This window comes from Leptidea sinapis, chromosome 13 (genome assembly GCF_905404315.1).
Source record: "Leptidea sinapis chromosome 13, ilLepSina1.1, whole genome shotgun sequence".
NCBI lineage: Eukaryota > Metazoa > Arthropoda > Insecta > Lepidoptera > Pieridae > Leptidea > Leptidea sinapis.
In genome coordinates, this window is record NC_066277.1 from 8,488,498 (window position 1) to 9,021,639 (window position 533,142).

General features: G+C 35.3%; 15 protein-coding genes across 32 annotated transcripts; 5 read left to right on the forward strand and 10 right to left on the reverse strand.

The window, feature by feature from the left end:
* Positions 1-1,634: 1,634 nt before the first annotated feature.
* LOC126967542 (uncharacterized) lies at positions 1,635-31,774 on the reverse strand. The gene is made up of 9 exons (XM_050812063.1): positions 31,459-31,774; positions 30,679-31,026; positions 23,897-24,107; positions 21,255-21,418; positions 12,583-12,734; positions 8,447-8,648; positions 8,018-8,215; positions 6,091-6,229; positions 1,635-3,004 (listed from the first exon to the last, which is right to left on the reverse strand). The coding sequence occupies exons 1-9, from the start codon at positions 31,577-31,579 to the stop codon at positions 2,770-2,772; spliced, it is 1,770 nt and encodes a 589-aa protein (XP_050668020.1). The 5' UTR covers positions 31,580-31,774; the 3' UTR covers positions 1,635-2,769.
* Positions 31,775-38,524: 6,750 nt separating this feature from the next.
* LOC126967489 (odorant receptor 10a-like) lies at positions 38,525-39,990 on the reverse strand. Its single transcript, XM_050811977.1, has 2 exons — positions 39,741-39,990; positions 38,525-39,168 (listed from the first exon to the last, which is right to left on the reverse strand). Exons 1-2 carry the CDS (start codon positions 39,988-39,990, stop codon positions 38,525-38,527), a joined length of 894 nt encoding a protein of 297 aa, XP_050667934.1.
* A 10,703-nt stretch (positions 39,991-50,693) lies between these two features.
* On the reverse strand, positions 50,694-168,272 carry LOC126967558 (adenosine receptor A3). Its single transcript, XM_050812085.1, has 3 exons — positions 167,510-168,272; positions 81,825-82,036; positions 50,694-51,613 (listed from the first exon to the last, which is right to left on the reverse strand). The coding sequence occupies exons 1-3, from the start codon at positions 167,931-167,933 to the stop codon at positions 50,924-50,926; spliced, it is 1,326 nt and encodes a 441-aa protein (XP_050668042.1). The 5' UTR covers positions 167,934-168,272; the 3' UTR covers positions 50,694-50,923.
* On the reverse strand, positions 88,710-90,352 carry LOC126967561 (uncharacterized). Its single transcript, XM_050812088.1, has one exon. The coding sequence runs from the start codon at positions 90,204-90,206 to the stop codon at positions 89,025-89,027; it is 1,182 nt and encodes a 393-aa protein (XP_050668045.1). The 5' UTR covers positions 90,207-90,352; the 3' UTR covers positions 88,710-89,024.
* A 19,624-nt stretch (positions 168,273-187,896) lies between the features above and the next one.
* Positions 187,897-192,483, reverse strand: LOC126967560 (kelch domain-containing protein 10 homolog). Its single transcript, XM_050812087.1, has 3 exons — positions 191,989-192,483; positions 191,461-191,672; positions 187,897-190,645 (listed from the first exon to the last, which is right to left on the reverse strand). The coding sequence occupies exons 1-3, from the start codon at positions 192,310-192,312 to the stop codon at positions 189,988-189,990; spliced, it is 1,194 nt and encodes a 397-aa protein (XP_050668044.1). The 5' UTR covers positions 192,313-192,483; the 3' UTR covers positions 187,897-189,987.
* A 7,696-nt stretch (positions 192,484-200,179) lies between these two features.
* Positions 200,180-216,223, reverse strand: LOC126967532 (RING finger protein 10). Its single transcript, XM_050812042.1, has 11 exons — positions 215,845-216,223; positions 215,550-215,727; positions 214,619-214,837; positions 214,185-214,275; positions 210,822-211,043; positions 208,857-209,015; positions 206,528-206,978; positions 205,665-205,801; positions 204,793-204,907; positions 202,562-202,830; positions 200,180-200,703 (listed from the first exon to the last, which is right to left on the reverse strand). Exons 1-11 carry the CDS (start codon positions 215,936-215,938, stop codon positions 200,473-200,475), a joined length of 2,166 nt encoding a protein of 721 aa, XP_050667999.1. The 5' UTR covers positions 215,939-216,223; the 3' UTR covers positions 200,180-200,472.
* A 7,016-nt stretch (positions 216,224-223,239) lies between these two features.
* LOC126967553 (elongation factor Tu, mitochondrial) lies at positions 223,240-229,961 on the forward strand. The gene is made up of 7 exons (XM_050812078.1): positions 223,240-223,446; positions 223,634-223,837; positions 224,746-224,912; positions 225,361-225,604; positions 226,228-226,419; positions 228,589-228,955; positions 229,699-229,961. The coding sequence occupies exons 1-7, from the start codon at positions 223,407-223,409 to the stop codon at positions 229,880-229,882; spliced, it is 1,398 nt and encodes a 465-aa protein (XP_050668035.1). The 5' UTR covers positions 223,240-223,406; the 3' UTR covers positions 229,883-229,961.
* A 2,926-nt stretch (positions 229,962-232,887) lies between these two features.
* Positions 232,888-234,560, reverse strand: LOC126967593 (GTP-binding nuclear protein Ran). The gene is made up of 3 exons (XM_050812127.1): positions 234,393-234,560; positions 233,640-234,090; positions 232,888-233,525 (listed from the first exon to the last, which is right to left on the reverse strand). Exons 2-3 carry the CDS (start codon positions 234,063-234,065, stop codon positions 233,310-233,312), a joined length of 642 nt encoding a protein of 213 aa, XP_050668084.1. The 5' UTR covers positions 234,066-234,090; positions 234,393-234,560; the 3' UTR covers positions 232,888-233,309.
* Positions 234,561-237,481: 2,921 nt separating this feature from the next.
* LOC126967578 (syntaxin-1A) lies at positions 237,482-321,023 on the forward strand. 8 transcript variants are annotated; one of them, XR_007730035.1, is made up of 9 exons: positions 237,482-237,680; positions 272,723-272,806; positions 286,198-286,297; positions 292,267-292,341; positions 293,550-293,806; positions 298,946-299,083; positions 302,320-302,430; positions 302,986-303,224; positions 309,058-309,096. XR_007730035.1 is itself a non-coding variant. In XM_050812110.1 (9 exons), the coding sequence occupies exons 1-8, from the start codon at positions 237,648-237,650 to the stop codon at positions 313,408-313,410; spliced, it is 876 nt and encodes a 291-aa protein (XP_050668067.1). In that variant the 5' UTR covers positions 237,482-237,647; the 3' UTR covers positions 313,411-313,440; positions 315,726-321,023. The 8 variants fall into 8 exon arrangements, 6 of the variants coding, with proteins under 6 accessions (XP_050668067.1, XP_050668069.1, XP_050668068.1 ...); XM_050812110.1 differs by lacking the exons at positions 302,986-303,224; positions 309,058-309,096 and adding exons at positions 313,333-313,440; positions 315,726-321,023; XM_050812112.1 differs by lacking the exons at positions 302,986-303,224; positions 309,058-309,096 and adding exons at positions 313,333-313,429; positions 315,726-321,023.
* Positions 321,024-330,721: 9,698 nt separating this feature from the next.
* On the forward strand, positions 330,722-332,020 carry LOC126967601 (DNA-directed RNA polymerase II subunit RPB11). The gene is made up of 4 exons (XM_050812134.1): positions 330,722-330,973; positions 331,052-331,141; positions 331,233-331,407; positions 331,736-332,020. The coding sequence occupies exons 1-4, from the start codon at positions 330,921-330,923 to the stop codon at positions 331,769-331,771; spliced, it is 354 nt and encodes a 117-aa protein (XP_050668091.1). The 5' UTR covers positions 330,722-330,920; the 3' UTR covers positions 331,772-332,020.
* Positions 332,021-333,719: 1,699 nt separating this feature from the next.
* LOC126967520 (restin homolog) lies at positions 333,720-433,812 on the reverse strand. 11 transcript variants are annotated; one of them, XM_050812011.1, is made up of 20 exons: positions 433,528-433,812; positions 432,981-433,204; positions 357,687-357,746; positions 357,400-357,474; positions 356,681-356,770; positions 355,807-355,959; positions 355,399-355,635; positions 355,106-355,295; positions 354,809-355,028; positions 353,018-353,074; positions 344,304-344,444; positions 342,845-342,976; positions 342,742-342,762; positions 342,462-342,633; positions 342,022-342,378; positions 339,059-341,877; positions 338,831-338,973; positions 337,910-338,053; positions 335,405-335,580; positions 333,720-334,099 (listed from the first exon to the last, which is right to left on the reverse strand). In XM_050812011.1, the coding sequence occupies exons 2-20, from the start codon at positions 433,186-433,188 to the stop codon at positions 334,053-334,055; spliced, it is 5,442 nt and encodes a 1,813-aa protein (XP_050667968.1). In that variant the 5' UTR covers positions 433,189-433,204; positions 433,528-433,812; the 3' UTR covers positions 333,720-334,052. The 11 variants fall into 11 exon arrangements, with proteins under 11 accessions (XP_050667968.1, XP_050667970.1, XP_050667972.1 ...); XM_050812013.1 differs by lacking the exon at positions 357,400-357,474; XM_050812015.1 differs by lacking the exon at positions 356,681-356,770.
* Positions 433,813-444,502: 10,690 nt separating this feature from the next.
* LOC126967562 (protein pelota) lies at positions 444,503-452,690 on the forward strand. Its single transcript, XM_050812089.1, has 7 exons — positions 444,503-444,670; positions 444,742-444,985; positions 445,602-445,856; positions 447,310-447,532; positions 448,948-449,140; positions 451,433-451,539; positions 452,447-452,690. Exons 1-7 carry the CDS (start codon positions 444,630-444,632, stop codon positions 452,545-452,547), a joined length of 1,164 nt encoding a protein of 387 aa, XP_050668046.1. The 5' UTR covers positions 444,503-444,629; the 3' UTR covers positions 452,548-452,690.
* Positions 452,691-457,480: 4,790 nt separating this feature from the next.
* LOC126967540 (pescadillo homolog) lies at positions 457,481-462,673 on the reverse strand. Its single transcript, XM_050812062.1, has 6 exons — positions 462,526-462,673; positions 462,209-462,442; positions 461,763-462,134; positions 459,982-460,705; positions 458,953-459,152; positions 457,481-457,785 (listed from the first exon to the last, which is right to left on the reverse strand). Exons 1-6 carry the CDS (start codon positions 462,547-462,549, stop codon positions 457,513-457,515), a joined length of 1,827 nt encoding a protein of 608 aa, XP_050668019.1. The 5' UTR covers positions 462,550-462,673; the 3' UTR covers positions 457,481-457,512.
* Positions 462,674-465,499: 2,826 nt separating this feature from the next.
* Positions 465,500-466,216, reverse strand: LOC126967490 (uncharacterized). The gene is made up of 2 exons (XM_050811978.1): positions 466,198-466,216; positions 465,500-466,155 (listed from the first exon to the last, which is right to left on the reverse strand). Exons 1-2 carry the CDS (start codon positions 466,214-466,216, stop codon positions 465,500-465,502), a joined length of 675 nt encoding a protein of 224 aa, XP_050667935.1.
* Positions 466,217-500,654: 34,438 nt separating this feature from the next.
* Positions 500,655-503,717, forward strand: LOC126967491 (uncharacterized). Its single transcript, XM_050811979.1, has 2 exons — positions 500,655-502,215; positions 503,287-503,717. The coding sequence occupies exons 1-2, from the start codon at positions 500,655-500,657 to the stop codon at positions 503,715-503,717; spliced, it is 1,992 nt and encodes a 663-aa protein (XP_050667936.1).
* Positions 503,718-533,142: the final 29,425 nt, after the last annotated feature.

Genomic DNA, 533,142 nt, shown 5'->3' on the forward strand with positions numbered 1-533,142 from the left:
AGTGACAAAGGTGACAACCTCTTCATTAGACAGTTTTTTTTAAAAAAAGTGTGTGACTAGATACGTCAATGTTCATTACAAAATTAATATTTACAGAAAAAATAATCGTGAATACATCATCGTGCAATTGAATGAGACTGAAAAGGAAGTAATAATACGCTTTGTTCATTGAATTATTTTATTGAATTATAAAAATAAGTACTCTTTATGCCTGTTTTGTTTGAAAAATATAATGTGTAATCCGGTCAAAATCATTAACAACTTTTCAATCTATATGATTTTTTCTTACATCGGAACTATAAGGTCTTACGGGAAAATTACTTAACTTATTAATGAAATAATAAAAATCATATTATTGTTGAAATCATGTAGTTCTTATTTAAATAAAAACCAGACAGTGCTGTTTATTTATTTTATTTTATCATTAGAGCAATCATGAACAAGCCTGAAAAACAAAAAATATTTTTTAACAAACCAAGTTTAATATGATTGCCATCAAACACACATCGTTTATGATATTTCGTGATTTTTTTAATATGACATAGGTACGAAAATCACTTTAGAACAAAACTTGGTTAAAATTCATTAACTGCGCTTTTTTTTATGGAATAGGAGGATACGGGCGTACGGGTCACCTGGTCTTAAGTGATCACCGGCGCCCACATTATCTTGCAACACCAGAGGAATTACAAGAGCGTTGCCGGCCGTTAAGGAAGGTGTACGCGCTTTTTTTGAAGGTACCCATGTCGTATCGTCCCGGAAACACCACACAAGAAAGCTCATTCCACAGCTTTGTAGTACGAGGAAGAAAGCTCCTTGTAAGCCGCACTGTGGAGGACCGCCACACATCCAGATGGTGGGGATGATATCCTAACTTGTGGCGTGTCGTGCGAAGATGGAATTCGGCGGAGCTTAATTACTTATTAAGATCAACAATGTTAAAATGAGACATATTAAACAATTTTAATGGATTCTATCAAATCAAGTGACGGCAAAAATATTAAATCTATTTTGTCAATGAAAATATTTTTTGTTTTTCAAAGCTTGTTCATTGCTCTAATGATAAAACAGTAAAAGGATTTTTTATCGATTAAAATCAGTTAGCAACTTGTGATGGAATTCATTGTCCCTCTATTATTATTTAGGGAATTCAGTTTACTTTAGAACATTAGATAAATATTGGTGTAATATTTCGGAAGTTATTATTAACTAACAAGCTGTCACTTCTTCGTCACTTTGAGTTCAATTTAATGATTTAAAACGTATGTTGCAATAATACTTCTATAGCAGCTATTCACTATTAATAATGTGTTATATCTAAATGATCGGACAGCCTCGGACTAAATAGTGCTTATAGCGATAGAAATGACTGTACAATATTGTATGTTTTTATTGAAAAGAGCGCAAAAAAAGAATGCTGGGAGAGTTTCTTGCGCCGCTTCTTCTCTCTCAGAGCGCTATTTGTTTCCGAAGCGGTAATAGTATCTAGTAGTTATTAGAAATGACATCAAAAAGAATTCTAAAGGAATCAATTTTGAGGAAATAAATGCCTTTTTATGCCTTTTAAGAGGTTACGAACTCAGTGAACACGAAATTTTTTGGGTAATTGAAGTTTATCGAAAACAACCTAAAAAAAAAGCAAAAGTTTTTTATATTGTTTAATAAATATCTTACACTTATGTATTATTTACAATTTATTAAGATTAAAGTTACAACTATTACATTATTCTTATTGGATTGACCTCCCCCCTATTCTTACAAATATTTCTGAATGGTAATAGGGTAGCCTACATTACATAATGTAGAATATTTTCAAATATTGTTTTTCACCTTACAATTTGCTGTAGTAATACAAAATAAAAAGGTAAAATAATTATTTGGATACCACGTACACTTTCCAAAATAATAAGGTAGGTAATCGCTGTAAAAAGGGGTCGATGACCCCCCGGTTACGTCATGACACTAATGACAGCGCGTGATGTTATGACGTCACGTGGAAATACGCGCCGTGAATAATAATAATAATAATGTCACCCTTACACAAATTATCTAGCCCCAAACTAGGCATAGCCTGTACTAGGGGTACATACCGAAATATTTAATACAATATACCTACTTAAATATACATAAATACTTAAAAACATTCATTGTGAGTCGGAAACAAACATTCATATTCATCATATAAATGTTTGCGCCTACCGGGATTCGAACCCAGAACCTCTAAGCTCAGTAGGCAGGGTCACTAACTGACGACTAACACTAGACGCACTTAAAGTCTTCTAACGTTATGTCTAAGCTATCAAAAATTCAACAACAACAGTTATGTCATTCTCTTTTCCAAAACAATTCTTTTTAAAACTCACTTCCTTCTTCATCAACATCTTTTTATTTTCTGAAAGTGATATCCCCCACTTCTGGGATAAATTATTCAAATTAAATTTGAAAACAAAATTTATGAACGATGCGGGAGTCTAACCCGCGATCTCTCGGATTCCGTTCAAGCGCTCTTACCAGCTGACTAAGAGTTCCGAGTGACGCATGGATCGTAAATCTTGGAATGTCATGTTCAACTCTCAGGTTGTGGCTCCATCTGCAGGATCTACTTTACAGTTTATAGCCTGCTCAACCCCAAAGTCGCTCTTTCAAATGTTAACAATTTGTTATTGTTCCCCGAAGTGAGCTCGGACGGAAACCGACAGGTCGCGGGTTCGAGTCCCGCACCGTTTTTGGTTACTAATTTAATTCATTAACATCATTATGATTCAGTCTTTAATTGAGCAGAACGTCAGCTGGTCTGTAACTGGCGCATGTGGGTAGGGAATCAACCACTATCTTTGGTATTGGCTGCGGTACACTTATCAATATGGCGACGGGCAAGGAAGACAATGCACACGACCGGCATTCAAACATCCAGCTGCCTCCATACTCAGGATTTATCCTCACTATTGTAAATCCTTTATTGGGCACCATTACTGAATTCTTCACGGGTGGGTTTTGTAAATTCCTGAGAACAGAAAAAATATATATAAGTACTAGCTGACCCAGCAAACGTTGTATTTCCGATATTAAAATCGCGATACAAAAGTAACTGTTGATCGTAGATGGATGAAAATTTGAAGTTGTATGTATTAATACTGACTCATAATCAAACAAATTCAAAAAAATTTGTCAAAAAAAATAAATTTCGTGCGGACCACCCATAACATTTAGGGGGATGAAAAATAGATGTTGTCCGATTCTCAGACCTACCCAATATGCACTCAAAATCTCATGAGAATCGGTCAAGCCGTTTCGGGGGAGTTCAATGTTTAACACCATGACACGAGAATTTTATATATTAGAAAAGGAGACTAAAGAAAATGATAACATTAATTCCTCTTTTCTGTAACGTCGGTAAACGTCTACAATTTCAGCATAAGGTATTACAAAAACTACTGCATTATTTATCCACTTTGAATTATCGTTCGCTGATGACGTCACAACTCAATAAAAGGCATTAGTTTTCTCAAAATCTATTTCTTTAGAATTCTTTTTGAAGTCACTTCTATTTATAATATAACAATGTGTTAGCTCAACAGTTCTTGCATGATTTACTTAATTATCAAAATATTACGAAAAAGCAACAAATCTTATATCTTTAAGTGAGCAATTCTTGTATATATGATATATATATGCATATAATCTGAATCTCGGAAACGGCTCCAACAATTTCCATAAAATTTAGTATACAGGGGATTTCGGGGGTGATAAATCGATCTACTAGGTTCTAATTTGAAAATTTTTTTGTTTTATTCGTGTTTTAATGAGAAATAGCTACAATAACATTCGAATACATAGGTAAATTTCGCCATTACATACAAGACTGTAATATCTCAGATGGGAGATTGAGTGATCCGGAAAGCAGATGACCCCAGTTCGAATCCGGATGTCCTATTAGTTTTTTTGTACTAGTTTTTTAGTTACTCGGTAGTCCGGATATTGAACTAATTAAATCAGACACAAATCAATAAAAATATATAAAACTAGCTTTTACCCGCGACTTTGTCCGCGTGGAATTGTAACAATACCAATTTAATTGGGCAGAAAATTTAATTTTTTGGAATACTTTGCAAATAATACACATACAAACTGCTGCGGCTAACTATAAATTGCTTATCTTAAAACATTTTTATTAACTACTTTATTACGTATTTCCATCCTTTGCTAAAACATAAAAAATTTGCGAGTTTAATACTCGCCACATAAAGTTTACGATTCTTTCGATTGAAAATAATGTTTATTCATAAGCACATTGAGGAATTTTCTAGAAACTGTGACATTCATAATGTTAACACGAGGAACAAACATAAACTTGTTATGCCTACTACTCGGTTGGGTCGAGCTAGTAAGTCTTTTGTTGGGCGATGTATATGCTTCTACAATATGATCCCAGAAAATGTACAAAACAAATGTGTTACGAAATTTAAAAGAATTGTTAAAAAACGTTTGTGTGGGAAAGGTTATTATAGCATAAACGATTTTCTTGACACCACGGACTGGGAATAAAGCGAACAACCTCAGGCTCTTTAATTATAAATGTTTATTGTACGATATCAAATTGTAATCCATATGTTATATTTAAAAATAAGCCCGCTGAATTTCTTGCGCCCATTCTTCTCAGGTCTGAGGCAGTCTCTTTTAAATGGGTGGTAGGTGGTGGTAGTATTCATTTTTGACAAAAAATACAGAATAGAGCTCGAGGAAAGGAACGACAGTGTCCTTACACATTATGAGCTCGACCTCTACACAGATGGTTCGAAGACGTATTCAGGCACAGGTACGGGAGTCTTCTCGGAAGATCTAAATATCAGCATATCCGAGCCCTTGAGTAAGCTTAACACTGTATACCAGGCTGAATGCATGGGGATTTTGCTAGCTGCCAATGCTATCTTGGCCAGAGAGGTTCAAGATCACTCCATTAGAATACTCTCTGATAGCAAATCGGTATTACAATCCCTTCAAGGTAAGATAATCAATTCCAGCCTATTACTTGAATGCCACTCAGCATTAAATAAGGTGGCTGGTAAAAACCACAACCTAACACTTCAGTGGATCAAACGTCACAGTGGGATCAGGGGCAACGAGGCGGCAGACCAACTAGCTAGAAGGGGTTCTGAGACCCAACCGGTTGGACCAGAGCCTTTCCTGCCTCTGCCACATAGTTGGTTCAGGAACCACTTAAATCAAAAGATAAAAGCACTACATCAACAATACTGGGATAGCCTTGAGGAGTGCAGGCAAGCCAAATCAGCTTTACCTTGCGCCGACTTGCGTTTGCGACCAGGGAAATCTTACAACTTAATCGGTGTCGACTAAGATTAATATTATGTGCGGCCACAGGTCACGGCAATTTTAACAGGCATCTCTTTAACATAGGTGTCACGGACAGCCCTCTATGCAGAGGTTGCCTGGGGGCAGAGGAAACAGCCGCTCACGTTCTGCTGGAATGCAGTGAAGTGGCAAACTACAGGGCGAAGCACCTGGGGTCCCCAGGCGCTCTTCGGGAAGTCTTCCGCGACGTTAAAAGGTTGGGTGACTTCTTGGAGGAGCTTGTCTGGTTGGAGTAGCCTCTACCACCCTCGCACGCAAAATAGGCGCATATGACGTCGAATTGCGGAAAGCGCCCGTATGAAGAAGAAGAAGATGGGTGGTAGTTTTTGACATTCAATAAGTGATTTTAAATCCTATTTTGAATAAAAATATTTGAATTTGAATTGAAAACAATCAGTTTTGTTTTTGCCCGTCTGCGGTGAACCAAAAAGGCCACGGCTATAGGCTGCATACAACTATAAATATGTACTATTAAATAAATTAAAATATAAAATCTGGAATTTTTATATTTAAAAGTTGATACATATAGAAAAAGTCCAACATAAAAATTTCAAGTTAAGTGATCACCCACATTCTCTTGCAACACTAGAAGTTTTATGAATAGGTAAGTATTAATATTTTGGTTATGAACATAAATTTTTTATAGAAAAATAATTAAATTCGGTGTGTTTTCTGAAGGCAATTTATAAACATTCTTGCCTATACAAATATTAATCTTACCTATCTATTAGGCCCTCTTTGTCGAGTTTTTCAAATTCCGTTCTGGAAAGCGGTAATCCCGCAGGACTTTGCCATGTGGCTAGCACTTGCATTGCATATCCATGCATATGGAAAGTATAAGTATCGTTGGAACCAGCACCTGTGCAAAGTTAAAAATATAAGACACAAAAATTCAAAAGAGTTATTAATTTGAAAAAAAAAAAGAATAACAAAAAAAGAGATAGAGAATTTGTTTTGATGTTAATTAAATCCACCGCTCCGGAGACAAATAGCGCTCTGAGAGTAAAAACAGCCGCTAAGGAGGGTTTCTTCTCATTCTGATTTAGGTCAATAGAAGAAGACAGAGTGAGAATTTGCAATGCTTTAAGTTAGCAGACTATTATGAATAAGGGGGTTAGAATATAATAGCGAATACACGACCTGACCGACCGATAATGCATCAATAATTTTGATTTGTGCGTGCGTTAGCTGGCTAATATTCAAAATACTAGGAAGCTAATTTCAAGCGTGGCTGACTATTTACGACTTGTCAATCAAAATCGGTTACAGTAACTATAGATTCGCTTTCCATTTCTATATTGCTGTATAACCGTTAGAGATGTTCTTATCTCTTGTATTGTTATGAACTACTTTACTGTGTGTCTACTTTGTTACTTATAGTTAAATGCCTTGTTTCATATTAAAAGCAATTGCTTAAAACATTAAACAATCATAATCTAGCCCCAGGCTGCCAGTATTATAGTGCAGTGGTATAGAAAGCTACTGAACACAGGCTACTCTTCATAAAAGGATATAGGTACATTTATTTGCCAGTAAAACTACTTACTTCATTATAAAAGTAAATAAATTTACCTTTAAGGCTTTTGTGTATTTGTGGATTTACTAAAGTAGAAAGCAATTTCTTAATATTTTCTTAGATTGACACGAGAGTGACACATTTTTTTATTAAACTACTTAAAAGGATAGTTATTCAACATATTTACGCGTGTTATTGTGGAAAAAGTGTTTTATTTGAATAAAAGCAACTTTCGTTTTTACGTGTTGTAGCTGTAAGCATCAATACTTTAAAAAAAAGTTCATTATTATTATCTCTTTTTAATTCATTAATATTAATAAATAAGTGCTGTTCTTTAGTTGTTAAATGTTCTTGCTTTTTCTTAATTTTTGCTAGTATAATGCCCGAATACTGCAACGTCTCTCAAGTTCATAAGTCTCAACTATTTGATAACTATTCTTAAAATACAATTTGATAATTTGATATTCTGGAGATCTTATAATTATTAACTCTAATACAATTCACAGACCGGCAAGCAAGATATTGTAATGGCGGATGAAGACAAAAACGACAAATGACGTCTATGTTTATTCGTAAAGAAACTAGGTGGCGCTACTAGCATTTAGCTAATAATTGCGGTTTCAATATTTTCAATATAATTACAACATATCTAGTAACTTTTTTTTGTTGTTGAGGCATAGATTTTATTTTATAAGAGGTCTTTTTTTCCACCGAAAATATAGGTTTTTACATTGTTTTCCCTAAATGTTGCCAGTATGAAGTTGCGTGAGAGCTTCTCAGTTGATTAAGATCTCAATATAACTGAGTGATGTTCGAGTCTTCCGTTTAAAAATAAGAGGGCGCTTAAACCTAAGAAGCCCTCAACAGCTGATGTTGGATTTGAGTAACGTTTTAGTATCCGGGCAAGAGTCAAATAAAATATTTACTCAAATTATTAGGCTTTCACAAGTTATATGTAATGCAATAGAATGGTTTTGCCTTCAATCACATGAAATTCGCGAACATTATCAATCTCTTGGTTCTCAAACGAAGAGGGAATAGGTTTAAATGGCAAAAAACTAATTCGAACTCGTCTTGAATGATGAAATATCATCACGAATTTTTTATTCATCTTAAATATATTTGTCATACCTTCATTAACCAAAATGAGTTCTAAAACCTCATTAACGTTGGCCGTTAGTAGCTGCAGACATTGGGGGTCCCTCTGCATTTTTTCGTTGCCAACTTCACATACTAACTCGGAGCGTACTTCACGTGGCTTTAGGAGATATGGTACGTCAGGGAACAGGAAATTTTTCCCATTTATTTGTACTACTCCATTTTGAAGTGCTAAAAGATATGAATTAAATTAATTTAGCTTTTTTAATTTAATCATTACTCTTAGGCTGCGTAGCGTACTTAGACTTCGCTCTCTTTTCAACTGAGCAAACCGTTCGATGCATGGGTCGTAAATTTTAGAATATCTTGTTCAACTCTCAGGTTGTAGCTCCATCTACAGTATCTACTTTACAGTTGACATACTTATAATATTATATACATCCATATTATATAAAAACTTACATAAAGCCGCTGGAAAGAAAGGCTTCTTGGGAACAACGTCACTAACGTATCGAAAGTCATTATCGCTCTCCTTAAATTCAATCATATTCTTATCAATTCCCAAATAAACTGATCGCACATTTTTGAACGGCGGAACTTGTTTGTAAGACAATAGATCCTGTCCTTTTACTGTACTGGAATCCTCGATGTTGAATTTGCTGTTCTGTAAAAAAAGCAAGACAAAATGACGTTAGATGGTCAACAAGAGAATTTGTATCATACTTCAGCTACCAAGCCTCGCGTATGACATATTATTATGTAAATACTGAACCGAAAAGATTTTCACCATGAATAAATATTAACGCCCGACACTAGACTTAAAGACGGACTACTTATTCGTACTTATTCCCATATTATTAATATTTCAGTAGTTATTTAGCTTTTTCTAATTTTTGAGGTTAATTTCTGTCAATGCTTAATACTATTCTACATTTTTATTCGATAACGAAAGCTATATTATAATTATAAAAAATATTACCTCCTAAACAGTATTTAAACTTGTTTAAAAATTTAAAAAAGTCTACGCGTTAACTTTAGAAAGATTTTTTTTGCGCGCTTGGTGAACGATATGACGTCATAGCTCTTAACAACATACAAATAAGTGAGAGGATTGGTTGAACAATTTAACAATTTTCTTACTTCGAAATCGCTCTGCCCAATGACGTCGCTTTTCAAATATTTGTATTACCTACATAGAAATAATTACACTTTTTGAAAATTAATTTCTTACGTCAAAACTGTCAACATAAATATCGATGTAGCATAATTCCAAAGCTTACAAAGTAATAAATTATATAACAAAAGGTGTACATTCACACGCACCACGATACACCTTTGGTGTAAAAAAAATCTTTAAGAAATTTTATTTCTCGCGCTATATCACGTTTGTAGAAAGAACAATATTGTTATTAAGAACGTATTAAATACAACCAATGAAAGCATCATTACCCCTCGTTTACACCAAGGTATTATACATGTATTTGACAAGTGTCATGCAAATTTCATATATAAATTGTGTCCAAAGTATTCAAAATACAAAAACATAAAACTTGTCGTAGACAAACTTTATATGAAACTTGTCTGTGGAAATTATTTGTCACCTACTAGTTGTCTACATGTATAATATGATCTAATGTTTTATATTTGTTGTAGGCTTATAGCTAAACCCTCGACTCTACGGTTCACAATGCCTTTCACACCGCCAGAGACAGGAATAGATGGAGAGCGATCATACGTGAGAGAGTGATACAGAGGGGTGGTCACGACACTCAGTACTGAGGATTACGACGCAGGGAGGGGGATAGCTAAACTTCTTTGACATGTCTATGCAGAAGTTGATGAATATTTCCTTTCAATTGACTACTGATAGAGACAATAGAAAGTGAAGGTACTGCACAACTTTGTTTCATGAGTGCAGTACATTAATTGTACATCAGAAAATTAGCCAATTTAAAAAGAATAGTGATGTACACAGTGTCAATACTCGAAACAAACATAAACTCGCAATTCCATCTACTAGGCTCCGTAAAATTGTTAAATCTTTTAAAGTGGATTGTGTTATATTTTATAATAAACTCCCAAATGAAATTAAAATATTACCTATTAAAAAATTTAAATGTATTGTAAAAAATAAATTAACATCCTATTAAAGGGCTATTATAATGTGAAAGATTATTTGAATGAAAAAGATAGTTGGAATCAATGTTCTAAATTTTGTTAATGAATATTGTTATACTCATTTGAATGCTATTGTAACTTTTGTACTTCACCTGACTTGCACTAAATAACTTATAAAGTTTTACAGTGAATAAAGATTTTTTGACTTTGAAAAAATTAAGGAAATTCAAGAAAACCACGCAAGTACTGGTCGCGATTATTTTTGAAAAGACGACACCAAGAAGGGGCATATCGTTCCTTATTGAATGATTTAAGAATAGAAGACAGAAGTGGATTCAGAAATTTTGTTAGAATGAGACCAGTAAATTTGGAGAATTTGCTTCAAAAAGTTGTACCATACATTTCTTAGCAGACTTTACATTATCGACATACCATCACTCCAGCAGAGCAATTATTTTTTTTATGCAAAAGGAGGACAAACGAGCCTACGGGTCACCCGGTGATACGTGATCACTGCCGTACACATTCTCTTGCAACAACAGAGGAATCACAGGAGCGTTGCCGGCTCTTAGGGATGGTGGACGCGCTTTTTTTGATGGCTGTTTGTTTGAGATTTCTAGCTATTGGTGATTAATATTCATCTTTATTGTATTTGCATCGGATATCAATGGCAAAAAGTAGTCAATGCATTACTGATACTTGCGAAACGATTATAAAAGTATTGAAAGAGTCTTAATGTAAGCCAAGATAAATATTGCTACTAAAGTTTGTTTCTTTGACCATTTATCTTTTTGGAGTTTATTGGAGTTTAGTCCTTAAGAATCCATTTTCATATAAGGCGCACGGTATGAGAAAAATATGGAGAGTAGAACCAACTCATCAAATGAAATAGTGACGTTTTTCGCATTTAAATAAAAACAGACTTTGTGAGGTCACAAATAAGGCAACAATTAGCATTGTATTTTCCTGTCGGCCACCTAGCGTTACTTTAAAAAAAATATATTTTGCAATAAGAAGTGTTGTGGCTAATGTACGTTAGTTTCCTAAACTTTATTTAGATGGTGTTGAACCACAGACACCCCATTAAGTTCAAATTAAAAACAAATAATTCTAGATTAAACGTCATCTAGTGTCACTTTCATAAACTATTTCGTATTTCCAAATCGAACATTGAATCTATCGAGTAATACGACAACATAACAATTTTCGATAGATGGCGCTGATCACAGATTTTAATAATTAGGTACCTGACCATTAGAAAAATCACTAATAACTATGTAGTCATTTAGAGCATTTATTTATAGCATTGTTAATGTTATTTTCTGGTTAACAGTTAATAACTTTTAACATTATATATTAACTTTTAACATTAATAACTTATAACATTGTTATAACTTTTAGTACCCACCACTACCACGGACGTTACCATTACAACTCATTAGTTGTTGTGAGTTTTAAAATTTAATTTTTTTTATATTATAACGCCTTTATTATCTTCTGCTGTATGTCTGTTTGTAACCGACTTGATTTTCTTTAGTACCTGTTCAATGACAATCGTTCTTGAGGAGTAAACTCCAGTCGTGCGTCGAAGCTGACACACACACTTTTTTTTATTTTCAGCTTTTAAAAAAAATGCGGTTTGTTTGGTAAATGTTTAAAACATTATCCAAAAAGCATGGATAGAGTATAAAACATGTTTTAAAAATGTATTATATTTTAACTCAATTTATTACAAACATTATACAATTTTCTTAACAATAGTTACAAAACTATATCATGTTAAATAGTATTGGTGTACAATTAATAAATTATCGTACAATTTTTATCTATATAATTAGCATGGCTGTAAAAATTTGGGGTATTTTGGCGATTTTTTGAAAAAATTATATTTCTTCTCATATTCTGTGGATTTATAATTAATTAATAATATATAATTATTTTTTGTAAAAAGCTTTGTATAAACCGTCAAGGAATGGTTTCAATTATGCGCTATTTTGGGTTTTTTTTAGGATAACGGCCTTAATAAGAATATTTTACTAACAAACGTTCATAGTTTGAGAAATGAACATGAAATGAAATAAAAGCACTGATCTCTTCTATATACCACTGGACTGGCGGCTGTCAAAGTACTTTTGTGCCTGTTTGATATACGCCATTTTGGCGCTGTTGGCCATGTAGCGAGAGTTTGCGGTACTAAAACTAGTGATGACAACCTAGTAGACAACATACATCATACAACATACATCGTTTTCCGTGTTATTTATGAATAACACGGAAAACGATCGAATTTAATTAAAAATGTAATAATACTTCAGATTATTGTACGTTCCTTCGCAGCCATTTGTATTATACGTCAAAATTAGTTCTCTGGACGCTCGCGAGTGGCGCTTCACATATGCACCAAGCTGTCAAACATATGGAACAGCCTGTCCAGTGGTATGGTATTTATACAGGTCAGTGAATAAAAGTGAATTACTAACCGGCTGGTAGTCTATCAACGAAGTGTAGTTAAAACCTGAATAGATGAACATAGCACGCGCTGACAGTTGGGCGCAGACGCCTTCGCCTTTCACTTGCAGCCAATATCCAGAGCGGTGTCTGTCAGCACGGACTACTACGTCCATACGCTCACCTGAAATATTAAACTTCGTGTTAAAAAAAATGTCAGTTGTGCACTGCCGATATAAGTGAAAACTTAGAAGTTTTAGTATTAAAATTTGAAATTACATAATGCTTAAATACATTTAAATTATAATTTTCAATTAATATTTAATACTTATTTTCAATAATATATTAATCAAACAAAAACACTATTTTAACAATGAACAGTATAAAGACATTGAACTTTTTACTAAATCCGTTCAATTTCAGTTAAAAGATATACACAGCACTAATGTTGCATAATAAGTCATCTGTATAGCTACAGGTATACTGCTATAAGCATTTCGGTGACGCTAACTCAAGAGATTTCATCCATCTAAAAGTGTCTAACTATATATATTTATATTTCAATTATTTAAATATGCGCGTGCACCAGTTTTGTGCATGTCGGTGACGCGAACTCCTACATTTTATTTATATATTTTTTTTAATTATTTATATATGCACGTGCCCCAGTCATGAGCATGTCGGTGACGCGAACTCCTAGGATTTTCCCCTACTAAAAATTGTTCAACGCGGCTAAAAAGTTTTCACTTCAAAAACAGAGATACTCACTGCCGAATAAAATGAAAACTTTAGACTATAAATAACGGAAAATGGGCAAGAGACTCAGGACAAAGATGGAAGAATATAAGGCCATATCGGTTCGAAAAACTGCAGCCACAATTTGATTCCACAAAGTGGCTTTGCGAGGCAAGAAGTTCCTTGCAAGCCCGCGGTTGTAGAATTCCAGACGTCAACCTTAGATAATTTATACGTCTAGATATAGCCTCTTACTGATAGGCAACGCATGACAATAGGCCAGGTTTATTACTTTGGTGTGCATGACAGCTACATATTACACTCGCGATATCTTATAGTCACTTTATTTTATGTGCATGCGTTTGCTGAAAATAGAGGCTAACAGTACACCTCATTATTTCGACATGTCCACGGCTGTCACATATAGACGTAAAAATGATCTAATGGCCGTTCCCAATATAATATCTACAGATAGAGGTACATTACTACCTTCTACTGTCACTAATTAGCTGTAAATAATCTGAAGCTGTCCCAATATATCCGATAAGTCATTCTTATCGCCAGTTCACTGTTCCAATTTCCATACACACTTCTATCCCTGGTAAGCTATTCGTCGTCCCATTGACAGACAGCGTGTACGGGTAAGATGAGTTATCGTCGATATTGGGACAGAAAAGTCGACTATAGTGACGATTTTTATCTCAAGTGGCCACAACCGGAGATAGACTGAATATTAGCAACGGCCGTTAGACGTCAACATAATGCGGGTGGAACTTCGCATTTTGACCTACCTAATGTTGATATTCTTCAGATAACTGTTACTATTATTACAAATATTCAATTAAAAAAAACATTGCATACTTCTAAGTTTATTATTATTAGCTTATTATTATCATCTTATCATTTTAAACATAATGTAGTAATATTATCAAGGAAAAAAAACGCAAACTTAGATCAGCATTAAAAATTATATTTTTGTTCATGACGTAAAAAAATATATAAATAAACTGTAGGTAACTAGCCAGGACGGTGTTTTATCATAGCATTGTTTTGATATTCATTTAAAAAAACAGGCTTAATAACACAATCACTACAATTATTATAAAACAAAGTCGTTCGCCGCGTCTGACTGTCTGTCTGATCGCGATAAACTCAAAAACTACTGCACCGAACATCATGCTGTTTTCACCAATGGATACCGTGATTTCCGAGGAAGGTTTTAGTATATAATTTTTTAGGTTTTTTAATAATCATATTTGGATACATTAACAATATCTGTTGGAGATGTCGGAAAAAATAAGCCGTCTGGGAGCTTTCACCAATAATGCTGTTCAAATCCTTTGAGATATAAAAAAATAATGTATGGTGGAATTGTCTATCTTTTCTTTAAAAGATAGACAATAAAAATAGACAAAAGATAGACAAAAGGCAGACTTTTCTATAGACCTTTGTCTATAGAAAAGTCTGCGAGGGCATATGTCTATCTCTTAAGGATAACATACTATATCCATATTAATACTTTAAAAAATTGGCAATTATAAATCCGATGGCCTTAAGACTATTATTTCTGAATAGGATCGCGCCGTGATATTGGCAAGTGAAGCACCGTTATGCTAGTGTGTGTGCGGTTACGGGGGATACTAGTTACACAATTTTTTCTCCCTTAAATAATCATATATGGCCACAAATACTTATAAAGTATCATTTTTACACAACGCACGACGGCATTTTTAAAATATTTTATAAGACGGTAACAATTCTCATAATGGCCGCCTATCGGCCTGTAGTAGTGTAAGTGTGTGCGTGGGGCTATGTATTTACACGTTGATCGGCTTGTTTTGGTGCCACACTGTTATGTAAGGTGACACGGAGTCTTAATTTTTTTACTAGTGACCTGCATTATATTTTTTTTCTATTGACGAAACAGCGTCTGTCGGATCATCTAGTAAGACAATAAAGGAAGGAAAGTAACATCCTATTAAATATATAACCTTTAAAACAATTATTAACCTTACTGTTACTTCAATCACGTTTTCTTCGTTAATAACGCTAACTTGAAGCTATAAGTTGTTTAAAAGAAAGTGAATTTACCGAGTAAAACTAGTTTGTCGAATGGCGTGGCCTTAAACTTAAACTAAAAGAATGAAACGCCGCAGGCACGTGAACTTAACAATATACTTTCTCTTTGTTTAACAAAACATTAAATATAAATAAATCACTTCTCAAAGTAAAATCTCGCCTCTTTACTATTTTAAATGGTCTGGTCAATCACTTAATGGTACTTACTTAATTCTACAAAAAATATCAAAAATCTTTATTCTTGTTACAAAATCGGCCTACGAAACGAGATAGTTTAATTCCATTTTCTTTTTTGGGCTGTTAAAAAAATTATTTCCATATAATGGATGTAGCAGTATTGTCTTTACAATTAGTGTATTTTTTTTAATTTTGCGTAGCATCGTGAGAAACTTCTTATCTATCTTCTTCCTGAAGTAGTTTGTATTATATATCCCATATAATCAAATCTAATATATAAAATTCTCGTGTCATGGTGTTAAACTTTGGACTCCTCCGAAACGGCTTGACCGATTCTCATGAAATTTGAGTGCTTATTGGGTAGGTCTGAGAATCGGACCACATCTATTTTTCATCCCCCTAAATGTTAAAGGTGTTCGAACGAATTTTTTTTTGAATTTTTTGACATTTTTTTTAAATTTGTTTGATTATGAGTCAGCATAAAAAATACATACAACTTCAAATTTTCACCCATCTACGATCAACAGTTACTTTTGTATCGCGATTTTAATATCGGCAATATAACGTTTGCTGGGTCAGCTTGTTAATATATATATATGAATGGGAGAGAATGTGAGTAATTGAAAATAAATAAAAAATCATTTACATACAATATCTGACAAAGAAAATGTCTACACGAGTCCAGCTCAGCGCTTGAAAATGCAAAGGAGAAACATGTCTCAAAATAATGTTGTGAAACCTAGCGGAATCAACACTAACGATCATAATTTGTTTTAATACCTCTCAGTAAGTGCACTGTAATATAAGGTTTCTGTAGGTGAGATTGCCGTATCTGGAGAATCTAACACGTCGGTAACATAAACTTTCATTTTCACAAGAAAGTGCTAAATTATAGCACTCGCAATAGCAGGATGGAAAAGTACAATCTGATTACGTAATAGTGATTATCATTCTTATGCCCTCTGTGATGTTATTTCTACTGGTTACGTCATTATTATTTTGAAATTAAGTCATATAAACAAAAAATTATCATAACCAAACCTAGATACAATATTCCATGCAAAATTTACAGTTGCGCTATATGATGTTGGAAACAAAGGAGAGGAAAAACACCAGTAAACCAGGAGAAATCCTGGTTACGTCATTATTATTTGGAAGTAAAGTCACTTCGGTATAAACTAACCCTAGATACAATATTCCAAGCAATATTTACAATTACGCTTTATGATGCTGTTTCTCCCGGTTGCGTCATTATTATTTTGGAATTAAGTCAAATCGATGTAAACTCACCCTAGATACAAGATGCCATGTAAAATTTACAGTTACGCTTTATAGTGTTGTGTCTCCTGGTTGCACCATTATTATTTTGAAATTAAGTCAAATCAATAAAATCTAACCCTAGATACAATATTCCATGCAAAATTTACAGTTACGCTTTATAATGTTGTTTCTCCTGGTTGCATCATTATTATTTGGAAATAAAGTCACTTCCGTATAAACTAGTCCTAGATACAAGATTCCATTAAAAATTTACAAGTACGCTTAGTGATGATGTTTCTCCTGGTTGGGTCATTATTATTTTGGAATTCAGTCAAATCAATAAAATCTCACCCTAGATACAAGATTCCATGGAAAATTTACATTTACGCTTTATAATGTTGTTTGTCCTGGTTGCATCATTATTATTTGGAAATAAAGTCACTTCCATATAAACTAATTAAGACAAATCGATGTAAACTCACCCTAGATACAATATTCCAAGCACAATTTACGGTTGCGCTATATGATGTTGTTTCTCCTGGTAGGGTTATTATTATTTGGAAATAAAATCACTTCGATGTAAGCTAACCCTAGACACAAGTTTCCATTCAGAATGTAGACTTCTATTGACGGAAATTATACCTTACTGCGTTAAGATATGGTTCAATTAACAAAGCTAGCTAGAAGACATGCTTAGCCATGAATATTTTGTGGTTCCGTTCCATAAAAGTTTTTGTTTTTATAATTTAATTTTAAATATATCGTTTTCAGATTTTTCCCTATACTTGTAGTACAAAACTGTAGATTTGATCATACCATAATTCAACTGGATTCCTGAGATATATGAGTCTTGACAGACAGACAGACGGACGGACGGATGGTGATATCCTATAAGGGTTCCATTATTTTCCTTTTACATCAGCTCGTAAAGGTAGAAGTCGTAAGGTCGTAAACATAGATAGAATAACTGATAAAAAACTCCCAGCCTCAGAACTTTTTAATTTAATTGTGATTCAACAAGCCCATAAATGCTCAGAGAGCAATGGACAGGGCTATGCTCGGGGTTTCCCTGCGATGTCCGTAGGAGAACCAAAGTCACCGCATAGCCCAAATGATTACGAAACTAAAGTTGCAAAGGGCAGGGCACAGTTCGACGGACAGATGGCCGGTGGGGAAGAAAAGTCCTCGAATGGCGACCACGTACCGGAAGACGCAGTGTTAGTAGGCCCCCTACAAGATGGACCGACGATCTGGTCAAGATAATTCGTTGGATGAGGGCAGCGCAGGACCGATCCTCGTGGATATCTTTGGAGGAGTATCTGTGTAGGCAAAAGTAGGCATTGTCATAACATTAACGATAAGCTTTTTGAATACAATTAAATTAAATTTACGTACAAGAAACACAATAATTATGTGGTACGTAATACAAGGAACTTATCTTCAGTCGGTCACACAAATGGCCCTGTAAAATCAGTCGTAAATCGGTTGTCACTAAATGTGAAGAACATATTTTCTTTTGTCATTGACATTACATAAGTGCTTCCTTTACTAAAGGTCTCGCAAACAAAACAGACTTCACTCGAAAGCAAATTGCTGTCAACAGATAATATAGTTTTACGTTTTTAACGTCTGTAGGTACTTATCATGATAATTTTAAGTCATCGTAAATTATTATAAACTAGCTGACCCAGCAAACGTTGTATTGCCCTCATAGTTAACAGGTGTAGTTAATCCATTAAGTATTGGTAGCCAGAATAAAGTTCGTTTTTTACCTCCTGAGAAACAAAGATTCTAATTAGTTATTCATTTTTAACTATACTTTTAATTTGATTTCTGAACGACGTGGGACACATCAATCAAAGGAAAATCAAAATCGTTGTTTTTATTTAATTCCGAGCATTTTCATATATATTCACCATTTAAACCTTCTCTGAACTTCCACAATTAATTTAAGGCGCTATAGTCCTAAAAAGTAACATTTTTAAAAATCTACTTAAAATAATTCTACAAATACTACGGTTCCAATTTTTTGACATGTTTATCTTCATTTCTTTATCTACATTATCGCTGTTTCGAAAACACGATTACGAAAAAAAATCTCGATAGATTTATTTTTTGAAAAATAGTCTTTTTTATTTGAATTGTTTATATTTACCAAATTAGCCAAATTGGTCCAGCCGTTCTCGAGTTGTAGCGAGACTAACGAACAGCAATTCATTTTTATATATATAGATAAATATATTGCTTTATCATTCCAATTAACATTTTTTATTAAAATCATAATTTATAATTAAGACTTTCAAATATTATGTATATTATATCTTTCGTAGTATTTATACCAAGTAAACCGACAGATTTATTTTGATAAGTTTTTTTTATAGTTAAGGCATTAGTATAAAAATTTTAGGTTTAAAATTAATAAGCGTTAATTTCCATCAATACATTTCAGCATGCTGACTTAAAAAAATAATATTTCATTTTTTTTAAAGTGAAAACTACTTTAGTCGCGTTGGGCACTTTCTGGTAGGGGAAAAACTTATGGGTTCGCGTCACCGACATGCACATGACTGGCGCGACAAAAAAATAAATAAATATAATATAATATATTTACACACTTTTTAGATGGGTGAAATCTCTTGAGTTAGCGTCACCGAAATGCTTATAGCAGTATATCTGTAGCTATACAGCTGCCTTATTATGTAACATTAGTGCTGTGTATTTCTTATAAGTGAAATTGAATGGATTTAGTGAACAGTTTAATGTGTATGTACTTTAAATTTATTATTTTTAAACATTAAGAAATTTCAAATTGTAACGTTCAGTTTTTACACTTCTATCGGCGTTCTCTACATTTAGCATTTTTTTGGTTATTGTTTGTCTCTTACTTATAATATTTAAGTATTTTGTATATTTAATTGTAATATATGTTCCAAATAAACATATATATCTTTCTTTATTTTAATAAAAACGTAAGCAACATGTAAAGTTTTAAATGGAATGGAATCTACCATCTGACATTTTAAAATGTATCTATATGTAAATAAACATCTGCTACAAGTTACAAGTGAAAAACAAGTTATGCGCCGTATGAATAGGCGTGCCCTACATAACTAAATTATAATATTACTGTATCTGTGAGAAGAGAATATAATGTTTATACATAGAAAGAGATGTGAGATAGATTCAGAAATGAGTAGACCAAAGTTACCGACTTAGCCCAAATGATTGCGAAACTGAAGTGGCAGTAGGCAGGGCACATAGTTCGACGGACAGATGGCCGTTGAGGCAGTTAAGTGCTCGAATGGCGACCACGTACCTGAAGACGTAGTGTTGGTAGGCACCCTACAAGATGGACCGATGATCTGGTCAAGATCGCAGTAATAAGTTGGATGAGGGCAGCGCAGGACCTATCATAGTGGAGATCTTTGAGGGAGGCCTTTATCCAGCAGTAGACTTGTTCCGTATGATAAGATGATACATAGTAAAGTTTTAAAAATGATACAGAATGCTATGTTTATGTTTGTTCTTTTTTACCAGTGGAAGACCCCTTTGCACAGGATGACAGACATATTATGGGTACCACAACGGCGCCTAATTCTAACGCGAAACAGTAATGGGTAAGCATTATTATATTGTTTCGGTCTGAAGGGCGCCGTAGCTTGTGAAATTACTGGGCAAATGATACATATCGTCTTACGTGTGCATTGTAAGAAGTATCAGTTACCATTAGCTAAACGTCCTGCTCGTCTCGTCCTTTAGTTTGAAGAAAAAAATTAAAGAATATTCTTAACTCGTAGCTTAGAAGTGATGTAACTTGGAACAAGCGATTTGTTAGTTGGGTTGATCAAATGGTGATTTTTATGTTAGCAGAATTTTATTTCAAATAGCTATTGTATTCGTCAAATGGTAAGTGCCCGCGCCTTAACCTCGGTAACCTGATCTATGAATTTCAGGGGATTTATTTACTTGGAGACCAAATCAACTTCTTCATGGGCTAGCCACAACAAGCCAAAAGTTTTGGAAATTAACCTGACGAACAGACAGATAGAAAAAAAAAATTATAACTTTTGAGGACGACCTTAATCAAACCTAATAAATAAGCCTTTTGAACCTCCGATAGTTGATTATTTATTTATTTTCATGTAATCTAAAGCGTCATAATTTGAATATATCATTAATATAATATAAAGCAGAAGAATAAGTCCTAAATTGATTACAGCATATAGTTATTAAATAAAAGAAGTAACATTTATGAATTACAAACAAAATAAGGTAACAAGTTTAAATAAAAACATATAAACTTAACAAAATAAGGTTACATGTGTGTTTGTGTGTGTGTGTGAGAGAGTTTGCGTGTATGAATAATTATTGTCGTAGATGTATGTATATGTGTGATTATAAATAAGATCTATATAAATATATACGGAAAAATATTTATTTGAATATAATTTACCTGGGTAAAGTTTAACAGCTTCAGTGATAATAGGCTGTACTGGTTTCCCGTCGGTGGCAACCACCGTTACTAAATGCTCACTAATTCCTACCACCAAAGGACATTCCACAGCTATTGCGTTTATAAATCTCAATCTATAACTGTACGAAGGTATTACAAATAGCCTGAAAAAAAAAACAAAGTTTAAATGACAAAGTATATTAATAGATTGTTTAATAATAGTTGAGGAAAAGATGTTTGTTTTTTTTTCCACAAAGCAATATTCAATAACATGTTATTGAACAACGTTTATTGTAATAAATATAAACGTATTTTATTTGTTGTGTTCTTAACTCGAATATTTATACTTTTGGTGTGGAAATCGAGGTTGTTTTAAGAAACTGATTGCCCTGGCTTTGATGGAGTTTAAAATCACATACATGAGAACTGTTACTTCTAAAAGGCATCGAATCCTCATGGGTTCTGGTGAGGTATCCTCTTCTTTAAGTGTAGGGAGTTTGAGGCACTCTAACCCAAGCAAGAACCTAGTACGGCAGTAGCATGAGGTCTTCAGTAATTTTAAAGAGAGAACGAGCATAAATACTGCTGAGCATAATATACATAAATAAATACTATGTTGTTGTTGTTGAAGAATCACAAGAGCGTTGGCGAGCTGACCTTATAAAACGTCTTATATCGATCGATATTTAGACCCCTTTTAACTTGGAACAGAATACATATATTCGATGCAGCACCTTACAAACTAATTTGTAACGCATATTACAGCCATTGAAAAATACTCTACTGATTATGTGGCCGTTGAGTTTCTTGTATGTTTAAATAAAACACTTTTAAAATTAAAACGCGTGTAATTGTAACTGTTTTTACATTAGATAGCATTTTCCAGTCCGTACTGTTGCACATAGCATTTTCTTTGGTTAACGCGAGTGTTACACATTTAAATAAAACAGTTTTAAAGGATTAAAACGCGTGTAATTAAATGTAACGAGTGTAGTTGTGTTTACATTAGATCTAATGTAGAAACAGATACAATTACACGCATAAAATCCTTATATACGTACTCCCCTATGTACTTAAATTACACAATCAAGAATATATTGAGAAATGAAATGAATGAAATATATCTTTATTGCACACCACAAAATAATATAATAAAAATTGAGACTACAAAAAGCAATAGGCGGCCTTATCGCTTAAGAGCGATTTCTTCCAGGTAACCTGTAATGGAGTAGTTTATTTGAAAAGATAACAGAAGGTGATGTTATCGATATGCATATAATTTAAACATAAACATACAGTAAATAATTCCAAGATTCCAATTGTTTGGAAAGATTGGAGACTTTTAGCCTTTCTGATTTTAGTGGGAAAAGAATTCCATAGGCTTACAAGCTTGCACAGTAAATGAATTGTTGAAGAAGGAAGTTTTATGAACAGGTGTACAAAGCAAGAGATTATGGACAGATCGAAGATATAGTTGCTAAAAATTTTTCCTTGAGATATATAGGAGTTTTATGATCAAATAGGACACTATATAGAAGTATAAGTATATTGGAATTTCTACACAAGCTAATAGGGAGCCATTTGAGCTTGTTGCGAAAATCCGACACGTGGTCATACTTACGTAGTCCAAATATAAAACGAAATGTTTGTTTCTTTAAACTTAGCTCTCAATTATTATTTAGGGCCTAAGTTATATATAGTGCGAATAGCCCTCTTCTGCAGCACAAAGATGGTTAATATCGGCAGCGTTGTCCCATAACATTTAAATTTTCTACATGATAAGTTTTTTAAGATAAAAGATGCAGAAGAAAACAAGACTTAAAGTAACTGCGGAATTCTTCATTCCATATATTTTCATTCAATAATCCCCGTTAACACCTGATTTTCTATAATATATTTTGATAATTGAACTAGGATCTGTGTATAAATAATTAGATATATTAGAGGAGGATAATCTTGAAAGACGTGAATATTGTTTACACTAAGTACATTTTTCAAGTTTTGTTTTGTATGTAAACTAGCTATCTCTTTGTAGAAAAAAAAAACATAGAACTCAAATGACTTCGGTAACAAATTATTAAGAAAAAAGAAGACGTGTGGCACTCGGGGACTGCCGCGGTACAGCTATTGCATAGCATTTTTTTATCAACTTATGCAATTATAATTAATTATTTATTTTATTTATGCAGTATTTTTTTTTTGATAAAGTTAATTTAAAAAAAGCATACGGGAAGTGAGTCAAATTTAACTTGCAAGATTTGATTACAGACAGAAAACGGGACAGGTGAAAGTAAAAAAAGTGCTTGTCATGATAATAAAAATTAAAAAAACGTGAAAAAAAAATCAAGAATTTAAAAAAAATCAAGACGCACCCCAGGCTCGAACCTGGGACCTTTTGCAAAAGAAAACACACGTGATAACTGCCGTTCCACGGGAACTGTAATGACTTTGGTGAAATATCTATATACATCTAGTAAATCTAGTAAGTAGTCTTGTAAGTCTTAGGTTATTTTCGTTACGGAATTTCTGGATTCGGTCTCCACGCTCAAGGCCCGCGATAGAAGCTATGCAATAGCTTAAAAGTAAAACAAAACTAAATGTAACTACAGCAGTATTTCAATTATAATATGTAAGATACTTACTTGGCACTATCTTTACCATTTATCAGAACACCATTCGGTTTGACGTCACCAAAGGTATCCAAACTCCCAGAGATCAGTTCAGGGAACCTTGCACCAAAAATGAGTGTATGTTCTTTACTCCTGTCGTAATCATACAATGAAGAATGAGGCTCCAAAGGTTGTGGTTGGTCTACAATCAGGGAGCCATACACGCCGTCACTTTGCTGAGAAACTGAAAATAGTCTTTGGTTATCAAATGAATATTTGATAGACAATACAACTATGTATAAAAATAGCGGTCACAAAAACAATGACGCTATTATAAATTACATTAAATTAATAAAATAAATTAAATTTTAATAAGTATTTTTTTTTAATTTTTATTTGTTTTATTCACTCTTTATTATAATTCAATTTCTAATTCAAGTGGCTCGAAGCACCTTTAGTAAAATGAAAAAAGTACTGTGCAACCGTGGTCTTAAGATTTCCTTGCGCACTCGTTTACTGCACTGTTACATCTGGCCCATACTTCTATACCTACGGGTGTGAGGCGTGGACTATAAAAGAAGACCTCAGGAAACGTATAGAAGCTTTTGAAATGTGGGCATATAGACGTATGTTGGAATATTATTGTGGAATGCCAGACGTCAAAGTGATGCGGTTGGTATTAGGTATATGGTACTGGAATCAACCCAGGATTTTTATTTATTTAAATAAGAAGGTGGTTTCTCACTCTTAAGTTGAATTCAAGATCCTATTAATATTGTTACATTTTACTCATAATCTTATCTTAATATAATTATATACATTGTGCTTTAACGTTATTATTCTTTGACGACGATCCAATGATCCGATCAAGGCATGACATGCCAATTTCCTACAGTATACTACTGTCGAAACTCCATTAACTTTCTCCCACAAAACATTACTCAAAAGATTATTGCTTTCGCCGGTTCCGCCGTACACATTGACATATAATACCAAAGAGTACTTTCATATTACAAATTACCAACGCTACTCTGTGTTTTCACTTTCAAAGTATTGAATTATAACATTTTATGGTAACCATAAAATTAATAAGATAAGACTTTTGCCTATTCCGTTCTTTTAAAATCAGAATCGTTTTTTGGAGAACTTTTGAATACATAATATATATATATATTAATATACTAGCTGCCCCGACAGACGTTGTTCTGTAGATAGTAAAAAAATACTATTTTATACGAAATTGTCAATAATATTTCAAAATATTCAAGAATTATTTCGTAAAAATGCTCCCTGTTGTTATAATGAAATTGTTTCACAGCGGAACTGTCAAACCGTGCGTCACTAAATTCTCTCATAGAAAAAATGTCCATACAAAACAAATATTGTTATATAAAAATAATTATTCATCCCAAATCGAAACAAAAACTATCCTATCTCTCAAGTTGGACCAAACTGCACACCATGAAGTAATCCCCATTTAAATCCGTTCATAAGTTTAGGAGTCCATCGCGGACAAACAACGTGTCACGTAATTTATATATATTAAGATATCATACTCTTATAAATCTATACGATTATGAAACTAGAATCGACGTGTATCGGTTAATCGACGTACCTAAATAGACGCTTATCTGTTTTTGGAAAAATATTTTATATGTTTTCCAAAAAAAGACGTTGCGGCATTTCTTGCCTTTCCCACCTTAAATGCCGGTAACGCATTTCTTGACCCCTGGTGTTGCGGATGTCCATTGGGGGTTGGCCCCACCCCATTGCCTTTCTCTTATATAATAAAAAATATTTTTTTCCAAAAACCGATTGTAAGTGATAAAGGGAGTGTATCTGAACACAAAAATACAAATTTAATATTTGTCTTTCTGTCCCTACACGTCAATCTCTGGAAGATATGGATATGGAGATACTGAAGATGGTTAAATTCAAATATTTTTATTCAAAATAGGATTTATAATCACTTATTGAACGTCAAAATCTACCACCCATTCAAAAGAAGTTATGATTAGTAACGTGGCTTAAGTACAGTTCATTGAAGCCCTTTTTTTTGCGACCAATGTGGTCCATTTTAATAGCCACTGTTAACTATAACTCACTGCTAAGATTGATTATTTTCGTTAATCTTATTATATCTTTTGCAGACGTATCTCAAGTTTGAATTGGACTTCCAAAAGAGATGCTACGTTTACGCATTAAACGACCACATTCAGAGAGGATGTGATGCACTTTTAGAGAATGTACATGCTCTGTAATCTCTGAGGCCTATGATTAAGAGGTGTTTGTGCCCCTTAAGGCGACACTAAATGCTAGCGACCTTGATATGAGTTCACGGCTACCGGCCCGCGATCTATGTAACAAAGCCAACCTTTTCAAAATTCTTGCGTGGAAATCGTAATATTTTAACAGGTGCAAACAGTTTATATGCTTACCATCCTCGTTATTCACTACTAATCTGAATAAATGAACCTACACAAAAAAGTTCAAGCTATAAGAATAACTTTTCTGAGAGAAGTACCAACATAATGCGTCACGCCATGCCAAAAAACTTGTTTAACTTCAAAGAAAAGTGGTAGTTCAAGAAGGCTCGGCAGTGTTAACTACAACCAACAGCAAGCATTAGCAACCTACAAATAAGACTTAAGGATATGTGTAACAGGATTAAGTAGTGTTCATAGCTCGAAATGCTATACTTTCAACACAAAACTTGTCTAAAAACACCATGTTTGCGTGTTTTCTGCTTACTCTTCGCCTTAAGTATCATAGTAAGAATGCGTTTTCCCTACTTAGCCCTAGTGACTCATGCGCAGCCTTCTTATCGAAGGCTTGGATTAGGGTATTGGAATGGGTTAAACCCCTGAGTGTTGCTTCAGAGCTTGTAACACTCTTGTGAACATGATGTATTAAAGGTTAATTTGTTATGTTTTTAAAGTGATAACCCTCACTTCTGGGATAAATTCACAACACAGCCACAACCTGAGAGTTGAACAGAGCATACAAGATTTTATGACGATACGTCACTCGAACGGTTTGCTCAGTTGGGAGAGCACTCGCACGGAACGCGAGAGGTCGTGGGTTCGAGTTCCGCATCGTTCATAAAATTTTGTTTTCAAATTTTATTTGTGTATTAATCCCAGAAATGAGGGTAACCACTTTAAAAACATAGCAAATCGGTTAGATTAGCAAGAGCGACATCTCAAGTCAATTTCCTAATATGCAAATATTGGGGTTGAGCAAGTTATCAACGCAAGTTATAAAGTAGATCCTGTAGAGTGTAGATGAAGCCACAGCCTGAGATTTGAACAAAGCATACAAGATTTTATGACGATACGTCACTCGAACGGTTAGCTCAGTTGGGAGAGCACTCGCACGGAATGTCGTGTGTTCGAGTGCCGCATCGTTCATATATTTTATTTTCAAATTTTATTTGTGTATCAAAGTTTGCTTTAACAGGATACTGATGAAACTTTCACGATTGCCTTTAAAATTGGTGCACGTAGAAAAAGTTATGTTGATCTAAGGTTTATTAAGAAGTTAGATGTTAGATGTAGATCATATAGTATTTTTTCTGCTTATTGCGTCTACGACATCGCAGACCGTAGCTAGTTTATCGATAAATTACAATTTAATTTACCTTACTGTATTTATTTCTTGATAATTTAAATCAATATTTATAATATTGCGAAGGTTTACTACCATCGTTAAAAAAAAACTAAATTTTTATGATGGTTTTGATTTGTTAAAAAAATTGAAGCAAAAACTCGCTTATTCGTTAGAAAATGAAAATCATATATTTTATTTATAAATAGATATTTAATCAATTGATAATAATATGTCATTTAGATATAATATAAGATTTCTGTTCAATGATTTTAACCTTGAAAGTGGGCGATATTGGATTACAAAATAATCCCATTCGTAACCAGTTAATACATTATGCATAAATTTACAAATGATTCTCATGAATAATTACTATTAGTTAGACCGGTGTTAAAACTATATTTAAAATTTAAATAACGTTCTTAATACATATAATTCTAAATAAATAAATTAGTAAATTGATAAAATTTATTGAATTAGGCGATATTTTGCGGAAATCCATAATTATACAAATGATTTAAGTTTTCTTTAGTCTCGTGGCAGATTTTGGCGAGACAACACGTCCTGAGGATGCCTCGTGTAGAGGCGAAACACGTGTCGAATTATTTTAAAAACAAATATTGGCGGAATTAACACTAAAGAAAATTGATCTAATAGTCATAAATGCTTTTACTTGCAAACGACAATACAATGCCACTTTGCACGACACGCCACAAATTTGAATATCATCCCCACCATATAGATGTCTGGCGGTGATAAGTGCTTGTTTTATGGATTTTTTTCCACTTACAACTTAACTATGAAATGCGCTTCCTTATACGGTCTCTCCAGGACAATACGACTTTGACACCTTCAAATATACTTTTCTAAAAGGCCAGCAACGCTCCTCTTGGAGTTGCAGGAGAATTTCGGCGGCGGTGATCACTTAACAGCAGGTACGGTCATGTTTAATACGAGTAATATTTTTCCTTCTTTTCAATAAGGAAGTCTGATAATAAAAATGGGAAGAAAGCGAAATATGTATTTCATTATTACGTGATAAATAACAAGGAACTTACTAAGGGAGAGCAACGCTCCTGTTATTCCTCTTTTCCAGGACTTAACGAATAATTTATTTATTCAATGTAACTCGTCTGGCCTCTTCTTCCATAGTAAAATGGAAGTAACCTACTAACTAATGAAGTAACGAGCACTGCATTGTAATAGTCTGGATATATCACTTACTAACAGATGAAAGTGTGGCACGTCTTCTCGCTTTTTCTCATTAAAAAATAACTCATATTTATATAAAAACTCCAGATGTTTTTTATTACATTTTTTATGACAATGAGGTATGAGACGAGCAGGACGTTAAGCAGATGGTTACGCCCTGCCCATTACAATGCAGTGCTCCTCAGTATTGTAGAAAACCCCATAAATTCTGAGCGGCCCTACAGTTGCGCTCGTAACCTTGAGACATATTAAGATGTTAGGTCTCATTTGCGCTCTTCAAACCGAAACACAGTAATGCTTACACATTACTGCGTCACGGCATAAAAAAAATGCGCCGTTGTGGTACCTATAATCTAGCCGGCATCCTGTGCAAAGGAGCCTCCTATCTCAGTTATATGAGTCACATTTAATTCGCAAAGCTATAAGATAGAAATATTTATGAGAAAAACATTATATTATTTCCAATACATGAGTTAATTATAAACAAAACAAATTATTTTATATTATAAAAAAGCAAATGCAACCCATAAAATATTAACCTTCGTCTAGGCTATACGCTGGAGTCATGTCTTTCAATATTTTATTTTTGAAGTCTTTATAACCGTAGTAATAATTTAGATTTAATTTTCTTCTACAAAATTAATAAATGGGTTTATTTATTGTACTAAATTTAGTTAGTTAAATAACTTTTGGAAAATTGATCTAAATTAAAATTTTAATTTATTTTTCTCTTTATCTCATAGTAATCTTAGCAATATCGGTAGTGGGGAAAATAATATTCGGTTTGTCCGATATATTGTTTAATCAAAAATACATGGAATTAGCTTTACGAAGCATCTTGTGAGGGAACAAGAGAATTAATTAATTCGTTGGTTATAGAGTTCAATTTAAAAATAGGATAAAATTAAAATAATGAAAGAAATAAAATTGAAGATGTGAAATATACATCCCTCAAAAAAAAAGAAAAATAAATAAATAAAGCTAATTCGCTGAGATTATAGTTGTCACTTATTTTCCTAATGAAAAATAATATATATAGCCTGTAACTTTAATAAGCAATGTGGCTTTATTTTGGTAACAGAATTTTCAAAATCAGTTCAGTAGATTGCAAAGAATATTTTAAAAAACTACTTTTAATGCAATTATGTGTATTCTCGGCATGTTAATATAATAACATACGAAATTAATATAATGTGTAAGTAGTTTTTTAATGAAAATAAGGGACGAGACGATTAGGACGTTCAGCTGATGGTAATTGATTCGCCCTGCCCATTACAATATAGTGCCGTTTAGGATTCTTGAAAACCCAAAAATTCTGAGCGGCACTACAATTGCGCTCGTCACCTTGAGATGTAAGATGTTAAGTCTCATTTGCCCAGTAATTTCACTAGCTACGGCGCCCTTCAGACCGAAACACAGTAATGCTTACACATTACTGCTTCACGGCAGAAATAGGCGCCATTGTGCTACCCATAATCTAGCCGGCATCCTGTGCAAAGGAGCCTCCCATCTCAGTTATATGAGTCACATTTAATTCGCAAAGCCATAAGATAGAAATGTTTATTAGAAAAACATTATATTATTTCCAACACATAAGTTAACTGTAAACAAAACATATTATTTTTTATTATAAAAAAGCAAATGCAACCCATAAAATATTAACCTTCGACTACTAGGCTATACGCTGGAGTCTTTCAATACTTTATTTTTATTAATATTTTAAATTGAAGTCTTTATTACCATAGTAATAATTAAGATTTAGTTTTCTTCTACAAACTACTGTGCAAAGGAGCCTCCCACTGATAAGTAATTAAGAGCGTTTCGTCTCGTCTCGTCCCGATAAACCTTACATGGGTTCTTGTGGGTAACTTTATATGTGTTATATCTGTTAATACTTTCATATTGTGAACAATTAATTAAAAAAAATATCCAGAGATTACCCCCTACATCCTTACAACCTATTTATAATACCAGTATAGATTAAAACAGAGTCTCACCTGAATCCGCGTGATAAAAGAACGTTGCAGGCTCTGACGCTCTAAAAGAATATTTGTAAGTAGACCCATAGGCTATCGAGCACTGAGTTATCATGGGCACTCCATCCATATAGGGAGTACCCCGTTGTTCCAACCCGTTCCAATGGATGGACAAATCTTGATCCGGTATTCTATTCCTCACTTGAACGATTATTATATCGTGGAGACAGACGTGCAGTGACGGTCCTGGAGTAAGACCGTTGATTGCCAGAGCTGGTCTTTCGTCATCGATCACCGGTCCAACATCGAAACTGAAGTAGCATTGCCTCGGTTTTACGTTGAACTTGCAAGGTCGGTGGCATGATTTGTCTGCAAAAGCAAAGTTTTGCAACATCCGAACAAGTACATATTTTATTCGATTTCACATAGCGCCGCGTATTAGAAACATGACTCGCCAAAATTAAAACGCATTGAATTGGACTGAATAAACAGCAAGACCTTGGTCAAAATAATAAAACGTATCAAAATATTACTTATAATGCATATATAACAATAATTATGGTTACTATAATATTATACTAGAAATAATAGAATATATTTCTAGAAGTTTTTCAAGAAGTAGATAATAATTTAAAACAAGACTAACATAAAAGTATATATAATGTAATATTTATCTCTCTTTAATAAGGTATATATATATTTTTTTCTCTAATGTGATTTAGTATTCTAAGATGTAATTTAAAGATGTGGCGTTAAATTATTGCTAATAAAGATATTTCTATTTATATTTTTATAACTTACCAGAGCTTTTTGTAGTATCAGTGAACAACACGTTATCATTTGGGGAAAAACTTTCCAGGGACGCTTTTCCGTTATTGCTAATATTAGCGATAACAAGGTAAAAGAAAATTAGTAACTTCATTTTTTTATTATCACTTCACTAACAATTTTTCTTCATTTGTTTATGTTTTATCGATTTGTTTTACGGAATGTTTATTTTTTGCTTTGACTTAGAAGCGTGTGGCTTCCTTCCCTATTCAGGGCCGTACTAACTTAGCACTATTAGTTGTACAAGCGACTGAAGTCGAGAGCGTATTTAGAATGTCAGTTCGCCTTAACGAACTCGACATAACTGTGTATAACGAATGCTATATGCGCAAAATATATTGTGTTTGAGTAAAAAACAAAGATAAGTTCGTAAATGTTTCCATTTGTGAGAGAAATATGCTTGAAAGTTTAATGTTATTTTAATATATGATTGATATACAAGTTAATTGGTTTTGGTCTTATTCATTTTATTCAATTGTAAATTTATTTTTTCACTGTAAAACTTTATAAGTTATTAAGTGCAAGTCAGGATGAAGTACAAAAGTTACAATAGCATTCAAATGAGTATAACAATATTCATTTACAAAATTTAGAACATTAATTTCAACAATCTTTATAATTCAAATAATCTTTCACATTATAATAGGCCTTAGATGTTAATTTATTTTTGACGACACATTATTAAATTTTTTAATAGGTATATTTTAATTTCATTTGGGAGTTTATTATAATATATAACATAATCCATTTTAAAAGATTTAACAATTTTACGGAGCCTAGTAGATGGAATTGCGAGTTTATGTTTGTTTCGAGTATTGACACTGTGTACATCAACTATTCTTTTTAAATTGGCTAATATTTTTATGAGCGTGGAGGAGGTTCTCGTATATGTACTGGCAGTGTACTGTCATAATATTTATTTCACTAAACTTTTCTCTCAATGAATCCCTTGAACGCATTTTATAGACTGCTCGAATTGCTCTTTTCTGCAGCACAAATATGTTTTCAAAATCTGCAGCCCTACCCCACAATATAATTCCGTAAGATATGACACTATGGAAGTAGCTGAAATATACAAATCTAGCCAGTTCAACATCTGCTTGCATTAGGTATAGTTTAAGTGTAAATTTAATATTAATGTTACACAGTGAAACTATTTAAGAAGACATCCTTATGTCCTTATCTCTATTTAAAGTTTAAATATTAAGTATTTGTTTCTAAATAAATAAATTTGTTATTTTCATTATTATGGTATGATAATGTCTGCCAAGCAACGGTATACGGGTTCGATCCCCGCTGGGAGCGTCGTATATAAATATTAAAAAAATCATCAAAAATGGTGGCTTCTATTATTCTACTCTTTGACTTACGGCCGTTTTTGATAACGTATCTCTTGTTACGGATATATTGCTATCACCGTTTAATCACAATATAGTTATATTATTAGTTATAGTCCAATGCTATCTGTCGACAGGTTATTGAAATGTAAGTAAGCGTAAAAGGATAAATTTCTCTACCTCTAGTAAGTTAAACTAAGGTTATTGAAAACGGCCGTTAATTGCAGTTAAGATTTTGTGCCATTAATTTTGTTTTTATTTTTGTTGCAAGTTGTTGCAAGTTGCACAAGAGTGAAAACAAAAAATAAGCGATAGCATTTTAGATTATTATCACTATTGACTCAGGTTGTATTTTCCACGTCTTGGATAGCCGGCTAGATAATGGGTACCACAACGGCGCCTATTTCTGCCGTGAAGCAGTAATGTGAAAACATTACTGTGTTTCGGTCTGAAGGGGGCCGTAGCTAGTGAAATTACTGTGCAAATGAGACTTAACATCTTATGTCTCAAGGTGACGAGCGCAGTTGTAGTGCCGCTCAAAAAAGATATTCCAAGAATCCTAAGCGGCATATCAATTACCAACGGCTGAACGACCAGCTCGTCTCGACCCTTATTTTCATGAAAAAAAAACTATTCACCCTATTTTATTTTCCACGTCTTGGATATATAAAGTAAGTAAATTCCAGTAGTACAAAACTTTAATACATAAATAGCGACGATTCAGCGAACCAACGATAACAAATATAATCTAAGAGCAATTTACAGCTGGGCCGTTATAAATCTTCTAAGTACTAAATAAAAAAAAATGGGGGGAAGTAATCACTAACCGTCACGTGAGCCTGTTGATGATGGACAAAAGGAATAATCCCCGCGCGATGCTAATGGGACAGGCCGTCATCTTAGTGACATCACTGTGACACCAAGTCCACTACAAATATCACCAATCGAGTAATGCGTGCAAATTAAGGAGAAGAAGTCCGCAGTCTGACGTCACACAGAAATTAATATGACAGGGTTCAGTACCTGTTGCACATAATAATTGTAATAAATAATTGGTATACAGGGTGTCCCAAAGTTATGGGGCATGAAGGGAAAGTTCCTTAAATATCGAAGATAGGCTATTTTACTGAAAGAAGACTTTATGTTATTTTTAAAAGTTAGTAATTCTGCATTCAAAGATTTTCTAAAAATTACTTGCCTCGTCTGGGAATCGAACCGACTTAAATAAAAAAAAACACCCCTACTCTTATGATGCCAATCGAAAGAATGGCCAAAAACTTAAGTGGGTATTTTTTTGTAAATGAATTAATTAAATGCTCAAAATGTTGATCCCTCAGAGAGAGGAGAATGTATAAAGAACCCTGATCTCATTATTCTGTGCACATCATCCTAAATCAGAAACTGCATCAACACACTATCCGACCAGTAATCTGAGTTAGTATTAAGTCACACCTAAAGCAGCTTTTCTTTAAAATAGATTAATATTTGCTTAGGTGCAAAATCCATTATAATCCAGTGACTCCAGAAGCTGAAACTGCATCCCTTTTTTTATAAATCATCATCATCAAATCAGCCTAAAGGCATCCAGTGCTTGAATAAGGTCTCCCGCAAACTCTCCTATGATTGCTGCGATGCCCTCATCCAACCTATTCCAATGATTTTGACCAGATCCTCGGTCCTTGTTGTGGGGGGGCCTACCAACACTGCGTCTTCCAGTAAGTGGTCGCCATACGAGGACTATCGTTCAAACTATGTGCCCTTCTCACAATATTAAGTAAAGCTCGTGAGAAGAACATACAAGAAACTCAACGGCCAATCTTTCAAATCAAAGACAATTTTACAACAGTTACAATACATATAAAAAAACTGCATCCAATATTATTTATTACATGAATCGTGTTTAAAGTTAAAAAGCGTTTTAAATATCAATTAATATTTCTTAATAAGTATTAATAATAAACTTTCATTAATAGTATATTGGATGTATCTACCTATGAAGCTTGAATACATTGTTTGTGTAAGGATCCTTCGTGAACATGATGGTCGTGATTACTGTCGTTTAGTAATGGCATCAAACAATTATTAACTAGAACAGTTCGATCAGCCACCAAAAGCAGGTCTCGTTCATGAGTAAACGCATTGACCAGCCATCGTTTAGTTTCTCAATGGGCCACAGTTAATTGGTACAGGCGAGTTCCGTGTTACATCAGTTATATAAGGATGTGTTCATCCTCATCATACAGAGATAATTAACCTCACAAACACGTAAGTACATAACTTTGTTTTATTTATATGTCAGGACTAGAGATACACCCAGTTTTGCACGGGTAATTAAGAAAAGATCAAAAAGAAGAAAAGAAGCCTTTAACTATAGAATTTCGGTTGCGCCTTGTCAGCGGTTGCGCCCTGTCAGCGGTTGCGCCCTGTCCGCGGTTGCGCCCTTTCAGCGGTTGCGCCCTGTCAGCGGTTGCGCCCTGTCAGCGGTTGCACCCTGTCAGCGGTTGTGCCTTGTCAGCGGTTGCGCCCTGTCAGCTGTTGCGCTTTGTCAGCTGTTGCGCTGAGGTGTGCCTTATTTCCACATTTTAGCTGTCTGTTTTATTTATATATCAGGACTAGAGATACACCCAGTTTCGCACGGATGTAATTGAAAAAGAAGCCACTGAAACCTCGAAGACACGTAAGTACATAACTTTATTTTATTTATATGTCAGGACTAGAGATACACCCAGTTTTGCATGGGTAATTGAGAAAAGATGAAAAAGAAGAAAAGAAGCCTTTAACTATAGAATTTCGGTTGCAAGGGTGTAATTGAAAAAGAAGCCATTGATTATAGAATTTCTTTTAAGCAATATTTGCAGCTGAAATTGTAACCATAACAGATAGACATATAATCGCACATTTTTTTTGGATTTTCAAAGAACTACAGTTTCTATATCATTTCTGTTTTTTTTTTATGGAATAGGAGGACAAACGAGCGTACGGGTCACCTGGTGTTAAGTGATCACCGCCGCCCACATTCTCTTGCAACACCAGAGGAATCACAAGAGCGTTGCCGGCCTTTAAGGAAGGTGTACGCGCTTTTTTTGAAGGTACCCATGTCGTATCGTCCCGGAAACACCGCACACCGCTCTCATATTTTTTTGGGGGGAAAGATCGGGGGGGGAATGGCCTCCTCCTCGACACTAACCTATGCGAAACATAGCGGCACTACTTCACGCCGGTATTCTGTGCGAGTGTGGTAAGTAACCCGGACGAGTCTGGCCCGATTGTGCTGACGTCAAAAGATGGTAGCGTGACTCTCCCACTTTCAATAAGCCCGTAGTCGCCTCTTACGACACCCTTGGGCCTGGGACTACCCTATTCTTTTTACGCCCCAAGGAAGCACAGGGCAAATAATAGTAATAAAATAGTAATTGAACTAATCAATAAAAAAGTTTGTCTTGCTGACTTGGAAATAAATAATTTTTTATTTTTCTACTTACATAAAATTTTATTAGCTTTTATTTTGTAAATAAACCTTCGGTAAAAATTATCAATCTGACGGTGGAAACGGCTAAAAAAACTTAAGAAAAACTATCTGATGTACAGACAGATGCAACATACGTATACAGCCGAAAGCAACCTTATTTTTTGCTATTTGAGAAGAATTTTTATTATTTGTGTGAAATAATTTTAATTACTGAAGGCCAATTTACCACAAATGTAACAGTGCGAATCGAATAAATACAGTGCGTTGTGCCTAGTCAGCGGTTGCGCCCTGTCAGCCTATGCACTCTATCAGCAGGCTTACCCTGTCAGTGGTTGGGTTCTGTCAGTGGTTGCACCCTGTCAACGGTTGGTACATGACAGCCTATGCGCTCTGTCAGCGGTTGCGCCCTGTCAGCGGGCGCGCCCTATCACCGGATGCGCCCTGTCAGCTATTGCGCTGGCACGTTTCTTATTTCCACATTTTTTCCATTTCATATTCGATTATCAATCAATTTGCGTTTATTCGCATATATTTATTAATTACAACCATTTTATGCTTGATGCAATAAACAAATTTATCTTTAGTCTCGTGTAATTAAATAAAAGTTGAAAGGCGTTGCATCAGCAATGGAAGAGTTATGCAACCTGCCTGCAAATTATCCATAACCCTATCTGTTTAATGCTAACATAGAATAATAATACCATAGACACACCAGAACTTAACGAAGTACAATATGAATATTATGAGCAAAAAGTACGAACCGGTTAGCAATAAACAGGTACATAAAAACTTAAGCTGTTTTGAACATTATCATTACATAAGAAGAATAAAAAGTATTAATTGTTGTCAACATTTTCAGCATTCTACGTGTTTTGTTTGTTTGTATTTTTTGTCGATATTATTTTTAGCTGAGAAACCGAGCCCTTGTTCTTTAACTTTCAGTCCTAAGAACACTATTACTTACTCATTCAAGGTGAAGGTAGGATTACTAATTACTACTTACTTAATTTTTATTGATTAGTTCAATTACTATGAAGGCAGTTAGCTCAGTTGGGAGAGCACTCGCATGGAACGCGAGAGGTTGTGGGTTCGAGACCCGCATCGTTCAAAAAATTTTGTTTTCAAATTTTATTTGTGTATTAATCCCAGAAGTGAGGGCTATCACTTTAAAAACATAAGAAATTGTTATGATTGGCAAGAGCGACATCTCAAGTCAATTTCCTAATATGCAAATATTGAGGTTGAGCAAGTTATCAACTGTAAAGTAGATCCTGTAGATGTAGCCACAATCTGAGATTTGAACAAAGCATACAAAATTTTATGACGATACGTCACTCGAACAGTTAGCTCAGTTGGGGGAGAACTTGTACGGAACGCGAGAGGTCGTGGGTTCGAGTCCCGCATCGTTCATAAAATTTTCAAATTTTATTTGTATAAAGGCATCGTTTGATATTTGGTTATGAAGAAATTATTAACTTTATTAATTATAAATTAACTTTATTATGAAGAAGTGATCACTTAACCTTCAATTATGTATTTTATGAAGCTTATGTTGTATTTATCAAAATCCATATTGCATATAATGATTCACGCCAAAATAAGTAATTACAAAAATAACAACATATATATATTCATAACATTTATTATTAATTTTTTATTTTATTTAAAATATGCACACTCATCTTTAACCGACGACAAAACAATATTGGTATCCCAACCAGGAAAAACCGAAAGATAAATAAACTAAATCATAGCTTAAAAATGCTATAAAAAGTAGAAGAGTGCACTTTACAGTTTTTTTTAAATTATCTGATTCTCTAAAAATCTATTTGAGAACAAGCTTATATAAATATACTATGGCAATTAAATCTCTCTAATGAAACTATGATTAGGTTGAATTAAGTTTTTTTATCAAACCTATATACACCTTATTTCTATTAATGGTATTGAAGCCCCACTATTTCAGACAATTCATCAAATTTGCTAAATAAAACTTGAAGACAGCAAAAAAAATTAATCAGGACACTATCTTAAATTTTCATATATCATCACAAATTGTTCTTTAAATATCGATTGTGGTGCTACACGATGAAGCCAAAATGCACTTTAATGTTTATAATCGCAACAGAAATCGCTTTCCTAGTAATTTTTCTGGTTTTTCGCGTCCTATTGCTTAGTTTTATCTTATGTGTTTAATAAGAAAATGTATTTTAAATTGTACAAAGTACCCCTTTTAGAATTTCACTACAGTTACAAATTTGAACATTGCCTGAAGCGTTGTAGCGAACGTGTATATATTGACCGGTATAATATCAGCTGCTAAAATGTGTATCGGTTTCTGTGCCATCAAAAGAACAATGTAAACAATTTTCTTCTCTTTAACATCAAAACTCTCCCAGCCGCAACAATACACAGCCCTTTCAAATTTCTCCGAAGAATTTATCATCTTTTGACACAAATAACAATACAGAAAGAAAACGAGGAAACAATAGATTAAAATAGGTATGAAACTATTCCATTCTTGAAGTGGCAGGTAAAAGAATAAACTTATACAAACGGCATTTGATCCGAAATTAACTCCAAGAGGCACGCTGTATAGAAGCTTTAGATTTCTTACAATATCTAGTGTTATAGAGTGGCGTTTAATTAGACTGCACAACTTTTCTCTTATAGTGTCATTGTTATTTCGGTCATGGTCGAGTTCGTCCAGTAGAAACATTTCTTCGGACAGCATTTCGTACATTACAGCGGTGTGGGCTATAAGAAAGAGTAGAAGCGCTTGATAGTTCAACACAACCATCATGATCGTAAACTCTTGCAGGCATTGTATGGCGAGACATACTTCTCGATTGGGCGATGACGTCAGCGGTTCCAAACCTACGAACATAAGAAAAAGTTTTATTTTACTTTCACTTTGCTTACAGTTGAATCGGTCAACGACTTTGTGGCTTTCTTGAACTAAGCTTATTGGCTATTTATTATCTCTGCTGACAATAAGAGTACATTACGTATTAGCTATTTCTTGATCTCTTCTAACAAGAAGAGTGTACGGGGTGAAACCGAGAACTTCAATACTTCCCGAGTAGGTGAAATGCACTTTCTCTTAACTTCTTAATATGACAGCAACGAAAAGAAAACAGAAATGATTCTAAATTGCAAATATTAGTTTTACAAATAACACAATTCCACGCAGAGAGTGAAGTCACATTCTATTTGAAGTCTAACAGCTTTTCAAAATATACTTGCAATTGTAATTGGCCTTTCATTTTCAATCAAAATATTCAATCAGATAATAAAGATAGAGATAAAGATAGAGATGAATATAGAGATAGCAATGGAGATATTGGTAGAGACAGAGATAACGAGAGAGATAAAGACAGAGATCAGTAACATTTTTGCAAATTTACATCTCGAATAAAAATGTGTATTTAATGTATATTATTGCTTACCAACACAAGGTGACATAGCGTAATAATCATTTGAAACATCAACCCGATGTGGCAGATAAATAAAAGCCGCGTTAAAAAGATTAGATCCGTAGAAAATAAACACAATAATCTTAACGACAGAGAGCAAATTCTTGTACTTCTCGTGCAAACTCTGTGTCTCCTGGCTTAATTTATCGTTTTCTGTTACTTGACGCAATACTGTTTTTAGCAGCGGCCTAAAAAGAACAATAAGGCTAAAAAATTTCAACATTTATATGAGAACATAAAACGTGCTTCTGTATCTTGCAACAATAAGATTTTTCAAAAGAAATCAGGCCTTTTCTCCGTACTTTTAATTTTTTTCATCTGTTAAAACCCTACTCGAATCCCTCGCTTCACTCAGGATTCTAAATCCCTACTAATATTATAAATGTGAATGTAAGTTTGTTTGTTACGCTTTCACGCCTAAACCACCGAACCGATTTTGATAAAATTTAATACAGAGATAGGCTAGAGCTTGAAAAAGGACATAGGCTATTTCAAAAAACATAATGGAAGTGTTGATATAGGGGATATCAGCTTGTACAGCAATACGTCTTTATCGAAGGTAAAACCATGAAAATTTGTATTTAGGCACTTGATAACACATAATTAATAAACATTTATAAACTTTGACCTACATGGGGACGAAATAGGAGCTTAAAGTTCACAGGGAAATACTATTAAAGATAATGTCTACAATGACAAGGGATCTGCGCTGTATAATATGAAGAGTCCTGCCAGCAGCGGAAAGAGCAGTTTGTATGTGTTTTATTTGAAAAGTATACTAAAAGATAAAAATAAATTGTTCAACGTAACTATTCTACGCGGACGAAGTCGCGGATAAAAGCTAGTAAATCTAGATATAGACAGGTGTTATTACACTATAGTGGAAAATGTTCTAGTATAAAATTTTAGACGATTTTTTACAATGAGTAACAGAGAAAACACTAGCTGGTCTCTTTTTTCTTATTGTTTTATTTCGCACCACGCAGAATACTTTTCGATTGTTGTGTGAGTGATCTATATTATATTAGCTGGTGACAGGCGCGTTGTTTCACCTAAAAAAATGCATATTATGTACAGAATTTCCAATCAAAATAGTATATTTTGCAACTCGTAAGCGAAAGCGAAGTTGAAAGGTTATTATCTTGAGTTGTTGAGTTGTTATTATTTTAGCTAAATTTGCGTGCGACAAGTAAACTTTTCGCACACAAAACAACAGTTTCATTTGTTACACGCGTAATTTTATAATTGGCAAACGGCTCTTTTTCAACCGCAACAGCGAGCGCCAAGATACTACTTTTCCTGCATGAATAAAACAAACATTTTTTTTTCTTAATTACTATATTTAGGATATACGCAGCCTAGCGAAACTCTCTAGGAAAAAAGCGATTCACCCGATTGTATGAAACATGCAGTCATTGATAGATAGACAGAAGATGGTTATAATCTTGTAAAAAACGGAGATAGCCGAAATGCACTAAGTTTTACGCAACTGTTCGATTTCAAACTTAGCCGGATTATACTTCGCCGCCAATCGCCATACTGTAATTACAACTATTTCAAACTCATGTTAACTCATGTTGTTTCATGCTAAACTAAATTTTAATTTTAACTTCCCGCCTCTTATTACGTAGTATTTATATCCTCTTTGTATCTCATACAAGGGTCACGAATCGAAATAAAAACCTAATCCTATCTCTCAGATTAGACAAACTGCACACAGTGTGCAATATTTGAATAAAATCAGATGTACTCAACTGATTTTATTATAGCTTAGCTCATAGCTTCTCCAATGATTCTGCAATGATCTCCTGAGCATCTCCTATCTTCCATATACAAGATACAAGAGACAAACAACCTGACACGAGATTTTTATATATTACTAGTGGACCCGACAGACGTTGTCCTGTACACACGTCTTAAATTTGAAGAATCGGTCCAGCCGTTAGTAGGAGTTCACTAACATACACATGAGCAGGAGAATTATATAATATGGACGGAATTGAGAATCTAAACCAATCTCAAATTCACTGGAACACACAAAAAAATCATCAAAATCGGTCCAGCCGTTTAGGAGGTAGTTTAATTGTGAATCTTAACCATTCTCGAATCCACCTGAAGACACACACACCAATCTCAAATTCACTGGAACACACAAAAAAATCATCAAAATCGGTCCAGCCGTTTAGGAGGTAGTTCGATTGTGAATCTAAACCATCCTCGAATCCACCTGAAGACACACAGAAAGTTTCATCAAAATCGGTCCATCCATCTAGGAGGAGTTCAGTGACATATACACACACGCACACAAGAAATATATATTAAGACTAGCTGACCCGACAGACGTTGTCCTGTATATAATAAATAAAATAATGTTTTTTATGAACTTGTCAATAATATTTCATAACATCAAGAATTATTTCGTAAAATATGCTCCCTGTTGTTATAATGAAATTGTTTCACAGCAGAACTGTCAAACCGTGCGTTAATCAATTCTCTCATAGAAAATATGTTTATACAAAACAAATATTGGAAATAAAAAGAATTATGAGTCACAAATCGAAATAAAAACTATCCTATCTCTCCATGAAGTAATCCACCTAAATACCGTTCATTATTCTAGGAGTTCAATGGAAACAAACATTGGATTTATATACATTAAGCAGATAAAGATAAAAAGCGATATTTTGTTCATTAGATAAAAGTCACCTTTTATTTATAAACCAATAGCTATTGTTGAGTGTTAAGATCAGGATGGACACGTTCACATAACTCTTTATAAAATCTCCAGCACCTTGAGCGAACTCTATCTGGTACACGAAGTTGCCGACACCATATACGTAAAATAATAGAGAAAGATGGATTATCCAAAATGGTGCTGGAATAAAACATTTTTTAGCATATTAATTGTTACTATATATTTTTATTTTTAAACTTATTTTTTTATGAAAATACGGGATGAGACGAGCAGGATGTTCAGCTGATGGTAAGCGATAAGCCCTGCCCATTGCAATGCAGTGCCGCTCCGGATACTTGAAAAGCCCAAAAATTCTGAACGGCACTACAATTGCGCTCGTCACCTTGAGATATAAGATGTAAAGTCTCATTTGCCCAGTAAAACACAGTAATGGTTACACATTACTGCTTCACGGCAAAAATAGGCGCACCCATAATCTAGCGGCATCCTGTGCAAAGGAGCCTCCCAATGCTACAGTATCATCGTGGAACCTTAAAATTGTAATTATTATGACGGATACCCATGATTTAAATTGTATTAATTTGATGCCGATGTTTCGGTCCAATTGCATGGATCGTGGTCGCGGCGGGACTGCGGAGGCGGCGAGGAACTCTTGACACATTGACACTTGACAGTAATAGCACATCAATCTGTCCACGTGGCACTCTAATTCATTTTGGTCAAATATAAAAATAATAAAATATAATATACCGTTAATACCCGTCATAATAATTACAATGTTAATTGTTACTGTCATTAAATTCAAATTCAAATATTTTTTTTCAAACTAGAATATGATATCACTTTGAAAGTTAAAAACTAACACCCATTCGAAAATGTATCCAGACCTGAGTAGAACGGCCGCAAGAAACTCAGCGTTTAAAATATGTAAGCAAGTTTAAAATATGGTTAAGGCGGGTTGCTCCATTCCCAATCTGAGTTTGGAATAAAAAAAGTCATTAATGTTATAGTAGTCTTTACCACGCAGAAATCGAACATAGAGTCTTATCGGCGGATATTTGGCGGTTGATATACGTTATTTGCAACCAGCGTGCAATTAGCGTTTATATAATATTAAAAGAACAATCAATACGACTTTACGATAATTTCGCTCAATGCTCAAGACTCGTGCCAGGACGTATACGCGGCACCAATTAAATTACTTTTGTATTGCGTATTTGGAAAAAATTGATCTTATACTTCATTTTTGAAATATTTTTAATTGAAGTAGGATTTTTGGAGCACTTATTGAAACTTGGATAATTTATACGTTTAGATAGAGCGTCTTGCTGTTAGGCAACACATGACAACAGGCTAGGTTTATTAATTTAGTGTGCAGGACAATCTACGACTTACACTCGCGATACGTCAGTTAATTTGTTTTAGTGTGCGTACGTTGCTGAATTTTTTTTAGGTTGGTTAACTGTTCACCGCTATTTATTTGACGTGTTCTCAGGTGTCACAGTCTCTCTAAGCGTATAAAAAATCCTATTTTAGATTTCCGAGACTTCTGGGATTAAATAAACAACATTTATCTCGGTATCTGTTCTCAAAACTTGCAGATTTTGTCTGGACGCGGTACTAGGACTCATTAGAACTAGACCAATCACCGACTCCAAATAAATAAATTAATTAACGGGTTCTTAACTGGTGGTTCAAATTGTAAATCTTGTAGTTGGCAGCGCAACTCGAGAGGTGAACAAAAAAATGGCGATTGGCTTAGTGGTCACCGCTGGGGAGTACCGAAAGGCTTGGATTCGAAACCCACATCGTCTATAAATTTTTGTATGGAAATTAAAATAAGTATGTAGCTGTGATTTAAACTTGCGATTTCTAATTATTTAGTAAAAATAAAAACAAAATAAATAATTATAATATCATTGTTTCATTTATTTTAGACGTCATTCCGAATCGAAGAAGCCGTTTAGGAGCTTAGTGAATAATAATTAACATGTTTATGAACTTTTTGACTTATGATCACTTGGCGTTGCTTAGAGACCAATTCCATGGCCATCTGGAGGGCAAAGCCAAATTGGCTTCAAAGAAGCTCGGCGTCATCAATAGAGCACGGCAATACTTCAAGCCGGCCCAAATTCTAGCGCTCTACAAAGCGCAGGTCCGGCCACACATGGAGTATTGCTGTCATCTCTGGTCTGGCGCACCCCAGTATCAGCTCGACCCATTTGACCGCGTGCAACGTAGAGCAGCTCGAATTGTCGGGTACCCAGTGCTCTGTGAACGGCTGGATCACTTGGCGATGCGTAGATATGTCGCTTCATTGTATGTCTTCTACCGCATTTATCATGGGGAGTGTTTGGAAGAGCTGTTTCACCTGATTCCTGCCGCAGAATTCCATCTTCGCACGACACCAAGTTAGGATATCATCCCCACCATCTGGATGTGTGGCGGTCCTCCACAATGTGGATAATGTGGGCAGCGGTGATCACTTAACACCAGGCGACCCGTTACGCTCGTTTGTCCTCCTTTGCTATAAAAAAAGCCTAAGGCTTATAACGCTTTTGAGACGCATCACGCCACGATGATGGTGTTCAACTAGGTACCATGTACCACCAAATGGTAAAAAAATTAACTAGTTGCAAAATTATCAAAATTTACCAGATATTTTATCATTGTCGCCAACTATGGAGAATCCAGCGAATTTCGGAACAATATTTAACAACCAGAGTAAATTTACAAGACGATTTTCGTAAAGCCGTGTCTGAATTTCAAATAGATTTTCCTTTAGTTTGTTGAAAATAAACATTTTCCGCTTTGTAACCTTAAGGGTACTTCGAACAGATTTCTTATCACAATAATTAAGAATGAAAAATTCTAGTAAACTTATCTATAGCTACTTAAAAATATGTAAATTTATTCGAGTCATATCTACAGCATGCTCTATTTTTATTAATTTTTATTTTGGCTTCTAGTCGATTTTACTATTCCCCTAACAAAGTGTCTGCAATATTTTAAGATTTACGTGAATACGTGATACACAAACTCACATTCGTATTTATAAATATAAATACGAATATGAGCTCTAAATAAAATAATAAATAAAATTGAAGTTCATATTGAAATAACTATTAAAAGAGTTCTTTAACGATCAGGGCTTATGCCTTCTATGTAGCCCTTGTTCACATATAGCGGACGAAAGCCACCATTCACCATTGGGAAGCTCCTTTGCAACGGTGCCTATTTCTGCCCTGAAGCAGTTATGTGTAAGCATTACTGCGTTTCGGTCTGAAGAGCGCCGTAGCTATTGAAATTACTGGGTAAATAAGACTTGACATCTTATGTCTCAAGGTGACTAGCGCACTTGTAGTGCCGCTCAAAATTTTTGGGTTTTTCAATAATCTTGAGCGGCACTGCAATGTAATGAGCAGGACATATCAATTACCTGAACCTAATTAGCTGAACCACCTCCTCGTCTCGTCCCTTATTTTCACAATAAAAAGCCAGCGATAGGTGTTCTCTTTAACTCGCGTCGCCTATTCTCTTTCGTTTCTTGTCTTTATTTCGACGTCAATCGTTATATCTAGAACCTTTAATAGGATATATTAGTCAAGGTTTTCTTTAGATGTAAGTATTCTTAAAAACATGATACCGTCGCACTAATGTAAATGACACAATCAGACTAATCGTATACTCAGACGCAGGTAACGCAGCAAAGTACAGTACAGATTGCAGGGCAGGGCAGGCGAGGCACACATAGGACACAAGCGTATGTTGCGACGCAGTAAAACACGTTTGCGATGTTTAGTATTCACTCTTATAATGTTTTTCATGAACCTATAACAGCTGCTCCCACAAGCAGCGCCGTTCACGAGTTGACGCATAGAGCAGCCACCGTTCCCGTCGCACATATTTAAGGATTCACAATACCACCTTCGCACGACACGCCACAAGTTAGGATATCATCCCCACCATCTGGATGTGTGGCGGTCCTCCACAGGGCGGTTTTCAAGGAGCTTTCTTCCTCGTACTACGAAGATGTGGAATGAGCTTCCTTGTGCGGTGTTTCCGGGACGATACGACATGGGTACCTTCAAAACAAGCGCGTACACCTTCCTTAAAGGCCGGCAACGCTCTTGTGATTCCTCTGGTGTTGCGAGAGAATGTGGGCGGCGGTGATCACTTAATCGTATGTCCTCCTATTCCATAAAAAAAGTAAAACATATTTAAGGGAAGGAGACGACCCGGCACACGACGCCGCCGCAAACATTGCCATTTTAGTGATTATGACGATAAAAAAGGATTTCTATCTAGCGTTCCCCCAAAAACACTAAAACAACTAGATCAAAAAAAAAGATTATTATCTACTATTATGCTATCTTTTATTATTTTTTGTTTTTTTGTGCCTTTTTACATTAATTCCGATTTTGATGAATTTCCATAATATCTCATGAATCCTATTATCAGAATTCGATCTGGATAAACCCTTTCATATGGAAAAATACGTAATTACAAAGTCCTTTTTTAATTCGGTTTAATGTTATTTTTTGTGTTTTTAAGTCGGATATTTTTAACTTTTATTTAATTAAAAATGAAATACACACATATTTCTGATCATAAGTTATTTTATATTTTGAATAATTGTGAATATTTAAAAATTGTATTCCTACATAGAATATTTTTTATAACAGCGCAAAAAGACAATTAATATTAAAATTGAGTATAGCCGTAGAGGCAGAATAAATAATTTTATAATTTTTCCTTTCCTCCATTCTAATTAGCCGTTTTGACATACCATTTAAAAGGTGTCGGTTTCATATAAAATATGTAGTATTCTGTGTTGATAATTACAGACATTAAATCGCAGATCAAACATGAAATAGTACAAATCTGCATTAAAGCGATCAGCAAATATGCTGACCAGCGCTGGTTTACAAACCAGCAAATATGCTGAGTTGGGACCTCTTTGTGATGTATAGAAAATAATATTTCTCAATTTTGTTTTATGTTTTATTGTACTATATCGTCATGAATAAACAATTTTTCTTTCTTTCTTTCTTTCTTTCTTTCTTTCTTTCTTTCTTTCTTTCTTTCTTTCTTTCTTTCTTTCTTTCTTTCTTTCTTTCTTTCTTCCTTTCTTTCTTTCTTTCTTCCTTTCTTTCTTTCTTTCTTTCTTTCTCAAATACTAATAGAAAAGACTTCTTTGTACGACTCATAAACATCTCTAATATTATACAAATTATTTAAGCTTTCTTTAGTGTTAATTCCGCCAATATTTGTTTTTAAAAACAAACGAGTCGTGCCAGATTTTGGCGAGACAACACGTCCTGAGGATGCCTCGTGTAGAGGCGAAACACGTGTCGAATTGTTTTTAAAAACAAATATTGGCGGAATTAACACTAAAGAAAACTTAAATAATTTGTATAATTATGGATTTCCGCAAAGTAACGCCTAATTCAATAAATCTCTTAATATGTATATTTCTTTTGTGCGTATGTTGTAACTCCTGAACTCCTCCTAAACGGCTGGACCGATTTTATTTAAACTTTCTGTGTGTCTTCAGGTGGATTCGAGAATAGCTTAGATTCACAATACTACCTCCAAAACGGCTGGGCCGATATTGATGATTTTTTTGTGTTTCAGTGAATTTGAGATTGGTATAGATTCTCGATTCCGCCCATATAATATAATTCTCTTGCTCATGTGTATGTTAGTGAACTCTTCCTAACGGCTGGACCGATTTTTCAAATTTAAGAGGTGTGTACAGGACAAAGTCTGTCGGGTCCACTAGTATTATATATACATATAAACTTACAAAATTAAACTATTAAAAAATTACTTCAGACTGGGGCGACCTCCCTCAGTACTGCAGTAACTGTAACCGAAATTTTACTTAAAGCGTCCGTTATATATGTAATATGAAACCCTAATAAAAAAAATATAGCTTGTAGTGTTGTACTTTGATAATAATGTAGCACAATTGATATTATGTATCACGCATTTTGCAATTTATATCAATAAATTATTAAATTAAAACAGAATTTACTAATTATAAAACGAATTTCAGAACTGCTATCAGATCGGCCGCGTGCTTTTAAAACTAAAAATGATGCAAAATCCTGGAAATAAAAGAAATTCGAGGAATAAACGTTCTTGCTAGGATAAGTTAGCATAAAAATATTGTCCTTAGTTGAACGCCTGTAGATAGATAGAAAAAAACTTGTCCGTAAGTGGGGTTTTAATATTTTTAATTGTTAAACTTTTTAACTGATGATTTTTTTTGATTAAGGCCTTCCAATACAGTCTTATTTGATGATTTAAATAATTTTAAACACCTGCGTATTCACAAAAAAAAACATTTTAATATCACTAACAATCCAATTCAACCCCAAGAAGACAAAAGTTTGTGCGTTCACCACTAAAAAGTCTCCCTTTGTCGTATCCCCTCGATTCGAGATGTATTGGCATACTTGGCGTCGATATATCGAGCGACGTTCAGTTCCGTGGTCACTTGGAACAGAAGGCCAAACTGGCCTCTAAAAAGCTTGGTGTACTCAGTAAGGCGAGACAGTACTTCACTAAAAGCCACCGCCTGCAACTTTATAAGGCGCAAATTCGGCCTCACATGGAGTACTGTTCTCACCTCTGGGCGGGTGCTCCCCAGTACCAGCTTCTTCCATTTGACCGCATACAACGAGGAGCGGCTCGAATCATCGACGATCAAGTCATCTCCGATCGGCTTGATTCTCTAGCATTGCGTAGAGATGTGGGTTCTCTCTGCATCTTCTACCGCATTTTTCACGGGGAGTGCTCAGAGGAGCTGTTCGGGTTGATTCCAGCGGCCGAATTCCACCATCGGACATTACGTGCAAAGTACCATCCGCATCACGTAGACGTCTGGCATTCCACAACCGCGCGTTTTCTTCGAAATTTCTTGCCTCGCACAGCCACTTTGTGGAATCAACTACCGGCAGCGGTCTTCCCGAACAGATACGACTTAAGGACCTTCAAGAAAAAAGCATACTCCCACCTTAAAGGCCGGCAACGCATTTCTTGACACACCTGTTGTTGCGGATGTCCATGGGCGGTTGCCTCACCTCTCCCCATCCCGTGAGCCTCTTGCCCGTTTGCCCCCTCTCATATAAAAAAAAATAACATCCAAAAATCTTATTTTTTATGTTTAATTTAGTATGGATTCGATGATTTTTGTTTTATTGTAAAAATAACATTCTACTAGTAATAAAGACTATTTAAGTATTTTTGCTTTGTAATGTTGCTATATTAAATACAATGGTAGCAGTTTTGATATTTAATTCAACAAAAATGATTGAAGTAGCTATTTTAGATTACTTAATTATGTTTTATAGGGCATCGTGGTTTGGTTTTGTTTAGTGACCGCAAAATTAAAAAAATACTGCACAGAAAAACAGGTCAAGTTCTTTTTATTTTATAGATACTGAAAAAGTAGCCTTGTACTTGACAGAACCATCTAGCGAAATACTTTGATATTAGAACCACCAAACAATATTCGCATCTTCCCATATCAATGCTAGGAGCTGTTCACGGTCCATCAAAATAGTGAACATTAAAAGTTCCAGAGTACACCCAGAGATGGCGCTATAAACAGAATGATATATCAAAAGCGGAATCGAACGCGCCAGTCATACTGTGTAGTGTATACACATTATAAATTAAACATGGGCTGTGTAGGTATTTGACATTCCATAAAATACAATATAGATATGAAACAATTACGTTAAATTGTAGCAGCAATTCAATAATTGAAATCGCAATTTCAAATCGTATCTAAAAGGCAGGTAACAAGGCATACGTAAACAAAATATGACCTGTTTGATCTTACAAGGTCATTCTCATTGCCAGCCAATTCAACAAACCTAGAAAAACAATATTGCATTACCGCGTATTGCTAATTTTAATGTATAATTTCTTATTATCTAGATATAGTAAAGACCTAGGTACCGGCCAATTTGATTAATTTTCGTTCTTGGATTAGGTACCTTCCTGCTTACTTACCAATTTTTTTTTCAAATTGCTAGAGGGTTAGGTATAACCCTTTAAGATAATTTATACGTTAGAATCTAGTTAGAGTCTCTTGCTCTTAGACATCCGATAAAAACAGGCCAGAAATATTAGTTTAATGTGCGTGGCAAGCTACGTCTTACACTCGCGATTTGTACCCATTGCCATCACTGACATTATTATAAATTAAAAAACGATCACATTCAAGCCCACATTTATTTAAAAAGCATCAATCACATCCATAAAATACAACAACAATAAGGAATACTTTAATATCAACAACATCCTTAGGTACTAAATAGTTTTATAAATACACATTGATAACAGCGATAAAACTTTGGTAACTGAATATAATCTCCTTAGTTACAATAAATGTCTTAAAATAATTTAAAGCTTTTTAGCCGGTATTATTCCGGCTGGTTAATGGTCAACTATTTTCAGCATTCATATTCCTGGATCGCCGTAGGGTATTTCCAATTTTTCTAGAAGTATTCTGACTTTCATGTTGAGTTTCGATTAGGAATGGCCCTATATTATCTCGCCCATCAGAAGAATAGCATTCTTTACTGTTGTTGTGAGATTTGCTTATAAAAGGTTCTAAATCTGTATCAGCAACAGCTGTAGTTGCTGTTTCACATTTCTTTTCTTGTTGTACTCTCTCAGCTTCTTTCTGTCTGAGCCACACGGGAGAATTGACATAAATTTTAGGACGTTCGCGTAAAGCATTGCACCGTTCTAATGCCGGGCGTCGCATAGGGACTGGTGGTCTATAAACAGCAGGAAGAGGGACTCCTCGACCAATAATGGTACACAAGAGACCTTTTAATGCAGCTCTGAAGTCTTTTAAATGATATGCGTAGAGTAAAGGATTGATAGCAGAGTTTAAATGGGAGACGATGATGCAGAAGTATGTGAGAGGATTTGGGATGTCTAACTGTGGCATGAATGCTTTAATAGCATTGATAGTGTACAGTGGTATCCAGCAGACAATGAAGAAGAACACAATGATGGCCAGGTTCTGTGTAGCTTTCACTTCCCTCTTCTGAGCTGCACCAAGAACTCGCAGCATGGTTCCGGCGCGACCCTGTCCGCCTTCAACAGTGACTACAGCACTCATCTGAAACGTATAATGAAAATCTATTATTTTTTTGTTTTTATATATTACTTTCTATTTCTTCTAGTTTCTATTTCTATTTCCGCCGTGAAGCAGTAGTGTGTAAACATCATTGTGTTTCAGTCAGAAGAGCTCTGTAGCTAGTTAAATTACTAGGCAAGTGAGACGTCTCAAGGTAACGAACGCAATTGTAGTGCCCCTCAGAATTGTTAGGTTTTTTAAGAATTCTGAGCGGCACTGCATTGTAACGGGCAAAGCGTATCAATTACCATCACCTGAACGTCCTGCCCGTCTTATTCCTTATTTGCTTAAAAAAAGTAAAACTTAACTAATAATATGCCCTTTTCTTGGAGGTACGATTTAGAAAATTCAGTGTCGGTAATAAAGTTTGCATTAATTTTCAATTAAATACTTTTCTTTATTCACTTTTCGATTCTCGCCAATGTTCGTAGCAATTATAAAATAAGCATAAATATAATAATTATAAATAAGCTTAATGCATTTTGCAGTTATTTATGCATTAATGATGCTGAGGTTATCACTGATATCCGGTTATACGTCGGGAAACATTATGTATATATATAAAAATGAATTGCTGTTCGTTAGTCTCGCTAAAACTCGAGAACGGCTGGACCGATTTGACAAATTTAGGTCTGGAATTATTTGTGGAAGTCCAAAGAAGGTTTAAAAGGTGAATAATTAGGAAAATGCTCGAAATTAAATAAAAACAACAAATTTGTTTTTCCTTTGATGTGTCCATACATAATTTCTATGAGAGAATTTATTGACGCACGGTTTGACAGTTCTGCTGTGAAACAATTTCATTACGACAGCAGGGTGCATATTTTAATAATATTAATATTTTTTGATGTTATGATATATTATTGACAAATTCATATAAAAACATTATTTTATTTATTATATACAGAACGTCTGTCGGGTCAGCTAGTCTATAATAAAATATTCGTTTAACTATTCTTTGACAGAGAGATAGTATACTCTTGACAGAGCTTTTGTTTGATAAATATATTAAACTAGCTGACTCGAAAGACGTTGTTCTCTTGTTAATAAAAAAATACTGTTTTATAGAAATTTGCCAATAAAATTTCAAAACATCAATAATTATTTCGTAAAATATGCTCCCTGTTGTTAATGTTAATAATGAAATTATTTCACTGCGGAACTGTAAAACCGTATGTCATTAAATTCTCTCATAGAAAATATGTCCATACAAAACAAATATTGAAAATAAAAATAATTATGGGTCCCAAATCGAAATAAAAACTATCCTATCTCTCAAGTTGGACAAAACTGCCCTCGATGAAGTAATCCCCATTAAAATCCGTTCATTAGTTTAGGAGTCCATCGCGGACAAACAACGTGTCACGTAATTTATATATTTTAAGATTATTTCCCTGTTCTAAATATTCCACGTGACAATATTTTATATAATTGGAGAACAAAAAAATAACTCAATCCTGACCGTAAGTGATCTGTTACCTATTTCCTATTGAAATAATTTTTCACTAAATTAATTATTCACAAAACAACTTCTATAAATATGATTCTTTTACAACTCATGAATATCATATGGAATAATAAGTCCAATAAACATTTTGTTGCTTTGTAAAAATCAATATAATATATAAAAATGAATAGCTGTTCGTTAGGCTTGCTAAAACTCGAGAACGGCTGGACCGATTTGGCTAATTTTGGTCTTGAATTATTTGTGGAAGTACAGGGAAGGTTTAAAAGGTGAATAAATAGGAAAATGCTCGGAAATAAATAAAAACAACAAATTTGTTTTTCCTTTGATGCGTACCCCGTCGAATTTATTGACGCAACGGTTTGACAGTTATGCTGTGAAACAATTTTATTACAACAACAGGGTGCATTTTTCGAAGCAATTCTTGATTTTATGATATATTATTGACAAATTCATAAGAGAACATTATTTTATTTATTATATACAGAACAACGTCTGTCGGGTCAGCTAGTATAAAATAAATTTAAATGATAAGTCCTGCTTATAATAAATATTATGATTATGATGATCATAATAATATATTACATTTGTATACAATAACGCGTATTGTTTGATATTATATACTCGGGTGTCTATTTACACGACACAATACAAGTCATGTGAAAATTTTAACAATTTAACATAATATTGAGAGATTTTTGATTATTATTTTGATTATAAAAGGTAAAAACTTCAATAAATAACCTTTTATTTATTGAAGTTGACCTGTAGAAAAAAATTGGCAGTTGTAGAGACTGACGATAGAGGTGAAAACTAAGAACTTTTAGCTTAAAAATTTGAAATTTCATAATGTTAGTAGTAGGGATTCGCCGGTTCTGGCTCACAGTAGTAGGGATTCGCCGGTTCTGGCTCCTCGATTCTGGCTCACTTGCTCGTGATGCCTACTAAAAAAAAAAAAAAGAAGTTTGGTGTCAAACTGGGGGTTTTGATGTATTTCCGAGCGATTGCGCTGATCCGTTTTTCGATATCTCTTATAGTTTCAAAGTTAGCATTTTAAATTAAACAGATCCATAATCATTAATAATCACTGGTCATTTAGCTAATGATTGGTGAGCGACTCAATGTCTAAATTTCCATGAACGTGATACAGGTAATTTACTAATTACCTCTATCACATTCGTTACTACGATTAAAAAGACAGTTTCTGTATTTATTATTTATTTTTAAAACATGATTTAAATAAAGTATATAATAAAACATCATTGCAGATTGTATCATTTTCAAAATATTTGATGAAATCATTCAAACTCTTCTTATTAAACTTAAAGTATAGATACATTATGCAGTACTCGCCACACACTGCGGTATATTCATTCTGTACTCTTGCAGTATTGTAGTTATACATTCTGCAATTCCTTTGTAAAAACATCAGCTGGAATCCCTGAGGTGGACGACCATATGAATCGAAGTATTGTCCAATACCCTGCTCATCAATGTGTATTGCAACCCAGTGAGTGCCTGGCTTATTATCACTATCTAAATTGCTGACAATATAACAGGGCGTTACAACATATATCGGCAATCGGTTTGCCGCGTAAACATTATTTTTAATACTGGGATCGATTTTGTTCAAATAATTCTGTATCTCGATTGTATTCATATTAGTTGAGAACAGGGTCTTGTCAGTTGCGAGGATTGAATAGTTATGTGGATCATAATAACATAAGCACTCAATAAATAAGGCTTTAATGTATCTTATTCATGTATTTAAAACTTATATGGTTACAATAAAACAAAATATCATTACAAGCGATTCAAATATAAATCTATGAACATTTGATGAAATTATATTTTCATCAATTTTATTATAATATAAAAGCTGATTGAAAACGAACTTTGTACCTACATACTTACGTAGTCATTAGTACAATCTGGAAATGTTGACTCCATTAAACTATCAATAATTGAACTTATCATTTAAGTGCCATTATGTTTCACCACAATATTTAAAAACCAGTACTAATCATAAACAAATTTACTTTTACGATATTTTAGTATAAAATGCTAGAACTGTTCAGAAAAATAATCATTGAAGTGGCGTATTCAGTCAAATTATTATATATTTTGTGTGTTGTGTAATTGTTGAGTGATTTGCTGCAATGGAGGTAAGTTTTATCTATTATTCACTTTGAAATTAAAAAGTAATATCATTTGTTATATTAAGATATGTATGTATAATACTATTCTAAAGCAGTCTTATTGTTGTTGTAGAATGCATTCAACCCAACAATGGAAGAAACTACATATAAAACATTTTACTATCCATTATCTGAAGATAGTCAGGATTCATTAAAAGTTCCTCAACTGAAATCCTTGAAGAGGGCCAGCTCAAATGAAAATATAGATGCATTATTCGAAGTGAAAAAAACAAAACAAAAGAAAATATCATCATCAATATCCAGAGCACATGAGAATGGAAGTATTTACATTACAACTAATGCAGATGACGGAAGAAATGCATCACATTTGGTTAAAATAGAAATCTATGATCTCAATAAAATAAAAAACATGCCTGCACAAGAACAATGGAAATACGCTGATTATAGATTAAAATATTATACAATCGACAATAATGAAAGTTATAAGGACATAAAAAAGATTTTATACAATGTTACGAAGAAAATTTTAGAAACAGAAAATTATAAGAAATATAATTTTAACAATAAGTAGGTAGCTATGAAGAAATACATAAATATTAGTTCAGTTTAGTTATTAGTTTATTTATTCTCTTATACAAATAATATTATTATATTCTCATCATTTGGAAAATTAAACATAACGATATGGAACTCTGCTTTGTATGTAATGAGGTTGAAAAAATGATCAAGTGAGTTATTTTCTTTGTAAATTATTTAGTATTATATTATTGATGAAATGTGGCTAATATCATTCACTTATGTTGTAGTCAACCTGTTCTACAAAGTGGAGGAGGTTTTAAGAGAAGAAGTGCAGTATTACAAGGCAGTGAAGACAATGATACAAGTACAAAGAGAGGAAGACAAGGGGAACCATCCACATCATCGGGGCTCACCAGTGTGAACGATGAAATGGTGAACTGTTCTTTATGTCAAATCTTAATACGGAAAAGATATTATGCAAATCATCTTAGAAGTAACCTCCATAAGAATAACGTAATGCAATTACATAGTACTTTAAAAAATGTCACAGTACACGAATCGGCTTTTGGTAATAGAATTATCTCATATAAAATAAAGAGTAAATCCAACCAATTACAAACATTCGAAACACCAGAAATGTTTTTGAATTCTATTAAAAATGAAATTATTTCACTATTTGAGGAATCTGTTCGATTGCTTACAATTTTTAAAGTTAATTTTATTCTGCACGCTAATTTTGTTCAAGAAACAAAAAATATTTCTAATGAATTTGAATTTCAAACATGTAGTTATACTGTAATGCAGGGTGAGGATTTAAATTTTTTCTTTTCGTCCTTATGTGATATGTTGATGACTAAAATTAGCACATTTGAGAAAAAAGATAGTGGTTGGAGTCTTAAGAAAATAAATGCATTAGACATGAATATAAACAAATTCAATCCATTACGTGGAAAATCATATATTGAATTACCTAAAGAAATCAAATTAAAAAAAAGTGTTATAAATGTACAAAACTCGGATGATTTATGCTTTAAATGGGCTTTGCTTTCTGCATTATATCCAGTTACTAAGAACTCTCAGAGAGTTTCATCTTACAGTAAATATTCAAATAAATTAAATTTTGACGGAGTTACGTTTCCTGTTAAAATGACAGATATACGGAAAGTAGAAAGGTTAAATAATTTAAGTGTAAATGTTTTTGGTCTTGAATACAATTGTAAAAAGAAAGTACATGAATTAGTTGGTCCATTGTATTTAACAAAATCACGGAAAATTGTTCATATCAATTTATTATTTATTTCGCACGGAACAATTAATCATTTTTGCTACATTAAAAACCTATCGCGTTTAGTAAGTGGTCAAATTTCAAACCATGAACATGCAATCTACATCTGTGACGGTTGTCTTTTACACTTCTCAACAAATGATAAGTTATCAGCTCATCAATTGAATGATTGTTGTCATATTAAAGTGGAATTGCCTAATACAGAAAAAACTTTAAAAGATTGGTTTGAACAACCAATTTCAAACAATGTCTTAAAATTTGATAAATTTAATAAGATGTTACAAATACCCTTTGTTATATACGCGGATTTTGAAGCTTTCCTTAATCCAATTCAGACATGCTTTAACGATCCATCAAAACCTTATACAACTAATGTTCACAAACACGAAGTTTATAGTTTTGGGTACTATATTAAATGTTCATATGATGATAGTTTATCAAAATATGAAACATATAGTGGTCCTCATTGTACTCATGTCTTTATGAATCAGTTGTATAAAGATTTAGAAGTGATTTGCACAAAAAATTATTTTGTCATAAGTCCAAAACCTTTGACTTCCAATGATAATGAAATTATTTCACAATGTAAAGACTGCTTTATATGTCAATCTAATTTAAATGGTGAATGTGCATTATACTTTGACTCGCATACAGGAAATTTTAGAGGAGTTGCACACGAAGTATGTAAGACAAAGTTTAGAATCCCCTATCACATTCCAGTTTTTTTACACAATCTTAGTCAATATGACTCTCATTTTATTGTTCATGCATTAAATTCTATTGAAGGGGAAATTGATATTATTCCACAAACGAAAGAAAAGTACATTTCTTTCACAAAAACGATAAAATTAAATAATCATAAAATTCAATTGAGATTCGTTGATTCGTTTAAATTTTTACCTTGTAGTTTAGACAAACTTGTTCAAAATTTGAAGGAAGAACAATTTCAAACATTAAAATATAATTTTCCAAATAATAATGATTTTTTACGTCTTAGAAAAAAAGGAATTTATCCATATGAATTTATGTCATCACATGATTCCTTAAAACTTTCAGCACTCCCTAGTCGCGATAAATTTTACAATACATTAACCGACACACATATTTCCGATGAAGATTATGAACATGCCAAGGATGTTTGGCAACACTTTCATTGTCAAAATATGTCAGATTATTCTGATTTATATCTTAAAACCGATGTTTTACTTTTAACAGATGTGTTTGAAAATTTCCGAGCCTTATGTTTGCAAACATATGGTCTAGATCCAGCTCATTATTATACAGCACCTGGGTTAAGTTGGGATGCTATGTTAAAATGCACAAAAATTAAATTAGAATTACTTCAAGACTTTGAACAAATAGCTTTTATTAGATCGGGCATTCGAGGAGGTGTATCTCAATGTAGCAATCGTTATGCCAAAGCTAATAACAAATATATGCGAGAATATGATAAAGACACGCCAAACTCATTTTTAACTTATCTTGATGCTAATAACCTTTACGGATGGGCCATGTCTCAATTCCTTCCTACAGGAGGTTTTGAGTGGGTAGATGTCACAACTAATTTTGATGTCCCTGATGATTATGAATATGGTTTTATTTTGGAAGTAGATCTAGAATATCCTATTGAACTGCATGATTTACATTCTGACCTACCCTTATGTCCCGAGAATATATGTATTGGTAATACAAAAGACATAAAATTAGTTCCAAACCTTCGTAATAAAATTAAATATGTGATTCACTACAGAAATTTAAAGCAATGTCTGACAATGGGTTTAAAATTACAAAAAATTCATAGAATTTTAAAATTCAAACAATGCGCATGGTTACAATATTATATAGATTTAAATACAAGCATGCGTAAACTAGCCACATCTGATTTCGAAAAAGATTTTTATAAATTAATGAATAACTCAGTGTTTGGAAAAACAATGGAAAATATCGAAAAAAGAGTAAATGTAAAATTATTGAGTCATTGGGAAAATCAGGGTAAAATTCTAGGCGCACAAGATTTAATTGCTAAGCCAGAATTCCATAGTTTATCTATTTTTAATGAAAATTTGGTTGCAGTTCAATTACGAAAGACGAAATTGTTCCATAATAAACCGATTTATTTGGGATTTTGTATATTGGATATTTCTAAAACTCTAATGTACGACTTTCACTATAACTATATGTTTAAAAAGTTTCAAAACAAATTAAAATTATTGTACACAGATACTGATAGTTTAATATATCAAATTTTTACAGATGATTTTTACAGAGATATAAAACCTGATTTACATTTGCGTTTCGATACCTCTGACTATACAGAAAAAAATATATTTGGCTATCCAAAACTCAATAAAAAGAAGTTAGGCTACTTTAAAGATGAAAACAATGGTAACATATTTAATGAATTTGTAGGACTTAGATCTAAAATGTATGCATTAGATGTTGAGGGAAAATTCACAGCTAAAGCTAAGGGGGTTAATAAAAGTGTTACTAAGAATATGAAAATGGAAAATTATAAGACTTGCTTATTTGAAAATAAGAACGAATATTGTTCAATGCTTAGATTTAAGTCAATAAAGCATAATATTTTTACTCAAAGAATAAATAAATCTAGTCTGTCATTTAATGATACCAAACGGTACATTTTACCAAATAATATTGATACCTTAGCTTGGGGTCATCATAAAATAGAATAAATATTATATTAAATTTTAAGAATAAATTATTATAGTTTTAAAAAACCAAATGAGAGATTATTGTATTTAGATGTATAAGTTGCGGAGTAAAACATGATGTACTGTATATTGTTTCAATTATAGATTTTTCTGTTTAAATAAATGGTGGTTTAATAACAGATTGTTTCATTACTATACTAAACCTTAACACACATAGACGTAGTAGATAATGCATCATTTCAATCATCCATTCACTGCAATAGTTGCTGGTCCAAGTGGATGTGGAAAATCAGTTTTCGTAAATAATTTTATAAAATTTTTGAATGATATCTGTGATGCAAATTTTACCCAAATCACCTGGTGCTTTGATGAAATGCAGCCTTTATATAATCTCAACCACATTAATTATCGTCAAGGTTTACCTGATTTATCTATGTTTGACGGAAAAAATCCTCAACTTGTAATAATTGATGACCTGATGAGGGAATCAGATGCTCGTATTGTTGATATATTCACGAAAGGAAGTCATCATAGAAACTTAAGTGTGTTTTATTTATCTCAAAATTTGTTTCATCAAGGTAAAGGACAAAGAGATATATCACTCAACTCAAGTTATATAATATATTTCAAAAATCCTCGAGATAAAACCCAAATTCGATACTTATCTCGTCAAGTATTCCCTGAAAATCCGAAATATTTGGAAGATTCTTACAGAGATGCTACCAATGAAGCTCATGGTTATTTAATGATTGATTTGAAACAAGAAACAAATGAATTGTGTCGCGTTAAGACAAAGATATTTCCATCCGATGGATATTGCACTGTTTATGTACCCACAAAAGGGTTTAAATATGGTAAGAATCAAGAAATTTCGATCATTTATAAATGATGCATAGACGTTTAAAGACGCATAAAGATTTGTTAATTGCTCTACATAAACTGAAGCCAAAATATCAAAAAGCTTTATTAAAATCATGTAATAAAACAGAAATAAATTACATTTGTGAATGTATTCATAACGTACTGCGGGGTAACGTTGAATTGGCCGAGAAAGAAAAATCTAAATTAAAGAAATATAAAAATATTCTTCGAAAATTGGTAAGAAAAGGTACGAATAAAATTAGAAAAAATATAATTGTACAAAAAGGAGGTTCATTTCTACCGATAATATTGGGTTCTATTCTAAGTGGGTTGATTAATTCATTTATTTAAGAAAATGGATAATGCTAAAAAAATGTTACTTATTGAACCATCATTATTGGAGAAGTTAAAACAACACAAAGAAAATGATACGCCAAGATCTCGATTAGATACTGATATGCAAAATATCTTAAGCAGTGACATAGAAGATCGAAAGAAATGTATTTTATATTTGCAAACCCTTCAAAGATATCTAAACTTCGTCAAAGAGGATCGACAACCATACCACATACCACTTATAAATGATAATGATTCACATATTGGTTTTAATCAAGGTCATAATGAAATCGATACTGATTATATAAATCATGATGTGAATAAAATAAATGTAGTTCCTTCTCAAACATCAGTGGAGGTTAACAAAAATATTGGGGAAATATACACGAGCTCTGAAATACTGAAACTAATACCGAAAACATATGCTAAAAAAGGTGAACTTTTACTAAATTTGATTTCCTTGAATAAAAATAAAATAAGCTGGGATGAATCTGGTACCGTGATTATAGATAATGAAAAAATACCTGGGAGTAATATTGTGGACTTGGTGAGTGATACCTTGAGAGCTCTTCAGAAAAGTGAACCTATAGGTTGGGAAAAATTCGCAACAACTTTAAAGGAAATAAAAGTACCACTCACTTATATCGGGAACCCAAAGCGAGTGGATTTTATAAACCATTTGCAATTAAAAGAGGTTGAATCTAAATCAGTACCTGACGAGGAATTTTCTACACCAACAAGTAATAAGTACACAGGGAAACTAAAAAAAAGATCGGACTGGGAAAAATGGACCCCATATTAGAAATAAATAAAATTTATTATGATGCATCACATCCTGCTGGCTACAGCACTATTGATAAATTGTCAAAAGCAATGAAGGGTAAAATGGACAGAAATAGTGTCTTAAAGTGGTTACAATCACAAGAAACATATACATTACATAAACCTGTTCAAAGAAAATTTTCTCGTAACAGATATATTTTGTCTAATATTAATGAGTTATGGCAGGCCGATTTAAGTGATATGAGATCTTATTCTGAATATAATGATGGTTTCAAATACATACTTTGTGCTATTGATGTCTTTAGTAAATATGCGTATGTTCGAGCAATGAAAAAGAAAAACTCTGAAACAGTTAAGGAATGCTTTGAAAGTATTTTTGCTGAAGCTAATACTACACCTACACATATACAGTCTGACAAAGGAACTGAATTTGTTTCCAAATATGTACAAAAATATTTTAAATTAAAAAACATAAATTATTATACAACCAATAATCCAGATATTAAAGCAAGTATTGTCGAAAGATTTCAGAGAACTCTTAAAACGAAAATGTGGCGCTATTTTACACACAAAAATACTCATAAATACATTGATGTTTTACAAGATCTAGTGCATTCATATAATCATAGTTTTCATTCTAGTATAAAAATGTGTCCATGTGATGTTAATAATACAAATATAATGAGTGTATGGCAAAATTTATATGATAGAGAAAGTAAGATAAAAACATCAATTAGTATGGTGAATCCAAGAATTCACGTTGGAGATTATGTTAGAATAACAAAACATAAACATATTTTCCAAAAAGGATATGAATCAAATTGGAGTGACGAAATATTCATCGTATCTACCATAATACACCGATCTCCGTTTGTAGTATTTACTTTAAAGGATTTAGAAGGCGAAGAGATAGTTGGTACTTTTTATGAAAAAGAGTTACAAAAAATCATATTCGACCCCACTACTAAATACAAAATAGATAAAATAATACGCTCTCGATATACCGGTAACAGAAAAGAATTGTTGGTGAAGTGGAGAGGTTATCCAAATAAATTTAATAGCTGGATATTAGCTTCTACTTTGAAAAAAATATGAATAAAGATAGTTTTTATTTAACTTTACTAAGCAATAGTTCTATGGATTATTTTCCTGATAATACAACAACATTATTTTCTACGAAACTGCCAAAACCAACAATACTAGAAGGTGAATGGAGGGTTGGAGTAGTAGAATTTCAGTACCCATGCACTATGTTCACCGTTCAAGAACATGAAAACATTATTTATATAACAAAGTTGATGCAAGTACCCGATGAAAGTAAACCGTCATATGTTTATTACAAGACACATATTCCAGCCACAAATTACGATAACATAAATCATATTTTGATGGCACTGAATAACACTCGAGAAAAAATTAAATTTAAGTGCGATGAGGTTTCAAGGATTGTAGTTGCTACGATAACGGATGAATCCATAAAATCTGTAACTCTATCACCTAAATTATGTCTTCAACTAGGGTTCGAACCAAACAGGAACCTCGTTGAAAAAAATTTTGGAAAGTGTCCAGCTAATTTGCATTTGGGTTTACCGTCTCAATTATTTGTTTATTGTGACATAGTGGAGCCTCAAATCGTTGGAGATGTTATGACACCCCTTTTACGAATAATACCATTGGATCCCTCAAAATACATATATGGAGCGTACAAAATGCACGTTTTCTCTCCTCCCCATTACCTACCTGTGATGCGTAGAGAATTTGATACAATTGAAATAGATATAAGAACAAGCACCGGTCAAAAGATACCATTCCAATTTGGAACAGTGTGCATTAAACTCCACTTTCAAAAATTATAATGTACGGCAAACGTGATAATATTTCATGTCCATATGAACACTATTATACTCACCAGGCCGGATCGGGTATCGGAGTTATTTATAAAGGAGCACCGTATCAAAGAGGTCATGGAATCGGAAGTTTTCTTGGGGGGCTGTTTAGATCTATTTTACCACTACTGTCTAGTGGTGTTCGAACTATTGGTAAAGAAGCATTAAGTACCGGTGTAGGTATATTATCAGATATGGTTAATGCACGCCCCATGGAAGATTCAATAAAAACTCGTCTAAAAGAAGTCAGCTCAAATTTGAAACGAAAAGCTGATGCTAAAATAGATAATATCAACATGTTTGGATCTGGGTATATAACAAAACGAAAACGTCGTTCTGCGATCATTCCATCATTGACTGCGAAAGCGAAAGCTATTAAGAAATTAAAATTGAATCAAAAACAAATCAAAGATATATTTACTGATTAAATATGTCATTTTTACATAGTCAGTCTTGTGAATGCATTAAGTCCGAATTGGATTTATTTGCATTACCATCAACTCAAACTAGCATTGAAAGTGGACTATGGATTCATTATAAGCCCATTTCATCACTTGCTGATGATGGACCAATAGAATTTCAAGTACCTGGGGCAGGTGATGACTATGTGGATTTATCCCATACTTTACTCCATATAAAAGCTAAAGTTTTGAATCAAGATTATACAAAACTGACAGTACCGACAGTTGTGGCCCCAGTTAATAATTGGTTACATACACTTTTCAGTCAACTTGATGTATATTTAAATCAAAAACTTGTATCGCCACCGAATAATACATATGCATATCGAGCTTATATTGAAACTCTATTGAATTATGCACCTGCTGCAAAAGAATCTCATCTCACTTGTGGTCTATGGTATGAAGATACAGCTGGAAAAATGGATGCAACTGATGAACAAAATAAAGGATTTATTAGAAGACAAGAATTGGCTAGTGAAAGCAAAGAAATAGAAATGATAGGACATTTACATGGAGATTTATTCAACCAAGAAAAATTTTTGATTAATGGCGTTGACATGTGCGTAAAGTTAGTTCGTTCTAGAGAAAATTTCAATCTCATGGCTTCATCAACTGACCATAAATTTAAAGTGTCTATTACAGATGCAACTCTTATTATTCGAAGAGCACGAATCAACCCAACTGTGCTACTTGCACATCAAAAAGTTTTATCATCTACCACAGCAAAATATCCAATCACGCGAGCAGAAGTCAAAGTTTTAACTATACCATCAGGCATTCAGGGGAAAACCCTTGATAACATATTCCTTGGTCAAATACCCAAAAGGTGTATAGTCGGTTTTGTGAATAATGCATCCTTTAATGGTAGTCTCACAAAAAACCCATTCAATTTCGAAAATTATGATATTAATACATTTTGTTTATACATAGATGGACAACAGATACCTTCAAAAGCCTTACAGCCATCGTTTGACAATAATATTTTTACTACGGTCTATCATACGTTATTCTCAGGAACAGGTATACATTTCCTAAATGAAGGCAATGGAGTATCAAGAGAGCAATATGCCAAAGGGTTTTGCTTGCTAGCCTTCGACTTAACACCCGATTTATCAGCAAATTCTTCAAGTCATTGGAATCTTATAAAACATGGTAGTGTAAGATTAGAAGTTCGTTTTGAATCAGCTCTTACACAAACAATTAACTGTATTGTTTATGCGGAATTCGATAATGTTATTGAAATTGATAAAAATCGTAATATTTCTGTAGATTACAGCAGTTAGAATATAATAATTAATGTTTGAATCGTTTGTATCCTTGTGTATTTTTTATGTTGATTAAATACTAGATTACCTTATAAATTTATATAATAAAAATATGTATATAAAATGATATTTTGTTTTATTATGGTGAAACATAATGGCACTTAAATGATAAGTTCAATTATTGATAGTTTAATGGAGTCAACATTTCCAGATTGTACTAATGACTACGTAAGTATGTAGGTACAAAGTTCGTTTTCAATCAGCTTTTATATTATAATAAAATTGATGAAAATATAATTTCATCAAATGTTCATAGATTTATATTTGAATCGCTTGTAATGATATTTTGTTTTATTGTAACCATATAAGTTTTAAATACATGAATAAGATACATTAAAGCCTTATTTATTGAGTGCTTATGTTATTATGATCCACATAACTATTCAATCCTCGCAACTGACAAGACCCTGTTCTCAACTAATATGAATACAATCGAGATACAGAATTATTTGAACAAAATCGATCCCAGTAAAAATAATGTTTACGCGGCAAACCGATTGCCGATATATGTTGTAACGCCCTGTTATATTGTCAGCAATTTAGATAGTGATAATAAGCCAGGCACTCACTGGGTTGCAATACACATTGATGAGCAGGGTATTGGACAATACTTCGATTCATATGGTCGTCCACCTCAGGGATTCCAGCTGATGTTTTTACAAAGGAATTGCAGAATGTATAACTACAATACTGCAAGAGTACAGAATGAATATACCGCAGTGTGTGGCGAGTACTGCATAATGTATCTATACTTTAAGTTTAATAAGAAGAGTTTGAATGATTTCATCAAATATTTTGAAAATGATACAATCTGCAATGATGTTTTATTATATACTTTATTTAAATCATGTTTTAAAAATAAATAATAAATACAGAAACTGTCTTTTTAATCGTAGTAACGAATGTGATAGAGGTAATTAGTAAATTACCTGTATCACGTTCATGGAAATTTAGACATTGAGTCGCTCACCAATCATTAGCTAAATGACCAGTGATTATTAATGATTATGGATCTGTTTAATTTAAAATGCTAACTTTGAAACTATAAGAGATATCGAAAAACGGATCAGCGCAATCGCTCGGAAATACATCAAAACCCCCAGTTTGACACCAAACTTCTTTTTTTTTTTTTAGTAGGCATCACGAGCAAGTGAGCCAGAATCGAGGAGCCAGAACCGGCGAATCCCTACTACTGTGAGCCAGAACCGGCGAATCCCTACTACTAATGTTTAAAAATTATTAAATTATTATTTACAATAAATTTTAAACCTTATCTTTAATAATATATTAATAATCGAACAAAAACACTATTTCAACTAAATCCATTAAGTTTCACTTATACACAGCACAAATGTTGCACAATATGTCAGCTGTATAGCTACAGATACTCCGCTATAAGCATTACAGTGACGCGATCTCACGAGATCTCACGAGTTTTCACCGTGATTTCAGCCATCCGAAAATCGTAAAACTATATATATTTATATTTTAAACTATTTATTAATCGCGTGCGTCAGTCATGATCATCTCGGTGACGCGAACCCATAAGATTTAACCCTACCAAAAAGTGCTCAACGTAGGCTATAGAAGATTTCACTTCAAAAAAACACAGCGCAATGATGAACAAGAACGAGGAACGCTTTACAATCTTATTTTCATTGACTTAACTGGCAAAACAACATAATCACGGTAGCTGAAGAATATCTGAATCATTTAAGATTAACAGACGACAGAATTACCTTTCGAAAAGCAGTAAATATCTAGGAGAACGCACGGTAACCTCTTGTGGCAAGGAACACATATGAAATGTGAAGAACATGGACACCCATAAGTAAGACATATTTTGGAGTCGGGTAAAAATCAGTATATTGATCTAATACAATTCAAAAATAATTACAACTAGTCGACACTTAACACCAAGATAATACAGGAGGCCATTATTACAAAACACAGGAATTAAATCGAGAAGTCGGTTTTCAACTGTCTGGAACTTGGAATTCTGTTGAATTATGGGTAGCGATGAATCATAATATAATAATAGTCAGTAGGTGTGGTGTCTGTCGCATCAGAATACGGATACCGCTTCTGGAGCCAGGTCGACCTGTTATAGTTAACAAAACACTGTACTATTTATTAGATGCAATTTCTAATTATGACAGTAATCACACGACGATCATGTTCACGAAGCATCCTTACACAAACAATGAATTCAATCTCTAAAGGTTGATGCATCCAATATACGATTATTTATATTAATACAGTTTCTTCTTTATTACTATATTTATTATTATGAAGTATTTTATTATATGTGTGTGTTGTGTGTGTGTATGTGCCTTTTCATTTATACCTTCCTTTAGATTTTTATTAACACTCATTTATTTGGTATTAGTTAAACACGAATCACATATTGGATGCAGGCCTTACAAACTAGTTTGTTATGTATGTGTCATTGTAAAATACTCCATTTGGCATTTCATTGAAAAGAGTGGCATTTGAGTTTCTTATATGTTCTTCCCACGAGCTCTACTTATTGCGAATATATGGTAGATTCAGTAATTTAAAATCAATTTTTATAATGACGATTCGCCTTAGTTGACTTTGACTTCAAATAGCACCACCCTATCTCCTCCCGTGGGTGTCGTAAGAGGCGACTAATGGGCAAAAAGAACGGAGGATGGGCAACAGCATCTATCCAAAAAATTGCATCGACTGCGATCGCCAACCCGTCTGTCATTATCGTTGTCGTGGCGATTATGGCAAAACCTCCTAAATTTAAATCATGAAAGACTCTATAAGGCCTAACAAAGCGACAGGGCTACCGCAAACGAAGACCATTGGCCCTGGTAACATATACCTAATGTCAAGACTCTGCGGACAAGTTGCCCCTCCTGATAAAGCTATCATCGTCTTATTACAAAACACGGTTACTGTATCATGATCAAGCATCATTCAACAGTGGGAGGCACCTTTGCACAGGAAGCGGGCTAGATTATAGGTACTGTTGCGTAGCAACGCTTCGAAGTATATGACGAGAGTTGTCAAACTTCAAGACATTGTTAATTTCAACAGCTCCGTCAGCAATATTCGTAGCTCAGCGGAAAAGTGTTTACTTTAGACGCTGTAGACCCGGGTTCGATACACCTACCAGTGTATGGAATTTTTTAGGTTTTGTAAAGTTAATGGCAATTTCTAGTAAGTTCAGGATCAAATCGAACAGAAAAAAAGGGATGGAAAATGTGTAAGCAGGATAAAAATAGTTAAAAGAATTTTCTAGTACAATTTAAATTTAAAGATGGAATGGGGGAATCATTTTGAAAATGGAACAGATCCGGGGGTATATAAGCCATACTAAGCGTGGCCTACGGCAGTTCTAGTTCAGACTCGAAAGTGTAAAGAAGAAGAAGAAGAAGAAGAAAAGAAGAAGTAGTGAAAAGTGGAAGTGTTCCAAGAAGAAGAAGATAGAAGAGACCTAGTGTTCGGTGCAGTGTGACGCGTTGAAGGTACTGCCGCCCACAAAAGGAACAGCGGCAGACCGGCAAGTGCAAGTTCAGAAAAAGTGAACGCAAATAAAGACTCGTTCCTAATGAAATTACTGCCAATGAGACTTATCACTCTTGATGTCTCAAGGTAACGAGCGTAATTGTAGAGCCGCCGAATTTTTGGGTGTTTCAAGAATCCTAAGTGGCAATGCATTGTAATGGGCAGGGCGTATCAATTACCATCAGTTGAACGTTCCGCTCGTCTCTTCCCTTATTTTCATAAAAAAGAGCTGTTTGAAAATAAAATCCGTAGAAGCCACAATAGTCAAATTCGATGAAAGAGTAATAAAGACGGTAGGTCTTATCAGTCCAAAGACAACCACTGTTGAATACAGGCCACATTGACTTCCAACATGACCGATCTGGGGCAGTCTGCATCCAACGGTTCCCTCTACCTTTACCAGGTCATCATTCCGACTTTTTTGGATATGAGGAAAATACACGGTCAACCCCTACCGACTAAAAACCTCCTCTATGCTGTCAGTCCTAAAGGCTTTAACAGCGACATAGGACGTGGGCCGTGGAGGCAAGACTACCCCCAACAGTAGCGGGGCGTCTCTTAAGAAGACTCGAACCTCTAACCGGCTGTGTGCTTAGGGGTAGTATAGATGGACTTACATTCCAACACACACAATTCCAACTTGTGGGGACCGTCCCGTACTTCGTCGCTACTCGAGAACCTCACAGCAAGAGGTTCTGAGGTTTATATTTATTTAATGTTTCATATTATTCTCTGTGATATGTGTTGTATACGTCATGGTGTTTATTTTTGTGTGTTAAAAGTTCTACATTCTAGAAATACATTCTAAAGATTGTTGTTACGGAACCTTTAATAAGTTCATTTAATCAATAATTATCTTAAAGACGGTGCTCCTCATTTTGCATAATAAACGGGAATATAAAACCCACATGAAGGATATATATTTTATTTTTAACTGTTGCCATAGAAATTCTTGTTGTGTATCCAAATGTTCATAGAGTGATAGCGATAACGTCAAATCCTAACTTCTTATCGGACAAACACACGTGTTCGTAGGTTAAAGGTATATTATTTCGTTCAATAAACGCTACGCTACATACAGACATACATACAATCACACCTTATTAGGAGCCTTATAATCTGCCAATATTTATTGAAGTAGGCGTTACTTTGCGGAAATCCATAATTATATAAATGATTTGAGTTTTCTTTAGTGTTAATTCCGCCAATATTTGTCTTTAAACAATTCGACACGTATTTCGCCTCTACACGAGGCATCCTCAGGACGTGTTGTCTCGCCAAAATCTGGCACAAGACTCAAAAAACTTGAGGAGAGAACAAATATTGGCGGAATTAACACTAAAGAAAACTCAAATCATTTGTATCTGCCAATATGGCATCATTTTTTCCCGGCTTCTTCCATCGTCAACCGTTTAATACAAACTCTTTAAATGATATTTTACAATCAAAGCATTTTTAAAACTGGGCGTTTATAAAACATTTAAAAATATAAATCATTTAAATACAGATATCATAATATTATTGATATTATACTAGCTGACCCAGCAAACGTTGTATTGCCGATATTAAAATCGCGATACAAAAGTAACTGTTGATCGTAGATGGGTGAAAATTTGAAGTTGTATGTATTTTTTAATGTTGACTCATAATGAAACAAATTTCAAAAATATAAAAAAATAAAATTGGCGAGGACCACCCTTAACATTTAGGGGGGTGAAAAATAGATGTTATCCGATTCTCAGATCTACCCAATGTGCACTCAAAATTTCATGAGAATCGGTCAAGCCGTTTCGAAGGAGTTTAACTACAAACACCGCGACATGAGAATTTTATATATTAGATATATATTATTTTTAAACTACTATCCAAGTAAAATTAAAGTAATTCAAATTGGCTTAAGCTAAACGCTTTTGAATCGACATTATAAATTTTTCTTTTTAAATTACTAAATGCTATGTTCGAAAAGTAGAGTTCGTGAGAAGAACATACAAGAAACTCAACGACCACTCTTTTTAATCAACTTGTGTATTCTTCTTTTAATGGAATAGTAGGACAAACGAGCGTACGGGTCACCTGGTGTTAAGTGATCACCGCCGCCCACATTCTCTTGCAACACCAGAGGAATCACAAGAGCGTTGCAGGCCATTAAGGACGGTGTACGCGCTTTTTTTGAAATACATATATTCTACAATACAATTAACATTATCCAACGTTACCTACATTGGAATAAAGAGCAAGAAAATTGAATAAAAAGTAATTAATAAAGTTGATTTGGTGTGGCAATGATTCATCCAACCACAAAATTAATTGACATTGTTATTATATCATATCGTTTTAATTATCTTAAGTAGATAGTAGGAAAACCTGTTTGTTTAGAATGTATCCAACCGTTATAACGTTGAGACAACATCCGCTGCAATTTTGTAAAGTGGAAATAATTAGCAACACCGTATTTACGACAACCTGTATAGCCGACTGGTTAGCGATCCTACCTACTAAGCTAGAGGTCCCGGGTTCGAATCCCGGTAGGTGCAAGCATTTATATGATGAATATAGATGTTTGTTTCCGAGTCATGGATATTTAAATGTATTTATGTATGTTTATATGAATTTATGTATGTTTAAGTAAGTATATTGTATTTAAATATATCATTGTCTTGTAACCCATAACACAGGCTATAGATGCTTAACTTGGGGCAAGATAATATGTTTAAAAAGTGTGTCAATATTATATTATTATTTATTAAAATAATACATACTCACGCCTTGTTCCCGTCGGGGTAGGCAGAGACAATAGAATGCCATTTGCTTCTATCCTTACAAACCTCACTCGCTTCATCTACATTCATTACTCTTTTCATACATGCTCGCCGGTTGCGGGTGCTTCGGACCTTTCCTTTTCTCAAACCGTCCCTAATTTGGTCGACGAATGTTCTAGGAGGTCTCTCGCGACCGACTTGCCTTATATATTATTTATTAAAATAACTCATTTCATAAGGTTAGAAGTTTCGAGAACCATATTATTATAGAATACTAGCTGACCGGACATACGTTGTTCTGTAGATAATAAAAAAAATACTGTTTTATAGGAATTTACCATATAACATCAAGAATTATTTCGTAAAAATGCTCCCTGTTGTTATAATGAAACGGTTCCACAGCGGAACTGTCAAATCGTGCGTCAGTAAATTCTCTCATAGAAAATATGTCCATACATAACAAATATTGAATATAATAATAATTATGGGTCCCAAATCGAAATAAAAACTATCCTATCTCTCAAGTTGGACCAAACTGCACTCCATGAAGTAATCTCCATTAAAATTCGTTCATTAGTTTAGGAGTCCATCGCGGACAAACAACGTGTCACGTAATTTATATATATTTAGATGATAAGACAAAGTTAAATAAAATAAGACAATTATCTATAGGCCCATTATTTGTTTGAAGTCGGTTCAAAGTACATAATGACCTTATCATTGCGTCTTCTAATTACTCTGTGTTTAAAAAAAAATATCATATATTAAAATAAAACACATTTTATAGCATTAAAACGCCCGTCAAGCTACAGTGCAAGTTAGCGAAACGTCTAGAAAATATATTTTTCCAAAATAATGTCAGAATTTCTAATAATATTGAGACACGACCATAGACTTAGAATATACTAACATATAGACCACCTGGCAGCCCGATTAACGTGACCAGTTCTGATTTTCAATGTTAATTTAAATCCAAGCGTGGTTGACCTTTAACGACTTGTCATTCAAAATCGGTTATCGTAACTACTAAAAATAGATTCGCTTTCCTTTTCTTTCTTGCTCTCTTTCTTTCTTCTCTCTTGCACGCTTTGATTGTCTATACGCTATACATTGTAACTCTATGAAGTGGGAGGCTCCTTTGCACAGGATGCCGGCTAGACTATGGGTACAGCCACAACGGCACCTATTTCTGCCGTGAAGCAGTTATGTGTAAACATTACTGTGTTTCGGTCTGAAGGGCGTCATAGCTAGTGAAATTACTATGCAACTGAGACTTAACATCTTATGTCTCTAGGTGACGAGCGCAATTGTAGTGCCGCTCAGAATTTTTGGGCCTGTCAAGAATCCTGAGCGGCACCGCATTGTAATAGGCAGGGCGTATCAATCACCATCAGCTGAACGTCCTGCTCGTCTCGTCCCGTATTTTCATAAAAAAAAAAAAACAAAAAGAGCATAACAGTACAAATGCTACTTAGAACATAAGTTTACCTTAATAGATACTGTTATCTGATAATTGATATGTCCTCTAACTACGGCAAAGTAAACATCGTACCAATTAACTGAAACATATTCAAAACACGACATGCTATGTTAATGAAATACTACACTGTTTACCTATATAATATATTCTGTTATAATCTGGTGGGTTGGATTCAGGTCCTCGACACTAACCTATGCGAAACATATTGGCACTAGGCCGCTACCTCACGCCGGTATTCTGTGCGAGTGTGGTAATGGGAAACACAGGGCAAATTACCAAAGGGAGAATGCGATAGGGCACTTCTTAAAGAGGGTGACTAACGGATATAAACATAGGTCACGTGATCATTGGAATCACAAGAGATCTTGACAACACATTGCGGTACGTTGAGGGCGAGTGACATCTCGTGGTGAGAGTCAACGGTTGTACCTATTACGCCAGCGGTATCTACCCGTGTATTTCTTTAATGTCACCATTGCAGTGTGTCATGCATCTTGTTATACAAGATGCTTTGTATTACACCTACAAATATTATAATAATATTATCCCATTGATGAACAAGCGACAACTAGACTCACAATCACGCTCAAAAATTGTCTGAACCAAAACTCTGCCTACGCGTCTATTAGGCTTTCCACCTTCGCACGACACGCCACAAGTTAGGATATCATCCCCACCATCTTGATGTGTGGCGGTCCTCCACAGTGCGCTTTTCAAGGAGCTTTCCTCCTCGTACTACGAAGCTGTGGAATGAGTTTCCTTGCGGTGTTTCCGGGACGATACGACATGGGTACCTTCAAAAAAAAGCGCGTACACCTTCCTTAAAGGCTGGCAACGCTCTTGTGATTCCTCTGGTGTTGCAAGAGAATGTGGGCGGTGATCACTTAACACCAGGTGACCTCCTATTCCATAAAAAAAAAACTGAGTTATCGTTCAGTTGTATTTCGACCGCGCTTTGACTACAACGCCACGCAATGTCAAAGTATTCAATGAAAAACTATCCAAACAACAGCATATCCAAGCTTAAAAAGGTAAGTGTCCCTTTAAATTAACAAAATTGTGTCACTAACTTGACTTTTTAATCATTTTGCTAAATAATTACATTTTAATTGCTAAAACAAAATGTTCTTGCCTCGTGTTCGCATCCGTCTCGCGCGTGACGTCACTACTTCTAATGAGCGTACACAATAATAGACTTTGAACATTTCTACCACGAAATAAGACGTTATTTTGAATGAATGTTTGTTATCTGTATTAATTTATTACGTATATACAACGCCGCTCAGACATCTTTTGACGACCTTATAATAGACGATTGGGGGAGTCTATTTGTTTATTATTGTACTATCATCATATGAATTGTTTTCAAATTTAACACGAAGGGCTATTTGAAGTCTTTCAACAGCCATTCAAAAATATATTTTAAACGCTACCACTCAATTTGTATATAAAGTGTCACTGGCCGTGTACTAAAAACATAAGTCAAAATGAAGATAAGCCAAACAAAAAATGCTAATGACGAAACAAGTTACAAATGGACTTTTAAATTACTTTTTCGCCTGTATAATTGTACGCAGTTTCGGCAGAGTTGTCTCATCACTAAGAAGACAATACAAGAGAGTGTAGCATAAATTAGATTTACTATTTGAACACTAGAAATAACTACAAGTTATATATTATACCCCCTACTAGACTCTGTAAAATAAACAATTCTTTTGCATGTGATGGTATTAAATTTTACAATAAATCACCAAAAAGTGTTTCTGAATGATCAATAAATAAATTTAGATCTTTTATTTAACCCAGACTTATGTCGAAGGATTATTACAGTATTGAAGATAACGTAAACGATATTACAACATGGAATTGAATAGTATTATAGTTGTTTTTTTATGGATTTTATGATTCAGCCTTGTATTGTTTCACTGGTTTGCATTATTAAACATTTACATTTATTTAGAGATAATGCCTGAACAGTAGCTGGGACTTTATTATAAAAGTGTATACATTTACCCTTAAACTAGACTTTCCACTGTATGCCTTCATAGAGTGCTGGAATTCTTCGGAAATATCGCTGGTAACAACTGATGGTGAAAGGCAAGGTAGATGGCAAACGTCCCAGAGGACGCAGTCACACGAGGTGGTCGAACCGAATACGATCTTCTCTGAACATCAACTTCCACAATGCCCTTCATGAAGCTAAGGATAGCAGCAGATGGAGGGAAATCGTACGGGAAAACTGATGCAGCGGGGGAGTCACGACCCTCAGTAATGAGGAAAACAACGTGAGGAGGAAATGACAGCGAAACAAGTTAAAAGGGAAGAAACGGACTGGCATGTTTTTTGTAGAACAGTTACGCTAAGGCTGCGTACACAGCGTTAGTTTTTTTTTAGTTTGCTCCTGCGACTCGTGCTAGTGCAAACTGTTATTTTATTTTTTGACTTGACTCTTTTCTGTTCCAGAAGACTTCAAGGCACTTTTCAATGGTCTATTCGATTTTTCTATTGATTTACATCTTTGGTTTTTTCAAATACATTTTTGAACAGTACATTATAATAATTATAGTATTATCCATGTAAAGTACGAAAGACTACATAAAATTATTATTATTATGTTAAGTTAAGATTATTATTTATAGAAAATGATTCATGTTAAACAAAATATTTTTTTTTGTAATTAAAAGGTATTACAACATCACAGAAATTAACATGCGTCTTATAGATTTTATGTTAGCGTACCTGCGAACAAAAAGAACGATCAAAGATATGTACATTAAATGCAATGTGGAAATCCCTTGACTCGTCTCGCTCTAATCAACGCTAGTAGGGATGATTCTCTACTAACTCGGCGCTCTCCATGATCTCTGCTTAGAACATAGACTCACAAAGGCCGACAATCACACGTCTGGTATTGCGTTTGTTTCTACTGTTTTTTTACATCCCATTAATTGAGCCCCTTTGCCCGTTAGCCTCTTCTTGTACATAAAAGTAAAAGAAGTAAAAACAAATACAAAATGGATGAATGTATAATGCAAAGGGCAACAAGGTCATAATCGATCATTTGTAAGCCGTACTAGAAGCCTTACTATGAACTTGAAATTCGATCGGATTATTTTTTGTTGACTCAAATGCTGTGTCGTGGGGCGGGTCGTTCCCTCCCCTAAAATATGGAAGCGACGGCTGGTCATTGCGACATTCTCGTGAGCTGGCGCTACTTGTGGTGCTTAAACGATCCTGTAATCGAGTACTCTGCTTTATGTTGTTAAAATTTAAACTTATATTATATATTTGTCGGTATTTATTTATTTAATTTATTAGCATCGCCAACACAATAATTACTAACTAATTACATTAAATATTATTCTAAATAAGTCTAAGTGTTATTGCACTTACAGGCAACGACCACATGCAAGTATAACATAGATATCTATACACAATTGTGCAACATAACTTATGTGCACTATAACTTAGGTACATAAATTTTTAACTTACTTCTAGTTTTAGTATTTTTGTTGTATCGCTTCACACAGATTGTAATAAAGATAATTTAAATAAAACGAGGCAATGAGATTCTTGATATTTCTTGTCACTAAAGCTCAACATTTTCACATTCATAAGTGTCATTTCTATGCACTGACCTCTACTATATACTGCCTGTTTGATATTCGCCATTTTGGCTCTGTTGGCCATGTAGCGAGAGTCTGCGGTACTAAAACTAATGAAGACAACCTCAACGAGCATCGGTAAATGGTGGGAAACTATTTACAAAAAAATTGTGTAATTTTTTACGTTGATTCTTGAAGTAAAAATAACAAGGAAAACGAACGAAATTAATTCAAAATGCAAAAATACTATTGTATTGTACGTTCCTTTGCAGCCATTTTTATTATGAGTCAAAATTAGTTCTCTGGACGCTCGCAAGTGGCGCTACAAATAGGCACGAAAAATTTGCTGTCAAACATATGGAACAGCCTGTCCAGAGGTCTGGTGATTTATACAGGTCAGTTTTTTTATGATTAAAATGAATGATTTGATTTACTAGTACACTCTTGAACTGACTCTGTAGGGTAGGGCGGGGCTAGTTGAGCAATTTTTCACTTGAGCGGCTATAGCTCCTCAACGATAACTCTTAATGTCTTGTTCTGCGTACTGATCAATTACTTATATATTCCTTAGCAAAAGTGTCCATAGCAATTATTTCTAGCTAGTTGAGCTTAAGAGCTACAGCTGTTTAAATACAAAAAGTCATGTTTGCTCAAGAACAGTCAATGTTTGGGTGAGGTAAGTTGAGCAAGGATATGGGGCAAATTGAGCACTCAGGTGGATTCAATGTTAACTAGACACGAAATCAAATTTGTTTTTGACAATCATCTTTTATTTATAATTTTTATGGGCAAAACGACAAAACTAAATTCTTTGAGTAATGAACTCATGTCACTGTTGCAATTGACACAAACGAAAGTAGGACCAGCACCAGGCACATGACATTGTATGCATGTTTCTCCCCTGGTAAACTTTAAACTACCCAGCTACAATCTTATTTGGCTGAAGCACAGTGGACACTTCTGTCTCATTCACATTCCATATATCTGATACACTGAATCTATGTTTGTTGAGCAACTATTGTTCAACTAGAAATTTAAACTATAAATAATAACTACTAATAATTTTATGTATGTCTAAACCCAGCCCGAAATTTTTAAACTAAGGTGAGGTTATGAATAAACTATTAGAATTATACACAGAACCTTTATATATATCAAAAGTATAATAAATTTATCATAGCATAACACTTACCCGATTGAAAACGAATGAAATTTGATTATTACAGATGAAATATTACTGTTTACAACTATTTTACTCTTTGTTGTCAAAATAAATAATGCGGTCATGTACTTTACTCGATCGACGTGTCGCCACTCGCGGTCGTGCGTTCTTTGCGTGCGTGTTCGTAAGTTCTTCCCTGTCGATGCTTTCTTTTGGCTATTTGATGTTTCTGCATGCGGTGTATAGTTTCCGAGATATTTCGATTGCCCAACTTGCCCCTATGCTCATCTAGCCCCGCCCAACCATACATATTATGTACCTATTACATACTTAAATAAAATTATTGTGGTTATCTGTAATATAAGTTTTTTTTCTAAAATCATAATAATAAGTTGATTTAAATACTATCCCAGAAAAAAACAATTTTATAAAGGAAATAGCGTAGGTTCAATCTTATGTATTTGCGTAGTAAGTATATAATTTATTATTATCCAAAATATGGTTAACAGATATAAATTCTTCATCATTGACCTGCTACAAAAATAATTACATTGACCGGAAAACCCTGAATGCAGTTGACACGTATGGACGGCATGCCGACCAGATCTCTAAATGTACTCGGAGAAATACCAAGAACTTTTTGTATGAAGTTTCCTCATTTTATTGTTATAGTCCAAGCGACGATAAAAATTATAAGATTGAATATTTTACGATGCGCGCGGACAACCACATGATTATTTGGTAGACGACCTGTATAGCCGAGTGGTTAGCGCTCCTACCTACTAAGCTAGGGGTCCCGGGTTCGAATCCCGGTAGGTGCAAGCATTTATATGATGAATATGGAAGTTTGTTTCCGATTCATGAATGTTTAAATGTATTTATGTATGTTTATCTGAATTTATGTATGTTTAAGTAAGTATATTGTATTAAATATATCATTGTCTTGTAACCCATAACACAGGCTATATATGCTTAACTTGGGGCAAGATAATTTGTGTAAAAAGTGTGTCAATATTATAATTATTTTTATTATTTGACACCGTGAAGCTAGTTGATAAATCTCCATTTGCATAGTATAGTGTGAAGCGATATCTATATTCGAGATACTTATTAAGCATGTGACACATATCTACTAATATTACAAATGTGAATATAAATTTGTTACGCTTTCACGCCTAAACCACTGAACCGATTTTGATGAAATTTATAACAGAGATAGACAAGAGCTTGGTAAAGGAGGCTATCTTTTATCGCGAATAAAACGCTCGGCGGGGTAGAAATAGGGGGTGGAGGTTTGTATGAAAGTTCGTCATTATCAAAGATGACGCCATGAAATTTTGTATTTAGGCACTTGATAAGAAAAAAATAAATATTAATTTTTCTAGCACTTTTAAAATATAGACCTGGGGATGAAAACGGATATATGATGAAAGTTTGTAGCTTAGAAAATGTAATAACCACAGCAATTTGTTGTGTATTATTTGCAAAGTGAGTATATTAAAAAATATAAAATATTAACCAAAGTAACGATTGCACGCGCACGAAGTCGCGGGTAAAAGCTAGTCTTTATGTAATAAATAAATCCAGTGTCCTGATGTTTGTTTCCAGTGAACTCCTAAACTAATGAACGGATTTTAATGAGGATTACTTCATGGAGTGCAGTTTAGTCCAACTTGAGATATACGATAGTTTTTATTTCGATTTGGGACCCATTATTATTTTTATTTCCAATATTTGTTTCGTATGTACATATTTTCTATGAGTGAATGTATTGACAGTTCTGCTGTTTAATTTTCAATTTCATTACGGCCGTTTTCAATAACGTATCTCTAGTTACGGATAAATTGCTGTCACCGTTTAATGACAGTGCGGTTTTCAAGGAGCTTTCTTCCACGTACTACAAAGCTGTGGAATGAACTTCCTTGTGCGGTGTTTCCGGGACGATACGACATGGGTACCTTCAAAAAAAGCGCGTACACCTTCCTTAAAGGCCGGAAACGCTCCTGTGATTCCTCTGGTGTTGCAAGAGATTGTGGGCGGCGGTGATCACTTAACAACAGATGACCCGTACGCTCGTTTGTCCTACTATTCCATAAAAAAAAGATCTTATGTTTCCATAGTTAAGTCCAATATAAGTATCATGTTAGACGATAGGTTATTGAAATGTAAGTAAGCGTAAAAGGATAGATTTGTCTACCTGTAGTAAGTTAAACTAAGGATAGATAGGTTGTGAAAACGGCCGTATAACAACAGGGAACATATATTACGAAATAATTCTTGATTTTATAAAATATAAGTGACAATATTTCTTATATAAATAGCGTTATTAATTATTAAGTCATATGTAAATAATTTGGAGTACACACATTGACAAGTTCATAAAAAAAAGTATTTTATTTATTATGTACAACGTCTGTCGGGTCTCGAGTATACTTATAAATCCGAATCAGAATATCTTTATTCAATAAAATCTCGAGGATCACATTGAATCGTCACAAAATAAATTATTCTAATATACAAAAATACAAAGTTGTATCCATAAGTATACTATTGCACTATATTATACAAAAACGAGTCATAGCTCTACATCGGTTTACAAGAACCTAAGGTATTGTCAAGCTGTCATTGCGAGATGGAGCGACATCTGGCCAAGCAATCTTGGCATTTCTAAAATCATCTATTCTATAATAGGCTTCCTTAATTAATTGTTTTTTAATATAAGATTTGAAATGACGAATTGATAGCTCTGTCACTTTTGATGGGAGTTTGTTATAGAACCGCACAGAGGTTCCCATGAAAGAATCGTTAAGTTTTTGTAATCGGTATCTTGGACTATGTGCTACTTAGTTTTGTAATTATATTATATGTATACTGGGGACATATGGCCACGATAATGCGAATATTATCGTTGTCACAACATCCGCGACGTGTGGAATTCGATCTCTGAAAGCAATGTGACGCTGTTGTGATTTGACGCTGATGTTCCTACAGAGCGCTCGATCGTTTGTACTTCTCCTCTATAAAAAAAAAATAGTTTTACGCCGCAGTTTTACCATTTGCTGTTTACATTTAGACTAAGAATCACTACATCTTTAATTCTCCGGCGGATAACGCTCAATCTGGTGTGATCATATCGCGATACGCTACCGATTAGTTCGTCTTGTATTGTATGGGGTGCCACTCAACAAGAGTTCCTACTTTTTCCCAAAAATCACTGTATCTGTTACTTTTACCACAACATTATCTAAATGACCTACCCCACACTTAGTTTAAACTCAACTAAACAAAATCAAAAAGAATTTTCTTTGATTAACGCGAGTGTTACACATTTAAATAAAACACTTTTAAAGGATTAAAACGCGTGTAATTGTACACATACCAAAAAAGAAGAGGACATTGTCAGTAAATTTTGCCTAAAACCATCTGTGTACAGTGAAATACCACCTCCGAGGAAATAAATGGCGCTAAACTTCATAATGACAACTATGACAAATACTATCTTTGACTCACTTCATCTGAAGTCCCCCTGAAAACGAGATCTGGAAAGGTCTTGAAACGTCGGGTTAACTAAAATAAAAATGTAACTTTTACGCAAACATCTAATGTAAAACCGTTACAATTACACGCGTTATAATCCTTTAAAAGTGTTTTATTTAAAATCAAAAAGCTTTAATTATTACTCAAAAGAAATTATTGTGAAATCCGTTGTTTTAGTATCATACAAATCCTCAAATATAAGCGATGCCATATTAACGATCTGGTCAAGATCGCCGGGATACGTTGGATGAGGGTAGCGCTGGATTGATCGTTGTGGAAATTTTTGGGGGAGGCCTTTGTCCATCAGGGGACATCTTCCGGCTGATGATGATGATGAAGCCATGATTCTGTTACCTACCTGCTTGACAACAACCCGGTAAATATGAGCGTAGAATGCTGCGAGAAGGACGCTGGGTGTGACAATTGTCGCGAAGTAAAGGAACAGCAGGTAGTTGTAGTCCATGACTTCTACGAAGTAGCATCCTGGAGACGGGCCCACCGCCGCGTGCCAGCCGAACAGTGGTAGCAAACCCACACCAGCACCCGCGACCCAACAGGCTGATATTATTGCTGAAACAAAAAGTATAAAAATATTCACAGTGGATTATAAAGTTTTTATTATAAACAAGGGTCTTTGTGATAAAAAAAATGGTAAGACGAGCAAGAGGTTCAACTGGGTGGACCAAAATTACTCCGCGAGCAGAGAGTTGCTAGACTTAGCTTCGCTCGAAATTGTGCGACGTGGACTCAAGAGGACTGGGATATAGTATTATTCTCGGATGAAGCCAGAATATGGTGAGGACCGACTTCGGCGAGTACTGCGAAGACAAGGGGAACGTTTGGCAAAAGTTAGCTTTGAAGTAACACAGTAGCGGAGGGAATTGGTTGAAAATTGACATAATATTTAGTCATTATTTTACTTCTAATACGCGCTGATCAATGGTGTTGCGTTCCATATATTTGAATTGGTCAGAAAATATTGCACTATTTAAAAATTAAAGGAATAATTGTAAAATAATAATCATATAAATTTTATTAATAAGTAATCATTTCCATATACTGTCAGCTTGGATGAACAGAGTTTCTTTTTGCTCGTTGGTAGCCTTCACCTTCACTTGGCTTGTATTATTAAATACTAGCTTTTACTCGTGACTTAGTCCGCGTGGAATACTTAAGTACTTTAGGCAGTTATTTTTATGTTTTGGGACACTTTTCAAATAATACACATACAAACTGCTCTTTCCGCTGCTGGCGGCGCTCTTCTACGGTACAGTGGATATCCCTTGTCAATGGTTACTATAACATAAATGACTTTCTCAATGATACCACAGATTGGGAATGGAGCGACCGCCCTCAGACTATTAAATAATAAGTTTAATTGTACAATGTTACTTTGTAAATGTTACTTTAATTGTAAAACATACTTTTGATGAAAAAAAAAAGCCCGCTGAGTTTGTTGCGCCCATTCTTCTCAGGCCTGAGGCATTCAATTTGGAATGGGTGGTAGTTTTTTTTTGACTTTCAATAAGTGATTTCACATCCTATTTTGAATAAAAATATTTGAATTTGAATTTGAATTTGAATGTGGACAGTCTAATGTCCTATTTCATCCCCATGTAGGTCAAAGTTTCATAAATGCTCGAAGAAATACTTATAAATAACTTCTTATCAAATGCCTACATATAAAGTTTTATGGTGTCATCTTCGATAATGACGAACTTCCATCCCCTATCTCAACCCCTCCTCCATTTATTTTTTCGCAATATAAATTAGCCTATATCCTTTTCCAAGCTCTAGTCTATCTCTGTTCTAAATTTTATCAAAATTGGTTCAGTGGTTTAGGCGTGAAAGCGTAACAAACAAACTTACATTCACATTTATAATATAAGTAGGGATTCTTTGCCTTGGGACCAAAACGTGTTGTGACCGGGATTTATAAGAAATTTATTGCGAGCGTAATGGTATTTTAATAAGTATTGAAATGAATTGGTAATCCACTGTTGCATCTAAACAAACATTGTGTTGTATAACATATATAAAATGTTAATATCTACCTATACTAGAACTTTTCCTGATGATATTCGCTATATGTGAACTATAAGGTGGGGGTATACCGTATAGTAAAGCGACTGCAGCGAATTCCGTGGCAGATATCGCAGTATGAGGCTGGGAACTTACATTATGTTCTATACTTTCAAAACCGCTTTTTATAATAGTATCCATTTTTCTATGCACTCTTTTTTTAACAAATTCTGGTAAAAGTATGTATGTACAATCTGTCACCTATCTATTTATGTCTATAATTATAAAAAATAAACAGAAAATTATAATTATGTTTTCATAATCATTTTTTTTCTTGCCGATGAACCCCAGGAATCCGTATTCTCTAAAGTCTGTTTGTGGAGTCATAGTAGATGCTTCAGATTTTCAGGAGTATTCGCCGCTGTGGCTACCACTTAAAATGTGCTTTAAAATTTAGATGGAGTATATTAACACAAATCGCGTCCTTCACTGTCGGCCTCCTATGACTAACGGCCGTTCCCAATATAGTCAGTCTATCTCTTATTTGAGATAAAAATCGTAACTATCGTTGACTCTTCTGTCCCAATAAACTTAACGATGGTAACTGACCTTATCCGTACTTCCGGGACGACGAATAGCTTACCAGCGATAGAAGTTTGTATGCAATTCACGCGTCCCAATATAAGGCGATAAGAATGACTTATATCGAGTATATTTGGACAGCTTCAGATTATTGACAGCTAATTTCTGACAGTAGAAGGTAGTAATTTATCTCTATCTGTAGATAGTATATTGGGAACGGCCGTAAATAGACTACGTGCTATCAACAAACAAATGATTTGAATAGTTTTTTCATAATTTTTTGTGTTAATATTTCTAAGTGAGTTTATGTCTATTGTTTCCGTTTCGGAACGCCTCCGTTTGGTGTAATATTGTAAAATAAATCAAATCAAAATCATTTTTTTCATGTAGGTCACGGAAATGACACTTATGAATGTCAAAAAAAATTTCTTATTGAATCTACTGCTACTTCGCAAAAGGGTTGAGATAATAAGACGAAGTGGCAAGAAACTCATTCAACTTATAAATCATGATTTACATTTTCATCGTTTTACAAATCATTTCAATTACTTACAATATAATATGTAAGGTGATGCAACAATAAAAAAGATGTAAATAAAAGTGATGTAATAAAATCGGTAAAGTGGTATCAAAAGTTGCCCCCGTCATAAGCAGTGTGACATGACCAAAATTGATGATTACCCGAAAATCAAATAGGTACTGTAATGCGTGAGTCCTCTCCACCGCGGGATCGTTGTTCTTAATCAAACAATCTAGTACTTTCTAATTCCATTATATTCATTTCAAAACTTAATACATCTTATTGTTAAGCTATTGCATAGCTTCAATCGCGAGCCTTGAGCGTGGAGACCGAATCCAGAAATTCCGTAACGAAAATAACCTAACACTTACTTACTAGATCTATATAGATATTTCGCCACGGTCAATACAGTTGCTGTGTAACAGCGGTTACACGTATGCTTTTTGTGCAGAAGGTCCCAGGTTCGAGCCTGGGGTACGTCTTGATTTTTTTTAATTCATTTATTTTGTTTTATCACGTTTTTTTTTTATTATTATGACAAGCATTTTTATTTAGTTTCACCTGTCCCGTTGTCTGTCTGTAATCAAATCTTGCAAGTAAAATTTTGCTCACTTCCCGTTTGCTTTTTTTTAATTAATTTTATCAAAAAAAAATACTGCATAAATAAAATAAATAAATAATTATAATTGCATAAGTTGAAAAAAAAATGCTATGCAATAGCTTTACCGCGGCAGTCCCCGAGAGCCACACGTCTCTTTTAATTTTATACTAGCTGTCCCGGCAAACGTTGTTTTGCTATATAAAGTATAATTCACGCGATAGTTTTATAAATAATAGCCTATGTGTTATTCTGGTGTGTAAGCTATATTATTGTAAAGTTTCATCAAAATTCATTCAGTAGTTTTTGTGTTAAAGAAGTTCAAACATACATCCAGATATACAAACTTTCACATTTATAATACTGTATTAAAATATATTAAATTAAATATTATTAAGAGGATTGGGCCGAAGGCCGACCGTTCTTACTTTACTTCATTCTCTAATCTCATCTGTCTCGTTATTCGATTGTCTTCTTCGCGTCACTTGAATCTCTTTTAAATATTATATTTTACATCTTTACGGCCAACCATAGAACAATGAGTTCTTATATATATATAAGAACTCCTTGTTACAGTACTAACCAAAGGCCTTATAGCCAAGTTACTATCATTTCGTTCTGACCACGTGATACAACGTAGTTCCCTTAATAGCCATATATATTTCTTTAATTTTCTAAGCTATAGTCATTAATGAGAAACGAAATACCTATTTATTTTTGATATTACATTTTTCTAGATGTCCGTCATTTCGAATCGAATGAGTTATCGTTCATAATTTAGCAGATTTATTAATTTTAAACTTGCTGTCTAGTCTCGCGGCTTAACATTCAGGTACAACAAACACATAATATTTCAGATTAGGTATTTCATATCTTATTCTCTAAAATAAACCGGACGTAGGAAAAAGAGACATTATCGCACGAACCTGCCACATAAAGTGAAATGAATGCGTCATAAAATAATATTCTAATAATGTTTTATTACGTGGATACATAAAGAAAACGTTTCGGGGATTTATTTGCGTGTCTATGTTAATTATTGGTATTAAAAGGTTATTAACATATAGTGTCTCTGGTGTGTGACTGCACACTATTTGGACATGCTCTAGCTACGACACTACAACAGAAGACCAAACCACACAAGTGCGAAAAAAATTAAAAAGTTTGAGAACCCCTGACTGCCATTACTGTGGCCAAAGGCACAGAATCAGTAATAGTACTTGCACGGGAAAAAAATCTAGAAAGTTCATAATATCAATGTTAGGAATATACGTCCTTACGTTTGCTGAGAACTTTCCTTTTTGCGAAGCGCGCTGTTGCCTCGATTGTTATTATTCTAAGTTATTAAATAATCCTTCCATGTTTTATTTATAGCATTACTATCTCTTTCTTTATTGTTTTTTAAAATTTGTATTGTTATTTTTTCTTTTCTTCATATAATGTTAAGTGTTAAAATCTATTGTATTTGTTAAAAAAAAATTGTGGCAGTTTTCGCAAATAAAGATTTTTATTAAGTATTATAATTAACTCCAAGCGGAATAGTAAACGCAATGAAGTTTTGCTCACAGAATTCAAACAACTTACATAAATTCTTAGTGTTGGGTACATTCAGTTATACCTACATATATTGTTTCATGGAAGAGGAGAATAAACTGGTCACCTATGTATATGACCACCTCGTCACACTCTTGTAACACCAGAGGAATTACAAGAGTGTTGCCGACTTAGTACTAGTATTTATACCTACAGTAATGCACAATAGTGTTAAAGACTGGTACAACTACTATATTATTTAAACAACAGATTATATAAACAAATATATTTTGCAATCAAATTGAAAAGTCAACACAAACAAAAAGTTTAAGAAACGCACTTTCCGCCATTTTGTTAAACAAGACCAACCAGTTTTCAAACCTTACCTTCAACTTAACCTACAAAATGTGATACTTGAATCACCAATAAAATTAAATTGATATATTAAGCATTTCTAGAATTTTGTGATAGCTTTATAGTGCTTAGGTGGTTTAGATAGCGAATGAGAGTTGTATGAAATGCCGATCGGAGTATTTTTCTAAGAATCTACCTATTCTTCATTGACTACACAATCTTCTAAGTATAACTGAATATTCAGGTGCCAATCTATAATATAAGCCCTTTTCGTGCTACTATATTAGGTATAGTTGGACACAGATGTATTGAATTCACGGATTGATAAATTATGATAAGATAAAGTAATAGTATATCTATTACTGTTTATTTGTTCGATATCCTACTTAAGTTCTAAATATTTCTTTTGTAGATTTAAGCTCGAGTAATGTATTAATGTATTTGTAGATTGATTAATTGTTATAATTAATTTAATTAGTGGTTTATTCAAATCTTTGTCACGTTTATTAAATATTAGTTGACCCGACAAACGTTGTTCCGTATATAATAAATAAAATAATGATTTTATATGAATTTGTCAATAATATATCATAACATCAAAAATTATTATTATTATTAAAATATGCACCCTACTGTCGTAATGAAATTGTTTCACAGCAGAACTGTCAAACCGTGCGTCAATAAATTCTCTCATAGAAATTATGTATGCACACATCAAACTCAAAACAAATTTGTTGTTTTTATTTAATTTAGCAGCATTTTCCTATGTATTCACCTTTTAAACCTTCTCTGGACTTCCACAAATAATTCAAGACCTAAATTTGCCGAATCGGTCCAGCCGTTCTCGAGTTTTAGCGAGACTAACGAACAGCAATTCATTTTTATATATATAGAAGATAATCTCTGAGTTATACCTATTTCCAAACCTCGGAAAAAGTCAAACTGTTTGTCGCACCTCGTTTACCCTATTGAAAAGCACCTATGGATACCTGTTTTCCGTAACTAGGCCATTGTGAATAATTTGCGTTAAACTATGCTATAGGTACCTACATTATCAATATTATACCTACATTATACATAAATCCTGTTTGTCCACAAGTTGCTACAAAAGTTCTCTACTTCCAGGTAGATGGTAGGTACATACCTTTAAAAATCTTATCAACATAATCTTTATAGGTACTCTTTGTTACCTGAGATTGATCTTTAAGTAATTTTTTTAATTCTGCACAGACTTTCTCGAGTTCCTTTCTTACATTTTTATATTAAGATGTTGATTTCCACCTGCGATAAAATTAATTCCATCCATAATATCATCTATTCTATCATACACAAGACATTTTTTATCAACATAATATTTATTATCTTTGAGTTTCTTAACACTTTCATTTAAATCTCCTCTTTCGAAATACCCGAAACGTAAATTTAATAACCTACCTACATAATCCAATATTTGGAAGGAATGCGAATATATCCGCGCAGCTTTCACTTTTTTGCAAATTCAATGTGAAAGTTTTAATATACAAGTTGGACAACATATTTTTCATGTGATAATGTGTTTCCTATAAATTGTATTACGGTATACTAAAGCGTTAATGCCAAATGCCGATATTATTTTGGTGGTAAAGTAAACAAGATTTAAATAGTAATTTTAATTGATATAATAATAATAACAATATCTTCATTAAATATCACAAATACAAAACTCCAAGATCTTAATACATACAGTCTATCTTAAGAGTAGGTAGATACCTAAAATGTACATACTACAAAATAGAAGTCTCTCAATTATTTATATTTGAAGCCACAATTTCGGTTTGTAATGACTAATGTAATTAGTATTCATATTCAGTACAATGCCACAGCATGTTAACAAAGGGAGGTTACCGAAGCAGATTGATTTTTCAAATATTACTTTTTATTGAAAAATAATCTTTGCTTACTAGAATGAACTAATGAGTAACTAACATCCCTAATATAACTGTTAAAGTGGTAAGAAATGGAACGGTCTTAGACGCGGAATTCTTATTAAGAGATTGGTCTGCGTATGATTGCAATAAACCACATGGAACTGAACGTCTCATGTTGGATGTCGGAGAATGCCGCATGACGTAACATTTCATCCCCGGCGTCACTTCAACGGGTTTTCCCTTCACGTCCAAAGCGTTTGTTACTGTTGTGTTCGTGGTTGTAATTGTTACGGATGACGTCACATTGTTTGCTGACGTATTTGTTGCATTAGTCAATGTTGCGTTGGCGGTGGAAGTGTCTGCGGGTACCAGGGTGCCGTTGGGAAACATTTCGTACATTTTGTTTAGCCCTGTAGATGTCTCTGGTGCTCCGTTTCCTGTGTTGATTGTCGTCACGTTCGTAATAGTTGTCACAACTGTAGTATTAGTGCCTCCATTGTTCTGGGCCTTCGCTTGCTCCTCGAATATAAAACTTGTTATAAGTTGACAGTCTATTTTTGTTTCTTCGTAATCTCCATTGTCTTTTTTCACGCCGAATTTGCACACCTCGCCCGGTTGTGGTTTGTATGAATGGCTTGATTGCCCTGCGTGGCTGAGTGCATACGCGCCCCCTGCTAGTGTACCGAGGTTAAGGAGGGCCAGACCAGCCAGCAATGTGCCGTATTTACTTCCGGAGTCCTTGTATTGGTAGACGTATGTTGGTGGAGCGCCACGGTAAACCGGATAACTGACTGGGGCTGCCCCGTGCACTGGTGTGTACCTTATTTGTTGGGGAGGATTGTAGTTGTAGTAATTATGGACGTGAGTAGTGTGTCCCGCTTGCGAGCTTGGCGAGTTGCCTGATAATCCTTTGCCGGGAGGATATCCATGACTGTTACTACCGGATGAAGGATATCCGTGGCTTCCACCAGTGTTTGGAGAGCCATGACTACCCGACATACCCGAGGAAGCAGGATATCCGTGACTTCCACTTGAAGATCCATGTCCTCCACCTGATAATCCACCGGAATGAGGATATGAATGACTGCCCCCACTGCCAGAAAGGCCACCAGATTTCGGATAACTGTGTCTACCACCGCCGCCACCAAAACGTTTTGCATTCAATGGATCAACTATAGAGAGAACTAAAATAGCGTAAACAATTGCGTATAAATAACGATTCATTTTGATCACTGTATGATTTCACTAGAACATAACAATTCACGCGTGACTCAGGGTCACTCGCGCGCACTAAACTGAAGTAAGCCTTGAGCGAATAAAATAATAACAACACAACAGGTTTAAATACGGCCGTAATGGCGTCCAAACTCCCAGCAGAATGAAGTTGTTCAACTGTCACTGTAACAAGCGCATGATATGTGCAGTGTTGCAGCTTCTCACAAAACAACTCCCTAAAATCTCATAGAGATTAATATTATTATTATTAATAATAATAATCTCGCAGTTATTTAATCTGATTTCTAATCAGCATTGGAGCATATATTTAAAATATATTTATGTTTTAATAGATTTTATTTTATAAGTTACATTAGCATTCTGAGAAAGTGGCATAAAAAGTACATTTATATACTTACAAAATATTATGCTACAATATTGTAGCATTATATTTTGTAAGTATATATAAATAACTTTACAAACGTAAATAAGTAATATATATAAATTACTTTACAAACAATGTTTGTATATTGTATATAATGTTTGTTTATAGGAAAGCTTTTAAAAATAATTAAAGAAAAACTACTAAATCGATTTTAATAAAAATTTACAATAATATAGCTTATTTAAAACAATATCACGTCATAGGCTGTAATTTACAAAGATATTGTGTGAATTACCCAAAATAAAACGACAAGAGTCAAGTATGTAAAGGAAGGCAGTAAGAAAAAATCTGGGAGCTATTCTGGCGTGTGCTGCAAAAACCGTTAGAGTTACACGTATATAATGTATAATGGAAATGTTTATATTAAATAGTAATACAAAAAACCCGGCAGCATATAATATCTATCTTATATATGAAGCCTTTATCGCCAAAATAGTGAACCATAAATAAAATATGAATTAATGTGCATTTCTAACAAGTAAGATATTAATCCTCATATCAGAATAAATACTTTTATCTCTTCTGCTATTTAAAATAGATAAACTACGGAGTTTATCTATTTTAGACAGAGAAAGACAGCTTTCACACTACATCATTTGACAAAATATATTTTAAAAATAACGATGGTGACCAACCTCGATACAATGGTAAGGTGGCGGGTGAGCTATTGAATAAATTTAAAATAAAATATTGTAATTAATTTAAAAAGAAAAGATCAACTCGGACGACGTCACGGAAAGCAACGAGTATATTATAAGTTACGTGAGTTTGTAAAAATTATTGTTTTAAATGGCATCAAATAGAATAAATCCTTAGTGAATCCTAATTTAACTAATTGTGATAATAAATAACACTTTACTGTATGTTTAGAAGATATAGCACTACTACGTGTTACATGTAAGTTGATGCTTCACAGTTCACATATAGGTAATTCTTATTAAATCTCAATGTTTTCGATGTGGTTTATGTACTGATTACTATCAAAATTGTAATTATTTGTCTATATAAGTAAAAAGACGATTGATTGCAACATTTTTTTTTCTTTATGTGATATTTAGATTTAGCACAAAATTCTCGAGAGTCCGTGTACGTTTCGCAGTTCGTATTTCCAAAATGGATTATGGAATCTAGATGCATGATTTCTTATTAGTTATTGATGATGAATTACGATGGCGGTAAGAAAAATATTATTTCAAAAAAAATAATATTAACCTATATTCTTGGTACAATTTTCAATAAGGTAATACTGAATAGTGTCACACGCTTCAACTGTCAAGTTGTAGACTTTGAAGTCAAAGAGTAATAATCACATTGGCAGTTTACGTAGTATTTACATCCTCTTTCTCAGTTCTATTGGAACTGGGTTATGGACTGTTATGGATAATTAGAGCTGGTATAAGTTTTAAGCAATACTTTAAGGGTCAAAGAATAAAAGAGCTCTGAAAACACTTGTGGCTTGTGGGAAAAGCCTAAAAACGCAGTTAAATGATTAATTATTATAGTGTATCTAAAAATTACTACCGTTAATAATTAATAAATATTATAAGAGTAAAACTATAAGAAATAAACATCTACGAAGAATTAAGTTATTACTTTAAGCGAAATTCTTCAGATATATATTTAACTCTTATCGTTTTATTCTAATGCGCTTATCTCTCTATCTACCAATCTGATTTAAATAAATATGTTTGATTATTAGGCCCACTCATTGTATAATAGTTTTAGAGTATAACTAAAAGAACTGTGATAATAATATACTCCGCCTGGTATTCTCTTCCCACGATGGCGTACGACTACGTCACGATATAATGTATGTCGTGCTGACAGTTTGCTATTGTCGTATCGCTCACACCTATACCGTTCTTACAATTGAAAATAATTTTAGAACATACGTCGCAAATTTGCAACTGATGACGTATCCTTAGGTCAATCACATGACCCAGCTGTCACGGGAAGAGAATTCCATTTTATAATAGGAGTATTTTGTTAAACCATGGACCCAATCCGCCGCATGGACCGCTCCCGAACTGATTCATCCGCGTTCGCCTGCGTAATGATATTTTCTTAATTAATTCATAATATAACGATACACATAATATGTAGTCTTGACATAAATACTGAAACAAAGAAAAAGTCATTTCTATTGTAAAATAACATTTAATACATAAATATAAAACAATTTAAAATATATAAGCTTGTTAGAAGTGGTCATCATTGGCTGCAATACAGTCCTTTAAACGCTGAGGCCAGTTATCAATAGAAGCACGCACTCTTTCCATGGGAAAATTCTTCACTACCCATCGTACGGATTGTTTAGGGACTCCAAATTATCATGGTGCTTCTAAGCTTGCTCTAGCAAGCCATACTTTCTAAAGCTGACCATAAATCGTAATCCAGTGGATTAAGATCGGGACTAGACGACGTGCAGTCTTCAGCTCTGATGAAGTCAGAAACGTTCGTTTCCAACCAAGACTGCGTAGACCGAGCATTATGACCCAGCCTCGAGTCTTGCTGGAAGAACCATTCTTGGTTATTGAATATGGTGTTTTTAAGGGGCTTCACTATCTTCTAAAGAATGGTATCTTGATACATTTGTGCCGATGTTTTGATACCTTACGCAAAAGTATGGCTCAGTCACTCCTTCATAGCTAATACCTCACCAAACTATCACTGAAGTCGGATAGTGCCCACGTTGCACTGTCGACTACTTGGGAAGCTTCCATAGAGCTTTGAGCGTAAATACGGTAATTTTTTTTTGTTAAAATGTTGCTCAATTGTAAAAAGTTCTCATCCGTGAACATTATTTTTTCTGTGACCTCCCTTTGCGTACCGGTTCAGCAGTTGTTTCGATTTTACCACCCAATTCTTTTTTTAAATTATTAGTTAAGAAATGACAAGTACGTTTCTTATAAGCTGCAAGTCCTAAGTCATCTTTTAAAATACGCGACATGGTTCTAAGTGCTATCTTCGTCTCTCGAGATAAAATCTTTTGCTTTCGGACAGGATTTCTTCGAGTTCTTTCTCTTACCGCTTTGACAACCTTTTTGTTTCAAACACTACGTGGACGTCCAGTTTTTTTTTTTGCGTATGGAGAGTTTTAAGAATTGCATTTGGCTCAATACCTACATTGTGTAATGCAATCACAGCGAGTCGGCTTCACCATTCCATTTTAATATGGCAAAATATTATACAATGTAATGGCGCCAAAATGAAAAAACCCAATGACAAATAATATAAAAATGACAGATTTCAAATTCAAATGTAATATTTTGTTTATTTTTAACTGTAACAGTATATTGTTCACTTTGGCTAAGAACCTGTCTACCTATATAGAGAATTCAAGCGTTCTTTTCTTCCACAGCATTGGAATAAAAAACCCCGTGTCATGTCATTTTCTTTACCCCTAACAATGTGTGTGCGAGATTTCATGGCAATCGAATGCGTAGTTGTGGCACAAAAACGTAAGAAAGCTTACGGCAAAAGACTTATGCAAAGTCTAGCCTTTGGTATCACGCATACACTACAGCCTATTTTTTTCTGAGGGTAAACAACGTAATAACCCAGTTCCGGTATGATACAAATCTCGAAATATGCGAAAAGAAAACATATTTAAATATTTTAAATGAAACACAAATTATAAGGTATATCAATATCCGAACATACTTTCCCCAATTTAACTGGAAATATGGAAGAGCTGGTATCACTTAGCAAGCCCACAGTCACAGTGACAGTAAACAATAGTAGTAACCACAGAACACAGAAACATAGGAAGTAACCTATATGTATAGAATACTTAGAAGTATTCTAGAAAACGCTAGAGCGTCTGGCTATCGTTTTTGATGCGACTGTAGCCATGTTTATAATCAAAGATTGTTCCATATAAAAAAATATCCTTAGTTCATATTAATTATGAATATAAAATGACAGCACCCACTTTTAACCGCCAATTTTAAGTATTTGCCGCTGTGTACATCAAAGTTTTATAGTGTCTAATAAAAAACATTTGAAACTAAAGTATTCTAGCTGTTGTTTATTTGTGATGAACTTGCGTGCTTCATAGAAGCTTATAGTCATTGGGAAAGATTCTGCGCGCAGCTTAAAGTAGGAATTTCCACATCAAAATTTTGGATGGTTATTCCATTCCCTTTCCCTTCCTCTTTTTCATAAAAGACATCAAAATGTACTTAACCATGTGACCCCACGAATAGGCAACCAATTCTAACACGCTACCACTCATCCAAATCCCTGACTACTCTAAGTCTACTTCCAAAAGACTATAACTATCTATAACCCGACGATCGAACATAAAGCCTATATTTTAGTATGGAATGCACCGTGTCGAAAAACAATACTCTATAATACTATACTATATATATGTATACTGGTCCTTACATTTTTGTACCGTAGCTTTTTTTATGAGGAAAAGCTTGGATAATTTATACGACTAGATAGAGTCAGCTTGCTGCTAGACAACCGTTTAACCAGGGGGGTGCAACTTCCCTACATTGGCATATGATGAAAATTTGCATTGAAAGTGCTACCATCTATTCTATTAGGTACGCTGTAAATTCATCACGATGGCGATCATTTTACATACATGATAGATGGAGCTAGTGATAGTAAAGAACTTACTTAAGTTAGTTATTAAAACAAGACTTGAATATCGTGTGGTAAAATCATAGTAATATAAAACACCACTAAAACACAGAACACCAATACTCTAATGAGATAATGAATTTCCATCCACGAGTAAAGATTACAGAAGTAAGAACAATTTGCAATATTTGCCAATAACGCAATATGCAATCAAAATCAATAGATAAAATATAAACATAATGAGCGCCATCTAGCGCCTAGGGACGGACGACAGTAGTCGTGTACACTACGGGCGTGAAATATTTGACTAAAAATAACGCAGCGCCATCTCGTAGCCTGGGTACACTGAATTAACATAATAAAAACATCAGTTGCACATCTATCTCTTGTATATTATAGTGTATTATCTATGCGTTTAACACAGACTAGGAATATTATTAGTTTAGTGTGCGTGACAAGCTACGTCTTACACTCGCGATTTGTATGTCACTTTGTGTTAGTGTGCGTGCATTGCTCATATTATAGGTTAGTTCTAAAATCAATTTTTTCGATGTTTTCACAGCCGTCATAGTCTATCTAGACGTATAAATGATCTAAGAGGAAGAGTATCGAGCTACGCATTTTTTTTTATGAAAATAAGGGACGAGATGCGCAGGACGTTCAGCTGATGATAACTGATACGCCATGCCCATTATAATGCAGTGCAACTCAGGATTCTTGTAATACCCAAAATTTCAACAATGAGATCATATAACAAGTCATATCCTACAAAATGGCAAGAAGTCATCAAGGAAAATGACACATACTGTAAATAAATTCAAATAAACATTGAATAAAACGTCTTGAGTTTTCAGACAAAATGCGAAGAAACTTTATCTGTTGCTTTTCTGATCTTAGACTTTAGCTTAAAAAATAAAGAAAAGACAACACAGTTCCTGTTTACAATCACCGATTGATTAATAAAACCGTCGAGCAAAGCAATCACACTGGTCAGTTATTTGTTCAGTCCCAAATCAGATTGCCTAACAATAGGCAGTAAATTAGTGAATAATTACTTGTGAAGGCAATGTTTCATTCTGCCGTACCTTTTACTACACGACGCGCACCATCGCGTCATAATAATAGTTTAGTTACAATAATGTTGTCAACACAACTGCACCGTTAAAATGTTAATCGTGGCTGTATTAACGAACATTTTTATATACATCGCTGGTGCTGAAATCAAGGAGAGCAAGCCGTACGTTGTATTCCCTGTACCTTTGAACCTTCCGTATCGGAATGAACGTGCAAAACAATGCTGGCTACGCATTGAGGATATGGAAATAGTCGACACTGTCTCAATTTATTGCTACATCGCAGAAGCCTTCCTCAGGAACCACATTTACGATTACAACACGAGAAAAATGGCCGAAGATGATGTTGATGTTAGTTTGTGGATCGAAGAGCCGAGACCTCAGGAGTACAATGTGCCAAAAGTCACAGAAACTAAAGGTGTGATTGACTGGAAGTTCACCACGATCCTGGATCCTATCACTCGTATGCGGTTATATGTGAGTCGTAAGGCAGACTGCAAGCTGATTATGTACAGCCGAGACGCTGAGACTAGTTATAAAGTGGAGTGTGAAAAAATTTTGTACGAGATTAACTACCGGACGACCGTCAACGATGCGTCATGTAATTACTGGTGGAGACTGTCAGCTATTATCTCAATTGTTGTGTTGTTAATTAATTAATAGGTATTTTGTTAATTTTATTAGACATTCCGACCATTATACGTTGTACAACAGTAATTAAGTATCCTGTTTGAATAATGTGAGTATTAAATAGTGTATCACAGTAAGTTCGCATACGGGGTAAGTCCAGATAACTCACTTGTTTTTCTGTCATACCACATGCAACCAGCATAACACATCAAAAGACGCGGGAAACAAAATCTAGAAACAGAACAAAATGACGTTTCATGTTGCCACCATAAAAGTTAAGAAGTTTGAGTTATCCGGTCTTACCCCGTATCCGAACTTACCCTGATATACCCTACATTTAAATATAATGTGTTTTAAGTATTAGAACGCGTTTACGAATTAATTTTAATTTGATATTTAGTTAAACCGAGCTACGTTTCAGTGTGACTCGTGTGTATTATAATATAGATTAATAAAAACATGCCCGTATATGAGTCATACAATATTGTGTTAAAATTATTAAACGATGGGTAAAGAATTTCAGATTTTATTAAATGTTGGATTTTTTCCGGTTTTTAATCTGCAATCAGTCGCCAGACTATAAATCAGACATAATATTAAAGTATTTCTAGAGATATTGTTTTTTAATGCGCAGCAGCTTCCTTACCTATTTAAAGTATGTGAATTCTTTTTAATATATTCACCACATTGGGATTATCAAGTAATATCCGGAGGCTAGTGGATTGGGATGGAGGTAGAGACGTTAAATATATGTTTTTTTTTGTTTTTGTTTTTTTATATCGCTCTATTTCTGAAACCACTGTTGCAATTCCAAAAATACTCAGATATTTCATGCTTCCTATATCCAAGCAGAGTTTACAATAGTTCGCAGTATGCTGTTTTGTACCTTTTGCAGTTTTTTTTATATTAAGGTTTTGTAAATGTTAACTATATTTATTTATCCAAGGTTAATTCGACTTTTCCGTATTATGTATGATGACCGGTATCGGGTTGCCAGCTTTATCTATTAGAAGTAGACACTGACCTGTATACCTACCACTGGACAGGCTGTTCCATGTGTTTGACAGCAAGAGAACTAATTTTGACGGATAATACAAATAGTTTTTTTTTTTGTTAATAATTTCCCACCATCTATCGACGTTTGCTGAGGTTGTCATCACTAGTTTTAGTACCGCAGACTCTCGCTACATGGCCAACAGCACCAAAATGGCGAATATCACAAAAGCACAAAAGCACTTTGACAGCCGCCAGTCCAGTGGTGTATAGTAGACGTCAGTGGATGTAGAGCATATTCGATATTAGACATAATACATAAAGAGTACCTACAGATTAATAAAAAAGATTATTCATGTATTAACTTTTTTTAAACATGTTTATTACCTCCAACAATTTGTCACAAAGGCATCCTGTAAATCATTGTGGATGCTTTTAGACACGCCCGAATATTAAAGCTTTGGGTAAAATATATAGTATAGTAAATTTAGTCGTTTTTTAACTGACTTGCAACAGGAGGAGGTTATCAATTCGACCGGTATTTTTTTTATGTATGTACGCCTATTACTCTCAGATTTATGATCCGATTTACGTAATTTATGTTTACCTCGATGACATTATTGTTTTTTGTGTACGACTTTTTAGGAGTTTTGATTCAGATTAATTATATATTATTATTATAAACTGACACTAAAAGGTAAAAAATAAAAAAACGACTTCAAAAACTAAAAGTATCAAATAACGAAAAATTAAATTTAATACACCTTTACCTTTAATATTAAATAAAATACTATTATTAAATGTATGTGCTACAGATTGTGTTATGTTAATGTGCTTGCCTGGAATCCCCCAAATATAATCACTTTGTGTATTTTAGAGCATTCTATTAGTGTTTTAAAGTACACTTTTCTGTTGTAAAGCACACTTGCAAGAAATAGAGTACATACCCTTTTTTAAGGTACGAGTGACAACCCTAATTGGTATCGTCGTAATAATGCGTTTAAAATTTTAATCCTTTAAAAGAAATTATAATTTTAATAATCAATAATTGTACATTTAGGCATTGTATCAACAAGCACAAATAAATTACACCAATATTTTTTCTTTCTTTTATCATTTAAACATAGAATAGTATTTCTTATCTACAACAATTATTTGTTGATACATAGGTACTCAACTAATAACGAAACAAGGTCTTATTAGTCATTGTACAGTAGAATGACTAATGCCTTCTTTGTAAGTATATTTGTATGTTGTATCAATAACGCGTTTTCACAACTGAAAAAACTTGTAATTCCCAAGTTGTATGTTCTCGAAAGGGAGCTCGGGTTCGAATACAACACATCTGACACGGGTCTTTTTATTACATTATATATTTTCCCCCTTATTCATAATGGTCCGCTAACTTTAAACAGCCGGTTAGGAGTGTTTTCTCTCATTCTGACTTAGGCCAATAGAAGAAGACAGAGTGAGAATTAGCAATGCTTTAAGTTAGCAGACTATTATGAATAAGGGGGTTTGTATTTTATGAATAAATAAAGCATAAATATAGATTATATAAATAAGTTTTTTTTTTGATTATTTTATATTATATTATACTTAATGTGGTTTTATATACCTAATAATTATTTGGCTCCTTTGCACACGATGCCGGCTAGATTATGGGTACCACAACGGTGCCTATTTCTGCCGTGAAGTAGTAATGTGTAAGCATATTTGTGTTGCGGTCTGAAGGGCGTCGTAGCTAGTAAAATTACTGTGAGTTAACGAAACACAACTGAACGAAAACTCTGCCTAATAGACGCGTAGGCAGAGTTTTGCTTCAGACAATTTTTGAGCGTGATTGAGAGCCTACTTGTATATTGTAACATTTAGGGGGATGAAAAATTGATGTTGTCCGATTCTCAGACCAAATATGCACTCAAAATTTCATGAGAATCGGTCGAGCCGCTTCGAAGGAGTTTAACTACAAACACCGCGACATGAGAATTTTATATATTAGATATGTATTACCAATAAATTAATTGCATAACCTACGAAAATACAGAATAAAAATTTGAAAATAAATCAACTAAATATATTTGTTCAATAGACCAATAAAGTTATATTGTGATTGTTTCATTGTCACCTCGAACTTCACACTCCGTGTAACATTGTTCCAACTTGTTAAATATTATTTGCGTAACACAACTGTTAATAAAACAGACCATATATAATTTATCTATTGTTCATTTAATGTAAAATTAAAATATACATATAGTACGATAACGATCTACGTTTAACAGTATATCTAATATATAAAATTCTCATGTCGCGGTGTTTGTAGTTAAACTCCTTCGAAACGGCTTGACGGATTCTCATGAAATTTTGAGTGCATATTGGGTAGGTCTGAGAATCGGACAACATCTATTTTTCATCCCCCTAAATGTTAAGGGTGGTCCACACGGTGGCAACGCTCTTGTGATTCTTCTGGTGTTGCAAGAGAATGTGGGCGGCGGTGATCACTTAACACCACGTGACCCGTACGCTCGTTTGTCCTCCTATTCCATAAAAAAAAACACACTTGCCTTATATATTTGATGCGTCATTCTTTCTTCACTCATTCGCTCCACGTGTCCAAACCCATATTTCTGTATACCTACTTATATATTATAGTATGTATATTGTATTTGCTGTTTGCAATGACGTTCTTTACACATAGGTAATAAGGATATAATATCATTCGCCGTCTCATCGCGGAACGGCAAAAGTGTGCTTAAAGAAAATATAAGCACACTTTTCTATATTGTTGTTGTTGTTGTCAACTGTCACTGTCCGAATCCGGTTCTAAATTCAATTAACATAGCCTAAACTGAATGTATGTTATACATTGCAGCTTCTTGACCAAGAATATTTTAAGCAACGAGTAAATGCAGCAATGTATGTATAGCAGTTGAAGCTTACTATGTTTTTTTTTTGTGATAATAAGGGACGAGGCGAGCAGGACGTTCAGCTGATGGTAATTGATGCGCCCTGCCCATTACAACAATGCCGCTCAGGATTCTTGAAAAACCCATAACTTCTGCGCGGCACTACAATTGCGCTCGTCACCTTGAGACATACGATGTTAAGTCTCATTTGCCTAGTAATCACACTAGCTACGGCGCCCTTCAGACCGAAACACAGTAATGCTTACACAATACTGCTTCACGGCAGAAATAGGCGCCGTTGTGGTACCCATAATCTAGCCGGGTTCCTGTGCAAAGGAGCTCACTGGTTATTATGATGTAATTTGTGGCATGTTCCATATTTCGGCTTTGTTTTTATACGACGTGGTTTGCCTATATGTTTAGAACGTCATTGGCTATTTGACATAGAGAGTAAAATATTTCCAACTTTGAAATAAAATATAACAATCTAGAAAAAAAGTAAAAATTCTATAAGTTCATTCATCGTCGCGATAAATATGCAGGAGGCGGTGCAGTGGAAGCACAGCAGTCAGGGTTGGCACTTCTGAGTTAATAAATGATAATAATATACTTAATTCGGTTCAATCTTCCTATTTATCTATCTATCTATATATATAAAAATAAATTGCTGTTCGTTAGTCTCGCTAAAACTTGAAAACGGCCGGACCGACTTGGCTAATTTTGGTCTTGAATTATTCGTGGAAGTCCAGCGAAGGTTTAAAAGGTTAATAAATATGAAAATGCTCGCAATTAAATAAAAACAACAAAAAATTTGTTTTTCCTTTGATGTGATGTGATACGTATAATTTCTATCAGAGAATTTAATGGCGCACGGTTTGACAGTTCTGCTGTGAAACAATTTCAGTATAACAATAGGGTGCATATTTTACGTAATTTTTGATGTTATGATATATTATTGACAAATTCATATAAAACATTATTTTATTTATTATATACAGAACAACGTCTGTCGGGTCAGCTAGTTTACTATAAATTATTTCCAATGGGTACTAAGTCAAATGTCAATTAATGACATTTTTTCCTGTTGTTTGGGCAATTAGATGTTAAAATTTAATATACGTTCGATGTTGACATACGCGTCTTGAGCTAAATCTGGGTGAACGCTAGTAAGGAATATGTTCTACTACTCGGTGCTGCGCGCTCAAGGTACCTACACTGCAATGCGATTACGTGTTTTGCCACAAATTTAATTTAAAATGGTCTGCATTGTATATTTTAAGGTAAAAATATCCTGATGGATCAATTTTGGGGGATTTCTTAGCATAAACGGGGCTAAATTTCATGAAGATCGCGAATCTTATTAACCCTCAAAGCGGCAGTTGTCTATGTTTGTCTGCATAGACTTGAGGTTTCAACAAGCCCTGTACAGATAAGTCGACCGGTGGTAAGTCACATGATCTAGGTGGCCACGAGAGATAACGAAGCCACGAACTTATCGTTCTATGGCAAGCGTCGTTCTGTTGGAACCACGTGTTTGTGAGGTCCTCAACATCTATAGTAGGCCACAAAGTTTTCTATTAATCGTCGAATTTCGCTTGCTATTTGAGCGTCGTTACTTCCACATCTTCAGAATTCAAAAAATAAAGTAATCGTTCAAATGAATATGCTGGTGGTCCTCATTTCAATTTATTTTCGTGAGTATATTTTTTTAGTCAGAAATCGGAACAAATTAAACAATTTTCTAAAATTGTTCTAGGGCATGTAATAAAGGCCCTCTGTTGTTCGATTGCTATAACACTGCACCTTCACTACACTTTGAAGATAATTTTGCACAGTAAGCGCAGACGCGGGGATCAGCTTTTGAATTAGCCCTTAGCCAATGAATATGTCCGGCAGTCTTGATGAAAGAAGGCTCTACAAAAAATTACAAAACAATACCGCCAGCATCCGACTACGGCCGAAAAGTAGTTCTACCCATCTTAATATGTATATATAAATTACGTGACACGTTGTTTGTCCGCGATGGACTCCTAAACTAATGAACGGATTTTAATGGGGACTACTCCATGGAGTGCAGTTTGGTCCAACTTGAGAGATAGGATAGTTTTTATTTCGATTTGGGATCAATTACTATTTTTATTCCCAATATTTGTTTTGTATGAACATATTTTCTATGAGATAATATATTGACGCACGCTTTGACAGTTCTGCTGTAAAACAATTTCATTATAACAATAGGGAGCATATTTTACGAAATAATTCTTGATGTTATGAAATATTATTGGCAAATTCTTAAAAAACAGTTTTTATCTATTATGTGCAGAACAACGTCTGTTGGGGCAGCTAGTATGTATATAATATATATAGACGTCAATGCATATTGTGTTTTTTTAATGTCGCCATTGTAATGCCACGCTTTATACGATGTTTACTTTATGTCTGTCATCAACATGAACAGACTTATACGAATATGTCTACTGTGCCAGAGATATGTACTTATACGAAACATTTCCCGCCCATTTAACCAAAGAGGATGTAAGTACTACTTTGACATAAGTTTGAAATAGCAGTAATTACAGTAATGCGATTGGCGACGAAGTATATTCCGGCTAGGTTTTAAAGCGAACAGTTACTTTTAAAACGTTGTAAATTACGGCTATCTCCGTTCTTTATAAGATTACTAGCTGACCCGGCAAACGTTGTTTTGCCATATAAATTATTTTTTAGAGTTAGACCGTTTCTTGGACATTGCTTTATTTTTCTAAAATAAACGTAGCCTAAGTTACTCCTTATTACATCAGCTACCTGCCAATAAAAGTCGCCGGATTAGCCGGAACAAACAGACAGACAGACAGACAAAAATTGGAAAAAATGTTATTTTGGTGTATGTACCGTATATATATATTTATAATATACATTTAGTAAAAAACGGTAATTTCAATATTACAAACAGACACTCCAATTTTATTTAAATGTGTAGATAATTCACACAATATTTTTATAAATTATAGCCTATATATTATTCTGGTGTGAAAGCTATATTATTGCAAAGTTTCAACAAAATCCATTCAGTAGTGTTTGCGTTAAAGAAGTTCAAACATACATCCAGACAGAATACAAACTTTCACATTTGTAATATTATATAAATTTAATAGGATAACCGTCATCAGTCAATCTATCAATGATTGCACGCTTCATACAATCGAGTGAATTGCTTTTTTCTTAGAGAGTTTCGCTAAACTGATTTAAACGCGGCAATTTGAAAACTCGTGGTATTTGTTTGTTTAATTTTTGTTTTATATAAAATTACCTAATTGTTGAAAAAAATTTGTATACGATACGTTGTAAGTACCTCTAACTAGGTAAAAAAAATATACTCGTGGCGTCATTCATTGCCATCGCACAACCCACGCCACTCGTGTTTTTCACCCTCATTATACAAGTGTTTCATAAAATACTATTACATTTGTTTAGTTTTCAATCATAATACTATGTTCTTACTCCACTTTTTCGCTAAATTATTGTTCAAAATATAACGAAGAAAATTGAAGAGGTGCTGATGTAGGTACGGTTGAAACTCTCAATAGTATTTTGAATAATAATGCCTGCTTTATATGTTTGTTGTTGTTTTCTAACTTAAGATTTGCGGATAAAATTTATGAGGCGTTATAGAAAATTTACAAAGATTAATGTTTTGTTAAAAACAAAAGTAGGTAACAATTTATTAACTTACAGCTTAGAAATGTTTTTAATAACATTTCTGTATCTCGATGAATAATGTCTTTTTTTAAACCGATTTTTTTATAATTATATTTAAGTAGCTGTACCCGTGTGTTTATTTAATATGACCATTGTAGCTACACGATGTATACTCAGAACTTTTAAAATTTATTTTCCCATTGACGTATTATAAGCAACTAGACTAATAATCACTCTCAAAAATTGAACTGAAGCAAAACTTTGCCTATTCGTCAATTAGTTAGAGTTTTCGTTCAGTTGTGTTTCGACCGCGCTTTGCATACAACGCCACGCAATGACAAATTGTTCAGTGAAAAACTGTTCAAATAACAGCATATCCAAACATAAAAAGGATAAAGTGTCGTATTTTAGGGAAGTGCCTCTTTAAATTAACAAAACTGTTTAACTAACTTGACATTTTAATCATTTTGCCAAATAATTGCATTTCAACTATTAAAACAAAATGTTCTTGCCTCGTGTTTGCTTCCGTCTCGCGCGTGCCATAGTGTTACTACTTTGAATGAGCATATACAATACTTTTAACATTACTGCCACGAAATTAGGTGGTAAATTGAATTAATGTTTTAATGTTATCTGTATAAGTTAACGTATAACAACGCCGCTCGTACATTTCTTGACAACCTTTTAATAGGCGATTGGGATAGTCTAGTTTTTTATAGTATGTCAATGAATTTTCCCCATTTATGGCGTCCGATTTACTTGAAACTTCGCACACGAATTGATGACAATTTGGCCTTATATCATAAACAGGACAGGAAAAAAAAACGACGCATATACATCTACATATATGTATAAGAGATTTCCACGTATATATATAGTCACTCATCACGATATCTCTGGAACCATAAGGCGTAGAGACTTAAAATTTGGTAGAAATATTCCTTTCGCCGAGTAGAGATCAGCTAAGAACGGATTTAAAGAAATTCCATCCGCAAGAGTTTTTTTTTTATAACAGAACAACGTCTGACGGGTCCTCTAGTTACAAATAATACTAAAACAGACGAAGCTATATAATAGTGATAATATTGACTCACTTTGATAAGAAAGTTATCTTGCCCCAAACTAGGCATAGCCTGTACTATGTACAAGACAAGCTACTAGGTACAAGACAACAAAAATATACTTAATACAATATACTTAACTCCTAGATCAGTAGGCAGGGTCACTAACCATCTGGGCTATATGGGCCGTCTATATATAAGCTATATAGTGTTATATATGCTTTTAAACACGCACCCGTTTCTTCAACTAGAATTTATTAAGTAGTTAAATACAATAGATTTACTACCCCTATATATAACGGACGTGCCTTTGACTTTAACAAACACAGACATTATAGTGTATTTACATCACGTAAGCAATTCTAGATGACGTAGGCGGTACATTGACAGATTCTCTAATAGAAGAATTTACTTTGTAAAATAGACAAAATAGAAAACTATGCAGACTATTCTCGCTAGCTTGTCGACAAACTTCAAATTGTTTGCGAAGGCTGTTTGCTTAAGGAGGCGGCTTTTATTAAGCCCCAGTGACTGTTCATCTATCTTTTTCATCACCCTTCCCATGAACATTCCATCGACGGAGATTCATAAAATAACGCCGTACTTATAAACCTACCTAGAAACAGATTTTTTTTTAACACACTGTTACGCGGAAATCTCCGGAAGTCAAAAAAGACTAACTTTGACGAAATACAGTTTCCAAACTAAATAAGAAATCTAAACATGTTAATATAATATGTAAATATAATATTAAAATAAATCTAATCACACGAAATTGATTACGATACCATTATGTGTTCAAAAAAGTACAAAGCCCAATTCATTCTAAAAATATTTTATAGTAAAGTAGTAGTTTAGTGTTTACTAATTAAAATTACCCGAATAGAAGAGACTACTATGAAATTAGAGATCTAAAATGTATATCTACTGAATTCCACGGAAGAAACAAATTTAATTTAATTTCTTCTTCTTTCAAATCCAAAAACACATTAGGCCTGAGTAAAACAAGAATAGGAACAGGAAGATCAAGAATATAATATAATATCATATTATATTAAAATAAATCAAATTATTCCCGAATAGCCATAGTTGTTTTCATCCCTTTTCCTTTAGTTAATCCGAAGTAAAGTGACGCAGAATGGCTCCTATGACCGTGAGCAGGCGGCAAGGTCGTAAGGACGCATATAAAAATTCAAGGAAAGCACTGTTTCACAGTCCGGAAGGAAACGTGGCATTTTATTGATGGCTTTGTGCTGTCGCGTACTTATTATGAATATAAAATTATATCAACATGGTTTTTACTTGAATTATGTTTGTCGCAAGATACGTGCGATATTTCGTATTCTTTCCGATTTCTTTATGCTATGTTTTTTAATGTTATTATTTCTAGTATCTTCTGTATTATTGTGAACATTTGAAAAATATTTTAAAATGAAACACTGAAGTTCTCTGAATAGCTATGACTTTTTTTCATGAAGAGAAGGACAAACGAGCGTATGGGTCACATGAAGTGATATCACCACCTCAGACATTCTCCTCCAACACAGAGCAGAACATACTCCCACCTTAAAAGCCGGCCAGAAGGTGGAATTCGGCGGCAGCAATCAGGCCAACAACCCTTTGGAAACACTCCCCGTGATATATGCGGTAGAAGACATACAATGAAGCGACCGACGTATCTACGCAACGTCAAGTTATCTAGCCGTTCTCAGAGCACTGGATCCCTGACAATTAAAGCAGCTCTGCGTTGCATCGGGCTGGCGCCAGACCAGAAATGACAGCAATACTCTATCTGTGGAAGGACCTGCGCTAGCACCCTAAAATGTACTAATGTTTCAGTGATACTGATAAACTACTTTTTTAGGCTTGAAGTATTGCCGTGCTCTATTGACACACAGCTTCTTCGGAGCCAATTTGACTTTGCCCTCCAGATGACCGCGCAATTGGCAATCGCTCGAGATTTCGAGACTCAGTAAGTATTCCGATGGATTTTGGAGATTTAGATTTAATTTGTGCTTGGATTGTTTCAGCATCTTGTCTAAATTCGAATAGATTTTATTGGAGAAGTTCGTTCGACAACCTACAAGATAACTGCTCTAATAATTTATGGTTATTTCGGTGATAGCGTCGCTGTTGACGTCAACTTAATGAATGTGAGCTTCGAGCGGCTCATCAGATAAGTCGATCGAGCCTTCAGTATCTCAAGGGACTTTATGGTAATTACTTCCACAAATTGTAAGCCGTAACAGAGTATTCAAATGAAATTAAAACTTTTATTAAAACTAATGATAGTAGTATTTATGAGTAGCATTTTCTTTGATTAACTCGAGTGTTACACATTTAAATATTACACTTTTTAAAAGATTAAGACGCGTGTTTTTTTAACTGTATTTTTTCATTAGTTGCTATAGTTATTTTCTGCCTGTAGCAAATAGCAACTCCAAATGGCCCTCAAAATTACAACTATGACAAATACTATCTTGACTCATTTTAACCGCAGTCCCCCTGAAAACGTGCTCTGGAAAGGTCACGAAACGTCGGATTAACTAAAATAATAGTAAAAAAAATCTGTAATTACACAGTGATTGCATTAGAGAAATCGAATTTAAAAACACAGATACAATTACACCCGTTTTATATATATAAAAAGTGTTTTATCTAAATTTTACACGATTTTAGCTTCAGTTTCAGTAAGTATTTTATTTTAAATTTAATTGTTACCAGTTTTAGGCTATACACAATAGTTAAGAGGTCGAATATGAAGTAATTTTTTTGTACTCGACAATAGCAGAATAATGATTACCTACAACTTAAACTTTTTAGAAATAATGTTTTAAAATTATGGACACAATATTCACTAAGACAATAGTAATACGACCTGCTGATTTTATTAGGTAATGAATAAATGAAAAGAATCATTGCTGAAAATCTACTGGTTGGGTACGTTAGCCAAAGGAGGCCAGCAAGGGGCAGGGAAGGCGAAGCCGACTTTGCCTGACGCAATATACCTATATATCCAAAATACACATAAGTTTTTAGCATATGTCAATGATTTGCTATTTACAATTATTTCTTTTCATAAATGTGGATCGTCGGTCCTTATTGTGAGCCTACCTACGTCTTCCGGTACGTGGATCGCCATTAGAGGACTTTACTGCCCCAACGGCCATCTGTCCGTCGAGCTATGTGCCCTGCCCACTGCCACTTCGGTTTCGCAACCATCAACCATAAATGTCGGTAACTTTGATTCTCCTACAGATCTCCTCATTTCTGATTCGATCTCGCAGGGAAACTCCAAGGATAGCCCTCCATTGCCCTCTGAACGACAATGAACTCATATGTGTCAATTATTTGGCGTAGGCTTAGAATTTTTCACGGATTATATGAAGCCGGCTGTGCCATGTATTACCTGCCCATCGAGTGTCTGATTCTTTTGTTAATCACGAAAAGAAGAATCTTGCTGGCATATGATAAAAAACATCATATTGTAATGGTTATCTTTTTATATTTTATTCTATTTTTCGTCACAGCTTACTAATCACTTCACTGAAACACAAATTGTAAAATTATTTCATCACGTGTAAATGTAGAAAATCTTGTAAAAATAAATAAATTGGCAACAAACTCGTCGTCAGGCTATAAAATCTGTTATCAGCTACGAATGTCTAAGTCGCGACGATTGGCAAGCCTATTAAAAACTGGTCACAGCTTTGTCAATGTTATTTTTAACTTGATGAAATAACATGACATGTTATTCTTAACATTGTATGTCTAAACAGAAAATGGCCTGTGCGGACAAACGAGCGTACGGGTCACCTGATGTTCAGTCATCACCTCCGCCCACACTCTCTCGCAACACCAGAGGAATCACAGGATCCATGTCGTAGCGTCCTGGAAATACCGCACAAGGAAACTCATTCCCCAGCTTGGTTGTACGTGGAAAACCTTCCTGTAAAGTTCCTTGAAAACCGCACTGTCGAAGGTTGCCACACATCCAAATTGTGGGGATGATATCGTTATTTGTGGCGGCCGCGGCGTGTCAATCAGGTGAAGCAGCTCTGGAACACAATCTGTGATAAATGCGGGAGAAGACACACAGTTCTTGCAACGAAACCACGACAGTAGTATTAAACTACATCATGGCAAAGTCGATAATACAAAACGATTCGCAGTAGTTTGCTCTGAAGAAATAACCCCTTATGGTTAAGGCTTAGTTATGAATTGGGCAACTAAGCAATGTATAATGTATAGTTAAAGTTTTGGTCCATACGGAGTCTTCATAGAAAACGGCACTTTGAATGCACACCGCTACCGGATGTCCTGATTCCTTACGTACAACCTGCATTAACGTTTCTTGGAGAAAATTTGATTTTTATGGACGAAAGCGCTCGCACTCACCGTTCTGGCGGTTCGCCCGTTTGGCGCCTCTTGTATAAAAAAAGTTATTTATATTCTCATAAATATTGTACGTCACAAATACTATTACTATTATATCTGGCATTACTATTTCAGACTACCTTCTTTACAAACAATAGCCCATTGTTAAATAGCGTCATATGAATAAAGAGATTATACAAACATTGCCAATGAACGCATACAATTCTTCCAGCGATATCTCGCTAAGTTGTTCGTAGATGAGATAAGTTTTCTCAGTTATTGGCAATACCAGTCGGCTAAACTCGTAAATATTTCCACTTACAGTGGGTCCGACAGACGTTGTCCTGTACAAATAGGAATGTATAGATTTTATGACTTCCTCAAGTCATATATATAATAGAGGAGCACTGTACGGTCCGGCGTCGTACTCGGTACGATCCGGACGGTAATAATAATAATTTTGTCCGATGGACGATGCGACATACCTACCATCGAATATGGTCTGATACCGGACCGCGTCGGATAGTTCGGCCATACCAAATCCGATCACGTGTTTAGGCTTTAAGTCTACTAAGGAGTGAATTACTTTGAGTCAAAATCGAGCCCACTTTGCCCGAATACATAGCCGACCATGACGGGTCAGTCTCATTTAATACTCACATAATATAGTCTTCAACGCCCCTTGAAGTTTTCACTTTAAAAATATGCAGCATAATTTTTATTATATAAATTACTCTGGTTTTGAAAATAGTGAATTTGAAAACAAAATTATGAACGATATGGGACTCGAACCCGCGACCTCTCTCGTTCCGTGCGAGCGCTCTTCCTGTTCGAGTGACGTAAATTTTTTTTTAGATAATTTAAATCAGGGTGTCGAATTTGCGTGACAGTGGTCGCGCGCATCGATAAAATTAATTCTGATAATTATTCCCTAACGCGCCAAAAGAAGTATTTAATATTTACTTCAAAAAACTTGGCCGTCACGAGACGCCTAACAGATGTGTTATAAAAACCAATAAAAAATATGGAGTCAAATAATAAGCGCTTTCAGTGGCCCCATTTTGGAATCGGCCATTTTGTTTTACTTGGCTCTGTAACAACATAGACTTACCCCCTTATTCATAATAGTCTGCTAACTTAAAGCATTGTTAATTCTCATTCGATCTTCTTCTATTGACCTACGTCAGAATGAGAAAAAACACTCCTAAGCGGCTGTTTAAAGTTAGCGGACCATTATGAATAAGGGGGTTAGAATATACTAAGCGCTCAGACTAGAATATTTATCAATGTGTGCGATAGCTAGTGGTTTAATATTCAAAATACTGAGGAGCTAATGCCAAGCGTGGCTGACTGTTTACTACTTGTCAATCATAATCGGTTACAGTAATAATAGATTCACTTACCTTATCTATCTTGCTGTATTTCCGTTAGAGATCTCTTGCAAGTTTTCTCTGTCATACGCTATTGTAAGTCTAACACAGGCTCGGTTAGATTTCCAGCTGTCGAACTGTTCCGGCAGACTGATAGAAAGGAAACGGAGTATTTTATTTATATATCCTTCAGTACGGAACCCAAAAATAGATCATAATATTATTATGGAAAAACACTGTCACGCACCTATAAAATTTTATTTCTATAGTCGTACGACCAAGGGAGACAATTAACGAAGGGTTCCCTAATTGCTATATCAATAAAGAAAGTTATTTGTATTTCGGTCACAACATTGTTGTTTGCCATATCTCCAACACAAGTCACGCGTTGCTTCAACTTCCCCGTTTTGTTGCAAATTTGTTTCGATACTGAAGGTGAGTTTTCAACGCTTATATACTTGTTATTGTTTGAGGTAAGAATTCGCTTAGATTCAAAATAGATCGGTCGTGATAGAACTGTGGATTAATAAGTGGTGATCGCTTTCACTCCAATACCAGGTAAAGGAGATCAAATACGCAAAACGTAAAGGTATCCCGATCTTGACGAATCTCGAACGTGTTGGGAAACATTCGAGAAAAATCCATCCATTGAGCCATTCAGTAACTGAGTGATAAAGTGAACCTTCTGTGCGATACCTAGCAGCTAGCGATAGTTAGAAGTATATTTCTGCCTGTAATAATTTATTTTTCTAAAACCCACTGGTGTTTTCTAAGCTCTATAGTTCGCACACGCAGAAAATTTTTGTCCTATTAAAGCAGATACAGGAAGGAGTACAGCAGGAGTCTACATTGGTGTTTTTCTTTCGAGAATAGTATATTTCGATACAAGTGCGCAAGGTTCATTTGCACAGGATGCATTACTGTGTTTTGGTCTGATGAGCGCCGTAGCTAGTGAATTTACTGGGCAAATGAGGCTTAACGTCTTATACTCAGAATTTTTGGATTTTTTCAAGAATTCTGAGCGGCACTGCATGGTAATGGGCTGGGCGTATAATATACCATCAGCTGAACGTCCTGCTCGTCTCGTCCCTTATTTTCATAAAAAAAAGGTATATCACTTCTCCATGAGTCCCGGCTTAGCAATAGGGAAAATGTAAATGACAATTGTGCGTGTGCATCAAACGAATAGATTACACACAAATAGAATTTTTTTTCGTAATGAAATGAAGGACAAACGAGCGGGTCTGCAACTCCAAAGGAATAGAAGCGTAACTGGCATTCTAGCGTATTGACCTGGAAACACGCGAACAAGGAAGTTCGTTGTACGTGAAAGAAAGTTGAAAACCTCACTGTGGAAGAGTGCCACACATCCAGATGGAGAGTACGATGGTATGGTATGATATGTGGGCTCCTGTTAGCAACTAGACCTCTTAATTGGATCCATTTTACGTGCAAGGTTGGCCAATTACTCCAGCCAACCCAGACTTCACGCAGCGTTCTCGTATTATTTTGAAATATTATGAATCTTTAGGGTAAAATCTTCTAATTTTTGTCTACTAGTCTAGTGACTAGTAATGCATAATTATAGATTGGAGAATACCGTCTAATGCAGGTATGGTTCCTAACCAGTGGCCCACGGACTACAAGTGGTACAACTACAGTGGTCCGCAAGAGTCAGAATATGGTCTGCGAACCGCGAACCGATTTCAAAATTCGCGGCCAATACGATACGTGCACGCTGCACGTTGTGAACAATTATTGATTTCACGAGAACTGGAAGCAACTTCATAAGGTATGGACCAGCAATGTGGGGATCACCCTCCGGTCTAGCGACGTAAGTAAGACAGAAGAATCCTAAGGTAAAACGCATTGTATCACCCACCATCAGGCGTTAGTTTCGAAGACTCTTCCTGGATGCCTAAATAAAACAATTCAAATGCAATGCAATTTTTTTTTCTACTTTTTGACTTAAGTTTATTTTCAGATTGATTAATTTTTCTTGTACATCGTAGTCCCTGCTCACAATTAAGAAACCGAAGTGGTCCCTGGCCAAGAAAAGGTTGGGAACCACTGGTCTAACGCAATAATTTTTCGGTAATCATTTTTTTTTAAATATTGACACACTTCTACACAAATTATCTTGGCCAAATTAGGCATAGCATTACTATCGGTACAAGACAACGATATATTTAATACAATACAAGTAATAATGTAAAATAAAAATCGTTTGAATTATTGGTTCGCAACACTTTGCTATGAAAAGAATTAAGGCGTTACACTTTTGCTTCCTATAGCTTTTCTTACGCCTTGGAAACCACAAAACTGGTTCAAGTTTGAGCACAAAGAGAAATTTTACATTTGTTCTCTTATCTTTAACCAAAATTTTACGGATTTTTGTTATTTAAGTTCGTTATACACTGTCGCAATACCAAAGGAATCGCAGGAGGGCTGCCCGCCTTTTGGAAATGTGTACGTGCTTTTTTAAAGGTACCCATGTCGTATCATTCTGGAAAATACAAAGAAACTCATTTCAGAATTGGTTGTATCTTAAAGTATCTTGAAATTCGCGGATATTTTAAGAGAAGTAAATTCAAAATAAAGTCAAGTATTTTTACAAATTAAGATGTAAAAATACAGTTACAATTAACACGACTTAATCCTTTAAAATGTATTTTATTCAAACAAATCTATTACAAAAACTATTATTATATATTTTATGCTGATGTATTGTGTTGTGTTGATGTAGATGACACATAGCATCTTTCTATTTAGGTTTCTTCTTATATGAAAATAAATAATGTAGTTAGGTTTTTATTTTTATACTGACGCCTTGACTATCGATCAATTAAACAGCATTATTTACGAGGACAGCAGTTTACATATTATATCATTCTGCTGGAGTTATGCCAAAATCTTTGAGTTATTGATATTTATAATAAATTTAAACATGTCACTGACATTTTTCTTTCTAACTTCACAATTTTTTTGTAATAATATAATCACCCGGCAATCGTTATTTTACTATACAAGTACCCCGCGCCCGCTCATTGTATTGATTGTCATATGTAATGTGATTGACTGAATTATTTGTACTGCGAATATATAATATATATAATATAGGTTCCGGATAAGTAATCACCAACATATTATATAGTAAAACATTCTCCCAAACACGCTGCATCATATATCATAAGTATTATTCTGATCAGCTGGAAGATGTCCACTGCTGGACAAAAACCTCCCCCAAAGATTTCCACGACGATCGGTCCTGCGCTGCCCTCATCCAACGTATTCCGGCAATCTTCACCAGATCGTCGGTCCATCTTGCGGTGGACTTACCAATACTCCCAGCCATAGTCGCCATTCGAGGACTTTACTGCCCCAACGGCCATCTGTCCGTCAAACTATGTGCCCTGCCCACTGCCACATCAGTTTCGCAATCATTTGGGCTATGTCGGTAACTTTGGTTCTCCTACGGATCTCATTCTGATTCTATCTCCCAGGGAAACTTTGAGCATAGCCCTCTCCATAGCTCTCTGAGCGACCATAACCTTTCTCATAAGGCCCATAGTTAGCGACCACGTCTGCGTACCATAAGTCATATCGCAGTATAACCGAAGCAAAATAACCAGCTTTGTATTTGTTGGTATAGATTTATAATATTTTACGAGATTCTGCCCGCGATTTCGTCCGGGATCCGACATCCTTTATTGTGCCCATTATGTGTGTGCAAAATTTCATGTACTCTATAAACAGTAAGCTGAATTAAATAAATAATTAACAATATGATACTGGCACACTTTTACTCACTATACTACTTTAGCCTGTACTATGGGAACAACGATATATTTAATACAATATACTTACTTAAACACACATAAATACTTATAAACACCCTTGACTCAGAAACAAACATCCATATACATCATACCAATGGGACCTACCTACCGGGATTCGAACTCGAATCACTAAGTGCTGGGCTATAGTCACATTATATTATTAATTGGTTTATCTACACCCATGCTTTAAATCCTCTATTAAAGATTCTGAAACAGTTAGCTTATTGCCAGTGTTGTAATGTTTGCGAGTGTTGTAATGTTGTACTGAATTTCATAACAACACTACTTTGTTTTTTTTCGATCCCTTCATAGACTGCAAAGACTTTCAACAGACAGCCACATTTTTATTGCTCGATGCGTGGTAACTGTATGAATTTCAAAAAAAGAACGTTTTCGTTTACGCGCGTTCCACACTACGAGTAGGCCGATTCACGTATATTCTAACGATCCAAAAATCGTTGTAGTTTAGAAGTCGTCCTATTGAAACTTGGTCCAAAATTGGTATTCACGTACTGATTCGATAGGACGACAACTCAATAGGACTGAAACTCAGCGACTTATCGACGACTTGCGATAGGACATTGCCAGTCTAATTCTACTATTCCTTTATTTTCTACCTTATCCTTTTAAATATGTTTATTATGATATCAGAGTGTTTTGCTCAGTTACTAGTACTCAACCTAACAATATTTGAAGCCGTAGAGTAGTAAAAAGGTAAAGTATAATTATTTTTATACAGAAAGTAATAGGCTGAAAATGAAATGTCGTACCCAAATGGTTGTAATAAAAAAAACCCGCCGTACATCAAAGTCAAACTGGATTTTCGCCCAAGTGTAGGTAACTCTTTCTCGTCTCGTTTTGTTCGGTTAAACAAAATGACCTCGAAGAAGATAACCGTGCGTCAGCTTGAATTACTTACTGAGCTATTTTAGTTTTTCATAAAAGCTGTAATAAGTACCTACAATATTTAATAAATAATTAAGTAAGTAGGTATTTAATTAGTCCAATAACATAGGTAAAGGTAAATAAATACCTTCGCTTTATTCTATCTCTTCCATCCTGAGTAAGAGGAAAATAAATATGTTTTTTGAATAACTCAACATCATTGAGTGCTCTAGTTACCTGTCGCACTGCTCTAGACAGTTAGACACTGTAGGTTGAGATACCTACTGAGTTGAAATTACTCTGACCAACAATGGTTTGGTAAGATCCTAGCCTAAAATGCCATTTATACCTATAGTGTAAAAAGCACGTGATTTTATAATTTATTTAATTAAAGTCTTAAATATAGTAAATATCTAGTCAGATAAGTAGGTAGGTACCTACTAAGATCTTTCTTGGTAACTACCAACCTAAATAGGAAACTAAGTAGGTATATAGGTTTCACGAACTCCGTATCTATTATTTCGAAAGCAAAATATTTGTTGATCCTCATAATATTATTTCGGCGTCGACGTTCTCTTCGCTGGTCTTCCCTTTTGGAAAGATCCAAAAGTAGCTATCCAAAAGACAAGCTGATATTCATGTTTATGAAAAAACTTTCAACAGCAAATTACTCACTTCAGTTCAGCGACTTCTCAGATGTTCGATTTGACATTAAATCGTTTGTAACCGATTGTAAAAAGATAGCAGAATGCCACTGACACAACCATTGAAGTCCGTCTAGATGACGTGAATACGCTTGAGCGATGTTTTGGATAGGATCGTTTCTCGAACGTGCGATTTAAATACGAATCGTAGGTGAACGACAGATGTCGCTGCGATATCGCTCATGTAAAATTACGTGAATCGGGCCGCAGAACGTCGCGCGCTGTAAAAAAAAGTATATAGGTTATTCGAATCCCCGCCATTTTTCTTGCAAAAATCAGCGATTCAAGTTTTGACAGCACACCGCTTGATATTTTAATTATTTCATTAATACTTAGTTAATACTTAGTTAAGCTAACTGTTTCAGAATCTTTTAGAGGATTCTGGGTGTAGATAAAGTCTTGTATGCAACTGTCGATAATTAGGTATTAAAACACTCATGTGATACTATTATCACACTCGGCTTCGCCTCGTATGATAAACCCACGTTCGTGTTTTAATACACTTTATTACACAACAGTTGCATAAATAACTATTAAATTATCTGTGTTGTGTTTCTGATACGGTGTTTTATTTTTTATATGAGAGGGGGCAAACGGGCAAGAGGCTCACGGGATGGGGAGAGGTGAGACTACCGCCCATTGACATCCGCAACAACAGGTGTGTCAAGAAATGCGTTGCCGGCCTTTAAGGCGTATGCTTTTTTCTTGAAGGCTTTTTTCTTGCCTAAGTCGTATCTGTTCGGGAAGACCGCTGCCGGTAGTTGATTCCACAAAGTGGCTGTGCGAGGCAAGAAATTTCGAAAAAAAATGCGCGGTTGTGGAATGCCAGACGTCTACGTGATGCAGATGGTACTTTGCACGTAATGTCCGATGGTGGAATTCGGCCGCTGGAATCAACCCGAACAGCTCCTCTGAGCACTCCCCGTGATAAATGCGGTAGAAGATGCAGAGAGAACCCACATCTCTACGCAATGCTAGAGAATCAAGCCGATCGGAGATGACTTGATCGTTGATGATTCGAGCCGCTCTTCGTTGTATGCGGTCAAATGGAATAAGCTGGTACTGGGGAGCACCCGCCCAGAGGTGAGAACAGTACTCCATGTGGGGCCGAATTTGCGCCTTATAAAGTTGCAGGCGGTGGCTTTTAGCGAAGTACTGTCTCGCCTTACTGAGTACACCAAGCTTTTTAGAGGCCAGTTTGGTCTTCTCTTCCAAGTGACCACGGAACTGTACGTCGCTCGATATATCGACGCCAAGTATGACAATACAGGCTGTGGCAGTTAGAGGAGTGATAGCGCAGATTGCCCCCTCCAGAATACGCGGGGCAGCCTGGGCAACCACTGTTTAGTCATCAGTGGTCACCATTGGCTACTATTGATAATACTGCATCTGGAAGCAATGGTTTTTATGCTTGCAATGGACACATAATTGATCCTTTTAGTAAAGTTGATCCAGTTTGTCTAAAATATATATATATAATTGTAAAATTAAATAAACATAACACATTATCGATGGTTTTAGACTGCATTATTCCCGAATTCTTACATTATATTTTTTTTTTCTATTGACAGAACAGCGTCTGTCCGGTCAGCTAGTAGTATATTAAATAAATAAATGATTTTTTTACACAATGATAATATTACGAAGTAAGTTTCCCGGATAATACCTCCTCTATTAGAGATTCTATTAGTGTGCGACAAGTTAATTTATTGGAATTAGTTATTAATTCCCAATGATTGTGAGATTAAATATACAAGCATTGTAAAATATTATTTAGAAGTTATAGAAACTATTTGTAATGTTTGGAGTCGCCTCTGGGCGTTCGCCATTTTGGACGAGGCATTGCGTCGGGGCCCCTGAGTCGTAATAGTGGAAGGTTCTCGATTTTAAGTAGTAAATATTGCATTTGAGAATAAAAGATTTATTCCACAACTGTCCCAATACAAAAACTGAAAAAGTGCAAACAGGCCATACAGCTTTACTCAACGACGATTTGCGTTTTACCAGGACAATCTTACAACTTAGTTGATGTCGACTTAGATTTAACTATGCAGAGGGTGCCTAGGGGTAGAAGAAATGCCGAATATGTTCTACTGCAGTGCAGAGAGGTGGTGAACTATATGCCCAAGCACCTGAGCTCACCAGGCGCTCTTCGGGAAGTCTTCGGCAATGTTTAGAAGTTGGGTGACTTTGTGGAGGAGCTTGGCTAGTTGGCGTAGTCTCTACCACCCTCGCACTCTAAATAGGCGCGTACGACGTCGAGTTTAATCGCCCGTGAGAAGAAGAAGAAAATCCCAATACAAGTACTAAATCGACCAGCGGCGTGAAAGCGTAACAAACTGGCTTACATTCGGATTTATAGTATTAGGAATGTGGCATAATGGTTATATTACAAAAGCAAAAACACGCGTACACTTTTCTAGAAGGCCGGCAATGTTCCTATGATTCCTCTGCTGGGTTGCAAGATAACGTGAGCTGCGGTGATCATTTAACATCAGGTGATAAGTAGGCGCGTTGGTACTCCACTTTAAAAAAACACACTTATCTATGATTATCCAAATGTTATGAGTTTTCCTTGAGTGTTAATTTCGCTAAGCTAAGATGAGACTATTAGACTATTAGTCTTGTGGAATAATAGGAATAAATAGGAAAATGCTGCTAAATTAAATAAAAACAACAAATTTGTTTTTCCTTTGATATGTCCATACATAATTTCTATGAGAGAATTTATTGACGCACGGTTTGACAGTTCTGATGTGAAACAATTTCATTACAACAACAGGGTGCATATTTTACGAAATAATTCTTGATGATATGAAATATTATTGACAAATTAATAAAAAACATTATTTTATTTATTATAAACAGAACAACGTCTGTCGGGTCAGCTAGTATTTAATAATAATTAAGGACTTAGGAGTCAATAGCTATGTCATAGTGACAAAACCATTCCAGAGTTAAATGCGTACATAAAATTTCGTGCTTACAGTACGCACAGATGACCAATGAAAAATTATTTCAGTAAAAATCTTTATTAAAATCTTACTCTACGTATAAACTGGAGCTACAGAATCTTCTGTACAGATCAGTACATGCCAATGCACTATCAATGTACTATCGGTGCGTCATTACAATTAATGACGCACTGATAGTACAGCAGTTCATAAATACTCCGAAGTGATACTGATCTACATAATGAAAGCGGTAGAAGACACAAAGTAAATAAACGTCTATTTCGGGTCGAAAATCTATATCTTTTGGAAGTGAAACTTCTTTAGAATCGTTGTGATTTGAAACTCGACGAAACGAAAAAGCGAGACGATAGAGACACAAACAGGTAAATGTACATGTAGTCTTAGCGTCCGAACTATCTTCTACTAAGTATTAAAATGTTTAGTTTTTTTTTAATTGTTTTCAATCAACCTAATTTGTTTTTTATTTATAAATATACAGTTTACAAGAGACTGTTTATTTTTTCAATACTTTTCAATGAGTATTTTTAATCAGGAACTATTCAGAAGTTTCACTTCTACCGTGTCTGACACACACACACATAATTTTTATATTACTGAAGACTTCTCTGGGTCCGTGGCATTATTTCGAGCTGATTGAAACGAATATATAATAGTACAAGGCTTATACTGCGAATCAACAGATAAAACATGAAAACAATACTAAATCTGAAAATCCCCTTTATCAGTTAACTAGCTGACCCGGCATCGTATCACCACATAAATTAATAAAAAAATGCAAAAAAATGTCCGTCCCGCAATTTTTAAATCTGTAATATCTTCGAAAATATTCATTTAAATCATATGCTGTAAAGGGCCATATAGATCTATATTAAATCAACAATGTATTTATTTAATTAGATAAGCACTAATGCTGTATTGGTTAAAATCGCTTCGAAAATTAGCCATTATTTGTCGTAAAAAGTAAATGACAAAAATATATATTATTTTGGGATATCCATAACAGATGGACATATACCATAGAGGAGTTTTCTGTTGACATTTTCAATGTGTACAATACTTAGTACATTATTTTAATAAATCTCGTAGGGTTCAGCCTGCGTTTGCAATGAAAGCGAAAAAAATATAAATATTAACGACATCGCATTAGAAACCTCAAAAATAACAGTATTTATCGACTATTTAATGGATGTTATTATACATATAAACCTTACTCTTCAATCACTCTTATCTATTAAAAAAACTGCATCAAAATCCGTTGCGTAGTTTTAAAGATTTAAGTATACATAGGGATATAGGGACAGAGAAAGCGACTTTGTTTTATACTACAGTGAAGGGCCCCTTGGTATTATTTCAATACCAAGGGGCCCTTAAAACCTTGAATAAATAAATAAAATATGGAGAGAACTGTGCGATGAATATCTGTGTAACTAAGACATTTCATTCGGTGACCTTTTGACAAGATCTTGTTACAGCAGACGTTTCTAGAAAAAGTGAGGTGCTTGGAAAATAATAGTTGATAATTTGAAACTTCAGCGTCCCCGTGTTGCCTAATTAACACCGCCTTATTATCATAACTCTGTCAGAAGGACCTTGGGGTTGCTAGTTCTACCACGCGTTAATTTAACTTAATTATCAAGTAATTTATTGATAAATATTTCTATGAGAAGCGTGTACAAATGACTGTGCTAGAGTTGTATTTCAGAATGTTTTCGTATTAAAGGCATAAAAGGCATTTATTTTCTCAAAATTGATTCCTTTCGAATTCTTTTTGATGTCATTTCTTATAACTACGGGATACTACTACCGCTTCGGAAACTAATGGCGCTCTGAGAGAGAAGAAGGGGCGCAAGAAACTCTCCCAGCATTATTTTTTTGCGCTCTTTTCAATAAAAATATACAATATTGTACAGTCATTTCTATCGCTATAAAATAATCACAATCTAGTCCCAGGCTGTCCGATCATTTAGATACTCAGCAGTGGAGTAATAGGATTTACGCCAGACCCAATTTTTATAAAACATTTAAATTTATTTATAGATAATGCCTTATATTATATTTATAGCGATAGAAATTATCGCTATAAAATAATCACAATCTAGTCCCAGGCTGTCCGATCATTTAGATACTCAGCAGTGGAGTAATAGGATTTACGCCAGACACATTTTTTATAAAACATTTAAATTTATTTATAGATAATGCCTGAACTGTGGCTGGGACTTTATTATAGAAGTGTATACACTTACCCTTAAAGCTATTATGTATCCTATGAAGCCTACTAGAATTAGTTAGAAGCAATCCCGTATTTCTAGTGTTATATTCTTTTAGCTAATAAATTGAAGCGTGAAATTATTAAATTACACCAGGATAAAGCAGTGCCGTACTAAATATATAAATACCTACTAAAGACACACATACGCATTCACACCCACATATAATCATACACATAGAGAATAAGAAGCACACGAGGCAGGCACGAGGCTAGTGAATTTATAATTCATCTTAATAATAATAAGATAATTTGCACGGGGAAGGGCGCTGGTGTGGGACGCTATTTACGTCGACACTCTGGCTCCTTCTCATGTCCAAGTTACGTCAGTTGGTGCTGGGGCTGCTGCTGCGGCTGCCGAAGACAGCAAGCGTCCCAAATATGTTGGTCTCAGTGAGTCATACATCTTTGTGCCGTTTGGTGTCGAGACACTTGGCCCGTGGGGCCCAGAGGCGCGGAGAATGTTCAAAATACTATCTTCGCGCCTCAATAAGGCTACTGAAAACTCAAGCGCTGGCAGCTATTTCGGTCAACGGATCAGCCTTGCTATCCAACGCGGTAATGCTGCCAGTATTCTTGGTGCGCTTCCACGTAATGATAGTTTTAATTTTATGTAGTCGTAGTATTGTAAATATAGTTATAAGATTTGTTTTGTTTGAATAATAAATATATTCTTAAGATAATTAAATTTTCTGAAACCTGAACTTCGTCGCGCTTAACTAGTTAATAAATCATAGTAGTTATTTAGATATAAGTTGAAACAAAGCTGCAATTAGGGTCGTAGGGTCAAACATGTCTGGATTATTTTGGTCGGATGGTCCGAAATAATCGAATTCAATCATTTAGACTCTTGTCCGGATTTTGTACGACTCTCTAACATTTCCGGATTTTATTTTTAATTATTTTTTTATAAATTCAATGTTTTATAAAAACAATGGCTCTCTCGTTAATCTTATTACTCCACAGCCGAATATCTAAGTGATCGGACAGCCTGGGACTAGATTATGATTATTTTATAGCGATAGAAATGACTGTACAATATTGTATATTTTTTATTGAAAAGAGCGCAAAAAAAGAATGCAGGGAGAGTTTCTTGCGCCGCTTCTTCTCTCTCAGAGCGCCATCTGTTTCCGAAGCGGTAGTAGTATCTAGTATATTAGAAATGACATCAAAAAGAATTCTAAATCAATTTTGAGAAAATTATTACATTTTATTAAATGGATTTAGTAATGAAACTACATATTAAATAATATCAATTAAGTCTTTATGATAAACAAAACTAAACAAGATAAACTAAAAAGTCCAGACTTCTATCGAAATAACAGCCTTTTATCAGGGTTTTTCAAGTTACTAAATGGTAACCCTAACTGCAATCATATAACAGGCCGTGTTAATTTATGTCTAGATACAGAATCAATAAATAAACACGTCATATCGATAAGTATTAAAATATTGTAATCGATAGCCTTTATCAACTTGTATGATACTTTATCTGTAGGTACCCAAAAACAAGTACCTAAAGTTTCAAGTGCTATTGACTAGGATTCGGCCCTGACTTCATGCGGATGTCGTTTATACGAGGGCGGCACTGAAAATTTCGGGAATCAAGGAAGTGACACAACATTACTATTTTAAAATGTATTTATTGCTTTTCGAAGTATTCTCCGCGAAATTTGACACATTTTTCCATACGATGGAACCAATCATTGAAGCAACCATTCCATTCGGAAGTTGGGGTCTCCAAAATGGCCGTTTTGTAGGCGTCCACAGATTCTTCAGGTGATGAAAATCTCTGACCACGCAATTTATTCTTTATTATAGGGAAAGTATAGAAATCATTAGGGCTTAGGTCGGGGATGTACGGCGGATGGTCTTATAATTCTATGTTTTCAAATTTTCTCGAGTCAATTCCATTTTCTCAACGACTAAACAAGTTGACAAGACCTTGTGACAAGACCGAGAATCTTTTTTTAAATAAATAAATGGTATTCGATTTTTAAAACCAAGGAGTTTTCAATTAAAAAGATTTTAATATGACAGGAACAGTGGAAATTCCATTCCCGATACTTTTAGTGCAGCCTATGTAATAGAAAAATGAACAGATACATTAATACATTATTATTAAATACATTAATTAAAGCAGCGAAACTCTAGGTATCAGAAAAAAGCGATCACTCGATTGTATGAAACGTCCAGTCATTGATAGATTGACAGATGACGGCTATAATCTTGTTTATTTTTTAACCGACTTCAAAAAGGAGGAGGTTAGCAATTCGATCGGTATTTTTTTTATGTATGTACACCGATTACTGAGATTTATGATCCGACTGACGTAATTTTACATAATTTGGCCCAGAAGTTTTCATTTTATGAACTTTTGTTATGAAAATTTTTGTTTACCTCGATGATATAATTGTTTTTTAGGAGTTTCCATTCAGGTGGAATAAAAAAAATACGTTTAAAAAAAATCGACTTCAAAAACTGAAAAGTATCGAATAACTAAAAATTCTTCTAGTTTCATCAAACGGATATTTTCTCAATTTTCTAGCATAAAACTCATTAAAATACTATAATGTTCATATGTTCGAGGCACCCTTGAAATATTCAAGCCTTGTTCTCAGGTTTGGAACCCTCAATATGAAGTTTTTTATGGAATAGGAGGACAAACGAGCGTACGGGTCACCTGGTGTTAAATGATCACCGCCGCGCCGCCCACAATCTCTTGCAACACCAGAGGAATCACAGGAGCGTTTCCGGCCTTTAAGGAAGGAGTATGCGCTTTTTTTGAAGGTACCCATGTCGTATCGTCGCGGAAACACCGCATAAGGAAGCTCATTCCACAGCTTTGTAGTACGTGGAAGAAAGCTCCTTGAACACCGCACTGTGGAGGACCGCCACACATCCAGATGGTGGGGATGATATCCTAACTGATATGACCAGAGATGACAGCAATACTCCATGTGTGACCGGATCTGCGCTTTGTAGAGCACTACAATATGGGCCGGCTTGAAGTATTGCCGTGCTCTATTGATGACACCGAGCTTCTTCTGAGCCAATTTGGCTTTGCCCTCCAGATGGCCACGGAATTGGCAATCGCTCGAGATTTTGAGACCCAGTATTCTGATACTAGGCGAGGCTTTAAGGGAAGTGTTGTCGAAGAGCGGTTATACGGCAAATGGGTTTTTTTTAGTGGTAAACGCGCAAACTTCTCGAGAGAGGACTCGATAGAAGACACAAGTTTCTCCCGGCACTGGTCGACGATTTCCCGAGAGAGACCTGCATGGCCCCTATATACAGTGTATACGGCATCACCAGTGCTGTCGTCTGCATAGCAATGAATGTTGGAGATGTCCAACATATCAGCATGGGAGATAGCACACAGCCTTGGGGCACTCCAGCGTTCACGGGCTTCGGGTTTGAGTGATATCCGTCGACAACGACCTGTATGCTGCGCCCAGTCCTCACTACAGCTTCCTCGAAGCTGGAGGTCCATTTGCATAAGCTCTCGGGAAGCCCAAGCGATGGAAGTTTTAAGAGAAGCGCCGTGTGCCATACACGATCAAAGGCCTTCGCTATATCCAGGCTAGCTGCCATGCCTTCTCCGTTGCTTTCAATAGCCGCCGCCCTTCTATGTGTTAGGTATACCAGAAGATCACCTGCCGATCGACCATGGCGAAAGCCGTACTGTCGGTTGTTGATTAACTGGTGACCCTCTAGGTATATCAAGAGCTGGCGGCTAATTATGCTCTCCATGATTTTGGGAGGTAATAGCAATAGGCCTGTAGTTCGCCGGATCCGAACTGTCTCCTTTTTTTTGGATCGGATGGACAAGGGCTGACTTCCATGAGTCAGGGACTACGCCTTTGGAATAAGAGTGCCAGAATAAACACTTTAGCACCGGTGTCAACTCAGGGGCACACGTTCTAAGTACGATTGGAGAAATGCCATCCAGCCCGCTCGACTTCCTGACGTCCAACGAAAACAGAGCTCGCCTAACAGTTTTCTGTCTGAACTGTACTTTAGGCATTGAGCTCTGACACCGCGGTATGGTCGGCGGTGTTTTTCCGTTGTCGTCAAGAGTCGAGTTGGAGGCGAATAGAGCGCACATTAGCTCGGCTTTCTCTTTTTGTATGGGTCAGGGTGTCGGCTGGCTGAAGTTACCAAGAGCAGCTTTCGACAACGCCATGAACTTGCGTGTTCCAGTCGGGTAATTGGAAAGGTGCTCGCCGATTTTGATGACGTGCTTTGACTTCGCACGGGCGATTTGCTGCTTAAAAAATCTGGAGGCACAGTTATATTTCCTCTTTAGAACTTTGCAGTTCGGATCCTTTGAGCCCAGCGCCGCATCGATACGCTTGTTTTTTGCAGTCAGATGCTGCTTTAACTGACGAATCGAACCAGGGCTGTGATCTGCCACCGATCGGTACTACAGAGCTTGGTATAAAAATATCCATGCCCTGCAGTATCACATCGGCTACTGCAACGGCGCAGGCACTAGGACCATCCGAAAGGAAACAAACCTTGCCCAAGGGTAGGATGCAAAAAAGGAACGCAACCTATCCCAATCTGCTGACTTGTAGTGCCAAACGCGGCGGGTCGCTGGTGGTCTGCGACGTTGGCGTCGGATAGCCACTACACTCCTGAAAAAGCAATGGTCGGACGTTCCGAGAGGGTCGTCGACAGAGACCTGGTAACTTTTGGGATGTGTAGTCAGCAGAATATCCAATAAGGACGGCATATGGCTATCCACATCCGGGAGCCGCGTTGGCGACTCAACCAATTGGGATAGACCATACGCCAATGCAAAACTATGTACAGATCGGCCTGCGTAGTCTGTGGTACTTGATCCAAGCCATTCGGCATTGTGCCCGTTGAAATCACCCATGAGGCAAAAAATTATGCTCAATTTTGTACCCGGGGTACGTTAAATATGACGTATCGCTAGGTCGAGATATCTGCGTCTCCGTAAGGAAACACAAGGCCGGCTGCGCCGTCTCAAGGTGGTGGTGGACGGCGTTTAAATTGGAGTGAATTCCCCTGATATTGCAAAAGTTCACGTAGAGCGCGGAACGGGGTGCCGTGGTGTTACTGCCTCGTTTGTCCTCGGTCATGCGAGGTTCTGTGCCCTCCCCAGAATACGACGGACATCCCGAGCGAGAATGCTTGGGGAGGGATTTTCCAACTCTGGTAGAGCTGGTACCTTCCTGGGGTAAAATCTCTTTGAGCACCGCTGTCATATTAAGGAGGAGGGGGGGGGATATGGCCTCCGGTCCTCGACACTAACCTATGCGAAACGTAGCGGCACTTGGCCGCTACTTCACGCCGGTATCTGAGCGAGTGTGGTAATTTACCCGGACGAGTCTGGCCCGATTGTGCTGACGTCATAAGACGGCAGCGTGACTCTCCCACTTCTAAAAAGTAAAAAGCCCTTAGTCGCCTCTTACGACACCCTTGGGCCTGGGACTCCCCTATTCTTTTTACGCCCCGGGGAAAGTACAGGGCAAAGTAATAAGATGTAAAAGGCATCACATACTTCCATTACAAATAAGACGTCAAATAGCTACTTCACTCTAAGATAGATTCTTCTAAATTAACATCACAAATTGGTATCAAAGCGCCCAATAACTACACCAGGACAAAATGTACTATGTACATTCCTCACTGCAGTACTAATAACAGGCAACATTCATATTTTATAAGGTGTCCACAAGCAATAAATCAGATATCAGTAGACTTGCCTGATTTCGATATATAGATATGACAATACGTCACCAAACGCGTTAAGAGGTATATTGACGAGGCGTTGGATGAGTTTGTGTTCTCTTGATTGCTGAATACCTGAACTATAATTTCCATTCAGTTTGTCTTCGTGTATTATATCTATATACTTTTACTGTATTACTTCTTGATTTTTTTTTTTGGATTTTTGTTCATTATTTGTAACATGCTTATAGTCTCTTATATGCGAAAACTGTACATGGTTAATAGATGTATACTTTGTTTTAAACTATTTATGTCATGTAATACTGTTTGTTTTCCTAATAAAATAAAATTACCCTTAATATTAATAAAATACTATTATTTGTATGTGCTACATATTGATAGCTTTGAAGTCGGTGCCGAGCCAAATGTAATAAGTAAGTACCTACACTCGCCACGCGTGACTTTGAGCGGGGTAGCTTCGTCTAGAACAAAGATACGCTAAAACAGATACGTGGAGTCGGTGTCATCCAAGGTAGGTTTGTTACTACACACATAGTTATAGGTGAGATGTGCTTGAGTCGTGAGGAGGCGAAAGGCGAGAGCGGGTCGCGGCGGAAGGACATCGATTCCAAAAATTACAATAATCGTAACTAGAATGAGATTTATTAATTAGATTGTATAAAAATACGCAATTATTTTAATACTTTTAGTGAATATTATATCTATTGTTTTGGAATAGTATTTTTGAAGTCGGTTGTTTTTTTGTTATTTTTTTTTTATATTACAATATGAAATCGTTACTAATTAATTAACATATTTTGTTTTATATATCATCCCACTGCTGGGCAAGGGCCTACCCGTTCTTCTTCCATTCATCCTTATTGTTTGCTGTTCTCCCATAGAACTCCATCGCAATTCACTATCTCGTCTCTCCATCTAGTACCAGGTTCTGCTCTTCTTCTTTTGGCATCTAATGGTTACCAGTTTGTGGCTATACTGCTCCATCTTTCGTTAGGTACTTGCCATTTATTTGTGGCCTGTCCAATTTCATTTTGTTATTTTATCTTTATCTTTTTATATTTTTTTATTTTTATAATTTTTATCTTTTTGTTTACCTTTGTATCTCATTCTTCGTTATTTTGTCTTTTAGTCTACTACTTATTAATAATACGTTTTTTCCGTATTTCTTTGCGTTTCTTTTAGTCTCTTCGCCTGGTACTTATAATGAACGTCCAAGTTTGGCAGCCATATTTTAGAGAGGGATTGATAAAACTGTTGATACGCAACACTTAGCTGAGAGACAGAGAGGATATAAGCATTGAATACTTAAGATTATAGGTTAAACACCTCTCATTACGTTACCACAGATTACAAAACTTGATACATTGCAAATAAAACATGTTAATTTTACATTAACAACAGTCAGTCATGAATTAATTATACTCACGTTTTGGGCAGCAAAAGAGATAGAATTCATTTTTCAGAATTTTCCCAAACAAAAATTTACATCATATATGCCAACCCATTAGCAAATCACATGTTCACACCAATCTTCATCAAGTCCGTGCAAGCCGTTCTTGAGTTATAAAAGGACAGAGAAAAAAGACAAAAACAAAAGATTGTACTTTTGGTGCCTAGTCATAAGACGTTTATTCATCATAAAATTTCATGTAAATACAGACAGAGGCTACAGATTTATATAGTAGTGTAGATGTCACATGATTTCGTTTATTGTTAATATATATGTCATACTAGCTGACCCGACAGACGTTGTTCTGTAGATAATAAAAAAAATACTGTTTTATAGGAATTTGCTAATAATATTTCAAAACATCAAAAAATTATTTCGTAAAAACTGCTCCCTGTTGTTATAATGAAATTGTTTCATAGCGGAACTGTCAAACCGTGTGTCACTAAATTCTCTCATAGAAAATATGTCCATACAAAACAAATATTGAAAATAAAAATAATTATGGGTCCCAAATCGAAATAAAAACTATCCTATCTCTCAAGTTGGATCAAACTGCACTCCATGAAGTAATCCTCATTAAAATCCGTTCATTAGTTTAGGAGTCCATTGAGGACAAAAATTGTAACACGAGATTTATATATATTAAGATATGATGGGGAAGATCCTTCGCATGAAATACATTTCGCGAGGTTATATTACAGATAAATTGTGAACTATCCATTATTATCTCCGCGCGTTGATTTCGGGACAATCCGCTTAGTCATCCACGTTATAGTTACGTCACGTCCGTTTCATAAATCACCAATCAAAATTACCGTTTGCAATTTGAAAACGAGCCGCTGACATCAATGGAGACGTTAATACCACAGGTTCCCTCCCTGTTCTAACGCGCGGGATTATAGGCGATATTCATCAAAACAAGTATTTTTATATGTGGCTGTAGGTATTTTTTATAAGAAAAAATGACGAAACGATCAAGACATTCACCTGATAGTAAGAGTGATACGCCCTGCCCATTACAATGCAGTGCCGTTCAGGATTCTTGTTTGAATCCAAAATGCCCATTAAAGTCACTAGTTGCGGTGCCGTTCGAACCGAAAAAAAAATATGTGTATTATTATAACAATATTAATTTTAAGTTCTATTCAAGGTATAAACATAATAATAACAAAGTTATCAACTTTATTTTATTTACAATGATTTATAAAATATATATAATAATAATATACAAAGAAACAGAGAATTTATTTATGGTGTATGTGGATGATGCAGCTACTGTACTCAATAACTTTTGTTTTAATTTACTTACTTTTTTGACTTCCTCGTGTAAGACATTGACTATTTGACGTTTGTGTGTGTTTGTTGCATCATTTTACATTTTACATATTATATTGTAATTGAAATGATCTGTAAATCTTGATATAAAAGAGTGGCAACGAGTTTCTTGCTACTTCTTCTCATTAGCTCAACCCTTTACGAAGTAGCGGTAGATTCAATAAGAAAAATATTTTATTTTTTTTTGACATTCATCAAGTGTCATTTCCGTGATCTACGTGAATAAACTGATTTTGATTTGATTTGATTTGAACAGCTATTTGTATCAATATGCTTACCCCCTTATTCATAATGGTCCGCTAACTTTAAACATCCGCTTAGGAGTGTTTTTACTCATTTTGACTTAGGTCAATAGAAGAAGTCAGAGTGAGAATTAGCAATGCTTTAAGTTAGCAGACTATTATGAATAAGGGGGTTACACTTTACAGCATACATACATATACACACACACACTATCGTTTCATGATCTAAGCGTGGCTTGTGTTAGTGTTAAGTTATTTTGTGAATTAATTTTATCGAAAGCATTTTAAATAATAGAAAGTGATACAGTGATAGAATTGGTGATTGAGAATTGTATAAAGTCACCAAATAGGTACTATGTAAGTAAAAAAAAAAATAAAAATTTATTTAAAACATTCCACATAATATAAGCAACACTTGTTTTTTCTTTTGGTTTTATGTATGACTAGCTGAACCGGCAAACGTTGTTTTGCCATATAAATTGTATTGATCTTTTGCTTGCTAGTTGATAACAGATGGCGCTAGTTGTATTCATTAGTAACAATCACACTTCTTTTATATTTTGTATAATTCACACGATAGTTTTATAAATTATAGCCTATTTGTTATTCTGGTGTGTAAGCTATATTATTGTAAAGTTTCATCAAAATCGTAAAAGAACTTCAAACATACATCCAGACATACAAACTTTCACATTTATAATATTATAGTAGGATTACCACGTGTTTTATTTTTGTGGTTGTATGTGTATAATTCATTTAAGTACCAATATTTTTTTTTTTCATAAAATGTAATATTTTATTTTTTATGTTATTCATGTTGCATTAAGAAATCAGACAGATATTGTCGCGTAGCAACGCTTCGACGTACATGAAGAGAGTAGGCAAACTTCATGTGTATTTTTTTTTATGGAATAGGAGGACACACGAACGTACGGGTCACCTGGTGTTAAGTGATCACCGCCGCCCACATTCTCTTGCAACACCAGAGGAATCACAAGAGCGTTGCCGGCCTTTAAGGAAGGTGTACGCGTTTTTTTGAAGGTACCCATGTCATTCTACAGCTTTATAGTACGTTTGCAGAAAGCTCTTTGAAAACCGCACTGTGGAGGACAGCAACACAACCAGATGGTGGGGATGATATCCTAACTTGTGGCGTGTCGTGCGAAGGTGGAATTCGGCGGCTGGAATCAGGTTACGTTCCCGACGTTTTTTCCGTCCCATAAGGAACTTCGTTCGTTCCAATAAATATTTATCACGCTTCACTTTTAAAGCTTTAAAACATCTTAATTTAAGACTGATTGAATAAATATTATTTAACTTTGACTATACAAATGTTATGAGTTTTCTTAAGTATTAATTCAGATTTGTCTTTAATCAATTAGTCACGTGTTTCACCTCTACACGAAGATTCCTCACGATAGGTATATACCTATATAACGATAATGACGTTGACATTTTTCACGACACGTTTATATATGTCCATCTCGCTTGCACGTATGAAGTGTGAAGTTGCTTCGACAATACCACAGAGAACTATTCTTTGAATAAAAAGCGATTGACAAATTCAAAACTTTTAATCGTTAGATAAACAGTAAGTTAATTTTATTCTCTCGATAGTTATCTGGTGATTTATCTGAGGATTGAAAAATCGGCCCTAAGTCATTTAGAAATAAAGTTTTAGAAAAAATAACCGACCACGGTAGATAATAGTTTGTATTACATTGTTAATGACTTATTCTTACTTTTATTTTTTGTAATTTCACACTTACCACTTTATAATTATTTACATTGTATAGTTTCTAGAATTAAGATTTATTACTAAGTTATTAAATTTTTTCATAATTAAAATGTAAAATGTACCTAATTAGAATAACCAACCTAGAATTAGCATGTTAGTGAAAATCAATTGTTAATGTTGAGTTATTGTTGGTACATATTAAATAAATAAATATGTTGCCTCGACAAATTTTGTTTAAAAAGACTGTTGTTTTATAGCTATGTTATACATAAGTAAGGTCTGTGCACTCTATAGATCCCAGCCTTAATCCCCGATGACAAAGTTATCATAATGTGATTGTTGTTAACAAATTTTAACCTTTACTTTCCTAATAATACGATGTATATTTTTGACATGACGCCTACTGTCGATCGTCGCGTCGATGTAAAATGGTGATCGTTTGATCATAAGTACGTGCCGAAATACGCCAATAATTATTACGCCATATCCGCTATAATTCACCGTATTGTGAACAATTTGTTCAACTAATTATAAACAATGTTGCTCTAACCAATAAAGCACATTCTTGCATAACAATGTTTGGCTTTTAAATTCCGATTATTTTCTTGAAGTTCTAATGTGTACACAAATAAAATATGAAAAACAAAATTTTATGAACGATGCGGTACTCGAACCGTTAGCTCAGTTGGTTAGAGCACCGGCACGGAACGCCGGAGGTCGTCGGTTCAAATCCCGCATCGTTCATAAAATTGTGTTTTTCAAATTTTATTTGTGTATTAATCCTAGAAGTGAGGGTTATCACTTTAAAAAAAAACTTAACATATTGCTTAGATTTACAAGAGCGACATCTCAAGTCAATTTCCTAATATGCAAATATTGGGGTTGAGAAGGTTATCAACTGTAAAGTAGATCCTGTAGGTGTAGATGAAGCCACAACCTGAGAGTTGAACAAAGCAAACAGAATTTTATAATGAGGCGGTACTCGAACAGTTAGCTCAGTTGGTTATAGCACCGGCACGGAACGCCGGAGGTCGTGGGTTCGAATCCCGTATCGTTCATAAAATTTTGTTTTTCAAGTTTTATTTGCGTATTAATCCTAGAAGTGAGGGTTATTAGTTTAAAAAAAAACAACAGATTGTTCTAATGTGTATTCCAAATATATTGAGGTCTTATTGAGACGTCTAGAGTATCTCTCGGAGGGGAAAAAATCTAACCTTACCTACCTTAAACCTTACCTTTAAATTTTGTCCATACGCAACAATTTTCTCCGCCCCCCATCTATGTGTTAGATATGCCGCCCGACCATAACGAAAGCCGTTCTGTCGGTCGTTGATCAGCTGGTGACCGTCTAGGTATACCAAGGGCTGGCGATAAATAATGTTCTCCATATTTTGAAGAGCGAGGAGGTAATAGCTATAGGGTTGCAGTCTGCCGGATCCGAACTGTCTCCTTTTTTTGGGTCGGATTGACAAGGACTGACTTCCATGATTCAGGGACTACGACTTTTGAATATTTGTGCCAGAATAAACGCGTTAGCACCAGCATCAACTCAAGAGCACACGTTCTAAGCACGATTGGAGAAATGCCATCCAGCCCGCTCGACTTCCTGACGTCCAACGAAAACATCTCTCTCGCTCGCCGAACAATTACTTCTCTATCTGACCTGTACTTCGGGCAAAGAGCTCTGACCCCACGGGATGGTCGGTGGTATTTTTCCGTTGTCGTCAAAAGTCAAGCTGGAGACAAAAAGAGCGCACAGTATCTTTTCAACTCCTCAACGGATAATCTCCGGCTCTCAAACTATAAGCATACTAATTATCATGTAAATAGATTCAGGAACTCGCGTGAATAGGTAAGACACAGATAGAGAAGGTTACTTTCGAATTAGTATAGAGATGATATTAAGGCAAAGAGTAAGCAGAAAACTCGCAAACATGGTGTTTTTAGACAGGTTTTGTGGTGAAAGTTTAGCATTTCGAGCTATGAACACTACTTAATCCTGTTACACATATCCTTTAGTCTTATTTGTAGGTTGCTAATGCTTGCTGTTGGTTATAGTTAACACTGCCGAGCCTTTTTGAACTACCACATTTCTTTGAAGTTAAACAAGTTTTTTGGCATGGCGTGACGCATTTTTTTGGTACTTCTCTCAGGACAGTTATTCATATAGCTTGTACTTTTTAGTTTAGGTTCATTTATTCAGATTAGTAGTGAATAACGAGGATTGTAAGCATATAAACTGTTTTCCACGCAAGAATTTTGAAAATATTGGCTTTGTTACATAGATGGCAGCCGTGAACTCATATCGCTGAAGGTCGCTGGCATTTAGTGTCACCTTAATCTGCTTACCCACTATCAAGTTAGTGTCTGACATAAAGAAGTACAAAAAACACATCAAGAAATAATTAAATAAGTCATTATTTTTTTCTATAATGATAGATATATGGCTATATTTGTACTGTATAACATTGGGGATTAAAACATAAATAAAACAATCTGATTTAAATATAATATTATTGAACATAATATTATTTAAATTTATAATAAAAGCTTATAAAAGCAACACATTCTCACATTACATTAAAGTGATAAAATGCATCATATTTTATAAAAAATTACTTTATTCTACAAAAAAAAACGAATATCAAATATAAGTAGCTTACAACAAAAAATTAAAACCTATATTCTCTATACGCATGTATTACGTAGCTGGCGAAATAAAAATGGCTCTCAGTTTCCTATATAAATAATATTATATATTATATTTAATTAATATAAGCACATAATTACATCGGTACTAGCTGACCAGACGGACGTTGTTCTGTTCTTGATAAAAAAAAAAACTCTTGCGTGTGACATTTCGTAAAATCCGCTGACCTCTGAGTGAGTCAATACATAAGTGGAGATCTCTTATTATATATATATACTTATAATATCATCTACATCAGGGGTGCTCAAGCTTGAAGCGCTGGCGATCTACCTCAAAATTTGTAGACTACGATCGACCGGCTCTGAGAGGCTTCAAGTATGTGTGATGAAGGATTGTCGTCTAGGTAGAGTGTCACGATGACATAGATATTAGCTTTGCGCAAAATATGCATTTTTTTAGTCAAGGTAACTGTAGGTCTGCTCTTAATGTCAATGAAAAAACTCATAGTTATTATTCAAAATTGCGAGTTTATTGGTGTTCTTACAAAACAAACGCGTTCTAAAGTTCTAAGCTTAACTAAAGAGTGACTTTGGATGTTGAATCTGCATAACACTGCATTTCCTGAGCATACTTTCATAAGATGGTACGTAATTACCGATTTTAGTTTAATACACCGGATTTTTTTCTTGAGATCGACTCAAAAAGCACTCGCGATCGACCTGTCGATCCCGATCGACCATTTGAGCACCCCTGATCTACATATATCATACTAGCTAGGGCTAATGAGGAGCCCTATGTATTAATCATTTAAAACTATTTTGAGCACAGCTATTCAGAAGTGGTAATTGGGTATATAACAAAACTTAAAAGGTCAAGCTCAAATTTCCTAAATGCTACGCATATTATTAAGATAGTGAGATATGTATTTAAACAAGTAGTAAACAGAATGTTGATCTTGAATTGAATCTAAGTATATAAATCAATCCATCAATCCAAAATTACAACTTAGACTGACTGCGCAAATGTGAAGAAATAAATTAGGGACGTACTAAAAAAGTCGCCACGTCGTAAGTGCCAAGATCAAATGAGCTTTATTAATTGTGAAGAAATGAAAAATCCCATTGGTGTTACAATAAAACATTACTCTATTATTATATCAATATACGTAAAAATAATTTAATTCTAGTTTTGTTCAGTATATTAATAAGAGATATTCGAGTTTGAGTTAATGTTTTGTTTCTGGTGGATAATTCTGCTGGAATGTTACAATATTAATTTAAAGAGCTATCTTACGTTATAAATAAAGAAAAAGGTAAGAATAATATTGTATTTATTTATGGTGGTATATGCGAATTCGCATTCCCAGATACAGCAGCCTCCACTTCAAAAGATCTATCGGGAACATCCATCTTATGGTATTTCATAAGGGCTCAGCATCTCAACGATTTATTCCGGACTGCTTTCTAGCATTCGTGTCCAAAACTACAATTGATAATCATCATAAAATGAACTTTCAGGTTCTTAAATAACTTGCTTTAAAAGCATTCCATCATATTATATCCTATCTAAATGCATCGAAAATTATAATGGACAATACTCCGTTGCTCCGGACATGATTTTAAACCATTAACTCGAGCAAATAAAATATTAAGAAATTTTATTGTGGCACGAAGATAGAGATGGTGTGGAAGCAATTCCAAAATTATTAAAAGCGGAGACTTTCAATTTGGTAAAATTAAGTAATCGATGTAAACTAGCCCTAGAGGATGGAAATTATTCGATTGACATTATTAAATTATTATTATTATTATTACCTCGCAGTATATTAAGGTACGCTATTGTGCTTATTTGGGCAAACAATAGTTACCGGTAGTAGTACCATACTCTGGTACCATAGTAATCGGCTAGATTACCAGTGGGAGGCTCCTTTGCACAGGATGCCGGATAGATTATGGGTACCACAACGGCGCCTATTTCTGCCGTGAAGCAGTAATCTGTAGACATTATTGTGTTTCGGTCTGAAGGGCGCCGTAGCTAATGAAATTACTTGGCAAATGAGACTTAACATCTTACGTCTCAAGGTGACGAGAGCAATTGTAGTGCCGCTCAGTTTTTTGAGTTTTTCAAGAATCCTGAGCGGCACTACATTGTAATGGGCAGGGCGTATCAATTACCATCAGCTAAACGTCCTGCTCGACTCGTCCCTTATTATCATAAAAAAAAATGTAAAACTTCTAGCTCTGCGACAAACCAATCCTGCAGAAGACGAGAAAATTTGTCAAGAAAAAAAAGAAAATTATTTTATACATGATGCAGGGAGCAGGGATAACTATGATAACATTTTTTGTTTAATTATGTATTTGTCTCATTTTGCTTCTTAAATTTATAATAGAAAATAACAATGAAACAGATTATGACTTTTGGATATATGATTTATTATATAATATGTAATTATCTTTTCGATTTTTTTTTCAACGGAACTTAATGAAAAATGTGTGTAGTATCAATATATTCGAGGTCCGTTATTATATATATTTTTTTTTAATTGTATTTAAATTTTATTTAATTTTAAATTGATTGTTGTTAAGTAGTTCTCCTCAAATGTCAAATTAAAATTAAAATTCATCTCAAATTTAATTGGCCCTACTTTAGTATGCTTAAATTTACTGCCTGAATATGATAAATGGTACCGAGTAGGGAAAGATAGTTAAAACAACCTTAGTGTCACTTTTAGATTAAAGCTTGGTCACCGCTATGCTCCAACTTGATACCGCAGGCGTAGTCGCAAAGTGCGGCAGCTAATACTACGCCCAAGTGGGCGTACTCGAACAATGTGTGATGTTGATGTGCCACATGTTCTGTTGAACTTAAAAAGAAATAAGAAAGACACTGGGATCACATGTCATTAGTAAGTATTTTGTATTTTCTTAAATTCAATGTAAAATAACACGAAGCGTATGTTACAAAATTTTAAAGATACCATTGAGTGTCAAGATGACGCACACAAGCATCCAATAGTTGCCGTAATAAAAAAGCTATTGTTATCAGGTAGTAGGGTATCTGGTTGGAGCGCAGCGGAGAGCAATCCTTAATCTAAGGTGTCACTTTTGATGTATATTAATTGGTAGCTAAATCATAAGTTAATAGCATATTCAAATCGACTTGTACGTAAAAGAAAATGGTTTACAAATTAAGTCATATATATAAATACTTACTATTATTATATTTAATATTATACATTTTTAGTTATTTAAATTCTTCATTCACTTATTATTGAATTGTTAATTTCAAACTTAGTCTTGATTTTATTACGAGTCGTAATTCTAAGACGTCCTACAATGTGGAAGAATACAATATTTCTAATAAACAATACAAATATGTTGTATTTCAACTGTTTTTTTTTAATTTTCAATAAGCCGATACATAAAAATTTATAGCGGTTTTACATGTGACCCTAGGGAGGTGCTAGCCGTTGAAAAATAAACGATATACAATACGGGTTTTGTCTTCCACGCGCTAAAATTAGAAATCCCTGTTTTTATTATAAAAGAAGAGCCTATTACATAGGTTCTATATACTGAGAAACGTATAACGTAGTGAAAAACAGTATAATAGTGTTGAAAACAGTATAGTTGGCAACCCTAGCTGTGAGTTCTCTCTTGGATATTTACATATTTTTCACGATTGGGTATTTGTTGTTAGAACGCTTTCTAGTGGTAAGTTATATCAATTGGGATATCTAAATCTTAAACGGAGTAAAAACCACTACATTACAAAATACATATAATATTGTCATAACAGGCCATCAAGTGCGATTAACAAATTTTAGACTGGAGTTATAGATCTCGACTCTTCTCAACTCAATCGAAAACGCATAATTTATATCTGATCGACACAAAGTGATCCCTTTGGGTCGATATAAGTTTTGGGGTCATCGAGGTCTAAAAATAGATTCTCAGTAATGAGCACAACTTCTTATTTTGAATTCTCAATTTACTCTATAAGTAATTACCAAGTGTTTTAAACAAAACAATGCTAAAACTATATTTACAGTACTATCTATGATTAAATTGAATATAAACTATCAATAGGGGCCGTGTACTCAGAATACTGGCAGCATTTTCGCGTTGGCGCAGCCTACCTAGGCTTGATTTTCCAGCAGCCGTATTGAGACGCGTAGGTAGTACTTTGTACCTACATTCTCCGCGCCTCTGGACCCTACTGGTCAAATATCTCGACACCAGACGGCACAAAAATGTAAGACTCACTGAGACCGACAAATCTGCGACAGATTCGAAGCAGCAGCCCCAGCAACAACTGAGGTAACTTCGACATGTTCTCATGATGCGTCCCACACCAACGCTCTTCCCCTTGCCCAAGCGACAAGGGTCATTTCACCAGGATTAATTTTCTATTAGGAAGTATCGTCGTTGTACTTGGACACGCCGATAAGTTCCTACAGGATGAAAAACTCCATGATAAAATCGGAAAAATCTAAAGATAGGATGTTAAAGTAATTTAGCCATGGGGATATCACTTCATTTTGGAAATTGGGTTTTTTGCCAAAAATAGATGGGAAATAACTGAACTTTATAATATAGGTAGTTCGTTCTTACTATATGATGTAATAACTGAAATTGAAAATTCTTTCTTTCTTACTGATACCACACATTAGGAATGGAAATAATAAATTTTATTGTATGATATGAGATTGTAACTAAATTTTTATGAAACAAAAGAACACCGCTGAGTTTCTTGCGCCCGTCCTTCTCAGGTCTAAGGCATACTTTTCATTATATATAAGGTACATTTTCTCTTTCACATAAGTGATATCATAACCCTTTTTTTTAATTTAAGCGGCTTACATACACAGATACACCTGAAGATAAAGTATTTATAGTTGAACTTTAATCTACGTAATATCTTATATGTTCATTACTAAATGATTAACTGGAGGAGCCTCAATGTCGTCCGACTGACATCAATTAATTTCAGTTAAAAGAAAACAAGCATATAAATAAAGTTTTAATAGGTTAAAATTTATGGTCTTGAGGATTTTCTTTGAGACACTCAAATTCTTTTAAACTTATTACAAATTCTAAGATTGAGTATGAAATGAAAAATGTTTTCACAACTTTTAATTGGTATTTCGTTGAAAAGAACACATCCTATAACAAAATAACTAAGACTTTATAAATTAAACCACAGAAAATTTACTACAGCTTGATATCTGAAAGGATAAAGTTAAGATCGGATCATCTAAGGGTACCCAAGTGATCACCACCACCCTAACTCTCTTGCAACCCCAGAAGGATCACATGAACTCATGGTATAAGTTATGTTTTTCGTGAAAGGAAGTTTATTGAATACCTCACTGTGGACATCGCAGTTTACAACACATCTTAGTATGTTCCACACCTTCACAGATAACGTAGGTTGATCCTCGACAATTCGATATTGATTGAAAGAATAACGTAAAAATTATATTATGATGCATTTTACCCAAGCCTTCCTAACTACTTATAAATCTTTGGCATACATTTATACATTGTCAGAAAATCTTAAATACAATTTTCAATTGCTAATTATAAACAATACCTATAAAAGAGTTGGTTTTAAAGCATTACTTAATGTTGTATCACTTATTTGAGTATTTTAATAAATAAAAAACTTTCATATAATTCTAGGAAGTTTCAGAGCAATTTAATGAATCATAAATAAATAGCAAAGGTCATCAATCTGTTGGAAGCATCATAAGTCAACATGTTATTTATAATTTATGTGTTTTTATAGTCTATATCTCTGTAGCGTTGCGAAACCAGTATAAATTGTTGAAAGAAGAATATCAAAGGAGTAGCCATCCAATCACTCAGCTCTTTAATTATTCATATTTCCTAGCTTATTAATTTTATCTATTTAAGTATTTCTGTAACTAGCACATATAATAAATACACATTTCTGTCATATAGGACAGATTTAAGAGAATCTCCTTATGCAATACACTACGATTTATTTGTAGCACATATATAGTTTAATAACTGTAGAATACTTGGATTTAATAATAATAGTGTGAATAAAATGTCATGAAACTTGGTTTGACGGTCTCATCTTTCCTTTGTTTGCTTTTACAACAACACTGGCAAATTATATATATAGTGATTACAAGAGCAATGGTTGAAGGAAGCCATACATAAACCGGTATCCCTGAAGGTTTCATGGTTTCCGCGTATTCTCTGAGTAAGGCACAAGGAATCACGTTTTTCTCCTTAGTTATCGAGACGTTATGCCAGATAATGCACTCTTGTTCCCGGGTGACCTGAAGAAAAGTCTCATTGTGTAAAATAAATGGGCGTATATCAATCAGGCATGACGTAATGTCCAACGCGTCAGGATCCGGCAATAACCTCTCCGGAGAACGTTCCATAAACGATGACATCATAAAACAAGGGAAGACAGTCTCTTCGAAATGTTTCCGATCGATAATCTGCATGGAACATTTTTCTTCCGGTCGCACAGTGTAAAAATGCGTATACTCCCAATGGTCTGCGAAGGATCTACCAAGGTTGTACAAAGCCAATCCACTCAGAAGATAGCCAAACCTGCCACCTAATTCTCGATATTTGTATACGTAAGTTGGTGGTACGCCGTGAAACACTGGGTAAGGAGCAAAATTGGAGCACTGACGGCACATAAAATATATATGACTTGGTGGGTGATAAGAGAAATGTGTATTATGAGCGATAACGTGGTGGTTATTTATAGGTCTTTTATGGTCTGGCTTATCAAAGCGTCCACGAGGTCCGCCACTAATTTTAGCATTGACACAAACTAATAAAACACAAAACACTGCGGTTATGAGAGATCTCATAGTGTAACGCGAAGGGCGGGTCCCGACACACTACTGCCGATGAGTTTCAGGGAAAGTCGGCTTGGCGCCATGGGGCAGCGGCGCCACTCCGTCGCGCCAACCCTCAATGAATGGTTACGTTTTACATAAACTGAAAAAGGTATGTTTTAAATAACATTTTTCTTTGCATCTCCCTCCTTATTTCGTTTGACAGGACGATAGAAATGTATTGTTACTTATTAAATCTTTTCAGAGCAATGAACCAACATTCTCAACACCAATCTCAACACGAAATAATTGCGGTTTATGTATAAGGTTTCCTATTTGACGTACTGACTACTTCGTATTAAAATAAAACCTTGGTGCTAGATTACAGAATGCAACTTTTTCAGTATGTACAGGTAGGTCTATGTGGACAATCAATTAATTAGGTGTTTTGACTTTCAATTGTTTTTTTTTAATTCGGCTTTAAAATTAAGGATAGAAAGATAGTAATAATAATATTTATATTTATAACTATGAGTTATTTTACTGTAAGAAAAATGGTCAAATTTGAAGTAGAGGTGTTTAGTGAGTATTGTTGAATATATTGTAGATGAACATTCTTTTTTTTTGTTATTTGGTTGAGTTCTTGTAACAATTTTCATCATGCTCGCTTAAATGTCACTGCATGTGGCGGCGACGTGGGACGGGTCGTTCCCTTCCCTAAAATATGGTCGAGGGAGGCGATGGCTGGCCCGTGCGTCATGCTTGTGAACGGGTACTACTTAGCCGGAAACTCTGCTTCATGGTTTTAAAATAAAAAAATATACTTTTTATAATTGCTAATAAAATGGTCGCTACATACCTTTATTCATTTACGGTGTGTGTGGATTGATGCATCTACTGTACCATGGCCTACTATTATTGTTGATACTGTAATAGTCGGCCATGACTATACTCAATAACTTTTATTTTTACGGATTAATTTACTTTTTTTTTGAGTATTTGTATTTTGGGTATTATTGTTGCATCACTTTACACATATTGTAACTAGAATGATTTGTGAGTGAGTGATTTCTTGACACTTCTTCTTATTAAAGCTCAACCCCTCAAAGGAGGTGGATTTAAAAAGAAAAGTTATTTCCTTGATCTGCGTGAATAAAGTGGTTTTGATTTGATTACCCTAAGGGATAGAGCTTTTGATTACTGTTAGTAAAAATATAATATTAATAATTATAAATTATATTGATATAGTAAGTATAATATTAGCTACTAGTTTTTTTTTACGAAAATAAGGGACAAGACGACAGCTGATGGTAATTGATACGCCCTGCCCATTACAATGCAGTGTCGCTCAGGATTCTTGAAATCCCAAAAATTCTGAGCGGCACTACAACTGCGCTCGTCACCTTATTTGCCCAGTAATTTCACTAGCTACGGCGTCCTTCAGACCAAAACACAGTAATGCTTACACATTACTGCTTCACGGCAGAAATAGGCGCCGTTGTGGTACCCATAATAAGTTTAAGCAGAGTTGTCAAATTGTAAGAAGAGGTATTTGGTGAGTATTTTAAATTAAGATTATTTTATTGTTGTTTGCTTGAGTTCTCGTAACAGGCTTCGTCATGCTCGCTTAAATGTTACTGCTTGTGGCCGCGACATGAGACGGGTCGTCCCCTTCCCTAAAATATGGTTGAGGGAGGTGATGGCTGGCTCATGCTTGTGAACGGGCACTGCTTGTGGTGGTAGGATGATTCTGTTGCCGGAGGCTCGGCTTCGGATTCTTAAAAGTTATTATGTATATATATAATCTTCTATATATATAAAAATGAATTGCTGTTCGTTAGTCTCGCTAAAACTCGAGAACGGCTGTGAAAAGGTGAATAAATAGGAAAATGCTGCTAAATTAAATAAAAACAACTGTTTTTCCTTTGATGTGTTCATACATAATTTCTATGAGAGAATTTATTGACGCACGGTTTGACAGTTCTGCTGTGAAACAATTTCATTACGACAGCAGGGTGCATATTTTACGAAGTAATTTTTGATGTTATGATATATTATTGACAAATTCATATAAAAACATTATTTTATTTATTATATAGAGAGCAACGTCTGTCGGGTCAGCTAGTCGCTTATAAAATGCTGACAGAATACCTTTATTTAATATGTATACGGTGAATGTGGATGATGCGGCTACTGTACGGCACTTTACATATTATATTGTAATTGAAATGATTTGTAAATCGAAGAAAATGTAAATTATGATATAGCTTGTCACGCACACTAAGTTAATATTCCTGGCCTGTTTTATCGGTTGTCTTACAAGAGACTATCTAGACGTATTAATTATCAAAGGTTTGTAGTTAGCATACGTAAAATATTAAACATTTGCATCAAATAAGTAACACTTTTTTGTTTAAATCATTTTACTTGAAAAATAGGTGCCACTCATCTACAAAAAGAAGCACGAATTCAAGCCTTTCTTACCATGTTGAACCGGCACAAAGATGAAGAGATTTTGGAGCGAAGACTGACGTGTGATGCAAAGTGAATTAAGGCGAAGAGTAAACAGAAAAGACGCAAACATGGTGTTTTTAGACAAGTTTTGTGGTGAAAGTATAGCATTTCGAGCTATGAACACTACTTAATCCTGTTACACATATCCTTAAGTCTTATTTGTAGGTTGCTAATGCTTGCTGTTGGTTGTAGTTAACACTCCACAGCCTTTTTGAACAACCACTTTTTTTTGCAGTTAAACAAGTTTTTTGGGATGGCATGACGCATTTTTTTTAGTACTACTCTCAGAAAAGTTATTCTAATAGCTTGTATTTTTTGTGTAGGTGCTTTTATTCAAATTAGTAATGAATAACGAGGATTTCAAGCATAAAAACTGTTAGAACCTGTTAAAATGTAACGTTTTCCACGCAATAATTTTGAAAATATTGGCTTTGTTACATAGATGGCGAGCCGGCAACCGTGAACTCATATCGCTCAAGGTCGCTGGCATTTAGTGTCGCCTTAAGGGCGATAATCGTATCATCGTAATGGCTGACTCCAAATCGGTCAAATAATGACTATTGTAGTGAACTGCGAATATGTAATGGTGGAAATCGCAGCGAGATAGTCTCGATTCGACACCATTATTTTTATGAAAGAGTAGGACAAACAAGCATACGGGTCACCTTTACCAGTAGGAGGCTCATTTGCACAGGATACTGGCTAGATTATGGGTACCACAACGGTGCCTATTTCTGCCGTGAAGCAGTAATGTGTAAACATTATTGTGTTGCGGTCTAAAGGGCGCCGTAGCTAGTGACATTACTGGGCAAATGAGACTTAACATCTTATGTCTCAAGGTGACGAGAGCAATTGTATTGCCGTTCAGAATTTTTGTGTTTTTCAAGAATCTTGAGTGGCACTGCAATGTAATGGTCAGGGCAATCAATTACCATTAACTGAAAGTCCTGCTCGTCTCGTTTTTCATTTAAAAAAACCTGATTGTATGTAATCATTGCAGCCCATACTCCCTTGTAACAACAGATGAATCACAAGAGCGGTGTAGACCTACGTCGAATAAACGTACATTTAAATTCGAAAATCAAAATCACATTGGTACGTGACGGATGAACATAGAATTGGGGGTTCCGTGGTGGAGCCAACGGATTGCTTTATCTAATTATTGAAATAATTTTTATTTAAATTGAGGATCTTAAGATTTAAATCATCTACCTTACTCCCAGTCAAAATACTCGCCGTGTTGCCGATACAAGTGAAAACTAACAAGTTTTGGTATTAAAATTTGTAATTTCATCCTGTTGAATACAATTATAATATTGATTTCAATTTATTATTCAAACTTTTTTGACGTGACAACGTCTTACAATTCGATAGAGCCGGCTGCACGCACGAAAAAACATGACTTATGCGGCGTTACCTCGCTCTGAGTCGTTCCATGTAAGGCTTGAAGTGCAAGCGAGAGCGCGGAACGAGCGACAAAGAAGCACAATCGGCCTTTGCTTTCGGCAGCGTTCAACATCCGTCTCTCTCCTACTTGAGTGAGCGATGCGTCTGCGTGGACAGCTGCTATACTATAAGCCAGATCGCGTGTAAAAAGTACCCCCACTTTGTGGGACACTGTCGTCTGAGTACATTGAAAATGGCATAAAGTGGGGGTACTTTTTACACGCGATCTGGCTGCACTGTATACTATAGTACATTTACATGTTTTGATCGAGTATCAAGTGCAGTGAAAAGTGAATGTGGTGTCAATTGTTTTAGCAACGATAATTACAGCGATATAGGTAATGATTCTTTCGATATTAATTATATATTCAGTGATATATTGTCGAATATTCGTGCTTTCATCATTAAAATGAATAGCATCGGTCCGCTAGTGCAGCGATTGTAGGTTATGCTATAATTGACAAAATTAAAACAATAAGTTAACAGAACTATTTCACGATGAGTAAAAAATCGATGGCTTTACTAATCAATCGAAATAATTATCGAGCGTAGCTATGATTTAAAAAAATTAGAACACAAATATTAAATCTTCCACATATCACAACAACGTGTCTGAAATGACAGGTTGGACCAGCCATCCGTCAAAGGGAACATTTTCTCCTATATCAAACACATTGAGGCGGGCTTTTTAAAAACTAGATTTACGAAAATTTTAATGTTTCCAAATTTTAAATTTTAAATGTAAATATTATAAACAGTAATTTAATAATTGTTTATACTTTTTCATTGTGATTTCCAATTACCTCCTTCTCTATATACATACAAATCTATTAAACAAATGAAATTAAAATTTTCTTTTGAAAAATGCTACCATTCCATCAGTATTTTCTTAAGACGTTGTCACGTTCAACTATCGTCAGTAAACCGACTTTATTTCAATAATATATTTAACAAACAAAAATACTATTTTAAGAATGAACTGTATACACATTTCGGTGACGCGAACTCACGAGGATTCACCCATCGAAAGTGTCTAATTATATATATTTAAATTTTTTAATTATAAATTTATCTCATGCGGCAGTCATGAGCATGTCGGTGCGAATCCACAAGATTTTTCCCTACCAAAAAATGTCACACGGTTAAAGTAGTTTTTACTTGAAAATTATTGTCGCCTTGATTTGCTTTTATTAGGGTAAGTATTCTTCGCGTGCAGGTATAATAGTTCACAACATGAAGGCTAAGTGTTCGCTACGTGACAGCGTGACAATGGTCGGGAGCTGAGACACGCCTCCGCAAAACGATTTCTTCCTGCCGATCCAGATGAGCTACTTCCTGGCCATTGTCCCCGATCGCAGTAAGTATTCCTTGTGGCATCATTGCGTCAATCTTTGCGCAAGAAATAGACTCGAGTGGGTTTTATGTACCCACAAAGTACTATTATTGCGTTGTACAACTTATATGGTAAGAATCAATATCATACAAAGCATTTTATTATTTTCCATCAACATGAGTTCAGTCACAATTTTTTATATTTTTATGTAAGATAACTTATATAATATACTATGTTCGTTTGATTAATATTATCTTATTTCAAATGGATTTTAATTTTTAATTTTTTTAAAGTGATAACCCGCACTTCTGGGATTAATTATTACACAAATGAAGCCACAACCTGAGAGTTGAAGAAAGCATACAAGATTTTATGATGATACGTCACTCGAACTGTTAGCTCAGTTGGAAGTGCGCTCGCACGGAACGCGAGAGGTCGCGGGTTTAAGTCAGAGTGTTGTTTTCAGTTTTATTTCTGTAAATGGATTTCAGTAAGATAAAGGCCTCCTCCATTTCTTTTTCTTGCTTTCTCTCAATCTCTATAATTTCATCGGTCCACGTTTTATGCGGTCTGCCCAACAATAGGTAAAATTAGTTGGTCAGAATTAATAAGGACAACTACAGCTCCGACTAAAAATTATGAGTAAACAACTTAGAAATCAGTTTTTTTGTTTCTCAACAATTTCCTTCTCCAAAAGTTAAACAATCTTGACGAAATTTTGAAAATGGAATAGAAAGGAAATATTCTGTGTCGGATTATTTTTTTTTTTGCTTAATGTTACCGGATTTGAATACTAGACTTCTCTATGCTTACTAGAACATAAAAAATTTCAAAAAGAGTAAACTGAGAGGCTTAGATAATGATGATATTGATTTTACTTTAAATTGATTCAAGGTTATAGACCAAGGAGAAAACAGTCGTGAATGTTTGTATGAAAAAAATAACGTCTTGCACTCAGGGAGTGCCGCCAGAAGTGAAAACTGAATGTTGTGCATTTTTTAATGGTTAGGGAATCATTTTGCACGAATTGCTTCATTTATCAGTAAATTCAAAATTCAAATTCAAAAACACTTTATTCATGTAGGTCACAGAAGCGACACTTATGAATGTCAAAAAAAAATAAATTAAAAATATTGTTTCTTATTGAATTTACCACTACTTCGTAAAGGGTTGAGCTAATGAGAATAAGTAGCAAGAAACCCATTGCCACTCTTTTAAGTCAAGATTTACAATTTAGTTGTTTTACAAATAATTTCAATTACAATATATGCAAAGTGACGCAACAAAAATACTCAAATGTCAAAAACTTAAAGGCTTACATGGGTAAGTCAAAAAAAGAAAAAAAAAAGAAAATTAATACTTACTTATAAACACAAGAGTTATTGAGTATAAGTACATTCAGTTATTACACAAAAATTACAATTTATGTTACATAAAAAATTTAACACTTCAGAACTATTGCAATTGTTATACATTAAAAAATTTCTCAAAAAAATCAACTTTCATCCATAATTTCAACGACTGTCTCAAGAATTTTCGATCAGGTGACGTGTCCTGTTTAACATTTTATACCCTAACCCATCCAAAGAAAAGTGCTCAACGCCGCTAGAAAAGTTTTCACTTCAAAAATATTTCACTGCTGAAATACGATCTCTCGACCTCGCGGAATTTCGGCTCCGCAACCACTCAACCACTGCTCCGAAGACCGTATGGTCAATAAGTTGAAATATCAGAACTACATTTAGTTAGAAGGATTGCCAGTGGGAGGCTCCTTTGCACAGGATGCCGGCTAGATTATGGGTACCACAACGGCGCCTATTTCTGCCGTGAAGCAGTAATCTGTAGACATTACAGTGTATCGGTCTGAAGGGTGCCTTACCTAGTGAATTTACTGGGCAAACGAGACTTAACATCTTATATCTCAAGGTGACGAGCGCAATTGTGGTGCCGTTCAGAATTTTTGGTATTTCAAGAATCCTGAGCGGCACTGCATTCTTATGGGCAGGGCGAATCAATTACCATCAGCTGAACCACCTGCTCGTCTCGTCCCTTATTATCATAAAAAATCTAACGTTACATGTCCTGACGTGAGTTTAACATTTTATACTCATCATAATATTCGGACGATTATAGTAGATTTTATTAGTTTATTTTAGTAGGATTATTTGTACATAAATTATAAGGGTTATGAAGACACTCCATCATGATTAAGCTTTTTAGAATTAGAAGAGTTGTGTTTAGTTTATTTAAGATATTGCTAATAAGAATGTAAGTATACTCTTATGTTTTTTAATTACCATTGAGCTAATTGCATATATTAAAGCTAACAATAATATTCATAAGCATATGATATACAAATTCCTGCATATGCAAACGCATACATTAACGTGTCGAAATGACGTGTATTATCTTTAGTGTATAGCAAAATATGTTATCTTTCTAGGGTTAATGTATTTCATTACCCTAATAACTGTTTCAAATAACAGAATAATGTCAGTCTATATTCACACCACGGCTTAATTATAAGGTCAGTCTATAAATCAACTGTAATGGAGAGTTTATGATATCCTATTATTCTTCAATCGATCACTTATTCGACTCGAGATTAATTCTGTTTGGCGTTTGCGGCCTAGCTGTTTTTTTTTAATCTTATGACATTGGTATTAGGCTTGGCCTCCAGACCTGTACAGCCTACTATTACCTAATAACCAACCGTTTTTAAATTATATTTTAATATCTTTTTTGTTCGAAAAATTACATGAGGCACATAAATTAAAGTAAATATTATAACTTTTATAATTAACTGCAATTTATGTGAAAGTCCGACTGTCTTATATTTGAATTTGAAATATTTTTTTATATGCACAACAACACTTCATAAATGTGCCAGTAATATTCTCAAATTATTAAAACCTTTGTTACTGCATTTTCTAACGGACGGAAAAAATGTATTGCAAATGTGTTTACATATAGTTTAATATTTAAGGAAAAATATTCATCTGAATTGAAAATACGATAATTTGTTATCAAAAACAAATATATATCAATAATTTCTCCACAGTAATCACTCCTGGAAGGCTGCACATTCGTGTAATATATCCATTGCTAGAACAAGTAATTAAAACATTGGTTGACATATAAAATTTGTAAGTAAAGTATGTAAGTACTGATAGAGACGAAAATTTCGAGGTCATAACGCTTTTTCGTTGCGTCACAATTTCTGCCAGTTCACTTCTCAGAAAATATCTGCGGATGTTCGGACCTTCCTACTACAGAACCCAAAACTATGTTATTATTTTTGCACAGTCAGAAACCATTAATTATTGTTATCCAAATAGACTTAGATGGGGCGAAAAAGCCAAATAAAGATAAGCACTTTCGCCAATGTTTAGTTAATTACTCCTTAAGTATTCTTCAGCAACTTCCTTGAGTTAATATTATTGATTGTATAAATTAATGTCAACATCGCCTAACTAATCCAAATAGAATACGTGCCACAATAAGTGTTCGATATATTACTCTTTATAAATAGCATAATCTTTTTAATAGCTTGATTAGCTTTCATACAACCTATTTCAGTTTGTTGAGTTGAGAAGGCCAGAAACGTATCTCTAGACCCCTGGTAGGGACGCTTACCTTCTTTCTTCGTTTCATCATCATCATAATCAGCAGGAACACATCCACTGCTCTCCTGCCCTCATCCAACCTGTTCTGACGATCTCGATCAGATCGTCGGCGAAAAGTTGGCCTGTGGGAACGTAAAATCTTCTTCTTCTATTTAGTCAAGTATAATGTAGTCAAATGAAGAATAAAAAGAGTAATTTTCACCGCTTTGTGCAAATCTTCTTAGCAACATGGTGGAGAAAAATTTATTACAATACAGATTATATTACTTCTTCTTCTTCACAGTCGTTCCCTCATTGCTGAGGATCGTGACTCCGCTTAAGTTCGTCTACAGCTTTCCTCCATCTGTTTCGGTCTGTCGCATGGTGGAGTGCGATGCTGATGGGTTGTTTAGTCTGCTCGGATATTTGATCAGACCAGCGTCGTGGGCTCCGGCCTCTTGGTCTCTTCCCCTCAATTTTCCCGGTGACCATCAAACGTTCAAGGTTATCAGCACCACGTCGTGCAATGTGGCCAAAGTATCTCATGATCCGCTGCAGACATGTAGTGGATAGTGTGATAATATTATGTTACTTAAGTATTATAATAATTAGTTAAGAAGCAAAATTTACAAATTATAATATGCATTGCATGATAGGGTGATGATTATATTGTGTGTGTGAGAGTGTGTAGCTTGTAGTGAGTTAGTGGAAGCATTGTGACCATTCAAATCTATTAATTTGACTAAAAAAGATTCCATAAATTAGTGGCTTAAAGTTTCTTGGGACTTTATGTCTTACGCAAGCATCGTGTTTGCCCACGCGCCGCCGAGCAATTTGCGGCATTTGCAATTGGTTCGGAATAGATTCACGCGCACGGCCACCGGAGCGCCGTGGTTCTTTCGTAACGTGGATCTCCATAGCGGTATTGATCTGCCGATCATGGCTCAAGAGATATCGCGACGCTACTTTGATAAGCATGTGCTAACAGCCCAGTAGACCAAAGTCTGAACAAACAGAGGCGACCTCAACACGTACTAGTCGACCCGGACGACTATATTACCACGGCGAACGCGACACCAACACCATCACCGACACCGACACCAAACCAACCACACCACTCTCAGAGACGTACAATACAATTCACACACTTTGTTAGAAGCCCGACGAGATAGTCCTTGTCCTGTAATCGTTTACTGGTGGTAAACAATACAAACACACTCACACCATAAATCACACACCTACAATATCGCAGGCGAGTGCGAAGTCTCTTCAAACCTAGAGTCCATTGGACTAACAGATATATCAGATCCTTAGTGATTTTCTCTACATCCAGCCTAGTGAGCAGGCGGCTCGAGGTTCAAGCCTCCTTCCGAGACGCCCCGCGCCTGTTACCTACATTTTCGGCCTCCAAGGCACCGCCCGGCTTCGCTGTAAAAGCCTTTAGGGCTATCAGCACAGAGGAGGTTTTTAGCCGGAAGGGGTGCCGACGTTTCGGGATCTTCAATACGTAAATGTATTTTCCTCCTCTCGACAAAAAAAAGGAAGTGTGCGAACTAGACTTGCAAACATCAAAGTGGTGCTGGTGAAATGTCACATTTTGACGTGATGTCCGATTGTCAATTCAGCTCTTAAATTATTACTCCTCACAGTCCCCAGGTGACATGCAGTAGTAAAATGTGAGAAGCGAAGTAGGCCTTGAAATATGGCGATATGCTAGGTAAATATGGAAATATTGTCTATACAAGTCATATTACATACTAGCTGACCTGGCAAACGTTGTTTTGCCATATAAATTATATACCTTCCTTGAGCTTCAACGAATCTATTACAAAAGATTTCATTCAGATCGGTCAAATAGTTTGGAAGTTATTAGGGAACAATTTATATATAATTTGACGACCCATATAGCCGAATGGTTAGTGACCCTAACTACTAAGCTAGAGGTCCCGGGTTCGAATCCCGGTAGGTGCAATCATTTATATGATGAATATAGATGTTTGATTCCGAGTCATGGATGTTTATTTGTATATATGAATGTTTAAGTAAGTATATTGTATTAAATATATCGTTGTCTGGTAGGTATATAGCCTGTACATGGGGTACAGGCTATATACCTAGTTTAGAGCAAGATAATTTGTGTAAAAGTGTGTCAATATTATTATTATTTATAAATAGATCCAACTGCTATGAGATTTTCTTGAGTATAAATCCAGCTAAGATTGTAATCTTCTGGAGATGCCTTGTGAAGAGGCGAATCACGTGTCGAAAGAGAAATCTTAGTATAATCGACACTCAAGGAAATCTCATAACAATTGGATAATTATTATGGATTTCCGCAAAGTCACACCTAATTGAATAAACTTTCATATATATAGCTTCAAAATACATATTATTTTATGTATTACATGAGAAACACTTCTTGAAATTTATTTTTATATGAATACGAATTAAAAACTCATCAAAAACACATTAAGTTGTAGTACGAAATGTCATGAGTTATAAATTTCTATGGGAACATTGAAACCTGTTCATAAAGAGAAAAATGAAATTACACACTAAACTGGTATAATTGTTGATATCCTATGATTGGCAGAACTTTCATCAACTGTCAACTGTATTAGGTAGTACAGAAAGTCATCATATATAAAATCAATCAGAAATAAGTTGAAAATGTTTTTTTCTTCAATAAACTCCTAGTACATTAAATTAGGTACATTAGTTACTTCAAAAAAATTGAGAAGGTAATCTTTTTTATTTATTTAAGAAGGAGCAAACTTAGTAGCGGAAGACGCAGTGCTGGTTAGCCCCCCTCAAGATGAACCGACGATCGGTCCTGCGCTGCCCTCATCCAACCTGTTCCGGCGATCTTGACCAGCTTGAAGGACCCTGGTCTTATACATGTAATAATATAGCTAATATAGCATCGTTGCCTTTTAAACTTCTTTGAGAGCACTGACTCAGATAATATGAGCTCATCTTTAACTTCAGTGGTCATCAGGTGGCAAGTGCGTTTTGCAGAGAAAAGGCTACACGTGGCGGTTAAAATAATACTTATATAATATAATACTTGTAAGTAAATTATTTCAAATTCAAAGATCGTGAAGATGTTGTAGGCCTCTCTGTTGAACGTACCATTGAAATAGCCTGTGCAGAGCTCGATCGCGCCATTGTTGTTAGTATATACAGACCCCCAGATGCAGTATATGAATTATTTGAAAGTGTATTGGAGGAGGTTTTATTAAAATTATGCAGGTCGAAGAAGTATATCATGATATGTCGTGATTTTTAATATTAATTTATTAGAACGATCCACCACCAGTATTAGATTCAGATCTTTGTTCAAATCATATTATTAACCAATATTTTCTTAGAAACTACTAGAGTAACCAGCACCTCTAAAAGCTGTATTGATAATATTTTTACTAATTATAAACCTATTTCTCAGTCAATAATAAGTAAACTGAGCTCAGACCACTTTGGTCAATTAGCCTCTTTTAATATTGAAGTAAACAAATGTACTTCAACTAAAAAGTTTATGTTTGTTCCGGTAAACAATAGGCGAATGGAGAATTATAGAGGCCATGTTTCGGAAAAACTCTCAAACTTTTATTTGAATTATATTAGTACTCCAAATGAGATGTATGGTAAGTCATTTAAAATAATTAAAACAGAGTTTGCTTCTATATTTACTTCAAAGACAGTCAACTCGGGTGGTCTCTTGTCATTTAACAACTGGACATTTAACAGCTGAAATTAATAGGAGCAGACAACGGTTATATGAACTATAAAGTGAGAGATCATCATGTAATCATGATGTATCTTTTCTAGTATATGTGAAAAAATATTCAAAATTATTTAAGAAAGTATGTACTATTGCTAAGTCAATGCATATTAGAAAAATAATTAAAGATGCTTCAAATAAAATAAAGATGACTTGAGGAATGTGATTAACTGGGAATCTGGAAGAGTGAAAGACCGCAACATTGAATATAATCTATCAATAAACAATACTATAATTCAATCTCAGCAGGAAATTGCTTCTGCTTTTGAGAAATCTTTTTCTGACATTTCAGTTTCTATCACAAGCACTCTTGTCTCCTCCACCAGTGTTGCTGATTCACTTCTTCTGGAAAATGTTAGAGAATGTCAACAAACTTTCAATTTTAGTTTTGTTAGCCCTGGAAAAAATAATTAAAACTTTTACGTCTCTCGAAATGAAAAAAACTGCTGATGGGGCATTTTTGTTAAAATAATAAATTCAATAATTGATGTCATAGCACCATATCTTGCAATAGTCTTTGATCATTGTATTAATCGTGGCGTGTTTCCTGACCTTCTGAAACATAGTAAAATTACACCAATATTTAAGTCGGGATGCTCTTCTGACCCGAATAACTATCGTACAGTGTAAAAAATGTAGATGCAAGTGTTTTTTTAAACGGAGAGGTGACAGAACCGGTGGAATCTGCGAATAGGCATAACTCTAGATTCCAAATACAAGGAACGATTGAAGGATTGGCGAACAGACTAAGTTCTGCAGCATACGCGGTTAAAAAGATTAGACAATTTACTGACATAGATACGGCGCGACTAGTATACTTTAGTTATTTCCATAGTATTATGTCCTATGGTATATTGCTATGGGGCAACGCTGCCGATATTAATACAATATTTGTGCTGCAGAAGAGGGCTATTCGCGCTATTTATAACCTAGGTCCTAAAGAATCATTGAGAGCAAAATTCAAAGAAATTAACATCTTGACTGTTGCTTCTCAATATATTCTTGATAATGTAATGTATGTTCATGCACATAAGTGAATTTGCCAGAAACTGTCATAACCATAATGTTAACACCAGGAACAGACATAAACTTATAATGCCTACTACTCGGCTAAGTCGAGTTAGTACGTCTTTTGTGGGGCGATGTATAGACTTTTAGAACAAGATCCCAGAAAATGTTCAAAACAAAAGTATTACGTTACTCAAAAGAATTATTAAAAAACGTTTGTGTGGTAAAGGTTACTATAACATAAATGACTTTCTTAATGATACCACGGATTGGGAATGGAGTGACCGCCCTCAGGCTTTTAAATAATAAGTTTAATTGTACAATATTACTTTGTAAACATATTTTTTCGATGAAAAAAAAAGCCCTCTGAGTTTGTGGCGCCAGTTCTTCTCCGGTCTGAGGCATTTTTGGAATGGGTGGCAGTTTTTTAATTTTAATAAGTGATGTCACATCCTATTTTGAATAAAAATATTTGAATTTGAATTTGGCGTAAGAAAAAAATGCTCAAAACAAATTATTCCCCGTGCTGTTTTACGTTTGTAGAAAGAACAATATTGTAGTAAAGTCTGTATTAAACACAACCAATGAAAGTTAAATAACAAATATCTAATCATTATTTGTAAAACAAATCTTATAACTATATTTACAATACAACGACTACATAAAATTAAAACTATCATTACGTGGAAGCGTACCAAGAATACTGGCAGCATTACCGCGTTGGATAGCAAGGCTGATCCGTTGACCGAAATAGCTGCCAGCGCTTGGGTTTCCAGTAGCCTTATTGAGGCGCGAAGATAATATTTTGAACATTCTCCGCGCCTCTGGGCCCCACGGGCCAAGTGTCTCGACACCAAACGGCACAAAGATGTATGACTCACTGAGACCAACATATTTGCGACGCTTGCTGTCTTCGGCAGTCGAAGCAGCAGCCCCAGCACCAACTGACGTAACTTGTAACGTTATTTGTTAATTAATTTAATTTTCACCTACCGTCAATAAGGCAGGTGTTAATATAATAATAACCAATGAAAGTATTAATGTCACGCATAACTTAGTTACCTAAATAACGTTAATTTAACTCTCTTTTATTGGTTGTGGTTCAATAGACATATGAGTTACAACAGTCGATTACAAATGGTCTACTTGACCAACAAACGTCAGGGTGTCGAATTTAGGTGTCGGTGTGCGCGCAAAATTCACCCTGATAAATTTTCCCTAAAAGAAGTTTAACTTCAAAAATAGACAATGAGTCATGAAACAAATATTTATCACAATTAATATTGACAGAAATTACATACAGAACCTACAGACGTATACAGTTGTGTAGGTATATACATTATTACAATAAATAGGCTAAGTGGGTTTGATATATTACGACGCAGTTATGTGTGTTGAGGTGCTTGTTAGCACATTGATAGGCAATCCCTGGGGGATTATGAGCCGCTTGCTATGATCCCAAACCATATAAATCTAATCGTCTTGACGCAAAACTACGCGTGACAAGAATTTTTACTGCGGCTAATAACAGAAACCAATCAAAGGTCGCGCGTAATCATAAAGTGACTTGCAAATCGCACACCAATTAATATTACAACACATAATATACTAGCTGACCCGACAGACGTTGTTCTGTACATAATAAATAAAATACTGTTTTTTATAAATTTGTTAATAATATTTCATAACATCTAAAATTATTTCGTAAAAAATTTCATTATAACAACAGGGAGCATTCCCTGTTGTTATAATGAAATTGTTTCACAGCAGAACTGTCAAACCGTGCGTCAATAAAGTCTCTCATAAAAAATATGTCCATACAAAACAAATATCGAAAATGAAAATAATTATGGGAACTCCCCACCCAACTCGAAATAAAAACTATCCTATCTCTCAAGTTGGATTAAACTACACTCCATGAAGTAATTCCCATTAAAATCCATTCATTAGTTTAGGAGTTCGCCGGAAACAAACACTGAATCTACATATATATAAAAGAGTGATTCTTAAAATTACAGTAGATACTTCAACTTTTCAGTTGTACTTTTATATTATATTCTACAGCTCTTTGTTAGCCTATAGGATGTGCTCAAAGGGAATTTTACTTTCTAGATGCCTCAAAAATGGATATTTACAAGAATCACAAATTAACCCTATAACAATTGTCTTTACTATCACTAGGAATGTACTGTCCAACAGACCGTCTGTATGACAGTTAATTAATTACTATTTATTAATTAGTAACTATTTCCGCATTTACAAGTACTTGATATAGATAGCTAATTGAAATTAAAAATGTTTTTTTTTTTTAAATTTTTCTTTTGTAGATTTATATTTCTCCCCCTTTGTCTTTTCTGTTTTTCCTCGAGTTAATTTTTTATTGGTATACTGGACAAAACCTAAGAATGTCTCTTACTAGTGTCTATAATTGTTGAAACATTTACATAAAATCAGCAAGCAGCAGTAGGGGTAAGTAATTAAAAACACTAGGGGGTAATTAGGATCGTTCCCAACTACGCGCCTTATGCCATTCCCAATTGCCCGAAGTAAGTTATATAAAATATGTAAGTGAACGCCATTTTGAATTGTATTTAATGGTGAACTTCAAATCACGTAAGGTTTGAAAACAGATATAACGTGTATGGTAGTAACAGAATATGATGCTTTTGATTTAAAAAATTTAAGAGTTACATCCAATATAACACACGTCAAAAAAATAACAGAATCGAAAAAAAAATATTCGACTCACAGTGATAGCACGCGTGCTGTCTTTCACTCACTATTGCGTACGCACTGAAGGGCGCTGGATCCGTCCGCTACGAATCCGGGACGATCTTGTGCCCAGGGAAGTAATACTTATCTAACTGATCCCAATTATCCACCGTTCTCATTTCCCCCACTCTCCCCTACGTACTCTGCAGGGGCGTGCATATCATATAGGCAATTAGGCAGTGCGTACCTCGTTATGAACCTAAATAAATATAGATACTTCTATTGCACCCCCACTCATAAATTTTACAAAATACCTACGGTAAGCAATCTCCAGGCTCAACTACAACTAGTTAGATCTACAATGCCTACCTTGTTTGAAAACCAATGCACGTCCCTGGTAATCTGTGACCTAACCGAATTTGCCTACTGAACCGAACAGGGCGTATCGCCTTTTCCTTATCTACGAGACAATTTTTATCAGTCAACCACCATGCGACGATTTCGGCTTCCATCCAAAAATCGTGAACATTTGTAACAATTTGAAATGTACAAATGTTAACATTTAAAAGGCTTCTAAAAGATACAACAACAATTCAGCAACAATCCTAAAAATGTCCGTTTGGCGAAATTGCACTGTGGAACCAGCATTCCAGTATCGAAATCCGTAACATGGATACCATTCCTTTCGTATTTTCGACAGAAGCAATAACTATGATAATATGTATATGATAAATACTCCGAAATCCCGATTATCACGACCAAAGACCTTAACTCGTCACCAAAAGCAGCACATGATATGCTTAAATTACATGTACAAGTATCTTCCACTGATTTGAAATTTAAGTATGTTACAGGTAGCGATATAATAAAAATCTTCAAATTAATTAACCTAAAAAATACAAAAGATCTATGGGGCAATTCGACTAATATTACAAAATACATACTTGACATTATAGTACCTTAATTAGCAATAATATTTAATGAATGCATAGATGAGGGTGTGTCCCCTGACCTCATGAAATACAGCAAAGTTATAACTTTGTTTAAATCGGGCAGTTCTTTTGGCCCTGCTAATTTTAGACCTATTTCAGTGCTGCCTGTTTTTAGTAAAATTTTTAACAAACTTTTGTTTCAACAGCTACAAATGCATTTTTGTAAATTAATGAACAAAAATCAATTTGGTTTCACTAGGGGCTTATCAACCATTACTGCGGGTACTAGACTCATTGAGCACATCTTTGACGCCTGGGAAGAGTCACCGGATGCATTGGGCATTTTTTTATGATTTGTCCAAAGCATTTGACTGCGTCCACAATGAAACTTTGTCATAAAAAACAGGCTCAGAAACTACTAAACCGATTTGAAAAATTCTTTCACTGTGGCTTAGCTACACTATCCATGGATGACATAGACTATATTATATTTCTAAAAAATTAGGGATCCTAACTAAAACTCCAAAAATGTAACCCTAGCCGTAAAAAAGTGACCTAAAATATTATTTACATCACATGCGCTACGAAAAGTATCTATGAAAGAATAAAATAATATACTACGACTTTGTAGAACACATCATTATTTACAAAAAGTGCCACGACGGCATAATGTATAAGTGTTCTTTTATTTTAAAAAATTAATTGATGTGTTGCTACTACGTGCTGAGTCCTGTGCGTACGCGGACAAAGTTGCGGGGTATTATTTCATAAAAAAAAGTGAGAATAGTTTGTATTTAAGGTATAGAACTTTTGCTACTAGCTGCGCCCCGCGATGTCTACCTCGTGGATGCTACAAAACAGCAAAAAGACTGTACCAGTGTCTCGTAACGTGATGATCTAAGCCTTAGATCATTAACGACCGTTTTCAATAATCCTTAGTTTAACTTACTAGAGGTAGACAAATCTATCGTTTTAGGCGTTCTTACATTTCAATAACCTATCGACATAAAGCATTGGACTATAACTATCTTGGACATAGCCATGGATATATAAGATCATGTCAATAAACGGTGACAGCAATGTATCCGTAGCTAGAGATACGTTATTAAAAACGGCCGTTATACGTCTAGATAGACTATGACAGCTGTGAAAACATCGAAAAAAATAGACTTTAGAACTAAGCTCTATTTTGAGGAATACACGCACACTAACACAAAGTGTCATACAAATCACGAGTGTAAGACGTAGCTTGTCACGCACACTAAACTAATATTCCTGGCCTATTTTTATCGGTTGTCTGACAGCAAGAGACTCTATCTAGACGTATAAATTATCTAAGATTTAATCTATATATTGTCCCGACCATTTTTTATATTTCGGCAATTTTTTTATTAAATCTATTCAGTTCACAAAAATTCCATCTAACTTTTTTGGATTCAGTATTGTTTGAACAACACACAGCAATAATTCTTTGAAGAAATATTCAATGTACAGTTTCGACTTTATTACGATTTAAGTAAATTTATTACGGATTTTCCTAACATTTAGTTAAAGAAAAAACATCAAATAATAAGAAACCCTTGAAATAATAACAATCAGGTTAATTTGGTTTGAGGGTGAAACCTCGCCCATTGAAGGCTGTGTTTATTTCACTGAGCGCCCACACATATTCATACCAATGTGAAATTCTTAGAAGTATTTGGGTTGCTTTTTTCGTAAGAAATACTTTTGATAACATTATAATGAAGATTTTTTATACAGAATAATGGTTTGTATTACGCCAGTTTATCCCATTAATATCTACCTGTTTTAATATATGTTTTAAATTATCAAATTAAAAAAATTTGGTAACTTAAAACTATATGAGATAATTTATACTTTGATAGTTATAAAAAAGCCGACTTCAAAAACTGAAAAGTATCAAATAACTCAAAATTTAATTTAACACCTCTTATGCAAACCTTTACCTTTAATATTAATAAAATACTATTATTTGTATGTGCTTCCTATTTATGGGTTTTAAATCGATACCAAGCCCTAAACAATATAAAACATAATATTATAAGCAGCTTACTTACTGTTATTATTAAGGTTGTCTGGTCACGCGTGTCTGTCCGCTTGGGTTGTGTTTTTTCTAGACAAAGCGATCCCGCTCAAAGTCACACGTGGCGAGTGTAGGTACTAACTACCTACCTGCTATTACATTTGGCTTAGCACCGACTTCAAAGCTATCAATATGGAGCACATAGAAAATAATAGTATTTTATTAATATTAAAGGTAAAGGTTTGCATAAGAGGTGTATTAAATTAAATTTTTTGTTAGTTGATACTTTTCAGTTTTTGAAGTCGGTTTTTTTAAGCGTACTTTATTTTTATTTTTTACTTTCTAGTGTCAGTTAATAATAATAATAAGTATATAATCAACCTGAATGAAAACTCATAAAAAAGCCGTTCACATAAATCAATTATAGTTATCATCCACGTAGACAAAAATTTTCATAAAATTAAAACTACTGGGCCAAACTATGTCAAATTTTTATGGGACCAAATGGCATCTATTTCGCATCGAACCAAAGAATTACGTAAATCGGATCATAAATCTTAGAGTAATCGGTGTACATACATAAAAAAAATACCGGTAGATTTGAGAACCTCCTCCTTTTTGAAATCGGTTAAAAAAGGAGTCAATTGCAATATTTTTGTTAGTTTATGTTAAACGTTACCAATATGATAAGTATAGTAAAGAAATATATTTGTATACAGACGGGGCAACTGTGGTAACAAACATTCAAGTTTTACTTCAAATTATACCAAAAATAGTCAACAATATAGTAGCTTTATTACAGGCCAACAATATAGGTATATAAGTAAGGAAGTAGGTAGTATAAGGTACAAGGGTAAAAATACTTAACCATAATTATAAAAAAATATTTAAAATAAAATACATAATTCCATATCCGCCGCGATGGCAAGCGTCCTGATGGAATGACGCTGGTGGCTTGGGCACGGGGAAGGGCGCTGGTGTGGGACGCTACTTGCGTCGACACTCTTGTCTCCTTCTCATCTCCAAGTTACGTCAGTTGGTGCTGGGGCTGCTGCTTCGACTGCCGAAGACAGCAAGCGTCGCAAATATGTTGGTCTCAGTGAGTCATACATCTTTGTGCCGTTTGGTGTCGAGACAATTGGCCCGTGGGGCCCAGAGGCGCGGAGAATGGTCAAAATACTATCTTCGCGCCTTAATAAGGCTACTGAAATCCCGAGCGCTGACAGCTATATCGATCAACGGATCAGCCTTGCTATCCAACGCGGTAATGCTGCCAGTATTCTTGGTACGCTTCCACGTAATGATAGTTTTAATTTTATGTAGTCGTAGTATTGTAAATATAGTAATAAGATTTGTTCACTTAATAAAATAATTTCATTCACCTTAATAAATTCATTTTCTCTCATATCATTACGGAGCAACCCGTAAGAAATATCGTAGATTCGCGCTAGCGTACCGTATTCGGAAGTATTCTTCTTGCCGTCTTATGCGACCACGAAAGGTTGATTAAAATTGTGTCTCCTAAATATTGTATAATATTTTGTTTGTTTCAAAATTGCAATTATTTACTTTAAATTTTAGAATTATTTTTTTACGAATAAGGATAGATAGCTCAAGCCTTGTGTTCATCAACGTCCGTTTTCAATAACGTATCTCTAGTTACGGATATATTGCTATCACCGTTTAATGACACTATCTTATCTATCCATAGTTATGTACAATGCTATTTGTCGATAGGTTATTGAAATGTAAGTAAGCGTAAAAGGATAGATTTCTCTACCTCTAGTAGCTTAAACTAAGGATAGATAGGTTATTGGAAACGGCCGTTAGTTATATTATTAGTTATAGTCTAATGTTATTTTTGTCGATGGGTTATTGAAATGTAAATAAGCGTAAAAGGATATTGTCTACATGTAGTAGCTTAAACTAAAGATTGCTTAAACTAAAGATTCGTTTTAAATAACGTATCTAAGGTTATTTAAAACGACCGTTAAACTATTAGTTATAGTCCGATGCTATTTATCGATAGGTTATCGAAATGTAAGTAAGCGTAAAAGGATAGATTTATCTACCTCTAGTTAGTTAAATTAAGGATGGATAGGTATAACCTATACATCCTTAGTGAAAACGGCCGTTAATGTCGCTATTATAGACAGCGCCACGTTGTATATGGAAAGGAATGATTTAAAAACTACATATGGCTCAACCCAACATACAGAATTAGCTACTTAATCAATCATTCGCGCTGTTCGCAAATTGTTTCAAAGTAGTTTGTTAACTTCATCCATTTATTCATAAACTTGCTGGTGTACCCACCATTATAAAAGCTATGTAAAATAACTATTATTTTGGCTTATGTATAAGAAATATACATATTATGGTAAGTATCCCAGACTTTTTTAGGTGTTATTAGCATTAATCTATACTATTAAATAGAGAGGCTATACTGCGAAAACTAGTGAACCGTTTGGAAAAATAGTTATACCATAAGATGCAGCGTGTTTTTTATGAAAAAAGGGACTAGACGAGTATGACGTTCAGCTGATAGTAATTGATACGCCCTGCCCATTTACAATGTAGTACCGGATTCTTGAAAAACCCAAAAATTCTGAGCGGTACAACAATTGCGCTCGTTACCTTGACACATAATATTATATTAAGTCTCATTTGCACAGTAATTTCAATAGCTACGGCGCCTTTTAGGTTGAAACACAGTAATGTTTACACATTACTGCTTTACGACAAAAATAGGCGCCCTTGTGGTACCCATAACCTAGCCGGCATCCTATGCAAAGGAGCCTCCCACCGGTGGAAGGTTTTAGTATATGTTTGTTGGTGATTACTTATCCGGAACATATATACATAACCTTTTTACTTAGAAATATATGTAATATATAACTAGAAACACTAAATAATATCTATGTAGATGTGGTTTAAAGAAAAACAGCACTGTATTTAATGTAAATGACAGTTAAGCAATACCAACTCCACGCCGAAATAAAAAAACAGTTGTGCCAATCTAACAACAACAAAGAAACAAAGAATATTAATTTGGAAACTTTAGCAAATCATCCTATTCCTGTACTTTTTGGACTGAATGTAAATATTTAATTTTATTAAATAAAATCAAGATGTTAATTAATATAACAAAACTGCCTAACAATTTGAAAAGAGCTTGTATAAAAATTGTTATCACCTCGTCTGATTAGAATTCTTTTTTTTTTAATTGATAGCTGACTCGACAGACGTTGATCTATTCAAAATATGGCGGTGTGCGATCTGTCTCTTACTGTCAAACAACTGACAGTCAAAGAATAATAACGCTGACAGTTATTTCAAATAACGCTAGCGTTAATATTCTAAGGCTGGGACTAAGGTTACAATAAATAAGTTGATGATAAAGGTAGTCGATGGGTTCAAAATCTAGTTTTCGCACAATTTTAAAAATTAAGCGTCCAGATGTGCTCAAATAATGTAAGAAATAAACTTTCTCCCTTCAGCGATCACAAAAAAAAACAGTTATTTTCCACGGACGAGTAAAAAAAGAATGAACGCCGTGACATTAGCAAGTGAAGCACCGGTATGCTAGTGTGTGTGCGGTTACGGGGGATACCAGTTACACAATATTTTCTCCCTTAAATAATCATATATGGCCACAAATACTTATAAAGTATCGTTTTTACACTTTTTCACAACGCACGACGGCATTTTTAAAATATTTTATTGAGACGCAAACTGATCTGTCACAGACGATGATAATTCTCATAATGGCCGCCTATCGGCCTGTAGTAGTGTAAGTGTGTGCGTGGGGCTATGTATTTACACATTAAAAGGCTTGTATTGGTGCTACACTGTTATGTAAGGTGAACCGGAGTCCTTATTTTTTTACTTGTCCGTGTTATTTTCCAATTCTTTTTTATAGTATTAGTTACTCTACAACTTTGCCTTTAAAATAAGACCAACATTGAGCCCCTACGGACGCAGAACTTAAACCACCGTTGTTTTGGAAATTAAGGTGAATTTTGCTAAGATAAAAATAAAAATAGCTGCAGAGTGGTAGGTATTTGGAATTGACCCCCTCTATGGGGTATTTTCGTCGATTAATAAGTTTATATTTTATTACTTTTATTACTACATTCCGGAACACATTGCATATTTGAAATATTCAAACACGTACATTAAGAATATTGCGAATCATAATAAAACAATAACTAGAGCAATACAGTATATGAGTCGTCCATTGTTATGACATAATGATACTTATAAAAACTAACTACTTGCTTACTGAACTAATGAATTGAATCGTCAACTGCGAAAAGTGTGTTGACGAATTACACCGGTCGAAAACTCATTCAAACAAATGTACATACAGTAAACGCGCGATTAGAATGCAGAGTTCAGGAAAGCGATAGTGCTGTGTGTGCTATAAATGATGACGATAATCATGAGTGTGTCGATAAATTTTAAAAATGCTTCAAGTTTACCATTTTTACCTGTTAATTAAATCTCAATTTTTTGTTCTGCCTTTTTTAAACACACATGTCTTAAACATTTCGCGTGCTTGGCGATGAACAAAAACTCGTTTTTTTTTTTGGAACCGAACCTGATGGACTCGGATTAGTCATTATTGCCATAGGGAGGAGCACAGGAAACCGGCTAGATTATGGCAACCACAACGGCGGCGCCTATTTCTGCCGTGAAGCAGTAATGTGTAAACATATCTGTGTTTCGGTCTGAAGGGCGTCGTAGCTAGTGAAATTACTGGGCAAATGAGGCTTAACATCTTATGTTTCAAGGTGATGAGCGCAATTGTAGCGCCGCTCAGAATTTTTGGGTTTTTCAAGAATCCTGAGCGGCAGTGCTTTGTAATGGGTAGGGCGTATCAATTACCATCAGATGAACGTCCCGCTCGTCGCGTCCCATATTTATATAATAAAACTAAATAAATAAAAAATAACACGGGATCGCAACCTTAGTATTAAGTATTAACGCAATAACCCGGTAAGCGTCGACTACGGCACATCACTGCGCTGGAGGCGCGCGAGGCGAGGCGTGCGGACAGCGGGCGGGTGTTTACTCCAGGCCCCGAATGCGTTCAACTCGCACGATAACTGTACTTCGGTAAGTACTTATCAAGTGAAAATTTATAGTTAGCGTCTCTCAAATAACCTAACCAAAGAGGATGTAAATACTACGTAATAAGAGGCGGGACTGCCTAAGTAAAAATTTAAATTTAGTTTAATATGAAACGTGCAGTCATTTGACCTAAGTTTGCAATGGTAGGTACTAATTACAGTATGGCGTTTGGACACGAAGTATAATCCGGCTAAATTTGAAAGCGAACAGTTGCATAGATGCATGCGTAGTGGATTTCAGCTATCTCTGATTTTTACAAGATTATAGCCGTCATCTGTCAAACTATAAATGACTGCACGTTTCATACAATCGAGTGAATCGCTTTTTTCTTAGAGTTTCGCTAGGCTGGACCTAACAGTGGAATGAGCTTCCTTGCGGGGTGTTTCCAGGACGATATGACATGGGTAGGTCAAAACAAATACTTAAAGTCATCATTGAAAAAACACTTCTTACAAAATCCATTATTAATATAATTCTATCTAAAGATAGTTAACTAATACGCAAATAACCATTATTTTTAACGTGTAGTTAATATTTTAAATTAATTTATGTTATACTGTCGATACTCTATGATGTAAAAACTTTACTTGAAAATCGATCTTTTTCTCTATCGTACTCGGATAAGCCTTTTCAATTTTAACTGTAATTGTATTTTAATCTATATAATATCTTATATATTGAATAAATGAATTAAAAAAGCGATTACTACTTCAAAAAAAAACACATATTTTAAGCAAACGCACACACTTTAAAACAAGGTAACTGTCGCTTAGCGAGTGTAAAACGTACCTAGCTGTCATGCACACTAATGCTGCCTAACAGCAAGAGGCTTTATCTAGACGTATAAATTATCTAAGATTAAATCATAATGAATTACTCAAAGGCCTTATAGCCGTTAAGATTATACATAAAAAAAATATGCGATTGGGTCACTAATATCAAATCATATCTTTCTATATTTCGTTTTGGCCAGGTTTTGGCAATTTAAAAAAAAATGTTACTTACAAATTGCAGTTTTGGTTCGCACATTCCTTGAGTAGCACATTGGATAAAGAATGGCCCAATAGCGATCCACAGACACTGCCACCAAGCAAAAGATGCTTATCGTACACAACATCACTAACAATGACACTGTAAAGAGACAGGCGTAGAGGTTCCTTGGCAATCCCACTGAAGCTAATATCGCAAACGGAATTCCCAGCAAACCCACTAACAAATCTGCAATCGCTAAAGAGACTATGTAGTAATTCGTTCGCCTTCGCAACCTTCGGTCTTTCCTAAACACGTAAATCACCATAGAGTTTCCAACAACAGCGACCAATGCAACAAGGATTTCCAAAGAGGTGTAGGTCGCATGTAATTCAGGTGTCGGCGACCTATGTGGGGTCGCCGGATTTTCTGTCGTCACTAACACTTCAGTCTCAACCATTTCGATTTACGAAAAAGTAACGCAACGTTTAAATTTTACGCATAAATTATTGTATAACAAAAAACATTTTTGTAAAACTAATCGCACAGCCATTTTGGGTATTAAAAAGTCACAGATTTTATTAACATTGGAATGCTTTAAATTTTATATATTAACTTTATAGCCGATCAGTTTTTTTATACGAAAGAGTCCAATGAGGTTGATTTTGTGATTTGTCCCGTCCGCGGCGACCGAGTCGTTCCCATTACTGTAGAAATGGCGCGAAACTGACGGCCGGCCGCGGTATGGTTCGTTCGGGACGCATGTCTCCGTGTTTCCCGCCACGACTGAATGCGCACTTGTTGCGGTTACAACTGTAGCAACCTTTGCCCTTGAAAACGAAATTGAGACGTCAACCACTAAGCCTTGCCCTAACATAAAGCTAATGTTACGGTTATAATATCGTATATTCATTTTTCATAATACGTAAGATGAACACGTTTCCCTTGTAATATTATTACATTTTCAGCTTTACGTTTGTGGGTTACCTCTTACAAAGAATCACCATCTATAAAATTGACTTCACAGTCAATATTAACCAGCCTTTACTAATTACGCATATTATAATTACACAGTAGGTAATTATTCTGAAAAACCAACACATTATAAATAATAATTTATAAATTTACTTACCAAACTTATCAGAATGCTATAGGGTACAATTTATGTCCATCTGCTTATTCTGCCTAATCTCCGAAACAGCGGGGTCCATTTTGGACTTAACTTGCAAATGGTTGATTTAAGTAGAACGCTACTATTTCAGAAAAGGAACAAGGATTCTGCTTATGCTTAGAAAAAGGAAAACCCGTATGAATTTGAGATCGAAAGGATTCAAGGGTTAAATGACAACAAACCAATATTGCACAATAATTTAAAAGACTCTTTTGTGGAATCATGACAAGTACCTAAGAATTGCACCAGGTATAACTATACTTACATTGGATACAAATTACCGGATGGAGCCCATTTAGTGGATACAAAGTAAGCTCTTTCGACATGCCGAAGAACTCTCTGTTCCTTGAGTTCATTCGGGCTATTTTTCGACTTTTCGATATAAAATTAGGGCAAGCCATTCGCAATAGCAACAAATAAACTACGCAGACCTGATAGACGACCATTAACTTCACGTCTTTTAATATTTAATAACAATGAATATAATTAATAGTTAATTAATAATTAACTTTATTAATAATAAACGGCAGTACTTCAAGCCGGCCCACATAGCGCTGTACAAAGCGCAGGTCCGGCCACATATGGAGTATTGCTGTCATCTCTGGTCTGGCGCACTCCAGTATCAGCTCGATCCATTTGACCGCTTGCAAAGCAAAGCAGCTCAAATTGTCGGGGACCCAGCGCTCTGTGAACGGGTGGATCACTTGGCGTTGCGTAGAGACATCGCTTCGTTGTGTGTCTTCTACCACATTTATCATGGGGATTGTTCCGAAGAGCTGTTTCACCTAATTTCTGCCGCGGAATTCCACCTTCGCGCGACACATCACAAGTTTGGTTATCATCCCCACCATCTGGATGTGTGGCGGTCCTCCACAGTGCGGTTTTCAGTATAAAAAAGTTTACAAGTTTACGTTTCCTCTACAATACTTTCAAACACACTGAAGTGGATACCAAAGTAACTCAGCAACAAATTGTGTCTGATGGTTATAGTGAATAAAGTATTGACCGAAGCTTTTTACCAACAAGATCAGGAACTACCGTAAATATGAAAGGTTTTTAGAAATAAAGATCAAACTGTAACATTTGTGTCGTATTTCAGTGGACATAAGCCACTAAGTGTCACACTTAGAAATAAGCAATAGTGATGCCAATGTTATCGTATTTTATGAAATATTTTGTATGCTGTAAAAATTCACGAAAAGGTTTTCCCCAATCCATTTTATGTAAGGCTGTCATTTAACCCTTTGTGATTTACATGTTATTAAAGTTTGAATTTTATGCATAAGGTTGTTGTAAAACGTGTTTTTCTAAAATTCATACAAATATAATTTTATTTCCAAATTATATATCTAAGTAAATGATGACATACCATTAGTCAATCACAAGATCTAACAACACACAATGATTTTTCATAACGATCGTGTAAGTGTTTATAAGTTATAACTTGATTGAAAACCAAATTAAAACTTTTTCCACGCGTTGAAGTATGGAGTTAAAATTAATGTATACTTTTTCTTTTATTTACAACACATATATATATATATATATTCCGTAAACCTAGAACTATGTTTGGCAAGTACTAACGTCTTTTACTACACGTACTTAATTTAAAAACAGTCTTATGCAAGGAACAGTGGTCCGAATTTTGAATTAAGTTAACCCGTGTATGTGGGCTATCGTAAAAAGGGCTTCATTGGCACAAGCATAAATAGATTTTTAATGATTTGTAGTTTTCGATTTATACAAAGAATAAAAAAAAGCTTTTGCCTTTTTATAAGAGTAGGTACCTACCTAATAATATTATTTAAGGAACCCTCGGTGGGTGATTCCGACTCACACTTCTCCTTTTTTGTTAACCTTAAATATTTTTATGTTCTTTTTTATCTAAGCTTTCTATGTTCTTCAGATTTCCTTGCCATATTGTTGACATGTTCAAATATAAGCTGCTAAAATGTTAATAAACAAGCATAATATACCCTTAATTATTCATTGAATTAATGAGACTGTTTATGTCATTCAAAACACGTCTCTGGAGCATGGTGCTATATACATACGTGCTCGATGGTGTTGAGGTCTGGCGATTGTGAAGGCTAGGGCAATACCCGGACGTTCTCCGTCGCCAAGTATTGACTGCTTCGCCGAGCTGTGTGTGAACGCGCATTGTCATGCATTAACGTAAAATCGGAGCCAAAGGTTTGTGCAAATGGATGGACATAAGGTCTGAGAATATCCTTAACGTAATTTTCAGCGTTCATGTTTCCATTTACAAAAACGAGCTCAGTTCGCCTGTTCTTCATAATACCCGCCCGTACATAACTGTTGAGCCTCTGTATGGATTAACTTCCTGACTGCACCTGAGCCTTTCAGTATTTCCGGGCCGACGGTACACTCGCACCCTTCTTGTATCAGGCCTAAACCCGAATCCCACTCATCGGAAAACATAATTTTATCCCATTGTTCCTGGGTCCATGTTCTGCGTACTCGATTCCCGTGACGTATCGGTGGGCACCTAATTGGGCGTCGAGCTCGTAGGCCGTACTCATGCAGTCGATTTCGCACAGTTTGGGGTCTTACATCAACACCACTTGAATTTTGTAGCCTCAAACTTATCTCTCTAGCGATTAAAATCGGGAGCGGTTAAAATCAGCTGGCGTCTTGCAGTCAGTTGTATATACCGATCTTGCCGAGTGGTTGTATTCCTTTTACGGCCTGAATGCTGTTCAGCGGGTTCCCTTGTATTATTGTAGCGCTGCCAAAGACGACAAATAAAACTTCTATGAATGCCAAAATGCCGAGATACCTGAGATTGATCACTTCCCGCTTGCAACATCCCTACAGCTCTTTGCATTTCATTTGCCGTCAAATGACGTCGCTCCATGACGAAAAGAATATCTAACAATTCAATTTTGTCGCTAACTTTATTTAAATGGTTGGTAAAATTATAAAATCAAGACTAAACGTAGCAATAAAAACGTACTTAAATTCAAACAAATTCCCTTTCATTTAATTTTATGAAAAAAACAAAACATAATCAAAATTTTTTTTACAACCAGCCAGTATGTCATTGATAACAAAAAAGTTTACATACCTATGCACTCTGAGTAAATAAAGACCTAGAAATTAATTAAAATAAATGGTGAATTTGTAATATCATGCATGTTGCTTAGACTTTTTTGATATGTGTATATAATATTGATTGAACACCGAAAGTCTTCACGCGACTCTTACGTAACGTGCGGTAAATATTTTTTTTAGTAACAAATATTTACTTAAACATTTTAATAATTTCACTCATCAATTCAATGTCATCTATACTATCACTAGAAGAATAGGTTTCTGTTGGAAAATTTTTTTGGTCAATTTTTCAAAATGTTATGTAAGTACCTACAATTGTGTATTAATTATTTTTTTTCAATGTCCGTTATCATAAATGAGTACAAAAGAGTTTAAATAATATATTTAAAAACATTGGCGTTGCGTAGAGACATCGCTTTGTTGTGTGTCTTCTACCGCATTTATGATGGGGATTGTTCCGAAGAGCTGTTTCACCTAATTTCTGCCGCCGAATTCCACCTTCGCACGACACGCCACAAGTTTGGATATCATCCCCACCATCTGGATGTGTGGCGGTCCTCCACAGTGCGGTTTTCAGTTTGTCCTCCTTTTCCATATAAAAAAAGTTTACAAGATTACGTTTCTTCTACAATACTTTCAAACACACTGAAGTGGATACCAAAGTAACTCAGCAACAAATTGTGTCTGATGTTTATAGTGAAAAGTATTGACAGAAGCTTTCCACCAACAAGATCAGGAACTATCGTAGATGCAGTAGATGACAGGTTTTTATATAAAGATCAAACTGTAACATTTGTGTCGTATTTCAGTGGACATAAGCCACTAGTGTCACGCTTAGAAATAAGCAATAGTGATGCTAATGTTAAAGTATTTAATGAAATATTTTGTATGCTGTAAAAATTCACGAAAAGGTTTTCCCCAATCCATGTTATGTAAGGCTGTCATTTAACCCTTTGTGATTTACATATTATTAAAGTTAGTATGAATTTTATGAATAAGGTTGTTAGAAAAAGGTGTTTTTCTTCAAATTCATACAAATAGAATTATATTTCCAAATTATGTATCTAAGCAAATGACATACCATTAGCCAATCAAAAGATCTAACGATACACCATGATTTTTCATAATGATCGTGTAAGTTATAACTTATACGATTGAAATCGAAATTGAAACTTTTTCCACGCGTTGAAGTATGGAGTTAAAATTAATGTATACTTTTTCTGAATGAATTAATACTATTTCGACACGTTCAAGGTAATTAAAATTTATAAAAAATTATAACACATATATATAACAAGCTAACCTATGTTCTCCGATGTTGCCCTCTTTGGAATCATGATATACTTTTGTCAAGTTTGGACGATTCTCTACGAAATTTACTATCAAAATTTTTAAATTGTTCATTGTCTGATATTTCTTGGCTTTCTTTCTTTGCGATCACAAAAGCTTTGGGATGAGCCACACTGCAAAATAATTCACAAAAGGATATTATTATCAAGTCACAATATTTCGGATCAGGCTCGTTTTATTGCTGCTAGCGAACGACATTCAGGGTACTGGCTTCAGGCCACTCCTTCGACTAACATTGGGACGCTTCTGGTTAATTCCAGCTTCTCAATCGCAGTTGGTTTACGCCTGGGTATCCCTAGAACAGTTCCCCATATGTGCCGCTGCGGAGGCAATGTAGCCAGCCTTGGTCACCATGGCTTATCTTGCCACCGCAGTGCGGGCCGTCTCTCCCACCATGCCGCCTTAAACGACGTCTTGCGTCAGGCCTTTACTACCGTCAACGTGCCGGCTATCCTAGAGCCGAATGGAATTTCACGTGACGATGGTAAAAGGCCTGATGGCATGACGTTGATTCCCGCTGGTGTGGGATGCGACTTGCGTGGACACGCTAGCCCCCTCCCATATTGAACATTCATCTAGAGTGGCAGGTGCAGCGGCGGAAACTGCCGAAAGCCTAAAGCGGAGGAAATATGCATCACTCGATGATGGATACATATTTGTTCCCTTTGGGATGGAGACGGTGGGTCCTTGGGGTTCATCGGCACAAAAACTCATAACAGATACGTACCTGTGTCAAAGGATACGTTTGGCCATAAAAGAGGTAACGTTGCCATCTTCATGGGCACTTTACCTGCCGACAGCGTGCTTAATGATATTTACTATTTGTAGTTAATTAATTTTATTAGATTACTTAAGTTTTATTTTATTATACTTTATATAAACAGTGTTATTAATTATTAAGTCATATTTAAATTAATAATTTAATTAATTATAATCTAATAAATAAAATAAAATAAAATAAAATAAAATAAAATAAAATAAAATAAAATAAAATAAAATAAAATAAAATAAAATAAAATAAAATAAAATAAAATAAAATAAAATAAAATAAAATAAAATAAAATAAAATAAAATAAAATAAAATAAAATAAAATAAAATAAAATAAAATAAAATAAAATAAAATAAAATAAAATAAAATAAAATAAAATAAAATAAAATAAAATAAAATAAAATAAAATAAAATAAAATAAAATAAAATAAAATAAAATAAAATAAAATAAAATAAAATAAAATAAAATAAAATAAAATAAAATAAAATAAAATAAAATAAAATAAAATAAAATAAAATAAAATAAAATAAAATAAAATAAAATAAAATAAAATAAAATAAAATAAAATAAAATAAAATAAAATAAAATAAAATAAAATAAAATAAAATAAAATAAAATAAAATAAAATAAAATAAAATAAAATAAAATAAAATAAAATAAAATAAAATAAAATAAAATAAAATAAAATAAAATAAAATAAAATAAAATAAAATAAAATAAAATAAAATAAAATAAAATAAAATAAAATAAAATAAAATAAAACATATAAATATATTATATTCCGCAAACCTAGAACTATGTTTGGCAAGTACTACCGTCTACTACGTATTATGGAAGTCTGAAAAATATACATGTGTTACTTAATTTAAAAAAAAAACAAGGTCTCTAGGCAAGGAACGGTGGTCCACATCTTGAACTAAGTTAACCCGTCTAATGTGGGCTATCGTAAAAAGGGCTATAAATAGATTTTTAATTATTTGTAGTTTTCGATTTATGCAAAAAATTAACAAAACTTTTGCCTTTTTAGAAGAGTAGGTACCTACCTAATAATATTATGGAACCCTCGGTGGGTGATTCCGACTCACACTTCTCCTTTTCTGTTAAACGTAAATAATTATATTTTTTAATGAATTAACTTTTATCGCATGATCTTGTTTAGTATAATATTATATGTAACTAGCTGACCCAGCAAACGTTGTATTGCCGATATTAAAATCGCGATACAAAAGTAACTGTTAATCGTAGATGGGTGAAAATTTGAAGTTGTATGTATTTTTTAATGCTGACTCATAATCAAACAAATTTAAAAAAATTAAATTAAAAAAAAAAAAAAAAAAACATTTCGTGTGGACCACCCTTAACTTAGGGGGATGAAAAATAGGTGTTGTCCGATTCTCAGACCTACCCAATATGCACTCAAAATTTCATTAGAATCGGTCAAGCCGTTTCGGAGGAGTTCAATGTTTAACACCATGACACGAGAATTTTATATATTAAAAAGATTATAAGAAAGGCTCAACGAAGCCAAAATTTTTTTAATATATTATTTAAACTCTTTTGTAGTCATTTAAGATAACGGACATTGAAAAAAACTAGTTAATACACAATTTTAACCTACTTACATAACATTTTGAAAAATTTACTAAAAAGAATATTTCAACGGAAACTTATTCTTCTAGTGCATAGATGACATTGAATTGATGAGTGAATTTATTAAAATGTTTAAGTAAATATTTGTTACTAAAAAAATTATTTAACTTTATTTTGTAACGGCCATGTAGAGAGTAGAAGAGAGTATTTTAATAATTTCGCTTATACATTAAGTACTAAGTACATTAGAACATTAATTTATAATAATTATTTAGATAAAAGTATATGACGGATACTTTCAATACATATTTCTAGATCAGCATTCCGAAATGAAAGAAAATGAAATGAATCTATTTAAATCGTGGTAACATTGTTCTTATAATTGGTAGTTGCACAGCACAATTCGCCAATAAATCGGTATAAAAAACCCATTTTCAATGATAAATTTAATATACTTTTGTGTCATTAACACGCAATATTTATAAAGCTACTAATTTGCCGGAAAAACAAAACAAAATTAACTCAAACAAAAACAATAAATAGAATCTTTTGGAATTTGGCACCAAAGTTCAACATGAGGAATAAGCGACTTATTTGGTCCTTATGAGAAACTTGGGCTGATTTGCAAATTCAATAACTAAGGACGTGGCAGTCGAATCACTCCGGATTTGCCTGAGCATACATTTTTTTTTATGATAATAAGGGACGAGACGAGCAGGACGTTCAGCTGATGGTAATTGATACGCCATGCCCATCACAATGCAGCGCCGCTCAGGATCCTCAAAAAACCCAAAAATTCTGAGCGATTGCGCTCACTACAATTGCGCTCGTCACCTTGAGACATAAGATGTTAAGCCTCATTTCCCCAGTAATTTCACTAGATACGGCGCCATTCAGACCGAAACACAGTAATGCTTACACATTACTGGTTCACGGCAGAAATAGGCGCCGTTGTGGTACCCATAATCTAGCCGGCTTCCTGTGCAAAGGAGCACAGGAAGCCGGCTAGTAACATCTGGCCATACTTATCATTTTGAGCAATATCAACATTATAAGTAAATCAGGCAAACGCGAGACATTTTGTATCTAACATTGCACTAGAAAACTGTAAAAAAATATAATAATTGAATCTAATCGAAATTCAAAATTCTTTCTTGACAATTACCTAGAAAATTTCGAAAGCTCTATATGAGTTCAATTTTTTTTTAAATCGGTCCATAAATGGCCGAGCAACAATTTAACACAGAAATCAATTGGAGTCACCCGGTGGGAGCTTCACTTCGCTCAATACAAATAGTTTAAAAAAAACACGCTTTGATTGCAAAGAAAAGGTTGAAATTAAAAATGAACATCAATTCCTGCCTTATCGACGAAAGATGAAAAAATTATATAAATTAACAAAAATCTTATTTTGCAAATTGGAAAATGAAATAATTTTATCAAATTAATGTATTGTCATCGGTCTTCGATAAATCTACGAAGTTTGAACCAAATCTGACAGTTTAAAGTGGGTCGAAATCGCGCCCTAAATAAACAAACATACATACAGGTGAAGCTAACATAAGTTTGAAGGTACCACTCTCAAATTATTACTTACATTAAAATATTAGCATGTTTTTTTCTATTTGTTCTGATAGACATACAGTCATACATTAATCAGTTAAATAACCTAACCCCTACTAATATTATAAATGTTAATGTAATTTGTTTGTTACGCTTTCACGCCTGAACCACTGAAACGTTCTATCGTGAATAAGAGGTTCGTCATTATCAAAGATAACACCATAAAACTTTGTATAATAGGCACTTGATGAGAAATAAATATTTGTTGTAGCGTTTTTGAAGTTTTCATCTATGTGGGGTAAATGTTCGCATGGAATCCAATTAAAGTCATGCTTTCACCCCTAACTTTGAATTGGAATAAGAATAAGAATAATTTATTTAAATTGATCTTTTTACATAAATTACATTAACTTCAAATATTTTACAAGCTTATATATAAGTATGACTAAATTATGATTGCCATTGAATCACCACACTAGTCGGAGACTGTATCGTGGGATCAAATAAACGTATGATTAACAAAAACTAAAACTATTAAAACTTAAACTATTATCTTGGTAGTCATCATTGGCATTACTATTACAAATTTTGAAGACACTATATATAACTGTAAAATAATAATTTAATTAAAAAACTACAAATTTATCAATACTAAATTTAAAAGAAAGTAAAATAAAATTAAACTAACAGGACTTATTACTTATAGGAGTGGTAGTGCCATGTTGGGTCCTTAAGGACACAACCGAATTGGGCCGGCACGCCCGGAGAAATACCACTCCCCCACTCGAAACCGGCGTTAAATAGCGGCTATGCCGCTGTGTTTCGTCCGGTGAGTGGGGTATCCGGAGGCCTACACCCCCCCTCCCAAATACAAATGGCAGCACAGACTAAAACGAGACTACTCCAGGACGGTACCAGGCTATGCAGCCCTGGAGAATCCGTCCCTGGGCGTCCACAATTAGGGCCTGTACCTAACAGTGGTTGCCCAGGCTGCCCCGCGTATTCTGAAGGGGGCAAATCTGCTCTGACTCGGGGCAAACAGAGCAGGAGGCTCAAACCACCCTCTTCCACACTCGCTGTGGACTTTTGCAACATCAGGGGGCTTCGCTCAAATTTAAATGCCGTCCACTTTCACCTGGAGACGGCGAAGCCGGCCCTGCTCTTTTTAACCGAGACACAGATATCCTCCCTGGCTGATTCATCTTACCTTTCCTACCCGGGGTATAATTTGGAACACTTCTTTATACCACGGGCTGGCGTGTGCGTTTACGTCAGGGAGGATGTCTGTTCTCGACGCCTGAGTTTTCTTGAAGGACAGGACCTATCCATCATCTGGCTGCGTGTAGACTGCGATGACCATCCGCGAATCTACGCATGCCTGTATAGGTCCCATAGCGGTAACGCAGAGACTGACCGGCTCCTCGAACACATCCAAATGGCTACAGATTCCGTGTTGGAGCAGATCCCCACTGCAGAGATCGTGTTTCTTGGCGATTTTAACGCCCACCACGCCGAATGGCTAGGCTCACGTACCACCGATCATGCAGGGAGATCTGTTCACGACTTCGCCTTAGCATGTGGTCTGACGCAACTGGTTATTGCGCCAACGCAAATCCCAGATGTGCAATATCATACACCTTCACTGTTGGACCTTCTGTTGACCTGACATCCGGACGGCTACCTAGTTTCCGTTGACCCTCCTCTGGGATCGTCGGACCACTGCCTGATCCGGAGCACCGTGCCGATCACGCGCCCAACACGGCCCCGCTTCTTAGGCTGTCACCGCGTGTGGCACTAAAGGTCAGCAGAGTGAGACGAGATGCAGTGCTTTTTTGCATCCTACCCGTGGAGGCAGATCTGTTTTTCGCTGGGAGATCCAGATGCCGCTGCTGATGCTGTTGCTGATGTGGTACTGCAAGGTATGGAACTCTTCATTCCATCCTCCTCTGTGCCTATCGGTGGCAGGTCCCAACCATGGTTTGACCGCTCCTGCAAAATGGCCTCTCGCCGAAAGCAGGAGTGCTATCAGGCTTGGGTCAATGCGGTGGTATCTAAGGATGTGAATTCCAGCGAACTTAAAAAACACTTGCCTCCAGGTCCTTCAAAAGAGTTATTGCTGACGCGAAGTCGATGCACATTGGCAGAATTGGCGAGAGACTTGCACGCCTTCCCTCGGGAACTCGTGCGTTCTGGTCGCTCGCCAAGGCTGTCCAAGGAAACTTCTGCCAGCCATCCATTCCGCCACTGCACAGGGATGATGACTCGCTGGCCCATGACGCGAAAGAGAAAGCTGAGCTCCCTCTTCGCGTCCAACTCTACTCTGGATGACCAAGGTGCACCACCACCGCATATTCCGCGGTGCGATTCATATATGCCGGAGGTAAAAATCCGGCATGGGGCACAATGAAGCGCCTTAAGCACTGCCGTGCTTAAGGCGCTTCTCACCTTGGACATTCACAAATCGAGCGGGCCCGATGGCATTCCCCCGATAGTGCTGCGGACATGTGCTCCCGAACTGGCGCCGGTCCTTACCCGTCTTTTCCGGCTCTCCTACTCATCAGGCGTAGTCCCGAAATTATGGAAGGCGGCTTTAGTGCACCCGATCCCTAAGAAAGGTGTACGCTCAGATCCGTCCAACTACCGCCCCATTGCCATTACCTCCATTTTCTCCAAAGTAATGGAGTCGATCATCAACCGCCAGCTCTTGGGATACCTAGAGGGGCACCAGCTGATCAGCGACTGCCAGTACGGTTTCCGTCAGGGTCGCTCAGCTGGTGATCTTCTTGCGTACCTCACCCATAAATGGGCGCAAGCGGTTGAGTCGAAGGGAGAGGCGTTGGCGGTGAGTTTGGACATAGCGAAGGCCTTTGATCGGGTGTGGCATAAAGCGCTTATAGCGAAACTACCATCCTATGGGCTTCCCGAGAAGTTGTGCAAATGGGTCACTAGCTTTTTGGCTGATCGGAGCATCAAGGTTGTTATCAACGGTGCATGCTCCGACTTAAAACCCATAAACTCTGGTGTCCCGCAAGGCTGTGTGCTATCCCCTACGCTGTTTCTTCTGCATATCAATGATATGCTGCAAATCACCAATATTCATTGCTATGCAGACGACAGCACGAGGTATGCTTCCTACACCGGCCGTGCCAACATGTCCCGGGATAGCGTCGACGAGAACCGGATCAAACTTGTGTCTGAAATCGAGACTATGCTTTGCAAAGTCTCGGAATGAGGCCGACAAAATTTAGTCCAATTCAACCCCAAGAAGACACAAGTTTGTGCGTTCACCACTAAAAAGCCTCCCTTTGTCGTATCCCCTCGATTCGAGATCACTCCTCTAACTGCCACAGGCTGTATTGGCAGGCGTTCAGTTCCGTGGTCACTTGGAAGAGAAGGCCAAACTGGCCTCTAAAAAGCTTGGTGTACTCAGTAAGACGAGACAGTACTTCACTAAAAGCCACCGCCTGCAACTTTATAAGGCGCAAATTCGGCCTCACATGGAGTACTGTTCTCACCTCTGGGCGGGTGCTCCCCAGTACCAGCTTCTTCCATTTGACCGCATACAACGAAGAGCGGCTCGAATCATCGACGATCAAGTCATCTCCGATCGGCTTGATAGAGGAGCTGTTCGGATTGATTCCAGCGGCCGAATTCCACCATCGGACATTACGTGCAAAGTACCATCCGCATCACGTAGACGTCTGGTATTCCACAACCGCGCGTTTTCTTCGAAATTTCTTGCCTCGCACAGCCACTTTGTGGAATCAAATACCGGCAGCGGTCTTCCCGAACAGATACGACTTAGGGACCTTCAAGAAAAAAGCATACTCCCGTACCTTAAAGCCCGGCAACGCATTTCTTGACAAACCTGTTGTTGCGGATTTCCATGGGCGGTTGCCTCACCTCTCCCCATCCCGTGAGCCTCTTGCCCGTTTGCCCCCTCTCATATAAAAAAAAAAACAACATGTGTGTGTGTGTGTGTGTGTTTATATGTGTGTGTAAAATTAAATACAAGGGATCAATATATTTTCAGTTTTTTCATAATCTAATTCTCCTAGGTAATTACTGATTTTTATTTTCATATTTTTTGTACTTAAGTCTAATATACCAACATGTTTATGCATAAAATTATATAAAATATTTAGATATATAAGGTGCCAGTCGTTCCGAAAACTTGGTATTAACTCTTTGGGCGAGTTATGTTAAACGTGCGTTTCATTTTGTTAGTGGCAAAACCCGGAGTATTGAGAACATTTTTGTGCTCCTTCATTACACTAGCCAATATGAATAATAGTCGAACTCTTAGCACGCCGCATTCCGTATACAAGCTGTCCGTAGGGTGTCGTCGTGGCTTCCTGCACATGACTTTAAGAAAGGCTCGTTGAGCTCTCTCTAATATTACTAGATGAGATTTTGCAGCTCCTCCCCAGACTGTTAATATACATAATGATTGATTGACATAGTGCAATATACACTGGCCTTCAAAAGTAAGTATCACACTTTTAAAATTGGGCAAACGTTTTAAGTTCACAAGATATACTTTCGAAATAAAAAGGACTCCAAAGAGAATTTAATTTTGTACATAAAAAAATTATAGTCGGTAACCTTCTTTTAAGAATTGGCTGAAAAAAACCTTCAAAAACAAAACCATTCCTTTTTCAAAGTGGACGTTTCCGAATTACAATTTTACCATTCACATTTTTCTTTCTGTTTTAAATTTTTTTCAAGATCGATGGGTCTTATTTTAAAAATTTATGCTAAAAAGCACATAACATTTATTTATGATGCCTCTTTCAGTTGAAGAATGTGCTAGGATCATGGCTTTTCTGGAACTAGGCATCAGTATGCGTCGCACTGCAAGAATGGTGGGTGTGACGGTACGAACGGTCCAGAAGGTAAAGCGAAGGTACGAAGAGACTGGACACCATCTGAGGAGACCTTGTAATGGCAGACCCAGGTGCACCAGTGCCCGAGAATATCGTTATATTTTTTCCACTGTGTTAAGAAATCGCCACCAAAATGCAGTTGAAGTCCAGCAACAGCTACTTCAGACCCGGAGGGACTACATTAGTGACAGTACAGTGAGAAGAAGACTTGCTGAAGCAAATTTGAAACCCCGAAGACCAGCGAGTGGCCCAAAACTCGAAAGACAGCATCGAGTAGCGAGACTGCGATACGCCCGTGAACACATGCAGTGGGATGAAGAAGAATGGTCAAGAATTTTGTTTGCAGATGAGTCTCGATTCTCCCTTTACACTTCTGATGGAAGGCGAAGTGTTTACAGGCGACCTGGTGAGCGATACCTTCAAGCCTGCATCTCAGAAAGAGTCCAATACGGTGGAGGCAGTGTACATGTATGGGCTGGCATATCTTCAGAAGGTCGCACAGAGCTAGTAGTCATAGAAAATGGCACCCTCACTGGGCAAAGAAATGCTCAATAGATTCTCAATGAGTATGTAGGGCCGTATTTAGCAAATATGGGTGATGGATCGATGCTGATGCATGATAATGCCCGGCCACACACGGCTCATATCGTACAAGAGTACATTCAGGAGGTCGGTATCAGCGTGATGGCTTGGCCATCAAGAAGTCCTGATCTCAACCCTCAGTTAGCTACTACGGAGAGGCCTTTTTCCGACATATGTTTTGCTTCTTCCCATGACTTACCTTTAAATAATATTACGGTGTCGTCAGCATAACAAACGATATCCGCGTTTTCAATGTTCAATTTAAGTAGGGAGTTCATGTAAATTGAAAACAGGGTTGGGCCTAAGATAGAGCCTTTGTGGAACACCCACTGTGACCTCTTGCAATTCACTAATGTGTTTACCTACACGCAGACCGGCCTGCCAGTTAGATAACTAGCAAACTACTTCAAAGGAAGGCCTCTGATGCCCATACAATCTAGTCGCTTCAAAAGTATTGGAACTGAGACAGTATCAAATGCCTTAGACAGATCCAAGAATACCCCAATAGATCGATGTCCACTGTCCATGTACCGTGAGATCAATTCTGTTACCAGTAAACGTATGCATCCTCTGCGGATTTTCTTCGACGAAAACCAAATTAACGATCACAGAGTAGGCCCTTAGATTCAAGATAAGAAGTGAGTCGGGAATTGACTACCTTTTCCAAAACTTTTGATACTACACTGAGCAATGAGATTGGTCTATAGTTTCCAGGCACTTCTTTTGATCCAGATTTATATATTGGAATTACCATTGCTAGCTTCCATGATTCAGGAAAGACTCCAGTAGAGATACTCAAGTTTATTATATGAGTCAGCGGTAAAGTAATATGTTCCGAGTTTTGCTTAAGTACTACTGCTCCTATTGGGTCTATTCCTGAAGCACTATCTACTCGTAGATCGTTTAACCAGTGTTTTATTTCAGTCTCGTCAGCTGGTTTCATGAAAAATGATCTTATTGGAGTGTTTATATGTTTTATTTCGGATGCTAAATTTTCCTCAGTTTTTTTGATGTTGTCAAGAATTGTCTTAGTAAGTTGTCTACCCACAGATGCAAAATATTCGTTATGCAACTTTAAACAATATTCTACTTCACCAGACGTTTTAATTAATTCTTCAGCATTCTGCTGTGAGCGTTTATGATGAGTAATATCTCCAATCACCTTCCATAGCTTCTTTTTATCATGTTTACTTTCTGTCAAAAGTGAGCGTTCGTAATTGTACTTTAGTCGATGTAGTAGATTATTACAGAAGTTTCTATATTTTATATAAATTACCTTTTTAATTTCATCGTTTGGATTATTTTTGTACTTTTGATGGAGTTTGTCTCTGTTTCGAATACATCTGATTATACCAGGCGTAATCCAGGGTTTAATGTTAAATTTATTCCTACTAAGCGTGACCTCTGATCTGTGTCTAGATATAATTGTATTAATTGTATGTGAGAAAATTTCTACTGACCTTGAGACGTCCATAGTATCATACACTGCCGTCCAGTCAGTATTTTGTAGATTGCGCGTGACTGCGTCGTAGTCAGTTTTTGTCACAGTTCTACAGTGTTTGTGACCAACCGGGTATTAAGTTTTTAAACACGTAATCGTCATATCGTGATCAGTCAGATCCGCGCTGCAAATGAAACCCTCTGCTGACATGTTGTTCTTTATGAAAGTGTGGTCCAAACAAGTTTTGCCGTGAGTTGGTTTTAAAAATACATGCAACAAACCAAACTCGGCCATCAGGCACAGGTATTCGTGACGTCGTGGGTCCACACTTGTAGGACATATATCTATATTCATGTCACCAGTAATTATTAGTGAGCTTTTTGAGGATTCCTTCGTAAGGAGGCTGCGGATCCTGCTTTCCAGGCCGTCTAAAAATTCGTAGTGTCCTTTACTAATGGGGATCTGTAAATAGCTATGATTTTTGGACCTTTGTAAATATCAATTTGTAAACAAATTGCGTCATTCAGTTCAAGCTCACATACAGACACTGAAATTCCGTTTAGGACATAAACGACAACACCACTACACTGGTTTATAGCTCGATAAGTTCTAAATGAAACATATCCATCTAACTGCATGACTATTGAATAATCATCAAGCCAACATTCCGTCAAAATAATCACATCGTAAGTTCTAACAAAACGTTGCAGATTTGCTCTGAATTTGTCAAAGTTTTTGTTTAGACTTCGAATATTAAATGTTAAAATTTTAAAATTATATTTTCCCAACTGAAGCAGAGCGTTACACGATTCTATGTCTTCAACCTTATGGCACGTTATATTCAAGATGTTATCAATTTCACTTATCATGTTACTAGCCATTTGAGTTGTGGTAAATATAATATAGTCTTAGCTTTGCTGCCTGTAGTATTTCGTCCCTTTTGGATCGTCGAACAAGGCGAATAACAATTGGGCGCGTAACTGGAGAAGATCGGGATTTAGACATTTGCTTTTGGGCCAGCTCTTTCTACGTAGTCGACATCATTTTCGGTAAGTGATACTCCGAGTTTTTTGGATATAAGCATGGCTATATGAGTTATATCTCTCATTTTTCTGTTCCTTAACACCAACAATTTCTATTTCGTTTTTTAAAAGACTTTGTTCGTAATTTTTTATTGTTGACTCAATGCGCTGGAGAGACCCTTTGAGGTTTGTGATCTCTGTCTGTTAAGTCAAAAAATTCCTGTCATACTGTTCGAGTTTGATGGTAACCGAATGTAGTTCACATTTAACTGTTTTTAAATCCTGGAATATCTCACTGTTTTGCTGCTTCAATGCTTGTAACTCTTGTCTCAGAAGTCTGATTTCGGAAAAACAGATGCTAGCTCTGACTTCTCTTCAGCCTTACTGCCTCGGCTTCCCCGTATTAAGTTTATATTTCCTGTTTCGTTCGTGTAGGTTGAGTTCGAATTGCTTCGTATAGGTGTTGTGGAATTATCAGTTTTCGATCTTGTACATACATACACACCCAGGGTAGATCCAAGTGTCGTTAAATTCTTGATAAAAGGTGTCAAACTGCTTGCTATTGACTTTGAGACATTCTAGATCATAGAGTTTACCACAAGAGGCACATTCGAAATACTCAAGTGCCATAATTTTGCTATTGCACGCATTACAGTTATTTGCCATAATGTAATAAAAACAAAGTATATTTAATTAACAGTTTAAACAATTAACTTAAATTAAAAATATTTGATCTATGCGGATGGGATTCGAACTCGGTTCGATGCAGTGTTGATTTAAAACTCTCTAGTAATGCAGTGTGCCACTAGGCCAGTGAGGTCAAGACTGTAAAAGGCGTTTAGTATTCGAGCAGAACGAACAACACGTCTTACTAGGTCGAATCAAGGGCAAAGTTTTTTAACTACCTACAAGTTACAACCCACAATAGGCACTTTTGGTTTTTGATTATTTTGAGAAAGGACATAAGCTACATTTTGTTGCAAAAAAGAACAAGAACGCGTTGAAATAAGGGATTAAAAGTTTGCGTGGGAATTCGTAATTTTCGGAAATTAAACCATGAAACTCTGTACTAAGGCACTTGATAGGAAGTAACAAACATTCGTTCCAGTGTTTTTGAAACTTTGACTTTCATGGGAATGAAATAAGAGATGATACTACGTAGTAACGCCTACAAAACTGCGGGAAAAGTATTAAAATGATGTGGCGAATGATATTTTATACAGATTACAAGAATAGAATCCGAATGCTATGAGTCATGTAGGTACCTACAATCATTTAATTTACAATGACGCGCTAACAAAGCTTGAAGACCAAGTGATATTAATTATTACTAGAAAAGCTTTATCTGATTTTGGAAAGAGAAGAACACAATGACGATAATATAATAATGCGAGAAATAGATTACGATAGTGTTTTTTCAAAGTGACAAATAATGGACGCCGTTCAACATTTGAATCCAGTACAAAGATCAGTCTTTGACACAGGTAAATATAAAGTAGTCAGTGATGAAGGTGGTTTCTTTGTTTTTGGATGCTCCAGGAAGCACTGGCAAAACTTTTCTTTTAAACTAGCATAAAATCCGGAAAAATAAAGGATTCGCTACTTAGTGGAGAGTGAACGGCGCACTCAATTCTGAAGCTGCCATTAAATTTAGCTGTTGAGATGTTAGTTTGTAACATTAGTAAAAGCAGTGAGCGCTGATGAATATTGCAGCAGTGCCAGCTGTTGGTTTGGGATAAATGTACGTTGTCCCTCCCGCCAAAAGGCAATCGAAGACCTCACCACACAATGGAAGATAGCAAAACTAACCAGGGTATCATAGAAGGAATGGTGTTTTTTTTTAGCTGGTGTCTTAAACAGAACCTGGCGGTTAATAGTAGGCGTACACATGAATAAATGCCAAAAAAGTTTTTCTGATTACAAATATGCGAGAAAAAATACACAATGATTCTCAAACAGGGCGATATGCGGCTGCTCATATAAAAATCGGGGAATATTAGATATATACCAAGAGACAGTGACGGCATGATGTCACTAAGACGTGAATTCTGTCATCGATAACACAAATAATTTAAAATATAATGTCAATCCTGACTAGCAAATAAATATGACGATAAATATAATCGGGAATGGTTTTTTTTTTATATATTTTTTTTTATGGAATAGGAGGACAAACGAGCGTACGGGTCACCTGTTGTTAAGTGATCACCGCCGCCCACAATCTTTTGCAACACCAGAGGAGTCACAGGAGCGTTGCCGGCATTTAAGGAAGGTATACGCGCTTTTTTGGAGGTACCCATGTCGTATCGTCCCGGAAACACCGCACAAGGAAGCTCATTCCACAGCTTTGTAGTACGTGGAAGAAAGCTCCTTGAAAACCGCACTAGTTTGTCAACTCCTTAATATTATCAAGATTGCCTTCCCGTAAGTTGAGACTGGTTGTGCTGGCAGTGTGCGTTTTAGGTGGATTTTTTTTTATTGGAAGAGGAGCACAAACGAGCATAAGGATCACCTGAAATAAATTGATCACCGCCCCTCATACTATCTTGCACACATCACAGGAGCAAATCCGGCCTTTTAGAAAGGCCCCATTTCGTATCGCCCTGGAAAAAACGCAGATTGGTTGCTTGTAATTCGGCGGCAGGAATCATGTCAAACAGCTCTTTGGAAATACTCTCCGTGATAGAAATGTGATCTAGCCGTTCACAAAGCACTGGATCGTCGACAATTGGTCTGCGCTGCAAGGCGGTCAAGTGGTTCGAGCTGCTAATGGAGTCCGCCAGACCAGATTATATGACATATATGACCTGGACATTCATACACACAATCCCACATAAAACTTAATGATGAAAACATAAGTCTATCACAAAGAGACCATTCAAGATTAATCTGTAAAGGCACCTACTGAAAATAATTCAAGATTTCGAGACCTATCTTAACTAATAATAACTACCAACATATACTATAAAAGAAAACCAAAAATATTCTTTATTGATTCATACAGAAATTTATTTATTTTACACACAATCAAAATTGTAAGTAAAATCAAAGTAAACTAGTCAATTCATATAAATACTTAATAAATCATGTAAGTTTAAATCATTTTGGAACACATTATAAAATATTACGACTCTTTATTAGACAAAAACAAAAGATAATCTTTGATACTCTATGATGATTTGATAGTCCTTTCAACATTATCAAATTTAAGCTAATTGATTTGCTTGTAATTTAAATGCATAAAAGCCTACATTGTAGAATGTAATCTGTGATTTACGTAAAATATTTATAGACCAATATTTACAAGCAAGCAAGGCTAGGAACCGGTTTTAAATTATCTTAGGGTGTTTGGGTTAAACGTTTTACGGCCGTTTTCAATAACTTATCTATCCTTCGTTTAACTTACTAGATGTAGACAAATCTATCGTTTTACGCTTACTTACATTTCAATAACCTATTGACAGATAGCATTGGACTATAACTAATAATACAACTATATTAGACATAACTATCAATACATAAGATCTTGTCATTAAACGGTGACAGCAATATATCCATAACTAGAGATACGTTATTGAAAACGGCCGTTAATAACCGTTTGTAATATAATAACACTACCCTTATAACCGCCATAGAAATAGGTAATAAACAAAAGATAGGTAATTTTTGAAAATTGTCAAATGACTTCGTGATGATGGTAGGTGAAAAAACTTAACAAAAACTTTATTATGAAAATAACCAACCAAAAACAATAAAATTTCGGTAGAAGGTAAAAATAACATAACCGAATAAATAGTTATTCATGTATTTATTATGCTAAACAATTAGAACTTTTATTTGGCTTCCAAGTCTTGCTCAGGTACAACAAAGTAAACCTAATTTATAGAAATACGTCATTAGAGGATTAAAACATTGTTATTGTATTTGCGTGTTGTTCACGATAGTTGCAAAGTAACTGTAATTATTATATTAATCAATTATGAATTACTAAAATTAGGGTATAGTTATTATATCTACTCAGCATAATAGACAAAAACTTTAAAACATGACAAATAAATAACAGTTATTTATTTGTTATGTCTACATTTACTGTACACTGTAATTTTGCTGCCTAATCATTGTAGACATGTTTAAGCTGCTAAAAAGTTAATGAAAAAAAAATATAGACTATTACCTACTATGACCCTCTCTATGATGAGATTAATTTTAATTCTTCACAAGCTAACCAAACAATATAAGCCTTATTGATTGTCAAAAAAAGTGATATGTTATTATTATACCTAATAAAACAATCATTTCATTGATATTCTTTGACAGCCAACAGCACCTCAAATGATATGCAGGTGTCACTAAATATTGCTCCAATTGTTTACAAATACTAAACTTTACCAAGTAAAGCAACTTACTGTTCGTCAATAAATCTTTTAAGCCTTCTATCTTCTGCAGATTCCCAGCCATATTGTCGACATGTTCAAATATAAGCTGCTATAATGTTAATGAACAAGCATCATATACCCTTTATTACTACTATCCACTAAAATTCTCTCTATGATGATATAGATTCACAGGCTAACCAAACAATATTAACGTAGTGGATCAATAAAATAAGTGATATGTTATTATTATACCTAATAAAACAATAATATACATATACAATAGTCAATAGCGCATCAAACGAAATACAGGCTTCACTAAATATTGCTCCAATTGTTTACAAATACAACACTACTGAGTAAAGCTACTTAAATTTCGTCAATAAATCATTTATTTTAACACCAAAATCCACAAAACCATTGAGCTGCTTACATTGTAATTTTTTATAAAGCCTTCTATGTTCTTCAGAATTCATTTTTATTTGAAGGTACTAAATAAGATATAAATAAATATCCATTCGGTTGCCAGCCGAAAATATAAAGAATTCTTTTATATGTAATGTATGTATATATACATATATATGTATATTATAATGAGAACAAAATTTCATTCAATGTTCAGATGGCCTAAAAGCCAGATGGGTATACAATATTGGCCTAAGTAAAGTAACATAATATGGCTACTCAAGTTCAATATTTTGGATGTAACCTATTTATGAAATGCCTTGGAATTCCCACATCCAATAAACTTCCACTGCTAACTTGATCTAAATTAGGATAACAATCAAGCAAGGCTTCCCAACAAATCTCGCTTAACTTAGGTACACATAGCCAAACCTTATATAACTTATTGTTCCTACATGTAGCATCTTCTTTAGGTTCAATCCCACCAAACACATACATACATCCACTTGAAGTTACCGTTGCAGAATGAAAGTATAATGGATGTGGCAGTACAGTTTTTTGCATTAAATGCCACTGGAGATCACTAACATTCAATCTCCAAACATCTTCAAAAACGGCATATCCGTCCGTACCACCAACAACAAAAACTTGCACACCACTATCTGTATCAATTTGCACAGCACCATGACACTTTCTTGGCAATGGAGTAACTATATCCTTCATTGTATCATCTGGTTTTGAAGTCAATAAAGACCAAGTATTTGTTTCTAGGTCATACATGGGTATTTCAATGAGATCAAAAGCCAATTCACCAGTTCCGCCACTTATTATATAAAGTTTATTTTTCACTCTAATTACTTCATGTCGATATCTACCTGGAGGCTCTGCTTCTTGACCTGTAGCAACATATACTGCTTCCCAAACCATTGTCTTCAAATCTAACCTAGAAAAGCAAGGTGACATTTAAAATATTTAATTGATATATTTCTTTTCAAATACTGGAAATGTAATAAAAGGTTATAATTAAAAGACAAGTATAATTTATTTCAGAATATTTTGATCATCTTTGTGTTTTTAACATAACTTTTGTTTAGAGCATTCATTGCTCATAGGAAATGTGACCAACCAGGATATAACTGATTAAGTGTAGACATTTTATTTCATGAACCCACATATATAAGATTAAAAATAGTGGCAATTAGCTTCTTGCCATTGCATTACTGCAGTTCTACTTTTTCTAACTTGTGCTAAAAGGTATTTAACATAACTTTCACATACAAAGGTTTTTTGGTCTTGGTCAATTAATTATCTTTAATATACATTATATGAATTCAGTAAATATGAAAACACTTCACTTTTCCCATCCAGGGACCCCACCAAACTACAAGTACCTTGCTGTAGAACTATATTATTTCAGAGAAACTGTTTGTGTATGTGAGTATAAGAGAGGTATCGTCAAATAGGAATTTCTCATCTAAATTGAAAATATACCTTAATAAGAACTGCTTATATTCATTAGATGAATATTTTCAATTAAAAACTTGACTATGGACTATATAATACTGCTGCTAATCTTTTGTTAAATTTATATTACTGTAACTAATGATTTAGAAATGTATTTTATAAAATTTGCACTGCATAAATGTGGCAAACATGTACTTAATAATATTTATGTAACATCAATCTAACATGTTTCTGCAAATAAAAACTTTGACTTTGACCACTAACTAATTATTAATTTTATCAACATATACTTACTTATATATATCACAGTTGTAAGCAAAGCCATTAGTCCCACCAATTGTGTACAAGCAGCCATTATGACACAATATTGATTGACCATAATGTCCCAGAGGCCTGGTCCCACTAACTTGAAGTACCTCCAGCTTGGCATCATCACTTGATGTCCTCCAAACAATCACATCATTACTACACTTAAGTCCGAATGGAGAACCTGTACCACCAAATATCTAAAAATATATTATAGTTGCAACAAGAGATAGTGACAAGACAGCAGAGATATTCACGTGGTGTCAGGTGACAAGCCCTTCCCATGAATGTTACGTCTCATTAGCCCAGTAATTTCACTAGCTATGGCACCCTTCACACCAAAACACAATATTTCTTCATGGCAGAAAAAGTGTTTACACCCTATGCTAAGAAACCTGGGAAAATATATATTATTGTTACTTAAATATTTTACTAGAATATTTAGCAATTCAAAAGTACATTTGTATATTAATTGATTATACACATACAACAACAAAAAGAGATTCTGATACATACCATTAAATATCTCCCATTCATACACATAGCAATTGATGCCAGTTCTTCTGGCATATTCTCTGTTACTTTATGATGTTTCCATCTTTTACTCGCTAGATTAAAACTCCATAGTTCTCTAAAAAGAGGTCTAGCTGGAGTCCATGTGGGATTATGTCTTTGTAGTTGGCTGGGAGGTAATGAAGGATTGTATCCTCCGAAGCAATAAATATTTGTGTCATCACAAGCAATTCTATGGCCACTTCGTGGACGAGGACATTCAGGTCCTCGGCATTTTACTTCATTAACCTTAAATGGTTCAAAAATATATTCCCTTCCAGATGACATTCTTGTGCGGATGTAAAGTTTGACATTAATATTTAGTGAGAAGTTTAATCTTCAAAAATTAATGAAACAATACTTTTTGTGAAGTTTAAAGGTGATTGAATCGGCACTTAAACTTTTTATTTCCTCATTTTTCAAAATATGACGATTTGCGATTGCGAAACATAAAATATGTCAATTGTCAATCGTCAAAGTCAATTATGACGTCTTTAGTCTTTACTTTTTTAAAGGCTGTTGCTAGTCATACGATTGTCGTAGGAATAATAAATAATTATTTGTCCGACAATTTATATAGAATATGAAAATAGAGTCAATTTTATATTAAAGTAACAAAGAAAATAAAATAATAAGCTGTTATATTAGTTTTTATTTAATGAGCGAATTAAAAATTGTCGGACAAATGGTTAAGACTTAGTATCCCGTAGCACGAATTATGAGGTAAAAAATATTGTAATTGATAGAACTTTAGTCCACGATCCTAATGCTACCACTCTAATTACAAAGTAATGCACCGTTCCAGAGAAAAAAGCATTATAACCCAACCTCAAATTATTACATTTTTAAGGGTTCAGACATTTTTATGGGGAGAAAAGGCACTCGCTGGCCGCTGCAGCAGCTCGCTACGCTCGGCTTGTGCATTGTTATAACTGTTCTAACATAACCTAATCTAACCAATTTTTATAAAATAAGTATAGTTGATAGAGCTTTGATCCACAATTATAGTGCTCCTAATCTTATTACAAGTTAATGCACCGTTTTTTTTTAGATTTCGGACAAATAAATAATAGTTATTCATACGATAATAGTATGATTTAAAAAAAATCCAAAGAGAATTTAAGCACTACGAAAATCGTATGAATAGACACTTCCTTTTTGGCTAAGCATCCCGAGTGTGCAATTTAGAACCTACATGCCTTGGTGCCACCTGCCACCAATCGGTACTACAGAGATTGCCAGGCCTGGGGGCCTACTCCTAAAATCGATATATCGTGGATTTGGTCGTGTCGAATCTCTTAGTTACATCGTATTCAATGTCGAAACGATGATTGAACGAACGAAACATTTTTCGATATTATCGGCCCTAAAGCTCTGTTCAAACTGAGGCGAATAACGCGCGGGAAGCGGGACGCGTTTTAGCGTAATTCGCTCGCTCGCTTTGCCTCTCAAGCTGAGGGGTCATTTTTGGTTCTTCAGTGGATAAACATCATGCATTGTGAGATCAAACAATCCCGCCGAGCGTCCCGCTCTTTTTTCACTTCAACTTGAGCGACTACTCGCGTCAATTTGTACACGTCCATTCAAGTTAGCTGACACAATCGGTGCGAGCGACATCCGTCCCGCGTCCCGCGAGTCTTAACAATTTGTTCGCCTCAGTTTGAGCAGAGCTTAAGCCTACTCTTTGTTGAAAATGTCAGAGACGAATATTCGAATTTAATAAATAATCAAACGTCAATTATACGAGTCTCAACGACACCTTCTAGGCTGTCGTTGCTATTATCGTCAAGTTGTATAGATATATTTGCCATACAATTTATATATGTAATAAATATTATTAAAATAATTATATGTGATTTACTATTCAACAGGATTTTTTTACTTCCAAGTAATTTAAGTCATTTTGTTGATCGCTTATGCGTACAAAGTAATGCAAATGGCCGCCTCAGAAATAGGAAGTCGACGAGAAGGGTTGAGCTACTTTTTTGAAAACTGTTCGCCGAGCTCTGTTTTTGTTGAACGTACCTACAGAGGTGTAGCGGGCATTTCTACCATCGTGCATAGAACGTGTGCCCCTGAGTTGACGCCGGTGCAAACGCGTTTATTCCGGCCAATGACGTTGTATACATATGGACAACGCACCTCATACAAAATCTAAGCTGAAATATGTCACAGGCCGCAAATGACACCATAATAACCTAAGACTGCTATGTTATCATAGAGGTCTTACTCATAGAAGAAGAAGTTAGTGACTTTTGGTTACTATGACTACAAAGCAGTTATTACGTTGTCATGCTTATAAAAGGTTGTAATTAATTTATAAAATTGTTTTCTTATATTAAATAATGGTGAATGCACTGATTTGCTCATAGTCTACTGCTGATACTCTGCTCTATCTCATATAACAGGTTATGGGCCCAGAAACGGGAATAAAAAAGAAAAATGAGTAATCACGTGCACATAGAACAATCGAAAAGAGAAAACTACGATACATGGAGGATCCATGCAAAAGCCGTACTATTAAAACTTGGCCTTTGGAGCTATGTTTCAAATAAAATTAAGAGACCAACGCGAGAAGGTGATTGAGAGTTAGCATTAGCCGAGCTATTTCTCATAATATCACCGGACGAATTAAAACAAGTGAAAAATTGTCAAACAAGTAAAGATATCTGGGATACGCTAGAAAGCATATATTATAGCAAAGGTCCTGCAAGAAAAGCAAGCCTATTAAAAGAGTTGATATTGAAGAAGATGAAAGATGGTGATAATATTGTCAATCACTTGAATAAATTTATGGATATCGTCGATAAACTAGCAGATATGGACATACCAATTAATAAAGATCTTCTTAGTATTATGATGCTTTACAGCTTACCTCAATCTTTTGAAAATTTTAGAATTGCAATAGAATCCAGGGATGATCTACCAGATCCAGACAACTTGAAAATAAAGATAATTGAAGAAGCTGAGGCAAGAAAAAATGTAGCTAGTACAAGTGAACAAAACTCTGAACAAGAGGCGCTGTACAGTAGACAACGTGGCAAAAATAAAAACTTTATTGTTAAATGCTTTAAATGTAAAAAGAAAGGACACAAAGTGTCTTGACAGCGGATGTACGTCACATATGAGTCATGAATTGAAAAGATTCATTAATATGAACAAAGATGATAACAAAACGTTAAGGTTAGCATCAGAAAACTGTCTTGCACAAATCGAAGGACGAGGTCCAGCAAAACTTTACACCTATAAAATACCAAATCTGAAACTAACTGAAGCCTTGTACGTACCATCACTGACTACAAATCTAATGTCAGTTGGAAAAATAACAGACAAAGGTGGAACAGTTTTATTTAAACAAAAAAATGCTACCGTGATGCGAAACAATAAAATTCTGTTAAAAGCAGAAAGACATTCAGACGGTTTGTACTACGTTAAAGAAAACATAGAAGAGAAAGCTAATTCCTGCGAAGCAAGCAAAATGCAGCAATGGCATAGAAAGTTAGCACATCTAAATGAAGGACAAATGAGAATAGCACCTGATAAGAAAATTATGGAAGGCTTAGAATTCAATAAAAGTGACACAGTTAAAGACTGTGAAGTCTGTGCTAAAGGCAAAGCAACAAAACTACCGTTTAATGCACCTAAAAATAAGCAACGTACAAATGAAAGATTAGAAATTGTGCATACTGATGTATGTGGTCCCATGAGGCAGCCATCGAAAGGGGGTTCCAAATACTTCATCACATTTACAGATGATTATTCAAGATATACAAGAGTATATACAATGAAAACTAAGGATGAAACTCTATCAAAATTTAAGGAATTCAAAAATGAGGCTGAAAGATTTACCAAAAAGAAGATAGTATGCTTACAAAGTGACAATGGGACAATATATTAATAATAATTTTGACAAATATTTGAAGGAGAATGGCATCAAAAGGAGACTTTCCGCACCATACACGCCAGAACAGAATGGCTTAGCAGAAAGAAAAAATAGGACATTGCTTGATAAAGCTAGATGTATGTTGATAGACGCCAATATGAAAGAAGTTTTTTGAGCTGAAGCTATTAATACAGCTAACTACTTGGCAAACCGTAGTCCTTGCACAAGTATTGGTAACGCGACTCCATTTGAAAAATGGGTAAAGAGAGTTCCGTCAGGAAGACATTTTCACATATTCGGAACTAAGGCGTTTGTACATAAAAATGGAAAGAAAAATGGAAAATGTGAAGCCAGAGCGACACCTGGAATTTTTGTAGGATATTCGGAAAATCACAAGGCATACCGGATTTTCAACCCAAAAACAGACCAGGTAATGATTAGCAGAGATGTCAAAATACTGGACAAAATGTTTTATGAAAACGAGATGTAGAAGATAATAAAGATTTGAAAGAACGTGAAATTGATGAAACTGACCAGGAATTGAACAATGATGAAATATTTGTTGACGCAAATACAGAAACAGATGAAATAGATCTGATTAGTTCTACTGATAAAAGACAGAGAAAACCACCAGCATGGCATCAAGATTATGAGATGGATGCTGAACAATCATTCCTCTGTGAAATAGATGAGAATATGGATGAATGGGAAGATGCAATAATAAGCGAGATTGAATCTCATCTTAAAAATAATACTATGAAAATTGTACACAGGAACGAAAGCAAAAATTTGATTGATAGTAAAATGATTTTAAAATATAAATATAATGCAATGGGAGAAATAGATAGACGAAAAGCACGACTTGTGGCGCGTGGGTTTAATCAGAAAGAAGGAATTGATTACACTGAAACATTTGCACCTGTTGCAAAAATGAGTACTCTTAGAATACTTATTGCACATGCAATTGAAAATAAATTTAAGTTATCCCAACTAGACGTGTGTACTGCATTTTTAAACGGCGATTTAGATGAACAAATTTATATGAAGAAGCCGAAAAATCTGGATAAATATTTAAAATACATAATTACACATGGAAAAGACATAGAGTTGATTAAAAAAGCAAAAGAAATGCTTTTAGATATAAATAGATATAAAAATAATGGGATATGTCAACTAAACAAAGCCATATATGGTTTGAAACAAGCAGGAAGACAATGGTTCTTAAAGTTACATGAGAAATTGTTGGAAATCGGATTTAAGAATTCTTCAGCGGATCCTTGCTTGTATATATTAGAAAAAGGAGGAGAAAAGCTGTTTGCAAACATTTATGTGGATGACTTAATACTAGCATATAAATCAGAAATGTTGTTACGAGAAGTCAAATCAAAACTGCAAAAAGTTTTTGAGTTACGAGATATGGGTTCACTCCATCATTGCCTGGGCATACAATTCACCCATGTAGGGGGAAAATAACATTGTCACAGGAGAATTATATTGAAAATTTTATAAATAACTTCAACATGGCTGAATGTAAGCCAGTGTCAACGCCCATGGAGACTGGTCTGAAACTGGAGAAGGCTAATGGACTCACAGAGATGGAGAATATACCATACCAAATGTTAATTGGATCTCTAATGTACCTCGCTGTAGCCACAAGACCAGATATAATGTTTGCTGTTAGTTATTTGAGCCAATATAATACATGTTTTGATAATACACATTGGGAAGCTGCAAAAAGGATGATTCGTTATTTAAAAGGAACGAAGAATGTAACCATCAGATATAAACAATCAGGAATGGCACTAACAGCCATGGCTGACGCTGACTGGGCGGCATGTACCGTTGACCGTCGTTCATATACCGGTTATATTTTTAAGTATGGTGGTGGCCTTATCAGTTATGCATCAAAGAAACAAAGAACAGTGGCTTTGTCAACAGCAGAAGCCGAATATATGGCGATGACAGAAGCAACGAAGGAAGCTTTACACTTGAAATATCTGTTGGAAGATATTGGAGTTTTTCAACAAACTGTTACGATCTATAATGATAATTTGGCTGTACAGATGTTAGCAAACAATTAAATGACTGGTAAGAGATCGAAACATATCAGCATAAAGGAACATTTTATACGGGATTGTGTCCAGAAGAAATTAGTGACCATCCGTTACAAGGACACAGAGCATATGGAGGCAGACCTTTTTACAAAGGCATTACCACAACCAAGATTGTTAAAGCTTCTAAAGATGATAGGCGTCACTCAGACCTGAAGGTCATCGTGAGGGGGAGTATCATAGAGGTCTTACTCATAGAAGAAGAAATTAGTGACTTTTGGTTACTATGACTACAAAGCAGTTATTACGTTGTCATGCTTATAAAAGGTTGTAATTAATTTATAAAATTGTTTTCTTATATTAAATAATGGTGAATGCACTGATTTGCTCATAGTCTACTGCTGATACTCTGCTCTATCTCATATAACATATGTCTATACATTTCTGTATTTACTCGTTTTTTAAAATATTATTGGTCAATAGGCAGGAATGTAAACACTATTTCAGTTTCAGCTGCGTATTTTGAATTTAGAACCCGATTTGGTCAGTGACATCAGTGGAGTAAGAGTTAGGTATTTTTTTAAACCCAGACGAAAAAGAGGGTTTCTATAAGTTTTAAGTTCGTCAGTCTGTCCCTATTTTCCGGTCAATATCTGTTCAGTCGGAGACCCACCACACCACACCCTTATACAGTGATGGTATTCTAGTTTTTAAGTTTACAAGTAATTAGAATAATAATAATTAATGATAATTATGGGACATAATTGGCCTGAAATAAAAGAATTATTATTATTATTTTTGAACCGGTGTCCTCCCGCCGCGGCCCCGCTCTCTCCTTCTCGCCTCCTCACGTTGTGTGTGCGACTCAAGCACATCTCACCTATAACTATGCATGTAGTTACAAATTTAGCTTGGCTGATACCGACTCCAATAATAACAATAATCGTTATTAAAATTAGATTTATTAATCAGATTGTATAAAAATACGCATTTATTTTTAAAATTTTTAGTGCATATTATATCTATTGTTTTGGAATATTGTTTTTGAAGTCTAACTAATAACTTTTCTAAATTTGTGTAGATTTACTAAATTTTGCAATGCAGCAATGAACGTAAGCGCACTGCAATTTTATTACAGACAGTTCCAAAGAGAATTTAAACACTACGTTCAACAGTTCTGCCACAGATCCCTTACTGTGAGCTAAGGAGTTCCATTGATCATCTTATTTTACTACGACAATTACTTGACCATAACGACCAAACGGTAGGTGAACAAACTATCACCAACCACACAACCTTTGAAGTATATCCTTTCCAATAAAAAAAGTATTATCGAAATTGGTTGGCGCTATATCGAGTTATTCGTAAATTTGTTGGGCACATACTTATATCAAAATTAAGCCAACCACGCGGGAAGTACCAGCTTTCAAATAAAATAATTATCAAAATCGATTCACGCAATCGAAAGTTCCGAGGTAAAAACTATAAAAAAAAACATACCGATGAATTGAGAACCTCCTTCTTTTTGGAAGTCCGTTTAAAAGAGCGACTCTATTGTGTTCATTTGACGGTGTCCTTTCATCTGTCCCATTCTGACAAGTGGGTCTTGTCTGGGGACTTGTCAATAATTGTACTATATCTAATGAAAAAATATTTGTTTTATTAAATTACTTACGCTTTTTGCATATCAATCTTATATAAATAAAAGAACCTTACCGATGATTAGTCACACCATATTTTTTTCGAGTCGTTAATGTATTATTTAAGCACTTTTTATATCACACTTACGCTTGTTGATTGATACACAGTTGACACACGACTAAGGAGAAAAGTGTGCTTAAATTGTCTTTAAGCACACTTTTGCCGTTCCGTTGTCAGACTGCAAATCAGTCATTGATTCCGGCACTCATTTTCTAAAAGCGTGAAAGTCAATCTTCAGCCAATCCACAACCTGAGTATTGAACATGACAATATCAAGATTTATGAACGTGACGTAACTCGAACTATTGCCGAGTGGAAGAGCACTCGCACGGAACGCGAGAGGTCGTGAGTAAATTTTGTTTTGAAATTTGTGTAATTAATTCCAGAAGTAAGGGTTATCACTTTAAAAATATTAACAAATTGTTATATAGAGCTAAAATACCCTACTGTGATGTCAGTAGTTCAAACAAACAAGTCTATCTACTATAAAGGATTTTGGAACGTTAATCAAAATAATAACTCACTTTTATAGTGTTTTATTTACTGTCAAAGAACCACAAGCAATTTTTTTTTTAATGATAAGTATTCTAATAACTACCAACTTCTTACACCAATAACAAACCCAAAATTTGGTATGAAAGTGAAATCAATCAAGACATTGTTCATGATAATAATATAATAAATCTCTATAATATAATAAATATAATGCAACATAACCTAACAACACGTGTCAGACTGTGCAAAACGCAATAAAAACAATACGAGTTTATGAGCACACAATGAATATGCATACTTATATAAATTTAATATATTTTATGACGTGTGAGTCATGCCCGTTGCAAATAGAATTTTCTGTTTTGTTTTCTTATTCTTTTTCTTGTTGGGTGTTGCACTGACGGGGCTTGTAGCGAGGAGTGCTGCCTCGATGGCGTCGCTTAGTACGAGCGAGCGAGGCGCGTGACCTTCGTCCTCATGTTCGGCTGGAGGCGGCGGCGAAGGCTGAACTGATTTACGAACCCGCCACGTTCCACTAGCTCCTGCCATCTGAAACCAATTTCAATATTCCTGTCTTACTTTACATTGCACACAGTGATTATAACGCATGCGAGTAGTAGTATAGTCATGAAAGTGAAACAAATGAATGAATGCAAAATTTAATGACGTGGTTTACTGTGTAATGATGCACCGGATGAATTGGCAAATTGAGTCTCAATGACCTCAGGTGGCTAGCCCAACAGGGGTTGCATTGGTCGTTAGCCAAATACACTCACAACCTACAGTCTACACAATACCTGATGGTGTAAAACCCCACAAGCTGCACATATCTTTATTATGGTGGGCACCACTCATCATACACCGCTAATTAAGCAATTATTCACAATTGACGTACTATGAAATGGTCGAATGATCAAACACGCACATGTCCTGCAAAATACGAGGTCATTCCAGGAAGTCTGTAAACATCTCAAGAATGTTCTGAATTTCTGGAAGGAGATGGTCTGGTTTGATTAATGGCAAACCCCTGCACATAAAATGAATCCAATCAAGGAGTCATTCATTCAACAACAACAACATAATATAATACAATCAATAGACTTGTCTCCCAGCGAAGATGAAATCTTCCCTACTTTCCTCCACCCACTCCCATCATATAAGAAGCCTCTATTCCTGCTTCTTCGGATGGCGCATTTGCAACACTCCCCAGGTCTGATTGTTCAAGTAGCATTCATGCACGTTCAGTCGACACATTATGGACAATGAGATTATTTTCATAGGTTCTCCCCCCATGATAATCACCTTTCCTTTTCAGTTCAAAGCAATGAATATTCGTTTTGTAAAAACATTTATACATAATCACTCAAGATATACAATGACTACAAAGATTACGCTTAAAAATGTCATTCTATTATATACTAGCTGACCCGACAGACATTGTTCTGTCAATAAACGGTTGGAGAGATATGGTGAATGCGTGGGTGGGATCGTGACACAACTATATATGCAAACCTTCCTTGAGCTTCAACGAATCTATTACAAAGGATTTCATTGAGATCGGTCGAATAGTTTAGGAGTTATTAGGCAACATACATTCTCTTTTATATGTATAGATAACATGTCTCATTGAAGCTGTGCTTGTGAATTACTTATTTTTATAGAAAAATACATTATGATAATTTCTATGTTATAATATATTAATGTGGACTGTATAAAGATAATATATATTATTATATTATATATGACTGGATTGATGTGGTGGTGAAATAAAATACGAACGATTGGTGGCTTATCAAGATCCATATTGGTTGATTCTCTAAGGCTTATTAGGACTGGTTTTCTCCTCTGGAATCTCCGTGCGGCTACCAACAGCTGCGGTATTACAGCCGCAACAATTATTAGAATATACAAAATTATTATTTTATGAAATAAGAAACTAACTTTTTTTGAGTCCTAAAGTTTGATTTTTACCATATTTAAAGGGGCACTAGCGCGTCCGCACGTTGGTTGTGTCCATACTTACACAAATAGAGCAGCCACGTTTTTTTTATGACAATAAGGGATAAGACGAGCAGGGCGTTCAGCTGATGATAATTGATACAATCTGTCCATTACAATGCAGTACCCCTCAGGACTCTTGAAAAGCCCAAAAAATCTGTGTGGCACTACAATTGCGCTCGTCATGTTGAGACATAAGATGTCAAGTCCTATTTGCGCAGTAATTTCACTAGCTACGGCGGCCTTCAAACCGAATCACAATTATAATGCTTACGCATTACTGGTCCACGGCGGGAAAAGGCGTCGTTGTGGTGTTCCCATAATCTAGCCGGCATCCTGTGCAAAGGAGCGTCCCACTGGTTAGATTGTGGCCTAATTACTGTTATCTTTAATTGAAGTATATAAATACCTTAGCAAAGGAAAGACCACTGGATCCACTGCTGGTTGATGGTGAAACTGGTGTGCTTGTTTCCAAAGCAACAGCAGAAGGTACTTGTTCAGGAATACTGAAAGATTCTCGAGATGGTGGACTTCCAAATGGTGATGGGGTCGGGAAAAGGATCTCTGATGAAAAGTCAGGCTTAGGCGGACCCTCCATGGCGCGGTGATAGGCACGCTCACGACGTCGTTCGTCACGTTCTAGTTTAGCCCGGTTGCGCGCTCGCCGTTGAATTTCAGCTGAAATATTCAATATTTATTATGACATAATTTTGTATAGTTAAAAAACTTTTCAGATTTTTAGTAAATAATGGGTACACATATACATATCTGACAACCTGTATAGCCGAGTGGTTAGCGATCCTACCTACTAAGCTAGAGGTCCCGGGTCCGAATCCCGGTAGGGGCAAGCATTTATATGATGAATATAGATGTTTGTTTCCGAGTCATGGATGTTTAAATGTATTTATGTATGTATATATGAATATATGTATGTTTAAGTAAGTATATTGTATTAAATATATCATTGTCTTGTAACCCATAACACAGGCTATATATGCTTAACTTGGGGCAAGATAATTTGTGTAAAAAGTGTGTCAATATTATTATTTATATCTTTATATCTAAATGTTACTACTTTTTGGATTGTTAAATTAACTATGTGGACTTTGTTGTGGCCTTCAACACTTACATTACTATCTGCAATACCTAGTGTACCTACCACTTTATATTTTTTACAATTAATTCAATTTTTATATGATTACCTTAAGGTTAAGGTAGGTACAGATTTTAACCTTTTGCTATGTATGTTGAAGTGGACATTTATTCTATGTCTACTACGGATAGGTATATTTTATTTTTGTCATTATTAATGTTTCTTATTAGGTAACAATACGAATTTTATTTGAATGTAGACAGACAAAAGGATTTGCTTAGGTCAGGTTTTACTTTGGTCCGTTAGCACTTATTTATTGTGTAGGTATTAAATAAATAATTATTCTGAAGATAAAAACAACCCTAACAACATCAGAAGGGGTAAGAGTAACCCGTTAAAAAGAGAGGATACTTCTAGGTAAATATAAATGTTGGTTATTAGCTCTGTGCGATCAGAATTGCCCCCTATTCTATGGTCTTATAGTCTGCTATCATTGCAATAAAAAGAAGAGTGATCTTTAAAAATAAAATTAGAAATTAATATCCGAAAAAGAAAATGGACACCTAAGTGTACCAATCAGACAATACTTTCCGATATCATAATTTGTCTCTTTAATATGCAAATGCTTAAGTTATTTCTGCCACATAATGAAGAATGGAGACAAAGGGGAGGATAATCGTTCTTGGTAATACTGATGGCCAGAGATTACAAGGATCCCCATAATGATATACTCACAAGCTTAAAGGCGAAGAACCTTCTCAACCCTTTTATCATAATTATGATGAGGAACACAATGGATATGAATCGAAAGAGAGCATGCATTACAATACTGGTTACAACCATCAGTGATTAATGAATGATATACACAACCAAGATAAGATCGAAGGAGGCGATACCTGCACTATGGTCCAAACTGACACGTAGACTTATCAGCCTCAACAGACATGACATCCGTATAATGGTGGGCACACTAACGGGTCACACATCACTAAACAAACACCTCTTCACAATCTGCGTAACGGACAGTCCTAAGTGCAGAGGCTGTCTGGCCGAAGACGAAACGGTCGCTCACGTAATCCTGGAATGTGCGGGGGTGGCCAACCAACGGGCAAAAACCTTAACCAATACGAGGTCGCTCCAGGAAGTCTGCGAACACCCCAGGAATGTTCTGAACTTCTGGAAGTAGCAGGGCTGGTTGGAGTAACTGGCCATTACTGCACGCAAAATGGACCCATGCTAGTGGTCTAATTGCGGAAACAGGAGCCCCTATACCATACCATACACAACCAAGAATTAGAATACTAAAATATAAAAGTTGCAACAGTAGAAGGCTATCAAAAATCTGGAACCAGGACCAGTTTAATACAATGTAGTGTATTGTTCAGGATTTTAAAGAAATACAAAGTTCTGCAATAATTATGCTCGTTACTGAGACATTGAGATGTCTCATTAGCCCAGTTAATTCACTATGGTGCCCTGCAAATCGAAATACAATAATACTTGCGGGCAGAAAAATCAAACCCAGAGAATAAAATTCTATAAATTACCTGCAAACTGATCAAGTGCTGCTTGTGTCACATAAGGCGGCCTCAAGTCAAGTTCAACCACATCAATTGAACAGTGTAACGGCAGATGTGCTGTGTGAGGCATGTGTTTTCTGGTCTGCAATATATTCATTACTATAAATACAACATAATGTAAGGAAAAAGTAGAGCTCATGCCATTTTAGAATTTACACATTTATTAGTAAGGAGTGATAACTTAATATCAAGTGATAAAACTCCATAAAATCTTAATAGAAAATCATCAGCAAGTAAAAAACTAATTTGGATTTGTTAAACAAATAAAAAATATTATATTTTCTTAAAGTAGATCTATCAGGACCAAATTGGTTTATTTCAAAGTGATAAAACTATGGGGGTATACAGAAGAACATGAACTAAGTAGAAACCATAAGTACAATTAAGTCATAAGCAGTATTGATTGCATGTTTTATCTAGCGAATGATTTCATTATTCATATCTATACATATAAAAAAAATTGGAGTGTCTGTTTGTAATATTGAAATAACCATTTTTATTACAAGTATATGAATATATATACGGTACTTACACCAAAATAACATTTTTTACAATTTATGTCTGTGTGTCTGTCTGTTTGTTCCGGCTAATCTCTGGTTCCGGCTGGACTGATTTTGACGGGACTTTTATTTGCAGGTTGCTGATGTAATATAGAGTAACTTAAGCTACGTTTATTGTAGAAAAAGACTTTTATTTTAGAAGAATAATGTAATGTTGCAATGTCCAAGAAACAGTCTAACTCTTAAAATAATTTATATGGCAAAAAAATGTTTGCCGGGTCAGCTAGTATTACATATATTTGAGTTTTTCATGAACAAAAAAGTGGGTGTGAATAATACCTGTTCTCCAAGTGATATAGTGTCTCTGTGGAGTACTCTGCCGTGTATAACCTCCGGTGCTGCCACCAACGCACCCCAAGATGCATTCAACATTCGCACATTGAGGCTATTCAAAAACACTTGCTGACCATCATCAGCTGAAATTGAACAAAACAAATGCTTTGAGTTTTTGAGAATGACAGATGGAATGTGCAGATATGTGAACTTAATTGATATCTTAACCCTAATATATTCATAAGTAAGGCATTGAAGTACAACAAACAACTAGATTCCCAATCGCGTATTAAAGGTTGTTAAAAAATGTCCGAGCGGCGTTGTATATACGAATACATTAACTTTTACAGATAACATTAAAACATTCATTCAAATCAACACCTTATTTCGTAGCAGTAATGTTCTATGTCTATTATCTATGTCTAAGTCTATTCATGTATAAAACTCTGCCTAAAAGACGCGTAGGCAGAGTATCGTTTCAGACACTTTAAGTGTGATTGAGAGTTTAGTTACATAAAGTATGTCCATGTAAGCAGGCTTTAACACCTAAATGATTTAGCATGTTCTACCAGGATTTTATAAAGAAAATAGTAAGCACTTTACTGGTTAACGAACACATGCATACTAGCAATATTAAAATAGCTTAGAGGTCTTGTGAAAAAACAGCTCGAAAGGTTGATGCATACAATATATTATAATTTATGTAGTTTATTTTTCATAACTGTTTATGAAATTTTTAATATTTAAAACACTTTTAACTTGACACAGCCCTTAACATTGAGTAAACCCAAGAAAGTGTAGCATATTCAGTAAACCAACTATATTGTTAACTAAATTTAATTAATACTTTGTAGAATAAAGCATCTTACCTTGATAGAAATAAAAATATTTTGCCTGATTCTCTTTGTCAATCTCATTTAGATCATTTTTGTCTTCTTCAGATGTAGTGCTATCAGGTACAGGCAAGTCATCCAGTGTATTTTCATTTATGTCAAATATTTTATTTTCATCTTCGTCTACCTGCTCAGGATCATTTGAGCTTATATCTAATTCAGATAATTCTACAGCACAAGCACCACCTTCTTCATCATTCACATCAAACCAATCATATTTCATTCCACAACTTGTATTTTCTTCTACAACAATGTCTTTAGTTGGGCTCGCAATAGCTTCTGGCTCCACATATTCTTGTGGAATCATTTCTTTCTTAATTTTCAGCATTTGTAATGCTTGTTCAAGGTAAACAAGTTCAGTTGTATCTATTTCAGCTTGAATTTGGCCTTCAATTTCTTGTTTGTCTCTTTCTGCTATATCAAGGATCTGTTGAGATGTAATGATAATATGATTACAAAAAATTTGAAGTTCAAAAATAGATGGGTATTGTACTGGTTCAATTTGGATGATTTTGTTATCTAATATAAGTCAAATCAAATCAAGTCAAGTCATTTAATTGCATAGATTGAGTGGGTACATTGGTGTTACATTACAATCATAGGTGCTAACAATCTGCCGGGTAGGCATGCAAAAATAATATTTTACAATTTTTACTCAAGTTCACCGTGAAAAACAACATAAAAACCAAATTGTTCATAAAAGTCTATCCACCATAATATAATGAAAATATGAAAAATAAAAATTGCTTACTAAATATGTTAATTTGAAATATCTGAATTAACTTATTCTAATGACTATAGATTCATGTTTGTTAAATACTCTTTAACTGAATAATATTTCTTCGCCATTAAAAATTCCTTAATTTTATTTTTAAAGAGTTAATATTTAAGTTTTGGTCCGCTAATGATGCTAATGTATGAGTCTATTGGTTGAGAGGTATTTACATGTATTAAAATTTACTAGTTTACTATAATATTATGTTGAACTTAAATCTCATTATTATGTATGTCATTTCTGTTGTGACCACTTTTCTTTTTTTATTGTATTCGGTTAATGCTGTGTACAATTGGATTAGTTTCGATATCAGGATCACATAAATTATTGTTATTAAATTATAGTATTGTCTTGTTATCTGTTATTGTAAATAAATATTTATTGGGTAGGCATTTGCCTACCCATCCAGTAACAGATAACAATGCTATATATCGGATCTATAAAATCTAAGTGTGGTAGGGGCATAACGGTTGCTGGTGATCACTATGTAAGCCCCAACAGAGCAGCCAGGATCAGCACCTCTACATTATTAAATCATAATTTAAAAAAAAATCTATTATGTGCCCATTAATTAATAATAAATTATTTTCAAATAAATAAGTCATGTGATGTCTAATTTATTCTGTTCAATCATTGTTTTCTGTTGTATAGGTAGGTGTTCATGTTAAAATTTAATATTTTGTGTGTTGTGTCTAGTGACTAGTGACGACCCGTAAGTCCATGTCAGATATAATTATAAGTACTAAGATCCCACCGCTCGATTCTGTATGTATTTATTTTTTTTGATGAAAATTTTATCAACAAAAATGTACCTGTTTACACCTGGCAACCATTATGTTTTAAATGATATTACAATTTATAAAAAACAAATATATAGGTGAAATTTACATCAGAAAGAGGATAAAAAATTTATGGGCCACCCATTGCTAATACATTTCTCCCTAAAAATTCATTTAAAATTAGTTTACCTACAGAATCGAGCAGTCTTTCGAGACTCTAAGTAATCTAAGTATTGTCCTTGTTATGTATCAATAGATCTTGTATGTACATGTGCTAGTTTTTTATGCTGGTCAGGATACAATGTCATGAAAATTGTTTTATAGTAATTGGTCTTATATGCATGTACAAATTATCACTTTCCAGTAGTATTAGGTATATATATCAGATTTTATTTTATGTTGCGAAACCGCCATAGTGATAGTACCAATAAATGAAGAGCAGATTATTCATTTGGTTATAGCTACTGCGAAAACTACTGAACCAATCGGAATAATACGCTACCATGAGATTCAGTGTCTTTCGGAGAAGGTTACTTAGTAGTCCTTGATTTGTAAACGAATGTCTTTTTTATATTTATCCTCCACACCCAGCACTAAAAGATACAATGAGTGGGCGCGTGGTACTTAATTTATATGGTTAAACAACACTATGTATATGTCATGTGTGAACACATTTTTGATCAAGTCAGCACTTAGCACACTATTAGATAAATGCAAATTTACCTTTATGTACTAAAATTGAAATACAAACCTGTTGATGAGTTGCTGAGAATAATTTAGCAAATGGCGATGCTTGTTGTTCTTCTAAAGGAAGAATTGTGTCTTCCTTCATTGCAGTTATTGCGCCACGCGGAGGCGCTACTTCGACAACACTTGATCCTCTCAGACGGCGTACAAGACGCATAGTTACCTACAACAAATTATATCTTATTCAGCAGTTGCTGTGGAAGTGTGCTGTTTAAGTGGAAATGGACGGGTCATATGATCAGAGGCCCAAACGAGTGGTCACAGAAACTCACCCATTGGTACCTGAGAGATGCTAAAAGAACGAGAGGCAGACAGATACTAAGGTGGAAAGATGACATAAAGAATGTTGCTGGACCAGTTTGGAGTAGAGAAGCGCGGGAGAGAGAGCACTGGAAGGTCCTAGAGGAGGCCTTTGTCAGTGGACAAGCTAGATATATTGTTAAAAAATAGAGGAAATAAAAAAATAAACATGTGACTACATAACGAATATCTAGAAATAAAGCCTATCTTTATCTTTTATCTAAGCAGTTGCTGTACATAAGCAAAATCAAATTTTTCAACAAATCTCATTGACGTATAATAAACAAATAAGACTCACAATCACACTCAAACATTGTCTGAAGCAAAACTTTGCCTACGCGTCTATTAGTTTTCGTTAGGTTGTGTTATGACCGCGCTTTGAAAACAACGCCAAGCAATGACAAGTGTGTCCAAATCTATACTAATATTATAAAGCTGCAGTGTTTGTTTGAACGCGCTAATCTCTGGTACTACTGGTCCAATTTGAATGATTCTTTCAGTGTTGGGTAGTCCATTTATCGAGGAAGGCTATATATAGGCTATGTTTTTTTTTTCAAAATTAGGGATCCGTAATAAAATTGCTATTTTGTAACACAAGGTGTAAAATCGAAAACCTATTTTTGCGTGCGCTGCAAAAACTATTGACAATAGAACAAAATGATGTACAATATATATATAGGCAATATTTTATTACTTATAAAACTATCGCGTGAATTATACTTTATATGGCAAAACAACGTTTGCCGGGTCAGCTAGTAAAAGCATATTTTCCAAACTTAAAAAGGATGGAGTGTCGTATTTCAGGTAAGTGCCCACTTTATATTTACAAAATTATTCTAACTTGACGCTTTTAATCAGTTTGCTATATAATTACATTTCAATTGTTAAAACAAAATGCTGACGAATGTGGTTCTTATGAGCGTATACAACAGACTTTGAACATTACTACCACAAAATAAGGTGGTAATTTGAATGTATGTTTAAGTGTCATCTATATCTGTTAATGTTAAAATTTAATATGTATTCACAACGCCACTTGGACATTTTTGATGATATATAATAGTTGATTGTGAGTTTAGTTGTTTATCATACATCAATGACAAATCTTTATAAATCTGGTGTAATAATGCAATCAAACTTGGGAGAAACTTGTAAATATTCATACTATGCATTCTGCTATAACATTATCAATGTGAAAAAGCATCAAACTTTATTTATTTGTTTGAAACTTTAGTAGAATACATATTGAAACTTTTACAAACATAAAGCAAGCATTATTTACAATTGTTACATGTGCACCTATTACAGAAGGCAAAGCAAGAAGTTTAAAACTTAAGTTGTAAGTTAATGCTATTTTTTATTTTGATTGAGCCAAGGAAAAATATTGAATATATCTGTGGTTGAGTATTTTTTAGCAAACTTCTTGCATTGCTCACCTGTTCTCATAAGTAGAGAGTAAGTCTAGAAAATTAGATTGTAGAAGAATGTCAATAGGTTTGCATGGAAGTGTTGAAGGCACACTAACTTCTTTAATATAACATTATACTATAAGTATGATCTATGCTGAATCATGGCGAGTTTACATTATAAAATATTAATTACTGAATAAATAAAATTATAACATAACCATTTAGAGTCATATTTTGGGAAAAAAGATTAAATATCCAACCTGTTCTGCAGGTGCATCCCATTGTATGAGCCGTGTTGGTTTCATGTCAGCAACTTGGAGCGGAACAGCACACACAGGACATGGTGGAGGCTGTTTGTCGTGAGTTGAAGTGTAGTGCAGCACACACGCCCAGCAATATACATGACCACATTTGCCGACTCTACCAGCTACTGGTTGCCCAAGACAAATAGGACATTGACAATTACCAGCGCTTCTCACCACCTGCCAATATTGATAAACTTATTGTATGTTTGCCATAGATGGACAAGTGTGGGATAATCAGTATATATATGAACATAATCATATGAACTTCACAGTTTGTTTCTGCCAGTTTTATTAATGTAGCTATTGCTCACCAATCAGACATACCCAAATTCATGATATATCCTGGTATAGCATACAATGGTATAGTATGTACCGTGTTTGTTTACTCTATAGTGTCTATTGTATTCTATTCTAATTCATGTCAAATAAATCATGGTAATGTAAACACATATTTTATTTGCTCTCGTATAATATTAAGGTTAAAACCTAGTATCCCATAGTACAATTGAGAAGGTAAAAATTGTTGTAGTTGATAGAGCTTTATTCCATGATTAATTTTATTAGAAATTAATGTTACCACTCTTATTACAACATAATGCACTATAATACCAGAGAAAAAAGCATTATAACCTAACCTCAAATTATGATATTTTTAAGGTTAGGTTAAGGTTTGGGAAGGTACCCCCACCCCCATTTCCTTATTTGTAATATATAATATTAGGATAGACATGGTGTACTCGCTTTTTTTTGAAGGTACCCATGTCGTATCGTCCCGGAAACACCGCACAAGGAAGCTCTTTCCACAGCTTTGCAGTATGTGGAAGAAAGCTCCTTGAAAACCGCACTGTGGAGGACCGCCACACATCCAGATGGTGAGGATGATATCCTAACTTGTGGCGTGTCGTGCGAAGGTGGAGTTCGGCGGCAGGAATCAGGTTAAGCAGCTCTTCGGAACACTCCCCGTCATAAATGCGGTAGAAGACACACAATGAAGCGACGTCTCTACGCAACGCCAAGTGATCCAGCCGTTCATAGAGCACTGGGTCCCCGACAATTCGAGATGCTCTGCGTTGCACGCGGTCAAATGGATCGAGCTGAGACTGGGGTGCGCCAGACCAGAGATGACAGCAATACTCCATGTGTGGCCGGACCTGCGCTTTGTAGAGCGCTAGTATGTGGGCCGGCTTGAAGTATTGCCGTGCTCTATTAATGACGCCCAGTTTCTTTGAAGCCAATTTGGCTTTGCCTTCCAGATGACCACGAAATTGGCAATCGCTCGAGATTTCGAGACCCAGTATTCCGATACTAGGCGAGGCTTTGAGGGAAGTGTTGTCGAAGAGCGGTGATACGACAAATGGGGTTTTTTTAGTGGTAAACGCGCAAACTTGAGTCTTCTGGGGGTTAAATTGGACAAGGTTCAATTTTCCCCATTCCGCGACCTTCTCAAGAGAGGACTCGATAGAAGACACAAGTTTCTCCCGGCACTGGTCGACGATTTCCCGAGAGAGACCTGCATGGCCCGTGTATACGGCATCACCAGTGCTGTCGTGTGCATAGCAATGAATGTTGGAGGTGTCCAACATATCATTGATATGCAGAAGAAACAACGTGGGAGACAGCACACAGCCTTGGGGCACTCCAGCATTCACGGGCTTCGGGTTCGAGCAATATCCGTCGACAACGACGAGGAAGCTGGAGGTCCACTTGCACAGGCTCTCGGGAAGCCCAAATGATGGAAGTTTGGAGAGGAGCGCCTTGTGCCATACACGATCAAAGGCCTTCGCTATATCCAGGCTAACTCTCAGGCCTTCCCCCTTGCTTTCAATAGCCGCAGCCCATCTATGTGTTAGGTATACCAGAAGATCACCTGCCGACCGACCATGGCGAAACCCGTATTGTCGGTCGTTGATCAACTGGTGACCCTCTAGGTATACCAACAGCTGACGGCTAATTATGCTCTCCATGATTTTGGAGAGCAGGGAGGTAATAGCAATAGGCCTGTAGTTTGCCGGATCCGAACTGTCTCCTTTTTTTTGGATCGAATGGACAAGGGCAGACTTCCATGAGTCAGGGACTACGCCTTTAGAATAAGAGTGCCGGAATAAACGCGTTAGCACCGGCGTCAACTCAGGGGCACACGTTCTAAGCACGATTGGAGAAATTCCATCCGGCCCGCTCGACTTCCTGACGTCCAACGAAAACAGAGCTCGCCTAACAGTTTTCTGTCTGAACTGTACTTCAGGCATAGAGCTCTGACACGGCGGGATGGTCGGCGGTGTTTTTCCGTTGTCGTCAAGAGTCGAGTTGGAGGCGAAAAGAGTGCACAAGAGATCGGCTTTCTCTTTTGCCGTATGGGCCAGGGTGTCATTCCTCATGTGCAACAGCGGCATAGACGGCTGGCTGAAGTTACCAAGAGCAGCTTTCGACAACGACGAGAACTTGCGTGTTCCGGTCGGGTAACTGGAAAGCTGCTCGCCGATTTTGACGACGTGTTTTGACTTTGCCGCTTAAAAAATCTAGAGGCACGGTTGTATTTCCTCTTAAGAACTGTGCAGTTCGGATCCTTTGTGCCCAGCGCCGCAACCCAAGCTCGATACGCCTGTTTTTTGCAGTCAGATGCTGCTTTAATTGACGCATCTAACCAGGGCTGTGATCTGCCACCAATGGGTACTACAGAGTTTGGTATAAAAATATCCATACCCTGTAGTATCACATCGGCTACTGCAACGGCGCAGGCACTAGGATCATCCGAAGGGAAACAAACCCTGCCCCAAGGGTAAGATACAAAAAAGGAACGCATCCTATCCCTTATCTGCTGACTTGTAGTGCCAAACGCGGCGGGTCGATGGTGGTCTGCGACGTTGGCGTCGGATAGGCACTACACTGGGCAATGGTCGGACGTTCCGAGAGGAGCGTCGACAAAGACCTGGTAACCATCAGGATGTGTAGTCAGCAGAAGATCTAATAAGGACGGCATGTGGCTATCCACATCTGGGAGCCACTCAACCAATTGGGACAGACCATACGCCAATGCAAAATTATGCACAGATCGCCCTGCGTAGTTTGTGGTACGTGATCCAAGCCATTCGGCACTGTGCATGTTGAAATCACCCAAGATAATTGTGGACTATAGCTATATCAACTACAAAACTTTTACGTCCTAATTTGTGCTGTGATACCAAGTCCAAGCCAATCAATTAATACCTTTACTAGGCTTATGAGTATAAAATTGCAATGAACATTATTATGGAGTTTTGTGAGAATTTAACTAGAATCCAAAACGATCAAACACAATTATGAAATGAAAATATGACTCACAATTTCTTCAATTTTATCCCACTTTATTGGTAAATCTGGGTCCATTAACATTTCTTTAACATCCACATCTTTCCTCACAACAAATTGACAACTGAAAAATATTTTTTTATGTATTTATTCTGCAATAGAATTTCATTTATGTCTCGAAATTTGAGTCTCTTATTAAAAATTGTTATAATTGATTGCAATGTCATGACATCATAATTTACAAAACAGTAAGTACATACAGTAAGAGCTCCTTATTTGCATGTCCTTCATTCACATTTAAAAAAATTCATAGATTTAAAAAATGTAACCCATTTCCTATATTTGTAGCTAAATATTTCTTTAATTTGTGTATCTAATCAGTACATAGAACCATATACCACCCGCAAATAAATAGCTTTTACTGTATAATAAATAAATTAAAAACAAACAATTTAATATTAACTTACTACGCTCTTAGATATAGATCATGTTCAAATTTATGGTAAGAACGATTTTGAACATGTCTATGAACAGGTGCCATCCTAGGATCATAAGATCGTTGTGAATTTGGCCTTTCATTGTTTCCACGAGGGGAATACATAAAATTCAGCAAATGGTTTAAGTTTTGCTTCTTGCTTCCAGGCAACATTAAAGACCCTACCTCAGCTTCATCATCATTTTCTATCCTGTTAAAAAATATATTTAGTGTGTTTCATGTTTCTTTAGAATAAAAGATACACTTAAATATTGCATTTATAACACTGTAATATCAACTAAAAATAAATAGAAAGATAGAAACCATAGTAATTTTTTTTTATAAAATGTAGTGTTTGAGCCATCAAACTGCTAAATATATTTCATTAGTTATACATAAGAGCTCATAATTATTTACTGATATGGAAAATATTAAATTATGACAGTGTAGAACTAATTAGAAAAATATGTGATACCAAATAAAGCTTGCTGGTCAGTTAATGAGACTAGATCCTCAATGAAAAAATTCAACAATAACAACATCCTAGATTATAAGAAGATCAAAGGTATTACCGGCTGTAATGTAGCTATGTATATATTTATAAGATCATGTGTGTTCATTTATAGTTCACTTAGTATGAAGGCCTATTACTATGCTATTTTCCTTCAGTTAATCAGGTGAAAATAGTTAACAGACAAAAACAAATGGTTAAGGAATTGTTAAAACAAGTTCACTAATGTAATTCAATCTTATAACAACAAGCATAGCTTTAAAAAATTCTTACTAATATACAACAACTATCTTATTCGATCATATACTACTTTTCTTTAACTGTCTATGATTGAAATTATTGTAGTTAATAGTCCTAAAATAATATGTATTGGAATGTTTTAAAACAATGTATCTTGTAATATATCACAAACCCGGTGCTCTGCGCTCCACCCAAAGCAATGCCAGCTGAGCCGCGAGGCCGGGGTCTCTTGTCCAGCTGGCCTCTAGCTCTTGGTGTAGATAGGTTTTTCCGATTGTTTTCATTTTTGGGATTACTGGCGGATGTCTCGCGTTTTTTGTTATTTCGTGGTAACGGCTTATGTGTCAATTCTAAAAGCAACCACTTACATTACAGTTTGTGATGTTATCTCAAATTTTGTTGTGTAAAGTTGATATAATATAATGACATCATGAGAGAGATGACCTTAAGCTAGGGTATTTACCAACCTAAGTTTTTCTTACAGTCGATGGCGGATGCCCTCGACTGTTGAGCATTTGATCGATTTAAAGATTTTTTGTCCATTCTGGGGTCTTCCAACATCCACAAAAGTTTCGCGGGCTGCTCCGCAAGGAGAGGACGAAATTACGTACAGGGCCGACATTTTAGAAAGCCATGTTTTATATTACGAAATAAAGAAAATAACAATATTTAAGACTGTTAAGAGTTACCGAGAGGTAATTTAAGAATATAAAGCTTAAACACAAGAATTAAGGGAGTTTATAGAACTCCCTTACTGCCGCTCACGACAAATTATTTAAACAAAACACTTATCAATAGCCACCAATATGGCGACCAGCCATTCAGCCGGCAGCCAGAAAAATTTAGAATAAGCAAAAACTCAAATTAGCAACTCGGCTATTGACAATTTTGCGTTGATCAACTTCCGTTTTCCAACCATAAATAAACAAAGAGGATGTACGTACTAAGTAAATTACACTATGTTGTCTATCTACACTCCAATGTCATCCTCAAATTGACTAGGGAATTGGGTTAACACACAGACGTATAAAAATGAACCTTTCCTTTTAAACGTCTGTGGGCTAACAGTTAATACCAGCCGACAACCGTTGAAGGTCAAGACGATGCCATATTGAAAATACGTTTTATTTATTTTTTAATATTACTTGCAATAATATTTAAGCAAGCAGCAAGTCACACATAAAAAACTCGTTCAAGTCTTTTAAATCCCTTAACTAAAGGAGCAGGCTTCCCTTGTGAACAAAATGGCTCCATTATCTCTTTTGTTACAATGTATTACGAAAGTATATTTCGATTTCAAATTGATCCAACTTCACCAACCAACCGTGCTACAAACGCAATGCTATTGGTTGAAGCGCAGTGTGATGTCAGAATCTATGCCATAATATGTTAGTTAGTTAGTAGAAATGCCTGATGTGTTTGATAATTTTTAGGATGGAAAAAAATCAAATTTAGGAATTTTTAAAATTCATGCATATACCCTATTATTCTAGACAAAGTGCTAACTAATAATCTGAGTGGAGCTGCAACGTTTTTTTTCAATTCCACTATTTACCGCATTGATAACATCGCTTTTTTCACGTAGACTTAGTCTACAGTTTCCGCTCTGTACTCGTGTTGTTCTTAGTAATGGTTATTACTTATGTGGTTACAAAACAGAAAAAACTAGTATTTACCAGTGGGAGGCTCCTTTGCACAGGATGCCGGCTAGATTATGGGTACCCCAACGGCGCCTATTTCTGCCGTGAAGCAGTAATGTGTAAGCATTACTGTGTTTCGGTCTAAAGGGCGCCGTAGCTAGTGAAATTACTGGGCAAATGAGACTTAACAGCTTATGTCTCAATGTGACGAGCGCACTTGTAGTGCCTCTCAAAATTTTTGAGTCTTTCAAGAATGCTGAGCGGCACTGCATTGTAATGGGCAGGGCGTATCAATTACCATCATCCGGACGTCTGGCTCATTCGTCCCTTATTTTCATTAAAAAAAATAGTAGAAATGGCATCATGTCATTTTACTATGGAAACCGATGTCGCAAAACTCACATCTATTAAACATGTAATACACACACTTAATTCTGACTTTATGATAGGCCTAAATTCACAATCACGAAAAGACATAACTACAAAAATTTGCTTACATCAATTTCGAACTTAATACAATTACGCTAATCTGATATTCTTTAAGGGATTATGATAGCCTCAGAACTTTTTCTTAAATTGCGAACAATAACATATAAAAACTTGAAGTAATTGGAACTCTGTAACCACAGATTTGAATTCTGTCAAAATTTGAATTCTAGCGTTGTACAAAAATGAATAAACATATCGATAAGTTAGTGACAACTAGAAATGATGTAATCAGGGTTGATAAGGTATATTACCGAGAAAGTACGTCGTAAGCTAAAATAATAATAGGCCAACATTTTTTCTTAGATATAGTTTTATTTAAACAGATGTATATATATATATTTCGCTCACTACAAAAAAAATCAAGACAGCGTACACGAATAGTCTTGGAAAGTTTCAATATCAATATTATATTTACCTGGGAAGCAATATACGCATAAAACATAGTTTTTTTTAAAGTATTCATCGTTATTCTGTATTAGCCCAGGGGCCATAAAGACATTGGATTTTTATAAACCGTACTGCTACCATACATTATGTGCGTGCGAAAAGATAATTTCCAAAACAAGCATTAACGAATGATTGATTAAAAGAGAAGCTATAAGTAATTATGGAGTATTAATAATCTTGTTAGTCTTATGATATTTTATATTATGATGTACATTCTTCTTTTTCGGCGTTACACTCTTGTCAGAGTGGTCGTGGTCGTCACGTCGAGGTTAGCGGCCTGTTTCACAATGCGACGCCACTCGTGCATTCATGCAAAGTACCGTCGACAGCTTGTCTCACTTGATCCGTCCACCTCATCGGGGACCTGCCTCGTGGTCTAGTGCCCTCGACTTTACCCTGCACTATTAAGCGTTCTATGGAGTCGCTTCCACGTTGCGATACATGCCCGAAGAAAGTGAGGATGCGAGCTTGTACGGTAGCATACAGTCTCTGTTTGATGCCGAGCTCCCGAAGAATGGACTCATTGGTTCGGTTCCGATCCGATTCCGTCCACGATATACCGAGCATTCTTCTCCAGCACCACATCTCAAGAGCATTGATCTTTTTCTTCTCACTTTCTCGTAGGTGACATGGACGTCTCAGCAGCGTAGAGGAATATGGGGAATATGAGAGCCCTTACAAGTCGTATTTTGGTGGTTTTAGTGATATTGCGATCCTTCTTTAGAGACTGAGCGTTTGGCGATTAAACAAAACAACTGCTTGACTGTGAGGAATATGTGGAAGATGTATGGAAGATATGATTTATAAAAAAGTTACTTGATATATATACAAAATCCTTAAAACTAGTTACCCAATTACAATCGTTACTTAAAAAATATTTACAAGTTCAGAAAATACACACCAATACTAGAGCTTACATTTTAACCAATAGTAAAACGTTTCATTCAATAAGATTTGAGTATAATATTATGTGTTCTATCACGCTCTAAAACTAATGCTATCGCAGTTTGTGTAAACTCGCGTCGAACCTCGATCATACGATGTCAATGAGCATTCCGCACCTACTTTATTGCTCATTGATTAAAATTGCATGAATAGCGATCGACGCCCGAGTCCCGACGCTTCATTCGAGGACGCTCGGCCTTGCTGTGCGGTTGTGTAACGCGGAGCATATGACTGATCACGTGAGTATATCTGCGATCGTCGAGAGAAAGTACGATGCTTGAAACTTCACTGAGATGACTAAACTGGTGATCTGTATGATTCTATGAGTTGATGTACAGCATTATGAAATGGTTCTTATCAGAGCTAATATTACGTTATACAAAATAAAATGTTCTTATCAGAGCTAATACTACGTTATATAAAATAAAATGTTCTTGTCAGAACGAATCTTTCGGCATACGCTTATTACAGTTATTATGCACGATTACTATTTCTACGATCTATAATGCTACGTTACAAGTTAGATATTAGACATTTGTGTTAATTGATATTATTGGTTGTAGGTACAGCTACACTTCCATATTTTCCTCAATTTATCCATAGCCGATCTGGAGATTGCCATGCGTCGTTTGATTTCGTCTATGCAGCCGCCATTATTTGAAATCAGTGCCCCCAGGTATATATAAGTAGGCACTACCTCGCAATTTGCTACTTTCTTAACCTCTGGCGAGTTGTTCTTAGCACGGTCGACAATCATCACTTTGGTCTTGCTGCGATTAATTCTGAGGCCAAAATCAAGACTAACGTTTTCTAGCCTGTGTAGTAGCTCTTACATATGAGGGATGCTACTTGCGAAGAGGGTGGTTACATCCGCGTAGCGTAAGTTCGATATTTTTGTTCTCCAATAGTGATACCGTCTGTCCAACCATCAAAAGCAATTCTCATAATCAGTTCTGTGTAGATGTTAAACAGTAATGGAGAAATTATACATCCTTGTCGGACTCCTGTACTGGGCTGGAAACTGTTGGATTGAACCTCATCGGTTCTTACTGAGGCCGTACCATCTTCGTAAAGTTCGGAATTTTTCGATTATCTGGCGTACAGACAGTATCTGCTCCCGTGTACTCTTTCCTTTTACGAACCCAGCCTGCTCTGGCGATATTTCTCTAGATAAATAGGATTTCAGACGCTCATTCACGATGTGAAGAAGAATTTTGCTAGCATGGGGTATCAGAGCAATCAGGCGGTAGTTGCTGCAGGATTTGGTGGAGCCTTTCTTGTGTAGTGGGATAAACATGGTGTGTGCCCAATCGCGAGGCCAAGCGCAGGTCCTCCATATGTTGTTGCAAAGCCCGTGGAAGATTTGTACACCATACTCTCCATTTTTGAGATGTTTAATGGCTGCTCTTACTTCATCTTCCAGTATGTCAGGCTCCAGTTCATCGGTATTAGGCTCAGTTGAAGGAAAAGATTGTGACTGCGGATCACTAAACAGAGACTGACAGTAGGCCCTCCAGGTCTCGGAAATAACGTCCAGTTCTGTTACGGTTTCTCCCAGAGCGTTCTCTATAGCCCACGTTTTGGAGGAGAGGGTTTTCGTGATGGACTTGATCTTGTGGTGGAGGTCTCTGGATGGATCTTATCAGCATGAGCTTCTACTTCGGTACATATTTTTTGAAGATGAGTGTTCCTATCTCTCCTGCATGCCTCCTGAATACGTGCTAACTTTGCGTTAAGGTCTCTCACGTTAGCTCCTGAAGCCTTCATCAACCTTCTTTCCTCAACAAGGTCTAAAGTACTGTCACTCATCCAGTGCTGTCGCTTACGTATCCCCGCTGGTGTTTTTGATCCCTTGACAGCTTTGGATATGCTCGCCTGATCCCAAAGTATGTCTGAGCTCTCTGTATGGGGATTCAACTCCGTCCATTGACTCCAGTTTTACTCTAATACAGCTGAAAATTTTGAGACATTGTCTACTGTTAATCGCCTTTGATTGGATGGTTTTCGAGCTGCTCTTAGTTTCAGCTTTATTTTGGAGATCAAAAGTTGGTGGTCAGATCCACAGTCAGCTCCAGGAAGCGTGTGGGCGTTCCTGATTGAGGTTTTCCATCGTGACCTGATTAAGATATAATCTATTTGATTGCGATAATTCCCGTCTGGTGAAGTCCAAGTATACAGTCTCCTAGGGTGGTTTTTAAAGAAACTGTTCGCTATAATGAGGTCATTTTCTGCCGCGAATTGCATCAGGCTTTCTCCTCTCTCATTGCGCTGACCCAGTTCATACTTTCCGGCACAAACGCTTAGTTGATGGGCATTCATACCTATCTTTGAGTTAAAGTCTCCCAGTATAAGCAGAAGTTCTCTTTTGGGTATCTTAGAGGTAGCCGATTCCAGCTTTGTATAAAAGTTCTCCAGATCTTCTTCACTCGCAGTGCTAGTAGGAGCATATTAGCCTGTATTATGTTTAAGTTCACATGTGAAGCTTTTAGCCATTTCTGCTGTACGTGTCGTTACCGGAGAAATAAACGACATGGGTGTCCGTTGTGAAATAGCTATTTCCTTTACAGTGGGTTTCGCTCAGACCACAGATCCTGAGTTTGCAGTGAGTAATTTCTCTTTCAAGAATGTTAAGCTTTCCAGGTTGGAGTAATCCGCGCACGCTCCAAGTACTTATCGTTTGGATGTGGCACATCTTTACTGAGTTTCCAGTAGTCCATTTTCCATGTGTTGCCTGGTTTCCTAAATCCACATGGCCGGTAGCCCATTTCCCACCGACTGCCCCGGACGCATCACGGCGCTGGTTACTAAGCGGGTCGCATGGCCACTTATTATTCTTTGCTTGTACTGAATGACGACTTTCATGGGAAAATAATGCAGTGGTTTCCCGTTGGCTTCTGTATCAGGCATTTCAGGAGTTATTTAAACTCCTAGGCCGCTGTCACCTCTTCTGACCGGTTGGCCGATCAGGCCCGTTGTGGTTTTAAAATCAGAGTTTTCCTTCTCCTAGACGAGCTGCCTACCATAGCTGACGAGGCCCACCTCCCCGAGCAGTGGTGCTTATATTAAAGGGGCGGCTCCAACTTGCCACTGTCATCTACCGCTTACGAGATTGCGCGCCATTTGTTTGGGAACACCCAGCCACTGGCTCCCCGACGCCTCTACGATAGACCGCTCCGTTGTCCGCGACTGCTTATTGGTTATTCGCAGCTAACCTCCATATCTGAAGGCCGTTCGCTATCCGCAACCTGCGACGCGTGTGGTGGCAATGAGCTCTGCCGCTGGAATGATAATCTCCCCAGAACCACACATGATGTACATATTATGCTACAATGATGGCAAACATTCCCAGAATTTATGGTTTTCGATCTATTTTTCACAATTCTATGACGTTATTTCTCTACTCCATGATGTGATGAGGTTTCTCCACCTCGACTCAAACTTACTCACTTATCGGTGGAACCTCAATATATGCCAAATATTAATATTTAATTAAAAGATTGTTTGTCTATATTTAAAAATTAACGCTTATTTAGTCTTGGAATCTTACACATACATGTTAAATAATAATTATGTGTACCTAAGAGACAATATAAACTATTAATTTGAATTCATCGTAGTCACTCACACACTCAAATATAGCACAATATGGCATATTTGTATTTTTTTAAATGACAATAATGCTTCACTAGATATCAAATGACTGGTTTCACTGGAGCCTCGAGTAGGTACATTTGTATACAATAGTGGCGACAGGGTAACGCCCACATGCCACTTCCACTAGTTTTTTCTGTTCCATGGTAATAACAGCCCAATAAGGTTTGATAGGCTCTGTTAGAAATAATCGTGTCCTGTGTTCACAAGGAACAAACTTAACGATCAAAGCTGTAATACTTAAAAAGCAAAATCACTTGCGTTTATGAACGCATTCATTGCACACATACAAGACAAAAACAATAGATTAAAAGCCCCAAATCTGAATATTCATTTTGGATTTTTTTGCTAGAAGTCGCCATTGTATTCTATTAACTACGATTTTTTGAAATTCGAGTTAAAGAGTATACATTGTTTATCAATACTACGTCGTAGAATACGTACGTAGGGAAATGACACTTAATTCCAGTTACAGTCGAAATAATTCGTGTGTTTAGGGGAGACAGCTTCGTCGATTTTCTTTATACATATCTATACTAAGTCTATTACCGAATCAACGTAACACGTTACGTCTTAGAATAGTAACACTATTCGACGTCTATGCACTGAGCTGATGCCTGTGACGCATGTTCCTTTGATTAGTGTCATCTGTCAAATTTCATTGATTGACAAATTTCACAATTGAAATCTTAAAAAAGCTTCTTGAATGGTGTGAAGTGTGAGTGATTTTTTCGAGAATACATCTTTATTAATTTAATTCCACAATAAATGTTATATTAAGTTAATGCGTGGATTTTAAATAAGTAATTTAACTATAATATTTATACAGTAATTGTGCATCTGAGTCCTTCACAACCATGACCACAATATCCTTTGCCAAAAGTTTGGTTAACCCAGGTATTACAGTGATTTAATGTATTATGTATAGAAAAAATAGTCTTCTATCGTTATTTCACTTAAACGATTTTGATTAATATGATTAACGTTAAGATTATTTTGTTAATTCTTATTTTTAATGCTAACCTGATTATGTAAAAGATAGATCACATTCGCATTTAATCAAGGTATAATATTTATATTACAGCTCTAAATATATTATTAAAACAAAAACACAGTTCAAATTTGCGGGGCTTACCAGTTATATCTTCAGTCACTCCTCTGAGTATTATACTGAGAAGGAATTATGCTGAAAAACAAGTATTTGAAAGAACTAAACCCCATTGTAATGTCGGTACAATAGGTCATGTAGATCATGGAAAGACCACACTTACTGCTGCTATTACAAAAGGTTAGTCTATTTTTATAAAGTTCTTTAAAATTATCTTTACTGTAACATTCATAAATCAGTATTAGTTTCCACTGTCTGTTTGGACATCCACTAACTCCTAAACTACACATTGGCTTTCACTGAGGTTTTCATCTTCAGTTTGATAATTTGTCATTGAATTTGCAACCAAATTGTTGAAAAATAAATTTACATGGCTTATATAGGCAAAACCTAAACCTTAATAATAAAAAAAAAATTTGAGGAAAATCTTCTAATGTTATGCTATTATATCATTTTAGTGCTGTGTGAACTCAAACTAGACTCACTATGTAGACATATATAGCTACACAATGCTTTACAAGCATCAATTTTTATATAATTTATAGATGAATCTGCATCCCAATAAATATTATAGTGTTTTTGGAAATTAAATTATAAATAATTGTATAAATTATAATAATTTGGAAATTTATTTTCTCTTCAAAAGTATATCATGCTAACTAACTTTAGAAGTTATTGGAAATTTGTAAAATAAGATAAACATAGCCACAACACTTTCAAACATTTGTTTGTATTTTCTAGCAAAAAGTCAACTCTAAACATTGTCTACTTATAATTATATAATTTATATGTCTAGATTGTCTCTTACTGTTAGGCAGCACATGAAAACAGGCCAGGTTTATTACTATAGTGTGCAGGACAAACTACACCTTACACTTTGTTTTATTTACTTACACCTTACTTTTATTTGTGCATTGCTGGAAGCAGAGGCTAACAGTGTGCCACTGTTTTTATCATATGTATAAATTATTTAAGATTTTAAAGTTATATCTTACGATAACCTTTATAAGGAATAAATTTATTATGATCATTTTAAACATTATGTAGAAAATTAAATTAATTATATATTTACGTCAATTATTTCACAGTATTGGCTGACCGTAATTTAGCTCAAAAGAAAGGTTACTCAGATATAGACAATGCACCAGAAGAAAGGGCCCGAGGTATTACAATAAATGTTGCGCATGTTGAATATCAAACTGATCAAAGACACTATGGACATACTGACTGTCCAGGACATGCTGATTACATTAAGGTAAAATGATGTGTATTTCATTATTAAATATAATTTTTAAATAATTGTAATAATTTTTCCTCACAGGGAGCTTTCATCTGTAGTAATGTGACATGTGTATGAAGCATATTTGTATTTGACCATATCTCTGTACACAAAGTAGAATGTTAAATTACAGTTGGATTGTTATAAGTGTTGAAAGGCTATTTACATATCTCTAAACAGTATTGTTACATAGTGTTCAAAGCAGAGTCTGAAATGTTAGATTACAGGCAAATATATTCCTTAGATTTCTAGACTTGTCAAAAAATATGACTATTGTTTATTATATCTGTACTGAAACATCATATTTAATTCAACACCAATAATAATTAACAGTGATGTTCCCCTAAGTGCATTTCTGTTATTGGTGTCTATGTTTTCCGTTGAAGTGCCTAATAAATAAATAAAAAATATAATATATTTACAGAATATGATAACTGGAACTGCTCAAATGGATGGTGCAATCCTTGTTGTAGCAGCCACAGATGGTGTGATGCCTCAAACCAGAGAACATTTAGTGCTTGCGAAGCAAATTGGTATCCAACATGTGGTGGTATTCATAAATAAGGTTGATGCTGCAGACCAGGAGATGGTTGAGCTTGTGGAGATGGAAATCCGCGAGCTGATGACTGAAATGGGCTATGATGGTGAAAACTTACCAGTTGTCAAAGGTTATAGATGTTTACCGACAAATAATACTTGATATCTATATTATGATTTTGTACTCACAAATGTGAGCAATAGTAGTAGTAGAAACAAAAAAAAACATAAGTAAATACTTATGTTTTTTTATTTGTTTAGGAACTGAGGATATATATTAGTTTTTTGCCACTTCTTCTCATTAAAGCTCAACTTTTTCCGACATGGTGGTAAATGTATAAAATAAACTTTTGACATTCATAAGTGTCATTTCTTTTTCCTACATGAACAAAGTGATTTTGATTTGATTGATATCTTTTTACATACTTACAGTAATACCTCCAAAATACACAGTATTGAGCAGTAACCTCAAAACTTAAATTTTTATCAATCCAACTATAACTGTAATAACATGTAAATTAAGGCTAGATTCTAAAGAAAATAATGGTTGTTTCCTCCAAATCCGATCATGAACTTACATAATTATTAGGGAGTAGGGAATTGTGACATGGTTCTTTAAACAACAAATGAAGCACCAAAATTTAAAAAATTGCTAAACTCTTGAACTCTCTTAAGGAATACTAGAAAAGTTAAGTCAACTGATTGAGTCAGTCAGTAAGTAAAAAAATTAAATTTTTTATTTTATTTTTAACAGGTTCAGCTCTGTGTGCTCTAGATGGGAAAAATCCAGATATTGGGGCTGATGCTATTTCAAAACTTCTTGAAGAGGTTGACAGATTCATTCCCACACCAATCCGTGATCTTGATAAGCCATTCCTGTTACCTGTTGAAGCTGTGCACTCAATCCCCGGACGCGGTACTGTTGTTACTGGACGCTTGCAAAGAGGTATAATATATTATATTGAAGTAATTTACCAAGAATATTAGTTCTACATCTTATTTTATTTATTATCATTATGCTATTATGGTAATTAGCAAAAGTACATCAACCATTTAGAAAAATTGTAAACTTATCAGCTAACACTTAAGTTTCAGGTAATATGGCAACCTGAATTTGTTAATAAGCAAACGATTAACCTGATTTTAAACAGCATTATCTGGGTAACTCTTGTATTACCTAAGTAGCTTAAAAATTTATACAAAATTGAAAAAAAAGACAAATATATAGGATCTATCGAAGATATAATATGTCTATATGAGGTAGTATGATCTTAGTTATGTTGCAAAATAAAGGGTAGACCTATAAGTCATAAAGTTTCGAGTACTTTGAGGAACTTAGTACTGAGTATCTAAAGAAAGTACATTGTGTTACAAATATTAAAACCACAGGTCTACTTTAATTCCATAGACAGTGTTGGTTCTCTCTAATCTGCCTCCTGACAATTTAACCTCCTCTTTGTTCAGTAAGCTGTCAATCGGTTACTAACGTTTTTAACACAAACAATCAGCAAGCCAGTCAAGCTTCAACAGTCGCCTGGCATGGTTGCTTTCTAATACCATATTCGTACATTAAGTGAAGTAATTGTAAATTCTAATAAACCACTTATTGTAAAAACGACGTTTTACTGGCTCGACCTTAAAAATTGAAACATTTGCAACAATGTACAAAGAAAAATGTGTCTGAACTTATCTTGAGCTTCTTTGGAACAATCCCCTTCACTTATTCAAGATCCTGATCATTTCTCAGATTTATAATCATGAACGAATCATGGCTTGACTGCATGATCCAGAAACAAATTACAGTCCAGAAGAGACCACCGAAGCAATTTGTCATTCCCAGGATAGTAAAGGGGTGGTCCAGATTGAATAACTCGATCATGTAGCTAGTGTTACTAGCTCTTTATATGCAGGCAACATATTGAATTGTTCAACGAAATTCATGATAATCGGCCGGGCAAACAAATATTATTTAGTTCTATCAAGATAATGGCATGGCTCACAGGTCTGCTGTTGCTATAGCTGAGATTCGAGATTCTGGCTTTGGAATACTTTAGCATCCTCCATATTTATCTCAATGTCTTTGGGAGATGATGAAGCCAAACTCGTTGTGGCACAGGAATCTTATCAACAAGATATTACAAGTGTATAATTCTAAAAGGATCTTTGTCGAAAAATAAAATTAGATTTACTAAAAGTTACGAATTCTCATATAACAGCCTATATATAGTAAGGCCAAGAAGACGAGATAAAGAATGTAAACAACTGTATCGAATTACTATCTCTTAAAAGTTGTCTAAAGATGCCAGGCTGTGATTCCATAATTAAAATCAACAACTCTCACAATAACAGTAAAAATCAACAGTAACGGATTAATAATAACAGAAACTAAATAAATACGGAAACAGAAAAATACGTATCTTCGAACACAATCCAATCAGGAATGAACTTGTTCACAAAATGGTTGACCAAATGTTGACAACTGAAGTACTGACTGCTTTCTAGTAGAGCAAAACATGCAGCGATAGCTGTCGTCTACCAACTAACGCCATTACTGCGTACGAGTGATAGGGAAAGATATAATAGTCACTGCAATGTAACTCAGTAACAGTCCGTTTGTTTACATTCTTTATCTCGTCTCCTTGGCCTTAGTATAGAAATGTAAGTGCAGTGTTCATCTACTCTTATGAATCCACCGGTTTTGCTAGAGAATATTGGCAACGGTGATCACTTAGCATCAGATGTTCCAGACTCTTCTTTGACCTCATAATCGAAAAAATCTAACCTCAACAAAATTCCTATTAGGTCATCCATAGCACGCCTACCTGAGACAGTTCAACATACTCCATCTATATTCGTTGGATAAATATTTCCAGTCAATCTTAATTCATTTTCCAATTCTTTGAAAATAAAATAAATTTATGTTTTGTTTTCTAAATCTGTTAAGAAGTTAAGTTATCATTAAGTATTGTGCAATTATAGTGAATACGTTTGTTTAGGATTTATATAAATAATATTGTTTTTATTGTATCAATGAATTCCTTTTGTATAAAATATCGTATTACAATTGAATTCGGTATAAAAAAATAAAATTATTAAGTTTAATGTAATGTTTTAGGTGTTTTGAAGAAGGGCACTGAATGTGAAATTGTTGGTCATGGTAAAGTAATGAAGACCACAGTAACGGGTGTTGAAATGTTCCACAAAACATTAGATGAAGCTCAGGCTGGAGATCAACTAGGTGCTCTGGTGAGGTCTATTAAGAGAGAGCAGATTCGACGTGGCATGGTTATGTCTAAACCTGGCACCGTCAAGGCACATGACAATATTGAGGCAGCAGTGTATGTACTCAGCAAGGAGGAGGGTGGGCGCTCTAAACCTTTTACATCATTCATTCAACTGCAGATGTTTTCAATGACTTGGGATTGCGCCACACAAGTTGCTATACCTGATAAAGAGATGGTGATGCCAGGAGAAGATGCCACGTAAGTTTGGTTACAATAGTATTTCATTTAAATAAAATACTTTTTTAACGATTAAAACGCGTGTAGTTGTGACTCTTATTTACATTAGGTTTTTGCAGAGCATTAGGTGTTTTCATGTGGACTGTGGTTGACAAAGTCGAGAATAGTATTTGTTGATTTTATCCTTTAAAAAAGTATTTTATTTAAATGAGTAATGCTCGCGTTAATCAAAGAAGCTAAATAATATTTCATTTCAGTTGGGTCATAAATGAAGCGCACTTTTTGGTAAATGATGAATCCATCTTACATCATTAATATTGTGTTGAATTAAATGCAATCCACTCTCCTATAGAATTTCAGTTTTACATACAAAAAACAATAGTTTCTCTGATAACATTAATAAAAAGTGTAGGTGTTTACACCAGTGGGAGGCTACTTTGCACAGGATGCCGGCTAGATTATGGGTACCACAACGGCGCCTATTTCTGCAGTGAAGCAGTAATGTGTAAGCATTAGTGTGTTTCGGTCTAAAGGGTGCCGTAGCTAGTGAAATTACTGGGCAAATGAGACTTAACATCTTATGTCTCAAGGTGACGAGCGCAGTTGTAGTGCTGCTCAGAATTTTTGGGGTTTTTTAAGAATCATGAGTGGCACTGCATTGTAATGAGCAGGGCGCATCAATTACCATCAGCTGACCGTACTGCTCGTCTCGTCCCTTATTTTCATAAAGAAAATGTTTTCTTACACAAGTATTTTTTTTTCAGTTTGCAATTAAAACTTGTAAAACCTATGGTTTGTGAAACTGGTCAAAGATTCACCCTACGGCTTGGTGACATCACATTAGGAACTGGTGTCATTACTAAAATAAACAAAGAATTGTCTGAAGATGAAAGGCTGAAAATTTTAGAAGGAAAAAAGGCCAGAAATAAGGCTGAAGCAAGGAAGTAAATAGTATTGTTTATTAATTAATATAAGAACATAGAATTGTAGTTAAATGTTGGATGCATTTAAAATAAACATTTGAAAATCACTAATTGTTTTTTTTCATCTCCTTGCTATTACTACTTACTATGCTAACTGCAAAAATTATGAAACTCACCCTTCACAGCTGTAATAGGCGTGGAAATAGAACCCAGCAATCCAAACCGGTTTGCTGTAGGGGACATAAATGCCAATTTATTATAATATTATATAAAACTCGTTGTAATTATCTGTACTTGGAACAAAGACAATTTTTGTTTAGCAAATAAGCTAAAGACTATTTGAATTACTTTGAAATATTAATTCACCGACAAGCAGTGACAAGGTAATAAATCAGAATAAAGCCATAAGTTTCAGTCTGCTGAAATGATGAACCTACCCGGTATTTTTCTAGTATTCGAATTTCAAGTTCTTACTCACTCTTCATTTTAAGACCGCTCCTTTCATTAGCCCAGAAACATTGGTGGTGCAGGCGAGTATCATATCTATAGATTCTTAAAAATCAAGAAAAATTCAAGCAGCCAGTCACTGAACCTGCAACCTATGTAGGTACCTAAACGTAAATATTTACCTTTGGCATATGAAGACATGTTACGAAAACCTATTCAGAACAGATCTAAACATAATTTACAGGATCATTACCATCACTCGTAAACAGAATAATCATTGACATTACCTTAGTAACGGAAGAGGCGTCGACACCTCAACCTGGCATGTATCGAAGGAATTGTCGTGCTCAGGTCACAGATGGATTGTTCAGTCCGAATGACCACCGGCTAGGCAAGGCCCTGGCACAGATGCTAGCCATGGCAATAAGAATAACTGGTGGGCACACAAGCGCAAGAATGGGAAAATTATAAAGCTACTAACGGCCGTTCCCAATATACCTACTATCTACAGATAGAGATTAATTACTACCTTCTATTGTCAATAATCTGAAGCTGTCCCATATACCCGATAAGTCATTCTTATCGCCTTATATTGGGACGCGTGAATTGCAATTTCTTACAAACTTCTATCGCTGGTAAGCTAGACGTCGTCCCATTGACAGACAGCGTGTACGGATAAAGTGAGTTACCGTCGATAAGTTTATTGGGACAGAAAAGTCAACGATAGTTACGATTTTTATCTCAAGTAAGACCAGTCAACACCCTTACTAGCGCACTAATGTAGGCCAAATGTATCTATTGTGGTAGAAACGCACCTCCCGGACTCAAGATGTTGTGGACAGTCCAATGAATTGATGAGGACATCTTTCCGTCCAATGAAGACTGGCATCAGAGACGAGTGATATTCATTTGAAAAAAATAAAAACGGGCCATAATCATCTTCTCCACATACCTATAAATCACCAGGAACTGATGGAATCTTCTCTGGGCTACACCGACATCTCAATGCCTATAGCCGAGGCAAATCTACCGAAACCGTCACCTTCATAGACATTGAGGGAGTTTTTGGCAAAATCCAAAACAGCATTACGAAGACACGTAGAAGAAGCTGTGAAGCTGAGCAAGAGGAGCTAAAAACTCGATACAGGTAAGACGCAGCTGTCATGGGTTGCAAAAGAATCTGCTCAAGGGAGGCAACCTTCGCGACTTCTATGGAACATTGTGGTAAAGGTAGGTACTGATTGCCACGCTGAAAGGCAACCTCTACAGCACACTAGGACTAGGATATTATACCGATGATACACCAATACTGGAGAGTGACCCGCTCTGCTCTGATCATCATGGAACGCTGGTGTAAGCAGCAATGAACTAACGGTTAATCTTAATAAGACAGACCACACAATCCGCACCAACAAACGTAATTTAGGAACCTACAGATTCCAAAAATTTTTTCGTACAGAACTACAGTATTAGAGCAATCACCTGAAAAGTATAAGCACCAAAGCTAGTCGCATTCTCGCAGTGCCTCAAAAGGGTAAAATCTGTGGACTTAAGGCCTAGGCTCATTCTATGGCTATACATATAATGCAGTTATATGACCAATGATATGATATGATACGGTGCGGTAGTTTATTGCCAAACCACTCGGGAAGCATTAGTGACAGTAATGGTAATGCAGTATACACGTATTTATTGAATGGGATAAAATGAACCTTGTCCAATTTACCCCCCAGAAGACTCAAGTTTGAGCGTTTACCACAAAAAAAAACACATTTGTCGTATCATAGCTGTCACGACAACAGTTCCTTTAATGCCTCGCCTAGTATCAGAATACTGGGTCTCAGTCTTGAGCGCTTGCTAATTCCATGGTCATTTGGAAGGCAAAGCCAAAATTGGCTTTAAAGAAGCTGGTCGCCTTAAATGAATGTGGGCCTTAGGCATGGCAATACTTCTACCAAACAAAGCCGGACCACATTCTACAGCTTTACAAAGCACAGGTCCAGTCACATGGATTATTTCTGTCACCTCTGATCTGGCACACTCCAGTATCAGCTCGAACCATTTGACCACATGCAGAGCTGTTCAAATTGTCAAATACCCTGTTCTGTGAATCACTAGATCACTTGGTGTTACACTTCATTATCTTTTACCACATCTATCATAGGGAGAGTTCCAAAGAGCTGTTTGACCTGATTCCTGCTGCTGAATTCTACCTTTTACACTACACAAATTATATCATCCCCACTATGTGGTGTTCCTCCACAGTGCATTTTTAAGGAGCTTTCTGTTATGTGTGGCTTTCGACCAAGCTGTGGAAGAAGCTTCCTCATATTGTGATGTTTCCAGGATGATTGCTTCAAAAAAGTGTGCACACTATTTTAAAAGGCTGGCAACACTCCTGGGATTCCTCTGGTTTTGCAAGAGAATATGGGTTGCAGTGATCACTTAGCATCAGGTGACCTTCTTTAACCTCCTCCTTCCATAAAGAAAATGTATGTACATATAGTAAGATTTGGTAATAACTACTTCTCATACCTACAATTGATTATATAGAATTACACTATAAATAAATCAAATATGGTAAGGTTTAATATTTATTGAAAAAGTATGTATCACTACAAAATTAAAACAAATATTGTCATTTGTAACAAAACAGGATGATTCTAAAGAAAAAACCTATTATGTTAGAAATTATATTTTGTTATAATTAATTTACAACATTAATGAAAAAGGACACCAACATAACAACCTTGCAAATGTTATATATTGACACTTAAAGAGTCCTTGAAATAAGAAATAAACACAAAAGTTAATGCTACAGCCAAGCTTGAGTTTACAAATAAATATCGGATGAAGAATAAAAAATTTCATAATGCATTTACAATAAGGAAAAGAATGTTATGTGATGGACTGATACCTAATGGAATGAAATTATTAATCGACATACAATATTAAGCCTGAGCTGTGCTTTCAATCACATGAGGGCAATGTTTTCACATTCTTATTTACAAATCTTCATCCTCCTCTGGCAATGCTGTATCTTGCGCTTCTTTGAGATCCTTTTCTATCTGGTTCTGCCATTGTGGGTCCATTGTAACTTCTGGTGGGACCAATGCTGGCATTGCCACAAATTCCAGATTACCATCACCAATCAATTTTCTTGCCAACCAAAGGAAAGGCTTTTCAAAGTTGTAGTTTGATTTGGCAGAGATGTCATAATACTGTAAACAATAAATATTTGATTCATATAAGCAGACATATAAATAGCTTCATTGATAATAAATTAATAACAATGACATGCATTAAGATAAGAACTTATAAATATAATGAACTACCTGAAGATTTTTTTTCCTATGGAATACAATAGTTTTTGCTTTCACTTTTCTGTCCTTGATATCTACTTTGTTCCCACATAATACAATTGGTATTCCTTCACATACTCGTACTAAATCTCTATGCCAGTTAGGTACATTTTTGTAAGTGACGCGTGAGGTTACATCAAACATAATGATGGCACATTGTCCCTGTATGTAATAACCATCTCGTAATCCTCCAAACTTCTCTTGACCAGCTGTATCCCAAACGTTGAATCTTATAGGCCCTCGGTTTGTATGGAATACAAGCGGATGTACTTCAACGCCTAGCGTAGCGACATATCTTTTCTCGAACTCTCCAGTCAAATGTCTTTTGACGAAGGTTGTTTTACCAGTACCACCGTCTCCTACCAACACGCATTTAAATGAGGGCATATCTTCATTCATGGTTGAAGTTTTAAGGACTTTTTAGCTGAAAACAATGGAAAATAATAAATATCTAATTAATTTCTAGCATGACGTACGTACCAGCAGTAGCTTAGTATAACTATTGGATAATTGAGTAATTCACAAATCTGGAAAAATTAGAAATACAAATAAAACAGAGCAAATCATATGGACATAATAGCTACAACGTGCAACTGACAATTTAAAAATTCCTTTAAGTTTTAATCAAATGGCGCTAACTATCCTCACAGGAATTTAGCTCGATCGTACCGGAATCAAGACAAATTTACTCATTAATTACAAATGTGTAGCGAAAAATATATTTACCACTTGAAAGAAAATAATACACAAAATTAGATGTTTTTAAATAAACACATATACATCAACGATTATTTTAAAAAACTGAGATTTAACTTCTTCCACTACAAAGTCGTTACGGCTCACAATGGCGTCACTAGACTATGCGCGGAATAATTTAGTGACAGACTGACAGTTGCAGTCCAGGTGACAATTAAAATCTTATAACTACTTTTAAAATTTATAACTGAATCTATATGCTATAATCCACAATCTCTATAACTTTAAATTACAACGTAAATCATTATCATTATTTTGCAAATCCGTCTCAAGATAAATGTTGTATGTTTTACTATTTTACTTGGAGTTGTAGAATTTAAAAAGTCAATTTCCGGATTGATAGTATAAGCCGCGCCACACATGATCATTGCAATGTATAAAATTAATTTAATATTATGTCATTGAAAGGGCGCTTGCTGATGCTTACCCCTATAATTGTTTTTTGAACATTTATTTCATTAATTTAATTTAATTTCGCGGCCGCATGCTAAACCTTCACGATACAAAGCTAGTGGGGAAGAAGTTCCACGTTTTCACGGCCGCGCGCTGAACCTGTACAATATAACGCTAGTAGGTAGGTTGTTCTACTTACTAGTGGTGCCATGTGCTTCATTCTACGTTTGCCCTTTCTCACTCTATCTCAATCGGTCTCAATCTCCCTCTCCCCCTTCTTGGATAAAAACATCCCACACTTTCGTGATACTTTATTGGCACATTTAGACACTGGATTTAAAAATGATCGAAAATTTGTTCTCTGCACCCTCGAGAACCTCGGATTCGATATCCAAATTGTTGAAATGAAATATTTGCGTGACGGCCATCTTGGATTTCAAAAATGACCCCAAATTCGTTCTCTGCACCCTCGAGAACCTCGGATACGATATCCATAATGTTGAAATCATAATTTTGCGCGGCGGCCATCTTGGACATATTTTTTCGTTTCATCGAGTTTGAAATCACAATGATTCTAAAGAAATTTCACTTCAAAAACAGCTTCACGTGGCGGCTCTCTTAAACTTATAAGTACATCAATTAAATTCAAAGAATTTAAAGATATTGTGGGCCTCTATGTTGAACGTTCCTTTGAAACAGTCTCTGCACAGATTAATCGTGCCATTAATGAAAGTATATACAGACCCCCGGATGCATTATATGAGTAACTTACGTGCATTGCAGGAAGGTCTATTGATATTAGCTTAGTCTAAGAAGTATATTATGATATGTGCTGACTTTAATATTAATTTATTAGAAAAATCCACCACTACTATTAGATTCAGATCTTTGTTAAAATTATATAATTTATCAAATGTATTCTTTGAACCCACTAGAGTAACCAGCACCTTTAAAAGCTGTGTCGATTTAATGTTTACTAATTATAAATCTATTTATCTAGTTGACACACTCCCACCTCAGTTACGTTGTTGACGAGAGTCTTGTAAGCGAGGAACCCGACACCTCCCTGGGACAGTTGGTCGCCCTCTCGAAAGTAGAGGATGTGCCCGGAATTTAGGATTATCGACTACTACCCTATCGTCGGACCTCAGAAAACCAGAAGACATCCCATCGTAATCTACTCACAGCTTTCTCCAGTTCCTCCAATTTCTCGTCGATCCATAGTGTCTTGACATTTTATGTTGCCAGGGCCAATGGTCTTCGTTTGTGGTAGCGTTACCGCACTCGGACCCTGCCCCGTCGCTTATGTGGCTGCTGCCGTGGCCACCACAATCGGTTTATATTTTACGCATGTTTTGAAAGTGTGTTTTTAATTCTTGTGTTTGAAAAGTGTTTGTAGTTTAACATAGGAGGCAAACAACAAGTATAACAAACAACTTTATCACATTAAAGCTAAATGGAGTTACTTTTTGTTGACTTGTTGTAAGTACCTAAGAGTCCTTGAAACATTTTTCTTATTTAAAAAGTTCCTAAGCAATTGAGAAATGATTGACCTACCTCAGAGTATTTGATCTTTAGAGACTAAGTGTTAAATAGAACAACAGCTGTTGACGATGTTTGATAGGTACTTGTTTCTTGATTCAATTACATATATTATCAATGATACAGTGTACTAACAAACTTCCCGATTAAAAGTTTTTAAATTCCCTTCGCTTTGTCCATAAGAGCTAATGCAAAATATATCTTTACATTACGAATATATTTATTTAATCCTTTTTATAACGAATCTTGAAAAAATACAGAATATACCTAGAAAACATTAACCTACCTCAATTTTACGAAATTTTCAATCTTTACATAAAAGTATCTTATCACTATTTCCCACTTATTTGTACAATAGTAACTCATGTTTCGACATTTTAAATTATTTGTGTGACAGTAATTTTTATCATAATCAGAGCTCAGTGAAGTAAACACTACGGTACGGTTCGGTAAAAACTAACAAAAATCAGTTGTCAGTTTTAAAGATGCAATGGCTGATAAAGGAAAATTGACTTGGATTGTGCTTTGGATATGATAACGTGTACCGTTATTAATTTGTGACTTTCTCTAACCAAGAGAAACAAATGCCGCCTAAGCTACCATAATTACACTGTTGATTTCGTATGTTTATATGCCAATTTTGATTATTGATTGTGATTTCTTTATTTATGACAAAATTGTCTAAATTTTTTTCAAATATTAGATGTCTTTTCATTAATTTTTTGGTTATAAGTGGAAACCGTTCGCTTTAGCAGAGTAAGCTTATGAGCATCTATGTAATGTTGACGTTACAAGTTTTTCTTACCTTTTGAAAACGAATCGTAGCCCATTATTTATTTAAAACGGCTTTACTAACGGTTTATCCTCCGATAACCGTAATCAGCCTAGTTTAGGATTTGGAAGTCCTTCATGGGTGTAGTGAGTTCACCGTGATGTCCCGTCCGATGAGAATTATTCCTTGCAGTGATTTATTGTAAGCATAAGTATTTAAAATTCATAATAATAATCGTGATAATTATGTATTGAGTGATTCATGGTGTGTAGAATCCTTTATTACTTTTTTAGCAAAGCAGTGCCATCTGTAACAAATTCTCGAAACTTTTTGTCTAGTTGACGTTTGACGATGAGGCAAGTTTCGTACGTCGGTCGTTTATACTATCGATTTTTTGAGTGAAGTCTAGTGTTCGTGTCCTTTTCCTTTAGTTTTGTGACGTTGGATAAGAAAATATCTGTGAATGGGATTGTGTAATAAGTTAAAACGTATTATTGGTGTGTGATTTTCTGTAAAGGATGACGAAGGACAGGTTAGCTGCGCTGCAAGCGGTAAGTAGTTTTACTTTAGTCCTAATCTACTACCTAATCATTTTACAATGACCTCGAATTCGCAAAGAATTAGCATCAGAACAATGTTTGCTTTTTGACAGTACCATAAGACCACAAATATGTTAATACTGGAGATATTAAAATAAGGTTTCTGCCCTTCAAAGCCCCACCCGTAATAGATGGAAAGTAGGATTTCTTGGACATAATATTGAGGCAGATTGTTGCGCCCAGTTTGTACAAAACGCCTACTTTTAAATGATCTTTTCTTACGGAAAATCTTCTTAATTTACCATTGACTACCCCTGCAACAAAGTATTTTTATTGCGAAATGGGATAATTTTTGTAAAATGACTTAAAACTACAGACAGAATTACTTGTAAAATTTCATTGAACACTTATATTTAAAATGCAGGTATTATTCACAAATTTTCAACGTTTCACAATACCACTTTATATTGCTTATTATCATTTTCCATAAAAAACCATAGTTTATTTGTATAATAGTTTATAATTTTTTGAAACTAAGTAATATAATTTTTTGAGAAGGTAATTAGTAATTTATGTTGAGATGTTTTGAGAAATAACATTTCTCTTCCTTATATTTCATAAATATAGTTTTTGAAATGTTCTTTTAAGTACAATTGTTATTATAAGTCAATTATTTAAATTAGTCAGTTATTCAGTGAAATTTATTAAAAATTAGAGTGAAATTGACAAATTTAGAGTGAATATGTGTGTGTGATTCATAAAGTAATGATTGGGGAGACATGTTAACCCAATGGATTTACAGAAAATACTAAATGTAATTATTAAGATGTCACATGCCTCTCTCTTTTTCTTAATAAGCAACAAATGTGTGGAGTGAGCACTATTGTTCTTGTGCAGTGTCTCAAGGGCAATACAATATACAGAAAGCACATAAAGCGCCTCCCTACAAATCCTGCAACTCACATAAAATTCTTCTGGTGCTCACTGGTGGTCACTTAACATCAGGTGTCCATACTTTATGGTATGGTATGTATTCGGCAAATTTCCGCAACTAGATGACTGCACAATTATTTTGTGTGTGTGGGAATATATTTGTTATTCTTGCCACCCCCATTCCCCCAGAAACCTTAGCAACCTCCTCTCCTTCCTAAAGTCTTCTGGGAATGTGTTAGGGGTACTAAAATGTTGAGCCCGGTAAGTTGCTACGCCTGGACAATGCAGAAGTACATGTATCTGCAGCAGTTTCCTCTGCCACCATGCAGGCCCTGCAGAGAGGGCTGTCAGTTATGCCCATATTAAATAGATGTTTCTTATAAGGACCGTGTCCGGTTAAGGCCTCCGTTATCTGTCTAAGTTGGATTCTATTGAGCTTAATGAGGAGATTTGCCATACTGGCATCAATGTTGAGTGTCTCCCGTGTTTGTCTGCAGTCGTCTAATGTTAACCATACCTTTTGTGTTGATTTCTTGTGTATTTTCGAATTTGGCTTTTGAGCCAGCCAGAAGGTAGAGCTATGATGGGTTCTGGTCCTATGGCAGTTATATTTGAGCCTCTTCTAGCTAACTCATCCATACTCTTATTTGTTCTCCAATTCCTTAGAGAGAAAATAGCTTGAGGCCACTGAAAATTTCAAAAATGGCATCTCTGCAGAAATGTGCACATAATAAAATGTATGTATGTATGTAGTTATTAATATTACAAAGTGTGTCAGCAATTTGCTGGCACCCCAGGAAACATAAACATCCATATTTACTAAAAAAAATCTTCTAAATTTATGAATGTACATCATTCTTCCAAATGAACTGTTGGTTCTATACTTTGTAATAACTTACTCTAAATTTCAAGATGGTTCCAGATTTTTATCATTAACTTGACCTATATGAGCTTTTTTATTGTATTAAAATGCTAGATAATATATTTCACTATTAATCTGCATATATATTTAGTGAAGCACAGGAGTATACTGCATCTGTTATTTACTTTGCATTTAGTATCACAATGTACATATTTACAATTTAGATGTTATGCACAGAAATTATTTGGGAATTTCCCACTTTTGTATTCAAATTCTCATGACAAACTACCTAATAGGTATATAAAAATCTTGTAAAAATGTTTGTAATTGTGACTATGTTTGTGACTTCTAATGTCAGAAAGTAATTATAATTTATGTGTTTATTTCAAATTAACTCTTCAAGGATTTTGAAAAACTTTTGCTTAAAATATTGTTTTTATCACTCAAAGATGTCAGGGTTATCCCAGATCACCAATTCAGATTCTGCATACACAATTCTTCCATTCAACAGGTCCACAGAGTTTTCAAAAAAGAGGAAGACTCATTGGAAGACAATGAGTTCTACTCATCTGATCTGGCATAAGAGTTTTCTCTGTACAATAAGAACTTACCTCCCAAAGTCCTCGGTAATAAATGGCCATAAATAATATAAACAACTTTTTTTTTATGGAATAGGAGGACAAATGAGCGTATGGGTCACCTGGTGTTAAGTGATCACCACCCACATTCTCTTGACACAGAGGAATCACAAGAGCGTTGCCGGCCTTTAAGGTAGGTGTACGCGCTTTTTTGAAGGTACCCATGTGGTATCGTCCCGGAAACACCGCACAAGGAAGCTCATTCCACAGCTTTGTAGTATGTGGAAGAAAGCTCCTTGAAAACCGCACCATGGAGGACCGCCACACATCCAGATGGTGGGGATGATATCCTAACTTGGCGTGTCATGCGATGGTGGAACAACTTGGATAATTACATTCTCATCATCATCCGGAAGTCGTCACCTCCTGGACAAAGGCCTCCCCCAAAGAATTCCACGACAATTGGTCCTGTGCTGCCCTCATCCAACGTATTCCGGCGATCTTAACCAGATCATAGGACCATCTTGTGGGGGGCCTGCCAACACTGTGTCTACCGGTATGTGTTCTAGGACTTTACTGCCCCAACGGCTATCTGTCTGATGGTAATGGATTAGAACTCTTGAAACAAATATATACTGAGCAAAATTACGATTGCACTAGTAACCTTGACATAAGAGTAGATGTAAATTTTCGTGACGACAGAAAATGGCGCTTGCAAAGAATGAGTAATAATGATTGGGCGTAAACTTAACTATGTTCTGATATAATTATTTGTGTTATTTTAGGTTAGGTTAGGTTATGTTAGGATGTGGTTTATCCATAGACTTAGAACATACTTATAGAGCATAGGCAACCTGACCGCCCGATGACCATTTTTGATTTATGATTTATCAGTGTGTGTGTCAGCTAGTTTATTATTCAAAATACTAAGATGCTAATTCAAAGCGTGGCTGACTGTTTACGACTTGTCAGTCAAAATGGGCTAGAGTAACAATAGATTCGCCTCCCTTTTTTTGTCGTGCTGTATAGCTAAAAATCCGTTAGAGATGTTCTTCTCACACGCACGCTCTGTTTGTCTATACCATAGTTTCTCAACCTTATTTTGCTCACCGCCCTCTGAGAATATGTATTTTTCTAGAGTATTTTCGTGTATTTTTTGCCTTTTTAGAGTATATTTTTTAATCTACCCACGCCCCATCTGCGCCATCTCAATGCCCCCTAATTTTCTGGGTCTTCTACTGCACCCACGAAAGTCTCAAACGGCCACAAGGGGGCTTTACCGCTCACGTTGAGAACCTATGGTCTATACGCTATTATATTGTAAGTCTGTGGGTTTATCAGACGACGATGATGCCAGTATCCGTCGGGTGGCCTTCGTCAATGTTGACTCATAATTGTTATTCGTCATTTTTGCATTATCGATCATGACTGTATATAGCTGTGTATTCCCCACGAGATAAAATCGTCACTTTAATCTAGTCTTGCGCAGCACTGCATTGTAACGGGCAGGGCGTATCAATTACCATCAGCTGAATGAAGTCTCATCTCATATTTTTTATAAAAAAAGAATAAATACTATTTTCATCAGGACCGTCTATATTTGGTTTTTTATAAACGATTAAGTATTTTGTCGCCTCCTATGAAATACTTATTCAAAAGCTACGAATTTATTGTGGTCTTCTTCAGCCACCCCACTTTATCATAAAATATGTGCTTGATTTGTTGAGAAAAAAAAGAAAATGCTATGTACCTGTCTACCAGTAATAACATTTAAGGAGTTCTCTCAATAAATTAGTTATTGATTTGAGGTATCCCGTTACTCTGCGAATAATTAGGAACCTTTTGACTGGACATAAATCCAAATACATCCATAAACAACTGAATTCTGTGGTAACAATCATATAAAATCTCTGAAAGTAGGTTGATTGCCCGATAAAATATTATTGCTGTTAACTTTATATTACCCACTAAAAATGCTGTCCCGAAATGGTAAAACAAAACTTTCTTCTCGAGACGAATCTTGTTAGGTGTTTCGTGAACTTTTATTTTCCGAACAGCAAAATTTATTCACCATACAACTTTGTCTGATTACATCTGAAATTCTTTCAAGTGTTTCTATCTGCGTAATAATTGTTTTTTATTCACTTGGCACAATACATGTACCATTTTACACACTTACATACACTTGCAAGGGTAATCGGAACACGTTTTTTTTTCTAATATTACATTTTATAAAAAAAGATAGCTTAAGTAGGTAATTGGGGGCCACAATACATCCCACTCCCGCTCAACACCTTAGGGAGGAGGGGATGGCTGAAAAACAGCGCTGCATGGAAACATAAATCCATGATTCCATGTCAGGTGAAGCTGAGCCTTTTTCCTTTTGCCTTTTGTTTCATCGCGTATCCTAATTGTTCATTTTATATTTGTAACTAGTTGACCCGATAGACGTTGTTCTGTATATAATAAATAAAATAATGTTTTTTATTAATTTGTCAATAATATGTCATAACATCAAGAATTATTTCGTGAAATATGCACCCTGTTGTTGTATTGAAATTGTTTCACAGCAGAACTGTCAAACCGTAATTCTCTCATAGAAAATATGTCCATACAAATAAATATCGGACGACGCGGGACACATCAAAGGCAAAACAAAATTGTTGTTTTTATTTAATTCCGAACACTTTCATATTTATTCACCTTTTAAGACTTCCACTAATAATTCAAGACCAAAATTAGCCAAATCAGTCCAGCCGTTCTCGAGTTTTAGCGAGACTAACGAACAGCAATTCATTTTTATATATATAGAATATAGATGATTTGTATGGCAATAAAGAATTTATTATTATTATTTTGTGTTGGGTGGTAAGTTGTGTAAAATTATAAGCTTTTCGCCTTAACAACAAACAGAAACAAACGAACAACTTACCAACAAAACTTTAATTTGTACCAAATTCATGGACGATGCGGGACTTGAACCAGTACCAGAACATACTGATGGTAATTGATACGCTCTGCCCATTACAATGCAGTGCTGCTCAGGTTACTTGAAAACCTCAAAAATTTTGTGTGGCATTACAAAGGTATAAAAAGTAATTTCACCAGCTACGGCGCTCTTCAGACCGAAACATAATAATCTAACTAAATAACCTGCTCAACCGCAACAATTGCATATTTGGAAATTGATATGAGATGTCGCTCTTGCACTCGGATAGTTGGCTCAGTTGGTATAAGCGTTCGAACGGAACCCGAGAGGAGTGGGTTCGAGTCCCGCTTCGTCCATAAATTTTAGTACAAATTAAATTAAATTTGTATATTTAATCCCAAAGGTGAGGAGTATCATTTAAAAATGACAAACTGTTTAATTTATTGTCTTGTCTTTTATGACATAATATCTGCATTTTGTCCTGCTCAAAGGTAGTGGTTATAATAAGGTTTTGTTGAATTAAAAAATAAACAAGAGAAGTTTGTAGAAATCGATCGCTGTGGCCTACTGGGTCTAATAGTAAATTATCTGAATCCATCCATATCAACTGTCAAGGGATAATACACTCGTACGGAAAGTTTAGCCATTTAAGGAGACTTTAGTAATAGTCACTTGACGAATTATTTATAATAATACTAGCTGCCCCGACAGACGTTGTTCTGTAGATAATAAAAAAAATTGCCAATAATATTTCAAAACATCAAGAATTATTTCGTAAAAAATGCTCCCTGTTGTTATAATGAAATTGTTTCACAGCGGAACTGTCAACCGTGCGTCACTAAATTCTCTCATAGAAAATATGTTCATACAAAACAAATATTGAGAATAAAAATAATTATGGGTCCCAAATCAAAATAAAAACTATCCTATCTCTCAAGTTGGACCAAAATGCACTCCATGAAGTAATCCCAATTAAAATTCGTTCATTAGAAAGAAAGAAAAACATTTATTTCACAAAACACTCACAGTCACACACTTAATATAAAAAGATAAAAGTACAAAAGATACCAAATAGAACGTAATTAAATAATAATTGATTTAAAATTAGAGAGTACCTGTGCAGTGCAGGAAATGGGTCACCGTCTCAGGATTATCTGTGACACGGCCGTGGCTATGAAACAGCACTGATTTTCAGCGGTGCCCGTTTAACTTTGGAGGTACAGTGCGCTTGCCATATAATAAAATAATTCAATAAGACATAAATATAAATCTCAATATATAAAAGACGATAATAATATAATTAGACGTTTTAAAATAAAAAGTAGCATTAATAGGAGCGTATATCGGTAATATTGGACTACACCTATATTTTCATCACCAATGCAAACAAAGCTGATCTTGTTTTTGTCGTTCTAGGAATCGTGACTTACATTTCCGACGAAAATTTTCGACGGTTTGTAATTCACGAAAAGGAGGTGGAAGATTATTCCAGCATTTGGTTGCATTGCAACGAAAACTTCCTCTAAATGCAGCACTATGGTGTTTTAGGACAGCCAACGCATATTGCGAGGCTCTTGTTAAATAAGTGGCATTACGATCCCCTAGCCATGACAATTTGCTATACAGGTAGTATGGTGTTTTGGTTTTTTAGTTTAGGAGTCCATCGTGGACAAACAACGTGTCATGAAATTATAATCATAATATGCAGTCAATATTATTTTAAAGTAAATACATACTTTTACAAATTCATGCAGATATTTTGCCCGGGGTATAAACAGAATAGGGAAGTCCCAAGCCTAAGGGTGTCGTAAGGGGCGGCTAAGGGCGTTTTCCAGTGGGAAGCTTCTTTGCACAGGATACCGGCTAGATTATGGCCACCACAAAGGCGCCATTTTCTGCTGTGAAGCAGTAATGTGTAAGCATTATTGTTTTCGGTCTGACGGGCGCCGTAGCTCGTGAAATTACTGAGCAAATAAGACTTCACATCTTATATATCTCAAGATGATTAGCGTTTTTCAATAATCCTGAGTGGCACTGCATAATGGGCAGGGCGTGTCAATTACGATCAGCTGAACGGCCTGCTCGACTCGTCCCTTATTCTCATAAATAAAGATATAAAGTTATCCGTATGTGCTTTGAAACCTCATCAATGCAAATACCCATTTGGACAGTAAACAAAATCGACACAACAGAAGCCTGCGTCATAAATCCCCGTGGTTTCTGTTAAAGTTAACAAATCGAGTTTGTGAACTAATAGGTAATAGTGTCGAGCAATCAGCCTCTAATTATGCTTCCGGTCTGTTTCGCCGTGCCCGATTTCGAGCGAAATTCGATTACTTCGCGATACTATCAAAATTAAGGTTGGTTTTATAACAACTATATTTTATCACATTGAAACAATAAAGTATATATATTTCGTTATTTTATCAGCTATTTGTGGCCTGACCCGACTGAGTTGTTATGTTCGGAATACAAAAAAAAGTGTGTGTGTACTTATATACGGAAGAAGTTATACTTCTTTGGCCCAACGAAGCAAAAATCATTAAAATGATTTATTCCTAATTCTATTCTACGTTCTAAGAAAGAAAAATTTTGTAAAAATCTTTCAAAGATGGCTAAGACGATTAATTATTGAATAATGAATACGGCTGTATGGGCTTGAACCCTTTGCCTGTCTTAATAATGGACGAAGAAACCAAAACAACGAATGACGCAAACGTCTGAAAATTTTAGGAACCAACTTCAATCTGTTACTTTTGTGTTACAGTGATGCACGTGCATATAATTAATATTTAACTCTCATCACTTTTCATAACGCGCCTAAAGAAGTATAACTTCAAAAAACTCTTGCGGGTGGATTTTTGTAAAATCTTTTCTTAGCTGACCTCTACTCGGCGAAAGGAATATTCCCACCAAATTTTCAAGACTCTAGGCTTTATGGTTCCAAAGATACCGTGATGAGTCAATAAATAGATTTAATTCTCTTAAACAGGTCGTTCCAAATTTCAACGGGAACGGGACGATAGGATAGATGGTAAACATCATCAGAAAAATCAGAAAAAATTACATCCTATATTCTTTAGGAACTATTGGCATAAACAGATCTTCTCCGTTTTTAATCGTTTTTTGGTTAATCTTGGTTATTTTTGTCCATTTGAAACGTTTCACCGTTTGCCTCTGGTGTGTCGATTTTGTTTATTGTCCAAATGGGTATTTGATTTAAATAAATAAATATTATGACTGTTCATTGTCAGTACATTTATGAAAATTTAATATACGTTCACAAAAATCGTCACTTTTTTGCTCTTAATAGTGATTTTCATTATTATAACACTAGAAATAAGGGATTGCTTGTAACTAATTCTAGTAGGCTTCATAAGATACATAATAGCATTAAGGGTAAATGTATACACTTCTATAATAAAGTCCCAGCCACTGTTCAGGCATTATCTAAAAATAAATTTAAATGTTTTATAAAAAAATGGCTCTGTCGTAAATCCTATTACTTCACTGCTGAATATCTAAATGATCGGACAGCTTGGGACTACATTGTGATTAATTTATAGCGATAGAAATGATTGTACAATATTGTATATTTTTATTGAAAAGAGCGCAAAAAAAAGAATGCTGGGAGATGTTTCAAGGGCCGTTTCTTCTCTCTCAGAGCGCCATTTGTTTCCGAAGCGGTAGTAGTATCTAGTAGTTATTAGAAATGACATCAAAAAGAATTCTAAAGGAATAAATTTTGAGAAAATAAATTTGGCCTTTTGTGCCTTTTATGCCCAAATAACATATTTTTTTTATTCACTTACACAAATTATCTTGCCCCAAACTAGGTACAGCCTGTACTATGGGTACAAGACAACGATATATTTATTTGATACTATATACTTACTTAAACATACATAAATACATATAAACATCCATGACTCGGAAACAAACATCCATATTCGTCATATAAATGATTTCACCTACCGGGATTCGAACCCGGGACCTGTAGCTTAGTAGTCAGGGTCGCCATATTAAATCTTTAATCACAATAGCGCGGTAATTTTATTGTTCACTCTCTCTATCACCAGGAGACTCGCAAACACCTACGCGCTATTATTTCTATAACAATGTGCTCGTAGGCGGTACGGGTGTAACTTAATTAGCCATGTTAACCTTTGAACTTCGACAATTGAGTGTGATTTGAGCTTATCTTGAATTGCTTTATATATTTTATGGCAATAAGGGACGAGACGAGAAGGACGTTCATCTGATGGTAATTGATACGCTCTGCCCATAACAATGCAGTAATAATAATCTATACTAATATATAAAGCTGCAGTGTTTGTTTGTTTGTTTGTTTGAACGCGCTAATCTCTGGTACTACTGGTCCGATTTGAATGATTCTTTCAGTGTTCGGTAGTCCATTTATCGAGGAAGGCTATAGGCCTAATGTTTTTTTTTTCAAAATTAGGGATCCGTAATAAAATTGCAATTTTGTAACACAAGGTGCAAATCGAAAACCTATTTTTGCTTGCGCTGCAAAAACTATTGACAATAGAACAAAATGATGTACAGGCTATAATATAGGCAATATTTTATTACTTATAAAACTATCGCGTGAATTATACTTTATATGGCAAAACAACGTTTGCCGGGTCAGCTAGTAAATAATAAATTTCTTTATTGGGGCAACAGAGGCCCATATTTTGTTAGTAAAAGGCTTAAAAAACTATGTTAGTCTATTACAATTTGCTCAATATAATATAATTTATTCTTAATACATAATTAAAACATAGAATAACTTTGATAACAATCAGAGACAGTGTGTTTTTATCGGACAAGAACTTGAACGACTCCGTTGCAGTATTGGCGAATCCAGTTTTCCCGCTATCATATTCAGGATACTGTTTGAGCTGGAACGCAGCCTTGCCAGTGCTGCTCAGGTTTCTTGAAAATCCCCAAAAGTTTTGTGCAGTATTACAAAGGCGCAGTAATGTCACTAGCTACGGCGCTTTTCACACCGAAATATAATAATGCTTACACATTATTGCCGGCATTCTTTCACTGGCAAATGCCCTTACTCGCCTCTTACGACACCCTTGGGTCTGAGACTCCCCTATTTTTTTTATGCCCCGGGGAAGCACAGGGCAGTCGTTTTCTCATAAAAAAGTGAAGTTATCACTTGGTGATCCGGGCCCATTCATATTATAACGTCAAATAATTATTATGGATTCTTAACCTCCTGCCCGTACTTGGCACAGGTGGTCACGTTTATGAAACCGGGTGCCTGATATGACGTCATTTTTTTTTTAATTTTATTTTTATGAAGTACTTAGTACTTAATAAAATGAATATAGTTATTTAAATATAATACTTTTTAAAGAGTTAAAACGCGTGTAAATAATTGTAAATGTGTTATAACATTAGGTTATAATTATTATTTTATTTAACTCCACGTTGCGTGACCTTTTCAGAGCAAAAACGCAAAAACTAATGTAAGAACACAGTTACAATTATACGCGTCTTAGTACTAATCTGATTCTGGTGCCAGAGTGTGGCGAGTCAACATCTCCTGAGGATGCCTCGTGTAGGGGCGAAACACGTGTCGAAGAATATATAAATACAAAACTTGGCAGAATTTACACTCAATAAAAATCACAACATTTGGATAATTATGGATTTCCCCAAAATAACGCCTAATTCAATAAATGAACGAATGGAAAGTCTTTATTTTATAATAATATGTATATTTTATTAAAAAGAGCGCAAAAAAGAATTCTGGGAGAGTTTCTTGCGCCGCTTATTATCTCTCAGAGCGCCATTTGTTTCCGAAGCGGTGCTTGTGCTTGAAGTGACATCAAAAATAATTCTAAAGGTATATAATATATAAATATATATATATAATTGTGAGAAAATAACTGTATTTTATGCTTTTTTATGTACTATATTATGTTCATAGCTGCTGTGATAACGTTTTTGTACGTGTGATGATACATTGGCATAGTCCTGATTTTAAACTTTTATAATAAAAATAACAATTATTTATCAATTAAGGCTCGGCATGCTATATTCGTGGGGGTTTGTAATGTTACTGTCTAACGGCCGTTCCCAATATACTATCTACAGATAGAGATAAATTACTACCTTCTACTGCCAGTAATTAGCTGTCAATAATTTGAAGCTGTCCCAATATACCCGATATCATTCTTATCGCCTTGCGCGTGACGTGGCGCGGGCGCGTGAATTGCAATTTCCATACAAACTTCTATCGCTAGTAAGCTATACGTCGTCCCATAGACAGACAGCGTGTACCAGCGTAATCCTAAATTGGCTTACGCTGGCAAATTGGCGATACGAGATTAAAATGTCAATCCATTTACTGCTTTTAGCATTTCAACAACCGTCTGGTATTTCTAGATTGGGGTTTGACATTGACGAATAAAATTAAATCTGAATTCTAAGTAATCTTACTTAAGCGACTGAATATTGAAAACGGCCTTTAGTCTACAACATCGCTCATAGTAACAATATAAAACAATGCCGGAGTGACGTCACTCGAGGGTTCGCGCCAGATTATGGCCGCCAGTCACGACAAATCACGCAACACGGGCCCCCTTGTCATATACATCTCTACAGTCACAATAATTAATACCTGCAGCACTCGGGGAGACCGCGGGGGGATTATTTATTGCCTGGTTGGCCCATGGAGTTTTGAATCAGGAGACGGTATTTCAGAAGCCTTCATAATAAGGCATGAAGCCGGTTTCATAGTCGGAGTAACCGAAGAGAACCGTATTACTAAGACTCGCTGTTCATCTGTATCTACGTTCGTCAATGTGCATGTCTGTCGGTGGGCTGTATATTGTCATAGTGTGTATTAGTAATTACCGCCATAACAACAAACAATATATTATACCACCGTACAAGATATATATATATATATGTAAGGGACGAGACGAGCAGTTCGTTCAGCTGTTGGTTATTGATACGCCCTGCCCATTAATGCAGTGCCGCTCGGAATAATTGAAAAACCCAAGAATTCTGAGCGGCACTACAACTGCGCTCGTCACAAGTCTCATTTGTCTCAAGATGTCAAGTCTCATTTGCACAGTAATTTCACTAGCTAGCGGCGCCATTCAGACCGATACACAGTAATGCATACCAAGATTTACGGATCGTGTGGCATGAGGACTGTTGGCTTAGTTGGAAGAGCGTTGGAACGTAACCCGAGAAGCGCGGGTTCGCACTAGGTATTTTTTAAATCCTTTGGTTAAAAAAATGCATCACAAGCATGGAAATCCGTATTTTCCGCCATCTTGGGTAATGTTGTTTCTCTAAACATTACGTAACAAATATGGCCGGCTTATTTTCAAGCGCACTGAATTATAAATAATGCCATTAACTATAGAGAGCTTTCAGCATCATATAAAGTTAGAAACTATTCATTGTACTTCCACGACTCAAGAGTAACTAACTACAAGTTGTAGTTGACTCGAGTTTGGCGAGCATTTTAGACTTGTGCCATTATTTAACCTATAATGTATTTGCTTGCACCGCAATTCCTTTTTGTTATGGCAAACTATAGTGCAGATTGATTCCTGTAGGAAGTAGGGAGATACCTGTAGACCACAGACGCACTAGTGTCTGATCTAATGTCAATGATTGCCAACTAATGCTGCGACTCTTTAGCAGGGTAGAAACTATTACCTACCTTGAATCACTCAATCACCGGGCACCGGCATTCATTTCACCAAACGCGGACACATCAATATTTTAGCCCCTACTAAATATAGTGCAATATTGTTGTAGACCGACAACTTCGCGCGCTATAGACAGAGGGTGGCGAGGACGGGTTAAGGCGAAGAGTAAGCAGAAAACATGCAAACATGGTGTTTTTAGACAAGTTTTGTGGTGAAAGTATAGCTTTTCGAGCAATGAACACTACTTAATCCTGTTACACATATCCTTAAGTCTTATTTGTAGGTTGCTAATACTTGCTGTTGGTTATAGTTAACACTGCCGAGCCTTTTTGAACTACCACATTTCTTTGAAGTTAAACAAGTTTTTTGACATGGCGTGACGCATTTTTTTGGTACTTCTCTCAGAAAAGTTATTCTTATAGCTTGTACTATTTTTCAGATTAGTAGTGAATAACGAGGATTGTAAGCATATAAACTGTTATCCACGCAAGAATTTTGAAAATATTGGTTTTGTTATGTAGATGGCGGGCCGGCAGCCGTGAACTCATATCGCTCAAGGTCGCTGGCATTTAGTGTCGCCTTAAGAAAAGATTTCAGCGGGTAGCTGGTGGTGTTGCGGGGAGGGGTAACGCGTGAGACTGCCGTAACCCGCTACCCGCTGAAGTTTAAATACCCTGTCCCCGCCACCGTCTGGCACTCCGTGGGACGGTCGCGCATCTAGTTGTCGGACTATAATGAATAAAATGCTACTTCGCCAGTCATCTCGACGTTATATCAACTGTTACTGATGTAAACTCCATTATCTCATGCTAATTTTGTGTTTGTATTTGGTTACTACTATAGTTGTGCCCCAGTGTTTTGCCCGCGTATACAAAAGAAGCATTACATTGATCGTCACCAGTTGTCATAGCGTCATATGCTCAGGGCGTCTGAGGTTTTTTGAAATGTATTTTTGTATGTTTAGTCTGATTTATTTATAAAATGATACTATTCGCTTTCTTTCAGACTAAATTTGATAATATAAGACGTAAAATATGTAACGATTTGCTCTGTTGAACAAACATTATGTGTAGCTTGTTTTAAATAATTTATTTACGCAGATACGTAAGTATCTCTAATATTTCTAATGCACTTTCTTCTTTCTCTAATGCAATCACAGCGCATATGACGCAGTGATAATATGATTCTACTATTGAGAGAGTATTTAAATTTAGTTAAGAAGTTTTTGAATTTATTCATTATAACAAAAATATATACAAATCCTTCTTCTTTATAGAATTCCTTGGTTTATCTAGAACTAATTACTTACCAGCTCAGCGGCCGTTGCACCCGGATAAAGCAGCTCGGAAGCGCTTTTTCTTTTCGCTTTGTAAGATTTGGAGCGTAATACCAGCGAACCTCTATATATAATTCTTATAGGCTTCATTAGAAAACTGCCTATCTTATCAACCCTAACTTCAAGAGATTTGCGCGTTTAAAAGCCAATTATTTCTTCAGAATTATAAGAATACTAATTACATGAGTAATTTTGAGCAATTGAAAGGAATTTTTTCAATGTGATGATTACCCAAAACTCAAGTGTTAGGTTACAATACGAGCTTTAATATATTGGAAACACTTGCTTGCCCTGAGGAACTAGCAACACAAAAATAAGTGGGCAGATATTAAAAATGAGATTGAAATTCTTATTTGTTTCCGATACCATAGAAATGGACACCCTTAACTTCTGTCACATTACCAAGCGGTGTCTCTACTATGACATAAGCCACTGGACTGACGGCTGCTAAAGTGCTTTCGTGCCTGTTTGATATTCGCCATTTTGGTGCTGCCATGTAGCGAGAGGCTGCGGTACTTTAACTAGTAATGACAACCTCAGCAAACATCTAAAATCTAGAAACTATTTACAAAAAATATTGTATACTTTATTACGTTGATTCCTGAAGTATAAATAACACGGAAAACGAACGAAATTCATTCAAAGTTCAAAAATACTTCAGAGTATTGTACGTTCCTTCGCAGCCATTTGTATTATACATCAAAATTAGTTCTCTGGACGCTCGCGAGTGGCGCTTCAAATAGGCACAAATTCGCTGTCAAACATATGAAACAGCCTGTCCAATGGTATTTATACAGGTTAGTGGGTGTATAGAACTGTGTAAAATGATATGGGTATATTTCACGCTCACCACAATTTACACTATGCTGACACGATAAATTATAGGGCCGAAATTTTTTATTTTATGTTATTTAGGGGAAGTTCAAACTGCATGATCTTTTTGCATTTCATCCCGTTTTCAGAGCCATTCCAAAACTATTCAAATAGATCAGACTATCGCGCTGAATGAGGGTGCAGTCGATTTTGTCGTCAGTTATGCCATCCAAAGTATGATCTCCCGATCAACAGTAATATAACGTCAAAGATGTATATTTTGTGTCGGGTTAATTTCGGTTGCGAGTGCAATTTGCTAATGGGCAGGCGGAACATTTTAATGAACTACGATCCAGATATCTGATTCCGTAGTTCTCTACTTGGGATAACGAGATACCATCGCAACACTTTATACTTAACATTTCTAATTCGATTACAATCTTAAATGAAATTGGGACATAAAATTTACATGCACCTTAGTACGCACCCTTAGATAATTTATACGTTTAGATAGAGCCTCCTGTTTTAGTGTGCATGACAAGCTACGTCTAACACTGGCGATTCGTAAGTCACTTTGTTTTAGTGTGCGTTCGTTAAGGCGAAGAGTAAGCAGAAAACACGCAAACATGGTGTTTTTAGACAAGTTTTGTGGTGAAAGTATAGCATTTCGAGCTATGAACACTACTTAATCCTGTTACACATATCCTTAAGTCTTATTTGTAGGTTGCTAATGCTTGCTGTTGGTTATAGTTAACACTGCCGAGCCTTTTTGATCTACCACTATTCTTTGAAGTTAAACAAGTTTTTTTGGCATGGCGTGACGCATTTTTTTGGTACTTCTCTCAGAAAAGTTATTCTTATAGCTTGTACTTTTTTGTGTTGGTTAATTTATTCAGAATAGTAGTGAATAACGAGGACTGTAAGCATATAAACTGTTTTCCATGCAAGAATTTTGAAAATATTGCCTTTGTTACATAGATAGCGGGCCGGCAGCCGTTAACTCATATCGCTCAAGGTCGCTGGCATTTAGTGTCGCCTTAACTGTTCGCCGCTATTTTATTTTCGACGTGTTCTCAGCCGTCAAAGTCTATCTAAACGTATGTATAACATTTACGGCCGTTTTCAATAACCTTATCTATCCTTAGTTTAACTTACTAGATGTAGACAAATCTATCCTTTGACGCTTACTTACATTTCAATTACCTATCGATAGATAGCATTGGCTTATAACTAATAACTATATTGGACATAACTATGGATATATAGATAATCTTGTCATTGTCAAACGGTGATAGCAATATATCCGTAACTAGAGATACGTTATTGAAATCGGCCGTTATAAGATTTGGAAATTCGTGTTGCCAGATGTATAAACGACCATAACTATGCATTGTCTATAAATTCAGTTAAAATGTAGATTAAATAACTTTGTGAATCTCGTACCTACTGTGAAGAGCGTAAAGCGTTTTTCCAGTTATAAAGTTGGCTTATATCATAAAAGGTCTAAAGAATACGTACTCTACTAAAATAATAATTATGCTGATAGAGTTATTGTGGCGAGGGTTGCTTTTAAGTGCTCATAAATAGGGCGGGTCAAAAGTCGTCGAGTTGCCCGTGAAGTACTTACTCACGCTGTAATGTTCTCAGATTTTTTTAATCGAGCTTTTAGCCGTCTAATATTGTTTAGTTAATAGTTTCGTTGCTAGGAAAGCACAGCTGATTCACATACGGGTGGAATGAATAAATTTCGACCGGGACAACTCTCTACAAACACCTTGAGTAAGTTTCGAGGAAGATTTTTAGTTTATTGTAGTTTATATCTTAATACATTGAATTATGCATCGCTAAGTACTTGTCTTTAACAACAACAAACAATTAGAAAACAGTGAATGACAATAATTATTATGGCAGATGGATATGCAATAGAAAGATAAGCTTTACTGAGGAAGTTTAATGGAAGATATTCGGCATACATTTTGTGGAAAAGTATTTTAGTTCCTAGTTGCGATAGCCTGATTAATTTTGAAAATTAACCAAGTCATATGACTTTCATATTATAAATGGATCATTGTCAATAAACCTCTTCTTTACGATACTATGACGTTTTTCATCCACGCCACCTCTATTGTTGTTTATTGTACGGTCTTTGTGAAGCGTCAAATTTTTAGGTATATTGAAATTATTCCCCAGTTGAGTTTAAACTTTGAGTCCAGAAACTTTTATATGTATTATATTATGTATATGACACACTCGAGCAGCCAGAGGTATGTTAAAAGTATATCTACCCTCATGCCTCCGGATGAGACTTAGTTTCACAAAATTTAGGGGCATGGGAAGAAATTTATATTTTTGCTTTAAATTGGAATATATGCACAAGAGAACAACGGTATGCGTGTAAAAGATTGGTGGGGATGAATATGAAACAAGCGACATTATTATGTAACAACCGTGGATTATTGGCTAATGTTTTTCAATAGAATTGAACCAGGTTCAATTATTGTCTCTGGTGGTGTAGTGCGAATTGCCCTTTCGGCTGTAGTTTGTAAATCGCAATAGTTCGATCTGACACAAATGTATCAGCGTACGAAATTAGGCCCTGCACCAGTATGGCTAAATCAATAAAAAATATCGTCTACAGTGCTACAGTCGGCAATGTGTCTTTATTTCGTTTGCTCTGGTGCCTCGTAAACGCTATTTGTAGAGCACTAAATACGGAACAAAGCTCGCGTTCGTAAAACGTGTATTGGAACAATTCCGATAGAATTTTGCAATCAATTGTTATTGTGCGGCTGTTAGTTATAAGTTGCGGTAACATTGTTATCGCAGCTCAGATATGATTATAGTAACTAGGTTTTTTATGGTATTGTTACGTTTGTTTGCTTGAATAATTAAGCGGCTACATTATTTGACTAGCTAATAAGTAGACTGTTAGTATTTGAGAAGTTAAAACTAGGATTTGTTTACAATCTTTCAATTCCCATTATTTCTTCATCCTATAAAAGGGTAAGTAAGTACCTTACAATTTCAAATTTTACCAATTGAATATTCTGACTTTCAGGGGAAACGCTAAAAAATAGTATTTACTACTTATCCAAGAGATTTCGCAGAGGTTTCAAAATACCGGTGGAACCAGGATTTCTCTTCGAATCGCGCTGTTTTTTGTGTTCCGAAATAAAAATGGCCGCGCCCGCACGAGTTCATATTTATAAGCTTTTTGAGAATATTAAACGTCTAGTTCTGAGACAAGATTGCGTTTCCATTATACGTAAACTTGCTGCAAACAAAATAGTGATAATCTAAATTTAAAGTCGAACACAGATGGCATCATGCCGAAGTTCTTTTGCCACTTTCGAATTAAATTTCATTCTAGAGACTCTAGAACAATCGATGGCGGGAATTGTCTATATATATTACTAGCTGACCCGACAGACGTTCTGTTTATAATAAAAAAACTCTTGCGGGTAGAATTTCGTAAATTACCTGACCTCCACTCGCCGAAAGGAATATTCCTACCAAATTTCAAGTCTCTACGCCTTATGGTTCCAGAGATATCGTGATGAGTGACTATATACGTGGAAATCTCTTTTATATATATAGATTATTTGAACACTGTTTCCCTGACAATGCGTGTAAATTAGTTGAATAATCTCATGTCAAATGTGCTTGCACTTGTTAAACTCGTATCCAAATTAATCCACTAAAACTTTTACATATAATATGGCAAGCAATAGTTAACTGTGTACGGCTAAATCCACTTCAAGCTGCGGGTTGTTTCGATGCTATCACGCTTGCAATTTCACACAGCTGTAATGAGGCTTGTTAAGTATTATATAATTCCCGATTCAACATAATAGGCTAAAATTATCACACTGATTTACCCTCGTGTTTTATTTTATTTTATGGAATAGGAGGACAAACGAGCGTACGGGACACCTGTTGTTAAGTGATCGCCACCGCCCATAATCTCTTGCAACACCAGAGGAATCACAGGAACGTTGCCGGCCTTTAAGGAAGGTGTACGCGCTTTTTTTAAAGGTACCCATGTCGTATCGTCCCGGAAACAACGCACAAGGAAGTTCATTCCACAGCTTTGTAGTACGTGGAAGAAAGCTCCTTGAGAACCGCACTGTGGAGGACCGCCACACATCCAGATGGTGGGGATGATATCCTAACTTGAAGCGTGTCGTGCGAAGGTAGAATTCGGCGGCAGGAATCAGGTTAAACAGCTCTTCGGAACACTCCCCGTGATAAATGCGGTAGAAGACACACAATGAAGCGACATCTCTATGTGTTGCACATAATATAAAATTTTGTTGACAAACTCTAGATACTTTTATTATAATAATTAATATTTGAAAAGGTAAACAAACAGTGAGATTAAAATTGGAATGTGGTCTAAAATTCTTCCTTGCGGCACGCCCATAATAGATGGTTGAGTCACATAAAATAATTGAAGCACAAGAGTGTGAAAAAATACACTACGGATAGCTTTTTGAGTACAAAACACTTACTTGTAGAGTAATTAATGAAATACAATTTTCTTATATTACCTACGTTATATTATTTTGTTTTCCTAATAATCTTTAAAAGGTCTGATTTTGGTAATAATTTTAAACCTATGAATAAAACGCTATTTTAAAACAATAATTATTAATTACGTAGGTGCTAATAAGCTCAACAAGGTGGCAATATAATCATGACCAAAGAAACTTTTCTAGGAAGATAATTTCTTTTTTTGAAATAGGTACATAGTTTTTATGATATCTAAATTCAAGCACAATATTGTATTTGTGGGTTTTAAAAAAATAATGATAAAATTATAATTATTTCCAAATGATCATCATCAATTATATCTTCAACTTTCTCCTGTCTTGTATTACCCGGATTATATCGATGCTGAGAATCTAATGATTTATCACCCTCTCCCGGAAAATGTTATTCCAGATATCAGTTAATCGTCAGTTTACTCGATTATGTCTCGGGCGCTCCAAAATTGAGGTTACATTCAGCGCTATATTGAAGTTTACAGGAAGTTTCAGTTGGAAAAGCTTAACCTCTGGCAGGCGTTCCGATTGAAATACGTGTGCTGACTTTAGAGATAGTGTCTGACTTACTCATATCATAGAGTATTACGTGCGATTGCGCTTCTTCTGATATCGAATTATTTTCGTGTTACCAAATTAATGGGTTTATATCAAACTAGCTGCCCGGACAGACTTCGTTCTGTCAAAATCTATACTATCTATTATCTGTAATTTCCGAGTGATCCCGTTATTTATATCTTAACAATAAACGACGATAATATACCAAAATAAGTTTCGTAGAATGCAATACTTTATAGACATGACAATACTCATTCTAATGCTTCTCCGGCCGGTACCGCCGCAACCGCTAAATCCATACATTTTAAATCATTGTATGTAGTGATATATATATATATATCACAGATAGGTACACGACTCAATATCATTATGAAGTGAGCTAGCCATTTCGAGAATAAATGATAAACCGACAAAACTACAACACTACAAAAATACTTTGGCCTGGCAAACAGATGTCAAGAAAGTGGTGTTAGGCTTGTTTTTATATTCTAGTAACGAAACTCCATGAAGTAATAAAACTTTTTACTTCTTTTTTGTAGATCGATTTCAACAATAAATTACAATTTACCTTATATCCAAAAAGCATAATAGCAAAAAGTATATAAGTAAAATAAATAATATTTATTTTAACGATAGCTTACTTAGCAGAAGCCCTGCTAGTTTGAGTGTTAATAGGATTCGTGAATGCTATCTCACGTTGAGCGTAATATTTTTAGAATTAAATTGTTTCAGTGACTTAATATATATCATTATGGATATTTACAAATTTATTTCAATTTAACTGTTTATATTTAGGTTGAGGACTTTCCTTATTTTTAGATGTGAATTTTTAAGAACACTTCAATTTCACCCTTATTATTCTCGTATTATTGAAATAATTACTAAGCCTTTGATTTTTATAGTCTTTCTATTGGATCAGAAGTAAATCTTGTTTCTTCTCGCTTCATTTAGTCCGAATACGTGGAAAATTGAACAGTAGTTTATCTCTAGTGAGTTATAATAAAAATCCAAAATGCTATAAAGGAATTTTCAAAAACAAATAATAAAAATATTGAATTAATTCTATGACCAACAGCAGCGTAATGCAATCAAATTGTCAACCTTTGTTCATGTCTCATGAGAACATAACAGCTGGCGTCTTGACGTTCTTCAATTACGAAATGATTCATTGACAAATCAGTTGAGTTTTGTTATTCTTTTTTATTAGTACAATCATCATTTTAAAAGTTTACTATGTGTATAGTCGTCCGTTTAACGAATGAGTTACATAAGTATTTCCGTAATTTCTAGCATGTATATTTAAGTAGTTTGTAGTATTTAATAGCATGTGTCACTGAAGTTCATTTGTTTTCCATGTGAGCGGGTGTCATATCTTCAAAGTTATTGACGTTTTATTTTTCCTATACTTTATTTAGCCTTCGTCGTTCCACTTCCCCTCGGAACCTCCGTTAGTTTGATGTGTTTGATTTAGATAAATTGAATTATAGTTTCAGTATTAAAAGTGACATCAAAAAGAATTCTAAAGGAATCAATTTTGATTAAATGCTGCCTTTTATGCCTTTATAAGAAGTGCCAAAATTCAGTTTCAAATCATTATACTTAATGCTTATTTATTTCTCTAAGTTAAGCCCCATCACAAGGCCTTTTTTGTGTCGCGAAGAAAGATGATCCCTTGCCCCTGATACGATAATAACAACGTTTTTTAAATCCACTCTCTTACGGCCGTTCCCAATATACTATCTACAGATAGATAAATTGCTACCTTCTACTGTCAGTAATTAGCTGTCAATAATCTGAAGCTGTCCCAATATACCCGATAAGTCATTCTTATCCTAGCCTTATATTAGGACGAATGAATTGCAATTTCCATACAAACTTCTATCGCTGGTAAGCTATACGTCTTCCGATTGGCAGACAGCGTGTACAAATAAGGTGAGTTACCGTCGATAAGTTTATTGGGACAGAAGTAGGCCACAACCGGAGATAGACTGAATATTGGGAACAGCCGTTAGTGATCAAGCACTTTATTATTTATCATAGTTGTCTATTGTATTTGATTACTATTGTACAAAATACAGAAGGGCCACGTACAAAAACATTTGATTGTTGATGACGCTAGTTTCTGTACATACCGGTAATTTAATACTCATGGAATATGAAAATACGTTACTGCTAAAACTTTGTAAAATTACAAGTCCATTAGTTAGGCCAATTGTTGATTTTCTAAGGAAGAAAATGAAAACGATTAGTGAAAGAATATCTAAAATATTATCCGACGATTAACTTATGTTAGCGGACGACCAGAATTTGATTTGTTACAATTTTAAGATGATATAACATTTTTTTACTCATATCTATATATATATATAAATGAATTATTGCTGTTCGTTAGTCTCGCTAAAACTCGAGAATGGCTGGACCGATTTGGCTAATTTTGGCCTTGAATTATTTGTGGAAGTCCAGAGAAGGTTTAAAATGTGAATAAATATGAAAATGTTCGGAATTAAAAAACAACAACAATTTTGTTTTTCCTTTGATGTGTCCCGTGTCGTTCAGAAATCAAATTGAAAGAATAGTTTAAAATGAATAACTAATTAGAATCTTTGTGTCTTTCTAACTTTCTCAGGAGGTAAAAAACAAACTTAATTTTAACTACAGTTGGTAGAATAACTACAGATGTTAACTATGATGGCAATACAACGTTTGCTGGGTCAGCTAGTAATATATATATTATGTTTTTGGTATAGTACTTCATAGAATCCCAATAATTGTTTAGTTCTACTTATGCCACGTCCTGCCGTCTATCTGTTACTTTGACTCTTCATTCATTCTTATGCTGAATGTAGATAAGAAATATTTAATTTGATTTATTAATTAGTAATACCAACATGTAACAATGCTATTCGTTGTAGCTCTCTGCACTTCATCTTTATGTAACCTTGCTGGCATAGTCAGTGTGCTTAAACAGGCACCCACAGAGGTTTTTCTTCATATATTAGTCATCCGTTGAGCTGACGGCTAACGGTCATAACATTATTCGAGCTACATACATATCTACTTACCATAAATATGTGTGTACTATTTTACTAAAAAATCACATGTATACATTTTGAATATTGGCCTCACATAATCGTTCAAAAGTATTGTTCTGGTGGCCGTTGTTAGAGCGAACGGTTCTTGCGATGTTACTTCGCAAATTTATACTGTTTTATTAATAAACGCAATGTTAAGTTACTTCAAGTTTAAAATTACTTCCCTTAAGCCCTGTCATGTAATTCTGTGGTGAGAAAAGTAAGCTAAAGACAAAATGTTTTAAATTTGGAGTAACTTTACTTCGCGTTTATTAATAACACATGTATATATTTAGTTCACGTTAGATTTTTTTGTGATAATAAGGGACGAGACGAGCAGGACGTTCAGCTGATGGTAATTGATGCGCCCTACCTATTACAGTGCAGTGCCGCTCAGGATTCTTGAAAGACCGAAAAATTGCGCTCGTCACCTTGAGGCATAAGATGTTAAGTCTCGTCAAGTAATTTCACTAGCTATGGCGCCGAAAGACCGAAACACTGTAATGTTAACACATTACTGTTTCACTGCAGAAATAGGCGCCGTTGTGGTACCCATAATCTAGCCGGCTTCCTGTGCAAAGGAGCCTCCCACAGGTAGATACAGTAGAATTATATGAAAGGATAAGATATAGTAGAATTACATGAAATGACACGATAGTAACACTAATGGTTACTACTTTGTTGCTTTTTTTTTAATTTAATTGTGTACTTGATAGTAACCTTGGCTTCTCGCCACGGCTTGTTCAATTAGTTTTATCTTTTTGGAGGCGATGATTCATAGTAGATAGTTTTATCAAATTGTCTGCTTTCATGTCAGGTATATACACTTGTAGTTTCAAATATAATTTGACATTCTGATATCTCAGGCTTTTGTAGCAGAAAGATTATAATTAGAGATGGGCCGAATATTCGTTTTATATTCGGTATTCGGCACATTCGGCAGCTTTACCGAATATTCATATTCGGCCGAATATTCGGCTGAATCACCTAATATTCGGCAAAGTGATACTCAAAGTTTTTACTGTTATTGACCCGTGTATTATCATGATTTGAGTGTACAGTGTAATGAGGTAAGTATTTTAGAGTATAGCTTTCTGTTTTTGTCGTCACTGAAGCTTTATTTTCAATTAAAGTAGGTTGGTAAAAAGATAATAACTTAATGCAAAATATAGGTATCTACTATCTAGATGTTTTGGGATTAGGCTGCTGTGTAAACTCTTTAGAATAATATATTATAATCGTTATCGCGCTTAGCGACAACAAGTTTAGACCTGCATTTGTGCGACGGAACGGAATCAAATGTACTGAATTGAAATGTATCGAACGTTTTGAAGTGAGTGAAATTCAATTCAATCCAATTCAACCCTAAGAAGACAGACCTCTTATCGGTTTGATTCTTTGGCTTTACGTAGATATGTAGGTTCTCTCTGCAACTTCTACACATACCTATGACAGTACAATATTGTATATCTCATTAAAAAGAGCTCAAAGAAAATGAATGCTGGGCGAGTTTCTTGCGCCGCTTCCTCTCTATCAGAGCGCCATTTGTTTCTGAAGCGGTAGTAGTGTCTAGTATATTACAAATGATATCAAAAAGAATTTTAAAGGAATTTATTTTATTAAAATAAATTTTGCACGGGGAGTGCTCAGAGGACTTGTTCGGGTTCATTCAAGCGGTCGAATTCCACCACAGGGACATTACGTCAAATGCCGAATACCTCCCGCATCACGTTGAAGTCTGGCATCAGACAGCCACTTTGTGGAATCTCTTACCGGCTGCTTTTATCCCGAGACCGATATGACTTACAGACCTTTACGAAAATGGGCGGTTGCCTCATCACTCCCCATCACGTGAGCCTCTTGCTTGTTTGCCTCCTCTTCTAATAAAAAAGAAGATCCATCAGTAGTGTTACAAGGATGCAAACCAAGCTAATTTAAGCGTGTTAAGGCGAAGAGTAAGCAGAAAACACGCAAACATGGTGTTTTTAGACAAGTTTTGTGGTGAAAGTATAGCATTTCGAGCTATGAACACTACTTATTAGTGTTACAAGGATGCAAACCAAGCTAATTTAAGCGTGTTAAGGCGAAGAGTAAGCAGAAAACACGCAAACATGGTGTTTTTAGACAAGTTTTGTGGTGAAAGTATAGCATTTCGAGCTATGAACACTACTTAATCCTGTTACACATATCCTTAAGTCTTATTTGTAGGTTGCTAATGCTTGCTGTTGGTTATAGTTAACACTGCCGAGCCTTTTTGAACTACCAGATTTCTTTGAAGTTAAACAAGTTTTTTGGCATGGCGTGACGTATTTTTTTGGTACTGCTCTTAGAAAAGTTATTCTTATAGCTTGTACTTTTTTGTGTAGGTTCATTTATTCAGATTAGTAGTGAATAACGAGGATTGTAAGCATATAAACTGTTTTCCACGCAAGAATTTTCAAAATATTGGCTTTGTTACATAGATGGCGGGCCGGCAGCCGTGAACTCATATCGCTCAAGGTCGCTGGCATTTAGTGTCGCCTTAATGATAAGATTATACTAGGAACGTAATGCCATTAAAAGCTTGTATGGAGCTTAATATGGAGTATGTGCTAATCACACCGGTCGCGGTGTTGGGAATGTCATTCACTATTCAGCACGCGGCCTTATTACAGATTCTGTTAGAGGAAGTCTCGGCGTAACATATTGCCCTAAACCTGCCGTTTGTGTCGATCAGCAGCGTCGCTCATGAAAGGGATTATGAATTATGTATACCGTTTCTCTCGGCGATAAAAGGTCACATATAACTACAGACTTATTTAATAGCGTGTAGACATACAACGCGTGCGAGAGGGAAGAACATCTCTAATGGAGATACAGCAAGACAGAAAAGGAAAGCGAATCTATTGTAACTGTAACCGATTTTGATTGGCAAGTCGTAAACAAATTGCTACGTTTGGCATTAGCTGCTTAGTATTTTAAATACTAGCTCACCCGGCAAACGTTGTTTAGCCATATAAATTATTTTTAGAGTTCGACCGTTTCTAGGACATTACAACATTACTTTATATTTTTCTAAAATAAACGTAGCCTAAGTTACTCCGTATTACATTAGCTACCTGCCAATAAAAGTCCCGTCAAAATCGGTCCAGCCATTTCAGAGATTAGACGGAATAAACAGACAAAAATTGTAAAAAATGTTATTTTAGGTGTATAGTACCGTATATATATTCATATACATGTAGTAAAAAACGGTTATTTCAATATTACAAACAGACACTCCAATTTTATTTATATGTATAGATTACAGATATCACGCGAGTTGAATTCAGAGTTCAGCAATGCAGATAGTCTATTTCAGCTGGAATATCTAATTATAACAGATGAGAATGCTTCAAATGTACCATTTTACACTTATTAGGTCAAAGTGATGAAAAAATTTTTTTTTTAATATTTTCATCATTTTCACCTAATAATTGAATCTCACATTTTTGTTCTGCCGTTCTTCAATACACATGTCTAATATCTAGGTGCTTGGCGATGAAAAAAAACTCGTTTTTTTTTGGAACGGAACCTGATGGATTCAGATCAGCATGGTCGGCGTCGACTACAACACAGCACTACACTGTAGGCACACGAGGCGAGGCGTGCGGACAGCGGAGGGAGATGTTCCCGCTCTTAAAGGCATAAAAGGCATTTATTTTCTCAAAATTGATTCCTTTAGAATTCTTTTTGATGTCATTTCTGATAACTAATAGATACTACTACCGCTTCGGAAACTAATGGCGCTCTGAGAGAGAAGATGCGGCGCAAGAAACTCTCCCAGCATTTTTTTTTGCGCTCTTTTCAATAAAAATATACATTATTGTACAGTCATCTCGATCGCTATAAAATAATGACAATCTAGTCCCAGGCTGTCCGATCATTTAAATACTTAGCAGTGGAGTAATAGGATTTACGACAGAGCCATTTTTTATAAAACATTTAAATTTATTTATAGATAATGCCTGAACAGTGGCTGGGACTTTATTATAGGAGTGTATACATTTACCCTTAATACTATAATGTATCTTATGAAGCCTACCAGAATTAGTTACAAGCAATCCCTTATTTCTAGTGTTATAATAATGAAAATCACTATTAAGAGCAAAAAGGTGACGATTTTTGTGAACGTATATTAAATTTTCATAAATGTACTGACAATGAACAGTCATATTGATTTCTTTAAATTTTTCTTTGAGAGACTTTACCTTAGGCCCCGACTGCATTCAACTCGCGCGCTAACTGTAGTACATATATTCTAAGTCTGTGGCTTTCTTCATGTTTCTACTCTGTATATTTATAGGGTTACTTTCCATTATCCAGCTCTTGCCTTGAGTGAAGACAACGTTTCAACTCCTCCATGCTTCCATAGAAAATGACGTAATTCACTTCGCTCTCGTATTTCACGTTATTAATCCTACTAATATTATAAATGTGAAAGTTTGTATGTCTGGATGTATGTTTGAACTTCTTTAACGTAAAATCTACTGAATAGATTTTGATGAAACTTTACAATAATATAGCTTACACACCAGAATAACAAATAGGCTATAATTTATAAAACTATAGTGTGAATTATACAAAATATAAAAGAAGTGTGGTTGTTACTAATGAATACAACTAGCGCCATCTCTTATCAACTAGCAAGCAAAAGATCAATACAATTTATATGTATTTTAATTTATATGTATATTCATAAAACGTAGGCTTGAAATCAAGGCAGTCATAATAGTTTTTATACTACACCTGCTCGGAAAGTGTTTTCGTATTAACGTGACAACTAGGACCGTAAAGTGGGCCATTTACCCACAATATATGCGGGCGGAAAAATAATTCATTACTACGCGGCTTAGCAAACAGGAAAGTCATATGAAAATCCGTTTCCGCATCCTAAAATTTTCATTTGTTTTTACGTTTGTCTGTTGTATATTTTGATAGACTACGACAAATAAGCGGTTTAGTCGTTTAAATATTATTGTGTTTGTTTTCCTCGTCGGTATAGTATAAGACACTATGTATTAGTCGGAGGAAAGTGTGATGGCACTACTCGGGTGTATTAAGGCACTCGACTTCGTCTTTTGGTCTACAAATTGTACTCTCATTATTTATTTATTTCTTATTAACAAATTACATAGTATAGGTAACAAAATTATTGTACAAGTAAGTACAATAAGGTCGTCGGTAGACATATAATATTATTTAAATTTAAAGTTTAATACTTAATTAACGACTTAAATTAAATTACTTATTTTTAAAGAAAAATGAAATACCTTAAAACTACATACAAATATTAATTATACAGAAAAAAAAACAAAACAAAAGCATAAACATTTAGGTGCTAAGAAATTTTATGAACAAGATTACAATTATTAATATTATAAGATTAGGAATAGTCAATTTTCCCCTTTGCTGTACGCTCAAATATCGGTTGGGGCCGATAGCGACTATTTTTCGTATGTGTATATATAAATTTCAAATAGGATTTAAAATAACCTATCACCCAATCGAAAATTTATGCCTCAGACCTGAGAACAACGGGCGCAAGTAACTAATCGGGCTCCTTCTTTTTTGTATAAAATTTGGTAACAATGTAACACAATAATTGCAAATTTATTATTTTAATAGCCTGATGGCGGTCGCTCCATTCCCATTCCGTGGTAAGCACCAAGAAAGTCAGTTATGTAAATGTTTGTATTTGTAGTAAATTTACCAAATTTACCAATTTTTACAGTTTTTTAGAATTTCGTAACACGTATGTTCTGTATATTTGGTTCTGTATATCCTGGGATCATGTTGTAAACACATATACATCCTAACACAGATTATCTAAATCTACCAGGAGAGTTTCATATGTGATTGTAAATGACTGTGTACAAATAAAGAAATTTTGAAATTTGAATCGCCCCACAAAAGACTTACAAACTCGACTTAGCCGAGTAGTAGGCATAACAAGTTTATGTTTGTTCCTGGTGTTGTGACTGTCTCGAATATCCCTCGAACTAAAATTTTATTATACAAAGGTTATATTTTCTTTGTTCACTTATGTTGTTATTAAAGTTAAACTTCTTCAGGCGCGTTAGTTAAAAAATGATGAGAGTGAAATTTTAAAAATGGCGCGCATCACTGTAACACAAAAGTAACAGGTTGAAGTTGGTTTGCGTCATTTTTTTTGGTTTCTTCGTCCATTATTAGGACAGACAAAGAGTTCTTTTTTTTTTTTTATGAAAATAAGGGACAAGACGAGCAGGACATTCAGCTGATGGTAATTGATATGCCCTGCCCATTACAATGCAGTGCCGCTCAGGATTCTTGAAACCCCCAAAAATTCTGAGCGGCACTACAACTGCGCTCGTCACCTTGAGACAAGATGTTAAGTCTCATTTGCCCAGTAATTTCACTAGCTACGGCGCCCTTCAGACCGAAACAAAGTAATGCTTAAACATTTCGGATTCACGGCAGAAATAGGCGCCGTTGTGGTACCCATAATCTAGCCGGCATCCTGTGCAAAGGAGCCTCCCACTGGTTCAAGCCCATACAGCCGTATTCATTATTTAATAATTAATTGTCAAAGCCATCTTTGCAAGATTCTGACAAAATCGTTTTTAAAGTGTAACTTTAATTATATCGTCTCAAACTTCTTCGTCTGTGTGTGTCTGCATGTCGCGTGACGGTCGGGCGGCGCCTATAGTTCGCAGCAGCTGACCGTGTAGTGTATAGACTATTACTCATTTGTGCCGGTGCTCCACGCTATTTTGTTTGTTTTTATTATTTCCTATTATCATTCCAAATTTACCAATTATAAAATTTTTATACCCGATTTTTATACCCTTAATGGAATATTATTCCGAAAATTTTTAGTTAAATGTCTATGTGAAAAAAAGATTCACTTTTACCGTGGTTTCATAAAACCACACAATTATTTTTCCTAAACAAGTGTAGAATAGCACGAGGAACAAATCATTTTACAGATTTTTGCTTCGTTAGGCCAAAGATGTACAACTTCTTCCGTGCATACATAAGTTAACACACACTTTTTATCAGGTTGCGAGTCTGATCTCTTTCCAGGCAGCGCCAGCGGGTAGATGGAATGCTCGTGGTTGTAATGTGGGGCGTTTCGAGGCCGGAGTTGGCAGGCTTGTCGCCGTGACCCATATTCAAATGTATACTTAACAATGGCCGCCTGCAATGCACTTGATGCCACGCACGCGTATCGCGCCGAGCCTTCGTTTAACATACAAGCTACCTTGGACGAACTCAAATCGAATTCGGGATGCGTAGGCAAAGTTTGTAATCGCTCCCAAGTAGCGGTTAAGCACGAGTTAAGAAGTCCGGTATTATGAAAGTTCATATAAAATGAGAAATACATTTATTTTATGAAATTAAATTATTAAATAAACGAGACGAGCAGCCTGCCCATTTCAATGCAGTGCCGCTCAGGATTCTTGAAAAACACAAAAATTCTGTGCGGCACAACAATTGCGCTCGTCACCTTGAGACATAAGATGTTAAGTCTCATTTGCCCAGTAATTTCACTAGTTACGGTGCTCTTCAGACCGAAATACAGTAATGCTCATACATTCTAGCTTCACGGCTGAAATAGGCGCCCTTGTGGTACCCATAATCTAGCCGGCATCCTGTGCAAAGGAGCTTCCCACTGGTGATATACATATTTCCAAAAGCTACGCTCTTTAAAGTTTCTTTTTAATTATTTAGCGTAACGTTTAAAATTATAAGCAGCTAAACAATTACTATCCAGAACGTACTTAATAATTTTAGATGTGGAGAGTTCGATAAACGAAAAATCTTGGCTCGTTAGTAAATCGTATTTTTTTTGGTTATAAAACTTCTTTCTTAACATTTTTTTTTCTTATTCTCGTCTCGACACGAGACTTGAGTTCACGGTCCCGAATAAGCAGAATATCTTCCCTACTAGCGCAGTAATCTCCGATCGATCTGTTTTGTTCCTAACATTGCTTACACCAAATCTATCTAAGGTGTCATCTTTTGTGACCTACGGCCGTATTCAATAACCTATCTATGCTTAGTTTAACTTACGGATACATTGCCGTCACCGTTAAATGACAAGTTCTTATCTATCCATACTTTTGTCCAATATAGTTATAGTCTAACTCTATTGCTATCTGTCAATGAAATGAAATTTAAGTAAGCGTAAAAGTATAGATTTGTCTTCCTCTAGTAAGTTAAACTAAGGATAGATAGGTTATTGAAAAAGGCCGTTAGATTCACATAAACCTACCTACATAGTAGTGACATTTTAACATACATCTTCTTAATATATATAAATCTCGTGTCACAATGTTTGTCCTCAATGGATTTCAATGGGGATTACTTCATGGAGTGCAGTTTAGTCCAACTTAAGAGATAGGATAGTTTTTATTTCGATTTGGGACCCATAATTATTTTTATTTCCAATATTTGTTTTGTTTGGACATATTTTCTGTGAGAGTATATTGACGCGCGGTTTGACAGTTCTGCTGCGAAACAATTTCATTATAACAACAAGGAGCATATTATTATGTTACAATGAAAAATTATTGACAAATTCATCAAAAACGGTATTTTATTTATTATGTACAGAACAACGTCTGTCTGGTCAGCTAGTATCTTAAATATTTTATTTCTTAAACTTTTTAAAATAAATATAAAATATAAATAAATTTAAATTTTATAATAATTATGATTGTTGTACCTAACTAAGAAGTGCTAATGAAAATATTGTATAGTCATTGTTCTATGTAATAATTTTTTTCTTTTTTAAAATCTTTATTTATTTATAGAGGGTTTGATCATAGAGTGAACATGGCACTCTCATAGTGATATCAATAAAATAAAAAACACATTTTATATTTATATCTCTTATCTAAACCTAACTTAACCAACTTATATAATATACTCTTAGTTTCCTTCGAAAGGGGGAAAGTCAATATATTCCTACCTTCGCACGACACGCCACAAGTTAGGATATCATCCCCACCATCTGGATGTGTGTCGGTCCTCCACAGTGCGGTTTTCAAAGAGCTTTCTTCCGCGTACTACAAAGCTGTGGAATGAGCTTCCTTGTGCGGTGTTTCCGGGACGATACGACATGGGCACCTTCAATAAAAGCGCGTACACCTTCCTTAAAGGCCGGCAACGCTCTTGTGATTCCTCTGGTGCTGCAAGAGAGTGTGGGCGGCGGTGATCACTTAACACCAGGTGACCCGTACGCTCGTTTGTCCTCCTACTCCATAAAAAAAGTAAAAAAAAATATATAAGGTTACATGCTCCTATTTCATATAAGTTCATTTGGAATTTCATATGTAATAATTTTAATTTAAATCGTACGGTGAGTAATAGGCCCATGCCAGTAATTCCAACATATTTTCTTAAGCAAGATTTTTATTAGGTTTCCTACCAACAAGTGATGCCATGACTTGATTTGTGCACTATGAAAAATCATTTTACAATAAATCGTATAAAATAGTAACACATACCTAGTATCTAAATTCCATAATAATACAGCTATTGCCTGACATTACTTAAATGTTTCCGGTCAGTCACTAGCCTTTAAGGCTCCCCTTCACTTCCATCCACCCATCCATCCATCCGACATCCGAAAAGCAGAGAATTTGTGGCGAGCGCCCGAATAATTTAAATAATGGCCAGTTCGGTCTGTCGGTCGCCTCCACTAAGTGGATTTAATTTACTATACTCTGTCGTGTGTGCTTTAAATGTCCAAGCGATGTTATTGCTACAAAAATCGATTATTCTTAGTGCCATTCTTAAGAACTAATTATTCTAAGAGTAGATTTCTGATCAGAGGACTTACAATGATTTATAGTCACATAGACATTCTTCGATGTACCTAAAATGTACAATTTTGTATCTTCTGTTAAAAAACTTATAGTATTTTTTTTTAAATTTTTGTGAAAGAGATTTGATTGAATTTGGATTTATTTAGCGGAAATCCATAATTATCTAAATGTTCTGAGTTATCTTAATATTATTTAGGCTATATTGACACGGAGTCGAGCCACCGTGGTGTCCGTAAGCTACCAAAGTAGACACCATATACGACCGTTTTCAAACACGTATCTCGAATTACGGATACATTGCTATCACCGTTTAATGACAAGATCTTATCTTTCTAAAGTTATTTCCATAGTTATAGTCCAATGCCTTATGTCGATAGGTTATTGAAATGTAAGTAAGCTTAAAAGATAGATTTGTCTTCCTCTAGTTAGTAAAAATAAGGATAGCTAGGTTATGGAAAACAGCCGATAGACACCAGAGTAGCCACACCTCACCGAGACAGTATCAAAATGGACCTCAAAGAGATGGCAGTACTGCTGTATGTTAGTAGAAATTAAAGTTTAAGAGAAAAAAGGAAACCGTGGTTGGTGCATCCTCAGCGTTTCATTTTAAAATCTCTATCGGCATAATCTGATGAGCAATTATCGATAGGAATAAGAATTTGAATTAAAACAAAACACATTACAGTGCACACGTGTTGCATGGAATGAAGAAAATTAAATTGAAATGAAATTATTTTATTTGCAAGAAAGATTGTACTTAAGATGTTAACATAATATTATTAATTATCCAATATGTTTCGTCAATTGATATGCAAAATATGTTATGGAGTTGTCTTTTTTTATGAAAAAAGGGACAAGCTGGACGTTCAGCTGATGGTAATTGATACGCCCTGCCCATTACAGTGCCGGTCATGATTCTTGAAAAACACAAAATTCTGAGCGGCACTACAATTGCGCTCGTCACCTTGAGACATAAGATGTTAAGTCTCATTTGCCCTGTAATTTAACTAGCTACGGCGCCTGAAACACAGTAATGTTTTCACATTACTGCTTCACGGTAGAAGTAGGCCCGTTGTGGTACCCATAATCTAGCCGGCATCCTGTGCAAAGTAGCGTCCCACTGGTAGTTGTCGACATGATCTTTATTGACCTATTTAGAATACCTTTACCCTTTTTTGTAAAATTTCGCTAATTAGATACCTACATTTATTTATGCTCAAAGTAACAACACACTGTCATACTGAAACATGTTGGATTTCACAATGCCATCATTAATAAAAATAAAATTTAAAGATATTTATTTATAATATAAGATGTAAATAATTTAATAATTCATTAAGTATATTTGTATGTAGGTAGGAGCGTCACTGGCGACCAAACAAAAAAAACTCTGCTTCAACCATTCGCCTCTACACGAGGCATCCCCAGGAGACGTTAATTTAATTTTTTTCTCAAAAATCTTTTCGTGTAATAAGCTAGCTATTTTGGGTAGTTTAGTAATTATTATTCGTCATATCTATATGTTATATATATAGCTGTAAGGTTCATTTTAGAAATAAATTATCCGGACGGCCGAGCCTTGCTCGGGTTTTTAAGAAGGTACAAAACTTGAACCAAAAAAAAACTAATAGGACATTTGGATATTAACCGAGGTCTTCTGCTTTCCGGATCACTCAATGTCCCATCTGAGCTATTATAGTCTTGTATAAAGTGGCATTTTTAACCTATGTATTCTAATGTTATTGTAGCAGTTTCTCATTAAAACACGGATAAAACTACATTTTTAAAATTGAAACCTCGCCCCCGAAACTACCTGAAAACTAAATTTTAAAGATATAAGATAATAAAATTTGCCGAGGCTTTTTCCTACATCGCTCGAAACTGATAAAGCTCTCCTTTTCAGGCGCAAAGTGATGATGACGACGTCGGGCCTGACGATGTCAACGTGCCGGTCGAGGCGGGGTACATGGACGAGTTCTTCAGTGAGGTAACTAGATCATTTTATTGTATACTAGATACATAGCACCTTGGTACATTCAGAACAGCGAACTCCATCGGAAACTTAACATTGAGTTTGTTGACAATGTTATCCAAAAATATGCTGAAGCTCATCAACATAGACTCCACCATCACGTGAACGTCGAGGCAATCCAGCTCGTTGGCAACACTGATATAGTAAGAAGACTAAAACGAACAAAACCTTTTGAATTAGTGTAGTGCTAGTGAATTATTGTAATACAATATAAAAATAGTGATATTATAAAAGGCACATGAATAAAGTGACTTCCCCTTAATAGAGACATTAAGAAATGTGTTAATGGAAATATTCTTAGTTTAATCTATCTAGCAGTTGAGGGTTAACTTAATAAGTTATTACTTATTAAGTTAAGGCTAGATTGTAATGCAAGTGGGGCAACATTATAATAACTATATTATTATGTTCTCTAATTGAAAAAAAAAATGTATACTAGATGATAGTCAATAGAAAAATATATGTAAGTATTCGATATTAATGTAGTCTAAAGCTATAGGAAATTTATGATCAAAGTTAATGAGTTAATAATGAAACAAAAACGTATTTTTAATATTGTGTTATGTCTCAAAGGGTTTTCCTTGAAAGCTCCCAGATGGCAGATTCTTTGCGAACACCTCCAAAAAATATCATTATTGTGTTCAAAAATATATACAAAACCTTAACAAATTAAATACGAAAACCATCCTCGTGAACCATGCTACCCATGGTGAAAACAGCGTGAATATCGGTGAAGTCGTTTTTGAGTTTATCGCGAAAAGATTTCGGCGGAGGATTTTGTTTAAAATGATGATGTATGTATGATAAGCTAATTCAACGATCCGCTGGTGAACAATTATCGGGCAAGGTTTTGTGACAGTTTAAAAATAACCGCCAACATTAACTGCAGTTTTTAGAATTTTCATCTCTTTCATTAGAGATCGAAGGACCTATCCAATAAAATCTTGGTCTACCCGATTTTTGTGACACAACAGTGTACGCTACCCATAACATTGGAGAGCTTTTGACTTTTGTACGAAACCTCAATAAACCAAAACAGCTTAAATTGAAATAAAAATTTGAGAAAACTTAAAATTTATTGTATTCAGGTAGGTATGATATAGTAGATTGTTAACCGATGGTCGAAAGAATCATTTCCCGAGGTATTTAGACGCCCGAGCGCAGCAAGGGCGTCTATAGCCCGAGTAGCACTTTACTTTTCATTTCGAATATGAGGAATATATCATAATATTAGTAGTACCTATTTAAAATTAATTGTCTAATTAGGACAATTTATGACGACTTTTTAAATTTTAAATATAACTCTCCGCGTAATTGTTGCGGCTTATTCCGCTCAAACAAGTTTGTGCTAAGTTCACACTGGCTGTTTAGAAAGTCACATGGCCGCAGTTTTTTTTTTAATTAGTTTTTTTACATAACACTCTTCACAGCTGAAAGCAGTTCTATTTTTGACGTTCATTCCGGCCCTTAGGTGGAAAGTAATTTTTATGAGTTTTTCCCTCTCTATGGAGGGAAGCAGCATTTTCCATCCAAAAATCAGATCAAGACAACATTACTTTCCGAGTATGAGAAATGAAAAAAATATGTCCAGTATTCCTCTTTTATCTGAAATGCGAACCTGAATTGCATCACGGTTGTGGTTTTCTCCGTTGAAATATATTAAATTTCAGTTGCGATCCCTGTTCATTTATTTCTATCTTATTACTCTGGAGAGTTTTCGACCCGCTGACTTCGCTGCAATTAATACATTTTGCTCGGAAAAATTCGATTGAATAAAGTTTAATTTCTATGTTTAGGAGTCTTATACAAATGATTTAAGTTTTCTTTAGTGTTAATTCCGCCAATATTTGTTTTTAAAAAACAATTCGACACGTGTTTCGCCTCTACACGAGTCATCCTCAGGACGTGTTGTCTCGCCAAAATCTGGCAAGAGATCTCGTTTATTATAAATTATATTATTATTATTATATTTATTATAAATATTGTTAAGTTGGGTACAGCAGCAGAAACATGAAAGCAGAATAAATGCAGTTGAGATGAGAGCGTTGAGAAGTATGATAGGAGTTAAACTGAGTGACAGGATAAGAAATAGTGAGATAAGGAAACGTTGTGGTCTGAAAGAAGATGTTGTGACAAAAATTGAGATGGTTTGGACATGTCGAGAGAATGAATGAAGAACGATTGACGAAGAAAGTGTATAAGGCAAGTGTGAATGAATGTGTTGGAAGGGGTAGACCTAGGCGGACGTTTCAAGAACAAATCAGGGACGTCTTGAAAAAAGGCCAGGTCAAGAGTACCCTAAACCGGAGAGCATGTATGAAAGGAATAATGAAAGGGGACGAAGCGAAACAAGTATGTAAGGATCGTAGCAAGTGGAAAGAAGTGGTCTCTGCCTACCCCTACGGGAAAGAGGCGTGATTTTATGTATGTATTATGTAAATCAAATCTAATCAAAATCACTTTAATGTCAAAAAAATATTTTTTTTCTTATCGAATTTACCGCTACTTCGTAAAGGGTTGAGCTAATGTGAAGAAGTAGCGAGAAACTCATTGTCACTCTTTTAAATCAAGATTTACATTTTCATCGTTTTACAAATCATTTCAATAATAACAATATATCTAAAATGATGCTTTGTTTATACTCACGTATATACAAACAAGTCCAAAGAATATGTAATAGTCCATTTCCATGTCAGTGAACGACGTGGACAGAACAGTAATATAGGAGTACTAATTAAATGTTTAGCAATTATAAAATAAGTGAGCCACAAAAGAACAGCATTTAAATAATTTGGTCAGCATACAAAGATTTTGTTTGCAATAAAAAACATCAGGCAGCAATCTTTGTTCCACAAATAATTTTGATAATGCTCAAAAATTAAATCATAAATAGGCAGCTTACAATTACATGAGTTTCCATAGTAAACATTCAGTCCGAAGAATAACTACTTGTTTAGCATGATTTCATGATTGATCAGCAGATAAAGCGTGTCTATAAGCAGCGTATTTTAGTGGCTTGTCTTATTGCCAATTGAAAGAAATGATTGGATAAAAGGGAGATGTGACTGTCCAGTCCATAATTTATAAAAAATTATGTTAGAATAGTTAAACGCACGAGCCGAGCGTAGCGGGCCGCGGCAGCGCCCGGCGAGTCCGAGAAATGAATTCTAGGCGTTCAAATGAACTTTTTTGTGTACCCTCTGAAGGCTTACCAAATTAAAATTTTATTAAGCAGTAGCAGCTCATTGCAACTAATATAATTAATATGCTGTACAACAACAATAAGAGCCATCCAGAATGAAATAAATTGCTGATTGATTTAGAAATGTTTGCTGGCCATGAACTGCTGATCAATTAGCTATTTCTGCTCACAGATTATATTTTTCTGCTCACAAAAATACCAATACTATGCTTACCATTTAAATAACACCCGTAAAATAGTGACAAAAAATACCCTTGCCCGCTACATCGCAAGGAAATGCCGTAGAGCAGTTGAACCGTGCATATTTACCGATAGCCGGCGATTGCATCGCTAACACAGATTGCAGTACAGTTTGCACAACAGAGGAAACCTCGGATTTAACCTCCATTTGCTACACTTTGTTACTGGTAAAGTTGTTGTTTGTTGCGCGCCATTGTTTTCCCAGTCGTATTGTTGCTGTGCCGAACAGAACTAACACAATTTTATATGATGAAATCTGTTTCCGAGCTCAGCACAGCTAACCTCTTGTCGCACAGGATACCACTTTGCTGTTTCTTTAAGAGATGAAGCATGAGAACCAATATCCGTATCTTTAGATATCGATACTTCAGTTCTAAAGTGTAATTAGACTGAAATTCATTAAGTTTGAGATAAGTATGAGATTTTCTTTATGAAAATACGGGACGAGACGAGCAGGACGTTCAGCTGATGAGCTCGTCACCTTGAGATATAATATGTAAGTATAAGTCTCATTTGCCGAGTAATTTCACTAGCTACGGCGGTAGGACTGAGAATCGGTGGTCATCTATTTTTTATACCCCAATTTGAATACCAAACATTGAATTTTTTTATTACTTTTTATGGCAATACAACGTTTGCTGGGTCAGCTAGTTTGATTATAAAATAATGTTGTTCATGTTCATTTATTTGGGCTTGAATCCGTTTTATTATTATTGTAAACTTTGTAAATCTCTCGATGTTTTCTCACCCCGTGTGATAACACAACCGATCAATTTACAAAGATAAATCTATACAAAAGCTTTATTTTCCCTCGTTGAATAATTATTGTTGATCCAAGGGCAGTAATTGGGTACAAGCTGGGTCAGGCCATTTCCCGAGGAAATTGAATGTATACTCGACCCCGTCGTGTTATAATAATAATTTAACTCGATCAAACAACATTGCTACGAATGTATTTGCCTATATGGGGTGGTTTTTCCTAACGATTTTATCATACGCGGTGTTTTGGTTTATAACGTGAATTATTTATGATACAGCCTTAATGATGTTTTCATTGAACTCTTTTTTAAAGAAGTTACTTTCGGGTCACCTGGTAGTAAGTGATCACCGCAGCCCTCATTCTCTTGCAACACCAGAGGAATCACAGGTGCATTGCGGGCTATGGGAAAGGTGTATTTTTTTTGAAGGTACCCATGTGTTATCGCCCGCACTGCACAATTAAGCTCATTCCTCCAGGAAAGTTTCTTGAAATCCGCACTGTAGAGGATATCCAGATGGTCGGCATGATATCCTAATTTGTGGCGTGTCGTGCGAAGGTAGAATTCGGCGGCAGGATTGAAGTTTAACAAGCTCTTCTTTCTATGAGCACTTGTTTCGTATTACACCTAAAATAAAATTCTGTACTCTTTCCTAGTTAAAGTTCTATGCATCAAAAGTTTTCTGGGTCATAGGGATCTATGTCAGTAGGGTAAAACGGGACTACATTACTCAGCCTTGATGACTGTGTATCCGAGGGCTCTACCTCGATAATAGTAACAGGATCCGGAATCTGGTCCAAGTTGCATCTAAACGTTTAAATATAATGTTTTAGCGCCGCACGTGCTTAGCCGTATGTGGCCGTAAGTTCTGTAATAAATAAAAATCCATGTATTTTTTTTACGACATAGTGAAATCTTAATAAAACTAAATGTAGTTTATTGAAGTCTCAGCATTGAATAACGCAATTCAGTTTTCACCCGTTCTGATAAACTGAAAACAAACTTTTGACTTCCTAAAAAGATTGTGAAAGAAAAATGTATTGTAATTATCCATGGTCCAGCTATACCAGCCAGTATTTACTATTTTGGTTCCAAAGAGTTTTCAAGTCTTTATCACTATTTAATGCACGCCCCTCGCATGTTGTATTATAATAATAGCGCTAGGGTTAAAAATCAAGAAAACGCGTTTAACTATAGATGAGAAGAAGCCGATTCCAAAATTCGCCACACAGCAAGAAGAGTATTGGAACGTGAAATTTAAGACACCTACTGCCTTATTCATAATAAAACGCGTTTCAAAGGTATAAAGCTATATTAGTTAAAACGTGTTTTAAGCATATCGAACGTTCGATAAAATTCCTTATTCATATTCGTTAGATAAATCACCCATAACTAATACCTACGTCTCTATAGTACGCAATGTTGCCATTTCGTACAAAAAAAACATGATTTTAACTAATTTAAGAGAAACTGTCAATGGAAACAGACGTCTTCTCAATGTCAATGGTTTGTCAGTTGTCAAAAGTGGATGTCAAAATAATTTTAAAATCAAAAATCAAGGTTTTGAAGTCTGTCGGTTGTCAATCTATGACGGATATCCAACAACTTTGAGCGGGAAGCTATTTATCACATTATTTAACGAACAGCTGATCGATGTCGGCCATGTTTTTTTGCGTTCGACTGCTTAAAATAGGTTTATAGAAGGTTCCTAGCTACTATAAGTCACGTCAGCTGTATCGATGAAATATTGAGCGTTTTAGCTCTTATATGCAATCGCATGTTAAATAGTATTCATGATTATGAATACCATTTTCATGATTATGAATACCATTTTTAACAAGCGTAGGTATATTAGCGATGTTTTAAATCTCCACTAAGTCATGTGCTTCAATGACTATTCCTTCTGCGGTGTTTCCGGATACGACATGGGTACCTTCAAAAAAAAAGCGCGCACACCTTAAAGGCCGGCAACGCTCCTGAGATTCCTCTGGTGTTGCAAGAGAATGTGGGCTGCGGTGATCACTTATCACCAGGTGACCCGTACCCCTGTTTGTCCTCCTTTCAAATAAAACAATTATTATGGTCGAATTTCGACCACCACTAGTTGAATAAAATTAAATAAGATAATCACTTAGTCTTGGGGAAATATACATCCACACAATAATCCATGCTTATGCGCGATTTAATAAAAGTCATGACGTAACTCAAGGCTCTGACGTTTGCATTGAGTGTGTTTGCTATTCATCATGGTCCCGCAATTCATTTGCATGTTATATGTGGGAACGTGGACGTGTTCTGAAAGGCCGACGCGACGCCTGTACCCACTGTGCAAAACCGCGAGTCGCTCAAGCATATTCCATAGTTTGATTTGGGGGAAATTTGTATATTATCCGTCGTCATACTACGTCGATGACGTCACATCGTAGCTTTGTTAGGCTCGGTTTCCACTAAAGCGGAGTGATAACCAATCAGATTTTTCATTATTTCCTCTCCGCTTAGCTTCCCCCGCTTTCATTCCGTAATTTGAACCGACTTTAGTAGTTAAGCGAAGTATTTTTACTCAAAAAATGGAGGACGTCTTCCTTTCGTAGATATCAGTTGACTGATTTCGACCTCTCACAGCTCACATCTCCGCCCCGCTACACATCTCCTCACGGCTTTGATGGAAATAACCTTACCGCTTCGCGGCTTATCTCCTCTCGTCTCATCTCCTCTCCGCTGTGGTATAAACCGGGCCTTGTGTGGCGGCCAAGCATCACTACATAATATTATTAATAATAAATGAAATACGTTTTATTATCTGTATTATTGATTGTTGTAAAGGTGTTGTGTTGTGATGCTGATTCTTATGCAAAAATTAAAAGCTTAATGCAAAGAGAATTTATTTTTCTGACAGAAATATAATAACGACACAGAACAACAGAAACTACAGAACTATTAACAACAAAAGTCCAAAACTTAACAACGTTAACTTATAAAACCAAACCAGCGATAGCACAAAAATATCACAACATATACTTAACGGTAATGAAACTGCAAACTGACGCAACAGGGCGAGCGAGAAGTTGGAAGGGAAACGGGAGGGGGCATTATGGGACTAGATTATGGGTACCACAACGGCGCCTATTTCTGCCGTGAAGCATTAATGTGTAAGTATTACTGTGTTTCGGTCTGAAGGGCGCCGTAGCTAGTGAAATTACTGGGCAAATGAGACTTAACATCTTATGTCTCAAGGTGACGATCGCAATTGTAGTGCCGCTCAGAATTTTTGAGTTTTTCAAGAATCGTGTGCGGCACTGCATTGTAATGGGCAGGTCGTATCAATAACCATCAGCTGAACGTCCTGCTTGTCTCGTCCCTTATTATCATACAAATCCGTCAGACATACCTACCAAATTCGAAAGACGTGGAACACTTCACGTAAACAAGTGCCTTATGTGCTGGGGACACGCGACAGTAATGGTATAAGTGGCTATATACAGCTGATTATTAATCCAGATAGAAATGACCATAGAGTTAACAAATATATAGACAAGACATGTGTGCAAGAGAAAACATCTCTAATGAAGCGAGATAGAAAAGCGAAGCTATTGTTACTGTCACTGACTATTCTTTCACAGTCACCTTGGTATTTTTAATATTAAACTAGTTAATTACATGCTAACGCACACATTGTAAATAAAAATTGTAATATATTTTAAGGCGACACTAAATGCCACCTTGAGCGATATGAGTTCGCGGCTGCCGGCCCGCCATCTATGTAACAAAGCCAATATTCTTGCGTGGAAAACAGTTTATATGCTTACAATCCTCGTTATTCACTACTAATCTGAAGAAATGAACCTATACAAAAAAGTACAAGATATAAGAATAACTTTTCTGAGAGAAGTACCAAAAATATGCGTCACGCCATGCCAAAAAAACTTGTTTAACTTCAAAGTAATGTGGTAGTTCAAAAAGGCTCGGCAGTGTTAACTATAACCAACAGCAAGCATTAGCAACCTACAAATAAGACTTAAGGATATGTGTAACAGGATTAAATAGTGTTCATAGCTCGAAATGCTATACTGTCACCACAAAACTTGTCTAAAAACCCCAAGTTTGCGTGTTTTCTGCTTACTCTTCGCCTTAAGTCTATGGCCAAAGTTCACAAGTCTCTTTCACTCGTCTCAACCTCAAGTAGCAAATTCATAATTTCTGATGAGGTGGAAATGCGATCTCCGAGTTTAGGTTTTTTCATTAGTCTGATCCTAAAGCCATTTTCGGCTTGCATTTGAAAAAATCCTCGCGTTATTCAGCTAAACAAGTTAACAAAATTAACGTATGCAAAACTTAATATAATTTAATTCGAGTGACGCTACTACATTGATTTTGTAGATGTGATAACCTCCTAAAGAGATATACTTGTTCTAAATGTACTGTGTCCCATGACTTGCGTATGCGTGATACGTCCATATTGGCGACAGCAGGGCGACCAGACTAGACACTAATTGAGACGTAAGACTTATGACGTCATGACTATTGACCCCGCTAGGCTTCCAAATATATTACTTGACACTGAGAATTTTGGCAAGCGCATTCATTTACCATAGTTTTATGGCTGTAACTTCTTTATCGTTGAACATAGTAGTAGCTGGCTTTTGGCTATACAACATGATGACTTGTGAGACACAACGCGCCCGCTCATTGTATTTTTAATTATTATTTAATTATTTGTATTGTGAATATATAGTTTTCTAAATTAAAAAAAGCATATGTTCCGGATAAGTAGTCACCAACAAACATTACGAAAACCCTCTCAGAAACACGCTGCATCTGTAGTTTTCGCAGTAGAACCGAAGGAAAAAACTGGCTCTCCATTTATTAGTATAGATCAAAGATATTTAAGGACTCTTTACTCGATTATCTATCTTGTAATAAAATTGGGTAATTATTTTTTGAACAAATTTCTCTATTTAAAAAAAATGTAGATACTGTGCGACTCTTACTTAATTTAAGCGCAAGCGTCAGCAGGTTCGCGTATTAGCCTTCCTGTTTCCTACTTCCGCGCTATACTAAACCACATACTTATTGCTTCGGCAAACTGCACAGTTTATCGGCGCCTCAATGCCAATTAACGGTTTGATATAATTAGCGTATTTTAACATCTTTGCTTCCTTGATGAAGTGTTTTATTTTCAATATTTTGCTTCAGTACTTAATATCTTAGGAATCCTCGTATTTTGAGCCGACCATGATATATTTAACCTATATAGCCGAGTGGTTAGCGATCCTACCTACTAAGCTAGAGGTCCCGGGTTCGAATCCCGGTAGGTGCAAGCATTTATATGATGAATATGGATGTTTGTTTTCGAGTCATGGATGTTTAAATGTATTTATGTATGTTTATATGAATTTATGTATGTTTAAGTAAGTATATTGTATTAAATATATCATTGTCTTGTAACCCATAACACAGGCTATAGATGCTTAACTTGGGGCAAGATAATTTGTGTAAAAAGTGTGTCAATATTATTATTATTATTTAAACCTAGACGGACCAATAGTTATAGTATACCAGCTGGCAGCATAATATATAGGCGTAAACAGGCAACAGTCTCATGTGAAGTGAATATCGGTGCTCTTGGTCATTTGTAATACCTATTTCTTGAGGAGAATTTACTTCAATTTGATACTTAGGAGTATCTTAAATGGAGTGTCGGGGATGTTTGCTGAGGCACGCGTAGATTGTTTTTACGCGACTATGCGTAAGCGGTGTACGTCTGTTGAATAGGATCCGGGCTAGCCCCAATGGTATTCTGAGGGCATTTTCTCACAGGTTCGATTGTCAGTACTTGAACCACTGCTGTTTGATACATGTCAACAATGTTGACAAGTCGGTCCTGTCCTAGATTAGGAAGGTTTAGATTTTAAGATATCTTGTACTAGCACTAGGTTTTAAGGTATTTTGTTACTAACACATTATGATCCTTTGTTGATCGAAATAAAGAATTTATTATTATATTATTATTAAATCGTATCTTAAGAGACTAGATATTTTGGTTGAAGATATATAGATAATATTACGTGGGTATTAACTATGTCCAGCGGTTCCGAACAGCAGCCAATGATATTGCGCGAATAGTAATTGAATTAGTCGATCAGACTTTGTCGAGTACATTTAGCGAATTAAGCCTAAGCTTATTTAGATACACCAAGTTCTAATCAAATTTACAGTCACATATTTGCCCCAGATAATGGCCGTCCAACTAAGTGAGTCGATTTGCTTTATAGGGTATAGTTGTAATTAATAAATAGGGGAAATCCATGTGGATTTAGCAATTATTATCGGAAGTACCATCGAATTTTTTTAAAGTTTTGGTAACAGCTTTATATGTAGTTTGGCTACAAAGTATTTTAATGTGAACGTCTTATCTCAATTAGTTTAGTAAGGTCTCTATTGCAATAATGTATATTTGAAATTATTAGGGTCGGTATCAATAGTCGGTCTTCAGGCTCTTCATATTTTCAGCAATAGAGAATCCAAGTAACCGTTATTCAATACATACAGATAGATATTAGATTTCAATGAATGATTTTAAACACATAGTCTGACCACCTGTGTAAACTACATGAAACTCTGTTGAGTAGTTTCGGAGATGTGCGGTCACGAACAGGCTGAAAATAAGTACTTCTACAGCCATACCTTTTTTTTATAACTTTTCTTAAGTCATAACATATTTGCATTTCCTAACCATTTGGTTAACACAAGGAACTAATATAGATTTTAGCATAATAATATTATCTATAGCTGTTCACAAAATGGCCCTTCTTAAAATAAAACGGTAATTTGCTTAAACTGTTATTATTAAACTAAACAAACGGCAGACAACGTTTTAAATGATTCGTGCGTAGAAAAAATACCCACAACAGCCGAAAACAACAAATTCGCATGCACAAAACAATGGTCGTGATAAAAATTCTGAAGCATATTTATATCCGCACTTGTTGAATAAACATTGAAAAGAAAGAAATGAAGACAAAGAAAGCATAATCCAGGTTTGAAATGTTAAACTATGTTGTTTATGGCCAATAAAATATGTATAGTGTACGTTCGCTTTGAGATTGTAGAACTTGGATCCTAGCCAGCGAGTCCTTCAACTTAAGAGTTAGCATTTATGCCGTTAAAGATATGAATAAAGCATTTTGCAGACCAAAATGGAAGGACATATCCTACTTTTATTTTTGGGAAATGCTTAAATAAAAATAAAGCAATAGTATTTCGCTTTTCTCTCTCATTAGTAATTAATAGAAACTTTGATATTTTTGCACACTAATCAGGCGACAATAATATAAAACTCGAAAAGTCCAACAATACTAAAGAAGTCTATGATTATCACTGAATACAATTTAAAAATAATTTAATTAAAACACGGAATCTCTTATCGATACGCTATTGAAATGGGAGACGAGTTAGACAAGATACTGACTGGCTAAAAATAACAATTCTGTACCCTGCTAGTAGAGACGTTAGCAGATCTAGGAATGAATCTTGAATTTTTAATGCTTGTTGTTGTGCTTTGTAGAAACAGAATATCTCTTGGCACGGATTAGAGCCAAATATATTTTTATTGAGTACAGTGTGAGGCTCCTTTGCACACGAAGCCGGCTAGATTATGGGTAACACAACGGCGCTTATTGCTGCCGTATCGAATCAAATCAAAATCACTTTCACGGAAATGACACTTATGAATGTCAAAAAAATGTGTAGCGGTAATGGGTAAACATTACTGTGTTTCAGTCTGAAGGGCGCCGTAGCTAGTGAAATTACTGGGCAAATGAGACTGAACATCTTATGTCTCAAGGTGACGAGCGCAGTTGTAGTGCCGCTCAGAATTGTTGGGGTTTTCGAGAATCCTGAGCGGCACTGCATTTTAATTGGTAGGGCGTATCAATTACCATCAGCTGAACGTCATGCTCGTCTCGTCCCTTACTTTCATAAAACAAAAGAGAAAAATCCTCGAATAAAAGACTTGCAAGCTGTTACGAGGGGCACACTGAAATGATCGGGAATAAGAAAAGCCACATGCACGGTATTGCTAAATTGTATTTTATTGTTTTTCGAAGTATTTTCCGTTCAACTTAATGCACTTTTCCATTCGTGCAAACCAATCATTAAAAAGGTCATTCCAGTTTGAAAGTTGATGTTGACAAAATGGCTGATTTGTACACTTCCACAGCTGCTTCGGGGTCTGCAAACAGTTGACTGCGTAATAAATCTTTCATTCTACGGAATGTAAAGAAATCGTTTGGGCTCAGGATTTTAAGAGGCCAGTATTCAAATTCTAAAAAAGGTTTTATTGTAACTCAATCAGAAAAATTCTATTCCCGATCATTTCAGTGTGCCCCTCGTACTAAACAAATGCAACTAACTAAATGTAGTATATAATAATATAAGCCCCAGACTCAAACAATTTTATTATTTATATTTGGGTACGTAAATATATATTAGGAATATGGGTTGTTGGGAATCAAACATATGAGTTAATTAAAAAAAATAAAGATCAAGGTTTCAAAAGATTAATTTTTGCTGAAAAGAGAGTTGAGGAAACCTACGTTGGCGTGTCCATTCTATTGTACTCCGCTACGAGAATGAGGACTTTTCCGGCTCTTTCACACTCTCCAGATAATTGCTGTACATTTTTTTCTAAAGCGTTGAAAGTTTTTCTATTTTATGTGATTTAGTTTGCAGTTAGAGTCTAGAGCATGCTTATGAAACGTTTTAATGCTGAGATAAATCTATCGGGAATGTTTTTTTTTTCACTTCATCAAAAACGCTTGATATGTAAATTTTCTATAATTTATTGAAGTAGGGTTTATTTTGCAGAAAACCATGATTATCCAAATAAACATTTCTCTTAACTCAAAACTGAGTCTTCAAACAATTCGACACGTGTTTCGCCTCTACCTGAGACATCCTCAGGAGACTTCAACATAACACAAAAGGGTTCCGATATGTAATTTATATACAAAACTATGTATTTCCTTGTCTAAGAGGAAGGTAAAATAATTGGTCAGTTTCCTTTGGAAAATGTACTCACTACATATCTGATATTGTATAGACATTAATGGTGGATTATGGATTAATTATTGTTTGTATTTGTTCAGGTGGAAGAAATACGAGAGATGATAGACAAGATTCAGGCCAACGTCGAGGAAGTGAAGAAAAAGCACAGTGCCATACTGTCGGCGCCTCAATCAGATGAAAGTAAGATTTAACAACCGTCAAAGAACAGTTTACATTATTGAAAGATGTTCTTGTAAATACAATAAGGGGCTGGTTTGCATTGCAACCGTTGCATAAACTATCTATAGCAATAAAGAACATCTTAAAGTACCGGTTGAACAGAATATGTGTTTCACCATTTGCCAATTTTACGATGACGTCATGAATTTCACTGTTAACACCGTAACCATCCTTCGCCGGTTAATGCTTTTGTTGATGTTAAATAGCGACCTGTCAAAAGTTACAAATATATATTCGATATTGACTTGATAGCCTAAGATCCCACTGCTCGAACTTTAACTATGCCAAGGAATACGATATTGCAACACATTACGCAGTCTGTGTTAAAATCAGCGTTACTGTTAAAATAACGTTAAATTTGAACTTGTTAACTTTAACCTTAAGTCCAACAGCTAATATGATGCAATCCCAGCCTGAAAGTAATACGATTCGACTGGCATTCAATATTATAATAACGTGTACACGCCCACTGATGCGAAAGTTAATATTAAATCGCAAAACAACGCAACTGGAAATGTGAAGCTTTAAAAGTCATCGCGCAAAAATAAACAGTTATCGACACCGGGGCTAATAATATCTCGCCCTTTACATCCACGGCCTGTTAGTCTCCTATACGTGGGTGTGTCTAATGAATTGTAGCTTTAAATGGATTTATCCTACATGTAGGCGGTTTACTGGAGCACAAATCTTGAAAGACTTATTAGTGTTTTATAGTTTACTTAAAACTTTTAACTTACTGATGGTAGTGGTAATTGTGGTTGCTTGATCATCGCCATCATAGATACTTGTTTTTGGGAAAAAATACGTAATAGTAATTAGATTATCAGCGGTCTCTCCAAACAATATATATGATATTATAAGCGTCTATTGCACAATAGGTTCAACCGTTGACTCAATCGTTGGTTCAATCATCGCCATTGTGTCAAACCGTTGACTCAATCTTTGGTTCAATCATCGCCATTGTGTTCAACCCTTTACTCAATCATTGGTTCAATCATCGCCATTGTGTTCAACCGTTGATTCAATCGTTGGTTCAATCATCGCCATTGTGTCAAACCGTTGACTCAATCTTTGGTTCAATCATCGCCATTGTGTTCAACCCTTTACTCAATCATTGGTTCAATCATCGCCATTGTGTTCAACCGTTGATTCAATCGTTGGTTCAATCATCGCCATTGTGTCAAACCGTTGACTCAATCTTTGGTTCAATCATCGCCATTGTGTTCAACCGTTGATTCAATCGTTGGTTCAATCATCGCCATTGTGTCAAACCGTTGACTCAATCTTTGGTTCAATCATCGCCATTGTGTTCAACCCTTTACTCAATCATTGGTTCAATCATCGCCATTGTGTTCAACCGTTGATTCAATCGTTGGTTCAATCATCGCCATTGTGTCAAACCGTTGACTCAATCTTTGGTTCAATCATCGCCATTGTGTTCAACCCTTTACTCAATCATTGGTTCAATCATCGCCATTGTGTTCAACCGTTGATTCAATCGTTGGTTCAATCATCGCCATTGTGTCAAACCGTTGACTCAATCTTTGGTTCAATCATCGCCATTGTGTTCAACCCTTTACTCAATCATTGGTTCAATCATCGCCATTGTGTTCAACCGTTGATTCAATCGTTGGTTCAATCATCGCCATTGTGTCAAACCGTTGACTCAATCTTTGGTTCAATCATCGCCATTGTGTTCAACCCTTTACTCAATCATTGGTTCAATCATCGCCATTGTGTTCAACCGTTGATTCAATCGTTGGTTCAATCATCGCCATTGTGTCAAACCGTTGACTCAATCTTTGGTTCAATCATCGCCATTGTGTTCAACCGTTGATTCAATCGTTGGTTCAATCATCGCCATTGTGTCAAACCGTTGACTCAATCTTTGGTTCAATCATCGCCATTGTGTTCAACCCTTTACTCAATCATTGGTTCAATCATCGCCATTGTGTTCAACCGTTGATTCAATCGTTGGTTCAATCATCGCCCGCCACGTACCTATGTGTTTTCAGTTTTCCGAATTTATATTAAGTACGTTTATTGCTTTATAAGATAACGCTCTGGTGATTCCTCTGGTGTTACAAGGAGTATGGACTGTGGTGATCACATACTATCAGGTCACCCGTATGCTCGTTTATCCTCCACTCCCATAGAAAAAAAAAACAATCTATCAGTATCTGGATATAATGATTTCAAACTGCAACAATAATATTGCTAAATTTTCGTAATACCTGCCCTGACTGAAAATTCCACGTTTCGTTTATCAATATCCACATTGAAAATTTCGGTTGGGTAAAAAATAATAATAAGTCTGCGTATAATAAAGCTTGTAATTTTAATTAAATTCTTATCTTCGCTGAACGGAAAAGTTGCGTTGCTATAATACAGATAATGCATGCTAAAAATATAACATTTAACTTGTACAAAATGTTTGCGACAAAGTTAAGGCTTGTGGTATACAAGTGAAACTATGTCAGTGCCAGGTCTCTATCTATGGGTAAAGTTTGCAAGATTATATGCGACGCAATTTAATTATACGAATACTTCCATTTCTTACATAAAGAATATTTCAATGTAAGTACACAATTTGCGGGTAGTAAAATATTTGAATGTTGCGTGCTAGAAAGCATTGCTAAAATTACTTGTAATTAATCAATTTAATGTGGGTGTTAGTTATTATACATTGTCACACAGTTTATGGGCGTCAGGTTTGTGATTGTTTGAGTTAAAAACACACATTACATTATTAATGCTTTGCTAACTATTTTCGATATTGTCCGAGTATCTTGTGTAGACCGGTACTGGTTTTAGCAAATATAGCGTTCAAAATGTGATAAAATGCCTCCTTAAGCATTACAACTTACAACTGTTTGTGTATTGTATACTTTTATTCATTTTAAATACTGTTCATAACTCTGGGTTTTGCCAACTAACTCATCTAGCAAAATTTGTATTTTAGCATTGGTATATGAAAGGACTAAGCCTAAGTTTTGGTCTAGAAAACTTCTTCTGAATGAAATATGTTACCGTGATCAGATAGTGGTAATTTATGGTCAAAGCTATCTCAAGTTTCTTTATTTTGTGCCACAACACTAAATAGTATACAATCGGTGTTTTTTCATAGTTACCTTATACATCATACGTGTTGTTGACACAAATGTGATAAGTATGCAAATCTGGTTCGAAATTGGATTTACCAACGCTACTTTCAAATTAATTTGACAATGTATGATTAGGTTCAGTAAACGATGTTAGATTTCTTGTCTCTATTTCACCTTTAAGATACTCCGCTATTAATTCCTCCGACTATTCACCGACATGTAATTGCATTTATTCCTTTAAGATAGTAGATAGAACAAACCCTCTAAAAGTCTCTTATCTATTAGCTTCAGCAGCGAAGCTTTATTGCTAATTGTATCACGTTACCCGGCTAGATTTCTACGGGTAAGAAATGGCACTTGTTATCTCGGTGATTATTTCTGGAACAACATCTAGGCCGGATCCGTCGCTTGGCCTCCACTTAATTGACTAGCTTTTTACTGCCTGTAAGTATAGAGATAACCCAAATACTTGTATTGAATCAGTTCGCGTGGGTATTTAAAATCCAATATTGCTTTAACTATTGCCCAATAATACTTAGAAAATTTAGCTTCGTATTTGATCCAACAAATATCGGCTAGTCCGTTTTCAAATTATGAATGAATCGCGGACGTTGTCTGGTTGTATTTATATTTGTCTCTGAATTAGGGATGCTGACAGAATATCGCTACAAAAACCCATGGTCATAAAAATGTCAATCAAAATAAAAAGTAACGAAGATAAGCAATGATAGACGACATGATTACAGTACGTTAGTATCCACATTTGTAGTTCAAATAGTAAGTTTCCTTGTTAGTTGCTACTATCACGTCGACGGGTGTCGATTTTTCGAATTTCCTAGACTTTTCACGAGTTTATCAGAAACCGTGATTCTGCCATGATATTTTATAATTATTAATCTATTTCACAGCTGGTTGCCTTTAAATAATAGTATAACGGTATCCCAATATCAACTTTGAGCCTCAGAATACAGAAAAAACCAGAAGGAGTGTCAATGACATTTGTACGCAGCGAATTGTGTCCAAAATAACTCGTATATTCTGGAGCATAAAATTGAATGTAGCCCTTCTGAGATGCTTATGTGAACTGGAGGAACGAAAGATTATAATTATTTGTTAATCGTGAAGTAATGTTGTTCACGCAAAGAACCGCAAACGTCGAATACTAATAGCCGTGGCAATATTTATAGAGACATCACTGCAATAGACAGGCAATTAGAACTCCCCAGCGCTTCCATCGCGGCTGTCGGCTAGGATATAATCATACGATGAACGCAGAGATATACCTATAACATAGGTAGCAAGCAATCTCTGGCTACGATGTTTGGCTTCGAATTTATAAGCATTATTAATACACCATTCTGCTCATAACGTTTCTCTACTAATATTTGATATTACTCGTGATAAATATTTTTGATCGTTTTTTTTTGTTGAGTTTAATAAAATATCATTAAAGGAGATAATATATTATATGAAGGAATAATGAACAAGCTGATCTTAAATGAATACTCTCCAAAGACGTTTGATGTTAATTGGTTGCCAAGACTCCATAAGTTAATGTTTTCACTGTAAAAAAATTACGAGATCTCTAGCAGCGCCAAGTGTACCCATAAATACGCTGGTATATACTGGTATTACTTGGATGTTTCATCATTGAAATATTCATTAAGCATACCGTTTTCTGATTTTTAATACCCAATAATAAATGCTAATGGGAGTTTTTTACGCTTCGTCTCCTTAACTACTCAACTGAGAATCATTATTTACAAACGCGTCAGGGACACAAAAAAGGATGTATGGTGCATTTAATCTCGAAATTTTAAAGAGTTTCTGAGGCAGTGTTATAAAATTAATAAATTTTACGCGGGGTCCATAACGTCAAACAAACGGCAAAATAACGCTATGGAATGAAAGAGACAAAGTATTTGTAGCGAGGCGTGAGAAAAAGAAGAGAGATATTTATCTTGCTTTCCTTCGTTATCGTTTTTGTATGTGTTATCTATATGTTATACTTAGGTGAAAGACGTCACACTTTTTATTATTTCAACCAAACCTGCGTCTGCTATAATAAATGACATGCCAAAGCTGTCATCTCTGCTCTGGCACAGAACCAGGATCAGCTCGAACCATTTGACCACGTGCAACGCTGAGCTCCTCGAATCGTCAGCGATCCTGTGTCTGTAAGATCGGCTAGATCACTTGGCGTTCCGTAGATACGGAAGCGCATTTTTAACGGGGAGTATTCCGAAGAGCTGTTTGACCTGATTCCTGCCGCCGAATTCCATCGTTGCACGACACGGATATATATATGGATATCATCCCAATAATCTGGATGTCTGGCATTCCTCTACAGTGCGGTTTTCCATGAACTTTCTATCTTGTACAACCAAGATGTGAAATGAGCTTGCTTGTGTGTTGTTTCCAGAAACGACATGGGTAACTTCAAAATAAGCGCGTACCTTACGAAAATCCCGACATCGCTCGTTTGATTCCTCTAGTGCTACAAGAGAGTGTGGGCGGCGGTGATCATTTAACATCATGACCCGTACGCTCGTTTGTCCACCTCTTCCATAAAAAGACTCAAATATCTAAAAAGTTCACGTTTATTTAATACCTCTACATTATAATGAAGGATATAGTGTAAGGCCATTAAAGAATATTATGGTAAATATAATTAACTAAGCTTTCCCGGAACTTTATTAAATATATATATTTAAGAGTATCGTAGTGACGCGGTCTCACCGCTCATTAAAATGCTACTCAAGATTTAAACGTTGATAATTAACGAGTTCCCCGGCGAAGACGTACAAGAAAGTTTTATCTTTTCAGAAACAAAGCACGAGTTAGAAGATCTTATGGCCGATATCAAGAAAACTGCCAACAAAGTGAGAGGAAAATTAAAACGTGAGTATTATGTTGCAATTAGATACGATACCGGCGAGCAACAGGCTTTCAACTTTTAATTGTAATCTGAATCTTTTAAGTTATTAGTGGAATGTCCGTTGCGAAGTTCTCCGTCTGTTCTTACAACAGGCGGTGCCAAGACTTGATAATGAGGGTGAAAATATCACGTCATTCAGAGTACGTTCGTAACAAATTTTTCGTGATTATTCTTATCTTTATGCTAGCTGTTCCCGGTATACGTTGCAATAACATGTTAAGTATAAAGAAGTAGAGTCTACCAAAGGCAGGTACCGTCACGGACGTCCCTTTACTCTATTGAAGTTTAAACGAGCAGACGAAAGACAATTTTTGGTTTTTATAGCCCCCTCTTTTGATTAGCTTATTTGAGCTACATAGTTGAGACATTAACCTTCTCCAGTGACAATAATAACTTGTGGTCAAACGATATCAGATGTCTATCAGATAATATGTGTAATCTATTTCAATCCACTTTGTGTTCTATCTATGCACCTTAGCACCTTTTCATGTCAATTATCAACGGGAATCAAGACCAAAAGGTGCAATTGGCACTTCAGTTTTTATGAATGGTTGTAAGCTGTCAGAATCTATTAGTAAATCATTCGTACATTGGTACATCCGTACCATTCAATAACTACAGCTACAACTATACCCGCAGATGTCCAATAATATCCCGAGAGTCGATGTCGAGCAACGGGTTGCAAGACACGTATAGCTCTCGACCAACGTCTTCGAAAACAAACCAAAAGGTTGAAACAGTCGTATTGCTACGATGTCAGTTCGTCTGTCATTGATGCCTTGTTTACGTGAAATCTCGTTGCGCGAAATGGTAATAATCTTGAGCATTTATCGCGGGGAGTGTTCCGAAGAGCTGTCTGACCTGGTTCTTGCCGCCGAATTCCACCTTCGACACGACACGCCACCAATTAGAATATCACCCCTTTCTTCCACGTACGACCAAGCTGTGGAATGAGTTTCCTTGTGCGGTATTTCCAGGATGATACGGCATGGGAACGTATCAACAAAATTGCGTACACTCTTTTAAAAGACCGGCAACGCTCTTGTGATTCCTCTGGTGTTGCAAGAGAGTGTGGACGGCGGTGATGACTTAACATCAGATGACCCGTACGCTCGGTTATCTATTATAAAAAATCTGTTTGATACCAATCCAAGCTGTAATGAATCTGCAGACATAGAGCAGAACATCGAACAAGAGGAGCACTCAAACAAATCGTCAGCGGATCTCAGGATAAGAAAGACGCAGCACTCGACGCTGTCGCGCAAGTTCGTCGAGGTGATGACGGAGTACAACCGCACGCAGACCGACTACCGGGACCGCTGCAAGAACAGGATACTGCGGCAGTTGGAGATCACCGGGCGCGCCACCACCGACGACGAGCTCGAGGCTATGCTGGAGCAGGACAATCCGGCAGTCTTCACTCAGGGGGTGAGTTCATTGTACTGTCACTAGCTGTGAAGTAATACATAGAAAGACTTTCCCGCTGCTGACACTTATGACTACATTTCGGGCGTGCGACTATTTTAGCAGGACGGCGGTGTCTTCTTTTCCACCCCGTGCAGCCTGAGCTGGTGCGTGTATATCACTTCACTTGTGTTATTAAATTTGTCCAATATTTATCAAGTTGCACACATTTGCTCCACGCGGTTTGGCAGTAAGATTCCTAGGGTTGCTGGCACACTGAGGCTAAAGTGTCCCAGTTTTAAATGATTAAAACAAGTGCATTTACATACTCGACTCCTGCCAACTTTAGTTGCCCTGCAGCATTAATGCACTCCAAACGTTCGGATGAATAAATGGCTCCATCTACAGTATCTACTTTACAGTTGAAAACCTGCTCAAACCCAATAATTGCATATTAGGAAATTCACGGAGTCGCTCTTTCAAATCTAAACAATTTGTTATTTTAAAGAGCCACAACCTGAGAGTTGAACAAGACATACTAAGATTAACGTTCGATGCGTCACTCGGGCGGTTGGCTCAGTTTGTAAGAGCGCTCGGTCGGAACCTGCATCGTCGATACATTTTGATTTCAATTTTAATTTGTACATTTAAGACAAAACGTCTTCAAATTCAGACCTACTGAGTGACGACTACGCGATGTGATCGTGGTCTGCTCAGATCATATTGTCACAGTTACAGAGATTGAACCCTTGAGCGTAATAGGGACGAGTTTGAATGATTTTTAAATACGTAAATTCACCGATAAAATTCAGATGAATTCGCGAGCAGCCGTTTCCCGTGTTTGTCGTCAGCCAATAAAATTTTTAGCGCCAAGTGGACGATAAACACCCCTCGACCTTTTCACTGTATTGCCTTTTCTGTCGGCATTCGTGCACTGGAAGCGACGCTTTTATAAAAAGCCGAACTTCAATATATTAAATATCCAAGTTAATGCGTAAACCGTAAAGAGGGTCGCGTCCATGCATTTAGTAGACCATCTGAAGGTTTGACCAACGTTGCCAAGGACCAAGATTTTGAAATCTTAAACGGGTGCCATTTTTACAAAAGCTTTTAAAAATCACAGCGTTAAGAGTCCGACACGCAATTGAATTTGTGATTTTTTCAGTCCTTACGAGTACCTAAATGTATATTAAGAATTAAGCCTTTCGAGTTTATTTTTGTCTTACATTTTGTTATCACACATACACAAATGATCTTTTTTATAAAGCATCTCATTAAGAAGAGTGGCAATGATCTCAACATGAACAGCTCAATTTTTCTTTCTTCTAATCTACCTGTTCTGATGTATCTGTTTCTTATAATCTACGTTGTTTCGCTCTAATCCCGTCAGCGCGAGGCAGTTCTCCCACCGCCCGCAATGACCCAGAAGAAAGTAGATCTAGAAGCTAAGAACGAGTCCGCGAGCTAATAGTGGACGGCAGTCTCACGTACCCTCCCCCGCAACACCACCCGCTACCCGCTGACATCTTTAGTACCCCGTCCCCGCCACCGTCCGTCGCCCCGTGAGACGGTCGCGCACGAAGTTGTCGGACTATAGAAGCGTCTGTAGTTCCGATAGATTTTGCGAGTGGAGTAGAGCGACGAGCGTTACTCTCGCTGTATTTGCTAATAACCGTGGGAGTCGCTTGGCGAATTTTTTGACGGCCAAGCGAGCAATCGAGAATTATTATTATCTTTGATAGCTCTTGTCGCTACGACATATCAGTAGATACAGCCCTCGCCAGTATTGTGAACAGTCGGCGATCACCTATTTGTGTCTCTTTTGTTCACACGGTATCTTTTTTTTATGAAAATAAGGGATGAGATGAGCAGGACGTTCAGCTGATGGTAATTGATGCGCCCTACCCATTACAATGCAGTGCCGCTCAGGATTCTTGAAAAACCCAAAAATTCTGAGCGGCACTACAATTGCGCTCATCACTTCGAGACATAAGATGTTAAGTCTCATTTTCCCAGTAATTTCACTAGCTACGGCCTTTCAGACCGAAACACAGTAATGTTTACACATTACTGCTTTACGGCAGAAATAGGCGCCGTTGTGGTAGGTACCCATAATATAGCCGATTTCCTGTGCCAAGAAGCCTCCCACTGGTATTGGGTATCTATATCTGTTGTACGTTTCTTGACCGATAAAATAGTTTTTAGTCAGTCCATTCCTCGCCGGCGCGGGTGTTTGGACAATCGCCTATGAGTTCAATTTGGTTACTTTCCTAGTCTATTAATCCAATGGAAAATTGTTATATATTTTCCGCATGTAACTTATCAAAATCTGGATCTCCTCTCATAATTGAATGTTAGTCGAAGGTCAGGGAGATTACGTCAATCTCAATAGAAACGTAATCCGTACATGTGACGCATACTAAGGTTACTCCAAGTACACTATTACGTTGTCGCAAAAACTATTACGTTTCCGAGTTTAGACCTCTGAAAAGGTTAGGCTGGAGATATTATCTACACTAGTTCACGGTTCAATTCGCCTGGAATACTTCTGCCAACTCTAAATACGCACACGTATATAGGTAAATATCCGGACGACTGAGCCTTGCTCGGATTTTTAAGAATGTACAAAACTTGAACCAAAAAAAACTAATAGGTCATTTGTATTCGATCCGGGGTCTTCCTCTTTCCGGATAACCCAATGTCCCATCTGAGCTATTATAGTCTTGTATATAGTGGCGAAATTATTAACTTTGTATTCTAATGTTATTCTAGCTGTTTCTCATTAAAACACGGATAAAACTACATTTTTTAAATTGAAACCTAGCTAGATCGATTTCTCGCTTCCGAAACTACCTGTATACTAAATTTCATTAAAATCGTTTACGCCGATTCCGAGATTCGGATTATATATTATATACAAGAATTCAATCATATACCATCCCCGCCATTTGGATGTCTGGCGGTCTGTACAGTGTGGTTTTATCCCGTTATAAGCCTTGTCTGTGGATTCAAAAATACACAAAAACACACAATTTCAGTGATATAAACATATAGCATAAAACTCTACATTTAAAATTTTAATAAACCGTAGGTACATTTGTCGTTTATTCACATTTTCCCTGCTTTTGTGAATAGTATGATAAAACAAATAAAATTTGAAAACAAAATTTTATGAACGTTGCGGTACTCGAAACCACGAGGTCATCCCATAAGTGAGGGTTATCACTTTAAAAACATAACAAATTGTTTAGATTAACAAGAGCGAAATCTCAAGTAATTTTCCTAAAATGCAAATATTGGGGTTGAGCAGGCTATCAACTGTAAAGTAGATCCTGCAGATGAAGCCACAACCTGAGAGTTGAACAAAGCACACAAGATTTCATGACGATACGTCACTCGAACGTTTAGCTCAGTTGGGGGAGCACTCGCACGGAACGCGAGAGGTCGTGGGTACGAGTTCCGCATCGTTCATAAAATTTTATTTGTGTATTATACTTATAAGTGAGGGTTTTTTTTTAGCGTACGGGTCACCTGTTGTTAAGTGATCGCCGCCGCCCATACTCTCTTGCAACACCAGAGGAATCACAGGAGCGTTGCCGGCCTTTAAGGAAGGTGTACGCGCTTTTTTTGAAGGTACCCATGTCGTATCGTCCCGGAAACACCGCACAAGGAAGTTCATTCCACAGCTTTGTAGTACGTGGAAGAAAGCTCCTTGTAAACCGCACTGTGGAGGACCGCCACACATCCAGATGGTGAGGATGATATCCTAACTTGTGGCGTGTCGTGCGAAGGTGGAATTCGGCGGCAGGAATTAGGTAAAACAGCTCTTCGGAACACTCCCCGTGATAAATGCGATAGAAGACACACAATGAAGCGACGTCTCTACGCAACGCCAAGTGATCCAGCCGTTCACAGAGTACTGGGTCCCCGACAATTCGCGCTTCTCTGCGTTGCACGCGGTCAAATGGATCGAGCTGATACTGGGGTGCGCCAGACCAGAGATGACAGCAATACTCCATGTGTGGCCGGACCTGCGCTTTGTACAGCGCTAGAATGTGGGCCGGCTTGAAGTATTGCCGTGCTCTATTAATGACGCCCAGTTTCTTTGAAGCCAATTTGGCTTTGCCCTCCAGATGGCCACGGAATTGGCAATCGCTCGAGATTTCGAGACCCAGTATTCCGATACTAGGCGAGGCTTTCACGAGGTTATCACTTTAAAGACATAACAAATTGTTTAGAATAGTATGGTAGTAACCGAATGGCGTGTTTACAATTAACTATATTGTTATGTATTAAAACATAGTACTCATAGATATATACGTGATATATATCGTCACGCAATAAGTTGTCTGTTGCGGCGGGTGTTTCATAATGAAGATACGGCTGAATCGATAAGAGCACACGTCACCAGCTCAGCACTGCATTTGTAATTTAATTAAAATTGTAATTTGTATAAATACTAGTCGTAGATCAATGTCAATTTTATGTTTCTTTTGAATAATGTACAACCCATGTATTACAATAAAGGTAATGCTTTCATAACTTTTATTACATAGGTAGATATATATATATATATACTAGCTGACCCGACAGACATTGTTCTGTAGATAATAAAAAAAATACTGTTTTGTAGGAATTTTCCAATAATATTTCAAAACATCAAGAATTATTTCGTAAAAAATGCTTCGTATTGTTATAATGAAATTGTTTCACAGCGGAACTGTCAAACCGTGCATCACTAAATTCTCCCATAGAAAATATATCCATACAAAACAAATATTGAAAATATAAATAATTATGGGTCCCAAATCGAAATAAAGACTATCCTATCTCTCAAGTTGGACCAAACAGCACACCATGAAGTAATCCCCATTAAAATCCGTTCATTAGCTTAGGAGATAATATAGGGGATAAGATATGATAAGATAATAAAGGGGATAAGATATACACAGCACTAATGTTGCATAATAAGTCATCTGTATAGCTACAGATATACTGCTATAAGATTAACCATATATATTTATTTTTTAATTATTTATTTATCGCGTGCGCGAGTAATGAGCATGTTGGTGATGCGAACCCAAAGATTTTACCCTACCAAAAAGTCCTCAACACGGCTAAGGAAGTTTTCAATTCAATAACAAATAAATGGATATCTTTCAGATAATAATGGAGACGCAGCAGGCCAAGCAGACGCTGGCAGACATCGAGGCTCGGCACGCGGACATCATCAAGCTGGAGACGTCCATCCGGGAACTGCACGACATGTTCATGGACATGGCGATGCTCGTCGAGAGTCAGGTCATACATCTAATGTCTATTCCTACTTTTTTTCCTACCATAGCTAATAATCGGGCACTATACTACAACAACCCGCATCTATATCCTATCGAGAAAAAACAGCGGACACTTGTACCTACTATTTTATTTCTGTTTGAAGCGTGGGGTTGCAGGAGTACAGGCACAATATGATTCCAAATTGCCTTTAAAGTAACTGGGGATCGTTATAGAGCAAGGCAATGCCCATATTCTAGCCCTCTACAAAGTGGTGCACCCCAGAATCAGCTCAAACCATTTGACCGCGTGCAAAACAGTGATGCTCGAAAAATTAAGTAGGGACTACCGCATTTATGACGCGGGGTGTTCTGAAGAACTGTTTGCCCTGATTATTGTCGCCGAATTGCATCTTCGCACGACACAAGCCCAATATTGGGATATCCAAATATCTTGCGCACCATCTGGATTGTGTGGCGTGCGGATTTAAAGGAACTCACCGCACAATCTAACAAAATTGAAAATCGAGCGCTCATATAAAAATCGCTGTCTGACATCACATTGTCGCTATTATTGGAAGATGATGGCTCAACCGATGAACCACATTCGTCATCTGCCCATCAGAACAAGTATGAATGTATACTTGTTTCGTCATCCTTCCAAGTCTTGCCATAAATTATCTTTGGGGATAAGATCTTTTTTCTAGCGCATAAAATATTTATTACTGTAGTGTTACGTAATGGCAGTTTGTTAATTTTTATTGTAACATTGGTTATGGCCTGACTAAGTAATATGTAGCTGTCTTTACCTACACTAAATATGTAACACGATAATGGAAATCCTCTCGTAAGGCAAGTACAACGAGGCTTGGCGCGCAGATGGCATGACTCATGAAGCAAAGTTTTGAAAGTTTAATGTTGTGTATTAAGTCAGCCATATTATCTTGTACGTGTATACCGACATCTGTTACAGATGGACAATTTCATATATTCGTAAATTGTTACAAGCTCTTTACGATTTGTAATGTGGTATTATTGCGGATTGATGGTAAAGGAGGATGGCGAGAATGCATGTATTTTGTGACCCACTGAAAGAAGTGGCGTAGATAATGGAAACTTATCAATAATTGTAGAACGAAACAAAACTAACAAAAAAGCAAATCGTAAGTAAGTCTAAAAAAGTGGGAGAATAAAGGTATACCTCAAAGTAAAATATAACCTAAAATTATTCATCAATATCTATTGTTCAATCAATCATTTGTGTGAGTGCGTGTGTACCTATGCCTAATTACTGTCTGCCAAAAGATAATATAATATATATTATGTGGAAGGTTGGCCAGCGAATAATTAAGGATTCACATTTCATTCTTTTTTCAAGAAGGTATCGAATCCTATAAAGATACTTACCTACTGATTTTAATATCAAAAACCGATAATAATCTTATTGAATCTTATTTTGAATTTCTTACTATTGAATTACTGATTTGAGTAGGTATGGATAGTTTGATGGTGTCGGAACATCCATAATATAAAAAATGGCTGTCATGTCAAAAAATTGTAGATGTCAATTGCGCAAAACGTTCCGTTAGTGCAAGATTACTTATCCTACTAATATCCTACTAATATGTGAAAGCTTGTATGTCTGGATGTATGTTTGAACTTCTTGAACGCAAAATCTACTGAATAGATTTTGATGAAACTTTACAATAATATAGCTTACCAGAATAACAAAAAGGCTATAAATTTATAAAACTATAGTGTGAATTATACAAAATATAAAAGAAGTGTGATTGTTACTAATGAATACAACTAGCGCCATCTCTTATCAACTAGCAAGCACAAGATCAATACAATTTATATGGCAAAACAACGTTTGCCGGGTCAGCTAGTTTTTTAATAAATTATAATAATTTATTACTTTCGACTCCCATATCTTAGCGCCTCAATAATTTTTGTATAAATATTGTATAAACTTTTGTTTATAATTAATATAAACTTGTTTTTGTACGATGCTTCCTTAATTTTTAAATTATGTAAGTCCATTTTCGCCATCCTCCTTAAATTAAATGATGTAACATGCAGATGAGTCAGATTGCTAAGGGATATGAGATATTACTAAGCGTTTAATTACGACGGTTATGTCACTGTTAAAAGATAAATTATTTCCTAGTATTAAAGTCATTACATACAATATCTAAAAATTGTTTTCTACGGTAGACTTACAAAAGAAGCAATATAGAAGAAGAAGAAGAAATAAGAAGAAGAAGAAATAAGCAATATAGCATTTCAGAAGACTTTTCTAATATAAAATACCCATTACCACAAAGTGTTGATGGGAAACATAATGTTAGTTGAGTTATAGAACAAATACAAAAAGCAAACATGATATTCATTAAGATCTAAATAAATAATGTGTTGGTATTTCGAATGTAATGAAAAAACACTCTTAGACGAGCGTCAAATAGTTGTATTTTTGATGAGCAGAATACTCGATTAAAAGAGTGACATTGGAAAATACGAAAGTTATGGTATTTGATTGATTAGTGATCGCACACGTGACGACTAAAATTACATTAGGGTGTTACAAATATTTTTGTGTTTCAAATAGATTCTACGTTATTCAATCTTTAGTACCATAAAAATACATCTGAATGTTTTGCAACAAATTTGACGTGAATCCCATATTGTTCCATAATCTTGATGTTAGTTGGTCATGTAAACAAATGTGCTGTTGGCAACCTGAACCAATTGACGTCGATTAGTTGAGAATGTATTGTTTAAATTATTTTATGTTGCAAAATCTCGCTTAAAAGATGAAAAGTAAAATCTTTGAATTGAATTTATGGATTGAAATCAGTTGACTTCTGTTTTTTTTTGTATCTATATTTTTTCCAGTGGGAGACTCCTGTGCACAGGGTGCTGGCTAGATTTTGGGTACCACAACGGGCCTTTTTCTGCCTTGAAGCGGTAATGTGTAAGCATTATTGTGTTGCGGTCTGAAGGGCGCCGTAGCTAATGAAATTACTGGGCAAACGAGACTTAACATCTTATGTCTCTAGGTTTAGAAGTTTTGAGGTTTTTCAATAATCTTGAGTGGCACTGCATTGTAATGGGCAGGCCGTATCAATTACCATCAGCTGAACGTCTTGCTCGTCTCGTCCCTTATTTTCATTTAAAAAAATCTAGAGTAGCCTAAATGGCCTATTGTACAAGTTGTATCTGAGTCGATAACTGTAAATGTGTAACGCTTTGTACTGGCTACAGGGTGAGATGATCGACCGCATTGAGTATCATGTAGAGCACGCTGTTGACTATGTCCAAACTGCCACACAAGACACAAAGAAGGCACTCAAATATCAGAGCAAAGCTCGGCGGGTGAGTCCTAGTTATAACAGAGTCATTTCATACGTTTCTAATGTGTCTCTTGTTTTGTTTTGTTTCTCCCGCCCTCACTCTCCGCATCCGGTATCCGATCCCTCGTTCCCACATTGTATGTTTTCGTGAACGGCTCAAACCACCCACCCTTTGTTATAACCTTGACAACTCGGTGATTGGTTCACACCACTGTTTATGTTTCACCCTTTTAATGTGCATTGTCGACTTGGCTTTCATTGTTCATGATAACCTTCATCTAACAATACTATCACTCAATGGAAATGGGCTTCTCAATAATCTACTTGTGTTTTTCACTAACGTGTACCGTTTCGATGTGTGCGTAATTTGCCTTATGTATTTTGTTTATGTTTATATATATTTGTTATGTAATTACTATTGTAACTAACACTGTCTCGCTTCTGTCTACGTACTAATGTTAACTAATCTGTAATCTAACATTTAAGTCATCAATGTTCGTGCTCTTCATTCTCGGTACTCTAATACGCTGTCGGCATTCTTCGTTCCGGACTTCTAACACTTCACCTTCCCGTTTAGAATACCTTCGGACGGCTCCTGTAACAACTAACGCGGATAACCTGTAATCGTATGAACCAATCGGCCGTTTACGATGTGCGATAGTGAGTCCCGTTTCCTCCTAGCGACCTTGACCTTAGCGCGAGCAGGGTGAACTGATAGATCGCATCGAGCACCATGTCAGTGAAGCGACCGAATACGTGGAAACTGGCGGCGGTGAACTGGTGCAAGCACACATGTGGGCGAGAAAAGCGCGGAAGGTAAATCAAATGAGGGGCTGTAGCAGTGCCAATAACCGAAACTATGCTATCACCTACAAACTAATTGAACGTATATCATATATTGCGAGGTGATGTGGGAGGTCGGATCTTGGAAGTCTTTATCGGGGGAATTTCTTCCGGGTTGTTTAACATTTCTCTTTCAGACAGCTTGTTTCTGCAGTGTTTTAGAATAATTTTGCATGATTTCAACATATTTTGTTTGTACTGTTTGCGCGCGAGTTGAATGCAGTCGGGGCCTGAGGTAAAGAGCGGGAACATCTCCCCCGCTGTCCGCACGCCTCGGCTCCCGTGCGTACAGTGTAGTGCTATACCGTAGCCAACGCATACCATGTTATCACGTTAATACTAAACTTGCGATGCCGTGTTATTTTTTTATTCTAATGGTGACTGATCAGAGACTATCAGGTTCCGTTCGAAAAAGAAAAGTGTATGTGTACTTATGTATGCACGCAAGAAGTTATACTTCTGTGGCCTATCAAAGCAAAAATACTTAAAATTATTTTTTCCTCGAACCATTCTACGTATGTAGCAATTGTAAAAATCTTGCAACGATAGCTTTGACAATTAATTATTAAATAACGATAACGGCTGTACGGGCTTGAACCCTTTGCCTATCCTAATAATGGACGAAGAAACCAAAAAGGAACCAACTTCAACCTGTTACTTTTGTGTAACAGTGATGCGCGCGCATCTAGAAATTTCACTCTCATCATGTTTTCATAACGCGCCTAAAGAAGTATAACTTCAAAAAAAAGTTTTATTTCATCGTCAAATAGGAGAATTGGCGGAAAATGTTTTAGCCACACTCATGATAATGGTAGCTCACAGCACACACATTCCTGAACTCTGCATTCAACTGGCGCGTTGTCTGTACTAATGGTATTGAATATTTGTAACTGCAATATGCATGAAAACAGCGAATTAAATGACGCTTATTAATAATTGTAACTACACATTTTAAGAGACTAATTTATATTATATTATATAGTTTGGGCTATAGAGCTTTATCTGTGCTTGAATGGTGGTAGTGCACATAAAATATAACAGTATATATATGACATATCAGGTACATATTACATAATATAAAACCTCTTTTTGTTGGATTTACGGCAACAATGATTTGTGAGATTCAATTAGTTCTTTTTAACATCGAACATCGAGGCATAACATTTTATAAGTATTATTTTACGTTGTCCATATCTAATATATAAAATTCTCGTGTCATGGTGTTAAACTTTGAACTCCTCCGAAACGGCTTGACCGATTCTCATGAAATTTTGAGTGCATCATGTACATGTAGGTCTGAGAATCGGACAACATCTATTTTTCATCCCCCTAAATGTTAAGGGTGGTCCACACATTTTTTTTTTAATTTTTTTTTACTATGAGTCAGCATTAAAAAATACATGCAACTTCAAATTTTCACCCATCTACGATCAACAGTTACTTTTGTATCGCGATTTTAATATCGGCAATACAACGTTTGCTGGGTCAGCTAGTATAATCTAAAACTCTTTAAAAAGCTTTGTATTTCAGACAACAGTCAGATTAGAACTATTCCGTGAAGTTAGTCTTCTAGGAACTTTTTTTAAATCAAACTTCAAACACACGAGGAGAAGAACCGTTACACTAGAATCGTTAGGCTTGACACTTAATTTACGTGACTCAGCTGAGAAGAAGCCACAAGAAACTCAGTAAATATTACACACTGTGGGCTTATGGTAGCGACGCAATGCTTTTAATTATTATAGAATTATTGCTTTGCATATTTGTCGCGCGTTGTAACAGGGATGGAACCGAGTCATACTCAACTTCTTGTGTGACATTAGCAATCATTCGTATATTTCACGGACTTTTGTTTGGTGATTTTTGAAGTGAAACTTCTTTATTGACGTATTAGAGAAATTTTATAACGATGTCGTCACGATTTTCAGTTACGCGCCATGTTGTTTTTTTATTATTTAGAAAAAAATGACATTAGAAACCTCAATATAATTTTTGAAGACCTATCCATAGATAGGTATGGGTTTGATGAAAAAAAAATTGAGCTTCAGTTCTAAGTATGGGGAACCCCCAAAATTTTTTTGGTTTTTTTTTCTATTTTTGTGTAAAAATATTAATGTAGTTCACAGAATACATCAACTTACCAAGTTTCAATTGTATAGTTCTTTCTTATTGTTTCGGAAAAGTAGCTTTGACATACGGACGGACAGAGACACATGACGATTAAAAAGGCATAAAAGGCATTTATTTTCTCAAAATTGATTCCTTTAGAATTCTTTTTGATGTCATTTCTAATAACTACTAGATACTACTACCGCTTCGGAAACAATTGATGGCGCTCTGAGAGAGAAGAAGCGGCGCAAGAAACTCTCTCAGCATTCTTTTTTTTTTGCGCTCTTTTCAATAAAAATATACAATATTGTACAGTCATTTCTAACGCTATAAAATAATCACAGTCTAGTCCCAGGCTGTCCGATCATTTAGATATTCAGCAGTGGAGTAATAGGATTTACGACTATAAGGCTTCCGTTTTTTTCCATTTGGCTACGGATCCCTAAAAATGATATGTCATAAAGAAGTTTCAGTTCTTACCTGTGTACTCTGGGTACACACAGATATTTTAAAGTTATGGTTACACTTGATGTCACTAAAATGGCTGACTGTCATAATGCGCGGCATAGACCAAGTATAGTAACCAGACATGGGATTGGCGTGGCCAACATGAGACAGATAATCTTAATATATATAAATTAGGTGACACGTTGTTTGTCCGCAATGGTCTCCTAAACTAATGAACGGATTTAAATTGGGTTACTTCATGGAGTGCAGTTTAGTCCAACTTGAGAGATAGGGTAGTTTTTATTTCGATTTGGAACCCATAATTATTTTTATTTCCAATATTTGTTTTGTGTGGACATATTTTCTATGACAAAATTTATTGACGCACGGTTTGACAGTTCTGCCGTGAAACAATTTCATTACAACAACAGTGAGCATATTTTACGAAATAGTTCTTGATGTTATGAAATATTATTGACAATTCATAAAAAATCAGTATTTTATTTATTATGTACAGAACAACGTCTGTCGAGTCAGCTAGTATCCTATATATATATAGATACAATAGGTATATAATATAACACAAGTGTTCCTTCACTATCACTTTTACATTGTAAAGCACAACATCGCACCATATTTCCTTCGATTCTACTTAAAATTGTCACTGATGTTGAATAAATAGTGGATATTTCAAACGTTTCACAAAAATAATAGCTATTTTTATAGACGCAAAATGGATACAAATAAAAGTAAACAAAATATCTGTGCAGCGCTGTCGAGTTTGTTTAGCGCACCGGGTGTGCTGACCTTGAAAAAAACCGGCACGCATGGCGAAACAAAAAATCTAATCACTCTATCTCATTTCTTTACATAAGACTCGCATAAGTTTTTCTTTTTCTCGTGTGAGTGAGACGGAGGCTATCAATCAGTCTAGTTACTATACTTGGTCTATGATGCGCGGGGATAATCTTATTATGTGGTTTAAGTATCCTTGTCAGGCCGTTGATCATATGCCTTGGTCCTTTTTCCACCATGATTTAAATTAAATAAGATATTCAGCTTTTATAATATCATTTTAATATCATTTGACTCATTTATGACTCATGCAACATTGCCGTTTAAAAGATATAGTTTTGTTTTGTTCAGTTCAAGTTGAACTAAACTCTGTGATTGCCGGATCATTTATTTTGTTTTTGTTTTTACTTTTTCATTGCAGTTAAAGATCTACCTGATAATATGCCTGTCGGTTACTCTGGTAATACTTATAGTGGTAGCAATAGTACTCGCAATAGTCTACTTAACGTAAGGAGTAACTGCGGACGGGAACTTTGACGTCATTGATGTGATGCCACCTCTACAATATAAACAGTTCAGTGTGTTGATCATTGGTAATATTTTCAACTTAATAATATGGATTTATATCTGATATTTACACTTTGATGTACCGTAATTATTTGAGAGTTGATTTAGTCTTACTAATGTAAAAGGGTCGAGATCTATACGCTTGTCAAAGTGGAATGTAGGCGAAGTATAACCACTTGGTTGAAATCTATGAATTATGTTGAAATGTAAGAACTATTCAACTACACGGAGTAAATTTTTATGTAATATATAATAATTATTACTGCCTTACGGAAAGTAACAATGACACACACGCACATATATACACACACACACACACACACACACAAAGACATCTTGTCCGTTTAATATTTTTCTTTTGTTATATCATATTTTTACTGACTTAATTTTTGATCCCTAGTTTTTGGTAATGTTAATATTAATTGATATGGCGTGGCCTTCTAGCACAGGTGTGCCTCACTTAATAGAAGGTTACATACACTATTATGTTTGTACCATTTTTGTTACTGAATTACATATTTTTCAAGGAGGCCGTGATCCCCTAAAATTATTGTGCAGCTCACAAAGACAAATAATTTTTGTAATGTAAAATAAATAATTCTATATATTATAGTGTCCTACTGTCCTTGAAGTAGATACTATAGAAGAGAGACAATATTGTAGTGGTGTGTCTAGTGATGATGTTACGCGGTGAACGATATTGATGCGCAGGTCGCAATTATTGAAGTGATTGCATTCAATTGTAAACGGCAATAGGGCTTACAATAATGACTCAAATTTTAATCAAATATATCTTTATGTTATATCAATGTTATAGATTATTATTTATTTTCAGCAAGAAATTTATTTCTAAAAATTGCAATAAAATCTTGGGACATTCAATAATTGCAGCGTCGCCATTGGTCAGAGCTAATGTGACGTAAATGTCTGTGTCATAATAGCAATAAACAAATAATTCTTTGACAACGAATTCAATTTTAATTGTTGCGGCTAATATTATGTCACTTGAAGTGATGCAAGTTGGCAGGAGCTTACCTTCAGCTTAAATTAAATTTCTTTAAATAACTGTTTTGTCGTTGAATACCTTTTGTACACAATTTCCATTAATTTCTTCTGTTGTACGCTGAAACATCTCCTTAAATTCAAGCTATAAATATATAGGCTTATAACGAATAAGTTTTTTTTTGTAAATAATGATGACTACCTTATTTTCTACTTAGGTATTCACAACTTATGAGTACAATTATTTATGGAAGTAATAAAAATATAATAAAACTTTCGGCAGTCGATTTCCCCATTTTTATTTGTTAAATACTTATTTCTGATTTAAATTGGTACAATAACATCACACAACATTACATTGTACATGAAGGAGATGATAATGATTTTATTCTTAGATCATTTATACATCTAGATAAACTATGAGGTTGGCAGCTAACCTCTATTTTGAGCAATGCACGCACACTAACACAAATCGCGAGTGTAAGACGTAGCTTCTCACGCGCACAAAAGTAATAAACCTGGCCTCTATCCAGACGTATAAATTATCTAAGATATGTACACATTGTATTAAAACGTATTAATTTTATATTTATAGTTGCACGATCCACGCCAGGCTGTTGTATGCTTTTAGTACTAACAATCAATTAATAATCCTATTAACATGCAATTTTATAGTATCGCCAGCATTGTGTTTAACAATCCTTAATCAAACTCTTCGCTTTCTAACAAACGTAATCTGGTATGTAAATATTTTAATTTTATTATTACTACAATTCCGTACAATAGTCTTACATTGTACAATAATTTATTTAATCTTCTCTCTAGTATTTACCTGCGAGATTGACCGAACGATTCATATAGCTTTTTTTTTACCTTGTCATTACAGAAAAAGGTCTTCCTCGTTATATGCCTGTCCGTTACGCTGATTATAATTATAATAATACTCGCAGTCCAGCTAGCGTGAGGAACGCCGAACACGGCGGACGGGACCTATGACGCCGTGACGTCACTACTATGAACTATTCACAATGATTCAATATCTTTGAATCAAAGCGAACTTTGAAAAATGCATTTGGCTCAATATTGTATGGCTAATTGAATGATGATTTATTATAAGGATATTAAACGAAATTACCAATTTGATTATCGAATGACGATAAATAGCCGCTTAACTATCTTCTGAAGTTTCGTTCGTGGCTTTCAGTGCGGTTTAGTTCACTTCTGCAAAGCCAACAGTGTACCTGGCTTTTGTATACAGAGCACCCAGTGATTTTAATTGTACAATGCAATAATCTTCGCGGATATTGAATATATGTAGTTGAATTATTCTACTACCCTCAAAGTGGAAAGTAGACAATATTGCATCGTGTCTAGTGCAATAAGAAGATTGTGCTTAGTTTAAGCTATAAATGTATATAGTAGTAATGAATTAAACACTTGTTTGTAAATATTTCTTTCGTATAGTAATGGAAATATCTAGTTTTATAGTTTATTCTATTTCTTTTTTTTTACTTAATATAAACGAAAGTTGCCTAAAAACTTTATATAACACAAAAAAAAATTTGAAAAACAAAATTTTATGAACGATGCGGGATTCGAACCCACGACCTCCGGCGTTCCGTGCCGGTGCTCTAACCAACTGAGCTAACCGTTCGAGTACCGCCTCGTTATAAAATACTGTATGCTTTGTTCAACTCTCAGCTTCGAATCCCACATCGTTCATAAAATTGTGTTTTTCAAATTTTATTTGTGTATTAATCCTAGAAGTGAGGGTTATCACTTTAAAAAACATAACATATTGTTTACTTTATATGGTGCACAAAGTCTGGTATTTTTTTTCTTGTCATACACCTGTTTTCCAGATGCTTAGAAGTAATGCATACCAAACTCATACAATTTAAAAGTATGAATAACATTGCAACTAAAAGATAGATCTAGTTAAGATAATTTCATTCACTATTTCCGTGTTGACATTTATATATTTAATCAGTTTCCTTAATTACATATTCAATAATATATTCGATGTTATAACGGCCGTTCACAATATTCAGTCTGTCTCCGGTTGTGGCCTACTTAAGATAAAAATCGTAACTATCGTTGACTTTTCTATCCCTGTAAACTTATTGACGGTAACTCACCTTGAGTTAAGTTTCCGTCCATCCGTACACGTAGTCTGTCTGTGGGACGACGTATAGCTTACCAGCGATTGAAGTTTGTATGGAAATTGCAATTCACGCGTCCCAATATAAGGCGATAAGAATGACTTGTCGGGTATATTGGGACAGCTTCAGATAATTGACAGTTAATTACTGACAGTAGAAGATAGTAATATATCTCTATCTGTAGATAGTATATTGGGAACGGCCGTAAGTATTTAAATTTGATCATATGTCACAATTCAAACCTTGTTGATGGAATCTTTCATCTATATATATATATATATAAGAGATTTCCACGTACTCATCACGATATCTCTGGAACCATTAGAGCTAAAGACTTGAAATTTGGTAGGAATATTCTTTTCACCGAGTAGAGGTCAGCTAAGAACGGATTTTCCAAAATTCCATCCGCAAGAGTTATTTTTTATTATGCACAGAACAACGTCTGTCGGGTCAGCTAGTTGTCAATATAAGTAAAAATTTTGCTTTTAATTTCACATAACAGGCAATAGAACTGTTGTAGGAGAAACAGGTTAGAAACGAGTAAACTCAATTATATTTCATGATACAAGCGTGCATATAAATTGTTCTAAAAATATTTTATTTTTAACTTCTATACCTTACTATCTATATCACAAGCAGTATTAACAAATGGTTAGTTTTAGTTTATTTGTTACAATGTTCTTAAAAGTTTATTGTATTGTCACTTTTAACTTAAACCTATTCGTATTGTGAATTTAATCACACTTTCATCTTCAGAATTTATGTTAATTGAATTAATGTTTGCGATCTTTATATCCATAATGCATACCTAATTGTATATTATAGTTATGCAATATACCCTCAAACTCGATTGATGAATGTGATTATTTTGGAAATGTTACTTAAAATAGCTGCGTGGAACTATTTGTCATTCAGTATGTTATTATTAATTAATTAATTGCGATTTACCAGTAAGTTCTAGGGTTTCATACTAATAAACGTTTTATTCTCTGTCATATGAACATTTTCCGGGTCATTATAGGAAGGAAAACGAACAAATGGCGTAAAGTGCTTATAACATATTTCAGCTTAATAACCTTGTCTGCGTTTACATCTCTGTTGTGCGGAGATGCGTAGGGATGGATATTGTGTTTTTTTAAGAATCAATAGAATCACTTAATTTACTATCTTGTGGAAACAAACACAGCCATCGTTACGCATCCTTGCAAATCTATCGGTGGAAGCGCGCCCTGTAAAACTCCCTCAGACGACAAATGATCGTTGGCACATTATAATTACGTAATAAAAGGAAACCGGATGTCACAATGGATCGATAGGTATACAGATCCAGGGAAAATGTTCTTGAAGTACTTATTGTTGTTTATATATAACCCCGCGCGTGAGAACAGGCACAGAACATTATCATGTTAATGTATACGCACAAGCGTCACCAAGCAGTCGTTAGTTTGCAAATGGAACTTTTGATTGGTGATTTTTGTGGTGTATGCGCAGGGATTATATCCACCTATAGAACTTAAAACCCTGTAGACTCCTAATAACTATATAATCGCAATGCATACAGTCCACGCAACCGAGTTAGCGGGCGTGCGGTACTGTGTTCTCATTGGTCAGATTATAATCACAACATGTCGTAAACAATCGCTATTGGCTACTGTAGTTTTTTATGAGATTTGTGTTAATGTGTTATCTTTACCAATTTATTAGGTCTCTACTGGGTTGCAAGGTAAATGTAACCACCTGTCATCATAATATGTTTTGTTTAGTTGGAGTTAAACGTTAATTAACGTTATGTTTATTCTTACACGTATTGTCTTGCTTCGTATAACATGCATTTAAAACGAACATTGCCAATGATTCCTTCGACTTATTATTTCCTAATTATATTTACTTTAGTTACGTTGTTATGGTAAAACGCACATACTATTGTTGAATCATCTGTGATTATATTGTTTTGTGGGAGAAGCTACATTTTGTTCATTACAACGGGCTAGATTGCATTGTAACCGTTACAAAAGATCGTACAGCTAACAATTGCCTTAAAACCTTAGGGCGCGTCTATATCGCTACTTTAACTCGGATTAGTTAATATTAAAAAAGTGAAACCTGTACATTAGTAAAATAAGTGTAATAATAACTTAATAACTTAATAAATTAATTTATTATCAGTACCGATAATAATAAATTATTTTCAACCGTTTGTTTTTAATTCCTTATGAACAAGTGTCTCAAGCATTTTAACCGAGTCCAATTATATCGATTTCACTAGCTCACTGTAATGAATGAACTATAGGTAATAGTGATTAGTACTACGTACGTCTTACAATAAGTTACTGAAATGGAGACTGCGAGACAATTTAATGCCATTTTCGTTATTATTGAAACTATTATGTGCTTCATAATACAAGTGTAACAACACTTGTATTTCTTGTTTATAAATTATTGTAATCAAGCTTATGTTGTAACGAAAGCTGGTGTTATTTATAATGTTCTGTCGACTTACAATCATTGTAAATAGTATGATCGTACTTTTGAAGAATATATTTATTTATTTTATTTTCATTTACTTATTTTATTTTTATTTTCCTTATTTTCTGGTTCTGAGGCAAATGACGCACTTATAATAAATTTAGCCCGCGAATTTGTAGCCTATAGGAACTTATTAAATATTATCCTTTCAGCAGTGAAAAGTGAAATTTCCACTTATCCCTTCATTTTTATAAAAAAAAATCATTTTAATCGTTTACAGGAAATGACTGTAGTTTCATAAATTTGTTTTTGATATTTCTTATGTGATTTTGGAATAAGTAACCGAATATCGTACTTCTAACTGCCACATAAGTAATGTGTACGAAAGCCCAAGTAGAATGAAGTGATCATGAATTTGTTTTAATGATTAATTTTAAAAATAAATAAAAGTGGAAGCGATATTGTGGGAACACGGCGCTACCCTTGGGCTAGTTTAAAGAGTACTGTTACATGCTCGTGTCTGGGGTCAACAGAAGAAGATAATGATCCTTGTGTGCCTGCTGATACTGGGGCTCGTGGTCGTCGGCTACGTGTCCAGTATGTTCGCCTGAGAGGCGTCCGTCGCCCACGGTATGCTCAAGGTAACAGTTGCGGGCGTGCGGGCGAGCGTTCGCGGGTCGCGGCCTCTTTCTGAATACGGTGTGACGTTCCACCGTAAATATCTTCGACATCGCACCGTAATAATCTCCAACATCACACTGAAAAATAAACCTTTAAAATCGCGGAGTTTTTCATTGTGGTGTCTTGTAGTACAAAACTGCAATGCAATGAGTGTCTCGCACATCGGGTAAAAAACGAGATTTTTGCGGTGTAGTGTCGTTCTTGCGATGTGTAGTTGCAACGCAACGCCGTGGCCGCGCCCTAAGGGGGCGGAGTCAAGAGTGACGCGATCGCGACTCGCGGCCGCTCGCCGCGTCAAGCCTAGTGTACTAATGTCGTGTTGTGTTTGCCACTGTGCAGAAGAAGATAATGATTATGCTGTGCCTGCTCGTGCTCGGCCTGATTGCGACTGGCTACGTGTATAACACGTTCTTCTAGACGGCAGGGGGCAGGTTTGATGTTGTTCTCTCTGGGCTGCTACATGGCGTACACCTAGCTCTTTGTATCGGTTCATATATCATTCGATTGTTGACATCGCTTTCATAACATCGGATCGAAATTTTAGTAAAGTTTAATAATTATTGGGATTATAAAATTTGCATGACATACATATGAAGCACTGTAGATGTATTTCAATACATGTAGATTTATAATATAAACTCATTGGTGCATCTCTACATAATAACGAGTAAAAATTACAGTGAGAGGGGGTTCATTGATTGTCGGCGAATTGTTTTCACGGTCAAATGTTTAAAACGATACAGCCCAGTTTAATCATACCTGCAATCTGGCCTAATGTGATTGGTTTTTGTCTCTAGATGTATGAAATTGGCATTATATTGGTTTCCGTTTGAGGATAAGCTGACTTTCTCTCAAATCTATGGTGAATTACCTAATTTATTTCCCCCCTCCCCGATGCATGAATGTCCCTTGTGAAAATTCTTCAACCCTCTAAGAATAATTTTAACCCTCTTTTACTACCATCATATTCAGCGATATTTCTATCGTTTGAAAAATTTTACGCTTCCTCTTTAATACTTTGCAGTTTAAAATTTTAAATGAATTTAACATGGTTCTTAATAATATCACTATTCTATAGTTTTTCTAGTAAAATCTACTTATCGTATCGCATGGCTACATTTTAGTATTTAGATTTCAGACCCAGTACTCACCTATAGTTTGTATGAAAACTGCATGTCGTTGAATATTTTCAAAAGCTTATCAAGATTTCCTGTTTTGAAAGTATTTTTATTTATAGCTTCTTAATAAGAAGAAAAATCGACGAACACAACACACTCGTAGAGATAACTCGGACATGTAACCCAATCGAAAGTAATTCAATTGATCCCAGGTTTAATACAGTGTGGCTGCTTATAAAGCTTACAATCTGATATCTCCAATTTAAGATATGACCGATGGGTAGACCAGGTTAACATGTAAGTGATGCATTGGAGAATTGAGATATCGCTGTATACGCAGAATCGTGACTCTAAAATGTATGAAGATAAATAATTAATGTGACATTTGATAGCATGATAGACGTAAGACAGTCTTTCGAATATTCGATACTAAGTTATTGTTTCTATCCGTCGCGGTTGGTTTGGTGTAAGCTGATCACTACTATAGTCCTTGATGAAGTGACATCCGTTTATTTCATCTTTACCCATTTATATCGACTTGACAAAATTGCTAAAATATGAAATTAGTATACTATTGGAAGTTAGTTCTATCCTGAAGAATTTTCGTTTGTGTGTGTGTGTGTGTGTTTTAGTGGATAAAATGTTTCGTTATTGAGCTCCCGGACAATGTAACTTCCGGTGGTACCCATAGGTAAATTAGGAGAATATGTATTTGTTCCAATGAATTTCTATAATATATATGACAAATCACGTCGTATAAAAACAAAGCTGAAATATGGAACATGCCACAAATTACACCATAGTAAGTTTTGACTGCTGTATATCTATTGCCGCATTTACTCCAGTTGTTCAAAATATTCTTGGACAATGAGCGGCAATGTAAAACAATTATTCAGTTCAGGTTACGTATGTTGAATTAGAACCCGATTCGGACAGCGACAGTTGAAACACGACTGTTGTGCTTACATTTTCTCTAAGCACACTTTTGTCGTTCCGCTATCAGAATCTGCGAATGATATGTCCATAAATGTATATAGAACGACATTTATTAACGATTTGCCATTTTTTTTTTATTATTGCTTATTTTGTATGCATGTTTCAGATTTTAATAAGTTTATCTTTCTCAGGCTGGTAATGGAGGATGTTGCGCATAATTGGCGCGCGTGCTACATCCGGCATCCATCAGTGTGCAGAATTATTTTGCGTTGTCTTTCATGAACTTCTGTTTGTAATCGCTCATTGTCTCCCTCGGGAATTGTTTAGCTATAACATGTTACGTATAATCTGTACTCACATTAATAATAGTTATTATGATGCATTGCGTCATCAATGTTGTTTAATTTTAACTCCCGTTTGGATATTATTATGTACTATATGAATCACCATTAGGGAAACGCACACATATTATTATTGTAATCACAACATTATTTGATTATAATCAACAATTATTATAATAATATTAGACAGCCATATTACTTTTCAGAGTCGATTGTTGTTCTAAGATTATTATTTCTTGTCAATAATGAGGGTAGTATGAAATTATTTGGCATTTGCTTAGTTGTATTAATATTCATATGTATTTGAATTATGTTTGTATTAAAATGCTTTGTATCGTAGCTCCTTCATACAATGTTCTAACGTAGCAATATAGTAATTTTCAATATAACGTGTGTTCCTTAATTAAAATCAAATTCGTTATCACACCAGTAAAGCTTCCTTCGAGATATCATTAGAAGTTTAGATACGAGACCGTAATGTGATGGATCGCATTGGTGTCCGTTCATCATATAGGTGAATAGTATTATGAGAAAGTTGATTGATATTATCCAACGTTTGTAAGCGATAGGTCGGTTCGGAATGTTATGAGGCATGGTTTGAATGAAATATTGTGCATCTTTTGTACGAGTATCATTGAGTCATACAAGTGACAACAGATTTAATATTTTCACCAGAGTATCTAATCAGTCACACTGTCACCATAGGAAAGCATTAGGATATGGACAACAATTTTCGACCTCAATGCAGCTTACGCCTTATTTAATACTGTAGCATAAATAAGGGAAATATTTTAGGCAAAGTGTTGTAACACTTTGTGAAATAACATTCTGATCTGACGGACACACAATCATAATAATATATAATCCGCGCGGGATGAGGCGAGCCCTACTGTCGTCAAAACTAGCTCGCGAAACTAGATGCAATGACAGAAAATTTTTTTTTTTTTAATCATTTTAAACACTTAATTTGGTACAATATTATTCATGATGGCGCGCGGGTTATATAACTATTTTTTGAACGTGTTATATATTTGTGTGTATATCCTGTCCTTGATGATTTGAGTACTTTGTAACGAAGCGGCACAGCATACTCCGTTCAGGGTTGTGTCGTGTGCACTGAACGCCTATAGCACAATACAGTAATAGAACAGTACTTTGACGTCATACTAGAGAACACGAATCGACGCATACACACGATTTACACGGCCGCTACGCAATCTTGAAGATAAAACTATTGAGTAGCTACGCCGTAGTAGCCTGACCGAGTTGACCGAGTTAAATTAGCTACGTCGCTCCGCCCAGACGCAGTATATTATTTCAAAGAGACCGTTGAATTACGATACTGTTCTATTACTTGTATTGTGTCTCCAGACTGATGCTGATACATGATAAACAAGCTTATATGTACGTGTCAGTGTCTGGTTCGGATGATGAGTGTCGAGTAGTAATTAGCCATGCCTCGGTGTTCGATACCGGTGTAGAGTATACAGTGTATCTCGGTGTCTGGTCACTAATCATACCGCGTACCTGATATCGGTGTGTATCATATTATCGTGTTTACTCATCCCCGGTATCCGATACCGGCATCGTCCACCTTGTAACCACCGGGCGCCGGCGTCCGGTACTCGATGACGGAACACGCTGATGTCGCGTCGATCGCCGTCGTCGTTGAACTAGCAATAATGTTCAATACAATTTATAAAATTGTTTTAAACTTTCGAATGTGTGATAGTAGATGCAGTTGTTGTTTAGTTAATCTTAAAATTTAATGATAATTATAATTGTTATTGTGTAGAGTATATTATGACGTGCGGCAAGTTTTCACAATCGGATCGCAGTTTCTCGGCGCTTTCAAAAACAATTTAGCTGTAGTTGGAATGCCGAGCGGTGGGATTGGGAAAAGAAATTATTTTTGTTTCCTCCTGTATTTAATATTGATCTTTGTTGTACAGATCGACGATAAACTAGACATTGTAGCTAGGGTAATTTTAAATAAATTGTCATATTAATCGCTTACAGCATTCTAACATTACAGAGTTACACTTTGAGTTATGAAGCCCATCTAATGACAGAAAGTGTTGAATAATGCATGTCGATTTATAACGGCACTAAAAGACGAGGAGCGACTGGACGGTTTGGCATCGCTTTCTGAATCCACTGTAAATGAAAGCAATGTTAATTTTAACAAATACTATATCGTAAATTAGTGAGTTTTAAATTAATGTAGGATTTCCTATAGTTGCCTTTGGGATAGTAAGGAAAATTGATATATAAAAATTACTTTTTCTCGTTAGAATCACGCGAGGTCATTTATATGTTTTATTTTCACTTGCCCGTCAATTGTCTCGCTTGTGTTTGGCAACACTAGCGGCCGTCGCGGCGGCCATCTTGTTCGCCACAAGCATTTTGTAACATTTACTGTGTACGTGTATACTTCATCGCGCTGTCACTTGCTAGTTGCCTATTTCATTGTCTTTAGGGTGTAAGTAAACTTTATATGACACCAATTATATACGTTTATAGGGAAAGATGTGCTGTGTCGTCGCGAACGCGTGCGAGCATTTGCCATGCAGCGCTCGGCTCGAGATTATCGCACAAGTGTATCTCAAACGCGCGTCAACGGTCAGTCGATCGTTTTAGAATCGCGTTTATTATATTAGTATAGGCAATAATGTTCTAGTCAGCTTTCAATGATCTCTTGTTGACTTATAATTCTAATATTATATAATATTTCGAGCGTTTTCCGTTCTTAGTGTCTACTGTAAGCGGCGTTATCGTGTTCACTAGTAGTTTTTTCTATATCAATTTATGGCTGAAGTGAAGTCCCCAAAATATAACTCATGGCGTGCCTTTCACACCTTTTGACGGGCGTCAAAAGATGGCGCTTTTAAGTAGATTTTACATTAAAATGAGTTGGATGAATAATTTTGAAATGATATCAGTCTTATATGGCTCAATATCCTTCAATTTCAATAGATATCTAAGAGCTGTAGTCGGGGAAAAATCTTAATAAGTAGGTAAAATTACTTCAGCCATGGCCCATGCTATATCGGAAACGGTCAAGATTGTACATGGATATTTATATCATAATTATTAAAAGAAAGTATTATCAAAACTACTTATCAATAGTATGCATATTGTTACCAATTGCTGATTTTGTAATATAAACACTATTAGTATAGTTAAATATATACTTATGTGTCAATTCTTATAGCATTTTATTACATTAACAGATAATAGCTTGTAAGTGTTAAAGTAATATTGTTTTAATAACGTAATTTATTTCATTTCATACATATTTACCTGTTTTACCGGGTCCACATATAGCGAATGACGGCGAACGAAAGAGAACGAGTTAGTTTGGCGGGGCTTTGGGCGAGAAGAGGGACATTTCGATAACATTCGATCGCCGCCGTTCATTGTCCGTGGTTAAGGCCTTATATAATACAAATTACAAATTGGGCCGTTTATTTAATATTATTTTTCTAGAAACCTGCCTCGTATGCATTTATTCAGTTTAGCTTCCAGAACATTTGCCGTTTGTTATTCCTGTAAGTATTACCCTGCTTTGTGAATTTATTGACAACGAAAATCGATATTGTATTTTAGGATTACTTCCAAAAAGTTTAACATACCCGCATAGACAATACATACCATAGACATGTTCGTGACATAGTTCATTTCGAACTATAATTAAAGTCGTTTGCATATTTAAAATATTTTTCGTAAAATTGAACTCGTATCAATTAGTTATCTATTTCTACTTTCATGTATATTAAGGTCCTCTTCACCTCATTTTGCATAACTTATAGCAATATTATGCATTGATGTATTTAAAGTAGGTGGTTTATAATAATATATTACAATAAAGTTAAACTTTCATTAGCTAAGACGAATATATGTTGTATGATTATATTGTTACAAATGATTTACGAGCTTTGAGTTTTTATGTCTGATATCAATTGTATAACTGTCAACTGTGCTAGGCTCGCTAGACTATATAAACGTAGAAATTATATAGTTTTATTTCTAGATAATGTATGGCGTTATTTCTATCCTTACTGTGGGTTACTAGAATTTGATGACAAATGGGAATGATATTAAATTGATGGCAACACCACTTCTAATAGTCAGTGTCATTTTTTTCCCTCTGTTAATGGTATCAATATAACTTTCGTATTCAATACACCGTTTTTCATTTGATTTTTGGTTTTATTATCTGGTCAGGAGGCGCATTCGGTAATACATCAATCGAACGAATATCACCCAAGGTTGACTTGCATCTCAGATAAACGAATAATGTAATCGATATATCGATATCGAGTCCACACTAGACCAATATCTCGGTCAAAATGTTTGAGTTTGAAAACAGTTCATATCATAACCGCACCAGAAAGCGTTGACATTAGAGAATACGAATTTGATAATATCAGCGCTGAATCCGCTTTAAGAGACTCGAAATTGTCTTACCGAATGCACCTACAGTTAGTTGGTCAAGAATGATTATGTCTATGCCCACAACTTGTCATGTCAGAGACAAGTAATACGTCTTCATGATCGGTTTTCACTCTTGACTGTGTTTCTGATCATTGAGATTTTGCTGATGTTATGTCGGTGTATCTCTTGGAGAAACGTAAAACAGCGTTATTGGCGAGATTTTTGGTTGTTAATATAACATTCGAATTGGCAAAACTTACTATCATTATTCCATTATTTATTTTTAAATGCATTGTTTATTTATATTCATTTATTGATACATGATCATTATCACGTTTCTCGTTATATTCTGGCACACCCAGCTGTAAGTCAGCTTTTCAACTGCAATAATTATTAAGATTTACAAGAAAGATGTTAGTAGATATATTTACTGCCGTTCAATTTAATTTTCTTGTGCTGTTGTTGCCAGTTTTGAAATATTGCCTAAGGTACCTACATCACATGCCATATAGATATCTAATTATCAATCTAAAAAGTGTTATGTACTTAGATATGGTTATTTATTGTATATTCTATGACGTGAAAATTCCGATCAGACATTGTGTAATTCTAATTACTTAGATTGTGTTTTCTAGTAATATATTCTGTATGTAGGTTATCAATCTGAAATTCTCTTATAATTATAAAATAAACGGTGTTTTCTGCTGTAAATTTGTTTTAATATATTTTCTCATTTTTACCTTTGCGGGATGATGGATTTAATGAGAAAAAAAATTATTTCCTAAGCTAAGGAAGTAGTACATTGCTTTCTAAGGGGGTAACCATTCATCAACAATGCAATTTGTAGATGCGAGCCGAATCGCGGCCCTCAATACACACACGGGTTTATTGGATAGCAGTGGATTCGCACATTAACACGAAGGTACACAGGTTTTACGCTGCACGGTCTACGAGGAAAATAAATTCAATAATAACATAGTAACTTAGATTAAGGATTGGTCTCCGTTGCGCTCCAACTATATACCGCACTACCGAAGAACAAGCTTTTTATTACGTCACCTAATAGATGCTTGTGTGCGTAGCATCTTGACACTCAATGACATCTTTAAAATTTTATAACATACGCTTCGTGTTATTTTACATTGACTTTAAATTACAATCATAACAAAATGAGGGAAGCAAAATGGAGGTCAGGTCAAGTCTAACCTTAGATCAGTTATACATCTATAGACTGTGACAGCTGTGGAAACGTCGAAAAAATTTAACTTTGAACTAACCTCTATTTTGAGCAATTCATGCACACCAACACACGGTCGACGATTTCCCGAGAGAGACCTGCAAGGCCCGGGTATACGGCATCACCAGTGCTGTCGTCTGCATATCAATGATATGTTGGACACCTCCAACATACATTGCTTTGCATTGCAAGAAACAGCGTGGGAGATAGCACACAGCCTTGGGACACTCCAGCATTCACGTGCTTCGGGTTCGAGCAATATCCGTCGACAACGACCTGTATGCTGCGCCAAGTGAGGAAGCTGGAGGTCCACTTGCACCAGCTCTCGGGAAGCCCAAATGATGGAAGTTTTGAGAGGAGCGCATTGCGCCATACACGATCAAAGGCCTTCGCTATGTCCAGGCTAACTGCCAGACCTTCCCCCTTGCTTTCAATAGCCGCCGCCCATCTATGTGTTAGGTAAACCAGATGATCTCCTGCCGACCGACCATGGCGAAAGCCGTACTGTCGGTCGTTGATCAACTGGTGTCCTTCTAGATATACCAAGAGCTGGCGGCTGATTGTGCTCTCCATGATTTTGGAGTGAATAGGCCTGTAGTTTGCCGGATCCGAACTGTATCCTTTTTTATGGATCGGATGGACAGCACCGGCGTCAACTCAGGGGCACACGTTCTAAGCACGATTGGAGAAATACCATCCGGCCCGCTCGACTTCCTGACGTCCAACGAAAACAGAGCTGTTGATGAACTGTACTTCAGGTACTTCAGCTCTGACACCGCGGGATGGTCGGCGGTAATTTTCCGTTGTCGTCAAGAGTCGAGTTGGCGGCAAAAAGAGCGCAAAGGCGATCAGCTTTCTCTTTTGCCGTATGGGCCAGGGTGTCAGTTCTCATGTGCAACGGCGGCAGGGACGGCTGGTTGAAGTTACTAAGAGCAGCTTTCGACAACGTCAGGAACTTGCGTGTTCCGATCGGGTAACTGGAAAGCTGCTGGCCGATTTTGACGACTTGCTTCGATTTCGCACGACCGATTTGCCGCTTAAAAATCTGGAGGCACGGTTATATTTCCTCTTAAGAACTTTGCAGTTCGGATCCTTTGTGTTTTTTGCAGTCAGATGCTGCTTTAACTGACGCATCGAACCAGTGCTGTGATCTGCCACCGGTCGGAACTACAGAGCTTGGTATAAAAATATTGGAGGGAAACAAACCTTGCCCCAAGGGTAGGATGTAAAAAAGCAACGCATCCTATCCCAATCTACTGAATGTAGTGCCAAACGCGGCAGGTCGCTGGTGGTCTGCGACGTTGGCGTCGGATAGGCACTACACTCCTGACCAGGCAATGGTCGGACGTTCTGAGAGGGGCGCCGACAAGACCTGATAACCATCGGGATGTGTAGTCAGCAGAAGATCTAATAAGGACGGCATGTGGCTATCCACATCCGGGAGCCGCTTTCGTGACTCAACCAATTGGGACAGACCATACGCCAATGCAAAATTATGCACAGATCGCCCTGCGTAGTCTGTGGTGCGTGATCCAAGCCATTCGGCATTGTGCCCGTTGAAATCACCCAAGACTACGATTTCAGTGGAGGGAATCTGTGCAAGCACGTCGTCAATTGCCGCTTGAACGCAGCCCATGAGATGATCGGTTTCTGCGTTACCACTATGGGACCTGTAGACACACGCATAGATGCGGACGCGGTCCTCTAAATCTACGCGCAGCCAGAGAGTAGACAGGTCCCTACCCTCAAAATTGCCGAGACGGCGACAGCAGATATCCTCCCTAACGTACATACATACCCCGGCATGAGGCAAAAAAATGTGCGCAATATTATACCCGGGGTACGTTAAATATAACGTATCGCTAGGTCGAGATATCTGCGTCTCCGTAAGGAAACACAAAGCCGGCTGCGCCGTCTCCAGGTGGTAGTGGACGGCGTTTAAATTGGAGTGAATTCCCCTGATATTGCAAAAGTCTACGTTGAGCGGGGTGCCGTGGTGTTACTGCCTCGTTTGTCCTCGGTCAGGCGCGGTTCTGTGCCCTCCCCAGAATACGAAGACCAGCCCGAGCGAGAGTGCTCGGGGAGGGATTCTCGAGGGAGCCGGTACCCTCCTGGGGTACTTTCCTTTTTCAAGACCGCTCTCATATTTTGTTGGGGGGGAGGGGGGGGGGGGGGAGGGATAGCTTCCGGTCCTCGACACTAACCTATTCGAAACATAGCGGCACTAGGCCGCTACTTCACGCCGGTATTCTGTGCGAGTATGGTAATTGACCCGGACGAGTCTGCCCGATTGTGCTGACGTCATAAGACGGCAGCGTGACTCTCCCACTTCTAAAAAGCCCTTAGTCGCCTTTTACGACACCCATGGGCCTGGGACTCCCCTATACTTTTTACGCCCCCGAAAGTACAGGGCAAAGTGTAAGACGTATCTTGTCATGGACATTAATAACTAATATTCCTGGCCTGTTTTTATCGGTTGTCTAACAGCAAGAGACTGTCTTAACCTATAAATTATCTAAGATATACTTACCTACATCAAGTTTTTTTTAAATAAGCAAGCGAAGCAAATAAACCTAACGAGGGTTTTTCTAGTAATCGACTATATTAAAAAAATATTTAAATATTTTTTTGGGATGAGCTGATGTTCTTGTTACTAATGCTGTAAATAAATAAAAAAAAAAGCTTTTTTATGTGACAACGATTTCTATGCATTCAGCCAATTGAATGACAATAATTTAATTCAATTCAAAATATATTTATTTTCAATATAATTCATGTATTTATAGTGTTTACGCTATAAAATAATCATTCCAAACAAAAAAAAATGTACTTGTACAGTGAAAAAAACACTAGTGTGTAATAACTCTGCAGATACTCATGGAAGTCTACTTTATAGCAAATGTATTAAAAATTATGTTAATAGCTTAGAAGTAGAATGAGTCAGTAGGTACCTAAGAGCTCACAATATAATATTCACTGATCCCTCTGGTGTTACAATAGACGGAGAGAGCATAAGTGTTCACTAAACTTCACTTACCATCAGGGAACAGACGTCCTTTTGCCTTCCATAATTATTGGGAAAGTTTTATACTTTTATATAAGTATATGTTAATTTTAGCGGTTTCCACCTTCTCACATCTGGATTCGAACAAGTTCAAGCATGTCCTCACCACTCAGTGGACTGCTAATAACTACACATTCGTAATAGACGCTACGGGAACACTCACTGGTCAAGTAATGATCACGACGCAACGCCATTGAAATTCAAAAAGTCTTTATTACAAGTACATTTCAAGGAAATTCTTTTGCACAAATACTTTTTTTTTAAATAAATTTTTTATGATTAGTTTATATTCACTACATTTCATAAGCAACTGCTACCGGCTATTACTGTGGTTTTTCATAATATCCATTTGTTCCTAATGTGGTATCTACAAGCGTTCGCCCTTCATTAGGCGCCTATGGGTTGTAAGGTCAGGTTGCCAGAAGCATAGGTAAAAACACCCCTCACCAACGATATTTTCTACGAAATACGCCACGATCATTGCAATAAGCATACCGTAGAATATGTTATAGTACCCTACAACTTAGATTACTACTTACTGATAATAATATGTTATCCGAGTTTTTTTTCTTTTTATTTTTAATTTTTATATTTAACTTTCGTATTTATTTTAGCATTATTTTTACCAAATTTTAGGTACAACGCAACCCGGCTATTTAAGTTCGAATTAATAGCAAAGTTTAACAGAACATGTGGCACGTCAGCGTCACACATTGTTCGAGACTGGCTCAAGTACACAAACATGGGCGTAATATTACTTGCCGCACATTGCTACTACGCTTGCGTTATCTAGTTGGAGGGCAGCGGAGACCAATCCTTAATCTAAAACCTATAATATATTTAGTCATCTAAATTATTAGTCTGTTTTAGTGGTTTTAATCACTGTCATATGTTTATGGACAAAATAGCAAGTTGTCAAGAGTCATCTAGTCATCTAACCTACATCAAGGTTTTTTTTGCCCATTAACATTACAGGAAGAGAAACTTCTTGTCATCGAGTATATTGAAAAATGAAGAATCAATTCAAACAAATATCTTATAGCTTTATTTAAATAAATTTTAAGCTTAATTTAAATCAATTCAATCAGCTGACAAAAGTCACACAGAGAGTTTGTACGTCGTCGCTAAACGAAATTACCGATCGTAAAGTTTTCAGAGGTGCCAAACATTTTCTTTTGAAATGAAGTGCAAAATATGTAAGGCTAGTGTCGGTGAAGGTGTTCGATGTCAATGTAAATCAGAAGATTCATCGTCGCCAGGTAGAGACGAGAAGTTAGACGCTATTTTGAACGAGTTAAGCAAGGTAAAACAAAAACTCACTGTTCTACCAAAACTAGTCGAGGAAATTAAATCCATTAAATCCGACTTTGCGGAATTGAAAAAAGCATGTCAATTTAACAATGCTAAATTGAAGGATTTAGAAAGCAGATTACAAGAGTCCGAAAAAACCTCAAAACAGGTGCAAATTCTACAGGATACCCTAAATGCTACACTACTGGAAATCGGCAAAGCAAAGCAAGAGCTTGCCAATAGAGATCAGTGGGCACGACTCAATAATGTTGAGGTAAAGGGCGTGCCGGTAAACAAAAGTGAGAACCTTTACACTATTGTTGAGAGCCTGTGTAGTACTGTAAATTACAGTGTTCCGAAAACACAGATTAACTATATTTCTAGGGTTCCAACACCTAATTCTTCAGAAATAAATATTGTGATTAACTTCTTAAACCGATATATAAAGGAAGATTTTTATAGCTGCGGCAAGATTGAAAAAAATTATAGTTGCAGGTGATCTAGGCTATCGCGGTGAGTACATTCAGAAGCGAATATTTACCAACTATCACTTAACAGCTGATAGCAAAACACTGCTCAATAAAGTTAAACAATTTGCCAAAGAGAAAGGATAGCAATATGTGTGGGTGAAGTTCTGCAAGATCCATATACGCAAAAACGACAAGTCACCTGTCAAAGTTATAACCAAAGAGACTGATTTAAACAAATATTCATAGCTTATTTTAAATTTGTGTTGCTTTCGGTTTACATGAACGCACTCATTACTTCTATTTTTCAGTTTAATCAATTCTTGTTATTAGAAAATGTTAGCTGCTTTGAAATGTTTGTCATCTCTGGCTGGCACGTCTTGCGTCGTCGCAATCAAAACCAGTTTTTATACCGAGTGATCGCGCTTCGCACTAGTATTTCATTTGTGATGTTACTGCTTTGCTTGTGCGTATTAAGTATTTTATTGTACCTACGGCTCGCTAATTACCCTGTTCAACGTTATAGCTTAATTACTTTATTTATTCACTTGCTTTGCTTATAACGATATGTGGGAAGTTTATTATGTATTTTGATTGCTTTTGCTTCATTTCTTATAAATGCTGAATACTAAAGTAATAGCTAAAGACGTGTTGAACGACATGTCTATCTATTATCAAAACGCAAGGGGTGTACGGACTAAGACTAATTTGTTTTATAGAAACGTATGTACACAGGAATTTGATACTGTTATCATAACTGAGTCTTGGCTTCTGGATAGCATATATGACAGTGAATTATTCGATACCAGGTATTCAGTATGGCGCCGTGACCGTGACTATTCAAGTAGGGGTCAGACCCTTGGTGGCGGCGTCCTAATAGCAACGCGGAAAGATTTACAAGCCCGGCCACAGCCCGCATTGTGCTCTTCGGCAGAAGACCTATGAATTACACTAGCTGTAAAACTAGGTTGAAGTAACAAATATGTTAATCTACATGTTTGTGTGGTCTATATTTGCACTCAAAACCTGGGAAACTCATTCTCTCTGCAATTATCAAATTATTTAAACAATCTTAACAATATTATTGCTGCCCATCCGGACGATAAATATTTATTAGTAGGTGATTTCAACCTTAGCAATATTAACTGGCTCGGTAGCCAGAACTAGCTGGCTCGGTAACCATCGGGACCCGGTGGTCCCGATGGTTCATTGGTACCTACCAACGTATCATCTGATGACGAGTACTTATTGACTGACGAGATGACCTCGCTTGGGCTTAATCAATTCAATGGTGTGCGTAACTGCTTCGGCCGTACCCTCGACTTAGTTTTGACAAACGACTCAGTACAGGTGGCTGATTTTGTCATGATCCTCTTGTGCCCATAGACAACCATCATGGTGCTCTCTTAATAAAAATATTTTTTTAGTATACAAACCTCTGCTTACTAATCCATTTACTAAGACGTTTTTCAAAAAAGGGGACTATACCTCAATAAACTGCGAATTAGAGAACACGGACTGGTATTACGAACGAAACTCTAGGAGTACGATGACACAGTTAATTATTTCTATGAAGTATGTAGTAAAGTGATCAGCGAGCACATTCCTTCTAAAATTGTTTCATATGGTCGATTCCCGAAGTGGTACTCCTCGAGCCTTAAAAAACTAATCAAAGAGAAACATAAACATCTAAACAAATTAAGACTATATGGAAATAAGGCCGATGAACAAGCTTTTAAGTATTTACGGGCTCGAGTTAGAAGTTTAGAAGAAGAATGTTATAGTAAATATATTTCGTCAGTTGAAGCTTCTTTTACGTTTAGCCCAAAAAACTTTTGGTCATTTTTTAAAAATAAATCAAAATCGCATTATATTCCAAATAATATGTCATATCGAAATAATGTGCTTACTTCCGGTGAAAATATATGTAATGGTTTTTCTGACTTCTTCTTAAGCAATTTTATTGCAGGTTCTACTGCTACTTCTCTAAATACCTTAGATAATCAAAATGTTTCATCCATATCAAATATTGAGGTAGGCGCTCGTAGAATAAAAAATCTTCTTTTAAATTTGGATCCCTCTAAATCTGCAGGTCCAGACAATGTGCCAGCTATCTTTTTAATTAATTGTGCTAGTACTTTAGCCGTCCCTCTGGCAATTCTGTTCCAACGATCACTAGCTGAGGGCATTGTCCCTACCATCTGGATACGCGCCTTTATTACACCTATTCATAAAAAGGGTTCCAAAAACTATATTGAAAATTACCGTCCTATTTCCAAATTATGTATAGTATCCAAATTTTTCTAACAAATAATTTATTCTCAGGTCAGTCTTGCCTTAAAACAATCTTTCAAGTCCCAACAACACGGATTTTTAAAAAATAGGTCAACTACAACAAATTTAATTCTCCTTAATTCCTGTATTACCGATGCTATGGCTGATGGTCACCAGTTGGATGTAGTTTACACTGATTACAGTAAAGCCTTTGACAGGATACAGCATCGTATACTTATTGATAAACTCAAAAAGATAGGCATCAGCGGTGATTTATTGCGGTGGTTCACGTCATATGTTCATAACCGAACTCAAGCAGTGGTCATTAACAACTACATATCTAGTTGGGTTCCTATCCCTAGTGGCGTCTCACAAGGTTCCCTTTCTTTCCTTTGCTCTTTGTAATATTTGTAAACGACATATACAGGTGCCTACATCACTCACAGCTTCTATGCTTTGCGGATGACATGAAAATATATATGAAAATCACATCCTTATCTGATGCTTTGTCTTTGCAATCTGATTTGAAACGCCTTGAACACTATTGCCTTCAAAATCAGTTAGAATTGAACGCGTCTAAGTGCAACATTCTGACATTCACTCGTAAACGTAATGTCCTATTGTTTGATTATATGCTTAAAGGTACTAAACTTCAACGTAGCTGTGTTATTCGAGATTTGGGTGTTCACCGTGATTCAAAGTTACTTTTTGACACTCAAATGGATACAATAGTTAATAAAGCCTCTAGAGCTCTTGGTTTCATCATACGTAACTCAAAAGACTTTAAAAATACCAAAACTTTAAAAATTCTGTACTGTTCATTTGTCAGGAGCAATCGCCTCTCAGTTCTGGAACCCATCATACTTGAAGTATGTTAACCGCATCGAAAATATTCAAAGGAAATTCCTCAAACATCTTTGTTATCGTGTGAAAGTCACATACCGCTCTGATGACTACCTCAATCTTTGCAGTAAACATCACCTCCTTTAAAGAATCGTCGAGAAATAGCCGATATTACTCTCCTTTTAAAAATAGCCCAAGGGCTAATTGACTGCCCAGACCTTCTTGCTAAGCTTCAGTTCAATACCCCTGTTAGATTACTGCGACAGCATGATTTACTAAGACTTCATCACACTAACCTAATATAGAAAAGAAATACTTTTACTTGGCGAGCAAGTAATAGCTTCAACAATCTGTCAAGTAGTGATAATAATTTAGATCTCTTCTGTTCAAGCGTAGACTCTGTAAGACATACCTTAGCCAACAAATTCTTTACTAATAGCCCTACATCTTCTTGAGTTTTTACATTAACTTTAACTTTAATGATAATGTAAATTGTAATTTTCAAATTGTATATGCTCACGTTGTCAGTTAAATTTTTCTACTCTAGCACTAATTGTGGAAACCTATAATTGGCTCTCTGTAATTATCTTAAGTATCGTTTAAGTTTTTAAAGCTGTTGGTTTTCCAAATAAATAAAATAAAATAAATACTGATTTAATAAAATTAAAACTATCGTTACGGGGAAGTCGACCAAGAACACTAGCAGCATTTTGCGTTTTAAACTAGGCTAATCCGTTGACCGAAATAGCTTCTAGTGCTTGGGTTTCCAGTAGCCCTATTTATGGCACGTTTATATTACTTTGTACATTCTCCGCGTCTCTGAGTCCCACGTGCCAAGTGCCTCGACACCAAACAGCACAAAAATTTATGATTCACTGAGACCAATAATCCCATGAGCCCTGGCACCGACTGAAGTAACTTGGACATGAGAACACACAAGCGCCCTTCCCCGTGCTCAAGCCACCAGTCATTCCATCAGGACGATTGCCATCGCGGCGTGTAGACATTGTGTAGGCGTGTGTGTGGCTCTAAAACAGCTGTTATATTAAAACAAAGGCAAATATTAAGGCAATTTTTCTGCGGATGACTTCATTATTACAATTAATGAAAAATGATTTTTATTTATTATTATTTTATGTATTTTGGGTTTGAGCTGATAGTCTTGTTACCCATGGCCATGCTCTAAGTGAATAAAAATAACAATTTTCATGTGTCAACTGCCAAGTTGTCAACGCCGGTCGCCGCCCAGCGGACAGCGGTTTCCCCGGTTGTGTTAGCTTTATTATTTTTGTACATAATATTATTATAGTAATATGTATTACTAAATACTATTAATGTTAAACATCAACCCTCGACTTCGTGAGATAATTATAGGTTGTTTGTTGTTTTATAGAAAATACGTTGAAAAGTAAAACAAATTAAAAGTTTCTAAAATGAACGCACCGCCTACCTTTGAATCATTTCTTTTATACGATGGTGAAAAGAAGTAAGTGTTCAAGATAAATCTAAGGTCATCATCAGGAGTATTTTAAATATTTTTGTTACTAATATAGTTTGTTTACAGAGTGCAAAAGGAAGAAGATACAAAAGTTACAAATGCGGCTATATTCACAGTTAACAAGGAAGATCACACACTTGGCAATATGATTAGGCAGTAAATAGGCTTGAATATAAATCTAATATTGAATGTAGTTATTACTATATGTCCATTTAATCACGAGAAGTAATTATATTTCTTATTCTAGCCAACTGCTGAAAGATCCTAAAGTTCTGTTTGCTGGATATAAAGTACCTCATCCCCTTGAGCACAAGTTTGTCCTGCGCATACAAACAACATCAGATTACACCCCACAAGAAGCCTTTATGAATGCCATTACTGATTTGACTTCTGAGCTATCACTGTTTGAAGAAAGATTTAAGGTACATATTTTAATAAGATTGCATGATTTATTGAGTAGTATAACCAGTTATCAGCTTGCAAGCCATCTGATATATCTTGTCTCATAATGTCTCTGACTTTGGTCATACAGTTTCATAGAAATTACTAGAATGATATTAATGTGTGATTTTTATGAGAAAAAGTAGGGTTAGCATGGTAAGGTGCTTGGAATTAGCCCATTTAATATTTTGAATATTAAACTAGCTAACACACACATTGACAAAGCAAAATTGTTCATACATTATCGGGTGGAAGTCTTTGATTAATTCACAATTTGGATATGAAAATAAAAATGTTTTTTCTTTTCAGGAAGCTATTAAAGAGAAAAAAGATGGATTAGATTAGCTGTAGGCTATAAAATTGTTCAGTAAGATATAAGTAGAACTACAACTTTGCTATGAAGAAGATCTAACTAACCCTTACCTAAAAACTTAAGTGTGTAAATGTAGGATTATCTTACCAAACATAATATTTAAAACTGATTCATGTTCAAAAAGTATTTAATGAACTTTGCTGCAGCTGAGGCATCTACTGCATGAATGTTATCAAGAGAGAAGCATAAATTAAGTTTAATCAATAAAATTGAGGAGCTTAGTAATTCTTTCTTTTACCATTTACTAATTTTTTTGAGCTTTTAGTTAAGAGGTTACAACTTAGTATCCCATAGCATGAAATAGGAGGTATAAAATATTGTAGTTGATAGAGCTTTAGTACACAATTATAATGTTACCACTCTTATTACAAAGTAATGCACCATTCCAGAGAAAAAAGCATAACTTAACCTCAAATTATGACATTTCTCCCTAATATGTAAATGGACTAAAGCTCCATCAACTACATCTAATTCATGCTACAGTATACTAAGTCAATAGCTGTTTTTGCCTTTTACCCACAACTCATATATATAAAAATTACTCTCATTTTTAATACATTCTTCATCTTTTCTTGAAAGCCAAATGAAAAGAAAATTGAGTCAAACAATCCAATGATTTATTTTTAAAATCTTGATTGTTGAACACAAGGAGGTTTTATTTTTAACCAAAGAACAGCAAGTAATCCAAAACGCCAATTTCACAATGAAACCCCTTTTATATCTCATGTAATGTTATGATTTTTATTATATCACAATTATTTTTGTGTATCTGAACTATAATGATGGAATGGCAGATTTCCTAACCAGTTTTAAGCAGAATCATTTGCTCATTGTTATGAGCAAATCACTACCCAAACTGAATCACTAACATTCGTACCACGAAGTGCCTTTTACTGAATGGCGTTTGGATCGCATATGAAGAATGAACGAAATAAAATTGCGTTTCGAAACCTAAAATGATATGATTTTAGCGGTTTTTTTGCGTAGAAAATACATTTTAAAATTGCGCAATTGCGTCAAATTATAAACCATTAAGCCCTTTTTTGTACTTATTAAATAATAGTAATATAAATAAATATAGTTCTTTGAATTACAAATTAAATGTTTGCTTATGTGTTTTCGTAAAAATAACGAGTTATGAACGCACCTCCGTCCTCCATTGATGTTTGATTTGACAGGACCACAGAGTACATTTTTTTTAATTCGTTCTTGCGAATAGGCTATAGCCCGGGCCCTTATTGCCTCGTCTCTAGTATTTTCTTTATTGGTATTTATTTTCAGTATTTTGTTTTACAAAAAAGTCCAATAAAATATTCTCATCTCATCTTTAATCAATAAAATTTTCTTTTCTATGTTTTCACTATTTTTAAAAGTTATTAACAACACGATTCACATTCGTCTAAGCAAGTAGCAACTTTTTTCGAATCGGTCGCTTTGGCAAAATAAGCTATCCAGTTTAGGTTGAAATAAAACCTCATGGTACGAATGAATGAACGAACTAAATTTCATTAATAAGAGTAAGATTCAATTGCTAAATTTCATTAATAAGATTCAGTTGATATCATTTTTGACATTCAATTGACATCATTGCGATTTAATCACTTGATTTGACGTCAACCTAAATTAGATAGCTCTGATCACCTACGATGGACGTGGTACGAAATAGCAAAGCAGTTCATTTTAGGTTGTCAATTGAATCGCAATAAGAGTTCATGGTAGGCCCGCAGGTAGCTATGGTAACGAAGATTTTTACCTTTGTTTTGCTATGCAAAGAAGTGTAGTTTGTGAGTACATAAATACCGACACACTTTAAACATGGTTTATATTAATTGAAGTGATACAATTAGCACCTCTGTTAAGAAATTAATAGATCAAACAGTTCATGATAATTGAGGTAGTATTTAAATAATACAAACATAATATAATCAATTTGACTTTATTAAAAACCTGTAATGTGTTGCTGTACATAAAATGGCGTATAATAAATATTAAAACCATGATTGTGATGAATTATTTTGTGCCTGCAGTCTTATTTCTCATTATACATTATAATTAAATAATGTATATGAAATCATCCCAACACCTAGGTAAAATCGATCAAATCAGCATGATTAAAACTTAAAGTACAATAATATCTATTTACAAACAATTCAACATCACGAGATGAAACAATACCATTTCTTAGGTAAACAATAAATAATATTAAAATAACAACAAGTAACACTTGAGGTAAAACAACATAAATTATTAATATTAGAAGGTCTCTTCTTCATCACAGTTCTCCGTTGAGTGACCAAACACTGAAAATAACAAAAAAAATATGTTGAAGTAATGATTAATCCAGGCATTTTCTAAATTTCTAAGTCTATGGAGTTCAAATGAAGCACGCATATTAACGTAATTACTTTTACTGGAATATAATATTTTCTTTTTGCTCACGCAATTCACATTTCCAGGATATATCATGGCTTGCAATAAAAAAAAACAAATTTAATAATTTGGATCCTGTCATTCTGTTCTGTAAAATATTTTTTGTCCTTTCTCATTTTCGCGCCAATTTGTGTTGAATATCCAGGATTTAATTGGATTGGGATGAAATATAACGTATTTGCTGAGATAGCACTACTGACTACACAGTGATGTGAAAATCCTGCTTGTTAGCATAGACCATAGAGTAGGTATTTATTTTTAGGAGTTTATAAGAGACATTTAAACATGAATAGGCTGGTAAAAACACAACAACTTCTTAAGGGGTACTCCCGTATCATAGCATTATTCTATTTACTGACCTACTGACGGGAGTGTATGCTGAAAGCTATAGACCTTCTTATTTTGTCAACAGTAGGTACATCTTGATTACCGGGGTTAGCTATCATCTATCAAGAGCCAAATTTTGTGAATTAGATGTCAAAACATACAATTAACACGGAGTGTGTCAAGAAACGTAAGTACATCCTATTGTCTTAAAATGGTCCTTTCAGGAAGACCACCTAGGTGATAAAGCTCGATTCAGACAAGTTTGACTGGAAACCAAAAGTTTCATCAGAGCTGAAGACTGGCCGTCTTCTAATCCCCCGATCTTAATCGGCTCGTTTATGATTATGGTCAAATAATACATAGAGTATGCTGAAATTCCAAAAGCTGTGTGACCCGCATGGAGTACGTTTTGTATAGAGGAAATAGAGATCAATCTCTATCGTCAAGCTGAGCCAGAGCAAGATGCCATCTGTTAGTTGAAGTAGGTACTTTAAATAGCTATAGAAACCTAATAATAATACTAATATTAATACTTATACGAATAATGTAGATCCAATTTTGGCCCATCTTTTTAAGTTAGTGCAGTTATAAAAACCTATTGATCTTTGCACGTCAAAAATATTTTGATTCGAAATAGTAGCGTATCCTTTAATTTTTATAATATTTATGCATTACATGAAATAAAACTAGCATTTTACAAGAATTTATAAATTGTATATAACCGCCCTCTATACTCGTACGCGGGAATTAAAATGGTCTACCCAGTATCCATGTTCTAAGATTGTAGACCATGGTGAGTCAGCTGGGAGAGAAGTGTACACTTGGAACAGCTAGATATTAATAAATACCTTCACAAATGTCGCAGTAGGGGCGCGGCGGAGGTCTCTGTTTGTTACCGGTAGAGGGCGGCGCCTGGTCCGGCGTCACGGCCTGCTTGGGACAGTCCTCGGTGTCGTGCGCGTCGAATATATCGCAGATGTCGCAAAACAATCGCGGCGCCACCGCGCGCGGCTTACGCCCGTTGCTAAATATAACATTATCTTTATAGTAGCGTTCAAATCGTACTCGCTCATACTCTCTGCATTAGACCTTTGATCAGAGCAATACTCCATAATATGTGGCTTGAAGTATTTCCTCGATCTATCAAATCAAATTTGCTTTAGGTATTCAAGGCATAACAGGAAAGCTCAAGAAAGTAAGCCACCCAGATTTTTTTTTTTTTATTTTTTTTTATTACATCGTTAGTTCGCCATTTGTTCTTGATTGTTCTCTATAAATATTTGTTTGTTTTCGATTTATTTATTTAAAAAAAATTGCAATTCATTAAAATTGGTTAGGTTAGGTTATGTTAGAACAGTTAAAACAACGCACGAGCCGAGCGTAGCGTGCCGCGGCAGCGGCCGGCGAGTGCCAGAACCAAATAGTAGGCGTTTCCCCCCATTAACAGGGGGCGGGGGCTAACTAAAGGGTATGTTTTTAATTAATTGTTTTTAAATAAACAACAAAAGAACAAACAATTATTTATAGCGAACAATTAAGAACAAACTACGAACTAACGATATGCGATATTGAAAATTCAAAAATAGAAAAAAATTGTTTTTTTGGGGGGCTAAGTTTGATGAGCCTAACAGGAATCTATTTTCTCAAACTTGATTTCTTTGGAGTTCTTTTTAATGTCACGTCTACGTTACTGAGTACGTACTACGAGTACAGTTATTGAGTATAGTAGAATTACACAAAATATATTAAATTTTTTAAAATATTAAAAAAAAAAACAGTTTCTGGATTCAGGATCATCCTGCCACCACAGAGTAGTGCCCGTTCACGAGCATGACGCATGGGCCAGCCATCGTCTCCCTCGACCATATTTTAGGGAAGGGAACGTATAAACACGCAGACAACGCCAATGTAGTGTAAGATTTGGCGCATACGGAGTAGAAGGGTCATCATCATCATTTCCCGAAACGTCTTCCACTGCTGGACAAACGCCTCCCTAAAGATCTCCATGACCATCGATCCTGCGCTGCCATCATCCAACCTGTTCTGGCGATCTTGACCTTCATCGATTCATCTTGTGAGGGGCGTACCAACACTGCATCTTCCGGCAGAGCGTGTTCGCCATTCGAGGACTTTACTGCCCCAACGAACATCTGTCCGTCGAACTATGTGCCACTTCCACTTCAGTTTCACAATCATCCGGGCTATGTCACATTGGTTCTCCTACGGATCTCGCAGGGAAACTCCGAATAAAGCCCTCTCTATTACCCTCTGAGCGACTTTGAGGCCTGAGTAGAAGGGTAAACGAATTTATCTTATTCCTAATAATTGCACATTTATTTTTAACGTGTCCAGTTTTCCGAGAGCTTATTTTACGTAGTAACCATAAAAAGCCACAAGGACAAAATCAAATACAGGCGTAGATTTGAGTATGAATTGCTATTCGTAAAATACATTATGCAGACAACGCGTAGCTGGTAATTTCACTTCTATTTGTGATATGCAAAGAAGTGTTGTTGGAGATTTCATTTCACGGAACCAACTCTGGCATTTGGTCAAATCGCTAGATTTGTTTCGAGAAGTGATAAAACCGTGTTGTTATTTTAACATCCTCCGGGATATGATCAAATCACTGTTTTTATCATATCCCTGCGACATATACATGTGGTAAAGGTTCAGAAAAAGTTGAGCTCGTGAGGTAACCATACAAGAAACTCAACGGCCACTCTTTTCAATCAAATAGAGTATTTTACAATGGCTGTAATATACATAACAAATAAGTTTGTAAAGTGCTGCATCAAATATATGAATGGTGTTTTAATAATATAAAATATAGTGAATAATTAACTGTATAAAGTAATAGTGAATAATTAACTGTATAAATATAAATTATCGTATATTGGATGCATCAACCTTTAAGAGCTTGAATTCATTGTTTGTTTAAGGATGCTTCTTGAACATAGTGGTCGTGATTATTGTTGTAATTAGTTATCCAACATATACAATTATTTATTAACTATAACAGGTCGATCTGGCACCACGCTTTATGACAATAAGGGACGAATCGAGCAGGACATTCAGCTGATGGCAATTGATTGACACATTACAATGAAGTACCGCTCCGAATTCTTCAAAAACCCAAAAATTCTGAGCGGCACTACAACTGCGCTCGTCACCTTGAGACATAGCATGTTAAGTCTAATTTGCACAGTAATTTCACTAGCTACGGCGCGCTTCAGACCGAAACACAGTAATGCTTACACATTAATGCTTCACGGCAGAAATAGGCGCCGATATTGTACCCATAATCTAGCCGTCAACCTGTGCCTCCCACTGGTATTTAATAATTTACTCACAGGAGCGTCGGTTCGCTGGGCACAGTGGCTCCCTCTAGCGCTTGTACTCGCGCCATTAGCTGCTCATTTTTCCGTTGCATGTCCACAATAACTGAATTCAAAAAATTCACTTGACCGTCCAACATTTCCTTGTCATCTTCAGTCCTATAAAAATAAAAAGTACTTTAATAAACTAATCCCGCGTAATAGTCATAAATTTGTCTATTGGGACACATGAAGGTATAAGAAAAGGCGTATTGTGGTATTGCAGACGTTTAAATGTACCTTAGATAATTTATACGACGTGTGCATGCGTTGCTGAAAATAGAGGTTAACATTTCGCCGCTATTTTTAGACGTGTTCGCAGCTGTCACTGTCGATCTAGATTCTAGAAGGATAAATTATCTAATCTAATAAAAGAGAACCATTTTTTTAATGACAATAAGGGACTAGACGAGAAGTACGTTACACTGATGGTAATTGATACGCCTTGCCGCTCAGGATTCTTGAAAACCGAACAATTCTGAGCGGCACTACAACTGCGCTCGTCACCTTGAGACACAGACACACAGACAGATGTTAGGTCTAATTTGCCCAGTAATCACACTATCTACGGCGCCCTTCAGACCGAAACACAGTAATGCTTACACATTACTGTTTCACGGCAGAAATAGGCACCGTTAACCGGCACTGGTAAGCCAATTTTTGGATTTCTATAACCTGTTACAGAAATACAAAAATTCTGGATTTTATTAATTACCGACAGCAGTTATCCCGAACCGATACTACTTTTACTGATGAACCGACTTTAAAAGCATACTTAAACGTCGACAACCTTGATGTTATAGATGTCTATATGCGGTTGAATCGCCACTTCTCATCACGTAAGCCTCATGCCCCTTTGCCCCTCTCATATATAAAAAAAATGTATAAAAATCGTACTTTTGAGGAGCATTATCGCCTTGACCCATGGTGCCCATTGAGTTGTTATCGTTTTTGTCTCGGACTTCGTTGCTTCGTTTCGAAATTTCTTTTTGCAAATGTATTTTCTCTCTTTCAGCTACTTCAAGTTTTGCCAAATTATTCTGAAATAATTTAAATATTGTTCATTGACACAGATATCACGTTATTATCTAATAGTATAATAAATTTATCGTCTTAAAAAATTACCCTTAGATCGTCTTGTAGCTTAGAAATTAATCGGTCTTTTTCTTTAATCTGAGTTATTTTTTGTTCTACTTCAAATTTAATATCACTTAAAGATTTTTCCATATTTCTCAAGGATTCGGCGCTTGAATTCCTTAATGACTGGTTTTCTAATGTTAACTGTTCTAGTCTTTCATCTTTGTCTCCAACATTAGTTTGCTGTACAATCAATAATTCAATTTTTTGCGTTAGTTGTGTTATATTTCTTTCGGCGTCGGCAAGCTTCCCTCGAAGAACCTTTTGATTTTCCATTTCTTTGCTTAAGTTTTCTCTAGATTCATGTAATTGTTTTTCATAATCAACTATTTTAGCTTTAAGTTCGTGCTTAAGCGCCTTACTTTCCCTTTTATATTCATCAAATTGACTTTGAAGTTGCTTGTTAAGGTCATCGTAATTAATTTTCTGGGCTTCATTAATATTGGTTAATTGTTTGATGTCAGATTCCGATTTCGAAATCATATTTTGCAATGCTGTGATTTTTTCCTTAGAGGATAATAGTTCCTGTGCTTGTATTTCGTGTTCGGCTAATTTATTTTCAAATACTTTTATTGCTTTATTAAGAGATTCATTTTCATTTTCGTACTTTTTCTTTAATTCGCTATTTTCTTGTTGCAATAAATGTATTGATTCTAAGGTACTATCGGATCCTTTTTTAATTATTTCATTTAAATTGTTTATCACTGTCTGATTTTCTTGAATTATTTTATCTTTGTCAGCCATTTCATGTTTGTATTTGTTTATTTCATCCTCTAAAAGATTTATTTTTACTAAGCCTTTTTCAATAATTTCTCCTTGTGATTTCAGTAATAATTCTTTTTCATTTATGATTTTATTTGATTTATTATTATCCTGTATCGTTTCTTCTAATTGTTTCTTTGTCAGTTCAAATTCTTCTTTAAGTTTTGTAAGTTCTAATGATATTTCATCGCTTTTTGTTTGGAAGAATTCTTTTTCTGTTGATAGTGTCACCATTTCCAACTTCAAATTATCAAGTTGAGCAATTTGTTCTCTTAAAAACGTTTCTTCAGTTGATGAGTTCTTTATCAGGTTGTCATATTTTTGCTGGAGCTCAGAGGAATCAGCTAAAACTTTGTTAAGTTGTTCTTCCATTTTATTTCTACTCTCTGTTACATTTGTCATATTATCATTAATCTGCGATATCTGGCGCTCCTTTTCTGCAACAATTTCTTCACTTGATTTAAAATCAATTTCGAGCATTTCTAATTTAAGTACAAGATCCCGAATATTGTTTTCTTTGTCTTCAACAATTTTTTTTAAGCATCCTTCTTCGTTTCTCAGTTTATCTGACTGTTCATTTAAGCTAGATAACTGAGCTTGTATTTGATTTAATTCTTTTCCGTGTTGTAACTTTTGGTTTTCTAGCTGAGATGTCATGTCATCTAATATTTTCTGTAAAGAATCTTCACTTTTTCTCGCTTCCTCTAATTTATTATTGAGAGAATTTTGTGCCTCTGTGAGCTGATCAACTTTTTCCATTAATTTTACTTCTGACGTAACGCCTTTATCATTTAGTGTCATTATTTCATCTTTATACTTATCGATTTCTATTTCTAACTTTTTTCGGGATGCATTGAATTCATTATTTAATTCTTGCTCTTTAACTTTCAGACTCTCAATATTCTGTTTCAAAATAGTATTTTCATCCATTAACTTGTCGTTGCTGGATTCAAGTTCTTTAAGGCGATTATTGACTTCTAGTATGCGTGTTTCGAGTTCTTCAACTTTTTCTAGGGCATTTTTGTGTTTGTTCATTGCTTCATCTACTGAACTCACAAGCTGAGTTCGCTCAACCGAGAAATCTTCTTGTAGTATGAATAGTTTTTGTTTCAGTTCTTGTTCTATTCGACCATGTTGGTTTATTAATTCTCTATTCTTGTCTTTAAGGTCTTGCAATTCTTTTTCAGTGTCTTTTAAGTGTTGTGTAAGCTTGTTAAATTGGTCATTAGAGTCAGAGGTCTGTCCCGTAAGATTTAAGTATTCATTTTCTATTTTTTCTTTTGATTTTTCTAGCTCAATACATTTTTCTTTCGCACTGTTCAAATTACGGCTTAATTCACCGATATCAAGTTCCATTTTAGATAGATTGGTTTTCAATGTTGAATTTATTTCCGTTAATTCATTTATTGCTGCTTTCAATTTGACATTTTCTTCCCTTAATGCATTGAGTTCACCGCTATTAATGGTAAATTGTGAATTTAAGGAATCTAATTCTATATTTTTTAGGTCTAGCTGTTGTTTATGACTTTCCATCTCTTTAATTAATTGTTCAATTTTTAAATTGCGTTCTTCGATTTCTTTTTTGTGTTCTTCGGCAATTTTGCTTTGTTTTATATTAAAATCTGCAGTTGCTTCTTCATAGTCGCCTTTAAGTTTTACGATTTCCTTATCCCTCTCGTGGATTGTGTCCTTATATTCGGTTATTAGCTTTTCATCGCAAGCATTTCTTTTGGTGAAATCACTGGACAACTTTTCATATTCTTTTATTTTCGAATTAAGTTCTTGTTGAAGTTGAATTATTTCGAGTTTATTATTCTCTTCTTTCTGTGAAGCCTCATTTAGAACACTCTCATACTCAGCAATCTTTTCGTTAAATTCTTTCTTAATCATATCAATTTCTTCTAGCAGATTTTTGTTTTGCTCTTCTTGCTTCCTCTTCAAATCTTGCATCTGTTCAATATCTAAAACCTTGGCACTTAATTCCATTTTCAACTTGGTGATTTCCTTATTTAAATTTACTTCGTGTTCTTTACTGCTACCTAAAACTGTAACGAATAAAAACGAAATTATAACAAATTTTATTCCAGCACCTTCAGTTTGAATAAAAAATATCATATTGAAGAAGCCTTATTAAGTATTTAAAGCTATGTAGGGTTGGTATTTCATATTATGTCTTAAAGTTGCCTTACCTTTACTTAATTCTATACTTTTATCATCGAGAGCTGCCTGTAGTTGCGTTAATTTACTTTTTAAGTCATGTACAATTTGGCTATTATCTCTATTTAGTCTTTCTACATTTTGATGTTCAGTCTCCAACTTTGTTTCCATTAGCTGCAACTTCGACGTTAAAACTGAAAGCTGAGTTTCAAACTCCGATTGAGCAATTGCCATCTTAGTCTTTGATTCAGTCAAAGTCTTTTCGGACTCCAACTTAACTCTTGTTAATTCTTCTGTCAAACTTTTACCCAATGAATCCTTTTCACTTTCTTTCTCCTTTAGAAGAGCATAGGCCTCATCTAATAGTTTCTGCAATTCACCTGATAAAGCTGAAAAAGTAATTTTTTAAAATAATTATTCGTTATTGATGAAAAAACTAAAGAGGTATTTGTATAGTCATGTGCATGCATACTTTGAGCAGCTAATAATTCTTCTTTATGCTGTTCGGATATCGCAGCCATTTCAATGTTCCTCTGCTCTTCCAAGTCTCGAAGAGTACAGGCAGTGGTATCAGCTCGTGCTATCTGCAGCGCAACTTCTATCTCCAGTTCACGTATCTGCTTCTCGCGATCCAATTTTTCTTTCTAAATTAGTTGAAACATTTTGATAGTTGAAAAAACTTAATGATACACCATTTTATATAAAAAATTGTAAAATATGTATAATTGTATAAATATAATATGTATACGTACTTCCATAGCTTCTTTATATTTCTGAAAATATAAAGTAATAAAATATATTAAACATAGACGTTATATCAAAATATATCTCTTATATTAAAAACAATTTACGTACATTATAATCCTCTTTATTAATATTTTCTTCCTCATTCCTAAACATAAGATCCTCGACTTTTTGCTTTTCGTCCTCCAATAATTTGTTAAGTTTTTCAAGTTCTGCTTTGAGTTTGACATTTTCACTGTTTGCCTGCAACAAATTCAACCGCTATTAATATTATGTTGTTATTATATTTTTTTTTTTTTATGGAATAGGAGGACAAACGAGCGTACGGGTCTCCTGTTGTTAAGTGATTACCGCCGCCCACAATCTCTTGCAACACCAGAGGAATCACAGGAGCGTTGCCGGCCTTTGAGGAAGGTGTACGCGCTTTTTTTGAAGGCACCCATGTCGTATCGTCCCAGAAACACCGCACAAGGAAGTTCATTCCACAGCGTTGGAAGAAAGCTCCTTGAAAACCGCACTGTGGAGGACCGCCACACATCCAGATGGTGGGGATGATATCCTAACTTGTGGCGTGTCGTGCGAAGGTGGAATTCGGCGGCATGAATCAAGTTAAACAGCTCTTCGGAATACTCCCCGTGATAAATGCGGTAGAAGACACACAATGAAGCGACTTGTATTTTTGTTTAACATAATATTATATCAAATTAAAATGACGTAGCATTTGTATACTAGTGTTTCCCTTTGCTTGATAATCATATTTTATCAAATAAGTTACCTTAAGTTAAATGAATAACTCAGAATACAGAACAAACCAAAAGTCCAAAATATTGCCCCACCCGCGCCTCTCAACTAGGGTTGTCACCCGTACTATATAATATAGTATCCTAATATTTAAGGTGCCTACTATTATTTTAAATATATATATTATAGGTGACACTACTATATTTTATCAGCATACCCGCAGAGAGCATACATAGTTTTTGTGATGAACAAAGTATATTAATAGAACCACATCAGTGATAAAAGCAGAATTAATGGTGTTCTATAACTTCTGTAAATTAGATTGAAATTACAAAGGGTTCCATAAAAATAAAAACCTATCAATAATAGCTCAAAGCAGTTAAAAAATGTCATAGAAATGATTATTAAATATTTTAATTTTAATTCCCTGTCAACTATATTTTAATCGGTACTGAATCTGACTGAAAATACGGGACGAAACGGGCAGGACGTTCAGCTGATGGTAATTGAAACGCCCTGCCCATTACAATGCAGTGCCGCTCAGGATTCTTGAAAAGCCCAAAAATTCTGAGCGGCACTACAATTGCGTTCATCACCTTGAGACATAAGATGTTAAGTCTCATTTGCCCAGTAATTTCACTAGCTACGGCGCCCTTCAGACCAAAACAGTAATGTTTACACACTGCTTCACGGCAGAAATAGGCGCCGTTGTGGTACCCAATCTAACCGGCATCCTGTGACAAGGAGCCCCCCACTGGTTTAAATACTATATTCGGTTTAAAAAAGGTTTCTGGTTTGTTATGCATTCTGAGATGTATAATTAGTGTACCTCTGACGCCTCCTTCTTCACCTGCGCCAGGATAGTCTCAGCACGGTCTGCTTGTAGTGATACTTTAGCTATTTCAGATCTTTCCAACTCTCTTTCACGCATCAGTCGCTCCAGATGATGTTGCTTCTCACGCAGCAGCTCCTGTTAACATCAAAATAGGAAAACATTCATTTCTGCTACAAAGATATTAATAGAGGCTACCCTATTGTTTTTGTCGCCTGTACCTGTATATCGATACTAACTTACGGATTTATCGATACAAAATTTATGCACATATTTTATAAATTGAATTTAATAATATAATCATGTCCCAACAGAAAAACAATAATAAGTATTTTAAATCCTAATAAAAAAAACACATACTATAATATTATATATATAAAACAAACATTTATATTGACGACATAGCCATAAAACGTGGCACCTGCCTATATTATAAAACCACAGGGTATTAAGCGCCTGTTTGACGTCGGTTATAAAACATGCAATGTGGTGTAAGAAACTATTAAAATCACAATTATAAGACGTTTAAATTATAATGGTTTGGAATTTACATTTATAAATATACCTAATACTAAATCACTACGTGATAGGTAATTGCGGTAAGCGATTTGCAACAGAATGAAAAATAGTTGTACCGAGGTATATTACCTCACTAGGGTTGTTAAGTTTTTGCAACTCAAACGATATCTAACATTTCAATTTTTTTTTATACTTCAGTTATATCACAACCATTACCTACCGAGTTATTACAATTAAATATATAATATATATTACAATTAGCCAAACTTTTTAATCTTACGTGAGCGAAATGGTTTAATAATACATTAATTTCTTAATTCTATAGAACATAACGCATATTATTATGTAAAAATAACTTATATACGTGGGTGAACTTGTTAAGCAAAGGGCCTTCCAAAACCTAAAACCAGACCACCTCTTATCATTTGCTTGTGGTATTCTTAACGACAACGAAAAACACTGCAGAATTCTTCTTCTGCCCCACCACTTAACGTTGACCTTTAGCCCAGCGAACTTCATCTTGTCAGGTGTCAAGCGAAATAAATCTTCCACTCCCTCAGTGCTCGTCCTTTCCCGCATATTTCAAAGCCATGTCTTCTTTCTGCGTCCAGCATGTGGGTTGCCGTATTGTCTATCGTTAGGTATTATCGTAGGTGGAATCTCTCATGAGTAAGTACGCAAACCGGCGCAATACTTCCGTAGTTGAAATCTTCAGTCGTAGAAAATACACAACCAACGCGACTTTGTATCGTGCCTTCTCCAACGCTTTGAACCCGAACCAATTCCTGCTGTTCTATTATCCCAACACTACCAGTTAAATCAAAGTATGCCAACATTATGTTTTGGCTTACAAAACGAGAAAACTTTAGAAAAAGGCGATTCAGCGACTTTTCCATGACGCTGCAACCTATGATCAAGATTATTGTAATATGACCAAGTTTTTAGACCGATCTTTATTTTACATGAAAAACAAACGTAAGATAAATTCAAGGAGATTTGTAAGTGAATCGTTAGAATATGCTTGTTTTCCCTTACTTTTTTTACGGACCACATGGTAGTGTGACCGCACGAATTCGAAAATTGAACAAATGTGTTGTTGTATCCAGACTTTTAGAATAAATCTTAATATATATAAATTACGTGACACGTTGTTTGTCCGCGATGGACTCCTAAACTAATGAACGGATTTAAATAGGAGTTGAGAGATAGGATAGTTTTTATTTCGATTTGTGACCCATAATTATATTTATTTCCAATATTTGTTTTGTATGGACATATTTTCTGTGAGAGAATTTATTGACGCACGGTTTGACAGTTCTGCTGTAAACCAATTTCATTATAACAACAAGGAGCATACGTTACAAAATAATTCTTGATGTTATGAAAAACTATTGACAAATACATAAAAAACAGTATTTTTTTTATTATCTACAGAACAACGTCTGTCGGGGCAGCTAGTCTTAATACATATAAATTATGTGACACGTTGTTTGTCCGCGATGGACTCCTAAACTAATGAACGGATTTAAATGGGGATTACTTCATGGAGTGCAGTTTGGTCCAAGTTGAGAGATAGGATAGTTTTATTTCGATTTGGGACCCATAATTAGTTTTATTTTCAATATATGTTTTGTATGGACAAATTTTCTTTGAGAGAATTTATTGACGCACGGTTTGGCAGTTCAGCAATTTTATTATAACAACAAGGAGCACATGTAACGAAATAATACTCGATGTAAATATTATTGACAAATTCATAAAAAACATTACAAAAAGATTATGTACAGAACAAGGTCTGTTGGGTCAGCTAGTATCAAATAAGTCTTTAATCTTAACGAAAAACGAATTCTTAAGAGTCCGGACTCAAACTCGATTCATATCAATCATTAGTATTCGGCGTACTCGATAAATAATCGAATCCATATCGATACAAGTATGTTTCGCATTGTTAATCACTCAGCGATTAATCGATGTCCCATTTAAAATCGTTATTGAGTAATGAATGTGTCATACATAATTGTATGTATTTATTTACAATATTTATTGCATACATAATTATGTGTAAGCTATTTATAGTAACAATACAAACGATTATTAATGTATTTGATGTACAGATACAATATGCAAAATCGATATACAATGCATTATTTATTGATAATAGCAAAATACTAGTATTAAAATGCGGCATCATTAACGCGCTGCAAAACAATCTAAGCTGAAGCGTACCACGATACGGCCCCTATTGCATTTCGCCCTTCAAACTAGCCTGTACTAAAATAAACAATATTGCCTTTATTATACACATGGTGGACTCCCGAAACTTATATATAAACCAAGCTCACAATTGTAAATATGTTAGTCATCCTTTTTTTAATTGGATATATGTTACCAGAATTGAGTATTATACTCAAATTACATCGATCTTTTATTCGCTTTTGAAACAGAAATTAATGACAAATACAATGATGAAAATATTAATCCAATTCAATTAATCCAAATCAAATAAAAAAGTTATGAGATTTTATAGAGATATAATGTGACGTCACATCTTAGGTCTGCCATAGTAACTCCACGGACGAGTAAAATAAGAAGGACTCCGTGTCACCTTACATAACAGTGAGGCACCAAAACAAGACGATAACGAGTAAATACATAGCCCCACGCAACATCATTTGCCCAGTAATTTCACTAGCTACGGCGCCGTTCAGACCGAAACACGGTAATGTTTATACATTACTGCTTCACGGCAGAAATAGGCGCCTTTGTGGGTACATAATCTAGGCGGCTTCCTGTGCAAAGAAGCCTTTTGGTGGATTCTCCCCGAGATCTAGGGTGACATCATAGTTTTGAGTAGCTTAATTGAGGAGTTGTATACCAAGATAAGCAACTCAATCCTACCACGCAAATTATGCGCAAACCTACTCTTTATTTACCTATTTACTGTCATACATTTGTTTTATCAATATTTAAGTCAATAGGGCTGGCATATTTTACCTACTATTAAGTTATGAATACCCACAAGTTCCTCCACGTCAAGAGATTATATCCATGCGTGAAAAGATCTGCTTAAGTACGTAAGCAGTGTTTATCTTCTAATACGAGCCCGTTGCATTCAGGCAAATTTAGCTGAGGCCTTTCTCAGATTTACAAAATGTAAATCAATATTTCTGTCGTGCTAACGCGGTCCAGACAAAGATCAGTGCAATAAGGAAACTGCAGCTTCGACTAAACGTAACTAACCTTTAGAATCTGAATGGGGAGGAAATATTTCGGACGGATTTAATTTTTCTACCTATTTTTGTCGGATTTATATACTATGTTTGTGGTCTTAAATTTGTAGTAATGTGACACGGTGAAAAAAAAATGAATATAAAAACAAGCAAAAGAGACGGACACAGATTATGATGGCATTGATCATATTTGGGAAAAATATTGTTTTTATTTAAAAACCAAAGATAAAACAGTCGAGACCGTTTGCTTGGAAAAATTACTGCCAATGTTTCCTCGTACCAAATAATCGCTGAGACAGCAAATTATGCGGTTTGGTTTTTTTTTTATTTTACAAGTACAAGATCTTACTGTGGTTCTTGTTTGAAGTTGAAATTAGCTCATAGCTAATAAGTAATACAATATAACGTACGTTTTCCACGCAAAATGGACCCAACTAAGTGGTTTAATTGCAAAAACAGGAGCCCCTTTCCAATACCAAGAAGGAACAGCGTGGCGCTCAGTAGTTTTATCTTCCCAAGATTGCCAAGCGGCCGTGTAAATCGTGTGTATGTGTTTGTGCGTCGATTCGGGGATTCTAGTATGAAGTTAAAGTACTGTTCTAATTTATTTATTTTTTATTTTATGAAAATAAGTGACGAGACGGGCAGGACGTTAAGCTGATAGTAATTGATACGAACTGCCCATTACAATGCAGTGCCGCTCAGAAACCTTGAAAGCCCCAAAAATTTTGAGCGGCTCTACAACTGCGTTCGTCACCATGAGACATAAGATGTTAAGTCTCATTTGCCCAGTAATTTCACTAGCTACGGCGACCTTCAGACCGAAACACAGTATTTCTTACACATTACTGCTTCACGGCGGAAATGGGCCCATAATCTAGCCGGCATCCGGCGCAAGGGTGCCTCCCACTGGTAAATTGTTCTATTACTGTAGTGTGACGAGCGGGGTGATCCCTTATCATTAAGTCAGCCCCAAGTTTTGTATACGTTAGTCGTTGAGATGGCTAAAAACATAAAGATTTATGAATATTCCGTAATGAACACATCCGCCAACGCATTGTACGACCACTTATGTCATGGCTTTATGCCTCTTACATATTTGGTTTTATTGACATTTAGTAAATATTCAACGTGATCTTAACATAATAATATTTCATTTTGCTAACTGGATTTTATTAAACAAAGATATTCTTTTTTATTACTGACTAGTTGATCTAGCAAACGTTGTATTGCCGTATAAAGAATTAGAAAAAAATTAAGAATTAAAATTTTTGGGGTATAAAAATAGATGACGACCGATTCTCAGACCTACCAAATATTAAAAGGTACATAAAATCTACCAACTATAGGTAGCTAAAATTAAATTTTTTTTTTACCTCCTGAGAAAGTTAGAAAGAAATGTAAAAATTGTAATTAGTTATTCATTTTAAACTATTCTTTCAAATTGTTTTCTGAACGGCGGGGGCACATCAAATGAAAAACAAATTTTTTGCTTTTATTTAATTCCGAGTATTTTCAGATTTATTCCTTTTAAACCTTCTCTGGACTTCCACAAATAACTCAAGACCAAAATTAGCCAAATCGGTGCAGCCGTTCTCGAGTTTTAGCGAGACTAACGAACAGCAATTCATTTTTATATATATAGATTACGTACAAGTGCTATAGTTATTATCGTTATGGTAAAAATGTTATAAGTATCACCTTCTATAAAAGTTAAATATCCACAACATAAATAAATGCAGATATAAGAAACGCGTTAAAAATTGCCAACATCGTGAATTTTACTCATTAATTAACATCCAATTTCCTTAATGTAATCGAATTTTTTGAATCAACAACCACAAAATTTACTTGTAAATCACCTTTGCGTTCAAAATCTTTTTTTTTATAACAGTTAAGTTACGGAAATAGGATAACTATAAAATATCTTATAACTGTCTTTTAATAATTGCAATCTATGTATAATAAACATCGCAAAACGCCGCGCGCACTAGTTTTGTAGCACGAAGCGCGCAGCTGTTGACAAGCGCCTCACGCGTCCAAGCGTTCGGTATTGGTTAAAAAACAATGGATATAAATGAGGGGGCGCAATTAGTTGTACAATTTTCATTTATTTGAAATCCGTGATATATCGCTCGATAATAATTTAAAAATATAAATGTATCTTAATCATTTGCTTTTAATTATGACAGCTAAACTGTGCTACAGTTGTCAAAATTTGTTGTGAATTAGGAACAGCATATTATTTTATTAATTTAAATCTGTTGGTGTAGACTTAATTTAGCAATTGTACAAACATCAGTGGATTTTATTGCTTTGAAACCGCAATGTAAAATTTGTTTTTTATTAATAAATATATATATAAAAAATACAAAATTCAGGCATTTCAGAGACTCACTGACTAAACCCTAAACTAGCATAATATGTGTACGGAACACATTTGTATTCCATGATTCCTACCACCTTTACTTTTCGTAAAATAGATTTTAAACCTTAATAATTTCAATATACCTAACAGGATACTGAAGAACCAGCTTATATAAAATCCACCATTTGCGATACAGCAGGAATCCATCACCTATTTGCCAGTCAGCTCCCAAAACCTTCCGTTGTATTTACATTCGTGTAAACTGCCATAGATAATTTATACGTCTAGATAGAGCCTCTTGCTGCTAGACAACCGATGAAAACGGCAAGGTTTATTACTCTAGTGTGCGTGATAAGCTACGTCTATCACACGCGATTTGTATGTCACTTATGTATAGTGTGCGTGTATAGCTCCAAATAGAGGTTAACAGTGAACCTCTATTTTTTTTCGACGATTTCACAGCTGTGACAGTCTATCTAGGCGTATAAATGATCTAAGTAAACTGCCTATAGCCGAATACTTTTTACACTATTCAATTTATAGTAATTCGAAGTAGGTGATATTGCGATATATTTGATATTTTTTTATTGATCAAGCACATGATCTTAGAATTGTTTAATATTTCGTTTATTATTTTAGCCAGACTGGACTACATGCTAGTGCCTAGTAGAACTGTTAAGTTAGACCAAAGCTGATAAGTTACTATGCTCTGTGATCTGAGCTTTTGCAGCCACAAATCTGTCACAGAAAGTCGCCAAACAATCTATAAATTGAATAATGTAAAATGTACTCTTAGGTCAGTTAAAATGCCGCATGCAAATAATAAGCACACAAGAAATGCATTTTTGTAAAACTACAAAGAAATCATTCACCAATAAACCTATTCATATTTCAGGTTTTATTGTGTAGCGAAAGACAGAGGAAATAGCAATAATAAATTAACAATGTTTTCCATAAGTAAGGCAAGATAATTTTCCAACATCCAATTCCTTTAGAAATTCTACGAAATCATGTTTTTAAACAATTTCGACGCTACGTACTTAATCCACGGAGGAAACTGAATGACTCCTCTGCAATCTCACATACTTGAGTCCAATAAAAACAATGTTAGTTTCGATAAAAATTTATTACAAGGAAAAAGGGATTCGGGAGTAAGAAAAAAGAACACACTTGTAATTATTTATTACAAAGAATACTCCTTTAATTATAACATCGACGTAATCAATCACAAAATTACACAAACGATTATTAATGATTTAAAAACAACATTAATACTAATATTACATGATTAACATTACATTAGTATACGTGAATTATTTATTACGAAATTTCACGAGCTGTTAATCATTTTTGAAAAGAGAATCCTCTTCAAAAACTAGTAAGTTTTCAATTGTACTTTGAATAATATTGAGGCGAAAATCATCTGCGTATAATATTAAAACTAAATACTAGACCCCTTATTCATAATAGTCTGCTAACTTAAACCATTGCTAATTCTCACTCTGTCTTCTTCTATTGACCCAAGTCAGAATGAGAAAAAGCACTCCTAAGCGGCTGTTTAAAGTTAGCGGACCATTATGAATAAGGGGGTAAAAGCTTACGACAAATTATGTCTACAAAAGGAATGTAAGTTGCTTATAATTAATGTTGAATATTGGTACGTCTTACAGGCACTGGTTTTATTTTTATCTTAAATTAAACATAGAACTAACGTTAAGATGTCTTCCATTGCAAATCGGTATATAGTTAAAATAAGTTTAACTGAAATAAATAATAGAAAACATGCAAACTATATCACAGGTACGCTTTGAATAAGCATGAAATTAAATATATTTAAAATGCTCTGGGACATGATTACATAACATCGCTTAATTTTTGTACTTTATGTGCGATACGATAGTTAGGTTAATACTAACTAAATAAAATACTCATCTACAATTAAATTGTTAAATGTTTAGTTTGTCAGTATTTAAAAACAACAAAAACAAACAAATACTCAATCAGCACGTTTCCATTACACACGCAAAAAAATCAATTCAACGCCTGTTAATAAACTGCATTCTTCAAAATGGACACTAGAGAAACCTTGACATGACCTGGGCAAAGGCACTTAGAGTAACGCACAATACTGCAGTATAGATGCGATTTTTTTATAATTATTGCTTTAAATAATACATTACTAGGTCCAACTATAATATTATCATGTAGGTCACAAGGTGTTGGGGAGAGCCAGCTTGAAACAAATTTTATAACACATATACATATAGATATATGCATGAAAAATAGAACACTAATTAATATTATCAGCCATCTTGTATTTCGTCACGTTTTTCTGTCAAATAATGTGAGAAAGTAAGAAACAGCTGTTCATAGATATTATATAAATTTGAATAGCCTTGCTATTGACGGAACAGACGTTTATTTCGCAGCTACTTTTACTATATTTTCATGAGCAACAGCATTGGGACACAAACATATATAAGAAAATATTGTATTTATTGCAGTTTCGCTAAAAATGGACCTAATCATTGTATTATTTAAGGCATACATATAATACGATGTTGTGTTTACCGGGCAGCAATACCGTACTGTACCTGCAGGGCGTTCTTAGCGGTGACCGGGGTGGAAGAAGCTCGAGGAGCGCCGACACGCTGCCAACATGACGTGTCGTGACGTTAGTGACAGTGCGAATGCGCAACAAACATGAAGGAAAAACAACGTGTTAACGCAATGTTATCTTGGCGGCCGCTTAGCGTATAAGAACATAAAAATACGTTTGAAATATACGCTGAACGGCAGCCATATGCGAATAAACTACATACTATGAAATGCATATCATACAGGAACTTATGTAAAGCCTCGTTATTAAATGTACTAAAACCTACTCATTCCTTTAAAAAAATAGCGAAGAGTCTTTTCGTAAAACATGCTCTCGAAATTTTTACTTTTCCACACCAGACATCGCCTATGTCTATATTTGGTGTCGTATATATTAAACAGTTCGACAGAAAACATAAATATTTAGGCACTCTTTTTGGTATGTACTACGACAGAAAAGTTATCATTAATTTAACCGAAATCCGGTTCGGGATTCCAGTAATGCATTATAAAATTATCGGAAAATTGCCTTTGTGTCAAAAATCAAAAGAGTAATCACTCAAAATTTAATAAATACTTTTGAACTAACAACATAATTTTTCTAAAATCATTTCGGTTTAAAACATAAAAAATCGCGAGAGGGTGTTTTGCGTATACCCCTTAAAAATATATTTTAAACCCTAAGAAACTCACACGATTACCGGTGTAAAAAAGCAAAATAAAAGTAAATGTAATCTTTGGCCTTAAACAACGTTGAAATAAATAAATACTTCATAATATACTTTAAATGTAAATTGAATATGTGCCTTATGATTATATCACAGATAAATCATAATATATGCTTAATAGTATTGTATTATGATTGCAGTCTTTTATATAGAGAATAAAAAGCACCTCAAATGCTAACTGAAAATGAATTCTACAGATGAGTTTAACTTACGGTTCATTGCGTAAACAAATGAATTTGCATGCACAATGAGCCGAAAATTTGTGAAAGTGAAAAAAAAAAACAAGGGCCAAACCAAAAGGGTGCCAGCTACAGACCAAAACAAAAGTTCATGCAAACGACAAGCAGGCTAAATTACAACCATTACTCTTGCTCACACCTTCCACAGTAAATACACCGGTGTATGTATTATTCAAGGAACAATATAAAATCACATAGTCCATTAACAACAGCGCTTATTGATAATGGATGAGAGGAACTATGAAGTGATATTAGACACGATAAGTACACGAAAAATATTGATTACGATAATTTAGATGTAAACGACGTAAGGATAATTGAACTGAAAGGGCGACACGCAAGAGAAGTGGTAACTTTTCCCGAAGCCAGAGAAGTGAGTGCGCGATGACGGCAACTCCACGAACAGGTCCGTAGCTGGGCCCCGGCTGGCCCTCGTCACGGCACCCGGCCTCCCGCCCCACTGCACCACCTCCCCTCCTCTCGACCCAGCACTGGAGACGGTGCTGCTACCGCTCGACACACTACGCCGCGACCGCTCCGATCTGCAATCGAAGCCCAGCACGCTCTCAGAGCACCGCCAAGACTTTGGAAGAGTCTCGTTCAAACGGCACGGCAGCATGTCGCTCTTTTTATCACGGAATACGATGTCATAGTAGACGCGCGGATGTGGCAGGGCGATGAGAGCGCACCGGTCTTGGTCTACATGCTTGACCAGCAGAGTCTTGTCGAGAAGACTTGGCACGCTCCGGTGCGGGCGGACGAGAGGCGGAGGTGAGCGGCGGGGCAGTGGCTCAGCCGAGCGCGCGCGGGGCTAGCCTACCTGAGAACCCAGCGACGTCACCCCGAGTCTCACCCCTGCGCGGGAGGACGCGATCGACGTGCCCAGAGACGTGAGGGACTCGCGAGAGTTAGATCGCCGCATCGGAGTAGCCCGCCCGTTGCTGTGAATGGCGCAGGCGCCTGGTTTGCGGTTTGATGGAGACCGAGATACTTTGGATATGGGAGCGAAAAGGCCGAAACGATGGGCACACTCGAAGTATCTGGAAAAAATCAGCCAGATCATGTAATACATTAAAAATTCGTCAAATTTTTAATAAAAAGCAGAGCTTATTTGTACCTTTTGCCATCAACTGATCCATCATTCTTTCCAATCGGATCGTCGAGTTCCACCCCGGCCCATACTCCTGTTGCAAAATCAGTGACTCCAACATATCTTAAAGTTCCCGCTTTGCTTCCACGGCTACTTGAGACGATTACACGATCACCAAGCCTCAGGTCAACATTTGTTGTTGTTGATATTGAAGCGTCTACAAATATAAGGAATCATTAAAGGTATGTTAATATCGGAGAAAAGAAAGCAGCAAAAACAATAAGTTATGAATCATCTAGGGTAAACCATGCTGTTCTTACTCATTTTACTGCTGACAATGCTTCTGATACTGCCATTGGGCGAAAGCGTGCGTTTTGGCCGGGCGAGACCGGATGGCGGACGTTCAAAAACGCTACCGGCATCAGATACTGGCGATGCATCATGAGGCGAATGAAATACAAGAGATTCTCGAGTCAGGCGCGTGAGACGAGAAAACACTCCTCGTTTCTCTGGACACTGGAAATAGCGAACGCCCGCAACGGAACCGTCATTTTTACCTGAAAGAACCCAGATATAATGTTTTTATTTATACAAATCCTAAAAAAATATATTCATTTCATTAAATTGTATGCGAGTATTTATTTTGTTCTAAATATTTACCCAAACAAAAATACCCTTAATTGCAAAAGAAAAAAGTAATGCCCAAATGATACACAAGGTAAACTAACCGATAGCTTCGTCGAGTACAATGCCAGCCCAATCACCGGGAGCAAACTGCGTCTCCCCAATGTACGCTATTTGACCTGGTTTCGTTCCTCCGACCCAGACACGTTCCCCAATGATGAAACTGTCGGTATCCTCAGTTAAAACAACGCTGTGATCTGTAAACAGTTAAATGTTATATCTTCAATTCTTTTTTAATACTCATTAAATAATCATTTCAAATCGATAAAAGGAAGTGAAACTATTCATTGCTACTAAAATGGTCTGAAATTTATAGACATCTGAATATGGATGTCCATGTGACATTTTCCATATTATTCACATTGCATTCGCGACTTGAATACGACGATGATGCAAGTGCAACGTTCGCTGAGTTATCAAGTAAGTATATATTGCTACACCACCACATAAATACTTATGAGCTTTCGCTTCGGTCAGCGCGGCGTCTGGGAACAATACAAATACACTGTACCTACAAACTGCATTTGACTGAATCGTCCCAAACTAATGGAACTTTCACTTTCGTGAATGACCGCTACAATCATACATAATATATTTAAATAGTTACTCGTTGCAGATATCTACTAGCACAGACACAATGAAGCGTGATTGAGAATGAATGGGCAACATTCTAAATTACTAATGTAATCTAAGTGTACAAATGTGCATGACAAGCAATCATAAAATAGTGAAAATGCTATCGAGTCAAAATTGTTCCACGGTAATATTAACGTTTAAATATATAAAAGGTTGCCTATTGCAAAATTGTGATCATTTATGAGTTCGTAAAAACTAGCGTGGAGAAACAGTTTTTTTGTTGAAAATAGCAATTTAGGACACTTGGAACAGTTTTGTCAAGATGTGGACGTGCAAACGAACCTGAAGACCTTCGCAGACCGGCCTCGCTGAGTCGACGAGGGTGCTTCTCCCACAAGGCATCCATCGATGTAACGCTTGACCTGCTACTAGCTGTGATGATGCACATATGGACACACACATACATTAGCCACTACCAAATAGCACTCAGAACACGTGCAACAGCACAATAAAAGCTATTACCAACTAATTTAGTAAGCATAAAAAAAACAATCGACGAATTAAAAAAAGAAGCGTTGTACAAGACTGCTATTATATTGTTTTTGGTAAACAATACCATTAATTATTTTAGTGTGAGCGTAGCTTGGGCGGTATTATGCGTAGGTGACCAACAATATCAATAACTTCGTTATTTTATGCGCAATCAAACTGATTATACTTATGTAGGTTAAAATAAGGTTAATAATAATAATTTATGTCATGTATATTAACAAAACAATAAATATCCTGAATAACTCCCAAATTACGTATTTCATGCTTCTTTTACATTTTAATTAATATTTTTGAAATTTATATTTCTTGCTGAGTTAAACGTTTTCCGTTGCTGATAAGGTAGTAGCTATCAGGTGGAACCATCACCACCGCGTTAATGAAACCATCACCAGAACATGCTGCTAATAACTAATATATTATCACAATGACTATTGATCTCCTATAAATCTACTGAATTAAATCAAATAAACTAACTTATGTTGTTAATTGAATATTAGTATGAGACTCACTAGATGCCTTTCGATATGTACGGGGTCTGTCCGGCAGACTGCTCGTCACTTCGTCTTCCTCTACTTCGATCAAATCTGTTTCAAGATTGATGTGCAAAAGCAGAACATAACAGTGAAAATGGTGCAATTATATATATATATATATAAGAAGAAATTGTGATGGTACACTAAAGATATATTAAGAATTCGTAACAAAAAGCATTTGCATGCTTGCTGGGTCTCATGCTAAAGTTATCAAATATTTAATCGCAATAAACGAGTATGAATATAATGAAAACAACACTCACCTGATAAATGTTTTCTAGAAGAATCGTCGCTCGATTTCCTTGCGTCGGACGAACTGCCGTCTATGATAACAAAAAAATGAAAACATGTAAAGCTAAACAAAACATGCTTACAAAAACATTGCATGAGGTAAAATAATAAAATACTTGTATCACTACACGTCGTATCTACAATCAAAGACAAAATGGGAAAACATGTTGGTTTATCTTAAAGGTTGCACTTGTATGATAAGTCTTTTGAAATTTGTGTTTGAATTTATGAAATTAGAACGGAGATCTCTAGAATATCTTGATAACACAATGTGTCAGGTATATAGACTAAGTATAAGCTTACAAGTTACAGGTAATTGTGATTAATGTCGAGGATATGTAACACGAGCGCCGAAAGCCGATTAGCACTGACGTGTGTCCGGCACTGATCGTCCGGAGGCTGATTAATCATCAGAGACAACTGCGCAACGGGTCGGCCTTGCTGATGCGCGTGGGCACACCGATTCATAACTTTGTCATAAAACTATGCGACACTTGGCGTCCCCATCTCATTATTGTAAATAAAAACATAAAATTATCACTCGCGCACAACCTCGATAGTAAAAACAATAAATTACACACAATTTAAAAAATTATAAACAGATTATAAGTAAACCCACAAAAAGAGATACGACAGAAAAGTTAATATACCACAACAACCAACAATTCCCATATTTAAAAGCCTTATGTCTCCCTTTAATGCTATAAGAGGAAAGGTAAATGTTGATAAATTGTACTAAATAAGTTGTATAAACATAAAACACGTTTTTGGACATGCGATAAACATTTTCATTTGCGAAGATGATGTAATTGCTAAAGCGAATATTGTGCTTGATGTACATCGCGATTCACGAACACATTTACATGACAACAAAACTGCGTGAGGTTTGACATTGAAACGTGGTCAAGTTCAAGATGAAGTTAATTAGAAGAAACTCGAAGCATCTAATTTTGTATTATTTTTGTTTGAACCGAGTAATGTTGAATTGATTGAGAGTTAATGAATGTGTAGGTAGTGATTAGTCAATTTAGGACAATTAGGGGACCATTCACGATCCGCTACAATTGATGCGGTGAGTGCTCGCTGCAAGTTAGATGCAATTGATAGTAATTACGTATTAATTGCTTAATCCATTGATTAGGGCCACTCGATTACAACAATTGACGTGACGTAACTCGTGATGCTTTGAAGTGTTGGAATAAGACTAAAACCCCCGCAAGGAATAAGTTAACCGCTAACATTAATAATTAGTCTCGCATTTTATTTTAATTGTCAATACGTCACGTATAATAAGCCATATCGCATTAAATAAATTACATGAATTGTTTCGACACCCCATTCAGGAAGGTGGGTTTTTTTTGGTTCAATATAATAACGTGTTCCGGGTGCTGAGAGGACTGCCGCGCCTCCGCTATGTTCGCGGCAGCTCACACAGATGGCTTTGCGGCCATCATGCGCAAGCGGTGCGCTTCTACCATGCGCCGCATACGCGACAGTCCCAACACCATACTGCGTGCGCTGTCGGACCGGTGGGACTCCCCGATGCTGGATCGTTGGATACGGCTGCACGCAGTCGTATAGTAATTTACCGTCATCATTGGGAGGTCCACCCGGACCAGCCTGTTATTTTATTTAATTATTTTTTTCTAAATATGTGATTTAATAAGTAATTACTAACACTATTTTGCAAATTGTAGTAACAAATATGGATGTAATCTCATGAATGAATCCGAAATACATGATTATTATTATTATTTTAAATTCTGTGAATGCAGTTTTATATATTTTTAAAAATTAAATGAAGTCTTTTTTTTATTAATATATTCAATATTTTAATATATTTCTACACCGTGTGTGCTACACTAGGGACAGTGTATCGGTATAGCACAGCAGATTATATAAAAGGTTTATAATGCATGGTTGATGACTTAGTAGAGATAGCAGGAAAAGACTGGATGCATAAAAGCAAAAATCCAACACTAGGGAAAAACATGGAGGAGGCCTTTACTCTAACGAGATCCACAACTCAAATAAATAGAAGCATAAGCAACTAATCTTACTAACACCAAACTATTAGAAATATATCTTACCTACTAATACTACTAATAATTCGCTTGTGTAAAAAGAGTTTTGGATTAAATGAGGCTTTATTGTTATTATTATTATTAATGCATGGTTGTTGACTGGTTCTGCGCTGGCCACATAAAATTGTATAGTTATATATATTAAGCAGGCTTAGAAATTTCGTTATTCCATGATTTAAAAGATAGGCTGGGAGTCATCAGTAAAAATATATAGATTAGAATAGAAATATATTACATAATATTGAAAGAACGCTTGTCAAACATCATGAAGCTATCATTCCGAAAGGGGCTTTGACTTGGAGAGAAGAACTGATAAGAAACTCATAACTGTGGCGTTGCAAGAGAGTGTAACTGTGAGAAAACAATTTTCCTCCTAAGCCACAAAAAATCTAAACCTGACATTCGATTATAGAGATATTTCATTATTGAGACAGACAAATAAAAATCGTAGTATTAGGCCTTGTTAGCAGCGATAAGCTAGTTGAATAATATTCAAAATACTATGGAGTTTATTCCATACGTGGCAGACTGTTTACGACCTGTCAATCAATATAGGTTACAGTCACATGTGCTCACCTTTTCTATCTTGCTGTATCTCCGTTAGAGATGTTCTTCTCCCTCGCACTCTGTCTATTCGTTAGTCAATTGTAAACCTATTCTAATCTATGCACCACACATAGTCTTTCGCTTTCGCTCCATAGTAGTTTTCACCTAATTAATTACATGTGGATCCGGCCTTAGCATATACGATAAGCAACGAAGCAATACAATACGGGCCACATGAAACTATGAATGCTGGCGGTGTTAGAACAAAACATCTAGGAAGTGAGTACGTTCACGGCGGCGTCCGGCAATGAGCTCACGAACCCAATGACCCGATCGTAAATAGCATAATCTGACCGAATTAGCCGCATCTTTTGATTCGTTTAAAGATACATGAAGTTTGAATGCAATAGGCTAATCAGTTTCGTTTGTTTAATATAAGAAGTGAATGGGCTTGTTCAATTTCAATAGAGAATGTGATCTGGCAGGCCAGAATTACTTTTATATCCGTTCCGCACTTATATTCAAGATGTTTTATCCTTTTCGAAGTGCTTACTGTGACGCCATCACGGTGATGATAATGATGTTTTAAGTAAGTGGAAAAGAAGGCCAGAAATCATTGCTGCCTACGAACTTTTATGGAACACCGTATCGATCACCGTCGCCCAAATTCTCTTGATACACCAGAGGAATCATAGAAAGGTGTCCGCCCTTTTTTTAAAGGTACCCATGTACCGCCGCACCGCACAACGAAACACCATTCCAAAGTTTGGTTTTAGGAGGAAAAATGTTCCTTGAAAATCGCACTGTGCAGGATCGTTAGACATCCAAATAGTAGGGATGATGATGGTGGAATTGTGCAGAAGGAATCAGGTCAAACAGCTCTTCCACTCCTCGAGATAAATAAGGTAGAAGACACACAATGAAGCGAGATCTCTACTCGTTGTCGAATCGATTTCGAACCACTGACGACAAGTAAACTAATTAAACGTTTATGTTTACAAAAATAAATCTACAGTCCGACTTAATAGACTTTCTACTACCACGAGATGGGTATCTACGTGAGTGAATCCGCGGGGCATTGCTAGTCTCTTTATAACCGTGTATCTTATAGATGGTAATATTGTGTGATAAGAAACCGTGCCGCATTACATTATGCCTTTGAAATAACAGTTGGTATGATTCACATCAGGTACTCAAAAACGTTAAGGTACAAAGTAATCATGTCATAGATATGCATATTACTGTTGATTATATCGACGATATGATTCACGCAGTAATGGTGGAGTTCCTTGTTATATTTACTTTGCGAGTATCGTGGACTGAATGCGGTGGGGACAGTACATAACAAGTGCAAGACCAATGCTATGTACAGATGTTGGTTTTCTTTGTAAGGAGGTAGAGCCGGCTCGATTCAACTAACGGCCGTTCCCAATATACTATCTACAGTTATAGATAAATTACTGACAGTCAAATAGCTGTCAATAATCTGAAGCTGGCCCAATATACCCGATAAGTTATTCTTATCGCTTTATACTGGGACGCGTGAATTGCAATTTCCATACAAACTTCTATCGCTGGTAAGCTATACGTCGTCCCATTGACAGACAGCTTGTACGGATAAGGTGAGTTAGCGTCCATAAGCTTATTGGGACAGAAAAGTCAACGATAGTTACGATTTTTATCTCAAGTAAGAGATAGACTGAATATTGGGAACGGCCGGCAAAGGGTTCAAGCCTATACAGCCTTATTCATTATTTAATAATTGATTGTCAAAGCCATATTTGCAAGATTTTCACAAAATTATTCTTTCTCAAAACGTAGAATAGCACGAGGAATAAATCATTTTTGCTTCGTTAGGCTAGAGAAGTATAACTTCTTGCGTGCATACATAAGTACACACACACTCTTTTTTATGAGGGGCGCATCGGCACGCTCGTAGACATCCTTTCGACCAGAGACTATCCAGACGTGTCCTTTGTCGAACCGTGATGTGGTAGGCCTGATTCTTTGCCGTTTAGCGTCCCTCGGATAGCATGCTGTGATCCTATTACTCCAGTTATTGCTAAAACTTCCTGTCTATATAAGTTAAAATGGTCTTTGTTTGAGGCTCTTTCACGCCTAAACCACTGATCGTATCGACATGAAACTACCATTCCATGCGAAATTTATTTTATATATTATAGCTTATTGAACGGCTAGTTAGTTATATAGGTACGGAACTATATGATTCAATAATCTGTGCTCTGTTTGTATGTAATCGTGATATGATATGACGATTGGCTAACGAGTCACGTACGACCCAACAGCGTTAATAGCTCCTAACGAGCCGCGCCGACATAGCGCTGCCATGCTAATACCTAATTGTCACTCATGTCACATGTGCAATCACCATGATTTATTGATTGCATTTGAACTCATTTTTATGATCGGTTTGGGTGGTGTCACGTGTTAGCAATTAAACATCCTCATACCGTACATATTCAAAGTCAAATTAATTTTATTCAATTAGGCTAATAATAAAAAATTGTGTGTATACTTATGTATGCACACAAGAAGTTATACTTCTTTGGCCTAACGAAGCAAAAATCATTAAAATTATTTATTCCTCGTGCTATTCTACGTTTTTAGAAAGAACAAATTTGAAAAAATCTTGCAAAGATAGCTCTAATAATTATTATTAAATAATTAATACGGCTGTATGGGCTTGAACCTTATGCCTGTCAGAAGAAAAAAAAAGAGACGAAGAAACCAAAAAAATAATAACGAATCACGCAAACGTCAGAAAATTTTGGAACCAACTTCAACCTGTTACTTTTGTGTTTCAGTGATGCGCGTGCAACTTAAAATTTCATTCTCATAATTTTTCATGACGTGCCTAAAGAAGTATAATTTCAATAATTCTGTTAAATTACTGAATCTAATCTTCGGAAAAAGTAGAGCCCGTAAGAAGAACATACAAGAAACTTAATCAATACTAGAGAATTTTATAATGGCAACGAAAATAATTGAAACGGGAGTTCTTGTACCTACATAAAATTACACACTACACGGGGGATTTAGTAGCGAAAATAGAATACATCAAGTATCCGGAACAAAACGTTTATCTATATTTTGTGCATCTCGGAATAGGCTCTAACGGTTTTGCTTATGTTTATTGTTATTATTTTGGGTTCGACGAACGCATGAAAATTCTAAGAAATTTAACGAAATAATGTAATAATTACGCATAATAAGGAGGGTTTCATTAATTATATAATACTATAATAATTAAGCTGTTTCATATTCTGTTTTAACGACTCAAACACAATTACTGTATCTACGGTTCAAGTAAACATTCCATGTAAGATATGTTATCAAATATTATCTACATTCTTCTCACAAGTAGTGCTAAACTACGATTAAACCTGGCATGTTCAAATAAAAGCAATTTATTATAGTTATAAAAAACCTGGTTTCGACATAAAGAATAGATTCACTCAATTCGATTTTAAATTACGGTCTGAAGGGCGCCGTAGCTAGTGAATTTACTGGGCCAATGGGACTTATCATCTAATGTCCCAAGATGACGAGTGCAGTTGTAGTGCCACTCAGAATTTTTTGGGTTATTCAAGAATCCTGAGCGGCACTGCATTGTAATGGGCAGGGCGCATCAATTAATATCAGCTGAATGTCCTCGTCTCGTCCCTTAAGGGCAATATTTCACCGGGACACCGCAGTGTCGCAACCAGTCGCGCCACAGTGGTGTCCGTAAACTACCAAACTAGTTGCCTCCTCTCCACTATCGGCGATGATCGTTCGTGTGATCGTCTGTCATCGGCAAGTTAATCGGTGACCATCGTGTAAGCATCCACACGATCCTGCGTGATCATTTATTGAGCGGCAGTCCTTCAAGATGGCGGTGGAGTTTATAGCTGCTTCTACCAGTTGAAGGAAAAGTTATGGAAGAAGAGAAGATGGTGGTGTTTGAGCATTTAACTTATTATGTAATCCTAGTTACTAGCTTCGCTCACTGTCCAGTGTCCTCCAGTAAATGAATGACCGGAGATCGTGTGGGCATGACTCGAATTCCCTTTGATGCGTGCCCGAAAAACCAACAAGTCACATATCGCCGCGATCACTATGACGATTATAGACGGTGATCGGCGACTAGAAGCGAATAAACCCTCCTAACGATCGTGCTCGCGTGTAATCGCCTTTAATCGTCGATTGTGATGAGGCGACATGACACCCGAGTGATGACGCGTCCGAGCTGGTCGCGCCACCAATTTGGTTGCGCTTGTCATAAAAAATGCATGCAGCATTCTACATAAACTATTTTAAAGCATTGAGATTTATATGATATGTCAACGTTGTCTTGCCCTAGACGAAGTCACGACTCAAGGAGCACGATGCCAGAGCTAAGGCGTCATTGTTTCGTTCTCACAAGTAATGCAGTTTAGATTGCAATCAGTGGCCTTGATAAATGCGTTTAATGCGGATCTTAAGTTTAAAGCGGAGTTTACGGCGGAAAATCGATACTCGTTTATATATTAGCGTAGAATAATAGTTATCCTACTAATATTATAAATGTGAAAGTTTGTATGTCTGGATGTATGTTTGTACTCCTTTAAGCAAAAACTACTGAATGGATTTTGTTGAAACTTTACAATAACATAACTTACACACCAGAATAACGCATAGGTTATAATTTTTAAAACTATAATGTTCCGAAGAGCAAAATAATTGTTGAAGAATAAATAATATACTTTCTCTCTTTTTAAGCTCTGGATCTACTGAAACGATTTTTAATATTTTCTTACACGTAGCGAGCCACAATTTTTTGTGAATATCTTATGCTATATTATATTATTATTAACCCGGATAATGAAAAGACCTTTTTCGTGGTCGTGGTTTTCGGCTTTAACTAAGTAAGTCTGAGAAAAAACGGTCAAACACTATAAATAATTTATATGGCAAAACAATGTTTGCCGGGTCAGCTAGTTAATGTATAATTTGGAAGTAAAACTGAGGTCAATAGAGAGTATTAACTTTGATTAGACTAGAGTGTGATGAAACGCGAACTTGACTATTGTATCGGGCTGTCTCAGATTAAGCTCATCATATTTTTGGCTGTCAAATGACTATAAAAAGCGGCCAAGTATGAGTCGGACTCGAACATGACGGGTTCCGTAGCAGCAAGTAACAGGACATTAAAGTTCTTGCAGTTCGTTGTAACGATTTATGACGTACTAAAAAAAACTACTCACTAGATCTCGTTGAAACCAATTTTCTGGTGGAAGTTTGCATGATCAATTTTTTTTATTAAGACAGGCAAAGAGTTCAAGCCCATACAGCCGTATTCATTATTTAATAATTAACTGTCAAACCCGTCTTTGCAAGATTTTTACAAAATTGTTCTTTCTAAAAACGTAGAATAGCACGATGAATAAATCATTTTAATGATTTTTGCTTCGCCAAGGAAGTATAACTTCTTGCGTGCATAATAATAATAATAATAATTCTTTATTTGCATAATGTGTGTATACAAGTTAGCAAAATAATTCTATACGAATCAACACATTAGCCAAAAAGGGCATGCAAATTACATTACCTCCATGTCATTATATAATAATAAAATTCTAAGATTACAGCACATAATATTTCATTGTTACATTACATTAGCATCTACACAAAATATACATGTCATATCCATATTATGTAGTCAAAGTTAAACACAAGATTATAAAAAAAAAGAAAATCACAAATTTAAAAAGTCAGATACAGCATAAAAATTGTAACTAATTAGCCATTGATATAATTGAGTTTTAAAAGGACCGATATTCAACATTTTAATAGTATTGGGAAGTTTATTAAATATTTGAATACACATGGCATGACAATTTTTAGTAAACAAAGTAGTCCTGGGTGCTTTTTTGTAAACAAGTCTATTTGGATATCGTTGGTCGCGGTCATACATTTCCTTGGCAGTGGTGAAAAGATATTTATGCCTCTTTACAAAAATGCTTATTTCGTAAATGTATAGGCACGGCAAGGTTAACAATTTCAGTTTAATAAACAGCGGTCTACACGATTCGTACGGACCTACCCCACAAATCGCACGGATACATTTTTTTTGTGCAATAAATGCTTTTTGGATGTTTACGCCATTACCCCAAATTATAAGACCGTATCTCAAGATAGATGCAATATGAGCATGGTAAGCTGACAGTGTGGTACCTAAATCTGTAATTTTTCGTAGGCGCCTCAGGGCATAAACAAATTTATTTACTCTACCACAGACCTCATTTATGTGTGATGTCCATTTAAGTTCATTGTCTAAAATAATACCTAAAAATGAAGTTTCCTTTTTTTCATCCATAATGACGTCATTATATTCTATTTTTAAATTATTACGTAGAACATTTGAAAATGTCATGTAGTTCGATTTAGTTAGATTTATTTTAAGATTATTCATACCAAGCCATTTAATCATTTTGTCCATATTATTTATAATGTCTTTGTTAAATTTCATAATATCAAATTTTTTAATGTCAGATTCAAAAATTATCGAAATATCATCCGCGTATAGAAATATTTTATTATTTGTAACGTCTACAATGTCATTTATGTAAAACAAAAATAGAATTGGCCCCAGGACACTTTCTTGAGGTACACCACACTGGTTAAATGTATATTCAGATTTGTATGTTTCTTTCTCACTAATTTTATTAGTCCGAGCAATAATTACACTTTGTTTCCTATTTTTTAAATATGATCGGAACCAATTTACCGTTTGTTGTAGATGATAGACATGAGATTGTATTGTTTGCTGATGATACTTCACTTATTTTTAAAGTGAAGCGACGTGCGGATATTGATGACGAGGTAAGCAATGCACTCTCAAAGATAGTACGTTGGTTTGAGACGAATAATCTGCACTTAAACAGTAAAAAAACAAAGTGTTTACGGTTCATTACACCAAACACAGCGGAGGTACAAACCAACGTACTTATAAATGACCAGAGATTGGAACTTGTGGACACTACGGTCTTCTTGGGTATCACGTTAGATAAAAAGCTTCAGTGGGGTCCACATATTACCCATCTAGCAGATAGACTCAGCTCTGCGGCATATGCAGTTAGAAAGATTAGAGAGTACACGAATGTTGCGACCGCTAGATTAGTGTACTTTAGTTATTTTCACAGCATCATGACGTACGGTATATTACTATGGGGTCATGCTGCTGACATTGATATAGTGTTTGCACTGCAAAAGAGAGCTGTTCGTGCTATATATCAGCTTGGTTACAGACAGTCTCTCAAAGAAAAATTTAAAGAAATAAATATTATGACTGTTTATTGTCAGTACATTTATGAAAATTTAATATATGTTCACAAAAATCGTCACCTTTTTGCTCTTAATAGTGATTTTCATTATTATAACACTAGAAATAAGGGATTGCTTGTAACTAATTCTAGTAGGCTTCATAAGATACATAATAGCTTTAAGGGTAAATGTATACACTTCTACAATAAAGTCCCAGCCACTGTTCAGGCATTATCTATAAATAAATTTAAATGTTTTATAAAGAAATGGCTCTGTCGTAAATCCTATTACTCCACTGCTGAATATCTAAATGATCGGACAGCCTGGGACTAGATTGTGATTATTTTATAGCGACTGTACAATATTGTATATTTTTATTGAAAAGAGCGCAGAAAAAAGAATGCTGGGAGAGTTTCTTGCGCCGCTTCTTCTCTCTCAGAGCGCCATTTGTTTCCGAAGCGGTAGTAGTATCTAGTAGTATAAGAAATGACATCAAAAAGAATTCTAAAGGAATCAATTTTGAGAAAATAAATGCCTTTTATGCCTTTTTAATCTAACACAAGCCCCCGTATTCCATATGCCTCTAATTTTGTTAATAATAAGTCATGGGACACTCTATCAAAAGCTTTTGACATGTCAAAGTACAATACTGTAGTCAATGTTACATAAGTACCTACACACACACACTCTATTTTCTACCTCATTGACGCTTATATATGTGGTAAGTGACCCTGACTACTCAGCTAAGTATCCTGGGTTGGAATTTGCGTACTTACGGGTCACCTGATGTTAAGTGATCAACACCTCCCACACTGTTAAGCAATACCAGAGCAATCCTGCGGTAGGGTTATCAACTTTCTCCGTAAGAAGTAATGTCTCATTTAATAGAGGATAAATAAAGAGAACAGATGAATAAAAATGAGAATAATAATATCAAAAATTTTATCCTACAAAAAAAATTGTCACGTTCAAATTAAAAGATTTAATAGACTGTAGGCTCTAGCCCGGAAACCCCAGTCTTATGACTTTATGCACCACCATGTATATTTTTCTTTGAGAATTTTTGTGTTATGTTAATGCGCATGACTGGCATGTTAAGAAAAATCAGTTTAAATAAAAAGAATATCTACTCTATCTGTCTAAATAATAAACGAGATATGGTTACTCCAAGTTTAAAATGACTTCTCCATGAAAACAAAATTTGATGAACCCGCGACCTCTCGCGTTCCGTGTGAGCGCTCTTTCCAGCCAACCGTTCGAGTGACGTATGGTCATAAAATCTTGTATGCTTTGTTCAACTCTCAGGTTGTGGCTCCATCTACAGAATCTACTTTATTTTGTTTTCAGTTTTATTTGTGTATACAAATGATTTAAGTTTTCTTTAGTGTTAATTCCGCCAATATTTGTTTTTAAAACAATTATTCGACACGTGTTTCGCCTCTACACGATGCATCCTCAGGACGTGTTACCTCGCCAAAATCTGGCACGAGATTAACACTAAAGAAAACTTAAATAATTTTTATAATTATGGATTTCCGCAAAGTAACGCCTAATTCAATAAATTTTCTTTTATTTGTGTAATTAATCCCTGAAGTGAGGGTTATCACTTTAAAAATATAACAAATTATTACTTCTCCGCGTCATGTAATTCTGTAGTGACGAAGTAAAGATTAAAACAAAAAGTTTTAAATTTGAAGTTACTTTATTTCGCTTTAATTAATTACACAGTATAACAATTACAGATCATGAAGACACATTGCACGGTTGACAACCCTACTCCCGGCCAATTATTACGCATATTTGGGGCTTAGACCACTTGTGTGAAAGTATGTCAATTGTATAATCCAGGATCACGGACTAGTAAAAAAATAAGGACTCCGTGTCACCCTACATAACAGTGTAGCACCAAAACAAGCCGATTAACGTGTAACATAGCCCCACGCACACACTTACACTACAACAGGCCGATAGGCGGCCATTATGAGAATTGACATCGTCTGTGACAGATCAGTTTGCGTCTCAATAAAATATTTAAAAATGCCGTTGTGTGTTGAAAAAAAAAAGTGTAAAAATGATACTTTATAAGTATTTGTAGCCATATATGATTATTTAAGGGAGAAAAAATTGTGTAACTATCCCCTGTAGTATCCCCCGTAACCGCACACACACTAGCATAACGGTGCTTCACTTGTTAATATCACGGCGCGGAGTCATTCTTTTTTTACTCGTCCGTGTCCACGACTAGGTACTATTGAATCTGATAATTGTCTATGGCTTATAAAATATCCTACTCTTAGTATGAATGGAAGTGTCTTATCTCATTTATGGCTGAAAATAGTGTAGTAAGCGTGTACTGAAACAAAGCAAACAATATGAGTCACGTATTGCTTCATACAATATTCAGGTACTCTAAAGTCTAAACAGACGAACAACTGTGTACATAAAATATGTAGCGTGACTTACTAAAGATATGCATTTATCACGGGGAGTATTCCGAAGAGCTGTTTAACCTGATTCCTGCCGCCGAATTCCACCTTCGCACGACACGCCACAAGTTAGGATATCATCCTCACCATCTGGATGTGTGGCGGTCCTCCACAGTGCGGTTTTCAAGGAGCTTTTTGCCACGTACCACAAAGCTGTGGAATGAACTTCCTTGTGCGTTTTTTCCGGGACGATACGACATGGGTACCTTAAAAAAAAAACGCGTACACCTTCCTTAAAGGCCGGCAACGCTCCTGTGATTCCTCTGGTGTTGCAAGAGATTGTGGGCGGCGGTCATCACTTAACAACAGGTGACCCGTACGCTCATTTGTCCTCCTATTCCATAAAAAAAAAAGATAGAGTTCTTGCTATGCAAGATAGTGGTACATTGTTTATTAAATTTGCATTATATGTTTTTATATGCTTTTTATTAGCATCATGTATGTATGTTTGTTTGTAACCGACTCATTTGGGCGCGATTTTGACCCGCTTTAAACGGCCAGAATTCGTTCAAACTTCGTAGATTTATCGAAGACCGATAACAAAATTATTCCATTTTTCAATTTGCAAAATAAGATTTTTGTTAATTTATATAATATTCATCTATAGTCTATAAGATGTTAATTTTAATTTTCAACCATTATCTTTAACCGATTTATCTAAAATTAGGAAATTTTCAAATACCAAAGAGAATTTTAAATGCCATAAACCAAAATAAAAGGTAAGAAATAATGCTGAACTTAAGGCGACACTAAATGACCTTGAGCGATATGAGTTCACGGCTGCCGGCCCGCCATCTATGTAACAAAGCCAATATTTTGAAAATTCTTGGGTGGAAAACAGTTTATATGCTTACAATCCTCGTTATTCACTACTAATGTGAATAAATGAACCTACACAAAAAAGTACAAGCTATAAGAATAACCTTTCTAAAAGAAGTACAAAAATAATGCCTCACGCCATGCCAAAAAACTTGTTTAACTTCAAAGAAAAGTGGTAGTTCAAAAAGATTCGGCAGTGTTAACTATAACCAACAGCAAGCATTAGCAACCTACAAATAAGACTTAAGGATATCTGTAACAGGATTAAATAGTTTTCATAGCTTGAAATGCTATACCACAACACTTGTCTAAAAACATCATGTTTGCGTGTTTTCAGCTTACTCTTCGCCTTAAGCTAGGACAGCCCAAATCATAAGTCAAGTTCACATGTATATTTGTATATATATTTAAAACTATATCTCACACTCGGCTTAGTTTTACGTAAGTAAAGTTTGAGCAAAGTCTAAGTACCTACTCTCTACAGATCACTCTCGTTTTGTCACTTTATTTCATACAAAAATACTGACGACGGGTTCTAGGAACTGCTAGTGTCAATTTAGGTAATTCTCACTATGCTATGCTAAGCATTTTGTTTGTGAGACGAAATGTGCTAGATGTTCACCTAATAGTATGTTATTAAGTGCGTTCTGTCCATTACAATGCAGAGCCAGTCAGTCAACTAAATCAAATGCATAGTGCCGAAATTTACAATCAGTATTCCATACGAGAAGAAAGAAAAATAACTGATGTGAAATACTATATTAAAAACTTCAAATGTAGATGGACAGGCCACATGATCAGGAATAAAAAAGACAAATGGTCTAAAAACATTATAGAATGGTATCCTACACAACATAAAAGGAAAAAAGGCAGACCACGTCTTAGATGGGAAGATGTCATAAAAAAGTAGCAGGTGCATTTGGTCGAGAAAAGCGAGAGACCGCTCACTATGGAAAAGTTTGGGGGAAGCCTATGCCGAAAGGCTAGACAACCAAAAATTACCGATGTAAATAGTAATTACCTACAAATGAAAATAAAAAAAATATAGATTAGATTAGTTAGGTAAAGAATAATTTGTAAATAAAGGCTTTTATTATTATACAAATGATTTGAGTTTTCTTTAGTGTTAATTCGGCCTGTATTTGTCTTTTTAACAATTCGACACGTATTTCGCGTTTACACGAGGCATCCTCAGGACGTGTTGTCTCGCCAAAATCTGGCACGAGACTGGAAGCGAAACACGTGTCGAATTGTTTAAAGACAAATACAGGCCGAATTAACACTAAAGAAAACTCAAATCATTTGTATAATTATGGATTTTCGCAAAGTACTTCAATAGATTTATTTTTATTATTATTATTATTATTATGGATTTATTTTAATCATATACACCGTTCAGTTTCGCTCTTGGCTGATTTTTCTAATTGACCTGATTTAGCAATATATAACGAACAACAGGTAATCTTTGCTGTATAACACAAACGTTATCTTATCGATTGGTCAACACAGCAAATAACCAGCGATATAAATGTTATTAAGAACAAAGACGGAATAAATCGACGAGCTCTTGTTGTTAGATTTAAGCTTATCCAGTGGTAATAAGTCGAGGGCACTAGACCACGAGGCAGGTCCCCGATGAGGAGGACGGACCAAGTGAGGCAAGCTGTCGACGGTACTCTGCATGAATGGACGAGAAGAGCGACAGCGAGTGGCGTCGCATTGTGAAACAGGCCACTAACCTCGAAGTGACGACCACGACCACTCTGAGTGTAACGCCGAAGAAGAAGAAGAAGAGCGGTAATAACTAAAATATAAAAAATAACCTAGAGAGACGGGCCTCGGGTACGATGAATCTAATGTCATAACATAAAATAATTTTTCTCGAAATCAGAGTATTTATATGTTATTCAAATATTAGTGACTACAAAGGCTGACAAAGCTTAGTAATTGATCCTACCACTTTTTTAAATAAATTGCCAAATTGCTTGCGGTGTGCAAATTGTAAGTGCCTAAGTAAGGCACGCGATTAAAATATGTTGTTTCTGAATAAACTCAATCTATGGGAGGCCCCTTTGCACGGGATGTCGGCTAGATTATGGGTAACATAACGGCGTCAATTTCTACTTTGAAGCCGTAATGTGTAAGCATTACTGTTTCGGTCTGAGAGGCTCCGTAGCTAGTGAAATTACTGGGCAAATGAGACTTAACATCTTATGTCTCAAGTTGACGAGCCCAGTTGTAGTGCCGCTCAGAATTTTTGGGGTTCTTCAATCAAATCTTAAGCGGCACTGCATTGTAATGGACAAGCCGTATCAATTACCATCAGCTGAACGTCTTGCTCGTCTCGTCCCTTATTTTCATTAAAAAAAATTGTTTACTTAAGATAATTTGAGTCGCAAGACAATAATAGTGAGGAATTACTGGGAACCGTTTGTCCTTCTAACACACAGAGAAACAAAACAAGATTGTAATGAAGGAACACGAAAACCTCAATTAAAACTACAGCCGAAAGGTAAAGCATGCACGTTTCGCCTATATTTGCTATTTATCTAGTAAGACAAATTGATTCGGCAAAAATAAAATGTCCAGTCCATTCCGCAGTTCAGTTAAATTATAATAACAAAATTGCCCTGTAGCATGACAATAGCATTATACGACAGTCGAATGCAACTATCGTGATCCACTGGTATTAAGTTGCGGTAGATTACACGTTCACATATTCAGTTAATGCAGTTAATGCGATCGATACTAGAATACGGAAATACTTTACAACAACGCATAGGCGGGACCTATAGAATTCTCAATAAAGAACGGTCTAGACTTGTTGGCGTCGAGAAACTATATCGTAGAGATACATTCGGATGGAGGGTTCATCATTTAGGCCAATTTTCGTGCTTGGATACAGTCCAAGTATTTATAATAGATATAGAAATGTTATTTGATTTATATATGAAACAAAACTTCTACTGCATTATGAAGTTTTAACAACTCTATTATGCTTTGGATACGGTACTTAGGGAATATTAGGCGATATATCAATGTTACCGCAGCTTTTCGATTGTCATGTGAGTTTATTCGACTCTCTTAAGGCGAACATCAGAAAAACATCGTCTACGAATAAATTTATGGGTTATGTGTGAAATTGGTATAGGGCTAAAAAAAGGCTCTAAAAAAATTAGAAAGAGACAAGTATATTTTGTTTTGAAACAATAGAGATTGTCAAACATCATAATATTCTTATATATTGGAAGAATGGGCAAGTAGCTCACGTAATGGATAGTAAAAACTAATCATTTAAAAAAAAGGAAACTGAAAAACCCTGAAAGCGATTCATATCATTAACATTTTCTATTTGTGGAAAAATCGTTTTCAAGTTAAGCATTCATTCAAATTCAAATGTATGAAATACATGAGATGGCAAGTAGTAGTTTTACATTTAAATACGAACAAAACAGTGTATTGGAAATAAATGACAAACAAATGCAAAAAACGTAGCCTTGAACGATTCCTAGACAAGCGAAACATTTTGCGCAGTAACCGTTCAGTTACTGAAACCCGATACAAACATGAAATAAAACTAAAATCCAGCGTAGATGTAAATAAAAAACATTAGCACTATGCAAGTAATGATAAAGCAATTTTAAATGGCACTTCGGCAATGAAATACGACGAAATCATCCAAGTATACTGGTGACTTTAGCAGGATGTAATTACTGTACCTATTGCTAATCTGCTCATTAATATTAAAATTAAGTTTTAAATCATCGGAATATTGCTACTTTGGGTTTTGTTGTAAATGAGTACACACCTATTGTTTTTATATATCCTCTGCCCTTGAACACAACAAAAATTCACACTGAGAGCAACTGTGACTATCATATAAATCTGTCACGTAATTCCTCACCAGGTCATTCGTCTGATTCGCATTCTTGCCACGGATTAAGGACAGCAATGATATGACCCTTACAGCACTTTAATAATTAATCTTGCAAAATAAGGAAAACAATTTACGGAAATTTAGAAAGACAATATTTACAAATAACCTTTTCTGTTCTGATGTTAAGGAAGTCGTTACAACTAAGGAACAAAATACAGCCATTGTCATAGTTTTCACAGAAAACAATTAAACATAATAAAAATTACAGCTCTCAAGTCAAAATAGTTCTTACAACTTGTCAAACTGCGGACTTTTATAAAGTAGAATATAATGTTGTTCCATTAGATTAAAGTCAACAATAGTGCGCATTGAGCCTTTAGCAGAACAAATTTATTTAATATGTAACACTCGATGTTTGATGATTCGCTTTTATTATTTGCGGCACAATATTGTCATATTTCCACGAGAAACCACAACTCGACCAAGGCTTTATTTGCTCGCATAACTCCAAGTCTTCTTTAAACATTCTACAGTATAGCAGTCGAGATAAAACATTATGAAATGACTGCAAATAAGACATGCCGAATGTATATTTGCATTATTTGAACAAACACGGTTATGTTTATACAGTGTATAAATTGTTTATTTCACATGCCACTTACTTGTGCTTTATAGTTTGTCAGTGTTACCAGTTAAGCAGATTTGTTCAAACATCCTTATTATATCACATAAGCTACTACAAAATCGCCAAATTTAAACTTCAATTACGTACACAAACAACTACGTTTTCCGGAATGGGGGCGACATCTTAGCAATAAAACTAAAGCAAAACTTTTTAACGATTCGATTGGTTTATTAAAGTTGTGCGCAAACAGACGAGGACAAAGCTACCTGGGATTGCTTTTGTTTTCATCATCACGCATAACATATAAGCATCAAGCGTATATACAGTGAATACTTGTCCAGTAACTTATAAGAAAACGTTACAATATGCTGTATTGCCATTTGTGACCAAACAGATCGACGTAAACAATGCATACACTCTGCAATGTAATCGTTGCATTGAATCATCACATAAATCATAATTTGTTTGGATTTGCAAGGCTACGAATACGATGCAGTTGTTGTTTGCATGTTACGTCTACGGCGAATATGATAATTAATGTAATAACTTTATTTGGTGAGGATCACCTACTTTATATGACGATTAGGTTTACACAGCGAAAACACGGAGCTGATACACCACAAGCATCCCATGCACATAGGACATGTTTAAATAACTCTCCCTTATTCATAATAGTCTGTTAACTTAAAGCATTGCTAATTCGCACTCTGTCTTCTTCTATTGACCTAAGTCAGAATGAGAAAAACACTCCTTAGCGGTTGTTTAAAGTTAGCGGACCATTATGAATAAGGGGGACTGTCAATACGTTATATCAAGTAGCAAGATCGTCGTAACGATCAAACTTGTTTTTCATAATGATTACTTCATGTTTATTTAGTTACTTTTCTGGTGGATTAGCTAGATGATTGATGATGAATCAGCAAGTAATTGTAAACATTTGATTTTCAAGATATATACGAAATTGCAGTTAAAGATTATTCAAAAAACTTTAGCTTTTAAGAGGGGGATTTATAGTTAAAATACTATTTTTCTTCTGCGTATTAAATTTTTTGCACCTTAAAAGTTTAAGAAAACACACTTGCAAATCTTTTACGTTTTGCATAATAAATTTCGTACCAAAAGAGACTCAGAAATAAACATTTTATTGAATTTTAAAATTCAGCGCGTAAAGAGGCCATGTTATAAATTTAAATGGGGGCACAAGCGGCGTACTTGTGAGGGAGTAATCTTGGCAGGGAGGCTTGCGGCGACACTCCACTCTTGATCGACGAGGGACATTTTCAGACTAAAAATATCCGTTATACAGCTAAAACTAATACAGTAAGGTAACACAACCTCGAGATTAAGGATTCATAAGTATCTTTTTTGAAAATATGTACGTAGTAACAAAGTACCTAGTAATTATCTAATGTTGAATTTATAAGCATAATATTTTCACATTGTGTTTTTAATAATTAATATGTACATATTTTTCTGCCTGATTAGAATAATTAGCGATGAATATGCAAATACACTTTTTGTGGAAGAACGTTCTCGTTGAAGTTATGGATATTGTATGATTCCTATTTTCATTGTGAAGTTAATTTTGGGCCAAAATTCACAAATTACAGCCAAATACAAAAACATATCAGTATTGATAGAAATAACCAAACACGGAAACGGAGCTATTAAAAATTAAGGACGGAATTTTCGATTGATGATATCATCGAGTCACATAAATGATGCAGAAAACTCAACAACACCGATTAACAACAATATTAAATCAAAAAGACGTCGCAAAATAGATGAAGTTTATTGTGAATGTTTAATGCGGATTATGTCAGATATTAATTACGAACACGAAGGTTTTGTGTTAATGAAGTGGAAATAATAATAATAAACCTACTCGGTGTAGGTTGAAGAGATTTGATTACAAATAAGATATTAGTAATGCATTTGCTGTGTGATCTCAATTATTATTTATATCGCCCGAACACGTACACGCTCATATTAGGACAGTTTCAATGTAATGCTAATTGACACTAACAGGACTAACATTACTAATAAGTTGAGACCTAAATCGCACCTAACATGGAATAACAAAGCGTTCACTATAATAAATAATTCTACAAATGTATGCGATAACAAATTATTGATATGATCGCTTAATTATCAAAATTGAAAAAGAATTAGCATATCGAAAGCTTAGGTCAAAACCAAAATATAATATGTAAAATGAAAATTGGCAATAACATTACATAACGCATAATTCTTAAAACGCAAAACAACCTAATAAGTTTTCTTGAAAATTCTAAAGGAAACTCACCGGAAAAGCTAATTCTCGTCTCGGCCGGCATTTTGGGGCGCGCTCGACGGAAACAATCGATGTATGCTCAATGAGAACTGATAACTTGTCTGCCTGGTGCCGGCTTAATATTTGTTTATATTATATGTGCGCCGGTTGATTGTGACTGGTGACAAGAGTGTTGCTGGCTCGGTCGCAGATTGAGAACTGGCTGAATGCGAATTGCGAGCGCCAGCGGCAACGTTGGTCGGGCGTGAGGCCGATATTACGTTACTATCTACGCCGCCAGACGACTACCCGTCCCGACACCCCCGTCTACCAGGCTTCGAGGGTATACGACGTAACATAAGACAACAATGGACGCATCGAGATTTATATACTAATATCTAACTAGATTACTAGTTGTGGTCTTTCCGTTCAACAGAAATAATATAACTTTAATTCATGCAATTTCTATAAAAATATTAAATCTCAAATTAGATCCAGGTCTATATTTGCTAAACAGCGATATATTTCGTTCAATAATCGAGTCCGGCGTCGTTCATAAAATTTGGTTACAAATTTAATTTAATTAATCCCAGAAGTGAGGGACTTTAAAAATAACAAATTGTTCATATTGTATTTACTAATGAATTTATTTCATGAAAGTATTTAGTGATGTATTTATATCATCAAAATTGACTGAAGAGCTATTTTGCCTCAATGACGTTTGATCATAACTATCGAAAGACAACACTGGCCCAGACTGTGCAGTGTGCAGGTCAGTTACTAACATGCTGTAGAGACCGTGCATTCGCAAGAGCTTCTTATTGTTTTATAATAAGCCGCATTGTGAAATATTTCGATAACAATATCATAGGTCAGCGATAAAGTGCAACATTCTATAAATTCTTCAACGATAGCTTTACACAGTACAAACGCGTATTCCTTTCACATTCTGCCAAACTACCACATTCCGCAAAATATTCATAAACAGCTCGGTGGCGCCAATTGAAGGTTCATAAGACATTTCCTTTAAAAAAAACATGATTAATACATTATTTCGCTATTGGTAATAACTTATTGACGTCAATAGCGTTAAGCCGAGTAAGTTTTTAATGCGTTGACAGTACGTGCTACACTGAGAGTTTTAAACTAACCGGAGGCGGCATTGAAATGTCTCTGTTTTTTATTTAAAAAATAGTATCATAAATGTGTTTTACTTTTAACGGTCAGCGGGTACCCAGTGCATACTTTTTTTATATTTTTATTTATGGAATAGGAGGACAAACGAGCGGGTCACCTGGTGTTATGTGATCACCGCCGCCCACATTCTCTTGCAACACCAGAGGAATCACAAGAGCGTTGCCGGCCTTTAAGGAAGGTGTACGCGCTTTTAAATACTTTAAATTTAATACAAAGTTTTGGAGCGTTTGGAAAAAATGATGAGAGTGTATTTTAACGTTCCACGCGCACTCCGACATCAGAAAAAAACAGGATAAAGTGGTTATCAATTCATTTTCATTTTGCGGCTCCGTTTCATTAAATACTCCAAGAGAAATAACGATTTTATAATAATTACCGATACAGAAATTTTCAATGTCAAAGCTTTACGAACACCTGCAAATGTGGCGTGCTATAGGATCATTAGGACTTTAGACATTTTGTAACAAGTTACCAACGTTTGTAGAGGTTAAAGTTAGTCGAAATGATGTACCTGCCTGTAAGAACGCAATACGGGTCCTACATTATATACATAACAGTAGGTACTTCAACGAAGACTAAGGAATATAATATATATTAAAAAATGATTTAAAAGCTTTATATAATAAGCTTTTATTAGGCGTCTTTGAATCTTCATAAAAGTATTTGAGTAATTTGAATTACTGAATATACTATATGTTTGGAAAAAGCAGAGCACGTGAGAAAACGTACAAGAAACTCAGCGGCCACTCTTGAACCGACTTCCAGGAGGTTCTAAATTCGTCGGTATGTTTTTTTTAATGTTTGTTACCTCAGAACTTTTGACTGCGAAACGATTTGGATAATTCTTATTCTTTTTAATTGAAAGCTGGTGCTTCCCGTGTGGTCCCATTGCAATTTGGTTCAGATCTGACAATGGCATCCATGACAAAACCATAAGTCTTAAATTTGCTACAAGTAGGTGCGCAACAAATGGATGAATAACTCAATATTGCGCCAACCTAAACATAAGTACTTATTAGCCATTAACAATCATGGCAATCAAGAACATAACCCAATTATGCACAACCACGATACTCGGTTGAAGTAGTAGGGATTCGCCGGTTCTGGCTCCTCGATTCTGGCTCACTTGCTCGTGATGCCTACTAAAAAAAAAAAAAAAGAAGTTTGGTGTCAAACTGGGGGTTTTGATGTATTTCCGAGCGATTGCGCTGATCCGTTTTTCGATATCTCTTATAGTTTCAAAGTTAGCATTTTAAATTAAACAGATCCATAATCATTAATAATCACTGGTCATTTAGCTAATGATTGGTGAGCGACTCAATGTCTAAATTTCCATGAACGTGATACAGGTAATTTACTAATTACCTTTATCACATTCATTACTACGATTAAAAAGACAGTTTCTGTATTTATTATTTATTTTTAAAACATGATTTAAATAAAGTATATAATAAAACATCATTGCAGATTGTATCATTTTCAAAATATTTGATGAAATCATTCAAACTCTTCTTATTAAACTTAAAGTATAGATACATTATGCAGTACTCGCCACACACTGCGGTATATTCATTCTGTACTCTTGCAGTATTGTAGTTATACATTCTGCAAATCCTTTGTAAAAACATCAGCTGGAATCCCTGAGGTGGACGACCATATGAATCGAAGTATTGTCCAATACCCTGCTCATCAATGTGTATTGCAACCCAGTGAGTGCCTGGCTTATTATCACTATCTAAATTGCTGACAATATAACAGGGCGTTACAACATATATCGGCAATCGGTTTGCCGCATAAACATTATTTTTAATACTGGGATCGATTTTGTTCAAATAATTCTGTATCTCGATTGTATTCATATTAGTTGAGAACAGGGTCTTGTCAGTTGCGAGGATTGAATAGTTATGTGGATCATAATAACATAAGCACTCAATAAATAAGGCTTTAATGTATCTTATTCATGTATTTAAAACTTATATGGTTACAATAAAACAAAATATCATTACAAGCGATTCAAATATAAATCTATGAACATTTGATGAAATTATATTTTCATCAATAATTTTAATTAAAATAATTATAATATAAAAGCTGATTGAAAACGAACTTCGTACCTACATACTTACGTAGTCATTAGTACAATCTGGAAATGTTGACTCCATTAAACTATCAATAATTGAACTTATCATTTAAGTGCCATTATGTTTCACCATAATAAAACAAAATATCATTTTATATACATATTTTTATTATATAAATTTATAAGGTAATCTAGTATTTAATCAACATAAAAAATACACAAGGATACAAACGATTCAAACATTAATTATTATATTCTAACTGCTGTAATCTACAGAAATATTACGATTTTTATCAATTTCAATAACATTATCGAATTCCGCATAAACAATACAGTTAATTGTTTGTGTAAGAGCTGATTCAAAACGAACTTCTAATCTTACACTACCATGTTTTATAAGATTCCAATGACTTGAAGAATTTGCTGATAAATCGGGTGTTAAGTCGAAGGCTAGCAAGCAAAACCCTTTGGCATATTGCTCTCTTGATACTCCATTGCCTTCATTTAGGAAATGTATACCTGTTCCTGAGAATAACGTATGATAGACCGTAGTAAAAATATTATTGTCAAACGATGGCTGTAAGGCTTTTGAAGGTATCTGTTGTCCATCTATGTATAAACAAAATGTATTAATATCATAATTTTCGAAATTGAATGGGTTTTTTGTGAGACTACCATTAAAGGATGCATTATTCACAAAACCGACTATACACCTTTTGGGTATTTGGCCAAGGAATATGTTATCAAGGGTTTTCCCCTGAATGCCTGATGGTATAGTTAAAACTTTGACTTCTGCTCGCGTGATTGGATATTTTGCTGTGGTAGATGATAAAACTTTTTGATGTGCAAGTAGCACAGTTGGGTTGATTCGTGCTCTTCGAATAATAAGAGTTGCATCTGTAATAGAAACTTTAAATTTATGGTCAGTTGATGAAGCCATGAGATTGAAATTTTCTCTAGAACGAACTAACTTTACGCACATGTCAACGCCATTAATCAAAAATTTTTCTTGGTTGAATAAATCTCCATGTAAATGTCCTATCATTTCTATTTCTTTGCTTTCACTAGCCAATTCTTGTCTTTTAATAAATCCTTTATTTTGTTCATCAGTTGCATCCATTTTTCCAGCTGTATCTTCATACCATAGACCACAAGTGAGATGAGATTCTTTTGCAGCAGGTGCATAATTCAATAGAGTTTCAATATAAGCTCGATATGCATATGTATTATTCGGTGGCGATACAAGTTTTTGATTTAAATATACATCAAGTTGACTGAAAAGTGTATGTAACCAATTATTAACTGGGGCCACAACTGTCGGTACTGTCAGTTTTGTATAATCTTGATTCAAAACTTTAGCTTTTATATGGAGTAAAGTATGGGATAAATCCACATAGTCATCACCTGCCCCAGGTACTTGAAATTCTATTGGTCCATCATCAGCAAGTGATGAAATGGGCTTATAATGAATCCATAGTCCACTTTCAATGCTAGTTTGAGTTGATGGTAATGCAAATAAATCCAATTCGGACTTAATGCATTCACAAGACTGACTATGTAAAAATGACATATTTAATCAGTAAATATATCTTTGATTTGTTTTTGATTCAATTTTAATTTTTTAATAGCTTTCGCTTTCGCAGTCAATGATGGAATGATCGCAGAACGACGTTTTCGTTTTGTTATATACCCAGATCCAAACATGTTGATATTATCTATTTTGGCATCAGCTTTTCGTTTCAAATTTGAGCTGACTTCTTTTAGACGAGTTTTTATTGAATCTTCCATGGGGCGTGCATTAACCATATCTGATAATATACCTACACCGGTACTTAATGCTTCTTTACCAATAGTTCGAACACCACTAGACAGTAGTGGTAAAATAGATCTAAACAGCCCCCCAAGAAAACTTCCGATTCCATGACCTCTTTGATACGGTGCTCCTTTATAAATAACTCCGATACCTGATCCGGCCTGGTGAGTATAATAGTGTTCATATGGACATGAAATATTATCACGTTTGCCGTACATTATAATTTTTGAAAGTGGAGTTTAATGCACACTGTTCCAAATTGGAATGGTATCTTTTGACCGGTGCTTGTTCTTATATCTATTTCAATTGTATCAAATTCTCTACGCATCACAGGTAGGTAATGGGGAGGAGAGAAAACGTGCATTTTGTACGCTCCATATATGTATTTTGAGGGATCCAATGGTATTATTCGTAAAAGGGGTGTCATAACATCTCCAACGATTTGAGGCTCCACTATGTCACAATAAACAAATAATTGAGACGGTAAACCCAAATGCAAATTAGCTGGACACTTTCCAAAATTTTTTTCAACGAGGTTCCTGTTTGGTTCGAACCCTAGTTGAAGACATAATTTAGGTGATAGAGTTACAGATTTTATGGATTCATCCGTTATCGTAGCAACTACAATCCTTGAAACCTCATCGCACTTAAATTTAATTTTTTCTCGAGTGTTATTCAGTGCCATCAAAATATGATTTATGTTATCGTAATTTGTGGCTGGAATATGTGTCTTGTAATAAACATATGACGGTTTACTTTCATTGAGTACTTGCATCAACTTTGTTATATAAATAATGTTTTCATGTTCTTGAACGGTGAACATAGTGCATGGGTACTGAAATTCTACTACTCCAACCCTCCATTCACCTTCTAGTATTGTTGGTTTTGGCAGTTTCGTAGAAAATAATGTTGTTGTATTATCAGGAAAATAATCCATAGAACTATTGCTTAGTAAAGTTAAATAAAAACTATCTTTATTCATATTTTTTTCAAAGTAGAAGCTAATATCCAGCTATTAAATTTATTTGGATAACCTCTCCACTTCACCAACAATTCTTTTCTGTTACCGGTATATCGAGAGCGTATTATTTTATCTATTTTGTATTTAGTAGTGGGGTCGAATATGATTTTTTGTAACTCTTTTTCATAAAAAGTACCAACTATCTCTTCGCCTTCTAAATCCTTTAAAGTAAATACTACAAACGGAGATCGGTGTATTATGGTAGATACGATGAATATTTCGTCACTCCAATTTGATTCATATCCTTTTTGGAAAATATGTTTATGTTTTGTTATTCTAACATAATCTCCAACGTGAATTCTTGGATTCACCATACTAATTGATGTTTTTATCTTACTTTCTCTATCATATAAATTTTGCCATACACTCATTATATTTGTATTATTAACATCACATGGACACATTTTTATACTAGAATGAAAACTATGATTATATGAATGCACTAGATCTTGTAAAACATCAATGTATTTATGAGTATTTTTGTGTGTAAAATAGCGCCACATTTTCGTTTTAAGAGTTCTCTGAAATCTTTCGACAATACTTGCTTTAATATCTGGATTATTGGTTGTATAATAATTTATGTTTTTTAATTTAAAATATTTTTGTACATATTTGGAAACAAATTCAGTTCCTTTGTCAGACTGTATATGTGTAGGTGTAGTATTAGCTTCAGCAAAAATACTTTCAAAGCATTCCTTAACTGTTTCAGAGTTTTTCTTTTTCATTGCTCGAACATACGCATATTTACTAAAGACATCAATAACACAAAGTATGTATTTGAAACCATCATTATATTCAGAATAAGATCTCATATCACTTAAATCGGCCTGCCATAACTCATTAATATTAGACAAAATATATCTGTTACGAGAAAATTTTCTTTGAACAGGTTTATGTAACGTATATGTTTCTTGTGATTGTAACCACTTTAAGACACTATTTCTGTCCATTTTACCCTTCATTGCTTTTGACAATTTATCAATAGTGCTGTAGCCAGCAGGATGTGATGCATCATAATAAATTTTATTTATTTCTAATATGGGGTCCATTTTTCCCAGTCCGATCTTTTTTTTAGTTTCCCTGTGTACTTATTACTTGTTGGTGTAGAAAATTCTTCGTCAGGTACTGATTTAGATTCAACCTCTTTTAATTCCAAATGGTTTATAAAATCCACTCGCTTTGGGTTCCCGATATAAGTGAGTGGTACTTTTATTTCCTTCAAAGTTGTTGCGAATTTTTCCCAACCTATAGGTTCACTTTTCTGAAGAGCTCTCAAGGTATCACTCACCAAGTCCACAATATTACTCCCAGGTATTTTTTCATTATCTATAATCACGGTACCAGATTCATCCCAGCTTATTTTATTTTTATTCAAGGAAATCAAATTTAGTAAAAGTTCACCTTTTTTAGCATATGTTTTCGGTATTAGTTTCAGTATTTCAGAGCTCGTGTATATTTCCCCAATATTTTTGTTAACCTCCACTGATGTTTGAGAAGGAACTACATTTATTTTATTCACATCATGATTTATATAATCAGTATCGATTTCATTATGACCTTGATTAAAACCAATATATGAATCATTATCATTTATAAGTGGTATGTGGTATGGTTGTCGATCCTCTTTGACGAAGTTTAGATATCTTTGAAGGGTTTGCAAATATAAAATACATTTCTTTCGATCTTCTATGTCACTGCTTAAGATATTTTGCATATCAGTATCTAATCGAGATCTTGGCGTATCATTTTCTTTGTGTTGTTTTAACTTCTCCAATAATGATGGTTCAATAAGTAACATTTTTTTAGCATTATCCATTTTCTTAAATAAATGAATTAATCAACCCACTTAGAATAGAACCCAATATTATCGGTAGAAATGAACCTCCTTTTTGTACAATTATATTTTTTCTAATTTTATTCGTACCTTTTCTTACCAATTTTCGAAGAATATTTTTATATTTCTTTAATTTAGATTTTTCTTTCTCGGCCAATTCAACGTTACCCCGCAGTACGTTATGAATACATTCACAAATGTAATTTATTTCTGTTTTGTTACATGATTTTAATAAAGCTTTTTGATATTTTGGCTTCAGTTTATGTAGAGCAATTAACAAATCTTTATGCGTCTTTAAACGTCTATGCATCATTTATAAATGATCGAAATTTCTTGATTCTTACCATATTTAAACCCTTTTGTGGGTACATAAACAGTGCAATATCCATCGGATGGAAATATCTTTGTCTTAACGCGACACAATTCATTTGTTTCTTGTTTCAAATCAATCATTAAATAACCATGAGCTTCATTGGTAGCATCTCTGTAAGAATCTTCCAAATATTTCGGATTTTCAGGGAATACTTGACGAGATAAGTATCGAATTTGGGTTTTATCTCGAGGATTTTTGAAATATATTATATAACTTGAGTTGAGTGATATATCTCTTTGTCCTTTACCTTGATGAAACAAATTTTGAGATAAATAAAACACACTTAAGTTTCTATGATGACTTCCTTTCGTGAATATATCAACAATACGACCATCTGATTCCCTCATCAGGTCATCAATTATTACAAGTTGAGGATTTTTTCCGTCAAACATAGATAAATCAGGTAAACCTTGAAGATAATTAATGTGGTTGAGATTATATAAAGGCTGCATTTCATCAAAGCACCAGGTGATTTGGGTAAAATTTGCATCACAGATATCATTCAAAAATTTTATAAAATTATTTACGAAAACTGATTTTCCACATCCACTTGGACCAGCAACTATTGCAGTGAATGGATGATTGAAATGATGCATTATCTACTACGTCTATGTGTGTTAAGGTTTAGTATAGTAATGAAACAATCTGTTATTAAACCACCATTTATTTAAACAGAAAAATCTATAATTGAAACAATATGCATCATGTTTTACTCCGCAACTGAAAAATCTATAATTGAAACAATATACATCATGTTTTACTCCGCAACTTATACATCTAAATACAATAATCTCTCATTTGGTTTTTTAAAACTATAATAATTTATTCTTAAAATTTAATATAATATTTATTCTATTTTATGATGACCCCAAGCTAAGGTATCAATATTATTTGGTAAAATGTACCGTTTGGTATCATTAAATGACAGACTAGATTTATTTATTCTTTGAGTAAAAATATTATGCTTTATTGACTTAAATCTAAGCATTGAACAATATTCGTTCTTATTTTCAAATAAGCAAGTCTTATAATTTTCCATTTTCATATTCTTAGTAACACTTTTATTAACCCCCTTAGCTTTAGCTGTGAATTTTCCCTCAACATCTAATGCATACATTTTAGATCTAAGTCCTACAAATTCATTAAATATGTTACCATTGTTTTCATCTTTAAAGTAGCCTAACTTCTTTTTATTGAGTTTTGGATAGCCAAATATATTTTTTTCTGTATAGTCCGAGGTATCGAAACGCAAATGTAAATCAGGTTTTATATCTCTGTAAAAATCATCTGTAAAAATTTGATATATTAAACTATCAGTATCTGTGTACAATAATTTTAATTTGTTTTGAAACTTTTTAAACATATAGTTATAGTGAAAGTCGTACATTAGAGTTTTAGAAATATCCAATATACAAAATCCCAAATAAATAGGTTTATTATGGAACAATTTCGTCTTTCGTAATTGAACTGCAACCAAATTTTCATTAAAAATAGATAAACTATGGAATTCTGGCTTAGCAATTAAATCTTGTGCGCCTAGAATTTTACCCTGATTTTCCCAATGACTCAATAATTTTACATTTACTCTTTTTTCGATATTTTCCATTGTTTTTCCAAACACTGAGTTATTCATTAATTTATAAAAATCTTTTTCGAAATCAGATGTGGCTAGTTTACGCATGCTTGTATTTAAATCTATATAATATTGTAACCATGCGCATTGTTTGAATTTTAAAATTCTATGAATTTTTTGTAATTTTAAACCCATTGTCAGACATTGCTTTAAATTTCTGTAGTGAATCACATATTTAATTTTATTACGAAGGTTTGGAACTAATTTTATGGCTTTTGTATTACCAATACATATATTCTCGGGACATAAGGGTAGGTCAGAATGTAAATCATGCAGTTCAATAGGATATTCTAGATCTACTTCCAAAATAAAACCATATTCATAATCATCAGGGACATCAAAATTAGTTGTGACATCTACCCACTCAAAACCTCCTGTAGGAAGGAATTGAGACATGGCCCATCCGTAAAGGTTATTAGCATCAAGATAAGTTAAAAATGAGTTTGGTGTGTCTTTATCATATTCTCGCATATATTTGTTATTAGCTTTGGCATAACGATTGCTACATTGAGATACACCTCCTCGAATGCCCGATCTAATAAAAGCTATTTGTTCAAAGTCTTGAAGTAATTCTAATTTAATTTTTGTGCATTTTAACATAGCATCCCAACTTAACCCAGGTGCTGTATAATAATGAGCTGGATCTAGACCATATGTTTGCAAACATAAGGCTCGGAAATTTTCAAACACATCTGTTAAAAGTAAAACATCGGTTTTAAGATATAAATCAGAATAATCTGACATATTTTGACAATGAAAGTGTTGCCAAACATCCTTGGCATGTTCATAATCTTCATCGGAAATATGTGTGTCGGTTAATGTATTGTAAAATTTATCGCGACTAGGGAGTGCTGAAAGTTTTAAGGAATCATGTGATGACATAAATTCATATGGATAAATTCCTTTTTTTCTAAGACGTAAAAAATCATTATTATTTGGAAAATTATATTTTAATGTTTGAAATTGTTCTTCCTTCAAATTTTGAACAAGTTTGTCTAAACTACAAGGTAAAAATTTAAACGAATCAACGAATCTCAATTGAATTTTATGATTATTTAATTTTATCGTTTTTGTGAAAGAAATGTACTTTTCTTTCGTTTGTGGAATAATATCAATTTCCCCTTCAATAGAATTTAATGCATGAACAATAAAATGAGAGTCATATTGACTAAGATTGTGTAAAAAAACTGGAATGTGATAGGGGATTCTAAACTTTGTCTTACATACTTCGTGTGCAACTCCTCTAAAATTTCCTGTATGCGAGTCAAAGTATAATGCACATTCACCATTTAAATTAGATTGACATATAAAGCAGTCTTTACATTGTGAAATAATTTCATTATCATTGGAAGTCAAAGGTTTTGGACTTATGACAAAATAATTTTTTGTGCAAATCACTTCTAAATCTTTATACAACTGATTCATAAAGACATGAGTACAATGAGGACCACTATATGTTTCATATTTTGATAAACTATCATCATATGAACATTTAATATAGTACCCAAAACTATAAACTTCGTGTTTGTGAACATTAGTTGTATAAGGTTTTGATGGATCGTTAAAGCATGTCTGAATTGGATTAAGGAAAGCTTCAAAATCCGCGTATATAACAAAGGGTATTTGTAACATCTTATTAAATTTATCAAATTTTAAGACATTGTTTGAAATTGGTTGTTCAAACCAATCTTTTAAAGTTTTTTCTGTATTAGGCAATTCCACTTTAATATGACAACAATCATTCAATTGATGAGCTGATAACTTATCATTTGTTGAGAAGTGTAAAAGACAACCGTCACAGATGTAGATTGCATGTTCATGGTTTGAAATTTGACCACTTACTAAACGCGATAGGTTTTTAATGTAGCAAAAATGATTAATTGTTCCGTGCGAAATAAATAATAAATTGATATGAACAATTTTCCGTGATTTTGTTAAATACAATGGACCAACTACTTCATGTACTTTCTTTTTACAATTGTATTCAAGACCAAAAACATTTACACTTAAATTATTTAACCTTTCTACTTTCTGTATATCTGTCATTTTAACAGGAAACGTAACTCCGTCAAAATTTAATTTATTTGAATATTTACTGTAAGATGAAACTCTCTGAGAGTTCTTAGTAACTGGATATAATGCAGAAAGCAAAGCCCATTTAAAGCATAAATCATCCGAGTTTTGTACATTTATAACACTTTTTTTTAATTTGATTTCTTTAGGTAATTCAATATATGATTTTCCACGTAATGGATTGAATTTGTTTATATTCATGTCTAATGCATTTATTTTCTTAAGACTCCAACCACTATCTTTTTTCTCAAATGTGCTAATTTTAGTCATCAACATATCACATAAGGACGAAAAGAAAAAATTTAAATCCTCACCCTGCATTATAGTATAACTACATGTTTGAAATTCAAATTCATTAGAAATATTTTTTGTTTCTTGAACAAAATTAGCGTGCAGAATAAAATTAACTTTAAAAATTGTAAGCAATCGAACAGATTCCTCAAATAGTGAAATAATTTCATTTTTAATAGAATTCAAAAACATTTCTGGTGTTTCGAATGTTTGTAATTGGTTGGATTTACTCTTAATTTTATATGAGATAATTCTATTACCAAAAGCCGATTCGTGTACTGTGACATTTTTTAAAGTACTATGTAATTGCATTACGTTATTCTTATGGAGGTTACTTCTAAGATGATTTGCATAATATCTTTTCCGTATTAAGATTTGACATAAAGAACAGTTCACCATTTCATCGTTCACACTGGTGAGCCCCGATGATGTGGATGGTTCCCCTTGTCGTCCTCTCTTTGTACTTGTATCATTGTCTTCACTGCCTTGTAATACTGCACTTCTTCTCTTAAAACCTCCTCCACTTTGTAGAACAGGTTGACTACAACATAAGTGAATGATATTAGCCACATTTCATCAATAATATAATACTAAATAATTTACAAAGAAAATAACTCACTTGATCATTTTTTCAACCTCATTACATACAAAGCAGAGTTCCATATCGTTATGTTTAATTTTCCAAATGATGAGAATATAATAATATTATTTGTATAAGAGAATAAATAAACTAATAACTAAACTGAACTAATATTTATGTATTTCTTCATAGCTACCTACTTATTGTTAAAATTATATTTCTTATAATTTTCTGTTTCTAAAATTTTCTTCGTAACATTGTATAAAATCTTTTTTATGTCCTTATAACTTTCATTATTGTCGATTGTATAATATTTTAATCTATAATCAGCGTATTTCCATTGTTCTTGTGCAGGCGTGTTTTTTATTTTATTGAGATCATAGATTTCTATTTTAACCAAATGTGATGCATTTCTTCCGTCATCTGCATTAGTTGTAATGTAAATACTTCCATTCTCATGTGCTCTGGATATTGATGATGATATTTTCTTTTGTTTTGTTTTTTTCACTTCGAATAATGCATCTATATTTTCATTTGAGCTGGCCCTCTTCAAGGATTTAAGTTGAGGAACTTTTAATGAATCCTGACTATCTTCAGATAATGGATAGTAAAATGTTTTATATGTAGTTTCTTCCATTGTTGGGGTGAATGCATTCTACAACAACAATAAGACTGCTTTAGAATAGTATTATACATACATATCTTAATATAACAAATGATATTACTTTTTAATTTCAAAGTGAATAATAGATAAAACTTACCTCCATTGCAGCAAATCACTCAACAATTACACAACACACAAAATATATAATAATTTGACTGAATACGCCACTTCAATGATTATTTTTCTGAACAGTTCTAGCATTTTATACTAAAATATCGTAAAAGTAAATTTGTTTATGATTAGTACTGGTTTTTAAATATTGTGGTGAAACATAATGGCACTTAAATGATAAGTTCAATTATTGATAGTTTAATGGAGTCAACATTTCCAGATTGTACTAATGACTACGTAAGTATGTAGGTACGAAGTTCGTTTTCAATCAGCTTTTATATTATAATTATTTTAATTAAAATTATTGATGAAAATATAATTTCATCAAATGTTCATAGATTTATATTTGAATCGCTTGTAATGATATTTTGTTTTATTGTAACCATATAAGTTTTAAATACATGAATAAGATACATTAAAGCCTTATTTATTGAGTGCTTATGTTATTATGATCCACATAACTATTCAATCCTCGCAACTGACAAGACCCTGTTCTCAACTAATATGAATACAATCGAGATACAGAATTATTTGAACAAAATCGATCCCAGTATTAAAAATAATGTTTATGCGGCAAACCGATTGCCGATATATGTTGTAACGCCCTGTTATATTGTCAGCAATTTAGATAGTGATAATAAGCCAGGCACTCACTGGGTTGCAATACACATTGATGAGCAGGGTATTGGACAATACTTCGATTCATATGGTCGTCCACCTCAGGGATTCCAGCTGATGTTTTTACAAAGGATTTGCAGAATGTATAACTACAATACTGCAAGAGTACAGAATGAATATACCGCAGTGTGTGGCGAGTACTGCATAATGTATCTATACTTTAAGTTTAATAAGAAGAGTTTGAATGATTTCATCAAATATTTTGAAAATGATACAATCTGCAATGATGTTTTATTATATACTTTATTTAAATCATGTTTTAAAAATAAATAATAAATACAGAAACTGTCTTTTTAATCGTAGTAATGAATGTGATAAAGGTAATTAGTAAATTACCTGTATCACGTTCATGGAAATTTAGACATTGAGTCGCTCACCAATCATTAGCTAAATGACCAGTGATTATTAATGATTATGGATCTGTTTAATTTAAAATGCTAACTTTGAAACTATAAGAGATATCGAAAAACGGATCAGCGCAATCGCTCGGAAATACATCAAAACCCCCAGTTTGACACCAAACTTCTTTTTTTTTTTTTTTTAGTAGGCATCACGAGCAAGTGAGCCAGAATCGAGGAGCCAGAACCGGCGAATCCCTACTACTGGTTGATGTCCGCTGGCAAGTTCGAGTTTCCTAGAATCAATAACTACTACGGAGATAGGACTTTGAAAAAACTAACTAACTATTAAACAGCTTGCCTGAGGACATCAGACTAGAAACCAGTAAAAGAAAATTTAAAACTAAACTTAAGAAATATTTACTGTCAACACTGCCTTAAAATTTAAATTAGATTTTTTATTATATTTTTTATCAATATTTGTTAATTACACTTGTATAAAATCAAAGTTCTAATAAGCACTAATGTATTACAAGAGACTTGATCCTGCAGACAAACTGTCCAAACAGTTTTGCGGGACTATGTTAGCTTTTAAGATTCTTTCTGTAAATGATTAATAGTATAAATAAATAATAATAAATAATAACCGATTTCGATGATTCTTTTTTTTTTGCAAATGATATACTTCAAAGGTAGTTTCTAAGAGAGAGTTTGGTTAGCTTCTGACTATGGCATCCATGACAAAGTAACTGAACCCTTAAATTCTTAGAAGCAAATTAACGATACTCGGCCGAATTGTTTTTATGCTATACGAGAGAATTTATTGACACACGGTTTGACAGTTCTGCTGTGAAACAATTTCATTATAACAACAGAGAGCATATTTTATGAAATAATTATTGATGTTGTGAAATGTTATTGACAAATTCATAAAGAACAGTTATTTAATATATTTAATTTTATTTATTATGTAGGTACACAAAAATGTCTGTCCGGTCAGCTAGTAGATAATAATAAAGGACTGAAAAAATTTAATAGTTATCATTTCCCAATTAGGTACAATCAATGCTTATCCCGTTCTGCAACAGCATTGCGCAAAAGTATCCATTCAGCTACTTTGGATGTGAGCCACATTATAAAGGAGGATGGCAGGAATGCATGTATTTTGGGACCCACTGAAATAAGTGGCTTACATCATGGAAACTTATTAATAATTGTAGAACGTAACAATACTAAGAAAAATGCAAATCGTAAGTAAGTCTAAAAAAGTGGGAGAAAAAAGATATACCTAAAAAGAAAATATAACCTAATATTATTAATCAATAATTTGTATTTTATGTCTATGCCTACTTACTGTTTGCTTAAAGATAATATAATATTTATGTGGAAGGTTGACCAGCAGCTAATAATTCACTATTCATTCTTTTTTCAAGCAGGTACAGAATCTTAAAGATATTTACCAACTGATTATAGTTTCAAAAACGATAATAATCTTATTGAATCTTATTATAATTTACAATTATTATGAATTTACTACTGAATTATTGATTTGAGTAGTTATAGATAGTTTGATAATGTCGGAACATCCTTATAAAAAATGACTTGTCATATCAAAAAATGTGGATGTCAATAATCGATTGCGCAAAACGTTCCGATAGTGCAAGATGACGTATTTTTTAATAAATTTTAATAATTTATATCATTTGACTCCCATATCTTAGCGCCTCAATAATTTTTGTAAAAACATCTTATAAACTTATGCTTATAATAATTATAAATTTGTACTTATACGATGCTTCCTTAATTTTTAAATTATGTGGGTCCATTCTCGCCATCCTCCTTTCTTGGTCAAAAATCAGTCAAACATAACCAATTCTTATTTTGCCATGTTTTGATGGAATTTACTTAAATACTGATGTCAGAATGACATAATAGCATTGCGGAATATTCGATATTTTAGTCAGTTCTTTGAAAGCTCACTTTCAATAAGCACTCACTTACAATAAAAAAAAACTCAGTATTATGCGACGAACTCGGGAAATTTACAAACATCTCTGCACAGAGTATAACGAAATTCAAAAGAATTGTTAGAAAAGATTTGTGTGGTAAAGGTTACTACAACATAAATGACTTTCTTAATGAAACCACAGATTGGGAATGGAGCGACCGCTCTCAGGCTATTCAATTATAAGTTTTATTGTACGATATTATTTATGTACATTGCACACCACATTAACATGAAAAAAAAGCCCGCTGAGTTTCTTGCGCCCGTTCTTCTCAGGTCTAAGGCATACTTTTTCTAATGGCAGGTAGTTTTTGACTTTCAATAAGTGGTATCATATCCTGTTTTAATTAAAATGTATAATAATATTTGAATTTCAAACGACACCAGTAATATAATCACCGAGAACTAAACTGATAGTCTAATTAACCTTTATCGTGTTTCAATTTTGGTCAATACCCTATGATTCTCATGCTACAGCATACAATGACCGTGAACGGCTGGATCACTTGGCGTTGCGTAGAGACATCGCTTCATTGTGTGTCTTCTACCGCATTTATCACGGGGAGTGTTCCGAAGAGCTGTATAACCTGAATCCTGTCGCCGAATTCCACCTTCGCACGACACGCCACAAGTTAGGATATTATCCCCACCACCTGGATGTGTCCTCCACAGTGTGGTTTTCAAGGAGCTTTCTTCCACGTACTATAAAGGTGTGGAATGAACTTCCCAGTGCGGTGTTTCCGGGACGATTGGATATGGGTGCCTTTAAAAATAAGCGCGTGCACTTTCCTTAAAGGCCGGCAACGCTCCTATGATTCCTCTGGTGTTGCAAGAGAATGTGGGTGGCGGTGATCACTTAACACCAGGAGGTCTACTCGCAAGATCGACAACGATACATTGGAACGATACGATAATACTCCGAATATATCGTTACTAATGTTTGAAATCCTTATATGTAGTTTATCGTAACCATAGACTCATATTTTGTTTCTCATTTTTTTACAATGTTAGAGTCAATGAATTATGTGCAAACTTTGAAAAAATAAATATTATCTGTGTTATGTCGCTGTTAAGTGTCAAAATTCAAAACATAGTTTAGATGTCCTCTTTTTCCATAAAAAAAGACAGCATTGCGGAATACACACTCGTTTAGTCAGCAGCTCTGTTGAATAAAAGCCACTCAACACTTTCCTTTGTGCACGGGTTCAAGTTGCGAAATAGCCTGCGTCGAGTACCAAGAAAACATTGTGCATTGTACGTGAGTTTTGTTTTGTTTCATATTTACTGACGCGTCCTTTTTTATAGCTCAACGAAAGTCAAGCAGCTGCGTCGAATGAATGTGACATACCTATAGTATATTTATTCATCAATAGTTAAAGCACCACTGTTGATATCGTCAATAAGATCATGAGGAGGTCTACCGTCCACTGTGCAGCCAACTGACTGTGCTGTTCCAAGGATCTCCTTTACTGACCCCGAAAGATATAGATATCTTCCTGGATGGCTAGAGCCATGGACCTCGGACTCATCACTTTGGCAATACCAATCACATCATCTAGTGTAATGTTCCCACTGTGTTTGATGTTCTTTTGCTTCTTGCGGGGTGGTTCCTTTAAGGCTCTGATGATCAGGGCAGCCGCAGAAGGTACCACAGAGATCTGTGCTTGTCTGTTTTGTACCACAAGTTGATGTGATCTTCAAACCTTTCCAGTCTCCAGTTGCTTTTGCTATATCATCACCAACCTTTTTGGGAGATTTTTTTTCATGGCGAAGCAGTCAATGGTCTGGTCCGCGACTCCTTATTGGGCATTCGGAGAAGCCGTGACAGGGAAACCACTATCCTGAGTCACGGGTTCCTTCCATCCGCCACCCGGAAGGACGCGCCTGGTAGGGAGGCACCCCCCACCTAATCTATACTCATATTATAAAGTGGGATTTGATTGTTTGTGTTGAATAGGCTCCGAAACTACTGAACCGATTTGAAAAATAATTTCACTGTTGGGTAGCTACACTATCCTCGGGTGCCATTGGCTATAGAAGATTTAAAAAAAAATGGTATCCATACTAAGACTCCAATAATGTAACCCAAGGTGTAAAACAATTACTTTAAATATTCTTTAATATCACTAAAATAAAATAATGTACTTGTACTCACGACTTTGCAGAACACATCATAATTTACAATAAATAGTATTATTTTTTAAAAAAACTAAAATACACACTTTTTAACAGAATTTTTAGTTAGGTTTATTTGTAAAGGCGTGTTTTTATTGTATTTTTTAAACTTGCGCTTAATTTGCATTGTTGAATTAAAATTCTCTTTGGTATTCGAAAATTTCCCAATAATTAGATAAGTCGGTTAAAGATAATGGTTAAAATTAACATCAATTCCTGCTATATAGACGATAATTATATGAATTAACAAAAATCTTATTTCGGAAATTCATGTATTGTCATCGGTACTCGATAAATCTACGAAGTTTGAACGAAATATGGCCGTTTAATGTAGGTCAAAACGGCGCCCAAATGAGTCGGTTACAAAAAACAAACATACATACAGGTGAAGCTAATAAAAAGCAATCGTTTTTTTTTTTATTATTGGAATGCCGCTACTACGAGCTTCGTCCTGGGTGTATGCGGACGAAGTCGCGGGGTATTAGCTAGTATATTATAAAAAATACTCTTTCGATAGTGATTTACTTTAGACATACATATATATTCATTCCTTTACTTACTTTTCCTACAATGTAGATAAGAAGAAAACGGTAATGTTAAATTTTAAACCTGTGTTCATTCTATATGGCTGCCAAACACCCATGTTTACCAAAAAAGTACAACACTTAATTAAGATAAGTCAGCGTGGAATGGAAAGAAACATTTTAAAATTAAGCAAAACTAATAAGATACACAGTCAGATGATAAGAAAGAAAAGAAAACTAGCTAATGCTTTAAATCAAGCAAACTAAGTTTAGTTTGCTCGATTCGATCGGCAATGGGTCGGACACATTTCTCGACTCACAGACACTAGATGGACCAATTAGACCACAACATGGAAGGGGAACCTGTAGGAAATAGAAATGTAGGCAGACCGCATTAAAAATGGATCAATGAAATAATAGAGATTGGCGGAACTAACTGGCTCGAAAAAAAAAAGGACTGAAGGAGGCCTTTGCCCAACTGGGATCCATTTGAAAGTTAGAAAAATATGAACTAAACTAACATAGTTTGTAAGGCAAATTGACATAACTAACTAATATAAACGTAAAGAAAAAATAAAATCATGTTTGTCCACTAATCGTGCCAACATACGTACATAGAAAATTATTAAAAAGCATTTATAGTATTATATTCTTTCTTTATGCCTTTCGTCGATTAATAGCATGAAAAGGCTTAGTATAGGAATTGTCCATTTCAAACTCTCCTAACAAAAAAAATCCAACTATCAGATTTGATGACACCTTTCATTACGAAAATAGATGTCTTAAAGGCATCAAAACCCCTTCTAGACTAGGTAATTTGATTGAAAAAAAAAAATATGCTAGAAAAGAGGGTAGTAATTTATCTCTATCTGTAGATAGTATATTGGGAACGGTCGTTAAAGGCGTCAAAACTCTTTCTAGACTTGGTAATTTATATGAAAACAAAAATGCTAGAAAATCAACGTAATTCAAGTGGAAGCGAGTGTACAACGATTCATAACAAATTAAACGCAAGAGCGCGAATTCATAACAATTTAATAAAATCGAGGCATAATTTGGCATAATATCTTAATACGTTTCTATTAATTATAACTATTTCGTTTATTTCAAATTTTGCATAAACATTTTAGTGGTTGTGACTTCCAGTAAGTTGTCTTAGGACACTTGTATTGGAAATATATTATTAAGTAATGTGATAGAGAGGAAATCTCGGATATAATTTTAAAAATATTGCACGTGCGGTTAATAAAGCGTGGTGTATTATTGATAAATAAAATGTTTCAAATACAATTAAATTGAATAATAATTTGAATGTAGTGACAATGTAAAAGCAAAGGTCACCGATAAGAGATTGTCTCCAAGGTTAAAAATTTAGATAGCAAAATTCTATAACGGCCACTCCCAATATTCGGTCTATCTCCGGTTATGGCCTACTTGAGATAAAAAATCGTTACTATCGTTTACTTGTCTGTCCCAATAAACTTATTGACGGTAACTCACCTTATCCGTACACGCTGTCTGGCAATGGGAGGACGTATAGCTTTTTTTTTATGTAATAGGAGGACAAACGAGCGTACGGGTCAACTGTTGTTAAGTGTTCACCGCCGCCCACACTCTCTTGCAACACCAGAGGAATCACAGGAGTGTTGCCGGCCTTTAAGGAAGGTGTACGCGCTTTTTTTGAAGGTACCCATGTCGTATCGTCCCGGAAACACCGCACAAGGAAGTTCATTCCACAACTTTGTAGTACGTGGAAGAAAGCTCCTTGTAGACCGCACTGTGGAGGACCGCCACACATCCAGCTTACCAGGGATAGAAGTTTGTATGGAAACTGCAACAGTGAACTGGCGATAAGAATGACTTATCGGGTATATTAGGACAACTTCAGATTATAGAAAGCTAATAACTGAGAGTAGAAGGTAGTAATTTATATATAGTATATTGGGAACGGCCGTTAATGTATTTTAAGTAACAAGTAGGACGTTCAGCTGATGGTAATTGATACGCCCTGCCCATTACAATGCAGTGCCGCTCAGGATTCTTGATATCAAATTACGTCAAACTGACTGAGCGTCAATAGATCTTAATGAAACTTACACACGTAACATCTTAGCTGGATTAACACATAATAATATGTTTTATTTAATGTTAGGTATATCAAAGCGGACAAAGCCACCACTACTGGGCAGCCATGTTTTTTGTAATATGTGTTTTATCTACATTTTTAAGGACACGATACTCTCATATTCTACCCGAGGAATAGAGCGGTAATTGACACAAAATAACACTTTTAACGTTCGCTCCTAGAGAAAATGACGTCACATCCTCCATAATGTGGCACAGTACAATAGGCGTAAAAGTCGTTTAACTGTTAACATTCGGATGTTCAAAACACCAACTTGCCTAACATTACACGGTCAGCGAAAGTTGACTCTTTGTTTCGACAAATTTTTATGTCGTGTTCGCCTTGTCTGTTCACGTAGAGTTCGTTTTCTTTTAACAAACTTTCATTCGGCTTCAGCGGTCTTTAAATTTGTTTATTTGGGATATATCATGTAATATTATAAAAATACTAGCAGTCCCAGCAAAAGGCATAAAATGCATTTGTTTTCTCAAAATTGATTCGTTTACAATTCTTTTTGATGTCATTTCTAATAACTAATACTAGACACTACTACCGCTTCGGAAACAAATTGCGCTCTGAGAGAGAAGAAGCGGCGCAAGAAACTCTCCCAGCATTCTTTTTTTGCGCTCTTTTCAATAAAAATATACGATATTGTACAGTCATTTCTATCGCTATAAAATAATCACAATCTAGTCCCAGGCTGTCCGATCATTTAGATATTCAGCAGTGGAGTAATAGGATTTACGACAGAGCCATTATTTTATAAAACATTTAAATTTATTTATAGATAATGCCTGAACAGTGGCTGGGACTTTATTATAGAAAGGTTGTATTGCCAATTAAGGCAATAAAAAAAATTGGAGTATAAAAAATAGATGTCGACTACAATTATTGTATTCGACCTTGCACCCCTATTGCAGATCTGTGGATGGAACAGAGAAATATAAAAATCGCGATACAAAAATAGGCGTTGATCATAGAAGGGTGAAAATTTGAAATTATTTGTATTTTTAAAGCTAAAGCATTATAAAAAAATTTAGTCCTAAAAAATATAACTATAAAATATATCTAGTGTTTTGGAATAGTGTTTTTGAAATCGGTTGTTTTTGTTAAAAAAAAAAAAGTTCTTGTATTGCGAATATTTAAAAAATTAAGCATTATAATTGGAAATTTTTACTGTCAATTATTATGATATAAATACATTATGAGAACTATTAAATTTGATAATATCTGACCGGGTTACCGAACATGCGTGCCTATATTAAAAAATTTAATAGCAATGAGGCTATCACATTATTAAAAAATACATAGTGAATATGGATAGATACACTTGGATCTACTCCTATTTAAATTTTCAATTTAAATTACCACCCACTTCGACGGTAGTGGTAATACCACACCTTCAGGTAATACAAGAGCTAGACCAAGAGAACAAGTGCATCTACGTAAGTGCGTAGTGTACACTTTTACAAATAATAATCAATTTTACAGTTATTCTCCTTCGAAACGGCTTGACCGATTCTCATGAAATTATGAGTGCATATTGGGTAGGTTTGAGAATCGGACAACATCTATTTTTCATCCCCCTAAATGTTAACGGTGGTCCACGCCATTTTTTTTTATTTTTTTTTAAATTTGTTTGATTATGAGTCAGCATTAAAAATACATACAACTTCAAATTTTCACCCATCTACGATCAACAGTTACTTTTGTATCGCGATTTTAATATCGGCAATACAAAGTTTGCTGGGTCAGCTAGTATATAAGTATATATATTTCTTTTGTGCGTCTGTTGTAACTAAACTCCTAATAAACAGCTGGACCAATTTTAATGACAGTTTCTGTGTGACTTCAGGTGGATTCGAGAATAGTTTAGATTCACAAATGAACTACCTTCTAAACGGCCGGATCGATTTTGATGATATTTTTGTGTGTTCCAGTGAATCTAAGATTGGTTTAGAGTCTCAATTCCATCCATATAATATAATCTGTCTGTCGGTTCCACTAGTATTATATAAAATCCTACCATTTAAAAACATGTACTCGAGTTATGAAAGTTTTTTAATCAGATTAAATCACGATGTATTTAACATTGATGACTGTGAGAATTCTAATTGTAAACTTGACGTTGAAGCACTTCCCCTATTAATGTTCCTTACTCTTTAAGAGGCCTAGGGGCCCTATCAGTCTACGATGACTCTTTGATAGAGTTCCACGTTAATAACAATTGTGTTATGAAATGCAAAAGAATTGTTAAAAACGTTTGTGTGGTTACTAAAACATAAATGACTTTCTTAATGATACCAGAGAATGGGAATGGTGCAACCTATATCTTAATATATATAAATTATGTGACACGTTGTTTGTCCGCGATGGACTCCTAAACTAATGAACTAATTTTAATGGGGATTACTTCATGGAGTGCAGTTTAGTCCAACTTGAGAGATAGGATAGTTTTTATTTCGATTTGGGACCCATAATTAGTTTTATTTCCAATATTTGTTTTGTATGGACATATTTTCTATGAGATAATTTATTGACGCACGGTAGACAGTTCTGCTGTGAAACAATTTCATTATAACAACATGGAGAATATTTTACGAAATAGTTATTGATGTTAAGATTATTGAGAAATTCATAAAAAAATGTATTTTATTATGTTTAGAACAACGTCTGTCGGGTCAGCTACTAAATATATAATTTTATTGTAACGAAATTTAAAAAAAAATGAAGAAGCCGACTTAGTCTATTGCGCAGGTTCTTCTCAGGTCTGAGGCATGTATTTTCGAATGGGTGGTAGTTTTTGTCGTTCAAAAAGTGATTACATATCCTATTTTGAGTATTTAGCGCGCGCAAGACGAGCGGTCGAGATTACCAGTTCCATATCAATTTTCTCGATTGATTTCGCATAAATAATTATAATAATCGAACCAAAAATAAATGCTTATTGTAATAAAAGGCATAAAAGGGCATTTATTTTCTCAAAATTGATTCCGTTAGAATTCTTTTTGATGTAATTTCTAGTAACTACTAGATACTACTATCGCTTCGGAAACAAATGGCGCTCTGAGATAGAAGAAGCGGCGCAAGAAACTCTCCCAGAATTCTTTTTTTTTTGCGCTCTTTTCAATAAAAATATACAATATTGTACAGTCACTTCTATCGCTATAAAATAATCATAATCTAGTCGCAGGCTGTCAGATCATTTAGATATTCAGCAGTGTAGTAATAGGATTTACGACAGAGCCATTTTTTTTATAAAACATTGAAATTTATTTATAGATAATTCCTGAACTTTATTATAGAAGTGTATACATTTACCCTTAAAGCTAGTATGTATCTTATGAGGCCTACTAGAATTAGTATATAATAATCGTATTACATTATGTAATGTACTTATAATCCGGTTTATGTGAATTCAGCCGCAATTTTAAAAGGTTAAAGAAGGCACTTATATTAAAGCTACGTGCAGGTTTTATTTCTGACTCAAGTAAATATGCATCATGCGGCTTTGAAGCAACGTTCATCCACGTACAACAAAGCTGTGGAATGGTATTTCTTGTGTGTTTCCAGAACGATGCGACATTTTTTTTTATGGAATAGGAGGACAAACGAGCGTACCGGTCACCTGGTGTTAAGTGATCACCGCCGCCCACTTTCTCTTGCAACACCAGAGGAATCACAAGAGCGTTGCCGGCCTTTAAGGAAGGTGTACGCGCTTCTTTTGAAGGTACCCATGTCGTATCGTCCCGGAAACACCGCACAAGGAAGCTCATTCCACAGCTTTGTTGTACGAGGGAGAAAGCTCCTTGAAAACCGCTCCTTGAAATCCTAATTTGTGGCGTGGCGTGTCGTGCGAAGGTGGAAGGTGGACATGACCTTACCTTCAAAAAGATCGCGCGGTCGTCCTCCAACAAGATGGACCAACCAAATTAAAGACTCGACATCTAAATTCTCTACGGTTGGAAGAGATGCGCTGGACAGAAACCGGTGGAAACAGATCATCTGCTCCAAATGCACCCGTAATGCTTACCACGATCCTCAGACATGAAGTACCAACCCCAGAGAGACCTTCAAAAAAAAAGCGCGTGCACCTTTTCTAAAAAGCCGTCAACGCTCCTGTGGATCCCCGTTGCAAAAGAGTGTTCGTGGCAGTGTTCGCTTACAATCAGGTTACCAGTACGCTCGTTTGAACTATTCTACAATAAAATAAAAAAGTTTACAATACGATATGTTAATATTCACAACGCATGAAAAGTCGTTATCACAATCGCAATATAAACACAACATATTTGGTTTAGAGCAGTGCAGTGACCGGGTGAGTCTGCTCAAACAGACCTTGACTCGTGATCCGGGAGTACGGAAGGCACGTACCAGCTATTGCGTGCTTTTGTCGAGTGCCTGTGTCTCAGAGGAAATGCTGTCTCTATATAATTATTATACAGTGCGTTTTGAAGTTATACGTACATTACCAGTGGGAGGGCTGCCGGCTAGATTATGGGTACAACAACGGCGCTTTTTACTGCCGTGAATCAGTAATGTGTAAACATTACTGTGTTTCGGTCTGAAGGGCGCCGTAGCTAGAATAATTATGGGCAAATGAGACTTAACATCATATGTCTCAAAGTAAAAAGTTGGGTTTTTCAAGAATCCTGAGCGGAACTGCATTATAATGGGCAGGGAGTATCAATTACCATCAGCTGAACGTCCTGCTCGTCCTGTCTCTTATTTTCATTAACAAATACGTACATTAATAGGCGAGTTGAGGAAAAATACTCATAATAATAATAATAAAAAAATTATACTTTAATTGCGGTTTCAAGATATTTTATAAAATAGGGTTTTATTTCACTTTTACCAGACTTTTGTGCTCGAAGGAGTATGTTGAGCGTTTATGGATGGAATTAGCGGGAAGTTGCAGGGATGGTCTTTAGGGTCAACCGTTTTCCAATTTTTAAATATGAAAAAAATCTGAGCAGCAAAAGTAAGTAAAATTTAATAAAATGTTTTCTCATACTAAAAGCCACTCTTACAAAGAAAAAAATCTCTCCTACCTGAATCACAGTTGATACTTAGTTAAACATGCAATGGGTGTTCCACATTTACATATGAAATTTTATGTGCACTTTAGATATTTAACAAGACCTCTATACTCTTACGTTACGCTCTGTTTATCTTATTAATAAATCCAGTGTAAAGTTACTCCAAGTTTAAAATTTGTTCCCCTGTCATGTAATTTTGTAGTGACAAAGGTAAGATTGATATACGGCCTTACAAATGAAATTTGCATAAAGTTAAACATCAGAAAAACACCAAGAATATGCAAAATGTTTACAAACAGACATTTTGGCTACGATTGGTTTATTACGACGTTTTATTGCAAGGCTGCTTGACATTCGGAATACTTCAGAATTATCATTGTATTGACAGTGTTGTCAGCGGAATAGTCAATGTTTTGCATATTCTTGGTTTATTCTCAGTTATAACTTTATGCCAAATTATATTTGTAAGGCCGAAAAATTTTTAAACTTGGAATACCTTTACTTCGCGTTTATTAACACAGTGTATGTCTTGTGGATTAGAATTGCCCCATACTTTCCCAGTTAAAAAAAAACTGTACATTGCATTTGGTCATGCTGGTTAATTAATTTAAAAATGCAAAATCTTATAAATTAACATAATATAAAAAACAATTGGAAATTTCATTCCTAAGCAACCACAATAGGTACAGACCGCCATAAATCGTTGAAACGGTATTGATGAGAAAAGCTTAGAATAGGTTGAGTTTGGGTTTCTTGGTGAATCAAAAGCTAACCATGTTTAAATATTTCCCATAATTCCTCTCATTTAAATTTTAACTCACTCATATCTATGAAATAGAATTATGTGTAAAAACTAACCCTGATACTTTTGTCAGAACATCTGAAATCCACAATATAAATTTGAGAAGCAAGAATAGATTACGTTTACATGGCAGCAACACAGCTTCTATGTACAATAGTGTTCTTGAAATGGCGCCGAGAATATTTAACAAGATAGGTATCACAGAACTTAAGTCGACGTGTTTTAAAAAGAAACTATTTAATCTCCTACTGATAAAATCGTACTACTCCATAAAAGACTTCTTTTCAGATACAACACTCAATTAACATTTTTTTAAATATCATTTTACTTAATTTAATTACTTTTTACCAATTTCAATTATTATATGTTATTTCAAAATATTCAATTATTGATATGTATATCAATTAGTAATTACTATTTGTACGCCACAGCATGCGGGCAAGGAATGGAGAACTTTTATTGTGATTTGTAACATCTATGTATACCCATGACTACAAATAAATGGTCTTATCTTATCTTATTGAAAATGAGATTTATTCAATAAAAGCTGTAACTACCATTGCACTACCAGGCATGCAATACACGGGCAGGATACAAGCGCGGGGCGATCGTGTCGTCATTAGAAACATAATACATGGGGCACACTAAAATTTTTGCACTTCTAGCTTATCGGAACTATTTGAATTTCGAATGTTATAATTTTTGAAACGTTGCAACCTTCTTCGTAATTAAAAAAAAAACAATTGGCGGGAAATCATTTGTAAATTGTTCTTTATCACACATCAAACTTCTACGTACGCAACGAAAATGGTATTAAGTCGAAAAGATTTTAGAGCGATGATTTTTTATGATTTTAAAAGTTCTCTCTCTACGCAAGACTGTGCCGCTCGTCTTCAAAATGCTTTTGGGAGAGAAGCACCTTGAAGCACGTCGGGTTTCTTTACATGACGAATTTCGTGAAGGGCGACATTCAACTGCCGTCAACGAAAATAATGTGGCTTCTGTTAAGCGGCTAATTGACGAAAACCCGCGGATTACCTATGAGACAATTCGAAGACTATTGGAGATTGGTATGAGCCAAATTCAGAAAATTTAACACGAAGAATTGAAAGTTCGGAAACTTTGTTGTAGATGGATCTCTCATGAACTGACAGCGGGCTCGCGTGGAATGGTGCTCACAGATGCTAATGAAGTACGACGACGGACATTCTAATGCTGTTCATGACATTGTCACAGGAGACGAAACGTGGATTTATTGTTTTGAACCCGAAAAAAAACAGCAATCTTGTGAATGGGTGTTTGAAAATTAGAACAGGCCAACAAAACTGAGGCAGGCGAGAATCGTTGGTAAAAAAATTATCGCATATTTTTCTCAGCTACGGGTCCCATCTGCACAATTCCACTTGAAGATCAAAAGAGTGTTAATGCCGAGTGGTATTCTAAAAGTTGTTTACCCAGGGTGTTAAAAAAAAGTTCGCGAAAGACTACCAAAAAGCCGCGTTCTCCTACACCATGACAACGCTTCTTCACACACGGCCAACAAAAGTAAGTCATTTTTAGCTTCCGAAATACAACGTGTACATAGCCCCGATCTAGCACCCTGTGATTTCTGTATTTTCCCCAAAATCAAAGATTTGATGAGAGGTTTCACTTTTACCAATTCCGAAGAGGCAGTGATAATAAGTGCTTCTATAGTTTAAATGAATTTTTCAATACAAAATGAATTAGTCTATTTGATAATAATATATGTAAATTAATATACTTTTATGACATTGAATTTGTTAATATTATACATAGGTACTAAATGAATTATTAAGTTATTTACGTCTCATATTATAATATTATATAAGTATTAAAATTACATTTTATAAATATTATTGATATCATTGTGAAATCCGACATGTTTCAATATAACAGTACGATTAGTGTTTAGATAATTTTGTAACATATTTTGCATGTCAATTGACGAAACATATTGGATTATCCATTATATTGTTAACATCTTAAGTACAATGTTTCCTGCAAATAAAATTTCATTTCATTTCATTTCATAGCATTCAATCAGCACGTAGAAAACATGCCTTCACATCTGTGGTACTCCTCTTTCAAAAAATGGTTCGATCGCAAGAAAAAATATTTAAAATGTAAAGGAGAGTATTTTAAGTGAGTAAGTAAAAGGATTGTGTGGTTTTATGAAACCACGGTAAAAGTGAAACTGTTTTTCACATTATAGACATTTAACTAAAAATTTTTGGAATAATATTCCATTAAGAGTATAAAAATCGCTTTATCAATCTTAATTTTATACTTGGACTATTACTCATTCCAAATGACTATTCATTCAGCTGCTGCGAACTATAGGTGCCGCCCGACCGTCACGCGACATGCAACACACAGACGAAAAAGTTTGAGACGATGTAATAAAAGTTTCACTTTAATAAACATACTGTGATGGTTATAACATGTAGTTTTTTTAAATTCCGCAAAACTTTTAGTGTGACCTACGTATAAATACGGAATGGTTAATTAGCCGTGGGCGACCGAATGAAACTAACGCTTGACTATAACTGTTACATCACTGTATTCATTGAATGTCAATCGAAATTAGAGTGTTGAGTTAATCTATGAAATATGAAAGCCAAAAATAATCCAACACTTCATTGTGTTTGGCAAGTAATTACCTTTCACTCGGAATAATAAAAGATTGATATGATAATAAGTTATGTCACGGTTCTGAACCAGATTGGGTTATCGTTACGGTGAATGGATTTTGTATAATATATCTATTATCTCATAAATCGCCTTTAATCTTAGAAAATATTCCGAAAACAAGTTATTTTAACTTCATATTAATATTGATATTTTATCTCATGGGCTGGCTAACCCATAGAATATACGACCTGACAGGCAGTCAGCGTGGCTGACTTTTTACAACTTGTCAATCAAAATCGGTTAAAGTAAGAATAGATAGTTACAAACCTTCGATGGCTGACACTGACTCCAAAAATATCAATAATTACAATACAAAATACGCAATTATTTTTTCATTTTTTAGTGCACATAATATTTGGAATAGTTTTTTTTAAGCAAGTTTTTTTTTGTTTTTTTTTTTTTTTATTTTTAGTGAATCTTAAGTACACTAACTAATAATTTGTCTACATATAGACCTACTAATTTTGCAATTGGAGATTTTTTTAAGTCAGTTGTTTTTTTTTTGTTAATTTTTTTTCTTTTTCAAGTTACTCCGAAAATTATAGAATATGGTGGTCTGGATCATAAACAAAATACGTATCAAACAAAATTATTTGTAAAAATGTGAGATCAAACAATCTAATCAGTGTTATTCTGACTCAAGATAACAGATTGCTTGCTCTCGTGAGAAAAGGAATTTTAGCAAATGTGATAACTAATAACTTACTAACCAAACATTCATAGATACATAAATATCACATCAGATATCGTTAAACTCTTAAAATGGACGGATATTATTATTTAAATACGAACATTTATACAAACAGTAGAAAGTCGATGGCCCAAAATAGGAAACAAAGAAAAATTCGCCGAGCGAAATTAATGTAAGTAGGACTCACTGGCGCACAATATTTACAACATTGTGTGTGAATCTCAATGATCTCTCGGATAGGATTACGAAAGGTACCAAAACATTGACGTCATCGCGATATCATTTGACAAACTCAGATTTATACAGGCGGTGTCGTGTTACCGCGAGATTTGGCTCGGTTTTGTTTTGACTGCTGCTCGCCCGAGTATGACTGAGCTTGCTGTTAGGGTTGACAATTTAAAACTTTTTATTGAAGTAGGCGTTACTTTGCGGAAATCCATAATAATTAACCAAATGATTTGAGTTTTCTTTAGTGTTAATGCCGCTAATATTTGTCTTTAAACAATTCTCAATTCGACTGCACGAGACTTCGTGCCAGATTTTGGCGAGACAACACGTCCTGAGTGAATGCCTCTTAACACTAAAGAAAACTCAAATCATTTGGATAATTTAAAACTTTAAAATTGCAAAGCGTTTTTTTTAATAGTATAATAAGGGACGAGACGAGAAGGACGAACAGCTGATGGTAATTGATACGCCCATTACAATGCAGTGCCGCTCAGGATTATTGAAAAACGCAAAAATTCTGAGCGGCACTACAATTGCGCTCGTCACTTTGAGACATAAGATGTGAAGTCTTATTTGTCCAGTAATTTCTGTTTTTATGCTAAGTATAAGTTTGGTACAGCGCATATTGCCCATTTTATTTTAAAATCAAAGCTTTATTTACTTCGGCAAGAATTATATAAAATATTATGACGTAATAAAAAGGTGGTTTAAAAACTGAATGAATGCACGCAGTAATTACTCAGGTAGATTTTTGTTTAAGAAAAACAAAGTTTTTGTAAATTATTTCCACTTTTACGCAACAGAACAGATATTGCCAAAGAGCTCTTTGACAGTTGAAAAAAACTCTGCGGCTCAATGAAGAAAATAAGTACTTTTGCGAGCTTCATACGGGATTTTCCTACTGATTATCGGGTATCGGTTGAATTGTAACAATTGTCGATTATATCGGCCGATATATCGGATCGTTACATCCTTAAAAATAAGTCTACATATAATTGAGCAAAGTTCTAGCAAATGAAAGACGCAACGCACTGAAAGCAGAAATATTTCTGCTAAAAATTAAGCATTACCATTAATCAAATGTATGGTTTTTATTACTAGACATTATTGTTTTTATGTATAGCCCTAGAAATAGATATCAAATCAAAATCAGTTTATTCACGTAGGTCACGGAAATGACACTGATGAATGTGAAAAAAAAATCTTATTGATACTACCGCTACTTCGTAAAGGGTTGAGCTAATGAGAAGAAGTAGCAAGAAACTCACTGCCACTCTTTTATACCAAGATTTACATTTAAGTCACCGATTTACAAATCATTTCAAATTACAATATAATATGTAAAATGATGCAACAGACACACTCAAACGTCAAATAGTCAATGTCGTAAGTCAAAACAGTGAATGTAAATTAATACAAAAGTTATTGAGTACAGTAGCTGCATCATTCACATACACCATAAATAAATAAAGGTATTCTGTGAGCATTTTATAAGCGATTATAAATAAATAAATATGTATATATCCATACTTATATATAGGTTGATTAAGTTATCATTGGCAACCCTATACCTCAGAGTGTTGATTTACATCTCATTATATTTTAAATAAAACGCAAGCGTACCTACAATTATTTTAAAATAATTAAATGTTAGTAAATAATAATATTAAAATGAAGTTTGACGACGCCAATTTAAACGTGCCGTTGTATCTGTAGATTTATATTATATTCTATATCCGCGGTGGGAATGAGAAAATTAAATTAAAACGAAAAATCATTTATTTCAATAGGAATTACAATTATCACTTTAATACGTCATTTACTTACACTGATTCGTCGCAGCCGTGGGATGACAAAACTCGATAACAATTGTGAAAAAGAATTTAAGGCCGAGTTAACATTTTTTCATATATAAAATGGGCTATTATGTGGCTCATGTGATCGAAAGTGGTGAAGCAACCGCCCTTGGACATCCGCAACACTAAGGGTCAAGAATGGTGAAACGCCCTGCCCATTACAATGCAGTGCCGCTCAGGATTCTTGAAAAACCCAAAAATTCTGAGCGGCACTACAATTGCGCACGTAACCTTGAGACATATGATGTTAAGTCACATTCGCCTAGTAATTTCTAGACCTCTTAGACCCAAAAGTAAAGACTGGTATTAAAACTACTAACCATATGGTGAGTTAGTGAATGTTTAAAAAAGTTCAAAAGAATTGTTAGAAAGTCTCATTTGCCCAGTAATTTCACTAGCTACGGCGCCCTTCAGACCGAAACACAGTAGAGCATAAACATTACTGCTTCACGGCAGAAATAGGCGCCGTTGTGGTACACATAATCTAGCCGGCATCCGGTGCCTCCCAATGGTACCGTACTGTTTATCGGCCTTTAAGTTGAGAGTATGCTCAAATCTTGAAGGTCCAGTTTGGGAATACTGCAGCCGGTAAATGATTCTGTCTGCAAAGTGCCTGTGCGAGACAAGAAATTTTGTCGCAAAATGTGCGGTTGTAAAAGAATGCCAGACGTCAACATTATGCTGGTGGAATGTCGCATTTAGACTTAGTGGTGGAAGTCAGCTGCTGATATCAACCCGACCAACTCCTCTGAGCACCCGTGATCAATGTGGTAGAAGAAGCAGAGCCCATCTCTATATAACGCCAAAAAACCAAGCCGATCGGAGATGATTTGATCGTCGAAAATTCCTTTAACAAATTTGGTGAAAAGCTATGGAACGAATTCGGAAGATTTAGTAGCGTGTGGATAGGGTGTAATAATATAATAACATTTACAATTTACTTGCTATTTTCATCTGTTACAACAAAAAATCTTTATTTGATTATCGATTTTCGACAAAATTTTAAATGTAATATCTTAGATAATTTATAGTCTAGATAGAGCCTCTTGCTGCTAAACAACCGACGAAAACAAGCCAGGTTTATTTACTTTAGTGTGCGTGTCAAGCTACGTCTTACACGCGCGATTTGTTTGTCACTTTGTGTTAGTGTGCGTGCATTGCTCAAATTAGAGATTAACTGTGAATCTCAATTTTTTTTCGTTGTTTTCTCAGCTGTCACAAATTCAATACACTACAGAAAAGTCAATTGGCAGCGCTGTCGAATCGTATTTTTCAAAAAAAACAAAAAAAAACTATTCGACCCTCAAATTTCAAAATGTAACATAGCTCGGTTATCAAAGGCAAAGTGCACTGAATTTATTATGGAAGCAGTCGATCTATTAGCCGCATGGTCTGTACGCGTGCGCCGACTTTGTGCCAAGCGACCGTCGACCGGAACTGTTTCCACTAACGATTTCAGTGTTAGGTTTCAGGAATATCGGATCACCTGCAGCGCTTGAGGTTCGATCAAATAACAGGATGTTGCTTACGGTTCGATCGTCGGTCGATGACTTAAATGTAAATGCGAAGTGGTAATTATTTTGCGCTGCTTGATACATATAGGTGGGAGTGGGAGGTTGCTGTGGTTTCTTTTCACAGGACGCCGGCTAGATTAGGGGTACCACAACGGCGCCTATTTCTGCCGTGAAGCAGTAATGTGTAAGCATTAACGTGTTTCGGTCTGAAGGGCGCTGTAGCTAGTGAAATTACTGGGCAAATGACACTTAACATCTTACGTCTCAAGGTGACGAGCACAGTTGTAGTGCCGCTCAGAATTTTTGGGTTTTTCAAGAATCCTGAGCGGCACTGCATTGTAATGGGTAGGGCGTATCATTACAATCATCTGAACGTCCTGCTCGTCTCGTCCTTTATTTTCATAAAAAATAAGAATATTTAAGATTTTAGGATCTATTTATATCTTGCCATTTGGCAACTTCAAACGGAATAAACTCACTCAGTGAGTCACCCACGTCGCGCCACATATGTCTGTTCCTGGTGTTAACATTATGGTTATGACAGTTTCTGGCAAATTCACTTATGTGCCTATGAACATACATTAAATTATCAAGAATATATTGAGAAGCAACAGTCAAGATGTTAATTTCTTTGAATTTTGCTCTCAATGATTCTTTAGGACCTAGGTTATAAATAGCGCGAATAGCCCTCTTCTGCAGCACAAATATTGTATTAATATCGGCAGCGTTGCCCCATAGCAATATACCATAGGACATAATACTATGGAAACAACTAAAGTATACTATATAAAGAATAAGGCTTTCGATAATACGAAATTTTAAAACTAAATTATAGTAACCTCGTACCATGTGACTCGTGAGCATAGATGCCTTGGTACCATGTAACGCTACGCTATGACATAAATTGAATTACAATTCTGGCAAAAAAGTATTTGTAGTATTTTTTGAGCAGCTACAGAACTCTATTCCTAAATTGCCATTGTTATTCCCTATAACAGCTATAAAGTACTTACGTATACCGAATATTTCTGGTAACACCCTGTGTGAGTGATCGACAGTTGGACGAATGAAGACTGAATTGAATGATTGAAATGTGAAGATGGTGTGGTGGACAAACGGACGAGACAAGTTGATCGAAAATCTTGTTTTTGTAGAGGAGGACCAAACGAGCGTACGGGACACCTGGTGTTAAGTGATCACCGCCGCCCACATTCTCTTGCAACACCAGAGGAATCACAAGAGCGTTGCCGGCCTTTAAATGTCGTTGTTATATGGTCGTTGACAGTTTTTGAATGTTTATAGTAAGTAAATAATGTGTTTAAAGTGTTTGTGCTTCATCTTATTTCTAACTTTCATCTTAAAGAATAGCTTATTTAACCATTAACAACACTTAATTGAAAATTAATATTATTCTTTATTAAATTAACGGAAGCACATTGAATCATTTTAAGGTGACTCAAACCAATTATGTTTCTTAATGGACATACGATAAGCGGTTTAATGCACATAAGTACTTGAATATGATTCTAGATTTTACGAAAAATATTGCGCAACAGTGCCCACGTCTTGCAGTGAGGGCATCAGCTGTGAGTTATTAGGGCAGCCTCACACAATCGATCATTTTGGACATTGAATAACTTACACGAACCGCTTAAGCACTCGCTGCCAATTTCGTTACCAATTAATTGTTTCAAGCAGTCAGTTTATTGTAGCCAAATGGGCAGTATTGAGCTGGAGTTAAAATTAAAACTAGGACAGTACGGCAAACGACTTCATAGTAAGTGTGTTATCGCGGGACTTTACAACTCAGAGCGAAGATCAATGAGCAATGCAAGAATGTGACATAGGCATAGCCTGTACTATAAGTGCTATAAAACGGTACATTTATAGTTATTTATGCAACTGTTGTGTAATAAGGGGTATTAAAACACGAATGTGGATTTATCTCACGAGGCGAAGCCGAGTGTGATAATAGTTTCACATGAGTGCTTTAATACCTAATTATCAACAGTTGCATACAAGACTTTATCTACACCCAGAATACGAATCCTCTAAAAGATTTTGAAACTGTTAGCTTACTGCTAACATTAAAACAGCCAGTCCTAGTAGTAACCTAATATCATCCATTACTGATTATATATAAATAAACTAAGTATTAATGAAATAATTATTTATTTTAGTAGTAAATTTCATTTTGTATACTGCAATAATTAAAATTCACTTGAATATTATGTTCTTTTGCAGCGTTTAAAATGAATCGCTCTTTTTTTGTAAACAAAACAATAAAAACATCGAAGAAAAATGGCGGGGATTCGAATAACCTACTTTTTTTTAAGGCGCGGGACGTTCTGGTAGTGTGGAACGCGCGTAAACGGAAATGTACTTTTTTTTAAATTCATACATTCAATTAAATTCATACAGATACCACGCACCGAGCAATAAGAATGTGGCTGTCTGTTAAAACTCTGTGAGCATGAAGGGAATGAAAAAAAATAGGAGTGTTGTTATGAAATTCAGTACAACATTACAACACTCGTTTGGATGATGTAATGGTTATTAGAACATTGGGTGTTTTAATGTTGGCAATAAGCTAACTGTTTCAGAATCTTTAATAGAGGACTTAAAGCATGGGTGTAGATAAATAACAATTTACATACTCATACTTTAATATTTTGTACTATTAATATTGCTGTTTGTGAGGCACAGTACGTTAAAAACCGACGGACGGTCAGTGGAATCTTATTTATAGGGTTCTTGTTCATTACCCTTTGGGTGCCCACCAAACAAGTTATCTGACCTAGTTCTGCTGTTTTGGTCGCGAAGAATTGAACAAGTTTAGTAAAACCTATTGATATTCCATTGTTAGACCTTAAAATATGTTCATGTTTGTTATTTGACATTTTACATTGCACAACTGGGATGAGACTGACCGCCATGTCACGGGCTGTCCTAGTTTGGGGGTCGAGGGTAACTTTAAGCAAAATTGTATTTTTTTTTGCAACAAATAAAGATTTATTATAATTATTATTATTATAAATAAACAACTTTTCATTACATGTTATATTTTCATTTTAAAGTATCTCGTGTATGTCCGCCTTAAGGTACTGTTACCGCACCGACCTTGGTGTCTTCTTTGTCTCTCGTGTAACACCATAATTAGGTATTTACCTATGACATGACATAAGAGCGAGAACTTGATTGGTTTCCTAGTCTATCTATAAACGTTATGTAACATGATTTATAGTCACATAGACAATAACAATAATTACATACTAAATACGTGATACGTGGAAGATAAATCTAATAATCTTTAATAATATGTATAATTTTTTTTGACAATCACCTTTTCGTTACAAAGCTGCAAGCGTTGCATTAATTATTTTGTTACATGAAATTAAAACTATTATTACGGGAGGTTATGAGGGCATCATTTCGGCGTTGGATAGCTAGACCAGGAGGCCTATTACCAAAATCGAAATACGAAATTTCGGTTGACGGATCGTACATTTTCCTAATACGAATGTGTTTCGGATCCGAAGATCGATGCGAAGTTCGCGATTAGACATTTTGTCTTTCGATTACCTTATTCCCAAATTCACTTGAGTTTAACATTTTCTTTGTTTGAGAATAATAAGGTCGTAACTACAACTTCGCTTTTTATGTTTATGTCTATGGTTTTGAAACGAAATCCGTCCACACTATTCGGCTCCAAAGTACTTTGGTAATAGGATTTAATTTGAAGTTCGTCGTTCTTTCGTTTCGGACGAACTTCGCTTACGTACGTACTGGAAACAGTAGCCCTATACTTATTTCCCTTAGTTGCCATATGACAACGGCATGAGACCATTGTGCAGTTGTTATGAAGTAAACACACAAGACAATAAATAAATTATCCATTTTAACTATCTGGATGATAATCGATCATCCACAAAACAGTTCTCAAAGAACTTTTATACTCGAACGACCAAAGTGTAGAACATAGTTTCTCAACCTTATTTTGCTCACCGCCCACTCTGAGAATATATTTTTCTCTAGAGTATTTTCTTGTATTTTTTGCCTTTTTAGACTATATTTTTTAATCTACCCACGCTCCATCTGCGCCATCTCAATGCCCCCTAATTTTCTCTGGGTCTTCTACTGCCCCCCCGAAAGTCTCAAACGCCCACAAGGGGGCGTTATCGCCCACGTTAAGAACCTATGGTGTAGAATGAAAGTTCACGGATTTTTGAGTTGGTCTATTGATATGGCACATGTTTTCGAGAAGCTCTGCTTTGCACACGGTCAAATTGTTCGTTCTTATACTGAGGTGCATCAAATTGAAGATGACAGCATTGCTCCATATGATGTCGGGCCAGCGCCTTACAGAGCTTTAAAATAAGGTGTAGTTATATAAAACGCATACTGATAGACGCAGTGTTGGTAGCCCCCCACAAGATGGACCGATGATCTGGTCAAGATCACCAGAATACGTTGGAATATTAGGACATCGCTGGACAGATCATCGTGGAGAATTTTGGGGGACGTCTTTCAGCTGAATTGTAACCAAAATTTATTCGGGACTCGAACCCGCGACCTCTCGGTTTACGTTCCAGCGCTCTAACCTAACCTGAGACATGAACAAGATATTATACCAAAATTTACGATCCATGCGTACTCGAACGGTTGGCTCTCTAGGTAACAGCGCTTGGACGGAGCTCGACAGCTCGCGAGTTCGAGTCCCGCATCGTTCATAAATTTTGGTTACAAATTTAATTAGTATAACCCTCACTTCTGGCATTAATTATTAATAATTGATATAGGAAGATACTTTATCCCTATATCACTTCAAAATAACAAAATGGTTTACATGTATATTACGCCCAGGAACTAATGCAGAATAATCGATTGGAATACCCACTGTATTCCCTTTTTTTATGATATAGACGAGAACAGGACGTTCAGCTGATGGAATTTGATACGTCCTGCCCATCACAATGCAGTGCCACACAGGATTCTTGATAAACCAAAAATTATGAGCAGCACTACAACTGCGCTCGTCACCTTAAGACATAAGATGTTAAGTCTCATTTGCCCAGTAATTTCACTAGCTACGGCGACCTTCAGACCGAAACAGAGTAATGCTTACACAGAAAGAAATAGGCACCGTTGTGTGATACCCAACCTAATCTAGCTGGCATCCTGTGTAAAGGTGCCTCCCACTTGTCTCCCCTGCTGCCTAGAATTTCCATACTACGATCCTAATCATCTAATTAGTGAGGCAAAATTATTTTATTTATCCACTATCTCCATCTATATATCCGTCGCCAATAAATCAATCCAGCCTGTCGTTACCAGATAAGAGCGAGGTCAGGGTCATTATTTATAATGCGAAACTAGATGTGACTTTTATTATTTCTCGATAACTGTGAATGAAATTCTATTGTTATATATATATAGGGCATTTTCATTTTCAATGAGACAATTTGGAGGATATGTTTTGGAGGTTTTTTTTTAAATTTAAAATATGGTAAAATTACACATAAAAACACCAATCACACACATTATAAGTGATATATAGTACATTGAAAATATAAGTTGCTTGTTTAGCGAGGCTACTTATATTTTTAATCAAATAAAACACTTTTAAAGGATTAAAACGCGTGTTATTCTTACTATGTTTTTCACTCTATTTTAGCGTATTTTTTTATCAGTTGCCAGATTTACCGGCATCAACCGATCAGGAATTAGGCGGCAATCAATAGAAAAATAAAAATTATAAGTACCTACCTACTTAAGCGAAACAATTTTCATTGTTTTGTTATTAGCTTCACCTGTATGTATGTTTGTTGTTACCGACTCATTTAGTCGGTTACAAGTCGGGCGCGATTTTGAACGGCCAGATTTCGTTCAAACTTCGTAGATATTAATTTGATAAAACTATTCCATTTTTCAATTTGCAAACTAAGATTACTCGTATTGTTAATTTGTATAATTTTCATCTATCGTCTATAAGGCGGGAATTGATGTTTATTTTAAATTTCAACCATTATCTCTAACCGATTTATCTAATATTAGGAAATTTTCGAAATATGTAGTTTAAAAAAAACAAAAAAAAACACGCTTTTATAAATAAACTAAAACTAAATAGAAGGAATTTCGACGACGATTTTCAATAAAAAGCGTGTTTTTATACTTTAAAAGCGTCGATGGCGCAATAGCTTGAAATGTTAACCTCACCGAGGAGTTTTCGAGTTCAAATGGACGTTTATTCGACTCTTTATGGGGTCAGAAATGCTCTGGTCATTCCTCTGGTGTTACAAGAGAGTATGGTCTGCGGTGATCTCATACCAAAAGGTGACGTGTATGCTCGTCTGTCACTCTCTTCCACATATAATTCGGCTCTGGAAACTTCCATTAAAATTAAGTGCAGTTAATTTTTGTCTCGAAGAATTTGCCACTAGGGTGAGGTAGTGTAAATATTGCTATATTAATCACTTATCGTCAAGGCAACTGCCTTGCTCCTCTCAAAACCTTTTCAAGTGAAAATATCATTACATGTGTGTATATCTCCGGCATAACAAACATGTAAGGCTAAAAAGCCGGATAACAATGGGAACTGCAGTCACATATAATGTAACATTATTGCCCGTCATTTTTATATAAAAAGGCTAACGGGCAAGAGGCTCGAGAGAGATGGGGAGTGGTGAGACAACTGCCCATGGACAACCGCAAAAACCCAAAAATCGTCACCTTTTTGGTCTTAATAGTGATTTTCATTATTATAACACTAGAAATAACGGGTTTGCTTGTAACTAATTCTAGTAGGCTTCATAGGATACATAATAGCTTTAAGGGTAAATGTATACACTTCTATAATAAAGTCCCAGCCACTGTTCAGGCATTATCTATAAATAAATTTAAATGTTTTATAAAAAAAATGGCTCTGTCGTAAATCCTATTACTCCACAGCTGAATATCTAAATGATCGGACAGCCTGGGACTAGATTGTGTTTATTTTATAGCGATAGAAATGACTGTACAATATTGTATATTTTTATTGAAAAGAGCACAAAAAAAAAAGGCTGGGAGAGTTTCTTGCGCCGCTTCTTCTCTCGCAGAGCGCCATTTGTTTCCGAAGCGGTAGTAGTATCTAGTAGTTATTAGAAATGACATCAAAAATAATTCTAAAGTAATCAATTTTGAGAAAATAAATGCCTTTTATACCTTTTAACCTGGGTCAAGATGCGTTGCGAGCCTTTAACGAAGGAGTATGCTGCCTTGAAGATCCCTAAGTCGTATCCGTTGGGGAAAACAGCAGCCGGTAACTGATTCCACAAATGACTGTGCGAGCAAGAAATTTCTTGCAAAACTCGCGGTTGTGGAATTCCCGACATCAACGTGATGCGGGTGGTATTTAGCATTTTGACGTAATATCCGGTGGTGCAATCCGGCCGCTGGTATCAACCTAACAGGGGCGTGCATTGGTTTTTTCTAGAAAGGTAGGCACTTTGAATCTAACTAGTCATAATTGAGTTTTGGAATAAGCAAAGATTGTATAGGTATTTAGTATCTAGCGTAAGGAAAAAAATTATGAGCGGGTGTTCAATAGAAGTTTGGTAATAAAATATCGGAACTAAATTAAACTAAATTTACTTTAACAATTGGCAATTAGGCAGTGCCTAGGGCACTGGCACTATATGGTATGCATGCCTCTGCAACCCAAACAACTATATTGAGCTTTAGTAGCTCCCAAGTCCGTTACTGATTTTTTTTTTATGGAATAGGAGAACAAACGAGCGTACGGGTCACCTGGTGTTAAGTGATCACCGCCGCCCACACTCTCTTGCAACACCAGAGGAATCACCAGAGCGTTGCCGGCCTTTAAGGAAGGTATACGAGCTTTTTTTGAAGGTACCCATGTCGTATCGTCCCGGAAACACCGCACAAGGCAGCTCATTCCACAGCTTAGTAGTACGAGGAAGAAAGCTCCTTGAAAACCGTACTTTGGAGGATACACATCCAGATGGTGGGGATGATATCCTTATTTGTGGTATGTCGTGCGAAGGTGGATTAAGATTTAATTTAGAGTCAAAACGTCAAGAAGGAAGTGTCCTAATTCAATAATAAAAAGACCTCTCGCGTTCTGGATCGCCTTCATAACAATGTTTTATGGATTATTACATACGGTCTATATTTTAGGCAGGGGGGTAGGTACATTAAATATAGGTAATTAAGCAATGCCTACCTTAATAAGAACCTAAATTAGTGTAAAAGATAATTTAGTTCCTTTATTCTATTAACAAATTTCTACCCATGAAAACCCATCCAGTAAGTTCTACCTTACGCTAAATAATAATAAAAAACTTTGGGTATGCACTCATAAGACTGACTATACACTAGAGTTTACAATACAAATTATTTTGAAAAAAATGTTCTTCAAAGTTATACTACGAAAGAATACTAAAAAAAAATTACTTCCGTCTTCTCTCAAAACGTCAAGAAGATAGTGTCCTAATGCCCTAATAAAAAGACCTCTCGCTTTCTGAATCGCCTTCATAACAATGTTTTATGGATTATTAATTACATACAGTCTATATTTTAGTAGAGCATGTTCGTGCACGTGGTTGCCTCAGTAATTCAATAAAAATGTCAGTTGGTACATAAAATAATTTAAGTTTTAAGCAACCGCAACGATTCACGACTTGTAGTAATATTTCAAGGATATTAAATGTTACATAAGTCTTGACAATTTTCTATGTCGTATTGTTTTAATTATCCGCAGTAAGAGACGGGACGGTATCAGTGGGAGGCTCCTTTGCACAGGATGCCGGCTAGATTATGGATACCACAACGGCGCCCATTTCTGCCGTGAAGCAGTAATGTGTAAGCATTATTGTGTTTTCAACATCTTGAGACGAGTGCAATTGTAGTGCCGCTCAGAATTTTTTGGGTTTTCCAAGAATACTGAGCGGCAATGCATTGTATGTATGTTGTATGTATTCTGCTCTTCTCGTACCTTATTAAAAATAAAATATCTTGCTTAGAAATTTGACATAGTTTGCGCCGTGAAATCACCAGTAGAATGGTATATTATCAATGACAATATGGGGCTGTATTTTGTTTAAAAAAAAACTGATATCCCAACGTACATCTTAAATACATAAACATCGTAGCAAACGTTGGTTTGCAATACATAGCTTAAAAGAGCAAGGCGTTACATTTGTTTTCTTTTTAACCGACTTCAAAAAAGGAGGTGGTTCTCAATTCGTCAGTATGTTTTTTTTATGTTTGTAACCTCAAAACTTTCGACTGGATGAACCGATTTTGATAATTCTTTTTATATTTGAAAGCTGGTGCTTCCCGTGTGGTCCCATGGTAATTTGGTCCAGATCTGACAATGGCATCCATGAGAAAACCATAAAAGTCTTAAATTTGCTATATTACACACGTATAGCAAAGTGGATGATAAATTTACGAATAACTCAATATCGCGCCAACCGATTTCGATAATTCTTTTTTTTATTGGAAAGGATATACTTCAAAGATCGTTTGGTGACAGTTTAATAAGGTTCTTATTACGGAGTCCATGACAAAGTAACGGAACTCTTCAATTCTTAGGAGCAAATGCAGCAGCCGAGTCGGTGTCATCCAAGATATGTTTGTAACTACATACATAGTTATAGGTGAGATGTGCTTGAGTTGTGAGGAGGCGAGAAGCAAGAGCGGGTCGCGGCAGAAGGACACCGATGCCAAAAGTAACAATAATCGTAACTTGAATTAGATCAATTAATTAGATTGTATATAAATACGCAATTATTTTTATACTTTTTAGTGCATATTATATCTATTGTTTTCGAATAGTGTTTTTGAAGTCGGTTGTTTTTTTGTTAAATCTTTTTACACTATCAAATTCAGTTTGAATGGAGCCGGGGCGAACTGCCATAGTTATATAAGACAGAGGTCGATATGACTTATAGAGGTTGCTTTAATATTTTTATGAACCAGGTGGAAAAACCGGCCGAAGGTCTGTAACACCAGAGTGTTGCCGACCTTATAAAGCGTGGAACAAAAGTATATAATATAAGAACTCGAAGATCAACCATTGGTCCGTAACGAGTCTACTCCATTCACATACACAACAACTACACTCACAATCACACTCAAAAATTATTGTCCCAAGGAAACTTCTGCCTACGCGTTTATTAGTTAAGAGTTTTCGTTCAGTTGTGTTTCGACCGCGCTTTGAATACATCGCCACGCAACGACAAAGTGTTCAGTAAAAACCTGTCCAAATAACAGCATATACAAACTTAAAAAGGATGGAGTGTCGTATTTCACGTGTGTCCCTTCAAATTAAAAAAATGTGTAACTAACTTGACGTTTTCGAACATTTTTGCTAAATAATAACATTAACAAAATGTTCTTGCTTAGTGTTCGCGATTTTGAACATTACTGCCACAAAATAAGGTGTTAATTTTAATGAATGTTGTCTGTATAAGTTTATATATACCGTATACGCATATACACCGCCGCCGCTCGGACGTTTTTGACGATTTTTAATAGGCGATTGGGATAGTCTAGTTGTTTACTATACGTCAATGGTCTACTACCACATTTCCGTTGAAAAAGTCCAGGGATGGCGGCGATTACTCTTTTTTTATGAAAATCGGGGACGAGACGAGCAGGACGTTCAGCTGATGATAATTGATACGCAATGCCCATGACAATGCAGTGCCGCTCAGGATTCTTGACAACAATTCTGAGCGCTTGTCATCTTGAGACATAAGTTATTAAGTTTCATTTGCCCAGTAATTTCACTAGCTACGGCGCCCTTCAGACCGAAATACAGTAATGATTACACATTACTTTACTGCTTCACGACAGAAATAGGCGCCGTTGTGGTACCCATAATCGAGCCGGCATCCTGTGCAAAATAGCCTCCCAACTCAACATAACTCGCGAGTTTGTTCTACACTCTACAGCAGGGGTGCTCAAATTGAACTTCTCGCGATCTATCTCAAAATTGTTAGACTACGATTGATCGACTCTGAGAGGCATCAAGTATGTGTGATGAAGGATTGTCGTCTATGTAGAGTCATCACGATGACATAGATATTAGTTTTGCTGCTCTAAAATATCAATGAAAAAACTCATAATTATTCAAAATTGCGAGCTTATTGGTTCTTGTGTCTAGAGTTCTAAACTTAACTAAAGAGTGACTTTGGATGTTGAATCTGCATGACACAGCATGTCCTGAGCATACTTTTCATAAGATAGTACGGAAATTACCGATTTTAGTAACCTAATATCGGATTTTTTTCTCAAGATCGACTCAAAAAGCACTCGCGATCGAACTGTCGTTCGCGATCGACCGTTTGAGCACCCCTGCTCTACAGTATGCATTTCACAAACATCTTGACATTAGAGTTTTTATGGCTCAATAACTATGAGCAATTTAGCATTGGACTCGGTTCGTTCGGCTCACCTCGCGTATTGCGTTTCATCAACTGTTCGTACAATTTCACGGGCGAGAATAGCACGGCTCACTAACTGTACTAAATCGTTATGCTGGATGGAGGAGAAAGTATTGCTTACAGTTTATATACAACGCTATGTGTTTTATTTAGAGGAGGCTCCTTGAATATCACTTCACATGCACATATCTTTATATATATATATTTCTTGTGTGCGTGTGTATGTCACTGAACTCCTCCTAGACGGCTGGACCGATTCTAATGAAACTTTCTGTGTGTATTCAGGTGGATTCGAGAATGGTTTAGATTCACAATTGAACTACCTCCTAAACTGCTGGACCGATTTTGATGATATTTTTGTGTGTTCCAGTGAATTTGAGATTGGTGTGTGTCTTCAGGTGGATTCGAAAATGGTTTAGATTCACAATTAAAGTACCTCCTAAACGGCTGGACTGATTTTGATGACTTTTTTGTTTGTTTCAGTGAATTTGAGATTGGTTTAGATTCTCAATTCCGCCCATATAATATAATTCTCCTGCTCATGTGTATGTTAGTGAACTGCTCCTAACGGCTGGACCGATTTTTCAAATTTAAGACGTGTGTCCGAAATATCCGACAGGACAACGTCTGTTGGGTCCCCTAGTTTTAATATAGATATCTATAAGTACATATAATAAAATCATTGACCTTGCATTTCTGTACAAATTTAAGTACTGAATATTCATATGATTGTCTGTAAATAATGTTATACTAGCTGAGCCGGCAAACGTTGTTTTGCCATTTTAATTATTTTTAGAGTTAGACCGTTTCTTGGACATTGCTTTATTTACTAAAATAAACGTAGCCTAAGTTTCTCCTTATAACATCAGCTACCTGCCAATAAAAGTCGCCTGATTAGACGGAACAAACAGACAGACAGACGGACAAAAATTGTAAAAAATGTTACTTTTGGTGTATGTACCGTATATGTATTCATAATATACATTTAGTAAAAAACGGTTATTTCAATATTACAAACAGACACTTCAATTTTATTTCAATGTATAGATGTATAGATAATTCACACAATATTTTTATAAATTATAGCCTATATGTTATTCTGGTGTGTAAGCTATATTATTGCAAAGTTTCATCAAAATCCATTCAGTAGTGTTTGCGTTAAAGATGCTCAAACATACATTCAGACATACAAACTTTCACATTTATAATATTATAATAGGATTAATAAGCTATGGAAGCTTAAAAGGAGGCTAAAATCATGAATATTAATTTATGTAAGTGCCTACATGGTCAAGAAAATAAACATTTTATATTTTTTTATTTTGGAATTTAATAACAGATCAAATAAACACTTTTTTGTTTGTTTATTCGGTTTGTGTCCGCAACAAGTAGAAGCCACTTATTGGGTTCAAAATAAAATTACTGAAAAATGTTTTATAAAATATTTTACAGTGTAATACGGGCCTTATACATATGGAGCTAAAAACGACTTTACGAAGTTAGATTGAATTAATAGAGAGTTTCTAAGCCTAAATGTAATAATTTAAATTAATACCTCTACATAATATTTATTTCAAAAGCTAATGGGGGTTTTATGACGGGCCCCCTTATTCATAATAGTCTGCTAACTTAAAGCATTGCTAATTCTCACTCTGTCTTCTTCTATTGACCTAAGTAAGAATGAGAAAACACAATCCTAAGCGGCTGTTTAAAGTTAGCGGACCATTATGAATAAGGGGGTATATATATACTTCCGTATTAGATGTACAGACATTTTAACCTCAATGACTAACTAATAAGTAGCTATATTTATTATTAAAAAAAAAAACAGAAATAGTCAGTAACTCTTTTATCACGATTTCCACGTTGAATAATTGGAAAGTGAAAGAAATAACGGATTATATCCGGTACAAAGAACTTTATACCTTTTTAAGGCGTTTTTGTTTTGCGTTGGCAAACCTGATCTACATTTGTAGACAATTAATGATAAAATAGAAAGATATACTTATTGAAGTATCTACAAGCAAAAACCGTTTTTGCTGCGAGTTTTGACGTAGCAATAGCGCCCTTTTCGTGCTGGAAAGGTGAAAAAATAATTATTAGTATGGATCGCATGTCGAAATAAAAACAATCCTTTCTCTCAAGGTGGACTAAACTGAACTCCATGAAGTAATCTCCATTAAAATCCGTTCATTAATTTAGAAGTTCACTGGAAACAAACATAAGGACACTGGATTTATATATATTAGGATTATAAATAACGATGCAATAGGTACATATTTTCACCGCAGTTATGTCTACAATTTGAAAATCTATACTAATTAATGGTTAGCCGGGTTTTTCTCCGGTTATACTGCGAAAACTTGTAAACCGATCGGAATAATACTTATATCATAAGATGCAGCATGTTTCGGAGAAGGTTTAAGTATATCATATGTTGGTGATTACTTACCCGGAAACTAGATTTTTGACTTAGAAATACCTATATATTCGCAAAACAAATAAATTTAATTTATATGTCAAAACAACGTAATTCATAAGGCTTGCTGAATAATTTTGCATTGGAACTGGGGCCGATTTTGAGATAGTGTTATATGGGGCTTCACACTAAAAACTCTTTGAATCATGTGAAATATCCCCATAGTAGAGCTACATTACACCGTCGACAATACTCCCAATTACTACCTAGCTAATTCCCCCAGAGCTGATTGAACAGATTACTGTCACCCCTATTCCAAGACGCCGAAAACTAAACTATTCTCAAACATCAAACTTCTAAGAAAAATGCATACAAAAACATAAAAACTTTATCGGTTTATCCTCGCATTCCATAAAAAAATCTGAAACATGCGGTTTCGATAACCAAGTGTCGAATTTGCAATCGATAGAGCCAAAAAATATGCCTTCAAGATAATCGCATATGAATGTTCCTCTGCTATTGCAAGATAGCATTGCAGTGGATAAGTGAACTCACCATAAAGTGATCGATTTTGAAAATAAGAGAAGTCCTATTGCATAGAAATATCAGCAAAGGGTTCAAAACGATGTGCTTTACTGAAATTTTAGCAGGGTAAGAGGTACATATATTGGGTATGGCTTGCAAATCCGCGGCTGGAACGTACAAAAACGTTCACATGCCAATTATAACGGTAAATAGGTAGGTAGGAGCGATACAAAGCATCGCTTCCTCATAGCTGATATGAAGTAACGGCATCAATACTTATGTAAATGACGTAACGAAGGCCGTATCAAAAACCGGTATCGATACACTTTAGAACAGGATGTGTTTTTACTTTTTAACTGTCAGTCCACTTTTTCCACTGTCTACATTTAATCAAACTAATTAAAAATAAACACCGCGTCACTTTCGTTCAGAACTGGATTTTTATCATGTAATATGCTTACATGATAAAAAACCTATTTGAGTACACTATTATTGTAGTAAGTAGGTACTTTATTACACAATTTATACACATTGAGGGTAGAGCAAGATATATACTAGAACATCTGAAATCCACAATATAAATTTGAGAAGCAAGAATAGATTACGTTTACATGGCAGTAACACAGCTTCTATGTACAATAGTGTTCTTGAAATGGCGCCGAGAATATTTAACAAGATAGGTATCACAGAACTTAAGTTGACGTGTTTTAAAAAGAAACTATTTAATCTCCTACTGATAAAATCGTACTACTCCATAAAAGACTTCTTTTCAGATACAACACTCAATTAACATTAAAAATATCATATTACTTAATTTAATTACTTTTTACCAATTTCAATTATTATATGTTATTTCAAAATATTCAATTATTGATATCATGTATATCAATTAACTGTCATTGTGTATATATATATATATATATTTGTTTGACTTGTTATTAATTACTATTTGTACGCCACAGCATGCGGGCAAGGAATGGAGAACTTTTATTGTGATTTGTAACATCTATGTATACCCATGACTACAAATAAATGATCTTATCTTATCTAGATAGTTGTTTAATTGATTCAATAACTTTTGGGGTTCAGTTCATAGCAAGTACTTATACTAAAAGCTACAGATACCTTTTAATTTTACTGAATAAATAATTGCGACTTTGTAAAACACCATATAGGTACCACAGCATATAGTCATGTAATATTTGCTTGAAAGTATATCTCTGGGAGATTACCCCTGAATATTTTCCTTCGTTATTCGGAGCTTTCATTGCATATACTGTCTTTTGTTAAAATTATCATTAATCCAAACGAAGCGATCGGACCAAAAACGTAACTACTGTGTTGAATTCAATCTATACTAATATTATAAAGCTGCAGTGTTTGTTTGTTTGTTTGTTTGTTTGAACGCGCTAATCTCTGGTACTACTGGTCCGATTTGAATGATTCTTTCAGTGTTGGGTAGTCCATTTATTGAGGAAGGCTATAGGCTATGTTTTTTTATTTTCAAAATTAGGGATCCGTAATAAAATTGCTATTTTGTATTACAAGGTGTAAAATCGAAAACCTATTTTTGCGTGCGCTGCAAAAACTATTGACAATAGAACAAAATGATGTACAGGCTATAATATAGGCAATATTTTATTAATTATAAAACTATCGCGTGAATTATACTTTATATGGCAAAACAACGTTTGCCGGGTCAGCTAGTATACTTATACATATGTAGGAGTGATGTAAGTACACATTTGCGGGACTTTATCCATATATGACTTCTGTGTGGGTTTGCGCCTCTTCAGTACTAGTATCACGATGAAAGTAATACAAACAATTCAAAAATTAAGTAACTGTTTATTACATACCTTTTACCAGTGGGGGGCTCCTTTGCACAGGAAGCCGGCTAGATTATGGGTACCATAACAGCGCGTATATCTGCCGTGAAGCAGTAATGTGTAAACATTACTGTGTTCGGTCTGAAGGGCGCCGTAGCTAGTGAAATTAGTGAGCAAATGAGACTTAACATCTTATGTCTCAAGGTGACGAGCGCAAATGTAGCGCCAGTCAGAATTTTTGGGTTTTTCAAGAATCCTGAGCGGCACTGCATTGTAATGGGTAGGGCGTATCAATTACCATCAGCTGACCGTCCTGCTCGTCTCGTCCCTTATTATAATTAATAAAAATCATGTTGGTGGGTATCTACGTATTATTCATAAACTGTATTTTTTTTTTTAATTTAAATATGATTTAAGTAGTTTTTAATGCATTGTCTTGCATTTGAAAATGTTTCCCACCCAGATAAACTAATACCACTCATTTAAAGTGAAAAATAGTTTGTATTTTTAATGACTTCTGAGTATTTTATCTAAAATATTACATTACCGATTTTAAAAATTCATTCACCTATAGAAATTAGAAAGCTACATGATAATTATCAACAAGTAACTGGTCTCCTTACCGATACTGAGATGTCCGGGATCGTTTACATATGCGCTACATCATAGGTCGTTTTGAGATGCGACATCACTTAGATCATATATTGTCACTGTTATTTGCAGACGACACTATGCATCAGTTGTGCCATATATTCACTTAATCCCATAAAAAAGCCTTTAGTCATGCAATTATTTTTATTCACGGACTGATGTGTATAATAAGTAGCAAAATATAGGGGTACTATTCTAATGGTAATTTCAATGTAGGCCATTAGCTTGACTGCTTCGAAATAATTACGTGTTGTTATCATGCACGATGAAGAGAAATCGAAATTTAAGTCGTGCGTAAACCGAAACAAATGACTCGTGAAACCTTCAGGTGAAACTGTCTCGCATATAAAAATACGGTAAACCGTAATATCCTCACTATAAATATTAGATAGACAATAGGGTAAATACCACTAATTTCGCTGTTTTGGCTAGTAATGTTTACGAATTTAAAATATGGAATTATGCAAATATAAATATGTCTCTATGATATGACGTGGTGGCTGGATGATCTTGTTACCTGATGGTCTGCTTGGTGTGTTTTTTATTATTATTATTTCCTTTAAAGTTAAAGTTATTATATATTTTATTTTATGAAATGCTCACATAATGCCTCTATTTATATACGGTATGTGTGGATTGATGCACCTACTATACTCAATAACTCTTGTGTTTATAAGTATTAATTTACTTTTTTTTTCTTTTTTTGACTTACTCGTGTAAGCCTTTCAGTTTTTGACATTTGAGTATTTTTGTTGCGTCACTTTGCATATATTGTAATTGAAATGATTTGTAAAACAATTAAAATGTAAATCTTGACTTAAAAGAGTGGCAATGAGTTTCTTGCTACTTCTTCATTAGCTCAACCCTTTACGAAGTAGCGGTAAATTGAATAAGAAACAATATTTTTATTTTTTTTTGACATTCATAAGTGTCATTTCCGTGACCTACATGAATAAAGTGTTTTTGAATTTGAATTTGATAAAAATGTCATCGGCACGAGTACCGCAAGTGTCTGAAGTTTAATTGTTTTTCAGATCCCACGACCGTTCTAAGCAGTTGTCTCCTATTCGGGAGGCGCCGTTTAATTTCTGGCCGGTCACTTATCACGGTTCTATAAATCTATATATATAAAAATGAATTGCTGTTCGTTAGTCTCGCTAAAACTCGAGAACGGCTGGACCGATTTGGCTAATTTTGGTCTTGAATTATTTGTGGAAGTCCAGGGAAGGTTTAAAAGGTGAATAAATATGAAAGTGTTCGGAATTAAATAAAAACAACAATTTTGTTTTTCCTTTGATGTGTCCCCGATATTTGTTTTGTATGGACATATTTTCTATGAGAGAATTTATTGACGCACGGTTTGACAGTTCTGCTGTGAATTAATTTCACTACAACAACAGGGATCATATTTTACGAAATAATTTTTGATGTTATGATATATTATTGACAAATTCATAAAAACATTATTTTATTTATTATATACCTACAGAACAACGTCTGTGGGGTCAACTAGTTCCGAATAAATATTTAAGCTCTTCCGGTTAAGCAAAACATCATGACGAAACGTGAATACATACAAAGCTTATGTGTGAAGATGACCAATTTTAAAAGGGCTTTAGAAAGGGGGTCCAATTTAAATTCTGGGTGTTTTCAAGCAAAATAGACACACAGAATAGCATCTAGTTGTGAAAAATAGCCCCTAAATACCGTAAAGGTTGCTTGCAAGTACTAAAACTTGCTTCTATCTGATGGTTTCTAACTCTTAGAAGGCCAGCAAATAATTTTTTGTTATTTAATGAGAAGCGACAAGATAAGCAACTCATTCACATGATGGTAGTGATATATCCCGCCATTATAACCCCAAATTTTGGACTGCATGACATTAATTGTGCTCATCTTTAAGACATAAGATGTCAAGTCTCATCAGCCCAGTTGCTCATATAGATATAGGTGCCCTTCAAACCGAAAAAAAAAAATTGCACATTACTGATTCACATTAGAAAAAGCTGGTGCTGTGGTATCCTGCAAGCCAACATACTGAGCAAAGAAGCCTCCAACTTGTAAAATAGGCCACATATTCCAAGGAGTTTAATTTGTCTCCCAAAATTCTTTGGGCCTTCATCACATTTTTTTATTATGGAATAGGAGGACAAACGAGCGTACGGGTCACCTGGTGTTAAGTGATCACTGCCGCCCACATTCTCCTGCAACACCAGAGGAATCACAAGAGCGTTGCCGGCCTTTAAGGAAGGTGTACGCGCTTCTTTTGAAGGTACCCATGTCGTATCGTCCCGGAAACACCGCACAAGGAAGCTCATTCCACAGCTTTGTTGTACGAGGGAGAAAGCTCCTTGAAAACCGCACAGTGGAGGACCGCCACACATCCAGATGGTGGGGATGATATCCTAACTTGTGGCGTGTCGTGCGAAGGTGGAATTTTGTCCATTTTGTGTGGAATAGTCTCATATTTGGCCTTCAACACCTAACATAAAAAATTATAACCGACACATCTTGTAAAAGCTTTACTGACAAAACTTGTTTTATCAAACATTAAATAAGGTTATCAAAGGCTTAAGTATGAGGACAATGATGAAAACAAGTTTCTCAAGATATGGACAAACAATTTTCAAGTAGATGCCATTCAAACGAGATTTATGCTATGTTACTTCAGTGAGTAACAATATTAGATAGTGACATCATCATTTCAAGATCATAAGCCAAGTATACATAAAATTTAAAAACCTATTGAATAATTTCAATACCAAATTATTCATTATTCTTATGAATATTTTCCTGTAACTTGTTTTTTTTTTTAATATTTTCACTAGTTTATTCAATTGCCAGGTTATTTATTATGTATTTAATGTATCTAATCAATTTAATTGATTCCAAATTACAATGGCAGTTTACAATTTTTTAATGAACCAAATACGAATATTTGTGATATTTAAGTATCAATAAATAATTCAGTTTACTATCTAACTGAGGACTAAATATTATAATTAATTTATACTAAATAATGTGAATATTAGTGGAAACTATTGGTGTGTGTGTAAGTGTGTGTACAATCTTTTATGTATTTTTGTAAATGTTTTTAAATACTGTTAATTTCCCATAAAACTATAAATAAATAAAAAATAAATAAATGTTAAAATAAATAAATTATTGCATCTATTTTAAACCCAACATCAAGTAAAATATTATTTTTAGATTTATTAAAGAAAAGTAAGCTTGCTTAATGACATCTGTATCCTCAATGTCTTAATGGCAAATATCATCCGATTTAAATCAAATCATTAAGTGCATATAAGTGCATACTTTAAGATAAAAATGAATATCAGAGAATCTGTGTCACACACTGTTTGAGTGATATCACACAATTAATGTTCAACACAAATAAATTATAAGGGGGCGCCCATAAATTACGTGAGATGTTTAAGGGGGGAGGGGGTCGAGTCAAATCTGATCTAATCTTACGTTGGAGAGAGGGGGGTCTCGGCAAATATCACGCAATTTTTTTTTTTAAATGTCACGTGAGACTGGGGGATGGGGGAGGGGGTTGAATAAAATCTCACGACATCTCACCAGGGGGGGAGGGGGGGACAGAAAATTGAAAAAAACACCTCACATAATTTATGGATGCCCCCTGATGGGTACCTATGAAATGGGACACTAAACCATATAGATGTACACTCAAAAAGCAATATATATATATATAATATGACTTATAGAACCCACTTAGAAAAAAATTATGTTTATTTTGTATATGCAGCAGCAAAGTGTACAAATATAAGCATAATGTTGACTTTAATATCAAACATTATTGGTAGCCGAGTTCAGAAGTGATCAAAGAATATTAATAAGTACATTTGAAGCAAAAATGTAGTCCCTACTATAGAATATATGGCAAATGCTAGTCAATTGCAGTTTGTAATATTAAATTACAAACTTCATAATTTTTAAAAGGCATGTAAGAATATTAGTCATATATAAAAATAACAGTATAAGCACTTACCAGTTCGTGGTGAGATGGGGACGGCTGGTTTTGGAGCACTATTTGAACATAGCCTTCCAATTTTAGATGGTTGTTTCAGACCAGAGGGCTTTGCAAATGCTGTTGGTCTTGATAATGTTGATGCTGCAGTGCTGATGGTTGATGCTGTATCTGATGTTGATGATGGCTCGGCAGCACCTTCCATGGCTGATTCATTTCTCTCATTCATTCTTTCATTGGCGACACTAATAAATTTTCACAATATTTATTTATGTCGTAATAACGACATCGAACAAACGCGACCGAAACATTGAAAACAACGCTACAATAATAAACTAAAAATAACACGAGTTCCCGCGCAATAAGGAGGACGTGTAATCTGGATCACGGCCACGAAGCCGCAACACGTAACCATTATTTTAAGATTTTCGCAAGTTCATTATTAGACAAACAGAACAAATTATATTTAAAACTAAAAATTCGTTATAAGTTAAAGTAAAAAAAAATATTGGAAAGAAATTGTCTATAATGAACTCTTTTCTCAAGAAAGAATAAAGTGATTGCATACCTTAGTGAAGAAATAGAGCAAAAAATATGCTATCCATAACTAAGAAAGTCGCAAAATTTTACCGCTCGCGGAGAACCAGCTGAGCTTGACGTTATCACTACACAAGACGTAATCACTTTTTTATCAATACCAAAACACATTAATTTTAAAGAAGAATGAAACGTACAGTTTTAATCCTACACTCGGAATTCTTGTTGTTCATCGAAATTAATGTAGAATTCAACTTAAAATTGCCGACACATAATATTTTAAATTTTACACCAACGCATAAAACAACACAATAACAAAACGATTAACGCAACTGGCAACTGCTGTCAATTGTCAAAACTTGTACGTGGTAAGTACCGTTGAGTTGTGTGTACCTACTGTGTCGTCATTCCTTGTCAACAATTTTGTAAATAACGCCAAAGAGAATGTCATGTAAGTAAATAACTAATAAATATTATTTTGTGGATTTACAATTAAATAATTGTATTATAAGAGTGCAACAACTGGGCTAGATTACTTAAATACTGCAACGCGATGCCTGACAAAAACATGAAAAATCAATCGAAACTATCAAACTACTTCATATACTGAAAAATATAAAAGAGCTTAATAGAGATAATTTAATACACCTTTTAAGCGAATCTTATACCTTCAATATTAATTAAATACTATTATTTGTATATGCTACCCATTGATAGGGCTTATGTCAGTGCCTGCCCGCTTGAATTGTTTGGTTAAATTGGTTCTATGCGAAGCTATCCCGCTCAATCTCACGCGTGGCGAGTGTAGGTACCTGCTATGCTATTAAATTTATAATAATAATAATCTTTATTAAAATAAGAAAACAACCATTATACAGTTTCTTAATCTATACAATTAACTAAACACAATAGAACCAATTATTATTCAAAGATAACTTTCTTTATTGTAGGTAAGTTAGTGGCTGTCATTAAACTTGTAGCTGTACCTACAACTAATAATATCAATTAATACAAATGTCTAATATCTAACTTGTAACGTATAGGTCGTAGAAATATTAATCGTGCATATTAACTGTAATAAGCGTATGCTGAAAGATTCGTTCTGAAAAGAACATTTTATTTTATATACCGTAATATTTGCTCTAATAAGAACTATTTCATAATGCTGTACATCAAGTCATAGAATCATACAGATCACCAGTAGTCATCTAATCGAAATACAAGCATCGTCATATTCTCTCGAAGACCGCAGCTATACTCACGTGATCAGTCATATGCTCCGCATTACACAACATCACAGCAAGGCCGAGCGTACTCGACTGAAGCGTCGGGGCGTCAATCACTATTCATGCAATTTTAATCAATGAACGACAGAGTAGGTGCTAAATGCTCATTGACATCGGATGATCGAGGTTCAACGCGAGTTTACACAAGCACGCGCTCGCTGGCCGGGTTACTGCGATAGCATTAGTTTTAGAGCGAGATAGAACACATAATATTATTCTCAATTCTTATGAATGAAACGTTTTACAATTGGTCAAAATGTAAGCTTTAGTATTGGTGAGTATTTTCTAAAGTTGTAAATATTTTTAAGTAACAATTGTAATTGGTTAACTAGTTTTAAGGATTTTGTATATATATATAATGTAACTGAAATAAATCATTATCTTCCACATATTCCTCACAGTCTTCATACTACTCAAGCAGTTGTTTTATTTAATCTCCAAATGCGCAGTCTTAAAAAACTGATTAACCCTATCTTTTCGTACTAGTAAAAACTGTATCACGAAAGGATAGTTCATCGTCCTTAGATCAGCGATACTTTAGGTGCGTGTACTTGAAACTAACAAGTAAGTAAGTAAGTAAGTAAGTAAGTATATCTTTATTTGGAACAAACACTACAAATACACGAGAACATTTACAAAATTTAATAACAAATAACATGAAAAAACTTATCTTAAAAATTACTATAATATACCTAATCTAAGTAAAACTAACATACATTAAAAAACTAAAGTAAGGCTTATTCTATATCAACATAATAAGGTGGTATTTGCAGTGTTATGTCCCAAAAAGGTTTGCTACTCAGCATATTAGTTGGGTATCACCCAACACTGATTTTCAGTAGCTACCTTCAATAAGCCGGCCGTCGCGATAACAGCCACAAGTGCTTCCATTATTAAATACAATAATTATGTAATAAATAAAAATAAATAAATGATAAAAACTCAAAACATAAGGTAAAAAATAATATTATAGTAGACGGCTAGATCGTTACAGTTATTAATTAGATATATATTGATTATATAATATATAAAATTCTCGTGTCCCGGTGTTTCTTACCAAATTCCTCCGAAACGGCTGTACCAATTTGTATGTAATTTTGTGTGCATACCGGTTTTTTATATTTTTTATTTTATATGCCCAATATATAAATATATATACATACATATATAAACATATATATCCATATATACATATACACATTAAATATATTCATTCAAACTATGAAAGAGATTTGCGGCGTGATTTTTTTTAAAACTACATATTAAGATGTATTTTGAGAGAGGCCCAACTGAAGTGTAAACAAATACGTTTTATATTTATTTCTAAAGGTATAAACACTATTTATATTACGAAGGGGAGGAGGTAAGTCATTCCATATTTTAGAATAATTATAACAAAAGCCTCCTTCGAATGCCGCTGACCGGTGTGGTGGTACACAGAGCAGGTAAGGAGAAGCTCTAGTGTGATACTTGCAAGTGTCAGCAGACCATCGTAACTTGGTATAAAGATATTGTGGAATTTTGTATTTTATAACCCCAAAAAGAAGAGTAGCGAAATGCAATTGTCGCCGATATTCCATTTTTAGCATTTTAGCATTATTTAGATATGGTGAGACATGTTCACGAGGAGGGATTTTAAAACAATATCTAGCGCAGGCATTTTGTACCCGCTGAATAAGATTTTTAGTTCTTGCTAAGAGCCTGTGACTTATAACTGCATCGGCATAATTGAATTTAGATAGAACTAGACTCTCACAAAGCTTGATACGTGTCCCTACATTCAAGTAATTCCGAATATTGTATAAAATTTTAAGTCGATAGAAACAGTTTCGGACGGTAGTGAGTGTATGCTTCTCAAATCTTAACTGTTCGTCCATTAATAAACCCAAGTTACGTGCTTCATTAACTCTTTCGATACTTTTCTCATTTATTTGAAGTAATGGATGCTGTTGGCCTATAATATCGATCTGATTTCTAGTTCCTAATATCATGAACTTCGTTTTATCGGGGTTTAATAATAGTGTATGAGACTCTGACCACTCTGAAATACGTTGTAAGTCTTCATTTAGTTTCGTAACAGTGCTACTAACATCGTCAGGCTTACATGTAATATATAATTGTATATCGTCAGCATATAAGTGGAACTTACAATGTCTAATACTTTCTACAATGTCTGCACAGTAAAGTGCAAAAATTATAGGGCCTAGGATGGAACCTTGTGGAACACCTCGATTGACAGGAGTAAATTTAGAAAAACATTTCTTGCCATCAGATGATGTAAGCTCCACAGTCTGCTTACGATATTCTAAGTAACTTAGAAACCATTTAAGAGTTTCCAAGCTAAAGCCATAAAATTTTAACTTAGATATTAATAAAGATCTATTTATAGTTTCAAAGGCACGCGAGAAGTCTAGTAAGACCAAGATTGTACCCGCCCCCTTATCTTGTGCATCTAATATATTATCCAATACTTCAATTAAAGCAGTTGTTGTGCTATACCGTTTCCGGAAACCCGATTGCAATTTTGGTAGTATGTTATTTATCTCTAAATATTCTGTGAGTTGAGCATAAACAATTTTTTCTAATACTTTCGATAGGCACGGTAATATACTGATTGGTCGTAACTCTATCATTAAATTAATATTTTCTTTTTTTGGTAGGGGCTTCACCAAAGCTGTTTGCCAACTTGTAGGGAATACACCAGATAATATGGATGTATTCATTATGCTAGTGATGACGGGTAAAGCGTGGGGTAACAATAATTGGAGCATATCAAGTGAAATACCATCAAGACCAACAGCGTTAGAATGTAACGAACGTATTATTTTTAAAACAGATATTTCGTTCGTGGGCTTTAAAGAAAATACACTACGGTTATACCTATTATTCTCATAATAATAAAGAGTCGAAAGCGGTACATATTGGCTTCCAGGTACATTCACAAAATGTGAATTTATTAAATCGGGATCCCTAAGGTGCTCAGGAAGATCATTGTAATTTTTTTGATTCACATTAACATGCCTTCTCACATGTTTCCAAAGAACTTCCGATTTATGTAAATTCGAATTTATATAAGTGTCAAAATATACCGCTTTTTCCCTGTCAATTGCGGCCGTAACTTCAGACTTGAGGTCCTTATAATAATTTTTAGACAACATTATGCAAATTAAGTAGTTACATTACACAGTTCCGGTCCCTACCCAATGTCAGTTAAAATTTATAATAAGTTACCAGAACACATAAAAGCCGAAACCAATATTAAAAAATTCATAACCTCTTTGAAAAAGTTACTTTTGGAAAAATGTTACTACTCTATTAATTAATACCTAGAGAAAAAATATATTTGAATGTGCCCCTCTGTCGTTCATTGCTATGCCTTATTACGAGGTGCATGTGATAATTATTTAGTACAACAATTTTGTTTAGTAACTAAGTTGCATGTAACGCAATTTAATTAAATAAATAAATACTTGATTGTGTTCAAATTCGATCAAGTGTTATATTATAATTACGTTATGACTGTTATGTGTGTATGGGTATGGATATTGTGTAGGGATGTGTGTATGTGTGAAGAGTGATGTGTGTACTGTATTTATGTACCCGAGGGGAAGTAATGCCTTTGTGCCTACTGGTCAAATAAGATTTTTCATTAAATTTTCGGTCTCATTGTAGTCCAATGACCTTAGATATGTATCAATTGTTGTTTTGCATGATCTATGATTAAGGATTTTAATTTTTAAGTTTGTTGGGTATGTGTATTTTTTACGTGTTATAACTTTTAGAATCATACGCTGAGCTCTTTCAACTATTAACATGCCCTTTGAGGCATTGAGACCGTACTGAAATGAAGACTGGCATAGTGCGAAGTAGACATTTTACATCACTTGCATTTCTTTTCGATTAGTTAGGTTGAAGATATGTTCTTTCCAGTTTAGGTTTTTTTCTACTATTACACCTACTTTGTAGAATTACTTTTAGTGATTGGTTCGCAATGACAAGTAGGCAAGTTGCTACATGTGTGTGCAATAATAATTACGGAATTCGAAGAGGGGAAGGGTATTAAGTGTCAGTGATGATTATCTAGCCATGAAGTTATTGCAGCAAAAACAGTATCATCAGCAAATGTTATTATTTAGCCTTTTGTTAGCCTATCCATAGGTAGCACATACAACTAATAGTATTTTATTAATATTCAATGTATAAGATTTGCATAAGAGGTGTATTAAATTAAATCTTTTTAAGTTATTTTATATTTTTCAGTTTTTGAAGTCGGTTTTTTTAAACGTACTTATTTTGAATATTGTGAATAACGTTTGTTAGCTATGAATGACAGGTAGCCTTAGATCAACTTATCGGCAAGCGGGTTAGTAATAATTATATATAATCAATCTAAATGAATACTTCTACAAAAGCAGTACACAAACTATTATAAACATAGTTACTGGGCCAAACTATGTTGAATTTTTATCTGACCTAATTCCGTATAAAACTAAATCAAAATCACGAAAAAAATACCAATCGAATTGAGAACCTCCACCTTTTCGAAGTCGGTTAAAAATAGTTGTAAACAGACAGCTAAACTACAACCAGCATAAGTAGTTGAATCGCACCACAAAAATACCGGATTGTTCAGTTTAATGCTGCAAGAAGAGATCTTCCACGTCAAATTTACACAGAGATGGTGTTACCTTTCAAATGAAAATAATTAGTAACCATATCATTGTCATTATCATTTTTTAAAATATAAAATTTACAATACAAACAGTCGAGTTGTTTCCAAACACTGGACACTCGTCTTCATACAATACGCGTTATCCCGTATCACTGAACGATAGTGTTGTTACCCGTTTCATACCGAATAAATTTAAAGGAGATAACATGCCATTCATATGAAAATGATTAACAAATAATAATTTGGAACTGACAAGATTAATAATTACCAAAAATTTATTTCTTAATGTTTTATTTATTCTCAAAAATGTATTTGTTATATTTAGTCAAAATTTATGCATTCTAATTTCTAAGAACTATTGATTTTGTGTAGGATTCTGAAAAAGTGTGTTTCTTCCCGCAAAATATTACAGACAGTTTTGATCCCTATGGCTACTCACCTCCTACCGCCTCTGGTCCGTGTTGCTGACAATGACGTGAATTTAAAATTGTCAATTGTTATAAAATTTAAATGTCTGGGGCTGATTCCTGATCGGTTCTAATCTAAATTGGATAATTATTTTGAGTTTTCGTCGGGTTGGGTTTAGTTGACACGCGTGTGGTGTTTTTCGGACTGTTTTTTTTTTGTTGAAAAATGGCCGGTTTTTGTGTTTTACCTATTGTTTGTTGGTGGTGGTGTAATTTAGTGTGTTGGGAATGGAGGTGGAACCCCCTCCGGTTCCACCAGACCCCGATGGGTCTAGAAATACGTCTCGACAGGCTGCTTCTCGAAAGCGGCATGTCGAATCCGATGAGCCCGCTACAGTAAGCGGGAAAAATCAGGTTTAAGTCCCCCCCAAGCGTCCGTACAAACTATGTACACGCATCCTTCGTTCGCTGAAGGCCCTAAAGATTACACAGTAAGGATGACAAAGGTCCGTTTATAGTTCACGTTTCCAGGGAGGTCTCGGACCCATCTGCAGACACATCTATCCGTGCATTGAAGTTTGGACGTTTCCTACAACAAAATAAATTGTTAAGGACGGTGTTAAAAGTGTTGGCCGCAACAGAGTAAGTGTCGAATTTTCAAACGCTCAAGCAGCTCATGACTTTCTAAGTAACCAAATTCTGACTTTGACAAAATATAAAGCATTAATTCCGACTTTTAACATTACTCGCATGGGCCTACTCCGAGGTGTCCCTGTAGACTGGTCTATGGAGGACTTTGTCGAATCCCTGGAACTGCCGATTAGCTGTGGTGAGGTTTTGAAAGCCCGCAGCTTAAACCGCAAGAACATCATTGAAGGTATTGTCGAGTGGGTGCCCACTCAATCGGTTGTTTGGCTTTTAGAGGCCAGATGCTACCCTCAAAAAATTTTTCATTTTATACGTCCCTCCCCGTAGAAATTTATAAATCGACTATTCATTGCTGTCGTTTTGGCCACGTTAAAGCACAGTGTAGGTCTAAGCCCAGGTGTTACAGATGTGCCCAGCTCCACACAGGCGAGTCCTGCGATGTTCCAAAAGAAAAAGCTTCTTGCTTGCATTGCTCAGGCAGTCATTTTGCGTCGGATAAGAACTGTTCAGAGTTTTTACGCCAAGAAAACATAAAGCTTATTATGTATCAGGATAACATATCGTATTTAGATGCATCAGCTCGTTTCCCCCCAGTCCGCAGGTCATATGCGGGGATGACAATGGAGTTCTTCTCCTCTCCTACATTCTCCCCTCTGCCCGTTAACTCTTCCCAACCTACCAAGTCATCTCAACCCAGCTCCAACCCTGAAAAGTCCTATCGGGAGACAATTATTCCTTTTCCTCGCCCCCGTACCCCCTTAGCAAAGGGTTACAACAAGCAGGCCCATGACGCTATCATCAATCTCCCACCCTCCTCTCTACCCAATGGCTGTGCTCTTGGCAACAGCCAACCCGACTTCCTTCAAGCCCAAGGAAAAATGTTAGAAGACCTTTCATCATTGCTCCTCAGCATCGTTGCTCCATGCAGCGAACTTCCGCTACCGCCCAACGTTGCCCAAAGACTAACCCGTCTTTTTAAGATCTTGAACAATGGCCTCAACAGTTCTTCTGCAATGGAACTGCAAAAGTATCCGTGCTAAAAAAACAAGATCTTATATCATTAATTAAGCTTCATAGCCCTGTTATAATTGCCATCTCGGGTCCCTGGTTTTTTCTTTTTGCGGGATGACAGAGATGACAGCTATGCGGGTAATGCAATTTTCATTCGGCAAAACATTTCTTTTTCTTCTATTCCTATCCCCCCTCACAGTAATCAGATTAATGCTGTTGCTGTGAGAGCTGTAAATATTTCCTTCCTCTCTTTGTATATTCCACATCCAAGTCCCTCCCTTATTCCAGAAATTAAAACTATTCTAACTTCTCTCCCCAGTTCCACTGTCATTATGGGTGATTTTAACGCGCACCACACTTTGTGGGGGAGTTACAACTGTAACTGTATGTTCCCCATCTGGACGATTTCCCTATTTCTACGCCAGCACCCATAATGTGCGAAATGGATGCTCCCTTTTCTTTTTCAGAGCTTCAGATTTCTCTTGGAGGTCTAAAAGATTCATCCCCTGGAGAAGATGGTGTGCCTATAAAAGAGTATTTTTTGGTAAATTTAAATAACAAATCTAAATATTCCTTTCTATATTTGATTAATGGTTTTTTTGAAAAAGGAATTATTCCAGATTCCTGGAAGTCTCAAATAATGATCCCTCATCTCAAGTCTGGAAAATCAGATCCCAATGCATACAGACCAATTGCACTGTCGTCCACCTTAACAAAAGTTACGGAGATACTCCTTTAGAACCGACTAGAGTGGATAATGGAAGGCAGAGGACTACTGGCCCCTTCGCAGTTCGGTATCCGCAAGGACCTCAGTACTGCAGACAGCCTCAGTATACTGACTACAGACATTTGAACTGCCTTTGGTAAGGGTGAATACCTTGTGGGTGTTTTTATCGATGTAGCCTTTGAATATGATAATGTACTTCTTCCGTTGCTCAGGCAAAAACTGCACCAGCTGAGTGTACCGCCGAGGATAACACATTTCATATGTAACCTGCTTTCTGGCAGGTCAGTTATAGTAAAACACCAGTCTTCCAGTATCCCACCCAGATTAGTGTGGAAAGGTCTTCCCCAAGGCTCTATTCTCAGTCCTTTGCTATAACAGCATATATACTCAGGATCTAGAATTGTCCGTTAATAATTTTTGTAACATCTTGCAGTATGCTGATGATATTGTCCTTTATCATAGCTCAGGCTCAGTAGAGGAAATATCCCAATTCCTCAACTCTGCTTTGTACTATTTAGGGCAATGGCTCTCCGACAACGGCCTATCTTTGTCAGTGACTAAATGCCAGGCAGTTGTGTTTACAAGGAAGAGATTTATCCCTACATTTAGCTTTTACTATGAGGACCAACTCATCAACTTGGTAGATAAGGCAAAGTTCCTTGGAGTTATCCTTGATTACAGACTGAACGGATTGGCTCATACCGAATATGTAATTAATAAATGTGAAAAGGACATCAATGTTCTACGCGCAGTAGCGAGAGTCTGGTGGGGTGCTCATGCCTACTCCCTGAAACTCTTATATAATGCTTTAGTTCATAGCTATATTGATTATTGTTCATTTATCTTAGACCTCTTAAAAAAACAGTGTCTGAGAAGCTAAATAAAATTCAATATCGTTGCCTCAGAATTATTCTGGGTGCAATGAACCACAATTCCCACACTAATGTGTGGGAATGTGCTGATCCTCCTTTACATCTCCGACGACAATACCTATGTGACCGGTTTGTCAGCAAAATGTTACAGCTTTCCTCCCACCCATTGTGGACCAAATTGGACCCGCTATCTCAAGTCCTTAGCACACGCAATCCCTCTTCTCATCTATTGGATAGTTTCCGTAAGTTTACCAATCTCCCTCATCCTTTGTTATCTTTATCGATGAGTCCTCTATTCTCCACATCATATAAAGCCCTGGTTTTCAATCCTTCCGTCGTTACTGATCTTGGTTTGGCCAAAGGAGCCCCCGATACTAATTTGAAATTTCAATGCTAAGTTCATAAGAATTGGTCAAATCACCTTCTTATCTACACTGATGCTTCAAAGATGTCTCAGCAAAGTTGTGTTGGCGCAGCCTGCTGGGTCAACAGCTTTAAAGTCATTTTACAATTCAAATATACTCCTGAGTCGTCGGTGTTTACAGGGGAGGTCGTTGCCGTATTAGAAGCAATCCTGTTTACCCGCTCTCATAACCTGAATCAAACTGTTATTTTTACTGCCTCCCTTAGTTTTTTATCAACCATCAAGGAAAACCCATTCCGGAGTAAATCAAGAGATCCAATTATTCTTCAGATTTGGGAGCCTCTATTTTCCTGTCATCAAAATGGAATTGACTTAACACTTGTCTGGATTAATTCTGGCATGGCAGGCAATGAAACAGCAGACTCTTGTGCTATATCTGCTATATAAATAGGTTCTTATGAACATTTAAAAAATAGTTCCCAAGATCTGAGTGCACTTTCTAAAACTTTTCTCGAAAAGTCCTGGAATACATACTGGAATGAATCAAAATTGGTTAAAGGTAAATTCTATGCCTCAGTCCAACCAGATATACCAAGGCGTCCATGGTTTTTTGCTCATAGATATGCAGACAGATGGGTTACCTCCACAATATGTCGCTTATGTCTTGGTCATTCCAGCACACCTGTCCACCTGCATAAGATCAGAGTTAGAGATCACTCCTTGTGTGAAAGTGGCTTGGACGACGGTACTGTATCTCACTCATTATATTAAGCTGTAAATATGTAATGTAGAGTGTATTTTGTATAATATTGTGTTGTTCCAGGCTAGAAACTAACCATATAAAATAACGCTATACTAAAAAAACCTGCCACTTATAAATTATACAAATTAAATTCATACAAAATTTCCATTCATAACGTGTCTCTTCAATTCCACTCGACATTGGCGAAATAATTTGCGGCCGACTGGTGCAGCCACACGCCATATCACAAAAACTGAACTGATAAAATTTAAATTCGTTTCCCATAAATATGTCAATGATTGTCAAAGGTGTTCGCTAATTTGCTAAAAATTAATTTAAAAACAATATGTTCCCCCAAGCGAATATTCTTTTTAAATATTAACTGGAGACACATTAAATTCACTATGAAGTTAGTTTTTCGAAATATCGAAAAAGATGGCAGTGGGTACGTTAGTGATTAGGGCGAAACTGTTTACGTTCGAGCATGGATTATGTTTTAAATTTTGTATATTTCAGGAATATCGCTCTGGTACCTGAGGAATCTGAAGATATGTGGCATGCATTCAATTTAATTGCTGAAGGTGATGCTGTAACAGCATCCACCGTTCGTAAAGTTCAAAATGAATCCTCGACAGGTTCTTCCACCAGCAGTAGAGTGAGAACAACGCTCACAATTTCTGTAGAAAATATAGACTTCGATACACAAGCTTGTGTTTTACGCCTTAAAGGACGAAATATTGTTGAAAACCAATATGTCAAGGTATTAGTGTAGACCAGTACTACGTTTTCAATACTTCATAATTTTTATTTCATAGTGTCATTTAATTTTTAATTCAAATAGGTATGTTTCTTTTAATATTTATGTAACAAAGATTGATTGAATAATTTTCAATGAATATGCTGAACTATCATACTATAAACCACAGATTGTTAGGTAAGAAACCATATGGTATCTGAAACTTTCCTCTGCTAATCAACTGCCTTTCCATTAAATTAGCATCCCTTCAGCAAGAACTGTTTTTAAGACTTTATTTAACCACCTTGTTTAGTCAATGTTTCAATAATATTTGGTCTGGTAACAATATTTTCCCCAAATTATTCGTGTTCATGAAGTCATTTTTAAAATTATATGTCATATAGAAGTAGTTTTTTACCTTTACAAGTATGGCTTTCTTCAAAGTTCTTTATATTAATAGATTTTAACATATTAACAGCTAAAATAAAAAAACACTTTGTTTTTACACACAATACATGTTTAAATGTGTCTTAACTTTACCATGATTCACACCTACGGCAGTGAAAGTGTTAAAAACTGGAATCTGCTTCTGTAAATGGCCCTCCAAAAATATATTAAATATTTTATTTTATAATTCCAGATGGGGGCCTATCATACATTAGACTTAGAGCTAAATAGAAAATTCATACTACAAAAGACATTATGGGATTCTGTGGCTTTGGAAAGAGTAGATATGGCATGTGATCCCGCAGCATCTGCTGATGTAGCTGCCGTTGTAATGCAGGAAGGCCTAGCACATGTCTGTCTCATAACACCATCTATGACATTAGTGAGGTCTAAGATTGATATGACTATCCCTCGGAAACGTAAAGGTTTTGTGCAACAACATGAAAAGGTATATCTAATTGTATCTATAACTAAATCAATAAAATTTATTGAAGTAGGTGTTACCTGTGTTACTTACTAGTCTCATGCCAGAATTTGGTGAGACAACACATCCTGAGGATGCCTCGTGTAGAGGGGAAACACGTGTTGAATTGTTTAAAAACAAATATTGGAGGAATTAACACTAAACAAAAGCTCAGTTGGTTAGCACCGGCACGGAACACCGGAGGTCGTGGGCTTGAATCCCACATTGTTCATAAAATTTTGTTTTCAAATTTTATTTTGTGTACTAAAGAAAACTTAAATCATTTGTTTAATTACTAAATCAATAGCCAATTTCAACTGATCACCTGTATCTTTGTTGTTATGAACTATAATGTCATACGACATGTGTACCGAATATACTGAAATTGCAAATATTTAGTAGAGGCTGAGGACCACAGAGGTGTTGATATCTTTAACAATTTTTTAACCTTTGTCTTACTTTTTTGGTGTACTGGCCATCCATAACTTTGTTCTAATTTAATTTAGTGTTTGATTCATTCCACTTGGAATGAATCAAACACTAAATGTTAGCTTGCATTTATACAATACAGTACAGAATATACAATACAGAAGTGCAAACTTCAATTCATTTTTCTTTATTGTAAATTTGGGTAATGTAAAGGTGTTGAATGTATACAAAAATATATTAGCAGCAAAACTTGTAGCTCTTTCAATGCAGCATGCATTCTCAGAACATTACATTTTTTAAATTCTAGCCATTTTTTATTCATCACATACACTTACTGATTAATAAGATCTCCAGTCTTTATAGAAGTGGAGAGTTGATTATAGACAATGTGTAGTACATTGTTTGTGTTCTAATTTGAGAGAATTACATTAAATTTCCATTCTCCGTAAAATCTTCTTGGCCCAAATACCGCATTGTCTAAAGACAAAGGTTTTCAACCAGTGTGTGTTGCCAGTGATGACTTACGGTACACAGACATGGTCGCTAACTATGGGCATTATGAGAAAGCTCATGGTCGCTCAGAGGGCAATGGAGAGGGCTATGCTCGGAGTTTCCCTGCGAGATCGAATCAGAAATGAGGAGATCCGTAGGAGAACCAAAGTAACCGACATAGTCCAAACAATTGCGAAACTGTAGTGGCAGTGGGCAGGGCACATAGTTCGACGGACAGATGGCCGTTGGGGCAGTAAAGCCCTCGAATGGCGACCACGTACCGGAAGACGCAGTGTTGGCAGACCCCCCACAAGATGGACCGACGATCTGGTCAAGATCTCCGGAATACGTTGGATGAGGGCAGCGCAGGACCGATTGTCGTGGAAATTTTTGGGGGAGGCCTTTGTCCAGCAGTGGACGTTTTCCGGCTGATGATGATGATGATGACATTAAATTTTAATCCTATTAGTAAGATTGATTTGATTTTTTTTTCATTACTTTATTTATTGACTTTCAGGGTTTGGCAAAATTTTATGAAGCAGTAATGCAAGGGATTCTCAGGCATATTGACTTTAGTGTAGTCAAATGCATAATATTGGCATCACCTGGATTTGTAAAGGACCAATTTTTTGATTACATGATACAACAGGCTGTTAAAACGGACAACAAGTTACTTATAGACAACAAATCCAAATTTCTACTTGTTAAAGCTTCTTCTGGCTTCAAACACTCATTGAAAGGTACACTCTCCCATTATATAATATTCTAGCTGACTCGACAGACGTTGTTCTGTACGTCATAATAAATAAAATACAGATTTTTTATCAATTTGTCAATAATATTTCATAACATCAAGAATTATATCGTAAAATATACTTCCTGTTGTTATAATGAAATTTTTTCACAGCAGAACTGTCAAACCATGTGTCAATAAATTCTCTCATAGAAAATATATCCATACAAAACAAATATTGGAATTAAAAATAATTATGGGACTCAAATGGATATAAAAACTATCCTATCTCTCAAGTTGGACTAAACTGCACTCGATGAAGTAATCCCCATTAAAATCCGTTCATTAGTTTAGGAGTCCATCGTCTCAAATGGATATAAAAACTATCTTATCTCTCAAGTTGGACTAAACTGCACTCGATGAAGTAATCCCCATTAAAATCCGTTCATTAGTTTAGGAGTCCATCGAGGACAAACAACGTGCCACATAATTTATATATATTAAGATTGAAATTTTAATTATGATAATAATAGACTTGTTGTTTTATGATGTTACAAAATATTTGGTTCTTAAATAATATTGGTTCTCTTAGTCAATATTTAATGAAATAATATGAATACTAATGAGGATGAAAATGTTCAAAACAAAAGTTGACATTATTCAAAAGAATTGTTAAAAAACGTTTGTGTGGTAAAGCTTACTATAACATAAATGACTTTCTTAATAAATTCTGTGGTATAATGGAGCGACCACCCTCAGGCTATTAAACATTAAGTTTAATTGTACAATGTTACTTTAATTGTAAAACATATTTTTGATGAAAAAAAAGAGACCACTGAGTTTGTTGCGCCCATTCTTCTCAGGCCTGAGGCCATTCATTTTGGAATGGGTGGTAGTTTTTTTTCTTTCAATAAGTGATGTCTCATCCTATTTTGAATAAAAATATTTGAATTTGAATGAACGATAAACTCTAGTTTATGTTGTTAAAATTTAAAGTTTTCTTATTATATACTAGCTGACCTGGCAAACGTTGTTTTGCCATATAAATTATATATGTAAACCTTTCTTGAGCTTCAACGAATCTATTACAAAAGATTTCATTGAGATCTGTCGAATAGTTTACGATTTATTAGGGAACATACAAACATACTTTATCTTTTATATGTATAACATAGATCTCTTATATTTATAGTTGTATAGGGTTGGACTTAGTATCCCATACCACGAATTAATTCGTGCTACGAGATACTAAGTTTTAATGATTGTATATATATATATATACACAAATCTTATAAATAATAAATATTAATATAATGCTCCCAAAATAACCGTACCAAATACCGTGTGGATTGATGTATCTAATGTATTCAACAAATTTTGTTGTGTTTACATATTAATTTATAATTTTTTTTGACATTTCAGAAGTTCTGCAGGAACCGTCTGTGATGGTGAAGATATCAGACACAAAGGCAGCCAGTGAAGTTAAACTGTTAGAGGGTTTTTATCTTATGCTACAGATGGAACCTTCGAAAGCATTTTATGGAAAGAAGGATGTTATGAGAGCAAATGAGGCAATGGCAATCGAGACGTTAATGATATCTGATAAGTTATTTAGGTACTTTCGTTTTGTACATTATTGTTTGTTTAGAACCGTTAAGGCACATAATATGTGCTATTGACTTTGGTTAATGCATTTTAATTTTTAATAGTTTATCTTCACCCATGCTTTAAATCCTCTATTTAAGATTCTGAAACAGTTAGCTTATTACCAACATTAAAACACCCAATGTCGTAATAACCATTACATCATCCAAACGAGTGTTGTAATGTTGTACTGAATTTCATAACAACACTCCTTGGTTTTTTTTTCGATCCCTTCATGCGCAAAGAGTATCAACAAACAGCCATATTCTTATTGCTCGATGCGTGGTATATGTATGAATTTAAAAAAAAAAAATTTACGTTTATGCACGTTCCACACCACCAGAACGTGGCGCGCCGTAAAAAAAAGTAGGTTATTCGAAACCCCGCCATTTTTCTTGAAAAAATGAGCGATTGAAGTTTTGACAGCACACCACCGGATATTTTAAACGCTGCAAAAGAACATAATATTCAAGTGAATTTTAATAATTGCACAATACAAAATGTAAATTACTACTAAAATAAATAATTAAATATTTCATTAACACTTAGTTTATTTGTATAATCAGTAATGGATGATGTTAAGTTACTACTAGGACTGGCTGTTTTATGTTAGCAGTAAGCTAACTGTTTCAGAATCTTGTAAAGTATTCATATTCTGGGTGTAGATAAAGTCTTGTATGCAACTGTTCATAATTAGGTATTAAAACACTCATGTGATACTATTATCACACTCGGCTTCGTCTCGTGTAATAAACCCACATTCGTGTTTTAATACCCCTTATTACACAACAGTTGCATAAATAACTATAATAAAGGTATGTTTAAATTATCTTGCTGTAATACGCGCAAATATTTGTGCAACATAATAGCTTTTTCTATATGTCACTTATTGGTTTTTGTGTGTGTTGTTTAATTTAATACCAGGTGCTGGGTTTCAGAGCGAGGAACACAAGAAAATGACCAAGACTTTGGTCTTGGTATATTGTTAATGGGGTTTCCTTACAATGCATATCAAATATATGTTAATTGAGTGATTGATAATATTAATTATCTTCGAAGTGCAGCCAAATCACTAAAGATTTTCTGTTAATTTTTACTTTGAAGTTGAAATTTGTGTTGGCTTGTTGTATTAAATTTAAACTGACAGTGCAAAATCTATATATATATATATAGTGAATTGCTGTTCGTTAGTCTCGCTAAAACCCGAGAATGGCTGGACTGATTTGGCAAATTTAGGTTTTGAATTATTTGTGGAAGTCCAGAGAAGGTTAAAAAGGTGACTAAATAGGAAAATGCTGCTAAATTAAATAAAAACAAAATTGTTTTTCCTTTGATGTGTCCATACATAATTTTGTATGAGAGAATTTACTGACACATAGTTTGACAATTCTGCTATGAAACAATTTCATTACTACAGCAGGGTGCATATTTTAATAATATTAATAATTTTTGATGTTATGATATATTATTGACAAATTCATATAAAAACATTATTTTATTTATTATATACAGAATAACGTCTGTCGGGTCAGCTAGTATGTAATAATTTTCAATGTTCCATGTGAGAGATCAAGTCCATAATGTCTAGATTTATTTTCACAATAAAATTAATCAAAAATTGAACAAAAATGCAATTCAGATTACAATCTAAACTTAACCTTGGTGAATGAAATAGTTGCAGGCGCTTCCTCTTGGAATAATACATATATTGATAGATTTCATTGTACAGATAATAATTTATAATTGATAAGTTGTGAATTGATGCATACACACTTTCAATCCCAGAAAATGTTCAAAACAAAAGTATTACGTTATTCAAAAGAATTGTTAAAAAACGTTTGTGTGGTAAAGGCTACTATAACATAAATTACTTTCTTAATGATAGCACAGATTAGGAATGGAGCGACCACCCTCAGGCTATTAAATAATTCGTTTAATTGTACAATGTTACTTTGTAAATGGTACTTTAATTGTAAAATATATTTTTGATGAAAAAAAAAAGCCCGCTGAGTTTGTTGCGCCCACGCTTCTCGGGCCTGAGGCATTCATTTTGGAATGGGTTGTAGTTTTTTGACTTTCAATAAGTGATGTCACATCCTATTTTGAATAAAAATATTTGAATTTGAATCAGTGAACTTATCTCAAACTATACATTTTAACAATAAAAATAGAAAACAAAATTTTTATTGAGTATTATTTATTTTTAATAATATTTTTTACCGAGTCATTGATGATTATAGTCTATTAAATTGTGCTATTACAGATGTCAAGATGTCCAGAAAAGAAAAGAGTATGTTGAACTTGTTGACTCAGCACGGGATAATGGTGCTGATGTAAGGATATTCTCGAGCATGCATGTTTCTGGGGAACGTAAGTACTTGTTTGTATTTTTAGTTATTTTTGTATATATTGCAAATGGACAAACTACTATTTTATATAAGAGCAAAAGATGGGCCGATCCAATAACTGTGTTCACTGGCAAATTTTTTTTTGCTTTTTATACCTGCAATCAGAAGTGTTGTGTGTATTGGCGCCGCAGAGTCAAAGAACCTGTTTTTTGTGGGTGGCTCCTTTGCACAGGATGTCGGTTAGTTTATGGGTAATTCGTAGCGTAAGGCGTGTAATACCAAGCGTGGATGATTTATTACGACTTGTCTATCGATATATTTTACAGTCGGTACCTAAGTACAGATCCGATTACCCTTTCTATCTTAGTGCATGACTATTACAGATGTGCTTCTCACTCTCGCACACTCTGACTATATGCTAGTATATTACATCCCCCTTGTTCATAATAGTCTGCTAACTTAAAGCATTGCTAATTCGTACTCTGTCTTCTTCTATTGATCTAAGTCAGAATGAGAAAAAACACTCCTTAGCGGCTGTTTAAAATTAGACTATAATATGAATAAGGGGGTATGTCTATGGTATTCCAGTAAAAGTTTCAATTGATTAACTATTGCGGTTTATATGATATAGATATGCTAATTGACAGACAAAATGACGAACAGTGGAGCTTTAGAAATGGGGATCTCGTTCAAATCATATCAAAATCACTTTATTCATGTAGGTCAAGGAAATGACACTTCTGAATGTCTAAAATATTTTTTTTTATTTCTCGGAAAAGGTGAGCTTTAATGAAAAAAAGTGGCTTAATATCTCTTATAAATCATTTTAATTACCTACAATATTAATTAAAATGATGCAACAAAAATTCTCAAACGAAAACCTTGGTTACAATATAATTATTGTTTACATTGCATTTTTTGTATTTCAGAATTAGACCAACTAACTGGAGTGGCAGCGATCTTACGTTTTCCCATGCCGGAGTTAGAAGAGAGTGAAGGAGAAAATAATAGTGACTCAGATTCTGATTAACACCTTTCTTTATATTGATGTTGATAATATAATTATTGTCAAACTTGTTAAATAAAGAAATATCGAAGTATGTATATGATGTAATATAATGTACAAACGAATTATTTAATTGTTATTTAATAAGATATTTTAAATATAAAACAGTTTTGTGTTTTATTATACATCCTCCATCAGATTACATGAAGGTTGGTTTATAGAGAAGAACCACAGAAAACTATGTCAATATAAATGAACTTTACAAAAAAAAATTCGTAAGGTATTCTACCGTATCAACTCTCAATCTATACTTTAAAGCGATCATACAATTTTTTTTTTTTTTTCAAATTAATAATCAACCATTTAGGTTACAAAATACATATATATATATTTACAAAAAATGTGTACTTTATTACGTTGATTCTTGAAGTGTAAATAACACGGAAAACGAACGAAATTAATTCAAAATACTTCAGAGTATTGTACGTTCCTTGGCAGCCATTTGTATTATGCGTCAAAATTAATTCTCTGGACGCTCGCGAGTGGCGCTTCAAGTACACACAAAAAATTTGTTGTCAAAGATATGGAACAGCCTGTCCAGTGGTATTTATACATGTCAATGTCTACGGCTAACAATTTCTCTGGCCTCTCTGACTCAAAACATAGATTCACGGTATCACTCCAATGAGACCAGGAGTGGACAGTTAATTTGTGCCCTAGGCTAAAACTACTCATAATATCAAAAAACTGTTTTCAATAATGTGTACAGAAGTAAGTACTAGTTATATTTACAAACCTAATTTAATTAATTATCAAACCCAGGAGTGAGGGATATCACTTTAGAAAGTAACAAATTGTTTTATGTTTAGATTTGTGTTTTATTCATATAATATGACTGTGACACACGATTGCAAAAGAAATCACTACGTACTGTACTAATGAATAGTTATTTTTTTTCTTAATAATGTCCGACTTCTATCAGCGTCTTTTATATCCCAGAGGCCCAAAAAGACCTCATATTGATCCAGGTAATATATGGTCATATAGATAAAGGTAGACATGGCGGTCCTGAGCAGACATAACGAACAGTCATTGCAGAAACGAAGACATTCAAAATGAAAATCATATCTCATCGTCCGGTGGTGGGGCATTGTGGACACTCTCTGCCCCTCTAGGGGGTAAATACAAAACATATCTAAATCAAATAATTAAAAGAGATAAAATATTTTATCAATATTATTATTTTAAAATGAAAATATTACGAACCAACGTAATAAAATCGGCCGGTGCTAACGAGTTTATTCCTTCACTCATACTCAAAAGGCATAGTCCCTGACTCATGGAAGTCAGCCCTTGTCCATCCGATCTAAAAAAAAGGAGACAGTTCGAATCCGGCAAACTACAAGCCTGTTGCTATCACCTCCCTGCTACTAACCGCCAGCTCTTGTTATACCTAGGTCACCAGTTGATCAAATACCGCTTTTGACATGGTCGGTCGGCATGCGGTCTTCTGGTATACCTACCTAACACATAGATGGGCGGTGGCAATCGAAAGCAAGGGAGAAGGCCTGGTAGTTAGCCTGGATTTAGCGAAGGCCTTTGATCGTGTATGGCACAAGGCGCTTCTCTCAAAACTTCCATCGTTTGGGCTTTCCGAGAGTTTATTCGACGGTTATGCTCGAACCCGAAGCCCGTGAACGCTGGAGTGCCCCACGGCTGTGTGCTATGTCCGACACTGTTTCTTCTTCATATCAATTGTATGTTTGCAGACGACAGCACTGGTGATGCCGTATACACCGTATAGGCCATGCAAGTTTCTCTCGGGAATTTGTCGACCAGTCTCCTATCGAGTCCTTTCTTGAGAAGGTCGCGGAATGAGGTAAAATGAACCTTGTCCAATTAAACCCCCTGAAAACTAAATTTTGCGCGTTTACCTCTAAACAAACCCATTTGTATCACCGCTCTTCGACAACACTTCCCTTAAAGCTTCGCCTAGTATCAGAAGACCCAGTCTCGAAATCTCGAGCGATTGCCAATTCCGCGGTCATCTGGAGGGTAAAGCCAAATTGGTTTCGAAAAAGCTGGGCGTCATAAATAAGAGCACGGTAATACTTCAAGCCCCTTCGGCCAACATTCTAGCGGTGTTCAAAGCGCAAATTCGGCCACATATGGAGTATTACTCTCATCTCTATTCTGGCGCACCCCAGTATCAGCTCGATCCCTTTGACCGCGTGCAACGCAGAGCAGCTCGAATTGACGGGGACCCAGTGCTCTGTGAACGGCTTTATTACTTGGTGTTGCGTAGAGACGTCGCTTTATTGTGTGTCTTCTACCGCAATTATCACGCGGAGTGTTCCGAAAAGCTGTTTCACCTGATTCCTGCCACATAATTCCACCTTCCACGACATGCCATAAATTAGGATATCATCCCCACGACTTGGATGTGTGGCGGTGCAGATTTCAAGGAACATCCACGTAATACATAGCTATGGAATGAGTTTCCTGGTGCGGTGTTTCCGGGACGATTCGACATGGGTACCTTGGTAAAAAGCGCGTTCACCTTCCTTAAAGGGCAGTGACGCTCCTGTGATTTCTCTAGTGTTGCAAGAGAATGTGGGTGGCGGTAATCACTTAACACCAGGTGATCCGTACGCTTGTTTGTCCTCCTTTTTCATAAAAAAAGATTCTAGAATAACATAGTTAGGTAGGTACCTATAACACAAACATACGACGGCTACTCGGGGGCATCCGATGAGAACAAACACTTCGATGGTTGACCGTAGTGTCATTTACCTATTAGAACAATGTTTAAATAAGCGAGTTTGCAAATTATATAATACAAGGGGCAATAAACTTTATGGACTTGACTATCAAGAATAGCTGTTATATTAATATTCAGAATTATCATTAACTTAGTTACATTTTTTCAGGAATTTTCTGATAAAGCCTCATCCCCTGCCACTTAGCTTGCGATTTTAAGCGAGTTCAAGCAATCTCATTTAACAGGTACCTTGACGGCAGACAGATTATTTGAGTACATCCTTATGCAAGTTAATCAATGAAGTCGCCAAGTCTATACGAATTCCTATCTCACAATTTGAAGGAAGACCAAAAATGCTATTGTTTGGATATGTGCTGTGAAATATTTGAAATTTTTCTGGAGGTGGCTTGTACATTTACTTATACCTATCGATTTCAGCAAGGCGGGCAAAGTAAATCATGAACTACTCATTCACATGCTGTAAGAATCTGTCGATGGCATCTTTTTAAAATGGAAATATTATCTGAAACGTAAATCTGGGTATTAAAGTTATTTCTCTAACCCTTTCTTCACTCTGTCAGGTGTCCCACAGGGCTCCCATTTGGAACCTTTAATTTATTGATTATCTATTACTTTAACTTGATGTCATGGAAATGGTATGAACTTAATCTTAAGCATTTTAAACTAAATCTTAAGGCATTGATAAACATAATTTACCTATATGAACATACAATGTTAAAGCAATTGCTTTGGCTAAAGTTAATTTCAATCGTGTCTAACGCGCTAAAAAGAGCTTTAAGATTCTAGGCTTAGAGCTACGCGGTTCCAAGCCCTTTAAAGAGCCCACAAAAAAAAACATGTTATACTTAATGCTTTTGCGCGGAGCCCTTTCAGAATACTGTACGGTCGTATGGAACCTGCAGTACGATTTATATGACAAATACTTGGAAATCGTCAGAGGGGATTCTCTGGCATTTATAAACATATACAGCTCTTTACCTAAAGGGTCCTTAGAAAAATTTTTTATAATGCTTTTGCGCGTAGCACTTTAGAATACTGTACGGTCTTGTGGAACCTGCAGTATGATGTATATAACAAATGATTGGAAATCGTCAGAGGGGATTCTCTGGCATTTAAAATCATATACAGGTACTTAAGTCCCGTAGAACACTTCTAACAGTATTTGTCTTTTTATATTACCTACTTAATAAGCTAAACGATTCTCCCCATCTTTCATCGAAATTAAATTTAGTGGCATAACTAAATTGCATGTTATTTTAGTCATAACCAAGGCATCACTTACCATATTAATGTTATGATTTTTTTTATGGAATAGGAGGACAAACGAGCGTACCGGTCACCTGTTGTTAAGTGATTACGGCCGCCAACAATCTCTTGCAACACCAGAGGAATCACAGGAGCGTTTAAGGAAGGTGTACGGGCTTTTTTTGAAGGTACCCATATCGTATCGTCCCGGAAACACCGCACAAGGAAGTTCATTCCACAGCTTTGTAGTACGTGATTATGATTGATGTACCTACACATAATAATATGAACTTTTCACATAATTAAACAAAAGTAGAGTAAAGCAGAAATCAAGGATAAAAGCTTGTATATTTTATTCGTCTAGATCATAGGTTCTCAACGTGGGCGAAAACGCCCACAAGGGGTGTGGGCGTTTGAGACTTTCGGGGGGGCAATAGAGGCCCCAGAGAAAATTATGGGGCATTGAGATGGCGCAGATGGGGCGTGGGTAGAATAAAAAATATAGTCTAAAAAGGCAAAAAAAAAATCACGAAAATACTCTAGAAAAAAACATATTCTCAAAGTGGGCGGTGAGCAAAATAAGGTTGAGAAACTATGGTCTAGATAGAGCCTCTTGCTGCTAGACAACCGATGAAAGCAGGCCAGGTTTATTACTTTAGTGTGCATGACAAGCTACGTTACACTCGTGATTTTTATGTCACTTAGTGTGCGTGCATTGATCAAAATAAGAGGTTAACTGTCAACCTCAAATTTCTTCGCCGTTACCAATGCCGATACAGTCTATCTAGATTCTAGACACATAAATGAGCTAAGGGTAAAGGCTGATTGCCTTATTTTGGATGTCAAGATATTAACTTAACACGGCCATACAGTCTGTTTCTAAGTCACAATGATTGACATTATCAACAAAAAAATTAAATTAAAAAACAGTAAAGTTTAAACATCGATTTAATATATTTGTTTCACATAGATGTTTCTAATGCTTGCATTTTCTCCTTCCGCTTTTCAACTTTCTTTTCTTCTTTCGCCTTCTCATCATGTAGACGTCGCTTCTTCCTCAGCAGCCATATTTCCTTCTTTCTTGCCTCTGCCCCAGCTTTCATGCTCTTATATAAGTTTCTGTGTTTTTTCCTCACCAGCCTTTCTCTGAGCTTGAACGCCTGCTTGTCTTCAATCTCTTTTTGATAGGGATGCTCCTTATGCGGAACACCAGTTTTGACACCCATGTTCTTTTTCTGAAGTAAAAAATGCACAACCAATTATTTTATAGTTAGAAATAAATTTATTGTGATTTATGTGTATATAACAAATGAAAGATTGCATACTTAAATTTATTTAATATATACAATAATAATAATTTTGAGTTTATATTTTTTATATAAGACGGGGCAATTGAGTGGTGAGGCAGCGGCCATGGACATCCGTGAAACCAGGAATGAGTAGAGGCGTTGCCGGCCTTTAAGATGGGAGTACGCTCTTTTCTCGAAGGTCCCTAAGTCGCATTGTTTCGGGAAAACAACAGCCGGTAATTGATTTCACCAAGTGGCTTTGCGAAGCAAGAAATTTCTTGAAAACGGCGCGTTCGTGGTAACTTAAATAATTTGACAATTTTTTAACAAAACAGTCCATCCGCTGCACCTGTTTTGGTATAATTTCAAAAATGAGTTCCGACGAAGTGCATCCAGCTTTTTGTATTTATTTTCATGCTCTACCAATGTACCATTCCAATGAACCGGTCATTCTGTTATCAGTTGTATAAAAAACAAAGTATTTCTTTATTCCATTTCGGCACAAACAAACTAAATAGAATTATTGCTAGCTACGAATGATAGGTATGTACCTTCATTCAGTGAACACTAACAAATTATTCGTTAATTTCCCTCCCCGCAGTTGAACACGGATGATGTTATCCATTTCTCGCGGTAAACATGTTACATAGCTGTTCTTTTTAACAAAAAAAAAAAATTTTATTATATTATTTTTCTTCTTCTTCACAGTTGTTCCCTCATTGCTGAGGATTGTGACTCTGCTTAAGTTCGTCTACAGCTTTCCTCCATCTGTTTCGGTCTGTCGCATGGTGGAGTGTATTATATTATAAGAGGGGGGAAATGGGCATGAGGCTCACATGATGGGACATGGTGAGGTAACTGCCCATGGACTTCAACCACACCTTGGGCAAGAGATGTGTTGTCAGCCTTTAAGTTGGGAGTAAAAAGGCATTTATTTTCTCAAAATTTATTCCTTTAGAATTCTTTTTGATGTCATTTCTAATAACTACTAGATACTACTACCGCTTCGGAAACAAATGGCGCTCTGAGTTCTTTGTTTGAGCTCTTTTCAATAAAAATATACAATATTGTACAGTCAGTATGTTCTAAGACAACTTAAAAGTAAGATAGTACCTTTTCCTTAGCCAGCTTCTTTTTATCATCATCCATATCGTCATTGCTATCTACATCAGAATTTGACTCTTGGGCTAATTCATCTTGATATTGTTTTGTAAGAGCATCCTCAGCATTATCATCAGTATCATCACCTTCATCTTGATCGTCCTTATCCTCATCACTGGCTTCTTCAATTTCCTCATCAGAATCCTCTTCACCTTTTGTAATCATATAAATAAAGAATTAGAAAACAATAGCAGAAATGTTATGATGGTTTCAAGAAATTCATTACATTTTGAACACCTAAGTGAACTTATTGATTTTATGAACAATTGCTTGGGTAAATATTTTAAATTTCACTTTCATAACTTTCAGTGGATGTCATTTAAGAATTACAATAAATAATCATATTGACAACCTATTGGTGCAGTGGTTAATGACTATGAATAGGGGTCCCAGGTTCAAATTCTGCTATGTTTATACATTTGTATGATTAATAATCGAATTTGGTTTATCAATAAGGTCAAAAAGTTACATTGTAGGATGAAAAAGCTTATGAAAGCATTTGTAAAGTCAAAAAATCATCAAAAGTAAATTAAGTAATTAGTAATTAATTTCGTATACTTTTTACTTATTAGTATAATTATGTAGATTTATTTAATTAGTTTTAAGGTTTATTGTAGTGTAGTGATCAAATACAAGTTTTCTTTCTTTAATTAAAAGTATGTAAGTGGTGGATTCTACGGGGTCACAGAGACTCGTGATATTCAAGGAACCACACACCAAACTTCTTCACCGTCAATATACCAGTTAATAATATATTAACCCCTTGCACTTATAACTGTTTTTACAATCAGCCAATTCTGTTATGGTCGTGTCAAATGTAAAAAAATTACGTTTATTTTTATTTTACCCTCCACCACCTTTTCGGTAAAGGTTGAGCTTTAATGAGAACTCTGTTAAATCAACATTAACATCTTCGTCATTTTAAGAAGTCCATATTTTAAAAAATTGGGTTGTGAATTTATGGAAATTACAAAATCTTACCAGGTGGTTTGTATTCAGGATCATTCAAAGCCCTCTGTTCTGGTGGAATGTAGACCTGATCCTTTGTTTTGTCCACAAATGGTGACAAATGTGGTGGTAGAACAGCACCCATCAAATATTTGTTGATTGGCAGAAGGGTTCTCGCATTAACACTATCAAATACCCATTGGGGTTGAACATAATACCTAGATAAAAATTGTTTATCCATGCTTGGTCTGTCCACAATCTGATATGATATAGACTCATCAGATTCATCAAATGTAGCACCAACAAAATGATCATGATCCCATGATGCTTCACCACCAAAACAACGAATAAGGAACACAAGTGGCTCTCTTGGAACTTCCCGATTTAAAAAGAATTTTAGTCCTTTGAACAAAGTTTTCAACTTCTTGACTTTTTCTGCCTCCAGTTTAGCTTCTTCCAGTTTCTGTGGGTCTTGGTCCTCAGTCTCAAAAATGTCTATTTCAGGCAATTCTTCTGCTTCATTAGCACCCTTAATTCTTGCTACGGAAAGATTCATAGCAGCAATTCGTTCAGCCACATAAGCCTGTTCATCAACTAGTTCTTTATCTGATTTTGATGAAAATCCAGCTGTCAGTTTTGGTGGATATACAAGATTTAGGGAATTATATAACTTGAAATTAACAAATCCAAGCATTGTGATGTAGAATTCTACAAATGTCGACATTATTTTGAAATCTACTTCATCCTTGCTTTGAGGCTGTAACACATAGGAATTAAAAATTAATTATGATATTATTTTTAAATTGTAATTAATAACTAAGTATGTTGTTTATATTAATCTAAGCTTTATAACAGAATTTTTTTGGTTCTTTCTGTTCCGAGTGCTGCATTCAAATTAATGAATTACTTATAAGAACATGCAAATTTCAAAATGATTTGATATTTACGGTCAATATTCGGTCAAAATAAACATCCTAAATTCTTTGACATTGCATTACTGTTCAGTATCTTGTGAGCATATCACTTTTACTTTTATCCCCTAAAGAAGTAGCCTGGGTGTGTTCACTATATTCCCATGTAGCTTCACTTAGAAAGTCATTTATACTATGTTAACCTCAACCACACAAAGATTTTTTAACAATTCTTGTGAATTTCCTTAGTACATCAACAACTTACTAACTCAATAGAATTGTAGGTATGTATTAGAAGTTTATGTGTGTTTCTGGTACTGTAATCATTATTATCATCACAATCAATGACATTCTATACACATATAAGGACATATCATTCGCAGTCTGATAGCGGAACGGCAATAGTATTCTTAAAGACAATGTAAGCACACTTTTCTCCTTACTCATGTGTCAACTGTCCGAATCAAACCTAAACCGAATTTATATTGCTGCTTATAGACGAAGAATATTTTACACATCCAAGTAAATGCTGCAATAAATCATTCAAAGATTATAATGGTGTAATTTGTGGCATGTGCCAGATTTCAGCTTTGTTTTTATACAATATGACTTGTCTAATGTATAGAATGTCATAGATCACAATTTTAAGAAAATTCACTGGTGTGTATCTGTAAACTATCCTCTTATAATTCTGTAGAATATAAATAGCACAAACAGTCCCCTTTTGCAGTACAAAGATGGGATTAATATCATTTGTGTTGCTCCATAATGACACACTTAATTAGATAAACCTGTACTTCTAGTACTGATTTTAGCCAAGTAGGAGTTGTTAGCTTGATAAGAATTAATATTATTAGGTTTAGACCATGATCTTAGTATTATAACATTGTTTAAATTTAATACCTGAAAAGCAAAATGATGTGGAACCATCCATGTTACTGTCTGTCCCTCCAATTCTGCTTGGTAATAGTAACCTTTGACTGATATAAAAACTTTGCGCAGAGCCTTAGCAACAATAACTGCATGCATAAACTCAACAGATAATCTTCTACACAGTAGAGACTGATCTCGAGGCACTTTATTTAAGGAGGGAAATGTGCTGAACAGGAAACATAATGTCAAACAGTCATCTAAGTCCCTTAAAGCATCAATGAATGTAGGGTATCTTTCTTTAACAATATGATCAATATTCATTTGAGGATAGTCGCGAAAGTATTTTCTCATTTTGCCATAATCATTCATTGCTCGAGCCTTCCGAATTTTTTGTTGATATACCTTAAAGAAATGAGTTCGCATTATAAAATAGTATTTAATTTGTGGTAAGATTTTTCATCTAAAGGTAAACTTACTTTCAGCTCACGTAGCTTCCATAATATAGGTTCATGTAAAAGAAACTTTATGTCTTTAGTGTGATACAGCGTTTTGATACCACCTGCTCCTTTCTGAGCTCTTTTACGATTTCGAGGTTCACGAGGATATATGCCTTTCAATATACAAATACGTCTGAAATCTTTCAGAGAAAGCTGGAGTTTTTTTAATGCAGCTTTTCTGGTCATAAATTGTGCTCCTTCTCCCGAAGAAAACTAAATGAACGTAAAATATATAAGGTTAGAGTTATTGTGGTTTATCAAATATGATATACTATTGAAGTAAATGGACACAATACCTTCTTTTTCTTTTTGGCAACCATACTGATTGACTTAACACAGTCTTATTGTTTACTTTTAAAAATACTCGTTCAATTATAAAAATATAAATTTAATCATGTGCTGAGCTACGCAGAATTGCAAAGACCATGCTTTATTTTTATTTTGACAAACTGGCATTATGATGACATTGACATAATCATCATAGTTGACACTTGACAGCCATAGGTGTAGCCAGTTTATGCAGCCATACAGCCAGGCATGCATATGTCATTGGAGCTTCTCGTAAGTCCCATGTCTCTATGATAAAAATCCCGTTCTTTTACATTGATCTGCAAAATAAAATGCTATAATGTTGACCAAAATTGCGTCATTTCATGAAAATTTAGTTATAACAAAAAAAAAAACTACGGTTAAAAAAACTGAAAAGTATCAAATAACTAAAAATTTAATTTAATTCACCTTTACCTCTAATATTAATAAAATGCTATTATTTATATGTGCTACCTATTGATAGGCTTTAACTCGGTGTTAAGCCCTAAACTAAATAAAAATTAGTGTTATACACAGCTTACTTACTGTAATTATTATGGTTGTCTGGCCACGCGTGTCTGTCCGCTTGGGTTGTTTTGTTCTAGACGAAGCTATCCCGCTTAAGGTCACGGGTGGCGAGTGTAGGTACTTACATTTGGCTTGGCACCAACTTCAAAGCTATCAATATGTATTTATTATACAAGGAAACATAACAAACACATCACAAGAATTTAAAAACATAGGAAGAGATACAAAATATAAATATAGATGCGTCCACACATGTTTCACAGATACAATAATAACAATTTACAGAAATAATTAATTTGATTAGGTATATACATAGATACAAAAAATTAAATTAAAGTTGGGGCAACGATAATAAGTATTTGAATTTAATTCTAAACCGTGTCTGAACACAGCACGAAAATATGTCGATGTCAAGAAAACAATTATTATAAAATTTACACATCCTGTGTAATGGCGCGCGAAACCCAATGTTTGTTCTTGGGGACGGTAGCTCAAAACTAATCCATGAGCGGAGAGACCTGGCTGGGACGTGAGAGCATACGAGACTTAGGAGCTCAGAAGAAGTCAGCTCACCAGTACATATCTTCTTTAAAGTTACACAGTCCATAGTGCGGCGCTGACATAGCTGAAGAAAGTTATATTCAAGCAACAAATCATTATAGTGGGCTCTAATTCCTTTTACATGATAATTTAATGTGAGTATGTAGCAAATACAAATAATAGTATTTTATTATTACTAAAGGTAAAGGTGTATTAAATTAAATTTTTAGTTATTTGATACTTATCAGTTTTTTAAGTCGGTTTTTTAAACGTATTTTTTACATTTTAGTGTCAGTTATTAATTATAATATATTATAATCAACCTGAATGAGAAAAAGCCGTATACAACAAACAATTATATCATCGAGGTAAACAAAAAATTTCATAAAAAATGTTCAAAAAATTAAAACTACTGGGCCAAACCATGTAAAATTTTTATGGGGCCAAATGGCATCTATTCTGCATCGAACTAAAAATTACGTAAATCGGATAATAAATCCCAGAGTAATCGTATTTTCTTTATGTATGTACAAACATCAATCGAATTGATAACCTCCTCCTTTTTGAAGTAGGTTAAAAATCTGATTGCACTTACACTTACTCGTTATGAAATTTAAGAGGAACATCGTGCAACTTAATAATAGCATAGTGTGGTAGTCATAGGCTCGGTTAGATATTTATTAAAATTTCGAAACGTGCGTACCTCACGTTACCCTACTTCAAGACGGGTAGAGCTGAGAGAGACAGAGAATTGTCTTTCCAATTTAGTTTTGTATGATCACTAGCTTTCAAGTTCCTTATTAAAGTATTTCTAATTAGAATTCTTGCAGATTGTAAAATATTATATACTACAATGAGTTATATACATAAACGGTCCTTATCAGTTGTGTCGTATATGAGTTGTCTTTCGATATTTTCTATTTCACCCGCCTTGTTTGTGGACTCTCATTAGATCCTTCTCTTATTTGGACACTGGACTATATTCTGGACTCTAATATCCCCATTTGAACTACTTCTGCTCTCTACGATTTGTTAATCTTACACGGCTGTCGCGACATATACTTAATTTTATTGCACCTGTTAGCTGTTGGGCAGACGACTGTTGTGTTTATTGTTTAACTTAAGTCTTATGGTAGATAGAAAAAATTAAAGTTGCGCTATTTCTGTAAATGTAATCTTTATTTTATACATCTATTTATTTGGACACACCCAATACATTTTGGACGACTTGTAGCACTTCCAAATTCTAATTCTAAATTCAAACTCTAAATTCTCATAAATCTCAACATATGACACTAAACTTAGATATAACATTTTTAGGGACATACATTCCATACAATGGTGTGTTAGTTGAAAACGTAGCCAGACATAAATTTCAAGAATAAAGTTTCTAGTTTACTGAATTTTAATTTTTTTCGAAAGCCCCTCTTTTGTGGAGGCCCTGAGGCTGTAGCCTGAGGTTGCTCCCCCCAATATCGGCACACATACAATATTAACCTCAATACTATAAAAATTTTTGTAGCTCTTTTTACTCCTGAAAGTAATTAAAACTTAAAAGGGTAGAAGATAATTTTTAATTATGGAGAGCTGTTAGATCATCAGCTTACGTAATATTTACATCCTATTTGTCGTCAGCGAAAATTTAATGTCCGCTGAATTTTAATATCTAAAATAAACCACAGCTATAATATTAACTGTGCATAGTTGTATTTATATATTTTTGTATTTTTTATTCATTTAGTATTATTTGACAATATAGACTTTCAATAAAGATCTTAATTATTAATGATGTACCAATAAATTATGTAAAAAATAAAAGTTTAGTTGAAATAATAATTTATTAAATTAAAGAATGTTATACAATTACTTATTAACTACGGACATTATCTACGTTTAAGAACTTTCCTTCCCTGACGCTGAACTAGATGTCGCTGTAGTTGAAGAAGTGGTCCATGTACTCGGATCTACTACCACATACTGGAAAGGATAAGCGTATGCCTGTGGCCAGAATGGTGTTTGCACCGTAGCAACTTTGTTATCGTCAGTTTTACCAGGTTCCTTATAAGCATTTAAAGTATTTACGATAGTTGACAACATATGCGGGTAAATGTAATGATACGGAGAATACTGTTGAACAGCAGGACTTGCAGCACAAGACCCCTCGGTTTCTTCAGCTGTTGAAGGTGAAAGTGATGATGTAACTATTGGATTCTTCACCAAATCATCTTCTTCTGTTGCTATGGGAAGATTGTAAGTATACTTTACTGTTGGACTGGTCAGCACCGCTCTCTTTTGAGTTGTTACTGATTCTTCCTGCGGTGAAGATAATGATGAAATACTTCCAGTGAAGACAGGCGCTGTATTAGGTAGAGTTTGGGCTGCCGCTGAGAGGAAGTTTATGGGTTGTTCTGAGAGCCATTGCGACTTGATGCCACTGTCTTCTGTTGCTGCTACGAATAAGTCTCCTGTAGTGCCATCACTTGAAGGTTTTACGAATAGACCGTGCACTGGCTGCAAGTTTTCTGGCGTTTCCCATATGACGTTACCAGCTGCATTAGATATAAAATAATATGAGAATAAAATAAACGAACACTTAATGCGAGATTCCATTGTTGCACTGATTCTTGTGGATTAGTTGGTATATCAGTGTTCGATTGTTATATAGTCTTGTAATGAAGTTGAAATCATGTGATTAAAACGAAATCTTTAAGAGATTTTAAAGTTAAAACACGTATATTATTATCGTCACGTTGAGAAGATAAGATTCTGGGCTTAAAGATGTTTTAAATAATAAAATAATTGTAACTAAATAGGAAATAAATATTATTTTTATGATTATTGGTTTCCATACCCAAAAGCGTCAAATACAAGGGCGTAGCGAAAGGCGGGCAGGGGGGAGCCTCTCCCCCCACTCCCAGAAAATGCAGAATTGCTCACAAACTTAACTTAAATATTACAACAAAGTTGATTCCATTGGCAGGCGAAATTTATAAGATTTTACTATGAATGTTCTATATTCTATGAATCTAGATTCGTATTGCATTAGATATATTCTTGGTTTGTCTACGCCTGCCTTAACAAAATCCTAGTTACGCCCTTGGTCAGATAGGATGCTATAAGTATGCTTATATAAGGTAAATTTTGCTGATCCAATCGTCTGTCTGATTGTCGTATGCATGTGTTATATTTAGATAAATATATCGAAATTAAATAAAAGTATAACGAAGTTTTAAATATTACTAAATACTATCTTATACTTACTCAATGAATAATATTTTTAAAGAGAAAACTTATCTATAGATTGAGCCATTTATAATAGAGGATAAACACTTGGGTTAAGGTATTAAGACTAATATATATTTATCCTTTAGACTGCGTTTACATAAAAAATAAACCATATATAAATGAAAATCCGTAACACTAGGGGCCGAGAGATGTGTTGCCAGCCGTTAACATGGAAATATACTTTTCATAGTTACGGTGGGCCTTAGTGATTTTCTATATCATTTCTTCTCCAAAGCTTCCAATTAATAAATGCTTAAACGATGAGTTTTCAGCATCAAACATAAATAAAAAAGGGGCCAAGTGCGAGTCAGACTCGCCCATGAAGGGTTCCGTAGCAGCAAGTAACATAATATAAAAGTTCTTTAATAATAATAATATTTGAGTTGATTGAATGAAAGGTAAATTGCTATTTACGATTTATGACGTATTAAACAACAAACTGCTTACTAGTTCTCGTTCAAACCAAGTTTGCATGGTAATGTACATCATATATTTTTTTAGTTTTTAAAAAAATGATTTCAGAAACCTCAATATCATTATTGAAGACTTATCCATAGACGCATGGGTTTGACAAAAAAAAAATTTTAAGTTTCAGTTCTAAGTATGGGGAACGCCCAAAATTTATTGTTTTTTTTTCTATTTTTGTATGAAAATCTTAATTACAGAATACATCTACTTACCAAGTTTCAACAGTATAGTTCGTATCGTTTCGGAAAGAAGTGGCTTTGACATACGGACGGACAGAAAGACAGACATGACGAATCCATAAGGGTTTCGTTTATTGCCATCTGGCTACGTAACCCTAAATAAAGCGATAACTAGATGAAACAAGTAAATATAAAACATATTTTACAATCATAAAATACATCGCGAATCGATAAAACGCCACGAAAATGTTCATATTTTTCAATATTAAATTATTACTTTTTATACAATACAACGCGGCATATAAAACCTCTTTGTGTTTGGGAGATAATCAGGAGTTTACACTTTGTGGCTGGAAATGTCCACCGACTTGTTTGAACCTTGTTTATTTGTATAGAGAAGAGACGTTCTGCGAAGAGAAGTGGTCATGTTACGTTGGCTGCCAGTGTATGGCGGGATTCATTCTAGATGAATACAGTAAGAACTGTGTACACGTCCAAGATTGCCCTGGTAAGATATATTCAGTGTTATTATCTCTAAGCGGGTTTTTTTCATTGTCCTAGTTAGCCCGAATGCACTCTTATGAGCTAGATAGCATAATAGCAGGGGCGTGCATAAGTTTCCTAGCAAGGTAGGCACTGTAGATCTAACTAGTCGTAGTTAAGCTGTCAGATTGCTTGGTTCAATACAAGTTTGGTTATAAAATAACGGAACCGAATTAAACTAAATTAACACTATATTTATTTAGGGTCATAACGCGGTAGGCGCTGCCTAATTGCCTATTGCATATATGCATATATGCATAGTAGTACATTAGGACATGTTCACACACATTTGGGTACAGCGTTTTAGTAGAATTTGTATCCTTCATAGAATTGCAATAAATAAGCATAATATAGACAAACTGATAACCCTTTTTTGTTGAAACTTGGTAAGTAGATGTATTCTGTGAACCGCATTAAGATTTTCACACAAAAATAAAAAAGACATTTAATTTTGGGGGTTCCCCATACTAAGAAATGAAACCTAAAAATTATTTTTTCATCAAACCCATAATACGTCTGGGGTATTTTTTTAATACGTCATAAATCGTAAACCGCAATTTACCTTTCATTCAATCAACTCAAAACTTACACTATTATTAAAACATCGATCAAAGTTACAATGAACTACAAGAACTATTATATTATGTTACTTGCTGCTACGGAACCCTCCATGGGCGAGTCGGACTCACACATTTTTAAATACTTTTAATACATTTTTCAAATGTGCACGGCGGCCATTTTAGGTTTTTTGTTATTATTCCGACATCAGCTATCATATAATATAAATAAATAAACAAGTGTGTGTGTCAGTTCCTACGCACGGTTGGAGTTTACTCCTCAAGACCGATTGTCTTTGAACAGGTACTAAACAAAATCAAGTCCAATGGAGTCGGTTACAAACAGACATACAGCAGAAACCGATCATTTCATGGGCTGCGTACAAGCGGCAATTGACGTCGTGCTTGCACAGATCCCCTCCGCTGAAATCGTGGTCTTGGGTGATTTCAACGGGCACAATGCCGAATGGCTTGGATCACGTACCACAGACTACGCAGGGCGATCTGTGCATAATTTTGCATTGGCGTATGGTCTGTCCCAATTGGTTGAGTCGCCAACGCGGCTCCCGGATGTGGATAGCCACATGCCGTCCTTATTAGATCTTCTGCTGACTACACATCCCGATGGTTACCAGGTCTTTGACGACGCCCCTCTCGGAACGTCCGACCATTGCCTGGTCAGGAGTGTAGTGCCTATCCGACGCCAACGTCGCAGACCACCAGCGACCCGCCGCGTTTGGCACTACAAGTCAGCAGATTGGGATAGGATGCGTTCCTTTTTTGCATCCTACCCTTGGGGCAAGGTTTGTTTCCCTTCGGATGATCCTAGTGCCTGCGCCGTTGCAGAAGCCGATGTGATACTGCAGGGCATGGATATTTTTATACCAAGCTCTGTAGTACCGATCGGTGGCAGATCACAGCCCTGGTTCGATGCGTCAGTTAAAGCAGCATCTGACTGCAAAAAACAGGCGTATTGAACTTGGGTTGCGGCGCTGAGCACAAAGGATCCGAACTGCAAAGTTCTTAAGAGGAAATATAACCGTGCCTCCAGATTTTTTAAGCGGCAAATCGCCCGTGCGAAGTCTAAGCACGTCGTCAAAATCGGCGAGCAGCTTTCCAGTTACCCGACCGGAACACGCAAGTTCTGGTCGTTGTCGAAAGCTGCTCTTGGTAACTTCAACCAGCCGACCATGCCGCCGTTGCACATGAGGAATGACACCCTGGCCCACACGGCAAAAGAGAAAGCCGAGCTCCTGTGCGCCCTTTTCGCCTCCAACTCGACTCTTGACGACAACGGAAAAACACCGCCGACCATCCCGCGGTGTCAGAGCTCTATGCCTGAAGTACAGTTCAGACAGAAAACTGTTAGGTGAGCTCTGTTTTCGTTGGACGTCAGGAAGTCGAGCGGGCCGGATGGCATTTCTCCAATCGTGCTTAGAACGTGTGCCCCTGAGTTGACGCTGGTGCTAACGCGTTTATTCCGGCACTCTTATTCCAAAGGCGTAGTCCCTGACTCATGGAAGTCAGCCCTTGTCCATCCGATCCAAAAAAAAGGAGACAGTTCGGATTCGGCGAACTACAGGCCTATTGCTATCATCTCCCTGCTCTCCAAAATCATGGAGAGCATAATTAGCCACCAGCTTTTAGTATACCTAGAGGGTCACCAGTTGATCAACGACCGACAGTACGGCTTTCGCCATGGACGGTCGGCAGGTGATCTTCTGGTATACCTAACACATAGATGGGCGGCGGCTATTGAAAGCAAGGGGGAAGGCCTGGCAGTTAGCCTGGATATAGCGAAGGCCTTTGATCGTGTATGGCACAAGGCGCTCCTCTTAAAACTTCCATCATTTGGGCTTCCCGAGAGCTTGTGCAAGTGGACCTCCAGCTTCCTCACTGAGCGTAGCATACAGGTCGTTGTCGACGGATATTGCTCGAACCCGAAGCCCGTGAATGCTGGAGTGCCCCAAGGCTGTGTGCTATCTCCTACGCTGTTTCTTCTGCATATCAATGATATGTTGGACACCTCCAACATGCATTGCTATGCAGATGACAGCACTAGTGATGCCGTATACACGGGCCATGCAGGTCTCTCTCGGGAAATCGTCGACCAGTGCCGGGAGAAACTTGTGTCTTCTATCGAGTCCTCTCTCGAGAAGGTCGCGGAATGGGGTAAATTGAACCTTGTCCAATTTAACCCCCAGAAGACTCAAGTTTGCGCGTTTACCACTAAAAAAACCCCATTTGTCGTATCACCGCTCTTCGAGAACACTTCTCTTAAAGCCGTGCCTAGTATCGGAATACTGGGTCTCGAAATCTCGAGCAATTGCCAATTCCGTGGCCATCTGGAGGGCAAAGCCAAATTGGCTTCGAAGAAGCTGGGCGTCATCAATAGAGCACGGCAATACTTCAAGCCGGCCCACATTCTAGCGCTCTACAAAGCGCAGGTCCGGCAACACATGGAGTATTGCTGTCATCTCTGGTCTGGTGCACCCCAGTATCTGCTGCAACGTAGAGCAGCTTGAATCGTCGGGGACTCAGTGCTCTGTGAACGGCTGGATCACTTGGCGTTGCGTAGAGACGTCGCTTCATTGTGTGTCTTCTACCGCATTTATCACGGGGAGTGTTCCGAAGAGCTGTTTAACCTGATTCCTGCCGCCGAATTTCACCATCGCACGACACGCCACAAGTTAGGATATCATCCCCACCATCTGGATGTGTGGCGGTCCTCCACAGTGCGGTTTTCAAGAAACTTTCTCCCTCGTACTACAAAGCTGTGGAATGAGCTTCCTTGTGCGGTGTTTCCGGGACGATACGAGATGGGTACCTTCAAAAAAAGCGCGTACACCTTCCTTAAAGGCCGGCAACGCTCTTGTGATTCCTCTGATGTTGCAAGAGAATGTGGGCGGCGGTGATCACTTAACATCAGGTGACCCGTACGCTCGTTTGTCCTCCTATTCCATAAAAAAAAAGGTAATTAATTATGTGCATAGCTTATATAAATTTGTATGAACTATATTGATAATTCAATATTTAATAAATACAAAGCACACATGTTTATATATACAATATATGTCATATTAATGTATGAATTGTAACTTACTTAGTACCCACGTGCTTATCAGATTTTCCGGCACTATTATTTACACAACTTTCTTCCATAATTAATAGAATTTTCACTTAACTTTATGAAAGTAGAATAATAAATCAATTTCAATAATATAATAAAGCTTCAAAATACAAGAAAAGAAAATGATGTTTGCTATTCGTATCACTGCAATACAACTAATATAGGGACCGCGCGTCTAGACTGTCACGACAACTGAAAAGTGAAATGTGCGCGAGAAATGATGCGCACCAAAAACGTTACTATCCCATTTGATGAGTAGGTTTTACTCTCCATATATGAAAATGGGCGCCTTATATGAAAATCGATTCTTAAGGAGTAAACTCAAATAAAACAATTTTTTTTAAAGAATACTTGTTCTGTGTTTTACTAACAATACCGAATCCAAAAGTACTTTTGTCTGTTTCTCAATTTGTCTGTTTCTCTGTCTATCTGTATCCGGGCAATACGCAATAACTACTGAATGGAATTCACTGTCATTTTAAATGAATACTAGCTGACCCAGCCGACGTTGTATTGCCATATAAAGTAATAAAAAAAAATTTGGAGTGTAAAAAGTAGATGCAACCGATTCTCAGACCTACCAAATTTATCATACTACAATTATTGTAAGTATTGATCCATTGCCATCTTGCAACCCTATAGCGGATTTGTGGATGGAACAGAATAATATAAAAATCGCGATACAAAAATAAGGGTTGATCGTAGAGGGTTGAAAATTTAAGGATGTTTGTATTTTTAATGTTGTATCATAAAAACAAAAAATTACGTCCAAAAAAATAAAAAATAAATTTAGGGACCACCCTTAACACTTAGGGGGATGAAAAATAGATAGTAGCCAATTCTCAGACCTACTGAATACGCTGCATATTAATTATGGCATAGTATTTTTACTGCTTTATAGCGTCTATGTGGACAATGTTGGGGCAGCAGATAGTAAGAGATAAATACAGTCCTCTGACAGACAGACGGACGGACGGACAGTGGAATCTTATCCATAGAGATCCCTTTTCGGTATGGAATCCTAAAAAACATATATTATTGTATTAATTTTACAGCTGATGTTGTGTGGTGCGTGACAAACTACGTCTTACACTCGCGATACGTCCGTAACTTTGTATCAGTGTGCGTGTGTTGCTGAAAATAGAGGTTAACAGTTCACCTCTATGTTCTTTGACGTGTTTAAAGCTGTCACAGTATGTCTAGACCAGATGTGTTCACTGATCTAGGCTGATAAATTATCTAAGCAATTAATATTATATAATAACTAGCTGACTCAGCAAACGTTGTATTGCCGATATTAAAATCGCGATACAAAAGTAACTGTTGATCGTAGATGGATGAAAATTTGAAGTTGTATGTATTTTATTCAATGCTGACTCATAACCAAATAAATTTAAAAAAAATGTCAAAAATATTTGGCGTGGACCACCCTTAACATTTAGGGGGATGAAAAATAGATGTTGTCCGATTCTCAGATCTACACCCAATATGCACTCAAAATTTCATGAGAATTGATGAAGCCGTTTCGAAGGAGTTTACTGACGGAAAGAACTACAAACACCGCGACATGAGAATTTTATGTATTAGATAAAATACGCCCACAACGCAAGGCATAACATAATATCTCATATGCCATCATTCTGCCGAGCTTATGCGTATTTCCGGCTGCTGTGTAGTTTAAATTTACTTTATTCTTATTATTTTTATTTATTTATTTATATTTTCAAGGTCCACTAACACAGAATACACATGTCAATTCATAAAATTGTAACACAAACTCCAAAAATCGTGTTCCTGCAATTACAGTCGAACACATCATGCACATCAATTTAGTTCATCTAATATATAAAATTCTCATGTCGCGGTGTTTGTAGTTAAACTCCTTCATTCGATCGGCTTGACCGATTCTCATGAAATTTTGAGTGCATATTGGGTAGGTCTGAGAATCGGACAACATCTATTTTTCATCCCCCTAAATGTTAAGGGTGGTCCACGCCAATTTATTTTTTTTTGATATTTTTTTAAATTTGTTTGATTATGAGTCAGCATTAAAAAAAAAACAAATTCAAATTTTCACCCAACTACGATTAACAGTTTCTTTTGTATCGCGATTTTAATATCGGCAATACAACGTTTGTAGTCCTATAACGCTAACATGTCAAAACAATATAAAAAGATAAATCCCTTAAATCATTACAAGCTACTATTATATATATTAAGTATTTATTTCATGATAATTTTAATTTAAGCATTATTTTATTTTGATCTACGTAGCTTGCCTGCAAATAAAATCTAATATATATAAATTAGGATGACACGTTGTTTGTCCGCGATGGACTCCTAAACTAATGAACAGATTTTAATTGGGATTAATTCATGGAGTGCAGTTTGGTCCAACTTGAGAGATAGGATAGTGTTTATTTCGATTTGGGACCCATAATTATTTTTATTTTCAATATTAGTTTTGTATGGACATAATTTCTATGAGAGAATTTATTGACGCACGGTTTGACAGTTCTGCTGTGAAACAATTTCATTATAACAACAGGGAGCATTTTTACGAAATAATTCTTGATGTTTGAAATATTATTGGCAATCTCTTTTTTTTAAGTATTTTTTTTATCATTATCTACAGAACAACGTCTGTCGAGGCAGCTAGTGTTATATAATTTATTATTTTACACTTTCTCGGAACGTGCTTTCGTATTGATATAAAACAAATGTTCGGAAACTGTGTCATTTGAAGCGTGCAAATATGCAGGTGGAGAAGTTTTATGAATATATACAGTTCCAACGTGTTCTATATTGTAATTTTGTTTGGCTGTTAAACCTTTTTGAGCAAAAGCGATACCAGACAGTTACAAGTTACTTACAAAGTATGAGACACACTTAAATCGTTTTCAAACAAGCGATAAATTCACAATATTTTCCGCAAAATTACAGCTTTTTTCATCATTGAAATTGAAAAGAAACTACATTTTGACAGAAAGAACATAAAAGAGAAATATCTAGAAACAAAAGACATTTTTTTTTTGAAATTTAACTTTTTCAACTAAAACTTTTAAGGCGCTACTACTACGGCTACAATTAAACGTATTTTGGTTTCTCCGTCCATTAATAGGACAGCCAAAGGGTTCGAGCCCATACAGCCATATTCGTCAATATTCAATATTAATTCGTCACATGTGGTAGGTATTTGATTATCCAACCTCTTTTTTTTGTCATGGAAAAACTAGGAGCGTTTAGTGAGTGTGACCTAGTTTTAAGTGATCACCACCGCCCACATTTTATTACAACACCAGAGGAATCACGGGAGCGTTGCCGGCCTTTAAGGAAGGTGTACGCGCTTTCTTTGAAGGTACCCATGTCGTATCATCCCAGAAACACCGCACAAGGAAGTTCATCCCACACCTTCAATTTCTTATTTTCAAATATTTTGCTAGATGAGTGAAAATTTAAAAAACAGGCCCCTTTGCACAGGATGCCGGCTAGATTATGGGTACCACAATTGCGCCTATTTCTGCATTATTGTGTTTCGGTCTGAAAAGTGACGTAGCTAGTGAAATTAATGAGTTAATTTTCAGAGAATCTAGAGACATCAGGTGAATCTAAATGCGTCTGATTATCCCCGGATGCCAAGAGGCGATCCAGGTCAGACGAGAGTTGGTTAGGGGGATCAGTGATGACGTTTCTGGGCCTCCTGACTTGATGACTTGAAAAAGGGGGGGGGGGGGCGGTATAATCCGCTGCCTCCTTAATCAGGGGACTGGGGTGATTGTCTGAGGACTTAAAAAAAGTTTCAGAGAAGCACTTTAAGTGTTGTTGGATGGTGGGGAGGGATGTGAATATCGTTGGTATACGGTGAGAGCACTGAGCCCTATGGTACCCCAGCCGTGAGCAGGCGAGCGGAGGAGAGGTCACCTTCGTGTCTGAAACGAAAGGTACGGTTGTGGAGATAAGAAGCCACTATGCGGACTAATCGGGATAGCGTCGATGGAGGATGAGGTCAGTCGGCTGAACTCAATGCCTCTCACCGACGATCCCATTCCAACTACTACAGAGGAGGTTAAATCCATTATCCGTGGATTAAAACCTCGCAAAACTCCAGGAGCCGACGGTATTTCCAACCTGGCGCTCAAACACTTCCACGAACAAGTGATCCTCTTTCTTGTCCTCCTCTACAATGCCTGCCTCGACCACTGCTTCTTTCCAACCGCTTGGAAAGAGGCCATAATTATAGGGATTCCTAAACCAGGAAAACCCCTCAATATCCCCTCCAACCATCGCCCCATCAGCCTCCTCAAGGCTATGGGGAAAGTCTTTGAACGTGTCGTTCTGATCCGTATGAGAAAGCATCTATTTCCAACGGACGGTCCTCCTTTAATAATGCCCCAACAATTCGGCTTTCGTGCTCAACACTCTTGTACCCAACAAGTCCACCGCATTGTAGAGTACATCTACAGCGGGTTCTATCCGAAACGTAAGAAGACAATCGCTGTCTTCTTCGACGTCGCCAAGGCTTTTGACAAAGTGTGGCACGAAGGTCTAATTCATAAACTCCACTCTCTAGGCTTCCCATCCCGAAAGTTTATTTAACTTTGACTGTGACTTATACTCATCTGCTCGTCTCGTCCCTAATTGTCATAAAAAAATATTTGTTCTCTTTAATTACACTAGATTTTTAAGCACATCAACTTACCAACTACATTTGAATGTAAAATAATAATAATAAATGGCTAATTATCATTATTACTAAGTCGGGCCAGATATCGTCTTTTTGTTACTCTAGTATCATATTATTTATGTAGTTTTTTCATTGACTAACGCGAGTGTTACACATTAATATATAAAATACTTTTTGAAGGATTAAAACGCTTGTAATTGTATTCCCCTGAAAACGAGCAAATGTCAGTTTTAATAAATAAATTAAGCAAAAGTGTAAAAGCGTAACTTTAGCGGAAATACTTTATGGGTAAAAAAGACACATAAAATTACACACATTTTAATCCTTTAAAGTATTTTATTTAAATATTATTTATGATTCTTGAATAACATTAAAATGTTCAATAAAACAGCGCATGTTTCTTTCATATAATGCAGCTTGACGTCAATTCAAACAAACTACAAAATCAGCTATTCAACTATAAGAAGTAGGTCGTTTCTATGCAATAATAACTATGAAATTCATTTTTAGTAATAGGCTAGATTTTAATGAAATATTGAGTTGTAAATTTAACTTTATGAATGTTTTCCACAAATGTACCTAGGTAACACTGAAAATGTTTCTAAAGTTAAAAACGGGTTAATGTAGAATGTTGCCAATAATTTTATTGTTTTTCAATCTCCGTTCCTCCCTACACATCGTCGCATTCGATGGAACCACTGAGAAAAGCAGTGGGCCCATTCTTCCTTAGGGGTCTCTTCTATGGCATTTTCGTACGCTTTCACCGCATCCTCAGGGCTCGTAAATCGAATACCTCGAATTTTATCTTTAGTTCTTGGGAATAAATAAAAGTAGCAGGGCACCAGGTCTGGACTCCGCCATACGGATGACTCGTTATCTCGACACCTGCCATAGTCAAATATTCAACAGTCCGTTTTGCGGAGTGCGCTGAAGCATTGTCGTGGTAAAGGAGGATCCTGCTTTGAGGGCGCTGTTGTCGAATTTTTTCCAAGACAACAGGCAAACAGCGATTGACATACCAGTCTGCAGTAACTGTCCTTCCATCTTCTAGCACAACTGTCGCCAAATGACCTTTTCGACCAAAGGATGAGGCAATCATCTTTTTTCCTTGACTTCTTACTTTCTTTACCTTAGTTGGCCGATCCTCGAAAGGAAACACTCACTGAGCTGATTGTCACTGCCTAGGACCTAAAGAATCAGAATCCTAAATAAACATTTTAACTGTTGCCTCTTTTTTATCATTTATTTCAGAAACACAATTACATATCAATATATACGTACCATTCTGTCAAATACACAGCAGTTTGTCGGCAGTAATTCTCGTGTTTCGGATATTATATTATAAATATTTGTCTCCGAACCAATAACATGTTTTTGTGTGTGACAATTTAATAGTCCCTACCAATATTGTTAAATAGCAAGAAAACTAAATACATTAAATTTACCGTACCAAATGTCAAAAATGTAAATGCAAATGTTTTGTTAAACGGAGAGGTGATAGAACCGGTGGAAGAAAAAGATTAGACAATTAACTGACATAGATACGGCGCGGCGATTAGTTATTTCCATAGTATTATGTTCTATGGTATATTGCCATGGGGCAACGCTGCCGATATTAATACAATATTTGTGCTGCAGAAGAGGGCTATTCGCGCTATTTATAACTTAGGTCCTAAAGAATCATTGAGAGCAAAATTCAAAGAAATTAACATCTTGACTGTTGCTTCTCAATATATTCTTGATAATGTAATGTATGTTCATAGGCACATAAGTGAATTTGCCAGAAACTGTCATAACCATAATGTTAACACCAGGAACAGACATAAACTGATGATGCCTACAACTCGGCTAAGTCGAGTTAGTAAGTCTTTTGTGGGGCGCTGTATATGCTTTTACAACAAGATCCCAGAAAATGTTCAAAACAAAAGTATTACGTTATTCAAAAGAATTGTTAAAAGCGTTTGTGTGGTAAAGGTTACTATAACATAAATGACTTTTTTAATGATACCACAGATTGGGAATGGAGTGACCGCCCTCAGGCTATTAAATAATAAGTTTAATTGTACAATATTACTTTATAAACATATTTATTTGATGAAAAAAAAAGCCTGCTGAGTTTGTTGCGCCCATTCTTCTCAGGTCTGAGGCATTCATTTTGGAATGGGTGGTAGTTTCTTGACTTTCAATAAGTGATGTCACATCCTATTTTAAATAAAAATATTTGAATTTGAATATTTCCTATATTTACTTATTATGGACATTGTGCTAAGTTAAATTTTTCGCAATATGTTCAAAAGATTTTTTGTTATGCAATTCGACAATTGTGACGCTATATGGGTAGTTAATTCAATAATTAATGTGGGTATTACCCATTGCATGGTACGCATACCGTTATAATAACTTATTTTAGGTACCACTAGCTTCTTTTTGTTAGATATTCGAGTTTAGAAGGTATGCACTCTCCTCACTACGAATTTTTATATTTTGTTTTTTGTATTTCTGTTCAATAAAAGCTTCAATGTTCTCATCTCACCGTAACTAATCGGCCGGATGTACAAAACATTATTGCTCACTGATGAGTTCTCCATCTCAATACATATTGACACACTTTTTACACAAATTATCTTGCCCCAACTTAAGCATATATAGCCCGTGTTATGGGTTACAAGACAATGATATATTTAATACAATATACTTACTTAAACATACATATATTCATATAAACATACTTAAATACATTTAAACATCCATGACTCGGAAACAAACATCTATATTCATCATATAAATGCTTGCATCTACCGGGATTCGAACCCGGGACCTCTAGCTTAGTAGGTAGGATCGCTAGCCACTCGGCTATACAGGTTGTCTATTAATATTGTCTATATATTTATATTCTATATTATTCATAAGGTTATGTATGTAACTCACCACTTTACCGAATTTTGTGTTGTTTTGTGAACCCATCTAAAGAAGTAGTGTAAGTCTTTTTGGAGCGAGGTATATATTTTTACAACAGATTCTTTTGAGGTATATTATTCTTATAAAAACTATATAAAAATTACTTGACTCTAACGTTATGAATTCAGCATTACATTCTCCGTGTTTTCATATAGCTGGATAACAATTTTCAACCTAATCTATATACACCCTAAAAACCATAAAACATAACAAATTGTTTATATAAACAATTTGTTATGTTTTTAAAACGATAACCCTCACTTCTGGGATTAATAACACAAATAAAACTTAAAATTTTATGAACGATGCGGGAATCCAACCCGCGGCCTCTCGCGTTCCGTGCGAGCGCTATTTCCAACTGAGGCAACCGTTCGAGTGACGTATCGTCATAAAATCTTGTATGCTTTGTTCAACTCTCAGGTTGTGGCTTCATCTACAGGATCTACTTTACGTTTTCAGTTTCATTTGTGTAATCTATTTGTAGAACGAAGACGGCCTTGGAAATTTTACTCCGCAGCAACCATAATATAGGTACACACTCCCATAATATAGTTGGAAAGGTCTTGAGGAGAACAGCTTAAAATCGTTGTGTCAGGATCATAAGCTATTCAGGTGTAAACATTTCCCATAGAGTTCCATTGAAAATGAGGTTTCTTCACACGTGTATGTCTCCTAACAAGGGACGAGGGGGGTCTTCACTTCAAATCAGTAATATCCTTTCTTCATGAATGAAATCAATGCTACTCACACCTAAAGACAAAATTTCTCTATTTATTTAGGTGGTACTTTACTATGGCTTTCGGTTTCAATCACAGGTTCTTTGCCCCGTCGGAATTTGTTTCTTAAAGACTAAAGTTGACTAAAGAACGACCCTCCTCCCTGCTTTGCCCGAATTGAATTTGAGTAGAAAATGATCAGTGTGTGTATTCCTTGTGATTGACTTATAATTTTGCTTTAATTTATTGGGTTTTTACGCTCGGCACAGCAAGCATTTATTTTCATTTCATCTAGTACTTATATGAAACAAATGTATTTAACAGTGAACTCATTATTAGAACTAATGACTATCTAAGCCAAACTTAAAATAGTCTATAATTATTTTGCTTTAAGAATATCTCACATGTGTCACTGGGTTAATGTACCTAGTTTCCTATAAAATATAATCATAATTATATATAACTTATAAGAAACATTTCTTCATATAAGTTTTGCAATTTTGCAATGATGCATTTTACCTACCTACATACGTATTCTGAAAAGTGTTTGCGTAAACATGTATAAATACTGTACTGATTAAGCGAACAAGTTCATATCGTTAATTCAATTATGAAGGTTGTGTCGATTTGTGTTTTCGCGATCGCAGCCCTGGCGTCATCTGCGCCAGCTGCCAAAGTAAAACTAGACCCTGAGTATTTACAAGAACTTAACCAACAAATAGAAGAATATTTGAGGGAAAAACGTTCGAAGTTTGGCCATGTGTATTATTCATCGTGTGGATCCGGTTCTTCTCCAATACCAGCTTATACCCCGTACCAGTATAACTATCAGGGCTTTACCAGTCCGTCTGTGAACACCTACCGACCTTTTCCTACTTACGGCCACGTTGGGTATTACAGATCAGGTGACGAGAATAATAACAGAGAGATTATGAACTATTCCGATTTGGAACAAGGTGTAGACAATTCAGCTAGAGCTGTGGATACTGTCGCGGCCCCAACCAATTCCTTGAACTTACCAACGGCAAACGTAGCTGGTATAGGACAGTTGGTGACACCAAACAGCGCGCAATATCCAGGAGTTTATGGAGTGTTCCCGAATGCAAACCCCGCTGGTTGCAACGTCCCCCTACTCTTTAGCTGTGCCCCAACTATAATCCCCGGAAGATTTGTCAAGAATAGCCCCCAAATGCCCTACCCTAGTGGATTCCCCTACCCTATGGATTTTAACGGCTACAGGTCTATAGATGAAATACGAGATATTCAAGACCCTCTCTCCAACTTTCAGCAAGACTTAAACATGCAAGAAGTTGCGGCCAGTACCAATGACGAGACCATTGCAAAACATCAGTGAATACCAGTATTTTAGGTTATAGAGTATATTATGTAACTAATTTTGTAATAACTATTATGTATAAATTTTTTAATGTTACATCGAATTTGTTTTCTTTAATTCCCTATTATAAGACTAACAAAAACTTCTTGTGTGACTATTAGCTAATATATTAGTTTCATTAATTCCATTTACCAAATTTAAATTTGAACTTTTAATTCGAACATAAAAGGAAGCATATTTTTTAAGTTTAACGCTTGTTCTTCAGAACTTTCCTTTTTCTATTTTATCACAATGTTTATTTGAAGCTGAATCAGGGAATATCTAGTTGAGACACAAAAAAAATTATGCTAGTTCTATTTTTATATAGAAATCAATGCAACAATTAAATTTTTCTTTCGAAAACACTCGTAATCGGTAGCTCGCATTCACCGATTATAAAAATCCCGAATTATGATGAGCAATCAGTTTACCAGTGGGAGGTCGTCCTTTGCACAGGATGTCGGCTAGGTTATGGGTACCACAACGGCGTCTATTTCTGCCGTGTTAATGTGTTAGCATTATTGTGTCTCGGTCTTAAGGGCGGCGTAGCTAGTGAAATTACTGGGCAAAGGAGACTTAATATCATATGTCTCGAGGAGACGAGCGCAATTGTGGTGCAGATTAGATTTTTTGGAATTTTCAAGAATCCTGTGTGGTACTACATTGTAATGGGCAGGGCGTATCATTTACCATCAGATGAACATCCTGCTCGTCTCGTCCCTTATAGTCATAAAGAAAATCAACTTGAATTAATATTTGTTTAATACACTTTATATTTAATTATACGTATTCATTACTATAGGTTCATACTTTTTTGCCCTCAAAAACATAAGATTCCTGAATGGAATAATGTTATGTTTTTTTGTGGAATAGGAGGGAGGGACAAATGAGTGTACACAGGATACCTAAGTGGTCACCGCCGCTGAGGTTCTTTTGTAACACCAGAGGAATCACAGGACCATCGCCAGCATTTTAGAAAGGTGTACGTGCTTTTTTTGAAGGTGTCCATGTTGTCCTGGAAACACCGCACAAGAAAGCTCGTTCCAAGGCTTGGTTGTACGTGGTCGAAAGTTCCTTTCAAACCGAACTGTAGAGAAACGCCACACATCCAGATGGTGGGAATGATATCCTAATTTGTGGCCTGTCGTGTGAAGGTGGAATTCAGCGCCAGGAATCAGGTCAAACAGCTCTTCGGAAGACTCTCCGTGATAAATGCGGTAGAAGACACACAATGCCGCAACGTATCAACGCCACTCTAAGTGATCTACCCGTTCACAGAGCACTGGGTCCCCGAAAATTTGAATTAGAACAGTATTACTGAATCTTATACTATCAGCTGATATGCTCGCGTTTGCTGTTCTTTCCCTTTTCGGTTCAACATGTATATGCGAATAAACTTTTTCAAACATGAACATTATCAAGAGCTAATTATGAAGTCGTCTTATTGATGAGATCTTGGAATCATGCTTACTTTACATTAAAAACAACAACATACAAACCTGACTTTCTCATACTTTCCTAGAAAATGCAAGCACATTAAGTCTTATTTAGTGTATTAATTATTAATTGAGGGTAATAAAAAATTATTCAACAAGCAGATTTGGCTCCCAACTTTTTTTTTAATTGTTGTAATGTTCATAACTGTCTCTTTGGCTAATAAGTTTGCCGAGCACTGGGATAATTCGATCTTATGATCGTGAAATAAGTATAATACCTGAATATTTACTCTACGTTCTTGCTGCAAATTTTGACTATTATGTCATCTAACATCTCTTGTAAGGGCTGTGGATACGGTTAAAATAAAGCTTGTTCAATTTAACTTAGTTTTTCTTGTATTTGTACTATTATATATTATATCGTTTAACCCCCAAATTATTCACTTTTGCGTTACTGCCACTTTGAGATCTATACTTACAGTTTGCTCCGACTTTACTCACGTAAAACATAGCTAAGTGTAAGCTTAGAATAATCTTTTATTTGGTTTTTATAGTCATTTCACGGATGAAATTACACTGAGCAGCCGAAGGAACTGTTGAACAAAAAAATGTGATTACAACAGAAAATATTTTCATTGATTTTAATATTCCCATTTTTTACTCATAAAAGCTATATATCTTATTCTTATTTCTAGATACCTAGGTAACACTGAAAATGTTTAGAAAATGAAAAATGGCTTAATGTAGAAAGTTGCCAATACTTTTATTGTTTTTCGAAGTAATCTCCGTTCCTCTCTACACATCGTCGCATTCGATGGAACCACTGAGAAAAGCAGTGGGCCCATTCTTCCTTAGGCGTCTTCAATGGCATTTTCGTACGCTTTCACCGCATCTTCAGGGCTCGTAAAGCGAATAGCTCGAATTTTATCTTTAGTTCTTGGGAATAAATAAAAGTCGCAGGGCGCCAGGTCAGGACTGTATGGCAGTTGACTCATTATCTCGACACCTGCCATAGTCAAATATTCAACAGTCCGTTTTGCGGAGTGCGCTGAAGCATTGTCGTGTTGAAGGAGGATCCTGCTACTAGGGCGCTGCCTTCAAATTTTTTTCCATGACAACAGGCAAACAGCGATTGACATACCAGTCTGCAGTAACTGTCCTTCCATCTTCTAGCACAACTGTCGTGAAATGACCTTTCCGACCAAAGAATGAAGCAATCATCTTTTTCCTTGACTTCTTCCTTTCTTTACCTTAGTTGGCCGATCCTCGAAAGGAAACACCCGCTGAGCTGATTGTCTTTTGTTTTGGGGTTCGTAGCAATATATCCAGCTTTTATCAACTGTGACGATGTCAAATACAGCATTTGAGTCACCGCCGTTGAACTTATCTAACATTTGGCGACACCAGTCCATGCGAAGGTGTTTCTGGTCGTCGGTTAAAGTATGGGGAATCCATCTGATATCTAAAGATAAATTTAAAAAGTATTAAAAACATAATACATTGTATTTATATCAGAAACAAGAATAAAATGCTAATGACTACTTACAGGCTAAGTAAACTCGACAAGTCATTTATCGGCAATTGCTTTAGATTTTATAATAAGCTTCCTGAGAACATAATGGAAATACATCGCAACAACTCCAAAGCCTTATATTTAAAAAAAAACTTACAGAAAAATCGTAATACAGTTGAAAGAATTATTTAGATAATAAGAAACCTTGGGTATGAAATGCCCTAAAGGATTTTAATTTACACTTAATAATGAAAATATGTTATTATGAATTGTATCTACAAAATGGGTTAATTTAAGTAGAGGTATTTAGTAGGTATTGCATAATATTATGTAGATGAACGTTTTTTTGTTATTTGGTTGAGTTCTAAAGTTTTTCTATTTCAAAAGTCCCACAACTGGCGTTTTGAGATGCAGGCCCAGCCTCATACTATGCAGTATTGTTCTGATCAAAGGTCGTGAATGCATATTAGGTGTCCCAATCGTCGAAAATCCAGAACTCTGTAAACAGATCCATCACTTTGCGTTGCGTAAAGACGGCGCTTCATTGTGTGTCTTCTACCACACTTATCAGAAGAGGGGTGGCTATTATTTTAAACCTATTCGCTATTTATGAAAATAAGAGACAAGACGAGCAGGACGTTCAGTTGATGGTAATTGATACGCCCTGCCCTTTACATGCAATGCCGCTCAGAATTCTTGAAAAATCCCAAAAAATGTATATAAATTTTATATATTTAAGATATATTGCTGTAGTACCATGTTGCTGTGTAGAGATGTTCTTTTATGACCCAAGTCTGTCTATTCGCAAGTATATATATAGAAAATCCAATATATATTTAAAAAGGCTAGGTTATATGTATATAGGGACTCATCGCCGCAGTTACATCTAATATATAAAATTCTCATGTCGCGGTGTTTGTAGTTAAACTCCTTCGAAACGGCTTGACTGATTCTCTTGAAATTTTGAGTGCATATTGGGTAGGTCTGAGATTCGGACAACATCTATTTTTCATCCCCTTAAATGTTAAGGGTGGTTACTCGATTTTTTTTTAAGTTTTTTGACATTTTTTTAAAATTTGCTTGATTATGAGTCAACATTAAAAATACATACAACTTCAAATTTTCACCCATCTACGATCAACAGTTACTTTTGTATCGCGATTTTAATATCGGCAATACAACGTTTGCTGGGTCAGCTAGTACTCTATAGTTAAGACGCTCTTGTATATAATATTTTTTCTATCTTGTTGTATATCCGTTAGAGATGTTTTTCTCTCTGGCACGTTCTGTTTATCTAAACGCTAGTATATTTTAAATCTGTGAGCTCCATTGCTTCTATATAAATCTAATAGAAAAGTTATTTCTGCAAATCTGCGCAGACGCAGTCGCGGGTGATATGAAGCGTGGTATGATTAGTTCGCTCAACGTGTTGGTATTTCGCTGAGGTCGTGTCACGTGTGTCCCCTTTATGATAAACATCTGATACGTGATCGGTAACGAGGTGAGGCTTAGTTGAACTTCTCGGAACCTTCAAATATTTACTTCCTCACCCAAATTAATTGAGAAATCTAACCAAATTCAAAGTATGTGCCTCGAACAAGAACATTTCGTAGTAATATTTTGAATAGCCCGTGAAATTTCACAGGTCTGACTTAGTCAAATGTTTTTAAACAAAAAAGAAATCCTCTATGATCAGGCTATGGTCTCCGGTGATCTCATACCACCAGGTAACCCGTTTTACCAGTGGGAGGTTCCTTTGCACAGGAAGCCGGCTAGATTATGGGTACCTATTTGTGCCGTGAAGCAGTAATGTGTAAACAGCTTCCTTAAAGGCCGGCAACGCTCTTGTGATTCCTCTGGTGTTGCAAGAGAATGTTGGCGGCGGTGATCACTTAACACCAGGTGACCCGTACGCTCTTTTGTCCTCCTATTCCATAAATAAAAACATTACTGTGTTTCTGTCTGAAGGGCGCTGTAGCTAATGAAATTACTGAGCAAATGAGACTTCACATCTTATGTCTCAAGATGACGAGCGCAATTGTAGTGCCGCTCAGAATTTTTGGGTTTTTCAAGAATCCTGAGCGGTACTGCATTGTAATGGGTAGAGCGTATCAATTACTATCAGCGGAAAGTTCAGCCCGTCTCGTCCCTTATTTCCATAAAAGATATGCTCATTTGTTCCTCTCTTCCATAAATAAATAGTGTGTGTGTATGCTCGTAAGAAGTATATATTCTTCTTTGGTGTAAGAAAACAAAAATCCTTATAAAAATTATTCCTCGTGCTATTTTACGTTTGCAGAAAGGTCAATATTGTAATAGAGATCGTATTAAATACAACCAGTGAAAATATTATTATATCGCATAATTTAGTCGAATAACTTTTATTTAATAATTTTTGTAATTTTATTTAGTAACTAGGTTTAATATCGGCAATACAGCAAACGTTAATAAAATCGTGATACAAAAGTAACTGTTGATCGTAGATGGGTGAAAATTTGAAGTTGTATGGGTTTTTTTAATGCTGACTCATAATCAAACAAATTTAAAAAAAAATGTCAACAAATATAAAAAAAAATTTTCGTGTAACTCTTAACATTTAGGGGGATGAAAAATAGATGTTGTCCGATTCTCAGTCCTACCCAATATGAACTCAAAATTTCATGAGAATCGGTCAAGCCGTTTCGGAGGAGTTCAAAGTTTAACACCATGACACGAGAATTTTATATATTAGAGATTATCTTGAAATTATTTTTATACAATTAGACAGAAATGTTTTTTTTTAAACTTATACATACTTAAATTTATTTAATTCTCGTCCATTAGTTATGGTTCAGTATACATGTGATTTACAAGAAGCTTATGATAGCTAAAGTATGTACAATATATTATAGTGTATACTACAATTATACCAAGGGTCTAGTAACCACGAATTTGTTTTATGTAAACTTGAGAACCTTGGAAAAGACATTGATATCGTTGTAATGATAAACTAGTGCGGATGCGATCTTGGAGTACAAAAATGACCCTGAATTCGTTCTATGTAATCCTGAGGACCTTGGAAAAGATTTTTTTTTTATTTGAGAGGGGGCAAACGGGCAAGAGGCCCACGGGATGGGGAGAGGTGAGGTAACCGCCCATGGACATCCGCAACAACAGGTGTGTCAAGAAATGCGTTGCCGGCCTTTAAGGTGGGAGTATGCTTTTTTCTTGAAGGTCCCTAAGTCGTATCTGTTCGGGAAGACCGCTGCCGGTAGTTGATTTCACAAAGTGGCTGTGCGAGGCAAGAAATTTCGAAGAAAACGCGCGGTTGTGGAATGCCAGACGTCTACGTGATGCGGATGGTGCTTTGCACGTAATGTCCAATGGTGGAATTCGGCCGCTGGAATCAACCCGAACAGCTCCTCTGAGCACTCCCCGTGATAAATGCGGTAGAAGATGCAGAGAGGACCCACATCTCTACGCAATGCTAGAGAATCAAGCCGTTCGGAGATGACTTGATCGTCGATGATTCGAGCCGCTCTTCGTTGTATGCGATATATCGCTATATCGATATATCGACGCCAAGTATGCCAATACAGGCTGTGGCAGTTAGAGGAGTGATCTCGAATCGAGGGGATACGACAAAGGGAGACTTTTTAGTGGTGAACGCACAAACTTGTGTCTTCTTGGGGTTGAATTGGACTAAATTTTGTCGGCCCCATTCCGAGACTTTGCAAAGCATAGTCTCGATTTCAGACACAAGTTTGATCCGGTTGTCGTCAACGCTATCCCGGGACATGTTGGCACGGCCGGTGTAGGAAGCATACCCCGTGCTGTCGTCTGCATAGCAATGAATATTGCTGATTTGCAGCATATCATTGATATGCAGAAGAAACAGCGTAGGGGATAGCACACAGCCTTGCGGGACACAAGAGTTTATGGGTTTTAAGTCGGAGCATGCACCGTTGATAACAACCTTGATGCTCCGATCAGCCAAAAAGCTAGTGACCCATTTGCACAACTTCTCGGGAAGCCCATAGGATGGCAGTTTCGCTATAAGCGCTTTATGCCACACCCGATCAAAGGCCTTCGCTATGTCCAAACTCACCGCCAACGCCTCTCCCTTCGACTCAACCGCTTGCGCCCATTTATGGGTGAGGTACGCAAGAAGATCACCAGCTGAGCGACCCTGACGGAAACCGTACTGGCAGTCGCTGATCAGCTGGTGCCCCTCTAGGTACCCCAAGAGCTGGCGGTTGATGATCGACTCCATTACTTTATAGATATTCATATTGTTACAATTATAATTTAGCGCGGATGCGATCTTGAAGTCTTAAAAAAATACCCTGAATTCGTTCTATGTAAAGCTTAGAACCTTGGAAAAAATATTCATATTGTTACAATGATAAAATAGCGCGGATGCGATCTTGAAGTTTTAAAAAAAGACCCTGAATTCGTTCTATGTAATCCTGAGGACCTTGGAAAAGACATTGATATCGTTGTAATGATAAATTAGTGCGGATGAGATCTTGGAGTTCAAAAATGACCCTGAATTCGTTCTATATAATCCTGAGAACCTTGGAAAATATATTCACATTATTGCAATGATAATTTAGCGCGGATGCGATCTTGAAGTTTCATAAATGACCCTGAATTCGTTTTATGTAATCCTGAGAACCTTGGAAAAGATATTCATATGATTGCAAATATAATTTTACGCAGCGGCGATCTTGGATTTCACCATATTATATACTCGTATTTCATATACCATCCCGAGAACTTTGAAAATGATTCTTTTCCTTCATTATCCTTTCGGAATAAAATCCCCTCTGGCTCACGTAGCGTGAAAAATGTCATAATGATCGGTTAACACCCAGACAATCCCACACTCTCATTTATTTAGTAAGGAAGGAAGACACTCTATGAAGGAAGATATTTTAATAAAGGGAGAGGTGGTTAAACAAGTGGAATCTGCTGTATTTCTTGGCATTACTCTTGATTCCAAATTGCAACGGGGCCCCCATATTGAAGGATTGACGAATAGGCTTAGTTCTGCAGCATATGCGGTTAAGAAAATTAGACGGGTAACGGACATAGATACAGCGCGACTAGTATACTTTAGTTATTTTCATAGTATCATGTCCTATGGTATATTGTTATGGGGCAGTGCGGCCGATATTAATACCATCTTTGTGCTGCAGAAGAGGGCTTTACGCATTATTGATAACCTAGGTCCTAAAGAATCATTAAGAGAAAAATTTTAAGAAATAAACATTTTGACTGTTACTTCTCAATATATTTTTGAAAATGTTCTATATATTCAGCAATGTGCTTATATTGAGGAATTTGCTAGAAACTGTAACATTCATAATGTTAACACGAGGAACAAACATAAACTTGTTATGCCTACTACTCGGTTAAGTCGATTTAGTAAGTCTTTTATTGGGCGATGTATATGCTTCTACAATATGATCCCAGAAAATGTGCAAAACAAATGTGTTACGAAATTTAAGAGAATTGTTAAAAACCGTTTGTATGGGAAAGGTTACTATAGCATAAACGATTTTCTTAATAACACCACAGACTGGGAACGAAGCTAACACCCTCAGGTTTTTAAATTATAAATGTTTATTGTGCGATATCAGATTGTTATCCATATTTTTATATAAAAAAAAGAACGCTGAGTTTCTTGCGCTCGCTCTTCTCAGGTCTGAGGCAGTCTTTTTTGAATGCTACCACCCATTTTTCACCATTTTTTCACGTTCAATAAGTGATTTTGAATAAAAATATTTGAATTTAAACTTAATTGCAGTTTATGTATTCATCTCACAATACATGTGGTGACAAAAATTTACATAAAAAATCCAATTTTTCTAAAATCGATGCATCAGGTATGTTGAATGTTTGTATAAAGTTTGAAAATGACATCATATTTTATTCAGAGACGCGTTTACTTTATCTATTTAAAACGATGTAATGTTAACTTGCGGTTCTAGCGAAAAATTGATCTATTTTAGTTTCATTCAACTTCGCATCGTATTACATCTAATGTTAATTAATTTTACTAAATGTAGGTCGTTTTACGAGTATGTTGACTGGATGACGTCTATATACCATTAGTTTTCAAATACCAAATATAATGGTCGGGCTATGTAGAAAAGCTACTCAAATTTACGCATTACAATACAGTCTACAACTCCATTTGTCGTCACATCGTTCTTCGACAAGACTTCCCTTAATGCTTCGCCTAGCATCGGAATACTCGGTCTTGAAATCTCGAGCGATTGGCTATTCCGCGTTCACCTGGAAGGCAAAGTCAAATCTGCTTCGAAGACGCTGGGCGTCATGAATAGAACACGGCAATACTTTAAGCCGGCCCACATTCTAGCGCTCTTCAAAGCGCACGTCAGGCCAGATAGTATGAAGTATTATTGTCATCGTGTCTGGCGCACCCCATTATCAGCTCAAACTATATGAACGCGTCCAATGCAGAGTTGCTCCAATTGTTGGGGATCCAGTGATCTATGAACGGCTGGATCACTTGCCGTTGCGAAGAGCCGTCGCTTCATTGTGTGTCTTCTACCGCATTTATCACGGGGAGTGTTCCGAAGAGCTGTTTGACCTGATTCCGAGCCGAATTCCACCTTCGCACGACACGCCACAAGTTAGTATATCATCCCCACCGGTGTGGCGGTCCTCCACAGTGCGGTTTTTAAGGAGCTTTCTTCCTCGTACTACGAAGCTGTGGAATGAGCTTCCTTGTGCGGTGTTTCCGGGACTATACGACATGGGTACCTTCAAAAAAAGCGCGTACACCTTCCTTAAAAGCCGGCAACGCTCATCATCATCTGGCGCTGCGTAGAGACGTCGCTACATTGTTTGTCTTCCTCCGTATTTCACACGGGGACTGTTTCGAAGAGATATTTGACCTGGTTCCTGACAACGAATCCCATCTTCAGATGACACATCACAAACAAGGATATTATCCCCACCATCTGGATGCCTGGCGTTCTTCTACAGTGCGGTTTTCAATGAAAGAAAGAAAGAAAAACGATAATTTGAAACGTATAGTAGGTACACATAAATACAAAAAAACATTTGAAAGAGACACACAATAAACAAAAAAAAAAACAAAATCTGAAACATTTATACTATACGTTTTTAAAATGGTCCCAAGTCAGCATGTTGACTGCTTTGAAAACCAACGCTAGTCTTCCGTTTTGCCATTTGCTGACGTCACGATAAGTATCTAATATATATAACAATATAAATTTTGTGTGCATATCGGATAGGTCTGAGAATCGGCCAAAATCTATTTTTTGTAGCCCAAATTTTTTTATTAATTTTTATGGAAATACAACGTTTGCTGAGTCGGCTTGTATTGTTATATAAAGCAAAACTTATTTTAGCTAGTAAACTAAATAGTAACGTCAAATACATAACTAAAATCTTATAAACCTATATGTTGTTCTTCCTCGCATCCTCTCCGACTAGCGAAGGTTGGCAGTCAGCTTTGTAAATTCAACTTTGTTCTTCGCGCCGCGAGTACTTCTGCCGCACTCGCGCTTCCTGTCCACTCCCGGATGTTGCGCAGCTAGAGTTTTTTCTGCGAGCCACGCCTCTTCTTCCGGCAACTTTCCCCATCATGACGAGATGTAGGAGTTCGTACCTCTCGTGCCTCAAATATGCGACTTTCCTCATCTTGATGGCTTGCAATAGTTCGCGTTTTTGATTGACGTGGCGCAGGACTTCCACATTCGTGACCTTGTGAGTCCAACTAATGGCCAACATACGTCTGTATGCCCACGTTTCGAAAGCTTGTAATAGCGCAGTATTAGAGTGCGACGGGAATCTTAACACCGCGGTTGCAAAGAACTTTTTTCATTTTATTAAAGGTGCTTCGAGCCACTTCAATTCTGGTCTTAATTTCCTGGTTGCTTATATGAATTAGTATTATAAAGAGGAAACATTTGTGTTTTAACCAACTTTATTCGTTCGCGATACGATAATATGTCCAACTACTGTAGTTATGCCACTATAACTACTTTTTTACATTATAAAAGTTGATAAAAGTGACGACAATTATCAAACCATATAATTCATACCCCTGTAATAATCCTTATACCATTAAATAATAGGTGTTTCATTAAAGACCTTCAATACCTGTTAAATACTTTTTAAATTATTGAAATCGGACATTACATTCAAAAGATGTAACGAATTTAAAAATGTCAATCTACAGAAAATAATGCAATAATAGAATAATAACTAAGTGAAATAAAACTTTTATGTTATCTATCTATCTATATATATAAAAATGAATTGCTGTTCGTTAGTTTCGCTAAAACTCGAGAACGGCTGGACCGATTTGGCTAATTTTGGTCTTGAATTAATTGTGGAAGTCCAGAGAAGGTTTAAAAGGTTAATAAATAGGAAAATGCTGCTAAATTAAATAAAAACAACAAATTTGTTTTTCCTTTGATGTGTCCATACATAATTTCTATGAGAGAATTTATTGACGCATGGTTTGACAGTTCTTCTGTGAAACAATTTCATTACGACAGCAGGGTGCATATTTTACGAAGGAATTCTTGATGTTATGATATTTTATTGACAAATTCATATAAAAACATTATTTTATTTATTATAATATACAGAACTACGTCTGTCGGGTCAGCTAGTCCACATAAATCTATAGTCCGACTTAGTAGTCTTTCGTCTACCACGAGATCGGTATGTATTTTTTTTTATTTTATGTTTATTCTATTCGGAAAACTTACAGCTAGGTTATTAACAAGTAGGTAATTATATAATTAAGTACTGAAGGCTACTTACAAATTTTCACCTATAGTTATATTAATAAGATTAAAAATAAAGACAAAGGAATTATATTAAAGTCGTCAGCAAAGTAACACTTAAAATAAATTAGGTTAATCACACGTATGTTATTAAATAATTGATTATAATAAAAAAAAAAATGCTTAGCTTGGTTATTCACGCAGTGAGTGAAATCGCATGACATTACTAGTAATTAAATAAAACTTGTATGTTAACTAATTTTCAAATAAAATTTGAAAAACAAAATTTTATGAACTATGCGGGATTCGAACCCACGACCTCCGGCGTTCCGTGCAGGTGCTCTAACCAACTGAGCTAACCGTTCGAGTACCTCCTCGTTATAAAATTCTGTTTGCTTTGTTCAACTCTCAGGTTGTGGCTTCATCTACAGGATCTACTTTACAGTTGATAACCTGCTCAACACCAATATTTGCATATTAGGAAATTGACTTGAGGTGTCGCTCTTGTAAATCTAAACAATATGTTATGTTTTTACAACCAAGCTGTGGAATGAGCTTCCTTCTTATATGAATATTCAATGATGATACAACATGGGTACATCATACTTTACAAAAAGGGCGAACATTTTCTTAATGTCCAGCAACGCTCCTGTGATTCCTCAGTTGTTGCAAGAGAACGTGGGCGGCGGTGATCACTTAACATCGGGTGACCCGCACGCTCGTTTGTCCACCTCTTCCATAATAAAAGTAAAGATCGCAAATTTGCAATCAGTTTTTTTGTATATGAAAATAACAGAATGATAATATTTAACTTTTCAGTGATATTAAACTAAATTATTATATTAAACTAAGATCGAATCCGAAATGAGGAGATCCGTAGGAGAACCCAAGTCACGCGAGTCATAGCCCAGATGGTTGCGAAACTGAAGTGGCAGTAAGCAGGGCACATAGTTCGACGGACAGATGGCCGTTGGGGCAGTAAGGTCCTCGAATGGCGACCACGTACCGGAAGATGCAGTGGTGGTAGGCCCCAAACATGATAATGATAATAATAATAATATTGACCAATTTTACACAAATTATCTTGCCCCAAGTTAAGCATCTATAGCCTGTGTTATGGGTTACAAGACAATGATATATTTGATACAATATACTTTATAACGAACATCCATATTCATCATATAAATGCTTGCACCTACCGGGATTCGAACCCGGGACCTCTAGCTTAGTAGGTAGGATCGCTAACCACTCGCTATGATGGCCGAATGATGTTTGATGAGGGCAGCGCAGGACCGATCATTGTGGAGATCTTTGGGGGAGGACTTTGTCCAGCTGTGGACATCTTCCGGCTTGTGATGATGAGTAAACTTCTCAAAGGTCCTGCTTATCAATGTAGCAATCCTGCCAGGTGCGGGGAGTGAGGGGCGAGGGGAGTACGGATTTATGAATAAAATTTAGAATTGAACTATTTTAATTTTTGTTTTTTATTTGTTTTGTTTTAACAAATGTGTTCAGTAGTAGTAAATGATAGTTAAGTTTTATAACTGGTTAAAACGGTGTATAACAGATGACAGGCATAGATTAAGAGTTTGATTTGTCATTCCTGGTATAGGATACTGGCTTGTTTTCCTGGCATCATCCCGGTATTGACCTGACCTATCAACTCTTCAGTATATATTTTTTTATTTATTTATTGGAAAACAAACAGCTTAAGTTATGTACATATAAACCCCCTTATTCATAATAGTCTGCTAACTTAAAGTATTGCTTATTCTCACTCTGTCTTCTTCTATTGACCCTAAGTCAGAATGAGAAAAAACACTCCTGAGCGGCTGTTTAAAGTTAGCGGACCATTATGAATAAGGGGGAAAATATTGTAATACATAATTTATATTACACTAGTTGACCCGGCAAACATTGTTTTGCCATATAAATTATTTTTTAGAGTTAAAACGTTTCTTGGACATTGCAACATTACTTTATTTTTCTTAAATAAAAGATTTTTTCTAAAATAAGCGCCCTAAGTTACTCCTTATTATATCAGCTACCTGTCAATAAAAGTCCCGTCAAAATCGGTCCAGCCAATTCAGAGATTAGCCGGATTAACAAACAGACAGACAAAAATTGTAATAAATGTTATTTTGGTGTATGTATCCGTATATTTATATTCATATACATGTAGTAAAAAACGGTTATTTCAATATTACAAACAGACACTTCAATTTTATTTATATGTATAGAAAAGCCAATAAAGTTTCCACTTTAATATAAACAAAGTAGGAGTGAATATAAACATAACGATTTGATATACAATTAAACGTAAGGCGAAAAAAGTACACAAAATTACAAATGATACACAAGTTATGAAATTTATTGGTTGGACATTATATATATTATATATTAATATTATTCTACTGTAGATTTACTATGCTAGATCATATCGTATAAGTAGGTCGAATACTGAAGCCAAATTTTATAACGTTCGCTCACAACTCTACTGGATACTGAATGAGATACAGCCGTCACGCTCGCCTTGGTTACCCTCGTTCAGTTAAAGTCGACTTGAGTCTGAGTCTGAGTTTAAGCATAGTTGTATTTCGTTAAATGCTGCGTTAAATTCATAGATAATTTATACGTGTAGATAGACTGTAACAGATGTGGAAATAAATATCGGCGAACTTTTCATCTCTATTTTCACAAACACACGCACACTAAAACAAAGTGACTGGCGTATCCCGAGTGTAATACGTAGCTGTCATGCACACTAAAGTTAATTAGTGGTCCCACTGGAAGTTCAGCGCTGTTTGCGTCAGTAGGTAATCAGCATTATGCTGAAGTGTGACCAATTTCCGACAAACACTCCAATTTATAATTTCTTTTGTATATATGTTTTTTCTATTATATTATGTTAATATTGTGTTTGTTACAAACAAATATATTTCTTTCTTTTTTTCAAACCTGGCCTGATATCATGCGTTGCCTTACAGCAAGAGGCTCTATCTAGACAAATAAAGTATCTAAGGTTAAATTAATAGTCTTGATTCAGTTTTGGCTTCTGTCATTTGGTATAAAATAAGTTATTACTTTTGATACTCTCAAATAGACTATTGGAAAATCATCGAAGAGCCACCTGTACTTTATTTTATTTATTCATAAAGGCTTACCAACTAAATACAATTTATTAACTTATGCACTAAGAATTAAACAAATATAATAAAATAGTTTAAATGTACTTAAATTATAGGTAGGCACAACATTACTTTACGAAATACATGTGATATTTTAAAATCTAAAATCTATAAATTTTGGAGAGTAATATAAATTTGGTTTTTTAAAATTAAGAAAGTTTGAAAAGAAGATATCAATGTTTTCATCTATATTAAAAATACAATTATATAATTGTAACATTAGCTGTAGAGTTTAAGCCATAGTTACTGTACATCTGTACTGTTATGATTCGGTCTTAGTGCGGTTTCAAACATTCTGCAACGAACAAACAAGTTGCGAAATGTGCTTCCTTGCGGAGTAGTACGTGGTGTGCCCAATACGATACGGCTCCTGTGATTCCTCTAGTGTTGTAAGAGATCTGAGAGAGGTAGTAGTATCTAGTAGTTATTAAAAATGACATCAAAAAGAATTCTAAAGGAATCAATTTTGAGAAAATAAATGCCTTTTTATGCCTAATGTGGGCGGCGGTGATCACTTAACATTAGGTGACCCGTACGGCCGTATGTGCTCCTCTTTTATAAAAAGAAATATAAAAGCTGAAGGAAATGCCCTTAAATACAAACCAGTTGCATTAATATATTTATTTACTTAACTACAGCATTACAAACAAAAAATTGTAATAATCAGGGGTTATACATAATTAGGTATGAATGCCAGTTACTGATGCATACACCACTCTAGTTGGAAGACATTAAATTGAGTACAATAGTAGATTGTTAACCAAGGGTCGAAAGAATCAATTCCCGAGGTATAGTCCGAGTAGGAATTGATTTTTTTACCCGTGTTAAACACTCTACTTTTCATTTCGAATATGAGGAAAATAAAATTATGTGTTTATCTAAACTATTCATAGATAATATGTTATAATATTAGTAGTACCTATTAAAATTAATTGTCAAATTAGGACAATTTATGTCGACTTTTTGAATTTTAAATATGGAACTGACCGCGTAATTGTTGCGGCTTATTCCGCTCAAAGAAGTTTGTGCTAAGTTGTTTGCAGCATTTGTTTTTATTAGTTTTTCTTTGACATAAGACTCTACACAGCTGACAGCAGTTTTATTTTTAAAGTTCATTCCGGCCCTTGGGTGGGAAGTAAATAGTATGAGTTTTTCCTTCTCTGTGGAGGGAAGCAACATTTTCTACACAATAATCAGATCAAAACAACAATTCTTTCCGAGAATGAGAAATGAAAAATAAATTTCGATCTGCTATTTTGAAGTTGCAGCAGATTATTAAAATAATAGAAGTAATAAAAAGAAGGAATATAGTAGCATAAAAATCAAGTAACATATTATTATTTATGAACAGAAAGACACACATATATACAGTGGGAGACTCCTTTGCACAGGATGCCGGGTAGATTACTGGTACCGCAACGGCGCCTGTTTCTGCCATGAAACAGTAATGTGTGACCATAAAACAAACACAATATGTTTCGGTCAGAAGGGCGCCGTAGCTAGTGAAATTACTGGGAAAATGTAACTTAAACTTAACATCTTATGCCTCATCAAGGCGACGAGCGCAATTGTAGTGCCGCTCAGAATTGTTGGGGATTTTCAATGATCCTGAGCGGCACTTTCTTGGAATGGGCGGGACGTATCAATTACCATCAGTTGAACTTCTTGCTCGTATCGTCCCTTATTTTTCATAAAATAGATATGTATACAGGGTGGTTTTTTTGAGAAGGGTGGTGATGGCCAAGTCAGAAACTACGAGATTTTGAGAAAAGTCGTGAAAGGAGTCATGCCCTCGATTTTTAAGAAACCAATAACTGCATATTTAGTTTTTAAAATTTCTTGAACTTTTGACGGAAATCGACCCGAATGATTTTTCAAAAAAAATTACAACCTGTATTATTGAACCAATGGACTCTGATGCTGATAAGGATCAATCTATGCAAAGATATGTATTACTAAAAATTAAAGGAAATAGAAAAAAATTACTAATTGCAAATTACAATTACTAATTGCATTAATAATTACTTCTTAAACATCTTAAAACTTAACTAACACTAAAGTGTTAGTTAAGTTTTAAGTTGCTCAAAATGGTTTCCTTTGACTCCAATTGTAAGTTTATCGTCTCTCTGACGATCTTAGATTGACTTGTCTTCCGTGTAAAAATAAAACAAGAAATTTAGTACTTCCTTTCATTTTTAGTAATATATTTTATTGCAAAGATTGATCCTTATGAGCAACAGAGTCCATTGGTCCAATAATACAGGGTGTAATTTTTTTGAAATCATTCGGGTCGATTTCCGTCAAATTTCAAGAAATAAAAAAAAACAATATGCAGTTATCGGTATCTTATAAATCGAAGGCATGACTCCTTTCACGACTTTTAAGTCTCGTAGTTTCCGACTTGGCCATCACTGCCCTTCTCAAAAAACCACCCTGTATATAGCTCTGCATGTTAAATCTTTAGGAGTACTTCTAGATAAAAATCTAAAATGGAAAGAGCATGTAGACATGGTATGCCAAAAAATTTATAGATATGTTTATCTATACTAATATTATAAAGCTGCAGTGTTTGTTTGTTTGTTTGAACGCGCTAATCTCTGGTACTACTGGTCTGATTTGAATGATTCTTTCAGTGTTGGGTAGTCCATTTATCGAGGAAGACTATGTTTTTTTTTTAAATTAGGAATCCGTAATAAAATTGCTATTTTGTAACACAAGGTGTAAAATTGAAAACCTATTTTTGCGTGCGCTGCAAAAACTATTGACAATAGAACAAAATGATGTACAGGCTATAATATAGGCAATATTTTATTACTTATAAAACTATCGTGTGAATTATACTTTATATGGCAAAACAACGTTTGCCGGGTCAGCTAGTGTGTTATATAGATTGCGTTAAACGGCTTTACCAAGTACAGTCCTGGCAGCTTATCATGGTTATGTCGCATCAGTACTTCGATATGGACTCATCTTGTGGGGAAACTTCGCTAGAGTTTCCTAATAATAGGCTAATAGGGCTTTCATAGCCCAAAAGAGATGCTTAAGAGCTATGACAGGAGCCTTTTACTTTTACTTCCATTTCCCTGTATGTGTACATACGAAATATTTATCTTTGTCAAACAACATGACCATTTATTTGCAAAAGCAAGAGATATTTATCCGAGAAATACAAGAAACGGTGACAGACTGGTGATTGCACACAAATTTCATAATGCATCCTACGGAAAATGTAGCTATCTCATGTGTATAAAAATATTTAATAAACTCCCTCCAAGCTTACGCGTATTATCCGTCCAACGATTTAAAAAGGATCTTTTTACATGGCTTATAGATAAATGTTTTTATTCCATAAATGAAATGTTGACACATTAGATTAAATTAAATTGACTTTAAAAAAATATATTAATTCTAGTCTTTAAATAATGACATTTAAACATAATAATTATAATTTTAATTAACCTAAGTGCTTAAAATATACAGTTTGTTAATGTTAAATCAATTATAATAATAACTAGAATTTTGTTAATAATAATTTTGCATGCCAGAAATGGCCGTAACATTGATACATTAAAACTATTTACATCCATTGTAACATGTTTTCTAGCAAAATTAAGGTTTTATTTATTTTATTTATACTTATTCATAAGCGGTGTTACATTCGTCCTCAATGAGGATCGAATACGCTTTCAATATTCTCACAACACAATCTAATATTTATGAATCAACAAACCGTTTAATTTTTTTGTTTAATGCAAACGAATAATTATTTTTGTCATAATATGTCCTTAGGCTGGCTACATACAAAACACTCATAGAGTTTTTCTTTATTCTATTCAGCTTAAATATATAAATATGAAAAATAATATAATTTTTTATATAGATTTTGATTCATGTAATCGTATGAAATATTTTACATATAGTTACAATTGTTATGTTGTGAAAAAATAATTCATTATAAAATATTGATATTTTAAGATATTACTTATGTATTATAAATTATAAATGTATGATTCCTATAAAGTAATATTTAATGTTATATTATTAAATATAAGATTGTAATAATAAGTGTGTAAACAGCCTTACAATAAAGATTCTAAATGAAAACAGTCGCCTCAGCTAACCTTCGAGATGTTTCTTATTAGACACGTATCGACGTTTAACCACGACTTACTCATTTCATACATTTGTATATAAAGTCAACGAAACTCTCACTCAACCATCAAACGATCACAGTCCACCATGAAGACACTAATAGTCCTCTCAGTAATAGTAGTCTTATCAGCCGCAAGTCCAGCGTTCATAGGGAAGGATGAAGAGTCAAGGCTGAATGGTGTTCTGAAAACTGTCAAGCGTCAAAGAAAGTCTCTTGTTGAAGATTCTCCTTCGGAATTACTGAAAGGACATGAGACTAATAATGGATTACTCAACAGTGAAATTGACGCACAAACAGGAAAAGCTCATTCACAAAGAAGGCCCATTCTTGTAAGAAGAAAATTTGGCTACAAACTTTTCCGTGATTCCAACGAGGAAACAGCGCAACCTGAACCACGAGAGAAGTGTCGAAGACAGTTCAGATTTAAGCTTTGTGATGATGAATTACCAGCGACTGGCATGAGGAGTTTGGACAACGAAGAAGACCATGAAGAAATGTCAGAGATCGACGTTGAACAGAGCATACAAATGGCAAGGGAGGCCGTAGAAATTTTACAAAGAGATTTAAAAAAGATGGAACAAACTTCTAAATTAATACAAAAGAAACCAGTTGAAAACCAACAAGTCGGCGAAGTGACACCAAGGGAAATACTTGAACACATTGAAGCAAGAGAAGATCCGGAATGGGCACATGAAAAAACAACATTGGATGAAAATTTAGCTACTAAGTCTGAAGAGGCCAGGATGGCCGAATGGAAAGAAGCTATTGAAAACATTCAAAAAAATGTTGAGATAGCAAAAAACATTGAAGACACATTTAGAAGGTCTAGTAATGGTCATCTTTTTTCAGAGGAAGCTGAACTATTGCATACAGAACAAACTAAAGGCTCTCATGAAGAGATGAATCTTAAAAATTTAGAACCTCAGGCTAGAGATATGGAAGTATCCGAATCGTCTGATAAGCATGAAAAACAACAAAAAAACGCTCTAAATGAGAATAATTTGCAAGAAATTAAGGAGCAAGCAAAACATGTAGAAGATTTATCAAAACCGGTGAGCTTGAGGGTTGAGTCAGATACCTTAGAAAGTAAAGCAAGAAGTATGGAAATAGTTAACCCGGAACTTGAAGCTGAAACTGCAGAGAAAAAATTTAATGTACAAGAGAAGAAGAAATCAGATGAAAATATGGAGGTTTTCGCTACTGAAAATAAAAAACAAAAAGTTAGCCTTCATAGCGATAGCTTGAAGCTTGAAAAATCTGCAGAAATGGATTTAATTACATCAGCTGAAACTATTAATGAGCCACACATATCTCGCGAGGTAGAACAGTTAAAAACTGATGAACCTGCTGAAGAGATGAAAAAACCATCAATAAATGATTTAAAAAATATCCAAAGATCATCTGAGATAACAGAAAAAATCTCAAATCTCGAAGACGAGAGGTTTGCATCTGAAAGTTTAGCTGATCTTCAGAAATCAAATAAAGATTGGGAGGAAAGCAATACTGTCATGAGTGCAAAACATGCAGAGAAGGAAAATACTGAAGGTGCTGAAAGAAAAGCCCTAATAGTTGATACAGAAAGCAAAACGTTAGAAACAATCCATCCAAAAGAACAACGAATGTCGGAAAATAGCATGGCAGAAGACAGTAAAAAGGAATCAATTTTAACCTCAGAAATCAAACATGACGTGAAAAGTATTGAGAGCACCGTTAGTGTTAAGGAAGCCAATGATGTAGATTTAATATCGGAACCATCTACCATCGCTTCCAAAACATATTTACCGGTTGCAAAGAATACCTTTTCTGATTCAGATAACAGTGCGTCAATAATTAAAGATGAAAATACAGAAGAAAACTTAATGCGTTCTGCGGATGATAATCATAATATGAATACTGAGAAGTTCGATGTCTCTATTGATAAAGAACACAAAGAAACTGAAACACACAGTCAATTGCGGGAGGCTTCAGACGAAGATGCATTCGAAAAAAAGCAATCACTGGAAAGTCACAAACAACACCATGATCAAAACACATTAATCAGATCATCATTTGATAGTAAAGCAGAATCAAGTGAAGAGCACACAATGAAGGGAAATGATAAAAAGTTATCTGAACACTTGAAGATGCATGTGAACCAGGATATGTCGTCTCCAAAATCTGTATTGGAAGATAAAGAACCCAAAGCCATTCATAATACACATTTACATCGGCCACAAAAAACCGATGTTGATATTGAAAAAGCCAGTGATCATTTGAACCACCCAACTGCGAGATTAATTAATTTGGCACCCGAAACCCCTATTGAATCAGAAACAAGTGATATGAAATCGAAAAACACGAACAAAGCCTTCAAGGTTGACAGTCAACATTTGACTGATACACCATCAATGAAGATGTCGGAGCTAAATGATTATAATGACATGGGTATGCAACATAACGTTGAATTAAGCCGTGATAAGAATATAAATGTCCACACTTCTTCTCATTTGAAGGACAGTATGTCAAAATGGAACCGAGAACATTTCCAACACTATTCTCAGGATCCTTTCTTTATGCGGTGGGCACAAGAAAAACAAAGAAGTCATCAATTTCCCTCTGATTTTAATAGAGTAACACATATTCATACGGACCATTTGGGAAATCTTGATCTTGAAAACTCCCACGAAATTCCAATGCCAAGGTTTAATAATTACTATCACAATGTACTCAATCAACAAGACCCATCTACATTTTTAAGGGAAGAACATGATTTAAATAATCAGCGGACATCTGATGCTGATACAGCAATGGAACCCAGCATGCATATGAATATGAGAGAGAATATGGAGAAGAGTGCAATGCCTTGGAACTATCATCACTCCTCAGGAAAGTCTGGTTATCTGTCTTCTTCATCACTAGTTGGTTCTAACTCTGGTGGTTCGAGTGCTGTTGGTATATTTCCCAATACTCACAGTGGTTGCGGAATTCCTTTAATGCTCAGCTGCTCGCCATCAGTCGTGTCTGGAAGATTAGCTAAGGCAAACTCGTTAGGATATCCAGCAGCGGGCTATAGACCTGGAGAAGATTTTAAATACTACGTTAAACGGGATGCAAAGCATATACAAGACATTGCAACGAAGGTTAAAACTGCCCCAACTCATACCATGTGAACGCATAAGTGAAAAAAAATACAAAGTAAATGAATGATAAAAGTGGCGGCGCTACGAGGAATATGTGAACGTTTGATTAGATTTAAGTTAAAAGTTAAGGTTGTAATAGTAAATACTATACATACATCACAAAATAAATAAAGCATTTGAGAAATATTTGTTACTTTAAAATTTATATAACCACTAGTGGACCCAACAGACGTTGTCCTGTACACACGTCTTAAATTTGAAAAATCTGTCCAGCCGTTAGGAGGAGTTCACTAACATACACATGAGCAGGAGAATTATATTATATGGACGTAATTGAGAATCTAAACCAATCTCAAATTCACTGAAACAAACAAAAAGTCATCAAAATCGGTCCAGCCGTTTAGGAGGTAGTTTAATTGGGAATCTAAACCATTCTCGAATCCACCTGAAGACACACACCAATCTCAAATACACTGGAACACACAAAAATATCATCAAAATCGGTCTAGCCGTTTTGGAGGTAGTTCAATTGTGAATGTAAACCATTCTTGAATCCACCCGAAGACACACATCAATCTCAAATTCACTGGAACACACAAAAATCTCATCAAAATCGGTCCAGCCGTTCAGGAGGTAGTTCAATTGTGAATCTAAACCATTCTCGAATCCACCTGAAGACACACAGAAAGTTTCAATAAAATCGGTCCAGCCGTCTAGGAGGAGTTCAGTGACATACACACGCACACAAGAATTATATATATAAAGATTTGGAAAAAAATTAGTATCATCTATGTATATCTGTCTCTATATCTTTACCAGTAGGAGGCTCCTTTGCACAGGATGCCGACTAGATTATGGGTACCACAACGGCGCCTATTTGTACCGTGAAGCATTAATATGTAAACATTATCGTGTTTTGGTCTTCAGACCGCCGTAGCTAGTGAAATTACTGGGCAAATGAGCCTTAACATCTTATGTCTCAAGGTGACGAGCGCAATTGATGTGCCACTCAGAATTTTTGGGTTTTTCTAGAATCCTGAGCGGCACTGCATTGTAATGGGCAGGGCATATCAATTACCATCATCTGAACGTCCAGCTCGTCTTGTCCTTTATTTTCATAAAAAAATCATAATCTTGAAATGGCTCGTTGTACATTTTTATTTTAAACTAAATTTAAATATTTTCTCATTTTTTGATTTCATATTAATTATATCTTTGATTATTACTAACATCCATGCTTCGCTGCTGTAATAGTCATAATACTTACATTTAGCTAAAGAGTTATACAATTTTAGTTATAATTTTACAAAATTATTCAAATATTATATTTGTTTATTTATAGGCATAAAAAGGCATAAAAGGCATTTGTTTTCTCAAAATTGATTCCTTTAGAATTATTTTTAATGTCATTTCTAATACACTAGATACTACTACCGCTTCGGAAACAAATGGCGCTCTGAGAGAGAAGAAGCGGCGCAAGAAACTCTCCCAGCATTCTTTTTTTGCGCTCTTTTCAATAAAAATTTACAATATTGTACAGTCATTTCTATCGCTATAAAATAATCACAATCTAGTCCCAGGCTGTCCGATTACTTAGATTCAGCTGTGGAGTAATAGGATTTACGACAGATCCATTTCTTTATAAAACATTTAAATTTATTTATAGATAATGCCTGAACAGTGGCTGGGATTTTATTATAGAAGTGTATACACTTACCCTTAAAGCTATTATGTATCTTATGAAGCCTACTAGAATTAGTTACAAGTAATCCCTTATTTCTAGTGTATTCGTATTCGTCGTCGTTTTTCCGTATTCGTTTTTTCAGCTTTCTTTTATTTTACGGACTTTATACACCCGAATCTTTCAGTTATGATGCCGTGATGCAAAGCATAATGTATACTATATATAATCTATATATATAAAAGAAAGTTGTGTTAGTTACACCATTTATAACTCAAGAACGGCTAGATAAATTTTTCTGTTGTTTGATTTTTTGGGTTTCTCTTAGTCCGGAATAGGATAATAAGTAATAAAATATCAAAAAAATCACATAAAAATATAATTATAAAAACATTTATTTTCTGATACATTTTGTATGGATTGACATATTCATGACATCTCGAGAATAGAACGAATTCAATGAATATTTTTGTTAGTTTCACGCTACATGAGTAATAAAATACAACTGACAGTGCACGTCATGTTATTCAAGTTGACTGGTGGGTGCAATGACGTTCTTGTGTATAGAATGTCATTGGGTGGGTGTGTTTGTTTCAAGTTTCTATTAGCTTATTGTGCCATCTTACCCGACATAGACGTAATGCAACTAAATTCGAAACATTGCGAATTGGACTGACGAAGAACAAGAAATTGCAGATAAAAAGCACCGCGTTAGTATGGGCTCGATGTTGTGTTTCTAAATCACAATAGCAAAGCGAGGTAGGATTTTAAGAAATTCCATCGGCGAGAGTTTTTTTTTAACAGAACAACGTCTGTCGGGTCCGCTAGTAATATTATAAAGAAGAAATATTTGATTGTTTGCATTGAATAGGCTCCAAACTGCTGAACCGATTTGAAAAATTTTTTCACTGTCAGGTAGCTTACATTATCTCCGTTTGACCTAGGCTAATTTATATTTTCATAAAAATTAGGGTTCCTTACTAAAACTCCAATAATGTAACCCATTGGTTCTCAACGTGGGCGATAACGCCCCCTTGTGGGCGTTTGAGACTTTCGGGGGGGCAGTAGAAGACCCAGAGAAAATTAGGGGGCATTGAGATGGCGCAGATGGGGCGTGGGTAGATTAAAAAATATAGTCTAAAAAAAATACTCTAGAAAAAAACATATTCTCAAAATGGGCGGTGAGCAAAATAAGGTTGAGAAACTATGATGTAACCCGAGGTGTAAAAAAATTACCTAAAATATTCTTTACATCGCATTGAAAAGTATTAAAAAAGTATATTAAATAATGTACTTCGACTTTGCAGAACACATTAAAAGTATCCTGACAGCATATTATGTTCTTAGATTTTAAAATTTAAATTGAAGTATCGTTACTACGTGCTCAGTGCTGCGCACACGGGGTATCAGCTAGTATGTAAAATGTTTGCCTAAGATTCCAGCTATGTCTATAATATCATCCAACAAATCTAGTTCAGCTGTGAAAGACAAATAAATTCATGTTGGCATTAAAATATAATAAATCTTACTACATAGTTTGTAATTATAAATCCACTAAATTAAGTATGGATTTAAAATAAATCAATAACACTAATTACATAGTATTTATATATCCACTCAATAAACACATAACAAATCGAAGAGTGTATGTCATTCATTCCCCTAGCAACGTGTGTACAAAATTCCATGATTATCCGTTGAGTGAATGATTGAAAACGAAACAACCAAACAAACAAACGCCATTTCTTCCTCGTACTACAAAGCTGTGGAATGAGTTTCCATGTGCGGTGTTTCCGGGACGATACGACATGGTTACCTTAAAAAAAAGCGCGTACACCTTCCTTAAAGGCCGGCGACGATCCTGTGATGCCTCTGGTGTTGCAAGAGAATGAGGGCGGTAATGATCACTTAACACCAGATGACCCGTACGCTCGTTTGTCCTCCTTTTCCATAGAAAAAGTGCTGATATGAGATAATTGCAATATACCGATTTTCACCTCTTTAATTCACAGTTATAACATTTTATTCACTCTTCTACTAGGTATTTGTTGCTCGATTACTAATCTGAATAAATGTACCTACACAAAAATAAGTACAAGCTATATAAATACCTTTTCTGAGAATAGTACTAAACAAATGCGTCATGCCGAGAAAAAAATTGTTTAACTGCAATTAAAAGTGGTAGTTCAAAATAGCTCTGGAGTGTTAACTTATAACCAACAGCAAACATTAGAAACCTACAAATAAGCCTTAAAGGTATGTGTTATATGATAAAATAGTGTTCATAGCTCCAAATGGTGAAATTTCACTAATAAACTTCTCTAAAAATGCCTTGTTTGCGTGTTTTCTGCTTACCCTTCGCCTTAACACCAGGGGACCCGTACGCTCGTTTGTCCTCCTTTTCCATAAAAAAAAACTCACATTCCCATTTATAATACTAGTTAGGATAATAATACCATGTTGTAACAAAATCGCTTTATTGATACCTATGACCTCCCTTCACCCCAGGTCACGCTTTATGACGCGAAAATAGTTCGATGTAATGCGACATGCTAGCGTTTCGTAATCGTAATCTAAGTTTGAGTTAATCTTCTAATGTATAAAATTCTCATGTCGCGTTGTTTTTAGTTAAACTCCTTCAAAACCGCTTGACCGATTCTCATGAAATTTTGAGTGCATATTGGGTAGGTCTGAGAATCGGACAACATCTATTTTTCAACCCCCTAAATGTTAAGGGTGGTCCACACGAAATTTTTATTTTTTTATTTTTTTGACATTTTGTTTAAATTTGTTTGATTATGAGTCAGCATTAAAAAATACATACAACTTAAAATTTTCACCCATCTACGATCAACAGTTACTTTTGTATCGCGATTTTAATATCGGCAATACAACGTTTGCTGGGTCAGCTAGTATACATATATAAAAGTATAAATTTAGTTCTATGAAGTACGTAATATGAAAAACAAATTTAAACTGGATAATTATATGTATGTACCCAAACACTGAAGCATGTTTGTTAAATTTACAGTATTTTTTCTATACTAGATCAGGGGCGTGCATTGGTTTTTTAGTAAGGTAGGCACTGTGGATCTAACTAGTTGTAGTTGAGCGTTGGAATATGAAAAGATTGTATACCGTAGGTATTTAGTATCTAACGCAAGAAAACATTATATGAGTCGGTGTTAAATAGAAGTTTGGTTATAAAATAACGGAACCAAATTAACTTTAACACTAGTGCTGTAATATTTTTTAGGTTCATATCGAGCTGCCTGATTACCTATATTATATGCACGCCCCTGTACTAGATATATATATTTATTAATATAGTATTGGTAACTAACACAAATTTGTTATGCCTACTACTAGTACTAGTACGTAATATGAAAAATTATTATACAATATGATCCCAGAAAATGTACAAATCAAAAGTCTTCAACTTGTGATTGTGAGCTATTGCAGGTTGACATTTTGGCTATTGCTCTTTGAGATTGTTAGCTATTGCTGGTTGGGATTTTTAGCTATTGCTGGTTGAGATTGTTAGCTATTGCCTGTTGAGATAGTTAGCTATTGCTGCTTGAGATTGTTAGCTATTGCTGGTTGACATTGTTAGCTACTGCTGGTTGAGATTGTTAGCTATTGCTGGTTGACATTGTTAGCTATCGCAGGATGAGATTGTTAGCTATTGCTGGTTGAGATTGTTAGCTATTGCTGGTTGACATTGTTAGCTACTGCTGGTTGAGATTGTTAGCTATTGCTGGTTGACATTGTTAGCTATCGCAGGATGAGATTGTCAGCTATTGCTGGTTGACATTGTTAGCTACTGCTGGTTGAGATTGTTAGCTATTGCCTGTTGAGATAGTTAGCTATTGCTGGTTGAGATTGTTAGCTATTGCTGGTTGACATTGTTAGCTACTGCTGGTTGAGATTGTTAGCTATTGCCTGTTGAGATAGTTAGCTATTGCTGCTTGTGATTGTTAGCTATTACTGGTTGACATTGTTAGCTACTGCTGGTTGAGATTGTTAGCTATTGCCTGTTGAGATAGTTAGCTATTGCTGGTTGAGATTGTTAGCTATTGCTGGTTGACATTGTTAGCTACTGCTGGTTGAGATTGTTAGCTATTGCTGGTTGACATTGTTAGCTATCGCAGGATGAGATTGTTAGCTATTGCTGGTTGAGATTGTTAGCTATTGCTGGTTGACATTATTAGCTACTGCTGGTTGAGATTGTTAGCTATTACTGGTTGACATTATTAGCTATCGCAGGATGAGATTGTTAGCTATTGCTGGTTGAGATTGTTAGCTATTGCTGGTTGACATTGTTAGCTACTGCTGGTTGAGATTGTTAGCTATTGCCTGTTGAGATAGTTAGCTATTGCTGGTTGAGATTGTTAGCTATTGCTGGTTGACATTGTTAGCTACTGCTGGTTGAGATTGTTAGCTATTGCCTGTTGAGATAGTTAGCTATTGCTGCTTGTGATTGTTAGCTATTGCTGGTTGACATTGTTAGCTATTACTGGTTGACATTGTTAGCTACTGCTGGTTGAGATTGTTAGCTATTGCCTGTTGAGATAGTTAGCTACTGCTGGAAGAGATTGTTAGCTATTACTGGTTGATATTATTAGCTATCGCAGGATGAGATTGTTAGCTATTGCTGGTTGAGATTGTTAGCTATTGCTGGTTGACATTGTTAGCTATTGCTGGTTGACATTGTTAGCTACTGCTGGTTGAGATTGTTAGCTATTACTGGTTGACATTATTAGCTATCGCAGGATGAGATTGTTAGCTATTGCTGGTTGAGATTGTTAGCTATTGCTGGTTGACATTGTTAGCTACTGCTGGTTGAGATTGTTAGCTATTGCCTGTTGACATAGTTAGCTATTGCTGGTTTACATTGTTAGCTACTGCTGGTTGAAATTGTTAGCTATTGCTGGTTGACATTGTTAGCTACTGCTGGTTGAGATTGTTAGCTATTGCCTGTTGAGATAGTTAGCTACTGCTGGTTGAGATTGTTAGCTATTACTGGTTGACATTATTAGCTATCGCAGGATGAGATTGTTAGCTATTGCTGGTTGAGATTGTTAGCTATTGCTGGTTGACATTGTTAGCTATTGCTGGTTGAGATTGTTAGCTATTGCTGGTTGAGATTGTTAGCTATTGCTGGTTGAGATTGTTAGCTATTGCCTGTTGAGATAGTTAGCTATTGCTGCTTGAGATTGTTAGCTATTGCTGGTTGACATTGTTAGCTACTGCTGGTTGAAATTGTTAGCTATTGCTGGTTGACATTGTTAGCTGTTGCTGGTTGAGATTGTTAGATATTACTGGTTGACATTATTAGCTATTGCAGGATGAGATTGTTAGCTATTGCTGGTTGAGATTGTTAGCTATTGCCTGTTGAGATAGTTAGCTATTGCTGCTTGAGATTGTTAGCTATTGCTGGTTGACATTGTTAGCTACTGCTGGTTGAAATTGTTAGCTATTGCTGGTTGACATTGTTAGCTACTGCTGGTTGAAATTGTTAGCTATTGCTGGTTGACATTGTTAGCTATTGCTGGTTGAGATTGTTAGATATTACTGGTTGACATTATTAGCTATTGCAGGATGAGATTGTTAGCTATTGCTGGTTGAGATTGTTAGCTATTGCCTGTTGAGATAGTTAGCTATTGCTGCTTGAGATTGTTAGCTATTGCTGGTTGACATTGTTAGCTACTGCTGGTTGAAATTGTTAGCTATTGCTGGTTGACATTGTTAGCTATTGCTGGTTGAGATTGTTAGATATTACTGGTTGACATTATTAGCTATTGCAGGATGAGATTGTTAGCTATTGCTGGTTGAGATTGTTAGCTATTGCCTGTTGAGATAGTTAGCTATTGCTGCTTGAGATTGTTAGCTATTGCTGGTTGACATTGTTAGCTACTGCTGGTTGAAATTGTTAGCTATTGCTGGTTGACATTGTTAGCTATTGCTGGTTGACATTGTTAGCTATTACTGGTTGACATTATTAGCTATCGCAGGATGAGATTGTTAGCTATTGCTGGTTGAGATTGTTAGCTATTGCTGGTTGACGTTTGATTTGACTGTTGTGTTACGAAATTTAAAAGAATTGTTAAAAAACGTTTGCGTGGGAAAGGATACTGTAGCAACGATTTTCTTAAGATTTTATAAAGCGAACACCCTTAGGCTCTTAAATTATAAATGTTTATTGTACGATATCACATTGTAATCAAATTTTTATAGAAAAAAAGCCCGCTTAGTTTCTTGTGCCAGTTCTTCTCAGGTCTGAGGCAGTCTATTTTGAATGGGTGGTAGTTTTTTATAAGTGATTTTGAATAGAAATACTTGAATTTGAATTTGAGTATTTTGTCAAAGAACCTTTAGTATTTCGTTAATTTGTTCTCAGTGAATCCTAGTATACTGTCTGATATTTTATTGTAAAAATTTAGTATCAAAACCTATGAATGAGTCCTTAAATGTAGCTTATAAAATAATGATTTTAGTATTATTGAACTATAATTAATAATCTCCTTAAACTAGAAAAGAATAGACTTTTACTTAAAATTGGTTTTAAAATATTTAAAAAAAACAATTTTTAAAGTATTAAAACGCGTGTAATTGTAACTGTGTTTTTACCACAGAACAATTGTTTACCACGTTCTACATTAGATTTTGCATAAAAGGTACATTTTTGTTATTATTTTAGTTAACTCGATGTTTAATGACACTTCCAGAGCACGTTTTCAGGGGGACATTTAAGGGGATTTAAATGAGTAATGCTCGCTTTAATCAAAGAAAATACTATGTGAAACAGTACGGACTGGATAATGCCAACTGAATTTTAGTATGTTGCAAGGAAAGTTGGATGAATAAATATAGCATCGAATAAATAATTATTACTTACGCAAATAAGTTTAATTTATTAGAAATGAAATTCGAAGCAAATTATTTGATGACTATTCCGTAATGGCCTAGAAAATCAAACAGCTACTGTTTCATTTCAATATTCACTACAAAATGACACGGCTCGCATTCTTGTTATTTTATTTTATAATTACATTTTATTTCGTGAATCCATCGCCAATTCAATATTATGAGAAACCAGGTTACGTTATTATCGAAGCACACAAAGAAGACGAAAATGATAATAATAAACTGAACTCGGAAACCACAGAAACGTGTAGAGATGTTATTTTGGAACCAACAAAGATTGATACAGGGGATTCTTATAATAAAAAGTCTTTAGAAGCAAACACGAAAGAGTTATTCAAAGAAAATGATTTAAATGAATACCAAAATGCGTTGGATGATGAAAGCTTTGGTGCTACTAGTAAAGGTAAACTATTACCACATGTAAATAATTTATCTCCTGTTCCTTGGTCTCTGGACGATAAAGTTTTAGACAAGGAATTCCAACCCTGGAACTATTTGGAGGAGGGTGAATTAAACCGCTATTCACGAGTGCGAAGAAGATTACGAGACAGTTACAATGATATTTGGAAGTATTTGCAACCTGATGCCATGATTAACAATATTTTACCGACGATGCCTATACCATTACCTCATCGTGAAGGATTTCAGAGCAGGAGTTCGTCACCTATTTCTGTGTATCAAGGCCCTCTTAATGAATGTAGACCAGTGCCCATTTGGGTGGGATGTACTCCAAGAATCGTTTATGGAAATAGTGGTAATATGGCAGTAAATAGTTTTCATTCTAATTCGAATGTGGATGCTAATATAAATACAAAGGACATGGTTGAAACTCAAGAAGTCCTAAGAGGTGATATGACTCAATAATAATTTATCGCGTATTTGTATAAACTAACATATATCTAATGAATTGTACACAAGGAAATACTTATAATACATGTTATAAATACGAAACTTTTGTTTTAATCAAGTTATTTTATCTTATACATGAACATCTATAACATTTTGTTGTTTTTTTTAAGTGATATCCCTAACTTCTGGGATTAATAAATCAAAAACTCAAGAGCGACATCTCAAGTCAATTTTCTAGCAAAATGTTTGGGTTGAGCTGATTATCAACTGTATAGTAGTACATCGTGAAGTTGAAGCCACAACCTGAGAGTTGAACAAGACATATACAAGATTTATCAACAATACGTCACTCGAACGGTTGGGTCAGTGGAAGAGCACTCGCACGGGACGCTAGAGGTCGAGAGTTCGAGTGCCGCATTGTTCATAAATTTAATTTGTACAATAATTTATGGACATGGACTGAGTTACGTCCCAGCGCTCCTATCAGAAGCTTAGTTGGTAGAGCGCTGGAACGTAACCCGAAACACGCGGGTTCGAATCCTGCATCTTCTAAAAGTTTTGGTACAAATTAAATTTCTAGATCTCTGTATAAAATGTATCGTATTCAGTTCTTGATTTTGTTATGTGATCTTCAAAGATGATTATGAATTTCAATGGAATAAAAGTTTTATATCAAGCTTATTTTAATAGGCTTTGCTATTAGGTATATGCAAATAGTAATAAATGGTATAAAATATGTTAATTGGTAGCTTCCTTTAGTCAATTTTTTTACGACAATATGAGACGAGACGAGCAGGACGTTCATCTGATGGTATTTGATACGCCCTGCCCATTTCAATGCTGTGCCGCTCAGGATTCTTGAATAACTCAAAAACTCTGCGCGGCACTACAATTGCGCTCGTCACATTGTGACATCAGATGTTAAGTCTCATTTGCCCAGTAATTGGCAGAAATATACGCCGTTATGGTACCCATAAGCTAGCCGGCTTCCTGTGCGAAGGAGCCTCCCATTGGTAACAGTTCTGACAGTTAGCCGAATCTGCGATTCGATTCTCACTAGGTACGGACCCTACCATGTTTTATACAAGTTTTCTAAAAGTTTTTGACGAAGGTGTGCTTATACGCTTATTTGTTAAACAAATAAATTGTAAAATCGTTCCTGAAAATAAAAATGTATGCCCGTATTGAGTATAAAATATATAGTCGTAATCAAATCGTACATACTAATAACTACTATAAGCTGCTATTTTAAAATAATCGTACAAAATGTTTTTATGGTTACCATTATCGAAACGACGATGAGATAAAAATATAAAATATAACAAATTTTCATTAAATATCCTATGAAAACAGAAAAACATAAAAAAAAAATTTTACTTTTATTGTGTGCGCTCGTGTAATTCACAATTCTATTCATAAATATTAACTATTTTCGGTGTTCATCCTACACATATGGGCACTGGTCTAAATTCATATTATATTTCAAATTTTCAAGGTAATTTCATCTATGTACAACCAAGCTGTGCAACGAGCTTCCTTGTGCGTTGTTTCCGGGACGACATTAAATTTTTAGGAGTGGTAGTGCCATGTTGGGTCCTCACGGACACAACCGAATTGGGCCGGCACGCCCGGAGAAATACTACTCCCCCACTCGAAACCGGCGTAAAATTGCGGCTACGCCGCTGTGTTTCGTCCGGTGAGTGGGGTATCCGGAGGCCTACACCCCCCCTTCCAAATACAAATGGCAGCACGGACTAAAAATAGTCTACTCCAGGACGGTACAAGGCTATGCAGCCCTGGAGAATCCGTCCCTGGGCGTCCACAATTAGGGCCTGTACCTAATAGTGCTCCTATGATTCCTCTGGTGTTACAAGAGAATGTGGGCGGCTGTGATCACTTAACATCAGATGACCCGTATGCTCGTTTGTCCTCTCTTCCATAAAAAAAATCGATTAAAAAAAACTTGACTTGACATCCGGAATTTGTCGTATTATGTTGTTACAGCAACAATAACACAAATTACAAATACGCACTCTAGCAACATTTTGTTTTTCTGTCTAACTATTGCTGTCTATGACACATAACCGCTGATATATATTTATGAAGAGATATTGATATATTGATATTGATAGCGCCTGAATATAATTGGTAGCAAAGTGTAAACAATGCTGCATTCATCAGTAAATAAGTTGGTAGGCATCAGTAAATAAAAATTAAAAACTAACGAAAATAACAATTAATCTTATAGCAACTAGCACACTAATAAATAATAAGTAATAATTCAGTTTTAATACTACAACAAAATTAAGACATTTCTCTTTTTACTTACTTGAAATATTACGGTCTTATTACAAAAACAAACCAAAGGCACTTGTTTTTATTTATTTATGCAACATACAAGACTTTATCTACACTCAGAATATGAATCCTCTAAAAGATTCTGGAACAGTTAGCTTACTGCTAACATTAAAACACCAATCCTAGTAGTAACCTAATATCATCCATTACTAAATAAATTTAAATGTTTTATAAAAAAATGGCTCTGTCGTAAATCCTATTACTCCACTGCTGAATATCTAAATGATCGGACAGCCTGGGACTAGATTGTGATTATTTTATAGCAACTGTACAATATTGTATACTTTTATTGAAAAGAGCGCAAAAAAAAGAATGCTGGAGAGTTTCTTGCGCCGCTTCTTCTCTCTCAGAGCGCCATTTGTTTCCGAAGCGGTAGTAGTATCTAGTAGTATAAGAAATGACATCAAAAAGAATTCTAAAGGAATCAATTTTGAGAAAATAAATGCCTTTTATGCCTTTTACTGATTATATATAAATAAACTAAGTATTAATGAAATAATTGTTTATTTTAGTAGTAATTTACATTTTGTATAGTGCAATAATTAAAATTCACTTGAATATTATGTTCTTTTGGAAATTAATCGCTCATTTTTTGTAAACAAAACAATAAAAATATCGAAGAAAAATGGCGGGGATTCGAATAACCTACTTTATATACGGCGCGCGACGTTCTGGTGGGGTGGGACGCGCGTAATCCAAAATGTTCTTTTTTTGAAATTCATACAGATGCCACGCATCGAGCAATAAGAATGTGGCTGTCTGTTAAAACTCTTTGAGCATGAAGGGAATAAAAAAAAAAACAGGAGTGTTGTTATGAAATTCAGTACAACATTACAACACTCGTTTGGATGATGTAATGGTTATTAGAACATTGGGTATTTTAATGTTGGCAATAAGCTAACTGTTTCAGAATCTTTAATAAGACAGTTACGCAGAAAAACAAAATGTTGCCAGAGAGCGTATTTGTAATTTGTATTACTGTTGCCGCTGTAAATAAAATAATTAAAACATAATACGGCAAATTCCGGATGTCAGGTTTTTTAGTCGATTTTTTGTTATAGAGAGGACAAAACACATTCTCTTGCAACTCCAGAGGAATCACAAGAGCGCTGCCGGCCTTTAGAAGGACTTATGTACGTGCTTTTTTTGAAGTTACCCATTTCGTATCGTCCCGTAAACAAGGAAGCTCATTGCACAGCTTGGTTGTACATAGATGAAATTTCCTTGAAAATTTGAAATATAATATGAATTTAGACCAGAACCCTATATGGGTAGGATGAACACCGAAAATTGTTAATATTTATGAATAGAATTGTGAATTGCACGAGCGCACACAATAAAAGTAATTTTTTTTAATGATTTGCTATTTTCATAGGAATTAATGAAAATTTATTATATTTTTTATTTTTTATCTCATCGTCATATCAGTGGCAACCATAAAAATATTTTTGTACGATTATTTAAAAAAAAAAGCTTATAGTTAGTTATTAGTATGTACGGGTACGAACTTAATATTTCATACTCAATACGGGCATACAATTTTATTTTCAGGAACGATTTTACAATTTATTTGTCTAACAAATAAGCGTATAAGTAGACCTTCGACAAAAACTTTTAGAAAACATGTATAAAACATGGTAGGTACCGTACCTAGTGAGAATCGAATCGCAGATTCGGCTAATTGAACTGTTACCAGTGGGAGGCTTCTTTGCACAGGAAGCCGGCTAGATTATGGGTACCATAACGGTGCCTATTTCTGCCAATTACTGGGCAAATGAGACTTAATATCTTATGTGACGAGCGCAATTGTAGCGCCGCTCAGAGTTTTTGAGTTATTCAAGAATCCTGAGCGGCACTGCATTGAAATGGGCAGGGCATACCAATTACCATCAGCTGAACGTCCTGCTAGTCTCGTCACGTATTGTCGTAAAAAAAATTGACTAAAGGAAGCTACCAATTAACATATTTTATACTATTTATTACTATTTGCATATACCTAATAGCAAAGCCTATTAAAATGAGCTTGATATAAAACTGTTATTCCATTGAAATTCATAGTCATCTTTGAAGATCACATAACAAAATCAAGAACTGAATACGATACATGTTGTATACGTCATCTAAAAATTTAATTTGTAAGAAAACTTTTAGAAGATGCAGGATTCGAACCCGCGTGTTTCGGGTTACGTTCCAGGGCTCTTACCTACTAAGCCTCTGATAAGAGCGCTGGGACGTAACTCAGTACGTGTCCATAAATTATGGTCGAAAATAAATTTATGAACAATACGCAGCACTCGCACTCTCGACCTCTAGCGTTCCGTGCGAGTGCTCTTCCACTGACGCAACCGTTCGAGTGACGTATCGTTGATAAATCTTATAAATGTCTCGTTCAACTCTCAGGTTGTGGCTTCAACTTCACGATGTACTACTATACAGTTGATAATCAGCTCAACCCAAACATTTTGCTAGAAAATTGACTTGAGATGTCGCTCTTCATAATAGAAGTAACAATAAATGGTTATTTGTTCTTACATTAGAGGCATTTCTGGTGTGAAGTGCCCCTTGTTATCATTATTAATTTAGCCCTAAATTAATAATAATGGCAAGGTGTAATTACATAGGCACATACCTAAGTGAATTTGCTAGAAACTGTCATAACCACAATGATAACACCAGGAAACACACAAACATTAACTTATAATGCTTACTACTCGTCTTTTATGGGGCAATGTATATGCTTTTACAACAAGATCCCAGAAAATGTTCAAAACAAAGATATACCGATATTAAAAAAAAATTGTTAAAAAACGTTTACGTGGTAAAGGTTACTATAACATAAATGACTTGCTTAATACCACAAATTGGGAATGGAGCGACCGCCCTGAGGCTATTAAATAATAAGTTTAATTGTATGTTTTTAGTTTTATAAACATATTTTTTATGAAAAGAAAACCCGCTGAGATTGTTGCGCCCGTTCTTCTCAAGTCTGAGGCATTCTTTTTGGAATGAGTGGTAGTTTTTGACTTACAATAAGTGATGTCATATCCTATATTTATATAAGCCTATTAAAATGACCTATATTTATATAAGCCTATTAACAGCAATTCATTTTTATAAATGAATTGCTGTTAGTCTCGCTAAAACTCGAGAACGGCTGGACCGATTTGGCTAATTATGGTCTTGAATTATCTGTGGAAGTCCAGGGAAGGTTAAGAAGGTGAATAAATATGAAAATGCTCAGAATTAAATAAATACAACAATTTAGTTTTTCCTTTGACGTGTCCCCCGTCGTTCAGAAATCAAATTGAAAGTATAGTTTAAAATAAATAACTAATAAGAATTTTTATATCTTTCTAACTTGCTCAGGAGGTTAAAAATAGACGAATAGAAGTTTAGTTAGCTATAACTAAAATTTAAATAATACCAAGCATTTCTTTTTATTTATTTTAATAGAAAGGATTCCTTTTGTCTGTATTAAGTTTATTTCATACAAAAGTTTAGGTCTTTTATTTATCGATTGAGGCAGTATGAAGTCTGCCGGGTCAGCTAGTTTTAAATAAATATATATGAATTTGAAAATATGTACATAATACACAAAATATTAAATTTTTGCCCAACCATATGAGCCTTTAATATGAATTAGTGTTATGTAGTATGCACATAAATTTAAGTTAGGTACTCTTATTTTACTGACATTATCAAATTAATATGGATGTCTGTGTCTAAAATAAATAAATCATTATTATTATATTACTAGCCGACCCGGCAAACGTTGTTTTGCCATATAAAGTATAATTCACGCGATAGTTTTATAAGTAATAAAATATTGCCTATATTATAGCCTGTACATCATTTTGTTCTATTGTCAATAGTTTTTGCAGCGCACGCAAAAATAGGTTTTCGATTTTACACCTTGTGTTACAAAATAGCAATTTTATTACGGATCCCTAATTTTGAAAAAAAAACATAGCCTATAGCCTTCCTCGATAAATGGACTACCCAACACTGAAAGAATCATTCAAATCGGACCAGTAGTACCAGAGATTAGCGCGTTCAAACAAACAAAAAAACACTGCAGTTTATAATATTATTATAGTATAGATTTTACTGTTAATGTTTTCAACAACATAATATGGTTTAATTTAAAGTCTTTGTCTTTGTTATTACATCAATACGTGACCCTCTCGCTTGTCTGATTTTTATGGTTATGGTTATGGTTCTCAACCATAACTATAACCATGTAAATGTAAAGCGCCTTTAGTACAGTTCAGTATAGTCCTTTTTCACTGCGATCAATGTGATTTATTGTGATAGCCACTGTTTATATTTATATTATTTTTATTTCTTATTTTATTTTATTAAGAAAACCAACAGCATATTACAGATTAGATAAATAACTAATAATATTTTACAATAATAATGCCAATAACTTACGGTTAATTAAATTACGGTTTCCGAAAAATTTCAACATGGTGCGATACCTACTAAACAAAAATGAGATTTATCTTGAGATTATATAGGTCGATTCATTACATAAAAAAAACTGTTACTAAATATATACATAAAAGGTAATACATAAATATGTATACTATATGTGGTAAAATAAATAAAAATATTAATATATTATGTTAGTGCATCAGTTACTTAGATGTATCATTGAAAGTAGCTATGAGTTCTGATTTGAATTTAGATTTATTTATGCTGAAAAGATCTACGTGACTGAAGGTTGTGTTGTAAGTATGTATTGCCCATGATATGAAAGTGTTTTTGGAATAGTTTGTATAGTGTAGTGGTTCATATAGTAGATTCGTGTGCCTCGTGCGGGTTGACGGTGTACGGTATGATATTTTAGAGGTCAATTTATCACAGTCAACAAAGCTGTTCACAATATCAAATAGTAGGCTCATATCAAGTAAAATGCGTCTCTGCTCCAACGTTAATAGTTTGTGCGCCTTACAACTGTCATAATAAGAGCCGGTGTGTAATTTTTTACGGTAGTTTAGGTGGTTTAAGAATTTTTTCTGTATACGTTCCAAGCGTTCATTGTAAATGATATATTGTGGAGACCATATTGGACAAGCATATTCCAGAATACTCCTGACATATGCATAGTAGATAACTTTAATAGGTTCTACATCAGAAAATGGTTTGCACGTGCGCAAGACAAAGCCCAGATTTCTTATGCTTTTTTTGCTATGTTGTTAATGTGGTAACATTTTGTGATCAAAATATACTCCGAGGTCGCGAACAAGTTTGGATTTCTGTAAAAGTGTGCCATTTAAGGTGTAGTTATAGTCAAAGGGCTTTGATTTACGCGTATAACTGATTTTAACGCATTTGAGTATGTTGACTGTAATGTTGTTTTTTTATAATATTCAAAAAGACAGTCGAGATCCTTTTGCATCAACTGACAATCATTTATAGATTTTATACTACGATATATCTTCTTATCGTCAGCATACATAAGATATTCAGAGTTAGCTAAGCAGGAACCGATATCATAGAGATATGCATTATAAAACATTGGCCCTAAATGCGAACCCTGTGATACACCGCAGGGAATATCAACGAGATCAGACCTGTAACCACCAATCACAACCGCTTGAGATCTATTTGAAAGATACGACCGTACCCAACGAAGTAAATCTCCATGAATTCCAAGGAGCTGCAGTTTGTGGAGAAGGATGACATGATCCACACGATCGAAAGCTTTTTCAAAATCAGTGTAGATCACGTCAACATGACCACCACGTTGCTTGTTAGAAAGTACATAATTGGTGAAGCACGCCATGTTCGGGGAAGTCGATCGCCTCCTGAGAAAACCGTGGTGTTCATGAGGAATGGATTTAGCAATTATATGATAAATTGAATTGTATACGATAAGTTCGAGTAACTTAGCTACAGTGCATAGCATTGAGATACCCCTATAGTTCTCAATCATTGTCCTGCTACCTTTTTTGTGAACAGGCACGATGTATGCTGTTTTCCATCTGTGTGGAAAGATACCTTCACTTAGAGAGCGATTGAATATGATTGCTAGGGGCAGGGCAAGACTTTTTGCACACAAGCGCCAGAATGTGGAAGGAATACCGTCGCAACCCAACGCCTTTCCTAGTGTTAAGGTTTTGGAGCATCTTAAGAATAATGGTGGGATTTGTTCGTACACAAGAGTATGCGTCTAGCCCATGAGAGACGTTTTCTGGAAACTGATCCGTCTTATGGTGATTAACGAAAGCGTTTTTAAAAAATGAGTTAAAACCGTCGCAAATCTCTTTCCCATCCACAAATTTGTCGTTGCCCATACATAAAGACTTAGGGTAACTGGAACCCCCTCGAAGAGCTTTAGTAAAAGTCCAAAATAATTTAGGATTCGATTTGATATTGACCTGGCAGTTTGAAGTAAAGTTATTGAAACATTGTTTTTGTACACGTCGCTCCCTACAGCGAAGCAATGTGAATTCGTCATAGTCTGTTGGATTACCGTATTTCTTCCATCTTTGGTGAGCTTTGTACTTCTCCCTGACAATTTTTATAAGAGCAGAACTGTACCACTTAGGGTGCGATCTACTCGGTTTTGATTTACGTAAAGGGACGTACTTATCTACACAAGTATACAAAATATCATAAAAAACATCAACCGCCTCATCGATAGTGCCTGTTCGCAATAAGCTAGGCCAGTCATGTGCGCTCAAATTTTTACTAATACTGGCGTAATCAGCTTTATAAAATTTCTCCTAGGAATAAAAGATTCACGTAGTGGCTGTATGTTTAAGTCTGTTATGTTAATTGTAAAAGGAGGATGAGCACGATCTACGTTAACCAGCGGAGTATGGTTATGACATATTAGAAGTGGTAGGTTTGAAAAACATAAATCTAAAGTATTGCCTGCGTAGTTTTTAAGAAAGTTAAATTGTTTTAAATTTATAAATTCTAACTCCTCCAGTAAGTGCATGCCAGCAGCCTGCACTTCTTTGGGGCCTTTTTTTAAGAATAAAGGACAATTGTTTTCCCAGGAAATACAGCTTAAATTAAAATCTCCAATGACTAGATAATTTGAATTAGTATGTAAATTATTATATATCTATGAATCATGTTTCCGTTTTGGTTAATGTTTAAAAACAATTTCATATATTTTTTTAACATACGCTTAAGTGAGAGATTTTGCATAATTTGAGCTGCAACAGATTCATAAAATAAAGTCAGATAGCTTTGTAATATTAGGCAGTTTTTCAAGATAAACATAATTAATATAGTAATAATTATATGTAATATTTGGTCTTGTATAATACCAAATTCTATAATTATTAATCTTAATGCATTCATAGTAACTCCAACCAGGCCCGGAAACAACAGGAGTGTGTAATTTACTACATACAATAAAGTCAAGTTCATTAAACTTTTTAAACAGTACATACACAAATAATTCTCCACAATATACGCAAGTGGTATGCGACAAAAATTCGAAATACCTACAAAGATATATACAAAGGCACGTAAACGATAATAGTATTTATGTGTGTTACTATAATAATCAAAATAGTATACAGATGATCGCAATGTTTTAGCAGAATCAGGTAGGTAGAACAACAATATAGTCAGAAATACATTCAGAGAATAAAATTAATAGTATTATACTTCGCTCACTAAATAATGGTGCGAGACTGTTATGTGTTGTAGGTAGTAATTTGTGTTTAAAAATATTTAATGTATTTTTTAAGTAGTTATAAATAGTTGATTTCATAAAAATAGACTTTGATAAACAGTTCAATTGTAAATTTTGTTGCATATTAAGAAGGAAAAAATAAAAAATATATAAACTATATTCCAAATAATTATCCTATGTACCAATATAACCATGTGAGAAATATACCATCTCACAAGAAATCTGGTGCTGCAATAATTATTGTGTAAAATCAAAGATCGCACCAATACAAAGCGCGTGAACCATAACTTGTTTATGCACTTAATACAAAACCTTCTGGTCAGCAGCGTCAAAGAGTAGTAATTATAGAGAGGCGACAGAATTTTGAGTGGTTAGATGTACATCGAAACAGATAAATTGTATAAAGGTGTATGGATAATAAAGAGATAAGTTTGATAACATATAAATGTATAAAATAAAAGTATATGTTTGAATTATAAAAACGACCTATACAAAGTGAAAAAATAACCTGGGTGATCCTGTTATTATGCATTAGGAATTTACAATTTTCTTCAGGTCCTCTTCGTCCACTATTTGTATAGCATGAGTGGTGTCGTTTTTTCTGGTATAAATCCTTCCGTTTTTTGTCCAAACAAATTGATACAGCCTCTGTTTCGCTAAATCTCTGCATTTCTTGTATAGTTGTTTATTATACGGGGTTAGGTGTTCGTTAAAGAAAATCGGTTTTGGGTCTATAGGCAGGTCTATGTCCTTGGTTGTCAGTCGAAGTTTCCTGAGTTTCGATAATAATACATCTCGTAGTAAGCGGGAACTGACCTTTGCTACGATGTTGTTGTGTCGTCCTTGTATTTTAACTTTGGGTGTAACTCGGTTTATATGAACGATATTTTTCTCGTCGAGAGCGACTCCAGTGACCGCAGCTATTTTCAGAAAGATGCTCATCAAATTTAAATTTATGTTTTATAGTTCACTGCTAAGATTGATTCTTTTCATGAATCTTATTATATGTTTTGCTGTGAGCTGACGTATCCCAAGTGGTTGAAGAATTCGACTTCTAAAACACATGCTACCTTTATCGATTAAAGATCACATTCAGAGAAGACCACTATTACAGAATCAACATGCACTGCAATCTCTGAGACTTAAGTTGGAGGGGTGTTTGTTTAATCTGCAGTGCCACGTTAGCATCCTAGTTAGAATGCGTAAGCTTACACTACTTAGCTCAGTGTTTCTCCAGAGTTTATTACACTCTTGTTAAGATGTTGTATCAAGAGTGGATTTAATATGACTCCTTGTGACACCACAGAAGGGTTCATGGCCAATCTGAATGCTTTTAGCACATATTCTAGCAAGTTCGTCGGCGCATTCATTGCCTTCGGTCCCTGCATGTCCTGGAACCCATCGAAAATCCGTTTGTCGAAAATTTGTTTTATTATTATTAAGGAATAAGAGAAGGAACAAGCGAATGGTTATTTGTAATTTTACCATAAGTTTCGGTTTTATGTTCTCTTTAGTCCCTACAGTAATATTGATAGCAAAGTGTGCATCATACAGTTTAATTACTTTATGTACAATATTTTGGACTAACTTGAAGCCATTGCTCATGGCTGCATCAGCATGAATCCCTCGCACTTCTTAATAGAAATAAATGAAGTAGTAAGTAAATAGCTATTTGTTATTAACTTATTAAATTTATTATATTTCAAGTTTTTGGAAGTATGAGGTACAAATACTTTAAGAGCCTACTTGGTATTTTTATGGCAAAGATTTGTATATGCTGTGGTTCATTTTCTGAGACATATAGTTTATTTATAGACTTCGTTCTTCTTATTTCATTAGAGAAGCCCTTGTCCGTTGTTTGTCATAAATTGTGAATGAGAGAAGGAACAAGAAAAAAACGGTTAATTGTTGTTATATTTCAATCAATTAACAATTATTACTCTTAAATATATTGGATAATAATTGCTATACTATACCGCTCAACTTATAGTTTTTACTGAAGTCAGTTTCACCATAACGGGAGGATGAACAAGATTGAATAAATAAAAGGAGTTAAAAAGGTAGATTATTGAATAACTTTATACACATTACATAGCTACTTATGGCGATACTAAATGCCGGCGACCTTAAGCGATATGAGTTGACGGCTCCTATGTAACAAAGCCAATACTTTCGAAATTCTTGGGTCGAAAATGTAACATTTTAACAGGCGCAAACTGCTTAATTGCTTTCAATCCTCATTATTGATTACTAATCTTAATAAATGTACCAACACAAAAAAGTAAAAGCTATAAGAACAACTTTTATGGGAGCAGTATACTAAACAAATGCATCATGCCGAGAAAAAACTTGTTTAACTGCAAAGAAAACTGGTAGTTCATAATAGCTCTGGAGTGCTATCTTTAGCCAACAATAAGTATTAGCAACCTACAAGTCTTACTTAAGGGTATGTGTAACAGGATAAAGTAGTGTTCATAGCTCCAAATCCACAAAACTTGTCTAAAAACACCTTGTTTGCATGTTTTCTGTTTACCCTTCGCCTTAAGTATAATTTTGTTCTGGGACAGTGGCTATAAACTAACCTATCCGGTAATCGGATGGAACAAGGATTAAACATATAGAATGTATACATTTTTTTGACCAAAAAATGCTTGATGTACATACCCCCGTGCCATTTCCCCAGATGAGAAGACCGTATCTAAGATTGACGCAACGTATCTATTAACAGCCGCTTTCAATAACGTATCTCTAGTTACGGATTCATTGCTATCACCGTTTAACGGCAAGATCTTATCTTTCCATAGTTATGTCCAATATAGTTATATTATTAGTTATAGTCCAATGCAATCTGTTGATAGGTTTTTGAAATGTACGTGTAAAAGGATAGATTTGTCTACCTCTAGTAAGTTAAACTAAGGATAGACAGGTTATTGAAAAACTGCCGTAAGCCATAAGGTAACTTGTCCTACAATGGCTTAAAAGTATTTTTTTTTCATTTCAGCTAACAAAGGTTGCCCCTCGGGAGAAACAATGGGGAATAATTTGCAGTGCACTCGCAAGCGGGCTACAAACTTCAATGTGTCACGGCTAGCATATTACGACCTATTCTCGTAATAAACAGAATCCGAATCACATAACATTTTCATAAATAAGCGTTAATGCAATATAACTTGTATTTGTTCTTATTTTACCGAGCAAACCCTTTCTTTTGATGCCCATAGTCCTCAGTCCACCATATTGGATTTAGAATGATGTAATTAAATACAGTCAATCAATTCAAAGTACGGTAATTGCAAGTTCTGAACTATTTAACCTAAAACAAGAAAAGAAAATGTTACTGGTGTATTCGAAAGTTTAAAGACTATTATGGTTTATTTCATTTATTATGTGTGCTATAAAGTGAAAAAGTTTTAAAATGAATAAATGCAGTAAAAAGAAAAATTAGTTTTCATCAACATTCGCCTTACTACAGTGGTGTAGCATGCCTTGGCGGGGCCCCTATGAAGGGTAAAGATTTCTCATAAAAGAAAAATAAATTGCATAAAATTAAAAGAAATATTTATTCATCATAATTATCGGTCACTTTTGCATATTTACAAACATTTCAAATTAAATATCTCTCTCTCTCCTTGCCTTTTTTTTGGCAATGAGCAAAAGTTTATATTAATTTTCTCTTAGGCACGTCGTTGGCCCCGTTTAATTGAAACGGCTGAAAACATTAATATTTGTATCTAATTTAAATATTCATTAAATCATTGTAAAATGAAAAAACATATCAATTAAAAATCTATAACTAAATATTTACGCAGTTGTGGCCTCTTATTGCCAGAAATTACATTCTGTGAAATATCTAATGAAAAAGCATTACTTGAAAATGATAAAACAAGGAAGGAAACGTTGGTTTGTCCTTGTTTTATCATTTCTTCAATCGCAAAAGTAAGTTTTGCTGATTACGATGCAGCTCAAGGTCAAGAACAAAATACTGTTCTATTACAATAAGAATATCTATATATATAAACGTAAAAGTCCTGACTGACTGACTGATTCACTCACTTAAATCAACGCCCAGCCCAAACCGTTGAACCTAGAAAGCTGATTTTTTCAAAACAGGTAGTTTACATAACGCAAGTATCAACTAAGAAGAAGATTTTTGAAAATTTTCACCCTTAAAGGGGTGAAAAGGGGGTTGAAAGTTTGTATGGGGATGGAGTAAAATTTTAAGTAAGCGACTTGAAACTTTGCGTATGGACTCCTTATTACAATAGAAGAAAATAAAATTCCAGCATTTTGAAAAAAATCACCCCTAAAGGGGTTAAAAAGGGGTGCAAAGTTTGTACTATAATAGGAAATTGTATTATAAAGCATACCTTTAGGAATTTGTTATAAAAAACCTACCTATATGTACACACTAATAGAGATCCGACGCCTGCTAGACCTCACTGACGATATTAAGGCCGGCAACGCTGACAGGAGCTCTGGTGTTGCAGAAGTATGTGGGCGGTGGTGATCAGGTGACCCGTTGGGCCATAATTTCGCCTTACATATTCACACACACACTTACTGACACTTAAATATTCTTATCAAAACCATTAATTTCAAAGATGTATTTATTGACTTTGTTAGAATACAAAGGCATAAAGGCATTTATTTTCTCAAAATTGATTCCTTTAGAATTCTTTTTTAGGTCATTTCTGATAACTACCGCTTCGGAAACAAATGGAGCTCTGAGAGAGAAGAAGCTGCTCATGAAACTCTCCCAGCATTCATTTTTGCGCTCTTTCCATTAAAATCAATCTGTTATAGACTATATCATTTTGCTTTGTTTCTTTTTATTATTTAATTCAGTCATGTTATTATATGTAAATTTTTTTTCGACTTTAATTGAATATTTTTATAATGATAATTATACAATATTTTAAGTTTCATGAGGATGGCTTAAATTGTATTGTAGTTTGTTCCTTGCATATTTTGAACAATAAATAAAAAAAGACAAAAATGGAGCAATTTTGATACTTATTTCCATAAAAAAAACAATTATCTCTAACTATACTTAAAATGGAATCCAATAACATGTAATATCCCAAAAGTGACGCAAGAAAAGAAAACAAACGAACAAGTATAATAACAATATGTTCCAAGAAATCAAAACGCGCATTTTACCAAGAGTTCTATGACGTAAACTGACCCATTTGAACACGTGGACACGGCGATACAGTATAAACATGTAGACAGCATGGCAGTTGCTTCGACTGGGGGAATTTACGTCAAAACTTCAAAAGATAACAAGTTAAGTACATTTAAAAGGGCTCTGATACAGAGTTACTTCAGTATTGCATCGCCGTTCACAACATTTACTGAATTTAGTTGTTCTAACTCGAAATTGAATCATGAAGTTCTTTATTCTTGCAATGTTTGTTATGCTGTCTGTATTTGCGGAAGGTCGGCATATTCATCCAGGACACGGAAATAGATGGGAGCAGGACAGATTAAAAGGGGCCTCAGACATCGTTCCAATGGTAAATAAATTTATATTTTATTATTTATTTTTAACTAGCTGACCCAGCAATCGCTGTACTGCCCTATAAAGTAATAAGAAAAAAATCAATAATTAAATTAAAGTTTGCTTTTTACCTCCTGAGAAAGTTAGAAATATATAAATATTCTAATTAGTTATTCATTTCAAACTATTTTTTCAATTTGATTTCTGAACGACGGGGGACACATCAAAGGAAAAACAAAATTGTTGTTTTTATTTAATTCCGAGCATTTTCATATTTATTCACCTTTTAAACCTTCTCTGGACCTCCACAAATAATTCAAGACTAACAAATTATTATAACAATTAGCCAAATCGGTCCAGCCGTTCTCGAGTTTTAGCGAGACTAACGAACAGCGATTCATTTATATATATACATAGATACGTGTAGGGTTGTAGTACTTAAATCTATGATTCTATCGTTCCTCCATCGTGTGCAAGGTGTATAATCGAGGGCAAACAGTATATAGAAATATAATAGTGTATATGACATCAGAGGGAAGGCAAAACGAACAAAATAGAAATACAAAATTTATTACCCAACTGAATAAAACTCTTTTAGTCATTCGTGTGTCATTGAACTAAGAGCGCTTTTAATGAAAAATTTGACAGTTAACAGTTGCGTAAAGTAGAGCGATCTCTGTCATTTGATCGTTGAAATACGTTTTGTTTGTTTGCATATCGCTTGGGGTTAAAATTATTGTACGAAAATTTTGCCAATGATCCCTACAGAGCCTATATTATTTATGTACATAATACATAAATCTATTTGATGAAGGGAATATAAGTTAAGACTATGTACCGAAAGCACGGCCTCAAGCTTATATCTTTAAATGGTGTAAGGTACAGTGGTTTAAATATTAATCTCTGTTAGTCTGTTTTCTTAAGAAATATGTTCCTTTACGAATTATTAATGTAGATATTATTATGAGGAAAAATTAGCAGTGGGAGGCTCCTTTGCACAGGATGCCGGCTAGATTAATTAGGCTAATGTATAAACATTACTGTGTCTCGGTTTCAAGGGCGCTGTAGCTAGTGAAACTTGCTGGGCAAATGAGACTTAACATCTTGTATCTAATGGTAACGAGCGCAAATGTAGTGCCGCTCAGAATTTTTGGGTTTTCCAAGAATCCTCAGCGGCACTGCATTGTAATGGCCAGGGCGTATCAATTACCATCAGCTGAAGCTCCTATTCGTCTCGTCCATTATTTTCATAAAAAAAAGCTAAAATATATGAACTGACCTTCATGACATAATAATGATGCCTGCTTGTTCGTTATATGTCGAATCACATTTGTAACACCATACAATTACAAGTACAACCATTACAAGTAGGTGAATACAAATATATTTTAGTATCAGATATGTAATCAAACCAAATTCATATCAAAATTGCTTTATTCATTTAGGTCAAAAACTAATATGAATGCTATAAGCGACATTAATTTACTATGTTACAACACTGCGGAAAAGGTTTGTTGAGAAGAAATAATAAAAAAGTCCGGCCATGTTAATAATTACAGCTTCATCAGTTTATATATTATATCCATTACAATCTATGTGTGCAACAATAATACTCTACTTCACAACTTACTCGTTTAAGTTAAAAAATAACATGTGGGAATTAATGAAAAAAAAGAGTGACTGGGTACAGCTTAAGTAGATGCATCAATGTACATAAACTGTAAATAAGTAAAGTTAATTAACATTATGAAAAATAGTATATAATAATACGCACCTAGGGAGAAAAGTGGGTCATTCTCACCCGCGGAATATTGACAACTGAGCCAAAGGCGAGGGTGACAATCGCGGGTGGCAATGTCCTACTTATCTCACGTGGTGCGTATACAATTTTTTTTCCCACCTTTTCTCCCTCGTACCAGGGATTAAAAGGCAGCTTTTTATCGAGGTGGGGAAAAAATATATAATATTTTGTGTCGTGGCCGAGAACCTGGTATTTGAAGTGAGGAGTTAATTTAGTTAAGCTCAAGGCAATAAATTCTTCTTTTTAAACATCGAATCATTGAATGTTGAGAATTTTATAGATATAATATAATAAGAATACATAGTAAAGTTCAATCATATCAATAATATTATTATTGATATACAAAGATAATTTATGATAATAGTGTTTATTATGAAAATACAGTTATCAATTTATATCGAAAACCGCTTTCACAATCGTTTAGCAATTGTTTGTCAGTAAATTATTTACTAGATAAGATCAATATTTACTGTATATATGCATGTTTTTTTGAACAACATGTGCAAGCATTCGATTTTATAACAAACTCCCAAAAAGTGTGGTAAATATTTTTTGACGAAACCAGTTTTATCAAACATCGCATAAGACAAAGAAATTAAAGTATTGATGAGACAATAAATGATTAGGAAAACTTTAAATATAGAAAGTAAAATAAATGATTTGCACTGAAGGCTCTTAGATATTTATTTCATTTAGCTAAGAGACTTTTAGTATAATTAAGACAAGATATCATCCAGCTTTCTTATAGCTAACGTTTTAAGCAGTAGGTAGGTATATTATACTGGTACATTCCAGCTCTTTCGGTATATCTTTGTATCACATTGGTAATACAAGGTCGAAATTCCCTCCAAGCGCTGCCGTCCTTGTAAGAATGTAACATTGACTATAAGTGTAGATTAATTCAATATTAAAATATTTGTAAAAAAAATAACTATTAATATTGTAAGATAAGACTTGAAATATTTTAGTAGTAAGTATTAAAAAATCAAAACTAAAATCACAACATTGGCCAATGAAAGTTGATTTGATTCCGGTGTGCATTTCTGTGCCCTGTGATTTTATTTTCGGGCTTGCAATGTTTTCGAAGCAAGTAAAATGTTGTTTTGCATAATTGGCAATTTTAACGAAAAACCAAATTAAAAACAGAAACAAAAATTTAGACTATTATATTCTTGGTAATAAACTATGTGCATTCAAAATTGCAGAAAATTATGCTGAAAAAGTAACAAACATACAAACTTTTGTATTAAAAATATTGGCACTGCCTACTGTTTTATTAATTTCCACTTGTCTTTTTTATGACAAATAAGGGACGAGACCAGCATAACGTTCATTTGATAGTAATTGATACGCCCTGCCCATTACGATCCAAGGAAGCTAAGGAATCTCAATATATCTGAGCGGGACTATAATTGCACTCGTCAACTTGAGACATAAGATGTTAAGTCTCATTTCTCACCAGTAATTTCACTAGATACGGCGCCCTTCAGACCGAAACACAATAATGCTTACATATTACCTACTGCTCCACGGCAGAAAAAGACGCCGTTGTGGTATCCATAATCTAACCGTCATCCTGTGTAAAGAAACCTCCCATAAAATTTCAATGATTTATATATTATGTTTATTTATCAAGTATCAAAATTGGTTATTTCAATTTTCTCCTAGTGATTCCTGTGTTACTACTCGGATTTTTTAAATTTGCCGCCCTTTTCCAACGCCAACTGTCGCTTCTAGATTCTATAAATGTGTTATGTTTTTAAAGTGATAACCCTCACTTCTAGGATTACACAAATAAAATCTCAGTTGGTTATAGAGCACTGGCACGGAACGCCAGAGGTCGTGGTTTCGAGTCCCGCATCGTTCATGAAATATTGTTCTTCAAATTTTATTTGTGTATTAATCCTAGAAGTGCGATGATAAATTGTTTAAATTTTCAAGAGTCAAGTCAATTTCCTAATATGCAAATATTGGGGTTGAGCAGGATATCAACTGTTAAGTAGATCCTGTAGATGAAGGTACAACCGGAGAGTTGAACAAAGCATACAAGATTTTATGACGATACGTCACTCGAACGGTTAGCTCAGTTGGACAGACCACAGTTAGCACTGTTAGTACTGGCACGTAACGCCAGAGGTCGTGGGTTCGAGTCCCGCATCGTTCATAAAGTATTATTTTTCAAATTTTATTTTTCTATAAGTGTGGTTTTTGTTTTTCAGGATGTCCTTCGTAATATGAAACCAAATCAAGCTGTACCTATGTATAATGTGATATTCTTCAAACTGAACGATCCCTGTGAAGATGGATACAAGCGCGACATTGTGGGAATCTGTCGTGAGGTTTGGGACTGAGACATCAGTTTCATGACATTCATAAAATATGTTATTCCATCAATAAACGATCCTCAATATTTTTAAATATAAGCAAATCGCAGGAGCAATATATCAAATAATATATTGGATTTGTTTTCTCTATTGTTATATAATGGACTTACGGCCGTTCCCAATGTACTATCTACAGATAAAGATAAATTACTGCCGTCTACTGTCAGTAATTAGCACTCAATAATCTGAAGCTGTCCAATATACCCGATAAGTCATTCTTATCGCCTTATATTGGGACGCGTAAATAGAAATTTCCATAAAAACTTGCTGGTAAGCTATACGTCGTCCCATT

What these genes read in the sequence shown, in the direction of transcription:
- LOC126967601 (XM_050812134.1), top strand. Translation starts at nt 330,921, where the DNA reads ATGAACGCACCGCCTACCTTTGAATCATTTCTTTTATACGATGGTGAA. An exon ending in TTATACGATGGTGAAAAGAA is followed by an intron (nt 330,974 to 331,051) that starts GTAAGTGTTCAA and finishes GTTTGTTTACAG; the next exon opens with AGTGCAAAAGGAAGAAGATA. An exon ending in CTTGGCAATATGATTAGGCA is followed by an intron (nt 331,142 to 331,232) that starts GTAAATAGGCTT and finishes TTCTTATTCTAG; the next exon opens with CCAACTGCTGAAAGATCCTA.
- LOC126967532 (XM_050812042.1), bottom strand. Translation starts at nt 215,938, where the DNA reads ATGTTGGAAGACCCCAGAATGGACAAAAAATCTTTAAATCGATCAAAT. An exon ending in GGTGGAGCGCAGAGCACCGG is followed by an intron (nt 214,838 to 215,549) that starts GTTTGTGATATA and finishes ATTTTTTAACAG; the next exon opens with GATAGAAAATGATGATGAAG. An exon ending in GTGGTCTTTCCTTTGCTAAG is followed by an intron (nt 200,704 to 202,561) that starts GTATTTATATAC and finishes AATTGGTTTCAG; the next exon opens with ATGGCAGGAGCTAGTGGAAC.
- LOC126967491 (XM_050811979.1), top strand. Translation starts at nt 500,655, where the DNA reads ATGAAGACACTAATAGTCCTCTCAGTAATAGTAGTCTTATCAGCCGCA. An exon ending in AAATAGCATGGCAGAAGACA is followed by an intron (nt 502,216 to 503,286) that starts GTAAAAAGGAAT and finishes TCAATCAACAAG; the next exon opens with ACCCATCTACATTTTTAAGG.
- LOC126967593 (XM_050812127.1), bottom strand. Translation starts at nt 234,065, where the DNA reads ATGAATGAAGATATGCCCTCATTTAAATGCGTGTTGGTAGGAGACGGT. An exon ending in ATAGGAAAAAAAATCTTCAG is followed by an intron (nt 233,526 to 233,639) that starts GTAGTTCATTAT and finishes TATTGTTTACAG; the next exon opens with TATTATGACATCTCTGCCAA.
- LOC126967578 (XM_050812107.1), top strand. Translation starts at nt 237,648, where the DNA reads ATGACGAAGGACAGGTTAGCTGCGCTGCAAGCG. An exon ending in GGCGCCTCAATCAGATGAAA is followed by an intron (nt 286,298 to 292,266) that starts GTAAGATTTAAC and finishes TTATCTTTTCAG; the next exon opens with AAACAAAGCACGAGTTAGAA. An exon ending in CGGCAGTCTTCACTCAGGGG is followed by an intron (nt 293,807 to 298,945) that starts GTGAGTTCATTG and finishes GATATCTTTCAG; the next exon opens with ATAATAATGGAGACGCAGCA.
- LOC126967561 (XM_050812088.1), bottom strand. Translation starts at nt 90,206, where the DNA reads ATGAATCGTTATTTATACGCAATTGTTTACGCTATTTTAGTTCTCTCT.
- LOC126967520 (XM_050812011.1), bottom strand. Translation starts at nt 433,188, where the DNA reads ATGAATGAGAGAAATGAATCAGCCATGGAAGGTGCTGCCGAGCCATCA. An exon ending in CGGTCTGCGAAGGTCTTCAG is followed by an intron (nt 355,960 to 356,680) that starts GTTCGTTTGCAC and finishes AACTGTTTACAG; the next exon opens with ATCACAGCGTTGTTTTAACT. An exon ending in CATTGTCAGCAGTAAAATGA is followed by an intron (nt 355,296 to 355,398) that starts GTAAGAACAGCA and finishes TTATATTTGTAG; the next exon opens with ACGCTTCAATATCAACAACA.
- LOC126967542 (XM_050812063.1), bottom strand. Translation starts at nt 31,579, where the DNA reads ATGAAGTTACTAATTTTCTTTTACCTTGTTATCGCTAATATTAGCAAT. An exon ending in CGTTGATAGACTACCAGCCG is followed by an intron (nt 8,649 to 12,582) that starts GTTAGTAATTCA and finishes CTTTTTTTACAG; the next exon opens with AACAGCAAATTCAACATCGA. An exon ending in ACTCATTTTGGTTAATGAAG is followed by an intron (nt 6,230 to 8,017) that starts GTATGACAAATA and finishes AACTTTGCACAG; the next exon opens with GTGCTGGTTCCAACGATACT.
- LOC126967558 (XM_050812085.1), bottom strand. Translation starts at nt 167,933, where the DNA reads ATGGTTGAGACTGAAGTGTTAGTGACGACAGAAAATCCGGCGACCCCA. An exon ending in GCGAACCAAAACTGCAATTT is followed by an intron (nt 82,037 to 167,509) that starts GTAAGTAACATT and finishes TTTTTGTTTCAG; the next exon opens with CAATAATATCAGCCTGTTGG. An exon ending in ACCGGGTTGTTGTCAAGCAG is followed by an intron (nt 51,614 to 81,824) that starts GTAGGTAACAGA and finishes TATACGTTTCAG; the next exon opens with ATGAGTGCTGTAGTCACTGT.
- LOC126967540 (XM_050812062.1), bottom strand. Translation starts at nt 462,549, where the DNA reads ATGGTTGCCAAAAAGAAAAAGAAG. An exon ending in TTGCCAAAAAGAAAAAGAAG is followed by an intron (nt 462,443 to 462,525) that starts GTATTGTGTCCA and finishes ACGTTCATTTAG; the next exon opens with TTTTCTTCGGGAGAAGGAGC. An exon ending in AGAAGCTGGCTAAGGAAAAG is followed by an intron (nt 457,786 to 458,952) that starts GTACTATCTTAC and finishes TTTTTACTTCAG; the next exon opens with AAAAAGAACATGGGTGTCAA.
- LOC126967560 (XM_050812087.1), bottom strand. Translation starts at nt 192,312, where the DNA reads ATGTCATCTGGAAGGGAATATATTTTTGAACCATTTAAGGTTAATGAA. An exon ending in TGAATGGGAGATATTTAATG is followed by an intron (nt 191,673 to 191,988) that starts GTATGTATCAGA and finishes ATATATTTTTAG; the next exon opens with ATATTTGGTGGTACAGGTTC. An exon ending in TACAACTGTGATATATATAA is followed by an intron (nt 190,646 to 191,460) that starts GTAAGTATATGT and finishes TTGCTTTTCTAG; the next exon opens with GTTAGATTTGAAGACAATGG.
- LOC126967553 (XM_050812078.1), top strand. Translation starts at nt 223,407, where the DNA reads ATGACCACAATATCCTTTGCCAAAAGTTTGGTTAACCCAG. An exon ending in CAAAAGTTTGGTTAACCCAG is followed by an intron (nt 223,447 to 223,633) that starts GTATTACAGTGA and finishes TTTATATTACAG; the next exon opens with CTCTAAATATATTATTAAAA. An exon ending in TACTGGACGCTTGCAAAGAG is followed by an intron (nt 226,420 to 228,588) that starts GTATAATATATT and finishes GTAATGTTTTAG; the next exon opens with GTGTTTTGAAGAAGGGCACT.
- LOC126967489 (XM_050811977.1), bottom strand. Translation starts at nt 39,990, where the DNA reads ATGTTGAAATTTTTTAGCCTTATTGTTCTTTTTAGGCCGCTGCTAAAA. An exon ending in CGCTATGTCACCTTGTGTTG is followed by an intron (nt 39,169 to 39,740) that starts GTAAGCAATAAT and finishes TTATGTTCGTAG; the next exon opens with GTTTGGAACCGCTGACGTCA.
- LOC126967562 (XM_050812089.1), top strand. Translation starts at nt 444,630, where the DNA reads ATGAAGTTAGTTTTTCGAAATATCGAAAAAGATGGCAGTGG. An exon ending in TTGTGCAACAACATGAAAAG is followed by an intron (nt 445,857 to 447,309) that starts GTATATCTAATT and finishes ATTGACTTTCAG; the next exon opens with GGTTTGGCAAAATTTTATGA. An exon ending in ATATCTGATAAGTTATTTAG is followed by an intron (nt 449,141 to 451,432) that starts GTACTTTCGTTT and finishes GTGCTATTACAG; the next exon opens with ATGTCAAGATGTCCAGAAAA.